General features: G+C 42.5%; 1 protein-coding gene across 1 annotated transcript; it reads right to left on the bottom strand.

Moving 5' to 3' along the window:
* Nucleotides 1–192,880: 192,880 nt before the first annotated feature.
* On the bottom strand, nt 192,881–417,028 carry ADCY8 (adenylate cyclase 8). The gene is made up of 18 exons (XM_049853746.1): nt 415,528–417,028; nt 371,122–371,271; nt 333,547–333,677; nt 324,563–324,674; nt 319,338–319,465; nt 297,737–297,895; nt 292,781–293,051; nt 272,453–272,650; nt 258,575–258,675; nt 246,401–246,602; nt 244,300–244,389; nt 231,708–231,880; nt 220,939–221,017; nt 212,232–212,390; nt 207,204–207,350; nt 201,226–201,318; nt 197,447–197,561; nt 192,881–193,368 (listed from the first exon to the last, which is right to left on the bottom strand). Exons 1-18 carry the CDS (start codon nt 416,491–416,493, stop codon nt 192,881–192,883), a joined length of 3,762 nt encoding a protein of 1,253 aa, XP_049709703.1. The 5' UTR covers nt 416,494–417,028.
* Between the last annotated feature and the right edge of the window lie 159,688 nt (nt 417,029–576,716).

Raw genomic sequence — 576,716 nt, 5'->3', positions numbered from 1 at the left:
GCCAAGTGTATAGCCAGAGCTAGGAAAGAGACAGCTGGCAACTTGCGGAAGACTACCTGAGCCTTAGTTTTCTCACCTGTAAAAGGGTGACAGTGGCACCTACCACAGAGGTTGTAGTTATCATTGTTGAGATTCTGGTTACTGTTCAGTTTGGGAGGAGCTTCAACAAAGTAGAGGCTTTCAGTTAGTCCAGGAAAAAGATGCATTAATTATAAGCTTGGTCTTCCAATGAGGAATATGGTTTAGCCCCTGGAACTGGCAATGACACCAGGCCTCTACACACACGCGCACATACACACACAGAGACACTCGCACACATGCGTGTACATACACACACACATGTAACACACAGATACACAACACACACGCATGCACATACATGCTTGTACACACAGACACATGCAGACATACATGCATGCACATGTGGCATGCACACATGCACATGTGCACATGCGTGCAGCCATGCATATAGAGATACATATGCATCCACAGATACACACACTCACATGTCTGTGCACACACAGGCACACAGGCACACACAAGCACACTCACATGTAGCACTCCACACACACTTGGGACCCACACAAGAGCTGGGCTGCAGCCGTGGGACTGTGTCTCCCAGGCTCCGCCACAGAGGGAGTGCAGGTTTTGGCATTTGCAGCTCCCGCGTCAGCTCCTTCTCCTCCGCAGTCTGTGGGAGGAGCCGGCTGTCAGAGGCACAGAGGAGGGGGCGAGGCTGCGGGTGGGGACCAGCCACGTAATTAGTATACTCCGCTAAGAGCCTGGGGAGCCTCTTGCACAATGGCTCTGCACCACCTCCGCAGAGACAGGGGGACAGTTTGCAGCCAAGGATGAATACTTAGGGAGCACAGTATCCAAGCCAGGGCTGGGCAGAGGGTGGAGTGTGAGGTGGCAGAACCCACTGTGGAGTAGGGAGAAACAGGTGTCTCCTCAGGGGAAGCCGAAGGAGCAGGGAGAAGTGTGGCCTACAGGAAAAGCAGAGGCAACAAAGAAGAGAATATACCTAAACGATTCAGTCTTTTTTCAGATTCTCTCTTGGGCCTCAGGATTTAGGCTGCTTTCCTGGGCCCTGGGGGTGCTAGGCCGGTGTTCCACACGGCTTTTGTTCCTTGTTTCTACACTCTTCCCCATCTCAGTTAATAGCAACACTGTCCTCCCAGTTGCTTACACCCAAGTGTGCAGGCATCTTTCTCTCCCACTCCACATTCAATCCTTCCCGGAATTCCATTGGCTCCACCTTCGAAACACATCCAGCCCCTGAACACTGCCAGCTCGCTGGTCTCAGCCTCTGAAGCCTCTCACCGGGGCTAGTGGAAAGGCCTCCTTGGGGGTCTCGTGTCTCTATCCTTGCTGTCCGTAGTCTAGTTGCAATACCCGTCAGAGCCACCCTGTTACAAAGCAAGTCGGAATGTTAAACATAAATTACCACATGACCCAGCAATTCCACTCCTAGGTATATTCTCTGTTCCACTATTCCTTATTCCCAATTCCACTCCTAGGTACAATCAGGCTGTGGAAACACAGTTTGGTAATTCCTCAAAAGCTAAACATAGAGTTACCATGTGACCCAGCAATTCCATTTCTAGGTATTTTTTTTTACCCAAAAGACTTGAAATCTTGTGTTCAAACAAAAGCTTGTACATGAATGTTCATTGTGGTACTATTCCCAATAGCCAAAAGATGGAAGCAACCTAAATGTCTGTGAACTGATGGATGGAGAAATAAAACCTGGCATATCCTAGAATGGAATATTATTTTGCAATAAAAAGGAATGAAGTGCTGATACTTGTTAGAACATGGATGAACCTTGAAAGCATTGTGCTAAGTGAAAGACCCAGACACAAAAGGCCACATACTGTATGGTTCCCTTTATATGAAATGCCAGGGATAGGCAAATCTGTAGAGACAGAAAGTAGATCAGTGGTTGCCAGGGGCTGGAGAGGGTGGATGAGGAGTGACTGCTAAGAGGTACAGGGTTCTTTCAGAGGTGATGAAAATTTTCTGGAATTAGAGGTGATGGTTGCAAAACTCTGAAACTATACTAACCACTGGGTTGTATACTTAAAAATGGCAAATTTTGTGGCGTGTCAATTATATTCCAGTTAAAAAAAGTATTTTGGGGGAGGTGAATTTGCCCTGGAGCTGAGGCAGCTTAATGTTCAGGACCCCTCACCTGCACAGCCACTTGCAAGCTCCGGGAGGGACCCTAGCAATATCCTCATATGCTTGTGTATCCAGTAAAATCTGCAAAAGGAAGCGCTTCAAGGCGCAATTGGTTAAGACCGCTTTTTCCCCTCTGACATCTCTCTCTTGCGCTTCCCCTCTTGTTGGTAGTGTTGGAATGGTTGGGAGGATTTTGGGGATTTGGTTAAGGGTAAAGTTGAGTTGGACATGCATTTACTTTGTTTGGTGGGATCTGTTTATGTGGGTCATGGTAACGTCTCTATATTGCAAACTTACTGCCAGCTGCCCCAGTGTAGAAATGACTTCCAGGAAAACTCCCACCACCCATGTACTGAAACTGCGGTCGTATGGAGATACAAGCATGTGCTACAGTGCCCAACCCCAGAAATAGGTGGGTGTTAGATGGTGCATTAATTATCTAGCACTGCTGGAAGACAGTACCACAATCTTGGTGGCATAGAACAACGGAAAATTATTATCTCATAGTTCTGGAGGCCAGAAGCCAGAAATCAGTATCTTGGGCTGAAACTAAGATGTATGTTGTCAGAGCCACACTACCTCCAGAGGCTCTAGGAGAGAATCCATTCCTTCTACTAGCATCTGGTAGATGCCAGCACTCCTTGGCTTGTAGCCGCATCATGCCAATCTCCCTCTGTGGTAATATTGCCTGGCAGGCAGGGTCAGGTAGGAGCCATTGAAATTTTTAATGGAGGAGCAAAAATTGTGTAGAAGTGAACATATCACAAGGTGGAAACTGATGATCACATCAAGAAAGTAAGGGAATCTCCAATCAGACATCACATTTAATTTGTTTATTGTATCTTCCTTACAATAGATTGTTAGGTCTTTAACTGTCCTGTTTGCTGCTGGACCTTCATGGACTACAGTAGTGCCTGACTCCTGGCTGGTGCCCAATAGATATTTCTTTTTATTTGATTTATTTTGTTGCCATTGCTGAGAGTATGCACAGCAGAAATACATCAACAGTTTCTACATGTACAATTCAGAGATATTGATGACATTCTTCGAGTTACGTAACCATTCTCATCCTCCTTTTCCAAGTCATTCCTCCCCCATTAATATAAACTCACTGGCCCCTAAGGTTCCTGTGTAATCTTTGGAGTTGCTGTTGTTAATTTGACCCCACATAGATAGATCTTAAAAGAGCATAATGCTCAAGGCAGGCGTTTTTTATTAGTTAAGTTAAACTATTATTTGGCTTTAAGAAGACTTCAGGGGATATTTTGGGTTTAAGGTTTAAAGATGATCTCAGGGCCATAGTTTCAGAGGTTGCGATAGATATTTCTTTAGTGAATAAAGGAAGAGGATTATGGATAAGTAGCCAATGAATAAGGAAGACCGAAGAACATATTGATGCATTTGAATTATGGTGTTGGCGAAGAATATTGACCGCCAGAAGAACAAAGACATCTGTTGTAGAAGTACAGCCAGAATGCTCCATAGAAGTGAGGGTGGTGAGACTCCATCTCAATTACTTTGGACATGTTATCAGGAGGGACCAGTCCCTGGAGAACGACATCATGCTTGGTAAAGTAGAGGGTCAACAAAAAAGAGGAAGAACCTCAACGAGATGGATTGACACAGTGGTTGCAACAATGGGCTCAAACGTAGCAACAATTGTGAGGGTGGTGCAGGACTGAGCAGTGTTTTGTTCTGTTGTATATAGGATTGCTGTGTGTTGGAACTGACTCGACAGCATCTAGTAACAACAAGCCAATGAAAACTCCATGGATCGCATAGCCTGATCTGCAACCAATTCTGAGTAGCGTTTCATCCCATGTGTGTGGCGTTGCCATGAGCTGGGGGCCAGCTCGATGGCAACTAACAACAACATTAACAACAAATTATTGTGAGGGTCTGGAGGAAGGAGAGATTGTTCTGGCTGGTTGGGTGGAGAAGCCTGGAGTCAGGGCCAGCTACACAATTTTGGGGGGCCACATGCAAAATGAAAACATGAGGCCCTTGTTCAAAAATGATTAAGAATTTCAAAACGGCAACAGTAAAGTATTTAACCCAACACAGGGTCTTTCTTTGCATGGGGCTCTTGTGACTGCACAGCTTGTCTGTCCATCAAGCCTGCCCTGGGTGGAGCAAATCCTGGAAAGCTTCAGGAAGGAGGAGGCATTTGAGCTGGACTAAATTTGGGGCTGGGGAGGGACAGTCTCAGGAAAAAGAATAGAATGGGAAGGGCAGGGAGGTGGCCAGACAAGCCCAGGAAGCAGCTACTCCTGCTTAGGGCCCAGCGGAAATGGGCTGATGCTATCTTTTACTGTAAAAAGAAAGAAAGAAAGAAAAAAAGGACTCTGAAAGCCTCATTCTATCAAGCTCTATTTTGAGGCGAGTTTCATTAATAACAGATGAGCTCTGGCTGTGGGGGCATCTGAGGTAATTCTGCCTTTTCATGAGGCTTGATGAGCCCTAACTACCACTCGGATGCTCATCCCTAATTTTAACGGGTCCTTTTCCATTTCTCTCCTTTGCAATCAAACAAGAGCCACCAGTGAGAAAGCCCTTGCTCAAACGCAGGCACCCTGGCGTGGCGCCTGCCGACATCAGCAGCTGTGCCGCCTGGCATCTGCTGGGCGAGGTCCCGGTGGGGCGTGCTGCCTGGAGTTTTGCCACGTCAGTGATAGTGTGACACACACGGTATTGGGTGGAAGAAAACATGACCGGGGTATGCTGGTGACGGAGTGTGGCCTGGGGTGTGCGTGTGATGGGGAGCTGGGGCAGGAGGTGGCCTCGCCAGGGTGGACGGCATGTGTACCACTGTGGGAGCTCTGGGAGGCTTAACCTGTGAGAGTTCCCTCACACTCTGTCTCCTTTTCTTACGAGATATAAGGTGTCACGAGTAGCACCTGCTTAGCCAGTTCCCTGAAGTGGTGACCCACTGTGTGTCAGAGTAGAACTGTGCTCCATAGAGTTTTTTTAATGGCTGATTTTTCAGAAGCAGATAGCCAGGCCTTCTTGCAAGGCACCTCCTAGTGGACTTGAATTGCCAACTTTTTGGTTAGTAGTTGATCCCATTAACCATTTGCATGTTGTTTTGTGCTGTGGAGATGATTCTAACTCATAGCAATCCCACAGGACAGAGTGGAACTGCCCCATAGAATTTTCTAGGCTGTAATGTTTAGGGAGCAGATTGCTAGGTTTTTCTCCCACAGAACCACCAACCTTTCAGTTAGCAGCTGAGACTAACCGTTTGCACCACCCCTAACACCTGCATGTTGCTGTTGTTAGGTGCCATTGAGTTGGTTCCAGTTCATAGGGACACTATGAACAACAAAACAAAACACTGCCCTGTCCTACACCATCCTCATAATCATTGCTATGTTTGAGCCCATTGTGGCAGTCACTGTGTCAATCCATCTTGTTGAAGGTCTTCCTTTTATTTGCTGACACTCTACTTTACCAGTCATGATGTCCTTCTCCAGGGACTGATCCCTCCTGACAACATGTTCAGAGTATGTGAGACAAAGTCTTGCCGTCCTCATTTCTAAGGAGCATTGTAGCTGTATTTCTTCCAAGACAGACTTGTTTGTTCTTCTGGCAGTGCATGGTATATTCATTGTCCAGCTTTCACATGCATACGAGGTGATTGAAAACACCGTGGCTTGGGTCAGATGCATCTTAGTCTCTAAAGTGACATCTTTGCTTTTTAACACTTTAAAGAGGTCTTTTTGCAGCAGATTTTCCCAATGCAGTGTGTCAGTTGATTTCTTGACTGCCGCTTGCATGGGTGTTGATTGTGGGTCCAAGTAAAATGAAATCCTTGACAACTTCAGTATTTTCTCCATTTATCATGATGTCGCTTATTGGTCCAGTTGTGAGGAGTTTTGTTTTCTTTCTGTTGAGGTGTAATCCATGCTGAAGGGCATTGCATTTTGCCAATGGCTTCCATAAACCCTATCTCCTGTCTCATTTGCTCAGTGGCTCTGTCAAGTAGATTGAGAAGATCTTATCCTCATTCTGCAGTTCGGAAAATTGAGGCACAAACTGTTTTAAGTAGCAACAAAGGGTACACATGTGGCTGTTGCTAATACTTAGATAAAAGACAGAAATTGGGTGATGAGAGGAGAGAATGACGGTTAAGTGGGTCATAACGTTGGAGAAATGAGATTGGCCACTCATCCCAAGGAGTGCTCCTGAATCAAACCCCACCAGGCCTTGGACTGTGTTCATTTCTGCTTATACAACAGCAACAACTTACCATTTATTGAAGGTTTACCATGTGACAAGCTGGACAAAGAATAGGGAAGACCAAAGAAGAATTGATGCCTTTGAATTGTGGTGTTGGCGAAGAATATTGAATATGGACTGTCAAAAAAAAAAAAAAAAAAAAGTCACCAAATCTGTCTTGGAATAAGTACAACCAGAATGCTCCTTAGAAGCAAGGATGGCAAGACTATGTCTCACATACTTTGGACATGTTATCAGGAGGGATCAGTCCCTGGAGGAGGACACCATCATGCCTGGTAAGGTAGAGGGTCAGCGAAGAAGAGGAAGACCCTCAATGAGATGGATTGACACAGTGGCTGCAACAATGGGCTCAAGCATAGCAACAATTGTGGGGATGACACAGGACCAGGCAGTGTTCCATTCTGTTGTGTATAGGGTTGCTATGATTCAGAACCGACTCGACAACACCTAACACCACCACCTCCACCACCACCACCATGTGACAAGCATAGTGGTAATCCTTTTACATGCACCCTTGTACGTAATCCTTACATCAACCTGCTGCTGTGGGCACTATTATTATTATTTCACATTTACAGAAGAGGGGCTGATGCTGTATAGGTGGTACACAAGCAGCCTAACTTCAAACTTATGCTCTTCATCATAGCACCGTTTTTACTGTTGGCTGAGATAGGGGCAAAGGGTTTGGGTGGATCAATGCCCTTAGGATCTGCCATGTTCTAGCAGGGCATTAGAGTGGATGGGCTAAACTTGGGAATTAGTGTAATGGGGGGGGGGTGCGGGGGGGAGCTGAATGTTCTGGAAGGATCTGTAGATGGGTTGGGGAGTGGGTTATGAAAGAAGATGTAAAATGGGATACGAAGCTGCTATAAGAGGTAAGCCACATGGTATAGAGCAGAGGTTGACAAACCTTCTGTTAAGGGCCAAATAGTAAATATTTTAGGCTTTGTGGGCCATATGAGCTCTGTTACAACTACCCCATATATAATACTTTAATGAATGAGCGTGGCCGTGTTCCAATAAAACTTTATTTATTGACACTGAAATTTGAATTTCATATTATTTTCATGTGTCACAAATATATCTTTGAAATTTCTTTCCCTGATCATTTAAAAGTATAAGAACAATTCTTTGTTCATGGGCTGTTGAAGAAAGGCAGCAGGTCAGATTTGGCCCACGGGCCATAGTTTATGGACCCCTGGTGCTTGTTTGCTGACACGTGAGGACTTTTTTTCATGGGTGGGATATAAGAGACACGGTCAGAGCATGGCACTTTCCACTCAAACAGCCACGTGAGCAGCATGATTCCTGAGGAGTGCATTTAACCTAGTAAACCCCCAAAAGTTCTGGCATTCCAAATGGCACCATAAACACAAAAAGGACCAGGTACATACTCCACCTTTGGAACTCTGAGCAAGGCATGCGATAAATGTCTCCTTCCCAGAACTTTAGCTGTCAGCAGCACTCAAGTCCCCATCCCCTCAGGCATCGGCCAGCAGTACCTGGTGAAGGGTGGATGCAGTGGGTCTCTGAGCCAAGAGGGTGGCTCTTCTTGCCACCATTTGTCCTTGGAAGCTGCCTGGGAAGTTGGAGGCTGCGATCCTGGGACAAAATCTTGCTTTCCTGGCGCTGAGAAGGCCAGTGTTGGAGGCAGCAACGGTTGTTGAGATGCTGAGGGCGGGCAGTGCTGAATGAAGCCAGGACACATTGGAGACTGGAGGCCCTGGGTGGTGCAGCTACTAACCAAAAGGTTGACGACTCAGATCTACCCAGAGATGCCTCAGAAGAAAGGCCTCGTGATCTACTGAAAAACCAGCCACTGAAAACCCTGTGGAGCACGGTTCTACTCTGACACATATGGGGTTGCCATGAGTAGGAATTGACTTGACGGCAACTGGTTTGGTTTCTTTTGGGGTGGGCGGGTGTGGCATTATGAGTGGGGGTGTATGGAGGGTGTGCACTGTTCTTAATAAGCAGGAATGGGGGGAGAACGAGCCTTCTTCTTTTTCCAAATCGAATCACTTCATCTTTTCTGGAGTGGCTGCTGGGTCCTGGGGCACTGTGGTAGGTCCTCTGGGTACAGAAGGATGAAAAAGGCAACTCCCGTCTTCAAATGCCAGCTCTAACACTAACAAGCTGTGTGATCTCAGACAAGTTGCTGAGCTTCTTTGAGCCTCAGTTTCCTCAAGCATAAAAAAATGGATAGCCACCCTCCCGCAGTGGGGTTGTTGTCATGGGACAATGTAACATGCCTAGCACATAGTATGTCCTTCGTGAATGAGGGTGGATGCAATGATAGGCCACCTATCTGCCAAGCTCAGGTGCAGAATTTGTCAATGGTTACTGAAAAGCTTTGCTACAAAACTTGGAGTTAAATCTCTCCCTCCCTGTGGGCTCCCAGCTGCCAGGGAAGGTTAATTTTGTGAATTCCCAGCTGGCTGTCTTTTCCTCTCCCATCCCCAACGCTAGTCTCATCCCTTCCTGGGGCAGACACAAGGATCTCATCAGACATTCGAAGGCGGGAACTGCACATTTTAAACAATTGAGACGCAAAAAAAAAAAAAAAAAAGAAGAAGAAATTAAATCCAGCAATTAAGTTCTAATTGCGCCATTACTTCACTCTGTGGCTCTGTGCCAGGGTTGGGAGACTCACTGCCACAAATAGTGATTTTGTGCAAACTAGGGGAGGGAGATAAAGGAGACTGGGCTCAGGAGGTGATTTCTGGGGAAGGGGAGACAAAGGCATTTTAAAATAGAGATGTCTCCCACCAACCTGATGGCAAGGTTCTGATTGGCAAGTCTGTGGGGTAGGCCTGGGACTCCGGGATTTTCAAAGCTCAAATTGGTGAGTACACTGAACCCTGGGCTTTCTTTAAGCAATAACTGCTTTCTGCTTTACAGTGAGCCCCTCTCTGCAGGCCTCGGGTGGAGGCCCCTCTGTTAGACCTGGGGTAGGGGCCCTCTCTGCAGGCCTGGGGTGGGGCCCCTCTCTGCAGGCCTCGGGTGGAGGCCCCTCTGTTAGACCTGGGATAGGGGCCCTCTCTGCAGGCCTGGGGAAGAGGCCCCTCTGTTAGATTTGGGGTGGTGTCCCCTCTGAAGACCTGGGCTGAGGTCCCTCTCTGCAGCCCTAGAGTTTCTGGGCCTTATGGCTGGCGCTGGGGAGAGTCATGGCAGTGCCCAGGCTGGCCACCAACATGGCAGTGGAGAGCCGGCAGGGCGTCTGTAGGTGGATCCAGTTTTTGCACTGAGATGGTCTGGGGGAAGATACGCTGCTGCTTTAATGAGTGGATTCCACTGGCAAGTGCTGAGAGCTGCCCTCCACCTCCCATCCATCCACGCATCCACCCATCCATCTAACCACCCACCCATCCATCTGCCCACCCACCCACCCACCCCCTCACTTGTGAACACCCTTCACTCATTAATTCTTCAACTAATACTTGGGAACATCTAATTTGCACAGGGCCCTCTGCTTGGCACTGTGGGGGAAAACAAAGACAATGCAGGATGGACCCTCCCCTCAAGGAGGAGGGAGATGAAGCATGTGTAAGATCTAGTGATTACTGAGCACCTACTGTGTGCTAAGTGCTGTCCCTGGTGGTTTACGTAGGTTGCTGTTAAACCTCGTAGTGTCCCTCTGAGGTTCGTACTATACCATGTCTGTTTCTCGGTAGAGGAAACTGGTACTTAAAACCAAAAAACTCAAACCAGTGTTCGTCGATTCCTGACTCATGGAGACCCCATGTGCACCCTCCCCAAGGCCGTACAGTTACTCGGCTGGGAAGATGTGGGACTGGAACCCAATTAGTTTTGATTCTGAAGCCTGCCACCTTTCATGATCTCAAGGTGGAAATAATGTGTATTTCAAGATACAGACAACAGGAGTAATAAAAACACAAACATGAACGCAAACATGGCTGCCCCCTCAAAGCCAAATGGGGAAAATGAAGAGGGTAAGTTACCGATGTCAACACCAGGGAGGGAGGCGGCCCAGCCCCTCTGGCAGGAGCCCTGGCACCTTGACGGGGCAGCTGACACAGCAGCCGCAGGGAGTCCTGGGCTGGCAGCAGCTGAGCCCCTGCCACATCACACAAGCGTGCCAGAATCACGCTCCAGTGGGTTGCCAAAGATAAAGAACTGCTCAGGAGGGAAATTCCACGTTATATGTTGTAGCCAACACAAAAGCTCTGGAGCTCCAGCTGTAAAATAAATCAGACACAGGCGTCAGAAGCTTCCAGACCAGAGCCACAGAAGGAAGCGGAGAGGTAAAATGAGAATCTCTGCCTCCCCTCCCCACCCGTGATCATCTGGCCTCTGCCACCTTTCCAGCTTCATCTGCTGCTGCTTCCCCAGAGGCAGCTGATATTCCTCCACCTGGGACTGGAGCCTGTGCATTCCCTGACCTCCCCTCCTAAGCCTTCCTCCCAGAAGGTTCTTTCTCTGCTTGTCGGCTTAGGAAGCTCATTCTTCAAGGGCCTCCTCCGCAAAGCCTTCCCCATCCACGGCCTTCTTCCAGACTACTTACTGCCTCCTTGCCTTGACTGGCCCCAGGCACAGCGGTTAAGATCCTGGGCCGCCCCAGGCCTGGTTTGACTCCTAGCACTGCTGCTTTCTGTGTGACTTGGGACCTCACTTCTTTCAGCCTCAGCCTTCTCATCCGTACACTTGAAAAAATAATGACCTGTCTCACAGGGTTTTTTTTTCTCAGCAAATATTTCTTGAGTGACTACTATGTGGTAGACAGTGTGCTAAGTGCTGAGGTTACTGTGGCATAGATAGGTAGGAGCTTTTTCAGGATTAAAACCAAAACAAACCAAACCCTTTGCTGTTGAGTTGATTCTGACTCAGTGGTCCTACGGGGCAGAGTAAAGCTGCCCCATAGGGTTTATTAGGGGCAGCTGGTGAATTCAAACTGCTGACCTTTTGGTTAGCAGCTGAGCTCTTAACCACTGCGGCACCAGGGCTCCAAACACTGTTCTTAAGGATTAGAGGTGTTAATTTGGATAAAAGGCTTAGTACAGTTACTGGAGAGTCCCTGGGTGATGCCAACTCAAAGGTTGGAAGTTCCAGTCCAGCCAGAGGGACCTCAGAAGAAAGGCCTGGTGAGCTATGTCTGAAAAATCAGCCTATGGAGCACAGTTCTACTCTGACACTCATGGGATCTCTGTGAGTTGGAATCAACTTGATGACAACTGGTAACAATTACCAGAACTTAATAAGAGTTCAATAAATCAGTTGTGATTATCATTGTCCTACAGAATTTTGCGCGTACCTCTGCTATATGATTTATTTGTCTGTTGTCCCTTCTCCTACACAGGCTGTAAGCGCCCTGAGAGTAGGGATGGTGTCTTAGCTGGCCCTGTGTCTCCGCTTCCTGCATGGCTCCTGACTTGCGCTAAGCTCACCATCAAGCTTTATTACCAGAAAGTCTGATTGAAGATGGCACCCCAGTTGTTATCAGCTCTTTACTGCAGGGGTGGCTGCAAAAATGAGGTCTGAAGATGGTGGGTGGAAGGAAAGTCATCTAAGAGACAAGTGTTGCTAAATTTTCCCATGGGGTTTGGTCTGGCGCCAAAAGGGAATTAAAATAAAAATGGGGCTGGAATGAATCTCTCTGTTCTCCTTCCTCTCCCTCCAGCTTCCTGAAATGCTGCAGATCTGGCTCAGCCCAGAGCCAGGTCTCCCAGTTTCCTTCTCTAAGCAGAGCTCCCAGATAGAGAGGAGGAGAAAAGGAGAAGGATAGGGTGGTGTCTTAGTCATCTAGTGCTGCTATAACAGGAATACCACAGGTGGATGGCTTTAACAAAGAGAAGTTTATTCTCGCAGTCTAGGAGGCTAGAAGTCTGAATTCAGGGCATCTGCTCTAGGGGAAGGCTTTCTTTCTCTGTCAGCTCTGGAGGAAGGTCCTTGTCATCAATCTTCCTCTGGTTTAGGAACTTCTCAGGCACAGGACCAGGTCAAGGGATGCACTCTGCTCCTGGCGCTGCTTTATTGGCAGTATGAAGATCCCCTGTCTCTCTGCTCACTTCTCTCTTTTATACCTGAAAAGAGATTGGCTTAAGGCACAATCTAATCTTGTAGATGGAGTCCTGCCTCATTAACATAACTGCCACTCATCTAGGTTCTTAAATGCTAGCAAGCGGCCATCTAAGATGCATCAATTGGTCTCGATCCACCTGGATCAAAGGAGAATGAAGAACACCAAGGACATAAGGTAATTACAAGCCCAAGAGACAAAAAGGGCCACATAAACCAGAGACTACATTAGCCTGAGACCAGAAGAACTAGATGGTGCCCGGTTACAACCAATGGCTGCCCTGACAGAGAACACAACAGAGAACCCCTGAGGGAGCAGGAGAGCAGTGGGATGCAGACCCCAAATTCTCATAAAAAGATCAGACTTAATGGTCTGGCTGAGACGCCATGGTCATGGCCCCCAGACCTTCTGTTGGCCCAAGACAAGAACCATTCCCAAAGCCAACTCTTCAGACAGGAATTAAACTGGACAATGGGCTGGAGAGGGATGCTGGTGAGCTTCTTGGATCAGGTGGACCCTTGAGGCTATGTTGGCATCTCCTGCCTGGAGGGGAGATGAGAGGGTAGAGGGGGTTAGAAGCTGGTGAAATGGACACAAAAACAGAGAGTGGAGGGAGGGAGCGGGCTGTCTTATTAGGGGGAGAGCAATTGGGAGTATGTAGCAAGGTGTATATAAGTTTTTGTGTGAAAGACTGACTTGATTTGTAAACTTTCACTTAAAGCACAATTAAAAAAAAAAAAAAATTACTGCCGCTAATCCCCTCTCTTTAACATCGTAGAGGTTAGGATTTACAACATATAGGAAGATCACACCAGGTGACAAAATGGTGGACAATCACACAATACTGGGAATCATGACCTAGCCAAGTTGACAGATATTTTTGAAGGGACACAATTCAATCCTTGACAGGGAGGGAAGGAAACGGAAAGAGGTGAAAGAGGGGAGAGAGAAGATATCTAAACTTCCTAGAGTGTGGGCAGCCCACGAGGCCTTCACACACTGAGCTTATCCTCCCAGGTGCTCTGGGAAGGTGGGTCCTGTCGCTGCTCCCCCTCCCACTGCTACTGCCCTTCCTCCCCGTGGTTAGACTTCCTCACCAGGCTGCACCTCTAGCCCATCCTTCATACTGAAGTCCTTAGAACCTCTAAGATGATAACCTGACACTATCATTCCTCCACTCTAAAACAAACAGTTGCCATTGAGCCAACTCCAACTTCATGTGTGTCACTGTATAACTGTGCTCTACAGGGTTTTCAAAGAAACCTTGGTGGCGTAGTGTTAAGGGCTATGGCTGCTAACCAAAAGCTCAGCAGTTCGAATCCTCCAGGTGCTCCTTGGAAACCCTATGGGGCAGCTCTACTCTGTCCTATAGGGTCTCTATGAGTCGGACTTGACGGCAGTGGGTTTGGTTTTTGGTTTGGGTAGGGTTTTCAATGGCTGATTTTCAGGAAGTAGATGGTAAGGCCTTTCTTTCAAGGACCCTCTGGGTGGACTTGAATCTGTACCTTTTTCTTTAGCAGCCGAACATGTTAACCATTTGCACCAGGAGTCCCTTTATGGTTCCCCACTCCCCATAGGATAAAGCCCAAGCTCCTGGGAATTTCATTTAAGACTTTCTGTGCTCTCGTGCCTGCCAAGGTCTGGCTCTGGACATCTCTCATCCCCATGCCTCCCTAGAGCCCCAGCCACCCTGCCTTGTACCCTATGCTGCAGTCATTCTCATCTTCGGTCTTGTAGTTCTCTGAATGCTCCACTTGGTTCTCCCATCTCTTCTTGGCAGATGTCTACTCATTTTTCAAGACTCTGCTCAGGCGTCATGGGCTCCTCAAAGCCTTTCCTGACTCCCACGCCCCTGCCCCCCTGTATAATTATCCATTGGAACCAGGACAAACTCTCTGCACGGTGCCAGCAACACTTGAGTGTACTTCATAATAGCAGCTCACCCTTGCTATGTGCCCAGTGAGTGCCAGAACTGGACTAAGAGCCTTACATCATGATTTATTTTAATCCTCAAAACCATCCATGAAGTAGGTACTGTAATTATCATCTCCATCTTGAGATGAAGGATTGTAGGGTCATCAAATGTGATTAACTTGCCCAAGATCACATAGCTAGTAAATTCAGAGTACGTGTCTGAGCCCAGGCCTACTTCCAAAGCCCATGCTCTCAACCACCGTTCTCCACTCCTTCAAGCTCCCCATGCAGTGATCTCTTTGAAATGATAAATGGATTGTCTTTGTTTCTGTTTCTCCAGCACTTAGCACTGTATGTAGCACCTAAGAACTTAATAAAAATTAGTTGGCTACAGTTTAACAATGGGGTCGCCATGAATTGAATTGACTCAGTGACAACTAACCAACAACAATTTAACAACAAAAAGACTAACGACCCAGTTAAACAAAGGGCAAAGGACTTGAATAGACACTTCTCCAAAGAAGATACACAAACAAGCACATGAAAATAACCTCAATGCCATTAGTCAGTAGGGAGATGCAAATGGAAACAATGGGATATTACTTCACCCTCACTATGATGGCCGTTATCAGAAAAATGTAAAATAACAAGTCTTAGTGAAGATGTGGAGAAATTGGAACCTCCACGCATGTAAAACAGGAGGGAAAGTAAAATGATACAGCTGCTATGGAAAAATTTGGTGGTTCCTCAAAAAACTAAACTCTGCTAGCCTTATAAAACAAAAATGTGTAGCCTGTGAAAAGAGCGTCCCTGGGTGACAAAAGCATCTTATGCTCGACTGCTAACCTAAAGGTTGGCAATATGAACCCACCCAGCAGTACCTAGGAAGAAAGGCCTGGCAATCTGCATTCATAAAGATTACAGCCGAGAAAACCCTATGGAGCAATTCCACCCTGCAGCACATGGGGTCGCCATGAATGAGGATCGACTTGATGGCAATGGGTTTGGTTTGATTTTTAACTTGTGAAAAGTGCCTTCTTAACATTTTTCTTAATTGCTCCTGTAACTCCTAGAGCTTTCTGCTTTGAATTATGTGGGCTCTTGTTTACCTCCTTTAGGAAACTGTAATTTTAGGGAGGGAGGGGTTCTGCCCTGCCCATGTTTCTCTCTCCAGCCCTTGGTGAAGGGCCTGGCACATGAACTACCGGACATTTGGTAGGCTTTGTGGAAAACACCTCACATATTTTGTTGCAGAAGCATGACATCATACCATAGCACCGAAGAGCAGACTGGGGAGCCACCTTGGGCAAGTTCCTTATCTGCTTGATGTCCAGTTTCCTTATCTGTAAAATGGGAACAATATTAGTACTCACCTTACATTGTCGTGTGCCATTGAGTCAATTCTGACATACACTGACCCCACGTGACAGAGTACAATTGCTCCATAGGGTTTCCTGGGCTGTAATTTTTAGGGGAGCAGCTCTCCAGGTCTTTTCTCTCACGGAGCCACTGGTGAGTTCAAACCACCAACCTTTTGGTTAGCAGCTGAGCACTTTAAGCATGGGGCCATCATGGATCCTTACCCACCTCATAAGCCGTTGTCGTAGAGTTGATTGCAACTCATAGGGACTGCATAGGACAGAGTAGAACTGCCCCATAGAGTTTCCAAGGAGTGGCTGGTGGTTTTGAACTGCTGACCTTTTGGTTAGCAGGCAAGCTCTTAACCACTGCACCACCAGGGCTCCTCCCACCTGATAGGAGGATGGGCTACGTCAACACTGTCAAAGAGCTTAGAACAGTGCCTGACCAAGGTGAGCGCTACATACGTGTTTGTTAGATGAATACTTTCTTTATATTTCTTTCCTTTGTTCCTCCCTTTCTTCCTCCCTCCCTCTCTTCCTTCCTTCTCTCCGTGGCTTCCTTCTCTTTCTTTCATGAATTCTTTCTTAAAACCCTCACAACAACTCCATGAGCTAGGTGTTATTCTTACCCTAATCTTACACAGGAGGAAACTGAGGCTTAGGTCAAGCACATAAATATGTTCTGTATTTCAATTTCCCCATTTATTTTGGCTAAATAATTTTTTTTGTGGTAAAATACAGATAACATAAAATGTACCATTTTAACCGTTTTAAAAGGTATGATTCAATGGTATTAAGCACATTGATGACGTTGTGTGATCCTCACCACTATCTAGGCCCAGAATGTTTTCATCATTCCGAACAGAAACCCTATATCCATTAAGCACTTACTCCCTATCCACTCTCCTCCAGCCCTTGGCAACCTGGAATCTGCTTTCTGGTTTTATGGATTTGCCTATCCTGGGTATTTTATATAAATGGGATCATGTGTGTGTTTTTTTTGTGTGCGTTTGGCTTCTTTCACTCAGCATAATATTTTCAAGGTTCATTCATGTTGCAGCATGTCTCAGAACTTCATTCCTTTTTATGGCTGAATAATATTCCATTGTGTGAATATACCACATTTTGTTTATTAGACTGTCATGTTTTCGCCTTTTTTAAAAAAAATTTATTGTGCTTTAAGTCAGAGGTTACAAAGCAAGTCAGTCTCTCACACAAAAAACTATACATACCTTGCTATGTACTTGCAGCTGCTCTTCCCCTAATGAGACAGCACACTCCTCCTCTCTGCCCTGTATTCCCTGTGTCTTTCAGCCAGCTCCTGTCCCCCTCTGCCTTCTCATCTTGCCTCCACACAGGAGCTGCCCACATAGTCTCATGTGTCTACTTGAGCCAAGAAGCTCCCTCTTCACCAGTATCATTTTCTGTCTTATAGTCCAGTCTGAAGAGTTGGCTTTGGGAATGGTTCCAGTCTTGGGCTAACAAAGGATCCAGGGACCATGACCTTCGGGGTCCTTCTAGTCTCAGTCAGACCATTAAGTCTGGTCTTTTTATGAGAATTTGAGATCTGCATCCCACTGTTCTCCTGCTCCCTCAGGGATTCTCTGTTGTGTTCCCTGTCAGGGCAGTGATCGGTAGTAGCCAGACACCATCTAGTTCTTCAGATCTCAGGCTGATATATAGACTATATCATTTTTTAATGTCTCATTTACCTAAGGCTTCTTGAACATTCTATGACACCCTTTAAAGATGTATTGAGGGATAACAGAAAGCCTCTGTTTTGTTTAGGATGGGCAGGTTTGTCCTGTAGGAGCAAATATGCCCAGACACCTTAGTCTCTGACTCATATCAAGTCAGGTGACTCGCCAAGGCCAATCACTGTCCTCCCACTAGTGATTCCCTGATCCAGGCTGCCGCCATTTTGTGATGCTGCCATCTCAACTCGTGGCTTCCAATGTGGCCATAAAAAAAAACGAAACAAAACATTGCCGTCAAGTTGATTCCGACTTGGAGTGAGCCTATAGGACAGAATAGAACTGCCCCATAGGATTTCCAAGGAGTGTCTGATGGATTCGAACTGCTGATCTTTTGGTTAGCAGCCGAACTCTTAACCATTACACCACCAGGGTTAAGAGCACGATGTATATATATCATTTTTGCTCACAGCCCATTGGCCTGAACTGGTCACATGGCATTAGCTTAACTGCAATGGTGATTGCGAGCTATGATCTTCCCATGCGCCTAAACAAAACAAAACAAAACAAAACAAAAAACCCACTGCTGTTGAGTCTGATTCCCACTCGACTCATAGCAACCCTACACGACAGAGTAGAACTGCACCATAGAGTTTCCAAGGAGTGCCTGGCAGATTTGAACTGCAGACCTCTTGGTTAGCAGCGGTAGCACTTAACCACTATGCCACCAGGGTTTCCTTCCATGTGCCTAGGAAGTAGAAAATGGAAGAGGATTTGCTGAACATCTGGCATTGGCTTGGCCACAGCCTTCAGCCATATTTCCTAAACTAGTTTTGCCTGATGATTCTCCAGCACAGAAATATATCTATTTTTTTTACACTTGGTTTTACTTTCTTTTCTTTGGGTGAATCTCCTTGTCTTCCTCTTTCTCTATGCCCATCTGACCTTTGCTGGCTAGGAGAGTCAGAATCACTTATTTGCCCTTTAGCTTCATCGCCTGCTTGGGAAATATAGGGGCACTCAGGAAAATGAAAAGCACTGCCCCATGATCCAGCCAAAGGAATAGCCTTTCTGTCGTTACAGATAGAGTGTTCCAGGAGATAAGTGGTGTGAACAATAGTAAGAGGTGTGGATAATTAAGGACCTTTGTTTGGAGGTGGAGACTGTATTGACTCAGTTAAAGAGATAAATTAATGTCCAAGGGAGGGTCATCGATGCAAGTAGCAAATTACCCTTTTTACGCCTATAAACAAGTGCAGCAACATCAGTGTTTCAGGGAACCGGACGTTGCAGGCCTGTTCCCAGGGGCTGGTCCTCTGTGCGTGGTGAGGTGATGGTAGGTAGGGGGTTTTCAGCAGTCCTGGATCCTCTCCATGGGGGCATGGGAGGTGTTAGTTAAGTATTTATTAGCACTTGCTCTGTGCACAAAAATACAGTCAGTGCTGTGGAGGAGCAAGAGCTACATTTATTGAGGACCTTTATGGGCTGTGAATAAACACCCTAAGTTGTCCAAGTCCCCTCTGGGGACCATCAGCTGGAGGAGCAGATTGTTTCTTTCTGGGGAGACTTTTATATTCCGAGCTCTTGAACCTCGTCTACGATGTTAGGTTTTGTGGAGGGAGATGCAAAAAAATACTTCTTGCAATGACATTCAGGAGAAGGTTGCAGTGTTTGATACTTATTGTTTACTAAGGAGGGAGAAGAGCAATTTTTGGTTAGAAAATAAGTGAAATTTAAGGCCAGGAAATCCGAGTTGGAACTCCAGTAGAAAATAATGAAAATAACTCGTTTATAGAACACTTACGTGCTGAGCACATAGCGGCTATTCAACAAACGTTTGTGGGATGCAGAGAGATTCATTCATTTATTCAACAAATATTTATTGACCATCTACTATGTCCCAGACACTGTTCTGGACTTTGGGGATCAAAAGCTGCGTAGGACAGTTGCCCCAGGCGTGCCCATCACGTCCCCTGCGATCCCCTGCCCCATGGACCTGTGTACCTGGGCTTTCAGCTGTAGACGTGGTGGATAGTCTTTCACAAGCTCAGGTTCACCTTAGGCCGCCAGTGTACTATCTACAGGTCAAACTATACGCTATTCCATTTCTTTCTCCATGCAGTGGGAGCTCTTTAGACTCATAAATGAGTCAAGTACAGCCCAGAAGTGTGGAACGGTTAACACCCCTGAGAGCAAACCTCAAACACAGGGACAGTTGCTGGTGGATAAAGGTTGCAGTTTCCTGTCTCTCAGGGGTCAGTTCTGGGAGGCATTCTGTAGCTTTTCTGGAAGTCTGCGTGGAGTGGAGTCCCTGTAACCCACAATAGCGACCATGGTAATGCATAATATATTGACTTTTCCTTCTTTCCTGTCTCACTCTCCCTGCTTTCTCTGCTCTGCTTCCTGGACCACATCTCAGAATGAACTACAGACTCCTAAGTTTACCTCATCCTCTGCTTTCAGGAGAACCAAGCCCTGAAGGACACTACGTGCTGGCATAGGGCTGTCCAAAAGAAAGACAATGCGAGCCACGTAGATTATTTAAACTTTTCTAGTAGCCACACTAATGAAAGTAAAGAGAAAGAGGTGAAATGAATTTTAATAACATATTGTATTTAATCTAATATATGCTCAAGGACTTAATTTTGCTTTGATGCACAATCAACACCCATGGAAGCCGCAGTTAAGAAATCAAAAGATGCATTGTATCGGACAGATAGGCTGCAAAAGACCTCTTTAAAGTGTTGAAAAGCAAAGATGTCACCTGGAGAACTAAGGTGAGCCTGATCCAAGCCATGGTGTTTTCAGTCACCTCTTATGCATGTGAAAGCTGGACCCTGAATAAGGAAGACTGAAGAAGAATGGACGCCTTTGAATTGTGGTGTTGGCGAAGGATACTGAATATACCACGGACTGCCAAAAGAACGAATAAGTCTGTCTTGGAAGAAGTGCAACCAGAATGCTCCTTAGAAGCAAGGATGGCGAAACTATGTGTCACATACTTTGGGTGTGTTATCAGGAGGGATCAGTCCCTGGAGAAGGACATCATGATTGGTAAAGCAGAGGGTCAGTGAAAAACAAGACTCTCAGTGAGATGAACTGACACAGTGGCTGCAACAGTGGGCTCAAGCATAGCATCAATTTTGAGGATGGCACAGGGTTTTGTTCTGTTGTGCATAGGGTCATTATGAGTCGGAATTGACTCGACAGCATCTAACAGCAATAACATGCTCAATTTCAGAATTTCAATATGCAGTCAATAAAAATTTGGGGCATGTTATTAGGAGGGACCAGTCCCTCGAGAAGGACATCATGCTTGACAAAGGAGAGGGTCATCGAAAAGAGGAAGACCCTTAATGAGATATTTTTGGTTTAAGGTTTAAAGATTATCTTAGGGTGACAACTTCATCCAGCCTCCCTGGCTCCAGAAAGCCTGGAGTCTATGAGAATTTGAAATTCTATTCTACACTTTCCCTCTTTTGGTCAGGATTCTTCTATAGAATCTTTGATCAAAACCACTTTATTTTGATGGACATATATACATAAACATATATGGCAAGCTTTCTAATTTCTGCATCTATTAAGTCAGTTGCCACTGGTGAAACCCTCCAACATTGCATATTCAATTTGTCAGAACAGAGGAAGAAATGTAAGATGTTCTTTGTTTTTATTGCCAGGATGGGAAACTAAAACCAAGGCCCAGTACCATCATAGATAAGAGCCTGAGTTCTATGGTAGTAATACATAATATTTATATAGAGCTTCCTCTGTTCATTGTTCCAGGCTCTTTATGGATATTAACACCTTTATTCTTCATGGCAACCAATGCGGTAGGAAAAATGACTATTTCCATTTTACAGATGAGAACGTTGAGGCCTAAACAGGTTGTCGTGGATTGAATTATGTCCCCCCAAAAATGTGTATCAATTTGGCTGGGCCCTGATTCCTAATATTGTGTGATTTTCCTATATGTTGTAAACCCCGCCTCTATGATGTTAATAAGGGGGGATGGGTGGCAGTTGTGTTAGTGGGGCAGGACTCAATTTGCAAGATTGGATTGTGTCTTGAGGCAGTCTCTTGAGATATTAAAAAAAGAAGCGAGCAGGGAGACGGGGACCTCATACCACCAAGAAAGCAGTGCCAGCAGCAGAACGCTTCCTTTGGACCTGGGGTCCCTGCGCAGAGAAGCTCCTAGTCTGGGGGAAGATTGATGAGAAGGCCAACAGAGAGAGAAAGCCTCCCCCTGGAGCTGATATCTTGAGTTTGGACTGTTAGCCTACTTTACTGTGAGAAAATGAACTTGTCTTTGTTAAAGGCATCCACTTGCGGTATTTCTGTTACAGCAGCACAGGATACTAAGTCAGAGGGTCAAGTAACTTGCTGAAGACCCCACAGCTACTCAGTGGCAGAACTGGGATGTGAACACAGCCGCCTTAGCTGTGGTGGTTTATTGGCCCTCTGTGGTTAGAATGTGAGCGTCGTGAGAGTTGGGACTGTGTTTTGTTCATTGCTTCATCTCGGTGTCTAGCACAATGCCTGGCACGCAGTAAGCCCCATTCGCTGTCGAGTTGATTCTGAAGGAAGCCCCAGGTGTGTCAGAGTAGAACTGCGCTCCGTAGGGTTTTCAATGGCTGACTTTTTGGAAGCAGATCATCAGGGCTTCCTTCTGAGGCACCTCTGGGTGAACCCCAACCTTCAGCCTTTTGGTTAGCAGCCGAGCACTTTAACTGTTTGTACCATCAGGACTCCTCTGCAAGCTTAGCCCTCACCTTCTGCTCTTCCTTCTCCGCTTGCCATTTGGCAAGTCTTTCATCTTCCTTGCTTCTCTCATTTCTTATGGGATGAATTCCAAATCTGTCGCAGTCTTGTCCTGTCACCAGGTCACGGTCAGTGTCTCTGCCTCTTGGACAGTTCCACTCAGATGTCCTGCCTTCATATCAGATTCAGAAGGGCCAAAACATAGCTCCTCATCTCAGCACAAGAGAAGTACATCAAAGCCAGGTGAGACAGGCGGATATGGTGGTTAGGAGCACAGGTGCTGGCGCCTGGCTGCTGTGTTTGAATCCCAGCTCCTCGTGACCGCCGATGCGTTCCTTAACTTCTGTATGTCTCAGTTTCCTCATTTGCAAAATAAGAAATAATAGTACCTACTTCTCATGGTTGTTATGAGGATACACATAACTAAGCCATGGACAGGGCTTAGAGTAATACTTGGCATGTATTATACGCTCAATAAATGTCAGCTATTAGTATGTGACCCCTCTCCTCCTGGAGGTGTCCCCGGGTGGTGCAAACCGTTAACATGCTAGGCTGCTAGCTGATAGGTTACAGGTTTGAGTCCACCCAGAGGCACCTCAGAAGAAGGGTCTGGTGAACTACTTTTGAAAAATCAGCTATTGAAAACCCTATAGAGCATGATTTGACTCTGACACACGTGGAGTCTCCATGAGTTGGAGTTGACTGAACAGCAACTGGGTTTTTTTTCCTGCACCTGGAGGTACCTTCTCTTTTCCACCTACGTGAATCTTCCATGTCTTGCAAGACTCGGATCAAATTCACCCTCTTAAAACCTCTTCTGACATGAGAGCTTATAGGAATCCTCCTCTTTTCCACACAGTCATGGCGTTTATAGGCTATAGCACTTGCTTATACAACAATGCTTTGTATTGCACACTATTAATAGTTATATTGCGTTTATGTAATCAAAGTGCTTTGGAAGCCATTTGAAAGAGACATGACATTGTTCAACAGTGGAATGGATGAGGTGTTGGAGCCAGGGAAAATGATCTTTAGTGTTGTACAAAATCAGAGCCTGAGGCAAGACCTGGGTGCTGTAGCTTCTCTGGGAAGTGATTTCAGGGAACAGGAGGAGTGAGGGGGTAAGGAGAATGAAGGAAGGATGGAAACCGAAACAAAAGGCTATGTTATCGAGGTCTCAGGCATGGGCAATAGGGGTGGCACAGGGTGCTCTTTAGGAGTGGACGAGTTTCCTTTTTTGCTGTAACATGTGATTCTGGGTGGCTGTGACTCTGATCTAAAGAGGGATACTTACGTATCCACTGAGCTTTCCCTGGGTGAGGAGGTAGTTTGGATACATGTGCTCTGTGGACTGGTTACATTTGCTCTGTAAAACTCTCACTGCTCAGAAAACTCTTGATGGCCATCCTACTTTATTAGAAGCGAACATTAAGTAATAGAAAAGTAATTGCTTGTTTAACAAAAGAGCCTATCCTCACAATAGAAGACAGGCGTGATATTTTATTGAAAGAAGCGTCCCGTGGAGGCTTGTGTTTAGGGTACTCTCTGCTTCCTGTTGAACGTTTCCGGTTTTTCAGTACACAGCTTCAGGTGGGAGGTTTGTGAAGGTGCCTTCATTAACTGGCTGAAGTATATGGGAGCAATCTGATCAAAAGTTACTTTACCTCTCTGAGCCTCAGCTTCCTCATCTATAGGATGGGGATAACATCCCTCCATTACTTGTAAATTCATCATGATATTGTCAGCACCCAGCACAGCTGCTGTCGCGAAGAAAACTTCAACAGCTATGTACTTGTTAAGTAAATGAATCTCTTGTTAGCAGATTATGAGGATTAAATGAGATGATAAAAAACCAAAAACCAAACCTGCTGCTGTCGAGTCGATTCTGACTCATAGTGACACTATAGGACAGAGTAGAACTGCCCCATATGGATTCCAAGGAGTGCCTGGTGGATTCGAACTGCCAACCTTTGTGTTAGCAGCAGTAGCTCTTAACCGCTATGCTATCAGGGTTTCCAAATGAGATAATGCAATAAAATATATATACTATAATGCTTAGCATGATGTCTGACATATAGAAGGGATCCAACAAATGGCTGCTCTTATTGCCGCCACGAAGAACAGCAAGATGGGAGAGTTGTGGATTCCCATGGATGGAGTAGGTAGATTTGGCCTCATCACTTAGACCACTCTGCCAGGCTTCTCTAGCAAACCTGGCCTTTTTTTTTGTCCTGCTGCCAGGGGACCAGCCAATGGTTTTTCATCCCCACGTGGTAACTCACTGAGCTTTGAGGCTGAACCTTTGAGCACGGCTGGGTAGAAAAATATCAGAAATCGCAGTGGACCCCTCTCTGTTCCTCTCTTCTCCAACCCTGCCCCAGCTGTCAGTGAACACACAGGGATTCTCTTGGTTTGGCTTACTTAAAATCCACTTAAAATTGGCTGGGGATTACCCAACCAGTTGGAATGGTCTGCTCAGTCTTCAACCCCTGACCCAGATCTCTCCTCAGCCAATTCTAAGCTAAACCAAGAGAAAGAGGTCCTTTGCCTCTGTGAGGAAAACAGCACCTGTAGCAGGGCTCCCTTCGCCTTTCCTGGACAACTTCTACCCTCCCCTCACCACGATTCTGGCTTCCTGAGAGATCAGCAATGAGGGCTTATAAATTTCTGCAAGTCATGCTAATTGCCTTCCGCTCTTTGCCCCCCACCCCCGCACCGTTTCTTTTGGCTTTTTAAATCATATCTAGCTTGTCGCCCAAGGGCTGGGCTCAGCCAGAGCCAGTTTCAAACAAGGAAAGAAAAGGCCAGGGCTTTTGTGCAAAGTTAATTGCTTTCAGGCTGGCCAGCCTGCTTGTTTGTAACCTCTGCACAGTCTGCAAATGGGCTCTGTTTGGGTGCTGACTGCAGTGGGGACTGGCTCCTTGAGGGACAAGATGGGAGTGTTGGAGGGAACAAGGAGGGAGAGATAGGGAATAGGGGAGGAGAAAGAAAGAGAAAAGTGAAAATTGAATAAGATGCCTGGGTATGACCTTGTTCAGTTGTCACTGTGTGGTCCTTATGGTGGCGTCTTGCTGTGATGCTAGAAGCTATGCCACTAGTATTTAAAATATCAGCAGAGTCATCCATAGTGGACAGGTTTCAGTGGAGCTTCCAGACTAAGACGAGGAAGAACGGCCTGGTGATCTACTTCTGGAAACTGGCCAACAAAAACCTTATGGATCACAATAGAACATTGTTGGACTCACTTCCTTTGGACACATTACCAGAAGGGACCAATTGCTGGAGGAGGACATCATATTTGGTGAGGTAGAGGGCCAATGAGGGTGTTAGAGACCATCAGTGAGATGGATTGGCACAATAGCCGCAACAATGAACTCAAACATTCCAGTGATCATAAGGCTGATGCAGGACCTGGCAATTTTTGTTCTGTTGTACATAAGGTTGCCACGAGTCAGAGTTGACTCAATGGCATGCATACGTCTGTCTGATTGCCTGCCTGCCTATCTATCTGTCTGTATATCTGCCCATCCATCCATCCATCCATCCATCCATCCATCCATCCATCCATCCATCCATCCATCCATCCATCCATCCATCCATCCATCCATCCATCCATCCATCCATCCATCCATCCATCCATCCATCCATCCATCCATCCATCCACCCATCCACCCATCCACCCATCCACCCATCCACCCATCCACCCACCCACCCACCCACCCACCCATCCACCCATCCATCCATCCATCCATTTATTTTCTGGAAATCACTCCATAGTAGTTCACAGAGATCTTTATTATTATTATTTTTTAGAGCTGTATAGTACTCCATTGTGTTGATGTACCATACTTTTAATCAACCTGCTATGCATAGGCATTTAGGTTGTTTGGATATTTAACAATTACAGAAGCTGCTACAATGAATAACCTTGTGCATATGTATTTTCATTTTGTTGCAGGCCTATCTTCAGGGTAAATATCTAGCCCTGGGACTGCTGGGCCAAAAAGTAAATGCATATACAGTTTCATCAGGTATTGCCCCTCTAATAGTGCTGCCCCATGTGCCTTCTCATTCGTAGTGTGTTAAGAGTGTGTATTTCCCACAGCCTTGACAAAAGTACTTGTTGTCATTCCTTTAAATTTTTCAAATCCCCTAGTTGGCACATAGTATCTCATTGTGGTTTTAATTTGCATTTCTCCAGTCATCAGTGTGCATCTTTCAAGTGTTTAAGGGCCATTTTTATATCTTTCTTTGTGAACGGTCAGTTCAAGTTTGCTCATTTTTTTCTGTAGGGCTTTTGGTTCCTGCCCACTTTCAAGAGTATTTTGTGTATGAGAGAAATTAGCCCTGGATCTGTGATAAAAGTTGTAAATATTTTCTCTCAGTTAGTCTGTTGTGTTTTGACTTTGTTTATGGTGTTTTACCATGCGAAAGCTTTTTTTTAAATTTTCTGTGATAAAATTGATTCATTTTTAATTGCATCTGAAATTTGAGAATAATTACAAAAATTCTCCTGCTTCCAGGTTATAAAGGAATTCACCCATCTTTTCTTCTAGTACTTGTGTGGTTTTGTTTTTTACTTTTAGATCTTTGACCTGTTTGGTTTTTGTTTTTGTGTGTGGCGTAAGATATGGATCTAATTTTATCTTTTTCCAAATGACTACCTAGTTGTCCCAGCACAGTTTCTTTAAAAGTCAATTATTGCCTCTGAAAGTATTTTTAAAACACATCTACAGGGCAGTCAGTTTGCTTCGCCTCTTGCTTCCAGCTAGACGCAATGCTTGTCCAATATTTCTGACTGGAATCAACCCCCAGATGTAATTCCTTCCAGGTTGAAGTGACCCTGACCACTGGTTGACCATCTAAACACCTGGCGATCACTCCAGTCTGGCTTTGTGATGACAGCTCTATAGCAAGACAAAGCCCCATGGCCAACTTCAGCGTAAGAGCTCTGGCCTCTGGCCTCATGGACTGAATCCCCTGGTAGTTTTCCAGTCCTTTGCCTCTGGCTAGTTTTACAGGCTGAAATGTCACCAGCACCTCTTAACCCCAAGTTGCTGCTATATTTTCCTATTCCATCTCTAAAAACACATGCATCCTTTAAAATACTAGTCTCCAAGTTCGTTCTGCATGTTTCTTGGCCTCGATCTGGATGACCCAGTGAAGTGGACAAGAGCTGAGAAGATCAAAAGAGAGAAGAATATGTTTTCTCTCAGCTTTCTCTGGGAGTTCCTCTCACCTCTCTGGACTAATGTTATACTGGAGAAACTAGCGGCACATTTGTTTTATATGTTGTTGTGAGCTGCCATTGAGCCAGCTCTGACTCATGGAGACCCCATGTACAACAGAATGAGACTTTGCTGGTCCTGCACCATCTTCAGGGTCGTTGGTATGCTTGAGTCCATTGTCGCAGCTGCTATGTGTTTTGAATGCCTTCCAACCTAGAGGGCTCATCTTCCAACACTGTAGTGGACAATATTCTGTTGTGATCCATAGGTGTTTCACTGGCTAATTTTCGGAACAGAATCACCAGGCCTTTGTTCCTAGTTTGTCTTAGTCAAGAAGCTCTTTGGTTAGAAACGCCTCTCGCCTCTAGTGTGTCATTTGATCCTCATAGCAGCACTGTCTGGTAGAGGTCTTAATGTTACGCCTGTTTTGCAGATGAGGAAACTAAGGTCTGGGGAAATTATCAGCGTAACTGGTATGTGAGTCTGGAGCTTCTGATTCCAGTGTCTTTTCTTCCTCTTCCGTAGCCCATCCTCTACGTGTGTGTTTTACTGCTCAATTTGCCTGGAATTAGAAAGAGGAATTCTTTGGAGTTTGGTTCAGTTTCCTTGGCCCCCTTCTGAGTGGTTATAAACCATCACAGATTTGCTTCCCCTTCCATCCCTCACCCCTCCCTTGGCTCCAGTCTCTCTGTTTCCTCAGTTTTCTTCATAAAATGGAAACGATAATAGCAATGAAGTCTCCTATGAGGACTGATGGAGAACTACATGAGGAAATGTATACGACATAGGTTGGAAATTACAAAATACTTCCCCAATATGGGTGATTAGGAAATCCTGGTGGCGTAGTGGTTAAGTGCTATGGTTGCTAACCAAAGGGTTGGCAGTTCGAATCTGCACTGGGTTTTTTGGTTTTTATGGGTGATTTTTTATTGTTATTATCCCTGCTGACATATACTCACAAAGAATAGAAAGTGATAGCCAGCAGTAGCTATTATGATTTGATAGGTTGCTCTGTGTCTGCTGCTGTGTCAAGCAGTTTATATACAATATCTAATTTAGTACTTGAAACACCCAGCGAAAGGAGCCCTGGTGGCCCATGGTTAAGTGCTTGGCTGCTAACCAAAAGGTTGGTAGTTTGAGCCTATCCAGAGGCTCCAAGGGAGGAAGACCTGGCAACCTGCTTCCATAAATATTGTTCCTGTTGTGTGCTGTCGAGTAAATTATAACGCAGTGACCCCATCTGACGGAGTAGAACTGCCCCACAGGGTTTCTTAGGCTGTAATCTTTACGGGAGGAAGACGGTCAGGTCTTTTCTCCTGCGGAGCTGCTGGTGAGTTTGAGCTGTTGACCTTTCGGCTAACAACCAAGTGCTTAACCATTGTGCCACAGCCTGGGCAACCCAACGGGGCAGTTCTACTCCGTCAATGGGGTCACTATGAGTCGAAAATTGGCTTGGTGGCACCCTAAAACAACAAAACCCAACAAAGTAAGAACCCTCATTCTCATTTTACACATGAAGAAACGTACAAAAGCGAAGTTGCAGAATCAGGATTTGACTCTAGCATGACACTAAATTCTGCTCTCCAGAAATCTAGGCTGGGTGAGGAATAGGGAGCAATGGCTTCTGGTTCCTTCCACGCCGTGCCTCCTATTTTGCCCCTGAACCTCGCCTCGTCTTTCCCGACTATATCTCTTGTATACGCCGGCCCCTGCTTTGCCTGTCCGCTGCCAGGAGGAACACGGAACAGCCCTCAGGACTGGACGGGGAAATCTGACCCCTCTCAGGCCTGGGCAGCAGCTCACAGCACTGCCTAGTGCTATCCCTTTAGGGAATACCATGCTGGTCCCCCATGTTGTAGAGCTAATGCTGCCACCTCTTAGGCCGAGGAGGAAGAAGGACCCAGGAGGCATCTGCAGCAGTCTCTGGCATGAGCAGCCAGGCCTCTTGGGGCTGAGTTGTCTCAGCTGTGCTGCGTACAGCGTGAAACTTGTTTTACTCACTGTGCTATTTCACAGTGCCTGATACTGCAGATAAGGAGCCCTAGCGATGCAATGGTTAAGCACTTGGCTGTTAACCACAAGGTTGGTGGTTCAAATCCACTCGGCAACCTCGTGGAAGAAAGGCTAATGATCTGCTTCTGTAAAGATTACAGCCAAGAATACCCTATGGGGTTGTTCTGCTCTGTCACATGAGGTCACTATAAGTCAGAATTGACTTGATGGCACTGCAAAACAACAATACCATAGGTGCTCACTTCGTATTGGAATGAACGGTGAAAGATGAGTATAGCAAAATGTCATGGTGACTCCATAATTTAACTAAAACAAACAAATGAAAAACCAAACCTGTTGCCCTTGAGTTGCTTCCAACTCATGGCAACCCCACGTGTTACAGAGTAAAACTGTTCCGTAGGGTTTTCTCGGCTGTAATCTTTATAAGATCAGATCACCAGGTTTTTCTTCCACGTTGCATTGCTGGGTGGGTTCGAACTGCTGACCTTTCAGTTCATAGTCGAGGGCAAACTGTTTGCATCACCCCAAAAAACCAAAACCAAACCCATTGCTGTTGAGTTGGTTCCAACTCATAGCGACCCAAAAGGACAGAGTGGAACTGCCCCACAGGGTTTCCAAGGTTGTAAATCTTCACAGGAGCAGAGTGCATATCTTTCTCCCAGGGAGCAGCTGGTCAGTTCGAAGTACTGACCTTTTGGTTAGCAGCTGAGCACTTAACCACTGTGTCACCCGAGTTCCTGTTTTGCATCACCCAGGGACTTAGAATTCTAACTAGCATATTGATATAGTTGTTGTTATTGATGTTAGCTGCCCTCAAGCCAGTTCAGGCTCATAGTGACCCTTTGTACAACAGAATGAAACACTGCCCAGTCCTGCACCATCCTCACGATCGTTGCTATGCTTGAGCCCATTGTTGCAGTCACTCTGTCAATCCATCTTGTTGAGGGTCTTCCTCTTTTTCGCTGACCTTCTGCTTTACCAAGCATGATCTCCTTCTCTAGGCTGATCCCTCTTATTAACGTGTCCAAAGCATGTGAGGCGCAGTGTCACCATCCTTGCTTCTAAGGAGCATTCTGGCTGTACTTCTTCCAAGATAGATTTGTTCATTCTTTTGGCAGTCCATGGTATATTCAATATTCTTGGCCAGCACCACAATTCAAAGGCATCAATTCTTTTAGGTCTTCCTTATTCACCAGACAACTTTCGTATGCATATGAGGTGATTGAAAGCACCATGGCTTGGGTCAGGCGCACCTTAGTCTTTAAAGTGATACATATCTCAGGTTGTTAATGAGTCTTCCTGCAATCCTGATGCCCCATTCTTCATATAGTCCAACTTCTTAGATAATTTGCTTGGCATACAGATTAAATAAGTATGATGAAAGGATACAGCCCTGACACACACCTTTCTGGACTTTAAACCATGCAGCATCCCCTTGTTCTGTTTGAATGACTGCCTCTTGGTCTATGTACAGGTTCCTCATGAGCACAATTAAGTGTTCTGGAGTTCCCATTCTTCCCAATGTTATCCCTAATTTGTTATAATACACAGCGTTGAATGCCTTTGCATAGTCAATAAAACAGGTACACATCTTTCTGGTATTCTCTGCTTTCAGCCATGATCCTTTTGACATCAGCAATGATATCCCTGGTTCCGCATCCTCTTCTGAACCTGGCTTGAATTTCTGGCAGTTCCCTGTTGACGTACTACTGCAGCTGCTTTTGAATGATCTTCAGCAAAATTTTACTTGTGTGTGATATGAATGAAATTGTTTGAAAAATTTCTTATTCTGTTGGATCACGTTTCTTTGGAACAGGAGCAAGTATAGATCTCTTCCATTTGGTTGGCCAGGTAGCTGACTTCCAAATTTCTCAGCATAGATGAGTGAACACTTCCAGCACTGCACCCATTTATTGAAGCACCTCAATCGGTATTCTGTCAATTCCTGGAGCCTCGTTTTTTGCCAATGCCTTCAGTGGAGCTTGAACTTCTTCAGTTCCTGATCATATGCTACCTCCTGAAATGGTTGAATATTGACCAATTCTTTTTCGTATGGTAACTCTGTGTATTTCCTCCATCTTCTTTTTTTTTTTTCCTTTAAAAATCCAAATTTGCTTTATTTTTTTTAACATTTTTTTTTATTAACTTTTGTTGAGCTTCAAGTGAAGGTTTACAAATCAAGTCAGACTGTCACGTATAAGTTTATATACACCTTACTCCGTACTCCCACTTGCTCTCCCCCTAATGAGTCAGCCCTTCCAGTCTCTCCTTTCGTGACAATTTTGCCAGCTTCCAACTCTCTCTATCCTCCCATCCCCCCTCCAGACAGGAGATGCCAACACAGCCTCAAGTGACCACTTGATATAATTAGCTCACTCTTCATCAGCATCTCTCTCCTACCCACTGTCCAGTCCCTTTCATGTCTAATGGGTTGTCTTCGGGGATGGTTCCTGTCCTGTGCCAACAGAAGGTTTGGGGACCATGACTGCCGGGGTTCCTCTAGTCTCAGTCAGACCATTAAGTATGGCCTTTTTATGCAAATTTGGGGTCTGCATCCCACTGATCTCCTGCTCCCTCAGGGGTTCCCTGTTGTGCTCCCTGTCAGGGCAGTCCTCGATTGTGGCCGGGCACCAACTAGTTCTTCTGGTCTGAGGATGATGTAGTCTCTGGTTCATGTGGCCCTTTCTGTCTCTTGGGCTCTTAGTTGTCGTGTGGCCTTGGTGTTCTTCATTCTCCTTTGCTCCAGGTGGGTTGAGACCAATTGATGCATCTTAATTGGCTGCTTATTAGCATTTAAGACCCCAGACGCCCCATTTCAAAGTGGGATGCAGAATGTTTTCATAATAGAATTATTTTGCCAATTGACTTAGAAGTCCCCTTAAACCACAGTCCCAAAACCCCCGCCCTTGCTCCGCTGACCTTTGAAGCATTCATTTTATCCCGGAAACTTCTTTGCTTTTGGTCCAGTCCAGTTGAGCTGACCTTCCATGTATTGAGTATTGTCCTTCCCTTCACCTAAAGCAGTTCTTATCTACTAATTAATCAGTAAAAAACCCTCTCCCACCCTCCCTCCCTCCCCCCCTCCTAACCACAGAAGTATGTGTTCTTCTCAGTTTATACTATTTCTCAAGATCTTATAATAGTGGTCTTATACAATATTTGTTTTTTTGCCTCTGACTGATTTCGCTCAGCATAATGCCTTCCAGGTTCCTCCATGTTATGAAATGTTTCATAGAATCGTCACTATTCTTTATCGATGCGTAGTATTCCATTGTGTGAATATACCACAATTTATTTAGTCATTCATCCGTTGATGGACACCTTGGTTGCTTCCAGCTTTTTGTTATTGTAAACAGAGCTGTAATAAACATGGGTGTGCATATATCTGTTTGTGTGAAGGCTCTTATTTCTCTAGGGTATATTCCGAGGAGTGGGATTTCTGGGTTGTATGGTAGTTCTATTTCTAACTGTTTAAGATATCGCCAGATAGATTTCCAAAGTGATTGTACCATTTTACATTCCCACCAGCAGTGTATAAGAGTTCCAATCTCTCCGCAGCCTCTCCAACATTTATTATTTTGTGTTTTTTGGATTAATGCCAGCCTTGTTGGAGTGAGATGGAATCTCATGGTGGTTTTAATTTGCATTTCTCTTATGGCTAATGATCGAGAGCATTTTCTCATGTATCTGTTAGCTGCCTGAATATCTTCTTTAGTGAAGTGTGTGTTCATATCCTTTGCCCACTTCTTGATTGGGTTGTTTGTCTTTTCGTGGTTGAGTTTTGACAGAATCATATAGATTTTAGAGATCAGGCGCTGGTCGGAGATGTCATAGCTGAAAATTTTTTCCCAGTCTGTAGGTGGTCTTTTTACTATTTTGGTGAAGTCTTTAGATGAGCATAGGTGTTTGATTTTTAGGAGCTCCCAGTTATCTGGTTTCTCTTCGTCATTTTTGGTAATGTTTTGTATTCTGTTTATGCCTTGTATTAGGGCTCCTAAGGTTGTCCCTATTTTTTCTTCTATGATCTTTATCATTTTAGTCTTTATGTTTAGGTCTTTGATTCACTTGGAGTTAGTTTTTGTGCTTGGTGTGAGGTATGGGTCCTGTTTCATTTTTTTGCAAATGGATATCCAATTATGCCAGCACCATTTGTTGAAAAGACTATCTTTTCCCCAGTTAACTGACTCTGAGCCTTTGTCAAATATCAGCTGCTCGTATGTGGTTGGATTTATATCTGGGTTCTCAATTCTGTTCCACTGGTCTATGTGCCTGTTGTTGTACCAATACCAGGCTGTTTTGACTACTGTGGCTGTATAATAGGTTCTGAAATCAGGTAGAGTGAGGCCTCCCACTTTCTTCTTTTTCAGTAATGCTTTGCTTATCCGAGGCTTCTTTCCCTTCCATATGAAGTTGGTGATTTGTTTCTCTATCACGTTAAAAAATGACATTGGAATTTGGATCGGAAGTGCATTGTATGTATAGATGGCTTTTGGTAGAATAGACATTTTTACTATGTTAAGTCTTCCTATCCATGAGCAAGGTATGTTTTTCCACTTAAGTATGTCCTTTTGAATTTCTTGTAGTAGAGCTTTGTAGTTTTCTTTGTATAGGTCTTTTACATCCTTGGTAAGATTTATTCCTAAGTATTTTATCTTCTTGGGGGCTACTGTGAATGGTATTGATTTGGTGATTTCCTCTTCGATGTTCTTTTTGTTGATGTAGAGGAATCCAAGTGATTTTTGTATGTTTATCTTATAACCTGAGACTCTGCCAAACTCTTCTATTAGTTTCAGTAGTTTTCTGGTGGATTTGTTGGGGTTTTCTGTGTATAAGATCATGTCATCTGCAAATAGAGATAATTTTACTTCCTCTTTGCCAATCCGATGCCCTTTATTTCTTTGTCTAGCCTAATTGCTCTGGCTAGGACCTCTAGCACAATGTTGAATAAGAGCGGTGATAAAGGGCATCCTTGTCTGGTTCCCGTTCTCAAGGGAAATGCTTTCAGGTTCTCTCCATTTAGAGTGATGTTGGCTGTTGGAATTTTCCTTCAATTCCTATTTTGGTAAGAGTTTTTATCATAAATAGGTGTTGGACTTTGTCAAATGCCTTTTCTGCGTCGATTGATAAGATCATGTGGTTTTTGTCTTTTGTTTTATTTATGTGGTGGATTACATTAATGGTTTTTCTGATATTAAACCAGCCTTGCATACCTGGTATAAATCCCACTTGGTCGTGGTGGATTATTTTTTTGATATGTTGTTGAATTCTATTGGCTAGAATTTTGTTGAGGATTTTTGCATCTATGTTCATGAGGGATATAGGTCTGTAATTTTCTTTTTTTGTGGTGTCTTTACCTGGTTTTGGTATCAGGGAGATGGTGGCTTCATAGAATGAGTTGGGTAGTATTTCGTCATTTTCTATGCTTTGAAATACCTTTAGTAGTAGTGGTGTTAACCCTTCTCTGAAAGTTTGGTAGAACTCTGCAGTGAAGCCGCCCGGGCCAGGACTTTTTTTTGTTGGGAGTTTTTTGATTACCGTTTCAATCTCTTTTTTTGTTATGGGTCTATTTAGTTGTTCTACTTCTGAATGTGTTAGTTTAGGTAGGTAGTGTTTTTCCAGGAATTCCTCCATTTCTTCTAGGTTTGCAAATTTGTCAGAGTACAATTTTTCGTATAATCTGATATGATTCTTTTAATTTCAGTTGGGTCTGTTGTGATGTGACCCATCTCGTTTCTTATTCGGGTTATTTGTTTCCTTTCCTGTATTTCTTTAGTCAGTCTAGCCAATGGTTTATCAATTTTGTTAATTTTTTCAGAGAACCAGCTTTTGGCTTTGTTAATTCTTTCAATTGTTTTTCTGTTCTCTAATTCATTTAGTTCAGCTCTAATTTTTATTATTTGTTTTCTTCTGGTGCCTGATGGATTCTTTTGTTGCTCACTTTTCTATTTGTTCAAGTTGTAGGGACAGTTCTCTGATTTTGGCTCTTTCTTCTTTTTGTATGTGTGCATTTATTGATATAAATTGGCCTCTGAGCACTGCTTTTGCTGTGTCCCAGAGGTTTTGATAGGAAGTATTTTCATTCTTGTTGCATTCTATGAATTTCCTTATTCCCTCCTTGATGTCTTCTATAACCCAGTCTTTTTTCTGGAGGGTATTGTTCAGTTTCCAAGTATTTGATTTCTTTTCCCTAGTTTTTCTGTTATTGATTTCTACTTTTATTGCCTTGTGGTCTGAGAAGATGCTTTGTAAGATTTCGATGTTTTGGATTCTGCAAAGGTTTGTTTTATGACCTAATATGTGGTCTATTCTAGAGAACGTTCCATGTGCGCTAGAAAAAAAAGTATACCTTGCAGCAGTTGGGTGGAGAGTTCTGTATAAGTCAATGAGGTCAAGTTGGTTGATTGTTGTAAGTAGGTGTTCTGTGTCTCTATTGAGCTTCTTACTGGATGTCCTGTCCTTCTCCGAAAGTGGTGTGTTGAAGTCTCCTAGTATAATTGTGGAGGTGTCTATCTCACTTTTCAGTTCTGTTAAAATTTGATTTATCTATCTTGCAGCCCTGTCATTGGGTGCATAAATATTTAATATGGTTATGTCTTCCTGATCAATTGTCCCTTTTATCATTATGTAGTGTCCTTCTTTATCCTTTGTGGTGGATTTAAGTCTAAGGTCTATTTTGTCAGAAATTAATATTGCTACTTCTCTTCTTTTTTGCTTATTGTTTGCTTGATATATTTTTTTCCATCCTTTGAGTTTTAGTTTGTTTGTGTCTCTAAGTCTAAGGTGTGTCTCTTGCAGGCAGCATATAGACGGATCGTGTTTCTTTACCCAGTCCGAGACTCTCTGTGTCTTTATTGGTGCATTTAGTCCATTTACATTCAGTGTAATTATAGATAAATAAGTGTTTAGTGTTATCATTTTGATGCCTTTTTATGTGTGTTGTTGACAATTTCATTTTTCCACTTACTTTTTTGTGCTGAGACGTTTTTCTTAGTAAATTGTGAGATCCTCATTTTCATAGTGTTTGACTTTATGTTTGTTGAGTCGTTACGTTTTTCTTGGCTTTTATCTTGAGTTATGGAGTTGTTATACCTCTTTGTGGTTATCTTAATATTTACCCCTATTTTTCTAAGTAAAAACCTAACTTGTGTTGTCCTATATCGCCTTGTATCACTCTCCATATGGCAGTTCTATGCCTCCTATATTTAGTCCCTCTTTTTGATTATTGTGATCTTTTACATATTGACTTCCATGATTACCTGTTATGAGCATTTTTTTTTAAATTAATCTTAATTTGTTTTTGTGATTTCCCTATTTGAGTTGATATCAGGATGTTCTGTTTTGTGACCTTGTGTTGTGCTGGTATCTGATATTATTGGTTTTCTGACCAAACAATATCCTTTAGTATTTCTTGTAGCTTTGGTTTGGTTTTTGCAAATTCTCTAAGCTTGTGTTTATCTATAAATATCTTAATTTCGCCTTCATATTTCAGAGAGAGTTTTGCTAGATATATGATCCTTGGCTGGCAGTTTTTCTCCTTCAGTGCTCTATATATGTCATCCCATTGCCTTCTTGCCTGCATGCTTTCTGCTGAGTAGTCTGAACTTATTCTTATTGATTCTCCCTTGAAGGAGACCTTTCTTTTCTCCCTGGCTGCTTTTAAAATTTTCTCTTTATCTTTGGTTTTGGCAAGTTTGATGATAATATGTCTTGGTGTTTTTCCTTTTGGATCAATCTTAAATGTAGTTCGATGAGCATCTTGGTTAGATATCCTTTCATCTTTTATGATGTCAGGGAAGTTTTCTGTCAGGAGATCTTCAACTATTTTCTCTGTGTTTTCTGTCCTCCCTCCCTGTTCTGGGACTCCAATCACCTGCAAATTATCCTTCTTGATAGAGTCCCACATGATTCTTATGGTTTCTTCATTTTTTTAAGTTCTTTTATCTGATTTTTTTTTTCAGCTATGTTGGTGTTAATTCCCTGGTCCTCCAGATTTCCCAGTCTGCATTCTAATTGCTTGAGTCTGCTCCTCTGACTTCCTATTGCATTGTCTAATTCTGTAATTTTATTGTTAATCTTTTGGATTTCTACATGCTGTCTCTCTATGGATTCTTGCAACTTATTAATTTATCCACTATGTTCTTGAATAATCTTTTTGAGTTCTTCAACTGTTTTATCAGTGTGTTCCTTGGCTTTTTCTGCAGTTTGCCTTATTTCGTTTCTGATGTCTTCAAGCATTCTGTAAATTAGTTTTTTGTATTTTGTATCTGATAATTCCAGGATTGTATCTTCATTTGGGAAAGATTTTGATTCTTTTGTTTGAGGGGTTGTAGAGGCTGTCATGGTCTGCTTTTTTATGTGGTTTGATATCGACTGCTGTCTCCGAGCCATCACTCACTGGGACTCTGGCTCCAGGCTCCGAAAACCGTTGCTGCTTCCCCGTATTTGTTCGTTCTCCGTCTCTACGTCTGTTTTTGTTGTTCAGGGTTCGTAGATTGTTATGTATGTGATCGGTTCACTTGTTTTTCCGAGTCTTTGCTGCAAGAGGGATCCGAGGTGGCATCTACCTAGTCCGCCATCTTGGCCCTGCCTCTCCTCCATCTTCTTTTGATGGTTCCTGCGTCATTTAATATTTTCCCTGTAGAATCCTTCAGTATTGCAACTTGAGGCTTAAAGTTTTTCTTCAGTTCTTTCAGCTTGAGAAATGCTGAGCGTGTTTTTCCCTTTTGGTTTTCTATCTGCAGGTCTTTGCACCAAATCAAAAACAAACAAACAAACCTATTGCTTTTGGGTTGATTCCGACTCATAGCACATGTCACTGTGATAATTTACTTTGTCTTCTCCAGCTGCTGTTTGAAATCTTCTGTTCAGCTGTCCATTTCTTTTGCATTAGTTACTTGACGTTCAAGTGCAAGTTTCAGAGTCTCTTCTGACATCCATTTTGGTCTTTTCTTTCTTTCCTGTCTTTTTAACGACCTCTTGCTTTGTTCATGTATGATGTCCTTGATATCATTCCACAACTCGTCTAATCTTCAGTCATTAGTGTTCAACATATCAAATCTATTCTTGAGATGGTCTCTAAATTCAGGTGGGCTATACTAGAGGTCGCTATGAGTCAGAATCAACTCGATGGCACTGGGTTTGGTTTTTGGTATACTAGAGGTCATGTCTTGGCTTTTGTGGATCTGTTCTAATTTTCTTCAGTTTCAAATTGAATTTGCTTATGAGCAGTTGATGGTCTGTTCTGCAGTTGGCCACTGGCCTCGTTCTTACTGATGATATTGAGCTTTTCCACCATCTCTCTCCACAGATGTAGTTGATTTGATTCCTGTGTATTCCACCTGGCAAGGTCCATTTGTATAGTTGCCATTTATGTTGTTGAAAAAAGGTATTTGCCATGAAGAAGTCATTGGTCTTGCAAAATTCTATCACGTGATCTCTGGCATCATTCTTATCACCAAGGCCATATTTTCCAACTATTGATCCCTCTTTGTTTCCAATTTTTGCTTTCCAATCACCAGTAATTATCAATGCATCATGCTCGATTGATTTCAGACTGCAGAAGTTGATAAATTCTTCAATTTCTTCATCTTTGGTCTTAGTGGTTGATGCGTAGATTTGAATGATAGTTGTATTAACTGGTCTTCCTTGTAGGTTTATGGATGTTATCCTGTCACTGACAGCATGTACTTTGGGATCGATCTTGAAATGTTCTTTTTGACAATGAATGCAATGCCATTCCTCTTCAAGTTGTCATTCCCAGCATAGTAGACAATATGATTGTCTGATTCAGAATGGCTGATACCAGTCTGTTTCAGCTCACTAATGCCTAGGATATCCATGTTTATATGTTCCGTATCATTTTTGATGATTTCCAATTTTCCTAGCTTCATACTGCATACATTCTATATTCCAATTATTAATGGATGTTTTCAGCTGTTAATTCTCATTTTGAGTTGTGCCATATCAGCAAATGAAGGTCCTGAAAGCTTGACTCCATCTACATCATTAAGGTCGACTCTACTTTAAGGAGAAAGGTCTTCCCCAAATGTCTTTTGAGTGCCTTCCCACCTTAGGGGCTCAACTTCTGGCATTATATCAGTGTTCCACAGCTATTCATAAGGTTTTCACTGGCTAATTCCTTTCAGAAGTAGACTGCTGGGTCCTTCTTCCTAGTCCATCTTAGTCTGGAAGCTCAGCTGAAACCTGTCCACCACGGGTGACCGTGCTGGTATCTGAATACTGGTGGCTTAGCTTCCAGCATCACAGCAACAGGCAAGCCCCGACAGAACGACAAATTTACAGGTATGTTATCAATATTACTAGTAGATGGAATTACTTCTTTGTGGTTTGGTTGTCTTCCTCATGGCCTGGCTTTATTGGTAGATCCTGGTGACAGTGTTATTTACCAAGATTAAAAATTACAACACATTATTAAAGTCTTTTAAATTTATGCCCTGAGCATGATGTTGATACCAGGTGAGTATGGACTTTGAAATGAGTCAGAACTGGTTTCCAGGCCTGGCTTCTCGCCTTCCTGGTTGTATCGATTAACCACCTTGAGCCTCAATTCCTTTTCAGAAAATGGAGCTGTTGCTCGTTTTGATGGGAAGAACAAATGAAATAATGCATGAAAATTTCTGACTATAGGGCCTGTCACAAAATAAGCATTTAAAAAATATTAGCCATTATAAGTATTACAATAAAGTTAATAAAACATACCTTGCCTGGCGATTAAACCAAAAAACCAAATCCACTGCTATCAAGTCAACTGTGACTCATAGAGACCCCACAGGGTTTCTAAGGCTGTGAATCTCTATGGAACCCTACTGCCCCAACTTTCTCCCATAGAGCTGCTGGTGGTTTCCATGCCTGACCTTTTGGTTAGCAGTCAATCTCGACAAATGTTAGGTATTATCATTATTATTCCTACTGTTATGAAGGAATGCTGTGGCTTTATGGCAATGACTCTGAGATGGGCTGGCAGGATTTCTTTGGAGATTCAGGAAGGAGAAGAGCCTGTACTGGGAAAGGTCTTCCTCTGGTTTTCCAGAGGTAGACTGAGGGGTGGCCAGTTCTGATTGGACTAGGGCAAGGGAGAGTGCTGAAAGGGAGCCCTTCAGAAGTCAACACCTTCTTCTGGCAACATGATGTTTTTGGGCAAAGCCTAGCGGCGTACTCTGCAGAGGCACTTGTTTTCAAAGCTTGGACTCTTGTCCCTTGCTAGCCCCATGGGATGAAAAACCAGGTCAGGGTAACATTTGAAATTGCATGGAGTGGTTCTTAAAAGAGAACTGTGTACTTGGAAAAGACTGTGCCTGTAAAGCTCTGAGAGGCCTCATGGATACAACCTGGTAATAAGCATTGGAACTGTCAGGAGGTTCAACTGCTAGTCTGATGGCATTTGGGCTCTGTGATTTTTGAGGCTGCTTGACCCGCATGTGCTTTCTGGGATGACTCTCCCTCCCTTCCTCCCAAAGGCTGGTCTTTAAAGGTGTAGGTGCTGCTACTTCCCTTCCCAGTTAAGGGCAGGGAGGTAGGCTGTGTTGCAGAATCCCAGGGATTTGGGTATTTGGAGCAGGCAAGCCTGTTGATTCTCTGGCTTCTGACCTCTGTCTTCTGACTGAGGGCATTAGTTCTTTCATGCGCTGGCCTGTGACACGTACACTATGCACTGCACTAGAGCCAGGGGACAGGGATGAAAAAACGAGTATGCCAAGGTCTTTGACACCATGATGCTGATCACACACATGCACACATGTGCAAAGATTATACACACTGCGGAACTCAGTTCAAGACACACAGCCCTCCAGAATTACATAATAAAGCATACAGTGAGTGCATAATAGATACTCGTTTTTCCTTCTAGTTCTTGACTCACCTTTCAATTTTCTTTATTACCTCTCTCTAATGCAATGTAATGTTAATAGAAGAATTAAGTAATGACTCCCAAGTATGAGGCTAAGCGATCACTCTCCTCTTCAAATAATGAAATTAATGAACCTAACATTCATAAATAGAGCCGCCAATAAGAATCTAGGCAGCCTGCCCTGGTCCCACATCTCTGTTAGTAGGTAAAGCCACCCATTGCTGTTGAGTTGATTCCACCTCATAGGGACCCTATAAGAGAGAGTAGAACTTCCCTATAGGGTTTTCTAGGCTGTAATCTTTACGGAAGCAGACTGCCACATCTTTCTTCTGTGGGTTCAAACTGCCGGCCTTTCGGTTAGCAGCTGAGTGCTTAGCCATTGTACCACCAGGGCTCCTCAGATAAAGCCAACTGCAACAAAAAACAGGCCTCAAGTGGCCCAAAGCCCTTCCAGTTGTCGTGATGGATATGAGGGCTGCAGGCAAGATGACTCATCAGGGGATAGCCTATGACAACCCTAACCCCTGGAGGACATATGACTGTCTTTTTCCAAGAAATGCTTCTGTTCCAATTCATTCTCATCCTAACTGTCAGCTGCCGGGAAGATGCCAGACTCAGTGCCAGCCCAGTCCTCCAGCTGAGGGGCTGAGTCTACATAAAGGAATTTTGGCTAAAGCACTGCCTCACGTGTCCATGGATTATGCCCTGTGAAATTCTATGTAACACTCTTGCAGGTTGGCTCTGTGCTGTGAAGTCAGAGACCTGTGGACAATAAGCTGCAACTACACCAAAACCATCACCAGGACAAGGTGAGTCCGGCTCCTCTGCAAATTACTGATACTTAATATTTCAAAAGCCCGGGACACCTTAAGTTTTCATCATCCTATGGCAGCTTTAAACTATAAGGTAAAGGGGGTTACCCTGTGGCATCTACAGCTAGCTGAGTGAATCTCATGACAAAGTCTTAAAGAACTACCTCAAGACACAGGACAATTAACTTCTCAGGACTACTGGTAAGAACTGGAAAATGCTGGGCTAGTACTAAACATGGAATTCACAACCGATTCTACTAATGTGTGGATTTACACAGCCACAGAGTAGGGAAGGTGAAGAAAATCAGCCCCACCATCAAGGGGACTTTGAGTCACATTATGTAAAAGAAAAAAGCTCAACTAACAAACAAAAAACTTAATATTCCATTTTCTGAATACCATACAACCAGTAGGTCAAAACAACACACACTTATTGTTTCACAGTGTCTGTAGGTCAGGAGTCTGAGTCTGAAACTCTGCTCAGGGACTTGCAAGGCTGCAGTCAAGGTACTGGCTGGGCTGCCTTCTTATCTGAAGGATTGACTGGGTAAGAGTCATTTAGGTTGTTGGTAGAATTCAACTGAGGGCCTCAGTGTTTTGTTGGCTTTTGGCTGGAGTTCACCCCCAAGTCCTGGAGACTTCCACAGTTCTTACAGGCTGCCTGCAGTTTCCTGCCATGTGGTCCTCTACATGAGCTATTCACAACATGGCAGTTTGCTTCTTCAAGGCCAGCAGGAGAGCCTCTCTCTAGTTTACTAAGACAGAGTCTTGTAGGACAAAGTGTAATCCAATTGCCTTTGCCATAATCAAGGGAGTGATAGGCTATCACCTTTGCCATATTCTATTGATTACAAGCAAGTCAAGGCTCTACTTGAACTCAAGGGGAGGGGATTATACGAGGGCATGACTCAATGGGGTAAGTTTAGGGTGTGCCTGCCGCCTAGGGCTATGAGACAGATGACCTGCATTCTGCCCTGACCTCCCATTTACTGCATACCTGTCTCAGAGTGAGCCATTTAACTTTTTTTTTCTTTTGTCTTAGAGTGAGCCATTTAAGTTCTTTTGATATGTAGTTTCATCTCTAATGTGGAGCTAACAATTTGCTCCCTGCCCATGTCACAGAGTTCCTGGGAAGACTGAATGAGCTAATGCATGTGCAGAAGATATGTTCTAATGAACATAAGCTGATTACCTGGATGAAGCCTTTATTAGAACTACTTATCTTCTTTGGAACTGAATAAATGTTGGGTTGCATACATTTCTGGTCTCTCTGTCTTCAGGGGCCCAAATGTACTTGGATAACAAAAGACTAAGTTTAATTTTACAGAGGAATTTATGGCTTAATCAATTATGCTAGTGGATGTATATGCAAAAAGCTTCACAACTAAGTGAGACTCTTGAGGGTACTTTTTCAGAATATTTTAGACGCCATAAATATAGATTATAAGACTTTTGCATAATATCCTGCCAGACAGAGATGTCTGCCAAATAAATGCAGGGCTGGAGTCATATAGTGAATTATGAGTTAAAAGAGGAGACTTCTGGAACTGGTACTCCCACTCAACGGCTCTGTGACCTTGGCAAAAGGACTTCACAAAACTATGAGCCTCAGTTCTTTCATTTGTGAAAATGAGGAGGGTGGGTAGCACAACCCCAAGAATGTAATCAAAATCACTGAATTGTACATGTAGAAATTGTTGAATTGGTGTATGTTCTGTCGTGTATATTCTCAGCCACAAAAACAAAAATAAAGTAAATCATAATAAAATGAGGAAGGTGACCTCAAAATATCTCAGGTCCAGCTCAAAAGATTCCAGGTCAAATATTCTAAGAACCAAAGTGACAATGCCATTTCCTGGTTCCACATACTTGATGTTTGCTTATAGTAAGTGGATCTAATTATCATGTACCTCTTTTGTGAGAATCGTTCTATTTACATGGCAACTGGCTTGGAAAGTCAGTATCTATAGTGGGTGCTTTGGGGTGCAGCCAGTTGCTGCCAGTGTTGTCTGTTGATGGCTCACAGCTGAGTCCCTTCCCAAGAATTGCTCTCAGCTGTAGACAGCTGCTTGGCCCAAGCCCACTCCCTTCCCTGGGAGCAGCCCACATTCAATGATTGGCCAGTGCTACAGTCATAAAGTCAAAGTATGGAGACATGGTCCTCTTAATGCCTTTCAGGACAGTTATGATGGTACAACCTGGCCCCAGAGCTTCTCATGCGGACGCTGAGGACTCTGTTGAAACTACATCGCAGTTCAGCACCTTCCTCTGCCCAGGCCTGCCTTCACTCTCTCACAGGTGTTGCTCCTGAGGATCCTTCTGCCCAGGCCTACCTTCACTCTCTCACAGGTGTTGCTCCTGAGGATCCTTCTGCCCAGGCCTACCTTCACTCTCTCACAGGTGTTGCTCCTGAGGATCCTTCTCAATAAATCGCCATTTCAGAAACTCTTTCTTGGGGAGCCTGACCTACGAGTTATCAATTAGCATCGTCTTCAAATAATAGAAAACCAAGCAAAAAATGAGATAGACAACGGAGCTCCAGGGTTGGTGAATTCATGGGCTCGAAATTTTCGTCCAAGATCCAGGTGTTTCATTGCAGCATTATTCACAATAGCAAAAAGATGGAAACAACCCAAGTGCTCATCTACAGATGAATGGATTATTATGCAATGATGAAGAATAATGATGCATCCACAAGACACCTCACAGTATGGGTGAATCTGGAGGACATTAATGCTGAGTGAAATAAGTCAACCACAAAAAGACAAATATTGTATAAGACCACTACTATAACCTCCATGTGTCTGGTCAGTTTGTCATACTATAGGGGTTTGCGTGTTGCTGCAATGCTGGGAGCTGTGCCACTGGTATTAAAACACCAGCAGGGTCATCCATAGTGGACAGGTTTCAGCTGAGCTTCCACACTAAGACAGACTAGGAAGAAGGACCAGGCGGTCTATGTCTGAAAAGAATCGGGCAGTGAAAACCTTATGAATAGCTGTGGAACATTGTCTTATATAGTGCTGAAGGATGAGCCCCTCAGGTTGGAAGGTACTCGAAAGATGACTAGGGAAGAGCTGCCTCCTCAAAGCAAAGTCGACCTTAATGATGTGGATGGAGTCAAGCTTTCGGGACCTTCATTTGCTGATGTGATTTGATTCAAAATGAAAAGAAACAGCTACAAACATCCCTTGATAATCAGAACGTGGAATATACAGAGTATGAACCTAGGAAAACTGGAAATTGTCAAAAATGAGATGGAATGCATAAACATCGATATCTTAGGCATTAGTGAGCTGAAACAGACTGGTGTCAGACATTTTGAATGGGACGGTCATATAGTCTACTATGACAGAAATGACAACTTGAAGAGGAATGGTGTTGCATTCATTGTCAAAAAGAACATTTCAAGATCTATCCTGAAGTACAACACTGTCAGGGATAGGATAATATCCATACACCTACAAGGAAGAGGTGTTAATACAACTATTATTCAAATTACACACCAACCGCTCAGGCCAAAGATGAATAGAAGATTTTTATCAGCTGCAACAGTCTGAAATGGATCGAACATGCATTCAGGGTGCATTGATAATTACTGGTGATTGGAAATGCAATAGTTGGAAACAAAGAAGTCCTGGCAGTTGGGAAATATGGCCTTGGTGAAAAGAACCATGCTAGAGATCACGCGATCGAATTTTGCAAGACCAATGACTTCTTCATTGCAAATAAATTTTTTCACCAACATAAAGGGCGGCTGTAAACATGGATGTCGCCAGATGGAATACACAGGAATCAAATTGACTACATCTGTGGAAAGACATGATGGAAAACTCAATATCATCAGACAGAACAAGGTAGGGGCCAACTGTGGAACAGACCATCAATTGCTCATATGCAAGTTCAAATTGAAACTGAAGAATATTAGGACAAGCCCACGAGAGTCAAAGTATGACCTTGAGTACATCCCACCTGAATTTAGAGACCATCTCAAGAATAGATTTGACGTGTTGAACACTAATGACCAAAGACCAGACGAGTTGTGGAATGACATCAAGGACATCATCCATGAAGAAAGCAAGAGGTCATTGAAAAGATAGGAAAGAAAGAAAAGACCAAGATGGATGTCAGAGGAGACTCTGAAACTTGTTCTTGAACGTCGAGCAGCTAAAGCAAAAGGAAGAATTGATGAAGTAAAAGAACTGAACAGAAGAATTCAAAGGGCGGCTCGAGAAGACAAAGTATTATAATCATATGTGCAAAGAACTGGAGATGGAAAACCAAAAGGGAAGAACACGCTCGGCGTTTCTCAAGTTGAAAGAACTGAAGAAAAAATTCAAGCCCCGAGTTGCAATAGTGAAGGATTCCATGGGGAAGATATTAAGCAACGCAGGAAGCATCAAAAGAAGATGGAAGAAATAGACAGAGTCATTATACCAAAAAGAATTAGTCAATGTTCAGCCATTTCAAGAGGTGGCATATGATCAGGAACCAATGGTACTGAAGGAAGAAGTCCAAGCTGCTCTGAAGGCACTGGTGAAAAACAAGACTCCAGGAACTGATGGAATATCAATTGAGATGTTTCAACAAACAAATGCAGCGCTGGAGGTGCTCACTCGTCTATGCCAAGAAATATGGAAGACAGCTTTCTGGCCAACTGACTGGAAAAGATCCATATTTATGCCTATTCCCAAAAAAGGTGATCCAACCAAATGTGGAAATTATAGAACAATATCATTAATATCACACGCAAGGAAAATTCTGCGAAGATCATGCAAAAATGGCTGCAGCAGTATATCGACAGGGAATTGCCAGAAATTCAGGCTGGTTTCAGAAGAGGATGTGGAACCAGGGATATCATGGCTGATGTCGGATGGATCCTGGCTGAAAGCAGAGAATACCAGAAGGAGGCTTACCTGTGTTTTATTGACTATGCAAAGGCATTCGACTGTATGGATCATAACAAATTATGGATAATGTTCTGAAGAATGGGAATTCCAGAACACTTAATTGTGCTCATGAGGAACTTTTACATAGATTAAGAGGCAGTTGTTCGGACAGAACAAGGAGATACTGATTGGTTTAAAGTCAGGAAAGGTGTGCATCAGGGTTGTATTCTTTCACCATACCTATTTAATCTGTATGCTGAGAAAATAATCCGAGAAGCTGGACTATATGAAGAGGAAGGGGGCATCAGAATTGGAGGAAGGCTCATTAACAACCTGTGTTATGCAGATGACACAACCTTGCTTGCTGAAAGTGAAGAGGACCTGAAGCACTTACTAATGAAGAATAAAGACCACAGCCTTCAGTATGGATCGCACCTCAACATAAAGAAAACAAAAATCCTCACAACTGGACCAATAAGCAACATCATGATAAATGGAGAAAACATTGAAGTTGTCAAGGATTTCATTTTACTTGGATCCACAATCAACAGCCATGGAAGCAGCAGTCAAGAAATCGAAAGATGCATTGCATTGGGCAAATCTGCTGCAAAGGACCTCTTCAAAGTGTTGAAGAGCAAAGATGTCACCCTGAAGACTAAGGTGCACCTGACCCAAGCCATGGTTTTTTCAATTACATCATATGCATGTGAAAGCTGGACAATGAATAAGGAAGACCGAAGAAGAATTGACGCCTTTGAATGGTGGTGTTGGCAAAGAATAGTGAATATACCATGGACTGCCAAAAGAACGAACAGATCTGTCTTGGAAGAAGTACAACCAGAATGCTCCTTAGAAGCAAGGATGGCAAGACTGCGTCTTACATACTTTGGACATGTTGTCAGGAGGGATCAGTCCCTGGAGAAGGACATCATGCTTGGCAGAGTACAGGGTCAGCGGAAAAGAGGAAGACCCTCAACAAGGTGGATTGACACAGTGGCTGCAACGATGAGCTCAAGCATAACAATGATTGTAAGAATGGCTTAGGACAGGGCAGTGTTTCGTTCTGTTTTGCATAGGGTCGCTATGAGTTGGAACCGACTCCACGGCACCTAACAACAACAACAACAACAAATATATATATACATGCATACATATACATAAAGAGTTAAATCTGACAGAATTACAAGGAAAAGTACACAAATCTTCAAGTAGAGTAGGAGAGTTCAACACATTTCTCAGTAATTCATAGAACAAATAATCAAATAACGTATTGCACTGGGCAAATCTATGCACAAGACCTCTTTAAAGTTTTAAAAAGCAAAGATGTCACTATGAAGACTAAGATGTACCTGACTGGAGCCATGGTATTTTCAATTGTCTCATACCCATGCTAAAACCGGACAATAAAAAAGGAAGGCAGAAGAATTGATGCATTAGATTTGTGGTGTTGATGAAAAAACTCCTTGGAAGCAAGAATGGCGAGACTTTGTCTTACTCTGGACACATCATCAGGAAAGACCACTTGCTAGAAAAGGATGTCATGTTTGGTAAATTAGAGGGTCATCAAAAATGAGGAGACTCTCAATGAACAATAATAACAACAATAACAGCAACAGTTGAACAAGCAGGCAATGATTTTGTAACGTTTTGTACAGAGAGAATATAAAGACAATTCAGTCTTTTCTCCAGCCCGGTTGATCGAAAGTTGCTTCTTTTAGTTGAAAATAGTTCAGGAAAGTTTCTTTCAGCTTCACAAACCATTATTCATAGCATCAAAGCTGGGAAAATGTTTATCAAGTTTCCTTCATATGTGAGCTTTAAAATTAGGAACAATTTTTCACAAATTCGTATTTGCACCTTGTTTTTTTTCTCTGCTACCCACATATTTTTGGTGCCATGCAGTGTTGTTTTAGGGGTGTGAGGGATCTTGCTCTGTGTGAACATCCAAGGACACCTACGGACCAGGAAAGAGAAATACAGGTGACAAGAGCAGAAATGGACCTCCCAGATTGCCCAGCCCAACTACAGAGCAAATAACTAGATTTTAAACTTACTCGGTGTCAGTCAAGAGAATGTGAATAGGTTGACAAAAATATCTCCTGAAGTCTTCTTAAAACCAAACAATAGCTTAACAAGTAAAAGATGCCTACTTTGAACAGCATGCTCTTTTAAGAACTATCTATAAGACTACAGCCCTCAGTATGGATTACACCTCAACATAAAGAAAACAAAAATCTTCACAACTGGACCAATAAGCAACATTTTCAAAAAGAGAGAAAATATTGAAGTTATCAAGAATTTAATTTTACTTGGATCCACAATCAATGCCTGTGGAAGCAGCAGTCAAGAAATCAAACGACACATTGCATTGGGCAAACCTGCTGCAAAAGACCTTTTTAAAGTGTTGAAAAGCAAAGATGCCACTTTGAGACTAAGGTGCACCCAACCGAAACCATGGTATTTTCAATTGCCTCACATGCATGTGAAAGCTGGACAATGAATAAGGAAGATCAAAGAGGAATTGATGCCTTTGAATTGTGGTGTTGGTGAAGAATATTGAATATATTATGGACTGCCAGAAGAATGTACAAATCAGTCTTGGAAGAATTACAGCCAGAATGCTCCTTAGAAGAAAGGATAGCTAAACTTCATCTCACTTACTTTGAAAGTGTTTTGAGGAGGGACCAGTCCCTGGAGAAGGACATCATGCTTGGTAAAGTAGAGGGTCAGCAAAAAAAGAGGAAGACCCTCAATGAAATGGATTGACACAGTGGCTGCAACAATGGGCTCAAACATGGCAAAAATTGTGAGAATGGTGCAGGGCCAGGCAGTGTTTCATTCTGTTGTACGTAGGGGTGCTATGAGTTGCAGCTGACTTGAAGGCACCTAACAACAACAACAACATATGGGACCAAATTGGCAACAGCAACTCAGAAAATTAGGTAGGAAGCTTAGGGGACAATGACTTTATGTTAATGGGGGAGGAACAACTCAGAAAAGGGGGGTGAGAATGGTTGTACAACTCATAGAATGCAATCAGTGTCATTCAATTGTACAGGTAGAAACTGGCGTATGCTCTGCTGTGTATATTCTCAGGAACAACAACAAAATGAAACAAAAAAAACCTTCATGCTACTTAGATCCTTTTACTTATGGAGATAAAAGGGAGAGAGAGAGAGAGAGAATGTGAATAGGAAATTGTCATCGGTGAAAAAATTTGATGACACTTGCAGCCTCCTATGTCTAATGGGTTTGGTCTTTTAAAGTTGACCTGAGAGCATCTATCAGTGAGTATCTCTGCTGAGAGTGTACAGGTGAGACTCTTGGATGGCCCTTCATGAACTGATTTTATGCAGCATGAAAGCCGAGTGATTTAAAGAGTATTTTTTATGAGGCGTGCAATATAGGCAAGAGGGGGAGAGAATGGCATTAGAAGCAGAAACTTGTCTTCTGTTTCCTAAAATGTTTAACTGCACTAATTTATTTCATCATTCCCACAAGTGGATTCTGCAGTGACAGTTCTATCAACCTGTAGACTTAAGTTTGCAGGCTCAGTACCTAAGAGACTGTTGGCTTTCTGAAGTGCCTACAATGCTGATTTTCTGGATCTCTGGCTTCGGGGTCTTCTCCAGGGCTTGGGTGGCAATTGCATGGCCACCTTGAAACACTGGGTCATCTTGACACTACCTTGACTTCCTGCTCTTCTTAATTGTCATGCTGTCCTGGAAAGCATATCTACTCTCAAGCTCTGTTCTCCCCTCATTCTCTGCCCTTAACTTCAACAGCTCTTCTCTTAGGCTCTTAAACAAGGCATGCTGAATTCCAGTTTCCTCTATAAATTATCATAGGGTCATTTTGCCGCAACGTTGACGCTTTCTGTGTGGTCTTGAGCAAGTTGCTTTCCCCACTCTGAACCTCAATTTCTTTATTTATAAAAAGATATTTGTCCTTGATTAGCTGATCTGAAACTTCAATGTGCATAACAATCCCCTGAGGAGTGTTAAAATACCCCAGTGCCTAGGCCATATTCCAGAGCAATTACATAAGTAATGTTTAGAAATGATGCCTGGGCCTCAATGTGTATGTGTGAGTGTGTGTGCATATATAAACAAATATACATGTAGTCGTGCAATGGACTAATACTTAGCAATAAAATAGGTTTAAACTCTTGATGTATGCACCAACGTGGATGAATCTCAAAAACCACAATTGTTCATTTATTCTCTTGTTGATGGGCATTTGGATTGTTTCCAGCTTTGTAATTATGAATAAAGCTACCATGAATGTTCTTGTTTAAGTTGTGAATAGCCAGATTGGTGCTTCCATTTCTCTTGGGTAAGTAGCTAAGACTAGAATTGCCAGGGTATGGGGTACATATTTATTTACCTTTAAAAGAAAATGCCATTTTTCAGAGTGGCTGTCCTAACTGACACTTCCACCACCAATGTATGAGCGATAGAGTTGTTCTGTATCCTTGCCAATATTTGGTGGTGTCATTCTTTTTAATTTTAATCACTGTGGGGAATCTGTAGTGGTATTTTATTGTGGTTCTAATTTGCATTTTCCTGATGACTCATGGTGTTGAGTACCTTTTTCATGTTCTTATTGGTCATTTGTTTATCTTTCTTTGTGAAGTGACTGTTCAAGTCTTTTACCTACTTTGAAAATTGGCGTGTTTATCTTTTTATTATTGAGTTTCAGGTGTGTCTTATATATTGTGGATACAAATTCTTTGTCAAATATATGTATGTGAATATTCTCATTCTGCCTATAGCTTGCCTAATTGTTTTCTTAGGTGGCTCTTAGGCATTGGTATTTGTAAAAAGTACCCAATGATTCTAATATGAAACCAGGGTGGAGAACTGCTCTGGAGAAAGTCTGGTCTAGCCTTGCTGCTCAATGGGTGGTCCTTGGCCCAGTAGCATTACCTTTGCCTGGGTACTTAGTAGAAATGCACCATTTCAGGCCCCATTCCAGTTCTACTGAATTAGAATCTGCCTTTTAACGAGATCCTCAGGTGATTTGTATGCACACTGCGGTCTGAGAAGCATGGTTGATAAAAATCTCCTTGGGCAGTTGTTAAAATTACAAATATTAGGGCAAATTTGAGAACCTGGAGTCAGAATATCCAAGGGTATGAGAAATTGTATGTTTAATAAACCATTGGTGAAAACCAGGAAACACTGGGTCTAGAATTAGGAAACCCTGGTGGCGTAGTGGTCTAGGATAGCCATATTTAAATTAAGTTGTATTCAGGTCAGATTTATTTAAAGCTTGTACATACCCATAACTATCTCATGGAGTGGGAGATACCAAAGGGGGGAAAAAAAAAGGATTCAGTCCTTGGCCCTAAGAAGCTCATTTCAGTGGGAGACAATGGGATCCCAGTACTTTCAGGATAATGCAGTAAGACAGTGGTAGATGGATGGGTACCACGGTTGGGTGCCCAACCATGTCACCACTAACAATACAACCTTGGGCAGGGCACTGACATCTCTGAGCCGCAGTTACCTCATCTGAAAATGGGGTAATACCACCTGGTGCTCAGGCCTGTCTTGAAGATTCAGGGATTAATATATTTAAATAAGTATGTCTTAGTCATCTAGTGCTGCTATAACAGAAATACCACAAGCAGATGGCTTTAACAAAGAGAAGTTTATTCTCTCACAGTTGAGTAGGCTACAAGTCCGAATTCAGGGCATCAGCTCCAGGGGAAGTCTTTCTCTCTCTGTCAGTTCTGAAGGAAGGTCCCTGTGATGCATCAGTCTTCCCTTGGTCTGGGAGGATCTCAGCGCAGGAACCTCAGGCCCGAAGGATGCACTCTGCTCCTGGCACTGCTTTCTTGGTGGTATGAGGTCCCCAACTCTCTGCGTGCCTCCCTTTCCTTTTATCTCTTGAGAGATAAAAGGTGGTGCAGGCCATACCCCAGGGATACTCCCTTTACATTGGATCAGGGATGCGACCTGGTAAGGGTGTTACAATCCTACCCTAATCCTCTTTAACATAAAATTATAGTCACAAAACGGAGGCCAGCCACAGAATGCTGAGAATCATGGCCTAACCAAGTTAATATACACATTTTTGGGAGACATAATTCAATCCATGGCAATGTAGCTGCTCAGTAAGCGGTTGTGATGTTACAGCTGCTGCTCTGGGTGCTGAGGGAGCGATAGCAGAGCAGCGAGGGCTCCTTTGATCAAATAGTCTGACTCATACATTTATAACATGTATGCTTCTTTTATGCTATAGGCAGCCAGAAAGAGCAAAAGTCAATACTAGCCAGAATTAGAGAAAAGCATCTTGACGGAAATGGGATTTAAGGTTGGAATGAAATGGAACCTAAAGCATTTGAATCTAGAAAGCTGGGGAGAGGAGAGTGTTGCATCACACAGGGTAAAGGGAATAATAATAATAAAAAAAAAAAACAACACCTGGAATTTGTAAGCGGTGGCACCTTTTAAAGATAGGCCAAGAACACAAGAACTCTGAAGCCTAAGTGGCTTCTTTCCAAAGGACGTCCAGTGAAGAGAGAGGAGGGACAACCCAGGGTTACTTAGTTCAGACCCTAGGGCTCAGCAGCTCCCCTAAAGGGCACAAGTTGGCACAGGCTCTTGTTGTGAGCTGTAGGAGTGTGTGGCAAGTATTGACATGAATAGTTCCAAGAATTTCCAGACATTTCCCCATTCATTTGTTACTCTTCAGGTATACTTAGAATTTCTGCAAAGGCCTACAGGGACAGCTCATTAGCAGCAAGAAAAATAGTTTAACCACTGACCAATCAGAAACAAGCATGGAGTCCAGAAGCGGATGCATTCATTCATTACTTTTCGGAGTGAGCATTTTTGCAGTCCATGCAGAGCCTGGCTTGGAAGGGGGACCAGGCATCCCCCATTTTTGCGGTAATCTCTATCTCTCTCTTTCTCCCCCTCTCTTCTCTTTTCCTTCCCTCCTTGATTTAGAAGGTTTTTTGATCTTTCAGGTTTTTTAGGGTGAAGCAACTGCAAGAGAAGCAAGCCATTCTCTTTTGAACAGAAGCCCCCTGTCAAAGCATTACTTTGAGATATTTTATGCTAATAAAATATTCTTTCTCCATACTCAGTTACCAAAGAACCCTTAGATAATAAGGAAGAAAAAGAAAATAGCTGGATGAGGGGAAAAGACACTCTTATCTCGCTACATATACGCAGTTCATAGACATAGACCTGGTTTTCTTTGGGTGTTTTACAAAATTGAAATCATATATTGTGTACAACTACAGAGCTGCACTTTTACCTCCCAACTATTTCACAAACGTTTTTTCCATGCCATTATCTACATTATGGTTTTTGTCGGTACTTTATCTACAGACAGTAAAATGCACAAATCTTTAGTATATAGCTCAATGACTCATGACCTATGCATAGACTCACGTAACCACAACCCATATCAACATATAGAACATTCCCATTACCCCTGGAAATTTCCTCATGTACCTTTATGGTTAGGAGCCCTGGTGGCACAGTGGTTAGGAGCTCAGCTACTAACCAAAAAGATCAGGAGTTCTACCCTATGGGGCAGTTCTACTCTCTCCTATAGGGTTGTTATGAGTCAGAATCAACTCAATGGCAATGGGTTTTTGGGCTTCCTGGTTAATTGTTCCCTTCTTCCTCCTCTCAAGATAAGTACTATTCTGATTTCTATCACCACAGATGAATTTTGTCTGTTCTTACTCTTCACTTAAATGGAAACATACAGTGTATTGGCAATAAATTGTCTGGTATTCAGCCACCATGTTTTAGGGCACTTTGTTATGCAGGAAAAGGTAGCTGCAGGGATCTAAAAGGAGGGATTAAGGAAAAGAGTCTCTTCAGCAGCTATTTCCAGCCTTTGTCATTACATTCAGGATTCAATTTCCAGGGAGAAATGGTCTGTTTGGCCTTGTGTAGTAATGTGGGCACACAATGGCCGTGTAGACAGGAAGGCAGAACATTCGACTGACAGTCGCATCAAGACTGGGAACTGGGAGTCCTCCTGCAAAAATCCTCGAGTATACAAGAGCTCATTAAATCTTCAAAAAAAAAAAAAAAAGTGCAGATGACTAGATTTTTTTTTTTAACAAGGAAGAGTTAAAGACCTTTTTTTTTTTTAACAAGGAAGAGTTAAAGACCATTTTTTAATGGAGGATTCTTGAAATTGGAAGAGCTGAATGAGTTTGTGAAGGCAGATTTTAATGCTAGGTCCTAGCCTCCTGTAGTGATGCCCGTGTGTAATCCCTCCCCTTGAATGTGGTCTGGATTTAGTGACTTGCTTCTAAGAACATAATAAGGTAAAAGTGATGGGATATCATCTCTCTATGAGGTTAAAGAAGACTTTGACATCCATCTTGCTCACTCTGAAGAACTGAGCTGCCATGTTGTGAACTGCTCTGTGGAGAGACAAAAGTGGCAAAGAGCAGAGGGAGGGCAGGCCCTGGCCAGCAGCCAGCAGCCAGCAGCCAGCAGCCAGCAGCCGGCAGCCAGCAGCCAGCAGCCAGCAGCCAGCAGCCAGCAGCCAGCAGCCAGCAGCCAGCAGCCAGCAGCCAGCAGCAGCAAAAAACTGAGGTCTGTAGCCCAACAGACTACGAGGAACTGAATCGCGATAAAAACCATGAAAGTGAACTTGAAAGTAAATCCTTTCCCAGCTGAGCCTTGAGACAAACACAGTCCTGGTTAACACTTTGATTGCAGCCTGTGAGTGACCCTGAAGCAGAAATTGTGAGGTAACAAATGTTGTTTAAAGCCATTACGTGTAACTAATATGGAGGGGGAGGTGCTTTATATAGAAAGTGGGCAACTGTCCTGAACCAGGGTTATCTTTCTGATAAGGACGTCTAGGACCTGCTTTGTGAAGAAGTTTGGACAAACCAGGCCTGCCTGTTACAAAATGAAGAGGATTTTTTAAAGCTATAAACACAGGTGCCTTTCCTGGGAAACACAAGACAGCAAATTGCACTCATAAAGTTACGGAATTCATGATCTGTGAAAAAGCAGGGACAGTGACACTTATCCTAAAAAGCTCTGAGTTCCTCAGCTGGGGTGCAAGCCAACTGCATACACGGCATCTCTCTCGGCCCTTTTGTGTCTTCTCCAAGGGCCTTGGGAGAGGAGGCAAGAGGAACTGAAACAAATATGGAACATTCTTGCTGTACTATAGGTAAGGAAATTCTCTGTCTCTGACCCACGGAGTTTCATGTCCTCTGCCAGCATCTGTGAAACTGTAATAGCTTAATGTGTTAGCTTCAAAGTAAAGTCTTAGAGCTTTCATAGTTCTTGACATGTGTCTGCAATTTTTTTTCTCTCTTGATCCAACCCAGGTAGTGTTGCCCACTACCGAGCTCTCCAGTGTCAACAAAACTTCACAAAGCTCGCTACCACTGCCTCTGATACCCACCATTAAGCCATCTTGCACTAAGCCCAACCACCTCACACTAGTGATCCTATTGCCTCCATCTTTGCCAACGCCCAGCAGCTGCCAAGGTGCCTAAGTCATAATGTTCTGGGCAGAAGCTGGGTGCCTCTTTTCCCTGCTTTGTATCACACTTTGTCATTTGAATGCCAAAACTATACTGCATGTGCCTTCATGTGTTTTGGTGAAGTAGCTGCTTCAGGTTCTACTGGCAAATCCTGTCTTCCTTGGGGTCAGACACAAGGCCGATCACCAAGACTGATGGTGCATTGTCTTCCTAAATAAACCCCTCCCTCTTGTCCCTATTGCCTCTTCATGCTCTTTGCCCCAAACTTTTCCTCCAGTGAACCCCTGTTGTTGGTGTACTCAAGCAATTAGGTCAGAATGCCCAGAAATGTTGAATTCTCAGGATTGGATAGGGGTTGGGCTTAAATAGGAGCCAGCTGTACACCAATATCTATTACTTATGGGTAATTTTCAGAACGTTTTGGTGGATCAACCTCCCTTTGCTTCTGTGCCCACTTCTCTGGTTGTCTCTTTAGCCCTTTGCAGTGGCGCAAGGACAGCTAAGAACTGAGATTCAGGATTATCTTTCAGTTTCAATTTACTCAGGAACAATTCTATTTACTTGGTCTTCTACTTTTTCTCCCTCCCCTCTTTCCACCAACCTTTATCCACAGGCCTTTTTTGTTAACCTAAACATAATCCTATGTGTAAATACTGTTCTTTACTCAAGAGAAGGGCAGGCCCAGGACAGACCCAGCCCATAGGAAGCTCTACAATAAATCTTTATCCAATGGGTGAGATGTGTGGATGAGGCAAAAGGTCAGCCCCATGGGTGTGGACTTTCCTGGCTTTGAGCCAGCTCTGTGCTTGTCTACCTGTATTCACGCACTGTAAGCAAAGAGCACAGATGTCTACAGAACGTACATTGGTTAACTGCTCACACCCTGCAGTTAATTAACCTTCATTATTAGAGACTCATTATCCTCCATCATTAGAGAAATGGGCTAGGACCTTATTATACAATTCATGCCAGTGTCTTTTCTAATCTATCTCAAACTTCATACTCATATCCACACTAACCTCTAAATTCTGGATGATACTTCATCTTCTCTTACTTAGAAATCCCAGTTTTCCTGAAGAAGTCAGACCATTGCTTGCATCCATGATGCCAGCATGCAGCACAAGACACATTAGGCTTCTAAAAATTTCTTGGCTTTTCACTTCATAATGTTACTATGATGAGCCCAGGAAGGCCATGGCTATTGAGAATGTCCTGGTATCTATGACCGGAATAGCTAGACAGGCCACAGAGTAGGGAGCAAGGTATCCGGAGTCAGTGCTCCATGAGCATTGAGAGTCTTTGTTCTGGACTGTCTTTTCAAGGTGAGCCCCTGAGTGGTGCAAACAGTTAGCATGCTTGGCTGTTAACCAAAAGATGGGAGGCTTAAGTCCACCCAGAGGTGCCTCAGAAGAAAGGCTTGGCGGTCTACTTCTGAAAAATCAGCCATTGAAAACTCTGTGGAGCACAGTTCTACTCTAACACACACGTGGGGTCGCCATGAGTTGGAGTCAGTGTGAGAGGAACTGGTTATCTTTTTGAGGTTGTTTCCATAAAAAAGTAGCCCTGGAACAGAGATAATATCTCCCTCTGGAGCAGATGGCAGATTTCTTTGCTGCTCAGTCATGCTTCCTTCTAGGGCAAAGGTTGGGCTGGTTTGCTTACTGCCTGTTTAAAAGATTAGGGTTCCCTAAGTTTAGGGTTCCTCTTCTGTTGCACAACCCACTATATGTGCTGGACCCAACTGGCCCTCATCATGTTGCCTTGTCAGAATTGGGGCTTGGGAAACTGGCACAAATGATGATAAACTCTGGCTACTGCTATTGCTGTGAGTAATAACCTGTCTTCTGTCTCTGACCTAGGGGTCTCATATATTCTGTCAGTGTTCATGGAATTGTGCTGCTGTTGTTGTTTTTAGGTGCCGCCGAGTCGGTTCCGACTCATAGTGACTCTGTGCACAACAGAACGAAACACTGCCTGGTCCTGTGCCATCCTTACAATCGTTGTTATGCTTGAGCTCATTGTTGCAGCCACTGTATCAATCCACCTTGTTGAGGGTCTTCCTCTTTTCCGCTGACCCTGTACTCTGCCAAGCATGATGTCCTTCTCCAGGGACTGATCCCTCCTGACAACATGTCCAAAGTATGTAAGACGCAGTCTCGCCATCCTTGCCTCTAAGGAGCCTTCTGGCCACACTTCTTCCAAGACAGATTCGTTCGTTCTTTTGGCAGTCCATGGTATATTCACTATTCTTTGCCAGCACCACAATCCAGAGGTGTCAGCTCTTCTTCGGTCTTCCTTATTCATTGTCCAGCTTTCACATGCATATGATGTAATTGAAAAAACCATGGCTTGGGTCAGGTGCACCTTAGTCTTCAGGGTGACATCTTTGCTCTTCAACACTTTAAAGAGGTCCTTTGCAGCAGATTTGCCCAATGCAATGTGTCTTTTGATTTCTTGACTGCTGCTTCCATGGCTGTTGATTGTGGATCCAAGTAAAATGAAATCCTTGACAACTTCAGTGTTTTCTCCATTTATCATGATGTTGCTTATTGGTCCAGTTGTGAGAATTTTTGTTTTCTTTATGTTGAGGTGTAATCCATACTGAAGGCTGTGGTCTTTGATCTTCATTAGTAAGTGCTTCAGGTCCTCTTCACTTTCAGCAAGCAAGGTTGTGTCATCTGCATAACGCAGGTTGCTAATGAGTCTTCCTCCAATCCTGATGCCCCATTCTTCTTCATATAGTCCAGCTTCTCATATTATTTGTGCTAGGCTAATTTTTTAATTTATTAGCAAGGAGCCCTGGTGGCACAGTGATTAAGTGCTTGGCTGCTAACTGAAAGGTTGGAAGTTTGAACCCCACCAGCTGCTCTGTGGAAGAAAGACGTGGCAGTCTGCTTCTGTAAAGATTTACAGCCTTGGAAACCCTATGGGGCCGTTCTACTCTGTCCTGTAGGGCTGCTATGAGTCAGGTTTGATTTGACAGCAGTGGGTTTGGTTTTTGGTGTAACTTACTAGCTTTTAGGAAGGGTGAAATTCCAGATCCTTCACAATTCTCAGTGCAAGATGGGAGACCAAAACTGAGGGCTGGCCTGACATTTTTCCAGGGTTGCCAGTGAAGGCCAAAACACTGTAGCAACATACGGTACTGAGTAACTTCCTTCCACTATCATGACCAACTCGGACACCAGGATAAGCCTCAGCCTCAAGTTGGGGGCCATTCCTGAATTCTCCTGTAGGGGGCTAAGAGAGAAAGAAAGGAAAAAAATGGAGGCAGGGGCTGTTAGAGAGGAAGGAAAACTCAACCCAGTCAATATTTGCTGTTGGTGAACAACCTTCACGAAAAACAAAACATCATGGACAGATTCTGGGACTACAGTTTCATTTATCCCAATCTTCATTGCATCTTTGTTATGCAAAAGTCAGTGAGGGCCTGCCTGCTGGGCTCCCTCCTCCAGGGTTGTTGTGAGGCTCAGAGGAGATGGTGGGTGAGGGAGCTCTAAAGCTAGGGGTAAAAATGTAAGGATGTTATTCTTGTAAACTGCCTGGTGCTTTGTTAACTGAAATAATTAAATCTAGGGCTCAGCTGAATATAATAATAGCCACCATTTGTGGGGCACTTATGTGCCAGACACTGTTCTAAGCACTTTACATTCATTATACCATTTCATTCTCATAACAAGCCCACGAGGAAGGTAATATTATTATCCTCATGTTAAGAATGAGGGTAATGAGCATGTGGGGCTCAGAACACGGAGAGAAGACATAGTTCAGTAACTAGGAAGTGAGGCAGAACCATGGAATGACTGTGCAATGCCTTTCCCTACTCTGATCTCCTTGCTTTTGGAAGCCACCTTCCCAGCAGCCCTTACCCACCCCTTCCAAGATGCAGCAGTAGAAGAGAGGTCAGAAATATGGCCAGCCACTATTGAGAGAGGCCCTGTCTGGCTCTATGCTAGGTGGCTTGCCACCATGGAAACCCTGATAAGGAACTCTGACCTTTCCTCATTTGTTTATGTGTCTCTCCAGACCCTGTGAGCATTAAGAGGGTAGGGACTGCATCTCTACAGATGAATGTTCAACAAAGACAGGAAGGAACTCCTGAATGAGACTGGAAGGTAAGAGAGTGGTTAAGCAAGGACAAGAGCTTGAGTCCAAAGGCAGGTAACAGGAGTCTCTGGGTGGCGCAATCGGTTGAGCATTTCACTACTAACCAAAAGGTACGTGGTTCAAACCCACCCAGAGGAGCCTTAGAAGAAAGGTCTAGTGAGCTGTTCCAAAAGGTCCCAGCTCTTGAAAACCTACAGAATGCAGTTCTACTCCGTGCACATGGCGTCGCTATGATCAGAATCAACTGGTAATAATAATGCATTTAATAGCCACGAGATTTTGGTGAGGAAAAAAAAAAAGGCAGGTAACAGAGTCATGATATGGGAAAGGAGGTTCTGCTACCAGTCTTGGTAGCCCCAGGATTCGGAAGCCAGGCTAGCTTAAGTGTAAGACATCAACTGCTCCACATCCCTCTACCTGAGAATGGACTAGAAAAGATGGGGGGTGCAGGCAGGCAATGAGGGAAGGAGCTCTTCCCTTTCCATAAATTCCTGGAAGGGAAGAAGAGAACCTGGCCTGTTACCAGGAAGTGCTACTCCTGTATGGTCAAAGCATGGCATTCAGTGAGGATAACATAGGCGATATGGATAAATTGGAGCAAGATCGTATGGGCATGGGTAGGAGGGTATAAGCTTCCCCAATCCTGTTGTATGAGGAACTGTTTTCAGGCTGGAGGGAGAGAAGACAGGGAAAATATGATCTTTAGAAGATCTATCTTGAGGAAAGGCAAGAAGACCAGTTTTGTGTCTCTTCAAGGGGGAGAAGTTACAGAAAGGGAAATTTAGGTCAACATTTCTCCCCTCAGAGTGCTCCTGGAGTTGTCCTTAAAAGTGAGTTCCCACACCTGATGGTGTTCAAAGAAGACAGGGTGACTGGCCATTAGCTGTGGAGGCAATTGGGTATGGGATTTGGATCCAGGTAAATGCAAATTCAAATGCAACACTTTCACCAAACTGTGTGATCTTGGACTAATATTTTGAGTTTTCTGAGCCTCTCTTCCGTGTAAAAGGGAGATAGCAACTCCTGCCTCGCAAGATGGTTTATGTCTTTAAAAAATTAGAGATCATGTAAGTAAACTGCCTGGCTCCTAGGTGGCTCCTATAAATGGTGGCTGTAATTAGCTCACCTGTTGCAGGAAAGGTCTTAGTGTCAGGTGGGGGTGGGTGGATGGTGCAGACCAGATAATCTTTAAGGTCCTGCCCAATATTCCAAAACAAATGATTTAAACTTCCAAACTGACCCTGGACAATTTGTGCTGCCAGCCCATGCCTCACCATCCTCATCTGACACATGATTGTTTTCTATATATTCATGCCCCTTATCATTCCACGGAGTGTTCTGTTGGCTAAGAAGGGAAGAATATAAATAGGCCAAAGGAAGGAGAACATTAAGTAAATGACCGTGACCGTGAAGTACAAGTTCTAAGGTGCTGTGAAAACACTGATCCAAATCAGTATCTTGGACCAGGCCTAGTGCCCAGTTGGCAGGGACCGTGTCCTCTCCCACATCTGTCCCTGGTGCCAGTTGGCTGCTGTGCTTGGTGATAGAGAAGGCTCTATTTCAGGCAAGTTGAATGAACATCATTAGAGAAATGTCAAAGAGGTGATGGACAACTTGGATGAAGTCACAGAAAGAGTGCTGATGAAATTTGCACTTGACTCAAAGCTCGGAGGGAGAGCTGAAGCTCTGGGTGACTTCATCAAGGCTCCAGCCGATCCAGACAGGCAGCCTGCAACCATGCACGGGAATTAATTGGGTCAAACTTAACAGGGAGAAATCAAGGTACTGCATTGAGATTATAAAATGAATCAAGCCTTGTAAACATAACAAGGACAGAAACTCAAAAGGAAAAGATTAATAAATTTGGCTCTAAAAACTATCAGCACGTGCATGTCAAAAACACTATAAACAAGATGAAGAGACAAGCAATAACCTGAGGAAAATAACTGAAACATACCTGATGGCGACAGTGGGTTGATCTACTTAGAAGTCTTTCAAATCAGTAAGAAAGAGAAAACTGCTCCCTTAGAAAACTGAAGAATGAATGTAGCCAAGCAATTCAGAAAACCAGAAATCAGTATTGTCAAACAGCATATGAAAAATGTTTATCCGTGGTGTTTTCAAAATGCAAGTGCCAACAAAAATGGGATACTGTTTTCTCGCTATGAGATTAACAAAGACGTAAGGGAATCACGACCCCTGGTGTCAGTCAGCAGGACTCAGAAATGCAGATGTGCTCACCCACGGCAGGGCGGGACAAGAGGGCATAGCCTTAGTGGCAGCCATTTGAGTATATGTATCAAAGGCCTTAAAAATATCCAAACCTTGACACAGCAATCCCACTTTTAAGAATTTTTTTCTAAGGAAAAACAAAAACAAGCCCCCACAAACAACAACAACAACAAAACAACAGGGAAGAATACAAAGATATAATATACTAGGTAAAACGTAAGCCAAAAATCTGTCCTGAAGCCTTCTTTCAACTGAACAACGGTTTAGCTTAATTAGTAAAGAATGTCTGCTTTGAGGATTGTGTTCTTTTAAAGAGCTATCTGTGTGGGATCAAATGGACAACAGCATCCTGAAAGGTTAGATAGGAAGCTGAGGGAGCTGTGAGTTTACATCAATAGGGCAGGAAAAATTTGGAAAAGGAGGGTAAGAATGGTTGTGCAATTTGAAGAATGTAATCCATGTCACTGAATTGTACATGTTGAAATTGTTGAGTTGGTGTTTGTTTCGCTGTGTATATTTTCAACAACAATAAAAAAAAAGAAGAATACAAAGGTGTAATATGCTAGGATATTCACAGCAGCATTATCTGGAAGACTAAAAGTTACTAACAACCTAGTAATGCTCAATAATAATTAAAAAAATCCTTGCCATGGAGTTGATTCTGACTCATGGTGAACCCACATGTGACAGAGTAGAACTGCCCCATAGGATTTTCTTGACTGTAATCTTCACGGAAGCAGATAGAGAGGCCTTTCTTCCACAATGCTGCTGGGTGGGTTCATAATGATAACCTTTAAGTTAGAAGTTGGGCACAAACCACCCAGGGGCCTCATGCTCATTAATAGAGGATTCGTTAATTAGAGTAGTCAGACAATGCACTACCACGCAATCATTAGAAATCACTGCTGTGGGAACGTGCTCACAGGGTGTTGCTGTGGGGACAGGAAGGTATGCCACTGAGATCCTTCTTTAAGAAAAGACTTGTGTTACCACAACTGTTGGCTGTTTTATGGTTTGCCTCAACCTAGGAAAGCAGCCTTGGCCAAGGCACCTCTTTCCTTGGCTGGCCCATATCCAGTGACTGTGTGGGGCAGGGGTATAAAAGCTCAACCATTTCTACCCAGTGTAGAACAGTCTGGGCACCCCTTATGATCCAGAGTTTCCCATGAGGCTGGCTGAAGTTTTGCTGAGCCTGATGCTGGGAGGCAATTCTCCATGAATATTTTCATGTTTCTGCATAGTCTGAATTTTCCGGGCAAAGAGCACTGACAAACTTGGTCAAAAGGCGACTGAATTGCAAACATGCCTTGGAGGTTAAAGATAGTTACTGCTCTGAAGAAAATTAGAGACTGCTCTCCACTGGAGCCATTTGCTCACATTCTAGGGCAATAAGACTGGAGATGCCTTTCCCGTCTCCTGCAGGAATTTATCTTTACATTCCAGAATAAAGATCTCTCTTTCTCTGGATGGGAGGATGGGCAGAGGTACTAGCTGCCCTATGTAAGCTCTGAATCTCATAATATTTGGGTTCCTCTCCTGTGGGCCAACCCCGCTGAACACAGAGGGTAGCATCTTGCCTTCCTTGCATTGTCAAGTGGGGATGGGGATGTGAGGAGCTGGTGTTAATATACCCTGTAAGTAATAAACTGTGGGTCTCTGAACCAGAGATTTCATGTTTCCTGTCAGAATCGCTCTCTCTCTGTATATGCGTGTGTATATGGAGTCATTGAGTTCTTGGGTGGTGTGAACAACTAAGCCCTTGGCTACCAGCCAAAAGTTTGGCAGTTCCAAATTCACCCAGAGGTGCCTCAGAAGAAAGGCCTGGCAATCTACTTCTGAAAATTAGCCATGAGAACCTTATGGACAGCAGCTCTATTCTGATTAACATGGGGGTGTCAGGAGTCAGAACTGATTGATGGCAACTTTTTTTTTTTTTAAATATACATGTACAGGTATATATTTCAATGTTGAAAAGAACATTTCAAGATCTATCCCGAGGTACAATGCTGTCAGTGATAGGATAATATCCATTGGCCTACAAAGAAGACTAGTAAATATGACTATTATTCAAATTTATGTACAACCACTAATGCCAAAGACAAAGAAACTGAAGTTTTTACCAACTTCTGTAGTCTGACATTGATCAAACATGAAATCAGGACAGGAACCATTCCCAAAGCCAACTCTTCAGACATGGATTGGACTGGACAATGGGTTGGAGAGGGATGCTGGTGAGGAGTGAGCTTCTTGGATCAGGTGGACACTTGAGACTAGGTTGGCATCTCCTGCCTGGAGGGGAGATGAGAGGGTGGAGGGGGTTAGAAGCTGACGAAACGGACACGAAAAGAGAGAGTGGAGGGAGAGAGCGGGCTGTCTTGTTAGGGAGAGAGTAACTGGGAGTGTGTAGCAAGGTGTATATGGGTTTTTGTGTGAGAGGCTGACTTCATTTGTAAACTTTCACTTAAAGCACAATAAAAATTATTAAAAAAAAAAGGGTGCATTGATAATTACTGGTGATTGGTATGTAAAAGCTGGAAACACAGAAGAAGGATTGGTAGTTGAAAAACCTGGCCTTGGTGATAGAAACTATGCTGGAGATCACATGATAGAATTTTGCAAGATCAACGACTTATTCATTGCGAATACCTTTTTTCAACAATGTAATGGAGACTATACACTTGGACCTCGCTGGTTGGAATACACAGGAATCAAATTGACTCAATATCATCAGTCAGAACAAGGCCAGGTGGTGACTGCAGAACAGACCATCAATTGCTCATATGCAAGTTCAAGTTGAAGGTGAGGAAAATTAAAACAAGTCCACAAGAGGCAAAGTACGACCTTGGGTATATCCCACCTGAATTTAGAGACCATCTCAAGAATAGATTTGACACATTGAACACTAATGTTTGAAGACCAGGCGAGTTGTGGGATGACATCAAGGACATCATAAACAAACAAAGCAAAAAGGTCATTAAAAAGACAAGAAAGAATGAAAAAACCAAAATGGATGTCAGAAGAACCTCTGAAACTTGCTCTTGAATGTATAGTAGCGAAAGTAAATGAAAGAAATGATGAAGTAAAAGAGCTAAACAGAAGATTTCAAAATGCAGTTCCAAAAGACAAAGTAAAGTGTTATAATGAAATGTACAAAGACCTGAAGTTGGAAAACCAAAAGGAAAAAACACACTTGGCATTTCTCAAGCTGAAAGAACTGAAGAAAAAATTCAAGCCTCGAGTTACAATATTGAAGGATTTTATGGGCAAAATATTGAACAACGCAGGAAGCATCAAAAGAAGATGGAAGGAATTCACAGAGTCACTATGCCAAAAAGAATTTGTTCAGCTGTTTCAGGAGGTAGCATATGATCAAGAACTGATGGTATTGGAAGAAGTCCAGGCATTGTCAAAAAACAAGGCTCCAGGAATTGACAGAATGCCAATTGAGATGTTTCAACAAATGGATGCAATGCTGGAAGTGCTCACTGGCCTATGCCAAGAAATTTGGAAGAGAGCTACATGGCCAACCAACTGGAAGAAATCCGTATTTATGCCCATTCCAAAGACAGGTGATCCAACAGAATGCAGAAAATATCGAACAATGTCATTAATATCACATGCAAGTAAAATTTTGCTGAAGATAATTAAAAAATGGTTCCAGCAGTATATTGACTGGGAACTGCCAGAAATTCAAGCCAGATTCAGAAGAGGACATGGAATGAGGGATATCATTGCTGATGTCAGATGGATCTTGGCTGTAAGCAGAGAATATCAGAAAGCTGTTTACATGTGTTTTATTGACTATGCAAAGGCATTCGACTGTGTGGATCGTAACAAATTATGGATAACATTGTGAAGAATGAGAATTCCAGAACACTTAATTGGGCTCATGAGGAACCTGTACGTAGACCAAGAGGCAGTCGTTCGAGCAGAACAAGGGAATACTGTGTGGTTTAAAGTCAGGAAATGTGTGCTTCAGGAATTATCCTTTCGACATACTTATTCAAACTATATGCTGAGCAAATAATCCGAGAAGCTGGACTATATGAAGAAGACCACAGCATCAAGATCGAAGGAAGACTCATTAACAACCTGCGTTATGCAGATGACACAACCTTGCTTGCTGAAAGTGAAGAAGACTTGAAGCACTTACTGAAGAAGATCAAAGACCACAGCCTTCAGTATGGATTACACTTCAAGATAAAGAAAACAAAAATCCTCACAACGGGACCAATAAACAACATCATGATAAAGAGAGAGATTGACATTGTCAAGGATTTCATTTTACTTGGTTCCAAAATCAACGTTCATGGAAGCAGCAGTCAAGAAAGATGTGCATTCGGCAAATCTGCTGCAAAATACTTCTTTCAAGTGTTAAAAAGCAAAGATGTCACTTTGAGGACTAAGGTGTGTCTGACCCAAGCCATGGTATTTTCAATCACTTCATATATATGCATGCTAAAACTGAACAAGGAATAAGGAGAACTGAAGAAGAATTGATGCCTTTGAATTAGGGCATTGGCAAAGAGTATTAAATATATCATGGACTAGCCAGAAGAACAAGCAAATCTGCCTTGAATGAAGTACAGACAGAATGCTCCTTAGAAGTAATTATGGTGAGACTTTGTCTCATGTACTTTGGACATGTTATCGAGAGGGACCAGTCTCTGGAGAAGGACATCATGCTTGGCGAAACAGAAGGTCAGCGAAAAAGAGGAACACCTTCAACGAGATGGATTCAGACAGTGGCTGTAACAATAGGCTGAAACACAGCAACGATTGTGAGAATGGCACAGGAACTGGCTGTGTTTTGTTCTGTTGTCCATAGGGTTGCTATGAGTCAGAACCGACTCGACAGCACCTAACAACAACGTATGTATAGGCAGTACTTGATTTACGACAGGGTTATGTTCTGATGACTCTGTTTTAAGTCAGTTCTGAAGTGAGCTGAATACCTCATTTTTTAAAAAGTTTTCATTATCAGTGTCTTTTATTATCCACGTCTTTTTAAATCATAACATTGAGCATGTACTAGTGAACATCTGAGAATGATGGCGTCAGCAAATTACGCTCTACAACATTGAACGCGGAGTATATTACTAAGGATCAGATGTACAAATATAAAGCAAAACAAAACGGACGGTCATAAGTGTGGCTTGTCATAGTTCGAATACATAGTCGGGAACTACTTGTCTCTAGATACAGATACATACATATATACATATGTATCTGTATCTATGCATATGTATGTGTATAAAACTGTAACTCCTGCATGGCAATTCGACTTCTCCTTCTGCACCCCAATCCTCTTTGCACCCCCTCCCTTCCCCAGGTCTTGATCCCTAATAAACGTGCCCCTCCAAGATTCCACCCCGGGTTTTTTGTCTGGAGAAGCCAACCTGTGACAGTTGCGAAGGTAGAACCATATATAAACATGATACAGTTTTTGTACTTTATATGAGGTTGCATTGAAAAAGAGAAATGATAAAAACTACAAAATATTAATGGTGGTTATCTTTTGGTGGTACGAATATGAATAATTGTTTTTCTTTTGCTTTGTACTTTTCCGAGCTCTCCAAGCTTCCTGCATTGAGTATATATTACTTTTAATTATAGGGTCTGCCAAGATGCTATTGCGATGAGCTATATTTAGCAGGAAGTGAAGGTGGGGACGAAGCGAGAATAGCTAACATTACAGACTGCTGCTATGTGACTCGCACTGTTTTAAGCGCTTTGCATTTAATTTCTCCTTAAATACCCCAATCTTCGAGGGTGGTATTATTATCTCCTTCTCATAAATGAATGAGACTGAAACAAAGTGTAGGTGACTTGCCTAAAGTAGAGGTTTTCGGGAGCTGAGCCCAGGCTGCCTGTCCGCAGAGCCTGTTCTTCTAATGTTCTCAGTGTCCATACCGTAATTGCATCCTCAGGCAGATCAACCAGTGGCTCCTGAGTTGGCTTTGACTCGTGACAACCTGTATGTGTCAGAGCGGAACTGAGCTCCGCAGAGTTTTCAATGGCTGGTTTGGGAAGCAGAATGCCAGGACTTTCTTCCGATGTGCCTCTGGGTGAGCTTGCACCGCCAACGTTTTGGTAGCAGCTGAGTGCATTAACCGCACCACTCGGGGACTCTGGTGTATAAATCAGGTCCTGCAAAATCTCCTCTTGTAAGCTTTGAATGACTCCTCTCTGTCCATATTCTAAGCCCCTCGTTTCACTTAAAAGGCCCCACCTGACTTGTCTCTGCTCCTGTCTGCAACATCTCCCTCCCCATACCACCCTCCCGTTCTCTGACCTCCTGCCACTTGGTCGCTGAATGCTTGGAGCCTTTGCCCCTGCTGCTCCTGGGATGCTCTTAGCTCCATGTATGGCTGGCTGCTTCCACCCTTCATGCTCCAGCTTAACTCTCCCCCTGTTAGTGACGCCATCCCCGACTGCCCTCAGCGCTTCTCCCCTGTCACGGTCCCTACCACCGTTATTCTCGGTTTTGCTTCATTGTGGCTCTTGGCATTCAGGAATGACTCCCCTACTGCTCACTCGTCTGGACATGTGATATAGCATAGGTGGGCTCTGGAGCCAGACTGTCTGGGTTCAAGTCCCAATGCTTCCTTTACTAACAGTGCAACATTGCGCGTCTGTTAACTTCTCTGAGCCTCAGTTTCCATATCCGTAATGGCTTATTTAGAACACTGCCTGGCATGTGATGACTGCCCCATCTGTCTACAAAGTCTGTGGTCCTGTCCAAACCAAACCTGTTGCTGCTGAGTTGATTTTAACTCACAGCTACCCTATAGGACAGGGTAGATCTGCCCCATAGGGTTTCCAGGTAGTGGCTGGTAGATTCGAACTGAGGACCTTTTGGTTAGCAGCCGAGCTCTAAATCACTGCACGACCAGGGCTCCAAGTCCATGGTAGCAGGGACTATATTGCACCACCATACATGTGAAAATATGGTGTAAACATTCCATAGTGTAAAAATACCTCTGTCACACTCCCTGGTACAGTTGTTGTTGTTGTTATGTGCTGTTGAGGCAGTTCTGACTTATAGAGACCCTATAGGGCAGAGCAGAACTGCCCCATAGGGTTTCCAAGGAGTGGCTGGTGGATGTGAACTGCCAACCTTTTGTTAGCAGCTGAGCTCTTAACCATCGTCCCACCAGGATTCCATGGTACACATTTACTGAATGAAGAATGAGTTCAAAGCCTTGGCTGTCATAAATGCTTACTGAGATCTAACGCTTAATTCCTCCATCTGTCCAGCCATGGTGTGTGCAGGAAGGACCTCATCTGGTTCTAAGTGTTGCACCTTACCGGAGGAGAGACCTGTGTTTTAAACCTGTGCGAGGCTTTCCTTGATGGATCATTGAGGGTCGGAGCACGCTCTCCTGGAGTGTGAATCTCACACACGAGTTCAAGTTCTGGCTCCAGATCAACCACTCCAAGTGCAATTTTTCCACCCATTAGACTCAAACCTTTGAAGTGAGATGATTTTGGAAAACCACTGCATAGGGTTTACGGCCTCATCTTTCAAGAAGGACCACATACTCTCCATTTTCTTGCCAAAGTCAATACCCAACACTAAAAGAGCTTAGAAAGTTTGGTTTTATTTCCCGCCTTCATTTTTCATAAGTGGCACAGTCTTTCAGTTAAAGGTACCTTTAGCCTTGTAATGGTTCTCCTATCCATCTCCCTTTTTTAAATGATGATCTGTTTGCCTTCAGAAACTGCTCCTTATTCATAGTGCCTGGCAAAAAGTGGGCACTCCTCATGCACTATGCACTTAATGAGTGAATGGATAAGTAATTACAGCAATGAATGAACTCATTACTAGGGTACAGTCCATTAAAGACAGGACCATGTCTTGCTCATCCGTACATCCTTAGCCATCCTAGTACAGTAGAGGCACCTAGTAGATGCTCAGTGAATTCATGCATTTGGTCATTTACCAATCATCACTGAGTGCATTGTAGGTTTCAGGCTGGGTGTTGAAGCTATAGAAATAGTGATGAACCCCACAAGCATTTACTCTGCCCTGACGGGGAAGTGTGAATAATTGAATGAATGAGTTCATTGCATACTAGCAAACCACACTCAGTCCTGGGGTCTCCCAAGAGCCCTGCTTCCCCCAGAGATCACATATGAAGAAAGTACTGAGCCAGGATTTCAACCCATCTCCGCCTGACCCCAAAGCTCATGCTGTTTTCATTACACTGTAATGACTGACCATATATACATGTAGTCATAAGGCTATATATATATATATATATATATATATATATATATATATATATATATATATATATATAAATAACCACATGCTGAGTGCTTTAAGGAGAAGCACTGCTTTCTGGCCAGAAGGAAAAGCACTATCTTTGGCATCCTCACCCTCCAACACCTCCTGGGTGATGAGTAATTGCACTGTATTCCAACATTTTTGTTGTTGGTGTGGGGTGAAGTCGATTCCGACTCATAGCGACCCCATGTGACAAAGTAGAACTGCCCCATAGGGTTTTCTAGGCTGCTATCTTTAGAGGAGCAGATCTCCAGGTCTTTTCCCTGTGGAGCTTCTGGGTGGGCTTGAACTGCCAACCTTTCAGTTTATAGCAGAGCGCTTAATTGTTTGTGCCACCAGGGCTTGATGTAGATATGTTGCAGCACAGTTCCTGGCACATGGCAGGCACTCAGTTGATCATTGGAGATGGTTTAGGGATTATTCCTACTTGAATGCTGGTCCTAAACAAGGTGGTCCTGCTGGGTCGCATCCGGTGCTAGTATCCCAGCATGTGGAGACAGGAGGAGATGAAGGTGATGGCAAATGTGTTTCCTCTCAAGCCATTTATTCAGCACCATAAAGTCCTTCGTATATTCCTGTAAGCACAAAGTGGCCAGTTTCCAGTAGGGCTAACATGCCATTGGAGGAGGTTTATGCTCTTTTCCTAATATTTAACCTTTGTGATCACAGATCCTCTCTCTTAATATCACAGAGGGGGAGAGCCCATGCACTACACTCCCTCACTCAGCTCCATAGTCACATACTAGTCACTGCTACTTGCAGAGAGTCTGCTCTGTGCTCAGGCTATCCTGACAATGCCCCTCTGCCGGGCTGCAGCTCCAGCTGCAGAGACAGAGTGAGAGAAAGCTTCCTGGCTGATAACGAGGAAGCTAAACACAGAGAAGTTAAATAACTTACTTGCTCAAAGTCACCTAGCTTGTGAGTGACAAAGCTTCGATTTGGACCTGGATCTGTCTGCTTCAAAGCTCTTTATTATAAAAACAGTGTTGGAATAGAGAGCAATTCCTCATCACCCAGGAGGTGTTGGAGGGTAAGGGTGATAAAGATAGTTCTTTTCCCTCTGGCCAGAAAGCAGTTCTTGTCCTTGAAGGAAAGAAAATCCACTAGACGCTCTGACCTTGTATAGGGTATGAAATGGAGGTGTTGATGACAAGCAGATGGATCAACTAGAAGACCTCCCAAGGTCCTGTTTGACCCTTGGGTGCCCTCGTCATCTCCTTCCAGAGTATGGTGGTGGAAAGATCTTTGATCTAGAGTCTACAACTTGGGGTTCAATTCCAAGCCTGCCTTTACTGGCTCTGTGACTCTGGGCAAGACACATCATATCTCTGAGGTGGAGATAATTCTCATGGTTGGGTTTGAATGATGTAATGATGAGCAGAGCCTGGACTTCAGGAAATGTCCAATCGTTGGCGAGAATAAGGTCAAAAGTGTAGACTTAGGGTTTTGGCATCCTTAGTCAAATAGGCAGAGCCCTGGTGGCACAGGGGTTAAACGTTCGGCTGCTAACCAAAAGGTTAGTGGTTCAAATCCTCCAGCCACTCTTTGGAAACCCTATGGGGCAGTTCTACTCTGTCCTATAGGGTCACTATGAGTAAGAATCGACAAGAAAAGCAACAGGTTTGGTTTGGTTAGTCAAATGTGCAGGGTTTTTAACTTGGACTTTATCTTACATACTATTTCATTCTTTTCCTCCGAACAAGAAAGCCACAAGCAAATACAAGAAGCATAGCAGCAAAGCGGACTTAAACTCTCCCTACAGAGATGCCTTCTGAGGGTTATTAGCTCAGCCATTTTCCACTAACAAAAATAAATGGCTCAGAAACATCTGGGCCACATTTGTCAGGAATCCACTCTGGGCCGGCATTTCAGTTTCAGACCCCAAGTCATGTTGGACCTACTGCAACGCCCTGAGCAAACAGAAGCCCTCCACAGCCATCAGATCCCCCCTGCCCCATCACTTTTTTCACCCCTGAAAAGCTCGGAGGCGACAGCAGCCAAACAACGTTTGGGTGGGCTGGTAAAGAAAACCCATTCCTGGCTGAAGACAACCTCCTTTCTGCCAGCTTTGAACCTCTGTAGCTGGCCCCAACTCCTGAGGGTGGGGATTTGGGCTCATGGTAAGAGCGGGGCCTTCAGGGTAGCCTTCAGGGTACGATGTGGACAGGCACGAAGGCTACACTTGCAGCCCAGAAGCCATGGAATCTGTAATGGGGATGATGCAAGGTGAGATTTCCTGCTGTTTACCCTCCTTGCCTCATGGCTCCCAATTCCTAAGAAATTCTCACAATTCATCACCATGTCTGTCAGCTGAGCCCATCACTCAGCAGGGCCCCTGGGGGCTTGAGGTACTGTGGAGATGCTTGTGTGTGCCTGATGTCTCTGGTGGTGGGAAACCCAAACCCACCCACTGCTGTGGAGTCGATTCCGACTCAGGGTGACCCTATGTGTTACAGAACAGAGCTGCTCCAGGGTTTTCTTGGCTATAATCTTTACAGAAGGAGCCCTGGTGGCACAGTGGTTGAGTGGTCCGCTGCTAAGTGAAAGGTCAGAGGTTTGAACCCACCAGCAGCTCCGTGGGACAAAGACCTGGTGATCTGTTCCCATAAAATTTAAATCTGTTGCTGTCAAGTTGATTCCAACTCATAGCAACCCTATAGGACAGAGTAGAACTGCCCCATAGGGTTTCCAAGGCTGTAATCTTTACATGTCTGTCAGTTTGTCATATTGTGGCGGCTTGCATGTTGCTGTGATGCTGGAAACTATGCCACCGGTATTCACACACCAGCAGGGTCACCCAAGGTGGACAGGTTTCAGCTGAGCTTCCAGACTAAGATAGACTTGGAAGAAGGACCTGGCAGTCTACTTCTAAAAAGAATTAGCCAGTGAAATCCTTACGAATAGCAGCAGAACATTGTCCGATATAGTACCGGAAAATGAGCTCCCCAGGTTGGAAGGCGCTCAAAAGAGGACTGGGAAATGGCGGCGTCCTCAAAGTAGAGTCAACCTTAATGACATGGATGGAGTCAAGCTTTCAGGACCTTTATTTGCTGGTGTGGCATGACTCAAAATGAGAAGAAACAGTTGCAAATATCCATTAATATTCAGAATGTGGAATGTACGAAGTATAAATCTAGGAAAATTGGAAATAGTAAAAAATGAAATGGAATGAATAAACATCAATATCCTAGGCGTTAGTGAGACAAAATGGACTGTATTGGCCATTTTGAATCGGACAATCATGTGGTCTACTATGCTGGGAATGACGAAGAAGAACGGCGCTACGTTCATTGACAAAAAGAACGTTTCAAGATCTATCCTGAAGTACAATGCTGTCAGTGACAGGATAATATCCATAGGCCTACAATGAAGATCAGTTACGCAAATTTACGCACCAACCACTAAGGCCAAAGATGAAGAAATTGAAGATTTTTCTGTAGTCTGAAATTGATCAAACATGCAATCAGGATGCACTGATAATTACTGGTGATCAGAATGCAAAAATTGGAAACAAAGAAGAAGGATCAATATTTGGAAAATATGGTCTTGGTGAAAGAAACGATGCTGGAAATTGCATGGTTGAATTTTGCAAGATCAAAATGACTTCTTCATTGCAAATACCTTTTTTTAACAACCTAAACAGCTACTATACACATGGACCTCACCAGATGGAATACCACAGGAATCAAATCGACTACATCTGTGGAAAGAGATGATGGAAAAGTTCAGTATCATCAATCAAAATGAGGTCAGAGGCTGACTGTGAAACAGGCCGTCAACTGCTCATGTGCAAGTTCAAGTTGAAACTGAAGAAAATTAGAACAAGTCCACGAGAGCTGAAGTACGACCTTGAGTATATCCCATCTGAATTTAGAGACCATCTCAAGAATAGATTTGATGTGTTGCACACTAATGACTGAAGACCCGATGAGTTGTGGAATGACATCAAGGACATCATACATGAAGAAAGCAAGAGGTCATTAAAAAGGCAGGAAAGAAGGAAAAGACAGAAATGAATGTCAGAAGAGACTATGAAACTTGTTCTTGAACATTGAGCAGCTGAAGCAAAAGGAAGAAATGATGAAGTAAAAGAGCTGAACAGAAGATTTCAAAGGGTGGCTCAAGAAAACAAAGTAAAGTATTGTAATGACATGTGCAAAGAGCCAGAAATAGAAAACCAAAAGGGAAGAACACGCTTGGCATTTCTCAAGCTGAAAGAACTGAAGAAAAAATTCAAACCTCGAGTTGTAATAGTGAAGGATTCTATGGCAAAAATATTAAATGACACAGGAGGCATCCAAAGAAGATGGAAGAAACACACAGAATCATTATCCCAAGAAGAACTGATAGATGTTCAACCATTTCAGGAGGTAGCATATGATCAGGAGCCGATGGTACTGAAGGAGGAAGTCCAAGCTACACTGAAGGCATTGGCAAAAAACCAGGCTCCAGGAGTTGACGGAATATCAACTGAAATGTTTCAACAAACAGATGCAGCGCTGGAAGTGGTCACTCATCTATGCCAAGAAATTTGGAAGACAGGTACCTGGCCAATTGACTGGAAAAGATCCATATTTATGCCTATTCCCAAGAAAGGTGATCCAACCCAATGTGGAAATTATGGAACAGAATCGTTACTATCACATGCAAACAAAATATTGTTGAAGATCATTCAAAAGTGGCTGCAGCAGTATATTGACAGGGAACTGCCAGAAATTCAGGCCTGATTCAGAAGAGGATGTGGAACCAGGGATATCATCGCTGATGTCAGGTGCATCCTGGCTGAAAGCAGAGAATACCAGAAGGATGTTTACCTGTGTTTTATGCACTATGCAAAGGCATTCAGCTGTGTGGATCATAACAAATTATGGATAATATTTCGAAGAACAGGAATTCCAAAACACTTAGTTGTGCTCATGAGGAACCTGTACATAGTTCGAGAGGCAATTGTTTGGACAGAGCAAGGTGATACTGATTGGTTTAAAATCAGGAAAGGTGTGCGTCAGGGTTGTATTCTTTCACCATACCTATTCAATCTGTATGCTGAGCAAATAATCCTAGAAGCTGGACTATATGAAGAAGAACGGGGCATCAGGATTGGAGGAAGACTCATTAACAACCTGTGTTATGCAGATGATCTAACCTTTCTTGCTGAAAGTGAAGAGGACTTGAAGCACTTACTGATGAAGATCAAAGACCACAGCCTTCAGAATGGGTTACACCTTAACATAAAGAAAACAAAAATCTTCACAACTGGGCCAATAAGCAACACCATGATTAACAGAGAAAAGGCTGAAGTTGTCCAGGATTTCGTCTTACTTGGATCTACAATCAACACCCATGGAAGAAACAGTCAAGAAATCAAAAGACGCATTGCATTGGGTAAATCTGCTGCAAAAGACCTCTTTAAAGTGTTGGAAAGCAAAGATGTCACCTTGAAGACTAAGGTGTGCCTGACCCAAGCCATGGCATTTTCAATCTCATCATATGCATGCGAAAGCTGGGCGATGAATAAGGAAGACCAAATAAGAATTGACGCCTTTGAATTGTGGTGTTGGTGAAGAATATTAAATATACCATGGACTGCCAAAAGAATGAACAATTCTCTCTTGGAAGAAGTACAACCAGAATGCTCCTTAGGAGCAAGAATGGTGAGACTGTGTCGTACATACTTTGGACATGTTGTCAAGAGAGATCAGTCCCTGGAGAAGGACATCATGATTGGTAAAGTACAGGGTCAGCAGAAAAGAGGAAGACCCTCAACGAGATGGATTGATACAGTAGCTGCGACAATGGGCTCAAGCATAACGTTTGTGAGGATGGCACAGGGCTGGGGCAGTGTTTCATTCTGTGGTACATAAGTTTGCTATGAGTCAGAACTGACTTGAGAGCAACTAACAACAACAACAACAACAATCTTTACGGAAGCAGACTGCCATGTCTTTCTCCCTAGGAGCGAGTTGTGGGTTCGAACTACTGACCTTCCTGTTAGCAGACAAGTGTTTAACCACCGCACCACCAGGGCTCCTTTTCCCTTAAATATTACAACCTAGGAGATCCTAGGAAACCCTGGTGGAGTAGTGGTTAAGTGCTACAGCTGCTAACCAAAGGGTCGGCAGTTTGAATCTGCCAGGTGCTCCTTGGAAACTCTATGGGGCAGTTCTATCCTGTCCTATAAGGTTGCTGTGAGTTGAAATTGACTCGAAGGCACTGGGTTTGGTTTGATTTTTGGTTTAGGAGATTCTATGGGGCAGTTCTATTCTATCATGTAGGGTTGCTATAAATTGGAATCAACTCCATAGCACGTAACAATGACAATCTTTATTGAAGCAGGTTGCCAGGCCTGTTTTCTTTGGCCCTAAGTGGGTATATGAACTGCCAGTATTTAGGTTAATAAAAAAAAGTCAAGTGCAAATTGTTTGTGCCCCCATGAACCTGGTGTGTGGCAAGGGTGCTGTAATTGTTCATTGGCCTTCATCAGCCACATGACAACTCTCCGCAGTGGCTAAAGCTGAAGGCTTTATGATTTAGAGAGTGGACTGTCGGAAATAGAAGCAGCCTTTGAGATCATCTGAAATGAGGTCCCATTTTACAGATCAGGAAACTGAGGCCCAGAGGGGGAAGTGATTTCCTCAAGGCCACATAGCAGACTCAAAACCAGTTGTTGTGATTCTCAGACTTGGTATCTCAGAGCTCCCGTAAGAGAATGGGGGTCAGATATCTAGTGGATGGCTATTGTGCTGGTGCTGTCATTGGCTCAATTCAAGTGCTCGAAAATTTTCTTCTGCTTCTTTTTGATCAAAGGAGTCCTGGTGGTGCAGTGGTTAAGTGCTTGGCTGCTAATCGAAAGGTCGGTCATTCAAACTCACCAGTCACTTCACAGGAGAAAGATGTGGCAGTCTGCTTCAGTAAATGTTTACAGTCTTGGAAACCCTGTGGGGCAGTTCTACTGTCCTGTGGGTCACTATGTATTGGAATTGACTCGATGGTAATGGGTTTGGGGTTTTTGGTTTCCCACTTGATCAGATATGGGATCTAATCAATCTGGTAGATGAAAAAAGCAGAAGCAAACCTATGTATGTCTTTTAGTGTGTACGTGTGTGTGTGTGTGTGCGCGCACTCACACACAGAGGCACAGGGATTACACAAAGTCACCTAATAGCAGCTCTGAAATTTTCTCTCAGAGGGAGATACCTGGGCTGCAGAGCAGAGGATGGCAGTGTGCTCTGGTTCAAGAGGAACAGTGCCGGGGCAGAGGCAAATGCTAGAGGCTCAGGGATCAATAAGACATTGCATTCTATTTGGTTTACTGTGGAGTGACTGTTTTCATTGTTCTTTCTGCAAAGCAATATTGGGCTTGTCAAACCCCATCATTCCAAGTAGGTATGATAACAACACCAACTAACAATTGAATGGAATTAATTACCTGTCACCAAGACAGTTTCAATAGTTGGCTGTTTACTGCCTCCACCCATTCCACCCTCAAAGTCATCTTCCTGTCTGTGGCTGCCAATTTCGCACCTGTTGCCAGGTAAATCTTGATAAAGCATGCTTCCATTCCTATCACTTCCATGCAATGGTCCTTATAACTTACAGAATCAAATCTGGGAGGAAAAGACTTTCATGCCTGCACAGTTCAGGGTTTCCAACTCCCAACCCACAACCACCTGGCGGGAGATGGAATTATTGTTAGAATTCTGTTGAGTAAATGGAAGCACAGTGAGGTTAGGTGCTTAGCATCTAATGGTCCCCCAGAGAGCTACTTCTCATGATTCCCAGATCCATGCTCACCTGGTCTCCTCCCCTAGTTTTCCATATGGGAATGGCCTTCATCAGACTCTAAGTTTGACTATGTCTACCTGCACCAGCTCTTCTCGCATTTTCCAATCTCTTCATTTCCCCAAAGGCCACCTTGAGAAACTCATTGCCAGGGTCTGCCTTACCTAACCTGAAACTCTCTACCACCCACCCCCACCATTCTTTCTCCTTCCAGTCCTCACTGACTCCCTCAACCTTCAACCCACTGGGCTCCCCAGGGTCCAAGCTTATGTCATGTTAATCATTAAGTCAGCTTATCCATATTGAGGAAACCTAGCACCAGCATTTACCCAGTTGCCCAAACCTGAAACTTGGCTGAAAAATTTATCCCAAGTAAAAGGGAAGATGTATCAATTGGTGGGATGGTGGTAGATAGTATACAAGGGAGATGGGGCCTTGCATTGCCCTTCAAGTTACATGGTAATGGGTTCCCAACCTTTGCTATGAATTCTTGCTTGAAGTATGTGATAGGCTATAATGGAAACACCAATGAGCTGAAAGCTGGTTGACTTGGGTCCTAGACTTGGTTCTGCCATTCACCTAACTATGACCTTGGGGAAATCACTTGTCTTCTCTCTGCCTCAGTTTCTCCACATCTCAAAGGAGAGATTTGGCCTAGATGTTCTTTAAAGATTCTCCTGGGTGTGACTTTCTATGACTTTCTGTTAGATGTCTTGCTCATTGTGTTAACACCATCTGTAAACTGAGCTCCCACCTAAAGGAAGTCCCGGTTGGCTCTCTAGCCTCCCTGTTATAGAACCCTCCCCTAGGCCAGTAAGTGTCCTCAGTTTCCCAGGAAAGATTTCCGATGACCCCCTCTATCCTGTCAGCACGATCTGGGGTTAATGCCCCTCCAAAGACAAGGGTCTAAAATAAATAACACCCTGATCCCAACTCAGTCTGCACTTCCAGCTCCCCATCAATGATAGCAAGATCAAGTGAAACACAAGGCTGCTGAGGCTTCTGGGTCCTGGTCCTGGGGAAGGGGAGCCACGCAGGCATGTGGCCTGCAGGCCGGCTCAGAGTGTTGTTTTCAAAGTTGAAGTGGAAGCTGCTTCAGGCCAGAGCATGGTAGGTGGTCTCGGTTCCTGGATCATAAATCAGCGGAGGTAACTATTTTCCCTGGCCCCTCTTGTGCCTCATTATAATATTATTGTGATTGGAAGGATGGAGGAGAAGGAATTTTTTCCTCCCCTTCTAATCCCAGGAGGAGTCCTGGTGGTGCAGTAGTTAAGCATTTGTTCGGCTGCTAACTGAAAGGTTGGAAGTTTGAATCTACCAGCCGCTCCTTGGAAACCCTATGGAGCAGTTCTACTTTGTCCTGTAGGGTCACTATGAGCTGGAATCGACTTGATGGCAGCTTTTTATTTTATTTTATTCCAGGCACCCTGAGATGCATGGATACATAAATCTTAGTACTTACAGAGTCCCAGGAATCTGTGTGATGTTGTAGAGAGCAGAGAGGATCGACCCCTTGGGGTTCTGGTGCACGTTGTCTGCACTGTCTGTGTGACCTTGGGCAAATCACTTGTATTTTCTGAGCCTCCTTTTTCTCATCTGTAACAGGCGAAGTTTGAACTGGTTGTTCTCTTTGTCCCTTCAGGTCCAACGTTCTGGGTCTCGCTGATTCTATAATAAAAGGGTATTCATGAAGTCAGCATAAGGAACAAGTTTAATATCGTTGATTGGCATTTGAGCCCCTTGCAATTTGGTCTCCAGTTGTCTTTCCACCTTTATTTCCAACCATTGCTCTGTCTACCCTGCTCATCCCATCCCATTCTCTTCAACATGTCTTGTTCTTTCATGCGTTTAAGCTTTGGCACGTGTGTTTTTGTCTACTTAGAATTTTTATTTTAAAATTTACTTCACCTGGTGAAACCCTTCTCGTCTTTTAAACCCAGTTTCAATGTCACCTTCTTTGTGAAATCTTCCCAATCTCCCTCGGGATGAATGAATTAATGACTCTGTCCTCAGGGTGCTCCCAGAACTGCAGATAAATACCTTCACCAGAGCATTATAGGAGTCTCTAGGTGGCACTACTAACTGAAAGATTGGTGGTTCAAATCCACCCTGAGGTGCCTGAGTTGGAATGAACTCTACTTTAATTGTTTTGGTTTTTGGTTTATAGCATTTATGGAGTTCCTGGGTTATGCAAATGGTTAACAGTCTTAACTGCTAACTGAAAGTTTGGAGGCTTGAGTCCAGCCAGAGGCACCTCTGAAGAAAGGCCTGGCAATCTACTTCTGAAAAATCAACCATTGAAAACCCTAAGGAGTATAGTTCTACTCTGACACACTTGGGGTCACCAGGAGTTGGAGTCAACTCAGTGGCGACTGGTAGTGGAGGTCGATAGCATTCATGTGGCATGCCTGGTACAAATTACACCCTTTCCTAATAATAGTTCCCATCCCCATGAGTCTGTCTCAAGACTGGAAGCCCCTGGAGCCTCTTGAAAGCAGGGACTGTGTTCAACTTTTTAAATTTTTTGATCCAGAGTTTATTTTTTTCTCAAAGTAGGTCCCCGCACAAGTACCTTTGTTTTTCAAACTATAGTTTGTGACCCAAATCAACATAGTAAGTCCCAACTAGTACTTTTTCCCCCAGTTTGCTTTATTAAAAATATTGCAATGAAATGTATATATAACAAAAAGTTTGCCATCTTAACCAGTTTCAGTGTACAATTCAGTGACATTAATCACACCTAGCACGTTGTGTTACCCTTACCACTATCCATTCCTGAAAATTTTGTATCACTCCAGACAGGGGCTCAATACTCCTTCAATAATCACTCCCATTCACAACCAGCATTAAAAAATAAAGTGAAGTATATTGAAAAACAAGAGCATAGAATACAAAGTACCTTTGTGCCTTGCATATTAACACTAACTATTGTTTTGTGAACTATTTGTATCTGGGTGCCTTGCAGGTAGTAAAGGTAATTATTGTTTTGTGAAACTTCTGTTTCAGTTGTATGCAGTTTTGTTTTCCAGTCGGTTGTGGAGAAACAGGTTAAAAAACACTAGAGATACTTGTTGGAAATGCCAATATCTTAGCATCACCCAAGATGTTCTGAATTTGAATCACCAGTAGATGTGGCCACAGGATCTTAAGCGTCTCTAGTCAGTTCTTATGCTCATTCCAATTGGAAAACTACTCAGAGTGCCTACCACACAGAATGATCGCATAATTTATATTTGTTGAGTTGACATCATCTTGGTGCAAATTATTTGTGTTTTTACACCATCCAGAGAAACAATGGAATAATAGTAGAGAGAAACATCAAAGCACAGTCAACAAAAAGATTACTGGGCTGATTTCTGACCTAAACTTCAAAATAATTTAAAGGAATTTAAATTGCTTGCTAAAGGTCCCCTAGTTTTTTGCATGTCTACCGCATGGCAGAAAGGTTTTAAATACATCATTTTATCCATCTTTGAGCCCACTCTGGAAGGCGGGCGTTATCAACCCCATTTAATTGCTAATGAATCCAAAGCTTAGAAAGCTTAAGTGACCTCTTGGCGAGGTCAAGGTCACACCACTGGGAAATGGCAGACCCAGGATGCATATCGAGATCTCATTTCATGTTGCCTGACGCCAGCCCTTGGTTTTCCTTAGACTGTCCCTGGCAGCGGCTATTGATTAGGCATTTGGAAGAAGTCAAGGTGGTGCCAGGAGATAATCCATACACTGGCTGCTCCTGGAAGACTGGACCTCCCTTCCTGCCTCAAAGAAAAATAATCTTCTTGTGGAAGGGGGCAGGTAGAGCCCCACAAGGACCTCCAGGAATGAACCAGCCCGCAGTATGGATTGCACCGCAACATAAAACAAAAATCCTCACAACTGGACCAATGAGCAACATCATGATAAACGGAGAAAAGATTGAAGTTGTCAAGGATTTCATTTTACTTGGATCCATAATCAACAGCCATGGAAGCAGCAGTCAAGAAATCAAAAGACGCATTGCATTGGGCAAATCTGCTGCAAAGGACCTCTTTAAAGTGCTGAAGAGCAAAGATGTCACCTTGAAGACTAAGGTGCGCCTGACCCAAGCCATGATATTTTCAGTCGCATCATATGCATGTGAAAGCTGGACAATGAATAAGGAAGACCGAGGAAGAATTGATGCCTTTGAATTGTGGTGTTGGCGAAGAATATTGAATGTACCATGGACTGCCAAAAGAAAGTACAACCAGAATGCTCCTTAGAAGCAAGGATGGTGAGACTGTGTCTTACATACTTTGGACATGTTGTCAGGAGGGATCAGCCCCTGGAGAAGGACATCATACTTGGCAAAGTACAGGGTCAGCAGAAAAGAGGAAGACCCTCAATGAGGTGGACTGACACAGTGGCTGCAACAATGAGCTCAAGCATAACAACGATTGTAAGGATGGCTCAGGATCAGGCAGTGTTTCGTTTTGTTGTGCATAGGGTCGCTATGAGTCGGAACTGACTTGATGGCACCTAACAACAGCAACAAGAACAACAACAGCACTGACTAACACAACCAGCTCCCTTCCTAACACAATGGCTTGGGCCAGGGAAGAAAGGATGGTTTGGGATTTGGTTTAGAGACAGGACATTTAACCCAGAGCATTCAATGAGACCACAAACCAGAGAAGGTTCTAGGCCCATCCCACTTCTACCATACCAGTTCCCCACAAAAAGAGTCTGAAATGATGGGTTTTCATCTTGAAAGTTTGTTCTGTCCACCCCTCACCCTCACCCTTACAAAAAACGGGCTCATTGCTTTTCATTTATGTGACCATCTACTGAAAGACTACCACATGCTCTACCTGTGAGCCAGGTGTGCTGCATACATCACCTCATCTAATTCTCACACCAATCCCATGAGGTAGATGTCACTTCCCCAAGGGGTTAGGGACTTTGCCTAGGACCCAAAGCTAGGAAGTGGAAGAGATGGGACTTCAACTCAGGGCTGTGTGGCTACTGAGTTTGTGCTCTCTCCTCAACATGGAATGACCTCCCCTGACTGAACTCAGCCTGTCCCCAGGACTGTGCTTGAAGGTCCCAGAGAGCTCTGAAAAGCCCTGAGGTCATTTCATTCAAGGCATGTTTTGGCACATCAACACCAGGTTCCATAACTGCCAATTCCTCCTTTGCCCACCTGACCAGGAGCCAGGTCTGCTCCCAGCAACTGAGACACTCTCCTCCATTTTCCTCTGAGGACCTCTGGTAAGTAAGGCCCTGGAGGAGAGGAGAAAAGATTCTGGACTCAGAATCGGAAAAGCTCAATTGTGATTTGTCTCTGCCACTTACTGTGAGATCTTAGGAGAGTCTGTTGGCCCTTCTGAGCTTCGGTTTCCTTATCTGTAAAGTGGAGATAATTCTGTCTTCCTCACAGAGTTATCGTGAGATAATAGGGTTGAAAATTCCTGGTACTTATTAAGTACTTAGGAAATGATTTAAAACACTGAACTATCAGGATAAAGTGTTTAGGAAATCTTTCTACAGACAAAGGGGCTAGACAAAATGACCTAGACATTTAGCCAAGTTTAACTTCACACATCACCACCAGCGTATTACCCCCACCACTGCTGCCAGATCATCCCCACAACCACAATAACCCACTATTACCACTGCCATCACAACCACTATCAACATCGCCAATACTACCACCCCCATTGCTACCCCAACCTCCTACCACCCGCTCCTGCTACCACCACTACTTCTAACACTAACATCAGGAATTCCATCACCTTTACTATCACCTCCACACCATCCTTACTGCCTCCACCACATAACCACCACCATCTTACCATCACTACCATCACTACTGCCATTGCAGCCACCATCAACATCACCAACACCACCACCCACCTCCTATGACCCTATCCTGCCACTGTGGACACATCACCGGTACTGTGGACACATCACCTCTGCTTCTACCAATAGGTGACAATTCCATCAGCCTCATTATCACCTCTGCCACCATCACCACCATCACTGCTGTCATCGCCTTCATCACTACCACCACCATCCCCAACAGTGCCCCCTCTGTTACTACTCTTCAGCCTCCTACAACCACCACATCTTCTACCCGTGACGAAAATACACCATGTAGGTCACATTCCAGCCCCTAGCACAATGCTTAAGACTAAGTAGGTTCTCAGTCAATCTTTGTTCAATGACTGAATGAAAAAAAGAATGTCACAAATTATATAATCACAACTGTCAGGAAGCAATGGTTCTCATCCTTTATAAACCCCTCTAGATGTTTCATTGGAGAATTTTAATCTACCTTTCAGAGTCTTAGATCTTTGGCCTCTTGGAAGGCCAGCCCTGTTGAACTAACCTAGAGCCTCTTCGACGGGTAAAAATGATGAGGGCAAAAGGCCAGACAATATAGCTTGAGAAACCAGCCTTTGACTGGATAATTGGCCTCACTGGAAAATCATGGTACTAAATCAAACTAAATAAGACCCATTCCTAAAATTCCAGCGGCAGATTATATGTTTATACATAAACCTCAGGTATTTTTTAGCCCCAGTCGGTCTCCACCTTCTATTCCCCGCCCCCTTCTCCAGCTCCCTTGTCCCACTAGCTCTGCGCCCCTCCTCCATTTTAAGACCGGAGCTCTAGAAACTGCTCCTCTACTGCTCTGTCTCGGGCCTGGCTCTGTCTGTATCCTCAAACATGGAGTTTCCCTTTCCAACCTGGGAAGAAACTTGGGTATTCCTCCACACTAAAGGGCTAGAACATCTCTTGGGGACCTTAGGATGCTGACATTATTCCTTCCTAGCAACAACCCTCCCTGTTTGAATTTAAAATTTATAGCATTTTTAAAGTTAGAGATGAAATTCATGCCAGCCCACTCTCCATCCCAGGAGGCACATAGGCAATGAAATGACCAAACTTTTCTTTTGGGCTCCCCCGTCAGAAATTGTAGCTCCCTTGTCTTTTTTTTGGGCCAAAGGGTGGGAGGTGACTGTGAGGCTGACTTACAAAACAGAGCTCAGACATGGGCTGCTAGCTCATTGCCGAGGCAGTGAAAAGGCCCAACGCCCAGTTGACTTCTCCATTCTTTTCTAGGAAAATAGCTCCTTTCCCAACACCGAAGCCCAGCCACTCCTGCAGGGCCAGACAAAAACCTATCTAGGCCTTTTCAGGCATGAGTCATTTGTCCTTTTATGACTGTCCTCTGAATCTCTTTTGGGAGCACGATAATTATGGAGTCTGAGATCATGGCTGTCTTTGGGGTGTTCCCTTGAGCTATCTAGTCCCCAAGATGTGTCCAAGTTACCTTTGCAGGCTTTTGTGATTGTCTTGCGAATTCACCTGAGCATTCCACAGACTACCTGCTCATTGTCCTCTACTGTGTCTTTAGCATTTTCTCCCTCATTATCTCCTTGTTCTGCCCAATGGTGTTGAGGTCATTGTATTAGGCAATGTCCCAGAAACAATGCTCATAATACTATTTTTAGAGGAGGCTACGTGATGTGGTGGAAACAGCATGCAATGTTCAGCAAAACTTGGTAAGAGGCATGGACAGAGAAAAGAAATAGCAAACAGGAGACAAGAGCTGTGGCATGTGAGCCCCAAGCCAAGAGCCATGGACAGATCCTCTAACTGCAAATGGTGATGTATAATGGGGCTGCTTCTAGTTCAGACAGCTCCATGCTCCTGGGCGAGGAGCGGCGAGATTAACTTACTTGTCCATATGCTCCAAGGAGTGCCTGGTGCCCACTGTGAGCAACACAGATGCAGCAGAGGAGGCTGAGAATGGTGTTCCTGGAGTCAGGGCTGGGGTCTGGGAAGGGCTTTTAGATGAGCTGGGATGGCCATTTTGCCTTAAAGATAGCATAGAACAGAGTGGGGTTGAGCTGTAGGATGAGGAAGCATAGAACAGGGGTTGAGTGAGAGTAGAGAAGTAGGTTCCTGGGGTGAAGTTAGAGTGGACACTGCAACTGAGAAGAGGGGAGACCACATTCGGGAGATTGGAAGGAAGAACAAGTGAGAGGTAAGGAAGGAGTGAGACCTACCGTGCTAGACGCCTGCTTCAGGGACGCAGCCCTGTTCACATTTTGTCTGAGAAAACCACAGGTTCCTACTTGCAGACAGAACTGACAGATGCTGGGCAAGGGCATGGAACTGTTCAATGGGTTTGACTTTTGAGTTTCATCCAAGGCTTTGACACTCTACTACCTAAGGCACAAAGCTCTTTGGATTCATTATATGTTGGTTTAATGCCAACATTATTTCCCCCACCAAAGACACCTATAAATATTCCCCCCACAGTGGATGGTATGTTTCAAAAGATCTTCCAACACAGTGCATTTATTTAATTACACATTTTTTTTTTGTTTGTTTGCTTGTTTTCGTATGAAATAACCAACTTGCTAAGTGGAGCAGATATAATTCCAGGAAAAAGCTAAAAAGACTATTTTAATCAGAAAATGTAGGATATTCTTGCCAGCCCTTTTGAAATGTTAAAAGTAGCACAAGTAGCTTATTACGTCCTTCATAGTCTCCAGACTGGGGACTACTAAGAGAGTTGAGAAGGAAAAGCACACACAGAGCTTAAATAATTTTTATATCTTTGCATATTGATGCAAATGGACATACACAGTATACGAACACAAAGTCATGGAGAAAAATGCCCATGAAAGATCAACAAATTCAGGCTCATTAAGAACCACAGCATGTACATGTGCTCATCTGTATGCCACCATTCAAGTGCCTAAGACAGTTTACATCTTGTATTATGCAGAAGATACAGAAGGCAGAGAGTGGGGATGAGTGAGTGACTAGGTTATGCCAAGGTAACGGCAGGTCTGTTTGTGCAAAAAAGCTCATCATTAGGCTTAATACATTAAAAATGTCATGTGGTCTGATGGAGAAAAAAGAAAATAACAAGGAAACCATGACAACCTATAATGATAAGAACAGTGAAAGGTGATTTCAAAGAAGAGCACCTTGCCCAGGTTGGGAGGGAGATCTATGGGATGCTTTCGGGAAGGGAGGATACCCAGGGCATCCATTGTCACGAAAGCTAAGGATGGAAAATTTCAAGAACAAGGTATAAATTAGTAGTGTGGAAATTATGGAGAGTACAAGTGAGATAAGTACTGCAAATGTCAACTGAATGGAGTAACAGAAGGATCACTGGTCAAGAGCAGTGTCTATGGAGTGTCAAGGGTCGAGGTCAGATTGCAGGGGGTTGAGGTATCAGGTAAGTTTGAGAAAGTGGACATAGGAGGTGTGGACAACTCATTTAAGATGCCTGGCTCTGAAAGGGCAGAGAAAGATGGGGTTACACCTGGCCAGGGAAGAGGGGAGATGTTAGTTCAAAGGAGTGTGTTATGGATTGAATTGTGTCCCCTAAAATATGTATTGAAATCCTAACCCCTATGGCTGTGAATGTGATCCTGTTTGGAAATAGGATTTTCTTTTGTTATGTGAAAGAGGCCATTAATGAGCAAGATGGGCTCTAAACCTAATCACTCCTAAGACATAAAGAAAAGACAGATGGCGTGTAGAGATCCATCTACAGGCAGAGAAACACCAAGGATTATGGGTAGACACCAGAAATTAGAAGAGAGGCTGACGGAAGGGATTGACATGGCTGAAACCCTGATTTGAACTTTTAGCCTCCAGAACTGTGAGGAAATAAGTTTCTGTTCTTTAAACTCACCTACTTGTGGTATTTTTATTATGATAGCTCTAGCAAATCAAGAGAGAATTATTATGCTCATATGGGAGAGACTTGAGTACGTTTAAATGCTCAAGGGAAAGGGCAAGTATAGCAGGAGGGCTTGATGATAAGAGAGACAGTGAGAGAGATCACCAATATTCCACAGTGCCTGAGGAGCTGGGAGGATGGCTCTGTGTTAGGATGGATCCCAAACCAGAGGGAGACTGTGACAGGCCTTCTGCTCGGCCAGTAGGGAGGTGGCAAGCATGAAGATGGATGCTGGATGCAGTGGGTGTGTAGGGTGGTGTTGGGACATTGAGGGAATTTCCACTGATGGCTTTTACCTCCTCTGTGGGGTGGATGCACTTGGAAACCCTATGGGGCAGTTCTACTCTGTCCTGTAGGGTCACTATGAGTCAGAATTGACTCCATGGTGACGGGTTTGATTTGATTTTGGTGGGTGGATGCAAGGCTATCTGATAGGGTGAGAGCTAAGAGGGTGGCATATAGGAGGCTTGGGAAGAGTGCCAAACCAAAGACCAAACCACTTGTCATCAAGTCAGTTCTGACTCACGGCAACCCCATGTGTGTCAGAGTAGAACTGTGCTCCATAGGGTTTTCAACGGCTGATTTTTTTGGAAATAGGTCACCACACCTTTCTTCAAAGGTACCTTTAAGTGGATTAGAACCACCAACTTTTTGGTGAGTAGCTGAGCAGTTAACCATTTGTGCCAACTTTACAGAGGGTATGAAATAACCACTGTGAGTGGGCTAGCTGGGGAAATGAGGAAGGATTGTCCTGCATCTTAAGATCCTGGGAAAGCCAGAGGCTTGGTAATGGGCTTTCAAGGAAAACACTTTAGAGATCATTTGATACAATTGGTTTTCTTTCTCAACCCCTCCCCATTTTACACAGGAGCAAGAGGCCAAAGAAGACTGTGGGGTCAAAACCATCTCACAGTGAGCTAACAGAAGACGTACACCAGAACTCAACTCATTGGGCTCTCAGGCCCTGATCTTTCTAACGCAGGGCCCAGCAATTCCTGCTTGACTCCTTGATAGAGTAGTTAGGGTTTGGTGCTGGTACAGCAGTGGGCTGCATTTCCATCAAATGCTGAGGAAACCTTTTTACTTTGCCTGAATTTGTTCCATCTCACAGATGGGATGAAGGGCTCTCTGGAAGTCTATAACTTGTATATCACTGTGCTATGGCTAAGATTGGAGGCTACGCTGCTCATGTCCCATTACTCAATGAAATGCAAGACCTTTGTTCCCTCATTCTGCTTTGCAAACAAACATGCTGTCCTACTTGGAGGCTGCCGAGGGCATTTGCATCCACCCAAAGACAAGATAAACTGCCAAGGAGGCTTCCAGAAATGCTGATCAGGGAAATTGAATATGTGCTGTTTTAAAAATAATAGTAAATCAGCAAGTGATTGAATATGTAATATTCAGAATAATAGAACAGTTAGAAATTTGACCAAGCATAAACAAGTCAAAAGCTCCTGATACATCGTGAATTAATCATTAATACTATATTGGTAGAAGACAACTTCAACTCATACATCAAAGGAAGGGCAGGACACACTCAAAAAGCCTTAGCTAATCAGAATAAGTAAGTCCTGTTCAAGGTGGCATTCGCTTTATGGGAAAACATTTAAATTCTCCTGAGCGCTTGGGAGCCCAGGGTGTTTTTAGCTCAGCATTCGGCCCGAAGGAGGCACATGATATATTACTTGCTAAATGGCATTGAAACTCTGGTTAAAGTCCTTATTTGTACTGCTGTGAAACTTTACTTACGGTTCTTGACTATTTTCCAGAGAGAATAAATTGCTTTTTAAATGAGCCCATGAAGGACAAAGTATGCAAATTCATCCCAGAAATATTTGCATTCTCTTGAGGGCAAGAGTAGAGCATTGAAAGGCACCCTGATGAAGTTCGTATACACTTTCTCCTCACTTATTGACTATCTCGTTATCTGACATTTTACATTTATGACCATCGTAAAAAATCTACTATGTGACTACTTTGTGCTTTAGTGATGTACGTCTCGCAGTGATAAACGCCGAGGTGCAAGGCTAGAGTAGTAACCCTGGCTGCGATGGGTAAGGTTATGGGCCAACTTGCCTGGGCCATAATTCTCAGTGGTTGGCAGTTACGTAATGATATAATTTGGCAGTTATGTAATGATGTGCTCATCCTCCATTTTGTCACCTGATGTGGTCATCCTCTAACTCCAATATCACATACTGACCTGGTCTTTGGAACCTAACCACATCAGTAAGTGAGGAGAGGGTGTATTCTTTTATTTAGTGACATTTATGGGAACATCTACACATGTAAATGATACTGTGTTTAATGCTGGGATTACACAGATAAATTGGGTAGGGTCTCTGGTCTAGAAGGAAAGACAAGCTAGCAAGTATTTTAGGCACTTATGGAAGCAAAAACATGAGGGACCATCTCTGTTCTGTGGATAAGAAGTTCAAGAGAAGGGGAAAGTCATGTGGAAATAGTAGCTGTTAGCACTTTAATTCTGCCTATTAGAGGGATTTGGAACTAATAATCAGAGACACATACCAACTGTGATGGTTAATTTTATGTGTCAATTTGGCTAGGCTATGGTCCCAAGTTGTTTGGCCAGATACTAATCCAGTTGCTGTTCCACAGTGTAATCTAATGTAAGTTGCAATGCACTTGCCTTCCATGTAATGAATCAATCATTTGAAAAGGGAGTTCCCTAGAGTATATTCTGCCCCCAGGGTATAAACAGATATTTTTGGCAGACCTTTACTCTGTACTTTTCCCATCACCCGACCTATAGATCTTTGGTCACACGCCTGTAGGAATCTCCAGCCTGTTTCCTGACCTAAGGATTTTGAACTGGCCAGCCCCCAACAATTGCATGAGCCAATTCCTTGAAGTAAATCTCTTTCTATATATATCTCACTGGTTTAGTTTCTCTAGAGAACCCTGACTAAGACACCATCTCACCTATCAAATGGTGGAGAGGAGAGAGTAAGGGGCAAAGGGATTGCTGAAAGTGTTTCTGTAGTGACAAGTTTTCTCATGGAAAATGAGGACTGATGGAAATAAAAAATAAGGATCCGAGTAGTTCTAGCATCTAGGAAGACTCAGACTCCTTAGGACTTCCTCTCTCCTCTCTCCTCTCTCTCTCCCTTTTTCAGCTCTGCCCTTCTCTAAGTGGAACCTCATTCTCTCTACTACAGGATTCTGCCACGTGGCCAAGGAAGATGGCTGCCACAGTCCTAGTCTTATATCACTTCGACCTAACAACCTCAGTCGAAAGAGAAAACATCACTCTCCTAGACCAAAAATCAAACCAGTTGCCATCAAGTCAATTTCAATTCATGGGGACCCCATGTGTTTCAGAGTAGAACTGTGCTCCATGGGATTTTCATGGCTGTGACCTTTCGGAAGCAAATTGCTAGACCTTTCTTCTGAGATACCTCAAACCACCAACCTTTTGGTTAGTAGCTCAGTGTTTACCTGTTTGGGCCACCCAGGGGTTCCTCACTCTCTGAGTTCAATATAAATCCTAGGGAAGGAATCTAGCCTTACGTGAGTCCTGTGACCTTCTCTTAGACCACTCACTGCTGCCAACTGTGTGAAATACTAGGATTGGCCAGGCCTAACGCAGAATCCCTCCCAGTGACCTGAAATAGGTAATGCTGTGAGTGAGAGCTCGACAAGACCACATGCGAGAGGGGAACGTTTCCTCAAAGGAGAATATGTTGTGACCAGTAACCCAGATAATGTTTTGGGAAGGTAAACAACAATGAAGAAATCAAGCAAAACAGAACACAGAACCAGATGTTCACCTCATAAGAGAACTATTTTTGAGCTAAGACTCAAAAATAAAATGAAACAAAACAAAACACGAAACCAGATGTCCACCTCTATGTTGAGACATGGAGATACTGGGATCCTGGACTTTTTGGCGTCTTTTAAACAAATCCTTTAATCCAGGGCTTTCTAACATTTTCCCCACCTCATGGAACACAAAGGAGCCATGGTGGTACAGTGGCTAAGCATTTGGCTGCTAACTGAAAGGTCCATGATTTGAACCCACTAGCCGCTCCACCAGAGAAAGATGTGGCAGTCTGTTTCCATAAAAGCTTACAGCCTTGGAAACACAATGGGGCAGCTCTACTGTGTCCTGTAGGGTCACTGTGAGCTGGAATTGACTTGATGGCAACAGGTTTGTTTTTTTTTTAATAAATGGAACACATAAAGCCCTGAAGTAAACTAACTACCTGTCGCCAGAAGGAAGTGAGTAGCCTTGGGATTCCAGGCCTCCCTATTGCCTTAGAGCCAAGAAGATCAACATCTTGACCCACCTGTTACTTTAAGGTGTGCCTGGCCTATGCCATGGTACTTTCAATCACCTCATATGCATATGAAAGCTGGACAGTGAAAAAGGAAGACCGAAGGAGAATTCATGCTTTTGAATTATGGTGTTGGCGAAAAATAATGAATCTACTTTGGACTGCCAGAAGAAGGAACAAGTCTATCTTGGAAGAAGTACAGCCAGAATGCTCCTTAGAAGTGAGGATGACCAGACTTTGTCTCATGTACTTCGGACAAGTTGTCAGGAGGGGTCAGTCCCTGGAGAAGGACATCATGTAGAGGGTCAGGGAAAGAGTGGTAGACCCTCAGTGGGATGGATTGACAGAATGGCTGCAACGATGGGCTCAAGCATAGCAAGGATTGTGAGGGTGGTGCAGGACTAGGCAGTGTTTCATTTTGTTGTACGTAGGGTTGCTATGAGTTGGAAATGACTTGATGGCACCTACCAACAACAAAAACCACCTGTTACTCAGTAGTCTGGAGGCCATGCTTTAGGTTTTTTGTGCCCTTGAGACTCTGAAAAAGAAATACATTGAGCCAATAATGGTCACTTGTTCTTCAACTCCAACCTCATGGTGGAGAGATAGTTAAAAGACACTGAAGACCAGGGAGAGGATAAATGGCTCTGACTACCTCCTTTCGGTGCTGAGGCTTTCAGCTGGTCCAGGGCAAAAGGCAAGAGAGTCTCTTTCCTACAGTGCTGGTATTTGGAACCCAAGGGCAGGTTCCTGAGCAAATACTCAGCAAAGCCAGAGGAACATGTCCCCAAAAGTTTGCAAGAGCCTGTGATCTAGGCACCTTGAAGGGAGGGGCAGATCAGCAAGGTTAGGCAACTGGGTAAGGACCTCTGGATCCCAGCAGCCAGAGGTTGCAGCTGAAGCAGAAACTTGTGCCTGAGGCTAGACTTACATATTTTTTTCAAAATATGTTGCAGGGTTGAGCTGGATGCATAGAAAATTTTAGTGATTGAATGGACAGATGGAAAATTTTTTGCAAAAAGGAATTAAGCTCTTTAGAGAAGTTATTTTCCTTCATCAACTTCTCCAATCTTTCTCTCTCTCTCACACACACATAGTGCTAATGCATGTTATCCATTCTTGCAGTGGAAATTCAGGGGAGATTTGCTAAGACTCAAAAAATGAAACAAGACTAGGGAGAAGACACACAGAGCTAGAAAGAATCTTAATGATTGCTTATACCAACCATCTCAATTTTCAGGGGAGAAAACCAAGGTCTAGTAAAGGAAGTGACCTGCCCAAGGTCACACAGTAAATGAGAGGTGGAGCTAGAGCTCACACTGTGTCTCTAGAATTTCAGACCAGCGCTTGGCACTGTCTGTGAGTATGGGGTCATTTCCACGTGTGGACAGTGAAGGAGGGACGTGAGCCAGAGCTTGTCCAATGTGGAAGGAGATACGTTGGGCTCAAATCTCAACTTAACTAGCTGTGTGGACCTTGGACAAGTGACTTTTCTTCTCTGAGCTTAGTTTCCCTATCTGTAATATAAGCATACATACCTCATAGAGGTGTTGTGAGGATTAAATTAGTTAATCTAAAAGGCAGTGTTATATAAATATTATATATATGTATAATAAAGCCTATATATACATACCAAAAAAAAGAAAAAACCAAACCCACTGCCGTTGAGTCGATTACAACTGATAGCGACCCTACAGGACAGAGTAGAACTGCACCATAGAGTTTCTAAGGAGCGCCTGGTGGATTCAAACTGCCGACCTTTTGGTTAGCAGTTGTAGCACTTAACCACTATGCCACCAGGGTTTCCATATATACATATATATATAAAATAAAACCAAATATGCATCTATATAATAATATCAAAGATAGTATGCAAAAAGAAAAATATAGAGCAAAGTCTATGATAAATATAAAGGTAGGAATTCTAAAAAAAATTGTTAGGGGATAGAATCCAGCACGTGTCAAACAAAGAATACAACATGACCAAGTGGGGTTTATTGTGGGAATGCAAGGATGGTTCAACACCAGGAGCTATAGCAAATAATCCAGTATATAAAAAAATAGAGGAGAAAAAAATGTATTATATCAGTGGATTTTGAAATGACATTAAAAAAAATTTTATTGTGCTTTAAGTGAAAGTTTACAAATCAAGTTGGATTCTCATATAAAAATTTATAAACACCTTGCTGTAGACTCCTAATTGCTCTCCCCTGACGAGACAGCACACTCCTTCCCTCCACTCTCTCTTTTCATGTCCATTCAGTCAGCTTCTGGCCCCTTCTACCCTCTCATCTCCCCTTCATACAGGAGCTGTCCACATAGTCTCATGTGTCTACTTGATCGAAAAAGCTCATTCTTCACCAGTATCATTGTCTATCTCATTGTCCAGTCCAATTCCTGTCTGAAGAGTTGGCTTTGGGAATGGTTCCTGTCTTGGGCTAACAGAAGGCCTGGGGACCATGACCTCTGGGGTCGTCCTAGTCTCAGTCAGACCAGTGAGTCTGGTGAAATGACATTTTTTAATAAGATAATTCATTAAATCTCCTAGCACAGTACTGGACACATAGTAGATTCTCAAGCAATAGTAGCTATTATTATCAACAACAAAACCACAATTAGCCTGTGCAGCTGAGTTGTACAAAGACACTGACTTTTATGAAGATAAACAGTTATTTCTTGGAGAATTTCCTGAGCTGGATTTCAAGTATAAATGAATCTGATTGACCGGGTTGAGAAAATAAACACGTTGATTTTATTAGGTTCATCTGATCCCCACCCTGCTTGCTCCTCAAGCTGAAAGTTATTTTTAACCTCTCTAAGACAATGTTCCCCATCTGTAAAGTAGAAATGATAATGCACCTCCATCAAAGGACAAAAATCAATGCACTAGCGCTGGGTAGATTGGCCCCACAAGGCAACCGTTTTAATGCACCCATGTTCCTTCCCTGGGAGTGGCCTCTGTTTCAGCCTAAGGCCTCTAAATGGTAATATGATCACCTTAATGGTAGGTTCTCTGGAACAGGTTAAAATAAAAAACGTTGGCGAGCTTCTTTGGTGGGAAGGAGTTTAGCCTACATAAGCGGTAGGTGGCATTAGATGTCATGAGACTAGGTAAAATCCAAGGTGAAAGGCATTTATGGGCACCTTGCAAAGGGCCATCTAAGGCAAAGGAAATACCAGATGGAGGATACGTTGAAAGACCATTTCAGTGAATCAGCAAAGGGAAAACTTTGGCTTGGGGGGGATATAGTAGGAAAGACTTAAGAAGTCACCGCAAAAAGTCATTTCTTCCCCAAAACGCATGACCTTAATACTTTTCAAAGAAAAACTTTCTTTTTTTATTTTGAAATAATTTCAACCTTAAAGAAAAGTAGCAAACATAGTAAAAGAACTCTCATATGTCCTTCTCCTAGAGATCCACTCAAGTTTTACAAAAAAAATCCCAAATGATGCCCAGTGTAGCAAAGGAATCCAGTTAAGAATCGGATGTCACCTTCACTTTTCAAGTCCCTTCAGTGTCCATCAATGTGGAACAGCTCCCTAGTACTGCCTTATCTTTCATGACCATAACATTTTATAAACACTACAGGATATTTATTTTATAGAATGGCCTTCTGTTTGAGCTTGTCTGACATATCCACATAAGATTCAGGTTATGCATTTTTGGCAGGAATTTCACAGAAGCGACGCTGTGGTCCTCTCGCTGCATCTCATCAAGCAATGTGCGATGCTGCATTGAACCATTACCGATGATGCTCACTTTGATCACTTAAGGTGGTGCCTTCCCGGCTTCTCCACTGTCAACTTACTCTTTCCCCCTTAGTAATTTATAAATATTTTTGTGGGGAGATAGTTTGAGACAATGTAAAAATTCCATCCCTCATTCGAATTTCACCTATAGTGTTAGCAACCATCAATGTTTCTTGTCTGTAGTAATTTTTGCTATGGTTGCCAAATAGTGATTTTCCAAGTTCATCATTCCTTCTGCTTTTATTAGTTGGCATTCTTCGTAAGGAAGAGCTTCTTGTTTCTGTATTTATTTGTTAATTTATTTGTGGTTATTAGTGTGGATGCAAGGATTCTTATTCTATGATATGTAATCCATTATTATCCTTATTAATTTTGATTCTCAAATTATCTGGATTTGGCCAGTGGGAGCCCCATCAAGCAGGATCTGTGTCCTTTCAAAATGTCCCTACCATTCTTTGAGCATTTTGAGCATTTCCTAGTACAATGAGATATTGAATCCTCATCTTATACTTTCTCTGACCCAGCCCTGGAATTGGCCATTTCTCCAGGCAGCCCTGGTTGCCTTTAGTGTTGTTGTTGTTACGTGCCGTCGAGTCAGTTCTGACTCATAGCGGCCCTATGCACAACAGAACGAAGCACTGCCCGGTCCTGCATCATCCTTACAATCGTTGTTATGCTTGAGCTCATTGTTGCAGCCACTGTGTCAGTCCACCTCGTTGAGGGTCTTCCTCTTTTCCGCTGATCCTGTACTCTGCCAAGCATGATGTCCCTTCTCCAGGGATCAGTCCCTGGAGAAGGACATCAGTCCCTGCCTTTAGTGGAGAAGGTTAATTAGAAGCCAAGATCTGGGCACTAGGTGTGCTCATTGTTACTGGGGTGTCATTACTTCCAGGCTCTCTCATTCTCTAACACAACACCACAGGGTTCATTCTGGCCTTCCCTTTTTCTATATTTGTAACTACCTTCTGTAACAGTAGGAAACTTGGCTCCTGTTATCCTAAAATATTTACTTATTTGTTCACCCTTCAGTATCTAATCCCCCAGCCTTGCTTGCCTGATACCCCACTTGGCTGCTTTTCTCACTCTGGACCCGATCCTTACCATGCACCTTCCTCATACAGGCTGCCTGATGGATTTTAGACTGAATTATTCAGGTAGGAGGAAAGGAAGAAGGAGAGACAAAACAATGATGTCATATTATAGTTCACCTATCAGGTGGAAAATCAATATATTTTTAATGATAATATCCAGTTTGAGCCTGATATAGGGAGATGGGCATGTTAGTAAATAGCCAGTAGATGTATACATTCGTACAACTTTTCTTCCTAAATGTGATCCTATATTCCTATATATCCAATATACCTCATTATATATATTTATATTTGTGTGTATGTATTTAAATGTTTGTGTGTGTGTATGTGTATGTGTGTATATATATGTATAAACCATACTCTTTGTTATACAAATATGACAGTGAAACCAAAACCCAAAACCAAACCCATTACCATGGAGTTGATTCCAACTCATAGTAACCCTACAGGACAGAGTAGTACTGCCCTATAGGGTTCCAGGTAGTGGCTGGTGGATTCGAACTGCAGATCTTTTGGTTAGCAGCCTGGGCTCTTAACAACTGCCCCACCAGGGCTCTGTAATAGTGAAAGTACATGGATATTTGTTGCCACGATTTTATATATATATATATATTATATATATATATATATAAAGATGGTATAAATTAAAATTTTTGATATAGAAAATGTGAATAATACATTGCAAAATGAAAAATTATGCTATGAAAGAGTAAGTATCATGCATTCCCATTAAATACGTATGCACGAGGACAAACACAAACACATTTATAACTCTATTTATGGGGCAGAATCTCAAAGTCTATATATCAAACAGTGAGTTACCTCTAAGTTGTGGGATTTTAGAATATGATGTTGTTTTATTTCCTTTTTTTGCTTACTATAAATTCAACAATGGTCATCTTATGTAATTTAAAAAGAGACAAGCAACACTAATGAGATCTGTTATGGATTGAATTGTGTCCCCCCAAAATATGTGTCATAAATCCTAATCCTTAGGTGGTTATAATCCCATTTGGGAATGTGTTTTCTTTGTTATGTTAACCAGTCAATGTTAGTGTAGGAGGTGTTTTAAATCAATCTCTTTTGAGATATAAGAGGAACAGATTAAGAAAGCAGAGATGGGGGAAGATAAATGCCACACCTCATGAAGATCGCCAAGGAACCAAGGAACAGGACCTTCCCCCAGAGCTGAAAGACTTTTCCTAGAGCTGGCGCCCTGAATTTGGACTTTTAGCCTCTTAAACTGTGAGAATATAAATTTTTGTTTGTTAAAGCCACCTACTTGTGGTATTTCTGTTATAGCAAAATTCCAAAAAAAAAAAAAAAAAACCCACCAAAAAACAAAAGAAACAAACAAAAATCCCACTGCTGTCAAGTTGATTCCAACTAATAACGACCTTATAGGACAGAGTAGAGCTGCCCTATAGGGTTTCCAAGGAGTGGTTGGTGGATTCGAACTGCTGACTTTTTGGTTAGCAGCCTAGTTCTTAACCACTGCCCCATCAGGTCTCTGTAACAATAGCCCTAGATAACTAAGACAAAAATCCAAAACTCAGTAGTATCTTGTCAGCAAAAATTGGCATTGGCATCCCATAAACCGGTACCAAATCCACACCACCACCATCCTGCCACCCATCCCTGGGTAATAATTATTAACAATCTCTATCTAGCTCATTGCACAGGACTGGGATGAGAATCAAGAAATAACAGACATGGCAGCCGTTGTAATCTGTAAAGTGTTATAAAAAATGAAGTATTATTAACATCTCATCACTGTTAGTATTATTATTGGTATTGATTTCAGCTCTTTCTTCTGATCCCTGTTTTTCCTGATTGAGAGGGAGAAAATGCCAGGTCTCCACTTAGCTCTTTAGAAGACACAAGAGAGCATTTGGAGTGGCACATTGTCTCAAGGATCTTAAAATCTAGCTGAGAAGGTCATATCCCAATACTTCCAAACCACTCAGCAGATAACGGGAGCCAGGCTACAGGCCAGGGCAAGATGCGGGACTGCCCTGGCAGCAGTCCAAGCCTGGAGGGACCCATGTGGCCTGGGGAGTCAGGGAGAGTTTCAGGGGGCTGCAACAGCATATTCTCGTTAGACTGTGATTGTATATTGTTAATTGCTTTTCAAATGCTGTGCCTGAATTTGTTCACACTTCATGATGTGTATGAAGTGCAAGTTTAGAAACCATTTAGAAGGATAAAAATGATGCTGAGAATAAAAGCCACTTTCTCATATTTTTAGAGATCCTGTATAGTTTCACAGGCTCTAAAACTCATTTATCCAAGACAATAATATCCCAAAGACAAATATATGAAAGTGTGGGTATAGATGTGTGTCATTTTCTCTGGCTTCCTCCCTGGCACCGGGGAAGAAAAAAGTACCAATCTCATGAATAGAAGCTCAATATAAGGGTAGGGTGTTGGTTTTGCTAGTTCGTGTGCTTTCCAAATGCCTAGAACAGTGCCTGGCACATAGCAGAAAGTTAATAAATACTTCTGCAAAAATGAATGACTCCTCATTCTCACTTCCAATGTACAAAGTAGTTAGATTTCATCTTCAAACAGGTTGGGCCTTAATTGTAGTCCATTAGTGGATGTTAGCAGTAATTGAAATTATGCCTAACTGCACAAACATGTATGAGCATTCAACAGGGTTTGACTTTCATCCTTGGAAGCCAGATGTTGTCAATATTTGTCCAAGATACCACCTGAGATCAAAATGCAAAGCCTCAAGTGAAACATTTGGCATTTGGCTTCTGTCTTTCAGGAATCAGATATTCAAATTCTTTAATTTACTGACTGTTCTTCTCCTTTAGAGTTAATTGACAGTCCAGCAGTTCTTCTAAAACCTTCCCACAAAAATGCCCCTAAGGGCTGAGGCTGGTGACAGGCCACCTCAGATTGCAAACTGCCTGTACCTGTCTTAAAAATTTAAGGGAATTCACTTTCTACACGTTATATCGGTGTTTGTTTTGGCTAGAAAGATAATAGAACTTCCTTCCAAAATACTCATCAAAAATGAATAGTTCAATGGCTGTTTGGTACTCAGAGGACAGAATCCAAATTGCAGTGACCATCAAAAGCTGGGCTCTGCCTACCTCCCGGCCTCACCTCTTACCATCACCTGCTACCATGTGCACTCTCTTCTCCTGCCTCAATCAGTTCCCGTTGAGTGATTCCAACTTGTGATGACCCTGTGTGTGTCAGAGTAGAACTGTGCTCCATAGGATTTTCAATGGCTGATTTTTCGGAAGTAGATCGCCATGCCTTTCTTCCGAGGCACCTCTGGGTGGACTCAAATCTCCGACCTTTTGGTTAGCAGCCGAGGGTGTTAACCATTTGCACCATCCAGGGACTCCTCTCCTGCCTTAGGTGACTGCTTTTCCTTCCCTCAACTGCCTTCCCCATTCCCATGACCTCTTGCCGCTCAGCCTTTATTTTGCTGTTCCCTCTGCCCAGAGCACTCTTCTCACTCCTCTGGTTGGTCGACTCTTATTCAGTATCAGGACTTTTCCCTTGACCCTTAACCTGTAGAATGAGAAACATACTCCTAACATGTGCTTTCCAAAGTTCTCTGTCTAATGCAAAGCACACTACATCTTATTTAATCATTTCCTTTTTTCAAAGCTAAGCTCAATAGGGCGAGGTTATTATGGAGTTTTTCCCCATTAACTCTCACTATCTAGCTTAGTGCCAGGCAGAGTTAGCTCTCTTGTCTCATATTCTCTGCGTCTAATCCCTCTGCTTCCGCATAATGCCTTGTATACTTGGTAATTCTAGAACTCTTTTTGACAGAAATGGATTTGCTCCCTATTTATTTGGGCTAAAGACCATATCTAGGTTGAGATTCATTATCAGAAATAATTTCAGTAGAAGAGAATTTACCCAATTTATTTCTGGATTAAAAATATTTCTGGAGTTTAGGCATTTTAGCTTCAAAAAATCTTAGTGGTAGATATTTGACTTGCCAGAATAAATACATAGATAAATGACAGAACTATCACCAAGAACCATTACCAGGTAGATCGGTGTGCCATCTTCATGACTGTGTATTTCTGTCCTCATGGATACCTGCAATTGCTCTCATCAGCTGTTGGATATGCACCCATCCTTGGCAGACTGTGCTATGCACTGTAGCAAAGCGTTCTTCCATTATCCCAGTAGCAAGGTTTTTAAAATGTATGATGTTTTTAAAGTTCTATATAGACTAGCTATATTGTTCGGATTCTTCTTGTGTGTAGAGACCTAGATAAATCATCTTCTGCTGCATTAGAAGCCATATTGCTTTGGACTTGTTTACAACAGATGAAGGGGATCACTTCTTAGCCTAAGCTAAGAATGCTCAGTGCTTTCATAAAGACTGCAATCCTGAGACAGAACCGACTGAGGTTAGGAATGCGGTAGCTGGAGGTTCAAGCAGGGATCGATCGCCTCCTAACAGGCGGTAATGACGGCAATAAATACTGGAGATCTCAGTTGAAACAAATAGATAAATACATGAGTTGCAGATGTCGTGATCGCACTGAGTACTGCCATAATCTCACTTTCATCAGCCAGCGTCTGTGTATCCTTGTCAGCAAGGTGGCTTCAGGCTGCTGGAAGGAGCCTGCTTTGCTCATGCCCTGCAAAGACCAGAAGCGCCTGGGAATTTATATCACTCTGGGGGCAGTTTTTTACCAACAGATGCAGGGATATAAATACTCCAGCTCTCTTGTCCTCTAAATGGGACAATCCAAATGTGACCAAAGCTGTCTCTAAAGCTCCCCTGTGAGACTGAGCCCAAGTTCCCCTCTGTGACACTTATGCTTGATATTGAACCTTCGCTTGACTTCTTCCATTCCTACACCCTAAAGCCTTACTGGTTTTTCCCGGAAACTCATCCTAATAAATCACTTTTACATGGACCTTTGTGTTGGAGCTTACTCCTGGGGAAGCCAGACTACAAAAACACTTTACAATGAACTGGAAACACGGTCCCAGAGAATTGGTAGTTAATTCTGTACCATGAGTATTAATCCAGCTGGGCCTTCAGTAGCCTCTGTGTGGTACAAATGATTAATGAGCTGGGATACTAACTGAAAGATTGGAGACTCAAGTCCACCCAGAGGGTCTCAAAAGAAAGGCCTGGTGATCTACACCTGAAAAATCAGCCACTGAAAACCCTGTGGAGCACAGTTCTACTCTAACGCACATGAGGTCGCCATGAGTTCCGATGGACTAGGCGGCAACTGGTATGGTCCCAACCATGAACATTAATCCACCTGGACTTTCAGTAGGACTTGCCATGATTTGTAGAGCAGACCTGGCAAATCTGTGCTGTTGTGAGTTGCTGCTGAGTTGACTCCCTCTCACGGTGACCTCTGTATAATTGAATGGATCATTGCCCAGTCCCGCGCCATCCTCACAATTGTTGGTATGTTTGAGCCCATTGTTGCAGCCACTGTGTCAATCCATCTCATTTTTGCTGACCCTCTATTTTACCAAACATGATGTCCTTTTTTAGCAATTGATCTTTCTTATGACATGTCCAAAGGAAGCAAGATGAAGTCTTGTCAGTCTTACTTCTAAGGAGCATTCTGGCTATATGTCCTCCAAAACTGATTTGTTTGTTCTTCCGGCAGTTCTATGGATGCTGCTAAATTTGCTAGGAATACTCTTTCTCTTCCTCACCTTCAACTGTCACCTCAGATTCACCTTCCCTGACCACCATGTCTAAATAGACCCTGGTTGTTCCATTATTCCCAATTTCGGTTCCTTGCTAGTTTCTTCCAGGCACTTGCCCTAATCTGTAGTGTTTGTCTCTCTCATTGTTTTTGTCAGTTTCACCTCTAGACTGTAAGCCCCATCACCTCTCCTGTCTTGTTTCCCACTCGGTGCTCTGTGTGGATCTCCGTGCTCAGTAACAATGTGTTGAATGAACAAAAAGCGCAGGCGGAGGCCCTCCTCCCTTTCCACATTGCGTCCACCAGGACTGACCTTTGCAGGGGTTACAGGCATGATGTTGGATGTCCAGAAACTTACAATGAATTGTTCAAGGCCTGCCGTACAGAATTTTTTGGAAAACCCACCTGGCCCAAATAAGAAAAACAGATGAAGTACATGTATTTATAGGGATTGTTTAGCCTAAGACATACCAGGCAGTAAACAGATTGTGCCTGACAGGTGTGGAAGCTCTGAAGTCAAAGTGTTGCTGGCATTGAGTTAGTTCTTAGAAAATGTAAACCCTCTTTTGCCCCTAGGCCTTCAGCATGACTGTGCCTGGTGTCCCTGAGTCAGGTTCTTTCCAGACAACAGTTAGTCATGAGGAAGACTTTTTTGTGGGTTGTACATTAACCCTTTTGAGCAACCTGTTAGTTGCTGTCGAGTCAACTCTGACTCATTGTGACCTTATGTATAACAGAACGAAACATTACCCAGTCCTATGCCATCTTCATAATCACTGGTATGTTTGATTCTATTTTTGTGGCCACTGTGTGTTTTGAGTGTCTTCTAACCTTCCAGCACTATAACAGACAGTGTTCTCTTGTGATCCGTAGGGTTTTCATTGGCTAATTTTTAGAAGTAGATAACCAGGGCTTTCTTCCTAGTCTGTCTTAGTCTGGAAGCTTCACTGAAACCTATCCACCATGGGTGACCCTGTTGGTATTTGAAATACTGGTGCCATGGCTTCCAGCATCCTAGCAACACACAAGCCAGCACAGTATGACACACTGATAGATGGGTGGTGGTTTGAACAAACTGGACCTCTTCGCAATTGTGAAGATGAGATGAGTTCTGAAATCTTCCACCCATTTAGACAGAAGGGATGGAGCAGAATTTCTCAAAGTGGATTCCACAGATTGAATCTATCCCAAAATGTTAATAGGCTTCACAGAAATACAAGTGTATGTGGGTGGCAAAATATATTTGTAAAGAGTCTTTGGTAAGTTATTTTTTTGCAACTCTAAAACTTCAATGACCATAGTCTTTTCTCCACAGATTATCACATGGGAAATCCTGCACTAGAAGCTGTCTGCAGCATTGCTACATCTCAGTTGGGTCTGCGTCTTGCTCTGCATCTTTGTGCCTCTTCCCTGGAGAGAGTTCATAACTTCTTCCTCACAGACTATCTCAAGGGCCTCCTCCATCACTCCCTGCTTTGCGTCTTGTCTTTCCAAAATCAGTGTATCCACTAGTGCATAAACATTCTGCCAACTTTCTCAACTGTCCTGGTTTTGTATTGCTGCATAATAAGCCATCTCCAAACTTAAAAAAACCCAGTGCTATCGATGGCTTAAAACAGCAACCATCACTTATTTAGCTCACGAGTCAGCAATTTGGGCAGGGCTCTGCAGGGAAGGCTCATCTGCAATATGTGGCATAAACTGGGACTGGTGAACTGGGGCTGGCTCACTTACATGGCTGGTGGCTGGAGTTGGCTGGTGGCTGAGACCTCAACTAGGACTGTCAGTTGGGGGAGATAGAAAACACGCAAGAAAGCAAACTAGCAAATAAATATCATCCCAGATTGTTATAAGTGCTCTAAAGGAATTAACAGGGGAATTAGATGGAGAGTAACAGGTTGAGGGGTTGGAGTGGTTTCCACGTGAGAGTGGGTAGACATTTGGGTGATTGAAGATCAGGGAGGCAACGGATGTTGGGGAGCTACTGACTTTCTGTTAAGGGTGATGAAAAATCTGGAAATGGTTGCACAACATGGGGAATGTAACTGATGTCACTGAATTGTAGATGTCAAAATGGTTTAAATGGCAAATGTTTCATTTTATACATTTCACCACAATAAAAAGAAAAGAAAGTTGGGGAGCAGTGGGAGACGGGGTTGGGTCGGGGTCACAGAGCAGCATAATGCTAGGAGTCTGGCAAGGCTTGGCCTTGTGGAAGGAGCAGGGAGGTGACAGTCCTGTGAGAGAAGGGGGATGTCTGAGCCCTGTTGGAAGTGTGAAGGTCTCAGACAAGCTACTCCTTCGCACACTGTCAATGGTCTGGCTTCCAGCACAGGAGGGGTGGGTGCCCTCACCTGTAGCAGGAGAGGAAGTGCTGTTGTGAGGTAACTGTGCTGTCCTGCAGCTCACAATGGCAGGGCAGCCACTGGTGCTGTGCCATCAGAAGGGGTCAAGGAGAGAGGATTTGGGGTTGATGCCTCAGATTTCTCCTGTTTAAGAGTGTGCCTTTGCCATTCCTTTAAGACAAATGAACAACTACCTCATTTAATCCTCATTGTGAACCTAGTTTACAGATGAGGAAACTGAGGCTCAGAGAGATGAAATAGTTTATATAAGATCATACATGGTTAGCAATATGGCAGAGGTGAGATCTGAACTCAGGTCCCTTTGGTCCCCCTGATCCATCCATGTCCCCCCCTTTTTTTTTTACACTACCTGTTCTCTATGAGCCTTGCTTGGAGAGGTTGGCTCAGGAATGGAGAAATCCCTAGGTAGGTGCCGTCAGTTTTTAAATCTTGCGACCATTTCTTCATTCACCAAAGCAGCCTTTTCTACACCCTCAAAGCTGGTCAAGCCCCTGATGCCTTCGAATTAGTTGGCTCCAATTGCTTAACCTTTTGTGGGGACAAATCATTTTCTTGTAGCCAATTAGGGACCTCACCTCGTCCCAATGGAAAGTTAGGAAGCTGCTGATTGGCAGCTCAGAGCTACAGTGGCCAGGGTCCCAGCCAAGGCCAGATTCTGGGTTGCCTCTCAGACAAGTCTGGTTACACACTGACAACCAACACCCAGGACAAATCTTCCTCACCCCCAGCTGGCCCCAGGCGGAGAGAGGAGGGGTGGGAACCAGCCCAGCAGGGCATCTGGAACCAAAGAGCATCATGGGACGGAGAAGCCTGGCCTGTGCCTTTTCAAAGCCTAGCACATGTTCCTCGAGAAATCTTTGTTGACTGAATGTATGGACGAAATTTATATCAACCCAAAGAAGACTGGCTGGTCTCAGTGGGGCCAAATATGATATTAATAAAGCTGGAAGGGGGTCTTAAAAATGACAAGAACAGCTGACATTTATTGACCACAATGTGGCAGGTGCAGTTCTGAGTGCTTTGCATGTATTGCTTCATTCATCCTCACAACACCTTGGTGGGGTGTTTACCACCATTGCCTCCATTTTAGAGACAGAAAAGGTCGAGACAAAGTCGCCTGTAGGTGGCAGAAATTAGATACTGTACTAACCAAAACCCAAAAAACCAAACCCAGTGCCGTGGAGTCGATTCCAAACCATAGCGACCCCATAGGACAGGGTAGAATTGCCCCATTTGGTTCCCAAGGATTGGCTGGTGGATTTGAACTGCCTATGTTTTGGTTAGCAGCCTGAGCTCTTAACCACTGTGCCACCAGGGCTCCATGTACTAGTTAAGACTGTTATTGAAAAGGACCAAAATCCAGCTACCATTGAGTAGATTCCAAGTCACAGAGACCCTACATACGTGTGAGTAGAACTGTGGTCCATATGGTTTTCAGCGGCTGATTTTTCGGAAGTAGATTGCCAGGGCTTTCTTTGAGATGCCTCTGGGTAGACTAGACCTCCAAACTTCAGGTTAGCAGCTGAGCGCATTAACCATTTACACTACCCAGGGAATCTATTAAAAGGGAAAGATGTCCCCCAAAACAAATTGGCTAAGACAATCAGCTCTGGAGAGCCAGTACAGGTGGGCCCAGCAAAGTATTGGACCTCAGAGGGCTGTGAGTCCATGCTCTGAGGCCTGGTTTCAGGTTCTGACTCTGGCATTTACTAGCTGTGTGTCCTTGGGCAAGTTGCTAAATCTTCCTGCATCACATTTTCCTGTCTGTAAAATGGGAATAAGAATAATATGCATATCCTGGAGTTGTTGTGAAGAGTAGTGGGTCAATGCTGCAAAAGACTTGGCTCGGAGGCCTTCCGGGCCTCCATGCAAGGTAGCTAATATTAGTTATGGTTATAGCATTAAAATTACATAATATCATCCTCTCCCCCTTGATGAATATTGCTGTAAACTAGCAGTGAAAATCAAAAATCCCCAGCCCTGTAGGTGTCTGCATCATTTCTTGTGATACGGTCACAAGCTGGGATCAAAGGCAAATGTCGTCAAGCCTTTGGGGAGCCCAGTGGCTGGAAAGAAACAATGATTTTAAAGATGAAATGACCTTCTTTTCTTTCCTCTTAATAGATTTTTGGCTGGTAGGCATTCTTCAATGAGCCGGTAAGAACCTTGAGGAAAGAGACCATTTAGGCCATAAAGCGGACTGCATTCTGATGCATGAGAAGGCTCACAAAGGAAAACATGGCTTTCCCTCCAAGCCAGGCAGGAATGAAAGAGGGCAACGTGTACTGAACTGGGGACAGGGTTAGGTCACAAATGCCTTTCACTCCAGTGACCTGTGTGTTTTTGTATCCACAGTGCCTTGTTTAGTTGCTGGTACGTGGGGGGAACTGGGTAAACACTTGCTACAACAACACAAGCATCGTGGAGCACCTATGCTGGCCCAGGCATTGTGCTCTGTGCTGGGGACTCAGAGATAAAGCAGACACATACCCTGCCCTTGGGGAACTCTTGTCTAGTGGAAGAGGAGGACATGTAAACAAACAACCGCCATTTCATGACAGTGGTATGAATAATAGGTCTTGGGATCGCAGATGAGTTAGTGGTTAAATCTGCTGGGGGTATCATGGAAAGGCTTACACAGGAGGTGACATGTGAACTTGATCTTGAAGCATGAGAGACTTTTCCCGTCAAAGAAAGAATAGAAGGCATTGTGGTAGAAGAAATAGCATTTATGTGTTGTTGTGTGCTATCAAGTCAATTCCAACTCATAGTGACCCTATAGGACAGAGAAGAACTGCCCCATAGGGTTTCCAAGGAGTGGCTGGTGGGTTCGAACTGCCGACTTTTGGTTAGCAACCTGAGCTCCTAAGCACTTTGCCACGAGGGCTCCAGCATTTACGTAGCAGGGTAATAACTGGTGAATTGCTCTCTACCCAAACTCCATCTCTCCAGCACTTACTGAATTCCTCCACCTGTACCCAAACGTGAAGCCAGGTCAGTCACGTAGGAAGTGTGGGGTGGTGGAAGGCAGCTGCCCTTTGCTAAAGAGTAAACGCACCTTTAATGAAATCTAAGCTACTGGGGCAGGGGCTTGGGAAGATCATGAGTTAGTGACTGGGTACTTCCCGTGGGCAAGACCCTGTCATCCCCGCTTCCCACCCACCTGGCCAAGATGCCTGCCCAGCAGCTGGCCTTCAGTACAGGTTTGTTGAATTTAATTTCATTAAAACTCAGTGTGCTGCACTTAGACAAGAAGGTCCTTGCATCAATCAGCGACAGGGAAAACAATCCCATTGTCTGGCAGCAGCCTTGGACTCTCAGTTCCAGACCCATAGGATAGCAAGTCTATCTCCGGAAGAAGACAAAAAACAGGGCAAGAAAAAAAATGAGCACCCCTCTCCTCAAAGAGGGGGAGTGCTTGCTTCCATTTGGGGGCGCGTCTGGTTTCACATCAGTGTGAGTGAGGGAAGTTGGCTCTGAAATGTCACCGCGTTCCCAGCTCTGACAGCTGTTTGTAATAGACGCTGCTCCCCCGGAATCCACCGCCCTGCCGGCCCCAGCCTGCCCGAGTCTGTAGTCCGCTCCTCCGAAGCAAACTCAGTCTCAGTGAAGATAAACATCTCTTGGAATGGGGAGCTTTGAAAGGAAACAGTTCACTGTAACTATTTCTGTTTGTGCCTTTGTGTGGCTGCCATATGAAAGCCTAAGACCATTAAAAAAAAAAAGCTTACAGACGGTCATGCTCAGGTTAGAGTTTTTCCTGTTATCCTTTCAACTCCTGGATGCTGCCACGCTGGCTGGGAAAACAGCAGCCCCCGGCCAGGGCAGCTGGGCCGAATCGCTGGTTCACCATCAGGTGAAGGAGACGGAGGCTGGCTGTCAGGGCAGCTCTCTCCTAAGTGCGGTCTTGGCAAGTGATTGCACGGTCGCCAGGGAATAGCAGGCTCGCGTGCATCTTAACATTGATCCCCCCCTGGACCCTGGACCCTGGACCCTGGACCCTGGACCCTGGACCCTGGACCCTGGACCCTGGACCCTGGACCCTGGACCCTGAACCCTGGAGAGCACGGAGACGTGAATGGCGAGTGCGTGTGCGCCCGGGTGTGTGTGCGGGGAGGGTGGGGGGATGGGTAGCTCCAGTTCCTGAAAGCGGGACACAGCACAAGATGGTAATAGTACCACAGGTCTAGAGGCTGGGTCCTAGCTCAGCGCCCTCATTCCACCATCTCAGGTCATCGGCCAATGCGTGTGGAGTGCTGGTTTGGTGCTAAGTGCTAGGAACACAGAGCTCAGATATGACTGGGGTGAGGAGGGGTAACGGCAGAAAAGGTGGCCTTTGTCAAGCACCACAGTGTTTTGGACACTTCATATATGTTATTTTGAAGCTTCCATTTCATAAGAACCACAATTTGTGTGCCAGACTCTCTGCTCAGCAGTTAAACAGGGCTGCTAACCAAAAGGACTGCTGTTGGAATACACCAGCTGCTCCTTGGAAACCCTAGAGGGCAGTTCCACTCTGTCCTACAGGGTCACTATGAGTCAGAATCAATTTGAGGGCAATGGGTTTATTTATTTATTTATTTTTATAGGGTCACTAAGAGTTGGAATGCAGCCCTGGTGGTGTGGTGGTTAAGAGTTGGGCTGCTAAACCAAAAGGTCGGCAGTTGGAATCCACCATCCGCTCCTTGGAAACCCTATAAGGGCAGTTCTACTCTGTTATATAGTGTCACTATGAGTTGGAATCAACTCATAGTTTTTGGTTTTATCAGTCAGAATCAACTTGACAGCAATGGGTTTGGTTTTTTGGTGAGCATGGGAGGGAGCTATTCATGTTTTTCATGATGAAATTGATGCTCAGGTTAAACACCTTGCGAAGTCACACAGCTGCCGGACTCCAAAGCTCATACGCTTAGCCTGTACCCAGCACCTCCTTGCTGTCAGCACCATGCCATGCCACACCATGTCATGCCACACCACGCCATACCATACCATACCTCATACCATTCCATACCATACCTACCATACCATACCATACCACACCATATCATACCGCACCGTACCCCATACCATACCATACCCCATACCATACCACACGACACCACACCACACCACACCATACCATACCCCATACCACACCATATACCATACCATACCCTATATCATATCATACCACACCACACCATACCATACCCCATACCCCATGCCACACCATACGCCATACCATACCATACCTACCACTCCATGCCATGCCATGGATGACATGGTTGCCATCCAGATGACTCCAACTCATGGCAAGCCCACGTGTGTCTGAGTAGCACTGCACTCCCTAGGGTTTATAATGGTTGATTTTTCAGAAGTAAGTTGCCAAGCCTTTCTTCTGAGGTGCATCTGGGTGGACCTAAACCTCCAACCTTTTGGTAAGCAGCTGAGCATGTTAACAGTTTGCGTGACCCAGGGACTCTTTGCTGCAGGTAAAACAGGGCTAATGACGTCTCTTTGTGGGGTTGCCCTGAGGGTTGTCTGATGTGTGGTATGTACCCAGCCCAGGGTCCAGCATGGACCAGGCACTCACTACATGGTGCTTTTATGAAAAGGCGGCTTCAACCTTAATCCGACCCAGGACCAGACTCTTTGGGACAGAGGCTTCTCAGGGTTCAGCTAACCTCTGTCCCACCCACCAGGGTGCTGGCTCTCCTTTCAAATCCCAATTGCTTTTTCCTCTGTCATTCCGAGTTGAAAGCAAATGAAAACCAGGCCTCATATCAGAGTTATGACAGCTGGGACTGTATCTTTTCCATCTCAGTATCTCCAGAAAGGTCTGGAATGGTGCAGTTATTCAGTATAAGGAGTTGCTGAACTGAACTGCTTACCCTTTCAGCCTGTGGATAATACAGGCATTTCCCTCCCTTTACTACTTCTTAAGCCCTGGTGGCACAGTGGTTAAGTGCTCAGCTGCTAACCAAAAGGCCAGCAACTGGAACCCACCAGCAGCTCCATGGGAGAAAGCCCTGACCATCTGTTTCCATAAACATGACAGCCTTAGAAACCCTAGGTGGCAGTTCTACTCTGTCCTATAGGATCAATATCAGTCCAACTGGGTGCCAGTGGGTTTGGTTTTGGTTTTGGTTTTACCACTCCCTTTGAAGTCTCTGGGTGGAGCAAGCAGTTTGCCATCAGCTGCTAATCTAAAAGTGGGTGATTTGAACACACCCAGTGGTACCATGGAAGAAAGTCCTGGCAATCTGCTTCCGTAAAGATAACAGCTGAGAAAACTGTATGGAGCAGTCCACTCTGTCACATACAGAGTTGCCATGATTTGGAATTGACTTGATGGCCACAGGTTTGGTTTTGGTCTGGAGCACTCCCTCTACAGCCATGGCATTTACCTCATCCTCACGTCAAACCCAAGTGGTAGAGAGTCTTACCCGTTTCATATCTGAGGAAACAGAGGCTAGGGGATGGTATGTGGCAGGTAATTGACTGTCCAGCACAGAGAACAAGGCACTTGAAGAAGCACCGTCCACCCCTGTCCACGAGCCAGCAACACTTTTTCATCTTGTGGGTGGCAAGAGGTGGTTGGCAGGGGTGGAGCTGACCTCCAAATCCACTTCAGGGCTCTCTGCATTTACCCACTTTTGTGGTCTCCAGCTAAATTGCTGCAATATGTGCTCCCTGGCATCAGCCCTGGAGACCACCCAGGCTTTGAGGTGAATGCAAAACGCAGCCCCCCAAGCTTAACCCAAAGCGGGTGCCTCTCAGAGCCAAGCAGGCCCTGTGGTCTCCGCGGGTGCTCGGTTCCCTCCTAGGTGAGCTTAAAGCAAGCAGAGAACTTGGCCACACACACCAGGGGAGAGACTGCAGGGGCCGGAGGGGACCCGGACAGCAGCTCCTGCAGGCTGAGGGCACTCACCACCTCCCTGGCACCAGCCGGGGTGCCTGGGTTCCTGGGAATACATTTGGGCCCCGCTTTATGCAACAAGTGCCTTTCTACAGAGCTGGGTGAGAAATGGATTCTTGCAAGTCAGCTTATAAAATTATTAGGAAAGCTCACTCTTTGTAAGGCACCATCTTGAAAGCCTTTTGTGAAGAGATTTCCCACCCTAACTGTGCCCCTCTTTAAAAATCCCGCTGCATGTGTTTTGGATTTGCTTTGGGCCCCGTTTATGTTGCTGTGCTCCCAGGGGGCCCACAGATGAGAAAGACAAGACATCTGTGTGCAGCTCAGTCTTCACTTACTGGCTGTTTGCCCTTGACCTTGGGAGAACCTCTTAACCTCTTAGATTTACTGTTGATTGATACAGAGTCCCTGGGTGGTACAGCTGTTAACCGAGAGGTTGGAGGTTTCAGTCCACCCAGAAGCACCTTGAAAGAAAGGCCCCGGGATCTACTTCTGAAAAATCAGCCACTGAAAACCCTGTGGAGCACAATTCCGCTCTGACACACAAGGGGGTCTCCTGAGTTGGAATTGTCTTGACAGCAACTGGTATTAATTGCTACAATGCACTTAAAGAGACGGTATACTATCTGATACTGATACTGACCAATAAACAGTGTAGTTTTTTTTGTTGTTGTTAAATAACATTTTATGTGTTGTTGCTGAAAGTTTGCACAGCAAATTAGGTTCCCATTTAACGATTTCTACACAAATTGCACAGTGACATTGGTTGCATTTTTCACAATGTGTCAACATTCCCATTAATTCCGCTCTGGTTGTTCCCTTTCCAGTAATCTAGTTTCCCTGCCTCCTTACCTTCTCATCTTTGCTTTAGAGTCATTTTTGACCATTTAGTCTCATGCAGATGACTTTTTTAAAGGCGTGCAGTACTCATGGGTGATAGGCTTTATTTTATGAGCCACTCTGTTATTTAGCTAAAGGGTGATCTTAGGGGGTTGTTTCGGGTCAAGGTTTAAAGAGTATCTCAGGGCGATAGTCTCGAGGAATCCTTTAGGTAGTTGTCTTTTGGGGGGAGGGAGTTTGTAGTTTTCTTTACAAAATGGAAATATAACCTGACCTTCCTCGTTCTGGGGCTGTTGAGAGTTGCTATAGACCAGTGTGTAGATGAAGATATTATTCATTCATTCAGCACAGACTTTTGAGTCCCTGCTTGGAGTTTACGTTCTATTTGGAAATACATGATCACAACACAGTGTGGTGATCGTGTTAATGGAGTGAAGCATAAAGCAGAGTGGACATGGAAAGCATGCCTTATTCTCCCCAGGGAAGTTAAGTAAGGCTTCGCAGGGCAGGTAATGGTTAGTATTTATTGACTTCTGACCTGGTGCCAGACACTAAAAGTTTGCTAGGCAAATAAGCTCGGGAGAGGAGTGTGTCAGAGGAAATAACAGCCTGGAATAAGGCCTGGGGGCATTAAAGACAGCATATGGAGAAGAATCTGTGGTTAATATTAGATGATTAATAACAGAACGTTGCTGCCCAACTGTGGGGATGACTCTTAGATAGATGGATTCAGGAGTGCACTTTATTCTTACCTTTTTCTGTAGCCTAGAGGCTCTCACCAACCCTGGGTGGTGTAAATCATTGAGTGCTCAGCTACTAACCTCAAGGCTGGCGGTTCAAAATCCACAGAGGCTCCTGGGAAACAAGACCTGGTAATCTACTTCTGAAACGTATTGAAAACTCTATGGAACACAGCTCTACTCTGACACACATGAGGTCGCCACGAGTTGGAGTCAACTTGATGACAACTGGTTTGGAGTCCCTTGCAAACAGTTAATAAGCTTACCTGCTAACTGAAAGGTTGGAGGTTCAAGGCCACTCAGAGGCACCTTGGGAGGAAGTCCTATTGATCTGCTTATGAAATATCAGCCATTAAAAACCATAGGGAGCCCAGTTCTACTCTGACACACATGGGGTCACCACGAGTTGAAGTTGACTCGACGGCAACTACTTTATACCCTGAGAGAGTGCTTAGTAAGATGTTGGCGGTGGCGGGCGTGCGGAGCTGACCTCCAAACCTACTTCAGGGTTTGCTGCTCTTACCCACTTTTGTGGTCTCCCAGATAAATTGCTGCAATATGTGTGGTAGTTAGGTTCCCTAGAGTCCCTGTGAACACTGGATTAGCGAATATGAGAACCAACCTTGTCCCAGCTCCCATGGGAATGTTCGCGTTGGGCAACTCAGTGCTTCCATGATAGTGCTGCCAAGTGTTGGTTTGGGGATTACAAATAAATATTCGCTAGAGGGCGAATTTGCGAGTACAGAATTGCAGATAATGAGGACCAACTTAGTAAATGAAGGAGCTCATTGAATGACTTGGATATCGTGACTGCTAAGGTTCTTTTCAATCCAAAGATGATGCTGGAGACAGAGTTCCTGATATTTTGACAGGTGAAGCACTGTTTAACAGACCTGGCTGGTACTGGGCACAGCTGTGGAATTTGACAAGCATAAAATGTAATTGTGAAATACTGATATTCCTTTCTGGTTCCCATGGCATGTTCCTCTGATAGTCTCCGTGAGGCAAATCTGCCCCCTCTGAGGATGGATGTGATATTTTTAAAAATAAATCAGTTCAGAACTGCTTCTTATGAAAAGATGAGAGAACAAACTCAGAAATACAACTTTTGGCTCCCCAAAATGAAATGGAGGACTGTCTGTGAGGTAATAAAACTGATTTTCTCACTTGGCTTTCAACCAGCTATGAAGGTAATTTCCAAAGAAACATTCCAAACACGTCTTGAGCGAAAATGGCACCATTAGAATAAGCCTACTGGCTCCTGAGGAGAATGCTTGGCAGGACCAGTAATCATTTGAGAGGGGGTGGTCTGGTATGTTGCTTAAAAAGTCAGCCTCATTATGTTATTAAACAAATCTAGCATTTAGAGAGGACTTAGTTTTCAAGGGACTTTTGCATTTGTTATCTCTTTAGACCTCACGATAATTCTGTAAACTATTAGGGGCAAGTATTATCAACTTAAGGAGCCCTGGTGGCACAACAGTTAAGTGCTCAGCTGCCAACAGAAAGGTTGGTGGTCTGAACCCCCCCACCCCCCGCAGTGGCTCCTCTGGAGAAAAGACCTTGCAATCTGCTCCCGTCAAGATTACAGCCTGGAAAACCATACAGGGCCGTTCTATTCTGAAACATGGCGTTGTTACGAGTTGAAAATTGGCTCGATGGCACCTAACAACAGCGACAAATTATCAGCTTGATTGGACAGGTAAGGAAGTAGAGGATCAGGGAGCTTGATGCTGTGCCAAAGGTCCCATAGCTAGAAGGAGGCAGAGTCCTGCCACCCCCACCCCAACCTGCCACCGCCACTCTCCTTCCATCAAGGAGGAAACTTGCAAACACAGGTATGAGATTAGTAATTAACCTGTTAGTCTTCCTCACCTTAGTAATTGTTCCAGTGCCTTTTGTTGATCATCATGGTGGGTAAAAGAAGGTGTATTTACAGTTCCTAAGAATCTGCTATGTGTCACACCTCACATACCTTGTCTGAGAGGCATGATCATGCAGTTGACGAGAACATGGACTGTGGAGCCAGACGGCCTGGGTTTTACACCAAACTCTACCACTAGCTATTCTTGTGAGCTTGGGCAAGCGAATTATCTCCTTCATGGCTCAGTTTCCTCCTGTATAGAAGAGGATGGGTAACCACTCATAGAAGGCTGTGGCTATCTTACTCTACGTAATGTATGTAAGCAGCAGTGCCTGGTCTATAATAAGCGTCAGCTAATTATTATTATTATTTCCTTTTAACTTCTGAATATTCCTAAGATGTCTGTGGTATTATCCCCTACTGTACAGAGCACAGGAGACCTGCATTCCAGTCCTGGCTTTACCACAAAGTTATTCCACACAGCCTCACGAAAATTGCTTCCTTTTCCTTGGCCTTGGTTCCCATTCGCAAAATGAGAGGGTTGAATTAGTTGGCCTGTTAAGACCCTACTGGGGCCAACAAAAAGGAGCCCTGGTGGCGCAATGGTTAAGCACTTGCCTGCTAACTGAAAGATTGGCAGTTCAAACCCACCAGCTGCTCTGTGGGAGAAAAGACGTGGCAATCTGCTCCCCTCAAGATTACAGCCTAGAAAACCCTATGGGACAGTTCTACTCTGTCACATCGTATAGCGTTGCTATGAGTCAGAATCGACTAGATGGCACATAACAACAAAACTAGGGCCAACAATCGATAATCCCAGAAGTATACCATTCTTCACAGGAATCAGGGTGATACAGGATAGTTGGCCTGGAAATACCACATGGAATTGTGGAGAATATTCAATTGGTTCTTTGCTTTGGGTTCAAATATTATGGTCCAACATGTTCAGAATAAAGAGGATGGTGGGAATTCAGTAGTGGCAGCTCTAGTTTATTCTACTTGCTCAGTGATGTGGAGCTTTAGTCCTAGAATCCTGAGGGCGTGCCTCATTTCCACGCCTTCTCAGGTGGCACAGAGCATCTTTCTGGAGCCCTCTCCCATATGCCTTCATTCTTTGCCCTCATTCCCTATAATTTCTCAGTCTTTTAAGCTTCTGGTACCCACCCTTCACCATGTCTCTTCTCTGTGTGTCGTAGCCTGTGGAATGGATTGTGGGTAATTCTCAGTGGCATTCGGTTCAGCTGCTGGGTGGGGGAGGAGGGGGAGGAGAGGCTGCTCGGGTTCCTGTATTAGTCAGGATGCTTTGGGTTGCAGAAACAAAACCCTGACTCAAGCTGGCTTAAACAATAAGGGAATTTATTATCTCACAAATCAGGAATTCCAGGGGGGCAGGGCAGATCCTGTTGAATCAGCCATTAAACAATGGCATTAAGGGCCAGTTTCTTTACCACTCTGCTCTGCCATCATGGCTTCTTTCTCAGGCTGGTGACAAGATGGTGGCAGCAGTTCTAAGTATCCTACCAGACATGGCAACATCTACAGGAAGAAGGGGTCCTTCCCTTTCTGTGGCTCTTTCCTAGAAGCAAAGATATTTCTCTCAGAAGCCCCCAACCTACCACTCACACCAGAAGAAGACTTTGCCTCATGTTCTCATGTTTCACTGGCCAGAATTGGGGCCATAGCCATTCCTAAGACAATCACGGGCAGAGAGAATAGGATTACCTTTGAACCTATCAAGCCCAACCCTGGAGATGGGGGTGAGGTCAGTTACCACTTAGTCTGCTGCAGGAGAGATAGATATGTAAACAAAACCGGAGTTTTGTTAGGAAGGAAGGAGTAAGATTTTAAGAAGGCAATCCCTGATTTACCTTCATATATGACTTACGATGTATGCCAGTTCTAACAAACTGCACTTATGACCTTCCGTTTTGTTTTTTTGTACATCTTATTTTTTTTTATCATTAGCAATATCTCCTACATACAATGTCGCAGTACATAATCTGCTCCTGCTATCATTCTCAGATGCTCACTGGCAGATGTTCAAAGATTAGATTTAAAAAGCTAGTGATAATAAAGTGATAATAAATGGCAGTAATAATGAAAACTTAAAAAAAAAAGAGGTATTTGACTTACCCCAGAACCGACTTACAACGAGTCATTGGAAAGGAATTCTATCATAAGGCGGGGACTACCTGTATTTGGCCTCAATTAAACTCTTCCAACTGCAAACATTAACCTATCGCTAATCTCTTTTGGACCATATTGTGCTAAAAGAATGCCAATCTCCTTTCTAGCCTTGAGTTAAATGACAAAAGGCCTTTTACTTTAGCACCAAATGGAATAAGAAACTGACAGAGAACAGAGAGAGAGAGATACAGTGCAGAGGTCTCTTATCAGCTAACACAGCACACGTTTGGCATCTTGGACTCCTGTCAGAGTCAGCGGACAGGGAGTGCAGGAAAGCAGCTTTACGGAACTCCCAACAGGAGATGGAACACCCAGTAACCAGCAATATACTCTTTTCCACCCTCCCATCCTTCTCCCCCGCGCTGCTCAGCCTCCTCTGCTTCCCACTGGCTGCAGTCTCTTGGCCAGGAGACACTGGCTTCAGCCCCGTGCTGCTTGGATTCAATCTGTCCACTCTGGCTGGCTCCCTGAGTGCCATTTGTTGCTGATGTTGCTTTTATCTGCTTCGTTTCGTTTCTTCTGTGCCTCTTACCACCTTCCCCTGCTTTCTCTTGAACACCTGGCTCCGTGCGCCATCTTTGTTTCTTCTTGAAAGGCTGTGAAGCGCTGCTCAACTGGGGAACTGCTTCTCTGGCCTGCACTGTCACCTTGGTGGGATCCCTGGGGCTTTTTTCGTTGTTGTTTTGTTTTATTTGTTTGTTTTCTTTTTCTTTTCGTGGCTTGGGAGTCCCTTCTAGCCTGGCTGTACTATGCGGCTTGGGAGCCACTTTCCAGGTTTGCGAAGCCACATCAGTGGGATCCCTGGGGGCGTTTCTTTTTTCCTTTTTGTCTTTCCTCATTTCTCAGTTTCTCAATACTTACCTTCTTTCCCTCTCTCCTGAATACCTGGCGCCCTGTGACATCTCTACCCTTTCTAGCCAGGCTGTACTGCACAGCCTGGGAGCCACTTTGCCAGTCTTTGCAGCCACACTGGTAGGATCCCTGGGGGCTTTGCTTTACTTTCTTCTTTTTTTCCCTTCAATTTTAATTAATTAATTTATTATTATTATTTTCTTTTTCCCTTTTTCTTTTTTTTCTCCATTTCTAGGTTTCTCATCTCTCCACTCCAATGGTAAGCTACCTCAGCACTTTTTTTTTTAGCTCCTGTTTCTCTCTCCTTTCAAAAACTATAAAGTTCAAAGAAAAAATAGGATCAATGCTAGAGGCCCTAATACTCGGCATTAACAGGATACAAACCATAACCAACAGCATACAAACTCCAGAAAATAAGCTAGATAACTGACATGTTCTAGAAATTGAATACACTCACCAAAAGATTTCACCAAAAGAGTAAAAGGAGAACCTACAGACTGGGAAAAAATTTTGGCTATTACAAATCAAACAACGGTCTAATCTCTAAAATCTGAAAGAAAAACCAATAGCTCTACAAAAAAAAGACAATCCAATTGAAAAATGGGCAAAGGAAACAAACAGACACTTTACCAAAGAAGACATTCAAGCAGCCAACAGACATGAGGAAATGCTCGAGATCAGTGGCCATCAGAGAAATGCAAATCAAAACTACAATGAGATACCATCTCAACCCGACATACTGGCACAAATCAAAAAAACAAGAAATAACAAATGTTGGAGAGGCTGCAGGAAGGTCCGATTTCTTATGCACTGCTGGTAGGAATGCAAAATGATACAACCATTTTGGAAAATGACATGGAGCTTCCTTAGAAAGCTAGAAATAGAAATACCATATAATCTAGCAATCCCACTCCTAGGAATATATCCTAGAGAAAGAAGAGTTGTCACACGAATAGACATATGCACACCCATGTTCACTGCAACACTGTTCACAATAGCAAAAAGATGGAAACAACCTAGATGCTCATCAACAGATGAATGGATAAACAGACTATTGTACACACACACAATGGAGTATTATGCAACGATAAAGAACAATGATGAATCTGGGAAGTATCTCATAGCATGGATGAATCTGGAGGACATTATGGTGAGTGAAATAAGTCAATCACAAAAGGACAAATATTGTATGAGATGACTACTATAAAAACTCATGAAAAGGTTTACACATTAAAAAAAAAAAAAAGACAATCTTTGATGATTACGAGGGAGTGGAGGGATGCAGATGGAAAAAACACTAAATAGACAATACATAAGTGGCAACTTTGGTGAAGGGTGGGACAGTACGTGATACTGGGGGAGCCAGCACAGCTTGTACTACGCAAGGTCATGGAAGCTCCATAGACACATCCAAACTCCCTGAGGGACCAAATTGCAAGGTTGAAGGCTGTGGGGACCATGGTCTTGGGGAACATCTGGCTCAATTGGCAAAACATAGTTTATAAAGAAAATTCTACATCCTATTTTGGCGAGTAGTGTCTGGGGTCTTAAAAGCCTGTGAGTAGCCGTCTAAGATACTCCACTGGTCTCACCCCTTCGGGAGCAAGGGAGAATGAGGAAAACTAAAGATATAAGGGAAAGATTAGTCCCAAGGACTAATGGACAACGTCTACCACGGCCTCCACCAGACCAAGTCCAGTACAACTGTGTGGTGCCCGGCTACCACCACTGGCTGCTCTGACAGGAATCACAATAGATGGTCCCACACAGAGCTGAAAAAAATGCAGAACAAAATTCTAAGTCACAAAAAAAGACCAGACTTGCTGGCCTGATGGAGACTGGAGAAACCCCAAGAGTATGGCCTCCGGGCGCCCTTTTAGCTCAGTCATGAAGTCATTCCTGAGGTTCACCCTTCAGCCAAAGATTAGACAGGCCCATAAAACAAAACAAGACTAACGGGGCATAACAGCCCAGGGGCAAAGACTAGAGAAGGCAGGAGGGGACAGGGAGGCTGGTAATAGGGAACCCAAGGTTGAGAAGGGAGAGTGTTGACATGTCGTGGGGTTGTTAACCGAAGTCACAAAACAGTATGTGTACTGTTTAATGCGAAACTAGTTTGTTCTGTAAACCTTCATCTAAAGTACAATTAAAAAAAAAAAAAAAAAATTGTTTCCTTTATGTATGTTTTTCTCATTTTAATAGTCTGGCCCATTCACCTCCTAGTTGGAATATCCAGTCTGAGTGGGTCTGCTCCACATATAAGCAATCACTCTCTGGTATGATAACCCTTAGCTCCCTATGGGAGTGAGGGCAGGATGGACCTTATTCCAATAAACTGTAAAATATTATACAAAGCAGCCATGTGGTAGAGTGTTCATGCCCATGGCTTTATAGGCAGGCTGATAAGAGTTGAAAAGTCACCTCTACCACTTCCTAGAAGTGGAATCTTAGGCAAACCATTCAGCCTTCTCCTTCAGTTTGTTTCCCTGTAACAGATAGTAATTCCCCCCTCAGAGAATTACTGTGGCGCTTAGGGTTGCTATGAGTCAGAATGGACTCGACGGCACTGGGTTTGGTTTTGGTTTTTTTAAAGAAGACAAAGCTTCCAAATCCCTCAGCACAGGGCCTCACACAGAGAAAGCACCTAATAGTTGTTGATTGTGGTTATTTTTATGATTATAGGTGTCATTTTATGATTATATGATGTCATTGAGAAAAATCCTAAAGCTGCTGACATATTCAAGTTGAGAGAAGGCTCTGGCTTTCTTGGTGGCAATGGTGTCGGCACTCCCCATCTTGACTGACACAGCATCTCGTGGCAGGAGGAGCAAGGCCAAGCTCTCGACGGCCACTTAGTTCAGCAGAATGGCGCAGGCTGCCAAGTAGGCTTTTAGAAAATTTCTTCCTCCCCCCTCCTGGAGCATATTTTGGACGCCTACTTGTCATATTGCAAAGTGTATGTGACAAAACAATCTGGGATCTCACTGACAATTATTCTCTTCATGCTGCAGCTTGCAATGGCTTGGCTCAGGGGGGTGCTGCCAGCCTCAGAAGCCCTGGCACAAGGGGATCCCTGAGCGTGGAGCCCCACTCTGGAGGGGTCAGGCGCAGGGCTGGTGCAGTCAGCCAGATCAGCCTTTTCCTTTGTGTCCTGGCCCTGGTATCCCACAGAGCTCACCCTCCCCAGGAGATGGGAGGCTTTCCAACTCTGGCAGGGCAGAAAATAGCAACGGATAATAGTGGTAGTGTACATTTATTAACCACGACCCATCTGTCAGTGTGTTGTACTGGGCTGGTTTGTGTGTTGCTGTGATGCTGGGAGCTATGCCATCAGTATTTCAAACACCAGCAGGGTCACCCATGGTGAACAGGTTTTAGTGGACCTTCCAGACTAAGACAGTCTAGGAAGGAAGGCTTGGTGATCTAATCCCAAAAATTAGCCAATGAAAACCCCGTAGATCACCACAGAATATTGTCTGATATCCTGCTGGAAAACGAGCACGCTAGGTTGGGTGCACTCAACATATACAGTGGCCACAATGATGGATCCCAGCACACCAACAATCGTGATGATGGTGCAGGGACGGGAAACATTTCATTCTACTGTACATGGGGTTGCCATGACTCAGAGTTAACAGCAACTAACAACGACAACATTTGGTAAGTGCCTTCTATGCATTGGATCCCTGGTGGTGCAGTGGTTAAGAGCTCGGCTGCTAACCAAAAGGTCAGCAGTTCAAATCCACCAACCATCCCTTGGAAGCCCTGTGGGGCTGTTCTACTCTGTGCTATAGAGTTGCGATGATTTGGAATCGACTCGATGGCAGTGGGTTTGGTTTTTGGCTTTTGATGTGGCAGGCACTGTACCAAGCATGTGTAATCGGACTGCATCTACACAACAACTCTGTGAGTTTGTATTGTTTTCAGTCTCCACTTTCGAAATGAGGAAACCGAGCTGTCCTTAGCACACTCATGATTATTTCTTTTATTCCTCAATAGCCAGCTGCTGTTGAGTTGACCTTAACTCATGGCAACCTCATGTGTAACAGACTAGAACTGTGCACCATAGGGTTTTCAATGGTTAATCTTTTCAGACATAGATTTCCAGGTCTCTCTTCTGAGGCACCTCTGGGTGGACTCGAACTTTCAACCTTTCGGTTAGCAGCCAAGTGTGTTAACCATTTGCACCACCTAGGGACGCCTATTCTTCAATAGCCCTATGTGATAGAAACTGTTCTTAGGCCCCATTTTACAGATGAAGACACTGAGGCTTAGAGAGATTATGTAACTTGCCCAAAGTTTCACAGCTGGGAGAGTCAAAGTCCAATACTCAAGCTTAAAGCTTTCTTACATTAACTGGAGAACTCTATCCCTTCTGCCATGCTTTCTCAAAAAAAGTATTTGCTGAACAAACAAATAACAACTTGAAAATAAGTCAGCATGTTTTCATCTTCCAAGGAACTCAGGAATTTTTCCCTTCTCACTTCCTGGTTAGAAGAAATTCTAATTCCGTAACTGCAATTCCAAAGAGGTCCCGGAGGCAGGGCCAGAACAGCCCAAGCTGGTCTGTAGGCTGCACCTGTCTCTTTCTTTCCAAAAATTCCAGGAAGTGTGCAAGCAGGAGTTGCTGATAGGAGCTTTCCATAACAGAGCTGTCCCAGGCCAGAAATGCCTTCACCCCGAAGGCCCAGAGCTATCGGCCAGGGGCGTGTTGTGAAGAATTCTTATCCCTGTGGATCAGACTTTTTTGGCTTGGTCATAGGGACCCTGGAAGCAAGGAAGAGAGTTCTGATTCATTGAGCACCCACTGTATGTCCTGCTGTGTGATAGGTGGTGGTATGGTTGTTCTTGTTAGTTGCCTTTGAGGGGCTCCAACTCATAACAACTCATGTATAACAGAAGGAAACGTTGCCGGGTCCTGCACCATCCTCACAATCGATGCTATGCTTGAGCCCATTGTTGCAGCCACTGTGTCAATCCTTCTCATTGAGCGTCTTGCTCTTTTTCGCTGACCCTCTACTCTACCAAGCATGATGTCCTTCTCCAGCGATTGGTTCCTCCTGATGACATGCCCAAAGTAAATGAGCTAAAGTCTCACCGTCCTTTCTTCTAAGGAACATTCTGGCTGCGCTTCCTCCAAGACTGATTTGTTCATTCTTCCGCCAGTCTATATTCAGTATTCTTCGCCAACACTGCAGTTCAAATGTGTCAATTTTTTTCTTTTTCTTTGTCCAGTTTTCTTACGCACATGAGGCAACTACAATAGATATTCTCATGAAAATGATCTCATTCAACCCTCAAGTATTATCTCCACTCAGGGCTGCCTCTAAGATTTACAGATGGATGGGGCAAGAGTACTAGTGGAGGTACACAAGGCATATGCTTAAATACAAAAGAGCTGAAAATCGATGAGTGAACTGGATACCCCAGCCCACACCTTCGGGCACAGTTTACCCTCCCATCCCTCAAAGCTGGCCCTGGGCTATCCTTGGGCCTTAGGAATGTGCATACCTGAGGAACGGTCTGCCTCCAGAAGGAAGACAGGCTCACCCCGCCCAACCCTTCACGCCATCTCCACTCCCCACCCCCACCCTGGAAGCGGGCCTGGGCCATTGGGGTAGGGGGCTCTGGAGTTTGTGTACCCAGAGCAAAGGGTGGGCATGTCCTCTAGGTCACGGTCAGGGCCCTCTCAAGTGCTGAGACCAGGGTCGGAGCCTCCCTTGCCTGAGTAAGGGAGCTCTGTCTCCATTTTTCTAACCCACAAAGGAACTAACCAGCAGTTGTTGTTGTTAGCTGCCATGGAGTCGATTCTGACTCATGGCCACCCCACATACGCAGAGTAGAACTGTTCCATAGGGTTTTTAAGACTGACCTTTTGGAAGCAGATTGCCAGGCCTATCTTCTGAGGCACCAAACTTTTGGCTAGCAGTCAAGTGCTTGTTTGGTCCACCTGGGGACTTCTAACCAACAGTTAGTATATTAGATATCTTTTGCTATGTAACAAAGAATCCCCAAACTTTGTGACTTAAAGCAACCAACATTAGTTATCCCACAGTTTCTGTGGTCAGGAGTCTGGAGGTGTTAGCTGGGTCCTCTGGCTTAGGGCCTCTCAGAGGCTACAATCAAGACATCTCTTGAATGAGGGTGTATGTGCTCCCAAGCTTACTCACGTGGTTTTTGACAAGATTCAGTCCTCCAAGGCTATTGGGTTGAGGGCCTCAGTTTCTTGCGGCTGTTGGTCAGAGGCCTCCCTCAGTTCCTTTCTATTTGGGTCTCTTGCTAGGGGAACTAACAATATGGCAACTGGCTTCATCAGTGTGATCAGAGAGGAAAAGAGAGAGAGGGTGCAAGCAAGATGGGAGTCACAGTCTTCCATAAGGTAATCTCAGAAATGGCATCCCATCAATGTTTACTACATTCTAGTCATTAGAAGCAGGCCGCTAGGTCTGGCTGACACTCAATGAGAGGGGATTACACATGGGCAAGAATACCATGTGATGGGGGTTATTAGGGGGTTATTGGGAGCCATTTTAGAAGCTAAATACCAGAGTTAGATTAAGTGACTTTCTCACCCAAGGTCACACAAATTGCATGTGGCCAAGTCAGGATTCAAATCTAAGTTATTTATAAAATTCATGCTCTTTTACCAACACACACAAGCCAAGATTCTCTTTATCTCATTTCTGAACTCAGGAAGTCTTTGTCAAAAGAGTAAAAAAGAAAAAGATGAAGAATGGGAAAAGAGGGTCTCAGGGGACATCTAGCTCAATTGGCATAACATAGTTTACAGAGAAAATATTCTACACCCTACGTTGGTGAGTAGCGTTTGGGGTCTTCAAAGCTTGAAAGCAGCCATCTAAGATACATTTACTGGTCCCACCCAGTCTGGAGCAAGGGAGAACGAAGAAAACCAATGACACAAGGAAAAGATTAATCCAAAGGACTAATGGACCACAAGTACTGCAGCCTCCACCAGAATGAGTCCAAAACAAGTGGATGGTGTCTGGCTACCACTACTGACTGCTCTGACGGGGATCACCACAGAGGGTCCCAGACAGAGCTGGAGAAAAAATGTAGAACAAAATTCTAACTCACAAAAGATGACCAGACTTATGGGTCTTACAGAGACTGGAGAAACCCCAGAAGAATGGCCCTGGACACCCTTTTAACTCAATACTCAAGTCACTCCTGAGGTTCACCCTTCAGCCAAAGATTAGACAGGCCCATAAAACAAACAACAACACACGTAGCTCAACCATGTATACGAGACTAAATGGGCACACCAGCCCAGGGGCAAGGACGAGAAAACAAAAGGAGCCAGAAAAGCTGAAAGAATGAAAATGGGGAACCCAAGGTCCAGAAGGGGAGAGTGATGACAAGTTGTGGGGTTGGCAACCAATGTCACAAATCAATATGTGTATTAATTGTTTAATGAGAAACTAATTTGCTCTGTAAACCTTCATTTAAAGCACAATTAAAAAATAAAAAAGGAAGGGAAAAGAGGAAGAGGGGGAGGAAGAGTAAGAAGGAGAAACAGAAGAATTGAAGGCAGGAGTTTCCGTGGATTTAATGTTCAGCCATTCTGCGTTCTGTGTCACAATTATAAACCAAGTATGTATTCCTCAGCCCTATAATTAGGTATGTTCTAGCATTTTCAGCAGCAATAACAGATAATTAGTTTATCCCAAACTATGCAACACGATTAGTGTTTTCTATGTGATGTTGAATAGATTTGCTTCAAAGTCACAGCAGAGTGCTGCAGGTAGAAGCTAAATTTAAATGTCTTTTTTGGGAGAAGTCAAAGCTGGTAATTACTATTTTAAATTCCCTGCTGAAAATGAATCAACAAATCATCTCGGTCATTACCTGTAACCACCACGGCAGGATCATGTGAAAGTCAGCTTGGGACAGCAGAACAGCACTTGCTTGGTTGGAGTCAAGAGATGTGGGCTTGAGGGGCTCCATCCTAGACACACACACACACACACACACGTTAAACCAAACCGGTTGCTGTTAAGTTGATTTTGACTCATGGTGCCTCATGTGTGCAGAGTAGAACTGCTCAATAGGGTTTTTAAGGCTGCAACATTTTGAAAGCAGATTGCCAGGCCTTTCTTTTAAGGTGCCTCTGGTGGGTTTGGATCACTAACCGTTCGATAGTAGCAGACAAGAGTTTAACTGTTTGCGCTTCTGGAGGACACCGTTGTATCCACATACAGGGCCTGGACATGTGGTGGCCATCTTGGATCATGACAGACGATACTGGCAAAAGAGAAAGGTGGGAGGACCCTGTTGAAAGCATGCTAGTTGAGGAACTGGCAAGTATGAGGAGCAAGGGATAAGATGTACAAAAAAGGTTTGTGCATTGCCCAAGATAAAGTTGTATTCGTGTGAAGAGAGGTGACCTGAAATCAGAACCTTTGTGTTTTTCTGTGATGTTTTCTCTACCTGGCATAGAGTGCTGAAATTTTAGATTGTGAGGTTGGCAGGGAAAAAAGGGGTATAGAAGGGCCAAAGATTTTAACAATCCACAGGAATGGTAAGTGTGTGGTTGAAAGCTATTCCTGGGCCAACCCCAGCCCAGGTCAGACATCGCTAATCAAGCACAGGAACTTTCCATGTCTGGAAACTCTCAAGGCAATCAGTCAGTCACCTGGGGCAACCGTAGGGCTCTCCTCATTTGTTTCCCATCTCTCAAGGATCACTGTCCTTCACTGCCCAGTGGCCGATGTTTCATATATTTTGTCCATTTTAAAACTTGTTATTAAGTTATTATATAATCATTATAATATGCTATATGTTTTTTTACATGCTAATTAGGAGTCTCTGGGTGGCACAGTTAATCACGTGACTTCCAGCTGAAAAGTTGGTGGTTTGAACTCACCCGAAGGTGCCTTGGACGAAAGGACTGGCAATTTGCTTCTGAAACACTACAGCCTTGAAAACCCTATGGTGTGCTGTTCTACTCTGTACACATGGAGTCTCCATGAGTCTGAGCTAACCCCATGGCAACTAACAACAACAACATATGCTAATTATATAGTGCTAGTATATAATTACTATGTGCTATATAATAATTATGTCATATAATAATTATATAGCAATATAACCCACTGCTGTCGAGTCAACTCCGACTCATAGCGACCCTATAGGGCAGAGTAGAACTGCCTCGAGTGGCTGGTGGATTTGAACTGCTGACCTTTTGGCTAGCAACCAAGCTCTTAACCACTGTGCCACCAGGGCTCCATGGAGCAATATAGGTTGTTTAATGATTATATAATGTGCACATATTATATATATAAATACATAATTTTACAATGTATCATATGATCATTATAATAATTATAATAAATTAATGATCATTAAAGTCCTGGTGATTTATATTTTTAAAATAGATTTCTCACTGTGAAGAGAATGGTTTGGTCTCTCACTAAAAAAAAAAAAACAAAAAAAATGTAAATAAATAAAACCAGTAAAAAGAAAAAAGAGTGGCCATCAAGTTGATTTGATTTGTCAGACCTCATGTGTGTCAGAGACGAACTGTACTTCCTAGGGTTTTCAATGGCTGATTTCTCGGTAGATTGCCAGGCCTTAGGCACCTTTGGGTGGACTTGAACTTTCAACCTTTCAGTTAGCACCTGAGTGAGTCAATTGTTTGTACCACCCAGGGACTCCTGTATGTATAAATAAGTTATTATATAATGTATTATATTAGAATTACAATAAATTAATAAAAAAGTCCTGATGGTTTATGTTTTAAGACAGGTTTCTCACTGTGAAAGGAATGGGTTGGTCCCCCATTAAAGAGATTTGTGGAACCAGCAAGCAGGGCTTGGGGGTACAGGGTGGGTACTTGTTTTAGTCATCTAGTGCTGCCATAACAGAAATACCACGAGTGGATGGCTTTTACAAAGAGAAATTAATTTTCTCACAGTCTAGTAGGTTACAAGTCCAAATTCAGGGTGTTGGCTCTGGAGGAGGACTTCTCCTGGTCAAGGAGTTCTCAGGCGTAGGGATCCGGTATTCAAAGGATGCACTCTGCTCCTGGTGTTGCTTTCTCGGTGGTATGAGGTCCCCAACTCTCTGCTTGCTCCCCTTTCCTTTAATCTCTTGAGAGATAAAAGGTGCTGTAGGCCCAGGAAAATCCTTTTACATTGGATCAAGGATGTGGCCTGAGCAAGGCTGTTACATCCCACCCTAATCCCCTTTAAGCACAGGTAGAGATTATGATTTATAGTACATAGGAAAATCACAAAATGGAGGACAACCACATGTGGCCTAAGCAAGTTGACACATATTTTTGGGGGACACAATTAAATCCATTACAGCACTGGACTTCTCTCCTCCTTGCCTCCTGAAATCACATCTCATAGACAGCGAGTTCTAGGAGCAAAGCTGAGCCCGTTGGAGGATTCTGTACTTTCGGCAAAACTCTAGGCTATTAATGTTGCCTCAAAGCCTGACTCAAGACCCCATTGCCAGAACCTGGGCAGGTGAAAATGGACTTGTGATAGGTTCTGTTCTCATGTTAAAATTCCCTCCCTTAAAAGTGATTTCTGAAGAATGTAGTGCAGTTTAGAGATAAATGGAATTGTGTTAGAATATGAGAGACTTTAGGGAATAACGGGATCTACTAGCCCCCCATCAGGTAGTTGGTCAAGTGAGTAAAAGTCCTTGAGATTTGTCTTCCTTATTTAAAAATTGAGGATGGGAACTCTTGTCCAACCTGTACAACTTACTGGTTACACAAAAAATAAGCCCAGGTAACATCCTTTTTAACCTCTGAGGCACTACATCAATTGTTGGGGGCAAATAAACTTCAAGTTCCAAATGTATAACATCTTATAACATCATCAGTAGACCAATTCATTCTGTGACTTGGGGAAACACTGTAGTTGACTGCAAGATGGCTTAATTCTTCATTCCTTCTTTTCCTGCACCCTCATCCCATGCAATGTGGCTTTGCAGCTCCTCTCTCTAAGAGGTAGAGTCTATTCCTTCTCCCCATGGACCTGGAATGACCTTGTGATATGGCTAATAGGATGCAGCATAAGTGATGGTGTGGTGTGCAGTTCTGAGTTTAGTCCTCGAGAGGTCTTCCATAGTTCCACTTCTAATTCCTGGAACCCTGTCAGATGCCGTGTGTCTTAGTTATCTAGTGCTGCTATAACAGAAATACTACAAGTGGATGGCTTTAACAAGGAAAAATTTATTCTCTCATGGTTTAGGAAGCTCAGAGTCTGAATTCATAGTGCCAGCTCCAGGAGAAGGCTTTCTCTCTCTGTGTGATCTGGGGGAAGGTCCTTGTCTCCTTTCAACATCTATGGACCTAGCTTTCCTTGGAAATTTCCATGTGTCTTGTTATTGATCTTCCCTTGGGTCTAGGAGGTTCTCAGTACAGGGAACATGGATCCAAAAGACATGCTCTGCTCCCAGTTCTTCTTTCTTGGGGTAGGAGGTCCCTCTCTCTCTGCTCTCTTCTCTCTCCTTTTATCTCTTGTAACATCACAGGTGTGACTCAAGCAAGGGTGGTGAATCCCACCCTAATCCTCATTAACATAACCTAATCATGCCTTGTTAACATAATGGACAACTCACTCCCAAATGGGACCATAACCACAGGCATAGAGGCTAGAATTTACAACACATAATTATATCAGATCACAAAATGGAGGACAACCACACAATACTGGGAATCATTGCCTAGCCAAGTTGACACGAATTTTGGGGGGGACACAATTCAATCTATGACACCATGAAAGCAAGCTTGGGCTAGCCTGCTGGAGGGTGAGACAAGCTCTCTTAGCTGAGGCCCTCCTATACCAGCCAGCCTATAGCTGAGCCAGGAGCTGACCTGGTAGCTGTTCACAGATATATGAGTAAGCTCCATCAAGACTAGAGGAACTACTCAACTGAGTCCAGGCTAAAAATGATCAACTTGTAGAATCATGGGCTAAATAAATGGCTTTTTTTTTGTTGTTTAAAGTCACTAAGTTTTGGGGTGGTTATTTACACAACAGAGACAGATACAAACATTTTGTAGAAAGCTCACTGCTTTTGTTAATAGTCAAAGACTGCTTCTAAATATGTACTGTTTACCAGCTCTGCAGACAAGTTAGAAAGGATAGATATTGAATTAGAAGTCAGAAACATGTGTTCTGCCAGCTTTTACAAGTTCTTATATAGCTCAGAAGTTTCTAGAAAGGCCATGGCAGACATATTTATGAATTTATCCTCTTGGTCCCCCCCCCCACACCCCACACACATAATCTGAGTATGTTTAATTTTAATGAAATTGTAGTCAAACAGGCTTTATCATGGTGAGGAGAATGTGAATAGGCACAATCATTTTTAGTCATTAAATAAATATTTATTGAAATATACCTTATGCGTCAGGCACTGTGATTGCGGATGTGGTTATAGGATGAAAACATACAGCTTCTGTCCTCAAGCAGCCCACACACAGTGTATAAAGAGTGTTGGAGAAAAGCTTAAGAAATGAGCTCATACAGAAAAAGGAACTATTGGAAAAGCATTTGGCAATATGTAGCAAAGGCTTGAGAACCATTTTTTACTCTTTGGTACAATAACTTCTCTTCTGGAAATATATCCTAAACGAAATAAAAATGAAAGGAAAAGGATCTCATGTACAAAATGTTCTTCTGCGTGTCTAAATATAAGCGGAATATATGAATGCCCAACAACTGAGCTAAGTACATCCACTAGCTAGAATATTATACAACAACGAAAACTGTATTCATGAAGAATCTGTTGTAACAAAGTGATTATGGCATATACTAAGTAAACTACAGAATACAACGCTATAACACAGTTAGTCTCTGACTTACAATGTGTCTGAGTTACAAGGAACCACACTTACGACCATCGTTTTTTTGTTTCTGTATATCTTATTGTTAGTAATGTGTACTACAAACAATGTTGCAGTGCACAATTTTCTGACGTTATCATTCTCAGATGTTCACTCGTAGATGTTCAAAGATTGGATTGATAATGATACTGGTATTAAAAGGCACTACTAATGAAAACTGAAAAAAAAAAAAAAGAGCTAGAGATACTAGATTTATGTCAGAGCTGACTTAGGACAGAGTCGTTGGAACAGAGCTCTATCGAAAGTTTGGGACTACCTGGAGTATTAAACCTATGTAACAAAATAAAGATTAGGATTTAAAACCAAAAGCAAACCAGTTGCCATCCAGTCGACTCTAATTCATGGCGACCCCCATGTATGTCAGAGTAGAGCTGTTCTCCGTAGTTTTCAATGGCTGATTTTTCAGAAGTAGATTGCCAGACCTTTCTTCTGTGGCATCTCCAGGTGTACTCGAACCTCCAACCAAATGCATTATCTCTTTGCACCAGCCAAACAAAACCCAAGCCTGTTACCATCAAGTCGATTCTGACTTATGGCAACCCCTTGTGTTACAGAATAAAACTGCTCCATAGGGTCTTCTTGGCTATAATCTTTACAGAAGCAGATTGCCAGACCTTTCTTCCATGGCACTGCTGGGTGGGTTCGAACTGCCAGCCTTTAGGCCAGCTGCTGATCAAAAACTTCTCGTGCCACCCAGGGACCTAGCAATTGTTTATTTTCTACTCTGTATTTTTTCCTTAAAAACTCATTGTAACTGGACTAAGATAAGGCTTCTTGTTTTTCTGAACAAAAAGGTCTCCCTGTATGCATACAGATTAACTGCTCTAATAAACCCTATAGGCTTTAATTCTTCTTGTGCTTTCATTATTTTGATGGAGTTTAGCATTGTGCTTGGGAAGGTAGGTTAACTGGAGGTCACCTCAGTAAATCAGGATTGGGACAATCTCACGACCACAAGACTCAGCATTCCTAGTTTTAGGAATCAGAGCTTTTCAAGCTACTCAACCCCTCGGGAGACAGGGTTAAACAAATTTCAAGAGCTACAAGCCCGCAAGAATATAAAATTCAGTTCAAAACACATTATAAATTGACTCATTTTCATGGGACTATTAAAAAAAAAATCCAAGCATATATTTAATTTTCTTAGGGATTCCAAAAGCAATAGGAAAGTCTTTCAAATGGAGCCATGAGTATGGAAGAGCTGTCTAGAATCCAATTCCTTCTCAAACTTCGTTACCCAAGGAAAAGTCTTTTGTTTCATCGGACCTGGAGGCAAACAAAATTGCTGGGTTAGCGAAATGGCTTCTGGTCATGCGATTCAAATAGGAGTATCACGTAGAGATTGTTGGGGAAACTGGGGCAGTTTTCCCTCTCAGTGACTTGCCCATCTTCCCTTCTGCATCTTAATTGTCCACTTGACTCCAGGCTTGATGAATCTTGTGTGGCATGGAGGGGTCAGGAAACATTGTAAGTGAAGAGACTAACAGTATTGTCACACCTGGAAGAACTTTTAGAGATCCTATAGCCCTTTACGGAAACGCTGGTGGTGTAGTGGTTAAGTGCTATCTATGGCTGCTAACCAAGAGGTCGGCAGTTCAAATCTACCAGTCGCTCCTTGGAAACTTTATGGGACAGTTCCACTCTGTCCTAAAGCGTCACTATGAGTCGGAATCGACTTGATGGTGTAACAGGTTTGGTTTTCGTCAGCTTATAGCCCTTTAAGGAGCCCTGGTGGTGCAGTGGTTAAGCACTCTGCAGCTAACTGAAAAGGTCAGCGGCTCAAACCCACCAGCAACTCGCAGGAGAAAGACGTCGCAGTCTGTTTCTGTAAAGATTACAGCCTTGGAAACCCTATGGGGCAGTTCTACTCTGTCTTATAGGGATGAGGTGAGAAATTGGAAGCCAGGTGAACCAGTGTGATTTGCAGGGCTAGTTATAGAGCTGGGATGGGATCTGAGGCAGCCCGCCATCTTTCTGTGACATCTGACAGCCTATCTGTTGTCATTGCTCTTTTTAAACTTGCCTTTGAAAGTATTCAAACCCCCAAAGGAAAGCTGTGAGCAGGGAACAATTAGAAGGAGGACCAAGTTAAAGACAGATGACAGCGGTCAAGGAGACAGAGAGAAAAGCTGCACTGTTTTCTGAAATGCAAAGTCATTCTCTGTACCTTTGCCTGTTCTAGATATGAGTGAGATCATAACACTGTTTGTCCTTTTGTGACTGACTGACTTCACATCAGCATGATGTTTTCAAGGTTTATCCTTGTCGTAGCGTGTATCAGAGCTTCATTTCTCTTTATGACTGAATGATATTCATTGTGTGGATAATATACCACAGTTCGCTTACTCATGTATTTGTTGTTGGACACTTGGATTGTTTCTACCTTTTGGCTGGTGTGACTAGCGCTGCAATGAGCTTAAGTGCACACATGACTGTTTGCATCTCTGCTTTCAAGTCTTTTGGGTCTATACCTAGGAGTGGAATTGCTGGGTCATGTGGTAATTCTATATTTAACTTTCTGAGGACCTGTCTAACTGCTGTCCACAGCAGCTGCACCATTTTCTATTCCCACCAGCAACGGATGAGGGCTCCTCTGAAGGTTTTGTGCTGGGAACTGTAACATGGAGATCTCTTTTAGGGCAGGGACTGTGTCTTACTACATTTCTTTCTCCCACACCTGAAGTTAGCACATATTACAAAAGCAAGACGCAGCCTGAAATCTATGCTAGAAGGTGCTGAGAAGAAAGACAGTGGGGGCAGGGGACAACTAGACCTGTTAAGCTTCTCTCAGCTCCCTCTCCTGACTTCTCAGTTCCAGGCTTCATTCCATCCTCACCTCACTACCATGACTAAGCACTGAAGACATGATCACCTCTATTTTCCGAAAGGAAACCAAAGCCAAGAGAGGCTGACTCATTTGCCCAAGGTCACGCTCATGCTGTTTGTTTCCGCAAAACCCTGGGCCTCTGACTCCCAGTCCAGTGCTCTCCTGAAATATCGCCAGCTTCCTGTTACGGAAAGCTGTCTTGTCCTTCCTAACTCTGAAGCTGCTCTCCGCAGGGATCCACAGCATCTACCTCAACGTTCCACCAGACAAGTCCCTGCAAACCATTTCTGAGGAAGCAGAAATGAACTCTCAGGGGCTTGGCAGACTAAATAAAGACTGTTACCAACGGAGTATCACCCGCAGGGAAACCATCTGCTTTCACAGAGCAGCTGAGAAGGATTTTCATGTGGTACCCAGCAGGGCTTGCTAAAAGATTGTGTTGAAACCTGAGAGGAGACCATTTCACTCCTCAAACACGTAGACCTCTATGCCCAGTGTCCTAGGCTGCAGGTGTGCATAAAAAGTAACTTTCTCTGTTTTTCTACCACAGAAAGTCGGTTTAACTTTAAGCCTCTGTAATTGTTTAGGTGAAGAGGCAACCCTGAGTAATGCAAATGGTTCCCTTGACTACTACCTGAGAGGTTGGCCATTTGAACCAACCCAGAGGCACCTTGGAAGACAGGCCTGGAGATGGGCTTCTGAAAGGTCACAGTCATGAAAACCATACGGAGTGCAGTTCTGCTCTGACACACACGCCATGGCTTGAAATCAACTCGTCGGCAACTGGTATGGTATTGCGGCATCTGGACCTCCATGTTGTTGCTGCTCCATGTTGACACAATGTCCACCGTGGTGTCCTTCCTCATCTGTGACCATGAGCCCCCTTTAGCCCCTCTGGTTCTATGTGCAGGGAGAATATTCACTTTGTCCCTGCCCCACTCAGGTATGCCATTTCCAGGCTCATTCTGCTGTTCTAAAAACACAGCTAGGATTGGGGCACTGTGTGAGGCTGACCCACAGACACATCTGGGCCCATCATGCAGCTATTTCTTCTCTTCTTACGTCATCTAAGCTTAGGATTGGAGACAGTCTTCCTGCTCCCCAGGCTCTCCCTGCTTTTAGGTTCTCTGAACTTATCTGGGGAGTCCCTGGCTGCCAAGTGAAAGGTTGGAGTTTCGAGTCTACCCAGAGTTGCCTCAGAAGAAAGGCCTAGTAACCTAGATCTGAAAAATCAGCTATTGAAAATCCCACGGAGCACAGTTCTACTCTGACACACTTGGGGTCACCATGAGTCAGAGCCAATTTGATGGCAACTGGCTTTTTAAACCTATTTTTTTAGAGGTCTAACCACCGCACACCTTTCCCTGACTTGGCTGGGGTGGGGGCAGGATCCCGGGTCTCTTCACTTATCCCAAGGTTGTCCTTACCCCAGCCCAGGCGAGCTCCAGTGGTCTCAGGGAGCCCAAAGCAGAATCCGTCCTCACTATAAATTCTTCTAAAAGTCGTGAATAAGGAAGACTGAAGAGCCGACGCCTCTGAATTATGGCATTGGGGAAAAATGTTGAATATACCACAGACTGCCAGAAGAATGAACAAATCTGTCTTGGAAGAAGTACAGCCAGAATGCTCCTTAGAGGCGAGGATGGTGAGATTTCATCCAGCAAACTTTGGACACGTTATCAGGAGGGACCAGTCCCTGGAGAAGGACATTATCCTTGGTAAAGCAGAGGGTCAATGAAAGAGGAAGACCCTTAATGAGATGGATTGAAAGAGTGGCTCCAACAATGGGCTTGAACATAGCAACAATTATGAGGATAGCGGAGGACTGGGCAGTGTTTCATTGTGTTCTACACAGGATGCTGACTCGATGGCACCTAACAACAACAACAACAACAACGACAACATAAATTCCTCTAATTCTTTTATCTTCTCTGAAGGTTTAAGCTTAAAAAACTCCAAACCCCAAATTGCTTCCTTTGTTCACTCTGCATTCCTCTGGGCTAGTCGCCCCTTCCCTAAGGCAATAAACACTGAGTGTTCTGTCTGCAGCTTAAATGCCCAGAAAGGATCACAGCCTACAAGGAGATAAAAAACCAAAACCAAACCTGTTGCCATGGAGTCAATTCCCACTCATAGTGACCCTACAGAACAGAGTAGAACTGCCCCATGTGGTTTCCAAGGAACCCCTGGTGGATTCGAACTGCCAACCTTTTGGTTAACAGCAGTAGCTCTTAACCACTACACCACCAGGATTTCCTGCAAGGAGATATGGGGACTAAAAACCAAACCAAAACAAAGGAAAACCTCGTCAATATTTCAAAACATTACCCTTCCACCCTGTTTCATGCCTGATGTTGGAAACATCAGCTTTGCAGTCGGACACACCTGGTTTGAATACTAATGGCGAGGTGCTCAAGTTATCAACTGGGACACGTGGGGACCTCCATTTCTCATCTATAAAAGGGTAGAAATTATTGCTACCTGGTGGGTTATTTGGGAACCCCGGTGCGGTAGTGGTTAAGTGCTATGGCTGTTAACCAAAAGGTCGGCAGTTCGAATCCACCAGGCGCTCCTTGGAAACTCTCTGGTGCAGTTCTACTCTGTCCTATAGGGTCGCTATGAGTCAGAATCGACTCGATGGCAGTGGGTTTCGGGTGGGTTATTTTGAAGGTTATCAAAGACAATGTCTATTAAGCTACTAGTACAGCTCCTGGTCACTATCATTATCGGCATCATTCTGACAGGGTTTCCAGTTTGTGGTTAGCGATGTGTTTCTCCACCTGTGTAGCTTGGAAGGCCCCCAAGACCACTGCCGGGTTCACCGATTTGCTAGAAGAACTCATAGAACCCAGAAAAGCCATTAGACCCCTGGTTATGGTTTATTACAGCAAAAGGATACAGATCAAATCAGCCAAGGGAAGAGGCATGTAGGACAGGGTCCAGAAGAGACCAGACATGAGCTTCCATTTGTCCTTTCCCAGGGGAGCTGTGTGCACAGCGCTTACTTCTTGCAGCAACGATGTGTGGCAATACACACAGAGTATTGCTAACCAGGGAAGTTCGCCTGAGACTTGGTGTCCAGAGTTTTTAATGGAGGTGGGTCAGGTAGATATGACTGACTGCCTACGTGGCTGACCTTCAGTCTCCAGCTCCTCCAGAGGTCAAGGCCTCCACCATAGATGACATTGTTTCCATAGAGTATCTGAGGTATCCCCAGGCAGGATATTATAAAGACTTAGTGGTTATCTCCCAGGAACCAGGGTCGAGGGCCAAACCTTTCTTTGGGCAAGGTTGATCCTTTATTGTACAACCTGTGTCATTATCCTGGTCAAATCCTTAATGTTCCACTCATTACCTTAGCACAGTTTGGGCATGTTTCTATCTCCTTAATAGTCTTTGCCTTCTTTCTCCTTTCTTTTCCTCCCAAGCCAGAAAACAGACTCACCCTGGAATCTTTTTTGCATTTTTACATCCATTCCCATGGAAGCAGCAGCCAAGAAATCAAATGATGTGTTGCATTGGGCAAATGGGGCAAATCTGGTGCAAAAGATCTCTTTAAAGTGTGAAAAACAGACATGTCACTTGAAGGACTAAGGTGTTTTAAATCACCTCATATGCATGTGCAAGCTGGACAATGAATAAGGAAGACTGAAGAAGAATCAATACCTTTGAGTTATGGTGTTGGTGAAGAATATTGAATATACCACGGACTGCCAGAAGACTAAACAAATCTGACTTGGAAGAAGTCCAGTCAGAATGCTTCTTTCTTAGAAGCGAGGGTAACGAGACTTCTTCTCACTTACTTTGGAAATGTTATCAGGAGGGACCAGTCCCTGGAGAAGGACATCATGCTTGGTAAAGCAGAGGGCCAGTGAAAAAGAGGAAGACCCTCAACAAGATGACTGACACAGTGGCTGCAACAATGGGCTCAAGCGTTAGAACGATTGTGAGGATGGTACAGGACCAGGCAGCGTTTCATTCTGTCGTATGTGAGGTCGCTATGCGTCAGCACTGACTCGACGGTACCTAATAACAACAACAACGATACATCCACTCAGGCCTCCTGAACACCCCTTGTATCTGCACCCCCTTTGCATCTTCACTGCTACTGTCCCTGTTTAGGTCACTGTGATCTCTCACTTGGGCCAGGACAAGAACCTCCTGGCTGCCCCCTGAAGTCTTTATTACTTTTATTCAGGGTATTTATATATATATATATATATATATATATATATATATATAACAAAACATTTGCCAATTCAACAAATATTTCCATGTATACTTCAGCGACATTGATTGTGTTCATCATGTTATGCAGCCATCACCACTGCCCTTTTCCAAATTCTTCCACCACCATTAACAGAAACTAAGCAATGACTCCCTCTCCCCACCCACCCCTCACAGCTCTGGTAATGACTAATAAGCGTTGGTCTCTATATATTTGCCTTTTGTGGATGGTTGATTCTACGACACAATGTTTTCAAGGTTCATCCATGCTGTGGCGTGCGTCAGGACTTCATTTCTCTTCGTGACTGAGTAATAAAATACCACATTTTATTTATCCATTCATCTATGGCTGCTAACCAAAGGGTCGGCAGTTTGAATCCGCCAGGCGCTCCTGGGAAACTCCATGGGGCAGTTCTACTCTGTCCTTTAGGGTCGCTATGAGTCGGAATCAACTCGACAGCACTGGGTTTGGTTTGGTTTTTGGTTATTCAACTGTTGCCACAGCAATTCTTGATAATTTACCAGAGTGACTACTCTAAACAGCACCCCCCAACTCTGTCCTTGGCTCAAGGGTCATTGGTGGCTTGTATTTCCCACGGGATAATATGCAAGCTGTCTTTGCAAACACAGCTTTGCTTCGTTTTCTGGCTCCTTTCCCTGTCACTTCCTCCCTTGTTTTCTGAATAGGATGTTGTTATTCACACCTCGGGGTTTTTCTGTCTCATCTGAATTATTTTCCTGTCTTTCTCTGCACCTCTCAGGGACCTCTCTACTCAGGAGGCCTGGTCAACTCCTTCCGGACTCACCTAGGACATCACCTCCCTGAAGAAGCTGTCATGGAGCTCTCTGGATGCCTCCACAGCACCTTGGACAATCCTGTGTTCTAGTTCTTCCTACCTTGTACCACACTGGTTTTAACCTAGGGCTAGGTGCACAAGAGACCCTCGGTAAATGTTGTCAACATAACAGACAGTGAGCAAATGATAATCTGCACTCCATCTGACTCTGCCTATGAAAGAGGTATTTTATATGGGGCTTTCTTACAGCTTGACTTCCAAACACAATGGGATTAGATGTCTAAATTTTCACTTTTCCCTTTTTATAGGCTGTATTTTTGAAGTAAAAATCTTTTATTTTCATTTTTAAGACTCTTAACAGTTCCCACCGCCGCTATTTGTTTTCTATATAAATCACATCATTTCTTCTCTCCTCACTGGGAGCTCTGTTCTGGAATTAGCAGGCTGCTCTGTCACTTTATCATGTCAAGACCAAGCTATAAAGCAAATCAAATACTTCTGGCAGGTTCTGCTTTATGAGAGAATATTTATTATGTCTGAGCTCTGACTTGGAAGCCGGTTATCATTTACTAGCTGTGTTTTAATATTGTGTTGTTTTTCCATTACGGCTTTGGTTGCCTGAAGGGAGCCCCAAAGGTCTCAGATACTGCCACCTGGTGGCGATGCAGCATCATAGCTGCTTCCTTGGTGGAAGTAGGTTACCACTGAAGGCCAGAGGGGCTTGCTGGGGGATCACAGGCACAGAGAAGGGTAGAAACACAATCGCTACCATTTTTGTAATGACTGCTCTGTGCCAGTAATTGTGCAAGGCGTATACCAGCCAATAGCTCATCTAATCCCACCTCCTCTCTGCAAGGGAGGCACTACAGCCTCCTTTGTTGTCGTTAGTTGCCATCGAGTCAGCTCCAACTCATGGTGATCCCACGTACAACAGAACTGAACATTGCCTGGTCCTGCCGCGTCTTCATCATGGTTGGCATGCTCGAGTCCATTGTTGTGGCCACTGTGTATTTTGAGTGCCTTCCAACCTAGGGGCTCAACCTCCAAGACTCTATCAGATAATATTCTGTTGTGACCCAAAGGGTTTTCATTGGCCAATTTTTGGAAGTAGACACAGACTCATTTTACAGTTGGGGAAATGGCAGCCCTGAAAAGTTGACCTGTAAGAGGTCTGGGGAACGGAGGACTCATACTCAGACATCCATGCTCTTTCCACCCAACTCAGTGACCTTCTATGAATAGAGCCAAAACCATCTGAAAAATTCAAACTCCCCCTAAGTCCTTTACCATTTGGGGACATGGGGAAACAAGGATCGGTAAATTCAGATCTGTGACAGGATGCTGTTTGGAAGAGGAATTAGATTTGTTTCCTTAATGGGTGCAGCACTAGGACAAGCAGGTGGAAGCTACATGGAGAAAAACTTCAGCTGAACATAAAGAATGCTTTGATACCTAAGAGCAATCCTTCCTGAGCTGCTTCTGTGCCTTGTAGAGCACTCATCCACCCCACTGCAGTCATGGGAGCCTATGGAGTCTCTCCCACTAAAATGAGTTTTCCTTGAGGGAGACATCATGGCTGACTCTTTTCTGTGTCCCCAGCACCTAACACAGAGGCTGGCATATTAGTCATCAGACAAATTATTTGGAGAAGGGAAGAATGAGTTAGAGCAGTTAGAGATGTTCAAAGACAGCCTGGGCTTCCTTGGGAGAGGTAAGTATCCATGAGTGGGAACACCATCTGGCAGGGATGCTGTAGGGACCCTCAAGCTCAGATGAGGGTTGGCAAGGGTATCAGAGGCAGAACTTCCCTCCTAGTATGCTGAGTAGTGTGCTAAGGGATTGATCTCTCAGCTCAAGTAGGCTCAGAGACTTTGGCCATGAGAAGCTTTGTCTGTTTATTCCACTGTGCCATGATACAAGAAGAATGGAATGCACTGATCTAAGGTTCTTTTAGGTCCAAGAAGCTATGGATCCTCCATGTCCATGCTCTCCAACCTTTTTCATATCATGGCATATAGTCTGGTACCACTGGTCTGAAAGCTCTACTACAGGCCATCCAGATGATAGAGGGGCCTGTACAGCAGGGCATTTGTCCGAATCCTTGGATTAGGAGGAGATTTTGTATCTGCTCTAAAATGTCTAGGGCAGTAATGTGGAGAGAAGGAGTGTTGTAGTTGCTTTTCTCCATGTTAATCCATGTGATCGACTGTATTGTGTGCCCATAAATTCTTCCCCTTGCTCCCCAACCTTGCTATGCCCCTCTACCCCTTCATTGGAGGGAAGAGGTCCCCCGCTGCTCCATTGACCTTGGACTTGGCCAGGTGACTGGCTTTGGCTAGTGGAATGTGAGGGGACATGGTGCAAGCAGCAGCTTGAAGCGAGACTGTGCAGTTTGCTTGGCTTTTTACATTTTCCAGAAAAGAGACTGGTGGCTGGTCCCAGGATAAGTGGCATGTGCAGCAGAGCTAGACCTGACTGCAGTCTGAAGCAGCTCCTACAGCCAACATGCAGACCTACAAGTAAGATCAATGTTTATTATGGTAAGCCATTGAGATGCTGGCATTTTTAAAATATGCAGTATCATCGCACTAATGCTAACTGAAATACTCTAGCGAAAGAAGTAGGATTTATGAATGGAAGCTACAGAGAGGCAGACGAAGTGAGTCACGATCAACATGCTCTCCAAATTGTCTCACGTCTATATATGAAGCATTTATATTGTATATAAAGATAATGAGTGTTAGGTGCCATCGAGTTGGCTCTGACTCATAGTGGCCCTTTGTGTAACAGAACGAAACATCGCCCAGTCCGGCGCCATCCTCACAATAGTAGGTATGTGTGAGCCTGCTGTTGTAGCCATTGTATCAATCCATCTCTTTGAGTGTCTTCCTCTTTTTCACTTACCCTCTATTTTACCAACCATGATGTCCTCCTCCAGAGATTTGTCCCTCCTGATAACATGTTCAAAGTGAGCGAGACATAGTCTCGCCATCCTTGCTTCTAAGGAGCATTCTGGCTATACTTCCTCAAAGACAGATTTGTTTGTTCTTCTGGCAGTTTGTGGTCTGTTCAATATTCTTCACCAACACCAAAACTGAGATACATCAATTCTTCATTCTTCCTTTTTCATTGTCCAGCTTTCGCAGGCATATGAGGTGATTGAAAAATCATGGCTTGAGTCAGGCGCACCTTAATCATCAAAGTGACATCTTTGCTTTTTAAGATTTTAAAGGGGTCATTTGCAGCAGCTTTGCCAAATGCAATACATGGTTTGATTCCTTGACTGCTGCTTCCATGGCTGTTGATTGTGCATCCAAGTAAAATGAAATCCTTGGCAACTTCAATCTTTTCTCCGTTTATCATGATGTTGCTCATTGATCCAGTTGTGGGGATTTTTGTTTTCTTTATGTTGAGATGTAATCCATACTGAAGGTTGTAGTCTTTGATCTTCATCAGTAAGTGTTTCAAGTCCTCTTCACTTTCAGCAAGAAAGGTTGTGTCATCTGCATAATGTAGGTTGTTAATGAGTCTTCCTCCAATCCTGACGCCCTGTTTTTCTTCATGTAGTCCAGCTTCTCGGATTATTTGCTCAGCATACAGATTGAATAGGTATGGTGAAAGGGTGCAACCCTGACTGACACCATTTCTGATTTTAAACCATGCAATATTCCCTTGTTCTGTCCAAATGACTGCTTCTTGGTCTATGTGCAGGTTCCTCATGAGCACAATTAAGTGTTCTGGAATTCCCATTCTGTATACTTTTAGATGTACAAAAATAAAATAAAAAGAACTTCTTTATTTTTAGTAGTTAATAAAGTATCCATGAGCCCCCACTACTCAGGATGGAGGGCTGGGAGGAAGATGGGAAAGGGGAGTAGAAAGAATTTTATTTGCCAGTTAACGATATCTAAATCTCTCTTGATTGACACAGACTCTTTCATTTTTCATCAGTCCCTTTGGGTAAATGCTCAGTCTTTCAGTGGTCATCTTTTTTTTTCCCCCAAAGGTGGTGTCTGGTGGGGGAAGGAGACCTATGTGCCTTTGAGCATCTGAGAAAAGAGGCCCTTGGACCTGTGGGTGAAGGACCTTATGTGATTTGCAGGGCCTTTGCCGCTCTCTGTATCTTTTGGAATGGTTTCCAGGTCTTCTCTCTCTCCCTCACATCCTGAGCCTCAGCCATGCCTTCTGTCATCCTGCTCACAGCTGGGCTACCCACTCCTATGGTCCTTGTGGCTCAGCCATCTTACATCTTGACATGGTGGTCTTGTGAGATGCAGTTATCTTCCATGTCTATCATGAGGAATTTATAAACTTCTGGGTCCATTTCACGTTGGGTGCTGAGGGAAGCTCAGGAGTACCAATTAAGGCTGTCTCTCTACCTAACTATGCTAAACCTCCAATCTAACCTGTGTGGTCATTTCATGTTGCAGGTGGTGGGGACACCAGGGATGTCAGACAAAAGCTCTCAAATGATCTAACCCTCTCTTTTAAATTTTGGGGGGAGAAGCCATGGCACATGTGTCTGATTGCTTGCTCCTGTCCCTCATTCTCCTTTCTCTACTGGGTCAGAAAGCCTACCCATTTTCCTGTCTACAGTTGGGGCCTCCACCATGTCATATCTTAAGCACTCTCTGTTCCTTGCTTAGAAAAACACTCAGTATTAAATTTCAGCCAGGCCTGGTCCTTGATATCTTAATCAGAGCTTAAGGAATATATACTATATATCTTGATGAAGTATGACTTTCAAGATGTTGTCCTGAAATTTCTATTTTAGTAGTCAAAAGCTGCATACCAAATGTGCTTTCTTCCTCTTTGCATTTTGGTGGTAAGAGTCCTAATCACATCCATCCCTCTACTTCCTTGCCAAGACAGATGAACGTCTTTGGTTGACGACAGATAAGGCCATATACATGGAAATGTGAAGATAAAGTCACATTCACATTAAAAACACCTCTGCCTTTATTGTAATGTCTTTGAGGAAAAGAGTCATATTTCACTTCCCTCAGTACTTTCTCATGGCATCTAACACATAACAGAGTCATCGACTCATCCTGGTTCTCCTGGAACTTTCCTAGTTTTAGCACTGACAGTCCCCTGTCATGGGAACCCCTCAGTCCTGGGCAAACTGGGACAGTTGGCCACACTATGTACACAATCCATATTTATTGCTGAGGGTAAGATGATGGTTTGCTTGGTAGGAAATGGTCATCGCCATAGTAATCAAGCTAGATTGAGAAGAGGATGTAGAATGAGGATACCATTGCTGATGTCAGATGGATTTTGGCTGAAAGCAGAGAATACCAGAAAGATGTTTACCTGTGTTTTATCAACTATGCAAAGGTATTTGACTGTGCGGATCATAACAAATTATGGATAACATTGCGAAGAATGGGAATTCCAGAACACTTAATTGTGCTCATGTGGAGCCTGTAAGTGGATCAATTGGAAGCCATTCCAACAGGACAAGGGGGTACGGCATGGTTTAAAATTGGAAAAAGTGTGCAGCAAGGTTGTATCCTTTCACCTTACTTATTCAATCTGTATTCTGAACAAACAATCCAAGAACCTGGTCTACGTGAAGGAGAATGCAGCATCAGGGGAATAGGTAACAATGTGTTTGAGTTTCAACATGTCTCAGCTGTAACGTCTGAATCTCACAACAGTGGCTTTGCTCAGCCAGCACAGAATTGACTCGTGAGGTCTCACTTCAACTAACACATGATTGCCCCTTACAAAGAAGAATGAATAGAGCCATGATTCATGCTAATTGTTTGTTCTGGCCTTTTGGTCTTTGGCTCTAACAACTGTTAGACTTCAAAGGATGTGAGAAGTGGTTGGCTGTACTACAAAAGCAAAATAAAGAAGGATCACTCTTTAAGAAAATCTATTAAAGCCTTGTATTGATGGCTTCAAACTGGAATTTGCAATGAAGGAAATCCCTGTGATGGTGGAGAACTATATGCTGAGATTCAGAAGACAGGTCGCCATCAGCCGGAATTGACTCGACAGCAATTTTTTTTTTTTTTTTTTTGGATTATTATGACTATAAAGCCATTTTATGGAATTGTCCCACTGGGTAGCTGCCCTGATCTTTTGCCAAGCCAGGAATGTGTGGCTTTTTCCCAACCCAATCCCATTGCCCTCATCTGGGACATCTCTCTGCCCCTTTGCCCAATCATGTCTTTTACTCCTTCCTTCCTTTTGGCACAGGCTACCCCCGTCTCCAATCACCTGATTCCTCTCCAAGTCATTATCCTTCCCTTCTCTTAGAACACTTAACACATTTTGTGTCTTCTGTGAATATCAAACAGCCAATTACCCAGAACGAAAACAACAACCACAATAACAAAAAATCCCCCCAAAACCAAGCCCATTGCTGTTGAGTTGATTCCGACTCATAGTGTCCCTATAGGACAGAGTAGAACTACCCCATAGGGTTTCCAAGGCTGTAATCTTTATGGGACCAGATCTCCAGATCTTTCTCCACCGAAGCTGCAGGGTGAGTTTGAACTGCCGACATTTCGGTTAGCAGGAAAGTGCAGCCACTGCACCACCAGGACCCCTAGCAACCAATTATTTTGTTGTTGTTGTTGTTAGGTGCCATTGAGTTGGTTCCAACTCATAGCTACTTTATGCACAACAGAACGAAATGCTGCCCAGTCCTGTGCCTTCCTCACTATCATTGCTGTGTTTGAGCACATTGTTGTGGACACTGTGTCAATCCATTTCCTTGAGGGCCTTCCTCTTTTTCACTGACCTTCTACTTTGTCAAGCATGTCCTTCTCCAGGGACTGGTCCCTCCTTATAACATGTACAATGTACATAAGACAAAGCCTCGCCATCCTTACTTCTAAGGAGCACTCTGGCTGCACTACTTCCAAGATAGATTTGTTCGTTCTTCTGGTAGTCCATGGTATATTCAGTATTCTTTGCCAACACCATAATTCAAATGCATCAGTTCTGCTTCAATCTTCCTTATCCATTGGCTGGCTTTTGCATGCATACGAGGTGATTGAAAATACCAGGGCTTGGGTCAGGGACACATTAGTCCTCAAAGTGACATCCTTGCTTTTTAACACTTTAAGGAAGTCTTTTGCAGCAGATTTGCCTAATGAAATAAAAAAAAATAGCTGGTAATAAATACTCCTTTGCTTTGTTTGTCCTCTTTGCACCCCTTCCCCTTAAGGACCCCATAGGAGTGAGTAGAAGGCAGGATTTGAGTCTTACTGGATACTGGCCTATTGATCTCAGACTAATACCAGCTTAAATAAACCCAATGTCCCTGACCCATAGCAACTGTCTTGGAGTTATACTTTATGGCATAAAAAAAATACTATGGAGGAAATTAGATGTCTTTGTGGTATTTGCACCCTTATACTATGGAGGAAATTAGATGACTTGGTGATATTTGCGCCCTTTTGCCATGACAGATATCCCAAAAATATCAAATCTCACAATCTTTCTTAACATCATTCTCAAGGATAGCACTTGTCACACCAGTTAAAATGCAGATTCCAAGTAAGTAGGTCTGAGGTTGGGTCCTAGTTTCTATGTTTTTATTTTATTTTTTCATTGTGCTTTAGGTGAAGATTTACAGAACAAATTAATTTCTCATTAAACAATTAATATGCGTATTATCTTATGACATTGGTTTCCAACCCTGCAACATGTCAACATTCTCCCTTTCTTAACCTTGGTTTCCTCATTTCCATTCGTCCAGGTTTCCTGTCCCCTCCTGCCTTCTCAGCCTTGTCCCTGGGCTGGTGTGCCCATTTAGCCTTATATACATGGTTGAGCTATGTGTACTATTGTTTGTTTTATGGGCCTGTTTAATCTTCGGCTGAATGGTGAACCTTAGGAGTGATTGGAGTACTGAGTTAAAAGGGTGTACGGGGGCCATATTCTTGGGGTTTCTCCAATATCCATCAGCCTAGTAAGTCTGGTCTTTTTTTGTGAGTTAGAATTTTGTTCTACATTTTTCTTCAGCTCTGTCTGGGATCCTCTACTGTGATCCCTGTCAGAGTAGTCAGTGATGGTAGCTTGGAGCCATCTAGTTGTGCTGGACTCAGTCTGGTGGAGGCTGTGGCAGTTATGTTCCATTAGTCCTTTGCACTAATCTTTCCCTTGTGTCTTTGATTTTCTTCATTCTCCCTTGCTCCAGACGGGTTGGGACCAGTAGACATGTCTTAGATGGCCACCTTCAAGCTTTTAAGACCCCAGGCCAAAGTAGGCTGTAGAACAATTTTCCTTATAAACTATGTTATGCCAATTGAACTAGATGTCCCCTGAGACCATGGTCCCCAGCCCTCAGTTTCTGCAGTTTTAATAAGCTCCCAGGTAATGACCCTCCAACTCCAATCAATAAGTGTCAGTATGGAAGATAAAACTAATTGCCATCCATTGGTCTATGCCCTCAAGATATCTGCAATCTGCCTGGAAATACCAGATTGTTAAGACAGTGTTTCGTTAACTTTACATTTCCTCAAACCCATTATAGGTCCTGGATAAAGGCTGAGAGGAAAAGAGAACCAAGTAACACCTGTGTGCCCTTATTTTGTCCTTTCTATCCTTTTTTTTTGTCATATTTTACCACCACATGTCTGTCAGTTTGTTGTACTGTGGTGGCTTCCATGTTGGAGAAGGACACCATGTGTAGTAAAGTAGAGGGTCAGTGAAAAAGAGGAAGACCCTCAATGAAATGGATTGACACAGTGGCTGTAACAATGAGCTCAAGCATAACAACGATTGTGAGGATGATGCAGGGCTGGGCAGTGTCTTGTTCTGTTGTACACAGTGTTGCTATGAGTTGGACCCAACTCCATGGCACCTAACAACAACAACAACATCATACTTTAAATTTATTGAAGGCCTAGACCTCTTCCTTTTTCTATAATTTTAGTTAATGAGAATTAAATAAATGAGACCTCTAGACCAAATGTCTTCTCACATTTGGCTTTTATTGGAAAGAAGCAAATGCCAAGAAAATAAGCTGATATGCTAATTGTTTGCCCTTGTGGCACTCTTTTAACTTTATACAAGTTTATCCTTCATAGGCATTATTTAATTTAATTCAGGACATAGCATAGAAAAAAAAAAATTATTTTTTTTTTTTTAGAGTAGATGTTTAATTCTTGTGTGTGGCATAGATGTGTGATGTTGAAAGCCCTGTGGGACACAGGTCTACTCTGAAACACGTGTGGTCACCATGAATTGGGATCAACTCGATGGCAACTGGTAGTGGTAGTGGTGGTAGAGTACCTAATTAAGGCCTAATCCTTTTCAGCTTAAAACACCTTTGCTGTTTTCAGTTGAGAGTGACCTGCTTTGAGATTTTGGGCAAGACACTTGACTTCTCTGAGCCTCAGTTTTCTTATCTGTGAAATGGACTTAACTCGTAGAACCTTTGGTAGATACAGACATTGTTTCTGGTGAAATAATGTCTATAGCGTGTCTAACATGAAGTAGGGGTTAGGTAATGCTAGTATTTTGTTTCCGCTGTCTCCCTTTTCCTTGCTTTTAGGGTCTTGTTGACTGTGCTCTTTTAGGTTCAGGATTTTTTTCTTTCCGGAATTGTTGGGAAGCCCATCAATGCTTTGGGGTGAATTCCTGCTGCCTGCAGATTTGATTGGAGATGACGCTGGCCCCAGTCCCAATGTTCCACATTTTGGTCCAGATTCGTCCGTCTTTCATGACAACGATGACTGATTCCTGTCAGAAATTTTATGATAATTAGCTCATGAAGTTGTCCTGAGAGAGTCCTTCAGTACTTTCTTTACATACACCTCTTGAAGACATTTATAACACTGATTCATTTGTCTGGTTTCTAAATGTAGCAAGTGAATTAATTCATGGCCAAAGGAAGAGCCTTGTGAGAGGAAAGTGGACGTTTTGTAATTCCAACCCATTTATAGGAACTCATCTGCTGCAATTCTTGCTTGCGAATTTTAAAGAGTCCAGTGACCAGCCGTCGTGGTCTCGGGGGTGGTGGGATTGAGCTGTGCAGTGTAGCCTGAGAGCTCAGACTTGGGCAGGCGGAGAGGTCTTAGGAAAGGGCCTTCTCCTCCTGGGTCTTGATCTCCTTCCTTCTAAAACTGGAAGATCATCCAGCCTCTAAAAGACCATCTCAGCTCCAAGATTCATTCAATGTGCTTCTCCCGAGTTCCCCTCTGGGACTGACTTCATTGAGGCCTGTTGTTCCTGGTTGGTGCAAATGGTTTACATGTTCAGCTGCTAACCAAAAGGTTGGAAGTTCAAATCCATCCACAGGAACCTCTTAAGAAAGGCATAGTGACCTGCTTCTGAAAAATCAGCCACTGGCAACACTATGGAGCACAGTTCTACTCTGACACACATGGGGTTGTGTTGGCAACCGATTATTGTTCCTGCACCCCATGGTCTTCCTACTGTTCTTCTGTCCTTGTACTGTTCCCTCTAATGGGGATAGGTCACATCCTTCAAAGATTGTTCCCAACTCCCAAGGCGGGTAAGCAGATTCATTGCTATGGGACCATGGGTAATGTCAATCAAATTCAATTCTACAAACATTATTGAGCAACTAGAGGAGCTCTGTGGTGTGGTGGTTAAGCACTTGGCTGCTAACCAAAAGATTGGTGGTTTGAACCCACCAGCTGCTCCACAGGAGAAAGATGTGGGAATCTGCTTCTGTAAAGATTACAGCCATGGGGCAGTTCTCCTCTGTCCTACAAGGTTGCTATGAATTGGAGTTGATTTGATGGCAATGGGTTTTTTTTTTTTTTTTTTTTTTTAGTATGTGCCATGGACAGAGCTATATGATAAGGATGTAAATAGTATTCATTAGTTAGGAAAGACAGACACATATATGCAATGGTGTTATTACCCCCTTTTGATGATAGTAGCCACAGCCCCTGATCCATCAGCACAAATGTCTGTCTAACCAGAGCAGTTGCTGGCCAGGACTTTGAACTAGTGTATGTTGGCTGACAACCAGTCCTGGAAAAAGATGATGAACATACAATGCGATCTGCTCTTAATGAGAGAAGTTCAAGTGTCGTAGAAGCATAGTACAGGCATTTCACTCATGTTTTGGAAGGACCAGTCATGGCAAGCTTCCTGGAGGAGGTTACATCTGAGTTGAGTCTTAAAATCAAGGACTGGTTAGTCAGAGGAAGTAAAAGCAGGGAAGGAGTTCAGAGAGGGAATAGCATGAGCAAAGACAAGAGCATGGGGGGCAATGTGGTACACTGAGACACTGCTGGAGCACACAGTTTAAGGACGGGAGCTGTGTGAGATGAGGCTGGACAGAATACACTGAACCCAACTGTAGAGGACCTTGAACTAGAATGATATGAAATCTAGACCAGAGAGTCAGTCTAACATGGCATTAGGAGGTCTCAAGAGCAACACTATCTGCATTTGTCGACTTATGGTTAGTTACTATAGAGTTGACTTTGACTCATGGTGACCCTATATGACAGAGTAGAACCTCCCATAGGGTGTTCTAGGCTGTAATCTTTATAGAAGTGGATCGCCAGGTCTCTCTCCCGTGGAGCCACTGAATGGGTTTTAACCACCAACCTTTTGGTTAACAGTCAAGCTCTTAACAGTTGCACCACCAGAGCTCCTTGGGTTTGATGACTATTTCTACTATTTACTAGCCATGTGACCTTGGGAAAGTTTATCAGTTTCTCTGGGGCTCCTCATCTGTAAAATGGTTACTGATACAGTGCCTTCCTCTAGAGTTGTGGTAAAAATTAATTATACTTGGACAAGACTTAGAAAAATGCTGGGTGTTGTTACTGTGTTTCATCAATTCTAAGATGCACGATTTTCTTCTTCTACAATATAACGTCTCCAAACTTTGCATGTGCCTAGTGGTGGATGGTTCAGTGGTAGAATTCTCACTTTCTATTCAGGAGACCTGGATTTGATTCCTGGTCAATTCACCTCATTCGTAGCCACCACTCGTCTGTCATTGGAGGCTTGTGTGTTGCTATGATACTGAACAGGTTTCAGTGGAGCCTCCAGAGTAAGACAGGCTAGGAAAGAAGGCCGGTGATTCTACGTCCAAAATTAAGTCAATGAAAACCCTATGGATCACAACGGTCCGATGTGCAGCCAATCATGGGGATGGCAGTGTTTTGTTCTGTTGTGCATAGGATCACCATGTGTCAGGGGCTGACTCAACAGCAGTTAATGCCAACAGCAGCAACGATGGTGGATGGCACTTTACAGTCACTGATAACCAGGAGTAGACATAATAGGGTTATCATCGCCTGTGCACATGTGAACTTGGGCATAGCTGTCCATGTTGTTATCACTTCAGTTACATGATATGCATTGTTGATAAGATATGTGCTGTATTAGTTCCCATTTAAAGTCTATTAAAAAGATTACACCATAATTTGGCACTGGATCAAAAAGTTGTACATGCAGAAAGGCCCGGAAACAAGCAGCAGGAGGTAAATTTGAAATTAGTGAAGTAAAGATTCATTGGCAAGATGACAACAATTCTATATTTTCTCGCAAAGCAAATAGCAAGTGCTTTTACAGACTTTCAGTTGGAAGACACCCACAAGAGATGATGCTGTGTTACATTTTGTTACCACGATATCCGCAAAAGAATTGTCTGTCAAACACCAAGAGCTGCAATGGAAGGCAAAAGAAATTGTCAAATTCCTCAAAATAGATGGAAAAACTCTCATAGCAGCATGATGCTGGTGTGTTCAATGGGTGCTCCACAGGACTAAGCGTCATTGTTTAATTGGCAGATTGTTTTCTTTCTTACTGGTAAAAAATATATAATAGTACAACTTACAATTGATGGCAAGTTGCATTAGATAAAATACAAAGTTGTTCTTCTTTTTCTCGGTATTATTATTATTATCATCCTGTAGTTTTTTTAGTTGATGGGGAGCAGTTAAGCATGAGGATGCTGTTGTCATATTTGTGTCTTAGGAGAATGACTTTGTCCTTAGTTCCCCATCTGTGACATGAAAGGATCAGGTTACATTCTCAGGCACCTTTCTCCTCTAAGAGTTTCTGTCCATGAAATCCCCATGCTGGTGGCATCTGGTTGAAGACTTTCCGTTCCAGCTCCTGCATAGCATTTACATGGCTAATGTCTTAGACAAGGCCTGCTGACTTCCTCCATGGATGCAACCGTCAGATGCCTATTACTGTTAATGGCAAGGTGGGGGCTGGCTTATCTTCAGGAGGCCTCCGTAGGGCAATTTGCAGATGAAGTAACAGGCATTGATCTGCAGCTCCTTGAAAGCTAGAGATGTGGTCCCTTGGTAAAGGTGCTGGACATATGCCTCAGTCGAAAGGACCATTAAAAGAGTGATATCCTCCAGTTAAAGCTGGGAGGAGGGAATAAATGGCTTTCTTTACAGAGGGGCCTAAAGAGGTCATATTAGCCCTATTGATCTGAGGATATGAGTGAACTGAGTTCCATCTGGACAGACAGCCTGTTAACTCCTGAGGGGTCAGAGTATGTGTGATAAAAAAAAATTGGCTTAAATTCTGCCACATCTTAGCTAGATGACCTTGGCCCCGGCTCTGAGCCCCTTTGAGATTCAGTTTCTCCATTTGTTTGTTGGGAACAGTAACATCTAATTAGCAAGGGGTGCTTTGAGGACAATATCAAATAATAAATGAAGACTAGTCAGTAAATTAGATGACAGTACTTGTTATTCTGTACATACTCATTTTCTTCTGCTTTATTTACTGTCAAGTTTCATTTTTTTTCCTGTTTCTCCGACTAGAATTGGACTGGATATGAAACAAAAGAACTCATAATATATTAAGAACGCCTACAAACCAAAAATTAAAAGACAAACACTCCAATTAAAAAAATGGGCAAAAGTCTTGAACAGGCGCTTTAATAAAAAAGAAGATATCTGAACAGGTAATAAGTATATCAAGAGATGCTCAATATCAATAATAATCAGAGAAATGCAAAATGAAACCACAGTGAGATATCTTTACAGGCCACTAGAATGGCTAAAACTGAAGACTCACAATATCAAGTGTTGACTAGGAAGTGGCACGAATGGAACTCTCATATTTTGCTGGTGGGAGTTAAAAAGAGATCAAATAATTTGAAAAGCTGTTTGTTTGCTTCTGGTAGGGTTAAACATATACTTACCATATGATAGAAAATCTACTTCTGGGTTCATTGGGAAGATAATAACTGAACATAACCACAAGAAGACTTGTACATGCTGCAGCTTTATTCATGAGGGCAAATAACTGGAACAATCCAAATATCCATAAACACGACAATGGATAAACAAATTGTGGTGTATCCTGGCAATAGAACACTACTCAGCAATCAAAAGGACAAACTAGTGGTATATGCAACAACATGGATGAATGTCAAAAATATATATTAAGTGGAAGAAGCCAGACACAAAAGAATAAATATTGTATGGTTCAGTTTTCATGAAATTGAAGAATAGGCAAAATTAATCTATGTGATAGAAATCACAACAATGGCCGCCTGGAGTAAGTGTTGGATTGATTGGAAAGGGACAGGAGAGAAACTTCTGGGGGTAATGGAAGTATTCTATACCTTCATTTGGTTGGTGATTACATGTGTGTAAAATGCACTGAGCTCGACACTTAAGATCTGTACCTTTTACTAATAAAGAAGATAGAAATAGGAAAAAAGAAGGGAGAAAAAGAAACATAGCGTGTTGCCATGATTGGCTTCTGACAAGCATGGATTTGAACGCAGGTTCTTCCTGTACCAGCTGTGTGACCTTGAGTAAGTCACCTAGCCTTCCTGAGTCTTCAGAGAGCAATCACCTTTCCTTGCTTGTTGTGAAGATGAAGTCAGATATTGAATGGTACTTGCCCAGAGCCTGGCGTGGCTGACACACAATAAAGGATCAACTCTTCCCTCCTCTTCTTTCACTTCTCCATCCACCTCTTTTTCCAACTCATCACCTGACGTATAGAAGTTGACTAGACTTGAAATAAATAAAACAAGAAAACTGAGCATTGGAATCACCAACTGGCTTCACCAATGACACTCAATCTAAGAGCAGCTGACACAAGAGGTGAGTCCAGAGGGTGGCTTCAATTTTCACGTTGGGTGTGGGGTGTGAGGTCTTTCATTACCAGAAGTAACAGGTCAGGTGGGGGAAGGAGGGTCTCAGATCTGTCTAATGATCTCTGATGGTGGGGGGTGGGGAACTCAGTAAGCACCAGAAAAGAACTCCAGAGTGACCGTCAGGTGAGACTGTCTCAGGTACCTTTTTATGTATTAAAAAATGATTTAGGATGGGAACTGCAAGTGCAAAGCAGTACCTCTCACTTTCGTGTAAAATTATGTAGCAGCTGAGCCGGTTCAGTGCTGATAAGCCCAGTGAATCCGTGGCCAGAAAAGCACCTCAGTTTGCACCTACAGAGAAGAGCACATACCTAGGAAAACAAACAAAAACACCTGCCATTTGTGGGTTTTGATATCAGGTTTAGCACCAGAGGGGAATGAATTAAAGTATGTAATTTTAATTTTCTGGAGCCAGATCCGCATTAAGTAAATGATGAGCTTTTGTCTTCAGCAGCTTCAAAGCTTTTTAAAATAAATGAGGGCGTGAGTAACTTCAATTAAAGGAAATAACATTAAGAAACTCTCCAGAGAGAGCCTAAGAAATTACGCTGCAGCCTAACTTTCCAAATACTGAGCACTATTTCCTTGAGAAATTTCTGAGGAAAAGATGTTGGAAAAGTATCCGTTAGGCTTAAACGGGATATATCTTTTTCGGAGCGTGGAGGGAAATGTATTGTAGTGTGCTAAAAGAGGAAAGGCTTCAGACTCGGAGGATTCAATCAACCAAGATTTATTGAACACTGAAGATGTGCCTGGCAATCTGCTCCCATAAAGGTAACCATACTGTACCCATTGCCGTTGAGCCGATTTCCACTCACAGGGACCCTATAGGACAGAGTAGAACTGCCCCATAGGGTTTCCAAGGCTGTAATCTGCATGGGAGCAGACTGCCACATCTTTCTCCCACGGAGTGGCTGGTGGGTTCGAACTCTCGACCTTTTAGTTAGCAGCCAAGCTCTTAACAACTGTGCCACCAGGGCTCCGTAAAGATTACAGCGTAGGAAACCGGAGAGTTCTACTTTGTCATACAGGGTCGCTATGAGTCAGAATTGACTTGATGGCGCACAACAAAAACAATACCATTGGCTAAGAAGCCCTGATGGTTCAATGGTTACATGCTAACTGAGAGGTCAGCGTTCTGAACTCACCCCGCGGCTCAGGGGAGAAAGACCTGGTGATCTGCTTCTGTAAAGACTACAGCCAAGAAAAGCCTATGGGGCATTTCCACTCTGTCACAGGGGGTCTCCATGAGTCGGAATTGACTCCATGGCATCCAATAACAACAACAACAACAACAAAAGATGTGCCAGGGACATGGGGATGGCTCGGGGACTCAGGCTGTTTTCATCCAGTGGCTCCACCATCCCCCAGGACTGTGGGGTCCTCCCTGTATTCTCTGCATCTACTGCACCAACAGGGGAAAAAACCACAGGGAGTCACGCAGGAGGTGGTAGAGTGGCATAAGTCACTCCCACCAGCACCCCACTGGCCAGCTGCAGGGTGGGGTGCTGGGAAACATGGGGTGCCAAGGAAAGAGAACATGGGTTTTGATCAGCAGCTGGCCAGATTCTGTCTCAGGGTAGAGAATATTTTCTTAAACAAGATACAAAAAATTAGGAATTACAGATGAAGACTTTTGGTAAATTTGACCATATGAATAATTAAACTCCTTAATGAGAAGGGTCAACTAAGCACAATTAAAATGCAAGCGCAGACTGGAAGAGGTATGGTATCACATACGACAGACACAGTTTTAGTATGCAGGAGACACATGCATACACACAGATTCTGTGAGTCAATAACAGGCAGCACAATAGAAAAATGCACAAAATTTACCCATAAGCAATTCAGAAAAGGAGAATACTGAGTGCCATGTAAATATAAGAAAAGATGTTCAACCTTATCAGCAATCAGAGAGAAGCAAATTAAACCACAAGAAAAAAAGATACCATTTCATACCCGTAAGCCTGGCAACATTTTACAAATCTGAAAATACCAAGTGTTAGTAAGGGTGGAAGGAAGTGAAAACTTTCATATACTGATGATGGGATTATAAATTGCTACAACCACTTTGGAAAAGAGTTTGGCAACATTTAGATAAACTCAACATGTGCGCACCCTCTAGAATATACCTTGTATTTTCGCTTCTAGGTATATCTCACACATGTTCACAAGGAAAGTCTTACAAGGATGTTCACTGAAGATACTTTTTAATAGCAGACATTTTGAAACAACGTACATGTCCATTAATAAGGGGATGGAGAAATGAAATGTAATTATTCATAGAGATTATAATGAAGAAATCAGATCTATATGCATCAATATGGATAAATTTCAAAAATTCAGTGTTGGATAAAAAAAGAAAGCCACAGAGAGAATCACATAATGTATCGTTTATGTAATTAGAAAAGCAAACAAATCTTATATGTAATTTATGAATTGTGTATTATATATATGTAATTTATAACACAGTTATGTATATATTGACAGAGTGTCTTGGTGTCCTTGAGTGGCCATAACAAAATACTACAAAGTGGGTGGCTTTAAAGAACAAAAATTAATTTTTTCACAGTTCTGGGAGCTAGAAGTCTAAATTCAGGACATTGGCAGGTCCATGTCCTCTCTGTCCGCTCAAGGGGAAGAACATTCCTTTTCTCTTTCAGCTTCTGTTGCCCTAGGTGTTTTTGGCTTGTTGACGGATCCTCACCTGCTGTCTTCCCTCTCTGTGTGACTCTGTTCCCGTGTCTGTCCTTCTTTTTTATAAGCCACCACTGAGAAGGGTTTAGGATTAGGAGCCACCCTACCCTAGCATGATTTTGTTAACTGAACAAATAACAGAAGAGTCCTGGTGGCACAGTGGTTAAAGAGCTCAGCTGCTACAGAAATGTTGGCAGTTGGAACCTACCAGCTGCTCTGCAGGAGAAAGGTGTGGCAGTCTGCTTCTGTAAAGATTACAGCCTTGGAAACCCTATGGGGCAGTTCTACTCTGTCCTATATGGCCGCAATGAGTTGGAATTGACTATGATGAATTTTAACTGTTAACACTGGCAAAGAAAACTCTATTTCCTCAACAAGGTAACATTCACAGGTACAGGAGTTAGGACTTCAACATAATTTTTGGGGGGACACAATTCAATCCATAACAGTGATATTCTATATAAAATAAATGACAGTGGTCACCTTTAGGGAAGGGCGTGGAGAATTAAAATGGGAAAGGTGACATGGGGGGATTAAACTTTACCTGTAAATTTTTATGTCTTTAATTAAAAAAACCAAGAAACTCAAGTTGGAAGCAAATATTATACCATTTGTTCATTGTGGACATTTATAATATTTTATTATCCCTTACACATTTATATATTTTCAACATTTCTACTTGCAAAAAGACATCCTTGCCTTACCTCCATCTACTACAGGTGTCACCACTGGTATTATTTGATCTCTTGTTAGCATTGAAATCCTTCAGTCTCCTAGAGAAAAACATGCACTGGGTGTGTTCATGAAATATTAATAAACCATTGTATACTCATGTCTTAATAGTTCCTCTATTGGTAAATGTTGTCCAAAAGTCTTATCCTGACCCAAGAAGAGAAGAGTGGGAAATGAGGGATGTTACAACAAGCAAACGTGCGAATATAGACAAAGGAAAATTTCCAATTACAATTATAGGGATCCACATAAATTACACCTGAAGAAGAATAAAGACATAACTGAAGTTTTCTTATCTGCTGGGAAAAAATGGCTCCCCTGGCAATGGAATCAAAGCAAAGTCAGACTAGAAGTTTCCCACTCTTGTCTCTACAAGTATCAGACAAAGTGGTATGGGGCATTTCAGAATATGGAAAACATGTTGCAGCCATCAGGGTCTAATTATAGCTGACAAACTACTAAGCAATTTTGAGTAGAAAAGGATTTGATGTAGGGAACTAGTGCTTATACAGTTGCTGGCAGAGTTGGAGGAACAAACTCTGGGCTGAGTCTCCAGGAAAGCCCCCAGAAAAATATGGCAGAACTGCCTTGATGAGGTGACCATTACATCTGCCTCAGTCTGTAAGCTGGATGTCTTAATTTGGCTTCCCTCCAAAGCAGAGCCTGAAATAAGACTTGGATGCAGGTAGTTCACTTAGAAGTTTATCCCAGAAAGTCAGAGTGAGGAACTGAGAAGTATGAAACAGGAGAGAGGTGAAAGCCAGTAAGTTGTTCATTAATGAGAAGGTTACCTCTCATGGTAACTGAAACTCAGTTCTTCTGGAGGCCCTCTGACAAACCAAACATAGTGTGTCTCAGAATTATTACCCTTCCTAAGGCGAGAGACTGGGGCTTTTAGCCATGACAACTACTCCCTGTTGGTTGAGGGTTTGTCCCAGGGATGTTAACACCTTGTTGCTTCCAGGCAGCATCTGTATGGGCTGAGCAACATTCCATGGCTTTGGAGAAAGCCCTGAGGCAGAGACACAGAGTGATGCCACGGTGTGGGCAGAGGTTGAACATGGGCAGTGTGCCCCAAGCCATCTACCACAGCTCTACTAAAACCAAGTGGGCTGAAGAAACCCAGCATGGGGCATAAAAAGTGCCTGCCACTCTGGGAATTCAGAGTTTCTTTCCCAGCAGTTAGTTCCAAAATCACGCTAGTGAGGACTTGATCTGGGGATCAGGAAAATGACGCTGCAGCTCTTGGTGCCAGATCTATGCCTCTCCTTCTAGATCTACCCCAGAAAAATGGTGGCTCCCCCACTGCTTCCTTTCTTTCTAGTTAACTCACTTCTGAATTCATGTTTGGAGTAAGCATAACTGATACGGGGAAGCTGAACCACATTCAGAATCCTAGCTGCAAGGGAGTCTGGTAAATGAGGTTTTTAGTTTTCTAGGCTCTGCAGTACTAAAAGGACCCTAGAGATAGGTTGGAACAGATGTTGAGCCAACTGGACTTACTGTGTCTTCCCCACATATCTGACCTGATGTGTCTGGCCTTCCAGTTCCCCTTGCTTTGTGATTTTGGCTAGGCCAGTTTCTTCTCTGAAACTGTCTCTACTCAACACTATGCCCTTCCCTTCTGTGCTCAGCTCAGTGAAGGAAGCAGAGAACACCATCTTTAAGGGACTACATGAGCAATCTGTTCAACACAGAGCTCCCTGATTTGTTCTCTGGGCTCTTAACATAATTGTAATTATGCAATTATCAAAAAATATTGATTCGTTATCTGTCTCTCTGCTAGATCAGAGGTCCATGGGGGCAGGAATCCTGACCCTGACTTGTTCACTGTTAAATCCCTGGCACCTAGCATGTCCGTGGCACTCGGATATAGGCACTCAACACATAATTTGAATATATACATGAAAAAAAATGAGTTCTAGGCATTAGGTTTCTTTCATCTGTATAGGGGTGTTTTATCAGTATATAAGGAATAAAGCAGCCTACATTCAACGTTATTGTGAGAGTAAGGACAATAAAAAAGGGTCTGGTCTAAAGTGACTAAATTATTCCACTGAGGGAGTGTGATATTTTTAGTTATTGCTGTTAACTAAGGGTTGCTATTTCCAGTCCTGGGCTGGAACAGACATTAGTGAGCCAGGCAGGTGGTCATAGACAGTATTTGAGAAGAAAAGGCAGCATGATACTTTCCCACTCTGATTGGTCTGGGGAATCTAAGAGTGACATGTTATGTGCTACTAAAAAATATCAAGGAAGAAGGACTGCTCTTGCTTATAGGACCCTGCTGAAGGAAAATTTCAAAATAATTGGATTTTATGGAAAAACAAATACAACCTTCAAGACTGGGAGGTATATCAAACTTGAGGTCCTCAAAGGTCCATTCGAGTTTTAACTTTGCTGACTTTTTGAACATTAGGATGGGAGGTACTGTTATGTAATAATAGCTAAAATTTTTTGAGTTACTTTGTGTTCCAAGAAGTGTTTAGATGCATTCTCTCTTCAAATTCTTGGAATAAGCCTAAATGTTAGGTATTATCATTATCTTCGTTTTATAGGGAAGGACACTAAGGCTTGAAGAGGTTGATAACCTGCAGATGACAATGAAGATTTTCAGTTCTGGCCTGCCTGACTCCAGAGTACATGCTCTTAACTACTACAGAATGGGGTGAAGAGCCCCAGGCTTCTCAGCTGACCTGGGTTCAAATCCAGGCTTTCCATTTTGTCATGGATTGAATTGTGTCTTCCCAAAACATATGTCAACTTGGTTAGGCCGTGATTCCTAGTGTTGTGTGGTTGTCCTCTATTTTGTGATTGTAATTTTCCTATGTGTTGTAAATTCTAATCTCTGCCTGTGGTTAATGAGACAAGATTAGATTATGTTAAAGAGGGTTGGGGTGGGATTGTAACACCCTTTCTAAGGTCACATCCCTGATCCAGTGAAATGAATTTTGCTGGGGTGTGGCCTGTACCACCTTTTATCTTACAAGAGATAAAAGGAAAGGGAGTCAGCAAGGGGGGAGGGGGGAAGGGGTGGGACCTCATACCACCAAGAAAGCAGCACTGGGAGCAGAGCTCATTCTTTGGACCCGAGGGTCCTGTGCAGAGAAGCTCCTAGCCCAGGGGAAGACTGATGACAAGGACCTTCCTCCAGAGCCCACACAGAAAGAAAGCCTTCCCCTGGAGCTGACACCCTGAATTTGGACTTCTAGCCTACTTAACTGTGAGAGAATAAACTTCTGTTTGTTGAAGCTATCCACTTGTGGTATTTCTGTTATAGGAGCACCAGATGACTAAGACACCTTTCCTTACTGATTGTGTGGTTGAAAATGACTGAACCTCAATTCCCTCAGCAGCGAATGGAATGGCAACACCTTCTTTGCGAGGTTGCTGTGAGAACTGGAGACAATGAATGTAGAGCACCTCATAGAGTAGGTGCTGAATCAATAGTGTTGCCACTTTGTGAAGACCACTAGGTTAGACAATGGAAGGGCAAAGTGACAGAGGTCTGGGGTGGGGATGAGTCAAAGAGGCATGAGGCAGAAGACACACACCTAACCTGTCTGCTGACTCCCTACAGGTAGGCTGTGGGCACCTTACCTTTTCCATGCTTCTGCCTCCCCAAAATTTGTAAAGGGGAAGCCATGCACCTAGAGCACAGGCTAATTTCAAGGCATCGCCTAAGCCTTGATGAAACTGCTCCACTCACAAGTATTTTATCTTATGCCTGTGAAACTCTCACTGCAATCAAGGTAAAGAACATAGTCATCATCCCCCAAAGTTTCCTTCTGCCTCTTTGTAATCCCTTCTCCTCACCTCTCCCGCATGTCCCCAGGCAATCACTGATGTGTTTTCTGTCACTTCCTACAAAGGCAATGATGGATATATTCCGGTCTTTGTCCTCAAGCTCCTAGTTTAGCGGGGAAAATGGACAAATAAAAAATAGCACATTTGCATTTCCTTGATCCTAACATGCTACTGAATTTATGATGCATGTCAATTGAGTAACAGTTTACGAGGATAAAAGAAACTATTAAATGTACATATTGCTTTTTAAAAAAATAATATTTTATTGTGTTTTTGGTGAAGGTTACACAGCAGTTTAGGTTCCCATTCAACAACTTCTACACAAGTTGTTCAGTGACATTGGTTACAGTCTTCACAATGTGTGAACCCTCTCAATATTTTCATTCTGGTGGTTTTGTTTCCCTTCATCTAGTTTCCCTGCCCCCTTACATATTCATCTTTGTTTTAAAGTAATTGCTGATTTTTTGGTCTCATGCACATATTACTTTTAAGACACATCCCAGTTCCAGAAACATTTTTATGTGGAAAAATATGTGCATCTAAGAATTGAGGAAATGTGGTACCTACCGCTGCATGGGAAGCGGGCTGGGACGGAAGTATGAGCTCCGTAAAGGAAGCCATGTGGGTGGCCCACCCCTTGGGAGGGTGGCCTCGTTAGCACTTAGGGATTATGCCATAGGGTGACCGTTCACATTTCTGCTTTTGAGGTCTCTGTCTACAGAGCTGAGACTCTCCCTTCCAGGATGGTCCTGGGGAAGCACAGACAAGCACTTCGTCTCTGTGGCCTCTTTCTAACGTCCATAATCCAATGTAAGAAACAATCCAGGGTGTAATTGAATAGGTCACATCAGCTGTGTAGGGCAGAGCATCAGGCTGCTTTCTATGGAAGGGTTTGCATCTCCGCTGTGACACCAGCTGTGGGACTGGGAGCAAGTGGATAGAGGAGGTGATGATGACAACCTCGCAGCCTGTCCTAAGGTCTTAAGAGAGAAGCATCTAGCACATTGTCCATACCACCTGAAGTCCCAGAAGGGTTTCTTCCACCTCTCCCTAAGCAGTGTGCTCTTTACCTGCTAGCTTCTCTTATCAGTTTCCCTCAGGTAAGCTACGAGAAGACTCCCTTACTCTTGCAGGTAGGTTGAGGATCCCGGCCACTAGGGCCACACTGAAAAGACTCTGTTCAAGTCTTGCCTGTAATGCAGCCCTCCATATCCCATCAGCCACACTGACTCCCCAGAAAGCAGAGCTGGGCTGTTTTGAGTGTCTCAGGGCTGAAACCATGGCCAGTAGTAGAAAGACAATGATTCAGGAGAGGTCCGCTTTACTGGATGCTCCTGGGAGCATGCAGGAAACCCTGGCTGCATAGTGGTTAAGAGCCATGGCTGTTAACCAAAAGCCTGGCAGTTCGAATCCACCAGGCACTCCTCAGAAACCCTATGGGGCAGTTCTACTCTGACCTTTAGGGTCATTATGAGTCGTAATTGACTCAACAGCGAGTTTGGTTTGGGAGCATGCAGCTCTTGTTAATGTATGAGTTGCCTTTGGGAAATCAGAGGCTTCAAAGGCTGCACTTGGGGCCAGCCCAGGGGCACCCTGAAACCTCCAAAGCCTCATCAGGGGCCACTGTTTGGAGAGTGGAGTCCCTGGCCTTTGGTCATCAGGTCCTCAGGAATGCATTTGACAGGTTGGGAAATCAAGGCAAGAGAAGCCAGTTATCCAGGAGTCCCTAATCAGTAGGTGGGTGGAGCTAATCTCTCAGGTTGCAGGAATGAGCCCTGGACTACCAGCTTCCACCTGGCCTGTAAAAGCCACGCCCCTAATGGTACTGTGTGGGGCGGCATTGCAGGGGATCTGGGAGACTGGGACAGAAATTTCTTTTTTGTAAGACAAATCACAGTTCAGATGTACTAAGGGGCCAAGAGGGAGCCAGTCACTCCTTTTGTGGAAAAAGAAACTTTTCCATTTAAGTTCAAGGTTCCCTAACCCTATACGTATGCTGAGCGATGTGGATTTTTGCTTACTGGTTTGGCAAATAGAGAGGCAAATCTGTAAAGAAAGGCACAGTCTGAGAGGTTTGCTCTGCGGTGCTCGCTAGGAAGGTTACGAATAAAGAATTCTAGAATCCCTGGGTGAAAGAGACCTTGGGACCCTCAGTTCAGATTCCCATTCCTTGAATGAAAATAGCCAGACAATTGCCAGCTGCTTGGATCCCTCCACCAATGGAGAGCTCCCTGCTTGTAAAGGCGTCTCATTGGATGCTAATGGTTTAAAAGGCTTCATTCATTCACTCATTCAGATATTTGTTGAGCTCCTTCTCTGCACCAGCCACTGTTTTAGGCACTGGGGATACGTCAGTGGACAAAACAGAATAGTTTTTTGGGGGTCAGCTAGGCTTCGTCATGGGTCTGCAGTCAGCTGATGCAGACTCGGCTTGGTTGCTAGGTGGCCCTGTTCCTGGGCGCCTTGATTCTCTCATCCTCCAGGAGGCTAGCCTGGGCTTGTTCACATAGAAGTCGCAGGTTTCCAATAAAAAGTCGCAGGTTTCCAATAGGAAGAACAAATGTGTGAAAGCCTCTTGAGGCCTAGACTCAGAACTGGTACACATTGCTTCGACCACCTTCTGTGGGCCTAAGCAAGTCACAAACCAGTCTACATAAAGGGGTAGTGAAACAGATTCCCCCTACTGCTGAGAGGAGCTGCAAAGTGACATTGAAATGTGCATGGATATAGGGAGGAGGGAAGAATTATGGCAGCTATTTCTGCAATTGGCCATAATAACTCACCTACATGTGTGTGGGTGAGGTTGACTGACTACAAGAAAAACTGGAGAAGGAAGGAAAGTTAGATAATTGAAAAAAAAAATTTTATTGCAATTTTGATTAATTTACTGAAAGCATTATCATGCTTCTCTTATTGTCTTCTCTAGACCCCTGGGACCAGGCTGGAAAAGGTAGTGGTGACATAGAGGTAGGTTTTGCCCATCCAAGCTGACACGATGGTTGTTATGGATTGAGTTGTGTTCCTACAAGGTATGTGTTGTAAATCCTAACCTGTGGTTATAATGCCATTTTAGAATGAGTTTTCTTTGTTATGCTAATAAGGCAGTATTAGTGTAGGATGTGTCTTAAGTCAATCTCTTTTGAGATATAAAAGAACAGATTAAGCAAGCAACCAAGCAAGCACAGATGGGGGAGATAAATACCGCATCACATGAGATCTCCAAGAAACGAAAAACAGAAGCTGAAAAGGGACAAGGACCTTCCTCCAGAGCTGACAGAGAGAGAAAGCCTTCCTCTAGAGCTGGTGCCCTGAGTTTGTATTTCTAGCCTCCTAAACTGTGAGAAAATAAATTTCAGTTTCTGAAAGCCACCTACTTGAGGTATTTCTGTTGTAGCAGTACTAGAGATGTAAGACAATGGTCTTTCTAGGAAGCGTATTATAAATGGGTTAGCCTTCAGCATATAAATGCTCATCAAAGTCTGCTGGCTGGTGTGGTGCTGAGAAAATCTTTTAAGCAGCCCAGCAAGTTGGGACAGTGTAACAGGAAATGATCCAGAGGTTCAGGACTGGAAAACGGATGGTTAGGGAAGGTGGTATCTGAATAGGCTGAGGGCTGAGTTTTTGGAAACACCAAGCAGCTGCCATATTGTTTTTCATATGTGTGGCCTGTAGCACTTCGCTGAGCTGGGAACATCTGTTAAGGTTTTAGTGTGATTTTGGATAACAAGATAGCTATGGATTGGAGAGAGATGGCATCTCTTTATAAAGTGTGTTATGTTCTTAACATAGTGTCTGACCCATAATAAGTTCTCAACAAATGGTAGCCATTATGTTATTATTACTATTTTTAATTCAGCTACAATTCTGCATACTGGATGTTTTAATTTTCACCCCTCTCCTCACCAAGATGCTCCATCCTCGTGAGCAAGGCAGTCAATCAGGTGAGTGGGAACCCAGCTTGAGGAAACAGCTGGGAGGGGGTGGAACGGAGGTGGTGGAGTCAGAAGCAATCTGCATCATTCCTGAAACAGCTCTCATGGGAGAAAATTACTAATCACTGCCGTTATTCTGCATCTGGTGTTAATTATTCCAGGTGAAAGACACTATAAAAGGAATGCTAAGTTCTTAATTTAGGGTGTTTTGGGGGGCAGTTATTCAATTTATTAGTCACTATTCAGGCAGTGAAAAGAGTGAGAAGTTTTGATATTAAAGGAAGTAGCTAATTCAGAAGGGTGATGAAATTTTTCTTTTGAGCATCATGTTTAGAATCAGGTGAGCCCTTGGAAGTTTGATAGGTGTTTGGTGTGCTCTAATATGAGAGAGGAGTCCCTGGGTGGCACAAATGGTTGACTCCGACAACTAGGTAGAAGGTCGATGGTGATCTGCTGCTGAACCATCACGGTCTTGAAAACCCTCTGGGGTAGGTCTGCTATGCACACATGGGGTCACCACGAGTTGAATCCACTTGGCAACAACTAACAACAATAATAATACGAGAGAAGGGCAACATTAGAGGAATTGGGGTTAATAATGAGGATGAATTTCATGTTCACCTAGACTACTGTAGTAGCCTTCTCATGATCTCCTGCTTCCACCTTCCTCCCCTCCCATCCCTTCTCCCCATGATAACCAGAATGAGCCCCTTAAAATCAGAGGTTGATACTCCTTTCCACAAAATCCTTTGCAGATTTTCATTACAATGTTCCAGGGGGAAAACATTTCCTGCATTCTTTCCTCTTCTCTCTTGCCATCTGAATACTATCCAGGACTTCACACCTTGGCTTCCTATGAGGATCAGTAGGCCTTTGAGGAAGAAGAGCTGGATTTGAACCTGGGTTTAGCCCTTTGCTATGTAATCTTGAGCAAGTATTTTACCTCTTTTTGCTTCAATTTCCTCATCTGTAAAACGGAAATAATAACCCTTTATCATAGGGAAGTCATGAGGACTGAATGCTAATGTATATGAGAGTGCCATATAATCACCACTCAATAAATGTTGGTTGCCTCGGAATGTTGAAGAACCATCTCAAGACTCAGCCTTGTTAAATTTTTCTGACAAAGTCTGAATCATGCTGCTTTCTTTGCTTTTTGATTATCCATATTACAAATACTGTGTGTCATCATTTAAAGTTTTTATGTTTTGTATTTCAACCCATCTTCTGCCCCAGTTTCATTTTATCATGATTGTATCCAAGACATCTTTTGCCTAAGGAAGTACACAGCTCAGCTCTTGGTACAGAATAGTATCTTCACAGCTATTTCTAGACTCAGATTGAATCCACATAGACCTTAGCAGCTGAGGCTGAATACAAGAGAATTCATTTAAAGTTGCTTAGAAATATAAAGTATATTATGTTTCTTCTAGGCAATCATATCATCCACTTGGTTTTTAATCTGATTCTGTTCACAGAAAAAGTAAATCAATTACTTTCTCACATCTAGGGTTTAAGATGAATAATGCTATTATGGGAGGGAACCCTAAGCCCCGTTCTCATGTTTCCATTGGGTAATTTCGGTTCTACTTCCTAGAGACAGCAGTATTTGTGGAACACTCCCAGCTGCCTTACTCACATTTCCCCATGGGAGAACAAGTAGCTAATATGATTGGTGACAATGCTGATGGCCTGATGTTCTTTGGTTTTTGTTATCTAGGGTAGCATTGAGTGAGGGAAGCAAGGGTGGCTCTTGCATGTTGTGAAAACTGCTCTGAAAACTCCCTAGGAAGGCCCCACCTTGGTGACTGGAGATTGGGAATACTTCCCAGTACTCTTTCTCAGTAAGCTGAGCAGAGCCTGGTTTTTCTCCAGCTGTAGGACCGCTACGAGTTGGAATAAACTCTACGGCAATGGTTTTTTTTCTTTTTTTTTTTTTGAGCTGTGTGTTTCTTTGGTTGATCATCAAGTAAAGCCTTCAACTTGCATTTGTCTGGCCATCTTGTTCAAAACTATTAATAAATGCAAGAATCCACATCCTGTGATGCCAGAGGCTCACACTATTAAGAGATGGAGGAACAGAGATGCACTGAGGGAACAGTAGATACGAGTCTCCTATATCTGGGGGTATCTGCCTATTGACAGGCATGAGATGGTAGGGTTTCTCTCTTTTATTCTCTTTGTTGAGGCCCAATAATTGAATGTGTACACGTCAAATGAGCTGGGACTTCATCATAAGCCATTACCATCTGTCATGGTTAATGTTATGTGTCACCTTGGCTAGGCCATGATTCTCAGTGGTTTGGCAGACACTATGTAATCATCCTCCATTTTGTGATCTGATGCGAGCAGCCAATCACTTGGAAGGGGGTTTTTCCTTGGGGACAGTGGCCTGCAATCAATATATATGGATGTTCTCACACTCTCCCTCCAACCTGCGTTTGTCTTGTCATCCTCTGACCTCTGGTTCTTGGAATGTGAAAAGCCTCCAGCCTGCTGCCTGACCTGCAGATTTTGAATTCACCAGCTCCCACAACCCTGTGAGCTAGCAGCCTGCCACCTGATCTGCAGATTTTGGATTCATTGACCCCTGCTGCCTGACCCATGGATTTGGAACTTGCCAGCCTCCAAAATTGCATGAGCCATTTCCTTGAAATAAATCCCTCTCTCTCTATATATACATATGTTTCACTGGTTTTATTTCTCTAGAGAACTTAGCCTAAGACACCATCATACCTGGAAAATAGTAGGCACTTAGTAATTGTTAGCTACTATAATAATTTCTTCAGCATAAGTAACTGTCAAGATGGTGCCCTGTCCTAAAGTAGGTAGAATTGATTGAATCTCTCTATCCTTTCTATGTGGTGGTTGCTAATAAGCCTCTCTGTTGAGATCATCAAATAGACAATAACATAATGGTAGAGGTGATAGTTTCAAATTGCCCAATATATCTCCATGGAAATCATATGTCTTAGGATGGATTTTCTAGAGGAGCAAAACCAGTGAAGCATATGTATGTAAATATGTTGTTGTTGTTAGGTGCTGTTGAGTCAGTTCCAACTCATAGTGACCCTATGTACAACAGAATGAAACACTGCCCAGTCCTGTGCCATCCTCACAGCTGTTCTTATGCTTAAGCCCACTGTTGCAGCCATTGCGTCAATCCGTCTTGTTGAGGGCCTTCCTCTCTTATATTGACTTAACCAAGCATGACGTCCTTCTCCAGGAATTGGTCCCACCTGATAGCATGCCCAAAGCACATGAGACAAAGTATTGCCATCCTTGCTTCTAAGGAGCATTCTGGTTGTACTTCTTCCAAGACAGATTTGTTCATTCCTTGGGCAGTCCATGATATATTCAATATTCTTCACTAATACCACAATTTGAAGGTGTCAATTCTTCCTCAGTCTTCCTTATTCATCATCCAGCTTTCCTGTGCATATGAGGTGATTGAAAACACCATGGCTTGGGTCAGGCGCACCTTAGTCTTCAAGGTGGCGTCTTTGCTTTTTAACACTTTACAAGAGTTCTTTTGCAGCAGATTTGCCCAATGCAATGTATTTTTGGATTTTTTGACTGCTTCTTCAATGGGTGTTGATTGTGGATCCAAGTAAAACAAAATTCTTGCAACTTCAATCTTTTCTCAGTTTATCATGATGTTGCTTATTGGTCCAGTTGTGAGGATTTTTGTTTTCTTTATGTCAAGGTGTAATCCATACTGAAGGCTGTGGTCTTTGATCTTCATCAGTAAGTACTTCAAGTTCTTTTCACTTTCAGCAAGCAAGATTGTGTCAACCAATCCTGACGCCCCGTTCTTCTTCATATAGTCCAGCTTCTCAGATTATTTGCTCAGCATACATACTGAATAGATATGGTGAAAGGATACAACCCCGACGCACACAATGCAGTGTTCCTGATTTGAAACAATGCAGTATGCCCTTTTTCTGGTCTGACAACTGCTTCTTGATCTATGTAGAGGTTCCTCATGAGCACAATTAAGTGTTTTGGAATTCCCACTCTTCAAAATATTATCCATAATTTATTATGATCTACACAGTCGAATGCATTTGCATAGTCAATAAAACACAGGTACGCATTTTCTGGTGTTCTCTGCTTTTGCCAGGATCCATCTGACATCAGCAGTGACATCCCTGGTTCCATGTCCTCTTCTCAATCCGGCTTGAATTTCTGGCAGTTCCCTGTAGATACACTGCTGCAGCTGCTTTTGAATATTCTTAGCAAATTTTACTTGTGTGTGATATTAATGATATAGTTCGATAACTTCTGCATTAGGTTGGATCACCATTCTTGGGAATAGGCATAAATATGGATCTCTTCCAGTCAGTTGGCCAGGTAGCTATCTTCCAAATTTCTTGGCACAGAAAAGTGAGCATTCCAGTGGTCCATCAATTTGTTGAAACATCTCAATTGGTATCCCTTCAATTCCCGGAGCCTTTTTTTTTTTTTTTTTTTTTGCCAATGCTGTCAGTGCGGCTTGGACATCTTCCTTCAGTACCATCGGTTCCTGATCATATGCTACCTCCTGAAATGGTTGCATGTTGACCAATTCTTTTTGGTATGGTGACTCTGTGTATTCCTTCCATCTTCTTTTGATGATTCCTGCTTCATTTAATACTTTCCCTGTAGAATTCTTCAATGTTGTGACATGAGGCTTGAATTTTTTCTTCAATTCTTTCAGCTTGAGAAATGCTGAGGGTGTTCTTCCCTTTTGGTTTTCTATATCCAGCTCTTTGCACACGTCATTATAATACTTTGTCTTCTCGAGGCACCCTTTGAAATCTTCTGTTCAGCTCTTTTACTTCATCATTTCTTCCTTTAGCTTTAGCTACTCAAAGTTCAAAAGCAAGTTTCTGAGTTTCTTCTGACATCCATTTTGGTCTTTCCTTTCTTTCCTGTCTTTTTAATGACCTCTTGCTTTCTTCATGTATGATGTCCTTGATGTCATTCCACAACTCGTCTGTTCTTTGGTCATTTGTGTATAAGGCATCAAGTCTATCCTTGATATGGTTCTAAATTCAGGTGGGATATGCTCAAGGTTGTAGTACCTTGGCTCTCATGGACTTGTTCTAATTTTCTTCAGTTTCAACTTGAACTTGCATAAGAGTAATTGATGGTCTGTTCCACAGTTGGCCTTGGCCTTTTTCTGACTAATGATATCGAGGTTTTCCACCATCTCTTTCCACAGAAGTAGTCAATTTGATTTCTGGGAATTCCATATGGGGAGGTTCATGTGTATAGTAACTGTTTATGTTGTTGAAAAAAGGTATTTGTAATGAAGAAGTCGTTGGTCTTGCAAAATTCTATCATGCGTTCTCTGGCATCATTTCTATCACCAAGGCCATATTTTCCAAATACCAATCCTTCTTTGTTTTCAACTTTTGCATTCCAGTCACCAGTAATTATCAATGCACCCTGATTGCATGCTCAATCAATTTCAGACTACAGAAGCTGGTAAAAATCTTCAGTTTCTACATCTTTGGCCTTAGTGGTTGGACTGCAAATTTGAATAATAATCATATTAACTGGTCTTCCTTGTGGATGTATGGATAATATATCACTGACAGTATTGCACTTCGGGATAGATCTCGAAATGTTCTTTTTGATGATGAATGCAACACATTTCTCTATTTGTCATTCCGGCATAGTAGACCGTATGATTGTCCAATTCAAAAAGGCCCGTATCAGTCAATTTCAACTCACTAATACCTAGGATGTAGATGTTTATGCATTCCATTTCATTTTTGACAGTTTCCAATTTTCCTAGATTTATATTTCTTACATTCTGTGTTCTGATTACTAATGGATGTTTACAGTTTTTTCTTCTCATTTTGAATCGTGTCTGCTCAGCAAGTGAAGGTCCTGAGAGCTCGACTCCATCCACATCATTAAGGCTGACTCTACTTTGAGGAGGCAGCTCTTCCCCAATCATCTTTGGAGTGCCTTCCAACCTAAGAGGCTCATCTTCTGGCACTATATCAGACAGTGTTCTGCTGCTATTCATCAGGTTTTCACTGGCTAATTCTTTTCAGAAGTAGACATCCGGGTCCTTCTTCCTAGGCTGTCTGGTCTGGAAGCTCAGCTGAAACCTGTCTGCCATGTGTGACCCTGTAGGTATTTGAATACCGGTGGCATAGCTTCCAGTATCAGAGCAACACACAAGCCTCCATAGTATGACAAACTGACAGACAAGTGAGGGATATGTAAATATAGAGAGATTTACTTCAAGGAAATGGCTCACACGGTTGTGAAGGCCGGCAAGTCCTAAACATGTGGGTCAGGCATCACACTGGAGGCTTCTTCTGACTCATGTGGTTGTAGGGTCTGATGAATCCAAAGTTGGCAGATCAGGTGGAAGACTGCTGGCTCATGGGATTGTAGGAGCTGGCAAATCCCAAGATCTGCAGGTCAGGTGGAAGGCTGCTGTCTCACATCCTGTGAACTGGAGGTCAGAGGATGATGAGTTGGATGTAAGATCCAGAGCAAAAGCTCGTGAATTTAGCCAGAATATCCAGATGTTTTGGATGCAGGCCACACCCTGAGGAAATCTCCCTTACAACTGATTGGCTGATCACATCTGATCACAAACTGGAGGATGACTACATCATTACATTACCCACTAGACCCACTGTGAGATGAACCTGAGCTCAGGCTCCATTAATAACCTGATGAACCTGAGCTCAGGCTCCATTAATAACCTGACCTCTATACGTCTCTGCTCTGACTGGCGGGCCACAGTGATGTTTTGGGTCTCCTGGCATTAGCGTCAGTTCAGAGCCGGTGTCCAGTGATCCCTGAAAAGTCTGATTATTTTCTTTTCCCAAGTGAACACTCACTTTGATAAAAGGCTGTAGATCCCTTTGGGGAAGGCTGGGAGAAAGAGTAACAGTATACATTTTTGCCAGTGTAACTGGGTCATCCCTCAAGGAGAGTTGACCTCCCCTTCATTCCAGGGGTTGTGGGTCTGTAATTGTTCAAGTCTAGAAATTGGTTGAGGGTCCATGACTCTCTATTCTGGTGATTCGAGTTAGACTGCAATTTACTTGTACAGATCAAGGAAATATTTAGTAGATTTTTCATCCATTTCACGCCTAGGGACATTATGCAATGCCATAAATCCATACGAATCAAACTGTTCTGATTACTGCTTTGACTCCACTGTCCATTATGGTAACCACGCCCACCTTGTCTTTGTCAATTGAGTGCCACCACTTGGCCCCATTATAGTTAGGTGTCTTAATTCACTTAGGGCAGTTCCTAGTTCCTATTGTCAAATCTGGCTTACGCAAAATAGCAATCACACAATCCTGAAGGATACTGGGGATCCCTTCATGAATTTGTTCCTCACTGTTGTGGTGAAAGGTGTGTCCTCTGGACACTCCATGGGTGTATCTATGGGTCCAACCTGATAAATCCACTCTAACTTGCCAATTTCCCTAAGCCTATGGATACATTCTTCTGTAGTATACCAAGGCAGACCTGGTACTTCAACTTGATTTAGCGTAGGTCACTGCTTAATTCATGCTTCAACAAGCCAACCAAATAAACTATTAGATCGTTTTCCAACCTCTCAAACTGAAACATTGAATGAAAAATTTGTGGTTTGTGGGCCCATATCAATAAACTCACACTGATCCAACTTTATGTTCCTTGCACCATTATCCCACACCTTTAATAGGCATTCCCATACATATTCTCCAGGTTTCTGTTTGTATATTTAGAAAACTGAAGCAGTTCTTTGGAGTGTAGCACATACTTCTGGGTCACACTTTGGACTTCATCTTTTTGGGCTTGTTGGGAGTTAAGTCTAGTTACAGGGCTAGAAGCAAAAATGAATGGTGGGGGACATTCAGCAATGTCTTATAAGGAATGGGCCTCAGGCGATGCCCCAGGTAACACCCCAGGTGCCGGCCCAGGCGATATCTCAGACAAAGACTCTTCAGGCGCGGCTGGCTTAACCTCAACAGATGGGGGCAGGAGGGATAATAGTTTTACTTGCGAGGTTGGCTTAGTAGACAAAGATGAAGCGATCTCTTCATGTGGGGGCAAGAGGGCTGGTTCTGTTGGCAGGTGTGACCCTATGGAATTTAGGGGCTCAGTGTCCCCAGATGCCTGATTATCTGCCCATATGTAATTCAGCCACTTTTACAATAAGACTTGGTTTGGTTTTTGGCAATATTAGTTCTGTTACTACAAGAAATAGGCTTTCTTTCAGAGAAAAAATGGCAACTTTCAGGTCTTTTATGTGGCGCTTGAGCTGTGACTCTGAAGCCCTGGTATCATCTTTCTCTTTCACCACTTTGTCTAGCAAAACAGGACCAACTAATCGGCTTCCTTATCCTTCTCATTCTGACAAAATTGTAGAACTGTATCAAGTATGGAATCACCAGAGCCTTGCCTCTCACAAATATTTGGTCTATTGGTGGTGATATTTTGCGTATTTCTATTGCCACCTCATGCTGTGGAAGGGAAGCCACAGCTTTGCTAGCCCGAAGTTGCGGTCCTCAGGGGCAGGGGGCAAGGGTAGGATAGCCAGAAGTGTTCCAGGAGACCCTGGAAAGGAGGGAGCCAGAGTTGGGCAAATTCTGTGCACATTTCTGGCCTCCAGAAACATTGTCTTGTTGGGATTCCAGGCTTAAAGTTAGATAGTTGTTATCCGAAGAAAAACCAGCCTATGGACTGCAGGATCTTAATCAGGGAGAAACATGTGTGTGTGTGTGCATGTATGAGAGAGAAAGACAGACAAAGAATTGAGTAAGGGGCCCAGTTTTGCATTTGGGTCAAAGCAGTATGAACAGAGAAGGGATATGAAGAAACTGGAGGCAGAAGCAGAGGGTAATATGAGAGTGTAACGTCCCTTCCCTTGCCCCCCATCCCCGGCATCATGGGGCTTGCATGGGAGTTTGAGCCATCTCGTTCAGAAACTGTGGGCGGGGGGGCCCTAACTGACATTTCTGTTGTAGAATACACCTAGTAGAGTCAAAAGGGCACAGGACAAGAGATGTGGTTCTCCAATTTCCAGCCCTCATTCCACTTCTGGTTGTTGAATCCTGAGCAAGTCTTTCCTGCTCTTTAGACCTTAGTTTCCATACATGTAATACAAGACCTGGGACCACATATGATCTTTAACACTCTATGCTCTATTTTAAAAGGTATCTTTATTAATTTTTTTGAGCCCCAGTTATCTGCAAAATGTAATAATGTGTTTCTCTTAGGGTTGTGAGGATTAGTTGAAATCATATTTAGAAATGGCCTTTGCAAACTGTAAAGTACTAAAAACATGTACATGCACTTGAGAGCCCCAGAGAGCCCTGAGCAAAGTCAAGCTGTGGAGGAGCAGAAAACCACTGAACTTTAAATGTGTCCCCAAACCCACATATGGATCCACCGGCAGAACAAGATACATTATACAACCTCTGCCAAATCACTGGCTCACCACTGAGCTATACAGCTGCAGAGGCAACCCCTGGGAAGCCATGCTAAAAAATAATAAGAAAAATCCTGAGCATTCTGAGTTATCTATTCAAAGAATCTGATCATGTCTTTCCCTCGGCCTAAAATCTTCACAGCCTTCCCATTGCTTATAGCCCCTTGCTCAACTTCTTCCCTAGGCTGACTTAAGGGAGGTGTCACCTCCTCCATGAAGCCACCCAGAGCCTTCTCTCTCCTGCCCTAACCCTCTGTCAAAGTATTGCTAAAGGTGGTAGAGATTATAGCACAAATAACACTGTATTTAAACCAATTATGGTGTATTTAAGGAGCCCTGGTGGTGCAATGGTTAAGCACTCTACTGCTAACAGAAAGGTTGCTGGTTCAAACCCACCTAGTGGCTCTGCAGGAAAAAAGACCTGGCAATCTGCTCCTGTCAAGATTTACAGCCTTGGAAACCCTACTTTGTCCTATTGGGTCACTAGGAGTTGGAATTGACTCCATGACAACAACAACACGATACATTTGTTTTCCTGCCAAGTCCATACCTACCCTCACGTATCTGTCCGTTTGTCGTACTGTGGGGGCTTGTGTGTTGCTGCGATGCTGGAAGCTATACCATCAGTATTCAAATATCAACAGGGTCACCCATGGTGGACAGGTTTCAGCTGAGCTTCCAGGCTAAGACAGACTAGGAAGAAGGACCCGGCAGTCTACTTCTGAAAAGCATTAGCCAGTGAAAACCTTATGAATAGCAGCAGAATATTGTCTGATATAGTGCTGGAAAATGAGCCCCCCAGGTTGGAAGGCACTCAAAAGATGACTGGGAAAGAGCTGCCTTCTCAAAGTAGAGCTCTTAATGACGTAGATGGAGTCAAGCTTTCGGACCTTCATTTGCTGATGTGGCATGACTCACAATGATAAGAAACAGCTGCAAACATCCATTAATAACTGGAACCTGGAATGTGTGAAGTACGAATCTAGGAAAATTGGAAATTGTCAAAAATGAAATGGAAAGCAACCAAGGTGTCCATCTACGGATGAATGGGTAAATAAATTGTGGTATATTCACACAATGGAATACTACGCATCCATAAAGAACAGTGACGAATCTGTGAAACATTTCATAACATGGAGGAACCTGGAAGGCATTATGCTGAGCGAAATGAGTCAGAGGCAAAAGGACAAATATTGTATAAGACCACTATTATAAGATCTTGAGAAATAGTAAACCTGAGAAGAACACATACTTTTGTGGTTACGAGGCGGGGAGGGAGGGAGGGGGGGAGGGAGGGAGGGTGGGAGAGGGTTTTTTATTGATTAATCAGTAGATAAGAACTGCTTTAGGTGAAGGGAAAGACAACACTCAATACATGGAAGGTCAGCTCAATTGGATTGGACCAAAAGCAAAGAAGTTTCCGGGATAAAATGAATGCTTCAAAGGTCAGCGGAGCAAGTGCAGGGGTCTGGGGAACATGGTTTTCGGGGACTTCTATGTCAATTGGCAAAATAATTCTATTATGAAATCATTCTGCATCCCACTTTGAAATGTGGCGTCTGGGGTCTTAAATGCTAACAAGCGGCCATCTAAGATGCATCAATTGGTCTCAACCCACCTGGAGCAAAGGAAAATGAAGAACACCAAGGCCACACGACAACTAAGAACCCAAGAGACAGAAAGGGCCACATGAACCAGAGACCTACATCATCCTGAGACCAGAAGAACTAGTTGGTGCCCGGCCACAATCGATGACTGCCCTGACAGGGAGCACAGCAGAGGACCCCTGAGGGAGCAGGAGATCAGTGGGATGCAGACCCCAAATTCTCATAAAAAGACCAAACTTAATCGTCTGACTGAGACTGGAGGAATCCCGACGGCCATGCTCCCCAGACCTTCAGTTGACACAGGACAGGAACCATCCCCGAAGACAACTCATCAGAAATGAAAGGGACTGGTTAGCGGGTGGGAGAGAGACGCTGATGAAGAGTGAGCTAATGATATCAGGTGGACACTCGAGATTGTGTTGGCAACTCTTGTCTGGAGAGGGGATGGGAGGATAGAGAGAGAGGGAAGCCGGCAAAATTGTCAAGAAAGGAGAGACTGAAAGGGCTGACTCAAGAGGGGGAGAGCAAGTGGGAGTAGGGAGTGAGATGTATGTAAACTTATATGTGACAGACTGATTGGATTTGTAAACGTTCACCTGAAGCTTAATAAAAGTTATTAAAAAAAAAAAAAAGAATGAAACATAAAAAAAAAAAAATGAAATGGAATGCATAAAGATCGATATCCTAGGCATTAGGGAGCTGAAATGGACTGGTATTGGCCATTTTGAATTGGACGATTGCATGGTCTACTATGCTGGGAATGACAACTCGAAGAGGAATGGTGTTGCATTCATCATCAAAAAGAACATTTCAAGATCTATCCTGAAGTACAACGCTTCCGTATGCCTATAAGGAAGACCAGTTAATATGACTATTATTCAAATTTACTGACCACCCTCTAAGGCCAAAGATGAAGAAACTGAAGATTTTCACCAACTTCTGCAGTCTGAAATTGATGGAACATGCAATCAGGACGCACTGATACCTACTGGTGATTGAAATATGAAAGTTGGAAACAAAGAAGGATCGGTAGTTGGAAAATATGGCCTTGGTGACAGAAATGATGCCAGAGATTGTGTGATAGAATTTTGCAAGATCAACGAGTTCTTCATTGCAAATGCCTTTTTTCACTAACATAAATGGACTCTATAAAACCTCGTTTTAGTCTCTGTCAAATGGGAGAAATCCAGCCTTTACACAGCTGTATCTGAGCCAAGCAGGTAGAATGTCAGACCCGTGAGGGAAAGGCCTTTGCTCTGTTCTGTGTGCCATCTCCTGAGTCAGTGTCTAGAACAGTGTCTTGTCAGACTGGTTAGTAACTTGTTGAAAGAACAAGAGAGGCAGTATTCCACACCTCAGGCAAGTGTTCCCAAATGTGGCCACAAGATGGCAGCAAACGACAGCAGTTCCCCAATGACAAGGGTGTAGCGGTTTGGAGGACATCTTCAGGAGACTTCCAGATTGCCAGTCCTGCATAGGGCATTATGCAACGGAGGTTTTTTTTTTTTTTCTGCTCCCTGGGTTTCCCAGGCCTCTTTGGAGCCCAACTACTAATCCTCTTGAAAGTGGTAGTTGTTCAGATATGAAAGGACGGCGTGTCCATGAGGCTGTTTTATGGCTTAGTGTGAAGGAACTTGTTCTGGTGTAACTTCCCACAAAAAAGGCCTTGAATCTCGTGGCCGAAATTGCCCCCTTTGGGGTATCTGGTGTGGGGGGGTGATAAAGGAGACGGGGAGGTCTCTGGATAGTGCAAAAGTTTGCGCTTGACTATTAACCTAATGGTTGTTGGTTTGAACCCACCAAGCGACACCACAAAACAAAGGCCTGGAGACCTGCTTCTGTAAAAATTACAGCTGCTGTAACACTTGGGGTCACCAGGAGTCGGAATGGACTCCACAGAAACAAGTGAGTTTGTTTTTAAGGGGTTAGAGGATGGGCAGTATTCTGGAATTCCAAAACCCAAAAAACCAAACGTGTTGCTGTTGAGTGGATTCCGACTCACAGTGACTCCATAGGACAGAGTAGAACCGTCCCACAGGGCCTCCAAAGCTGTCATCTTCACGGAAGCAGATTGCCACCTCTTTTTTCCGCGAAGCAGCCGGTGGGTTTGAATCACCTAGGTTAGCAGCCAAGCCCTTTAACCACGGGCCACCGGGGCTTCTTCTTCTGGGATCGTTGTTATTGTTAGGTGCCATTGAGTTGGTTCTGACTCATAGCAACCCTGTGTACAGCAGAACAAAATACTTTCCATCCTTCGCCATCCTCACAGTCGTTGTTACGCTCGAGCTCATTGTTGCCATCCTTGCTTCTAATGAGCATTCTGGCTGTACTTCTTCCGAGACAGATTTGTTCATTCTTCTGGCAATCCATGTATATTCAATACTCTTCACCAACACCATGATTCAATGGCATCAATTCTTCTTTGGACTTCTTTATTCATTGTCCATCTTTCACGTGCATGGAGCCGATTGAGAACACCATGGGTTGGGTCAGGCACACCTTAGTCTTCAAGGTAACATCTTTGCTTTTTAACACTTGAAAGAGGTCTTTTGCAGCAGATTTGCCAAGTGCACTGTGCCATTTGGTTTCTTGACTGCTGCTTCTATGGGCACTGATTGTGGATCCAAGTAAAAAGAAATCCTTGACAACTTCAATCTTTTCTCTTTTCTCCGTTTATCATGTTGTTGCTTATTGGTCCACTTGTAAGGATTTTTGTTTTCTTTATGTTGAGGTGCAATCCATACTGAAGGCTGTGGTCTTTGATCTTCATCAGTAGGTGCTTCAAGCCCTCTTCCCTTTCAACAAGCAAGGTTATGTCATCTGCATAACACAATTTGTTAATGAGTCTTCCTTCAATCTTGGTGCCTTGTTCTTCTTCATATAGTCCAGCTTCTCGGATTATTTGCTCAGCATACAGATTGAATAAGTATGTTGAAAGGATACAACCTGACACACACCTTTTCTGACTTTAAACCATGCAGTATCCTCTCATTCTGTTAGAAAGACTGCCTCTTGGTCTAGGTACAGGTCCCTTATGAGCACAATTAACTGTTCTGGAATTCCCATTCTTCACAATGTTATCCATAATTTGTTACGATCCACACGGTTGAATACCTTTGCATAGTCAATAAAACACAGGTAGACATGTTTCTGGTGTTCTCTGCTTTCAGCCAGGATCCATCTGCCGTCAGCAGTGATGTCCCTGGTTCCACACCCTCTTCTGAATCTGCTGCAGCTGCTTTTGAATGCTCTTCAGCAAAATTTCACTTGCCTGTGATATTAATCATATTGTTCAATAATTTGTGCATTCTAGGATTAAGAATGCCTAAAGGTACTTTGGACATGTTATCAAGAGGGATCAGTCCCTGGAGAAGGACATCATGCTTGGTAGAGTGGAGGGTCAGCAAATAAGAGGAAGACCTTCAATGAGATGGATCGATACAGTGCCTGCAACCATGGGCTCAAACACAGCAACAATTTAGAGGATGGCGCGGGGCTGGGCAGTGTTTCATTCTTTTGTACATAGGGTCACGATGAGTTGGAACTGACTTGATGGTATCTAACAACAACAACAACAAAGGTCCCCTCACGTATTTATACAGCAGTTGACCCGGAATCTTTACAACTGTGATCTTGTTTTGAGACCAAAAAAAAAAAACCATTGCCATCGAGCAGATTCCAACTCGTAGCAACCTTATAGGGCAGAGTAGAACAGCCCCATAAGTTTTCTAAGGACCAGCTAGTAGATTCAAACTGTTGATCTTTTGGTTAGCAGCTGAGCTCTTAACCACTTCGCCACCAGGACTCCCATTTTGAAACAGATGCTATCATTATGGTTGGCTCCTTTAGATTTTAGCTCAAATATTTCCTCTCCTGGGAAGATTCTCCTCATCTCAAGTAGCCCCATTGTGTATCATATCACTCTGTTTTCATTTCCTCAAAGCACTCATCAGTATCAGAATTTTACAATTTTAGTTTAATAAATAAATTAATTTAATTGCAATGAATTTATTTCTTTATCTTGTAACTTGTCTAGGTGTGTTCGTGTGCCCCTCCTTGCTGGAATGTTTAGGGGAGGGTTGGTCTTGTTTCTTGTAGCATCTTCAGAGGTAAGAGCTCAGGTAAGAAGTGAGGAGGGCTGAACAAACTATTTTCACTTTTTAGTTTTTATTGAGCTTTAAGTGAAAGTTTACAAATCAACTTGGACTCTCATGCAAAAGTTTATAAACACTGTGCTATATACTCCTAATTGGTCTCCCCTTAATGAGACAGGACACTCCTTCCCTCCTCTATTTCTTTTCGTGTCCATTCAGCCAGCTTCTGACCCTCTCTACCTTCTCATCTCCCCTTCGCACAGGAGATGCCAACATAGTTTCATGTGTCTACTTGATCCAAGAAGCTCATTCTTCACCAGTATCATTGTCTATCCCATAGTGTAGTCCAATCCCCGTCTGAAGAGTTGGCTCTTGGAATGGTTCCTGTCTTGGGCTAACAAAGGGGCTGGGGACCATGACCTCTGGGGTCATTCTAGTCTCACTCAGACCATTAAGTCTCGTCTTTTTATGAGAATTTGGGGTCTGCATCCCACCACTCTTCTGCTTCCTCAGGGGTTCTCTCTTGTGTTCCCTGTCAGGGCAATCATCGGTTGTAGCCGGGCACCACCTAGTTCTTCTGGTCTCAGGCTGATATAGTCTCTGGTTTATGTGGCCCTTTCTGTCTCTTGAGCTCATAATTACCCTCTGTCTTTGGTGTTCTTCATTCTCCTTTAGTCCAGGTGGGGTGAGACCAACTGATGCATCTTAGATGGCCACTTGCTAGCGTTTAAGACCCCAGACACCACTCTCCAAAGTGGGATGCAGAATGTTTTCTTAATAGATTTTATTATGCCAATTGACTTAGATGTCCCCTGAAACCATGGTCCCCAAACCCCCACCCCTGCTATGCTGTTCTTCAAAGCATTCAGTTTATTCAGGAAACTTCCTTGCTTTTGGTTTAGTCCAGTTGTTCTGACTTCTCCTGTATTGTGCGTTGTCTTTCCCTTCACCTAATATAGTTCTTATCTACTATCTAATTAGTGAAAACTCTCCCTTCCTCCATCCCTCCCCCATCTCGTAACCATCAAAGAATATTCCCTTCTCTGTTTAAACTGTTTCTCGAGTTCTTATAATAGTGGTCTTATACAATATTTATCCTTTTGCAGCTGACTAATTTCACCCAGCATAATGCCTTCCAGATTCCTCGATGTTATGAAATGTTTCATGGATTCATCATTGTTCTTTATCAATGTGTAATATTCCATTTTGTGAATATACCATAATTTATTTATCCATTCCTCTGTTGTTGGGCACCTTGGTTGCTTCCAACTTTTTGCTATTGTAAACAGTGCTGCAGTGAACATGGGTGTGCATATATCTGTTCGTGTAAAGGCTCTTATTTCTCTAGGATATGTTTCAAGGAGTAGGATTGCAGGATCGTATGGTAGTTCTATTTCTAGTTTTTTAAGGAAGTGTCAAATCTATTTCCAAAGTGGTTGTACCATTCTGTATTCCCACCAACAGTGTATAAGTGTTCCAGTCTGTCCAAAACCTCTCCAACGTTTATTATTTTGGTTTTTTTGGATTGATGTTGGAGTGAGATGAAATCTCATTGTAGTTTTGATCTGCATTTCTCTAATGGCTAATGATCATGAGCATTTCCTTATATATCTGTTAGCCACCTGAATGTCTTCTTTAATGAAGTGTCTGTTCATATCCTTCGCCCATTTCTTAATTGGGTTATTTGTCTTTTTGTAGTCGAGTTTTTGCAGTATCATGTAGGGTTTAGAGATCAGACGCTGATCGGAAGTATCATAGCCAAAAACTTTTTCCTAGTCTGTAGGTAATCTTTTTATTCTTTTGGTGAAGTCTTTGGATGAGCATAGGTGTTTGATTTTTAGGAGCTCCCAGTTATCTAGTTTCTGTTCTGGATTGTTGGTAATGTTTTGTATACTGTTTATGCCATGTTTTAGGGCTCCCAGCATTGTCCCTATTTTTTCTCCCATGATCTTTATCATTTTAGATTTAATATTTAGGTCTTTGATCCATATTGAGTTAGTTTTTGTGTCTGGTGTGTGGTATGGGTCTTGTTTCATTTTTTTGCAGATGGATATCTAGTTATGCCAGTACCATTTGTTAAAAAGACTGTCTTTTCCCCATTTAACTAACTTTGGGCCTTTGTCAAACATCAGCTGCTCATATACGGATGGATTTATGTCTGGATTCTCAATTTTGTTCCATTGGTCTATGTATCCGTTGTTGTACCAGTACCAGGCTGTTTTGACTACTGTGGCGGTATAATAGGTTCTAAAATCAGGTAGTGTGAGGTCTTCCACTTTGTTCTTCTTTTTCAGTAATGCTTTACTTATCCAGAGCCTCTTTCCCTTCCATATGAAGCGGGTGATTTGTTTCTCCAACTCATTAACTGAACTTTTCTTAATTGCACTGATCACAAATTTATTGGGGGGGGTTGTTTGTTTTTTGTCCTGTTCCCCGGAAAGCCTACAAGCTCAGTGAGGGCAAGGTCCACCCTGACCTTGTTCAGCACAGTGTCCTTGCATGGATTCACACCTGAGGTGCTCAAAAAAGATTTGGGGGAGTGAATTAGACGTGGAGTTGTTAAGACTAACGCTGGGAAAGGGTCCCTAGGTGGTGCAAATGGTTTATACTTGAGTACTAACCTAAATGATGGCGGTTGGATCTCAGCTTGCTGTGCTGCAGAAGAAAGGCCTGGCAATTTGCCTCTGTAAAAATTACAGCCAAGTAAAACCTATGGAGCAGTGCTACTCTGTAACATACAAGGTCGCCATGAGTCAGAATCGACTCCATGGCAATGGGTTTGATTTTTTTTTGGTTGGGGGTGGGGGGTAGAGCTGGGACAAAACCTAACCTCTTTCTATGCAGTGCAGTTTCCCATGGCAGAGTGCTGGGTCCCAGAAGGCCCCCTGCCCACCCACCTTCACCTGAAGGCTTCTCGCTGAACGTGCCTGTTCTCATTCCATCCTGGGAAATACATGGGCTGGGTCTGATTAGTGACGACTTTGTACATGCATTGAAGTGGCATAATAACCCCATGAGGGAGGCATTGCTGGTGCCTCTTCACCCATGTGGGAAACTGAGGCTCAGAGGGACTCACTAAGTTACTGAGCCTCTGCAGCTTCGGAGAGGTGAGGCTGCCTTCACCTTGGGCTCGTAGGGGTCTCTGAGGCAGCCGAGATCTGAGAGGAAGGAGTGAGCAAGAGAATTCTGACCTCTGCTCCATCCCTCTCTTTTTCTTGGGTCCTTTTACTGTGCCTCTTAACTTCGTCTCAACCCTATCATCTGCAATTTTGGCCTCCAAAGATATTTCAAATTGTATTGTCTCACTGGCATTTCATGAAAGCCTGTGCTAGCTGTAACTATTGGTTACACCCCTGTTTGAAATAGCCTCTCTTTCCTTGTCCCTGCTCTTTCTGTCCTCGAGTTGCTCTGCAGAAGTGCCTACCAGCGCCAGCCCCAGCCTTCTCAGGGGTTGCTTCTGCTGGAAAAAGGCAAACACTCTACCCCAGCCTTTCCTGTTCCCTGCGGGTCCTCCTTCAGCTTCCCCCTCCTGGGTTTAGCCTTGGGTGGCACGTCCCGGCCCCCTCCAGTTTGAAGCTAATGTCATTTCCTCTGCAGGCTTTGGAGGCCCGCCAAGCAGCCCCATGCTGTTCTCCGAGGCCCCTAGGCCCAGCCTGCATGCAACAAATGGAGAAAATAAATTAGAGAGAGGAAAACCAGGAATGAATGTAATGAGCAGGAGAAGGGCTGAAAGCCGAGACCGAGGCTCCAGCCAAATGGGGCTGTGGGATCTTTAAGAAACAAAGAAAATCAACAGCCTGAGCAAAGCAAAGGATAATGGACCCCCTGGGGTCAGGGGGTCTGCTCTGAGACCATCTTGGAAATCCAAGATTTTATCTGAAGGGTATCTGTTTGCTCTCAGCTCTGAAGGAGATGACCCAGACTGAGGACCCCAAAGACCCTGGGCTTGAAGGAGTGGTTACTCTTTTCACAACCCTCCCACCCTCCTGCCTAGGACTCTCCCTTTCAAGACTTTTTGGATCTCTTTGCCGTTGGTACTGCTGGAAGGTTGTTCCCTCCACCCCCTCCCAGCTCTCTCTCTCTCCTCACAACAGAAGAGGAGCTGCTCCATAGGTCAGAGATCGGCATATTCACTCGGCGACAGTGTACTAATTGGCTTGGTTACCATGGGATCCCTGGGTGGTGCAGACAGTTAATGGCTTGGCTGCTAACTGAAAGGTTGGAGGTTCAAGTCCAACCAGTGGTGCCTTGGAAGAAAGGCTTGGTAATCGACTTCTGAAAACTCAGCCATTGGAAACCCTGTGGAGCACAGTTCTACTGACACACACGGGGTCACCACGAGTCAGAGTCACCATGGCAACTAGTTCAACGGGTTACCCCACCACAGTGCAGGAACCTAGGCTCTGCTTTTTTCTTATACTTTCTATTCCTCTCTATGTGGCAGACTTGGTAAACTGAGTCAGAGCTTCCCCTCCCCTAACTAGAAACTTGGCTATCTCTCTCTTCTTGCCACTCTGCCCTAGTATGCTGGTTCCAGGGTTTCCACTGGGTGGAGAAGTAGTAGGAGATTCCGCTCAAGCCGAGTGTCCAAAATGCTTTTGACAGCTCAACCGTTACTCAAGGGTAATGCAGAGGGGCCATCGGCTGCTGGCCCAGCTGTTAAGTAGGACTAGATTTCCTCTTGAACTCCTTGAGGGAACGGGGAGGTGGAATGGATTGGGTTAGGATGCTCCTGGGTCCTTGGCCCTAAGAGCATTAAATCTCACTTTGAATACGTCATGTTTTAGCCCAATCTTAACAAACCATGTTGACCCATTGCATTCATACAGGAGGAACTCAGAGCATTGCATTTTAAACTATTAATGTGAAATTTGACCTCGTTTGTAATTAGCAGATGGTGAAGTCACAGGTGATTAGTGCTTTATTACAAAGCTGCAGTAAAAGTGTGAGAGCCCACTCGAGGGAGTTCGTGGCAGCCGCACTGAGACGCAGTGTGCAGTGGTGGACGGCAGCAAGGACTGGGGGAGATCAGCCTGGGGTGCCGGGCTGTCGGGTGTCAACTTGGCACCAATATTGTTCTCTTCTGAGGTTTCCTCTGCATTGCAGAGGAGAAGCCAGGGTCTGCGTTTCCCAGCGTCCCCTTCCTCATGTAGCTTGGGCTAGAGTTTCCCAGGGAAAGGCTCTTGTGCAAGATTTAGAAGGTGGAAGAGAAGGAGACGCCATTATTCCCCAGAGGCAGCTGCAGCCGCTCATGGGGACAGACGTGAGTCACACAGCCCAGGTGAGTTTTGACAGCCATGCCTACAGGTGCTTCAGGCTGAGCTCCCGGGGGCCTTCCGGATCCCAGGACGACTTCCCTGACCTCTCCTTGCTCTCCAAAGGTGTGTGAGCCCCCAAGAAGAGCTTCTAGATTCAAGTTCTGGCTTCACTCCTTCCTGGTGAGGTAACCATTTTGAGATTTCATGTCCTTCTTTGCAAAATGGAGTTAATAATCTCCTGTATGTGTTTTGTAGGAATGAGATATTTACACAAAGGACCTCTCACAGTGTCTGAAAAACAGCAGACTCTTGACAAAGATTCTCTCCTTTCTCACCACCTCCATGCTTCAGAAATATATGGCGAGGGAATGAATGAAGGGGGTGAACAAAGAAGGGCTTTGAACGGTCAGACTGGTAACTTTTTTTTTATTTCAAGAGAAGAAATACCCCCTCCTTCCAGAAGATGGCAGTAGAGTAAGCACTAAATTGCAGGAATCCCTCCAGTTTAGGGTTGCCCTTCCCGCAGTGGTTCTTAGCACAGACCCAGGTTGGGCCAATTTGCTCCAGCACTTCGTTAATGGGCTCTAGTGAGAGAAAGACAAGCCACAAGGGTTTTACCAGTGATGCTAGGGGAAGTGGGGCAAGGGAGTTCACTTTAGAAAAGATAAAAACGTTGCTGGTGGAGGAGGGAAGAGGAGGAAGGGGCAGGGGGGTGGTGGTGAGAAGGGGAGCTACTGTAGTGGGATGGACTGCTCCCTCCTGGCAGGCCCTGAGATAATCACTTTGCTATTGGCCACTGAGTCAGCACTTTCCCTGGGGTGAATTCAGGAGAAGAGACAGCATGCTCAGGACAGGTTTGTGGGCCTGAAGAGAGATAACCTTCTGGCTGTCTTCATTGTGTTATAGATTGGTTGGGCATGAATGCCTCTGAAAGGGAGAGATTTGCCTTATGAGGAAGTAAATTCAATCCCAACCAAACCAAACCCTTTGCCGTGGAGTCCATTCTGACTCAAAGCAACCCTAAAGGGCAGAGTAGAACTGCCTTATAAGGTTTCCTAGGCTATAATCTTTATGGAAGCAAACAACCTCTTCTTTCTCCCTGGAGCGACTGGTGGGTTTGAACCACTGACCTTTTGGTTAGCAGCCCAGTGCTTAACCACTCTACCACTGGGGCTCCTTAAATTCAAGTCAAGGAGGCCTACAGGGACATCCTTTTGGCCCCTGAACCAAACCATGCTTTTCCCTCTTATCTGTAATAAACCTAAATTTTAAATCTGTCTGCCTTCTGTGTGTTATTATTCAGTTAGTTTTTAACACAGCAGAGGAAGATGGGATGGATGGGGGATTATTCCTGGTCCTCACTAAACTCTAACCCCATGCCCAATTTTGTTTAGAAAAATAATTCTCCTGCTAGGTACAATAAAACAGGGGAGAGAAAAGAGGGTCTCTGGTGGATATTACCACCAGTTAGGATTTGGGACAGAGAGCCTTCTTTGTGCCAGGCACTGTTTAAGACCTTTACGTAATCCTCACAACGACCCTATGGGGTGGATACTTTCACTATCCTCATTACATATGAAGAAACAAATGAAAAGAATGGTTAGGTAATTTGCGCAAGATTATAAAGCTAGTAAATGAATTCCAATCCAGTTCACATGGCTCAAGGCACACACATTTAACCACCAGATAACATTGTCTCATTGGGATTCCAGGCTTGTTCCTGTTGTTAGGTACCCTAGAGTCGGTTCTGACATAGTGACCCTGTGTACAACAGAACAAAACACTGCCCTGTCCTGCGCCATCCTCATAATCATTGCTATGCTTGAGCCCATTGTTGCAGCCACTGTGTCAATCCATCTTGTTGAGGGTCTTCTACTTTTTCAGTGACCCTCTACCTTACCAGGGATGATATCCTTCTCCAGGGACTGGTCCCTCCTGATGACATGTCCACAATATGTGAGACAAAGTCTGGCCATCCTTGCTTCTCAAGAGCGTTCTGGCTGTACTTCTAAGACAGATTTGTTAGTTTTTCTGGCACTCCATGGTATATTCAATATTCTTCGCAAACACCACAACTGAAAGGTATCAATTTTTCTTTGGTCTTCCTTATTCATTGTCCAGCTTTCACATGCATGTGAGGCAATTGAAAATATCATGGCTAATATGGGGGATTCCAGGCACGTGAGCTTAAAGTTAATTATCCAAGGAAAAACCAGCCTATTGACTGCAGGATCTTAATCAGGGTTAAACACGTGTGTGTGTGTGTGTGTGTGTGTGTGCGTTTGTGAGAGAGAGAGAACTGAGAAAGGAGCCCAGTTTGAGGTTTGGGTTAAAGCAATGTGAACAGAGAAGGGATTTGAAGAAACTGGACCCAGAAGCAGAGGTTGACATCGGGGTATAACTCCATCCCCCCACCCCTGGGCATGGTGGGGCTTGCACGAGAGTCTGAGCTTTCTCATTTAGATCCTGTGAGGCAGGGGGACCTAACTTACATTTGTGTTACAGAACACATAGTGGAGTCAAAAGAGCACAGGACAAGGGATCTGACTCTCCACATTCTGGCCTTCATTCCACTTCTTGTTGTTGAGTCCTGGCCAAAGCTCCCCTGTTCTTTGGCCTTTAGTTTCCCTGCATGTAAAGCCAAGACTTGGGACCACGTGTGATCTTTACTCTCATTTCAGCTTTAACACTCTATAATCTATTTTAAAATTTATTTCTATTAATTTTAATGAGCCCCAGGTTCCTGTAAAATAGAAATAACAGCATCTTCCTCTCAGAGTTACAAAGATCAGTTGAAATTGTATTTGGAAATGGACTTTGCAAACTGTAAAACACTGAAAGTGTTCCTTCTTATTGCCGTGATAGTTACGATAATGTAAAAATGGGGGTCACTGTGTGAAAAGACCATATTTGAAATTATTATTTCCACCCAGAAGTTGACTTCAGGAGTCAAGCTTTTGTTCTGTGAAGGGTAAAGGCAGGTGCCTGGAGTGCACTCATTGCTTTGGATGTTCCCCCAGCGAATGGTGATATTATCTTACCGGGGCAGAAGGGGGCTGGATGGTGCCTGGAAAAGTGTGGCTGATATCCCATTAATAATTCAAATAGGCGTAGGGTGTTATTCTGCAGGGCACCCTGCCCCCTGGTAACTCATCAATAAAACATTGGGTTCAGTTGTTTGGAGCCCAAGCTGATCAGACAGGAATGTTCTCACTTGGAAATGCTGGTTGGCATGGGGCCTGTGGGTCTGGAATAAAATGCCAGGGAGGGAAATGAATTTTCAACACCCCTTCTTTTACTGCATCCAAAAGGGCAGGAGGTGGCCTTGAAATCTGGGTCAGCAGCCATGTAGTGGTGCCCTGGGGGAATTCTCTCTCTTGCCACAAGGGAGAGCTCCAGGCTCGGGTGTCCGGTTCCATCCCGAGTGGCCCAGCCCCGCCAACTCAGGGTTGCCTCAACAAGGATTAGGTGAGTCTGGTGATTCGGGAAACCTTTTGCAGCCCTTGAAGCAAACCCCACATATTTTACTTCCTCTTAATTATCATTTTTTATGTTATTAAAGTCATACACGCTCATGAAGGAAAATTTTGCAAATGGATTAAAAAAAACAAACAAACTGTAAAGGCAAAGAAAAATTGCAAATACTCACTATTCCAAAAAAACCAGCGTGTGTTTGATAACAGCAGCAACAATTGGTGCCTGTTGAGTGCGTCCACGTGCAGCCCAGGGCCAAGCTGCTAAGAGCTTTAAACGTGTCCTTATCTGTTATATATCCACAGCAGCCTTATGAGGTGTGTGAGTTGATCTTACGTCCACAGTTCCAAAATCTAAAAGGCCGTAACACTGACGTGCGTTTCAGAGCTAATTTGGGGGTAAAACGTGGCCTGAACAGAGGCCAGTCTATTTATGGATTTCCGTTATGAAACTGAATTTGAATATTCATGTTTTGCTACAAAATTACTAACGTGTTTGATTAAGGAGTGTTGCTTCAGACACCTCCGGGGGTATTTCTTTACGTAAGATACATTTCTCAAACCTGAAACTTTCAGAATTCTAAATCACGACAGCTTCCTTTATTATAACAGTTGTTTGACCCACTGGGTAAGAGGCTATTTGGGACCAGGGGCAAGGACCCCAGGACTGTCCTGATGGCTGCTCTTCCAGGGTTCCCCTGCCCCCCACCATCTACACAGCCTGCAGCCCACCGGGAGGGGGTCTGCTCAGGCTTTAACATTCATTTAATGAGTGTTATTCACCCCATCACGGGACTCTCAAGCTAGGCCACCCAGGTGTGAATCCCAGCTCTTCCATTTTCTTGCTGTGAGACCTCAAGCTCTCTGTGCCTCAGTTTTCTCATCTGTAAAATGGAGAAGATAATATAGTACTTACTTCCAAGCGGGGGCAACTACATTCATACACTTCCAAAAGAAGGCAGGTAGCAGTTGAGCTGCAGTGAGACATCTCTGAGCCACAAGGTAATCTGCTGGCTTTATGGGCTGGTGGATGGGGTGGCAGCAGCGACTCGATCCCAGTCCTTGCATGAATGCTGCAGACACTCTTGCCTATGCTGTAAGCAGGGCTGTGCTTATCTCATGGGACATCAGGCATTACTGATGCAGGTGAGTGGCTGGGTCGCCTTGGACCTGGATGAGCATTGGGAGATACTGACATTGAGTTCAAGAATACAGAGCCACTGAGAAAGCCTCTCTGTTAGGCTAAACACACCTAGGCTAAACTGGCCCCTATTCTGTGCTTCTTTTTGTATTTCACCCTTTTGGGCATCATTCCCTCTGCCTGAGTTTACGCTTGGCATTTCTAAGTCTGGGCCAGCAGCGGTTATTGGAGCCCTGGGGGCCAAAATCTCACAGGCAGAGTTCAAGAGGGAATGATGAGGCTGGAATGCTAATGCCAGGCTTCTTTCTGAGTTGTACCAGGTTCCCAGAAATCACTTGACATTTGAAGTTCTCATAATAAGTGACTTGAATGGACCACAAAGTAGGTAAGCAGAAAACAGCTCAAACTTCGGGAAGACTATCTTCCTTCTCTGCCCTTACCCTGAGTATGGAAAGATTGCAAAGCAGCTGGTGACGACGAGACAGGCTGACCTAGGGGGTAGGGACTTGGTGCTGTGGGCTGGGTGGACTGGACCAGAGGTCAGATGCTCACTGGGTGGGGTTCTTGGCTGCCTGTTGGGAGATCTCCAGCCCCACCTTACCCTCTTGGTCCTCAATTTGATGGAACCCTCCAATATGCCAGGCTGATCCCACCTCAGGGCCTTTGCATGTGCTGCTGCTTCTGCTTGGACTACTCTTCTCCAAGGTCCTATGGGTTACCTCTCTCTCATCTTTTAGGTCTAATCTTTAACGTTACTTCCTAAAAGAAGCCTTCCTTAGTGTCTTCAGTTATCTCATCATTCCTGTTGACAGAGCCAAACATTCTTTATCCCAATTATCCTGCAATTCTCTTTATGGCACCTACCCCTGTCTGAAAGCATACTATTTATGCATCGGTTTATTAAAAAAAAAAAAATTTTTTTTTATAGGACTATTAAGGAGCCCTAGTGGTGCAGTGGTTAAAGTGATTGACTGCTAACCGAAAGGTCAGCGATTCAAAAGCACCAGTGGCTCTGTGGGAGAAAGACGTGGCAGTCTGTTTCCATTGAGATTTACAGCCTTGGAAACCCTATGGGGTCACTATGAGTCAGATCGACTCGATGGCAATTTGGGTTTTTGGTGATAGGAATATTATCTATCATCCTCCAAACTGAATGTTGACTCTATGTGGGCAAGACTTTTGCCAGTGTTTCTGCAGAGCCTAAGACAACCTAGGCACATTGTAGATGCTCAGTAAATACTGGTAGAGAGAATGTACAAGGTATCGTGAGAACTGCATGAGGTTATTACGTAAAGGGTTTGGCACCGGTCCTGGCACGTGACAAGCGCTCCATAAATGGCAGTTATTAGGGACTATCCCATTGTACTGAGTCTCTCTTTACCTGACTCTGTTTCATACTCACTTGGTAAGCCTCTCAAGGTCAGGGGCCAAGTCTTATTTCACTTTGCTTTTTTTTTTTTTTTTTTTTTGCCCTGTGCACCTTCTAAACAAGAGGTGGTCATTCTATGTTTTTGGCTGAGGAGAACCACAAGTGGTGTCTTTGATCTGGTGCATTCAAAGACCAATAAAGCCATTCTTGTTCTAAAAAAAATTAAACCTTTTTATTAGTATATTTATTTTATATATAAAAGAAATACAAAAAAAGAAACAGAAAGAAAATCCTTTTATGGCAAATCGGATTTGTCGGTGCCTTCGGCTTGGGCTCCGGGCTCGGGCCCACTGGGAATTAACAAAGTCCGCCGGTTGTAATGGGCCTTGATGATCCCCGTGTTGTTATTCTCGTTGAGTAGCTGCTTCTGCCTTTGCCTGTTGAGGGACTGCACGAGCCCGAGGACGACCGCGGCCAAGGAGTATTGCCCGGGCAGTCTTCTTGGGGGCAGGATGAATGGGTTGGGCTGGACTCTTCCCAAGAGAAAGTATGTTTTGATTTTTCCTTCCTGTTCACTGATGCCCTTCACATAGATCTCCCCTCGGTAGTCAAAGGCAAAGCCCTGGTCTTTCAGGATGAGATAGGTCTCCTCTGGGACTTGGATCCTGCCGCTGACCCCTGTGCTATCCATTCGGCTGGCCAGGTTCACGGTTTTGCCCCAAATGTCATACTGGGGTTTCTTAGCGCCAATAACGCCAGCTACCACTGAGCCATGGCTGATGCCTGTGAGTGAACCAAAGCAGCAGGAGGTAAGAGAGAGAAGAGGGACATAAACAGGGCTGGCTGGATCCCTAGGTGTTACAGTCATTAAGTGTGTTATCTGCAGATATGGGTTCAAATCCTGCCTCAGTCACTTATTAGATATGTGAGCTGAGTAAGGTGCTGAACCTATTTGGACCTCACTTTTCCAGTCTAAGAAGTGGATATAATAAAAGGAGGATTAAATGAGACAATATAAGTAGAGTAGTTGGCATAGCACCTGATAACCATGAGTGCGCACGAAAGCGTAATTACCCTTCTTGTGTTGTCAATGGCTTATGTAGCCCACGGGATGGACAGAGCCCTGGAGCTGGGGCCCTGGGGTCTTTTCCTGCCTGTGCTGTCCATGCTGAAAGCGTGGGCAGGCCTTGTCCTTCTCTGGTTTAGCTCAGGTCCTCAGCATCACTCCCCTAGCTCATGACAATAGCCTCCCACACCAGGCCTCCCTGTCACTTGTCTTGCCCTCCTGCAGCCCATCTTCTCCAGGGATATTTCTGAAATGCATACCTCATCAAGTTACAACCCACTTACACATTTGCCTGGGCTCCCTTGGCCTCTAGGATAAAGCCATAAGCCAGTTGCCATCCAGTTGGCTCTGACTCATGGCAACCGCATGTAGGCAGGGTAGAATTGCTTCATAGGGTTTTCAAGGCTGTGATCTTTTGGAAGCAGACCACCAGGCCTTTCTTCCAAAGTGCACCTGGGTGGGTTCGAACAGCCAACCTTTGGATTAATAGTTGAATGCTTAACTCTTTGTGCAACCCAGGGACTCCGAGCATAAAGCCTCTCAGAATCACAATGTAGGTGTTCTCAGATCTGGCTCTTGCCTAATCTGCTAGCCTCGTTCATCACCCCCCCTTCCACCCCGCCCTGCGCTATATCCACACTGAACTGCTGGAGTTTCCCTAACTTGATGGCGATTTTCCATCTTAGTGCCTTTGTCTCTGTCTGGACTATCACTTCCTCCCAACAGCATAATTTTACTTGCCAAATGCTTTTTAAGACAGCTTAAATATCTCCTCCTCTTCTCTTCCAGGAATGAAAATGTGCCACTGAACATGTTAGTGGGCACGCATGTCTCCTTCTAGCTGACTTAGGGTTTATCCACTCTCCATTTCTACCTGCTACAAACACTGACTAGGTACCTGCTATGTGCCAGGCGCTGTTCTAGACACTGCAGATATGGTGGGAAAGGAAACATAGTCCTCACCGTCAGGGAGCTTACATTTTCCTGGGGAGAGACCAAAGTAATGAAAAAATACGTACTCTGATATTGGAGCCCTGGTGGCACAGTGGTTATGAGCTCGGCTGCTAACCAGAAGGTCGGCAGTTGGAATCCACCAGCGCTCCTTGGAAACCCTATGGTGCAGTTCTCCCCTGTCCTATTGGGTTGCTGTGACTCAGAATTGACTGGACTGGACACAACAATGACAACAACATGATATTAGTGATGTTAAAGGCTATAAAGAAATATCAAAATAAAGGGATAGAGAAAGATGGGAGAGGATGCATTTTGGAGTTGGGTGGTTTGGAAAGGACTTTCTGAGCAGAAAGCTGAAGGAAGTGAGGGGATGGGCCCTGCAGATAACCACGGGAGGTCATCTAGGCAGAGGGAAGAGATACACACACACACACACACGCATGCATGTACACATATTTAAGATATAATTGACTGTGAGGTTTGAAAAACAGATTCTGCAGAATGCGTGGGAATCACAGCAGTGGTCAGCCCTTTAAAATTTGCGGAGTACTTTTATTGCTATTGTCCCATTTGATTCTCATATTACTATTGTGATTGCTAATTTTATGTGTCAACTTGACTAGGATATGGTTCCCAGTTGTTTGGTCAAACAGTAGTCTAGATCTTGCTGTGAAGGTATTTTGTAGATGTGGTTAACGTTTGCAATCGGTTGACCCTAAGTAAAGGATATTACCCTTCATAATTTGATTGGGGCTCACACAATCAGCTAAAGGCCTTAAGAGCAAAACCTGAGGTTTCCAGGAGAGGAAGGAATTCTGCCCTGACATTGAAACATAAAATTCCTGCTGGACTTTCCAGCCCCTCAACTTGCCCTACAAATTTTGGGCTCATGATTGCAACATCAACTTTTGCCTGAGTTTCCAGCCTGCTGGCCTGCCTTCTAAATTTCAGCCCAACAAGTGCATGAGCCAGCTCCTTAAAATAAATCTCTTTTCATATACATTTACATATAAACATAATATATAAATATCTAAATACATTATATATACATTTCATCCATCCATCCGTCCGTCCGTCCGTCCACCCATCCACCCACCCATCCATCCACCCACCCACCCTATCTACCTACCCACCTACCTGTCTATCTGTCTGGTGGTGCAGTGGTTAAGCACTTGGCTGCTAACCTAAAGGTCTTCGGTTCGAACCTACCAGCTGCTCTGCAGGAGATGTGGCAGTCTGCTTCTTTGAAGATTTACAGCTTCAGAAACCCTATGGGGCAGTTCTGCTCTATCCCATAGGGTCACTATGAGTTGGAATCGACTCGACAGCCATGAGTATCTATCTATCTGTCTGTCTAGATTGTCTAGATGTCTATGTGTATATATTTCCATCCTATTGGTTCTGTTTCTCTGAGAACGCTGAGTGATATGACTATTACAAAGGAGGTAATAAGAGAACACTCAGTTTACACATGAGGACACTGAGACTCAGAGAGTTTAAACCACTAGCCTAATGTTGTTCAGTCGATTAGAGGAGACCGAAACACAAAATGAGATGCCCAATCCAGTTGGAAAATTGTCTACCCCCTGAGATGAATGGCCTATGGCAGCAGAATACCATATCACACCAAGGGTGGGCTCTGATCCTGGCCACATCTCCAGAATTCCCTGAGAATACTCCTTTGTCCAGGGCCAAAGTTCTGCTTTTTATTTGTGGTTCAATTGTGTCGTCAATAATTTCAGAAAGGGCATGTTGAGTTGATAGAAAGATGTGGGAAGAGGCACTGAATGACTCGTCTATAGATCAAAAACATAAAATATAACTTCTTTTGTTCCAATGAACACAGGCACGTGGCATTCCTTAGATCTGACAAGCCCGATATTGATGTTTTTTGACCCCTTTTTCTTGAAAGCTGCTAAGGCGGGACCAAATAAAGTAAAAGGGCACATTAGCTGGCAGATGACTAAAATATGTGCCCTGTGCAACAGATGTCCTAGACCGCACCCTAGCAGCCAGAGTGTCATTAGTCTCAGAGGCGGTGAGCAGCTGTCAAGCAGGGTGATCTTAGGCCAGTTATGGTCCTTCTCTGGGCCTGAGTTTACCCATCTATAAAATGAAAATGTGGATTGTGCAGGGGCTTGCAGGCTGCTTTGTAAGGCCCCTGAGGCTCAGCAGAGGTGCTGAAGGAATGGGCACATTTTACCAATTATGAAGGGTTATCATTGGCATTGTCAGGCTTGCTGCTGTGTTGTTTTCTTGCACAGGGGGTCTGTCAGCTTGCAGGAGGGGCGAGCTGTGTGACCCAGTGAAGTGGGATAAGGCTCTCTGCCTGTCCTGGCTCACACAGTAGCTGACATCCATTCAGGAGTGGAAGCCTGTTTTTGTCTTAAGGTATTACTGGAAGAACCTGAGAGCAATACGTTAACCGCCAGTGTTGGGTGGCACAGAAATCAGAATTAAATGATTGGTGACCCACCTACCTTGCTAACTAGGACCTAGGTGTGGCATACTGGATAAGTAAGTTGGAAAAGACGGTAGCTATGGTTTAGGGTTTGTATTTCTGTACACAGATCACTATCCTTCGCTTTGCTCCCAGCACCTTGGATGCCGGGACACCCAGAATAGGCCTGAGCTGACCCTGACCCCGACTCTGTTTCTTTTCCTGTTCCGCCCAGGAACGGATTACCCAATAAGCAAGGTACTCAAGGGCTTATTTGTGCTTACTTACGAATCCGTAGTACACAATTTCACCCATTTTCACCACCTCAAAGATGTGGTAAAAACCCACGGAGGCTCCTCATGTGTTTGTGGTGTAGCATTTGTGGTCCAGCTGCTACTCACCGATCCGCAGCTCGAAGTTGTTGAACGAATGCTTGTTGATCTCCTGTATGCTTTCAGACAGGGCGAGAGAGAAGTCGGCCAGGGCACACAGATGATCCCACTTGTCTTCACATTGCTGGGGCAAAAGCGAGAGAAGAGTGCATTTAATGGGGTGAGCATTAACACTGCAGAGGGGCCTGCTTCATACACCCGCCCACCACTGGAGGAAAACAACCACACGTGTGAGCCACTGCAGACTCAAGCCATCAGCATCCCAGAAAGCTGGTGTAACACGAGGTTTGCTTAAAAGAGGATATTGTGTGTGGCAGGGCTGGATTAACCAGTAAGTGTGGTATGCACAGGTTTATAGTAGGCAAGGAACACACTAGCTTGCTTGTGCATACTGACTAATCTATAGAGCACAATTTCACCTGGGTTTCACCACAGCCTACTCAAGTGAAATTGTACACTACAGACTAGTCAGTAAACACAATTAAGCCCATGTATACCTTTCTTACTGGGTAACCCGTCCATGCTGTGGGTCATTATATTCCTTTCTCCACATCTACACTTGTGCATTCAGGTCAGCACATCATGAGTCCCTAATTAAGCCCACTGGTGTGTGCATGCGTGTGCATGTTCACGTGCACACACACCTGTGTTTGTACGTACAGCTTTTCCAATCGAGGAACTGTGTCCATTTACTTTGAAGCACTCACAGTGTCTGCCTCAGATGTTTGCTCCTGAAACACCTGAGGGAAGTGCAGTCATTCACCATCTGAGAAATTCTGGGTAAACCTTTGTGCCTCTCTGAGCCTCTGTTTCCTCATCTATAAAATGGGCATAACCTTACTTGCCCTGCCTACCACACAGGAGACAAATGAGGTTGTGTATGTGAAAGACCTTGTGCCCCCATAGAGCAGAGGTCAGCAAACTTTTCCAATAAAGGGTCAGATATTAAATATTTTAGGCTTTGCGGGCCAGATGGTTTCTGCCCTGACTATTCAACCCAATGCTGCCATTATGCTTGAAATGAGCCATAGACAAAATACAAATGAATGGGCATGGCTGTGTTCCAAAAAAAACTTTATTTACTACAGAGTACCAGACACATGTACCCAGCTACTAGCATGTATTTCTTCCTAGGTAGTCACTCTTGGAGTACTTTTAGGTTTTTAGTTGGGAAGAAAGTGAAGGGATAATGAGAAGAAATTAATACGAATTCCATCTTAACCTGTAATTTAGACTCATATTCATTTATTGAGGACCTACTAGATGCCATGCTTTGTATGGGGAGCATGACATAATTTTGGGTAATTCACCCACTAACTGTGGAAACAAACAAACAAAAAGAAAACCACACCTGTTGCTGTTGAGTTGATTCCAACTCATAGTGACCTGACAGGACAGAGTAGAATTGCCCCATCTGGTTTTCAAGGAGCAGCTGGTGGATTTGAACTGCTGACCTTTTGGTTAGCAGCCAAACTCTTAACCACTATGCCACCAGGGTTCCTGGAAGGTAGATGTATATGTCCCAATTAACACGAATGCTTGGCACACAGTCAACACCCAGTAAAGTGGGAGCTATTACTATTATTACATACTAATTTTGGAGGAAGAAATGATGAAGTAAAAGAGCTGAACAAAAGATTTCAAAGGGCAGCTCAAGAAGACAAAGTAGAGTATTATAATGAAATGGGCAAAGACCTGCAGTTTGAAAACCAAAAGGGAAGAAACATGCTTGGCATTTCTCAAGCTGAAAGAACTGAAGAAGAAATTCAGGCCTCAAGTTACAATTTTGAAGGATTCTATGGGCAAAATATTGAATGATGCAGGAAGAATCAAAGGCAGATGGAAGGCATACACAGAGTCACTGTGCCAAAAAGAATTCGTCAGTGATCCTTTCAGGAGATAGCATATGATCAAGAACCGATGGCACTGAAGGAAGAAGTCCAAGCTACACTGACGACATTGGCAAAAAACAAGGTTCCAGGAATTGATGGAATACCAACTGAGATGTTTCAACAAACAGATGCAGCACTGGAAGCGGTCACTTGCTATGCCACGAAATTTGGAACAGAGCTACCTGGCCAACAGACTGAAAGAGATCCATATTTATGCCCATTCCAAAGAAAGCTGATCCAACTGAATGCAGAAATTATCGAACAGTATCATTAATATCACATGCAAGTAAAATTTTGCTGAAAATTATTCAAAAAATGGCTACAGCAGTACATCCATAGGGAACTGCCAGAAATTCAAGCCAGATTCAGAAGGGGATGTGGAACGAGGGATATCACTGCTGATGTCAGATGGATCTTGGCTGAAAGCAGAGAATACGAGAAACATGTTTACCTGTGTTTTATTGACTATGCAAAGGCATCTGATTTTGTGAATCATAACAAATTATGGATAACATTGTGAAGAATGGGAATTCCCGAACACTTCATTGTGTTCATGGAGAACCTGTACATAGACCAAGAAGCTGTCATTTGAACAGAGCAAGGGGATACTGCACAGTTTAAAATCAGTAATGGTGTGCTTCAGGGTTGTATCCTTTCACCATACTTATTCCATCTGTATGCTGAGCAAATAATCCAAGAAGATGAACTCTACAAAGAAGAATGTGGCATCAGGATTGGTGGGAGACTCATTAACAACCTGCTATATGCAGATGACACAACCTTGCTTGCTGAAAGTGAAGAGGACTTGAAGCACTTACTGATTAAGATCGTTGACCACAGCCTTCAATATGGATCCCACTGCAACATAAAGAAAACAAAAATCCTCACAACTGGACCAATAAGCAACATCATGATAAATGGAGAAAAGATTGATGCTGTCAAGGATTTCATTTTACTTGGATCCATAATCCATACCTATGGAAACAGCATTCAGGAAATCAAAGGATGTATTGCATTGGGCAAATCTGCTGCGAAAGATTTCTTTAAGCATTAAAAAGCAAGAGGTCACTTTGAGGACTAAGGTGCACATGACCCAAGCCATGATGATATTTTCAATTGCCTGATATGCATGCGAAAGCTGGACAATGAATAAGAAAGATCGAAGAATTGATGCCTTTGAATTACGGTGTTGGCAAAGAATATTGACTATATCATGGACTGCCAGAAGAATGAACAAATCTGACTTGGAAGAAATACAGAGTGCTTCTTAGAAGTGAGGACAGCCTGGCTTCGTCTCATGTACTTTGGACATGTTATCAGGAGGAACCAGTCCCTGGAGAAGGACATCATGCTTGGCAAAGTAGAGGGTTTGCTAAAAAAAGAAAGACCCTTGATGAGATGGACTGACACAGTGGCCGAAAAAATGGACTCAAGCATAACAAGGATCGTGAGGATAGCACAGGACTGGGCAATGTTTTGTTCAGTTGTATGTAGGGTTGCTATGAGCCAAAACCAACTCAATGACATCTAACAACAATCACAAGCTTTGAAGGAGAAATCAAAACTAAGAATAAGAGGCTAATATCAGGGCTTTAGTAACACGCACAAGTAAATCATAATTGGGGTATTTCCTGGCCCTGATTTTGTTCTTCCAGTGAACAGTGAGGTTCAGAATGAAGTCTAGAAGTTTCTCAGTCATAGAGAAACATCATTTCATCCAGTCAACTCTACTTACCTGGGAAGCAAATATTCATTACACAACTGGAATATCTAGTTCATCAGATTTTCTCCCCACTGTCCCCCAAGCCTCCTGGTGAAAGAGGTCTTACTGCCTTCAGCAACCTAACGAGAGCGAGGCTCCTGCCATAGGTGAGCTGAGTCCAAAGAGTCCTTTACCTGTTTTTCAGGTGACAGGCCTGACACTGCCATGTAGGTGCTGCCAATGGTCTTGATTTTTTCAATGTCTTGAAACCGGTCCTCGCTGAGCAACTGAAAGAGCCCCAGGCAACCGTGTTAGTTTCAGAGTTTGAGCTTCTGGCAGGCTGGGCTCCCGAGAATGGGCCCTGGCTCACCACAAAGATGAAACTTGGATGGGCTTAGCATCTGTGAGGTAGCTGCTTTTCTCTCTGAGGTTTTTATATTGGATCAGTCAACATGTATTTATTGAGCAGCTACTAAGTGCCGGGTTCCAAGTTGAGTGACCAGATACTCTTTAGGGAGTAGGTCTGTTTATGTGAATCTCTGAAATAAAAAGAGCTATCTCATTGGTTTAAAGAAGAAATCACAAATGTTCCCAAGACCATCAAGAAAACTTTATGGCTTTACTTTCAAAATGTTTCTAGAATCTTACAACTGCTCACCACTTCCCTGCCAGCACTCTGGTCTAGGCCACCATTATCTTTCACCTGGGCCATTGCAATGGCCTGTCTGCTTCTGCCCTTGCTCCCGCACGTCCAGCATGGCGGCCTGAGTGGGCCCTTTCAAATGTATGTCAGACCCTGCCCTCCCACTGGCTTCCTGTTCCACCCAGGGTCAAGGCAAGAGTCCTTACTAAGACTGGCACAGCGTGCCGGGCACTGTCCCTTTGCCCATTCCTCTCCAGCCACATTCGGCCTCCTTACTGGCCCTGGAACAGGCCAGGCCCATTTCTGCCACAGGACTTTGGCATTCGCTGTTTCCTCTGTTGGAACCCTTTTCCCTCAGAATGTGGAGCCTGGTGTGACTGCACACGCCACATGCCCAGGAAGCCAGCCCTGGTGGAGGAGTTAGGCTTAAAACTCGAATCTCCCTGACTCCCAAGTCTAAATTCAGGCCTATGTTCCTAGTGTTGGCAGGTACTACTTAGGTGTGACTTCTGTTTCTCCGACTTTTTGCCTTCCTTTAATATTGCGATATCCTTGGGGGCTCAGTCACCTGGGGGTGGGCAGACAGATGGGCCAGATGGAGAGAATGAGGTGGGTTTCTACAGAAGAGCTTGCTATGGGCATCCTTTCAAAATTAATCAGGAACTAAGAAAACTTTCTTGGATAAGTGGAAATACAGGCAGGTGCTTTTGAGATTTGCACTGGGGTTTGTGTGAGAGTGTGTGTGAGAGAGTATGTGTGAGAGTATGTGTGAGTGTGTGACAGTATGTGTGAGTGTGTGAGAGACTATGTATGTGTGTGTGAGTGTATGAGTGTGTGAGCATGTGTGTGCGAGTGTGTGTGAATGTGAGAGTGTTGTGAGAGTATATGAGTGTGTAAGTGTGTGAGAGAGTGTTGTGAGAGTATATGAGTGTGTAAGTGTGTGAGAGAGTATGCATGAGTGTGTGAGGGAGTGTGTGTGAGAATGTGTGAGAGTATATGAGGGAGTGTGTGATAATGTGTGTGTGTGAGTGTGTGTGAGAGTATATGAGAGAATGTGAGTGTGTGAAAGTATGAGGGAGTGTGTGAGACAGTATATAAGGATGTGAATGTGTGAGAGAGTGTGTGTGTGTGAGAGTGTGTGAGTATATGAGAGTGTGTGAGTGTGTGAGAGGGTGCAACTGTGTGAGGGAGTGTGTGTGAGAGTATATGAGAGTGTGCGTGAGTGTGTGTATGAGTGTGTGAGACATTGTGTGTGAGTGTGTGAGAGAGTATGTGTGTGTGTTAGTGTGTGAGAGACTGAGAGTATATGAGAGTATGAGTATGTGAGAATATGTGTGAGTGTGTGAGGGAGTGTGTGTTAGAGTATGAGAGTGTGTGTGTGTGAGAGAGTATGTGAGTGTATGAGACTGTGTGAGAGATGTGTGAGAGTATATGTGTGAGTGTGTAAGAGGGTAGTGTGAGTGTGTGTGTGAGGGACTATGTGTGAGTATATGAGAGAATGTGAGAATGTGTGTGTGAGAGTATATGAGAGTGAGTGTGTGAGAGTATGTGTGAATGTGTGTGAGTATATGAATGTGTGAGAGAGTGTATGAGAGAGGGTGTATGTGCGAGTGTATGAGAGTGTGTGAGAGAATATGTGTGAGTGGTGAGTGTGCAAAAGTGTGAGTATACGAGTGCGTATATGAGATAGTACGTGTGTGTGTGAGCATGTGTGAACATGTGTGAGCATGTGTGTGAGAGTGTGTGTTTGTGTATGTGTGTGTGGCTCTATCCACAGCTGAGGCAGCCTTTTGCTTCTTGTGCTAAAGTGAAGCACTGTTCTGCCCTGACTGGGTTTCTGCCGGTTGTGCCCCGGGTGGCAAGCGGCCGCAGCAGCCTGCACATCCTCAGCCTTGGCTCAGGGCTGACATTGCCCCCAGACGCCATCACACAGGTTTGGTCTTCAGCTGTCAATACTTTAGCTGGGATCTTTGGATGCCTTCAGCTGCCCCCTCCCTCTGCCTCCTTACACCTGCGTCTTCCCAGCTCCTGCTGGCTCTGGGATGATCTGACAGGTCCTGCACCACAGGGTGGTGGAAGGGTGCTTTTTTCCTTTCTTCTGTCAAAGCCACTTGGCCAAGGGCCAACTTCTGGCCGGGGCAAAGCTGCCTCCTCCTTAGAAGTCGATTAGCAGGCAGCAAGAGGCTTCATTATTTCACTGAATATCCCCGTGGCAAATTTACCTACTATGCAGCAAAAGCATCTGGGGGCATAACGCGGTCCCCAATCAGGCCTTTATTAATTAACCAGTCGCATGGAGACTGAGATGTGAGAGGACTCATTAGTCCTTCTCTGAGGCAGGGCCGCTGGGTAAGGAGCCCGTCACAGGCGTATTGCAAACACAGTCTGGAGAGTGTGCTCTGTGCAGCGTTCAGCCTTCCTCTGAGCCAAGGCAAGGGCTTTGCATGATCTCAGGTTCCTGTGGTAATTGTATCAGCTAGAAGAGCAGCATTGTTACTGATGTGAGCACCACGGAGTCTGGCTGAGCTCAGCCAAGGCAGAGTCCAGAGGGTTCTCCAGACCCAGGGAACTAAGAAAGCCATGTCCGGGTGACCCAGGGGCCCACACGGGAAAGCTTGGGGTTGGCAAGCCAGGGAGTGATTTTTTTTTGTTTTCTGTTGACAACCTTCTCTTCCCAGCTCCCTCCTCCTTCCCTCTGTATCTCCTCCTCCTCTTCCTCCTTCTACTCAGCTCTGCCTCTCCTCTCTTTCACAACCTGTTTCTCCTACTCCTTACTCCCCAGACCCTCCTCTTCCTCCTCCTTGTCTAAGCCCCAAGTTCTAAAGACGACAGCCTCCTGGACCAATCCCCTTCTCTTCTCATCCTACATCCTAGTTTCAACCACCTGTGCAAATACCCGTCTCTGTCACTAGGAGCGCTGTCCCCACCTCAGATTTCTAAAGACTCCAGGCTGTCTAGAGCACTTTTGGGGCACAGGGTGCAAATTCAGTTCAAATTTACTCATTACAATTTAAAAACATGCTGGAGAGAGCGCTTATGAGATGTGTGGTGCATTAGAGTTTAAAACAGAACGAAGCCTAATGTCTTAACCTTTAGTCAGGTTTTTAAACTAGAGCTATATTTTTTATTTGCAAGTTATGTCCTGGATTGCTGTAGCCCATCTTGACCTTACTATCTGCCAGCTGGTTTCTGCCCACATTAATTAATTAACTGATTGATTCCTGCATCAAATACACCTTAGGCATCTGTTATGAGCAACTCTTATGGGCTGGGGACCTAAAAGGAAACAAAAGAGACATGGTTTCTGTCTTCATGATGCTTCTCGCCTAGCATGGAGGACAAGAGTGAAAGATGTCCCTAGGGAGTCTCTCTCTGGTCGCCATGCTTGTGGGGCCCTCTGTCCTGTTACCCTTACCATTGACTGCTTTGTGGAGAAGTGATGTATAGTCACCGCATCTCCCACTGGACTGTGAAGCCATGGGATCCAAGAAGTGACTGTGTCTTATTTCTCTTGACCCAGCCCACCTAAAATGGCTGTTGTTGAGTTTATGTCTTCAAAACCAGCACCTTGAAATGCCCTTTGAGTGAGAAACAGTGTGGCACAATGACTAAACACAAAACAGTATGGGAGACCTGAGTTCGCATCTCGGCCTTGCCACTTAGTGGAGTGTGACCTGGCATAACTTGTGTCTGAGTCTCAATTTTGTTATTTATAAAGTGAAGGCTAATGATGTCTATCCCATGGGCTCTGTGTGAGGGTTAAATAAAAATGAAATTTTAAACGGAATGTTGAAAATGCTTAGCATTTGTGGCAGCACTTTGTAAACACCTACAGAGATTAGTAAGATGGCTCTCTGCCCCTGAGCATGGAGGCTAGGGGGGGAGGCAGATCTGTAAACAGGAATGTTCTGGAGGGTTCTAGGTTCTATGAAGGAAGGGTTTTTCAGAGTATAAGTTTTCCATTGAAGGAGGGGTGATAGCATTTACTGGGTAGGCCAGGGGTTAGAAAGGCTTCACAAATAGAGGTGATATTTCAGTTGGCTCTGAAATGAGTATGAGGTTTTTGGCCAGCAGTGGAGTCCAGAGAGAGAGAGTGGGGTAGGGATGATGATGACACACTTTCCAGGCCGAAAGAGCAGTGCATGGAAAAAGCAGGTGGGCTGCATGGCTTGTAAGTAGTCAGGTGGTGCTGGAGAGTGGGCCCAGGAGGCGTGCAGGGGAGAGGGCACAGAGACGGGTAGTACAAGGCCTCAGGTAACTTGCTGAGGAGTTGGCAATGGGGAGCCACTAGATGGCTTTAGACTTCAATGGAATGTGACCAAATACTCCTGCTTCTGGTGGTTTTTGATAATGGATGAAGGCAGGGAGAGCAGTGAGGGGAGGACTGCAGTTGTCCAGGTGGGAAATAACATGGCCTGAGCCAAGGCAAGCGCAGCTGAGATGAAGAGAAAGGGGCAGGTCTAGAGTTAGGAAGAAGAAACCCACAGGGCTCAGTAGTAGCCGGATACAATGTAGAAGCTGAGGGAAAGGAGGTTGTTTAGGATGATCTAGTAGATGCTATAGGTGTCCCACTCAGATCTCCTTTATGGGGCCATCTCCAACTGCTGTGAGTGTTGGTTGGTGACGATGCATTGCTGTACCCTTTTTGGAGAATTTCCCTGGGTCAACGGAAGCCCCCTTGCTGGCAATACCTGGGAGGTTAGGCACCCCACCAGGGCTACCGAGAGCCAGTGGCTGACCAGTGCAGGTGGACAAAAACTGGACTCCGTCACCTCAGTGTGAGACAACTCTTTGGCACCATTTATGTTCCTGAGCTCCTGATGGGATCAGGCTGAGGCTTGACTTCAGCTAGACCCACATCTTTGCTTGGCTTCTTTTCTAGCATTTTATCAAAGAATCACTTAGTTCTCATCTCAGGTGTAGCCAAATGGATGAACATTGGTGTCCTTCATGATGGGGGATGTGGGACAAGGCCAACTCCTGCCAAGCCTAGTGATGTAGTTAAAGTGCGGTGTGAGTGTTTCCCCCCATAAGATGTGTTCTTAGGCTCATGAAACCTGGAAGAAGAAAGTACTCTCTGCAGCGTGTTTACACTTGTATTTAGTTCTCTGACCAAATGCTCATTGATAATTTTTGCTTTGGCACTTTGAGCAGATGGAGAAACGTTCCCATAAGTGCCCAGCTTCTGTGATGCCAGCGCCTGAGTAGCACTATGTTAGACAGGCCTCTGACCAAGGACTGGTTGTGCCATTTGCTACTGTATGACATTAGGTTAAGTTACCTAGCCTCTCTGAGGCTTACTCCCTTCATCTCTAAAACGGACAAACGATAGCATGTATCTCATGCGGTAACTGCAATAGTGAAATTAGATAATGGATGTCAGGGTTTATGATGCATTCTGGCATTTCTGTAAGAGCCAAAAATGGGCATTGCTACAAGGAATAACATGATCAATAGCATGGTCATTGCTACCATGAATAACATGATGATGCCCATTTGTGATTATAAATTTCTGAGGTTCAGCTTTACTTCATCGAAGTCAGCAATGATCTCATTCAGCAAGCGCAGGCATTCCACTCCTTGGTTGTTCATTTCAGTCTGGGAGTAAAAGTCGGCAAACCCTGGAATGGAGGCGAACATCACCCCAACAGCATCATAGGATTGAGAATACAGCTCCTGGTCAGAGACACACAGAGGGAAACATCAGAGGTGAGTTTCTGCCAATGACGACACCTATGCATACATGCACCCATGCACCTGCCCAGGTAATCACAGAGAGGACAGAGACTGAGAGCACTACAAGGTTCATCACTGTGTCACCTCCACAATCACAGTGTCATCACCATGTGAATTGGGACCGTGGACAATTCACGGTCTCCAACCTTAGCCGGTCCAGAGTTATGACTGCTCATTCTTTTGTCCTTGGTCACAGCTCCCTTCTCTGTTCTTCTCAGTGGCTTGTCCAAACTCATAGTTCTCTCCTCAACTTATTCCTCCACTGTATTCCTCTCACTAGATGACTGATTGTCTTGTCTCTGACTTCACTGAGAAAATGTGACTATTGCTGGTGACCTACCTCTGTTCCAGTGCTTACACACTTGTCTATATTCAAATATATTTTCATCTTGTTTGCTTCAATTCCAGATGATGGGTTTGTCTGTCTCCTGTTGAAGGTTAACACTTCTACCTGCGCTTTTCTGACTTTTTGAAGAACTTGCTCCAGCAGTGATGCCTTTCTTTCTTATCGCTTTCTCCTCTCCTCCTCTCCTGTTACTCTTCCTCCACTAGGTGTTTCCTATAAGTAGAATGATCGTGTGCCCTGCATACTGCAGATTCCTTTGGCTATCAACCAGTTTCTCTTCATCTCTGCACCCAAATTTCTCAAACTAGTTTTCTCCATTGCTGGTTCCTGCTCTCTTACTGTCCACTCACATCTCAGGCTGAAATGAAATAAATCTAAAACAGGTCAGCATGCCAGTTGAAGTGGAAAATTCAATGCACAAACGTCAATTCATATTTACTGGATACCTGCCCTATAACTGTAATGCTCATTGGTTCCCAGTAACTTCTTTTACCCCTTGTGACTTCAGACCTGTAGATGGTAATAGCCTCCCACCATTGCCCATCCCAGGAGGATTTATAATCCCTTCTTTATCCCTGTGGCTTCAATCAGGGACCCGATGGAAAAGAGGTAGCACATTCAAATGAAGAGTACTCCAGGAGGGTTAATTTACAGAGGGATTGATTGAAAAGGTGAGGGCAGATGTCGGGAAACCTTAAATCCTTTAGGAACTCAAGGCTAGCAGTAGAGCTGTCATCAGGCGAGGTTCCAGTGGATGAGAAGGCCCCAAAGGAGTGAGTTGATTTGACAATGGGGGCAGTATAACAGTGGCCTTGAAAAGAGCAGCGTGGAGGGACACAGCCACCCTTAGATGATGCCAAGGGAAACCACCAAGGTAATAGGTATCCTGACCTCACTCTCCTCTTCCCTCCCCCAATCACCTACCCTGCACTCCCCACTCTCATTGGTGGCCCTCAACTGGGTACCAGACAGCATGGGAGACCATTGACATAGCCCTTGCTGACCAGCCCCCCGAGAAGCACAGAGAGAGGGGGTGTGGGAATCTGGAGGGCCACACGAACAAGCTTCAGCCCACCTACCCATACCTTTAGAGAGACCTCCTTCCTCCAACTCACTCCAATCCACCCTTCTCAATGTGCCATCTGTTTCTTGCTATTTTGGGCTCAAAGAAGATAAAAACACTTTATAAACTGGGGAGGGATGGATGAATATAGAAAAGCTATTATTATTTTGTCATCCTCCTCTGGTTGGATGAACAGGTTTGGGCTTTGTAGTGGATTCTGAGCGTAAGCACCCCCCCCGCCCCCAGCCATCTGCCAACGTGAAGACTTAGGTCTCTCCTCTTTGCCCAGGGAGCTGCAGTCTGGCCCTTTACTTGCCCAGGTCTATCTGATTCCAAGGCTTGCCTGCCCTGCACCAAGTTAAGCCGCCTCTCTGCAGGGGAGAAACAATGCCCAAGACTTGTTGACTTAGTGTCCTTTATGTCATTTAAATGTCACCTCTTCAGAGAGGCCTTCTCTGACTCCCAAATGTAAATGCCACCCCTTTCACATACTCTGTTCCCTTCTTTGACTTCCTTTAACCTCTGAGAACTTATCACTACATGGCACTATGTTACATATTAATTTATTCTTTTTACTTTCTGTCTTCCCATGAAAATACAAGCTTCATTACAGTAAGGACTTTGTTCACTGTTTTACCCCCAGTATCTAGAACACCTGGCACATGGTTGGCCTTCAGTAAATACTTGCTGAACAAATGGATGAATGAATAAATGGTGGTAGGCCTATCACTGGGAAGCGTTAGAGAAAATAATAATGATGGCTTACATTAATTGAAAATAATCATAGCTAATAACTGTTGTGCACACAAACTGTGCCAAACGCTGTTTAAGTGCTTTATGCAGAATAGCTCATGTCAATGTCGTAACAATTGGATTAAGTTGGGAAGTATTGCTCCATCTCCCTTTGTAGATGGAGAAACTGAGGTCCAGTGACGTTCATCACTTGTTCATAGTCACCAAGACAGTAGAGGAGGAACCAGTATTGAATTTAGGATACTGAAGTGCTCAGCTGCTAACCAAAAAGTTGGTGGTTTGAACCCACCCAGAGGCTCCGTGGGAGAAAGACCTGGCGATCTGCTCCAGTAAAGATTAAAAAAAAAAAACCAAACCCAGTGCCGTCGAGTTGATTCTAACTCATGGCGACCCTATAGAACAGAGTAGAACTGCCCCATAGAGTTTCCAAGGAGCGCCTGGTGGATTTGAACTGCCGACCCTTTGGTTAGCAGCCGTAGCACTTAACCACTACGCCACCAGGGTTTCCAGTAAAGATTACAGCCTTAAAAACCCTATGGGGCAGTTCTACTATGTCACCTGGGGTCGCTATGAGTTGAAATTGACTTTTATGGCACCTAACAACAACGTATGGCCTTAATGTGTTTTTACCAAATTTAGTTTTCATATCAACTTAACAAAGTTGGTATTATTCCCCCCATTCATCAGATGAGGAAATGAACTCAAAGAGGTTGGGTAACCTGCCCTAGGTCACACAGCCAGTTAGTGGCAGAGATGAAATTTATGTTGGGCAGGTTCTCCAACTGGAAACTCATTGGCTGAGATGGATTGCCCTTGTCAGTGTCCTTCCTACAGCTCTTAATAAAGCCACAAGGAGCAGGCTGGCTTCCAGGAATCAGCAATAGCCTGCCACCAATGAACCAGCCTGGCATGGACCCCAGCTGGCCTTCCCTGCCCAGGGTGGTAAGTGCTATTTCTAAGCCAAAAGCCCAGTGGAATAGCAGAGGCTGCCAGAATCTCTGTGTGGGTGACAGAGCCAGAACAGGCTTGGACAGGATGTCGCCAGGGGGTGAAACTCTGTCTACTGCCCAGCGTTTAGCTGTTTGAGTCGTTGCTTGTCACTGTACCCCACACATGCCTGTACAGTGGGGGGCAGGACGAAGAACACTTCGGCTTTAGACATGCCTGGGTTTGAATCCGAGCTCATTACTCACTAGCTTTGTGATCTTGGAGCCTCAGTTTCCTCATCTATGAAATGGGAATAGTAATTCTTACCTCCTTGTTATACACAGAAGAAAATCCAAGTTTCCTCAATGCTCTTTGAGACTTGTGCCTTTGTACTATGATACTTCTGCTCTGGCCTCTGCCCTTCCTCTTAAAACACTAGGGGGCCTATGGTTTCTCCACCCCATGCCTTATTACTCATCGCAGTGCCCAAGACAATGTGGGAGACATAACAGATGCCAGATTAGTTGGATCTCCTGGGGGGTGCTTAGGGCTAAACAAAGAGCAGAGAATGAACAAATAAAAATAGCAGCTGAATTGACTTCACTGAGTGGCCATTAAGGCATAATATACTATATAATATACTAAAAACAGTTTTAAGTAGAAAAGCATTTTGTGAATACCTACTACCTGCTACGCAGTGTGCTAAGAGGTTATGTACATATACTCATGCATACACACACACACATGCTCAAGCACAAATGCATATATAAATGCAAACATACATTATACATGCACATATATTTATATATATATTATACATACATATGCATACATGTCTATCTATATAGTTGTTGGCTGCCCCTGACTCATGGATACCCCCATGTACAACAGAATGAAATGCTTCCTTGTCTCGTGCCATCCCCTGATGGGTTGTGGATAGAACCACTATGATCCATAGAGTTTTCATTCGGTGATTTTTGGAAGTAGATCACCAGGGCTCTCTTCTTAATCTGGAGGCTCCACTGAAACCTGCTCAGCATTATAGCAACACACAATCCTCCGCTAACAGATGGGTGGTGGCTGTATATATATAAAACAAAATGCTGTGCCGTTGAATCAATTCTGACTCATTGTGGCCCCACAGGACAGAGTAGAACTGCTCTATAGGGCTTCCAAGGAGCGGCTGGTGGATTCCAACTGCTGATCTTTTGGTCAGCAGCTCAGCTCTTAACCATTGTGCCACCAGGGCTCCATATATATATATATATATATATATATATATATATATATATATATATATGTATATATATATATGTATATGTATATGTATATATATATGTATATATATATGTATATATATATGTATATATATATGTATATATATATGTATATATATATGTATATATATATGTATATATATATATACACACACACATCTATAAATAATAGATAAATGTATGCACACATGTGAGTCTTGAACATTCCAATTCAATCCTGCAGTGGAAATCTTATTAAATCCACCTTACAGACTTACAGAGAGGCACCTGAGGCCGGGGGAGCTATATGTAGTCACAGTGATGGCAATTTGCAGATGTGGCGCCGTATGGTGGCATGGTCCCCATTCTGAGGCACCCACAAGAGGACAGGGGCATTCTCCCTGAGCCAGCACCCATGGGTCCATCGCACACGTCCCATGCCACCCTTCTGGCTAGCTGGCTGAGCCTGGGCTCACCTCGTTGTCCCGGTCTTTCTCCAGGAAGTGGCGGGCCACGTGGCTGGGCAGGATGTTCCGGAGCATGTTCTCGTTGTGTTCCCTCAGCTCCTTCATCTCGTTGATCTCCTCCTTGGCCTGCACTCGCCACAGGAAGTCCAGGCGGGCTGTGTACTCCAGCTGTGTTCACAGGAAAGAGAGGGAAGAGGCAAGGGGACTCTCGGGGTACAGGCCAGGTGCACACATCTGGGGAGGTGTGAATAGCTCCAGAACTCTCCTCAAACACAATAGAGCCTGATCTGAACATTTTGGGGCTGTTTTGCCTGGAGCTGGGAGATCAGAGAACAACTAGCTCCCACAGGGCTCCCTTCCTGGTATTATTGTACTTGGGGTTTTTATAATTGTCTGTGTGATTACCTCATAATGCCTGTGTCCAGTATTAGACTTTAGGTACCGCGTCAGAAGTCCTTTCAGTTGCTCAACATTGCATCCTGACCACGGAGCAGGTGCTCCATCAATACAGTTGACTCAACAAATAAGTCACAATAATAAAGTGAGCTCACACGTCAATGGTGCTTCTTATGTGCCAGGCATTGTGCTAAGCAATACATATCCATTAACTCCTTTAATCCATACAATAATCCTAACAGGAAGGTAGTATTAGCAATCTTCATTTTATAAATGAGAAAATTAAAGTAAACATGGTTGAGTAACTTGACGAAGTTCTCAAAGCTTGTTAGTGAGAAAGCCAGTCTGACTCCAGAGTCTGAGTTCATAACCACTGGCAATAATGAAGACATAAAGGAGCTAATAGTGGAAAGATCATGGATTCGGTTAAATATTGCTTAATGCCCTAATCCCACATTTAAGCACTGCACCCCTGGACAAGGGACTTCATCTCAGTTTCCTCATCTCTAAAATTGGGATGAACACCAACTACCTCACAAGCTGGGAATAGGAATTATTTGCTATGTTACTGATAAAGCACCTGGTTCATAGTAAGCACTCTACACACATCAGTTCTCTCTCTCTCTCTTTTATTGTGCTTTAGATGAAGGTTTATAGAACAAACTAGCTTCTTATTAAACAATTAGTACACATATTGTTTTGTGACATTGGTTGCCAACCCCAGGACATGTCAACACTCTCCCTTTCTCAACCTTGGGTTCCCTATTACCAGCTTTCCTGTCCCCTTCCGCCTTCTCATCCTTATGGGCCTGTCTAATCTTTAGCTGAAGGGTGAACCTCAGGAGTGACTTCATTGCTGAGCCTGGGGCCATGTTCTCGGAGTTTCTGCAGTCTTTGTTAGACCAGTAAGTTTGGTCTTTTTTTTTTTTTTCTTTTCACATCGGTTCTCTTGTCCTAGCTTCCCTTTTCATTTTGGAGGGCAGATAGCTTCCTCTCTAAAGAATCTCAGGACCATTCTCCCCACAGCTTTAGGAATGTCATTATTTTAAAGTCTTTAACTGTTGAAATGAATATTATGCTGCACTGTTAAACACATGGTTGTTGTTATGTTGTTGTTAGGTGCCCTTGAGTCGGTGCTGACTCATAGTGACCCTGAGTACAGCAGAACAAAACACTGCCCAGTTCTGCCCCATCCTCACAATTGTTGCTATGTTTGAGCCCATTGTTGCAGCCACTGTGTCAATCCATCCTGTTGAGGGTCTTCTTCTTTTTTGTGATCCTCTAACACAAGATTAAACCCGTTGCCCTTGAGTAGATTCCAAGTTATAGTGACCCTGTAGGAGTGAGTAGAACTGCCCCATAGAATTTCCAAGGAGCTGGATGATTTGAACTGCGGACCTTTTGGTTAGCAGCAATATATCGCTTAACGATCATACCACAAGGGCTCAGCTGCCATTTATTTAAGAAGGAGGGATACCTACCCCTCTCTATACATATCTCTAACTCTATGTCCACATTATATAATTGTTTATATGTATAATAAAAATGTGTGAATATTAGATAAAATGTCTAAATATATATACTCAAAATAACTGAAAGTAGGAACACAAACAGAAGCCTGTATACCAACATACACTGCAGCATTATTCACAACAGCCAAAAGGTGGGAACAATTTACATGAACAGTAAACAAAATGTTCAATGGAATATTACTCAGCTATAAAGAGAAATGAAATTCCAATACATTGCTATGACATGGATTTACGTTGAGAACATTATGCTGAGTGAAATAAGTCAGCTACAAAAGGACAAATGACTTATATGACATAGGCAGATGTACAGAGACCAAAGCTTATTCGTGGTTACCAGGGGTGGGAGAGAGGAAAAAAGGGGAGTCATTGCTTACAGGGCATTGAGTTTTTGTTAATGGTGGTGGATGGAATAATTTGGAAAAGGATAGTTATGACGGTTGCAAAATATGATGAATATAATCAATGTCACTGAATCATACATGTAAAAATTGTTGAACTGGCAAATGTTTTGTTATATATATATATTTTACCACAATATAAAAAAATTTTATCAAAAAAACAATCAAGACATAAACCATAAAAAATGGTTACGTATCAGGAAAAGATAGAACAGGGACAGAACTTAGACTTCTTTATTTGTATCTTGTTTTGTAAACTTGGCTTTAGAACTGAGGACATATTTTACTTAATTATAAAACTAAATAGATTTTCAAAATAAAAATATCTAATCCCCCCCAAAAAACCCACATGTGTAGCCAGTTGATGATATAGCTAGACAGTGAGGAATAGTTTGATTATACAGTAATTTGATTAAACATTCCCAAAAGAGAATACTGTAGGACTAAAAATAACAACAACAAAAAAACTTAAGTGATTTACAACAATCATATTGTAATGTTTGTATTATTATTCTTAGACAATTGTATGTGAATTGTAACATAAGTAAATGAGTAACTGGGTCAGTGCCATTGAAAACTGGAATTTCTGACAGTGGGAAAAGGAGATGCAGATACAAAAAAAAAAATTTTGATAAAATTAAGAAAAGCTCGTAGTCCTAAATGTGAAAATGGAAGTATCACTATGAACTCATGCTGAATCTATATCTATTTATAAACATATATATATACACGTACACACATGCATATATATTTCCTAGCTCTGTCTACTGCAATTGAGGCTTAGAAACAATGAAAAGCTAGTAGCAATGAGCACCCCTAGTGTCCAGATTATGGTCTCTAAATATCAATTTCCATAAAAACAATCTAGGCTGGACCCAAGTCTAGGGCAGGATATGGACAAGATGAGCCTCAGACATCTTGCCATATTAGAAAACATGGAGATTATCAGCGATTGCTGGGATTATGTCAAAAGAACTCGAGAGTCAACTTGAATAGGTTCTCACTTGCCAAAGATGTGACAGGCTGAGCTTTAGAACATAGCAAATACATTTAAACAGATTAGGGAAATCTGGAGGGCTGGAATATAGGGTTGCTATGAGTTGGAATCGACTCGATGGCACTGGGTTTGGTTTTTTTTGGTTTGGAGTTGATTTAAGCAAGAAGTTTCTGGTTGTTTAAGTCAAGAATAGACTTTTTCTTTCAGCCCACGTGACTGCATCTAAGGCATGTCCATAAACAGACTATCTAGTCCAAGTACATCCCTGTCTCTTGGCAAAAGCAAGCCTCACCAAGGCAAGCATCACATTTTATTAATCCTCCACCAAAAGAAAGAACTTCTTTTCCATGTACTAAAGATCCGTTGTACCTACTATGTGCTAGGTGCTGGGGTGTGAAGATGAACGAAACTTAGCCTTGCCTTTGAGTGGTGGTGGGAGGGTGAAAAAAGATCATTTCAACCCAGAGTGGTTACGCAGACATGGAGCGCAGAGTAAAGCCTATAAGGAGGCATGGGTGTTGATTTTTAAAGTAAAAATTCTCCAGCATTTGCTGAAGACGAAATGTCAGTTCAGTTGAAAGTGCACTCTCTTTCTTGATTCTTATCAAACTATTAAGGAACTGGTTACATTAAGAGACTATCAAGGGAAATAATAGATATTGCTCAGAAATTTTGTGCCAGGCATTTACATATGGATAACCAGTTGCTGTCCAGTAGATTCCGACTCATGACGACCCCATATGTTTCAGAGTAGAACTGTGCTCCATAAGGTTTTCGATGGCTGGTTTTTTGGAAGTAGGTCAGGAGGGTCACCAGGCTTTTCTTCTGAGGCACCTCTGGGTGGATTCAAACTTCCAATCTTTTGGTTAGCAGCTGAGCATGTTAATTGTCTGCACCATCTGGGGGCTCCTCACATAACCCCCGAAACCAAACCCATTGTCGTTGAGTCAATTTCAACTCATAGCTACCCTATAGGACAGGGTAGAACTGCCCCATAGGGTTTTCAAGGCTGCAAATCTTTACCGAAGCAGACTGCTACATCTTTCTCCCATGGAGCAGTTGGTGGGTTTGAACTGCCAACCTTCCTGTTAGCAGCTGAGAGCTTTAACCACTGTACCACCAAGACTCCTTACTACTCACAAAAAGATAGTTAATCCTTTTTGAGTTCTTGCTTGGACTAGCACTGTTCTAAGCCCGTCACGTGCATTAAAGCTCGTCTAATCCTCACTCCACAAAGTAGGGATTTTATTATCCCCATTTCACAGATGAGGAAATGAAGGCATAGTAAGCTGAAGTCAATTGCCAAAGGTCCCAAAGACAGAGAGACCTGGCTTTGAACCCAAGGTATTCTAACTCAAACTGTGACTTTCTACCCCTACACTCCACATCCATGACCTCATTTAGCCATTCTGCAACCTTAACAGATAGCTATTATCCTTTCCACTTTACAGGTAAAGAAATGGTAGCTCTAGGAGGTTGAGTGTCTCAAGGACACCCATTCTCTTAAGTGGCGCTGCTGGAATTTAATCTTAAGAGTATTTGGTTCCAAGGCTTGGATCTTTCCTCCTAAGGCATATACTGCACTGTACCTGTCTTTATTAGACCTGGAAGTACGTGCCTGGAGACATGGACTCATTAACCTCTGTCCCTGTGCACATGTTGTGACTCCCTATGCTATAAATGGAGACACCAAAGCCCAACCTCGCCTGGGCTGCAAGTGAATGAGGCATGAGGTGGGAGGCACCTGACTGTTTGGTCTTCCTGTCCAACGTTCAGAATGTTCACCTGCCTCGGAGGAGGAGGTGTTTGGCATATTGCTTCCACATATGTACAAGATGAAATTTCACAATTATTCAGTTATATAACGGCCTCCGTCACTCTGGAGATGAATAATTACACATGCTCCCACCGGATTCTTCTGCGTAATAGGGATTAATGGGCATTATTCAGCCTTTAATAAAAATAGAGGACTCTGAGTCACAAAGGGAAACTGGTGGAAGCAGGTAGCTGGCCCGGGAGTGGGCAGGCTTGATCCAGGATGCACGGGACCCTGGCAGATGCTATAGATAGATGACACCTAATTGATGCAAGTCTGCAGAAAGCTCTTTTAAGCACAGGGAGGCAGTGGCATGTGGGGGGGAAAAAGGGGGGGGTGGAAGAGAATGGAATTAGGAGTTAGCAGATTTGGATTCCTGTATTGGTCTGGCTTTTCTCACTGATTTTGTGACTTCAGGTGACTGAAGCTTCTGTTCCTGTCTTGGGAAGCCCTGTTAGCCTCAAAGTCTTGTTTTCAAAGTAAAATATTAAGAGCTAACTGTTTTTGTGCAAAACCAGTTACCTTGGGGTCAATTCTGACTTATGATGACTCCATTTGCTTCACTGGGTTTTCAATGGCTGTGACCTCTTGGAAGTAGCCTGTCAAGCCTTTCTTCCAAGGCTCCTCTGGGTAGATTTGAACTACTATCCTTTCAGTTAGTAGCTGAGTGTTGAAATGTTTGTGCCACACAGGGAGTCCACTGTATGTGCTAGCCACTGGGAAAAGTATGTTACAACTGTGTTTCTATATAATACTTCATAACAACTCTATGAAGTATGAAACTCAAACAAAAAATCAAACCCGATGCCATCCAATTGATTCTGACTCATAGCGACCCTGTAGGACAGGGTAGAACTGCCCCATAGGGCTTCCAAGGAGCAGCTGGTGCATTCAAACTGCTGACCTTTTGGTTAGCAGCCGAGCTCTTAACCACTACACCACCAGGGCCTATTATTATATCCATCTTATAGGCAAGGAAACTGAGATCCAGAACATTAAGAAAATTGATGAAGGTCAAATGTCTACTAAGCGGTAGAGCTGGGGGTTGGAAAACTATCTCCCTGACTCTAGCACCTATATCTGTTACTGCTACAGTTATGGGATGTTATTATGTCATTTGAAAACCCCTTGAAATTTAGAAATAAAAGTATATCAGATGCCACTTAAGCCCAGTAGCTCGCACCCTTACTATGCACTTAAAAAAAAAATACTCTTAATTATACACCATGCTAACACAATTATGTTACCTGCTTTCCCAGGACAAATGGAGAATATGAAAAACAGAAACAAAATGGTAGGAGGGTATCATCTGAGAAAGGGGCACTGACAGGGCACAAAGTAATTCCTCGAGGTGACAGAAGAGAAGGTAAGTTCTCATGATTTTGGAATGAAGACCATCCCCTGAAATTCCCCCGTACTAGTAATTTCTGGAGATTTCTCACTTGTCAGTTTAAGACCCATGTGATGGAGTATGTGTGTGCTTTTCTGTAGGATCGCCTTGTCTGAGTCCATCTTTGTGGGCCCCAAAAGGATTCTGTTTTCATGTCAGACTGAGGTGGTCTCCCTTGTAACAGGAAACCATCCAGATTTGGAGATATGACCCTAGCTCTCCAAGAAAGACAGAAGGGCCTACTCATAGGGATTCTGGAGATGGCTAGACTTTGACGCTTTCCTTGTTGTTTCATTATAAATTCAGTTAAAATTTAAAAGCAAGTCAATTCTTACTGCTGGGTTGAATCCCTGGGCCATCGTGCTGATATGCAGACAATGTGTTTGTCTTTCTCTGGTCCAGTGAAGTGGAAGAGTGGGCTTTGGAGACCAATCTGGGTTTAAATTCTAGTTTTCCTACTTACTACCTTTGTAGCCTTAGTTTCTTTACCTGTAAAACATGGGTTATAATAATTACAATTCAAGGTTAGTGAGAGGATCAAATGAAATAATATAGGTAAAGTACCAGGCACATAGTAGGAGCTTGGGAAGTGTGAACTCTTTCTCTCTTCTCTTCACTTGTCAAGATTTTATATTATCTGTTTTCTTCTTGATGATGTTTCACTACCCCCCCCCCACCCTTAATTACAATAACATTATATCTTTCTATCCAACTAGGTTTTGGGGTTTTGGGCTGTTTCATCTCTGGTTTCCAGGGTTTGTTACCTTCTGTTTCCATGGTGATTTCCCGGTGATATGTTTCTATTTCTGCTCTGGCTGGGAGTCTTCTTGCTTTGTTTCTCTTCCTTTCTGGTTACTTTTTGGAGTGCACACAGACCAAAGAGAGATGGACCAGGGTCCAGAGCAGAGCAGTGAAACTGGCAGGTGCTGGCCGCTACCAGGGAGCGGAAGTTCCCCTAGGTGATAAACTTGACCACAGTCTTGGTCTGAGTCCACCTGGAACATTCTTCCTGCTGTTTGAGAGCAAACAGCACCTCCTGGGTTAAGTCTGGCTTCACGCCCCCATGCAGGATGATTTCCTGCCCCTCTGACTCTTGAAGTCCTTGGATGAGTCTGTTCCACACATAGCACCTCTCCCATTATATTATTTAGGTGGCAGTCGAAAATCAGCCAATGAAAATTTCATGAATCAAAGTGGTCCAATTGTGGGGAGGGTGTAGGACCGCGCAGTGTTTTGTTCTACTGTGCATGGGGTTGCCATGAGTTGGGGGCTGACTCAGTGGCAGGTATCAACAACAACTCCCCTAGGATACTGGAGCCCTTAGGGTCGGGGATGATATTTTGTACAGTGTTACACACAATATCCAGCTGGGGTGCTGGCAAAGAGATGTGGCTCATATGGCAGGAACTTTATGTAATTAGGACAAATTAACAATGAAGCACTTGCTGTATATATGAAAAGAATAAAAAAAACCAAACCCAGTGCTGTCGAGTTGATCCTCACTCGTAGTGACCCTGTCACAAAGAGTAGAACTGCCCCATAGGGTTTCCAAGGAGCGGCTGGTAGATTCAAGCTGCTGACCTTTTGGTTAGCAGCTGAGCTTTTAACCACTGCACCACCAGGGCTCCATGTATACGCAAGGCAGTGCAAAAAATGCTATGTACAGTAATCTCAAAGAATTATTCGTAGCAGCCAAATTTAGGTATTATTCCCTTATTATAGAGATGAAGAAATTGAGGCTTAGGGAGATAAGTAACTTGGCCAAGGCCATACCCTACTGAAAGGAAGAGCTGTGATCAGAATCCTGGCTTAGCGGATCCCCAAACCTGAATGTGTTACCTAGTGCAGCACACAACTTCTATAATAGTAATTCTATCCAGGCAACAGAATTGGGAGGGATTCCAGTTTGCCTCAGGCAGAAATGGAAAGCCCTTTTTTTGGATAATGGTTTCTTTGAAAGAGGTGTACCTGAAGGGTGTTAAAATCACATTGCCTACAAAATCATCTTCTTCAGCTTAGGTTTTCATGAGGTGGTCTTTATTAGGGATCGATTCATCCAGAACCACAACTTGCTGCAAGAAGCCCGTAGTCCTTTGCTGCAAAGAACAGTGGAGGCCTTGCAGCTGGTTTTATGGCAACAGGAAATGCCAGATAACTGGGGGAAGCTAGAGCACAATGTTTGATTACCTGCTGTCCATGGTAGAACACAGCAAGGAGGAACATGGCCATTAGCAGGAGCGATGCCTCCTTGGTCCCCAGGAAATCTCTGTTGGAAGAAGAAAGGCAAAATGGCGGCTGGTTACTAACAACCACAGACAAACTTCAAGGAGACTTGTTAGGAAACTGAGATTCAGAAAGGAATGGGATAAAAAAGAGAGAAACAAATGTTTTGAACACCCACTAAATGATAGGGGCTGCTCCGAGGGTTTTCACATAGGCTAATTTGGAAATACGAACTCAAACACACCAGCGATCATATATAAGGTCACCATGAGTCAGAGCCGGCTGTGGCAACTAACAACAACAATTTGGAAATCGATCGACCCCCGAGGACATGAAGTCACACAGGTCAAACCTGGGGAGACAACGCACTCATGCTAATAACAATGCCTTCAATTTGCAGACTACTTTTTCCAGATTTCAAAGAGATTTTATACTTTCTCATTTCCAAAATCCATGTGTAGACAAGGATCAACTCTCTCTCTCTTTTTTTTGGTGTTGTTCTATTTAAGAGACATGTATGTAGTGCTTGCTAAGTGTCAGTGCCTGTTCAAAGCGCTTTCCCAAATATTAACTCTTTTAATTCTTAAATCAGTTCTATGAGTTGGACGCTGTTACCCCCATTTTTCAGGTGTGGACACTAAGGTGTTCGTGGCTCCATTTTACATATGAGAAAATGGAGGTGCTGAAAGCTCACGCTCAAGGTCACAGTCAGTGAGTGGTAGTTTCACGACTAGAACCCTGGTTTTATCAATTTGGAAATACTTACTCATTGTATGATTAAGAACGGAGGCTTTAGGACCATAAAGCCCGGTGTCAAAGGCTGGCTCTGGTGTCTCTTAGCTGTGTGTCCATGGGAAAGACAAACTTGCTCAGCCTCAGTTTCCTCACGAGTAAAATAAAGACAATAAAACCTGCTCCAAAGAGTTATTTTGAGAGCTAACTGTAAACCACCTACTCCTTTTTTTTAAGTGCTTGGCATAGGATTTGGCCTTGTGTTTTTGGCATAAGATTTGGCATGGTGCTTTTAAAAACATAAACCACTTGCTCAAATGGTTTAGCGTGAATGGGAGAAATCCTACGTTTTGCTCCTTGTGAACTCAGCCCAAATTCTTACTCTGCCTGGCACTTCTGATATCCTTTTCTTTATGATACAGAAGGCTTTTTTAAACTCAGCAATTTATCATTTAAAACACATATTCAAGAGAAAACATAAATACCTCTTGAATCATTCTCAAAGAGTTGGTTTTCCAAAAATACATAGATAATGAGACTAAGCTCAGAAAAAAAGGTAAAAGAAAATTATGAACAGTCTTTGAATCTTCAGCATGTATTTCTGATGGAAAAAAGTGGTCTGAGGGGAGACTGTAGCATGTGCCAGGCTCAGGAACACCTACCAAGAACTGTGTTCTCAATTTAGCAGGGTTTTTTGTCGCTTTTATGATTTTTTGAAGGACTTGTGGAGAGAGCCAAGAGGCTGAAATCTGTGCAATATAATCCAGTCGCTGTTGACTGGATTCCAACTCATGGCGACCCCATGAATTGAACTGTGTTCCATACGGTTTCCAATGGCTGATTTTTTTTGAAGTGGATCACCAAGCTTTTCTTCTGAGATGCCCCTGGGTGAACTCAAACCTCCGACGTTTTGGTTAGCAGCCAAGTATGTTAACCACTTGCACCACCCAGGGAAAATGCTTTGCTTGATATTGGGTGGCAAGGACTTAAAACCAAGGGCAGTTGGAAAGACTTATTTGTATGAATCAAATCACTGAATTAATACTACCATCTCACTATGCTAATGTAAAAGAACATAGATAAGTGAAAACAGATGTTCTTAGATGCCCTTGAGTCAGTTCCCACTCATGGCGACCCTCTATACAACAGAACAAAACATTGCCTGGTCCTGTGCCATCCTCACAATTGTTGCTATGTTTGAGCCCATTGTTACAGCCACTGTGTCAATTCATCTAATTGAGGGTCGTCTTCTTTTTTGCTGACCTTCTTCTTTACCAGGCATGAAAACACATACAGAGTAATTCTCAGGGCTATAACAATCCTTAGAGATGGATCATCTTATCTGATGTCTCACAAAATTTAACATTAAATTTCAATGTTATTCATTACAAAAATATTTATGCTAATTGTAGAGGATTTGGAAAAGAATAAAAATTCACAAAAAAGAAAACGAAGATTGTCCTCAAGCTTACTACCCAGAGAAAACAATGGTTAATATTTTGAAGCCATCTAAATGCCATTTTTGAAATGCCATTTTCTAAATGTCTTTTTCCCCCATGCAAACATATACCTACACATTTAGGATTTTCTGGGTCATGCTGTTTTTTTTTTAACTTTTATTGAGCTTCAAGTGAACGTTTACAAATCAAGTCAGTCTGTCACATATAAGTTTATATACATCTTACTCCTTACTCCCACTTGCTCTCCCCCTAATGAGTCAGCCCTTCCAGTCTCTCCTTTCGTGACAATTTTGCCAGCTTCCAACTCTCTCTATCCTCCCATCTCCCCTCCAGACAGGAGATGCCAACACAGTCTCAAGTGTCCACCTGATATAATTAGCTCACTCTTCTTCAGCATCTCTCTCCTACCCACTGTCCAGTCCCTTTCATGTCTGATGATTTGTCTTCGGGAATGGTTCCTGTCCTGTGCCAACAGAAGGTTTGGGGACCATGCCCGCCGGGATTCCTCTAGTCACAGTCAGGCCATTAAGTATGGTCTTTTTATGAGAATTTGGGGTCTGCATCCCACTGATCTCCTGCTCCCTCAGGGGTTCTCTATTGTGCTCCTTGTCAGGGCAGTCATTGATTGTGGCCGGACACCAACTAGTTCTTCTGGTCTCAGGATAATGTAGATCTCTGGTTCATGTGGCCCTTTCTGTCTCTTGGGCTCTTAGTTGTCATGTGACCTTGGTGTTCTTCATTCTCCTTTGCTCCAGGTGGGTTGAGACCAATTGATGGATCTTAGATGGCCGCTTGTTAGCATTTAAGACCCCAGACGCCACATTTCAAAGTGGGATGCAGAATGTTTTCATAACAGAATTATTTTGCCAATTGACTTAGAAGTCCCCTTAGAGCATGGTTCCCAAACCCTCGCCCTTGCTCCGCTGACCTTTGAAGCATTCATTTTATCCCGGAAACTTCTTTGCTTTTGGTCCAGTCCAGTTGAGCTGACCTTCCGTGTATTGAGTGTTGTCCTTCCCTTCACCTAAAGCAGTTCTTATCTACTAACTAATCAGTAAATAACCCTCTCCCACCCTCCTTCCCTCCCCACCTCGTAACCACAAAAGTATGTGTTCTTCTCAGTTTATACTATTTCTCAAGATCTTATAATAGTGGTCTTATACAATATTTGTCCTTTTGCCTCTGACTGATTTCACTCAGCATAATGCCTTCCAGGTTCCTCCATGTTATGAAATGTTTCACAGATTCGTCACTGTTCTTTATCGATGCGTAGTATTCCGCTGTGTGAACATACCACAATTTATTTACCCATTCATCCGTTGATGGATACCTTGGTTGCTTCCAGCTTTTTGCTATTGTAAACAGAGCTGCAATAAACATGGGTGTGCATATATCTGTTTGTGTGAAGGCTCTTGTTTCTCTAGGGTATATTCCGAGGAGTGGGATTTCTGGGTTGTATGGTAGTTCTATTTCTAACTGTTTAAGATAACTCCAGATAGGTTTCCAAAGTGGTTGTACCATTTTACATTCCCACCAGCAGTGAATAAGAGTTCCAATCTCTCCGCAGCCTCTCCAACATTTATTATTTTGTGTTTTTTGGATTAATGCCAGTCTTGTTGGAGTGAGATGGAATCTCATCGTAGTTTTAATTTGTATTTCTCTAATGGCTAATGATCGAGAGCATTTTCTCATGTGTCTGTTAGCTGCCTGAATATCTTCTTTAGTGAAGTGTGTGTTCATTTCCTTTGCCCACTTCTTGATTGGGTTGTTTGTCTTTTTGTGGTTGAGTTTTGACAGAATCATGCAGATTTTAGAGATCAGGCGCTGGTCGGAGATGTCATAGCTGAAAATTCTTTCCCAGTCTGTAGGTGGTCTTTTTACTCTTTTGGTGAAGTCTTTAGATGAGCATAGGTGTTTGATTTTTAGGAGCTCCCAGTTATCTGGTTTCTCTTCGTCATTTTTGGTAATGTTTTGTATTCTGTTTATGCCTTGTATTAGGGCTCCTAGGGTTGTCCCTATTTTTTCTTCCATGATCTTTATCGTTTTAGTCTTTATGTTTAGGTCTTTGATCCACTTGGAGTTAGTTTTTGTGCTTGGTGTGAGGTAGGGGTCCTGTTTCATTCTTTTGCAAATGGATATCCAATTATGCCAGCACCATTTGTTAAAAAGACTATCTTTTCCCCAATTAACTGACACTGGGCCTTTGTCAAATATCAGGTGCTCATATGTGGTTGGATTTATATCTGGGTTCTCAATTCTGTTCCATTGGTCTATGTGCCTGTTGTTGTACCAGTACCAGGCTGTTTTGACTACTGTGGCTGTATAATAGGTTCTGAAATCAGGTAGAGTGAGGCCTCCCACTTTCTTCTTCTTTTTCAGTAATGCTTTGTTTATCCGAGGCTTCTTTCCCTTCCATATGAAGTTGGTGATTTGTTTCTCTATCACGTTAAAAAATGACATTGGAATTTGGATCGGAAGTGCATTGTATGTATAGATGGCTTTTGGTAGAATAGACATTTTTACTATGTTAAGTCTTCCTATCCATGAGCAAGGTATGTTTTTCCACTTAAGTAGGTCCTTTTTAAGTTCTTGTAGTAGACCTTTGTAGTTTTCTTTGTATAGGTCTTTTACATCCTTGGTAAGATTTATTCCTAAGTATTTTATCTTCTTGGGGGCTACTGTGAATGGTATTGATTTGGTTATTTCCTCTTCGATGTTCTTTTTGTTGATGTAGAGGAATCCAAGTGATTTTTGTATGTTTATCTTATAACTTGAGACTCTGCCAAACTCTTCTATTAGTTTCAGTGGTTTTCTGGAGGATTCCTTAGGGTTTTCTGTGTATAAGATCATGTCATCTGCAAACAGAGATAATTTTACTTTCTCCTTGCCAATCTGGATGCCCTTTATTTCTTTGTCTAGCCTAATTGCCCTGGCTAGGACTTCTAGCACGATGTTGAATAAGAGCAGTGATAAACGGCATCCTTGTCTGGTTCTCGTTCTCAAGGGAAATGCTTTCAGGTTCTCTCCATTTAGAATGATGTTGGCTGTTGGCTTTGCATAGATGCCCTTTATTATGTTGAGGAATTTTCCTTCAATTCCTATTTTGGTGAGAGTTTTTATCATAAAACGGTGTTGGACTTTGTCAAATGCCTTTTCTGCATCAATTGATAAGGTCATGTGGTTTTTGTCTTTTGTTTTATTTGTGTGGTAGATTACATTAATGGTTTTTCTGATATTAAACCAGCCTTGCATACCTGGTATAAATCCCACTTGATCGTGGGGAATTATTTTTTTGATATGTTGTTGAATTCTATTGGCTAGAATTTTGTTGAGGATGTTTGCATCTATGTTCATGAGGGATATAGGTCTGTAATTTTCTTTTTTTGTAATGTCTTTACCTGGTTCTGGTATCAGGGAGATGGTGGCTTCATAGAATGAGTTGGGTAGTATTCCGTCATTTTCTATGCTTTGAAATACCTTTAGTAGTAGTGGTGTTAACTCTTCTCTGAAAGTTTGGTAGAACTCTGCAGTGAAGCCGTCCGGGCCAGGGCTTTTTTTTTTGTTGGGAGTTTTTTGATTACCGTTTCAATCTCTTTTTTTGTTATGGGTCTATTTAGTTGTTCTACTTCTGAATGTGTTAGTTTAGGTAGGTAGTGTTTTTCCAGGAATTCATCCATTTCTTCTAGGTTTGCAAATTTGTTAGAGTACAATTTTTTGTAATAATCTGATATGATTCTTTTAATTTCAGTTGGGTCTGTTGTGATGTGGCCCTTCTCGTTTCTTATTCAGGTTATTTGTTTCCTTTCCTGTATTTCTTTAGTCAGTCTAGCCAATGGTTTATCAATTTTGTTAATTTTTTCAAAGAACCAACTTTTGGCTTTGTTAATTCTTTCAATTGTTTTTGTGTTCTCTAATTCATTTAGTTCAGCTCTAATTTTTATTATTTGTTTTCTTCTGGTGCCTGATGGATTCTTTTGTTGCTCACTTTTCTATTTGTTCAAGTTGTAGGGACAGTTCTCTGATTTTGGCTCTTTCTTCTTTTTGTATGTGTGCATTTATCGATATAAATTGGCCTCTGAGCACTGCTTTTGCTGTGTCCCAGAGGTTTTGATAGGAAGTATTTTCATTCTCGTTGCATTCTATGAATTTCCTTATTCCCTCCTTGATGTCTTCTATAACCCAGTCTTTCTTCAGGAGGGTATTGTTCAGTTTCCAAGTATTTGATTTCTTTTGCCTAGTTTTTCTGTTATTGATTTCTACTTTTATTGCCTTGTTGTCTGAGAAGATGCTTTGTAATATTTCGATGTTTTGGATTCTGCAAAGGTTTGTTTTATGACCTAATATGTGGTCTATTCTAGAGAATGTTCCATGTGCGCTAGAAAAAAAAGTATATTTTGCAGCAGTTGGGTGGAGAGTTCTGTATAAGTCAATGAGGTCAAGTTGGTTGATTGTTGTAATTAGGTCTTCCGTGTCTCTATTGAGCTTCTTACTGGATGTCCTGTCCTTCTCCGAAAGTGGTGTGTTGAAGTCTCCTACTATAATTGTGGAGGTGTCTATCTCACTTTTCAGTTCTGTTAAAATTTGATTTATGCATCTTGCAGCCCTGTCATTGGGTGCATAAATATTTAATATGGTTATGTCTTCCTGATCAATTGTCCCTTTTATCATTATGTAGTGTCCTTCTTTATCCTTTGTGGTGGATTTAAGTTTAAAGTCTATTTTGTCAGAAATTAATATTGCTACTCCTCTTCTTTTTTGCTTGTTGTTTGCTTGATATATTTTTTCCATCCTTTGAGTTTTAGTTTGTTTGTGTCTTTAAGTCTAAGGTGTGTCTCTTGTAGGCAGCATATAGACGGATCGTGTTTCTTTATCCAGTCCGAGACCCTCTGTCTCTTTATTGGTGCATTTAGTCCATTTACATTCAGCGTAATTATAGACAAATAACTGTTTAGTGTTGTTATTTTGATGCCTTTTTATGTGTGTTGTTGACAATTTCATTTTTCCACATACTTTTTTGTGCTGAGACGTTTTTCTTAGTAAATTGTGAGATCCTCATTTTCGTAGTGTTTGACTTTATGTTTGTTGAGTTGTTACGTTTTTCTTGGCTTTTATCTTGAGTTATGGAGTTGTTATACTTCTTTGTGGTTACCTTAATATTTACCCCTATTTTTCTAAGTAAAAACCTAACTTGTAATGTTCTGTATCGCCTTGTATCACTCTCCATATGGCAGTTCTATGCCACCTGTATTTAGTCCCTCTTTTTGATTATTGTGATCTTTTACATTTTGACTTCAGTGATTCCCTGTTATGAGCATTTTTTTTTTAATTAATCTTAATTTGTTTTTGTGATTTCCCTATTTGAGTTGATATCAGGATGTTCTGTTTTGTGACCTCGTGTTGTGCTGCTATCTGATATTATTGGTTTTCTGACCAAACAGTATCCTTTAGTATTTCTTGTAGCTTTGGTTTGGTTTTTGCAAATTCTCTAAACTTGTGTTTATCTGTAAATATCTTAATTTCGCCTTCATATTTCAGAGAGAGTTTTGCTGGATATATGATCCTTGGCTGGCAGTTTTTCTCCTTCAGTGCTCTGTATATGTCATCCCATTGCCTTCTTGCCTGCATGGTTTCTGCTGAGTAGTCTGAACTTATTCTTATTGATTCTCCCTTGAAGGAAACCTTTCTTTTCTCCCTGGCTGCTTTTAAAATTTTCTCTTTATCTTTGGTTTTGGCAAGTTTGATGATAATATGTCTTGGTGTTTTTTGTTTTGGATCAATCTTAAATGGGGTTCGATGAGCATCTTGGATAGATATCCCTTCGTCTTTCATCATGTCAGGGAAGTTTTCTGTCAGGAGATCTCCAACTATTTTGTCTGTGTTTTCTGTCCTCCCTCCCTGTTCTGGGACTCCAATCACACGCAAGTTATCCTTCTTGATAGAGTCCCACATGATTCTTAGGGTTTCTTCATTTTTTTTAATTCTTTTATCTGATTTTTTTTTCAGCTATGTTGGTGTTAATTCCCTGGTCCTCCAGATTTCCCAGTCTGCATTCTAACTGCTTGAGTCTGCTCCTCTGACTTCCTATTGCGTTGTCTATTTCTCTAATTTTATTGTTAATCTTTTGCATTTCTACATGCTGTCTCTCTATGGATTCTTACAACTTATTAATTTTTCCACTATGTTCTTGAATAATCTTTTTGAGTTCTTCAACTGTTTTATCAGTGTGTTCCTTGGCTTTTTCTGCAGTTTGCCTTATTTCGTTTCTGATGTCTTGAAGCATTCTGTAAATTAGTTTTTTATATTCTGTATCTGATAATTCCAGGATTGTATCTTCATTTGGGAAAGATTTTGATTCTTTTGTTTGGGGGGTTGTAGAAGCTGTCATGGTCTGCTTCTTTATGTGGTTTGATATCGACTGCTGTCTCCGAGCCATCACTGGGAAACTTGTTTTTCCAGAAATTCCACTAAAAAAAAAATGCAGTCAGATCCCCATCAGAACTGCCTTTGGATTATAACCACCACCTTGTTCCCTATAAGGATGAAAGTCCGAGATTTGTATCATATATGCTTGGCTGTAGCTGGTTCTGTGTTTTTAGTCCAATTAGGGATGGATTTTTGGTCCCTGGGTTTTTTGTGGTTCCTTCTCTCAGGCCGGAAGAGTAGGTTAGGAAAACACCAAAAGAAAAAAAAAGAAAAAAAGGGGGAAAAGCAAAGCTGCCGCGGAGCCGGAGATGTTCTCCCTCTGGCTTAGGAAATTCCAATGTTAATGAAGCCGACTGGGGAGGGTAGGGGAGGGATCAGAGAGACAGGAGAGTAGCACCTCGGAATATAGCCAGAGTTGCTTGTCTTGCTTGGAATGACTATTATATCTGAGATTCCCAAGGGGCATGTCGCCTACGCGTGTTGGCTGTGTGGAGATCGCCCCCGGGGGTCTGGCCTGCTGAAGCCGCGGTCAGATCCTCTGCTGCCAGTCCAAAGTCTAGCGTCAAGGTTCCCCTGCTGGGACACTGCACTCCCCACTCCAAAATCAGTCGCTGCCTCCTGGGGATTTCTCGTCCTGCCAGCCGCGTCATCGCGCCTCCCCCGCGGACCGGGTGGGCCCCCTCCCAGGGTTAGTTCAGGGGAGTGGAGCTGCGCCCCATGCTTGCGCCATGACAGCGCCCAGTCAAATGCCTGGCGCCAGCGTTCCCCGGCTGGAATGCAGCACTCCCGGCTCCAAAACCAGTCACTGCCTCCCCGGGAGTTCTCCCCCCAGCCGTCGCCACGCCGCCCACGCTTACCAGCTGGGCCCCCTCCTGGGTTCAGTTCAGGGGGTAGGGCTGCATCCCTTGCTTGGGCTGTCACAAGATTTATGAGTTCAGCTCCCCTGGGCCCAGATGCCCGGCGCCAAGTTTACCTGACTGGGACTGTGGCTCCAGGCTCCGAAAACAGTCGCTGCTTCCCCGTATTTGTTTGTTTTCCATCTCTAAATCTGTGTTTGTTGTTCAGGGTTCGTAGATTGTTATGTATGTGATCGATTCACTTGTTTTTCCGAGTCTTTGTTGCAAGAGGGATCCGGGGTAGCATCTACCTAGTCTGCCATCTTGGCCCTGCCTCTGGGTCATGCTGTTTTGTAACTTACTTTTACACTTAGTGATAAATTCTGAAAATGATCCCTTGCAATCAAATACTCAACGACGTGAGTTTTAGTGGATCCATGCTATTCTGTGTCATGTGTACCATACGCAATAAGATATCTTTTGCAAGCCTTTCAGTTTATAGGTAGGGCACTGAGGCCCAGAGAGAAGCCACTTGCCCAAGGCCATACAGCTCTTTTGTGTCAGAGACAGGATGAAAACTCACATCTTAGGCACCAAGTTCAGAGTTTTAGCCATTTTGTGTGTGCATGGATGGGTGGGGTGGTGTGGGGGATAGCTGGATGCTGTGAAATAAAGGTCAGGGGTGGCACTTGATCTTTCCGTGAGCCTAACAACAAATTAGGCCTTCCCTATATAGGGTGGCTATGAGTTCGAATTGACTCAATGGCAATGGGTTTGGTTTCTTTGGTTTTTATTCTTCATGTGGCATTTTAGAAGTTGGATCTGGGGAGAAGAGGAAAATAATGCTGGGGAAGGTTACAAGGAGAACTTCAACAATATCTGAAGTATTTTATCCTTTTAAAAATGCAGAAGTAAATATGACCAGTCATTAGCTTTGTTTAATTCTGGGTGCTGCTATTATTAATATTGCTACTGTCAAATTATAATCAGATCCTACAAGTCTTGAAGTCCCTAAAGTGGAAGGAATCATAAATTATTACAGTTGGAAGAGATGTGAGCTGCTATTTAGTCCAAATGCTTAATTAATTTGTAATTAAATAATAAAGCTGAAAACTAAAGGTTTTGTCCTAGACTTGTAAGCTAGAGAATGCCTGAGTTGAGAAAGTCAACATCCAATCAGTTCCCAAGTCCCAGTAACTCTAAAGGTAGAGTTTCCGTTCCCTAGTGGGTTCTACCTTCCACTGAACATGCACTTTTTGAACATGTAATGGTGGGCACTTACTCTCCACTGTGGTTCAGGTTGTCATAACGCAAAAAGAGGCCTGCATAGATGGTTTCGGTCAGTAGGGCATAGATGGCGATCATAATCAGTAGCACGGCTAGCTTCAGGACGGAGTTAAGTCGCAGGAATACCGCACAGGTCACCATGGCCAGCACACCCGTGAAGACGAAATACTGAAAATAGAGCATGTGGGTGGTCAGGTTCAACAGGATCATGGAAGTTACTCAGATCAGTCATTTTAAGGCTCACTTCCCTAGTCATGGATCTGGGTAGGTCTCTTTATACAGGTATCTCCAGCTGGAGGTATCAGGGGCTCTTTAAATGCAACAGATGCAAAGTTGAACTCTACATTTCCCAACCCCCAAACCTCTGCTCCTCTTACTCTGAATGGCATCACCATTCACACAATGCCCTGAATGACAGACCCTGGGCTCATCTTCGTTCCTTTTCTCTTCCCCACACTCCACTGCAGGCCATCATAGAGTCTGTAGCCTGTTTCCTTAATAGATCTCAAATCCATCCAACTTTGTCCTTCCAACCTGTTTCTCTCACAGTTCTCACCTACAGCTCCAGGACAGTCTTCTGGCAGCTCTGTCTGCTTCTAGCCCTGACTCTCCACATAATACACACTATCATTTTCTATGTAATATTCCTACAACACAGATCTGATCATGTCACTCCTTAACTCGAAGTTCTTTCATTGCCCTTCATTCCCTTAGATTATGTTCCCTCTCCTCAGCAAAACTTACAAGGTCTTTTGTTATATGTCAGAGTTCCTTTTACTCTCCAAGCTCCTAAATACGTTCCAGCCACACTAACTACTTGCTGTTTCCCAAATATGCCCTCCTCTTCAATGCCTCAGTGCTCTGCAGCCCCAGTGCCCTCTTGTTCAACTCTCATCCATGTGACTAAGCCTTACTCCTCTGATAAATGTCAGCTCAGGTGTCATCTCCTCTAAGAAATCTTTATGGATATATCCAAGTGCTTCTGGATACTGCCTCATTTCTCTATAGCACCCTGCATAGCTCAGTGTAACATTGATTACCCTGTCTAATAACTGTTCAGATTGTAAATTTGGAACCACCCAAGAGCTGGATTATTGAAGTAGCCACCATATTGGAGTAGCATGGCCAGATTTCTGCCTTCTGCGGGAAGTTCCTCAGCCTCTTTCCCTCAGAGTGTCACAATATATCATTCTGGATGGTGGGTTCAGAGTATGGCCATCCAGTGGAAAAAAAGAGTAAAACTCACATTAACAACGGTTCATTTTGGAACCGTACTTTGATCTTTACAAATATTTTCTCTTGTAATTTTCAAAATAACTGGTCAAGATAGGAGTCATAATTTCCACTTAAGAGGTGAAGAAACTGAGGCTCACAGAATTAAAGCAATTGTTTAAGATCTCACAGCTGGAAAGTAGCACCTAGGACACCTGGATACAACCAGTTTTGGTAAAAGTGACTTTGTGGGCAACGTGGCCAAGAGGAAAGGATGACTTGGGATTCCCCCATCTTTGCTCCTGAATATTCTTTGGTAGTATTTAGAAGTTCATTATTAAAGTATGCCTCAACTACTTCTAGAAAGTAGTTTGTATGGTTACTTCACTCTACTTTCTTGTAAGGCAGGGTATTATTTTACTCATTTCTGCACTTTTACTACCTAATCAGGACTGTTTCTTCTAGAATGGATGAATGTACATAGGCCTGGGAGGGCATTGGGTCAGGAGCCAGAAAGTCTGCATAGTTATATGCCAGCTCTGGCTAATCTTGGGGAACTTACTTGACTTTTCTATGCCTTACTTTTCTTATCAACTTAGTGGTCTGGTTAGACTAGGTCAGTTTCTTAAGTATGGTTCTCACATTAAAATGGGTGGAACATGGATCATTTTAGGTGAGGAATTGACAAATATCTTAAATTTAAATAACTGTTTTAATGCATTAGAAAAGGTAATCAGTACATCTAACATCCTACCTAAGATTTCGTAGCTATAATTTCTTTGGAGGAGCCTAAAGTACGTATTTGGGCCAAAAGGGTGAATTGATTAAAAAAATAAGTTAATGATATTATGGGTTTTATTTGGATGTGGAAAAAAATCATAAATTTGGGACATAATGGGCTTGATAACTTCTAAATACCTTCTGGGATTGTTCTTCATGGCTCTTTGTAACAATTGGTTGACCTCTTGCTTCTATTACATGAAGAGACAATTTTTGTATAGGCAAGGGTGATGAGTAAGAATTTCCAAAAATCCCTGAGCAGCCACTGAAGGGATATTTACTGACTTCTGAAGCCAAACTGACTTGTTCATGCATCCTTTTGTCAAATGTTGGTGGAGCCCTGACTCAGAGTTCCCACTGAGAGACTTCGTGGTGCTTGGGGTGGGCACAGAAACAAACGAGGCATTGTCCCTGCCTTCCAGGTGCCCAGGGTCCTGCAAGTCCTTTACTTTTGCCTCTTCTTTCCTAATAAATCCAATTATGTCCTTGCGTGATGGGATGATGTGCTTTCTTCAACTTCTTTCTTTGGACACTTTTTTTTTTTTGGTAAGTCATCTTGATGTCGGTGTGCAGGAAACTGTGGGTGAGGTGAGCAGGAGATAAGTCCATTCTCCAGAGTTATTTCTCCATCCAGAGGAACTCCCAAGATTCTCCATTTTGCCAAAGGTCAAAGGAAAGGGGACTAGATTTCAAGGGGTCCTGTTTGATTATTACCTGCATCACAACAAAGGGTCGCACATGGCTTTGTCAATGCAAATTATGAATCATGCACTGAATCAAAAGCCATTGAAATGATTGTGCCCTTTGAGCAAAAACTTATAGGAGCACACAGTTAAATTAAAAAAAAAGGAATAAGCATGCAATCAAGGCATGGTGCTAGGCACTGGGACCCAAGGTGAATAAGAGAGCCCAGGCCTAAAGGAGGCATCACCTCAAAGGTGACATAGACACAGGAGTGACAACACTAATATAGGATAGTATGTGCTCTGCCAGCGAGTGATCAGATGCAACAGTACTACAGAGACAGGAACACATCCTAGGAGGAGGAGGTGAGTATGGAGAAGGCTTTACAGAAGAGGTGAGCTTGAACTGGATTTTGAAGGATGGATCGGATTTCCCAAGATAGAAAATGGAAAGGGAAGAACATTCTGGGAATATAGAATAGCATGAACACAAAAGTGTAAAGGATCAAGCTGTCAGGAGAAGCAATTCCTTGGGGTATATTGGAGAATCATTTAAGGAGGGTTTTTTTTTTTTAGTAACATAGGCAGGGTCCTGGTGGAACAGTGATTAAGAGCTCAGGCTCCTAACCAAAGGGCTGGCAGTTTGAATCCACCAGTCACTCCCTGGAGACCCTATGGGGCAGTTCTACTCTGTCCTATAAGGTCCCTATGAGTCAGAATCAACTTGATGGCCATGGGTTCGGTTTTTTGTTTGGTTAATAACATAGGCAGACAGAAAAGTTGAAAGTGTTGCCCTCCTCCCTTTTCTACCAAGCCTCCTGAAGGTATAACAGCCAAATATAGAAATCCATTTGCACAAAGGATTGATAGATCTTTCTCTTTTTGTTGCCTCAACCAATTGTCTTAGCATGCTCTTGCCATCTCTGCTGTCTCTGAGTTATCTTGTTCTATTGTCACAATGACCCATGATTTAGGTTCTATAATTATTCTCAATTTAATGATGCCTGAGGCTTAGTGAGTGTGGAGTGAGTCAAGAAGGAATGTCTAGAAAATGATCCTAGAAGCTTGGATTGCTTGTCAGTGGGCTGCCTGGGACTGGACCATCCCAACTCCTTGTGGGTCCAAGAATTTCCCTTTTCCCAGGAGCCCCAATCCAATGTCTAACAGGGTCACCTGGTGTTAGCACCTAGCTTTCCCAGAGAACTCCCTGCACAGCTGTGTTTATTATAGACTGCCCAGAGCCCAAGTAATATTTATTGTCCCTCATGCAAGGCTGTTATGACTTTTGAATAGGAAAAAGGTAGAGTAGCAAGGGTGAGGAACCCTCCCCTAAACCACAGACCCCTGCTCATCTCATCAGGGGACAATGAAAGAACACTGAGGGCCCCTTCGTGGCTTGTAAGTTTCCAATAAAGCCTATTCTTTAACTTATACCAGGTGATGTTGCCTTTACCCACCTTAGCCCAGAGACGTTAAGTGACACATCCAAGGTCAAACAGCTCAAGGTGATAAAGCCCAGAGTGAAATGCTTAGGCATTAATTATCTCCTTTGAAACTCAAACCAGAAAGGTGATTAACCTTTATTTTAAACAAATTAAGTGAGAATTTAAAAGGTTCACTAGATTGCTAGAGATCACAGAGCCAGTAATTGGTGGAGCCAGTGATGAATGACAGGGCTGCCTGTTAACCAAATCAGTGCTGCTCCTAACACATCATAGCCTTTTATCATGAGCCCTCACTCTTGAGGGTGCATAAAGTGGTTTCACAGACATTTTTACAGGAAAATCTCCCTCCAACCCTGAGAGGCAGGTAAATGAGACAGTTGATAATGTCTCCATTTTACCAAACCCAAAACAAAGCCATTGCCATCAAGTCGATTCTGACTCATAGCGACCCTACAGAACAGAGTAGAACTGCCCTACAGGATTTCCAAGACTGTATATCTTTAAAGAGGTAGACTGCCACATCTTTCTCCCAGGGAGCGGATGGTGGGTTCGAGCCACTGACCTTTTGGTTAGCAGATGAGTGCTTTAACCACTGTGCCACCAGGGCCCCTTCCCCATTTTAAGGTGGAGGAAATGGTGACCTTCATAGGTTAATTGACATAGTTAAGGTTACACAGGTGCTAAGTGTTTCTATCATAGGAGACCATGGATGTAATTTCTAGGGCAAGACCAGTCCTTCCACAGTTCCAATCCGACCATCTCATTCCCTTAATGAGGCTTGCCCTTTCCTGAGCTCTGATCTTTTTTCATCAAACTGCTCTTTCCTATTTCAAGACATGGCATCACCATCTGCCCAGTGTGGCAAGCTAGAGACCTGGGAGTCATCCTTAACTTCTTCCTCTCCTTCATCCCATAGTCAATCTATCATTAGGGCTGTGAATTGTACATCCAAAATCTATCTTGAATTTTTCTTTTCTCCATTTCTTGGGTTAGTAACCAAGAGACAGCCACCACGGTCTACTACAACTTCCTTCTGTCTTCTTGGCTCAACTCCTTGTCCCTTGTCAACCATGCTCCTCCTAGCAGCCAGAGAGGTGGTCTTGAAATGCAAATCAGATCATGTCACATCCCTGCATAAACTCTCCAATGGCTTCCCATGATTTAGGACAAAATGTGAACTCCTTACTTGTTTAATGTCTGTGTCCCCTGCAACACTGATGTTCAGCTGGCAGGAGCCCTGCCCTTGTTTCTGCTGTATTCTCAGTGCTTTGTATGATACCTGCTACGTAGTTGGTGCTAATTAGACATTCATTTGGGAATGATCAAAACCATTTCAATGACTTTCCAGTGTCCTCAGGATAACATCCAAACTCTTGGCAAGGTCTAGGGCCCTGTTATTGACTTTAGTTTCAATCCTGTTACTGCCTACCATGCACCCTCTGCCACCACCATCTGAGATATCTGCATTTCTTTTGAACATGTGGGCCATTTAGATTGTTCCTACTTCAGCGAAGTAGGTTTTCTTTCTGGATCACATTGTGTGATTATGGCTTTTGGCTCTTAGTGAGTAAAGGCAATTCCAAATATTGATTACTGTTGGTAGCAGGGGAAAAATTCTCCTACGTATTTAGCCGTAGCACAAAATTAGCTCTGTGGAGAAGCAAAATGAGCTTATGTAATATCTCTCTGGTTGACCAGAAAAAGTTCTGAAATTATAGTGAAACTATTTGACACTGATTCTAGTGTTTGAATTATTTGGTGGGTCTGTTAGTGTGGAAATTTGGAAAAATCTTATTTTTTAATTTTATTTTGTTTTAGGTGAAAGTTTATAGAGCAAATTAGTTTCTCATTCAAAAATTTATACACAATTTGTTTCCTGACATTGGTTGCGATCCCCACAATGTGTCAGCACTCTCTCCTTTCCCTTTATACATGTCTATTTGCTCAGTTTTCCTGTCCCTTCCTGTCTTCGCTTCTTTGCTTTTGGGCAGGTGTTGCCCATTAAGTCTCCTATACTTTGATTGTACTAAGAAGTACATTCCTCATGTGTGTTATTGTTGGTTTTATAGGCCTGTCTAATCTTGGACTGAAAGGTGTACTGTGGGAGTAGCTTCAGTTCTGAGTTAGTGGGGTGTCTGGGGGCCATAGTCTTGGAAGTTGTTCTAGTCTCTGTCAGACTAGTAAGTCTGTTTTTTTTTTTTATTTGAATTTTGTTCTACATTTTTCTCCCACTCTGTTTGGAACCCTCTATTGTGTTCCTTGCCAGAGTGCTGGTGGTGGTAGCCAGGCAGCATCTATTTCTTCTGGGCTCAGGCTGGTGGAGACTGTGGTTCATGTGATCCATTAGTCCTTTGGACTGATATTTTCCTTGGGTCTTTAGTTTTCTTAATTCTTCTTTGTTCTGAACATGATGGGACCAATAGATGTATTTTAGATGGCTGCTTGCAAGCTTTTAAAGCCCCAGGTGCTACTCACCAAAGTAGGATGCAGAATATTTTCTTTATGAACTATGTTATGCCAATTGACCTAGATGTCCCCCAAGATCATGGTCGCCAGCCCTCACCCCAGTAACTTGGTTCCTCAAGGTGTCTGGATGTGTCTAGGAAGCTTCTGTGGCTTTGCCTTGGTCAAGTTGTGCTGACTTTGCCCATACTGTGTGTTGTCTTTCTTTTTACCAAGGTTAAAACTTGCTACTATCTAGTTAGTGGTTTTCTCCTCCCCAGCTTGCACTTCCCTCTTAACAGGAAAATCTAATTTAATCCTGAATATCTGCTTAGGCTTGAAGACTACAGTGAATAACCAGTGAGCATTTGCAGTGGAGCTGATTCTGACTCATCATGACCCCTATGTGTGTTAGAGTATAACTATGCTCCATAGGGTTTTCAGTGACTTATTTCTTTGAAGTAGATTATCAGGCCTTTCTTCCCAGGTTCCTCTGGGTGAACTTGAACCAACAACCTTTTGGCTAGCAGCAGAGTGGATCAACTATTTATACTACCCAAGAACTCTGTGAATAAAGTGAATAAATTTTCCTGCTAAATCACTGAGGGTTTGGATTTCTACTTGAGGAATTAACCAGAAAAATGAAGGCAAGAGTTCAGTTTGTTGTCTTACTATTTAGTTTTGAGAGTTTTATATATTTTAGACACAGTCCTTTATCAGATATATGCTTTGCATATATTTTCTCCAAGGTCTGCTTGTCTTTTGATTCTCTTAACAATCCTTTTGAACAGCAGAAGTTTTAAATTTTGATGCCAGCCAGTTTATCAATTTGTTCTTTTGTGTTTTTTTCATTTCTTTCTGTGTGTATGTGTGTTTTTGTGTGTATATGTGTTTTTTCCATGTTTCTTGTGGTTGGGTTATTGAGGTTTTTGGACCTGTGGATTTATACTTTCATCAAACTTGGAAAAATTTTGGCTATTATTTCTTTAAGTAGTTTTTTCTCCTCTCCCCTCTTTCCTTTTTATTTGGGACTCCAATTATACATACATTATGCAGCTTGAAGTTGTTCCGCAGCTCACCGATGCCATTTAAATTTTAATTCTTTTTTATTTTTGTATTTCATTTTAGACAGTATCTACTGGTATATCTTCAATCTCACTGTTTTTTTCCTTCTGAAATATCTAATCTGTTATTAATCCCATCCAGTATAGTTTTCATCTCATACATCTTAGTTTCCATCTTTAGATCTTTTATCTATCTGCCATGTCTCTTTTTAAGTTTTTGAACATCTGGAATACAGTTATAACTCTTTTATTGTCCTTTTTTGCTAATTAAAACATGTACATGAGCTCTGAGTTAGCTTCCATTGGTTGATTTCTTCCTCATTATGAGTCATATTTTTCTCCTACTTTTTCTGCCTGGTAATCTTTGAATGGATGCCAGACAATCATATTTCACCTTGTTGAGCCTGGATATTTTTATATTCCTCCTAATATTCTTGGTATTTGTTCTGGTAATTTCTAAATACTTAGAAACAGTTTGATCTTTTTGGATTTTACCTTTAAGATTTTTAGGATGCATCAGAACAGCATAGAGTCTGGGGCTAATTATTCCACTCTCCTGAAACAAGAACCTTCTGATTACTCCACCCGATGCCCCATACACTATGAAGTTTTTCTGTCTGGCTGGTGAGGACAAACACAATTTCCAGCCCTGTGGAAGTGCCGGGCACGAATCCTTTCGTGGATGATTCCTTTCCCAGCCTTAGTTTCCTCAAATGCATGCACTGATTGGATCCTCTGCAGATCTTTGGGTTTCTCTATGAAGTTCTCTTATCTTTGGTAATGTGTCCTGCAAACTGTAGCCACCTTGGTCTCCCCAGGCTCTCAGCTCTGTCTTTACAAATCAGGGAGTCCACTGGTTTCTGAGTTCTCCCTTCCTGAACCACTGTCTGAAAATTCTCTTAAAGCAATCATCAAGCTCAGGCAATCACAGGGCTCCCTTCATGTGCTTCTTGTCTTTCAGGGATCACTGCCTTTCATTGCCTGATATCCAGTGCCTTGAAAAGTATCATTTATATATTTTGTTTTTTGTTGCTCCAGGTGGAAGACAAATGTCATCCCTGTTAATTGATTGGAAGTATTACCCTTTTTCTCTTTTAAGAAACATTATTAAACATGGACTTTGGGCCTTGTTCTGTGCCAGTCCCTTTGGGTAATTTTGAAGAACTGTATGCTATTATCTTCTCTCCCTAAAGCAGTTTACGAATTGGAGGGGATGGGAGCTATGTCTTACCTAGATAAATCAATTATAAAAAGGATGAAGTGTGGGTATTAAGATGATACTATAAAGGTATATATATAACCACTGGTGGCACAGTGGCTAAGACCTTGGCTGCTAATCAAAAGGTCAGCAGTTTAAATCCACTATCCACTCCTTGGAAACCCTATGGGCAGTTCTACTCCTATAGGGTCATTATGAGTTGGAATCGACTCTATGGCAATGGGTTTTATAAGGGTATATAAGCTGGCAGGAAGAAGAGTGGCAGTTGGGACTGCCAAACACTACATCATAAAAAAGGAGGCTTTCAAGGCTGGGTAGAATTTAAATAGGTGGGGAGAAAAGGGAGAGAATGTGTCCAGATGCCAGTTTGCAAACTCAAATACACCTCTATGGAAAACTGGCTCTCAGAGACCCTTTAAAACTAGCAAGCTCTGACTGCTCTTGCAAACATAATAAACTATTTATTTAGTTGAGTGGGAGCAGATAAGGAAGAGACTTGATTCTAAAATGCTCAGTGCTCTTCCCACTGAGTCTCCTGAGGACCACATCCAGGTGTATGAGATAACGGCTTTCTGGGTTTGTGCATGTGATTTGCATACATCTTGCAAATTTACATAAAAAGTCTTTTCCTTCCCCTAGACTGTCTCTCCAATTATAGTTGGAATATAGCTTTCTTCATGATCTTCCTGCAATTTCACTCATCTTTAGTAACTGATAAACTTCCTATATACAACTAAATCATACTTTACGTCATCTATTACAAAGATCCTTATGTTTATATCAAATCATTCCATTTAATAACAAATATTAGACTGGGTATTAGTTCTCATGGAGTGAGGCAGAAAGGTTAGGTATATAGATGAGGAAACCGAGGCTCAGAGAGATAAAGCAATTTGCTTGGGGACACAATGTGTAAGTGATGAGCCAGGATTAAGCCTTTCAGACAGTCGGAATGTCCAATTTCTCCTAGCTGGGCTGAAAAACCCCTAGAGACTTAGTGCAGCCATATATATCAGGAAGGCATATTAGGTGGTTGTAGTAGCTGGTTATGGAAAGAGTCCAGATTCCCATCTTTAGGCCTGTGGGCTCCCTGTACCCAAGGGAATGTCAGCAGTCAGCAAATGACCATCTGTAAAGGGCCAGATAATAAATAATTTTGGGCTTTGCAAACCATATCATCTCTATTGCAACTACTAACCCATGCTGTTGTGGTATAAAAACATCCATAGATAATTTTAAATAAATGAGCAGAGCTCGGTTCTAATAAAAGTTCTTTTGCAAAATAGGTGACAGGCTGGATACAGCCTGGGACACAGCTTGCTGACCTTTAGGGAAGATGATCCTTTGGGTGTGGGAGGAAGATAGTAAAACTACTATTTATATTTCTTTTACCTTACCTTTTAACATTTCCATTTTTTGAATATGTTTCAAAATGCACGCGATATATTAGCACAGTAGTACAGGTATGTAACCTGTAGATGAACATACATTGGCAGTGTATACTGGTTTTGAACCGGAAATAATAAAAACAATAATAATGGGTGGCATTTATTGAGCAGATACTTATATAAGGTGGTGCTCTCAAGATTTTACATGAATTAACTCAATCTTCACAACCTCCCAGGTAGAAAGGGACGGCTTTTACCCTCATTTTACAAGTAAAGAAACTGAGGCACAGAAATGAAGCTATATGATCAAAAACATTCACCCACCACTTTCTTAGAACTGGCGCACCCATGCATGTGGTGGTCCCAAATTTGGAAGTTCAGTTTGAGATCAAGACGATACAGAGGTGATTCAGATGGAAGCGGAGGCATAGATTGATATCTACCTCATGTCCGACACCACATTAGAAACCCAACATATGCTAACTTATAAAGGTAGGCACCATGAGAACATGATCTTACTTAACTCCACAACAACCGCTTTAGAGATGAAGAAACTGAGGCTCAGAGAGATTAGGAAGTAACTCAACGTTCCAGTGCTAGAAAGTAAGGGAGATCAGGTGGCAAGGAAATCCTGCTTTGTCTTAGCTCTAAACATCAGATTCTTGGCCTACCTACTGCATCTCGGGACATTGCCAGTCCTCATGTTCTTCAAGCCTAGGAGTTCTTGGGGAAGCTGGTGCCCTACAGAGTCCATGAAATCAAAGTTTCCCTCTCAACTTGGTGGGAAGAAGTCCCAGGACTACAGCCTGCCCTGTGAAGCCCCCAAACAGGAGCTACTTCCCTCCTGCCCTGCATTTCCCAAAGGAGAGTCCACTTCCTCTTCTAGGGGTGGGCCTGGACTCAGAAGCATGAGATCAGGAGTAAGGCAGATAAGGTTTGAATTACTGTATCAAGCCTTGATAACTGACTTAAAAAAAGAAGGAAGGAAGGACAGAAGGAAGGAAAGAGGAAAAAAGGAAAGGAGTCAGACATGAATGGCACTGAGTAAGTTACTTCCTGAGCCTTGGTTTCATTATCTATAAAAGGGAAACAATAATAGCACCTACCTCATAAATAAATCCTATGGGACAGTTCTACTGTGTCCTGTAGGGTCGCTATGAGTCAGAATTGACTCTACAGGACATAACAACAACAACCTCAAAAATATTGAGAATTTAATGAAATTATGCATATCAAGCAGGTGTTCTGTAACTGGGGTAGGAGTGTGAGGCTCACTTCCCTTTTCAGAACGTTCTCAGACCAATTTGCGGGTCTAGGTGATTCTAGGAGAGACTACAGAGAGCCTTTTCTCCACCCACATTTTGGGGTGGTCTCTGAGAGCCTCTTAGAAAACAAGAGTCTACTTTGGATCTCGGGGGAGGGGGTTGCCTGGTATCTGATAGGACATCTCAGCTGTTCTTCCTCCTGACTCAGAGCTTCCGATACTGAGGTTTTGGCTGCCCTTTGACTCCTTAGATGACCACAAGGCCCAGGGCCAGACTAGTGACTATGTAGCCAAAAGAGGGTCAGACTTACATCACGATGGTGGGTATCCTGCCCTGGTGGGATAGCTCCTGACCCTATGGAGCTTTGGGCAATCTCTATACCTCTTGGATTTAAATTTAATTGTGATTTTCTACCTTTGTGACTTTCTTTCCCTTCCTTCCTTCCTTCCTTCCTTCCTTCCTTCCTTCCTTCCTTCCTTCCTTCCTTCCTTCCTTCCTTCCTTCCTTCCTTCCTTCCTTCCTTCCTTCCTTCCTTCCTTCCTTCCTTCCTTCCTTCCTTCCTTCCTTCCTTCCTTCCTTCCTTCCTTCCTTCCTTCCTTCCTTCCTTCCTTCCTTCCTTCCTTCCTTCCTTCCTTCCTTCCTTCCTTCCTTCCTTCCATCTCTCCTCTCTCCTTCCTTTTTTAATGTAGGAAACACTGTTTGAACAGTGACTCTGTGCTCTGCCAGATACTGGAGATCATGGCACATTCTGCTACAGTTTACAGAAGAATAGGGGAAATGAGTAGGGGAGATATGTATGAGGAAGAGACAAAAGGAAAGAGGGAATGGATAGAGAGAAACGGTAAAAATGGAAAAGAGAGACAGAGGTGTGAGAAAGAATGGAAGAGTGAGAGAAGAAGGGGGAAAGGCAAGAGGTATAAGGAGGAGAAGGAAAAGCAGAAAATGGGGAGGAGAAGAGGAATCAAAGAAGGAGGAAGAGGCAGAAGGAGGAAAACAGGCCTCGTGAGTTCTTTCTAAGGCCCTCAGCCAGTCCTGTGTCTTTGGATGTCTATGCCCAAGTCTCACCAAGGGGAGCTTGTAAATAAATACCTCTGGGTAGGAGCAGATATCTGTAAACACAGCTGAGGAATTGAAAGTCAGGTTCTTCAAGGGTATCGACTTGTCAAAATCACACCACAGCTGCGGATTAAAAAACAACAACAACAACAACAAAAAACACAGGAACAACAATGTCAGTGTGATGCTGGAAATGGAGCAGTGTGCTATCAGCTGCTGGGTATCAGGAAAAGCCTGGGTAGACCCAGCACTAGAGGGGTGCTTGGCTTCAGAATGCAAGTGCCAGCTTTGTTGCTTCTTTTATTTCAAAGGAAGTCCTGGCTCGGAAAAAGCATTTGCATGCCAGTCACAAAACCAGGTTAAGACTGCTCTGTGGGCCATGTTGCTTGGGGTCACTGGAGTGTGTTTGTGGGGCTCGGGAGAGAGAGGCAGATGGCAGGAGGAAAGGTCCAAGGTAAGCTCTCAGCCTGTGTCCAGACCAGCAGTGAGGGGATTCAAGGACTCAAGGAATCTGAGGAGGCACATTTCTAGAAAGACTCTTTGCATTGGGATGGTGGGCATTGCCTACACCAGACACAGCTGCCGAAGGCTTGGGGTGCTCAGAAAATAATAGCTACTCTTGGCTGAATGCCTCCTCTGTGCCAGACACTTTGTGAAAAAAGCCTCACAACCACCTTGTGATGTAGCTACTATTTTTATCCCCATTTTACAGATGAAAAATATGAAACTCTGAGAAGTAAAGTAACTTGTCCAGGGTCACCAGGCTGGTCAGTGGTGGAGCTGAGATTTGAATGCAGGTCTATCTGACTCCAAAGCCTGATCTTCCTACTACACCACTGAGGCACAGATGGCCGCAGAGGTAACCCTGTGAGCTTGTTTCTAAATTCTGCACCCCAGAAATATATGGTTGGTCATCAAGACTCGTGATCCTGGCTATGAGAATGCAGGCTGTTGATCAATGATCATACGTACCTGCGTGTCAATTGCCATAATCTATAAAATATTCATTAAATGATGACTCTCATTAGATTATGATTTTCCCTTTTCTTTGTCCCACACAGTCCTTCATTCATTACAAGGACAACCACAGTGGATTTTGGGCAGTCTAAACCTCCAAGGACAGGTTTACAATTGTAGGAGTCCCCATAGTTGGGGTTCCCTGAACACTTGGGGAGACTCCCTCAGCCGCAAATGGCACAGTGATCGTTCCAGCCACAAGACAATGCCTCCACTAGCTTCTTTCAAGATGCCAAGTTCAAAGCCTGGAATTAGATAAACCAGCCCTAAATTCTAGCTCCCCGAGTCATGGACAACGCGGATTGTTTGTATATACACAGAAAATATCTGTAGCTACCATAATACCATTCTAGAGAGAAAAACAAAATCATGGAAACATGAATCACCAAATTCAAAACAGTGATACATATCATGGCAGTTGGAATGTCATCTGAGTTCTATACGTCACATCAAATATGAACTCTTAGAAAGTCATAAGCAAGGTGCTACACCTGCCTGTGATACAGTTTCTGTATCCATCGCACTGGGACGGTAATACCTACCTGTAGCACACAGTAGGTGCTCAATAAATGGAAGATATTTTATTTCCATTCCCCCCTGCTCCCACTCCCAGAGTTACCTGTTAGCACATGATTGAGCATGGGTCATGGAGTCTGACAGACCTTATTAGCAAGTTATTTCATGTCTCTGAGCCTCAGTTTCCTCAGCCATAAAGTGGGGATAAGGAGACTTAACCTCACGGGGCTTATGTGAGGATTAGATATGAAAAATGGGCAAAACCCCTCCTTTAGTGCATGGCACATAGCAGGTAGATTGTTAATCAATGCCAACCCTTATTTACGATTATAAGTAATTGACCACTGATAGGACAGGAAATTCAGGTCTTTTGGAGCAAATCACCCCGTCTGCTCCGAAAAAGGCAATTTGCCAACAGTGAAATGCACAGTTCTCATAGTAGCCACATCTTTGCTCTCTGTCCCTAAGCTTGGGGCTGGACCAAGCACACACAGATAGCTGGTACCCAGGAAGGGCAATGCAAGAAACATCAAACCCTATAAACTCTTGATTCCTGACTGCACACTAGACATCAGAGGCTTGGTAGACTTGTTATGCTTACGATATTTAGGATGGCACCCAGGAAATTAATCAAGATGGATGCAAAGATGATGACATTCCGTGCCAAATAGGTCTCGTTAATCCAACAGCAAGTTTTCCGAAGGACGAGGGGCAAGCACTTATAATCCTCTGCTGTGGTGATGAGGACCAGAGCCGAGTGCAGCATAATCAGAACGGAAAACTGGATGGCCAACGGCATCATCCTGTAGGGAAACAGAGCGTGGCAACTTGTGTCAGTCATCTGACCCCCACTGAGCAATGCTGGCAGTCGCATCTATGATCTTACCCTCCCCACCCTTGCACCCAATAGTTCTTCTAAAGTTCTCTTGGCTCAAGAAAAGGGCTACCAGTGGGAGACATTTTTTATTACATCCATTCCTAGAATCTGTATTGAGAAACTTGCAAAGAACATCAAATATTTGGCTTGACTTATTGCTCCTGCCCAGTTTTTCCTTTTACCATTCACCTTTCTCATCAGGCAACTGCTGCAAAGGAAACACCGCCGGGATTCTATCTCAGTAATCTGGGTGTATGAGGGACCCACATACCCTTGTCCCTTAAAGATGGGTTTTATGAGACACCTCCCTCTCCATCTATTCTGATGCCAAAAAATGGATTTGGCACCAGTCCTAAGCGGCTCAGTTTTGGCTAAAGATTACACTGGTTGGCATGGAATATGCTATGTGCCAGATACTGCCTGACTGAGGGTACAGTTCCAGACATGCAGAAGGCAGAGAATGAAGTAAAAGTGATGGTTGTCCACTAATTCACTCACTCATTCCATTGTTCAATTACACACGTCGTTCAATTACTACTTCATTCCTTCATTTGACTATTCATTTAATCAAGTATCAAGCCCACTAGGCAATGCTTTCTGAGAAGTTTCACATGTGCCAGGCACTGCAGTAGTCTCTCATTCATTCATGCATCCAATTATTATTTTAATATTTGCTGAAATCTTACTAGGTGCCAGGCACTGTATCAGATACTGTAAAAACAGAGGTGAATATGACAAGATCCCTGGTCTGGAGGAGCTAAAAGTCAGAGAGGGCAATAGGGCTCTAATTGAGAAAGAAACACAATGCTATGGGAATAATAATAGCCAGCACTTATCAAATACATGTTCCAGGCACTATTCTAAGTGTTTTACATTTTTTGCTCATTTGAGATAGGTATTAGGGGAAGCCCCATTTTACAGATGAAAAACTAAAGCAGGGGAGTTGATAACCTGTTTAGGGTCATGTGCTATGGGATTTAAACCCAGGTAGTCTGGCTCCACTACCCTCTCCAGCCTCTCTGTACGGAGAAATGTGGAATTTATTCTGACTGGGGAGAATAAAGGAAGGCAGTTAGAGAGACATTTAAGGAATGACCAGGATTTCAGAGAAAGGGCCTGAAGGAAGGCGTTCTAGAGGGAAGAAACAGTACAAGCAAAAGCCTGAAAGAGGGGAGGTCATGGCATGTTTGAGGACTTCATGGTGACTAGAGGGTAGGGCTCATAGCTTTTCCAGATCAATATAGGTAGGGGATTATTATTATTATTTTAACTAAAGGAAAAGTAGCTAGAGTTCAGACTGTGGAGGGCTTTGATATGTTGCAATTCTGCCTACCTTTTTTTTTTTTTTTGAGTAATTCTCGTCTTCATTTGACATGTTCTGGCCACTTGTCCAGCTCTTGCCCCATCAGGAACAGCTTCTTTGAAGACTTATTCCATTAATTTCAGAAAACTTAGAATTTCTATGTTTATGCAGTTAATTTTCAAACTGGCCCCAGGGTCTCTATTCTTCTCTTTTTACAGTTCTTCGGGCCTCATAACTGTCCAGATGTTTAACAAATAATAATCATGATAATACTTCACTTGAGATGATGTTTCTGACTTAAACAAAACCAATGTAAGCTCCTAAATGAAGCATCCCATTTGGAGCCCTCATGGCACAGTGGTTAAGAGATTAGCTGTTAACCAAAAAAAAAACGCCAGCAGTTTGAACCCACCAGCTGCTCCTTGGAAACCCTATGGGGCAGTTTTACTCTGTCTTATAGGGTCACTATGAGTAGGAATTGACTTGACAGCAATGAGGTTTTTGTTTTTTTAAAATTATTTGTCCTTTAAGAGTCAATTGAACTATCTGGAAGATGGATATAAAAATGCAGATTCGTGGGCCCCATCACAGGCATTTCTGATGCAGCAGTTCATTGGCGAGGCCTTGGTATCTGCATTTTAAGCAAGCATTGCATAAAATTCTGATGCAGGTGATCTGCTGATCATTCTTCAAAAAATACTGTCTCCCAGAGAAACAAGCGAGTATGGAAGCTTCTATACCTTGAACCTCTATCTGGTCTGGGCTGAGCCTTCCCTCTTTCTCCTTTGTTGTCAAACTATTAACCATCTAAAGCAGAAGAAAGTAGAGAAAAGAATACAGTTCAGAGTTATAAGGGCCATGCTGTTGGGCCACCTTCACTGTTCACGAGGTATAGGACTTCATTGGGTTTCTCTCTCCTCCCTTGTAATGTTTAATAACCATTTCTTCAGAATCTTCTATATGCCAACACTGTGCTAGGTAATGGGTTACAACAGTGATGGCTCCTCGCGTGTTCACTGCCTTCTTTGCCATTTGCTAGCTGTATGGTATAATCCCCAATTTCCATATCTGTTGCATGGAAATAATCATAGAGTTTGTTTAAGACTAAATGAGATAACCTAAGCCTTGGCATATTTAAGTGCTCAGTAAATTTTAATTCTTATGGTTATTCCTTGGTAGTCTATTCCTTGTTCAAAGCTTCAACATCACTCCAAGTTTGAGTCCAAAGTTCTGTCCCATCGTAGCCCCCTGTCTATTAGACACCTCTGCTAGGTGTCAGGCTGCTTCTATCAACTTAGTGTAGCTAAAATCCCATCTCTGAGGCATCTTTGACTGTATCCTTTCCTGATCAAGCAATCCCTCACCAGATGTGTTGCTTCTCCTTGGGAATTTGCCCCCATTCTCTAGTCTCTGTCCAGCCATTAGTGTCCCACACTGGTATCTCTAATTTCTCCACTGCTGTTTCAGTCAAGCAACTACTGCAGGTTAAAGGGAGTGCTGATAGAAGTGGTGGGAGATTTTACATCTGGTCTTTCCTCTATAAACTGAAGTTCCTCTGTCTGGCCTTTGATACCTTCCACAGGCTGGTACTCAATAAATATGTGTTGAATGAATGATGTTGGCTTCATCTTCCTCTTCTAATACTGTCTTTTACTATCCTTATGGCTGAACTTTCTTATTTATTATTAATAACACTTGAGTAAGCACTTTATATATACTATTTCATTTCCATTCTCCCAAAGAAACTTAGAGGCCTTTGGATCTCTCTCTCGCTCTTTTTGTTTTTCAGATAAGGACTTGAGGCTCAGAGAAAAATAACTTCCAGGGGTCATTCAGTTGGCAAGTGTTGGAGCTTGGATTGAAAGTCTGCTGTGCTACGTCATTCTTCTATTTAATCACTGTGGTAAGAAATAACTCTCCCATGGTTGCAGTAATCTTTTCTGCAGCTGTGATTTCATCATGCTATTCATTCATTCAATAAACTTTCTTCCCAGCCACAGTGCCAGGTAAAGGTGTACCAGGACCAATGACACATCTTCCTCATCTTCTAGGAGCTCCTACTCTAGAAGGTAGTATGGACATTTAAATGAGGAACTATGATATCGTATGTTATGCACTATAAAGTGTTATGAACAACCACATTTTGGAAAACAGGAAAGGGATCCAGGGAAGCTTCACAAGAGAGATGATATTCAGGTTAGACCTTGGAGGTTGAAGAGAAGGTTTTTAGGGAAGGAAGAGTGGGGAGGATAAACAAAACATTAGAGGAATAAGAGTTTTCCAATAGTCAGGTGAGGCTGTAGGACAAGTGGGAAAAGGAAGAGGTCCAATAAATGCTGTGGTAGGGAGTTCTGTCCTTTAGGAGATGCGCTGATGTTAATCAGAGAAGGTACATGATCAGGTCTGTGTATTAAAAAGACAACTGTGGTGGGAGATGGAGGATGGAGTGAAGAGGAGAGAAAGTGTTTAGAATAAGTTTTAAGTAGTTAAGGAATGTGTTATCAAAGGAGGAACTTGGGCAGCAGCGGGGTTAATTAGGAGGTCAGGGAAAGATTTGGAGGTCATCTTAATAAGTGTTTTTTTTGTGTCTGTGTGTAGGTAGATAGGTAGCTGCCGTTGAATGAAATGTTGCTTGGTCCTGCATCATTCTTACTATTGCCAGCATGTTGGAGTCCATCACTGAGGCCATTGTGCCAATCTATCTCACTAAGAGACTCTCTCACCCTTCTTGGCACTCTACTTCATCAAACACAATGTCTACCTCCAGCGATTGGTCTTTCCTGATGGCATGCCCAAACCAAGTGAGTCAGACAACTTTTTTTGTGATCCCTAAGGTTTTCATTGGTCAATTTTTGGAAGAAGATCACCAGACCTTTCTTCCTAGTCTGCAAGCTCCATTAAAACCTATCCATGATGGGTGACCCTGCTGGTATTTGAATTTCTAGTGGCACAGTTTCCAGCATTACAGCCAAACATAAGCCACCATAGCACGCCAAACTGACAGACAGGTGGTGATGTGTGTATGCATGTGTGGGAGGGTCCTTTTTGGAGAGGAAGTCATCAAGGGTGACGCTAATCTTTTTACAATATTAACTGGGTAAGTGTAGGAAGAAAAGCCAGCCCGTACAGGAAACGACATTGATTAATTTGATTTGGGGCAGGTTGAATGTTTGGTGCTTGTGAACCATCCCGTTGGAGATGTCCAGAAGACAGAGGGAGGTTGTGGAAGTCTGGGGATGTAGATACAGACTTAGCAGTCATCAGTGAATAGGTGAGGAGGGAGGAAGACCTGAAAGGGGAAGAACTTGCCCAAAGAGAGTGTGTACAGGAGGAAGCAAAAGGACCAAAGACAAAGCTGTGGAAGAAGTTAATAGGTCAGAAGAAGAGAAGGCAGCACAGGGAATTTAGGAAACCTAGTCAGATTTTTTTTTTTTTTAGTCAGATAGGTTTCTGGGTTAGTCAGATAAGCTGCACAGGAGGTGTGAATGGCATCAGTACAGCCACAGATAAGACCTTTACAAGGAGGGAGTCGCCAAGAGCATCAGATACCTCGGCAGGGTCAGGCGACATGAAGACTGAGAAGTGACTCTTACTGTAGCTCCAGCTATTATTACTGAAGCTGGAGTTTTTTTTTTTTTTTTTAATTTTATGGATCACCTTGACAGGAAATCTCTGCAGGAGTTCTAGATAAGAACAGAAGGTCTGTGCAGCAGCAGGTTCCCAGAGGGCTCTGGGCAGATAGGAAACTTCCCCCCAAACAGGCTGGAAAAACACTCCCTGACAACACACTATTATTCTGGGCACCCAGGGGAGGCTAGTGAAGGAGAATGCAGGTGGTGTGCCTTGTCAGGCAGCATGTGAGAGAAGGGGCCAGTTCTGCAGCTAATGTGTCTCAATAACACAACACAGCCATTGAGAATAAGAATGTCTTGGTTTAAAGTGTAAGACAGGAATGAACTGGGGAAAGGCAAGTTTGAAATTGCCCAGCAGGAGTCTCAGACTCTTCAGTGATCGCCACGGCCATCCAGACACAGCCCATGGACCTCAGTGTGGCAGAGCGGGCCTCCATGGCTGCCATGGCTTTTTCTCTGGACTTTTCTCTCTCTCACTTCCCTGCACTCCGTGGACTAGGCAGTGTGTGCCCCAAATGCTATGCTACTTGCACCTCTGTACTTTTACATAGAATGTTTGTTCCCTCTAGTCTCTTTGGGGAATGTTCTGCTCACCATTCAAGGCTCAGGTTTCTTCTGGTTTCTTCCATGGCAACTGGCATAGGGCTGAGTCCACAAAGTCGCTGTCATCATTAGTTGCCATTGAGTTGGCTCCAAATCATGGTGACCTCATGTATAACAGAATGAAATATTGTCTGGTCCTGCACCATCCTCAAATCTTTGGTATGTTTGAGGCAGCTCCTTCCCCAGTCACATTCTTTCAACCTAAGAGGATCATCTTCTAGCACTGTATTCTGTTGTGATTCATAAGGTTTTCACTGGCTAATTTTCAGAAGTAGAACCACAAAGGGCGCTCAATAAACATTTGCTGACTTATACTTTTCACGGGGAGGGAGGACTAGACCCTGTTCCACACCTTGCCAGTCTTCATAGGAAAGACGACTCCCACCCACACTCCCATTTTTTTTTTCTTCCTCCTTACTGTGCTCTCCCAAGTGTGGAGGAAGGGCAAACCTGGATGGTCAGAGCCCATTCAGGATGTTCAGTGGACCCCATTCTTCTTGGAGGGTCATGGTTAAAGGCCAGGGCTCATGTACAGCTCAGAGCTTGCTGCCTTCTCCTCTTAGGGCCATTGGAGTTGTGGGGAATCCAGAGCTTCAATCTCCTGCATGGCAGGAGGCCTGGCCATCTCTTCTCCTTGGCCAGGCCATCTTGTCCTGTAAGCAAGGAAGTCCAGGCCTCCTCAACCCTGGTCCAGAGTAGAGGTGAATGCCTTCTCAGGTGTGCCCCACTCATCCCTTTGGTACTGGGAGGTGTACCTTATATACACCTTTCAAGGCATCCTAACAATGAGATCACACAAGGAGACTGAGGATGGGGGGGCAGCAGAGATTAAAGGCGGATGAAATAGGAAGCCCTACATGGCCTCTTGACTTCAGCCACATCACGTATTCCAGCTTTTATCATATCTTTCCGTAGGCTGATCAGACATTTACTTGGAAATGTATAAAGTCGATGCTTTGCTGCCCATTTAGCTATTAGGCTTTTGTGTACACTCTTGTGGGGGTCGGGGGGGTGCATGACATGCTAAGAGATGCTTGGGAGGAGTTGCACACAGAATCCACTTGAGCCCCTAGCACAGTTTTGAACCATCAACACTTCCCCCTGGGTTTGCTGAAACAGACAAAGGGAGGACAAAGCCATTGCAGGGTTTATGTGCAGCTCCAAAACAGTGACTCTGGGCAAGGTAGCTAAATCTTCTAAGTATCATTTTCTAATCTGTACAACTGGGATTTTTAAGCCTATTTAAAGGACCATCTGAGGTAAAATAAATAATAATGTAATATAACACTTAGCTTAGCACGTAATAAGGACTGAAAGAAATGTTGGCTTTCTTTCTCTAAATTCACGGTGAAATCCAGGAAACCAGAGGCATTTTAAAGACCTATGGCCATAAAAAAAAAAAAAAAAAAGCTCTATAGCTGAAGTGTTAATTATGAGGCAGGCTTTCTAAGCAAGGTACTGGCATTGTGTATAAAATTCCTCTGGAAATCTCAGCACCAGCTCCTCAGCGTTCATTTATTTCTGCACACACAAACTATAGTGCATCAAAACGTAATTTTTATCTAATTATAGAGCTACTCAGGCATCCAGGGGTTCCGAATTTGCTTTTGCATTGTTGGTGTACATAGGAGGCAAGAAAACCTTTCATTTCTGAAATAGACTCTCAGAAAGAATGACGAGGGATTTGCAAACAGCTCTATCTAAATCATTTCCAGACATGAGGTTCTAATTACTCTCTGCAGTCTGTCTTTCAAACAGGCTTTGGGTTGGTATCATGATCTGATGCTTCCTGGGAAGGCAGAGATCAGCGGGGGTGAATGGGCAGCCTATAGCAGCTTGTGGAACTGTAGGAAACAGAAACTCATATCATACTGAAAGACGACATTTGTACAGCACTTTAGAATTTGCAAAGAGCCCATAAGTCCAATAGTGCATTTGATCCTCCTAGCAACCCTGGGAAGTGTGTATTCTTAGTCCCTTCAACAGATGAAAATAAAACAAACAAACAAACGAAAATTTTCAACAGTTGAAAATACTGGGGCTCAAAAAAGAATAGGAACCACAATTTACTGAAAAAATGGACATGGCTCATTTAATCCTCACAGCAACCATGGGAACTGAGCATTGTTATTCCCATTTTACAGACGAGGAGACTAAGGCTTCAGACAGGGTAAGCAACTTGGTCCGTGATAAACAGATACACTGATTTAAAAAGACCATTGAGTTGTGGTAGCAACTTGTACCCAATGAGTAAGGAGCAGGAGTGTATAGCTTTATATGGGGATAAAGCTAGTTCGTCTGATAGTGGTTTGAGATTTTCAATCCCAAGGGCAGGTTCAGGGCTGTCATATAATTTAAGGCCCAGCTTGTAAAATAAGCTGCCTTAAAGACAAATGGAGCATTGCACGTAGGGAATGGGAAGAATCAAAACAGCCTTTTAAAAAAAATGGGCTGCAGTACAAAGATCATTGGGAAGTTCTTATCTTAGCCAAAACCAACTCTGGCAGATAGGTTAAGGGAAGAAAAAAATCTCACGTTCAGGCTCTTTCACTCGTACCCCTAGCTCTGTCTCATTTATCCTTGGTATCTGACCTTTTTGAACAAACAAAAAACACCATTTTGGATTCATTTCAATCCAATAATCACTGCAGGGGTGAGGAAATTGGAGGGGGAGGGAGGGGCTCCTTTATCCCAGGAATAAGTTCTCTTTTCAGAAAGAGAAACTATAAGTATGGCTAGTAACCCTATATCACTATAGTCTACCTTGAACAGTCCTGAGACTTCAGCAAAAACTTAGCCCTCTGCCTGGAATCAAGTGAGTACCCATTAACAAATTCGAGATGAATTGTTAGAGCTAAGGCTGCCGCTCAGGTCAAAGAAAACAGCAACTAAAAATCATAACTCAGGTTGTCACACAGTGATCAGATGGATATATAGCTGGTAAGATGCACAGAAAAGACCATGATCTGGTACCTCTTTTTTTTTTCCCTTCCTTCCCTTGCTCACTCCCTCTCTCTCTTTTCCCTCCCTGCTGCCCACTATCCCTCTCTCCCTTTTTTTTTTTTGTTTCTCTGTCATGCATACAGACTTATACCCGTTGTTCTATAATTCCAAAATGTATTTTCTCATCTTTCCTCAGTTTACCCTTCTGGGAGAGGAACATTTGTGTGTGGGTGGAAATCAGAGGCAAGAGCAGGGCCAGCACCATCTTTCCTTGTCAGGGTCCGTTAATTTTTGCTGTGGACTGGGAATTAGCTGTTGGTCATATGAACAGAGATTGCCTCATCTGCCAAAAACTTCATGACAGAAGAAATGCGAGTGAAAGGCACCTACCATCTGTTTAGTCACAAAGAATCAATTGGAAACCAAATGAGTTGGAGAGGAAGCAAGTGCTCATTAAAGAAAGCTTTGTTGTGTCGGGAGCCCACGGGCCACTCAATTCCCACAACATGTGGAGTGTCTGGTCAGAGTTCAGCTTTGAGGTTTTCTTCGTTTTCAGGGTTTTCTCTTCAGTAAGCAAGTGAGGGAGAGGCACCGGCTGTGTTTCAGTTACCAGCTTCTGCTTGAACCCCAGAGTTACAGAATCTACCCAACTGGCTGCTGGGTGAGGTTCCAGGTCACTCTCCCAGGATCCCAGACAGTGGAGAGTCAGTAGCTGACTCACTAGCCTTGGTTAAGCTACATAGAAGGGAGCCTGCCCAGGGCAGCTGTGAAGTGTGATGCTTGGGTTCCCATGGGGACAGCATCCCCTTCTTCCATCCCAATGCCAAGCCCAGACCCTCAGGGTCATCCTAGTCTCCTCTCACTCACCCGTTACATCCACTCAGTCACAAGATCCTGTCAACTCTATGTCCCAAACATTTACAAACCCATCTTCTCTTGTCTACCCCCATTGCCACTACCCTGATCTATTATTTCCTACCTGGATTCTTGCAGTTGGTCTTTCCAAAACTAGACCGTTATCCATGTCCAGTGTGACCCTTCTAACACAAACCCCAGCACCTCACTTCTTTGGTTAAAATTCAACAATAAACTCTCCTCTGCCAACCAGTCACAATTCCTTAACAAAGCTTACAAAACTCTTACCTCATGAAACTCAATTTCCAGTATTTCCTGAGGCAAAAGTCTAGATTAACAATTTTAAATCTCTTCTTTTTTTTCTAATGCTATAAATTTACCTCTGAGCACTGCTATCACTGCATCCCACACATTCTGATAAGTTATCTTTTCATTTACTTCAATATATATATATTTTTAATTTCTCTTGAGGCTTCTGTGAACCACAGGTTATTTAGAAGTGTGTTGTTTAATTTTCAGATATTCAGGGGATTTTCTCAGGTATAGTTCTCTTATTGATTTCTAGTTTAATTTCATCGTGGTCCAAGTGCATCCTTTGTGTTATTTCTGTTCTTTCAAATTTGTTAAGGTGTGGTTTATGGCCCAGAATGTGGTCTTTCTTGGTGAATGTTCCATGTACACTTGAGGAGAACGCCCAGAATGTGGTCTCTCTTGATGGATGTTCAATGTACATTTGAGAAGAATGCCCGGAATGTGGTCTTTCTTGGCAAATGTTCTGTGTATGCTTGAGAAGAATGTATGTTCTGCTGTTGGTAGACTGTCCCTACCCGCTTGTGTTCTGGAATTCATGGAGCTACCACACTACCTATTTTTTTTGTCGCAAATATAGTCCATGAGCTTTTTGGTTTTGCTATCTAGTTGCTCTGACACTGCTGCCATCACCTATCCAGAATCTCCTTTCTCCTTCTCCCAATACCCCTTGCTAATCCAGAAAAGCTCAAGCCTGGCCATTCTCTGTGTCTTAGTGAAAGTTAACGTCTCTCCTTCATCAATCCTCAGCCTTCCTCAAAAATCCTTCAGGATTCTGTAGAGCAGGGTCAATTCCAAATTCCTTGGGATCGCATTAGGGACACTGAACTTCTGTCAGTGCCATCCTTTTTCATGGTGCTCACCACACCTTTGCCCAAGTCCTTACTCTAGACCCTTTGATTTACTCACTATTCTACAAACACATGGTCTTCCATGCTTCTCTGCCTTTTGCCAGTGCTGTTTTTTAAACTGGGGATGCTCTTCTACTCTTTCTCTCTCATCCTCTTCAGCTCAAAATACCACATTTTCTGCAAACTTTTTCCTTGAACCACCTGGTCAGAAGGAGTCACTGACTTTGGTGCAATGCAGTTAGATAGTTAAAGACACAGACTTTATCTTTGGGTTCAAATGCCAACTCAGTCACCATATAGTTATGTGACCTTGGATACTTCCTCATCTACAAAAAGGAGATTAGAACACCATCTCACTGACCGATTATTTCTGAGGCTTTTTTGAGAAAATCCATGCAAAGAATGTAGCATTTTCTTGGCACATAATAAATGCTTAGTAACTGGGAGCCATCATTAAATATCTGTCTCTCACTAAACTATGTCTTCAAAGCTACAAAACACCCCTCGCAAAGTTATATTTTTCCCAGGGTCTAGCATGTTGCTTTGCCCATATTAGACATTTAACAAATATTTGTTGATGTCATTTTCCTCAACTACTTATAAGGGGAAATCTTGTGGTAAGATTAGAGAGAAGTGAATTTAACTGAGAAAAGATGGAGGAGTTACCTACAGTGTAGGAGAGAGGAAAAAGCATGGCCATTGGTCTAATCCAGAGCTAAGTTCAAATCCTGGCTCTGGCACCTATAACCTGTATGACTTATGGGTCTAATACAGTGTCAAGAGCACAGGCTCTGGAGCTAGGCTTCCTGGGCTTGTATCCAGACTGTAATATTTGTCAACTCTGAGACACTGGGCAAATTATTTTACTTCTCTGAGCCTCAGTTTTCTCCTCTGTAAAATGAGGACAAAAATAGTACCTATCTCACAGGGCTGTCATGAGAATATCATGAGTTACTCTCAGTAAAGTATTTTGGACAGTGCCTGGTGCACATACGGGTATTTCCATTATTATTAAAGTGCCAGTTTTGCTGAGTCAGGAACCTGTGGTGCTGTGTCTATGAACAACTCAAGGTCATTAACAAAAGAACAAGTAAATGGTGACTGAGGCTCTTACGCTTACTTTCTGCATTCATGGGTTCAAAGTAAAATAAGAGGGGGGCCTAGTTTGGCTTTCATTGTTATTGTTAAGACTGGCAAAAAACACTTGTGCCTTGGCAGAATAATTTTTACACAGAGTAAGGCAACCAGAATAGACACTGTTGTGGTCAAACATTTTGGTATGAACCCTAGGTCCAGTTATTTTAAATTCTGATCCCTGAAAAGGTCAGCTGGTTGGCTCCAGGTAAGAGGCCATCAGCTCACAAAGACATTTCCCCTGACAATTTAGTCCCTCTGTATTTACCTTGAAGAAGGAAGCAAACTTTGGATTGCCGTGATGAATAGAAGAACGATAAATGCACAGACCAAGTTTGACTTGAATACTTCATCCCTCATTTGAGAGTACTGTAATTAAAAAAAGAAAAGAAGAATGAATTACTTTGCAGTAGAGCTTGGCTTTTGGAAGAGGACATTTTAGCAGGGTTTTTGGGGAAAAGAGCAAGAAGAAACAGGCAATTAAATATTTTTTTTAAAAAAGGAAGAGGCATCCATATCTTAATAAACCCTTCTCACAGCATTATCTCCATCCTTCCCACCTGATGAGAGCCCAGGAATGAACAGCCTTCATAGGAAAGAGGATGGCAGGGGACTTGGCATGAGTATCTCCAGGTCCTCCCCTCTTTCTGAACTCACATCATTTTAACAAACAGAAGAGCACACAACCATATATGCAGCAAATCAAATTCACACTGACTTTCTTCCTGAGTAAACTTAAGTCATTTCGGGATCTTCCTCTATTTCTTGTTAGGTTTGAAGACTCAGGGCAATGTTTTACCAGAGGGTCTTTCTGCCTTCTTTTTTTAATAAAAAAAGATTGAAAAATAAATTCACAGAATCTTAGCATAGAAAGCAGCCTATGAGATCTCCAGATAATGTGGCCCTTTCATTTCACAGGAGAGAAAGCAAGACGGATAGACCGATATGCTTGGTGCCCTTCTGCTCTCTGGCTGTGGTGGCCCGGGGGAATGGCTGTAACTTTATTTTCATTATCCAAAGTACTCAGTAATTTCATTGTCCAGCCTTAAAAGCTTCTGGAAGGTCAGCATTGAATGCTTACTTGCCTAGTTTGAACTATCTTGGGAGTCACAAAACTAAGGAATAACCCAGTTCTTTCAGAAGGAGGAAGGGTTTTTAAAACTGAAAAAGACCTTGAAGTTAGCCTAACCCAAGCCCCTCATTTTACCTCTAATGCCAGAGAGGTTTAGTAACTTGCCTTAGATCACACAGATTGCAGATCATGGTTTCTTTTTGAAACAGAAAGCTAAACTTGGCTTGAGGAAAACAATAATGGTACACTGTTGGGAACTCTGTAATCCTTGATTTGAATTTTACAGAGCTACTTTATAAAGGAAGCTGGTAAACAGAGCTCCCACTCCATGACCATAGTATCCAGGGAAGTGTTTTAGTCCAACTGCTTGTTGGTATGGTCTTCACAAACAATGGTTATGTGGTTTTTATTCTCTTGCCATCTTGGTGTGGCCTGGGTCTTAGATTGGAACTTACTGCTCAATGTCATGGCTGAAATTTGGAGGACTGCCTGTTGCTTGTGAGCTCCATGGAGAAAGGACAATGCTGCTTAGATTCTGTACATTTATTACTGTGCAGGGCCATGACTTTTCTACTCACTGATAATCGAGGCCTCTGTCTGTTTGTTCACTCCCTGCCTGGTGTCCAGAGGGGAACCAGGGACACGCCCCTAAAGAATCGCTACAAACCATCCTCACCCCTGATGAAACCACAGAAGATCCACGTTACTCACAGTTACTAATTATGCTGCCTAACAAGGCCTAGTTGTAGAGATCCACATACACAAACTTGAAAATAAGTGGATCAGCCATAAAGTAGTCAATTCAGAGAAAAATAAATAGCCGAGTGCTTTCTAACAACGAATTGTACAAGATCTAATTATTCTTTGTTGGCTGACTGATTAATTTTCCAATGAGTTTGGTTATACAGATTTGATCATGGGGTTTTAAAAGCAACATGTTTTAGTGTATTTAATCTTTCACTGCCTCCTTCTCTTCATCATCATTATCATTATCATCATCATCATTATCATTATCATCATCATCACAGCATCTTACAGTTATAAGGGACTATCACCTCCCCAAATCAGGAATCCTTTCCACAATGTCCCCAAAGTCTACTCAAAGCAGGTGACCTCCCCTGCTTTGTCTGTGCAAGTGAGATTCTTTTCTCTGAGCCGGGACAGAGTATCCTAGAGTTTAAGCACCCTCAGCTTGAATACTTGCAGTACCTGAAAGCTCACTATTTTGCAAAACCTTCCTTTCCATCGTTGGCCAGCTCTCACTGAGAAAAGATCCCTTCCTGGAGAACCCAAACCTGAGTCTCCATGACTCTTTCCTTGAGTATTTCTTACTGATGACTTTAAAATAGTGATGTATTCATCATCATTTGTCCAGACTAAAGTTGCATAAGGTTTTATGCTTTTCATCTTCTCCAAATAGCAAACTGGATAGAGATGACTTAGGAAGACTCTGGGAACTTTGCCACCAGATCTTCTATGTGGTCAGTGTGTGATTGTGGGAAAAGCCAATTTTTTTGAACCTCGCTTAAAAAAAATCTGTCAAATAGGGAGATGTTTGCAGTGCTAAATTATTCTTTTTACATCTGATCTATAGTGCCTTGTGCAGTCGCATAAAAGAAGAACCTTATAAGAATTTTGAAGTTGATGTCAATCATATACAAAAAACTGGGTTTCAGAATGGAGTGCATTGTTACTTCAGAAATGCAAGGAGAGTGTAACTGTGAAAAGAAAATCCCTAATTGGCTCCTGGCGATGGGGTACTGAGATCGAGTGGTGATTCATTTCACTTCCTCTCGGTTTGTGAAGGTCTGAACACAGCTATATTAAGATCTACATATGCTGCCTCCTACTGTAGTTAGAGACTCATCATCTTGCCTCTGACTGTCCTTACTTGGCCCCGTTTATCCTTTTATACCTCAGGGGTGAGCATGGACTACTGTAGAGCTAGACTATCTAGATTTGAATCTCAGCTCCATCACTTGCTAGCTATGTAACCTTGAATAAATATACCAGGCTTTCTATGCCTTAGTTTCCTCATCTAGAAAATGGGGATAATAATAGTATTTATCTCATCAGGTAGGAGCCCTGGTGGCTCAGTGGTTAAGTGCTTGGCTACTAACCAAAATGTTGGAGGTTTGAACCCACCAGCCACTCCTTGGGAGAAAGATGTGGCAGAGAGCTTCCATAAAGAGTATAGCCTTGGAAACTTTCTGGGGCAGTTCTACCCTGTCCTACAGGGTCTCTATGAGTCAGAACTGACTCAACAGCAACAGGTTTTGTATCTCATCCTCATTGTTGAGAGGATGAAATGTTCCATGCCAAGTGCTTAGATCAGTACCTATCCACTTGCTAATCTCTATGTAAGTGTGTCTACTATTATTAGCCAATCAACCAACCAACTATTTATATTTGACTGTAATATCTGTTACCTTTGTGTAGCCTGCCCTCTAGAATGATGTCTTCTGTCCCTCAGAAGGAGGTGGTTGAAATACTCACACCATTTTGGAATTGACTCAACAGCACTGGGACTGGGTTATAGCAGTAAAATAAAAATTATTATAAAAATTAAAAAAAAATAGAGAAAACTGAGAGAAATTCTGAATGGAAGTAAGAACCAATGGTACTCAGCCAAAAGCTTATATAAATGTTCCCCTGGGTGCCACATCCTTATTTTTATGTGGCTGCTGACAGAAAATAAGCGACATTAAATGAGTGTTTTGAAAACACGCAGCAGAGATTTTGGTTCCTGGCAAGCACTATTTATGAGAGTCATGACTCTTATCAATAGAAAAATGGGTAACATTGGGTAGCTGATTTGTGTGTGAACAATGAAGCTCACCTTCGGTTTTGTTTAACGTGCCTTTGGTCTTTTCAGGAGGCAATTTCTGGTTTTGCCTGCTCTCACAACTAAGTCAAATTAGCTGACAGAATCTGACAGAATTTACCACAGAATTAACTCCTTGACTGATTGTACCAACCAGCTGTCTTTTTGGATACAGGGGTGTTTCAGGGACTCATCATTCCTATTCCTAAAGGAGAAGGTGTTCTGTGTGTTTATTTATTCACTTGTTTATTTTTTACGTGTGCATGGTTCGCTATGGTGATGGCGTCCCCTTTGTTTTAATCTAGCTTTACCAAGGTTCTGGGTTCTACCAGGAGCACGTGGTAGATTGTTTGGGGTGAGAGAACTTTTTTATGGTTTCAATTTTGCTCTTTTTTTTTTTTTGTTGTTGTTGCCTTGAATGCTCTTTAGAAGGGAGGATGGTGAGATTTCATCTCACATACTTTGGACATGTTATCAGGAGGGACCTGTCCCTGGAGAAGGACATCATGCTTGATAAAGTAGAGGGTCAGCAAAAAAGAGGAAGACCCTCAACAGGATGAATTGACACAGTAGCTGCAACAATGGGCTCAAACAGCAGTGATTGTGAGGATGGTGCGGGACCAGGCAGCTTTTCGTTCTATTGTACATAGGGTCCATGTGGGTCAGAACCGACTCAATGGTACCTAACAACGACAAGGTATTTGGCACCACTCATAGCTGTGCAAGCCCTCCTGCCCACCCCACTGGCTAATCCTTAACATATTCCACATTATGAATATGATAGAATTTTGCAAAGTGCGGTAGAAATAGTCAGAGGAGACAGAGTGACTTAGATTTTTAATTCCAGCTCTATTGCCTTCTACGTGTGTGGATCTTGGGATAGTTACTCAAACTCTCTGAGCATCACTCACCTACCCAATAGCAAAGATAACACATACAGGAAAGGTCTGCTGTCACAATTAAATGAAATGAGGCAACAAATATAAACGATCCAGGCTAGGGCTTGATGTCGTCATAAGGGCTCAACAAAAGTTAGTTCCCTTACAATACTGTGGTCTCACTTGCAATTAACTGCAGCCTCTGAAGCACTTGATAAGTATTATCTGTGGTTCATCGGCATAACGACCTTGTGAGGTGGCTATTACCACTCCCACTTTTTGGATGAGAAGGTCAGTGACATGTTCACGGTCACAAGGTGGAGTGTAGGCCCTGAGGGAGCAGAAGCCACATCTTTCTGTCTTCATACTGCGCCTCAGTATCTGACCTGGCTAAATGTACATAAGAGAAGCAGGACAAATGCTCTGAGCCAAGCCAGTGGACCTGCCAGGAATCCCAAGGAGCAAGAACAGAAGAGCAATTCTTTCAGGGGCAAAAAAGAGACCCACATGTGAAAGGACAGCAAATCCTTGGGTGGCTTGTTCTCACAGAAAGAAAGCCCTTGGGGAGGATCAAATACCAAAAGACCTTATTTGGAACACGGTGATATTAGGGAGCTAGGAACAGTCACATTGCTGAGAGAAAAGATAAGTGAGTGATGCTTATGTATTTAAACCTATTCCAGGGAGCCAAGCTGGCTGCTTCCTGTGTTTCAGTAATCTATGGGCGTTGATGGGAAGGCTGCCCTCATGGAGCTACAGGTACAGGATGAGACCATAGACCGAGGGATACAAGGTGCATTAAGGCTTCCCTCTCCTTCCATTTTTCATGAAGCAGCTTTTTTAAAAGACGTCTGGGAGAAGCATGAGATTTATTTTCAAGTGAAGGTTTAGCCACACCCAAGCTCGGCATGGGATTAATCAGAAGGGCATGGGAAAAGAAAAACAGTCACACTGATCCAAAATTTCTGTTATATGAATATTGTGTCATCTAATTTTCACAACAATCCTAAGGGGCCGTATTATGATCACCACGATCTCAGTGAGATTGAGCATTTTGTCCTGTGTTACCCAACCAAGGGCTGGTGGGGGTTGCTTCAAGTCTCATCTGTCTAGTAATCAAATCTTTTAACAAAGACCAAATGCTTGTGAGATAAACCAGGCCTTTGTATGTGCATGCATGTGTGTGTGTATGTGTGTGTGTGTGAGAGTGTGTGTGAGGGAGTCCAGCTGAGTGATAAAAAGCGAACGACTTGTCAGTATCTACCAACTGTCAGTCAGTACTAACCAACTGTTCTTTGTGGTCACTTCTGTTTTTAAAGTGGGATGTGCACCAAGGTCTCTTTCACCCCAGAGCTTGATCTTCTGGGGCCACCATGGGCCTTAAGAAAACATCTCCTCCAGGCCTGTCTAAGGCCATATCGGCCTCAAGTGCGGACCTGGGGACCTGGCTGCTGTGATTTGACCTCTGACAGTTGGAGGCAAGTGACCAGTCCAATCTCCATGTCCTCCCAAGGAGAGAAAGAGTGCCCTACAGTTCAGGACAACAGAATCCTAGAAAAAGTATTCCTCACAATGTAGGACCACCTGAAAATCAGAACCCTGGTGGTGGGAGACAGGCAGGAACCTACATTTCAACAAGATCCTCACGTAATTGTCAAGTCTCTATACCATTGGCCTAGGACAAAGAGGCTTTTTTATGGCAGAAATTTGTCACAGTGACAAAAGGAGGCCTTTTTTCAAAGAAAAGAGTTTCAGAAGTAAGCAGAAAGATATCAGCATTAAAAAAAGGAAAGGATTCTAAATGAGTTCTTCATTGATGTGGCTTGATTTTAATACCCTGGTAAAATGTCTACGTCAAAAGCATAAATACCCCATTAACTTTGAAGTATATAGTAAACATAATCCAGTCTTTATTTAAGATGAGGAAGTTTCCTCATTTGGAGGTGGTAAGACACTGTTTTTGGAACCACTAAGATTAATGAGCTTGCTCTAAATAAGTGTTTCTCTGTTATTAGGCTCTCTTCTGGCACTAAATGTTTCTGGTTGGTTTCTGTGGCCTGGAAACATCCATAAGTAATTGTAATCTATTTTCTTCCCCTATCCTAGGAGAGAAATGAGAACCAGAGACCAAGAAATATCACCTTCTTCTAAGTGCTGCAAGACAAATGATCCTGCAAAGAGGTAAGTTCCTCACTATATAAAGAACACTCACAAATCAATAAGATAAAGGTAAACAGCACACTACAAGATGGAACAAACATGACAAATGGGCAAAATACAAAAGGAGAAATATGAAGACCAAAACATATGTGGAAGGACATTCGACCCCAATAAAAACTTAAAAAGTAAAAATAAAGACAGGGAGGTGCTGTTTGTTTCTCATCGAATTGGCAGTTCTTAAAAGTCAGTAAACTGGGCTAGAAGTGTATAGAAACTGATGCTCTTAAACGCTGCTATTGAGAGTAGCGGTATACCAGCACTGCAGGCAATTTCAGATTGTCTATCAAAGATTTAAAAACGTGCATTCTCTTTTACCCACTTTTAGGATTTTATCCTAAGGAAATAATTAGAGCATAGATTACGATCTATCTGAAGCAGGCTGGTTTCAGAAGAGGACGTGGAACCAAGGATATGGAACCAAGGATATCATTGCTGATGTCAGATGGATCTTGGCTGAAAGCAGAGAATACCAGAAGGATGTTTACCTGTGTTTTATTGACTATGCAAAGGCGTTCGACTGTGTGGATCATAACAAATTATGGATAACATTGTGAAGAATGGGAATTCCAGAACACTTAACTGTGCTAATGAGGAACCTTTACATAGATCAAGAGGCAGTTGCTCAGACAGAACAACGGGATACTGTTTGGTTTAAAGTCAGGAAAGGTGCGTGTCAGGGTTGTATTATATTCTTTCACCATACCTATTTAATCTGTATGCTGAGCAAATAATCCGAGAAGCTGGACTATACAAAGAAGAACAGGACATCAGGATTGGAGGAAGACTCATTAACAACCTGCATTATGCAGGTGACACAACCTTGCTTGCTGAAAGTCAAGAAGACTTGAAGCACTTAATAATGAAGATCAAAGACCACAGCCTTCAGTATGGATTGCACCTCAACATAAAGAAAACAAAAATCCTCATAACTGGACCAGTGAGCAACATCATGCATGATAAATGGAGAAAAGATTGAAGTTGTCAAGGATTTCATTTTACTTAGATCCACAACCAACAGCCATGGAAGCAGCAGTCAAGAAATTAAAAGACGCATCGCATTGGGTAAATCTGCTGCAAAGGACCTCTTTAAAGTGTTGAAGAGCAAAGATGTCACCCTGAAGACTAAGGTGCGCCTGACCCAAGCCATGGTATTTTCAATCACATCATATGCATGTGAAAGCTGGACAATGAATAAGGAAGACTGAAGAAGAATTGACGCCTTTGAATGGTGATGCTGGCAAAGAATACTGAATATACCATGGACTGCCAAAAGAATGAACAAATCTGACTTAGAAGAAGTACACCAGAATGCTCCTTAGAAGCAAGGATGGTAAGACTGGATCTTACATACTTTGGACATGTTGTCGGGAGGGATGAGTCCCTGGAAAAGGACACCATGCTTGGCAGAGTACAGGGTCAGCAGAAAAGAGGAAGACCTTCAACGAGGTGGATTGACACAGCGGCTGCAACAATGAGCTCAAGCATCACCACGATTGTAAGGATGGCTCAGGACCAGGCAGTGTTTCGTTCTGTTGTGTGTGGGGTTGCTATGAGTCAGAACTGACTCAATGGCACCTAACAACAACAGCAACAACATAGCAGTAGGGGTTACAGTGTAGTTTATAATTTATAATAGTGGAAGACCAAAAAAGACATGTAAATTTGGGGTATTAGTTAAACATATAACAATTAAACCACTCCGTGGCATAGTATGCAGTTATTGAAATCATTTTATAAGTGAATATTTAACACTGTGGAAAAAGGTTCAAGGCTTATTGCTGAGTAAAGAATGCTTAGCACTATCTTAAAAAAACACTATGTACATAATGGCCTATTATGGATTAAGTTGTATCCCCCAAAAATATGTGTTGTAAATCCTTACCTCTATGCCTGTGGTTATAGTCCCATTTGGAAATGGGTTGTCTTTGTTATGTTAATGAGTCAGGATTAGTGTAGGGTGTATCTTGAGTCAATCTTTTTTATATCTCAAAAGATATAAAAGAGATTAAACAAGCAAGCTAGAAGTTAGAGACGGGGGAAGAGAGATGCCAAGGCACACGAAGATTTCCCAGGAGCAGAAGCTCGAAGGGACCTTCCTCCAGAGCCGACAGAGGGGGAATGCCTTCCCTGGAGTCTGAATTCAGACTTCTATCCTCCTGAACTGTAAGAAAATAAATGTCTGTTTGTTAAAGCCATCCACTTGTGGCATTTCTGTTATACTGGCACTAGATGACAAAGTCATGGCCCTATTTTTATAACAAATTGCACTGATGGATGTATAGATGCCAGGTCATGAAAGAACAGCATGGCTGATGCCAAAAAGTCAGCAGCAGTTATCCCAGGTTGTTCAGATTACAAGGGATTTCATTTTCTTCTTTTGGTCCTATATGCTTGGTATAAACTTTTGTTAATGAAAATGCATTTTTTTTTTTTAATAAGAGAAAGGCCCTATATAAGAAAAGAAAAAAAAAAATCCAAAATTGTCATCAGTATTTGACAGCCATGCCATGTGTTCTACATTACTTTATCTTAGTCTAATTTTCTTGCTCCTGAAATTTGTAAGCTTCCTTAGGACATATTTATCTTGACTAAAGAAGGTCAGAGAGTTCTGTGGATGTTGGGAGGAACTGGAAGGGGCCTTTGACAACTGGACTAAGAGTTCCCCCATCCCTCATTCTACCCATCCGGGGGTCAGCTCAGAATGTCCTCATGGGGTTGCTGAAATGTGAGAATGCTGAGAAACCAAGTCCACCCTGACTCAGGCCCAGGCCTTGGGTCATATGATTTGTCATCTACACTGGGTAATTTCTGAGGGTGAAAGGTTTGCTATTAATAGTCATATTGGGAAAATAGGTTTCAACCAGAACGTATGTCCATAAGGTTATTGGGAATTCACAGACTTATAGTACTAACTGCTGAAAGAGATTCCAAAAAAACCAAACATATTGCTGGCGAGTTGATTCTGACACATAGCGACCCTATAGTGACCCTACAAGACAGAGTAGAACTGCCCCATAGAATTTCCAAGAAGCAGCTAGTGAATTTGAACTGCCATCTTTTGGTTAGCAGCTGAGCTCTTAACTACTGCGTCACCAGGGTTCCTGAATAAGATTTGGAATTGTCTAATCCCCTCACCTCACAGTCGAGAAACTGAGGACCAGAGAGAGAAAATATGTTGCCCAAGCTGGTCTAAGCCATGTGCTCCAAGAGCACACTTTCCTGAAGCTTAACTTAAAAGATTCCTGGGGAGGGGGAGAGCCACCTTGAAATGCCATGGCAGGGACTGAGGAGAACTTTTATTCTTTTCTCTTGAAACTCCACTAAAAAGGGTCAGATCAAAACAGACCTGTGTCTTTTGGCTGCGAGAGTTCTCAGAGGATATCCTGAGGGCAGCTCCAGGGAGCCAGGCCATCTCCCCCAATCTTCTCAGCCTGAGCCCTTTATCCATTCAGCAAGAATTTACTCAACACTCTGAGGTATATGAAAGTTGTTTTACACAGCGCTGCTGGTAGATAAGCTGATTTTTATAAGTGAAGGTGACCGGAACTGTTTGAATCAAGTTTCTAAGCATGTCCAAGGTGCTGTTCTGTTCTCTAATTCACTAATAAAGGTGGAGAGGCCAGCGGGTTCCCTTATTCATGTATCTTCTTCTTGTTCAAACAGAATAGAGCCTTTGCTTCTCTACAAAAATACCAACAGCAAAATCATTGCTTCTATTTCCACTTTTCCTTTCAGAAACTTGCTTTTATGCTCTGAACTTGTTTCCAAGAAGCAGGCTTGGGTAGTGGGAAGAGAACAAGCTTTGGAGTCTAAATACTGTTCCCATTTCGTCAATTCTAAGATGCACCCTTTCCACATTTAACATCTCTGAAATCAGAATGCAGCTTACTATCGACGGCATCTTAACACTGCCTAGAAGATTCATCTATGTAAGCTGAAATTGACAACAGCACCTCGAAAGGTTAGATGAGCAGTTTAATGGGCAGAGACTTTACATTAATGGTGGTGGAATAATTTGGCAGAGGATAGAGGGAATGGTTACACAACTTGAAGAATGTAAACAATGTTACTGAATTATACATGTACAATTTGTTGAAAAGGTGTATCCTTCACTGTGTATATTTTCACACACACTCCCACACTAAAGCCAAAACTGTAGGACTGGACTGAAGCTCTTCCCAGGTGGGTTTTGACTGTTTCTGGGAGTTACCAGGGGGCAATATCATTTGGAGACCACTTTAAAATGAATTCTCTGCTGAGGTTTTTTTAATTTTTTTAATTTTTTCTACCATATTCGTAGTGTGAATTCAGATGTCAAACCTATGCAGGTACCATTTTCGAGTTTAATTTCCCAGGGAGCTCTTTTCCTCCATTGAACCAACACCAGGGTATAGACATGCATGGTTCCTCACGGTCCTTGTGACTGGGTGGGCTTTTCCCTGGTCACCTCCCTTACCCTGAGGGTGTAAGCCCAGCACAACTGGGGAGGGTGTTTCTGCTTAGACTCCCATATATTGGGGGATTTTTCTTAGTGCTTCATAGAAAACAGAGCATCCCAGAGTTGATGGCTCCTTACCCAAAACTCAGTGCCGTCGATGGCTCCTTAGTGTCCATGAAATATGGTAGCTGGGCTTTGAGATCCATGACCTCTACTAAACCTCTCAGAGGCTCAGTTTTCTTTTTTATAAATGGGATAATAACGCTTCTGGGAGAATGAAATAAACTGATGTACATAAACACCAGGCATGGAGTAGATGGATGCTGATACTATTCTCCAACTCTGGAGTCCTGCAGATTTGCGGGGCCCTTTCTTACTCAACTTCTCCCTTAAGCCCCTGTCCTGTGCCTCTCTCTATCTGTAGTTCTAGAAGGAGGGGATGAAGATAGCGCAGAGTTGTTCTCTTCATACAGGGGTTTGCAAGAGCAGCAAGTCCCAGGGGCTCCTGGCAAAGGCAGAGCGGTGAACGGATAAGAGTGTGGGACTGGGGATCAATCAAATCTCAGCCCTTCTTCTTATTGTTTGACTTTGGCAGGCTATGCAATCATTTTCCCTTGTCTCCATTTCATCAACTGTCAGAAGAGGCTATTGATAGTATCTACTTCATATTGTTGTTGTTACTTTGTGTGAACATCCTAGAACAGTGCCCGGTACATAGTAAATACCCAGTGAATGTTACTTATTATGATATTTTCTGCTCAACAGTACTGCAGTTCTTAGAGGGGGTCTCCGAGTGAGACTCCATGAGGCAGGTTTCTGAGACATGAGGGGAATGACCATTTTCTGATGTGTCTCTTTGCCCTTGTCATCAAGGAACTGATGCATTGCGGAGTGCACGCTACATGGTACACACGGTACATGATGTGCCTACTACATGGTGCTTGGTGGACTGCCAGTGGGCAACCCCAGGTGTTTGCTCTTGTCGTAGCCCTCTGCCTCTTCTGGAAGAAGCTCCGCTGGTTACAGCGCACAGCCACAGACACGCTGTGCCTCCCTAGGTCTATTTCTGCTCCCACACCAGGTGCCTGCAGATGAGATGCAGACACTATTAAACAGAGACTGGAAACTATCTGTAGTCTGCAGGTGCTTCACTGGGGAAGCAAGGAAATCTTCAGCGAGAGTGAACAGAAGGATTTTGCACAGCTCTGGACACAGATATTTACACAGGCTAATTGAAAAGATTCTTTGTAAGACCACCTCCTTCAGTATAGTAACTGGGAAAGCAAATGCATTTAATTTGGACCAAACCAAAAAATCCGTTGCTGTCGAGTCGCTTCTGGCTCATAGTGACCCTATAGGACAGAGTAGAACTCCACTGCTAACCAACAGGCTGGCGATTTGAACCCACTCAGAGGGTCCTTGAAGAAAGGCCTGACTTCTGAAAGGTCACTGCCTTGAAAACCCTTTGTACCAAAGTTCTACTCTGAAACACATGGGGTTGCCGTGAATCAGAATCGACTCAGCTGGTTTGAATTTTTGTATTATTTTTTGGGTTAAGGAAGGCAAAATATTTCTTTTTCTTTTGTTTTCTTATACACAGACTCAACATATCCCAAATTGGGGACTGCAAGTGAAATTCTGGGGTTTGCAATCTTCAGGTGGTTTTCAAAGAAAATCAGCAGGAATGGTGTGCATGCATGGAAGTGTGAATTGCCCACACTAAGGAAAGCAGGATCGCCCAACGCAGTTGAGCAAATGCACAACAAGTTGCTTGCTGGAGATTTACAGAGTGTTGGATCACACTCCTGAAATCTGCTCGCAAATTTCCTGCTGTTCTAGCCCAAGGCGCCTGCAGATGTTGAGCGCCTCCTGTGCCCAGTCAGGAAAGGTCTGTTGGCTTCTGTCAGTGCAAACAAGCAGCCCAGTTAAACACTGGCAAGCACCCCTTCTTCCCACTCCCCTTTACAGTTCAGAATAGGGGTGGGAGGGATAGGAAAGAAGTGTCATCTGCATCGTGATGGCCGCCATTTTGAACACTTAACCTAATCAAGGCATTGCCCTGGAGATTTTCCTAATAATCTATGAGATGGGCATATTCATTGTCCTCATTCTACAATGAGGAACTCATGCTCAGAGAGGTTTCTTCACTCACCCAAAGTCACATAGCAAGGGAGTGGCAAAGCTGTGATTCAAACTCAGCTCTAAATCTACAACTCATCTTAATTCTACTATTCCTGGACCAGTGAGGCTCTGAGCCTGGAGATAATGGAAAAATGGGAGAATAGCCATCTACCATCTAAGAGAGAGAGTGTCCCATCATTATGCTTACATATATTATGTGACAAAGGTTGCGGCTGGTGAGAATTCACCTGAAAGGAAAGGCAGCTAATAACACATGATTTAATAATCTTAGAGTGGAAGAAACTCATTTGAGGTTTACTGAGTTAAAAGATTTTTTGCTCTTTTATCCATCTTTTCCTTAAAGAGCAAAGCTGCGGCTCTGTTTATCTAGTCAGCATCTCCTTTATCGTCTTTAGTCTACTCATGATTTTCAAAGATTAAAAAAAAAAAAAAAAAAGACAATATCGAACCAAACCAAACAAGCAACGAACCAACCAACCAAAACCACAGCCCCTGGGCTCTCTCTCCAGTCCCATGAACATTTACGACAGTTTACTTCAGGAAAAAAAGCCACTACGGAGACCCAGCTCTACCTTGTGCTCCAGGCTGGAGTCTTTAAACATCAGTGAGAATGGCTTGATATGCTCTCTTCGCAATTTATCGCCACTCCGCAAGTCGATGGTATGTTCTATTCTCTTGTTAATTTCCTCAGGCCCCGACTGGACATGCAAAGCTTGTGCGAGATGGTTTGGAAGCAGATTTATTGAATTTCTTGTTAGGGCAGCCAGAGTCTAGGGGGAAAGCACATGCAAACACAATAAACCTGCGAGTCCCCTTTGGATTAAAAAAGAAATGCAATGTTTGTAGATCAGGTTGCACTGCAAACAGTCATAGCATTCCATGCAGTTGTATTCAGTGAAACCCGCAGAAGTTGATACATTAGCATTTGGTTCAGAGAAACACAACCTGGCAAAGTACGACATCAAGAGGGACACTTCCCTTTGCTCTACGTAGGTGCACTGAATTCCTTTGGTGGAGGCATTTGGAGAGCTGAAGGCTTAGAAATATTAATGAAGGTGCTTTTCTCTAACCAGGTACATCCCTGGTGTGAGAGAAAAAGAGCCACCACAAATAACTGAAAGTAAAGTATATCTAAAAAGCCCACAGAAATAATCATCTCCAACCAAGTAGGTTCTACTTTTTCTGTGGTTGTTTTATTTATTGGTGGTGGAGAGGCTTGGAGACCCATGGCTTGCATTCTTTTTTGTTTTAGCATTCCTTATAGACAGACCAAAACTGCCTGGATCTGCTCCTTACATTTGACAAAGATCATTTAATAGTTCTTTGCACAAATGTGCTTTCCCCTCCATAGGCTGTTATATATCTATATGTCTATATAGATATATGTGTGTAATATCCTTTAGGCAGGAAATGCAAGCAGTTGCAGCCTTCCACCGTTTCTCATTCCCAGGGATAAAGAACAGGAGGTGGGGAAAGGCACGACCAGTGTGGTTGGTAATTTGTATGGATACATGAATGCAGAAATAACACTGTCTCATGATGACACACCAGGTTTGGCAGTGGCAACACACCTGGTGCTCAGCTGACAGTGATGAGATCACCTGGCTGGATCTATCCCAATGTAATGCTCTTTCACAGCTCCAATTTAAGATAATTTCTTTGGTAAAAAGGGGGGTTGGAGCTGAAGGGATATAGGGATTAGGAAGGCCATCCTCTCCAAGGGATTTCCTTACCGGGAGGTATGGATGCAGCACATTCCTCCAGTTTCTCAGCTCAGCCACGTTTAAGACCATAGACGGGTCTGGATAAGACTATGAAGTCATTCAATGGCAGCATGTGAGAGGTGACGGAGACCTTGGAGGTCCTCCTGCCCAAACCCTTCATGGATCAATAAGTCTCAGAGATGTGTGCTCAAGAGCTATCAGATCTTTTGCAGAAGGCTCAGATCCTCTGACTCCAGGGACAGAGCTGGGGTCAGGGGCTTTGGCCTCCATGGAACTGTCCAGCTCACTCCATAAGGAACCTTCCTGATACTGCTGGACCCTTCATTGTCACCTTCATGGAGATACTCAATGTAACCTAAATTCGAAGTTGCTGAAGAATTCTATAGCAGGGCTTCATCACTGTTAGTGTTTACTGAAACTCTCATCTCCGGCCCCAGGAGAAATGATAGAGTTGCCTGTCCCAACATGAGAAAGAAAAGTATGTGCTCTTAGGCACTGAAGCAGTTAATTTCTGCTTTGAAAACCAAGGAGGCTACCAGAGAGAAAAAGATAGATGTTAGGGGCAGGTACTGCAGCATAAGCGGTAAGGAGAGGGCTGGAGCGGAGAGAAGGAAGCAGAGACCAACGTTCCAGAAAGCTGAATAGCAGGATCCAGGTGGAGGCCAGAGGGTTTGGGCTCCTGGGATTAAATGCTATTAGAGTGGAGGAGGGCTGGGCTGTGGGCCACTTCTCACCTGGATTTCCTACCCAATTCTGGGCTGAAATTCTTTATGCACAGATTAGAAACTGACAAAATTTAGTTTTCTGTTTCGGAGGAGAGGAAAGGACACTCAAGCTGTCTTTGAACATCCATTGTGGCTCAGCAATGCCAGGATGCTCTCCTGGCAAGTGATCGGTCCACCAACTGCTGATGAAATCAGCTACAATATCTATTCACATCAATAGTTAGGCATCTCGCTCTTTGTAATTTTTATTTTCTTGTAGTTAGTTTTAAGTTTCTTAGAACTAAACTGAGCCTAACCACTCTACCAGTCCCTCCTGCCCCCAGTGATTCTCAGACTTTGAATTTCACAGAGAAGGGGCATTAAAACAAATAATATTGGGACTGATTTATAATAAGTATAATTCCTGCAGCATCAGCAGCAGTGACTACAACTACAGCTATCTAATATGACCATTATTTCATAGGCACAATTTCCAAAAAAAAGCATAATCTCAGAATAAAGGACATTCCTTTACATTGAATTAATTTAGTTTAATCAATAATAATAATAAAAAAACCCATTGCCATGGAGTTGATTCCAACTCATAGCAACCTTATAGGAGGGGTAGAACTGCCCCACAGGGTTTCCAAGGAGCTGTTGGTGGATTTGAACTGCTAACCTCTTGGTTAGCAGCCCGGCTCTTAACCATTGCACCACCAGGGCTCAACTATCTACTTTGTCCTTTTTTTTCTCATATTGATGTGGACTGGTGAAACATCATCAGGGACAGACATTGGTTGATGGGCTGGAGTTTGGGAAACTAGGAAGACAAGATGATACTTCCTGTTTCCTGTGCATTATAACAGGTGTCCATCCAGAGGACTCTGCTGCCATTGGCCACTTACGTGAGCAGAGACCAATCAAATCTGCTCTTCTTAGAGTTCCCTCACCAAATTCTATTGGCTGTCTGTGCACCTCTCTTTCTTTTACTTTTGCCACCAGAATATAGTTAAGAGCTGGGAAGGCACCCTTTTCATCAAAATGCCAACGCCATGGTGGAGAATTCTTTTCTTGTCCAAGGAATTATTTTTAGTCCTTGCTGAAGACAGCATTGCCTGCTGTTTTATGCGGATAGTCAATTCTCAGTGGTCCCTTTTCTGACCACTTGCTCCATCAATTACGTATGACAATGATCTGTAGTCAGCAATCTCTCTGACACCCACCTCACACTTTTAGGGCATACCTGCTGAAGGGAAGACCAGCATCAACTCAAGAAGTCAAGCCAGTTGGAGTTGGGAAGAGAAAGCACCTGCTTTCATGTAATCCCCAATACACTGCAAAGCATCAGTGTCTTTGGGGGTGATTCTGGCTTGTGATTATCTGAGATACCCCTCCTCCTATTAGTAATGGCCATTAAGATTTGACCATGGGGTCACCTTCAGTGGAATAATTCCAACACCTAAAATCCATACTCTGACATCTTCACAGTGCTACATCTGCATGCAGCATTGGGGAAATGTGTACGTTGCCTTATATACTTGTTTAGAGTCATACTGGAACAAGCTATTTTTAATGGAATATGGTTTTCTCTTTTTAAGAGTTACAGTACCAAAGCAAGCTAGATTGGGATCATGCTAAAAATAAGACAGCAGCACAAGCTTTCCAATATGATTCCGATCTTAAATTGGCCTCCAAACGGTTGAGAATGGTCTTTCAAATAAACAAGTTAAGCAATTGGTTAGAGAATAGGAAAAACAAACGGGTGAAATGGAAGGAAATGGGAGATGCCATGAGGATAACTGAGTATATATTCATTTATATATATATTTGAATATATATTTCAATGCATAATTGAAATACTTATTATATTTATTTGAAATAATAAATATGTATATTTATTTACATCAGCTGGAGTTTTTAAATATCTGAGAGGTCAAATTGGCAGTGTCAGTGCTGAGCTGGCCTCTCACATCTCAGTCTTTCCATTAAGAAGACTTTGCAGCCCTAGGTTTTTCGAAAGCGAGAGCCATGCTCCCTTTAGGCATTTCTGAAATTCCTTCCTCACTCACAGACGATTAAGACAGATGAAAGCCCAAAGGAGAACCAGCATCCTTTTTGAGCCCATGTTTCTGAATATCGGATCTCCCTTGAAAGTCTGAGGGTTCTGGTGACAATGATCATCTGAATTTCTGGATATCACTTTGTAACTGCATTTGAACTGGGAAGTTATGAATTCTCTTAATCTCATCGTTTATGACCTGCCAACTATTCTTTGGGAATCTTATCTATGTACCTGCTGCAAACATACTTCTACAGATCCTATCATTGCATGGGAGGCCATAAACTTTGATAGTTTGTCTCCATGAATAAATTCTTCCAATAAGATTTCAAACTACACAGTGGTCCAGAAACACCCAGTTTGGTTGAGTCAAAAACACCTTAGCTCTTATGGATCACATATTACAATCTCGAAACGCCCTTGAAAGCACCCCTATAAACATTTAAAATCAGCTCACACGGTTTCAGTGCTGGAATGCTGGGGAATCACCTGTCTATTTCATTACTCAAAAACCAAATGGAGCCAAACCAAAGCAAACTAAACAACAAAACGGAAAAACCAAACCCGTTGCCTTTGTTCACTCTGTCCCAAAATTTGTTCCAAGGAACATGAGAATGACAAAATGCTTCCTTACAGAGTCATTCTATGGATCCACAAGCTCAGGAAATGTAGAGCCATCATTTGTTGGATCTGCACTAGAAAACGCTCTCCTTTAGAGATGGAACATTGTCTCTTTTACTCATTTCTTTGGCCCCAGTGCCTGAAGTGATCAGTCAGTATGTGTTTGTTGAATGAAAAATTCTTATATCTTCCCATTGGAGCCTCCCGGTCCGTATTCCTGAAATGAAGTTACTGATAAGTTCTGCAGCGGTGAGACTTTGAAACGCTGCCTTTTACAGTCTTTTTGACTACGCAATTCTTTTTTCTTCAATCACCTATACATGTTCAAGGGAATACCATTTGGGAAACAGCGCTATAAAGTTCTTCCCTGATTTCGTTTGCAACTTCCCACCCATAGGAGGTGTTCCTGACCTTTTAATAAGATCAATTTATCTTCCTCCGTGTGGCCAACTCCTAATGTCTGCAGTTTTTCTTCTCCAGGCTAACGGCTTCTATTTCCTAATGGTTCCACAGGTGATGTGGTCTCTACACAACTCCCCATGCTTCCTAGCCTGTCCATGCCCTGGGTGCACTACTGCACAGAATCAGACCTATGCAAATGACATCTGACATTGCCCTGGAGCTCACACTCTGGACACCACATGACTTGTTGAACAATCGCTTAGTCTGGAATACTTTATGCATTGGAACATGTAGCATACAGGCTGCATGTCCTACTGCTACTTCACAAACCAATTCAGACCTCACCTCTTCCAGGAAGCCTATTCTGAGCCTGCACTTACCCTCAGCACAGCAAACATTGTGATGTATTGTGATTGCCTAATTTTATGTTTGTCTGCTCCTCTAGACTCTTATCTCCTTGAGGGCAGGCACTCTTTTTTATCCATGGCTGTATCTCTAGCACCTGGCATACTTGGTAGTCCTTAATAAATACGTGTGGAATGAATGAATGGATGAATAAATGAATGGATGGATAAAAGGTGAGTAGCTGTATAAGATTACACCTAGGGCAGTGTTTCTAGTCTTATGCTACCAAAAGCCTCTTTATTTTACACTCTTCTCCCCCAAATGGACTTTAAATTTGGAAAGATTCTGTTTACCCAACTATTTTTGTCAAGTAAAAATTAGTTTGCTTTCCTTCTACTGTTCAATAAAATGTGTAGTTTCTAGTCAGTCTGAAATAAAAAGCGTTACCATACCAGTTGGTATAATTCCAGCCAAGAGTCAAAGCCTTGAAAGGTAGCCTTCTGATGCTTTTCACTGTAAGGCTTTACCAGTGTTTTTGGGATCTGAAGAACGCCTCACAGATTCCCCATAGTACTCCCCAGGGCTAGTCACTGGGCACCAGAAACCACAGAGGGGAAAGAACTAAGTTAGAGCTCTAGCTGAGTAATGCGTGCACTAATGTCTTTTCGATTCTTCCCCACAAGCAGCTTGAAGGGGGAGACTGAAGTTAATGGTGACTGAAAGTTATCTTTTAGCTCCCCTGGGAGGCAGCTATGAGTCGGAATCGACTCGATGGCACTGGGTTTGGTTTTGGGAGGCAGATGGCAGAGTCTTGAGATTTAGCTAAATGTAACTGTGACCAGAAGTCCCTGAGTGGCAGAAATAGTTAACACACTCAGTGCTAACCAAGAGGTCCGAGGTTCAAGTCCATCCAGAGGCCCCTCAGAAGAAAGGCCTGGCAATCTATTTCTGAAAAATCATCCACTGAAAACCCTATGGAGCACGGTTCTACTCTGACACAGATGGGGCCACCATGACTGAGCCTGAATCAACCCCATAGCACCTGGATTGGTGTTTTAGCTGTGACCACAGTCCCACAGTGTCGGCCAATTCCTCATTGATTTGGGAAAGACTTCGAGAAGATGCCAAGTTCAGCAGGCTCAGGGCATTGCTGGGGACCTCTGCCTTTTATCCTGAGTTGGTCTATCCCTTCCCAAAGCCTCTGCCTGTTCTTGGGCTCAGGCTGGTGACTGCACTCAGATGCAGGCAAAGCCAAGGCTTTCCTCAACTACGACCTGGACCACCCTTCCATTCACCCTTGTGAACGGTAGTGTTTTCCTATACCTAACTCAGAAGTCTCTGTAACTCCATTTCAAACTGGCTGCCTGGAGAGTTTGGGTTATGAAAGAGGCGGGGATTTTAGCAGCAGTGTTTACAGGAATTTGTAAATCTGTCTTTGTATCCTGCTTCCTGTGTCCTACAGGCAAACATGAGAAGAAATAGCTGGGAACAAACACTAAGCCTGGATAAAAACATCCCAAGTGAACACATTTTTTTTTTTCTTCCCTCTACTCCTTGCTAAAACTCCAATCCATCCTCCAGAAGAGAAAGCTCCTACTTTAAACAAAAAAGTTAGTTTTGTGTTCTTTTTTGAAAGCTCATTTCCTGGAAAAAGAGATAATCTAGTCTACAATAGTTTGCATGCAGGGACCTAGGGAGAGTGCTGGTTGTGTTTGGAAGGGGAAAATGTACTTTTTAAAAATCTGACAGTTGGGACCAGATATTTCCTTGGATGTAAGATGTAATATATATATATATATACATTTTTTTTTTTTTTCTGGTAAGAAGATGCTAAATGACACTTGGATGTCTTGGAGGGCCCTTGGGCATATATCCACATAGGGCATCCCAGGACTTGTCCTGTAATAATTTTCCTTCTTATGGAAATGGAAATGCTAGGATTGGACCATTCCTCCATAAGCAAGAAATGTTGGTCAAGATGTGCTATTTGGAAAGAAAAATGCTTACATACATGAATTGCACTGGATCAAAACAGTAACAGGTATCCTTGGTGGTGAAACAATGGGAAAAGTCCTGATGTAGCTCAATGAAGAAATTTCACAATGAAGAATCTTAGCCCAGCCATTGGCTAAGTTGGTGCCAAATCTCAAAAGTCAGGAAAAAAAAAACCAAAACAAAACATATTTTTGCTCTTTCTTTTCCTAGCTGCCTTCAAATATTTAAAATACCATACATCCATTGGTTAATTACCAGTTTCTCAGGCCACAATTTTATGACTCCCCAAATGATCCCTGGATGAAAGAAGAGTCCAACTAGTGTGTTTAGAAAAGTTTCAGCCATTTACTAGCATGGGTTAATCACAGGCTACCTGCTGCATCCTTGCCAAACTTAAACGCGCATCTTCAGACCTGTGATACTACAGGAGCCACAAAATCATCCCTACCCCTGTCTCTTCCACCTTAGTCTACGCCAGGAAAGTCAGAGAAAGGAAGGATCATTAGTCAAAATTCCTGGGTCAAATTGCCTACTTAATCCACTCAGTGCTCCCTGGAAGTTTTCATATCCACTTGCCTTTCTGAAAAACCAGACCCCTCTAATGATGCTCTCTGGCTGAACTCAGCTGCTCTCAGTTAGAATCAGGGCTAAAGAGAGCCTGGGGAGTTTAGCTGTCAGAAAAAGCCACATTACCGGAAGAGTGCCGATTTCCTATAGGGAAATTTTGAAAGTCCTTCATGTTTCCGACCTAAAGACTGCAGATGTCCCATCCAATGAACATCAAAACTTAGTCTGATGTTAAAATGGTAAAAAACAAATTTACCTAGGGAGGAATATTTGCCTGTGATTTCCTACATACTAAGCTGAATATAGATAATTAGATATTGGACAGCATATGACAGAAGCAGTAAACCCTGAAAACTTACTTTTATCTATCTTGAAGACCAATACCCTGTATTTCAGGTGTTTTTAGGGGGGGAAAACTAAGGTCAAGTTCCCTGTGGTGGAAGAGAAGCACATGCTATGGTCTTGAGCAGTAGAAACCCAGAGAGGGCAAGCTTGCTCCTCCCCTCTTTCTGGGATCTTCTTCCCTCATTCTTTCCCAACTCTTGCTTGTCTGTACATCTCAGCATAAGTGTCACTTCCTTGGGAAGGTTTTCCCTAAACACCTTGAGTCAGTGTTTCCTCCTCCACTACACCATCCTGCTATTATTGTATTCACATTGAGCCATTCACTTGTTTGTGACAAGCGTGACCAGATGTGGGATCCTTGAGAACCGCCTCCTCTATCCCTCTCTTCCCAGCACCTAGCACAGTGCCTGGACAATTGTAGTTGTTCAATATGTAGTTGATAACTGAATGACTGAATGATGAGTGAGCAATGAACAAACGAAGATCTTCTAGAGATTGGTGGGGCTGACTTGCTCAAGTTGAAAGACAGAAGTAAAAATGAGTTTGAATTTAGAGAATCCTTTTTCTTGAGGGCATTTCTATAAAAAAAAAGGAATCTGCCACTTTTGTTTGCACCCCACTCCTTAGACACAGAAACAAGAAGAAATCAGGGATAAACATCACATGATAGGAAGATACAGTGATCATGTTGAAGACCCAGCCTTGGAACTAGGCAAAGTGTAATGATGTTTTGGTGTTTGTCTTGATATAACCAAAATTCAATCATCCAGAATGCTGACAGAAAGGGTTGACTTCACTCCCTAGTTAGCTGAGATTTTACCTCAAAAAAAAATTTTTTTTTTTTTGCTTTCACTCTTCCTGCTGAATTTGATATTAATGTTTTAAGACGGTTCACTAGGATAGCAGTTTAGGAAAACTGTTATCCTACATTGGGATAATTGTAAACAGTACATGTCCCCATCACTTCCTGATGAATTATTTATTTTCTGGGCTCTGGGCTGAGGGATTCTGAAGTGTGGGTAACTTACTGGTATGGCCACAGACACCCAGCACGCATCTGAAGTGGAGAAATTGAATGTGGCAATGTCAGAGCTGGAAGAAATTGCCAAGATCATCCAGTCTAGTCTTGCCATGGTGCAGATGAACACATTGAGGCTTGCGAGGGAGAAGTGATTGCCCAAGCCTTCACCGTAGTAAGTGGAAAATCAGGGCTATAACTGATTTCTCCCAAGTTTCCATTTAGGGCCCTTCCCGCTACAAAATGGGCAAATTTTGGGTCCTGCGTTGATTTGCCCCAAGATCACAAGACACACAGTCTATAGTTTACTATGATTGTAGGGGGATTAGCATCAGGCCAACATGAAGGTTTCCATTAGGAAGGCGATCAGATACAAATTCTTACTTTTCTTCCAATGGATGTAGAACAGGATCTAAGAAGAGTTCCAGCTGGAACTGGTGAGGTTAAAAAAAAAAGGTTACAGTGGCCTAAATATGTTCCTAGATTCTGCCTGGCACCCCAGTTAGCTGCCCCCTGGCCCACATTTCCTTTTCTTCTGATTTCAACATTCACCATGGAAAATGGGACTAAATCAAATGGCTATTTGTTTGAGCACTAGGCAGACTGGAGAGACTGGTGACTAGGTCTGTCTTTTGTTCATGCAAACCATTATCACACTGGGTCTCTCAGAGTATGAGAATCTACCTGTAGGATGAAAAAACCCAAAACCAAACCCTTTGCCATCAACTCGATTCCGACTCATAGTGACCCTATAGGACAGAGTAGAACTTTCCCATAGCGTTTCCAACAAGCACCTGGTGGATTCAAACTGCCAATTGTTTACTTAGCAGCTATAGCTCTTAACCACTATGCCACCAGGGTTTCCACCTGAAGGATCCAAACCAAACCCAGTGCTGTCGAGTCAATTCTGACTCATAGTGACCCCATAGGACAGAGAAGAACTGCCCCATAGAGTTTCCAAGGAGCTCCTGGTGGATTTGAACTCCCGACCCTTTGGTTAGCAGCTGTAGCACTTAGCCACTACGCAACCAGGGTTTCCATCTGTAGGATAGTACTCCTAAAATTTGTCTGGAAAAAAATCTGGTCATTTCTGGGTGCTTTCACAGATTTCTAAATAGCATGGTGAGAAAGTGACCACATATTTAGAAGGCACACACACATACACATACACATACACATACACACACACATACACATACACATACACATACACATACACATACACACACACACACACACACACACACACACATACACACACACACACACACACACACACACACACACACATACACATACACATACACATACACATACACACACACACACACACACACACACACACATACACACACACACACACACACACACATACACATACACATACACATACACATACACATACACACACACACACACACACACATACACATACACATACACATACACATACACATACACATACACATACACATAAGACTGATTGACCCGAAAACAAAGGAGAAGGTAGAAACAAACCAGTTGCCATTGAGTCGACTCCCACTCATGGCAACCCCATGTGTGTCAGAGTAGAAGTGTGCTGCATAGGAGGATAGAAGGTAGAAAACCCAGCATATATCTGCAGGCCACAAAAGGGAGGTTGTGTGGCTGATGGAAAACATGCTGACTTTGGAGCCAGAAAAAACTGGGTCCTAATTCCAGCTCTGTCACTTACTGGCTACAAGTCTTTGAAGGAATTGATTTATTTCTCTGAATCACAATTTTGCTGTTTGTAAAATAGGCTCCCGCCACATCTGTCAGTTTATAGTGGCTTCCATGTTGCTATGATACTGGAAGCTATGCCACTGGTATTTCACATACTAGCAGGGTCATCCATGGTGGACAGGTTTCAGCGGAACTTCTAGACTAAGACAGACTAGGAAGAAGAACCTGGAGGCCTACTTTTGAAAAAATTGGCTAGTGAAAACCTTATAAATAGCAACAGAATATTGTCTGATATAGTGCTTGAAGAGGAGCCCCTCAGATTGGAAGGAACTCAAAATAAGACTGGGAAAGAGCTGCCTCCTCAAAGTAGAGTCGAGCTTAATGATGTGAATGAAGTCATGCTTTCGGGACCTTCATTTGCTGATGTGGCACAACTCAAAAGGAGAAGAAACAACTGCAAGCATCCATTAATAATCAGAATGTGGAATGTATGAAGTATGAATCTAAGAAAACTAGAAGTCGTCAAAAATGAAATGGAATGCATAAACATTGATATCCTAGGCATTAGTGAGCTGAAATGGACTAGTATTGGCCATTTTGAATCAGACAATCATATCATCTACTATGCTAGAAATGACAAATTGAAGAGGAATGGTATTGCATTCATTGTCAAAAAGAACATTTCAAGATCTACCCTGAAGTACAACACTGACAGTGATAGGATACTATCCATACGCCTACAAGGAAGGCCAGTTAATATGACTATTAGTCAAAGTTATGCATCAACCACTAATGCCAAAGATGAGGAAACTGAAGATATTTACCAACTTCTGCAGTCTGAAATTGATCAAACATGCAATCAGGATGCGTTGATAATTACTGGAGATTGAAAGGGAAAGTTGGAAATGAAGAAGGATTGGTAGCTGGAAAACATGACCTTGGTGATAGAAATGATGCTGGAGATTGCACGATATAACCTCGCAACACCAATGACTTCTTCATTGCAAATAACTTTTTCAACAGCATAAATGGGAACTGTACACGTGGACCGCACTGGGTGGAAAACACAGGAAGCAAACTACTGCATTTGTGGAAAGAGATGATGGAAAAGCTTAATATCATCGTTCAGAACAAGGCCTGGTGCTGACTGCAGAACAGACCATCAATTGATCATATGCAAGTTCAAGTTGAAGCTGAAAAAAATTAAAACAAGTCCACAAGAACCAAAATATGACCTTGAGTATATCTCACCTGAATTTGGAGACCATCTCAAGAATAGATTCAACATGTTGAACACTAACGACTGAAAACCAGATAAGCTGTGGAATGACATCAAGGACATCATACATGAAGAAAGCAAAAGGTTATTAAAAAGGCAGGAAAGAGAGAAAGACCAAAAATGGATGTCAGAAGAGACTCTGAAACTTGCTCTTCAATGTAGAGTAGCTAAAGCGAAAGGAAGACATTATGAAGTAAAACAGCTGAGCAGAAGATTTCAAAGGGTAGCCTGAGAAGACAAAGTAAAGTATTACAGTGAAATGTGCAAAGACCTGGAGTTAGAAAAAGAACATGCTCAGCATTTGTCAAGTTGAAAGAACTGAAGAAAAAATTCAAGCCATAAATTGCAATTTTGAGGGATTCTATAAGTAAAATATTAAATGACCTAGGAAGCATCAAAAAAAGATGGAAAGAATATACAGAATCACTGTACCAAAACAAATTAGTTGATATTCAGCCATTTCAGGAGGTAGGATATGATCAAGAACCGATGATACAGAAGGAAGGAGTCCAGGCTTCACTGAACACATTGGTGAAAAACAAGACTCCAGGAATTGACAGAATACCACCTGAGATGTTTCAACAAACAGATGCAGCAGTGGAGGTACTCACTTTTCTATGCCAAGAAATTTGGAAGATACCTGGCCAACAGACTGGAAGAGATCCATATTTGTGCCCATTCCAAAGAAAAGTGATCCAAAAGAATGCAGAAATTATTGATATCATTAATATGACGTACAAGTAAAATATTGATGAAGACCATTCAAAACCAGTTGCAGCAGTACATTGAGAGGGAACTGCCAGAAATTCAGGCTGGTTTTAGAAGAGGATGTGGAACCAGGAATATCATTGCTAATGTCAGATGGATCTGGCTGAAAGCAGAGAATACCAGAAACATGTTTACCTGTGTTTTATTAACTATGCAAAAGCATTCAACTATGTGGATCAGGACAAATTATGGATAACATTGCGAAGAATGAGAATTTCAGAACACTTAACAGTAGTCGGGAGGAACCTGTACATAAACCAAGAGGCAGTCGTTCAAAAAGAACAAGGGGATACTGTGTTGTTTAAAGTCAGGAAAGGTGTGCGTCAGGGTTGAATCCTTTCACCATACTTATTCTATCTGTATGCTTAGTAAATAATCAGAGAAACTGGACTATATGAAGAAGAACAGGGCATCGGGTTAGGAGGAAGGCTCATTAACAACCTACAATACGCAGATGACACAACCTTGCTTGCTGAATGCAAAGAGAACTTAAAGCACTTACTGATGAAGATTAAAGACCACAGCTTTCACTATGGATCACACCTCAGTATAAAGAAAACAAAAATCTTCACAAGTGGAACAATAAGCAACATCATGGTAAGTGGAGAAAAGGCTGAATTTGTCAAGGATTTTATTTTACTTGGATCCACAATCAATGTCCATGGAAGCAGCAGTCAAGAAATCAACGAATGTATTGCATTGAGCAAATCTGCTGCAAAAGACTTCTTTCAAGTGCTCAAAAGCAAAGATGTCACTTTGAGGACTGAGGTGTGCCTGACCCGAGCCATGATATTTTCAATAGCTTCATATGCATGTGAAAGCTGAACAGTGAATAAGGAAGATTGAAGAAGAATTGATGTCTTTCAGGTCATGGAACTAGGGTAAATGGTGTTGGTGAAGAATATTGAATATACCATGGATATGACGGCAATGGGTTTTTTTTTTTTTTGGTTTGCCAGAAGAACAACCAAGTCTGTCTTGGAAGAAGTTCAGCTAGAGTGGTACTTGGACTTGAGAGTGGAGGGACTTCATCTCACATACTTTGGACATGTTATCAGGAGGGACCAGTCACTGGAGGACATTTTGCTTGGTGAGGTAGAGGGTCATCCAAAAAGAGGAAGATCCTGGATGAGATGGACTGACATACTGGCTGCACCAATGGGTTCAAACTTAGCAATGATTGTCAGGATGGTGCAGGACCAGACAGTGTTTCATTCTGTCATGCATAGGGTCACTATAAGTCAGAACCGACTGGATGGCACCTAACAATAACAACAAAATGGGCTCATGAAACTTACCGTGTAAGGTTAATGTGAGAATTAAATGGAAAGAATGTGTAATGGTCCTAACATAAAAGCTCTCTACTTCTGTTATGGTTAGTGACACTGTGGGTATTTATCTATATTCCAGGCAGTGATACACATTTGGTTTCTATTCAATGCCTGGAATACAGAAATTCCATCTATGCTCACAATCCTCAGGCTGCACATATTAACTTCATGGTAACAGAAATAACTAATGTCAGCCTAAAAAAAAATCAAAAGTAGAAATTACTAAAATACACAATGGAGGTACCAAGAGTGTATTTTTCTTCATATTGTCATGTGATTCTTTTCAAAGGCCTATTTTATTTTTTTTTATAGGAGCAATAGAAATGCCTGGATTCTGATGCAATGATAAATTTAGACAGGTTGGATGGAATGATGGTGATGATTTCATAATATAGGAGGGACAGACCCCAGGCTCTGGAAAGAGTCCTTGCTTCTCAAAGAGTGGTCCCACCTCTTTTGGAATATTATTTGTCATAAAAATCCAGTTAAAATTATTACTATCCTCCACATTTTAAATTTTATAGCTTCACCCTGCAGCACCCTCTTGTAAATCATTAGTCTAAGATGCAATTTGCCTGGCAAGTCTACCCTTGCCTCCTACAATCCACTCTGTACAAGACAGCCAAAGTGATCTATGAAAAATCTAAATCAGATCATGTCACTGCCCTGCTTTAAACCTCTCCATCACTTTCCGTGGAATAAAATCCCAAACCAGCAATGCCTTCAGGACCGAGCTCCCACCTCCTTCTTGAGCTTCATCTTGTATCCCATCTTTCCCTGCTCACTCTGCCCTAGCCACTCATGCCTTCTGTTCTTCCTTTAAAACACCAAAATTTTTTTCCACTTCAGGGCCTTTGTACTAGCTTTGTCCTCTTCCTAGAATGCTCTTCTTCTGGTTCTTTGCATGCTGCATTCTTTTAGGACTCAAATCCAGTCTTCAGAGAGGTCTTCTCCGATGGCCCTATCTACAGTTATTCTATTTGACCTCAAGTTATATATCTCTTTATATTTCTTTTATGAATGATGAAGGGAATATTATGGTGTGTTTTGGTTAATAGTCTATGTTCCCCACCTCCTTAAAGTGTAAGCTCCTTGAGGAGAGGGACCAAGTCTGTTTTTTCATTACTGGACCCCCAGCATCTAGAAGACCCAGTGTCTGTTAGATAATTGAATGAACAGGAACTCAAGCCTAGAGAAAGATTTAGTCAGAGAATGTAACAATCTGTGACATGAGGATCTTTTTCTTCAGTCTTTCTCTTCATTCTGTTGCAATTCTGAGAAATTCAATGACTATGTGGATGACTTATCTAAAAACCGAGCTTTGAAATTTCTGGCTATCTTCCCCCAAATGTGACATTCTTCACTTTTGGTCTACTTCAGCTACCTACGTCTACTTTTGTAATTTTAAATTCAATTAGCCTAACCCTAGCCATATACTTTTTGCCTTCTCGTTTTCTTACTCTCATTCCACTCAGATACTCAGGGTGTAGGAAGCTCCACTAGTAACTGAACCGGGGTTCAGGAAGCCAAGACATCCAATGAGTGGGCAGAGTACCTGTACAAGTCAGGAGTCAGGGGAAGCAAAGCATGAACACTCAGTATGCCCAAGATAATCCTGGATACCAGAACCCAGACTGGATCAATCCAGCAATTTGAACCCAAAAAGATAGAGACATAGGGACAGCGAAGATACACCATGTAAAAACTAAGAGAGCATTTTCAAGTATAGACAGGGACTAGGAGATTCACCTCAGAGGTCAGAAATAATTCTTAGTGACTTTTCTTGATCCTCCAAATCCACTGAAAGATTTCTGAAATCAGTAGAGGGCAGGGGACAGGATAGAGTTGGGCTTCTTCTTAGAAACCTAAAGACCGCTCTCATCAGTGGTGACAACCTGGCTTCTGACTTCACTACCATACCACATCTACCTCTTGCCAATGATGTTCTCCAATCTAGTTCAAGAGGGTAGTTTCCATTCTTCACCTTACTGGGCCTCTTGGTTAGGTTTGACCTTGTTGACCACACCCTCCTTCTTGAGATGTTCTACTCTCAGCTTCCATGACACCACCTTCCCTAGTTCTCTTCTGACTACTTTGATGGCTTTTTCTCTATCTCTGTCAGGGAATTCTTACTTTCTTTCACCTCTCCACTGGCGTTCTTCAAGTTTTTCCCAGTGCCTTTTTACTTTTTTATGTTATGTATTCCCTGCAGTGATCTCTTATTCTCATGGCTTCAACTGGCACTCACATTCCGATGAATATAAGATCCTATTCCCATGCACAGTTATTTTCTGCCTGAGCTTCAGAAGAGTCTGTTCAACAGCCTTCCTGATATCTCCTCCTGGACCTGTCAAAGACAACCTCAAACTCAACACATCCCAAACTGCATCCCTACTTCTCGCTACCAAATCTCCTCCCAATATTGTTTATTTTAGTTGGCAGTTCTGACATTCACCCTGTCACCCAAGCAAGAAACTTTTAAATCAAACTTGACTACTCCTGTGCCTTATTGCCCACATCCATCATTTCATTCATTCATTTAGCTAACTGTTCTAAGTGCAGGAGTCCCTGGGTGATGCGAAAGATTAACACACTTGGCTGCTAACCAAAAGGTGGGAGGATCGAGCCCACCTAGTGGACCCTCAGAAGAAAGTCTGGCAATCTGTTGTTATTGTTGTTAGGTGCCGTTGAATCAGTTCTGACTCATAGTGATCCCATGTACAACAGAATGAAACACTTTCTGGTTCCGCGCCATTCTCACAATCATTGTTAGGCTTGAGCCCATTGTTGCAGCCACTGTGTCAATCCATCTCATTGAGGGTCTTCCTCTTTTCCACTGACCCTATACTTTACCAAGCATGATGTCCTTCTCCAGGGACTAATCCCTCCTGACAACATGTCCGAAGAATATAAGACATAGTCTTGCCATCCTTGCTTCTAAGGAGCATTCTGGTTGTACATCTTCCAAGACAAATTTATACGTTTTTTTGGCAGTCCATGGTATACTCAATATTCTTCGGCAACACCACAATTCAAAGTCATCAATTCTTCTTTGGTCTTCCTTATTCATTGTCCAGCTTCCACATGCATATGAAGTGATCGAAAACACCACGGCTTGGGTCCTGTGCACCTTAGTCTTTAAGGTGACATCTTAGCTTTTGAACAGTTGAAAGAGGTCTTTTGCAGCAGATTTGACCACTGTGATGTGTATTTTGACCTTGACTGCTGCTTCCATGAATGTTGATTGTGGATCCAAGTAAAATGAAATGCTTGACTGCTTGCAATCCTGGCAATCTACTTCTGAAAAATCAGTCATTGAAAACCCTATGTCACAGTATATTTTGACACACGTGAGGTCGCTTTGAGCCAGAATCAGTTTGACGGCAAATGGTTGGGTTTTTGGTTGTAATTGCAGGCTAAACAGTGGTAAATGAAACTGTTTTAGTCCCTGCCTTCATGAAGCATATGAACTACTGGCTGTCTTTATCTCTGAAATATCTCTTTCCTCTTTCTCATTTATGATTATCAGTAGATGGCATGTAGTAGATGTTCAGTAATCTTTATTGAATGAATGAATAAATGAGAGTGCAACTACTTGAACATCTGCTGTCTATATAGTACAGAATACGACACAGCTTACCAATGTCATTAAAATATTTCTAAACACACATTATGAATCAATAGAAGCCAAAACATCTGGCCAGTTTAACTGGAAAATTCCCAATGAGGTATTGGTATGTTTTATCTGTGTTATACAAACACTCAGATGGTCTGACTTCCTGTGGAAATGACTGGATATTTTGACACAGCACAGGCTCCGCCAGACCATCTTGATCTCTTCCAGGGACACATCATGTCTCTGGATTGCACATACGGTTCAATGACTTCTAGGGTTAAGTGTTTTTTAAGTACAAACTTTGGGCACTAGTGACTGTTTTAATTGGTTGTCATTTCCAAAATGTTATTAGTGCTACTTTGTTATTTATGAATACCAGCACACATTCCCTGGCTCTTGAGTCTGAAGACCTCAAAATGAATTGAGATTATTCATACTGATGATGGCACGGATGGGTTGTATCCAGGTAAAACTCAAGCATCATAAGAAATATATGGTATGGTTAAACACCAAGAAATATAATCTTTGACCAATAATGACATCTTTTTATAATAACTGTTGGATGACATTGGCAAGTATCTTTAGGAAATTAGTAAAAAAAAAATTTTTTAAAAAGTATTCCCACACAATATTATCAGATCAATCAGCCATGGAATAAAACCAAGCATCTCCACCTCTCCTTTCTTGGTTCTCAATTATTTGTAACAAGATCAGGTACAACTGAGATTTGAACAAGAAAGTATCCCAATTTTTACAATTAGTTTAAATGGAAAAAATTTCCAAAAGAGAAGACAAAAAAAGAAAAACAAAATAAAATATCAAGAGAGAGAACTTTATGAAAGGTTATTCAGGTATTTGGAGTCAGGCATGCATCTCCGTCTCTCAAAACAACTACATTCAGGCTTAAGCTAGCAACAGGCAAAGGAAGCAGAGAGCATCATCAGCTGGCTATACACCTACCCTGGGAATGATATAAGTCTGTCATTTTACATAATAGCAAATTGTGCCATGCACTCCAATTCAGGGATGGAAAGAAGAACTAGGCATTGAAATTAGTGATGACTTGTGTACTCAGAATAATTTTGGAGAAATTAAACACTCACAAAAGAGTAGTAAAGACCTAAGGGTAGACTTTTGCCAGGCATGCAGGCTAGGCTTCATCTGCCATTTCCCCCAAGGGAATCTGGTCCATGCATTATTCCAATCCATTCCATTATTCCACTTCACACAGAGCTACAGAGAAACTAAAATCAATCTGGCCTCAGAGTGTCCCATCCTTCTTTCAAATGCAGAAGAAAGAGGGAAGACTTTCAGCATTTTAACCTTTTCCCTCTAAAATGTCTTTAAGCAGACAGATTTTTCTTATCCACAAGTTAATGAGAAATGTTCAGGTCCATGAATTAGAAAATTTAACTCATATATATCTTCGCAAAGCATTCAGACACTGTCAAGCTGCTCTGTTTACTTCTTGGTACTCTCAGCTTCTGCTTGGCTTGGAGGACTTCAGAAGCTGCTTGTCAAATCACTCATATACTACCTTTTTTTTTTGTTTTGTTTTTTTAAAAATGTAGAGTGGAGTCACATCATTTAACCTACATAAATTCAACTATATGTGCTTGGCCTACATGATTAGATAAAGGGAAAGTTCATATACGAGCAGTTGACTGCCTACCTGCCACTCAGGTGCTCTGTTCACTCAGGTGAGCATCCCAGGGAGGAGAGTATCTGTATCCATGGTGGTGCTCTCCCATGCTTAGCCCCAGTTCTCAAGTGCCTCTCAGAGTCTGAGCATCTCCTTGGGTTTAGTGTGATTCCAACACTTGAAGAAACCGTTTTTTAAAAATACTTTTTATTGGTGATTTACCTCTTTGTGCTGACTTTGTAACCCTGTCCCTCATCTAAGATGCAAATCCACTCCATTTAAGAATAGAATTTTGTGAGTCGCCTTGAAATTGCATGCTACTGCTGACTCCTGAGGACCCTGGCCCTGGGCAATGCTGTACTGCTTTGATACTACCCAAAGTGGGTTTTGAATCTCAGAGGGCAGCTCACAACTGCCAGCTGGACAGTGACCCAACAGGGGCATTCTCATGGGCTTGACCACAGGTTTATCTTTTCCAATATGAGTGTTTTTCGTTTGTTTTTGTAAAATTACAATTCAGCTTCAACGACATTTATTTTTAGCTAGGCCAAAGAATAAAAAAATAAAAAGGAGGGGGTGCTGGAAGGACTCTGGCATATTCTGAAACTGCATGAATTGGTTAATTCTGTCTTGAGGAGATATATTTGATCATTTGCAATTATGGCGCTCAACTGAGAAAAGGTTAAAGATGAATTGGTTTTCTCTGAGGCATCTGAGTTGGAGATGCACTCAAGCGAGCATGCATCCGTGGCAAAGCAGAAGAAGGAAGCGCAGACTTACGTTCTGTTTCCCCACTATGTTATCAAAGGGCAGCTCGGGGCTCCAGGACCCTTCTGTGAAGGTTGCTCCACTGTTTCTCCTGTCCGAGGAGCTCACCGACTCCTTGACAATGTCTTCGGGCAAAGACAGCAGACTGTCCTCAGGCTGCTTAATTAAATAGGTCTCTATATTATGCTTCCTCAGGAATTCATTCCTCTCTTTACCGTGCCCCTCTTCCACATTGTAGTCACCATTGAGGCAGTCCAGTGTGGCCTTGGAAATGTGAATCCTCCTGTGTGCACAGAGCATAGGTCATTATACCTTCCTGACTTTACCTGCAAAGGCCTTCATGGTTGTTTGGTCCTGTGTGAAACCAACATCAGAGCTGCACGTGGGATACTGTTAGGACATACCCTCAAGGAAAATACTTGTCACCCTACAAAAGCGGAAAGAATAAAGCAACAGAAGTACCAGTATAAATTAATGAGCAGGGTATCATTGACTTTATCCCAATGGTCATTGCTGCCTCTGATAAAATACAGCCCAGCTGAGCCATATCTAAGCAGTTCTTTGGGCTTTACTTATAACTATCAGCCTGATCCAGCAACATTTCAGAATCAATAATTTTTCAATTGCATTGATTATACTGGAAAAGTAAGTTCCAAAAAATGTTTCTGAACCCCAGTGGCAATAGTTTCCAAGTCACCATGCAACAGCAGTTTTTGGAACTGTTATTTTCATCTTTTCCTATCATTTCACTTTTCTTATATTTGTGCCTGTTTCTCCAACTTGCCTATAATCTTCTTAAGACCATGGGAATATCTTATACACTCACAAGGCTACATTGGGGGCCCTTTGGACAAACTGCTGTAAGATACAATTTCCCCTATAGCGTGCATATGGCAAGGAGCAGAGGACAAAGCTGTAGATGCAGGCTGGAGAGCAGCTGGCTAGGATCACTCATAAGGTAGGTGACTTATCCCTGCACTTATCAGCCACCACAGCACAGGGATCGAGGTTCTTTATAGCAAAATAACAGATGACATCAAGGGTCTTAAGCGTCAAACTTGAATTGCAAAAACTGCAAATGGTAAATCCTTCCAAAGAAGACCTTTCCTGTCCTCCTAATTGCCTACCTCCATCAGAGCACTTACTGTATCATATTGTAGTTTGAGTAGACTAGCATGGTGGTTAGGAGCACGGACTCTGGGCCAGATTGCCTGGGTTCAAATTCCAGCTCTACCACTTGCTAGCTGAGAGAACTTGGGCAAGTTACTTAATCTTTCTGAGCCAGTTTTCTCACCCATAAAATGTGAATAATAACTGTGCTCATCTCTTAGGGTCATTTTGAAGATTAAAAGGGCCGTTGTGAAGATTAAAAGGGTTAAGTCATGCAAAACCAAAAACAAAACCAAACCCAGTGCCGTCAAGTTGATTCCAACTCATAGCGACCCTACAGGACAGAGTACAACTGCCCCATAGAGTTTCCAAGGAGTACCTGGTGGATTTGAACTGCCGACTGTTTGGTTAGCAGCCGTAGCACTTAATCACTATGCTACCAGGGTTTCCAGTCATGCAAAGTAGTACTCAAAACAGTACATGGTACACTGTACACCCTAGAAAAGCAAAGCCTCAAATAATTAGGAGTACTCTCAAAAATGTTACTGTGATCATATTGTCTATCCCATGCCTTCTCAAGGCTCTGGGATACAGTCCAGCTCTAAATATGGTTTCCAATGCCTCCACTATCTGGGCCCTGCTACTTTGAAGTTCATTTCCTGACGTTCCTCCACTATAGCACCCTACGCTCTCTCCAGCTCTTCAAGGAACTGGCATTTCTCCAAATTCAACGTGCTATTTCATGTCTACTAATCTTGGAACAAACCGTGCCCTCTCCCTAGATTGCTCACTCTGAGTTGTCTACACAACAATTTCCTACTCTCAGATTCAGCTCAAAAGCCATTTCCCTAGGCTGACTTTTAAGCCCCTTGAAATGAATGAATAAAGGAAGTGCTCAAGACTTTGGCTTTTGTGATTCTAGAAATAATATATCTAAGAAAACGATGAAATTTCTTTTTTCTAGAGTGGCATTTCCAAATGCATTGTATTTTTAGTACTACGTCTGCTTCCTCTTCTCATCCTTCCAGCCCGTTGTGCTAAATCCAGGCTTAGAGAGGATAATTCACTGCAAACAACACATAAAGTAACAGAAACTGCAAACGATGTATTTCTGATAATTTAAGGGATATTCTTCACGTTTTCTACATAAATATTCTTGTACGTAGTCATTGACTTCAAGTACGAGGTATTAAAAATAAAAGCTAGCATCTGAAAGATGCTTGCATTCTCTTGAAAATGTGCTGAGTAAGTACAGAGCACTGTCATGATGAGCTTTGTTAGTGCACGTGGAGTCAGTAGTGTTGATCAGGGAGATGACCCGACTCGTCCGACTTTCCGCGAAATGGAAGTTCCAGCTTTTGTTTCTGAGCTTAAGCTCCGAACTGGGTGCTGGAAGGCTACCTTTTCCTCCCAGGCAAAACAAACCTCCTGGAAGGGTTAAAGTGCAATGACTGCTTTTCTTTCCTTTTAAAATAATTAAGTTAAATACCGGCCCAGTTTGGCATTTTCTCTGGATTCTACGTTTTATTATTCTGCTGTCAGTGCCATGGGACTAATATTTTCGTGAACTAAATCAATATCATGTTTTCGGCAGTGAAAGACATTCTCATCTTCACTTATTACTGATTCTTCTACTAAAGGTATGATCAATATCCTCTTAAATGTTTTGATAATACTTGGGTTTTAGATGTTCCTTTTCTTCCTTGCTGCTAACTTGAGCTTTGGAAGAAGGCATTTGCAGATGAGATTCTAAAGATTACATTTCCCTCTAAGGAAATGAATCAATCCTCAGACAATATTCTCGTATAGTAAATGTCAGGTAAACCTAACATTTCCTCATGTTTTTCAATGCCAGCATATAATAATAATGATGACAGAAAATAAGATATAACAACTGTGTGAAGTCTCTGGATGGTGCAAGTAATTAACATGGTTGGCTGCTAACTGAAAGGCTGGTGAATTGAGTCCACCCAGAGGCACCTTGAAATAAATGCCTGGTGATTTATTTCCAAATATTCAGCTACTGAAAACCCTGTGGAGCACAGTTCTACTCTGACAAACGTGGGGGTTGCCATGAGTCAGGATCCACTTGCCGGATCTTACGACCGTTATATAATACTTAATTTGCATAAATGTCATCCTATATCCAAAGACATTACTGTATACTTGACTCCCTGTATAATCTCATATAATTTCAACCTTCCAACAACCCTAGGTGGTAGATGTTACTTTTTTTCTTGTTTTGCAAATGGTGAATCTGGCCCAGAGACAGTAAGTAACTGGTACAAAGTCCCACCAGTCATATATACCAGTCCTGTGCTCAGTAAGTGCTTTATAAGTACAACCTCATTTAAAACAAATTTTTGAGGTCAATAAGTGTTTTCAGCCCAATTTGACAATGAAGGGACTGGGCAGAGAGAATAAGATACTTCGCTCTACTTTCATAACTGGTGAGTGGTAAACCCATGGTTCAAACTTGTGACTCACAATAGAAACCTAGTCGTCTATTTCTTAATGTGATAAGAACATTAGCTAAACTGGCTTCCAGATGTCAGAGCTATGTTCTGGGATTTGCAAAGGGCATCTATTGAGTATACGGATAATTCCCCATTATCCATAATATTCAATACTACCTATGTTATCCATATTGAATGTAATGGATACAAAGGACATCTATGGAGTATATGTATAATTCCCCATTCAGCCACACTTTTAAGACACAAACCTAGACTCATAGATGGATCAGGTGTCTGGTTTGCTTGAACTCAGTTGGTAGCTACTTGTAGGAAAACTCCAAAAACTTCTAGGCTATAGAAACCCAGTGGCGATACATCAGGTTTACCTTAGTTCTATGCTTGCATGGTAAGCAGGTGACACACTTCACACAGCGAGGGAGTGAGGGTCCCTCTAAGAATAGTAACCAACGTGGGAAATCAGTGCACAGCTGCCAAGGTGCTTCACGCCCACTCCCCTGATGACCCTCAGAAGGAATCTGTGAGGTGGATTGTGCCCAGTCAGCAGATGAGAAAATAAATTCTCACGGAGGAGGGACATGACTCACTATATCGTTAAGTATTGACGTATCTCTTTTTGTAGTGAGGAAAGCAAGACTCAGAGAAGATAAGTAATGGCCTGAGATAAAACAGAATCTTAATACCACTCTTCATGGTTCAATTAGCCTTTCCAGGCTACTAGCACATTTGGAGATTCTATACTCACTGACCTTTCCCAGAGTGATTTGGAGAGCTGAGTTTTTAAGGGGAGTGAGAATCCTGGGTTTTCTCAGCTGGCCCAAGGTCACATAGAAGGTGGGTGGATCTTAACCCTGGTTGTCCATTAGAATTGCTTTGGCGACCCTATAGGACAGGGTAGAACTGGTCCATAGAGTTTCCAAGGAGCGCCTGGTGGATTCGAACTGCCGGCCTTTTGGTTAGCAGCCATAGCACTTAACCACTACGCCACCAGGGTTTCCCATAGTTATATAAATATAGTGATATAGTTATACGCCTGGGCCAACCTGCACAGATTCTGCTTCAGTAATTGAACCAGCATGGAGTCTGGGTACCAATATTTTTTAAATGCTGCTCTGGTGATTCTAATGTACAGCCAAGCCTAAGAGTCAATGCTACAGAGAGCTGAGACCGAAGAGCTGGATGACGTCCTATCATCCTCATTGCCTATGATGCATTTCCTTAGACTTTTAGGGTCAATATTTGCATGATGTTTCACTGTCCTGTCTCCTCCCAAATAATGGTTTCTTAGATCTGTACTTCTCAATTCTGCAAAGGGAAATTCATTTGCTCACAAAATGAGCAAATCATGACCGTCAAGCAAGAAAAGGACTTTGCTTTGGCTTACCCAGGGATTCCTCCAGATTCGAGTTTGTTCGCAATGTCCACATCCCAAGACCAGACATCAAACTGCCACTTCCGCAGGCCCAACACGCCACAGAGCACTGAGCCTGAGTGGATTCCAATCCGCATGTCAACGTCATGCTTTGTCCTTGATCGCACATACCTGTTGGTATAGGTGAATGCAGACACATGCATAAGGCCAGTGTGGGCCCCTGGGTCCCCGGCGGCAGGCAGCCCAGTCTTGCCTACTCCATCTCCATCAGTTCAACTCCTGCCCATTCAAATGCCACCTCCTCCACAAGGCCTTCTTGGATTCCCAGATAACTGGAAGGTTTCTCTTCCTCTACTGAATGCCCCAGGTTTTTATCTGAACTTTTAAGGGCCCTTGTGACCTTTCTCCTCAAATCTGCTCATCATACATATCCCTTATCTCAGGGAATGACATCAGCATCTTTTTATGCCCAATAGTGTGTAAATCTGAGTTACTATGGATTCTGCACTTCATCTTACACTCCATTTCCTACCTTGGTATTTTTTTTTATTCTGTTCCCTTCTCTTCTTTCCTCCTGCTAACACTTTAGCTCAGGCCATCATCATGCCTAGGTCTGGGTTCCCTGCCTCAGCCTATCTTCCTTCTAGTGCATACTCTACACAGCTGCCGGAGTCTGTTTCTGAACACAAATGTGACCAGGTCATCCATCTCTCCCTTGTTTAAAACTCTTTTGAGCATTGATCACCAAAGTAGAGTGCTCATATCTCAGAGGTGACCGTTGGAATGCAAGAAGAAAATGATGGAACTTCCGTTCACAGTTCTGTTGTTTCATCTTAGAAGAGTGTTACCAAAAGTGGATCCATGGGATGACCCGAGTGACCTCACAGGGTCCATGTAGGACCAGCCCCTGTCTGTAACATGGTGGAGGCATCTAGAGGTAAGAGGAGGCTTTCTAAAGTCAGAGGTTCCCTCAGTGCACCCACTTCCCTCCTAATTTTCAGAGTGTTGTAGACAATTCTAGTTTGTGGGTTAAATGATGTCCTTTATTATAGGTAATTTTATAAAGATAAAAAATTTAAAAGCCTGGATATAATTCTTGGAAATAGTGGGGAAAATACTAGAAACAACTTCATTGCCACATAGAAATTCAATGATTATTTTACCTGAAAATGCTGAAAAGAGATGACAAACTTAAAGATGACTTATTCATTTTTCTTTGACAAAAAGACAAGTCTTCCACATATGCTGACTTTTCTGTGATAACTGCTTGCTGTTAATATCTCCCCTAGCAAATATTTTGAAAAAAATAAAAACAGACAAACTTGCTTAATTTGTTTCTTTGAGCTAAAGATGGCGGTTTAACAGTGAGTGAGAAAGGAACCGCATTTACAAAAAAAAGTCACATGCTGAAGAGAAACTTTGGAAAAATGAAGTTTGGGAATGTTTCCATCTTTATGTGAATTTTGTTGTCAAACATACGTAATGCCATCCATGAAAGTTCTCAGAGTTGCACATTCCCTAACCTGTTGAAAAATCTTCCAAATGAAGAGTTTTGTTGAGTTTTGAACTCATTTGTTAAAAATGTAAAAATGTATTGCCTTCTAGTGAGTTTGTAAGAATAATTGTCAAACATCAAGGAAAAAGACAACTTACTAGCTGGATTTACACAAAACTTTGGCATAACCGAATAATGCTATAATTTTAGAAAACAAAGTCGAGGTTGCAAATCATACCCCAGAATCTACCTGGTTTTATAAGGTCTATATTTAGCTCTGGTAGGGAGAAAGACCTGGCTGTTTCCATAAAGATTACAGCCAAGAAAACCCTAAGGGGGCAGTTCGACTCTTTCACATGGGGTCACTATGAGTTGAAATCAACTCGACGGCACCTAAGAACAAGTCACAAAGCTTGAGCGCACTCGTTGACGCCACAGAGCTAGTGAGAAGGAATCTACAACTAAACTGGGGTTGTTCTGTTTTTAAACCACACTCTCTGTAGCACAGATACTGCGTGTGACCCTGGGCCGACAGCTTAATCTGACCTGGAGTTTCAATGGTTGTAAAATAAGGCTTCACCTGATTGCTTCACTGTTGTGAGCCTCAAAGGAGATAATGGATGTTAAAGTGCTTTGCCAACTAATTGGGAGGGATTATTAAACAGCACACCATGCTAATGTCATTAGGTAATTACATTATTCAGGGAATGCACTGGAGCATCTTAATGAAAAGACATTTCTATTTTTTTCTTCTTCCACAAAATTAAAATCATAACAAGAAAACTTAAAATTTCTCCACTGCTCTATTTTTTTTCCTCTCTCTTTTTTTCCTTTTCCTATGCCTGGGATTTGACGTAAATAAAACCTAGGGCTGACACTTTGTAAAAAGTGATTAATAACTTGCAGACATTGATCCTATTTCAAAAGGCTACCCCCATGGTGGTATAGAACCATAAACACACATAATGTATTTCACCATCTCTTCCTGAGGGGAGGACCTTTGAGCATTCTTTTTTGGGTTGTTGCTTTTTAACCGTGATTTAGGTGAAAGTTTACAGAGCAAATTAGTTTCTCATTGAACAGTTAATACACATACTGTTTTGTGACATTCGTTGCCAACCCCACAATGAGTCAATACTCTCCCTTTCTCTACCCTGGGTTCCCTGTTGCCACTTGTCCAGTTTTCCTGTCCCTTCCTGCTGTCTTGTCTTTGTTTTTGGGCTGCTGTGCCTATTAGTCTCATATATATGATTGAACTATAAATGTGTTATTGTTGGCCTGTGTTGTTGTTGTTGTTAGGTGCTGTTGAGTCAGTTCTGACTCATAGCGACCCCATGTACAACAGAATGAAACACTGCCTGGTCCTGCACCATCGTCACAATTGTTATTATGCTTGAGCCCATTGTTGCAGCCATTGCAGCAATCCATCTTGTTGAGGGTCTTCCTCTTTTTTCGTTGGCCCTCTGTTTTACCAAGCATGATCACCTTCTCCAGGAGCTGATCCCTCCTAATAACACGCCCAAAGTATATGATAGTAGTCTCACCATCGTGGCTTTTAAGGAGCATTCCGATTGTACTTCTTCCAAGACAGATTTATTCCTCCTTTTGGCAGTCCGTTCAATATTCTTCGCCAACACCACAATTCAAAGGCGTCAGTTCTTCTTCAGTCTTCCTTATTCACTGTCCGGCTTTCACATGCATATGAGGCCGCTGAAAATACCATGGCTTGGGTCAGTTGCAACTTAGTCTTCAAGGTGACATCTTTGCTTTTCAACACTTTAAAGAGGTCTTTTGCAGCAGATTTGCCCAATGCAATGCATCTTTTGATTTCCTGACTGGTGCTCCCATGGGTGTTGATTGTGAACCCAAGTAAGAAGAAATCCTTGACAACGTCAATCTTTTCTCCATTTATCATGTTGCTGCTTATTGGTCCACTTGTGTGAATTTTTGTTTTCTTCATGTTGAGGTGTAATCCATACCGAAGGCTGTGGTCTTTGATCTTCATCAGTAAGTGCTTCAAGTCCTCTGCACTTTCAGCAAGCAAGGTTGAGTCATCTGCATAACGCAGGTTGTTAATGAGTCTTCCTCCAATCCTGATGTCCCATTCTTCTTCATATAGTCCAGCTTCTTGGATTATTTGCTCAGCATACAGATTGAATAGGTGTGGTGAAAGGATACAACACTGACGCACACCTTTTCTGACTTTAAACAACACAGTATCTCCTTGTTCTGTTCGAACAACTGCCTCTTGATCTATGTACAGGTTCCTCGTGAACGCAATTAAATGTTCTAGAATTCCCATTCTTCACAATGTTACCATAATTTGTTATGATCCACACAGTCGAATGCCTTTGCCTAGTCAATAAAACACAGGTAAACATCTTTCTGGTATTCTCTGTTTTCAGCCAAGATCCATCTGACACCAATAATGATACCCATGGCTCCACATCCTCTTCTGAATCTGGCTTGAATTTCTGGCAGTTCCCTGTTGATACACTGCTGCAGCCACTTTTGAATGATCTTCAGCAGAATTTTGCTTGCATGTGATATTAACAATATTGTTTGATAATTTCCACATTCGGCTGAATCGCCTTTCTTGTGCACAGACATAAATAGGGATCTCTTCCAGTTGGTTGGCCAGGTAGCTGTCTTCCACATTTCTTGGCATAGATGAGTGAGCACTTCCAGTGCTGCATCCGTTTGCTGAATCATCTCAATAGGAGGTATTCCGTCAATTCCTGAAGCCTTGTTTTTCGCCAGTGCCTTCAGTGCAGCTTGGACATCTTTCTTCAGTGCTGTCAATTCTTGATCATATGTTACCTCTTGAAATGTTTGAACGTCGACCAATTCTTTTTGGTATAGTGACTCTTTTTGGTATAGTGGTATGCGTTCCTTCCATCTTCTTTTGATGCTTCCTGTGTGGTTTAATATTTTCCCCATAGAATCCTTCAATATTGCAACTTGAGGCTTGAATTTTTTCTTCAGTTCTTTCAGCTTGAGAAATGCTGAGCGTGTTCTTCCTTTTTGGTTTTCTATCTCCAGGTCTTTGCACATGTCATTATAATACTTTGCCTTCTCTAGCCGCCCTTCGAAATCTTCTGTTCAACTCTTTTACTTCATCATTTCTTCCTTTTGCTTTAGCTACTGGACATTCAAGAGCAAGTTTCAGACTTTCTTCTGACATCCATTTTGGTCTTTCTTTCTTTCCTGTCTTTTTAATGGCCTCTTGCTTTCTTCATGTATGATGTCCTTGATGTCATCCCACAAGTCGCCTGGTCTTCAGTCATTAGTGTTCAGTGCCACAAATCTATTCTTGAGGTGGTCTCTAAATTCAGGTGGGATACGCTTAAGGTCATACTTTGGCTCTCATGGGCTTGTTCTAATTTTCTTCATCTTCAACTTGAACTTGCATATGAGCAATTGACGGTCTATCCCACAGTCAGCCCTTGGCCTTGTTCTGACTGATAATATTGAGCTTTTCCATCACCTCTTTCCACAGATGTAGAGGATTTGATTTCTGTGTGTTCCATCTGGCGAGGTCCATGTGTACAGCTGCCATTTATGTCGGTGAAGAAAGGTATTTGCAATGAAGAAATCATTCGTCTTGAAAAATTCTATCCTTTGATCCCTGGCATTATGTCTATCACCAAGGCCATATTTTCCAACTACAGATCCTTCTTCTTTGTCTCCGGTTTTTGCATTCCAATCACCAGTAATTATCAACACATTCTGATTGCATGTTTGATCAATTTCAGACTGCAGAATTTGGTAAAAATCCTCAATATCTTCATCTCTGGCTTAGTGGCTGGTGCGGAAATTTGAATAATAGTCATATTAACTGGTCTTCCTTGTAGGCATATGGATATTATCCTATCTCTGACAGCATTCTATTTCAGGATAGATCTTGAAATGTTCTTTTTGACAATGAACTTGATGCCATTTGTCATTCATGTCATAGTAGACCACATGATTGTCCAAATCAAAATGGCCAATACCCATCCATTTCAGCTCACTAATGCCTAGGATATTGATGTTTATGTGTTCCATTTCATTTTTGATGATTTCCAATTTTCCCAGATTCACTCTTCGTACATTCCACATTCTGATTATTAATCGGTGTTGACCCTATAGACCTATCTAATCTTTTGTTGAAGGGTGAACCTCAGAAGTGACTTCAGCACTGAATTAAAAGGGTATCCAGGGGCCATACCCTTGGAATTTCTCCAGTCTCTGTCAGACCAGTGAGCCTGGTCTTCTTCTGGTGTGTGTGTGAGTGAATTTGAATTTTGTTCTACATTTTTCTCCTGCTCTGTCCAGGACCCTCTATTGTGACCTTTGCCAGAGCAGTTGGTGGTGGTAACTGGGTACCATCTAGTTGTTCTGGGCCTTTTGAGCATTTTTGAAGCTAAAATGGAGGGAATTCTGGGTTACATGTCTTGTTCAGTTCTTCTAGAACAGACCCTTAGAGAGGGTTTGTTGTGCTCCATCAGCTGCAAATGAAGAGAAAATTAACTAGAAACCACCTAGATTATAATCATCTGCACCTTCTCTTCTCCATGATCTCTGAGTTTATTTCAGGCAGGAGACTACCTTTCATTTTTGTCTGCCCAGCACCTAGCACAGTGCATAGGCACAGCCAGTGCTCAAAAGTCTGTATTTGAGTTAGTGGAGAAAGCTCAGCAGTTTCTTGCTCAACAGCCCTGTGGCTGTCAAAAGGCATCCACCAGCCCAGCAGCCCTGGTCACACTAGACTCTTCTGCTCACAGACCTCCAAAGGCCTAGCCACCTACACCTACAAGTGCTTCTGAACCTGCGGGTGGGTTTGAGGGACTACCTTCTACATTTTCCTCCATTAAACAGAACACTTCCACTTCCGTCTTTTTTCACGATGGACTTCTATAGCAAGCTGGGGCTCTGGTGGTGCAGTAGTTAAGAGCTTGACTGCTAACCAAAATTCAGCAGTTAGAATCCACCAGTCACTCCTTGAAAACCCAATGGGGGCAGTTCTACTCTATCCTATGGGGTTGCTATGAGTTGGAATCAACTCAGTGGCAATTTTTTTTTTTTTTTTGGATATCAAGCTGGGGACAAATAATGCAACAATTAACCTGCAGAAGATGGTGGGCAGTATTTCTTTTAATTGAACTATTAAAGAGGAACGTTACAGTTATATGGTAAAAGAGGAAGAAACCGGGAATTTTTCTTTCATTGTAAATGCTTCTAATGGCTCTCTTTTACCCAGTTAATCTCATTATAGAAATTGCTGCAGAGGTGACAGGGAGCACAATAATGTAGCAGGCATTGATCTGAGAATGAGAGTATCTCTACTGTCAAACAAACAGACGGATGAAGAGACTGACTTAAGCAGAGCAGTGGTTTGTAGTTCTGGGGAGAACACCATCTAGTTTCTTGGAGACTCCAGCTACATTGCTGCTTCTACCTCTTCCTGGCTATGGGAGCCGGGGCATACTGAATATCTTCCCCCATTCTCTCTGTGAAATGGGAATGATAATTGCTTCTCAAGATTGAATAAACAGCTTTTAACATCACCAAAAGGCAGCAAGAGAAAGACCTGGTGCTCTGTTCCTGTAAAGGCTAACTAAAAAACCCCAAAAAATCAAACCCATTGCCGTCAAGTTGATTCCAACTCATAGTGACCCTATTAGACAGAATAGAACTTCCCCATAGGGTTTTCTAGGCTGTGATCTTTATGGAAGCAGACTGCTGCATCTTTCTCCTGCAGAGGGGCTGATGGAATTGAACTGCTGACCTTCTGGTTAGCAACTGAGGGCTTAAATGCTGTACCACCAGGGCTTCTTCCCATAAATATTACAGCTTGGAAAACACTATGGGGCAGTTCTAGACTGTCACATGGGGTTGCTATGAGTTGAAATCTACTTGATGGCACCTAATGACAACCACAAGAGGCAGTAACAGTGCAGAGTCTGCATGAAAGAAGGCTGGATCTGAGTCTAGGGTTCTCTACTCACTAGCCATGGACATTGGACTGGTTGCATCAGTCTCCGTGTCTTGTCTTCTTCAGGTGCAATGAGGGAGACAATTGGTCTTTCTAAGGGTTGCTAGGTGGTGCAGTGGTTAAGAGCTACTATGGCTGCTAACCAAAAGGTGGGCAGTTCAAATCCACCAGCCACTCCTTGGAAACACTATGGGGCAGTTCTACTCTGTCCTATAGGGTCGCTACGAGTCAGAATCGACAGCAACAGGTTTGTTTTCTTTCGGTTTTGGAGGGGGGTTCAGTAAAATCACATATGTAAAGCACTTAGCCTAGTACATATTGAACACTCAAAAATAGTAGTTATATCAATTTTTGTTAGTAATAACAACTTTCAACTAGCTAGGTTGGATCACACCAATAAGAGAATGATAAATTGATCACTTTACTGCTTTTCACCAAAATTGTGCCGCATTCACTCCATGTACTTTGGAATAGGTTCTACCAATGTATGTTTAGTATATCGACTGGGCAGTTATCAGGCAATACTGTTGTTAGTTGCCTCCAGTTGGCTCTGACTCAGGGTGGCCCTTGTATCAGGCATAAACTGGTCTAAAGGGATGAACGAATTTACAATGGACTAAGAATTGAGTGATTGGTCCCCAGCCAGCTGGAAGGAGACAGAACCCTTGAACATTCCAGACAAAAGGAAAGGAAGGGAGTTACTTATGGAGGTCAACCATGTTCATTGTGCAGGGTGTTTTATGCAGGTGTCAAATCTTATTCTTCACAATAATGCTTGCGTCATTACCGGTACCATTTTACAAACAAGGAAACTGAGTCACAGGAGTACTTTACTGTAGGTCATACATAGTTTTAGGTGAAATAGCTGGAATCCCAGCCTAGGCGTGTGAGCCCAAATCCGGTGGTCCCTTTCTACTACCCTACATTGCCCTTGGGTTCAAGAGAAGCCATGCTAGGAGCTTGAACTACCAGGGTCTGAGGTGGTTCAACCCAGCAGGTAGATGGCAATCTCTACTAATTAATCTCTGGAGTTAGCAGTCTTATAATGGGCTCCCTTCTGTAGATCCTCAGAGTTCAATGAAGGCCCCTCAGGGGTCACTGTGGGGATGAGGGTTGGCAGCACAGTGGAGGCAGAACTCAACTTTGCCTTCATCCCTAATCCATTCCATAGCCTTTACTGAAATTCAGCATCAGGCTGCCTACAAAGAATGCAGAGCAGACGTAGCCGTCATAGAGCCAGTTCACTCCCTGTTGTCCCTGAGCCTTTGTAGCTTGTGTGTTTCTTGTTTCTGCTTCTGCAGTGCACTGAAAACACCTCAGCTATCATCCAGTATTCAAACCTGGACCAGCCTTTGTGGTCTGGCCTCCCATGTTAGCATCCGCATTTTCTCAGCTGAGGAAACTGAGACTCGATATGTTGAACATTCTCGGAGGTGGAACATGAACTGAGTTCCCCTGATTTTGAAATCCTAAGCATTTTCCGTTGTATCTCGTGGTCTCTTAACCGAAGCATACATGTATGGGGACTCTGTCTCACGGATAGAGGAAGGGGCAAACGGTGTGCCAGGCATTCTGGGAACCACTCAGGGTGAAAATGCACATGGCTGCAAAGACACTGATGGATCACAGCACCATGGTAGGTGGTGTCCCTGGTGTTTACATAGGACAGGCAGCTCTGATCACACTAGACTCTTCTGCTCACAGATCTCCAAATGCCCCGGCATGAAACCACCTCATGCAGTTATCAGTACTCCCTACCCTGGGGCACCAGCATGCGCTTCAGCGGGAATGTACTCTCCTCCCTCTTTTCTTGCTGCATTTGGACCAATACCCAGACCTGCCTCTATGTATTCCACCCCTGTGCTTTTTGCAGGTGTTGCTGCCTGAGGAGAGGGAGGAATGCTCTCCCTGTTCATCTCCACCTGTCAACACCTCTTTTCTTTTTTGAAATAATGTTTTCTTTTCTAGTTACATCAGTAATACACGCTTATTGTTCACAATTTCAAAATACAGAAAATAAAGAAGAGAATTAAAATCACCCATTTTCACCACCCAGAGATTTATGTTCTTCTCCTTTATATAAAAAGAAATTCTTTTACAACCTCAGGTTGCCCTGAATACACATGTGTATATATACTCAATTACATAAACTTCTTTAAACTCATGAGCATTTTCTTATAACCAAAACCACACCTGTTGCTGTCAAGTCACCTCGAATTCATAGCAACCGTACAGGACAAAGTAGAACTGGCCCATAAAGTTTCCAAGGAGAGGCTAGTGGATGCGAACTGCCGACCTTTTGGTTAGCAGCTGAGCTCTTAACCATTGTGCCACCAGGGCTCCAGCATTTTCTTAGGCTATTGAACATTAATGTAAACCATGATGCTTAATGGATGCTCATTTTTCTATTTTGAAGATATACGAGAATTTATCTAGCCTTTTCCCTATATTTGTATATTTAGAGTCAGGTAAACATGGCGCAGAGTCTTTGCTCTGCCTCTAATTTCAGGCTGTGCACCATTAGTAAGAAATTATTTATCTTATTGGAGTTTCAGTTTTCTTGTCTGAAAAATGGGGAAAGTAAGAGTTTCCTCACAGGGTTTTTGTCAGAATTAAGTGAGATAAGTCAGAAAAATTACTCCACAAAGTGCCTGGCATGTGATGAACATCCAATCAACATTGGGTTTATCAAATATTATTACTAGAAACCCTCAGTTTTCACCATTTTTTTTAAAAAAAAAAGAACTTGCTTAGAGACCAAAGTTTATTAATGGTCACCAGGGGCAGATGGAGGGGGGAGAAACAGGGAGGTATTGTTTAAGGGGTACTGAGTTAAGGGTTATGAAGGAATCAGAAAATGGATAGTGGTGATGGTTGTACAACATGGGGAACTCAAATAATGTCACTGAATTGTAGATGTCAAAATGGTTCAAAGGGCAAATGTCTTGTTATAGACATATTTCACCACAAGTAAAAAAAAAAAAAAACCTTGCTTATGTACTGAAGACTAATTACTACGTCTTTAAGAGGAGTGCTTGTGAATGCTGTATTTAACGACTTATAAAACAGGATGAGAAAGGAGGTTGTTATGGGTGAAATCATGTGCCCCCAAATGATATGTTGAAGTCCTAACCCCAGTAGCTGTGAGTGTGATCTTATTTGGGAATGGGATATTTGCAGATGGAATTAGTTAATATGAAGTCACACTGGAGTAGGGTGGGCCTTAATCAACTGGTGTTTTTATATGCAGAGAAGAGATTCAGAGGGAAGATAAGCTTGGGGGATGGAGGCAGAGACTAGAGTTGTCTGCTGTGAGCCAAGGGGCTCATGGAGCCACCAGAACCTGCAAGAGGCTAGGAAGGACCCTCCCCTAGAGCTCTCAGAGAAAGCACGGCCTTGCCCTCTGAATTTCAACTTCTACTCTCCAGAACTGTGGAGACTAAAGAGAGGCAATAAATTTCTGTTGTTTTAAGTCACATAGTCTTAGGAAACCAAGACAGGGGCTTCAGGGTGAAAAGAAAGAAAAAACAGAGAGAAAGAGTGAGAGAAAGAGAGAAAAGGAAGAATGAGGAGGAAGGAAGGGAGGGAGTGGGAAAGGAGGAAAGAAAGAGGGAAGGAAGGAGGGAAAACAGAGAGAGAAACAAAGAGACAAAAGAACATTCAAGAAAGAGAAAGAAAAAGGGAGAAGGCTGAGAAGCATGCACAGGTTTGGGCATTCTGCAAGTGAAGGATAGCAAGCTAACTCCTGGTTTTCATTTCTTGTCCTGCCGTATTGCCTGGCAGGGCAACCTACCACAAAGATTAAGACCTTTGCTTTAATTAGCTGTTGGGGAAAAGCCAGGTCCTACTTGGCATTCTGGTGTCATTCCTACGACATTTTAGAAATTGCACTGTAAGACCAGACTCTCAATTTTCATTAAGATTCATCAAGGAAGTCTTTTACAGATCGTTTATAAAGATATTGCATATAACAGAGCCCACCATCAATTCTGGTGTCTCTCTGCTATCCAGTCTCCCTAAAATAGAAAGAGGGCATGTGAAAATGAGGCACCTGGAAACACTTTTCAATCTATGTAATAGAACTATTATCTCAGCCAATTTTAATTAATTTAATTTTAATGAACAGATATGCATGAGATGGTATTAAATGTTTCATTAGAAATAAATATACACTCAATTTCTCTCTCTTTGCCATTCATCTAACTAATAGCGTATTTCTAAAATCAAGTATTTCTGATGGAATGGATTTATTATGAGGCCCTCTTGATTACTGTTGTTGCTGTTGTGTGCTGTTGAGTTGGTTCCACCTCATAGAGACTCTATAGGACAGAGCAGAACTGCCTTCTAGGGTTTTCTAGGCTGTAATCTTTATGGGAGCAAACGGCCATGTCTTTTCTCCCACAGAGCGGCTGGTGGGTTCAAACTGGTGACCTCTAGGTTAGCAGCCAAGCACTTAACTGTTGTGCCACCAGGAATCTATCTTGATTATGGCTTATTGTCTTGTTATTCTTGAATGTTTTCTGAATTTTCTTCCTCTCACTTTCAGTTATGCTAACATATTTGAAGCTTACGTGGAATCTCTAAAGCTGGGTTTTTTATACTTTGATCTTTGAGTGTTGATGGTAGATTTTACACTTCAGAAGCAAATGCACAAATCTGGAGCTGGGAGGCAGTATCATAATGGTTCAGACCAATGGTTTTGGAATCAGGTGGTTCCAGACTGGTGTCCCCATTCTGTGTGATATTGGACAGTTACCCAACCTCTGTAAACCCCAGTTTCCTCATTGGTAAAGTAGGAATAATAGGAGCCTACTTTCTGAGCTCCTATTTATCAGCATGTACTAGTTCATTAGTACTGGTTGTTTATGGTCAACCTCCATTCTGACTGGCTGCTCTGGGTGATTCTGATTAGTCAGTGCATGGCCATACTAAAAAACCCATTGCCGTCAAGTCAATTCCGACTTACAGCGACCCTGTAGGACACAGTAGAACTCTCCCATAGGGTTCCTAAGGAACAGCTGGCAGATTTGAACTGCAGACCTTTTGGTTAGCAGCCGTAGCACTTAACCACTACACAAGCAGGGGTTCTTGACCATACTAGTTGTTAAATATTTTGTCTGCTACCCTCATCTGCCTCCTAGGATTGTTATAAGGACTTTATGAACCAATGGATGTAAAATACTTACTAGGTGTTCAATAAGTCCTAATTATTGTCATTATTTTACAGGAATAAAAGAGAAGCCATGAGAAAGGAATAGGTTTCTGTAACTTAATTGAGTCAGATTCTCCAGTGTCCAAATTCAGTTCTAGTTATAAGATTCTATTAAAAATATTTCAATGGTGGTAACACCAATGTCATCTATTTTCAAAATAGCACTCTGAAGTTGGGATCTTAATATCTCCAGCTTATGGAAGAGACCATAGAGGCTCTGAGAAGTTGTCACTTGTCCATAGCTAGACATCTAATAACTAGGAAAACCAGAAATAGGCTAGGTGTTCAGACTGCACGTCAGTGTTCATCCTGTCTTCCTCAGCTTGTTCCCCTAAGTCTCTTTATATTACAACAGCCGTTCTTTCAAGGAATACTTGCCATCACCTCATCCAGCAACAACCTGTATGTTTAGTAAAGCGGAATCCTGTCCTTGCACCTGTGGTATTGTCCATTGATAAATAAGTTTACTGAAATGACAAATGTTTGATTGAATTAAAATGTCTATGTCATATATTACCTCTTGGGGGATCATCAGTATTTCAGCTTTGGGTGCTATTATCTTCCTTTCCTCTCTATTTCATAGCCTTGGTTCTACTCCAGGTCTGTAGCACCTCTTCACCTGGATTGCTACAAAAATGCCTCCTGACCAGCTTCCTTCCCCTCAGCCCGTGTGTCTTCTCAACCAGAGTCAGATGGAGAGAGAGTTATTCATCTCCAGCCTTATCTTTATGATGCTCAGATTGGACCTTGTTACTTCTCTACTTGAAGATTCAGTGGCTTCACATTGCCTGTGGGATAAAAGCCCAAGTATGTCCTACAAGATCACCAATGATCTGTCCAGCCTCATCAGCTGCTTCTCCCTGTCATAGATATTCTATGCACTAATCCTATTGCCTGACTTTATAACTGTAGTAATCACCAAGGCCTGCTTCACATGCTTAACATGTATACAGGCACATGCACACACATATATGCACACACATGTGCACACACACACAGGTTTTGCCATTCTTAATGGCTAGGATGGTACATTCTTCACGCCTTTGCTTCCAGGAAAAAAGCTTTTGCTTTTGGTAAAAAAACTACTGTGGGCACTTCAACAAAGAAGACAATCTGGTGGCTAACAGACACATGAAGAAATGCTCGTGATCATTAGCCATTAGAGAAAAGCAAATCAAAACTACAATGGATACCATCTCACCCAGACATTACTGGCACTAAAACAAAAGAAAACAAAAAACAGAAAATAACAAATGTTGGAGAAGTTGCAGGGAGATTGGAACTCTTATGCACTGTTGGTGGAAATGCAAAATGGTAAAACTGGTATGGAAAATGATATGGTGTCTCCTTAATAACCTAGAAATAGAAATACCGTAAGATCCACCAAACCCACTCCTAGGAATATGTTCTAAAGAAATAAGAACCATCACATGAATAGACTTATGCACACCCATGTTCATTGCAGCATTGTTCACAATAGGAAAAAGGTGGAAACACCCTAAGTGCCTATCAACAGATGAATGGATAAAAAAACTATGGTACATACACACAATAGAATACTATCCAACAGAAAACAATGATGAATCTGCAAAATATCTCACAGCATGATGAATCTGGAGGGCATTATGCTGAGTGAAATAAGCCAATCACAAAAGGACAAATATTATTTGAGGCCACTATTATAAAAACCAAAGAAAAGGTTTACACACAGCAAAAACAACAACAACAACAATCTTTGATGGTTGCAAGAGAAAGGAAGGGTGCGGAGGGGAAATCACTAACTAGCTAATAGACAAGTGTTAACACTGGTGAAGGGAAGGATAACACACAACATAGGGGAAGTCAGCACAACTTGACCAAGGCAAAGCCATGGAAGCTTCCGAGACACATCCAAACACCTTGAGGGACTACGTTACTGGGGCTAAAGGTTGGGAACCATGGTCTCGGGGGACATTTAGGTCAATTGGCATAACATAGTTCATAAAGAAAATGTTCTACATCCTACTTTAGTGAGTAGTGTTTGGGGTCTTAAAAGCTTGCAAGTCACCATCTAAGATACATCTATTGGCCCCATCCCATCTGGAGCAAAGGAGAATGAAGAAAACCAAAGATACAAGGAAAATATTAGTCCAAAGGACTAAGAGATTACATGAAGCACAGCCTCCACCAGCCTGAACCCAGAAGAACTAGATAGTGCCTGGCTACCACCACTGACCACTCTGACAGGGATCACAATAGAGGGTCTTGGACAGAGCAGGAGAAAAATGTAGAACAAAATTCAAATTCACAAAAAAGGCCAGACTTACTGGTATCGGCTGGAGGAACCCCCAAGACTATGACCCCCAGACACCCTGCTAAGTCAGAAATGAAGCCACTCCTGAAGCCTACCTTTCAGCCAAAGATTAGACAGGCCTATAAAACCAACAATAACACACATGTGGAACGTGCTTCTTATTTCAATCAAGAATACAAGACCAAATGGGCAATACCTGCCCAAAAGCAAAGATGAGAAGGCAGGAAGGGACAGGAAAACTAGATGAATAGACAAGGGGAAACTGGGGTGGAAAGGGAAGGGGGGAGAGTGTTGACACATTGCAGAGAGTGCAACCAATGTCACAAAGCAATTTGCATATAAATTTTTGAATGAGTGACTTGCGGTATAAACTTTCACCTAAAACACAATAAAATAAAAAAAAAGTCATCACCAAAAAACAAACAAACAAATGCTACTGCTACCTCAGTAACAGATGAAAAACAGGGAAACTTGTTTCCCTCATGCTTGCAATTTTGATTGTCTTGACTCTTGCCCACCTGTGAAGCCTGCTGATGCTGGAACTAGCAGTGGGTAATCCCAGCCTTTGTGATTTCATCACCCTTTCCTGGCCTGTCTATGATTGGAGGAGAATTTGCAGTACCTGTTTGGACCGATCAGTACGCTTTGAGTGTTGACTTGGCATTTCTGCAAAAATTCTAAATCTCACCCAAACTAGTGAACTATTGGAGTTTCTGGGATCTGGAGACTCAAGACCCAAAGCCCATCTCAGCATCAGAGCACCAGCCATTAGCTGTCCTGTTCTCTGGGGATGGGTGCTGGGATCTTAACACAGAGGACATGCCAGAAAGAGGGAAGTTTAAGGAGCGGCTCTGATACCTCAAATAAGGATCTACCTTGGACAAAATATATAGGGTAGCCATGTAATTTGGGAACACCAGTCCATTTGTTGATATCACATTGCAATACATGCAACATAATATTATGTATGTTTCTAGACTTTATGGCTTTTATGTAGTTTTCCAGTGGGAACAAGCGCTTTTGGAGCTAAATAAAAAATTCCATCTTGTGTACATAATAGTTGGGTGAGATTTTTACCTGTCTGATAAAGCTATATGTGACTCCTCCACACAAATTAAGATACAACTAATGTTCACCCATCACCCCTTAGAGTGCAATGCTTGACCAGTAATAGAGAAAACTCTAGAAGCCTGGCCAATTCTAACCAAACCCAGAGCTCCTGTTCAGTCCTCTGCACAATGCTTTCTTGTTAACTGGAAGAATTAATGCTGGACGTAAAGTCACCTACATTATAATCAAGGAGTTGTCTCAGTATTAATAGACTCTGACTCATGCAGTTAAAAAATGCCACTAAATTGTCTTATTCTAAAGGAGTAAAAGCAGTACTTAATAAACTAATGAGAGAAAGCCCTTGAGCCATTTCAGCCTATTCAATCTCACTTCTCAATTTCCCACTCTAAGAATCCAGAACCCACTGCTGTTGAGTCGATTCTGACTCAGGGACCCTAAAAGACAGAGTAGAGCTGCCCCATAGAGTTTCCAAGGAGCGCCTGGTGGATTTGAACTGCCGACCTTTTGGCTAGCAGTGGTAGCTCTTAACCACTACACCACCAGGATTTCCAAGAATCCAGAAAGGAGACTTTAAATGGGATAAGAAGGTCAGGAAGGGTAAGGTCCTGTCCCGACGGAGAAATGCTAGTGCTCTAAGTATCGTAAAGCATTTTGATAACAGATGCTCACTTCTTCTGCAATGTCGTCACTGTGGAATATCTTCTGCTTATGCTCAACATACAAATGCCTGTGGAAAGCCTGGGAAAAGTTTTGCTATTGAAGCTTGATTTTTAAGTGGTTGATAAATCACAGATTTTCAAAACTGGCAGGGAGGTCAGAGTGGGTCTGGCTCAATTAACTCATTTTATAGGCAATTGCCCAAGTGATCTCCCTAATGGACACGGATGATCAAGAGAAGGTCCCCAGAGTGATGTGGTCATCACTATCTTTCCAGGGCTTAGCACAGTGCCTGGCACATGCTAGAAGTTCAAAAAATATTTGTTGACTGACCTATTGATTGAGAAAATCACAATCATATGCCTAATTATTTTTAGAACTGGTACAAGATCTCCCATCTTCTGGGTCTTGGCCCCATTGCCTCCGCTAAAACTGTTACAGGATTATCGCAATAGTCATCCTAGTTTTCAGGCAAAACCATTAAGTGTCCAAATTAATGGCTTAGAAGTATCTCGGCCTTTTCCATTATACCAAAGGCCACTCAAAAGAAAACTCTAGAGCGGAACCCTTAGGGTCCTCTCTCTGCAGAACCTAGAGGAAGGAACTTCTGCATCCCTGCAGAAGACATGGCAACAGTAGAGTGGACACTTCCAATCTCTCTCTCCACCTGCGTACTTGGTTGTAGGGATGATGAAGGAGTGGATTTTTATCATAAGCTTCATAGCAAACTACTAAGAATTCTTATCTCGCCCTACACTTCCCCCAAATCTCTCTCCTTAGTTTTATGAGGAATCTTTAGAGATATTCATTAAATAAGGCATGAAGACTGTGCAATTGCTATCAAAGTCTTTTCCTTCCCATGAAGGCAGATGGAACTATCAGACTGTGACAATTGTATATTTTTCTAAGATATGATAGAGGTCTAAGTGCCTCTCTCCAAAGTCAGATTCCTGTTGCTATGGGCTCATGAGTTCTGCTGATGGAAAGGTACTAAAAGGATTTAGAACACGATGGGGTCTTCATGAGTCAAAATAAACTTGATGGAAACTAACAACATTCTCCTCCTTAGCATGCTCCTTAGAAGTGAGGATGGTGAGACTTTGGCTCACTTTGGACACGTCATCAGGAAAGGCCGATTTCTAGAAAGGGATATCATGTTTGGTAAAGTAAAGGGTCAGCAAAAATGATGAAACCCTCAGTGAGATGGATTAACACAATAGCCGCAACAATGGACTCAAACATACCAGTGACCGTGAAGATGGCGCAGGACAGGGCAGCATTTCGTTCTCTTGTATGTAAGGTCATCATGTGTTGGAGCCAATTTAATGGCGACTAACAACAACAACAGACAGTTGGTGAAGTTAAACTTGTGTAAGAATGTACAGCCATCCTAGGTCTTTCCCGTCTAGCATACCGCATGACAAATTATTTACCACGGGTTACACAAAGAGACAGGATTAGTTTAAGAGACATGAACCCAATTTTTTTTTTTAAATTTTTGCTTGTTACTTGCATTTTTTAAGGGACCCAACATAGTGTATTTCAAGAAAATGGATTTTGAAAGTAAAATAAACCTGGATGTGAATCCTGGGTAAGTCACACGACTTCTCTGAACTTCAACTTCCATGTCAGTAAAAGAAGTGAAAACAAAAATACCCACTTGGATAGATGGCTATGAGAATTCAGTGAAATAATGAACTTAAAATGCCTGACATATCATACGTGTGTAGTAGATTTGGGTACGTTTCCTTTCTAAATATGCTGCTCTGAGCGTGAGTCAGGGATGTGGGCTTATGCAGCTCTGAGCAGGAGCACAGCTTTCATGGGCTCATCCTTACTCTGTTGTACCAGGGCATCTCCAAGGCATGAAAATACCCTTTATTTAGCTTTGGAACAAATTACAACCTGCTGTGTGGGGTTTGGTCGTGGTGGTGGTGCTGAGGGAGGGCATTTCTTCTGCATTTTAATTGCTTTTCTTTTTCTCTGCCAAGAAGGCAGAATCACCAACACAGAATGGGGACCTACCTCCCCTAACAAACTAGAGTTCAAATGGCAAAGAAAAAAAATGTTTGTGGTGCTTTCAAGCACTTGTAAATTCAGCTTTCAACTTGCTAAGTCCGAGGTGTCACCAGTAGAGGGCAGTACAGTCAAGACTTGGATACATACATAATAACGACAGGAATAATAGCTGGCTCCTGAATGAAGCTTACTCTGGGCAGCCCAATGCGAAAACCATTTCCTTTTAGCCTCACCATCACCATTCAGGAGATAATGCTACTTATGCTCAAGTCTGAATGGGGAAACTGAGTCACAGAGGTTCAGTCACTTGCCAAGGTCACACATCCAGTAATGGTGGAACTGGAACTGAACCCCAGGTCTGTGTGACCCCAAAGCCTGTGCTCACTTCTCTACCACAATGCCCCCAAGATTGAGGTGGAAAACACAGGCTCTGTCAGGTTAGCAAGACAGAAGAAAGGCTGTGAGTGTAGACATGTCTAGAAAGTAAACAAAGCAAGAGCAGGAGCCAGGGAGGAGGAGACGGAAGGAAAGATAATAGGAAGAAAAGGATGAGAAAGAGAGGAGAGGAGAGGGGATACTCTTATTATCTGCAAATGGTATTCTTAAAAAGAGCACTCTTGGTTTCTCAGGATAGGCTGCAGACATCTTAGAACTTGAACTTGATAGTGAACGTGTTCTCCAGAAGTTATTCAATCAGGAAACTATGGAATCACCTTGAAATACCTGAGTCTCTAAGATGCGTCTTCATGCCTCACTGTGGTTAGGTGTCCACAGTGAAAGAAAGAAAAGGAAATGTAGAGCATGAATTAAAACCACCATAAAATGGCAGTCATTTGAGATTCGGAGCAGTTGACCAATGTCACCAAAGCTAGTAGATGACAAAACAGAGATGGACTCTACAAATTTGGAATCAGATCTCTGAATCTTTGGAGCAAGATTTATTATCTGCGTGATTCTGATGAGTTCCTTAACCTCTTTGAGCCTCAGTTTCTCCACTGTAAAGGGGGATTCTTGTGACTCCTTCATAGAGTAGGTGTGAGTAAAATAAAATAACTCTTGTAAAGTCTTTTGCATATTACAAAAACTTGACAGAAGGTATGATAATAAGGTCCAGTCCTCATATCTGTTCACCAGAGGGGTAGTTTCAGACCAACTATTGAAGTTTCCATTGTCATATCAACGGAGCAATTACCAGTGCTACGTCAATGGGGCAGAAAAAACAGGATCATTTTTGGAGAAGAACTTATGTGCCCCCTTCTTAAAAAACAACAACAAAAACAAATAACAAATCAGTTGCTGTCAAGTTGATGCCAACTTACAGTGACCCCATGTGTGTCAGAGTAGAACTGTGCTCCATAAGGTTTTCAGTAGCTGGGATCTTGTAGAAGCCTATTGGTATCAAGTCAATCACAGTGGGTTTAGTTTGGATCTTTCGGAAGCAGATCGCCAGGCCTTTCTTCCAAGGAGCCTCTGGGTGGACTTGAATGCCAACATTTGGTTAGCAGCCAACTGCTTAATTAATTAGAGCCACGCTGGGACTCACCGCCCTTTTCTTAACTGGGGGCTAAACCACCTTTCCCGATGTCAGCAGATCTCTCTGAAACCTGAATGAAATCAGGGATCTGTTAGCAAGTAGAAGGGGTCAGACACAACCCAGGCACTGCCAACCTCTAGAACGGGGGGTTCCGGTTGCTTACATTCCTCCTGCCCATTCCAGGCTGGAAAGCAGCAGGAGAGTCAAGCCTACAGTAGGGGTATATGTGCGTGTGTGTGTGCGTGTGTGTGCATGTGTGGCAGGGGGTGAGTCGTGGTATAGGGGCTGCTGCTTTTGCTGACTTTGCACCTGTAATCCAGCCTGACACACCCAAGGGAGAGTTGTCTGGTCTGGTTTTGGCAAGACTCTTCTTCCCTCATAAGATGAAGGCATAAACCAAGGAAAGATCTCTGTCTGCCATATCTCCTCTTTTGTTGCCTTTGCTGCAGTCGTGTGAGGATTGATGCTTGGAAGCTCTGCATCCATTCTGGAGACCTGAGGCGAGTTCCAATGACCCTGAGCCTCTGGTCCACTGCCATGAACAGTCTAGTTACAGATTCTCTAACCTCAATCCTATCTCTCTCGATAAGCCTCAATTTGTCAGACATGCTGACCAAAGCCAACAGGCTTGTCACACAGCCACGAGCAACCCTTCAATGGTTTCCCATTGGATAATGTGCAAACCTTTAATGTGGCTTCAAAGGTCAGGTAGGCCCTGCTTGCTCCCCACTCTGCAGTCTCCTCCTTTCTGCCTTTTCTACCCCAACCCTCATCAGCTGCCATTGCAGCACAGTGTGGTTTCTCCACGGGCCCAGCCTCCCTCTGAAGCTCTCCATTGCACTCCCAGGACCTGGAAAGCTTCTGCTCACCTCCAGGAAACAGTGTAGACATCCACCTCTGGAAATCCTCCTCCACCACCTTGGATGGAGTTAGCTGTTCCTCATCTATTCTGCCCTTGCAGCCTGGATTTGTTTCATCACAAAGCTGACTGTGCCATATTGAAACTGTCTACATGTTCATCTCTCCTGCTCCGTAACCTCCCCAAAGATAAGGACTAAGCTTGTCTTATTCCTTGCTCTATCCTTACCAGGAAATTTGCAACACAGGTTTCTTGCATAATTTTGTAAGTGAGGTTATAATTAGAAAATAACTAAGTTAGCAGACGCATTGGTTCTTATGGAAGAATGAATGGAAATGTAATTTTTGTGAAAGGAGTCAAAGGGCTCCCCCTTTCACATGATTTAGGACCATGGGGAGATAGGCTTGTCTTTCCTGTTGTGCAAACTGAAGGCCCAGGTACTGTGGAAGCCGTCACCCATTAGTGCAGTCACCCATGGGTGCCAGGAACAAATTACCTGATGGTTTTAATCATGCTGAGGCCCATTTCAACACAGCAGTGGGCGTGGTCCTGGCGGGGTTCAGGAAGTCCGGAAACGCAATAGTAGCAGTCTCCCAGGATTTTAATGCGAAGGCAGTGATGCTCCTGGAAAGAAGAGAGTGGCCGGTGTCAGCAGATGGGCCAGTGCTTCAGGAAGTCTTGGGAAAGAGGGGAGTGGGGTCAGGTGGCTGCACTTTGGGAACAGGAGAGACTATGCTTGAAACTCAGTTCCTCTGCTGTCATCCTTGGAAGTCTGGGGCATGCTCTAGTGGGGATTTGAAGGGGCAAGGGAGTCATGGAAAAGCAGTGGACCTTGTGCTTGACATGTACAGGGCCCTCCCTATCTTGGCTCTGCCATGTTCTAGCTCTATGGCCTATACATCCATCACCTGGATGGGTGAAAAGCGGGCATTCAATATGCATGCTCAAATTGTCCCCTGCTAGCCTCCAGAGACGTCTTCCTTCCCAGAATGTGTTAACAATAAGCACTTAAGATCACTTAGAGATCCCTATTATTTCAACTCTATTTTAAGTTCCTTCTCAACTAGGGAATTGGCATTTTAAGAAGAGGGTCTGACTATATCTTAATCCTTTTATTCATTTACTAAGTCGTATACTTGTTCATTGAAAAAAAAAGTCAATCGTCCATCTGTGAGAAGCTAGACATTGTCCTGGGGTGTTGGGGGCATAAAGCTGATTAATAACCACCACCACTAGGCACCTGCATCATACACGGAATAGTTAATCTTCACTACAACCCCAGGAGGGTTTATTATCCTCATTCCACAGGTGGTAAGTAGGACCTGGTAGTTATTTTGGTGGAGTCGTAATCTTCAGGACACAGTTCTTGCAAATTCTTACAGAGCTGCAAGCACAAAGGAAATGGTGCATACTTTTTTATTGGACTGGAAGTGGCTACATGTTGCAGGTTTCGGAGGAAGGAAAACTTGAGGCAGTGTAGCACAGGGGTTAAGAGCATGGCTGAGGAGTCACACTGCACAGGATTAAATCCCTGGCCCCTCACATCTTTGCTACACATCTTTGGGTAATTCACTCAACCTCTGAGCCTCGGTTGCCACATCTGTAAAATGGGGATAATAGAGTCTGCTGCATTGTGTGGTTGAGAGGATTAAATGATGTGATGCACTTGAAGGCTTGGTGCAGGGTCTGGCAGATGGGGTGCTAAGTCAGGGCTGCCTCTTGATGACTGGGACTCTGTCCTTGCCCCTTCACATCTCTATCTGGGGTCAAGGACAGGCTCTTGGTTGCCTTGGATGGATGAGCTGGAAGGAATGACCTTTGAGGTGCCTTCTAGATTTGATGCCCTAGGAGTATATGGTTCTTTAAGTGAAGGGTTCTCTCTGAAGAGCAGGGTTCGAGGGTCAGAGGAGGGTGGCTGCTGACAGAAAGGGGCCACTGAGACGCCAGCAGTGCAGTCAATGTCCTTGCACTGCCAAGCTGGACAGCACTGTGCTGCTTTCATGATTGCATCAGGAGTTGGACCATTATGTTTGGGTAACAAATGAATGAAATCACCCTCTCAATAAAAAACAAATATCAGACAAGGCAAAGAGAATCAGAGCTGGCCCTGGTGCTTCCCTGCCTGCAGCATGTCTCCAGGGCCCTGCCAACCTTCCCCGGTGGGCACAGATGCAATCTTCAGAACCCTGATGGCATCACTGTCTTCCCAGGGTTATTTTTAGCAGCTTGGTTTCTGTCTATTGGCTGCATCAATGCAGCTAATGTTGCCATAGAGCTGAAGAAGAGGTCTGATCAGGAAGGGAGGCTCAAGACCTTAGTTTGCCTCTTCTAAGACTTCTAGAATGTCATGGTCAGAATGGAACTTAGAGATTGTCTGGGCACGCAGTTATTTTTGGTGTTTGTTGATGGATTTCTGGTGCTTCCTTGGACAAATACAAAAATTTTATCCTCTGACAATCCTTCAGTCTCCCTGATTTTTTTTTCAAGTGAAGCCCATGGAAAAGTTGTTTTTTAAAAAAATCAGAGATTGAGGGACTATCAAAGAATACAATTTTTGTCTTTTGACAAGGAAGTACCAAAAAAACCTATCAACAATCGCCATAACAGCTCAACTACCACCTACTATCCCCATCACTTTATGACAGAACATTTTTAACATCAAAAAAGGAGAAGACATATCTTTAGAATAAAGGAAAGTTATTTACACTAGGGAATTCCTGGGTTGTGCAAATGGTCAACAAATGGTTAATGCACTGGGCTGCTAAGTGAAAGGTTGGAGGTTCGAGTCCACACAGAGGTGCCTTGGATGAAAAGCCTGGCAATCTGCTTCTGAAAGATTCAAACTAAACCCATTGCCATTGAGTTGATTCCATGTGTTACAGAATAGAATGATCTTGGCTGTAATTTTTACAAAAGCAGGCTGCCAGACTTTGCTTCCATGATGCTGCTGGGTGGGTTTGAACCACCAACCTTCAGGGTAGGTGGCTGTTTGTGCCACCCGGGGGCCTTACAGAGATTGAAAACCCTATGAACACAGTTCTACTCTAACACACATGAAGCCTCCATGAGTCAGAATCTACTTGACGATAACTAGTTTATTTACACTGTATAAATTTGCCTTTATAAAAATTTGCTACATTGTTCTGATCTTTTTAATTTTTTTAAATTTCACACCCACTTAGTTGAAATTTGCCAATAGCTCTCTGTGCAGAAGCATTTGGGACCCTTTGATGGAATGCCTTGTTGTGATCTTGCGGATAAGAACACTGAGGTGGGCAGGCAGGGGCTGGTGATGTCAATCAGCCATGTCATTTCATCTGCAAATGGTCTTCTGGGACAAAGCCTGCTCTCAGTGACTCAGCCTGATGGTAGCCTTTGCTGTCAAATACCGATGCTATGCCAGGATCTGCTTCTCTACTGGTGACAGGGAAAGGGTGTAGCAGAAAAATGCCTTGGTCTAAGAATCAAGACAGGTGTATTCTAGTCAAATGTACCAGCTGTTTGACCTTGGCTTTTTAAGACATTGAACTGAAGTGTGCTGGGTTTCAGTTCCCCAACTGTGACAATTCTTAAAACAATCAACATCATCTTTGAGACGTAACAATAAACTTGGCCATCAATTTACAATGATAAACACACGAACATCCGGAAGTAGCCATCTCATTGTTCAATGTGCTGCTCCTTACCTTTTCTCTTAGAGCCTCACAGTAAGCCTGAACCAGACAGGGCAGGTAGGATTTACATCTGTTTTATCGATATGAAAAACTGTGGCACAGGAAGTACACATGCCTAACCAAGATCTGCTGGCTAAAATAACATGTGTACCAGATGTGATTCTCCCCAACCCCTACAATGGCCTTCCCATGAAAACAGAGGTGAAAACACTTTGGAAAAATGTAAGTGCAGAAAGGAACCGGTTTTTACTGAGTAGGTACTAAGTGCCGGGCTCTGTCAAATGCATGACATTGATCTCATTTGGTCTTTGTGACCACCTTCTGAGTCGTGTGCATTTCACAGGTGAGGAATGGCAGGCTTCAAGAAGTGAAGGTCACAGCATGTCAGGGGGAGAAATGGAATTCAAATCCATGTTGATCTGATTTGGGGCTTCATGGTCTTTTCTCTATAAAACTGCAAGAATTATGGCAAAATCCACGATGGTAGAGCTGTTGGAAAAAGAAGTGTTTTGGAAGGAGACTGGGTAAAAAGGTTTGTTAGTTTCTGGAGCAGAAACTGAACAACGTGGTAAAGATGTTCATAACCAGGGTACAATTTTCTTGTTGACATAAGGAGAAGCCCGCAAGCTCCTTGAAAACTGTCAGCCTGGAATAAGTGGTTGTTGTTGTGTGCCGTCAATTCCGGATTAGAGAGACCCCATGTGACAGAGCAGAACTGCTCCCCAGGGTTTTCTTGGCTGTAATCTTTATAGATCACCAGGTCTTTCTCACATGGAGCCTCTTGGTGGGTTCAACTACCCAAGCACTTAACCATTGTGCTACCAGGGCTCCTTAGAATAAATGGTGTATATATATATATATATATATATATATATATAAAATAAAGCCTTGTCTTCTGTCCTATCTGTCAAGCTTTGTCAATTGCAGACACATCATTCCGATCCAATTTTGTGACCTATCAGATGACTTGGCAGTGATAACCAAGCAACTTCTTCCTACCAGAAACTTCTTTGAAAAGTTCATATTAAGGAAGCCAGACTACTTGGAAAAAAAAAATTTAAAAAGAAAAATAAGGTGGGATAAGGGTTATCTTACAAATTTTATCAAGTTAGCCTTCTTATAATCCTTTTCGTCCCATATTGATGGCTTTCACATTATAAACAATTTGGAAAAATCCATCGAGTTTATCAAGCCATATATGGAGATAAAACCCATTGCTGTTGAGTTGATTCCAACTCAGAGCTACCTTATAGGACAGAGTACAATTGTCCCATAGGGTTTCTAAGGCTGTAAATCTTTATGGAAGCAGACCACCATATCTTTTTACTGTGGAGTGGATGGTGGGTTTGAACCGCCAACCTTTCGGTTAGTAGCTAAGTACTTAATCCCTGCACCACCCAGGGTATAAAAATTATGAGACAGCCCACTCTAAAATATAGTGTGACAATGGTATTCCCCTGTGACTTGAGGGGCTTTAAGACCGGGGTGAGTGTTCTGATAGCCAATGTCTATCTCCTTTGACTTCTCCTCTAGGTTAGCTCTGATCAAGCCAGCTGAAAAAGGAAGGCAGGATCTTTTTGGCTAGAAACAGAGCTTTTATGTTAGGTCAAACAAAATGGCAGCAGGATGGCCCAGCAGATAACTGGTTCTGGAGAATAGGCTAATTCGTTCCAAATGGCCGAGGTTGGCCAGGAAACTACAGGCAGCTACCACTGCATGTACGAGTACCAGGGCTTTGATGGCACTTGGCCACATGCAGGAGACATAATGACAGGGAGTGAAATGCAGATAAAAAAGACCGTGGTTTGATTGTTGCTTTCTCAGCTGTCTCTTAACTGGGAAAATTAATCTGAGAAGCCTTCCACCCTATGGCCTATAAATAACTAACTTCAGTCCCCAGAGTGTGCGAAGGTCAGGGGTCCATGCCCAGAGAAGGAATGCAGAATGGTAACAACATGGGCGATGGAGTTGAGTCCTTCTCCTCCCTAATTCCTCATGCAGCCCCTCACTGCAGCCAATGACTAGGAGGGAATGAAATTCAACTCACATGGGCCAGGCGATCAAATCTGGCAAAGAGCTCGTTGAGCATCCTGACCAGCTCCTGAGCAGACAAGGTCGTGGAGAGGTTGGTAAATCCTTTAACATCTGCGAAAAGAATACTAAACAACAGGGAAGAGGGTAGGGTAGGGGTGGGGAGAAAGCGTATTAACATTTTAATTCCTCCCAGGGACATATCAACACCATCTAAATAAACCAGCCCTCTCTGTGTTCTGAGATGTTCCCTCTCCCTGCCATGGGAGTCAGGAGAAATGCCTAGGTACTTAACAAATATCTCAGCAGAGAATGAGTCCCTAAGGCATTCAGGAAGGACAAAGTGACAGAAGAAAGCCCTTCTTCCTGTGCAGGGGTGTGGAGTGTGAGCCATGCCAACAACCCCAAAGAGAATGTGTCACTATGAACAGATCAATTTATTGTGAAAAGCAAATTGAACTGTGATGAAATATCTACATTTTCACAATAAGCAGCAATGCAGATGCCACAAATATAGAACAAAATAGACACAGGGGGGAAAAAGAAAAGAAAACCTCATTATTTCGAGTCCAATGATATATGTTGTTGTTGTGTGCTGTCGAGTCGATTCTGACTCATAGTGACCCTATAGGACAGAGTAGAACTGCCCAATAGGGTTTGCTGGGCTGTAATCATTACAGGAGCAGATCGCCAGGTCTTTTCTCCTGTAGAGTGGCTGGTGGGTTCAAACTGCCTACCTTCTGGCTAGCAACAGAGTCCTCAATCATTGCATCACCAGGGCTCCTCCAATGATGTATACTCTACCCCCAAAGGCAGGCAAATAGAGTTAGGCATTTTTTCCAGAGATTATAAGAATCGATCGCAAAGTTGGGAGACCTCAGGAAGGATAGTCAATTACCCAAAGCTCTTACATTTACTAGGAATTTCAGGTAGGTAAGGACTAATTCTATGCACACGGCTTTGTATAAAAACTTGTTGCCATTCAGTGGATTCCGACGTATGGTGACCCCCATGAGTTACAAAGTAGAACCGCTCCAAAGGGGTTCCTTGGCTGATAATCTTTATGGAAACAGATTGCCAGAATTTTCTTCCACAGAGCTGCTTAGGTGGATTTGAGCCTCTAACCTTTAGGCTAGTAGTTAAGTGCAAACTCTCTGTGCCACTTAGGGGTCCAGCTTGGCATAAGGGAAGGGGAAAGTAAGGGAAGGGGCAGTTCTTAAAAGTCTTCTAAAGGCGAGGCACACTATGAGCACTGATTTCATCACTCTTTCCAGTGAAGCAATAGAGCAGACATTGTCCTCTTTGTTATGGAGATGGGGAAACCGAGGCTCGGGGAGACAAGGGGACTTGCCTAGCGTTCCATGGTTAGCATGTAGAGGGCCATGGGATGGCCCACTTGATGGATCTGCAGGCTCCATGCCACCTTACCACACTCCCCAGGGACTGAGGCCTACTCCACTTTTTCTTCTTTAACAATTGAATGCAGAGAATCTTGAGGCCCAAGGGAATGGTGCAGCCATCAAATGCAGAGGCCTTTGTCCATCCGTCACTCACTGACCAAGACTATCAGCAGTGGACAGTTGAGTGAGGAAGGTACAAATTATTGAGTTAAAATAATTGAGATTGGGGAGGGGTATTTGTTAAAGCAGCCAGCATTACCTTAATACGAAAGTGTCTTAAATAGCTAGAGAAAAGAAAAAAAAAAAAAAAAGGAAATAGAGATAGAATTGGGCAGATGGAATGGGAAGAACAAAAGGGAAGACCAACTTGACCAAGAGTCCAAAAAATTTTTTTTTTTTCAAAGAGCTCAATTTTTGAGTTGGGAAACTAAGGCCCATAAAGACGAAATGGTTCAGTCAAAGTCCTACAGGGATGGTTCCTGGAGAAGGTTCTGAATGAAAACCTGCCCTGCTGGGTCCCAGTCCTCCTGGGCACACTAACTCCCAGTCGTGGTGCCTCTTTGCTGATAGGAGACAATGAATTGTGTGAAACATAATGAAGACTTAGAAATGTTTAGGAGACTGTGTTTAGGAAAGGGCCATGTCACTCACAATCCAAAGTAGCAGAGCTAAGAAGGGTTAACCAGGTGGGTTGCTATGAAGAAGGTGAAGAGATTGGAAATAATTTCAAACGGGCTCCAAAACACCACAGTGGGTTTGCTTTGGGGCCCGGGAAGGGATCTAAGGATGCTCCTTTTCCGCCTTTTGGTACTGATGTTATTTTAGTGCCCAGCAGCGGGCAGGAGAGCCCTCCACCCTGTGTTGTTTTTATCTTCTCAATACCTCCAGGAGCTGTTGGCTTCTCGCCACTGACACTGCTGTGAACAGCCGGGGGGAGGCTGGTGCAACAGCGGGGTTCTGCGTGCGTTCTTCTCCCCTAGAAATGACTCACATCTCCAAGGAGAATGAGAAATGTAGGGCAGTAAACTAGATTTTAGTTTAGTGTGGTGTGAGCTTTTGGAGAAGGCTCTCAAGTGCAAGAAGTCAGTTCGATTATTTAAAATAAATGGACGGGGTTGAGGGAGAGGAGAAGTAACTTTGGCTGTTGAGGACTAAGGGAAGCACTGAAAATTGATTAGAGCAGAAAGAAAGCCAAATGTGGTGATTACGGACCTTAAGGCTTCTGAGTATTTTGGTGAGCGTGGGTAGACTTGTTTTGCTTTGTTTTCTTTTTTAGGGTAGTTAATTCTCCACCCCCACTCCTTTTCTCCATGGTGACAGGCACTTTCATAATATGACTACATGTATATATGTGTATATACATATATATGTTGTTGTTAGGTGCCTTCCAGACCACTTTTGACTCGTAGAAACCCCATGTGAAAGAGTAGAACTCCCCCTTAGGGATTTCTTGGCTGTAATCTTTATGGGAGCAAGTTGCCAGGTCTTACTCCCACAGAGCCGCTGGGTGGTTTCAGCCGCCAACTGTTTGGTTAGCAGCCAAGTACTTAACTGTTGCACCACCAGGGCTCCATATATATGTATCTCTCTGTGTGTGTGTGTGTGTGTGTGTGTGTGTGTATATATATATATGTAGGTATGTGTTCATATATATATTTGTTGTTGTCAGGTGCCGTCGAGTTAGTTCAGACTCATAGTGACCCTATGTGCAACAGAATGAAACGCTGCCCGGCCCTGCACCATCCTCATCATCATTGCTATGCTTGAGCCCATTGTTGCAGCCACTGTATCAATCCATTTCATTTGGAGTCCTTTTTGCTGACCCTGTATTTTACCAAGCATGATGTTCTTTTCGAGGGACTGGTCCCTTCCCTGCTGATAGCATGTCCAAAGTAAGCGAGAGGAAGTCTCCTCATCCTTGCTTCTAAGGAGCATTCCGGCTGTACTTCTTCTAAGACAGATTTATTCCTTCTTCTGGCAGTCCATGGTATATTCAGTATACTTCGCCAACACCGTAATTCAAAGGCATCAATTCTTCTTCAGTCTTCCTTATTCATTGTCCAGCTTTCATATGAATATGAGTTGTTGTTGTTGTTAGGTGCCGCTGAGTCAGTTCCGACTCATAGCAACCCTGTGAACAACAGAATGAAACACCTTCCAGTCCTGTAGCATCCTCACAATCGTTAAGCCTATTGTTGTAGCCACTGTGTCAATCCATCCTGTTGAGGGTCTTCCTCTACCTTACCAAGTATGATGTCCTTTCTCCAGGGTCTGGTCTCTCCTGATAACATGTCCAAAGTATGTGAGATGAAGTCTCACCATCCTTGCTTCCAAGGAGAACTTTGACTGTAGTTCTTCCAAGTACAGTCAGAGTGCTCCTTGTTTGTTCTGGCAGTCCATTCAAAATTCTTAGCCAATACCATAATTTGAAGACATCAATTCTTCTTCATTCTTCATTATTCATTGTCCAACTCTCACATGCATATGTGGTGATTGAAAATACCAAGGCTTGGGTTAGGCACACCTTAGTTCTCAAAGTGTCATCTTTGCTTTCCAATGCTTTAAAGAGGTCTTTTGCAGGAAATTTGCCCAATGCAATACGTTGTTTGATTTCTTTACTGGTGCTTCCCTGGAGGTTGATTGTGGATCCAAGCAAAATGAAATCCTTGACAACTTTAATCTTTTCTCTGTTTATCATAACATTGCTTAATGGTCCAGTTGTGAGGATTTTTGTTTTCTTTATGTTAAGGTATAATCCATACTGAAGGCTGTACTCTTTGATCATCAGTAAGTGTATCAAGTCCTCTTAGCATTCAGCAAGCAAGGTTGTGTCATCTATATAATGCAGGTTGTTAATGAGTCTCCCCCATCCTGATGCCCCATTCTTCTTCATATGGTCCAGGTTCTCAGATCATTTGCTCAGCATACGGATTGAATAGGTATGGTGAAAGGATTTAACCCTGACACACACCTTTCCTGATTTTAAACCACACATATTTCCTTGTTCTGTTTGTACAATTGCCTCCGCATCCATGTACAGGTTCCACATGAGCACAATTAAGTGATCTAGAATTTATATTCTCTGCAACATTATCGATATTTTGTTATGATCCACACAGTTGAATGCCTTTGCATATCAGTAAAACACAGGTAAACATCTTTCTGGTATTCTCTGCTTTCAGCCAAGATCCATCTGACATCAGCAATGATATCCCTTATTCCATGTCCTCTTCTGAATCAGGCTTGAACTTCTGGCAGTTCCCTGTCAATGTACTGCTGCAACAGTTTTTCAATTATCTTCAGCAATATTTTACTCAAGTGTGATATTAATAACACTGTTCAATAATTTCCTCATTCCGTTGGATCACCTTTCTTTGGGATGGGCATCAATATGGATCTCTTTTGGTCAGTTGGCCAAGTATCTGTCTTCCACATTTCTTGGCATAGATGAGTAAGCATCTCCAGTGCTGCGTCTGTTTGTTGAAACATTTCAGTTGATATTCCCTCAATTCCTGGAGCCTTGTTTTTCACCAAGGCCTTCGGTGCAGCTTAGACTTCTTCCTTCAGTACCACTGGCTCTTTTTTATTTCACTTATTTATTTTTTCTATTGTGCTTTACATGAAAGTTTATAGAGCAAATTATTTTCTCAGTATTATTGGTTCTTGATCATATGCTATCTCCTGAAATGGTTGAATGTCTACCAATTCTTTTTGGTATAGTGACTCTGTGTATTCCTTCCATCTTCTCTTGATGCTTCCTGCCTCATTTAATATTTTGCCCATACCCAACCCACTGCCGTCGAGTCGATTCCAACTCATAGTGACCCTAGAGGACACAGTAGAACTGCCCCATAGAGTTTCTAAGGAGCAGCTGGTGGATTCGAACAGCCGACCTTTTGGTTAGTAGCCATAGCACTACGCCACCAGGGTTTCCATTTTGCCCATAGAATCCTTTAATATTGCAACTTGAGGTTTGGATTTTTTCTTCCGTTCTTTCAGCTTGAGAAATGCTGACTGTGTTCTTCCCTTTTGGTTTTCTAACTCCAGCTTTTTGGACATGCCATTATAATACTTTACTTTGTCTTCTCGAGCTGGCCTTTGAAATCTTCTGTTTAGCTCTTTTACTTCATAATTTCTTCCTTTTGCTTTAGGTATTCAACATTCAAGAGCAAGTTTCAAAGTCTCTTCTGACATCTATTTTGGTCTTTTCTTTCTTTCCTGTCTTGTTAATGACCTTTTCTTTCTTCATGTACAATGTCCTTGATGTCATCCCACAACTTGTCTGGTCTTTGGTCCTTAGTATGCGTGTGTCAAATCTATTCTTGATATGGCCTGTAAATTCAGGTGAGATATACTCAAGGTTGTTCTTTGGCTCTTGTGGACTGGTTTTAATTTTCTTCAGCTTCAACTTGCATATGAACAATTGATGGTCTGTTCCAGTTTGCCTCTGGTCTTGTTCCAACTGATGATATTGAGCTTCTCCATCGATGTCTGGTGTCATTTCCATCACCAAGGCTGTGTTTTCCAACATGTATACATTTGTGTATGTGTGTGTATGAGTCCCTGGGTGGTACAAAAGGTTAACATGCTGTCAACTGCTTTTGCAGCACAATTCTACTCTGTAACACGTAGAGTTGACGTGAGTCAGAATCCACTCAATGGCACTGCATATATTTATATACACACATATATTTTTGTTGTATATATACATATATAATATACATACATATATATTTATATGTATTTGTTGTTGTTAGGTGCCATCGAGTTGATTTCCAAATCACAGTGACCCCATGTGACAGAGTAAAACTGCTCCTTAAGATTTTCTTGGCTTTAATCTTTAGGGAAGCAGATCGCTAGTTCTTTCCCCCATAGAGTGGCTGGGTCGGTTCAAACAGCCAACCTTTTGATTAGCAACCGAGCACTTAACTGTTGCACCACCATTTTCTTCCAATATATTCCTTCAATTTTTGCTCTCTCTGGACTGGCCCTTATAATGGAGCCTCATTGCTGCCATGGAAGCAATATGGAAAACCAGCTCTCATTCTCCGCAGGTACCACCCCTCTGCCTTCACTTGTGCAATCTCGCTGCCCAGGATAAATGTCCTCATCTTTTTCCACTTGGCTAACTCAATCTCAGTTAAGTTCACCTCTTTCAGAAAGGTTTTCCTCTTTCTGTGATTTATCACCCTTTGCCTACCTTGATAATAGAGTTCTCTTCCTCCCCTCGACCAAAAAGAAAGAAAGAAAGAAAGAAAGAAAGAAACCCAAAACCATACCCATTACCGTTGGGCTGATTTCAACTTGTGCTGACCTCTTGTGTGTTGGAGTAGGACTGGGCTCCACAGGGTTTTCCGTGGCTGATTGTTTGGAAGTAGATTTTCAGGCCTTTCTCCAAGGCATCTCTAGGTAAATACGAACTTCCAGCCAAAGGTTAGCAGCCAAGTGCATTAACCTTTTGCTCCACGCAGGAACTCCAAAGGTATTAATTGCTCTACAAGTGATATTGATGACTTCCTATTTTCTATGGGACCAGTTTCTAGATCCAGAGTGTGTCTCCTGCTGGGGTTGCTGTTTGACAAGAGGCAGCTTTATAAACTCAAGCTTCTAAATCAGTGTTGTTTAAGGGGGCCAAGTCTTAGACAAGACCCAAAAGATGACTTAGACTAACATGCCTGCTAAAGTGTTGTATTGGAACCATGCTGTCTATTGGGCATTGCTTTGAAATGAGGGTCCCTGCATGCCAGGCATAAAACACATAGAGATACTGGTAAAAGGGAAAATTTGTTCTTCTTTCCTCTAATGTTAGGAAGAAAGAAACTAAGAGTGGACATTTGTCATTTCTAGAGTTGTTCAATGTATGGACTTTCCCTCTGTGCTTGGGAAATTTCCACCTTATGATATTTGGTAGGAGGGAAATATAGCCTTCTACTGTACAAGTGGAGTCTCTGGGTGGTGCAAATGGTTAATTTGCTCCCTGCTAACTGAAAGGTTGGTGGTTCAAGTCCATTCAGAAATGCCTTAGAAGAAAGGTCTGTTGATCTATTTCTGAAAAATTAGTCATTGAAAATCCTGTGGAGCGCTATTGTACTCTGATATGCATGGGTTGTGAGAAGCTGAAACTGACTCAATGGCAACTGGCCTTTTTTACTGTACAAGCTGGAAATGTTAGAGGCTACCAGCAAATGACTGACCTCAGCCAACCAGACACACCTGCCCCAGCTTTAAATGGAGATACAAAGAAGTAGGGGGAACAGAGAATGGGGGCCAGGCAAAGGCAGCAACATCCAGTTTCTGGGGCTGCAGGAGCAATTGCAGTGGTGGCATGCTGTGTCAGGGACAGGGAGTTGGTGGCACAAACAGTGGAGTCTCAAGAGACAGGGGCAGCAGTGTCCTCACTGGCCTAGCTCTCATGTGGCTATGCTGGCTCTGTGTCCTTGATCACTCCAGACCGTGTCCCGAGCATGATTTTAACCTTCCCCAGTTATGCTGTCATCCACCTTATGGCCTTTTCATACATTTTTTTTTTCTTTTAAATCAGCCAGAGTTGAATTCTTTTGCTTGCAACTAAGAAACATGTCTGAAATAACTTATGATATGCCTAATGCTATTCTTACCTCTGTTCTATGCTTTGTATGTAACTCGACTCATATAATATTTATAAAATCCTGCAAGATGGCTATTAAAATAGGATCCTGAGACTTAGGTAAGTAAATTGTCCAAGGCCACACAAAGGAAAGAGGCAGAATCGGGATTTCAAAGCTGCTCTGCCTCACTATGGATCTCGTCATCTGATTTTCAGTACACCACACTGTCTAGCCCAGGGCTCAGCATAGACTCTGCTGATAGATAGATGGACTGATGGATGGAAGATGGATGAATGGATGGATGGATGGATGGGTGGGTGGGTGGGTGGATGGATGATGGATGGATGGATGGGTGGGTGGATGGGTGGATAGATGGGTAGATGTATGTATGTATGTATGTATGTATGTATGTATGTATGGGTGGCTAGATAGGTGGATGGACTGATGGATGGAAGATGGATGAATGGATGGATGGATGGATGGATAGGTGGATAGATGGGTGGATGGATGGGTGGGTGGATGGGTGGAAGGATGTGTGCGTGGATGGATGGATGTGTAGATGGACAGATGGATGGAAGGATGACTGACCAGATAAATGTTTACAGAGGAAAGAGTGGACACACTTCTTTGTCTTGTTTTAAAGACATTTAGGAGGAATAGAAAGGAGGAGATCTATGTGTGCAGCTCTGAGGCCTCCAGATCAAATTCTGGGATTATTTTTCCAGTCATTGTCTAAAAGGCTTTTGCTTTTCCCACTCAGAAGACAGGCAAGTTTACTGCAGGGGAGCCAGCCGATAAGTCAACTGACAAATCTAATTGCATTCCTCTGACATTCTTCTTGAGCCTCAATTTGGAAATGTAGAACTCTCTGATGAATAATCACTAATTAATGAATTATTCAACCACGTAAAGGAAGGCACTGACATTCAGGCAGACAGAGTCATGACTGAGAGAGAAGAGCTGTCGGGCACACACAGATCCCATGGAGAACTGGGCGGGCGTTGCTCTCTCACCTGACATTCTCATAGCGGTGGATGTAGATCCGGTGGAACTGGTGCTGCAGGTGCTCGTCTTCCACATTAGTCATGTCATTGATCATTTCCAGGACAACAAACCTGGGGAGCACGGACAGCACAAGCCGCTCCTGGAATGAAGCAATAAAGAGGGGCATTCTGGTTAGGTGGACCAGTGACTCTCTGATTGGTGAAGGGTGTAGACATCATAGTCAACTTTGATGCATTTCTTGAGGAACTGGTTATTTTGTACCATTATAGGACCATGACAAATGTTTGTTGAGTCCTTACTATCTGCCAGGCACTGTGCTGGTTGCTGCGTAAACAGTGGTGAACACAGTGGATGGCCCCTACCGTTGCGCTTACTTTCTAATAAGGGAGACAGACATTAAGTATTATACACCCGAACACACCCACACACAAATGCCATGCAATAACAGGTCATGACGAGAAAGTATGATGGTTGATGACATGATTGAAATCAGAGATCAGGAATGACCTCTGTGCGGAACTGATATTTAAACCGAGACCTGAATGTTTGCCATGAGCAAGTCCTGGGTAGTGAAAGAGAACTCCAGGAAGAGGAAATCATAAGTGCAAATGTCCTGAGGCAAGAAACAGCAATGGTGTGGCTGGAGAGCAGTAATAGGGAATGGTGGTAGTAACACGAGATGAGGCTAGAGTTGTAGACAGACCTTACAGGCCAGTAGAAGATGCTTGCATTTAATTCCAACTGCAACTAGAAGCCACTATGTGGTGCTAAGCAGAGGGGTGACAGGAACTGATTTTCATTTTAAAAGATTTTCTGACTGTGGTTTGGAAAATGAATTGTAGGAAGAGAGTCAATGACAGACACAGGGACATCAGTTGGGAAACTCCTGCAGTGGTCTCGTAAGATAAAATGGTGGAGATAAGATCCACAGGATTGGCAATCTATTGGAGATGGCAAGAGAGAAAGAGGGTGTAACCACGGTAATGGTTGTCTGAATGAGTGTGCTACCATGGGACCACTGGAGAGAACCAAACTTAGGACGAATTAAGTCTGTGTCAAAGAGAGGAAGAAATGAAACAGGTACAGCAAGTAGAGACCTAACACTTGATAAAGTTCTTTCCATTCTGATCATCATGGTAGATACAAACACCAGAACTGTGAACTAGCAAGGTGAACTGAGTCCTAAAAAGGCCATGTGTGGTGGAAACTAGGTGAGAACCTGGTTTCTTCCAAATGGTTTGCCATGGTGTGGAACTGAGTTCTAGACAGGTGTGTTCTAGTTGTCACAGTTCCTCATATCTTCATAGATATTTAGGATTTTAAACATTCCCATTATCCATTCTTTCATTTGTTTCTTGCAAAACTTTGGAAGATAAGCAGGCAGAACTAATTATCTTCATTTAACGGACAGACTGAGTCTAAACCCATTGCTGTCGTGTCGATTCCAACTCATAACGACCCTATAGGACAGAGTAGAACTGGCCCATAGAGTTTCCAAGGACCAGCCGGTGGATTGGAATTGTTGACCTTTTGGTAAACAGCCGAGTAGTTAGCCACCAAGGCTCCAGGCTGAGTCTTGTTGTTGTTAGGTGCCGACTCATAGCAACGCTATGCACAACAGAAGGAAACACTGCCTGGTTCTGTGCCATCTTTACAATTGTTGTTATGCTTGAGCTCATTGTTGCAGCCACTGTGTCAGTCCACCTCTTTGAGGGTCTTCCTCTTTTCCCCTGACCCAGTACTTTGTCAAGCATGATGTCCTTCTCCAGGGACTGAGCCCTCCTGACAACATGTCTAAACTGTGTAAGACCCAGTCTTGCCATCCTTGCTTCTAAGAAGCATTCTGGTTGTACGTCTAAGATGGTTTGGTTTGTTTTTTGGCAGTCCATGGTATGTATATTCAGTATTCTTCGCCAACACCACTGCATCTAGGAAATATCAATTTACTCGCACAACCTGAACTGTTACCAAGTGGCAGAGTGAGGACGCATGTCCTTACTTTGTTATCCCCTGATGGGAATCTTGGTGAGATGGGAAAAGCCCTGGCTTTCTAGTCTAACACAAGTTTGGATCACACCTCCATCACTTAATGGTATAGTAACAGGAGGCAAGCCACTTCATCTCTCTGGGCGTTAATTCCTTAATTTGGCAAATGGAAATAAGATCATCTACTTTGCAGGGTCACTGCGAGAATTCAATAAAATAAACTATGCAAGGGGGTTGACATTAATTCCCTCCCCCCCACCCTTTCCTCTTCTTAAGCCTTAATGAAGTGCCCACTGCGTTTAGTATGCTGAGCTTTTCTCCTCTCAAAAGGAGTCCCACTGTTGGAACCTGAGGGCAGTGCTTCTCGCATGTGCCCCTGCATCACGTCCATCCCGCATCTATTAGTGCTATTTGTCAACCTCCCAGGTACTTGTGACTCTTTTCATGCAATGCCTGCTGGATTGGAGTAGGTGCTAATCACAGCTTGGAGGGGCATGAGTGCTCTGCTGGTGGCTAGAGAGGCTGAGTTAAGCTGTGGCACTCTGGACTGATGGAGCGAGGCAATGGCACTGTGGACACAGCGTAGAGTACAAGGTTCACCCACCCCCAGGACTCCAGGGTCAGCTCGTAAAAGCGTTTAATTGTGAATCATGCTCTCAATAGTGTTGGATTAGGGGTAATGTCTAAGACCTCGAGAGGCAGAAGGAGTGGAGGACTTAAGATAGGAAGAGAATGACACAGAAATTCAGATGATGGTGACACAAAAAAACCACAAACCAAACCAGTTGCCGTCGAGTTGACTCTGACTCATGGCGCCCCCATGCGTGTCAGAGTAGAACTGGGCTCCGTAGGGCTTTCAATGACTGATTTTTCAGCAGTAGATCGTCAGCCCTTCCTCCTGAGGTGCCTCTGGGTAGACTTGAAAACCACCAACATTTTGGTTAGCAGCCAAGTGTGTTAACCACTTGTGCCACCCAGGAACTCCTGGTAAGTAGTAGCTATAGATAAGTACTTCCTCAAGAAAGCAGCGAATGAATAGAAGTCTCCATCCCGTGATGGCATCTCTGACAGTGACTGGCACAGTCCCTCATATGAGATGTTTCAGAATTAGCCGGTAACTACAGCCTTTAGGTGGGAATGCACATTCAATTCTCAAGAGCCATGTCATCCAGGGTTCCATGGAAGATTAAAAAAAAATAATAATTAACAGCAAAATTCTCCAGCTCCCAGAATTTCCAGCCTTCAGCCACCTGTGCTAGGGCCGGCTGTCCCAATAACTCCATTTGTAAGCCATTTTCTGCAAGATGCTGGGAGTTTTCCTGGAATCTGCTTATAGAAGTCCGTTTTCAACACTCTTGTTTCACTCAGATTTGTTCGCTGCTTGAGAAACATCATTTAAATCCCCTGAGACACAATCTGAAAGAAAATGGGAAAGTTTGCCCCTTAATACAATTCCCCAACTCCTGCTGAGGCACACCACATGATTTCCCAGCTTTGGATCAGAAGTACAAGACTCTCTCCTGGAGCCAGATGGTGGCCCAGGGTGGCCTTTGAGCCTCCAGTCTGCATGTCTTCTCCCTGGGTTTTTCCTTTTTGCATGAAAAGAGACTCCGGATTTATTCAAAGTGCACCTGCGGCTCCTGTCTGGATTCTCCTCTCCTCTCACATAACAACCTCTATGGTATCCAAATGGTTTCACGGGCATCAGTTGCTATGGTACACCCTGACAGGACTTCAACGTGAAAATAGCGAGAGATTCAACATCTTTATTTTATGCTAATGCCTCTGGTGAGGAAAGAAAAGGGAGAAGGGCAGAACTGTGATGCAGGCAGCACTTGTGGGCTGACCCCCAGCAATAACTTCCGAGTGGCTTCAAGAAGAACTGGCCAGTCTTCAGCTTCTTCAACCCCACTCTGCCCCTTCTAACCTCTATGACTCAGGACTTAACCTCTTAACCTCTCTGTACCCAGTTTCCCCATCTATAAAGCAGAGGCGATAATGATAGCATCTACTTTTGGAGTTGCTCTGGGGTCAAATGAGTTTATATTTGCAAAAGACTTAGATGGTGCCTAGCACCTTGTAACCCCAGTGCAAGGGTTTGTCAAATTCCCTGGTGAGCATGCTCTGTTTTAGGCACTGTTAGAAGAGAGAGAACTGTAATTGTGTATTGGTGCTGAAGCTTGTTGAGCTTTTACAGTAGGGATATGACATCAGAAACATGTGGGAAAATAACAGATATAACATGTGAAAGGCAATTGTGCTACACAGGGAAAAATCTTGTTGTCACTTCTGGCCCATAGCAACCCTATGTACAACAGAATGAAACACTGCCCGGTCCTGCGCCATCCTCACAATCGTTGCTGTGTTTGAGCCCACCGTTGCAGCCATTGTGTCAATCCATCTTGTTGAGGGTCTTCCTCTTTTTGCTGACCCTCTGCTTTACCAAGCATTATGTCCTTTAGTCACGCTTTTAATTTAAGGCTTAAAAAAGAATTTTGTTGTCACACCTTGTCCCTGGCATTTGAGTTTCTATCTTAAATGGCTTTTATGGAATTCTCCCCCAGAACTGTTTCTGCAAGTGTGTGCACAGTGTGCTGAAGATGTTTCATTGGCTCCTACTAGCATATTCCGTTCCTGCCCTTTAGAATGCATCATTAAGGCGGCTAATGATTGGGATAATACCCACGGCTACTTCTTGCTCTCAGATCCCAGGAACTTTGATTCTGCTCAGATATGCAAAGACTAAAGTGTCCTGGAGCTGGGAAGGCTTGAGTTGAATCCTGGCTGAGCTGAGCAACTGACTCGCTCTATGACCCTGATAACTCTTTGAGCCTCAGTTTTTTCATCTATAAATGGGAATAATAACACTGCCCCCCAGGACTGTTGCGAAGACTAAATGACAAACCATCTATAAACTCCCTTATACAGATCCTGGTATACAGTGAGTGCTTATTAAATAGCAGAAATCAACAGATGTGTTGTAATTCATCCCAGCAGCCAACTCATTGGCCTTGACCTGCATTATTCCATAGTCTACATCCCATGGTTCCACATGCATCTGTCAGTTTGTCGTACTATGGGGGCTTGTATGTTGCTGTGAAGCTATGCCACCGGTATTCAAACCAGCAGGGTCACCCATGGTGGACAGGTTTTAGCTGAGCTTTCAGAGTAAGATGGGCTAGGGAGAATGACCTGACAGTCTACTTCTGAGAAGAATTAGCCAGCAAAAACCTTATGAATGACAGTGGAACACTGATATAGTGCCAGAAGATGAGCCCCTCAGTTGGAAGGCACTCAAAAGACAACTGGGGAAGAGCGGCCTCCTCAAAGTAGAGTTGACCTTAATGATGTGGATGGAGTCAAGCTTTCAGCACCTTCATTTGCTGATGTGGCATGAGTTAAAATGAGAAGAATCAGCTGCAATCATCTGTTAATATTCGGAATGTGGAATGTACAAACAATGAATTTAGGAAAATTGGAAATCATCAAAAATGAAATGGAATGAATAAACATTGACATCCTAGGCATTGGTGAGCTGAAATGGACTGGTATTAGGCATTTTGAATCTGACAATCATATGGTCTACTATGCTGGGAATGACAAATTGAGGAGGAATGGCATTGCATTCATTGTCAAAAAGAACATTTCAAGATCTATCCTGAAGTACAACAGTGTCAGTGATAGGATAATATCCATACGCTTACAAGAAAGGCCAGTTAATACGACTATTATTCAAATTTATGTGCCAACCATTAAGACCAAAGATGAAGAAATTGAAGATTTTTCCAGCTACTGGAGTCCGAAATTGATCAAACGTGTAATCAGAATGCATTGATAATTACTGGTAATTGGAATGTGAAAGTTGGAAACAAAGAAGAAGGATCGATAGTTGGAAAATATGACTAGGAGATAGAAACAATGCCGGGTATCAAAGGATAGAATTTTGCAAGACCAATGACTTCTTTGCTGCAAATATATTTTCTCATGAACATAAACAGCGACTATACACGTGGACCTGGCCAGATGGAATACATAGGAATCAAATTGACTACATCTGTGGAAAGAGATGATGGAAAAGCTCAATACCATCAGTCAGAACAAGGCCAGGGGCTGACTACGGAACAGACCATCAATTGCCTATATGCAAGTGTAAGTTAAAACTGCAGAAAATTAGGACAGATCCATGAGAGCCAAAGTACGACCTTGCGTATATTCCACTTGAATTTAGAGACCATCTCAAGAACAGATTTGATGCGTTGAATACTAATGACTAAAGACTAGATGACCTGTGGAATGACATCAGGAACATCATACATGAAGAAAGCAAGAGGTCATTAAAAAGACAGGAAAGAAAGAAAAGACCAAAACGGATGTCAGAAGAGACTCTGAAACTTGCTCTTGAACATAGTGTAGCTAAAGTGAAAGGAAGAAATGTTGAAGTAAAACAGTGGAACAGATTTCGAAGGGTGGCTAGAGAAGACAAAGTAAAGTGTTATAATGCAATGTGCAAAGATCTGGAGATAGAAAACCAAAAGGGAAGAACATCATTGTCATTTCTCAAGCTGAAAGAACCGAAGAAAAGATTTAAGCCTTGAGTTGTGATATTGAAGGTTTCTATGGGGAAAATATTAAACTACAAAGGAAGCATCAAAAGAAGATGGAAGGAATACACAGAGTCATTATACCAAAAAGAATTGGTTGACATTCAACCATTTCAGGAGGTAGTATATGCTCAGGAACCCATGGTACTGAAGGAAGTAGTTCAAGCTGCATCGAAGGCATTGGCAAAAAACAAGGCTCCGGGAATTGACAGAACTACAATTGAGATGTTTCAACAAACGGATACAGTGCTAGAAGTGCTCACTTGTCTACGCCAAGAAATGTGGAAGGCAGCTACCTAGCCAACTAACTGGAAGAGATCCATATTTATGCCCATTCCCCAAAAAGATGATCCAACCGAATGTGGAAATTATCGAACAATATCATTAATATCACACGCAAGTAAAATTTTGCTGAAGACAATTCAAAAGCAGTTGCAGCAGTACATTGACAGGGAAATGCCAGAAATTCAAGTTGGATTCAGAAGAGGATGTGGAACCAGGGATATCATTGCTAATGTCAGATGGATCTGGCTGAAAGCAGAGAATACCAGAGACATGTTTACCTGTGTTTTATTGACTATGCAAAGGCATTCAACTGTATTGATCATAACAAATTATGGATAACATTGCAAAGAATGGGGATTCTGGTACACTTCACTGTGCTTGTGAGGAGCCTGCACCCAGGTCAAGAGGCAGCTGTTCAAACAGAACAAGGGGCTACTGAATGGTTTAAAGTAAGGAAAGGTGTGAGTCAGGGTTATATCCCTTCACCATACCTACTCAATCCGTATGCTCAGCAAATAATCTGAGAAGCTGGACTTCATGAAGAAGAACAGGATATCAGGATTGGAGGAAGATTCATTAACAACCTGTATTATGCAGATGACACAACCTTGCTTGCTGAAAATGAAGAGTACTTGAAGCACTTACTCATGAAGATCAAAGACTACAGCCTCCAGTGGATAACACCTCAACATAAAGAAAACAAAAATGCTCACAATTGGACCAATAAGGAACATCATGATAAATGGAGAAAAGATCGAAACTGTCAAAGATTTCATTTTACTTGGATCTACCATCAACACCCATGGAAGCAGCAGTCAAGAAATCAAACAACACATTGCAATGGGCAAATCTTCTCTAAAAGACCTCTTAAAAGTGTTCTAAGGTGTGCCTGGCCCAAGCCATGGTGTTTTCAGTCACCTCATATGCATGGGAAAGCTGGGCAATGGAAAAGGAAGACCAATGAAAAATCGATGTCTTTGAGCTGTGGTGCTGGCAAAGAATACTGAATATACCATGGACTGCCAAAAGAGTAACAAATCTGTCTTGGAAGAAATACAGCCAGAATGCTCCTTAGATGCAAGGATGGTGAGACTATGTCTCACATGCACTGGACATATTATCAGGAGGAATCAGTCCCTGGAGAAGGGCATCATGCTTGGTAAAGTGGAGGGTCAGCAAAAAAGAGAAAGACCCTCAATGAGTTGGATTGACACAGTGGCTGTAACAATGGGCTCAAGCATAGCAAGGATTGTGAGGGTGGTGCAGGACTGGGCAGTGTTTCGTTCGGTTGTACAAAGGGTCGCTATGAGTCGGAACCGACTCGATGGCACTTAACAAGAACAAACATCCCATGATATGGAGTACAATCACAAAATTCAGGCTTCAGGGGGCATTTTTCCTTGCAGCTTTCCAAGGAGGTAAGATTTGCTCAGGTCCCCTCATTAGTCGTTCTCAGATATTTCAAATTGAAAACCTTGAGACAAAGCTTCTTTCTTCATTCATTTGTTCAGTCATTACTGAATTCCTACTGTGTGCCAGGAGACCCCAAAGCACAAAGCAGACCAGGGTCCTACCCTCACAGACCATGGCTTACTTCCTGTCACTAGCTGTGTGGCCTTGGGCAAGCTACTTAACTTCTCTAAGCCTCATTGTCCCTATCTGTAAAATGATAACAGTGCTCCCCTCACTGGATTATTGTTAGGACCTGGTGAGATTTGCTTGGGACACGCTCAGCACCAGTGGCTCAGTGTGTGCCAGAGGGAAGGCGGGTCTGGCTCCCACCGGTGCAGGTAATAACGACATCACCTGTCTATAGGAGTTCCTGGGTGGTACAAACGATTAAAGCGGTCAGCTGCTAACCCAAAGGTTAGCGGTTCAAGTCCACCCAGAGATACCTCAAAGAAAGGCCTGGCGATCTACTTCCAAAAAAAAAAAAAAAAAAAAATCAGCCATTGAAAACCCTATGGAGCATAATTCTGTTCTGACACACATGGGGTCGCCATGAGTCAGAGTCAACTCGACAGCAACTGGTTAGTTAGTTGTCTGTAGGACATTTAAAATAATAAAAAAAAAATAGGCTAAAAGTTGTTTTGCTTTTTATTATCACCATTCACTGGCGGTTTTCGACCATGTCAGTGATACGGCACTCACTCCCCCCACCCTGTCAACTCTCTAGGCTACTTTTTAGAAAAGAACCTGGCATATCATCTGCACCCCAATCTATTATTAGCTCTTCTCAGCTAGAATGACCCCTCATGGGCCAGTGGTGCCATCCGTCTACCATAACCAAGGCTTAGTGTGCCATGGCACACTGAAGGGCTGTTTGATATGCCAACAACTCTAACATTATGAAATAAAAGAGAAGGCACGTTTTTCTTCGATTAAAAAAAGATAAACCAAAGGCAATATGACACTGGGGTGAGATGCCAAGCTCTCCTGAAAGAAATTCAGTCAAATGTGAGGAATAAAGAAGACGTTAGGCTCTGAATCCGATGCTAAGCGGCACCTCTTGAAAAATCTTCCCTATAAGCACTTCTTACAGCTCAAGGATTTCAAAGCCTTTTTAGAGAGTGCCAAAAGGTTTTTTTACACAAGTTTTGCTACTGTTTGCGGACACAGAAAACACCATGAAGTATTGTACCGTTTGCAATAAAAAGATGATGATGTACAAGTACCGTGGTATAATCAGTGGCGGGGGGGGCGGAGGGGGAACAACCTGCTGAAAACATAATCAGAACTGAATTTGAGTCCTTTTTTGGAATGCACTCACTGTCTGATCTTGGGACAGTTACTTAACACCTCTGAGCTTCCTTAGCCCTAAAAGGCAACTTGTACTTCACCAGACCTGCCTACTTCACTGAGGAGCTCCACTGGTAATGTGACATCACAGCTGGGTAATACGCTGTCAAAGCGCATTAGGAGTTTGCTCGATGAAGTCAGGAAAGAGCATTCAGGCTCTGAGCCTGTGAAAAGACAGAGACACTGATGGCATGTGGCTGGTTTGTAGACGAGTTCACCACGGCTGAAGGCTGTCCTGTGAAGGGGGATTGGTGAGAACTGACACTTGAGAATACCACGGGAACAGTTTGGAATGGCCTTCGTATGCTATGGCAAGGAGTTTGGCCTTTCCTTCACTGGGGAATAGGTGGCCAGCATGTGTTTTTTAAGGTGGGGGAGGGAGGTCAGAGAAGGTGACACGATCATTTGTGTGACTGTGGAGAAGGGATTGCAAGGCTGGGGGACAGGCAGAAAATACAAGACCAGCTGGAAGTCGTTGCTTTGTTTCCAGCAAGATAAACAGTTCTAAAAATGAGGAGATGCAATGGACAGAGAGAAGAGTCAGACTGGGCAGACCAAGAGACGTTACAGTATATGGGGTGGAAATCGTGTTTCCAAAATACAGATAAGGGATGAAGCAGTATAAAAAAGAGGGAAAATGGCATACATACATATGTAAATTTCCCTAATAAATGTAATATATAATTCAATAAAACCCATTGCCGTTGAGTTGATTCTGACTCATAGCAACCCTCATAAGGTTTCCAGGGCTGTAATCTTTACGGAAACAGACTGCCACATCCTTCTCCCACAGCATGGCTGGTGGGTTCGTTCTGCTGACCTTTTGGTTAGCAGCCTAGCACTTAACCACTGTGGCACCAGGGCTCATATAATATATAATAAAAAATATTTCATAACAAATTATAAATATCTATATCTATCATCCATCCATCCATCCATCCATCCATCCATCCATCCATCCATCCATCCATCCATCCATCCATCCATCCATCCATCATCTATCTATCTATCTATCTATCTATCTATCTATCTATCTATCTATCTATCTATCTATCTATCTATCTATCTATCTATCTATCATCTATCTATCTATCTATCTATCTATCTATCTATCTATCTATCTATCTATCTATCTATCTATCTATCTATCTATCTATCTATCTATCTATCTATCTATCTATTTACCTATCTATCTATATTTTGCTTATTCCGTGGTCTAGGAACCTGAAAGTGTTCCTGCCTCCTTTATTTTTTGGTGGCCATCAGTGATGCCTAGAAGTGCTGATGGATGTACTGAACAACACAAAGAACTCTGAGTTATGAAATGCCTGGATGTGCAGTGGAAACCATATGCACTGTTAGAAATGACTGCTTACCTGATGTCAGACCCCCAAGGAGAATGCAGATAAGTTCTGCAGAGTCGGATCAGTAAAAACCCAACCTCCCCAAAGCATCCATAGAACCAGGCTGTCTTAAATAGCTTGGACCCAAGGGAAACTGATGAGCAGCTGCTTCTGGTCTTCAAAACATCTCACACTCAGGGGGCTGGCGAGGGCGAGGATGGTAAGGAAGCAATTGTGAACAGATGATCTTTTTCTGACCTGAGAAAGTCCAGGCTCCAAGTTCTTTGCCTCTTTCTTCAGTACCTGCTCATTCTTCCCAACCACAAATAGTAAAACATAATTAGCTCCCAGTTCTCCTGGTTAAGTGCTTGGCTGCTAACTGAAAGGTTGGTGGTTCAAACCCGCCAGCAACTCCGTAGGAGGAAGATGTGTCAGTCTGCTTCCATAAAGATTACAGCCTTAGAAACTCTACGAGGCAGTTGTGCTCTGTCCTATAGCGTCTCTATGAGTCGTCATCAACTCCAATGACAGTAGGTTTGGTTCGGTTGGTTTTCTCCTATTTGGGGTGTGTGAGAACACGGGTTTAGAGGTTTATATTGTTTGTCCCTCTTGTACTAGTTGTGTATCTGTACATGTCACTACTCTCAATTCCCTCATAGGTAATGTTGGGAAGACAACATCTGCTTGGGGGGTGTCACATGAGCTGTGATGATCTGTGTAACACCTAGTCCATCCAGAGCTAAAAACCAAGCCTGTCGCCATCAGTTGATCCCAACTCATGGCAACCCCACGGATTAAAGAGTAGAACGGCTCCACTGGGTTTTCTGGGCTGTGATCTGCATGGAAGTACATCACCAGGACTTCTGTGGCATTGCTGGGTGGGTCTGAACCACCAACCTTTAGGTAAGTAGTTGAGGGCAAACCATTTGCACCATCCAGGGACCTAAAGGAGCTCAATGAACATCACCTCCGTTACCTCAGTTTTTCTCCCAGATTTGCTGAACAACAAATTTGAATTCCACTTGTATTTTGAGTTTCCATCCTTCCTTTTCAGCCACAAGTCTCCTGCAACCCACAAACACTCCTTCTCTAGAAAACCTCGATTATCACTGGACAAGTGGATTTGGCTTGTTCCTTATTTATCCAGCCTCTCTGAGGGTCTGTTTCTCTGCAGAGGAGTTGACAGTAGTATCTTAAATCCATAAGTCCATGAAAACAAGGACCTCATTTTTCACACCAAAGGTATCCTCAGTACTTTAAACAGTGTCTCACACATCATAGATGCTCAATAATCAGCAGTTAGATTACTGTGTGAATGATTCACACTGCGTCCTTAAGAGATACTCAGGCTGAAGAAGAGTGGATGGACTGCAGGAAGGGCAAGAAAGAAGCAGAAAGACTGAGAAAAAACCCAGTCCATTGTTGATGTTAGCTGCTGTTGAGTTGGTCCCTGACTCAGGGCATCCCCATGCACAATGGAACAAAATACTGCCTGGTCCTGTGCCATCCCTATGACTGGTTGCTAATCAGACCATTATGATCCATAGGGTTTTCACTGGATGATTTTTTGGAAGTAGGTTGCCAGGCCTTACTTCCCAGTACATCTTGTCCTGGAAGCCACACTGGAGGCTGTTTAGCATCATAGCAACACAAAAGCTACCAGTGACAGACAGGTGGTGGCTGTGCATGTGGTGTATCAGTTGGGAATCAAACTTGGGTCTCCTGTATGGAAGGTGAGAACTCTACCACTGGACCATGACTGCCCTGTAGTTTATAGTTACTCAGTTCACTCATGGCAGTGCTCTATATAGTGTCTGGAGTTCCTGGGGATAAACATTTGAGAATAGCTGACCTATATGGTAACTGTCGATTAACCGCCACATTTGATTGCTCAGGATATCCTTTTTTCAAATATTGTAGGATAACCAGGATTCCAATATGTGATGCCTTTGAATTGTAGTGTTGGCAAAGAATATTGAATATACCATGGACTGTCAGAAGAACAAAGACATCTGTCTTGGAAGAAGTACAGGCAGAATACTCCTTAGAAGTGAGGATGGCGAGACTTAGTCTCACATAATTTGGACATGTTGTCAGGAGGGACCAGTCCCTGGAGAAGAACATCATGCTTGATAAAGTAGAGGGTTGGCGAAAGAGAGGAAGACCGTCAATGAGATGGATTGACACAGTGGCTGCTATAATGGGCTCAAGCATAGAAAGGATTGCGAGGATGGTGGGGGACCAGGCAGTGTTTCATTCTGTTGTACGTAGGGTTGCTATGAGATGGAACTGACTCAATGGAACCTAACAACAACAATGTGTATAGGTCCATACAGATAAATATATGTCCATAGTCTCTCATCATGTGTTTTGCTAAACTTTTGCGTTCTAGTTGTCAACAGGGTTGGGAATCAATTTGCAACTCAGGCAATGAAAGAGCTCAAAAGTTAGACTTTGAGCCAATTGCCTTTTCAGGACAGAACACATCACAAGGTAATAATAACAAACCTGAAATAAGGCAACATTCTTCAAAAAATAAATAAATAAAAGGCCTAAAACTCCTATTTTAGAATGGCTTTTTGAGCCTAGGAAATGACATTTCTTAAATTATTGAAGAACCAAAGTACTGTGATATTCTTTGGGGGGCCAGTTCATATTTATCAGTCTTTTTCTGTAGGCGCATGATGAAAATGCTATGTTCATTTAAAGTGAAAAATAATTTCTCTGGTGGGCATTTAGGCAACCAGAAGAATGAGGCTGAAACCAGTTATTACCCTGGTCTTCATGCTGCCTGTGAGGAGGAAGTGATTTTGCTCTGAGACACAGACTGGGTTTGAATCCATTTTCTTACTCAGTGATCTCACTTGAGAGAATCGATAAGCTCTGAGAGCATCACTTTTTGTGGCTTGCATGTTGCCATGATGCTGGAAGCTATGCCACCAGTATTTCAAATACCAGCAGTGTCACCCATGGTGGAGCCTCCAGACTAAGATAGATTAGGAAGAAAGACCTGGTGATTTACTTCCAAAAATTAGCCAATGAAAACCCTATGAATCACAAAATAATACTATGGAATATCATGTTGACCACAACAATGAACTCACACATATCAGCAATTATAAAGATGGCACAGGACAGGGCAACGTTTTGCTCTGTTGTGCTTGGGGTTGCCATGAATCAGAGCCGACTTGATGGCAACTAACAACAACATATTTTAGCGGCTTCTGCTTTACCCCCTAGCATTCACACCTGTGGAGACATTGAGTTTTTAAACAGCAGCACTCCAGTGTCCGGTAACGAGTTCTGTGGTTGTTAAGAAGGCCACCGTTTTCCATGTTCACTGGCGTGAATCTAGGAGGTGAGCCTGGCTCTGGAGATAACAGCTGTGGCGTGGGGCTTCCTGATCTCAGCCTTTCACAATGAATGGGAAGTTGGGCCACACAATCTAGAAGAGGAGCACCAATCTCCCAAGAAAGAATTTAACCCCCTTCGAAGGCCAATGGACAAGAACCCTGTGGTCCTCTTATTTAATGGTACCAGGGATGGAGTGAGCAGGAAGGTATTTTATAGTCTCATGAACACTCTAAAAAAATTCTTTCTAAAATTCATTACACCTTCAGATATTATGTATGCCCTGAAAGTCCTTCTGACTACATATTTGCAAATGTCACACCACACATCAATTGCCTATTCCACTACATACTTAAAGAGAGTGCATATTTGGCTTTCTCCGACTATTCAATTTCCTTCAATAAACAGTAATTACGACTGAGATGTGACAGGCTCTGAGCGTCTTGCTGGATGCTGAATAAGACTCTGCATGAACCCCCTCCCCAGGACCACAAAGACTGGAGGGAAATGGAGATGAAGGAACATTCCAACCAGAGAATTAGATAAGCTCCATCATCAAAGCAAGCACCTCATCCTCTGGAAACACTAGGGGTGCCTGCTTTATGCCGTCCCTGTGTTTGTCATCCTGTTGTTAGCTGCCTCTGAGGTGGGGCTGGGGCAGCCCCATCCACAATGGAATGAAGTGCTTCCAAGTCCTGCACCATTCCCCTGACTGGTTTTAGATGGAGCCTTTGTGATCCTTAGGGTTTTCATTGGCTGATTTTCCAAAGTAGATCACTAGGCCTTTCTTCCTAGTCTGTCTTAGTCTGGAAGCTCAGCTGAGATCTGTTCAGCATCACAGCAACATGCAAGGCCCCAGTGACAGACAGGCAGTGGCTGTGTATGCAGTGCATGGGCCAGAAATCAAACCCAGGTCTTCCATACGGAAGGTGACAGATCTACCACTGAACAGTGACTGCCTCATGTTCTTCACCCAGAAGCACTTATATAAAATACACTTTCACAACGATCCAACAAGTTAGGCCTGATTATTCCAATTTAACAGATATGAAAACTTAGGTGCAGAACGTTAAATTCTTTGCTCAAGTTTATGCAGCTAATAAGGTGCACATCTCCATTCAAAACCGGTATGTCTGGTTCTACTAAGTTGCCTATAAATATAGTTGGAATTCTCTCAGAAAGGAATTTTTCAGTAAAATTCGAACACTGAAAGATCAGAAATCACAGATGGAATTTGCCAGACTTGTCTTCAGCTATTGGACAATTCCCACCTACATTCCTCTCAGTTCTGAAAGAATCCTTTTGTACTATAACCAAAAACCCAGATGTTGCTGAGTCCATTCCAAGTCATGGCGACCCCGTGTGTGTCAGAGGAGAACCACAGGATTTTCAATGGCTGATTTTTCAGAAGTAGGTCACCAGGCCTTTCTTCCAAGGCCCTTCTGGGTGGACTCAAAGCTCCAATCTTTTGGTTAGTAGCTAAGCGCCTGAACTGTTGGCACCTCCCACCGACTCCTTTCACACTACCCAAACCAAATCAAAACCATTGCTGTCGAATCAATTCCGACTCATAGCGACCCTATAGGACAGAGTAGAACTGCCCCATAGCGTTTGCAAGGAGCGCCTGGTGGATTCCACCTGCTGACCTTTTGGTTATTAGCCGTAGCACTTAACCACTATGCCACCAGGGCTTCCTTCATACTCCAGTACCTTAGAAATCCTTTGTAATAACATGCTGTCATTAGTGATAGGGGATAGAAGTCATATTATAAGAGCTACCAAACTTTGTCTCAATCTGCTAAAAAGGTACACATCTTTTCTACAACTGCAAATCTGGATGTGCAAAAGACCGCTACAGTGTAGGTTTTTTCTTAGAAAAAAGAAGAAAATTAGGTCAGACCTACAGAAGACACACTTGCAAACCAGCCTCTACATCTGAAGACAGGCAAGCACTTGGGTATTTGCCAGGTGAAGGCTTCTATCCTGAAGGTGTCCTGGGGGAGAGAACATTCCATCTACTCCAAGGGACAGGGACAGTGGGGTGATCCAGGTTTTGTGGATCCTGAAATGCTCCTTGGAAGGGAGATTTCATCTCACTTACTTTGGACATGTTATTAGGAGGGATCAGTTCCTGGAGAAGGACATCATGCTTGGTAAAGTAGAGGTCAGTGAAAAAATAGAAGGCCCTCAATGAGCATAACAATGATTGTGAGGGTGGTGTAGGACTGGGCAGTGTTTTGTTCTGTTGTACATAGGGCGGCTACAAGTCAGCACCAACTTGACAGCACCTAACAACAACAACAACTTTAAAAACCACCACTGTCTGTCAGTTTGTCATACTGTGGTGGCTTCAGTGTTGCTATGATACTGGAAGCTATGCCACCTGTATTTCAAATACCAGCAGGGTCGTCTATGGTGGCCAGTTTTCAGCGGCGCTTACAGACTAAGACATACTAGGAAGAAGGACCTAGCAATCTACTTCCGAAAATTAGTCAGTGAAAACCCTATGGATCAAAACAGAATATTGCTGGTTATAGTGCTGGAAGATGAGCCCCCCTGGTTGGAAGGCACACAAAATACACAGCGGCCTCAAGAGTGGACTTGAGCATGCCGATGATCATGAAGATGGAGCAGGACCAGGCAATGTTTTATTCTGTTGTATTTGAGTCAGAGCTGACTTGACGGCAACTCATAACAACAACAACTTTAAGAAAAATAATGCAAAGCTATGACTACAAACTTGCCAGGACCCTTCTCAGGGCTTTGTGAGGCCCTCAAAGCAAGGGGCACTAAACATTAAGCTTCATGAAAAAGAAAAAGACACAAACCCATTGCTGTCGAGTTGATTGTGACTCACAGCGACCCTATAAGACGGAGTAGAACTTCCCTATGGGGTTTCCAAGGATCGCCTGGTGGATTCGAGCTGCTGACCTTTAGGTTAGCAGACGTAGCTCTTAACCGCTATGCCACCAGGGTTTCCCACTCACACTTATAGTATGTTTAATTAAAAAAAAAAAAACAAAAACTTGACATGAACAAGTCCATTGAATCCTCAGAACAACCTCGTAAAGTAGGAATTATTAAAATCATTTTATAGGTGAAGAAACTGAGGATCAGAGACAGGGATGGCTTACCCAGTAAGCAAGGTAAGCACACACTTGGGGCATTAACAGGGGTACCACTTGTCCAAAGCAAAGGCCTTATTATGTATGGAAGTAGATATTGTTTGGCAGCTTAATTATGATGAAATCATTGACGAATTCGTAAGAGCAAAGAATAGAAAGAATAGAATTCCCAAGGAGCACCTGGTGGATTCGAACTGCCAATCTTTTGGTTAGCAGATGTAGCTCTTAACCCCTACGCCACCAGGGTTTCCCTTTAATTACAGCATGTTAGAAATAAAAGATCTGTCTAAAACAAAATACAGTAATTTGTTGTAATCTTGTTCTGATCATTAAATTTTCTTTTATGAGATCTTTTCATTTACTCATTTATAATTACGGCATTTATTATGAAACAAGCATCAAAACTGAAGTATGAACAGTTTAAACCAAAATTGGTGAAAGTCAGTTTTTTGTTTTGGGAAATCAATAGCATTTTACGTTGATTGTTGAAACAATTAAGTTCACTGACTCATTTTCTTTGTTGTAAATTATGTGGAATATTCTTTTTGTAGAAAATACTGTATATAGCAAAAATCTTAGTACCCTGCATCCAAAAAAAAATTAAAATCCAGTTCATCTCATTCCCTAAAATGGCACATGCTACTTTTTTGTTGAATTGCTAATATTATAGTTGCATTTAAAAAGAAGTTACATCATGGAGAGCTAAGACATTCACACATTTATACATACATGTATATACATATATATTTTGTATATATGTAACTCATATATCCTCTTCTAACGAATGGGTAAGCAGAGGAGGGTCTGCTACAGATTATCAGTGTTTAGGGCCCTCACTTGCCTTAATCCAGCCCTGCTCAGAGAAGTAACTTTCGAAAGGCCAACCTATTAAAAGCTGGATCAATACCAGTTGCCGTCAAGTCATTTCTGACTCATGGCAACCCCACGTGTGTCAAAGTAGAACTGTGCTCCATAGGGTTTCCAGTGACTAATTTTGGGGAAGTAGATTGCCAGGCCTTTCTTCCAAGTGCCTCTGGGTGGACTCCTACCACCAACCTTTGGGTTAACAGTTGAGCAGTTAACCATTTACACCACCTGGGGACTCCAAATGCTGGACACCAAGTCACACTCTTGCTTCCTCTGCACCTAAACTGGCAAAAAAGCATGACTACCAAGGCCAGAGCTCCAAAAAAGAGCTGAGTCAAGGGCTGGCAGGCAGGGCAGAGCCCCACGGCTGGTGGCCCCTTTGCTACCTACATCTCCATGAGTGAGTCACCTGGAGACAGTAGCATGTCAGGTGTGGGCATTGGGTCTCTGCAAGCCCCTCCTCCAAACCTGCAAAACCAACTGGCTCCTTATAAAAAGACCAGACTTAATGGTCTGACTGAGACTAGAGGGACCCTGGAGGTCATGGTCCCCGGACCCTTCGTTAGCCCAATATTGGAATCATTCCCGAAGCCAACTCTTCAGACAGGGTTTGGTCTGGACTATGGGATAGAAAATGACACTGGTGAGAATGGAGCTTCTTGGCTCAAGTAGACACATGCGACTGTGGGCAACTACTGTCTGGTGGTGAGATGAGAAGGCAGAGGGCGACAGGAGCTGTTTAAATGGACACGGGGAATACAGGGCGGGGAGGAGGAGTGTGCTGTCTCATTAGGGGGAGAGCAGCTAGGAGTACATAGAAAGGGGTGTATAACTTTTTGTATGAGGGACTGACTGGTATTTGTAAACTTTCACTTAAAGCACAAAAAAAGAAAAAAAAAAAACCAACTGGCTCCTGAGCTGAGCATCACTTTTCACGCAGGTGTTCAATTACGAGTTCATGTCAATTTCCCCCTCCTGATGAAAACAATTATCAATCAAACACTTCTGGTTTACATTTGAAAGGCAGAAAATAACATCTTCAGTAGAGCTTGCCTGGAAAGTACAAGCCATATTCATCCATCCATTAGTTCTTTCTTCTATGATTTCAATCGGCAAACACTAGCTAATCCCTGCACAACATAAGGTATAATTTAATTTCCTTTGCTCTTCCCATTCCAAATTTCTTTCTCCCTATATTTACATAAACTCAATTCAATCTCTGACAATCTGAGAATTCCTCCCTCCACCCCCTCCCTGCCCCGGGGAATGCATTATTTCATTATTAAAACAAATGCCTCAGAAAGAACAACAATGACATAGACACTGTCACTACCACCAGCAATAGCAACTCTTATTGGACACTTACTATGTGTCAGGTACTGTTCCAAGTGCCATGGGTGAAATATCTCATTTGGTCCTCACAACAACTGTTGGGGTAGATACGTTTATTATCACTGTTACACAGATGTGGAAATTGAGGCACAGAGAGGTTAGGTAATTGTCCCACGGGCACACAGTGGGTAAATGCTGGTGTCTGGATGTGAACCCAGAAGTCTGGCTCAATTAGTGAGTTCTCTGTGCCAGGCTCTGTGCTATGGAGCCTGGATTTAGGGCACATCCTTTCCTTGGGTTCAGTGGATTGTCTAGGGCTGACTCTTGTGTCTTTATATAATCTATTGTGGGGTATCATCCACTTCTCATGCTTGGGTCCAATAAGCTGGCATTTAGCAAACCTGCACTAAGGCACCAGTTAGTGGTGGTCTTGTGCTCCACGCTGGGCTTCATTTCTGCATTTACTGTGCTTTCTGTCTAGTCAAATGAGAGACTGAAAATGACTGCAATAAAATATTAAAGGCGTCATGCTAGAAGCTGGCACAGGGCACCACCTGTCTCTTGCATATTCCAAAGAGATATGAGGATAATAGATGTGAAAAATGAAATGTTTTGAGCTCTTGGGGACTAGGGAGGCGTAAAGATAAGATATTTACATCCTGGAGATTAATATATAGAGGAGGCAGCTTCCTTAGAGCTGAACTGTAAACTCTGTTGGACAATGGAAAAAAGCATCTAGTGGAGTCTAAAGTTTAACGGGAACCCCCTCCACTGCATATGAGCATCTGTGGGAAGTCTGTCATCCGACTGATGAAGGAAGGAAGAGAAATGATTCTTCAATATTCGTCCACAATACCTATTTCGGGACGAAGTTGCATGGGAAATTCTCCTTAATTCAATTGTTGTTTTACTCATCTGATGCGTGTTACTGAAGGTCTAGATACCAGGTTGAATATTATGGAGGGAAAAAATACACTTTCTCTATGGACAAAGGAACCTGCCATCCAGATGGAAGATATAAGCTATGGCACATATATAAGGTAAGGTGGGAAGTGCCATGCTTAAGAAGCTCCAGTTTATTCCAAAATTGAACTCCTAGGTATATACCCCAAAGGAATTCAAAGTAGGAATGCAAACAGATACTTGTACACCAATGTTCATTGCAGCATTATTCATAGTAGCCAAAGGTGGAAAAGCCTAAATGTCCATCAACAGATGAATGGATAAACAAAGTGAGGTACTCACATACAATGGAATATTACTCAGCCATGAAAAGAAATAAAGTCCCAGTACATGCTACAACACACACAAGCCTCAAAAACATTATGCTGTGTGAAATAAGTTAGTCACAAGGAGACAAATTTTGTGGAGGGCTGTGAGTAAAAACTACTTAATGTAGAATTTTGGCTGGATGTTTTTTTTTTGTTACCTTAGCTGAGTCCTGAATGATGAAGCAAAATCAATCAAGTGTACTGGACTTCTGTAGTTTGAGCCTTTGGACCAAGCTGTGCCTGAAGCCTACTTAGGTTTAGAACTCAGGAAGATCTAAAGCTGGTCTGGGAGGAGGACTGTATGTGGGGAATGACCTTCTGGGATTGTTAGTTTCTTGTACTTGGTGGGCCGGCAGGTGCAGTCAGAGCCTGCAGTTGGGAGGAGGCAGGAGGGTACTGCATCCCCATATGAGAAGGGCAAAGGGAGCTTCCTGAAGAACCCAACCAGACCCTCAGTCCCGTCAGGCCGTATCATTGGTGGTGGGGCCCTTCATGGGGCCCTAAAGACCTTGGAAGCTGGCACCTCCACAGGCCAGTAGGTCACTTTCTCTGCACAGCTTTAGGGTGTGTTGAACTGCTTCTTGCTCCTACATTAAGACAACTCATCTCATTTCCCCAGGGCTCCATGCATCTTTCCATTGCTCACATCGCGGTTCTGTTATGACAATTGTGCATGGCTCTACCTGACCCTGGATATTTCAGTGACATGAGGCAATACGTTCTCCTTCTTGCTAAGGCCATTAGGACTTGGGTTTCTTGACATTCTAAAGGCAGTCTAAACTGACATTCCAGTGAGGAAGAGGGGTCAGGGACTTCCCGACGGATGGAGAAAGGTGTGATGAGGCACAGCTTTTGAAGAGCACGGGGTGTGAGGAAACTTAATTAATTCACACAGTGTAACAGTTAGGTATATGGGCTCTGGAGCCAGACTGTAGAGGCCCAAATGCCATTTCTACAACTTACTGCTGTTACTTAACCTCTCTGCTTATCTGTTTCCTCACCTATAAGATGGAGGTAAAAACAGTACCCACCTCGTAGGTTGGTTTTGAGGATTAAATGAAGTAATACATGTAAAGCGTGTAGCACAGAGAATAGCACACAGTAAATGCAATATAAAACCAAAACACGTTGCCGTTGAATCGATTCTGACTCATAGCGACCCTATAGCACAGAGTAGAATTGCCCCATAGGGTTTCCAAGGAATGCCTGGTGGATTTGGACTGCCAACCTTTTGGTTAGCCACCGTAGCTTAACCACTAAGCCAGCAGGATTTCCTAAATGCAATATAATGGTTAATTATTGCTAATTACACCCAGGTTTTGTTTAAGGTGAGGAGGTAAGAGGAGACTTGATGGTACAGTGGTTAAGAGCTCAGCTGCTAACAAAAAGATTGGCAGTTTGAATCTACCAGCCACACCTTGGAAACACTATGGGGCAGTTTTACTCTGTCTGAGAGGGTTGCTATGAGTCGGAATTGACTTGATGGCAATGGGTTAGAGCGGTAAGAAGAGGTTTGGATTTTATCCTAAAGGCAATGTGAAGTGAGATGGAGGGATTATAGTCATGGAAATGACCTGGGAAGGTTTTGATTTTAGAAGGATCACTCTGGCTGCAGCAGAGAGGAGAAATTACAGAGAGTTAAGATGTTGTTGCAGTGATCCACAAAAAGATGAAGAAGGGAGTAGGGATAGAAAGATGGGGGAAATGTGGGATACCGCCATGAAGGAGAACCAGCTCCTCAAGATTACACCTGGCTATGAGGGGATGAAGTTTCTGGGTGGCATAAACAATTAACGTGCTCAGCTGCTTACTGAAAGTTTGCAGGCTCATATCCACCCAGAGACACCTCAAAAGAAAGGTCTGATGATCTACTTCTGAAAATTCAGCCACTGGAAGCTCTACAGAGCGCAGTTCTACTCTGCCACACATAGGGTCTCCATGAGTTGGAATCAGCATGATGGCAACTGGTTTCTAGATCAGGAGGTGGAGGGGAGAAGCTAGTGTGGGCTTGGAGAACTGGTGGAAGGCTGGTGCTATTCACTAAGATAGGAAATAATGGAAGGACAAATGATTTGGGGAAGGAAGGATTGCTTGCTGAGCTAAGGGAGGTTGAAATGATATTTCACCCTATGCTGGGTTTCTTCTTGCCTTGAGAGCAGAGTCCTCAGCCTCTGTCTCAACTTCGTAGGCTCTGACTGCTAATCAAGAATAGCTTCAACATTTTAAAATGATTAATTCGGATTATTTTTGATTTTCACAAACAGTTTACAGAACAACATTGCATTACAGAGACTACTTAACTGGTTTACCAGGTTAGCCTATGGATGGAGGCTCCCAACAAGCTGACTGCTCACAGCTAGCTAGCTCTGTATAGTCCACCCACTCATGCCTGCTCCATTAGTTGTATTGTATTCTTACCAAGAAGGAGCAGTGTTTGTCTCCAAACCTGTTGATGTTAGTTGTATTTGCTATTGCTATAACCAAATTTATTGGTGTGTGGTGTAAAAAATAAAATATGAGCGTGCAAACAAAGGAAGCTTTTGTTTCTATGAAAAATAAGTTGAATGCTTTGGAAATACCTGAAGTTTCATTGCTAAAAAAAAACCTGCTTTCAAATTAGGTGTGGGTAAGGCATTTGCAAAAGATTGGGAAAGATAGAAGAATTTTGTACTCAGAGTACTCTGAAAGAGCCTTTACATTATTTCTTCTCTTTTACGTCCAATCCATTTTGCATGTGCTATATGCAAAATGGAGGACTTCAATCAAAGGACCCGTACTCAAAGGCCTTCACTGGAAAACTGGCAAATGCACATTTGGAAATGTTTATTTCCAAGCTTCCAGCCAAAATAAGCTATCTTAGGCATGCATGTTTTAAAAATATTTTTAAAATATTTAAATTTATCCCTGTTCTATCTGGGCATTGGTAGTTAATGGTAGAATTCTCACCAAAATCCAAACCCATTGTCTTCACATCAATTGCGACTCATGGCAACCCCACATGTTATGGAATAGAACTGTCTTTAGGGTTTTCTTGGCTGTAATCTTTACAGAAGCAAATAGCCAAGCTTTCCTTCTGTAGTGCATTGGGTGCATTTGAACTGCCAACCTTTATGTTAGTAGTAGATCGTAAACCATTTGCACCATCCACGGACCTTCCCATGCAGAAGACCAGGTTCAATTCCTGGCAAATGTAGCTCGTGAGCAGCCAACACTCATCTGTCTGTGGATTGCGTGTTGCTATGATGCCGAACAGGTTTCAGTGGAGCTTCCAGACTAAGATAGACTAGGAAGAAAGGCCTGGTGATCTACTTCCAAAAATCAGCCAATGAAAACCCTATGAATCATGAATCACAACAGAACATTGTCAGATGCACAATCAATCTCAGGGATGGTGCAGGACCAGGCAATGTTTTGTTCTACTGTGTGTGGGGTCTCCATGAGTCAAAGCTGACTTGACAGCAGTAAACGACAACAACAACAACAACAGCAACAATATCCTACTATCATTTGCGATCACTTTTGAAATGTGCCTTCTACTGAATTAAGGCAACAGAGCATGCCTTCTCTTCAGTATTTTGTAGCTGGCCCATGCTAAGGTTCTAATTCTAATTTCTTTAGTCAAAATTCCCTGGACAGATTTATGACATAAAAGGCCCCATGTGGCTCCTCAGCTGTTCCTAGGCTTCTCTATGGGGGGATCAAAGGCTATGATAGTGATGGATTTCTTCTTCTGGGACTGTCTCTGGAAATGTTAATTGTATGCAGATAAGTGTAGGTTGAAGTCCTCTCTTTGAATCAGGGAGTGTGTTTAAAATTAGTACTGCCCATGGATGCTAATCAGAATAAGAATACAAATAGTGGGAAGAAAAATTGCAGTCACTAGTATCAGCATGTGTTTTGCTGTGAAACTCAGGATATGGCCCTGGTGGTCCAATAGCTAAAGGACCAACTGTGACCCAGCTCTCATCCACTGATGCCCTACTAGGCCAGCCAATGGTCTGACGCTTTCCATATGTTTCTTGATTTTTTTCACAGCAACCTTGAGATGTAGGGATCAACATCTTTGACAATGAGGGATTGAAGATTCACAGGGTATAAGTGGTGCACCAAGGCCACCCAGGTACAGAGTTAGAACTGGGAATCAAATCCAGGTTTATCCTTCTTCATAGCCTTTACTCCTACCATTTCAGGAAATACAAATCAAGTGTTGGAAAGATTGCAAAAAATAGGCAGCCAGATGGAAAGCATGAGTTGGCATTCCACCCACATGGGGTAAACACAGTCTTTTGAGTGAAATCAACTGCTATAGGAAGGTCAAAGGCCAGTAATGTTGGGCCTCTCTCAGTAACACTGAACCTTCTGCTCAGAATCTCGCTGGTACCTGGAGCGGACCCCCATGATATAAGGCAGAATGTGAAAAATCTATGTTAATTAGAAATTTCCAAGTGTCAAGGAAAAATAAATAATTCATGGCTAGAAGTATTAGAGGAGGCTGCTTAAAGGGGGACATCTGAGCATCAATGTGGGGGGTTGGTGATATTTTCACAGAAATAACCCTAACATTTGTAGAGTTCTTTATAGTTGAAATCACACTTTTTCAAACATTGTGTTATTTGCCTCTCAAAACACACCCATGGGTTAGGGCAGGAATTATCATTTCTAATTGTGAGATGAGGAAACATACACGAAGTGGATCGACAACTTACCTAGGGTCACACTAGCAAGTTGGAGACAGAAATGTCACAAGCATTTAGGTCAGCACTGTCCAGTAGAAACATAATGTGAGCCACATGTAAAATTTTAAATTTCTTAGTACATGTTGCCGTTGAGTCAATTCCAACTCATAGCGACCCTATAGGACAGAGTAGAACTGCCCCATGGTATGTCCAAGGAGTGCCTGGTGAATTCGAACTGCCAACGTTTTGGTCAGCAGCCGTAGCTCTTAACCACTATGCCACCAGGGTTTCCATAAATTTCCTAGTAGCTACACTAATAACAGTAAAAATAAATAGTTGATATTCTTTTTAATAGTATATCCTATTCAGTACGATACATCCCCAATAGTATCATTTCAACATATAATCAACATGTAAAAAAATTATGAATGAGGTATTTTATATTCCTTTTTTTGGTGCTGTCTACAAAGTATGGTGTGTATTTTATACTCATTGCACAACTGAATTTAGACTGGGCATACTTCAAGGCTCAAAGCCACATGTGGTTAGTGGTATGAGGCAGAGATTTACTTTATTTTCCAAATGGATAACAAATTGTCCCAACACCCTTCATTGAAGAATCTCTCTTTTCTCCTCAAATTTGCAATTCCCAATTGTCAAGTTGGTACGTGTATGTTTCTGAACTTCCTAGTCACATCCACTGGTCAATTTGTGCATCCCTATACAAATATCACGACGCTTTAATTACTAATTACTACAGTGTTATAACAAGTCTTGATACCTGGTACGGCAAGCTTTCTCATTGTGTTCTTCTTTAGGAATACCTTGTGTATTCTTGGCCCTTTGTCCGTCCATATAAATTTTAGAATCAACAGAATTTTTCTGACCCTTAGCTATACTACTAAACAACCTCACAAACAGAGAGAGAGCGAGAGAGAGATGGGCGGAGGGCACTCCTTGCAAAGGGCACAGTAGGAGCATGTCATTCGGGGTTGTGGCAGGATAGCTGGCAGTTCAAAAGGGGGCATGGAGGAGAGCTTAAATAGGAGTTTAGGAACCCAACAATGGATGGTAAAGCACCCCAAGGCCAGCAAGAATGGGAAGCCATGGAAATCCCTGGAAGCTGGCAAGTCCTGTAGTCCTAGGAGTGGGCTGCCTGACAGGAGTTATGACCTTTGGTAGAGAAACAGCCACTGTCACCCCACAGCCCAGCAGGGTGGAGTGGGCAGACGAATACCCCTGCACTCACACTGTCATGGCTTCCAGTGCCTCCAATTGGCTAAACCCAGCCAGAAACCGGACGCAAGGGAGTCTATTGATCAATCCATAAAGGCCAGCCTCTGGAGCACAGCAAAAGGCAGAGAAGCATGGAAACTGAATCTGGAGGGCAAACAGGCAATGAACAGAAAATAGCACAGAAGTGTGGGGCATACTTGCTGGTCTGTGTGGAGTTCTGGAGTCCAAGGAGGAGGCAGCAAGTGACATGATCGAGAAATTGGACTGGATCCAGGTAGGATGGGTCAGGCCAATGAGTTTGGCTTACATTCCACGAGCAGTAGTGGTCCATGGGCGGCTTTGGTGTGAAGAATTACATCATCAGAATTAGATACTAAGAAGACAACTCTGACAGGCATCACACTCTATGCTGGGGTTCTGAGGTGTGAGTTAGTCACTTGCTTCACCTCTCAAATGAATCACTTGAGAAATAGATACAGGAGGCAGGTAGGAGTCAGAACAGCTGTGATGTTACTGCCAAAGGGATGGAGACCGTGGCTGTGATGTGGGTGAACATGGGCTTCCTATTCCTTCTTTTCATACTAACCATGGAGTCCCTGGGTGGTGCAAATAGTTAACATGCTGCTAATCGAAAGGTTGGGGGTTTGAGTCTACTCAGAGGTGCCTTGGAAGAAAAGTCCAGTAATCTACTTCCAAAAAATCAGTCATTGAAAACCTCATGGAGCACAGCTCTACTCTGACATACATGGGGTCACCGTGAGTAGACTCGATGGCAACTGATAATGATTTATACCTCACTGGCTAGAGACAGAACAGCTGGGCCTATGAGGGCTCTCCAATCCTGCAGGGCGTTCATCAGTGGGTTCCCTGCAAGGAGGAGAGCAGCTACACTCTGATCCCAAAAAAAGGCGTGCAAGATGAATATGCAGTGACCTCTAACCCATGAACTCCACTCTCTGGAGAAACAAGAGCAATGCCTGTTTCACTCTCTTCACAATAAGATGGGGAAGGTTAAGAGTAGGTAGAGAGAAAGCAGAGGCTTCACGCTCCTTGCATTTCCAGGAGATGCAATCTGTTCATAGTTTCCTACTTCATAGATCCCGAGGGAGATAGGGAGAAGGATAATACAACTTCTTTCACAAGAAGAATTTTGGGGGTGAATGACTCCATGTGGTTAGACAAGTTAGCACTAGTTAGGAACTAGTTAGCATCAGTTAGAAAGTTCTTTTGTGGGAGAGGGAAGAATGGAAAGGGCTTAAACCAAACAGTATTAATAAGGAAATTATAGAGACAATTAGTACATATTTTGTGGAAATAGCATCAGTAGGAGTTGGAGCTGCAAGTTGATGTGGGTGGATCAGGTACAAGGAAGTATCATATAGAAAGAGAAGAAGTAAGGTGGGGAGAGATCATGAAAAGACTGGGCCAGGGTCATTTGTGGGACATGCATATGGAGTCATCCAGCAGGAAACTGATGATGGGGATATGGAGTGTAGGAAACAACATGGTGTTAGAGATGTTGACATGGGACAATCCAGAAGAGATGACTGGATTATGATAAATCACCAAGAGAGACAAGAGATAAAAACATAGGAGTCAAGGAGGGGCTCTTGGGGAAGGCCTACATGTAAGAGTCTGGAGGAGAAAGAAGATACATGACAGAAACATAGAAATCTGAAAGACAAGAAAGAGAACCAAGAGAGAACACTTTGTGAACTTAATGGAAGAAAGTACTTCAAGAAAAGACGGTGAGTCAGCAGTGCTTGGTGCTGCAGAGGTCAAGGATGAGAGGAGGCATTTGCTTTCATGATTAGAAGAACAGGGCCTACTGAGAAAAGATTTCAGAGAGTGGAGGACGGTACTTGCCTTTTGTCTCAGCAAACTCCCACCCCACAATCAGGGACTGGTGCTCAGTGGCCATGTTTCTGCTGTATGATATTGCTTCTCATGACTGGTCTTGAGTGGATACCTAACCAAAGGTTGGCCAGGCAGATCTCATTTTCCAGTACTTTTCAGCTGATCCTAAGAGCTTTTTCATTTTAGACTCGTCTCCAGATCAGAGGAGATGTAAACTTTCAAGAGATTATGTCACAGCGATTTCCATTGTGTAGCCTGGATAGCATCAGTAGTTCAGTGGTAGAATTCTCGTCCTTGTACCTAATCCATCCATATTAACTGCAGCACTAGCTCCTATTGATGCCGTCTCCACAGCATATATACCAATTGCCTCTGTATTTTCCTTATTAATACTGTTTGCTTTAAGCCCTTTAAGTTCTTCCTTCTCCCACAAAAGAACATGGGTTCAATTCCCCACCAATGTACCTCACACACAGCCATCACCCATCTGTTAGTGGTAGATTATGTGTTGCTATGATGCTGAACAAGTTTTAGAAGAGTTTCCAGACTAAGATATACTAGGAAGAAAGGTCTGGCAATGTACTTCCAAAAATCAGCCAATAAAAATCTTAATGGATCACAATGATCTACAGCCTATCATGGGGCTGGTGCAGGACTGGGCAGTGTTTTGTTTAGCTGTGTTTGGGGTTGCCATGAGTCAAGGGCTGACCTGATGGCAGCTAACAACAACAACAACCTGAATAGCAGAAAAAGTTTGAAGAGACGGAGAGAATGAAGCAGACGCACAGAAAAAAATCAAAGATGGACAGAAAGCTCCCTGGATTTTGGTGGCTCTCCATTTTCTGATTTCCACCCTTTCCTGGGCTCAGAATCAGTTCTCCCAATAAGTGTTCTTTGGGATCCCCTTGCAGCCTTACGATAACATTTTCTTGTCTTTTTTCTTAAGTGAGCTGGAGCAGGTTACTACAGTAAAACCTCCCAAAGCCAGAACCTATGTAAGGCGGAAACCTGTCAGAGAAGGAAAACTCAAATACTTTCCAAGAAAATGAGTAATAGAAAAATGGCAAGACTACACCCTGTCAAAGGCAGAAAGCTTGTGAGACCCAGATAAACAAGGCAGCCCTGTTGAGTTCTGCCTCTCACAGCTTTCACTGTATTACTTGCAAACAGATCTAACTAGTAACAGTATAGTTGTGTGGAAAAATCTAGACTATAGATGTATGTTGTCTAATATGAAGCCCTAGCTACATATGGCAATTTATATTGAAATTTAAATTAATTAAAAAAAAATTAAAAATTTGATTCCTCAGTCACACTAGCCACATTTCATGTGCTGTTCAATAGTCACGTGTGCTTAGTGGCTATCGGGTAGCACAGACATAAAATGTTTTCATCATCACAGGAAGTTCTACTAAACAGTGCAGTTGTAGAGCGTTACGTATTGGGGAAGGATGGTGGTAAGCATAATATTTTACTTTTTATTCCTTGAATACTGGCTGTGAAAGAAATGAAGCACAGAGGAAGAGATGCTTGCAAGATGATAAAGAAGATATTGGTAGGTGAAATTCCTATTTAGTTTTTAAAATTTTGCTTAGGTAACAAGCTACCTAGGCTGAAGTTATTTATGAAAAGAAATAATAGAAGGCGATATTGAACTGATGTATGGAGGAAGTTAAAGAAAGTCCTTAACCATCAAGGAGAGATTGGACTCTCTGTTTTGGAAGACAAAGGCCTCAGAAATCATATCATGAGAGAAGAGTCTTCTCCCCAGATCTATTCACAAATATTTTTGCATGAAAGAATATTTGAAAAACATGATTAGCAGCTCCCACTGTATGTTGGCTGTCTCTGCTTTTCTTCCTAGTTTGGGTTTCTCTCTTCTGGATCCAGAACACAAATGAAATGTATGTCCTGTCTTTGAACAGTTCATATTATAGAAGGAAGAATAAGATAAGGCATAGCAGAATGTAGAAAGAGATTAATACCATAAAGAAATGTACAAATGAAACACTCTCATGGAGATCATAGCTGAGGAGGTCAGAGAGGCACTTTGTGGAGGAGGTGACATTTGAGTTGAGTTTTGAAGGTTGGCTAAGGTTTAGAGTTGAAAATCTAGACCAGGTAGTCAGAAGAGCAGAAGAAAAGGCCTGGGTGAGGGAAGGCAAGAAGAAAGCATAAGAAACAGTGAATATTCCAGTACAAACTAGGAAATAGTGAATACGAAATCTGTCAATAACAGATAAGGCTGGGTATGAAGGATGATACATGGGCTGCCTTCAATAGAAGAGATGGAAAATGGCTCACAGGGTTTTGGAGCCTAATGGGAAGACCCAACTAGTTGGAGCAGAAAGAATAAACATATATTCTGAGGTCTGCCACTTCCAAGTCAACCTTGATGCTACTTTGAATGAATGAATAAGTGAATGAATGAATGAACGAAAAGACTCTGCCATACTACTTATAGGTATCCAGAGCTTTAATAACAATCCCCCAGATGCTTCAGGGTACCAAGATGAACCATACCGATCAACACAGAGCTCATGATGAAAGCTACTTTTCTCACCCACTCTATTGCCCAAGCCATTACCTTACACCAATATTGTCTAACAAAGTTATTTCAGTTAAACAAAATTGCTTTAATACAGCTAAAACATCTGCTGCATTTAAAAATAATCTCCCTGCTGCTGCGACATATGGCATTATCAGAAATTTATTCGAGTCCCAGAGCTTCTGAGACACCTCAAAATGCCATGATTACCATAAGGAGGCTTAGGCAATCCTCAAAGCTAAAAAACAAAAAACAAAAACAACCAAACAACAACAGAAAAACAACAACCGATATATATAAATATTTAAAATAAATATGTGACATTACTATCATCTGGGAGAAGTGGGATTACAGAAACCATAATAATTAGAATTTAACTCCCCAGTGAGAGATGTTCCAAGATGTGGCACCCAGATGGAAAATTCCCCTAGCAGGTCTGTATCAGATGTGTGTTCAGCTTGTCCCAATCTCTCTTGAACTCGGCAAGTGTGACCCTTTCAAGTTTTTAACAGGGGTCATAATGGGCAAAAGCCTCTTTACCTTTACACACGAGAACTATTACAATATGAACCTCATGTAAGTAGAATGAAGCCTGGAGCTAAAGTTTAAATTCAATAAAGCTCAGTTAAATAAACATTAACCAGAAGAGCTGATAATCCAGTCTGTGTGCTAGATAAGAGGGAGCCCTGGTGGTGCAATGGCTAAAGAGCTCAGATGCTAACCAAAAGGTCATCAGTTTGAACCCACCAGCTGCTGCGCAGCAGAAAGATGCTTCTGTAAAGATTTACACTCTTGGACACCCTATGGGGCAGTTCTACTCTGTCCTACAGGGTTGCCATGAGTCAGAATCGACTCAATGGCAGTGAGTTTGGTTTTATTGGTTTGGTGCTAGATAAATACCAAGGAATTAAAGATGAATTAGATGAAGTAGCTGCCTTCAAGATGTCACCTTGAAGTCTAAGGTGCACCTGACCCAAGCCATGGTATTTTCAATCGCTTCATATGCATGCAAAAGCTGGACAACGAATAAGGAAGATTGAAGAAGAACTGACACCTTTGAACTGTGGTGTTGGCGAAGAATATTGAATATACCATGGATTTCCAAAAGAACAAACAAATCTGTCTTGGAAGAAATACAGCCAGAATGTTCCTTAGAAGCAAGGATGATAAGACTTCATCTCACATAATTTGGACATATTATCAAGAGTGATCAGTCCCTGGAGAAGGACATCATGCTTGGTAAAGTAGAGGGTCATCGAAAAAGAGGAAGACCCTAAACAAGATGGGTTGACACAGTGGCTGCAACAATGGACTCAATGATAACAACAATTGTAAGGGTGGTGCAGGACTGGGCATTGTTTTGTTGTGTTGCACATAGGGTCGCTGTGAGTTGGAATTGACTTGATGGCACCTAACAACAACACAACACAATAGCTGCCTTTAGTTTTTAGTGATGGTGGAGAGAGAGAAATGCAAACTAGTAGATGTCATAAAATATGACAGGTGCTATGTGTTTTATTGACCATGCAAAGGCATTCGACTCTGTGGGTCATAACAAATTACAGAAAACATTGCGAAGAATAATTCCAGAACACTTAACTGTGTTCATGAGGAACCTACCATGGGTTCAGAAGTACACATACTTAATCCTCACCACAACACTTGGAGGAAGGTATGGTTACCACGTTCTTCTTACATGCATGAAATCAAGGTCTCTAGGAAGGAGCAGTTTGCCTAAGGTCCCCCAGCCAGGAAGCACAGGAATGGGATTGCAATCCAAGTCTTCCAGACACTAAAGTTTTTGCTCTTCATTGCTACATTTTATTGGTTCTGAAGAGACCAAGCTTTTGGGATGGAGACCAGATTGGAGGGAGAGAGGATGGAGAACAAGATGCTAGATAGTAGCCTAAATGCTTAGTATGCTCTGTGCCAGTTGCAACTGGGGATAAAATTGTTCAAAAAACAAAAAGTCCTTGCCTCCCAAAAAGAAAAGACCAATATGTGCTCCACTCTTATCTCAAACCTAGTCATCTAAATGAAAAATTTCAACATTTGGGCCCATTGAGTGTTTTCTTCCTAACACTGTGTCAGCTACTATGAGAGGGAAGTGAGATGCTGTAAAGTTGGGAGTCATCTTCCACTTCAAGCCAAGTTAAAACCTGATTTAGGAGGCACATTGAGCAAAGACTTTTAACATCTTCTAGTCTTTCATTCCTGCTTGCTCTTGACCTCAAGAACCATGCATTCAACCTCAGGTTATTCAAAGAATTAACCCATTACCCCTTGACCTCAAGCATCTTATCATGTGATGGAACCCACTGAACAAGAGGGAGCCTGGTTCATGTGCCACTTACCCTCTAGTTGCTGCTTGTACCTAACTGGAAAAACGTTAACTATTGACAACTCAAGTCATTACATAAACACATATTCCACACTGGTTTTCAGGCACTGCTAATGGGGATATATAGAGGAACAAGCCATCAGCCACCCTTAAGGGGCTCACAGTCTACCCTGACATGGAGGCATGAAAATGTGATTGAGATCCAGTGTGACATGCGATAATACAGATTTGTAATAGATTTTGTTCACTTTGGTTTGCACATCACTTTGAAAAATGCCTGGTGCATAGTTAATAATATGTATTTTTTTTTCACTGAATGGAAAGATGCAGTGAAGTTCCATTGAAGAAAGTACACAACTTTGCAGGTGGGTTTCAGAGAGGACTTACTGCCCGGAATTGTCCTTCAGTGATTGTATGTTTCTGATCATCAGTATCTTTGCTCATTTTTTTCTTCCTTCTTTTTTAACAATTAAGTACTATTCATTCTCCAGGCCAAATCCGGAGTAGAGATGAGTTTGTCTCTGTATCTCCAGAACTAATAAATGGATGGATGGATGGATGGATGGATGGATGGATGGATGGATGGATGGATGGATGGATGGATGGATGGATGGATGGATGGATGGATGATCATAGGAGTGCTCACGATTGCCTCAACAAACTATGTTCTCCCTTTCTTCAGGATGTTTTCATGTGTTGTTTGTCCTCTGTGAGGTAACCTTAATTTCTTATATACTGAGCTAAATCCTATTCATCATTCAAGTGTCAACTCAGGCATCATTTCATCATCAATGAGCCTCTGGTTTAGGGTTGATTTATACACTATTGTCATAGACTTCTGTGAAGTTGTCTGTCACCTTCCTCCCTGGGAAACCCCATAATGCCAGGGATTGAGTGTTAGTCACCATTAGGTGTATCCCCAATGCCCAGCAGAGCTCCCGGCATGTAGTAGGCCTTCAGTAAATAAATCAATACATAATTGAACAATTAGATCATTTAAATATATTTTTTTCTATATGCTATCATGAGATAAAGCCATAAAACTTGACCATTTCTGTGACTATGGCCTCTTTGATTCCGCATTTGTTAAGTGCAAAAAAGAAAGAAAGAAAGAAAGAAAAATAAAAGCCATTTATTTAAAAAAAAAAAATTTTTTTTTTTTTTTATTAGTCTCCTTTGGGATAATTACCAAGGAAAAGGTATCTGCCATCACTTAGGCCCATAGAGTATCTCCTTCACATGGTGTAGAATTTCTCACAGTTATGTCACTATAATTAGTTCTGATAAGAAGTAAATTATGGGGCTGAATTTGTTAATGACACATGATATTTTAAAAGATATGGAGCTTAATGATGAGTTTCAATCACAGTACACCTGAAGAGAACCGCCATCTTGACTTCTCTTCATGCAAATAACCTTAAGTTGGGGTTTCAGTCAAGACAGGCTAGTGCATAATGGGCTCTCAAATGAGCGCTTCTGGGCCTGAATGACGCTGGTTGACTCATAGATGTCATTATGCACAGTGATGCTAATAGCAAGTCTTCAATGAACCTCAAGGCCATTACACTCAATATTCCTAAACATTAAAGAGACTCTGTAGGAATGGTATTACTCTCCTCATGCTACAGATGGAGAAGCTAAGACTCAGGTAAAGTTACTTGCTCAGATTCACAAAGCCAGTAAGTACTAAGCAAAGGTTTCAAATTCAGGGAAGAAGGCTCATTTGAAAGCCTTCTCTTCAGGCTTTGTCTGCTTGTCTGCTGGACGGGACTGCCCACCCACCACAGGGAAGTACTCAGGGATGCTGGAAACCTGAGGCAGAGATCAAATTTCAATGGAAAGTAACTTTAGCACTGGCTGATAGAGAGCCAGCTATTGCAGATACTCTCCCTTGGGGAAGTAGGGTGATCCACATACCAAAAATAATTTATCGTAATTGTGAACATAGGACAAGTCTACAAGTCTGCATCATATTATACTTCATTTCCAGAACCAAGGATAGGGTAGTCTTTCCTTGCATTTCAACAGTGAAAACAATAAGGTTGACCTTTAAGTTCATATTGCTTTATACATATTATCTCATTTGAGGCAAACACATTGCTGAAGAGGAAGACACTGCCCCCATGTACAGATGAGGAACCGAGAGATGAGAAGTTAAGTGGCTTAGGTGGCCCGACTAGAAAGTAAGAGAACTGAGGTGTGCGTGATTAGTGCATTTTTTATTACATTCTAGTTGTTACTCATTCTCATCTCTATATAATTATTTTTTTCCTTCCTTCCACCAACTTAAAGCAAAAAAAGATTAGCGGGAGTGGGGGAAGAGCCCTCCATGTTAGATTACCAGATTGCAGTGAATCCAGGAACCCAAACTGAGACATGGGAAAAGGAGAAAATCTTACAGGTGCGAGGCCATAATTCCCAGTGTGTCCAATGCTTCAGAAACGCTAAATAAGAGACTGAGCATCCAAGACAACCCACCCGCAATTGCAGCTCCAGTTGTGATGGAGCACCAAGACCAGCTGAATATATAAATTATTAACATGGCAGCATTCTCTGAGTTGGCACAGATCCAGTGGAAAGAGTGACTTGCCCGTCTGCCAACTGCTCTGTTTTGCAGAAGAACACAATATATAGTCCTGGGAGATACTCATGTTTATTGTACAAGCTTTCTTTCTTAAAATTATTTTCCTAAATTATTCCATAGAGCTATCCAGGGGAAAAAAAAAAAAAAAGTACGGGAAAACTATTGCGTAATAGTTCTAGATGTTAACTTGGAAGTTCCTGAATTCTTAATCCTGTGAAGTCTGTGTAGGTTCTGGAAATCAGGTGGTTTCCTCTGTGCCTTTGGCAATGACATGTGGCAGTGGGGGTTAAGTCTTGCCAAGTTGCACCCTACCCATCCCCCTCATCCATTATCACACAGACCTGGCTTCACTCACTTGAACGAAGCATGTTTTACTGAGGATTTGATCAAATGAAGGTGAGCAAAGTAGTGACTCATTCACGACTTTTTTTTTTAATGATTTCTCCAACCATTACCACATAAAGCTTAATAAAGCAACTGTGTATCCATAGACACAACTTTTTTTTAAAAAAAGCCTAGTATGACAGAACTAATAAATCCATTGAACACAAAATCCCCAAGAGCATATACCCTTAGGAGGCTATATGTTGATTCCAAAGCCAATTTTTTACACATTCCTGATATTCCTCTTTGGAAATTGCTTCAGAGGCATTGGTATATATAAATTTTGAATATATGAACAGCTTTATTAGGGTTAATCTTCATTCCTTGACAGCCAATTTTATTTTCAGCAAACATATTTGAAGCTAGAGCTATGTTTTAAATCCCCATACCATATAACCAATCAGAATGCCCAGGAAACTCTTTTATCTCAACCTCTCCCAACTTGAACTCATCATCACCCCACCACACCTAATCTGCCTTTCCCATGCATGCCCTACTCTGGGAATGATGTCATGGTCCATTGAACTGATTATGTACAGTCATCACTTCTGAAAGTCAAAGGAATATTAGAAAATAGATATGCGCAAGATTCTTCTATGAGATTGCTACAATTTGAATCTCTATGTAACAAAAGTTTTTATTTGAAATAATAATTTACAGTCTCAAAGAAGTAGGATCAAAGATGCAAATGCTGATGGTTGTTAGGAACCATGGGTGCATTTATAAACACAAATGTCCATCAAAGGTGTCTGGAAACCATTTTCTGACTATAATTATTTCATTTCTTGTGAGGAACAAGTAATAGAATGTGGAGAATAAGACCAACCCAAGTTCGCCTGTAAGTCTCACGTAACTATTTTAAACTCTGAACCCCATGAAACAAATTTTGAGGGAATACTTGCAAGTCAGGATGTGTTTTTGGAGGAAAAGAGCCCCATGAATTAACTCAAAGACTGGCTAGGCGATAACCGGGTCACACAGCCTCTCCACTCAGTACCTGTCTCTGGTTCTCTGTTTCCAGGCGCAGCCTGGCCTCCACACACCTCCGTGTCTCCAGGAAGGCTTGGCGCTGGGCCCGGTCTGACAGGTAACTGATGAAGATCCCAGCTGTGTTCATACACATGAATAACACTGCCTGGGCCACCACCTACAACAGAATCACAAACAGAACCTGGTCAGGTGGTCAAAACGAGAGCTGTGTGGGAGGCAAAGAGAAAAACAAATTTTTTTTTCAGTGATAAATCTTATTGTAGTAATCCAAATGTCTGGTAGCATTTTAACAGAACCACACCTTTAATTCAGGTCTTGGATCACATGTCACCGACTCAGAGAGGCCTCCTATGACCACTCTACCCAATTTAAAGCTTTTTCCCTCCACAGTTTAGGCCTGACCCTGGACTGTACACCTGAGGTAAGAAAAGAGGGAATGGTCAGCTTATTCATTCTTCCTCACTCTATCTAATTTCTCCCATAAGAAATGCTAAAGAAGTTTCTTCAGGCTAAAGAAATACGATACCAGATGGAAATGGATTTTCAAAAGGAATGGAGAGCAGAAGAAATGCTAAATATCTGGTTATGTATAAAAAAGACTATGTATTCTTGTCATTTTCTTTAAAATGCATGTGACACTTTATATAAGAAAAAATTATAACATCATCCTCTAGGCTTTGTAACACAGATAAAATATATGAGTTTAGATTACGCTTCAACATAAAGAAAACAAAAATCCTCACAACTGGACCAATCAGCATCATGGTAAATGGAGAAAAGCTTGAAGTTGTCAAGGATTTCATTTTACTTGGATCCACCATCAACACCCATGGAAGCAGCACTCAAGAAATCAAAAGATGCATCGTATTGGGCAAATCTGCTGCAAAAGATCTCTTTAAAGTGTTGAAAAGCAAAGATGTCACCTTGAAGACTAAGGTGCCTGACCCAATCCATGGTATTTTCAATCACCTCATATGCACACAAAAGCTGGATGATGAATAAGGAAGACCAAAGAATTGATGCCTTTGAATTGCAGTGTTGGTAAAGAATATTGAATATACCATGGACTGCCAAAAGAACGAACAAATCTGTCTTGGAAGAAGTACAACCAGAATGATCCTCAGAAGCAAGGATGGCAAGACTATATCCAACATACTTTGGACATGTTGTCAGGAGGGATCAGTCCCTGGAGAAATACATCACCCTTGGTAAAGTATAGGGTCAGCGAAAAAGAGGAAGACCTTCTGTGAGATGGATTGACACAGTGGCTGCAACAACGGGCTCACATGTATCCATACAAAGGCCTGTATATGAGTGCTCATAGTGGTACTATTCACAGTAGCCAAAAAGTGGACACAATTGAAATATCCACTAGGTGGTGAACGGATTAAAAATGTGGTAAATCCAACAACAGAATGCTATTTAGCAATAAGAAGGAAAACAAAACTACTAATACACCCTACGATAAGGATGACCTCAAAAATATTATGCTAAGTGAAAGCAGCCCAACATAAAAGACCAAAAGACCGTCAGGTGATATGTGATTTTCACTTATAACATGTCTGGAAGAGAGACAGAAAAGAAGGTAGGTTAGTGGTAGCCCGAGGACAGAGGTGGACCAAGGATTGGTAGTAAATTAGTGTAAGGGCTCTTTTGGGGTTATGGAAGCATTATAAATTTGATAGTGGTAAGGGCTTAAGGGCTACTCAATGTCTTAAATTTAGTGAACGTGGTAGCCATTCAACTTAGGGATTTAGTAAAAGAATAACAAAATAAACCTGAAGTATGTGGAAGAAAATAGTAATAATAAAAGAAACAGAAATTAATGAAATAAAAAACAATTTCAATATACAATATGACCAACAAAGCCAAAAGTTTGTTCTCTGGAAACACTAATAAAAAGAAACATATCTAAGAATTTTAATTTAAAAAAGAGAGAAAAGGTACAAATAAACAATATTAATGAAAAATGGGCTTGAGCTCAAGACATTGCAGAAAATAATAGATAATAAAAGTATATTATGCAGTTTAATATTAGAAAAATTTTAGGCAGAATTGATATATTTCTAAAAACAATGTCTTTACTAAAACTAACTTGAAAAGAAAAGAAAAAATTAACTAAATGAAAGCAGTAATTAAAAATCTTTGTACAAGAAAAGCAACAGGCCCAGATGGCTTACTCTCAGCATTCTACAAACAACTGCAGAAGAAATAATTTGAATCTTTCATATTCTCTTCTGGAGAAAAATAAAGAACACTTCCTGACTCAGTTTATAAGGCTAGCAAACCTTACTACCAAAGCCAATACAGTTGGTGTAATAAAAATAAATAACAGGCAAATCTCACTCATGAACGTGGAAGGAAAAATCCTAGAATATTGGCAGGTAAAATGCATCAAAGCATAGAAAAGATAATACAAACTGACAATCTTGAATTTATCTCAAAAAGTAGTTTTAGCATCATCAAATCAACTAATGTAACCTGCCACATCTGCAGCTTTTAAAACACATATAATCATCCAAATATATGGCGAAAAAGTATTAATGAAATTAATATTAAATTAAATATCCATTAATTAAAAAATACCCGCACAAGGTTTGACTTGCTCTTGAATGTCCAGTAGCAAATGTAGAAGGAAGAAATGAAGAAATAAAAGAGTTGAACAGAAAATTCAAAGTGTGGGTCCAGAAGACACAGTGAAGTATTATAATGACATGTGCAAAGACCTGGAGTTAAAAAGCTAAAAGGGAAGAAGATGCTCAGCATTTCCCAAGCTGAAAGAACTGAAGAAAAAAAGTTAAGCCTTGAGTTGCAATACTGAAGGATTCTACAAGTAAAATACTGAACGACGCAGGAGGCATCATAAGAAGATGGAAGGAATATAGAGTTGCTGTACCAAAAAGAATTGGTCAACATTCAGCCACTTCAGGAGGTAGTATATGATTAAGAACCAATGGTACTGAAGGAGGAAGTCCAAACTGCACTGAAGACATTGGCAAAAAACAAGGCTCTAGGAATTGACAGAATATCAATTGAGATGTTTCAACAAATGGATGCAGCACTGGAAGTGCTCAACCATCTGTGCCAAGAAATTTGGAAGACAGCTACTTGGCCAACTGACTGGAAGAGATCCATATTTATGCCTATTCCAAAGAAAGGTGATCCAACAAAATGTGGAAATTATCAAACAATATCATTAATATCACACACAAGTAAAATTTTGCTGAAGGTCATTCAAAAGTGGCTACAGCAGTACATTGACAGTGATCTGCCAGAAATTCAAGCCAGATTCAGAAGAGGACGTGGAACCAGGGATATCATTGCTGATGTCAGATGAATCCTGGATGAAAGCAGAGAATACCAGAACAATGTTTACTTGCATTTTATTGACTATGCAAAGGCACTCAACTGTGTGCGGATCATAACAAATTATGGATAACATTGTGAACAGTGGGAATTCCAGAACACTTAATTGTGCTCATGAGGAGCATCTACATAGATCAAGAGGCAGTTGTTCAGACAGAACAAGAGGATACTGAGTAGTTTAAAGTCAGGAAAGGGGTGCATCTGGGTTGTATCCTGTCACCATACCTATTCAATCTGTATGCTGAGCAAATAATCTGAGAAGCTGGACTATATGAAGAAGAACTGGGCATCAGCGTTGGAGGAAGACTCATTAACAACCTGTACTATGCAGATGACACAACCTTGCTTGCTGAAAGTGAAGAGGACCTGAAGCACTTACTAATGAAGATCAAAGACCACAGCCTTCAGTATGGATTGCACATGAACATAAAGAAGACAAAAATCCCCGCAACTGGACCAATGAGCAACTTCATGATAAACGGAGAAACGACTGAAGTTGTCAAACATTTCATTTTACTTGGATCCACAATCAACACCCATGGAAGCAGCAGTCAAGAAACAAAATGATGCATTGCATTGGGCAAATCTGCTGCAAAATATCTCTTTATAGTGCTAAAAGGCAAAGATGTCACTTTAGGGAGTGGGGTGCACCTTGACCCAAGCCATGGTGTTTTCAATTGCTTCATATGCATGGGAAAGCCAGACAATGAATAAGGAAGACAGAAGAAGAATTGATGCCTTTGAGTTATGGTGTTGGTGAAGGATGTTGAATATACCACGGACTGCCAAAAGAATGAACAAATCTCTCTTGGAGGAAGTACAGCCAGAATGCTCATTTGAAGCGAAGATGAGGAAAGGATAACATGTTTCACATACTTTGGACATGTCATCAGCAGGGACCAGTTCCTGGAGAAGGACATCATGTTTGGTAAAGTAGAGGGTCAATGAAAAAGAGGAAGATCCTCAACGAGATGGATTGACACAGTGGCTGCTACAATGGCCTCAAGCATAACAACAACTGTGAGGATGGCGCGGGACCTGGCAGTGTTTTGTTCTGCTGTACATAGGGTCGCTGTAAGTTGGAACTGGCTTGACAACACCTAACAACAACAACAATTAAAAAATATATTGTAGCAAACTGAGATCAGAAGTAAACTTTCTTAATCATTATGTAGGTAGGGTACCTATAGAAAATAAAACAAAACAAAAATCAAAACACCTAACGCAAGCATTGTACTCAATGGTAAAAGGTTGAAAATATTAACGTAAAGATCAGAATGCCAGTTATCATGAAAATAGATTCAACATCATTCTTGACTGTAAAAGGATAATTGGTCAACTACTGGGAAAAACATTGGTAGGTATTCACCTCACCCCACGTGTAAAATAAATGCCAGTGAATTAAAAAGTTAAATGTAGACAATGAGACTATTAAAAAGGGAAAAGAAAATAAAAGGAATAATTGCTCCAATTTTCTAAGCAGAAAAGCATGAACAAAGTCTCAAACTAACGGTAACTACTTTTTATTAAAGGGGCTCTGGTTGTGCGGTGGTTAAGCTCTTGGCTGCTAACTGAAAGTTGGGCAGTTTGAATCCACCAACAGCTCAGGGGGAGAAGGATGTGACAGTCTGTTTCCACAAGATTACAGCCTTGGAAACCCTATAGGGGCAGTTCTACTCTGCCCAATAGATTTGCTATGAGTTGGAATTGACAGCAGTGGAAATATTTTTCATTAATGAAAACAAACTCATAAATTGTTGACATGGAGTTAATTTACTGAAACATTCCTGGAAAGCAAATTGGCAACATGTTAAAAAATTTCACTCATTTCTTTTGACCCAGTGAACCAACTTCTAGAAATCTAACTTAAGGAAATAATTAGATTCAGGATCAAAAATTTTTGTTACAGGATGTTCTTTGCAGCTTTATTTATGAAAGTAAAAACAAGTGGAAACTGAATGTTTCCAACAGTACGGGGAGTGGCTGAATGAACTGTGGTAGATGCATATACAAGGGAATAAAAGGGAATTAAAAATATTTAATGACATGAGCAACTCCGTATGACACAATAAGTAAAACGTAATATTTAAAGTTGTGTTTACACACAAATTCAATGTGATTCTAATGTTTAAAATGAACGAATGCACACACATACACATGCCCCCATAATGGGAATTGTTGTAGTTAGTCACGCTAAGTCAGCCCTGACTCATGGCGACCCCATATACAACAGAAGGAAACGTTGCCCAGTCCTGAGACATCTTCACAATCATTGGTATGCTCCGTTCAGTGCTGCAGCCACTGCATATTTTGAGTGCCTTCCAACCCAGGGTGCTCATCTTTCAGTACTATATCGGACAATATTCTGTTGTGCTCCATGAGATTTTCATTGTCCAATTTTCAGAAGTAGGTCAATCACCGGGTTTTCCTAGTCTGTCTTAATCTAGAAGCTTTGCTAAAACCTGTCCACCATGGGTGACCCTGAGAGTATTTGAAATACCAGTGGCATGTTATTGTTGTTAGGTGCTGTCGGGTCAATTGGTTCTGACTCACAGTGACCCTATGTACAATAGAACAAAACACTGCCCGGTCCTACACTTTTTTGATGACCCTTTATTTTACCAAGCATGATGTCCTTCTCCAGGGACTGGTCCCTCCTGACAACACATCCAAAGTAAGTGAGAAAAAGTCTCGCCATCCCTGCTTCTAATGAGCATTCTGGCTATACTTCTTCCAAGATAGATTTGTTTGCTCTTCTGGGAGTTCATGGTATATTCAATGTTCTTTCCGGACACCTTAATTCAAAGGCATCAATTCTCCTTCAGTCTTCCTTATTCATTGTTCAGTCTTCACATGCATATGAGGTGATTTGCCAATGCCTCCAGTGCAGCTTGGACCACTTCCTTCAGTACCATTGGTTCTTTATCATATGTTACCTCTTGAAATGGTTGAATGTCAACCAATTCTTTTTGCTACGGTGACTCTATATTCCTTCCATATTCTTTTGATGTTTCCTGTGTTGTTTAATATTTTCCTCACAGAATCCTTCAATATTGCAACTCAAGGCTGGAATTTTCTCTTCAGTTCTTTCATCTTGAGAAATGCCAGGCGTGTTCTTTCCTTTTGGTTTTCTATCTCCAGGTCTTTGCACATGTCGTTACAATACTTTGTTTTGTCTTCTTGAGCCACCCTTTGAAATCTGTTTGACTCTTTTACTTCATCATTTCTTCCTTCCACTTTAGCTACTCTACATTAAGAGAAAGTTTCAGAGTCTCTTTTGACATCCATTTTGGTCTTTTCTTTCTTTCTTGTCTTCTTAAGGACCCCTTGTTTTCTTTATGTATGATGTCCCTGATATTCCACAACTCATCTGGACTTCGGCCGTTAGTGTTCAATGTGTCAAATCTGTTCTTGAGATGGTTTCTAAATTCAGGTAGGATATACTCAAGGTCATACTTTGGCTCTGGCGGACTTGTTTTAATTTTCTTCAACTTCATCTTGAATTTGCAAAGAGGCAATTGGTGATCTGTTCCACAGTTAGTTCCCGGCCTTGTTCTGACTGATGATATTGAAGGTTTCCATTGTCTCTTTCCAACAGATGTAGTCAATTTGATTCCTACTTATTTCATCTGGCGAGGTCCACATGTATCCAAACCCCATGGATAGTCACTGTTTATGTTGGTGAAAAAAGACATTTGCAATGAATAGGTCGTTGGTTTTGCAAAATTCTATCATGGGATCTATGGTGTCATTTCTATCACCAAGGCCATATTTTCCAACTACCAATCCTTCTTCATTTCTAACTTTTGTATTCCAATCACCACTAATTATCAATGCATCTTGATTGTATGTTTGATCAATTCCTGACTGCAGAAGTTGGTAAAAATCTTCAATTTCTTCATCTTTGGCCTTGGTGGTTGGTGTGTAAATTTGAATAATAGTCAGATTAACTGGCCTTCCTTGTATTCCTATGGATATTATCCTATCATTGACAGTGTTGTATTTCAGGATAGATCTTGAAAATGTTCTTTTTGATAAAGAATGCTACGCCATTCCTCTTCACTTTGTCATTCCCTATATAGTAGACCATATGATTGTCTGATTCAAAATGGCCAGTACCTATTCATTTCAGCTCACTAATGCCTAGGGTCAATCTTTATGCATTCTTTTTCATTTTTGGTGACTCCCAATTTTCCAAGATTCATGGTTTGTACATTCCACGTTCTGATTATCAATGGATATTTGCAGCTGTTTTTTCTCATTTTGAGTCATGCCACATCAGCAAATGAAGGTCCCAAAAACTTGACTCTACTTTGAGGAAGCAGCTCTTCCCCAGCTGTATTTTGAGTGCCTTCTAACCTGTGGGGCTCATCTTTTGGCACTATATCAGACAATGTTCTGCTGCTATTCAAAGGTTTTCTCTAGCCAGTTTTTTTTCGGTAGTAGACTGCCAGGTCCTTCTTCCTAGTCTGTCTCAGTCTGAAAGCTCCACTGAAACTTGTCTACCAAGGGTGACCCTGCTGATATTTGAAATACCCATAGCAAAGCTTCCAGTATTACCGCAACATGTAAGCCACCACAGTACGATAAACTGACAGAGACATGGTGGACAAGTTGCATAGCACCTATATATAGCAATATGGAAGCCGTAGATAATGAAAATGAAATTGTGTATGGTTTGTCAATTCTGACTCGTAGCGACCCTATAGGACAAAGTAGTACTGCCCCATATGGTTTCCTCGGCTGTCATCTTTACGGGAGCAGGTCTCCAGGTCTTTTCTCCTGAGGAGCTGCTGGTGGGTTCGAATTGCCAACCTTTAGGTTAGCAGCTGAGCACTTATCCATTGTGCTACCAGGGCTCCTTAATGGAAATACACGTATACATATATTTGCATGTATGTGTGCGTGCATATGTACACGTGTGTGTAGTGACATAGGAGGACTAGGTTACTCAGAAAAGCTCACTTGTGAAGATCTAACATGGTAGTAAAAAAACGTAAAGGGTTGAGATCTGGAAGAAGTACATCCAGAAAGAGAGCTTAGCATTTGATGGCTTTTTGTTCCTAGGGACATCTGTGGATTCCAAAGGAGGCAGCTGGGAGTCTGAGAAACAGAGCAGAGTGGCTACAGACTTACGGAGCCAGGAGAACAAAAGTGGGGGTCCAGGACCCATGGAAAGAATAGAGTCCAGAAATAGACCATTCGTATGTGCAGGCTTGATCCTTGGTCAGTACTTAATTTCACAGATAACTCTACTGCTGCATTTTACTATCAAATAGGTATCTAAAAATATCTAAATTATTCAGTTACTTTTTTTATTTTTACTAAATTTTATCAAGGAAATGCTATCCCACTGTGGCAGTTGCAGATCTGTGGCTCCATGAACGGGCTGGTATATATAGTTATGATAGTTTCAGAATTGGTGTATTATATAATCCCTCCAACTCCCAGCTCTACCTAGATCCCTGATGCTTCACCCCATCTGTAAGTTACCCATGACCCAGAGATGACATGCTAAGTGTTCAACACTTAAGAAATATTTATTGATTCTTTTTTTACCCTTATACATCTGTAAATTGCCTTTGAGAAGCCTTCCTAGCCCTTCACTCATTAGTTCATTCATTCATTCAAAATTATTTACAGAGCAAAGTTCTATGTGTCAGGCTCAGTCTGATGAACTGGCAGCTCCTTTACAGCTTTAATATAAAGTCCTGCTCTCATTCTAATGGAAGGAGATGGAAAATGCACAAATAAACCAAGGAATATTTAATACATGGTGGCGGTGCGTGTGTGTGTATGTGTGTGTGTGTGAAACAAATGCTGTGGAGAAAAATACAGCAGCTTAAGGAGGGTCAATGTGGCGGAGATGGGAGTGTTCGTTTATAGGGAGTTCAGAGAAGGCCTTTCTGATGAAAAGACATCGGGTTTTCTCTTAGGGAAATGGGAAGACACTGGAGAGTTTTGAGCAAGGGAAGCATGTCTTACCTTCCATTTTTTAAGAGTCATGCTGGCCACCATGATAGAACACTCTACAGTGGGGCAAGGAGGGAGCCAGGGAGACAAGTTAGAGAGCTTTTGCAAATATCGGGTTGATAAGAGGTTTTGCTTTGGACCAGGGTGATAATTGCACAGTTGGTGAGCTATGGCAGGACCCTAAATATATTTCAAGGAAGAGACAAACAATCCATTGATGGATTGTGGACTATGAGAAAAAGAGAAGAGACAAGAAAGTTGATCACTCTGCCTGCACGTGAGAATCACCTGGGATGTTTAAGAATGCAGATTCCCCTGCACCACTCAAACCTAGTGAATAAAAATTCCCAGAGGAACGGCCTGGGAATGTTTATTTTTAAAAAACTCCCAAAGTGATCTGCTTAGTGGGTTCAGAGGCTGGCATCAGGGGATCTCTGCTGCATGGGAATGGCCCAGTGACCAACATGATAACACTGCGGTTTCATCTTTGTATATATCCATCTTCCTTTCTGAATTCTGAGCTCCCTGAGGTCAGAGACTGTTTCCACTGTATCTCCATCTCTTAGCCCAGGGTTTGGCTTCCTGGCTGCTCAATAAATGCTTACTGAATTTGCTTTGATATAGGAACATGAGCTATTTCCAGTTGCCCACCTTGTTGGTCCAGTTTTCTAATCACTCAGAAGAGGAAGCTGTCACTCTGAGATGGGAAGCCCTCCACAAATTCACCCAGAATAGGAAGACTCCCTTCTTACCTTCCCTGCCTTCTTCCTTGTCCCCAGAAGTTGAAAGGTTCTCTGAGTGGGCCCTGGTGCCTCAGGTCCTTCCTCTCTGGGGCTGCAGCCACAATGTGGGCACTGTTGTTTGATGCCTGGGAGTTTAGAGTTGGAAGGACTCTTAGAGTCAAATCCCCCATTGGATACAGGATTCATGCTTTGTCACTGCAGAAAGATCCCCCACTGTGCTCATGGCCAAGCAACCATGGGGTCTAACCACCGGGGTGGAGGGGGAGGGCAGCTCCCTGGGGGCCTCCCTGTAGGACTCCTCTCTCAGCATTCAAGCCTATGGATTTTCTCCTGTGGCAGGAATGTGCACTGCATTTTTCCTGCAGCATACTTTGTATGGGGAATGTCACCACAGGGTTCAGCCTGAACTGTTGAAGGCTAGAGGAGGCCTGCTTTACTAAGAAAACTGAAAGACACTCCTCCCTGTATTTCTGGGTCTCCCAGAAACACACAGCTAAGTGCTATTGTGCTGGAAAGACCTTTTCTGGGAAAGCGACTGCTGGATCTGTCCCTGGTGTTTGTTTTATTTTAAACAATTTTAGAAGGAAATAAGGGAGAGAGTTGTTTCTTCAATCTAATAATGTGAATATGCCCAGCAGATAACAGATGTTCAATAAATGTTGAACACGTTGAAATTTGAGGCCATCTCTTTTTTCCCCCCAAAGTCTAGCCTATGGTATAATATTTTTCTATTTTATTTCTGAATAAATGATATTTTTTTTATGAACTTTCTTCCTCCAGGTTAAGAAATATCCCAGAGAATCATGACACAGTAAAAATATCTTTGGATTTTATGGTGCCTCATGACAAAGGTTTATGTCCATTATTTATTATGACGGAGGATAGTTGGGGGATATGGTTAGGAAGCCAGCTCTGGAGTCAGATGGAGTTTAAATTCAAATTATTTATTAATTTTTTTTTTCTACCACTTACACGGTGACCATAGCAAGTCACTGTCCTCGCTAAGATACTAAGCAGTGCTATGGTATGTAGAGCTTAGCAGTCTAGCCTGGCTGTTAAGAATATGTGCTCCCAGTTATGCCATTTACTTGTTATGTGAATTTGGCCTGGTTACCTACATTTCCTGGGTCTCAGCTCCCTCACCTGTAAAATAATATCCACTTGCTGGATAATGCATGAAAGAAATTAGCAAAGGGCCTGTCACAAGATAATTGCTCAGTACGTATTGACTGTGGTTGCTGCCATTGTCATTATTACCGTGTTTGTTGTCTCTCATCTCACAATAGTGACCCATTGGCGAGTATGAGCAGGTAAGTGGCTCAGCCAGATGTCTGTTTCAGAAAAGTCATTTGTGACATTGCACCCAGGCTACACCCTGGAAGGACTCAGTGAAGAAAGGGATGCGAGAGTGACTAAGGGGATTCCTAGGAGTGGCAGCAAGGCCAACTGGAGGGACAAAAACTCTCTGCCACCATCCTCTGCAGGGGTCGTGGGCTCTTCCACAGTGCTGGCCCTGTGACCACACTTCCTGTCCATGCTTTATAAACAGTATACACTGATTTTAGAAAAAAAAATTACAAATAGCATGCAATGAAATTAAAAAAAAGAGTTGAATAAAATCATAAAAGGAGCAATAAAATAATAACTTTAAGTGAAAATAAAAAAAGTAAAATTGAGTCATGCTGAATACAGCTGATGTACAATAAAAAGTACAACTCAATGATAAAAACCTACATAAAAAAAAAATTGTGTTCAAAGAATAATATCCAGAGGAATTATAATGTGATGAAGGGAAAATGTAGCCTTTCAACAGATAGGAAAAAGAGAGAATTTGGAAAAATAGATTTAAAAGAGTATGAGAACAAGGATATAAGGGTTTTTTTTCAATGGATTACAAAAAAAAAACTAAGGCATTAAGGAGGAAGTAAAAAATGTCAAAGGCTAAAAATAGGAAGGACTTGAGGTAAGGAAAATGAAGTGACTAAACTCTTTAAAAATAGACAAGCTAAAAAAATGAAGTCCAGATTTTTTTTTTTTTTTAAATATAAGAACCATAAGTAACAGGTGGTAGCAGAAATTTTAAAGGGCAGCTGGCCATGGTGGCACAATGGTTAAAGTGCTCGGCTGCCAACTGAGAGATTGGAGGTTCAAATCCACCAGCTGCTCCATGGGAAGAAGATGTGGCAGTCTGCTTCCGTAAAGATTACAGCCTTGAAGACACTATGGGACAGTCCTACTCTGTCCTACAGGGTTGCTATGAGTCAGAACTGACTTTCAGGCACAACATGCTGAGGCAAAGCAGTTTAAGATATTAACATGCTTGAAGTGTCTATTCCTCTGTAGGAGTCCCTGGGTGGTGCAAACAGTTAATGTGCTTGGCTGCTAACCTAAGGATTGGAGGTTCGAGTCCACGCACAGGTGCCTTGAAGGAAAGGCCTGGTGATCTATTTCAGGAAAATCAGCCATTGAAAACCCTGTGGAGCACAGTTCTACTTTGACACACGTCGGGTTGCTGCCATGAGTTGGAGTCAACTCAACTGCAACTGCTGTTTTCATTTTTATTTTTTCCTTTTATTATTCCACTGTGTTTGGAGAGAGGGCAGAACAAGAAGCCATAATTGTTTCCAGGAGGGTCTTCCAGCCTGAGATACCTCCACTGCTTAGTATCTCCCGCAAGCCTCTTGGCAAAGGAACTTGAGGAGAACTTCTGGTTACTTGCTCCAACTCTGTGCCTGACACTGTGCTTTGACCTTTGCACATACTATTTTATAGACAATCCAATAACAGCCCTGTTTTCACAGAAAAGGAAAGTGAGGCTCAGAGAGGTTGTATAATTGCCCAAGGTCACAGAGTTGGTAAGTGGTCCTAGGGTGACCAAAGGGACTTTCAGTTTTAAAACTGGGACAGTTCTAGGAAAACCAGGAGTAGTTTTTATCCATGCTCTCCCCAGGGGTTAGTGCTCTGTGGATGGACCACATCAGCCCACAGTGTCTACAGCTGGTAAGTTAAGAACGGTTTTTACATTTTTTAAAAAGAAGCAGCAGCAGCAGAAGAGGAACAACAACAAGAAGGAGAAGGAGAGAAGGAGAGGGAGAAGTTCAAGATGGAGAAAGAGAAGAATGAAAACAACAATGGTAATCCTATGTTTAATTTTTTTCAGGAACCACCAAACTTTTTCACAGTGCTAGTTGGAATTCATTCACAACAACAATATACCCTTTCACATTCCGATAGCAACGAGGGTTCCAATTTCTCAACATCCTTGCCAATACTAGTTATCTTCCATTATTCAGATTACAGCATTCCTAGTGGGTGTGACCACCACTTGTCTGTCAGTGAATCATATTGTGGTGGCTTGTGTTTTGCGGTGGTACTGAAAGCTGTGCTACCACTATTTCAAATACTAGCAGGGTCATCCATGGTGGACAGGTTTCAGCAGAGCTCCCAGACTAAGACAAACTAGGAAGAACCTAGTGATCTACTTCTGAAAAAATTGGCCAATGAAAACCTTACCAATGGTAGCAGAACATTGTCTAATATACTGCAGGCAGATGAGTCTCTCAGGTTAGAAGGCACTCAAAATATGACTGGGGAAGAGCTGCCTCCTCAAAGTAGAGTCAATCCTAATGACTTGCTTGGAGTCAAGCTTTCAGGACCTTTATTTGCTCATGTGAAATGACTCAAAATGAGGAGAAACAACTGCAAACATTCATTGATAATCATAACATGGAATGTACAAAGTATGAATGTAGGAAAACAAGAAGTCATCAAAAATGAAATGGAACAGATAAAGATTGATATCATAGTTATTAGTGAGCTGAAATGGACTGGTATTGGCCATTTTGAATCTTAACAATCATATAGTCTACTGTGCTGGGAATGACGAAGTGAAGAGTAATGACATCATGTTCATCGTCAAAAAGAGCACTTCAAGATCCATCATGAAGTACAACGCTGTCAGAGATAGGATACTATCCCTAAGCCTACAAGGAAGACTAGTTAATATGACTATTAATTCAAATTTACACACCATCTACTTTTTACCAACTTCTGCAGTCTGAAATTGATCAAACATGCAACCAAGATGCATTGATAATTACTGGTGATTGGAATGTGAAAGTTGGAAACAAAGAAGGAATAAAAGTTAGACGATATGGCCTTGATGATAGAAACTATGCCAGAGATCACACAAGAAATTTTACAAGCCAATGACTTCTTCATTGCAAATACCTTTTTTCAACAATACAAATGGTGACTATACACGTGGACCTTGCCAAATGGAATACACAGGAATCAAAACAATTACATCTGTGGAAAGAGACAACGGAAAAGTTCAATACTATCAGTCAGAACAAGGCCAGCATCCGACTGTGGAACAGACCACCGATTGCTCATATGCAAGTTCAAGTTGAAGTTGAAGAAAATTAGAAGTTGACGAGAGCCAAAGTACGATGCTGAGTATATCCCACCTGAATTTAGAGACCATTTCAAGAATAGATTTGACACATTGAACACTAATGACCAAAGACCAGATGAATTGTGGAATGACATCAAGGACATCATACACAAAGAAAGTAAGAGGTCATTAAAAAGGCACAAAAGAAAGAGAAGAACAAAATGGTTGTCAGCAGAGACTCTGAAAGTTGCCCTTGAACGTAGAGTAGCTAAATTGAATGCAGAAAATGATGAAGTAAAAGAGCTAAACAGAAGATTTCAAAGGACCGCTACAGAAGACAAAGTAAAGCATTATGATGAAATGTGGGAAGATCTGGAGATAGAAAACCAAAAGGGAAGAGCACCCTTGGCATTTCTCAAGCTGAAGGAACTGAAGAAAAGCTTCAAACCTCCAGCTTTAATACTAAAGGATTCTACAGAGAAAATATTAAATGATGCAGGAAGCATTAAAAGAACATGGAAGGAATAAACAGAGGCCCTGTACCAAAAAGATTTGGTTGACCTTCAGTCATTTCAGGAGGTAGGATATGATCAGGAACCGATGGTACTGAAGGAAGAAGTCCAAGCTGCACTGAAGGCACTGGCAAAAAACAAGGCTCCAGGAATTGATGGAATACCAACTGAGATGTTTCAACAAACGAATGCAGTGCTGGAGGTGCTCCCTGGTCTATGCCAAGAAATTTGGAAGACAGCTACCTGGCCAACTGACTGGAAGAGATGCGTAATTATGCCCTTTCCAAAGAAAGGTGATCCAACAGTATGTGGAAATTATCGAACAATATCAACATCACACACAAGTAAAATTTTGCTGAAGATCATTCAAAAGCAGCTGCACAGCATATGTACAGGGAACTGCCAGAAACTCAAGCCAGATTCAGAAGAAGCCATGAAACCAGGAATATCACTACTGATGCCAGACAGATCTTGGCTGAAAGTAGAGAATATCAGAAAGATGTTTACCTGTGTTTTATTGACTATGGAAAGGCATTTGACTGTGTGGATCATAGCAAATTATGGATAACATTGTGAAGAATGGGAATTCCAGAACACTTAATTGAGCTTATAAGGAACCTGTACGTAGACCAATAGGCACTCATTTGAACAGAACAAGGGGATACTGCGTGGTTTAAAGTCAAGAAAAGTGTGAGTCAGGGTTGTATCCTTTCACTATACTTATTCAGTCTGTATGCTGAGGAAATAATTCGAGAAGCTGGGCTATATGAAGAAGAACACAACATCAGGGTTGGAGGAAGACTCATTAACAACCTGCAATATGCAGATCACACAACCTTGCTTGCTGAAAGTGAAGAGGACTTGAAGCACTTACTAATGAAGATCAAAGACTATAGGCTTCAGTGTGGATTACGTCCCAACATGGAGAAAGAAATAATCCTCACAATTGGACCAATAAGCAACAAACATCATGATAAACGGAGAAAAGACTGAAGTCAAGGATTTCATTTTCCTTGGATCCACAATCAACTCTCACGGAAGTTAGCAGTCAGGAAATCAAACGACATAGTGTATTGGGCAAATCTGCTACAAAAGGCCTTTTTAAAGTGTTAAAAAGCAAAGAGGTCACTTTGAGGACTAAGGTGCTCCTGACCAAGCCATGGTGTTTTCAATCACCTCATATGCATGCAAAATCTGGACTATGAATAAGGAAGACCAAAGAAGAATTGATGTCTTTGAAGTATGGTTTTGGCGAAGAATATTGAATATAACATGGACTGCCAGAAGAATGAACAAATCTGTCTTGGAAGTAGTACATAGAGAATGTTCCTTAAAATCAAGGATTCTAAAGACTTTTTCTCATGTACTTTGGTACTTTGGACATGTTATCAGCAGGGACAATTTCCTGGAGAAGGATATCGTGTTTGGTAACATAGAGGGTCAGAGAAAGAGAAAAAGAGGAAGACCCTCAACAAGATGGGTTGACACAGTGGCTTCAACAATGGGCTCAAGCATAACAATAATTGTGAGGATGGTGCAGGACCAGGCGGTGTTTCGTTCTGTTGTAGATGAAGTCCCTGTTAGTTGGAACTTATTCATTGGCACCTAACAGCAACAACAACAGTGAGTATGAAGTGGTATCTTGGTGGTTGCCAGGGTCTGGGAGGAGGGGGGGACAGGGAGTGACTGGGTAATGGATAAGGGGTTTTCCTTTGAGGAAATGAAAATGCTTTTTAACTAGACAAGAGGTGATGGTTGCATAGCATTGTGAATGTACTCAATGCCACTAAGTGTGCATTTTAAACTGGTTAATTTTCTGTTATGTGATTTCCACCTCAGTTTAAAAAAAAGAATGGGGGAAGAAGGTTTTGAAGGGGCAGTATGTGGAAAGACTGTGTGGCAAGAAAAAGAAGTGGGCATCTGTGGAGCTGGAAAATGTCCAGCATTGCTGAACAGTAGGATGGTGAGGGTGGAGTGACCAGAAATGGGGGTACCAGGAGAGTGAGGCATGTACTACATGCTAAGTGCTTCATATAACAGTTCATTATCTTATTAAACCTCATCTCAGTCCTGCAAAGTATGAGGTTCACCATCGTATAACTAAGAACATAGTCTTAGCTCTATTACCTTGCCACAAATCACGTATTTGGCATTCAAGCTGGGAATATGTCTGACTGCAAAAATCCATTCCATTTCACTGCACCCCATTCTTAACTTTAGAATATTTGGATCTCCTCATTCTAGGACTCAAAACACTTCCAACTAGAGGTGTCTCAAGGTCTGCTAGTTTAGTTGTTTAACCAGGTGACAAATTTTAACACAGTGAAGTTTTCTTTTATGTGAATTTATTTTATATGTATTTTAATTACAAGTTTAGAGTTTATATGTATTTTAATTACAAGAAGGAAATGGAAGAGAAGGGAAGGGACGGAAGGGAAGGGGAGAGATAAAACACTATGGATAGCGGCTATAGGCGATGCTGTCTGCCCACTGAGCGTATGAGCTGGTGTGAGAAGATGAGGGTCTACAGTCTGTTTCAGTTTTTGGGTGCCCACCTGCTGGACTTGGTGTGTCACTAGGTTTAAAGTTATATCTTTTTCATACATCATGGCCCCTAAACACAAGTCTACTGTTTCATTTGGAGCTTAACAATATTGGGAAGAGCCTTAGCCGTGTTGGACTTATTGAAACATGATACATCCATTTACTGACTTTTGTGGGCATTAAAGGCTATTTTTAAAGCATGATTTTGACTTAGCTGTCAACTTTAAAATTTAACCCCAGTGTAAGTTTCACCCAAGTAGAAAAACAGAATGTGTCAAATACCTTTTATGATCCATAAAGCAGAAGACATAGAAAGTGAATAAAAGAGGTAGAGATTGGAAAGTCACAATTTTGCATGTTTTTAATCTATGATGGATGCACACAGCCCCTAGCAACGCAGCTAGCAATGGGAGGTGCGTAATATATGCTTGCTGAACAAAAAAACTTGCTTGCTGTCAGAAAGGTGGACACTCTAAGAGGCTGCCATGTGGACACTGAGACATTTTACAACACTGCTTGGAAATGAAGTGTATAAATAAATATTCACAGGAAGGCAAATCATATATGTTTTGAAGGCCAAAATGGACACTGATTCAGTTCTCTTTCTTTTTTAACTAGGGCCTGTCAGGCACTGCATCTACAATGCTTTATGGATGGGGCTAAGAGGAGGCAAAGGGCCTGACGGGACCTGGTAGACTCCAGTGAATGTCTCCCCTGCTAATGACCCTCCTGTCAGGTCACTGGTAGGTCACTGATGAAACTGCAGCCCCCCACGTTCTCAGTCGCTGAAACCCAGGGCACAGAAGGGCTGGGAATCGGCTTTAGCTACCCCTGAAAGTGCATCTGCCAAGGTTAACCCTAAAAACAGGGATGGCAGTATGGCCTGGGGTAGTTTTGCTATAGCTTTGGGGACAATGTGCATAGGAAAGTCTGGGTTTGGGAGAATGTTTTAAGTACCCTCGATAGGGTCATGCCAAACCAAAGGTCCTTTTTTATAGGGAAGGGGCTAGGGGAATGAGAATAAGATCACGGGATCCATAGTTGTAACACTTAACCCACCCCTAGAAACTGGTTCCCTAAGACAATGAGGGGGCACCCGGTGAAGGCACAGCTGAAAGCCCATTTTGTAGTCAATTGTCTGTAAGGATGTATTCAATACCCTCCAGGATGCAGTGGTCACTTTGAACAGAGGCCTTCATGTGGTGTGATGTCCCCGTTAGGTAGAATACATGAGTCTAGAAACAGAGGTGGAAGCAGGAGTGATCCCTCTCACCATTGCTCACATTGACCCACTTGTGGATCTGTGATTCCAGACTCTGCAACTCTGGGTTCTATAGCTTATAATTTCTGGCTGCACAAGACTAAATACCTTCAACAGGTGACACAACAAGAATGCTATTGAATAGTGGCTTTCACCTGAGCATTTTGGGCCCCTCATGCCAAGTGACCAGCAGGCAAGCAGAGGAGTCACCACCCAGAGAGGGGTTATACCCTAGTATGAGAAAGGTAAGGCAAGCAGAGACTCAGATCTCTCAGGGATGAGAGTCTGGATCATGTCACCATGATAAATCATCAAGAACAGCAGAGGAGCTCGCTGAGAGTGAGAGGAATCAAGAGTGGATAGTAGAGGAGAGAGATGGTTTACATCAGTTGGATCCCCAAGACCAGCTGCAGGAGTTGGGCTGTAACATGTCCCACTAACCTTCCTTTTCCTCCAAGAAGAGAAGCCCATCAGGATCATGGAGGCACTGTTCTCAGAGCTTGTATGAAGAAGTGGATTCTACTGGCACAAGTGGTGGACTGTGGTGGAGCCTGTGATGAGCCACCAGAATGTTCTTCAGGAATGTAAGGGGTATTCTCCTAGGATTGCTGCTGGCAGACAGCCCTCAGCTGTCATCTCCCTTTAGCCTCAGCTGAAGAGTGCCTTCTTGCTCAAGGTGATGCCCCATGACTGATCAACATGGAGGTAAATATGGCTCTAACTCTAACTCAGGATGTTTCAGAAAGACCATCAAGCTCCAGAGTTCCTCTTATGATTGACTGAGGTCTCTGTTGAAATTGCGTCGCAGCTCAACTTGTCCCTTTGTCTATTTCTGCTTCCTTCTCTTCCCTTCCACAAGTGCTGATCTCAACAACATTCTCTAGTAAACTCCCTATACACTAATCTCCTTGTCAGATTCTGCTTCCCAGAGGATCTGACCTGCAGCCAACAGCAAGTATGAACTACCCTTACTAATGTAGTCAGTCTCCAATATCTGTTGAATTATTTAATTAATTAAACTGAATAGTTTGTACGGATTCAAACATACCATTGATCAGTAAGATGGTACAGGACCGGGTAACAGTTCCTTTTGTTACATCTAATGTTGCTGTGAGTTGGAGCTGACTTGTCAGCAACTAACAATAACAATCTAGACCATTAGATGGATAATGATGATTGTCTCATGGGTAGTTTCCTGCTTTCTTCATTCACTTTATAAATATTTATTGAGCCTCAAATATCACCTAAGCACTGTTATAGATTCTAGTGGCAAATAAGGCAGTCCCTACTCTACGGAATATCCTGTAGGGACCTACTTTAGATCAAATAGTCAGGGAAGACCTTTATGGGAAGGAAATATTTACATAAAATGTGAAGAATGAGGGGAAGTCGGCTAAGAAAATAGCCAAGCGATGATCATTCCAGGCAGAAGAAAAGCAGGGAAGGTGATCCTAGATTGATGGGCGGTTAGGGAAAGGCGAAAGGGAAGAGGTCCTCTCTGTTCAAGTTTTAATCTAGACTCAAAGTTCTCAGGTTGGGCCACTTCTAGATCACAGTGAATACCCTTGTAGAATTCTACAGAAAATGATTATTCTCTCCAACATATCCCTTCCCCAAGACCCCTCGCCTCAGTGATTTGCACAAATCAGAATTACCTTTACTCACCAGCCTCCCCAGCACCTCCTCCTCCTTTGAGCTCCATCACAGATGGTGGTGTCAAGGAGGTGGCGGTAGCAGCTCCTAATGAAGTTTTGGTGTGAGCATGCAGGATGTGTTGTGTAATGTGATGGTTACTATGGCAATTTTTATTGGATAATTGGGTTTGAAGAAACATTTTGATTCATCATTAGTTACTGAGCTAAAAATAGTCACTTGGCAAGAACTTGTTTTCTTTTAAAATGCATCTGCTGTTCAGAGTTGATAGGGAGCAATATAGAGCAATAATTGGAGCATTTTCCCAGTCACCTGTCTTAATCCTGACTCCCCCAAAGAAGCGCATTTATCTTCTGTTTTACTTTACCAGAAAAAAAAAAAGTGTCTTTATTGATGCAAAGAATATCATATTGACCTAACAGAGATTTAAAAAAAAAAAAATTTCAAGTCCAAATTTACTAGCCCAGTTCATAAAGAAGGTGGTTCCATACAGAATAACTATAAAGTTTCTTGACTGTGCTATTTCATGGTGGGGGTCAAATTAGTTTTCCAACACTCTGTTTCTCTGACAAGTACAGGTAGTTGTTAGCTGCTGTGGAGCTGGCCCCCAACTCATGGCAACCTCAACCACAACCAACCGAAATGCTACCTGGTCCTGCTCTATCCCCATGATGGGTTGTAGATAGGTTGTGATACATAGCGTTTTCATTGGAGGATTTTTGGAAGTAGATCCCCAGGGCTTTCTTCCTAGTCCATCATCTAGTCTGGAAGTTCTACTGAAACCTGTTCAGCATCCTAGCAACACTCATGCCTCCACTGACAGAAGGGTGGTAGCTACTTATGAGGTGCACTGGCTGAGAATCGAACCTGTATCTCCTGCATGGAAGGCAAGAATTTTACCACTGAACTACGAATGTATAGAGGCTAGAGACTTTTAAAAATGTTGAACTATCTAAGAACAAACATTGGTTAATATTAAGAGTAAGGAATAAACATTAACAAATCTATCAGCAAGAGTTTAGTTCACCCTTGTTTTTTTTCAGGTTTACTCGTTTAATCTTTGAATCAAATAAGATGTTATTTCAAAATTTAAGTACATGGTGGTTATGAGTAAGTGCAATGTGTTTTGGTCCTTAACGCTGAGTTGTATGCCTTGTGACACATTAGGTAGTAAAAATATAATTGAATCCAAGAACAAAAATGCCTTCAACCCATGGTGACTCATATCTAGCACCATCCTGTTCAGCTTTTCTGTTTTTTTTTAATAAATATGCTTATTTAGATTTGAATCCTAATTCTGCCACTTGACTTGGATAAGCCTGTTTCACCAATTTAAAAAAGTGGGAATAATTAATAACCACCTTCCAGGATTGCCACAGGATAAACTGAGCCCACATATGGAAAAGTTCAGCCTTGGTGCCTGCTACTCTAAAAGGCCTATTTCTGGGATTTCGGTCCCAGCTCTGCCTTTTACCAGTTGTGGGAAGATGGGAGATTTATTTAACCTGTCTAACCCTCAGGCTTTTCCTATGTTAAATGGGGAAAATAATGGTGCTTATTTCACAGGTTTGTTGTGATTGAGATAATTACTGAGAGCCCTTGGCATACAGTGAGCATTCAATATGGGCTGGCTGTAACTATTTATGGTGATTTCTTTCCCTTTCTCATCTAAACCATATGTTCCTTTAATGAGGGTTATGTGTCATATTAATTCTTTTGGGATCCATAGCTAGTGTGCCCATGTGATTTAGTGTGCAAACTAGGACACTTCCGAGGGTGAAAGGGAGAGCAATTTATGATTATGCCATGGGACAAACACTCACGTCCTGGGCACACTAGGATATGTGGTCACCCTTCCAATGTCACATGCCACCAGGTGAAGCAGGGGCGAAGACTGTAAGTCTTCAAACTATAATCTTGGGTAATTTATTGAAGAACAGTCTCCTCAATCAGGAAGAGCAGTTATAGTTCTAGAGTCTGGGAATATATCAGTTAGCAAAACAGAATATAGCCTTCCCTCCCCCCTGGGTGGAGAGGGACAATAAACAAACTAATAGAAAAATTCTGAAACAGAAAAGGATGATGGTTGAACAACATAATGTTGTTAATTAATTAACGTCACTGAACTGTACATGCGAAGGCTGTTAAAATGTCAAATACTACATATATATTTAAATATTACATATCTATTTACCGCAATTAAAAAGAAACGAAAACACTTAAGTGTCATGGTGAAAAGTGCTACGGAGAAAAATAAAACAAGTTGAGAGAGGAAAGGAATGATGGAGAAGGGAGTTACTGTTTTATATGGAGTGGTTAGGAAAGGTATCTCTGATAATGTTATATCTGGGCAGAAACCCAAAAGAGATAATCAAACTATGCAGGTATCCAAAGGAATAATGTGGAGAACATATTGCATAATCAACAAATATTTGTTGCAATCCAATTTTTAAATGTAAAAGGTAAATACAAAGGGTAACAGATAAGAAATAAACTGATCAATTTCCACAGAGTTCAGATATGCCTATTGTTTTCCCTAGAATTTTGGCTATGTGATCTTTAAGCAATTCATAGCATATAACTTTATCTAGATGTTACCTTTATAAAAAGAATAGTTAAATTTATTAAGTTTCTCCTATGTACTTGGTGCTTTACAAAAAATATCTTATTTCTTACAATAACCAGTCAGTATGGGGGCATTTGTGGTTGGTTCAATGGTAGAATCCTCACCTTCCTTGTGGGAGACCCAGGTTTGATTCATGGCCAATGCACATCATGTACAGCCACCGCCCATATGCCAGTGGAGCCTTGCATGTTGCCATGATGCTGATTAGGTTTCAGCAGAGCTTCCAGAATAAGATGAACTAGGGAGTAAGGCCTGGCGATCTACATCAGAAAATCAGCCAATGAAAAGTCTCTGGATCTCAAAGGTCCAATCCACAACCGTTCGTGGGGATGGCACAGGACTGGGTTTTGTTCTGTTGTGTATGGGGTTGCCATGAGTCTGGGACCAGCTCCATGGCAGCTAATAGCAACAACAATGGGGGTTGTTATACCCACTTTGCTGGTAAGAACTGTGAAGCTCAGAGAGGTGACAAATTGTGAATATGGTTAGACAGTGGGAATAGGGGACCTGAAATGTGGATTGATGCCTGCTGATTCCAAATGTCCAGCCCTTTTCCAAATAATCTAATCTAAAAACACTACTAGTTTATTTATTTATTTTTAATCTAGTCCTAACACCTAGATAAAAAGCCTGTGTTCACCTAAGAAAGAGACCAAACATCAAGACACAGTTCTTGATGGAAATCTATTCCTTGACTCATCATTCAGCAGATATTTCCTGAGTGCCTGCTATGTGCCAGACACTGTTCTAGACTCTGGAATTTATCACTGAAAACACCTCTGCCACCTTCCCGGTGGAGAGAAATAATAAGCGTAACAAAAAAAGTAAATTGTTTAGGGTCCTAGAAAGTGATTTTAAAAAAAGGAGCAAGGTAAAGGGAAGAGGAAGTGAGGGCGGAGTGGAATGTAGTGTGGGGGAGAGGGTATAACCTTAAATAAGAATGTCAGGGTAGACCTCACTGAGAAAGCAAGTTTTGAGCTAAAGTTTAACGAAGGAGAGGGAGTAAGTCATGTGGCTCTCTGGGGAAACGACATTCGAGGCAGAGGGAATAGCCAGGGAAAAACCAGGAAGGCATGTTCAAAAAATTTCTAGCAGAGAGGTTAGGTTGGAACAGACCAAGAAAGGGAAATAGTACCAGAAGGTAGGGCAGAGGTGGTGGAGCATCAGATGTGGGTCTTATGGATTAACTTGAGAAACCTTTTTAATTCTCCTGGAATCCAGATTTTTGGGTCCATGGAGTTGGCGTGACCCTCCCCCCCCAAGGCCAGTTGCCCTTGGGTATCCTTTTGAACCTTGAGCCTTTGAGGAACTGATTTTCCTGGCATCACCTTCACGTCAAACAATAGTTTAGTAAGCAGCTTAGCGGAGAACATTTTGCCTTAGGCATTGGGCTCTTTTCGAGAATTATCCATGTGCAGGCAGTTTGGAGAAGAACTCCAGGGTCTGACTGGAAGCTGTGTTTTAGGATTCATAGCATGTCCTTAATGACTCTGTTTTTACAACTGACTGACCCTGAAGCCCTCCACATGCTCTAAGGAACCAACATGGAAGGAATTTACAGTGACCCTCAGGAGACTGCCCTGCCTGGACCTGCCTATATAAACTGCTTTCACTATCTCCTCTTTGGAGCATTTTCTTGATACTTCATATTGATGCTGCCTGGTTCACATCATATCCACTCACAATAAATGATGTTTTGTTACATTCATTTCTGGAGTTTCTCTATGTGTTTGGGTTTTTGTTTTTTAACAAACTGTAAGGACACTGGTGTGATTTACAGTGAAGTGGGGGGCCATGTCAGAGTTGGGAGCAGGGGAGGTGGCTGATTAACAGATAGATTTGGTTCAGGAGTTATGGCCAAAGAAGCTGTCGGTCTACCTGCAAGAGTTAATGGAATACAAAGTGGTAGTCTGCCTCCTGAAGTCCTCCTGAAGCTTTTGATCCATAGGAGCGACACCTCCTCCTCATCTGGGACATTGTAGCGGGGACTCCTGGTTTCCTTAGGAGGGGCTTGTGGTAGTCTCAAGGGTCCCCTCACACTCAGAGAGCTGAAAATCACAGCTAGATAAATGGAAGCATTCAAAATGGAATTCCTCACCCCACTCTGAGTTCTTCTTCTCTGGACAATTGCCTTGGCTTCTCAATTTAAGTTCAGGAAAACATTTGCACTCTTTATATCTTGAGAAGAGGAAAGCTGAGAAGTCAGAAAGCAGCAGGCACTGATTTGTTATTGAAGAGACACCCCATCTCATGGCTCTGCAGGGCAGCCGCCAGAAGTCATTGCTCCCCTTTGGTGGCCTGTCACAGTGGTCTGACCCCACTGTCTGTAGAGAGCAGGCACTGGAGTCAGTTAGCAATCCACACATCTTTGGGGTGCTGGTTGGAGCCTGTTGACATTTAATTTCCTCTGTACCTTGGAGTTTTAGAAATGGTGACAGCAATATATGCCACATAAGAGGAAAAGCCACCATCTGTCAGTTTGTCTTACTGTGATGGCTTGTATGTTGTTATGATGCTGGAGGTTATGCCACCAGTATGGTATTTCGAATACCAGCAGGGTCACGAACAGTGGACAGGTTTCAGTGGAGCTTCCAGGCTAAGACAGTCTAAGAACAAAGGCCTGGCAATCTACTTCTGAGAATCAGCCAATGAAAACCCTATGGACAGAGTATTGTCCAATATAGTGCTGGAAGATGAGCCCCCTAGGTTGGAAGGCGCTCAAAAATACACAATACACAATGGCTGCATCAGTGGACTCGAGCATATCAATGATCATGAAAATGGCACAGGATTGGGCAACTTTTTGTTCTGTTGTACATGGGGTCGCCAGGAACTGATGCCAGCTTGACACAACTAACAACCGCAACAAAGAGGAAAAAACTAAATCCTACTAGGAGATGAACAGCTCGACTGTAGCCTGCTTGCTGTTTGGATCTTAAGAAACTTTTCATGCCTGTGTTTCCTTTTCTGATAAGCAGCAGGGCTAGTAATTTGGCTCTTATAACCAAGTTATTACACCATCGGGTACATTAAATACCAGAAGACTTTAAAACATAAATTGCATTACAAATGCCAAGTGTATTTTGGTGGTATGCGTGCACTGAGCGAGTGGGTCATTTAGAGTAAGTGCTGGCTCAAGGGAAAGGAGTGGGTTTTGAAATACATGTTCTCCTTCAATATTTAATCAAAATAGTGACTCAACGTAGTTCCAGTACTGTCTCCTTTAGCTATTATTATTTTTAAAGGTCAAAGGGAACACTCAAGGAAAGAGAAGCCGTCTTTTTTATTTTTTTTTCCTTTTGTTAAAATGCTTCGTTTGGAGAAATGTTATTTGTATTCAACTTATTCTCATGGCTTCAGTCAAATGATTTGGAAATCAGTTAAAAATATGAAATGCATTCATTTTTATTAAGCAGGCTCATCGCTAATGCTTTAGCCAGAGTTTACTGGCAGCTTTTTTTGTTGGTTGGCTGTGTTACTCTCCCCAATTGTTCTGTTCATTCATTCAGTAAATCTCCATGGAACACTTTTTACGTGTCAGGCATGATTTTGGGGGCTGGAGATGTGGCAGTAAATGAGAGAACCAAGGTCTCTTTTCATGAAGGTTCCACGGCAAGCTGCATGGTAACGGGTAGCCCCTGAGAAATACGCACTGTTTCAAGGCTTTACCCTCATCATCTCTGTTAATGCTCATGCATGCCTTATAACATACATAAAATATCCCCATTTTACAGATGAGGGAATTGAGGCTTACAGAGGTTGAGTAACTTGCCAGGTCATGCAGCTAAGAGTGCTGGTATGAGGATCAAACCCAATCATTGTGGCTCCAGAGCATGTGTCCAGCCCACTCAACCCCCACGTTGCTGTCCCACCTTCTGAATTTGCCAAACAGTCTTCTATATTTGAGTGGAAATACAGGAGTGTAAATTTCCTGAAGATTAAAATATAACAAAGTGAAAGGATGTCTTCTGGGGTTTCTGTATTGGGCAACTCCAAGGATGGAATAGAGAAGCCTGGATTCATTGAGATCAAGAACTGGGAGGAGGACCAGGTTAGGGAGATAGCTTGATTTGAGGAGATAGCATTCTTTTCTAAGATTTAGGAGATTTCTTGGACTTCTCTCCTTTTTAGGGTCCAATTGTTCCACATCAAATCAATTATTTATAACTTCAAGAGTCAAAGAGTCATAAGCTTCGAATTAGAACCTCCCCACAAAAAACCAAACCTGTCGTCATTGATTGGAATTGATTCCAACTCATGGTGACTCCATGAGTTACAGAGTAGAATTGCTCCACAGGGTTTTCTTGGGCTGTAATCTTTAGGGAAGCAGATCACCAGGTCTTTCTTCCATGGCGCTGCTGGGTGGGTTTGAACTGCCAACCTTTAGGGTAGTGGTTAGTCGCCATTGAGTCTATTCTGACTCATGGTGACCTCATGTGTGCAGAGTAGAAGAGCTCCATAGGGTTTTCAAGGCTGTGGCCTTTCAGAAGCAAATCATCAGGCCTGTCTTCCAAGGCTCCTCTGGGTAGGTTCAAACCACCAAACTTTCAGCTAGTAGTTGAGTGCAAACTGCACCACCAAAGTCAAATTTGAAAACAGCTTGAAAATCAGTTAGTTCAACCCCTTTCCCTTTGCCCCAAACCCCTGACAATGGGGAATCTGGCCTCTGCTGAGCACCTCAAGGGATAGCTTTGACCTCACCAGGCCTTCTGCACTTTCAGAAAGGAAGGCATCAGCTTCTTCCAGTGGGAAATAGCCCCGCAAGTCTTCCTCATCCCTAATTGTTGCCTGGCATTTATTCTAGTACTATAAATTACATATCAGATGACTCAACCTCTGAAGTGGGTCTTTCTGTTCCCCAGATCTCCAGCATGGAGCAACGGAAAACATAAAATAAAAATGGCTCTATTTGTCTTAGATGATCAGATTGCCAAGGATGCTAAGATAGAAGGATTACAACGTGATCTCAAGGATTTAAAACACACACACACAAACCAAACCTGTGGCTGTCAGGTTAATTCCCACTCATAGCAACCCTGTAGTACAGAGAACTGCCCCACTGGGCTTCCAAGGCTATAATCTTTAAGGAAGCAGACTGCCATGTCTTTCTGCAGAGCGGCTGGTGGGTTTGAACCACTGGCCTTTCAGTTAGGAGCTGAGTGCTTAACCACTGCATCACCAGAGTTCCTTACTACTATTAGACACCATTAGATACTGAGAGCCGAGAGTGTGTCAGAAACACTCTTTGCAATTATTAGGATGATCATGAAACTTTCTACTGCTAAAGCAAGCATGTTGCCTCAAAATCTCATGGGCAAAGATATGACTAGTGGTCTCTTCCCATTCCCGGAGTAAAGGAGAGTGAAGAAAACCAGAGTCAAGGGAGCAATTAGTCCAAGTGACTAACGGACCACAGGAACCACAGCCTACATGACCCCAAGACCAGAAGAACTAGAAGGTGCCCGGCTACCACTACCGACCACTTTGACTAGGGTCACAACAGAAGGTCCTGGGCAGAGCAAGAGAAAGTTGTAGAACAAACTTATGTAATGACTCCACTCTTCTTTCTCTTTTTTCCTTTTGGTGAGCCCACTAATTTGGTATTAAAGAAAAATGGGGCAATTGTGAAGATCCAGGACTTTAAACTGTTCCAAGACTCAATTCTCCACCTAAGTTTTAGTTCTACTTTTGTAATCTCAGGTACTTGGAGGTAAAGACACTGGGCATTGGTGAGAAAACAAACAAACAACCAACCAAAACACCATTTCTCTAATCTTTATAGCATCAAGGTCTGGAACCCGTTTTGGCTCTCTGTAGAGCCATCGCAAGAGGCAGGCCAGGTATCAATACATCAACTCTTTTTATTTTTAATTTTTTGCCTTCTTGCTTCAGTAATAAAAATGGCTTGAGGAAACAGGTCTTACCTGACTTTGCATCCTTAAATGGAAGGAAAACAAATTGTTAAATGTGAATATGCATTTGCTTAACAGGGAGCCCAGGGTGGTGGGATGGATGGAACCCATGTACCTTTGGGGCCAAACAGACTTGAGTTTGTATCCTCACATGGCCACACACAATCTGAAAGACTTCGGTCAAATTGATCTCTCTGATCCTCAATTTCCTCATTTTCAAAACGGAGCTTCCAATACTACCCTCATGGGATGCCATCAGAATTGGATAAGTTGAGTTGTATAAATTGGACAACACTGAGATTCGGGCATAGTTGTCGTTGTTATTGTTAGCTGCCTTTGAGTCGGCCCCGATTTATGGCGACCCCATGCACAACGGGATGAAATGCTCCCTGTCCTGCGCCATCCCTGTGATCAGTTGCTGACTAGACCGTTGCGATCACAGGGTTTTCCTTGGCTGATTTTTGGAAGTAGGTCGCCATGCCTTTCTTCCTAGCTGTCTTAGTCTGAAAGCTTCAGTGAGGCAACATACAAGGCTCCACTGACAGACAGATGGTAGCTATGCATGAGATGCACTGGCTGGGAATTGAACCTGAATCTCCCACATGGAAGGTGAGAATTCTGCTGTTGAACTATCACTGTCCCTGCTCGGGTACAGGAGATGTGCAGTAAACGTTAGACATTATAGCTGCTGCCCAGTGCCAAGGATACTCTGAATCCAAAGGGCCCACGCTGTGCCCAGATGCACTCCAGCACCAACATTAACAAGACATTGCCGAACACCTGGTTCACCCTTTAGGAACACCTAAGTTCACAAAGCCCAGAGACTTGGAAGGGGCCTTCTAAATGAGTGAATCTCAACACTGTCCAGTGGGACCTTGGTGGTGCCTCGGTGGGTTAAGAAGGAGGAGGGGGCAGTGCAGCAAGAAGACAGACCATATGGCTCTCTCTCCCCTTGTCAAATGGTGCAATACCACTTTCATCATGTTTTATTTCAGAGCTTAGTATAAACTTAAAAAAAAAAATCTACAGCTATTCTAACAGCTTCTTTTGCTTATCCTTTTTGCTGGAGGGAACTCGGTATTTACCTTGCTATGGGTTTTCCTACTAATTTTATTGATGCTGAATTAGTTTTGCTGTCATTGACTGGCTGTATAATATTGGGATGGGTACACAATTTGAAACATGTCCACATGCACGAGATAGGCCTGAAACATACATATAACCAGATTTTAAAAATATCTTTCCAGCCATGTTTACATTCAAATTACCTTGAGCCCATGGCTTATCAGAATGTAGAATGACAATTTAGTTTGTTCCCACATCCCACAAAATTAGGAAGGGCTTTAAATAAGATGGGGCCCCTGGGTGGTGCAAAGAGGTAATATGCACAGCTACTAACTAAGGTTGGAGGTTTGAGTCTACTGAGAGGTGCTTAAGAAGAAAGGCCTGACAATTTACTTAAAAAAAAAATCAGTCATTGAAAACCCTGTGGAAACTAGTTTTATTCTGACACACATGGGGTCACCATGAGTTGGAACCAACTCAGCGGTGACTGTTTGTTCTCCTCTTATTATGGAGGAAGTGACCAATGAACGGCAGAATGAACCGAATTCTTCAAGGTCCCATTGTCTGTTTCCTGGGGTCTGTGGGTGGATTAAGAGGCATCTGCAAAAGCCAGACTCCTCATCATGGACACCGAGGTTGTAAACGCCCCACACAATCACTGCTGGGCAATACCGTCATAAAATGGCTTGTTGATCACAGCTGACATGCACATTTTGAAAAAGCCAGATAGGCAATCCGCCAAGTCACTCATTAAATATTCAAAGGAAACAATTGTGTATCAATTAAATATCTCAGTCACTATTCCCTTCGAAAAAAATCAAATGGCTAAAATGACACACAATTTTACAACTTGTGGTGTCGATGTAATTAGACCAACAGGAGAAATTAAATATTAAATACCCTGTAATAAGTTATCCTCTCAGTATTTGCTGAATCACTATTCATATGTCTCTTCCTAAGAATTTCCCAGATCAAAGACCTCAACAAGCTATGTTTTCTGTAAGAATTGTCATTATCTGATCTTATGACCCAAATAAACCAGGAAAACATACAGATCCCCACATTCACGTTCATTATAAGTCACATGGGATTAAAAAAAAGAAGAAGAAAGAAAGAAAATTAGAGCTACCAGGGACCTCAGAAATTTATAGTGATAGAATTTTAGAGCTGTGTGGGATTTATTTTGAATCCAAGACAAGCTGAGTGATTCTTATAAAGTTGCACTGTATCGGATGGCAAGTCTTAGGTGGGTCTTCTGATGACTACCGATTGCTGTTGACTCTGACTAATGGCAGCCCATGTGAAGCAGAGCACAAGTGTGCTCCCTAGGGTTTTCAATGGCTGATTTTTTGGAAGTAAAGTGCCAGTTCTTTCTTTCAAGCTGAGTAGACTTGAACCTCCAACTTTCAGGTAGCAGCTGAGCATGTTAAACATTTGTACCACCAAGATGTTGATGGAGACATGTTTCCTACAAAGGCTCCAGAGGAGAATCCTTCTTTGCCTCTTCCTAGCTTCTGGTAGTTGCTGGCAATCCTTGGCTTATAGACATATCTCTCCATTCTCTGCTTCCATCTTCACATGGCCTTCTTCCCTCTGTGTGCATCTTCCTCTCCTTTCTCTTATACAGACACCAGTCATTGGATTTAGGGCCCATCCTAATTCAGTATGACCTCATTTTAACTTGATTATATCAGCAATGCCTATTTCCGGAAACCCTGGTAGTGTAGTGGTTAAGTGCTACGGCTGCTAACCAACAGGTTGGCAGTTCAAATCCACCAGGCGCTCCTTGGAAACGCCATGGGGCAGTTCTACTCTGTTCTGTAGGGTTGCTATGAGTCGGAATTGACTCGACGGCAGTAGGTTTTGACCCTATTTCCAAATAAGCTCATGGTCAGGGATTGACCTGTGTCTCCCCAAAATATGTGTCAACTTGGTTAGGCCATGATTCCCAGTATTGTGTGGTTGTCCTCCATTTTGTGATTGTAATTTTATGTTAAAGTGGATTAGGGTGGATTGTAACACCCTTACTAAGGTCACATCCCTGATACAATGTAAAGGGAGTTTCTCTGGAGTGTGGCCTGCACCACCTTTTATCTTACAAGAGATAAAAGGAAAGGGAAGCAAGCAGAGACAGCGGACCTCATACCACCAAGAAGCCAGTGCCAGAGCAGAGCACATCTTTTGGACCCAGGGTTCCTGCATGGAGAAGCTCCTAGTCCAGGGGAACATTGATGAGAAGGACTTCCCTCCAGAGCCCACAGAGAGAGAAAGCCTTCCCCTGGAGCTGATAAGTTGGGACTTCTAGCGTACTAGACTGTGAGAGAATAAGTACCTCTTTGTTAAAGCTATCCATTTGTGGTATTTCTGTTATAGCAGCACTAGGTGATCAAGACAGTCATGTTCATAGGCTCCAGGAGTCAGAACTTGAACATATATTTTGGGGGACACATCTAAACTCCCTACAGAACCTGAGAAGGAGGAGTGTATAACCAGCACTAGACTACGTCCTAGAGACCCAACAGTGACCTGGGTACATTCCCAGCCATTGTGAAGCTCACAGCCCAGGTGGTGAGAGAGATGTGGAGGCAAACAGCAGCACAACCTGTGGCATAAACCCGATACCACAGGTAAAGTGTATCACGGTCATGTTGCTGTTATTAGCTGCTGTTGAGTTGATTATGGTCACTATGAGTCGGAATCGACTCGACGGCAGTGGCAGTGGCAGTGAGTTGATTCTGACTCATGGCGACCCCATGTGTGGAGAGTAGAACTGCTCCATAGGGTTTTCAAGAGCTGTCACCTTTCAGAAGCAGATTGCCAGGACTGCCTTCCAAGGTGCTTCTGTGTGGGTTCAAACTGCCAACCTTCTGGCTAGTAGTCGAGGGCTTACTCACAGTCATAAGAAAAGAAATACCCAACTCAGTCTAGGGTGTGTGGAAATCCTTCACAATCCTGTATTTTTTTCAACTACACACAAAATCCTCTTACGTATGAAGAAACTGTGTTTGAAGAAGCCAAAGCTGTTTGGCCAAAGTCACTGAGATTTTGTGGGTTCTAAGTTTTTAAGGCTGGAAGCAGCAGTCAAGAAATCAAATGACGCATTGCATTGGGTAAATTTGATGCAAATGACCTCTTTAAAGTGTTGAAAAGCAAAGATGTCACCTTGAAGACTAAGGTGCACCTGACCCAAGCCATGGTATTTTCAGTCACATCATATGCATGTGAAAGCTGGACAATGAATAAGGAAGACTGAAGAAGAATTGACGCCTTTGAATTGTGGTGTTGGTGAAGAATAGTGAATATACCATGGACTGCCAAAAGAATGAACATATCTGTCTTGGAAGAAGTATAACCAGAATGCTCCTTAGAAGCAAGGATGGCAAGACTGTATCTTACATACTTTGGACATGTTGTCAGGAGAGATCAGTCCCTGGAGAAGGACATCATGCTTGGCAGAGTATAGGGTCAGTGGAAAAGAGGAAGACCCTCAACAAGGTGGATTGACACAGTGGCTGCAACAATGGGCTCAAGCATAACAGCGATTGTGGAGATGGTGCAGGACCGGGCAGTGTTTTGTTCTCTTGTGCATAGGGTCGCTATGTGTTGGAACCGACTCGACAGCATTGAACAACAACAAGTTTTTAAAGAAATGGAAATGTACCTACAAGGTTTCACAAATGTCTTTAACTGCCCTTTGGCCAGTTCCCTCTGGCTGGGATGGCTTGGGCAGAGCCCCAAGAGATGCATATGAAGTGGTTATTCACTTAGTAAAAAACAAAGCTGGTATCTTAGTCTCATAAATAGAAAACGAGAGACTTGGTACTCCTTGAAGGCTGCCTATCCATCCATGAACTGTCCTCAAATGAGTTGCCCAGCTGGTGTAGGCTAGGAAGCTCGCCTGAGTGATAGGGCAGTTTGAATTTGAGCTTAGAAGAAAACACATTTGCTCTTATTGATTTTTATTTTGTTTCTTGCACTAATTGACAGTAGAAAAATGAAGCAGAGAAATGCTTCACAAAACTAAAAACAAAAGACTTACTAATAAGCTTTTTTTTGGACTTGATGAAGTCTGTTTTAGTCAAGTATATTGGATTCCAATATTTATTTTGCCTTTACAGAAAAACCTGTCCAGTTAGGGTACAAAGTGGTTTCGATGTTGTATGTTTTAAACTGTGAGAAATGGCGGATTATGTAATTGTCTAGTTCCTGTGCTTGGCAATGGCCACCCCATATGTGTCAATGTAGACGTGTGCTCTATAGAGTGTTCAATGGCTGGTTTTTTGGAAGTAGATCACCAGGCATTTCTTTCAAGGCACCTATGTATGGACTTGAACTTCCAACCTTTCAGTCAGCAGCTGAGTGTGTTAACCATTTCCACCACCCGGGGGCTCTATGTGGGTTCTCCATGGATCAGATGAACTCCACAGCAACTTTTTTTTTTTTTTTTTTAATGCTCAGCAAAGCCAACCCACTTTGTTCAATGTCCTCCCCTTAGGAGTGAGGCAGATCACCCCTGAATGGAGTGCCAGGAGTCAGGGGAGAAGATGGAAGCACTCTTGTCCACAGCTGCCCTTGCATTGAGCCAGGGTGAGCATCAGCTTGTGGCCAGAAGGGGGCATCACGGAGAGGTCAGGCCAAAGAGCGACTTTAGGTGTGCCATAAAGCAAAGGAGACCTGAGCAGGATTTTGGTGTTAGAATTCAGAGCCAAGGTGCTGAAGAACCAAGAAGGAAGCAAACGAGAGGGTGATATATATTTGTTGAGCAATTTATCTACTCACTACTTATTCTGTCCTTCGTCCTCACGTAATCCTGATTCTGGAGGTCGGGCAGAAAAACTAACCTACTTTCGCATCCTCCCTTGCTGATGACGGGTGGGGTACATGACATAATTCTGGTCCCTGAAATATAAGCAGATGTTCTTGGGCAAGGATCCCAGGAAATCTCCTTAAAAGAAGGGCAGACTCAGCTGACTCTTGCTCTTTTGCCATTTCAGCCTTTTGCCCTTCTCCCTTCTCCTTCTTCCTGCCTGCAAAACAGATGTGATGGCCACAGATGCAGCGAATGGCTTTCAATTGACCTTGAGGAAAAGACCTCCCTGTACAGGAAGGTCCTTTATGAAGTTCCTTGAAGAATCCCCACTCTGCCGCAGGCCTCCCCTGAACCTCTCGGCTGATCCCAGTCTACAAGGACTACGCATGAGGCCCTTGAGGCCAGGCCTCCATTTCATGCTTGGGAATAAGGCCAGAGAGGCTGGATTCTGCTCCTGGACAGCCCTACATCTTAACAAGCCTCACCATTTGGGAAACTAAAATGTCTTGAGTGATAACGTCCATCCAATGGTCTTTGTTCCGTCCCAGGGAAGACGCACGTAAAATGACGAGTTTCCCTTTGTCATAGCAGCACCCCAAATACTTGAGGACATCAATCATGTCCCCCCCCTTTCTTCTAGCCCCAGGCCTTCCTGGGCTCTTCCTTTTTTTTTTTTTTTGTCTTGTTCTGTTAGACTTTTTATGCTACATTTCTTCTCACCATGATCTGCATTACAGAAATATGTTTTGATTATGTATTCCCTAATCCTTAGTTGTCTCTATTTTATAAGCAACCGAGTGCATTCAGCCTGTAATCTCTCTCACACACACAATGAAGAAAAGATTCTGAAATGGTTTACTGCAGTCAACTGGAAAAGCAGCTGACACAGGACAAGGATGTGTTGTCTACAAAATGCAGTGGTTATAGCTCTGGTCTCCCGTGAACATTTCACACTGGTCTGCACTTTAGATAGAGATGGCTGTTTTTAAAAATTCACTCATTATTTTAATGTGATTTAATTTCACATCTAGCACATAACTTCACCATCCGTAACTTTACCATTTCCTGATTTGGAGGAATTTTGTGCTTCAAAGATATTTTGCAACTAGTAACACCTGAGTTTAGGCATATGAGGCAATACGTGAGGTAGGAGGGAGAGAAAAACTCTGCAACTAACGAATGTGCAAGGTATTGCACATATTAAACCATACGATCTAGCTGAATGAAATTCAGTGTCAAATCACAGACATGCACACGCAGAGTACAATGCAGATACAGCAAAGAAAAAGCCTTATCTGGAAACACAAGGTATTATAAGCCCAGTTTGTTTGTTGAGAAGGTGGCCACATGGTTGTATTCACAGGTGAAATGACATTTTTCCTGCCAGGATGTGGCCAGGCTTCCCTCGGAACGTCTGGCAGAATGTCTGGCATCTCAAGGGTTAATTAATCTACCCTGCACCCTCCTCTACCCCGCAGGGCTGACTGTGAAAAATCTCACAGCGAGAAAAGCTGTCTTCCGAAGTGCTGCTGAAGTGACCTGACTTCCTAAAATAGTCCTTCATAAACACAACTCACATGATAGAATTTGAGTGTGTAAATCCAATTACATTTCCTGGGGACGCACACGGCAGCTGATCCTGGCTTTCCCTGCTCCATTGTGGCTCGCTGGGTGAAACAGTATTCCTTCACTCCAGTCCCAGGAAAATGCTGGCGAAGAAATGATTGACTTAACCCACCCTCTTACCAACTGGGGCTCAAGCCTACGTCGCATAAAAATTCTCCAGCGCCTCCAACCTTCAGCTCCTGTTACCTTGCATTTCAGCTCAGAGAAAGAGCAAAGAACATGCTTTGAAAGGAGTATGTTGAATGAAATGATATGTTGTCCAGCTGAATATTCTAGACAGACTGGGCTCTCAGAGAATCAATATTGTGCCCATTGGTTGGTGAGAGGGAAGGTTTGAGATGTGTGTTGCAAGCGTCTCCTATGTTCTGAAAATAAACACATGTAGGATCTACTCAAATAGACCCACTCGTGAAATGAATAAATTAGCATCCGAAGAAATATTTAGACAACAGTGAAATGTCACATCAGATGATTGTAGTAGTGTCCTTAGATTACATGTGGCTAGCAGCGCTTGAATTTGGGATACATGGCTTATCTTTGTTTTTAATCTTTCATTTTTCTGCTTGGTTTCCCCTATTTTTGATGAGCTCTTAAAATGCCATCCATCATCAAAGTGCAAATATGACTGATGCATTTGTCCTACTTAAGCATGACATTGCAGCAGCTGCCTCAGAAGCCAAGTCTGCCCCGTCTTCCCAGTATCTCATCTAATTATGCTCTGACCCACTGATACCCATCAGGTGATGTTACCGGAAATGAAGAAAAACAAATTTATAATTCAATCTTGCAAAGCACATGCCGCACAATCATTTTACAACTCTCTCTAAATACACAGGCTCCAAGCTGATTTGCAACTCAGGGCAAAGGTGTCTACCGGCTAAAGCTGAAGACATTTAATTGGCCATTTCAGCAGTTATTAAAAATATCCTTTGCACAAGCCCATTCTTCCCTGCAAGAATGAAAGGAAAGCAAAAAGACAGTCTCTGGGTATTTTTCACAAGTAAAAGAGAATAAGGTTTCTATTTCCTGGCATTCGCTGGAACCTCTTGGGAAGGTTGACACTCACATCTGGTTTTGAAAGCTTTTTTTTTTCTCAGCTATGCTAGGATGCTGCAATTATGTTTTTTAAAGCCCATATGAATTTGCTAAAGGAAGCTGTACAGAAATAGAGATATTTGAGGTTTTAAAAAAAATGTTCACTGTAACTATACGGTGCAAAAAATTGGAGCCCAGTCACACGCCTTTAATGGATATTTAGGAGTATTGTGTTTTGAAGTGCCTGTTTACCTTGATAACAAACTACCACACTGGGGCAATTACAGGTTATATGCTGTCTGCGGTGCGTAAAGTCATCCCCTCGATTCCAACTCATGGCAACCCCATGTCTGTTAGAGTAGAAACTACCTCCATAGAATTTGCATGGTTGTGGCCTTTTGGAAGCAGATTGCCTGGCCTTTCTTCTGAGGCACCTCTGGGTGAGTTTGAACCACCAACCTTTCAGTTAGTAGTTTAGCCATTTGCGTCACTTGGGAAATCCAAAAGTAATCACAGGGTCCCTTTATTTGGTATGACTTAGACAAGGGACATATACTCCCAGACACTTAAGTTTAAATTTGGTAAACGTTGGTCATTTAACCTACACTTGCTTTATCTCTACTGTGAAGTCCATCCTTCGTTTAAACGATCAGAAATGAATATTTAAGCCACACATAAAGCCTACTTCTCTCACCCAATCTCCACTTGCTCGCACCATACACCATTATCTTACCCAGTATTAGAATGAATTTTTCTGCAAGGATTTTGTTTTGAAAGTTTAGATGGTAGGCTAAAAATGCCTCCGGTTATTTGTCAAATTGAAGGCATCTTATTTAATTAGCATTTTTCTGGCTCCAGTCTCTACTGTTTGATGAGATGTGTGTAAACCGGGAAGGAAAGAGCTGCCTGGGAAATTCAAGTCTGACAGCATGACCTTGAGCACTAACTAACTTGGATTTGCATTCCTGCAGGCTTTGGCTGGCACAGTTATCTTGGAGGAATCACCTCCACTCTGACACTTGCACTTAGCTACCTCACCAAGAGGTACAGAAGACTAATTAGCCACTGGCTGTAACATTTTAGAATCCCCCAGAGAAAAGCATAACGCAGCAATCTTTCTGTTTAAATATTGCTGCCTCTCAGTTTTCAGCTAACTAAACAATTTTCACTGTCTTGCCACTAATCAGCTGAAGAATGAGAATGAGGTGACTTTCAAATGTTGGGTAGTTCATATTATTGTCACCAGCAATTAAAACAGAGTAAAATGTTAATTGTAACAACCGTGCTTAGAATTTGTCCACCCTGTGAAAGAACCCAGCCAATATAACCTTAACATTAATCATTTATTTGTATAGACTGTCATTAAAAACAACAACAACAACTGTTGCCGTCAAGTCATTTCCAACTCATAGCCACAGAGTAGAACTGCTAAATAGGGTTTTCAAGGACGGCTGGTGGATTCGAACCGCTATCCTTTTGGTTAGCAACCAAGCTCTAAACCACTGTGCCACCTGAGTGATGAATTTTCAGATGGGTAAATAGTTTGCTTAAGATGTGTAAAAAAATCATGTCTTAGAAGGAATCTGGACAAAGACACACTTATTGGGTTGAATCACATATATGAAACTGATTTAACTTACAGATGGTTGAACCTTCCCAAGGGAGGAATAACTGCAGTCCCAAGTGGCACAGATGGTTAAGCACTGGGCTACTAACAAAAAGGTTATCAGTTTAAGTCCAGCCAGAAGAAAGGCCTGGGAACGTAGTTTCAAAAGGTCGCAGCCATGAAAACCCTATGGAGGGCAGTTCTAGCCTGAAACACATTGGGTCAGCATGAGTTGGAATCAACTCCATGGCAACTGGTTAGGGTTACCTGCGGAGGTAGTGGTGGTTCAGGGGTAGAATTCTCACCTCCCATGCAGGAGACCTGGCTCAAGTCCCGGCAACTGCGTCTCATGCACAGCTACCACTCATCTGTCAGTGGAAGCTTGTGTGTTGATGAACAGGTTTCAGCAGAGCTTCCACGCTAAGATGGGCTAGGAAGAAAGGCCCGGCAATCTACTTCTGAAAATCAGCCAATGAAAACCCTATGGATTACAACAGTCCAATCTGCAACAGATCCAATCATGAGTGTGACGCAGGCCCAGGTCAATAACCTCTTTGTGTGGGTGACAATTGGATGATTGTAGCCTAACTGTAGGAAACCCTGGTGGCATAGTGGTTGGCTGCTAACCAAAGGGCCGGCAGCTTGAATCTGCCAGGCGCTCCTTGGAAACTCTATGGGGCAGTTCTCCTCTGTCCTATAGGGTTGCTATGAGTCGGAATTGACTCGATGGCACGGGGCTTGGCTTGGGCTTGGGCCATGAATGAACGGAGGAAATGTATACCATGTTTTTGCCAATGGCAACCAGTCTCCTGGGTGGCTCTTTTTAGGTTCCATCTTGTACCCACGGTGGAAAGTACACAGTGATTCAAGTGAATGTAGGGCTTTGCCTCATCACATAGAGCATCTGCAGAGCATTGTGGCTTGGTTGTTGCCCTGTCAGGTCACAGAAGTAGTGGCTTTAGGAGGGAGAGAAGAAGAGCAGGTTCTTACTGCTGGGACTCAGGGGAGGCAACCGCTGGCTCAGTTGTTACTTTTGAAAATGCCATTTTCTGTGAAGTGAAACAGCAGCCAAGGCACACTGACATTATACCCTCATCTTAGCTTCCTGATGCTTAAAAATGCTAAGTTAAGCGTGAACCGTCCTCTTGTTGGGAATCGAGATGAATGCAGAGACAGGTGATGTTCTAGGGTTCATGGCTTTCACTGGACGAACTTGTGTCCAGCTGAGCGAGATGATGAGCCAGCTACCAATCACCTATTCCCAGCAATCCAGTCATTTTCTCTCATAATTTCCCTTTGGATTCTTCCATAAACCCTAACCCATGTGCTATTCGGAGTATTACTCTCTTGAGTAGTGAAACAAACAGTCATGTGTGTCGAAGGATACCCCTCAAGGGCTACCGTAAGTAACAGGCATTGGAGCTTGAATTTGAATCCTGCCCTTATCACTTCTTAGGATCATAATCTTGGGAATGTCCTTTTAAAATTTCTAAGAATTTGCCATTCCTTTTCTGAAATGAGCCTGAAGGTGATACCATCTATTCGTTATGATTAGATGCAGTAACGCTTGTGAAAGTGCTTAGTCATATCTGAAACGCCATACAAATGTAAAGGACTACTACTGTGTTTTGGTTTCTCCAAAGGGTGCTTATGTATAAAAGACGGCTTTACATACATGTAATGTATATGTGTGTGCGCAAAGCTTTCACTAACACGGTCTCAGGAGGCTTATTATTTTATAATCTTCCCTATGCCATGAATAGCCCTGGCTCTTTCGGTGACCATCTATTGATTGCCTTCTCTGTGCCTGGCATTTTTCTAGGTGAACTTGATAGACCAGACCCTCGCCCTGGAGGGGTTTCTATTCTTGGGAGGGTGTGGGGGCAGGAGGGGACACACAATAAACAAACAGATGAAATAATTTCAGACAGTGCATGTGCTATGAAAAACGAATTAGAATGAGTCATTTACTAGAGAGTGACACTTGAACTGAGTTTGGAGTAAGGAGAATGCGTCTGTCATGTGAAGACCTGGGGGAATTGTTCTAAGCAGCAAGCGTAAGTGTCCAGAAGTAGGGATGAGCCTGGGATAGTGAAAGACTGAAAACAGGATGGCGCATCTGGAGCCTGAAGCGAAGCTAAGCGAAGCGAAGGAAATAGGATCGCAGAGATCAGCAGCTACCCGCACGCAGAGGATCCAGTAAGCCCTGGGAAGAAGTTAGAATTTTGTTCTTGCTGCTCTGACAGATTAGGTCCTAAGTATGCCTTGGATATCACCAAGCATGGAAAACTAAATACCCAGAGCCGTTCGGTCAGTTCTGACTCGTAGCGACCCTATGGGACAGGGTAGAACTGCCCCACAGGGGTTCTGAGACTGTAAATCTTCACGGGAGGAAGTTGCCACATCTTTCTCCCATTGAGCAGCTGGTGGATTCGAATCATCGACCTTTCGGTTAGCAGCTGAGTGCTTTAACCACTGCACCAGTGCTCCTGGGAAACTAAATAAAAAAACAAATAAACCCGCTGCCATCGAGTTGATTCCAACTCATATAGCAAGCCTATAGAGCAGAGTAGAATTGGCTCCCAGGGTTTCCAAGGAGTGGCTGGTGAAGTTGAACTGCCCACCTTTTGGTTGGCAGCCTTAGCTCTCAACCACTGCACCATCAGGGCTCCGGACAACTAAACAGACCTAAACAAAATGACGGATTAATTCTCTACATCCAGCCAGCCACAGCTAGGAAGGAAGCTTGGACCCCTAGAGGGCGCCAAAGTAAACGTTTTGCAACCAAAGCCACACAGGACCTTTCAACACCTGAGGTGAAGGAAATGCACTCTGGCTGTCCCTGCAGGAGCTGATAAAAGGTAACTCAACCTGTGGCACCATGGTTTACCTACAGTCCCTACCCAAACAGAACGTCGAATGAGAATGGTTTGCAGGCACCAGGATCTTGATTTTCATGGTGGAGAATTGTTTGTGGAGTGGGAAGGCATTTGGAAATTATTTTTAATCTTCTCCCATCTGGTAGTATTTGAGTAGAGTAGAAAACAAATATGGAGCAAAAATTTACTTTCTGGATTCATTTGTCAAGAAAAGTATCTCTATACTTAGAACTTTAAAATATTCTTCATTTGCCACTTGGGATGTGCTATTCTAAACACTATTCCAAACTTACTTGGTGAAGCCTTTTGTGATGTGTACCAGGAGGGGCTAGCATGTGACAAGTGGTGGGTTATAATAAATGAAGTCGTCTTCGAATAATCAGATAGATGTGGGGGTATGTTGTGCAAGCAACTTAGACTGAGTCAGGGAGACGAGAAAGGAGAAGAGAGAAAGGAAAAAGGAAAAAGGAGAGGAGGAGCATAGGAGGGGGAAGGAGGTTGGGGGGGGAGATCTGCTGACATTCAGCGCATAAAGTGCATCCAAAAAAAAAAAAAAGAGAGAGAGAGAGACAGAACTTGGAAGGAAGAAAGAGATTTAGAAGATACTGGAGTTCAGACTTATATGTAAACAGAATTTAGAAGCACAGCTAAGAAAACACAATTGTATACAATCCCAAACAAAGAAAACGATTCCCTCTTCCCAGACTGAGACTGTAGCATGTGTGGGTATTAATGGCTCATGGTGATTCCGAGCAAGCATTCATTATTGTCTCTAATAAGGGAAAGTTCAGCTGGTGAGACCGTATTCACAGAGGTTCTCCTGTCCCCATTTCCTGCCTGATGATCACAGCCATGAACTTTATATACTCTCGGCTTTAACCAGAGAGACTTTAAAAAGCACTGTAAAAGCAGCCAGCCAGATACGTAACCCAAGCAAATGGACACAGACTCACCCCTAAGAGACTAAATTCCAAATTGACTTGAAGGCCTGAAGGTCAGTGATGGGTAAAGCTCTTGCACGTGGCCAGCAATCTAAAAATCATGAGCAATTTTCAGAGGTGTACTACCTGTTTAGTCTAAGAACCATCTACTCAAGCTGAACCACAAGAAGGAGGGGCTTTAAGCTTCTCATGGAGCAAAAGCGGTACAGAGGCAGAGGGCTGAGCAGCTCCATACCAAGCAGCCTCCTGCCTCAGCGCCTGTCATCAGCCTGCTATTCGAAAACACTTCAGTTGACATGCTTCCCTCGTTAGACACTCCCAAATTCACTCTCCTGTTATCTACCAGATATTTGGCAAAAAAGTGCCAGGCCATTACTTATCTGTTGCTTTCAATGACTTCTTATCCACAGAGAAGAGGAACTTTGTTCACATAAACACACCCTTATTTAATGGGGAGGGATAGAAAGAAAGTGGGAGAGAGGAAAAAGGGCTCTATAGAGTCAATGAGATCCCCCCCATCATTTCAAATCATTTACATCAAAATGTTTCTTTGCAGTTAAGCGAAACATGCATTCTTCACCAATTGCCCTCCCGCCTCTCAATTTCTGAAATTTATTCAAAGCACTGGAGTTGGATCCTGTAATGAGAGAAGACATCAGCTTAGATCCCTAAGGCAATAAAAAATTCTCCCATAAAACACGTCTCCTAGGATTGTGGAGGACTGGGAGAGATAACATTTACATAATACTCTTAACTGGCAATTAGTATGTGCTCAGTGAATGCTGGTCCTCCTTCCTTCGAGAACTGATGATTTGTGGCATGGAGACACACAGAAACCCAACTCCAAGTTTCAGAGTCCCTTAGGGCACCCTAATGTGACTTCTATGAGTAAAGCTGTTAAAGAAGGGGTCCCTTTCTAAATCTGGGTGCTTCTCCTCCACTTTTGTCTGCTGCTCCAGAGACTGCAGACCCTGGGGGATGTGTGGGGAGAGAAAGAACACTGCTCCCCAGCTGATGTCAGAAAACAATTACTCACAGAAGCAGAGTAGAAGGGTAGGGTTGGACGAAACTTTAGAGGTTATTTAGTTCCACTTCCCTCTAAGAAAGATGCCCTGGTGGGGCAGTGGTTAAGTGCTTGGCTGCTAACCAGATAGGTCGGTGGTTGGAACCCAACAGGCCCTCTACAGGAAAAAGATGTGGCAGTCTGCTTCCGTAAACACTACAGCCTTGGAAACCCTATGGGGAAGTTCTACTTTTTCCTGCAGGGTCGCTGTTCTAAGGCACCGAGGTTTTTGTCCCTCTTTTTTTGTTTGTTTGTTTTTTTAAGAAGAGAGAGATAAGGTTCCCACAACAAGGAGGGCCTCCTAGCACTGTGCCAGCCTGGGGGAGGGGACACAAAGGAGGGAGGCAACCCTGGCTCTCTTCGAAGTTTATTTACAAATAACCCCTGGGAGGCAGGAGTTACCTGGTTGATGGAAATGACCGCCAGTCTGGGGATGACCACTTGGAGGATCACCTGAAGCAGCGAGGTGCCCAGGCCGGCCAGGATGGCCCAGGTGAGGGGCAGCGGCAGCATGCTGTAGGTGGCGAAGAGCGTGAAGAGCACGTAACCGATGCCGTCACCCAGGAGCCCGTAGCCAAGGCCTGCTGCCAGGATTTGGGTGGTCATGGCCACCCAGGTGACCACGCCGCTGTACTGCAGGTACCTGTGTGAGGTGGTGTCCTTCCTGACCACCACCAGGGCGCAGATCACCACCTCGATGCCGGTGAAGAAACCCAACAGAATGCCCTTGAGCGGGTCCATGGGTGCCGAGGCCAGGCTCAAGTGGAGAACCAAGAGGGTGAGTTTAGTCAGCACGTCCAGCACGTTCATCACCACCTCGGATTTGCGCCTCTGGCCCAGGAAATAGCGCTGGTAGAGGCGCTCCAGGTCCCGGGACTTGAAGGAGTTGCGCAGGGTGGGGAAAATGACTCCCCGGTAGCTATAGCCCCCACTGAGGAAGAAATCCGAGTTGCTCGGGGCGCAGTCGAGATGCAGGAAGCCCAGGTCCCCGCCGCCCCCGCTGCCGCTGGCGCTGCCGCTCCCTCTGTGTTCCAGGAAGATTTTGCTGCCGCCGGTGCTGTGCGCGCGGTCCCCGGAGCCCAGCGAGTAGAGGGGCAGCGCCGAGTCGACCGACAGCTGCGGCTCGTGGTGGTTGGGACCGCCGCCCGCAGGGTCCGAGCTTTTGTCCGAACCTGCGCTCCCGCTGCCGCCGCCGCCGCCGCCGCGGTGCCGGTGAACGAAGCGCTGCTCGGTGATGTGCCGCACCGCCGTCTGCCACAGCAGCCGCTGCGGCCGGGAGCCGCTCCCGCCGTCGCCGGCCGGGGGCGTCGGGTGGATGGTGTAGAGATCCTCGCTGCCGCTAAGGCAGCGCACATCAGAGAGCTCCATGGCGCCGGGCCGCAGGGAGGGAGGTGCCGACCTGGGGAGGGCAGCCGCTCCGGGATTCTCAGAGACCAAAAGGAGGCCTGGAGGGGGCTTGGCGGCCAGTCCTGGACTCCCCGGTCTTCCCCTTGCAGGAGCCCTAGGCAGGGGGCACAGGTCAGGTCATAGTGCGCCCGGGGGCAAAGGGCGCCAGGAAGACCGAAGCCGCCTCCTGCGTCCTTGCCCGCCGCACTCGCGCCAGCCCGCACAGCTTGGGGGCGCGGTGGCTGTGGCTATTTGTCCGCAGAAGCCCCGGATCTCTGAGCCACGCAGCCCCTTCCCGGGTTCAGGTTCCTCGGCTGGTTCTCGGCTCAGCGTCTTGGCGCAGCCTTTGCTCTCCCTGAGGCTCCCGGGCGCCTAGACACCGCGCTTCTGCTGCGCGCCGGGCGGCTCCTGGCTGCGGCACTGGGTTCGAGACGCCCACGACTGGGCGGCTGCAGAGGGACGGACCGGGGGTGACCGGCAGCGGCGGCGGTTGCGAAGTTAGCGGCTACGGCTGGAACATCAGCCTTCAGAGAACTCCATTGCGCCGGGATGGGGAGCCGGGGCGGAGCTGGGGGGCGGGGGGAGTGGAGGGGAGGAGTGGGGGACAGCGAGGTGGCGGGAGGCTTGGGGTGGTGGTAGCCTCAGAGCTGACAAATCAGCAAACAGTTAATTTGGAGGAGGGGGGTGTACTGAGGTTCCCTCCTTGGCTCGCTCTTGCCTGCCCCCACTTCCAGAGCGCAAGGAGCGACAGCCTAGCGCTGCCTCTGGCCAGAAGCCTCCCTCGGGGATGGGGAGGGCCTGGTCCCAGGGTCCCAGCCTTGGCTAAAAGACGAGGTCGGGGCTTCCAGTTGCGTATCCGCCGGATCGCAACCTGCAGTTCCCATCCCCTTCACTTAGCTCTTTGGAGTTCATTTGGCCCCGAGCTGGAGAAGCGGGAGGCCAGGGAAGGAGAAAGTAGAGAAGTCTCCAAAGCCAACAGCTCGAGAACGAAGAAAAGGCACCGGTGCGGATCGGAGGCTGAGACCCGAAGCTCGGCGGGGGCACAGGTGTCAGGTGTGGACGAAAAGAGAGCCCGGAGGCCCCGCGGAACGCGGCTAATAGGCCTCTTGGCATCCGAAGAAGAGCCGCGTGCGAGCCTGGCGCTCCAGAGCGCACCGGGGCCACCGGCGGCGGGGAGGAATTGGGAGACTTGTCCGAGCCGCCAGACACCAGCCACGACTTGAACGCACCCCCGCGCCAAGCCACGCCCCCAGGGCTGGAGTTGGGGTGGCGATGTGGAGAAGCAGGCACCAGATCGAGCCCGGACGCCCCCGGTCTAGGAGGTAGCGATGCTCGCTGCCAGCCTGGGGAGGACCGACGCGGCTCCGCGCTCCGCCTACACCCGGCTCTCCCTCCGGCCTGCCCTCCCCGCCAATAGCCACCGCTCCGGCTGGCCGCACCGGCAGTGTCCTCTGCGGTCTCCGGCAGGTGCGGAGCCCCGCTCGTAGGCCGCTTTGCCCACGGACTCCACAGCCCAGCGCGTCGGAATACAGGGTCTGCTTTCCGCCCTCCCCACCAGGGCGTCTTCTGGCAAAGCCAACTTTGAGACTCAAAGCAAAATCCCCAAAGAAGGCCCGATCTTTGCGGCAGGCAGCTTCCTGCAGGCGTCTCTTTACCACCCAAATCCGGAGGGCTGGAGGGCGCGAAGCATTAAAATGGGGGGCGCTCCCTGCGCACCTCGCACACTAAGTTTCTCTCCGCTTTCAGGGGTCGAGGAGTAGGACGTGGGGAAGGCATTTGAAGAGGTCCGGCTGGAACCACGGTTTCCCGCCGAACGGTTGCCAACAAAGCTGCCCGGGCGAGCCAGGGCGCAGCAAGGTGGGCGCGTTGTGCCCGCGGCACTGCGGGGCCGAGCGTGGTCCCCGGGTCTGCAGTGGCAGCGCAGCCGCAGCTGTCCTGAGCCCGGCTGCAGGTGGCGAAGCCGCGGTGGCAGCCACCTCCGCCACCACAACTGCGGCTGCAGCCGATGGAGCCCCGGCCTTGAGCACAGTCAGCTGATGGCCAATGACGTCAGGTCCTGGGCGCTTTCGCGGCTCCGGGTGGCCTCCCATGAAAGCCCAAATGACCACCTGGTGGCCCCCTCAGGCCCTTTAGAGTGAGCGATTTCGCCTCCTCTCTTCTCTCTCCCAGAGAAACTTCTGTCCCTCCTTGCCTGACCTGAACAAGAATAGCTTTCGAAGCCCCCAACAGCATACATTATCTCTAGGGTTATTTGTGTTCGCTCTGCCCCAGAAACACGGAATTTTATTCTTTCCTTTATGATTCTTTCTTTCCCACTCATAGGGGCTTCGGTTTAAACCCGGAACAGGTCAACTGCCTTGCAGAGAACCCCAGAGCAAAGAGAGAAGAAGGCTGTCACATGTTCCCCCATCCAACTGTCAATTTCTGGGATTGGATACACACCCTGGAAATGTGTCTACTTTAATTCCATTCCTTTAGGGTTATATTCTACCATCCCACAAGAAAGGGGAACAAAATTAAATGCTGAGTTTGAAATAGAATGCCAATTCTATTTTTAGCCCAGTTTATAGATGACTTAATGTGTTAATGGGTGAAAATTTCAGAGTCCTTGGCCCATTCCTCCAGGCTGGAAGTTAAGTGCAAAGCACCTGAAAATCTTTAGTTCTGCTGTTATCTAGGTCTTACTGAGATAAATCCAGAACGCTGCCTGCGTTTCCCTTCCTGGATTCCTTAGGCTCATCTGCTTCCCCAACTTGTCCTGAACCTGCAGGCTGGGTAATAATTCTCTTAACTTGAGCAGGGAGCCCAGGCAAGCACAGAAGGACTGAAAGGGTTTTTCTGCAGACCCCAAGTGAGCAGCAGTGGAGTGTGGGGAGCTGTGTCTTCTCTCTGTGGGCATTGCCCAGAGTCGTCCATGCTAATGACGGTATTAGCAAACTTGGCAGTGGAAGACACTTTTTTATTTTCTCAATTCTTTCTCCTTGGGGGCCTGAACACTCAGCCTGAATAAATGAAGGGTTGAATGCAGATGGAACTTTCCTATGAAAATCGTTCTCCAACCTGGATCTATCCCAGGGTGATTTATTCAGCAGCAAAAGAAGGCGCGCCAAGGAGGGGGAGATTGGACCCAATCAGATAAAATGACTCAGGCTGATGAATGAGCATAGCCTGTTACAGAAAGAAACTTAAAGAATGTTGTGAACTCAGAGTTTGATGTTCATGTATCAAAGGGAAAACATCCTATCTGTTCAACTGGACTCCGAAGAGTTCTTTTGCTGTTGGGCTGTTACAGTAGGTTGCATGGATGACGTGATTAGATGCAGCAGTTATTCTTGTTGAGATGACAGCACCGTTCAGCCCACATAGAGAAAATTCTTATTTGCAAAGAGCATTCTGTTTTTGAATGACCGCATTGGGTCAGCACAAATATCAAGGTGCTTTTTGGAATATGCAAACCTCCATATGATTGGGTATCACTTAAAAGAAGAGAAGACAACATACTGTGTTGAGGCCACCATGGGCCTCTTGCATGCCTTAATTTATTCTACAATATTTATTAAGGCTGCATTTCTACTATGATCCAGGGACTGTACTTTGCCATCTCAGTGTCTTTTCGTATATGGTTCCCTCCTCTTGCAATGGTCTCTTCATCCCATCAAAACACTGCCCACCTCATCCTCCAAAGCCTGAGAAATGTTGTCTCTCCATAGGCTTTTCTATTACCCCCGATGAGAATTAATGACTTCCTCCTCTGTTCTCCCATGGTCTGTTCTGGATACTTCCAGTATGGTCCTTACTATAGGGACTGGCTATACCTCCGTTGCTTGCATGTCTGTCACCTCTTCCCATGGAGCAGTGAGGACTCTTTGAAGAAGAGAACTGCTTTTTCTTGGACCCATATCCCCCAGCTTCTAGCAACTGTGGCATACATAGAGATAATAATAAGGTTAGCAACAAGTTATTGAGCACCTACTAGGTATCAGGCTCCCTCCTTAGACATTTACAAATATCTCCTTTAATCATCCTAGCAATTCTACAAGTTAGAGCCTTCTCTAGTATTCCCATTATGCTAACTAGGACATTGAGTACTAGGAACTAAGTAACTTTCTCAAGATCTCATCATTAATAGATAGCAAAACTCCAGTGATTCAACTTGGATTGTATAAATCAAGTACCTATGCACTTAATTAAAAATGCTGTAATACACCATCAATAAATGTTGACCTAATTTAAAAAGGACTGATAGGAATGAAAATTTCAAATATATTTTGCTTTTCTGAAAGCTAAATGGAGCCCTGGTGGCTCAGTGATTAAGAGCTTGGCTGCTAACCAAAAGGTCAGCAGTTCAAACCCATCAGACACTCCTTGGAAACCCTAGGGGCAGTTCACTCTGTCCTATAGGATCAGACTCGATGGCAATGGGTTTGATTTTTTGTTTTTTGTTTTCTTAAAGCAAAATAAATAAGAAACTTCTGAGATATTTAGGCTCCAAATGGCAGATGAAGGCAGCAAAACACATTCTTATTTGGAGAGAGGACCTATTTATTTCTGCTCTGTTCAAACCAGAGATACTACTTCTACGGTTTGTGAAAAAACAGATTTTCGTATATTGGATTTAACCAAAATAATTGACTTTCTTTACTTCATTTCATTGCCATGGTGGTGGGGTGGAGGGTGTGGGGTGGGGGGAGCATCCTCTTGGCTCCTTGGAAAATAACCCTTTGTTTTGCAATGTTGTTACCTATTCTAGGCCACATTTACAGTAGATAGGCTTAAAGAAGAGGAAATTAGTTTTCCTATAATACACCTTTGACTTCCAAGGTTAATTATATTAACATATACATTTGAATTGTATAAGAGTTGCACTCTTTGCCAAATGCCCATCAGAATGCACCGACACTTACTGAAGACATGAAATATTCACATGTAGAAGAAAAGATGGACTAGCTTCAGGAAGGGGACCCGAAACCAGAGAGATCCTGTTTCCATAGGGAAGGCTGGTGTTGCTGACCTTAAAGGAAACCTTTAAAGGAAAATGACATGCCTGTCGTGCCTGTAAGCACTGTTCCTAGGAAAGAAATATCAAAGATCTAAACTGCTTTGAGGAGTCCCGGTGCCGCAGTGGTTAAGTGCTCAGTGCTCACTGAAAGGTCTGTGGTTGGAACCCACCAGCCGCTCCTAGGGAGAAAGATTGCAGTCTACTTCTGTAAGGATTTACAGCCTTGGAAGCCCTATGGGAAAATTCTACTCTGTCTTATAGGGTGACTGTGAGTTGATATTGACTCCGTGACAACAGGTTTGCTTTGACAGAAAGGAGGCCGGGTGGTGCAGTGGTTAAACTGCTCAGCTGTTAACCAGAAGGTCGGCAGTTTGAACCCACCAGCCGTTCTGAGGGAGAAAAATGTGGCACCTGCTTTTGTAAAGATTTACAGCCGTAGAAACCTTATGGGGCAGGTCTACTCTGTTTTATAGGGTCACTATGAGTTGGAATCAACCTGACACCAATGGGTTTTTGGGGGCTTTGACAGAATTCCAGGGAAAGGCAATGCTAAGGTAAGTAGGGCTCATCCTTAGAGAGGTCCGTGGATCAAAAACCTTGTGCTCCCATTTCATCTGGAATGCAGCGCAATTTACAATATAAAAACAAAGTGTCTGTTTTATTCCTGTCGTGCTTTTTCCTGCCTTGAAAAATGCAGGAGGGAAAAAAAAAAAATCTCTGTAGACATTTTGGATCTTCACAGGAACTAGTTTAAATTAGATTCTGGTGCTCGGAAGGAGGGGAGCACTTCATCAGTGGGAAAACAATTCCAGACAAGAAAGGCAGAGCTCATCAGCTAGGCAAGTCAGAGGAAGAAGCCTGCCGGCGAGATAGGCGTAAACACTTTCTTCTTAAAAGACGATTCCCTTGTCTCTGGCTTAACCAGAGCACAAGCTCACTGACATCACTTCTTAAGCCTTCCCTTACTGAAATCATAAGATAATAAGAACACACACACATCCCACTGCAGAAGTGACCAAAAAGTTAGGTAAGGCCAGTAGTAATGAAGAAAAAAAAAAAGGGGGGGGGGAAGTGGAGGGGCTTCTTGCTAGTTCATCCATGTTACCAAACCTTCATTTGGTGGTGGTTTAAGACCTGCTGTTAAATTTGATACATTTATTTAGTCTTGGGGCAAAACGAGCCGTCTTGGGGGGAAGTACAGCAGATGGTTTTCCCCTTTTCTCTTTTAAGAGAAATTGACCTGATGACTCTTTCAACACTTCTAATATGTAATGTTTCAATTGTTAACTGGTCCCCCCTGGAGACCTTTGGGTTTTACATAACGTATTTAGTCTAAACATTTACATGCAATATTGTAAGATAAATGTATATGTATTTATATGGTGCACGTATAGATCTCAGTCCATTATCATCTCTTTATCTTTCAAGAATAAATACAGCATGATCCCACTTACATGACATATCTAGGGTAGACAAAGGTATGGAGATCAAAGGTTATTAGTGGTTCCCAGAGAAGGAGGGGGGGGGGAAGGGGGAGTCATTGTTGAGGGGTCACTGAGCTTCTGCTAGGATGAGGGAAAAAATTAGAAGAAGATAGAGTGATGGTTGTACAACATGTTGAGCTTGATCAATATCACTGAATTGTACATGTAAAAAAGGTTGCAATGGCAAATACATTGTTCTATCTATCTATCTGTATCTGTATTGTATCTCTTTCTCTCTCTATCTATAGACATACAGATACAGATATTTACGAGGTATCAAATAGAAGAGGTGGTCCCTTTCTTCCTCTCCTCAAATCTCCCATTTTAGTGTATATGCCTCACCAGCTAAAATGGTAAGAAAAATATAGTCTTATTGCAACAACAAAAACAAACACTTCTATCACTCTGCCACTTCAAATGCTATTTTTGTATTTTAGTCTTTAAAAAATTTGCCAGCCTTGCCAGACATTCAGAGAACTCTCAGATCTACTGTACCTGTGATGGCTTTAGGTGGTAAAGAGAGAGGGTGAGGAGAAGAGGAAGCATGGAAGAAGGGGGAATAGAAAGGAGAAAATAAAGGTGAAAAGAAAAAAGGGAGGAAGGAGGGAAGGAAGGAAGGAAGGATGGAACAGGGTTTGAAAAGGACAAGATATGAAAGAGGAAGAGGAAGAAAGAACAGAAGGAAAAACTGAGAAAGGCAAGACAGAGAGAAGAAAGGGTGTGACCTGCAATTATTCATCACTTAGTTGTATGAACTGGCCACTTCCACATACTTTATTGTGTTATTCTACACAACAACCCCACGGATATTACCTTCATACCGATAGCACAAATGAAGAAACCGAGGCTTCGTCAAGCTCACACAGCAAATCATCTGCCTGATTTAGGTCTGTTGCCAGTATCAGCAGAGGCTTCAAAGTTCATGCACTTGGCACTAAATCACAAGAGTAAAGACACTAGAAGGGCCTGGGCAAAAGAGGACTAGAGGTTGGGTAGAGTTAGGCAAGGAAAGAAAAGAACAGGGATGGGAGATGAAATAGATTGAGTTAAGATCAAAGGGGACATCTGGTGCCCTTTTGTCTTCATTGAAGCTGTAATTACTCTTTAACGACTATGCACACTATTAGATTGATTTATCAGACCCTTCAAGTGTATTCCTTACAACTCCAAGGAAGTTTACCAACAAATAGTGTCCAGACACTGTGCCAATGGAACCCAGAAGGAACTCATCACAAAGAAGCATCCCTTTATGCTTCAGTTTCTGGTGAGGCTGATGGCTGCAAGGCAGGATGTGGTTATAAGTTCTCTGTGTTCTCAGAGCTGAAGACCCAACCCAACCTTATCTGAGAGGCCTTGTCCTGAGATGACTTGGAGTAGAGTGATGCCCTGGAGTGGGAGTCCCAGCTTAGAAGGAGAGTCATTTGTCCTTGGGTTTTAAATTGTAAAAGAACAACAAATTTACCCTTTGACATGGTATCTCTGATTATACTTCTGATCACAGAATTACACTAATGGCATCAAAAAAAAAAATTCTAAATTTGTGTCCCCACTATCATACTAAGCTGTCTGAAAAGGGCCCAATAGTAAGTGTTTTAGGCTTTGCTGGCCATGTGGTTTCTGTTACATTTACACAGCCTACCATTATATCACGAAAGCAGCCACATACAATATGTAGTGGTAAATGAATGGATGTGGCTGTGTCTTAATAAAACTTTATTTACAAAAACCTGCTGGCTGTCGTTTGAAGACCCCAGCCTTAGAGGATGCTTATGCATGTTAACATTTCAGGATCACTGTTTTAGACTGGTTGTTTTTCTTCTCTCCTTTTTTATTTCCTTCTGATAGACATCTTTGTACCCTCTCAGGGTCTCCCAGTTATACATATCCTTCCCATAACCATGCAGATCTTAATTAATTTTAGAGTAAAAGTTCTTTTGGTCATGAGCTATAGAAACAGGCTCCAGCTAGTTTAAGCCAATGCAAGTGGAGGGGATGTGACTTTATGGTAGGAAATTGCGATAGATCTCTGAGTAAAGGAAGGGATGAACAATGATGCCTTGGGAAGGATAAAAAACCAGGGAGCCTCTGAGGACTTCAGCCACAGAAGTTAATGGATCTTCTTTCCAGGTTACAGTTATAACTCGCCTCCAAAACTCTCAGTCTCTAGGACCCTCCACTCAGGTTTCTCATTTGCAGAATTGAGAAATGGGTTGGGCCAATCTAGAACAAGTGCTTCTACTTCCAGAATACCTTCACTGGTCAGGTAGACAGGGTCCCATCCTCAGAGGTGTATCTACAGGAAACAGTGCCAATGACAAGCACTGACACTGTGTCCCTGTTCAAACATCTGACACCTATCTTTTAGATAACTTTACCATAATATCAGCTCAAAAATATAAGTCAAGCTGGTTAATCTTTTACTGAACACATTATGGCACTACATGAAAATTACACCTGCACTTTCTTTGCTTTTATTGGTGAAAACTGGTCTATGATGTGCTCAAAGTCATTTTTTTCAGTTTCTTCTCTTTCTATGCTCAGGAGAGCAAGGTCACATAGTCTGCCTTGCACCATGGAAGTTCTCCAATATAAAAGTGTTAGTTTTACTTGCTGAATGACTTCTCAGAGCTGGCGATGAAAACTGTGACGGTTAATAGACACTGCTCAGTGATGCTACCCCTTTGAGGGCAGCAGGGCATGTGCCATACCTGCCATACCTTGATATGTCTCTGCCCATCATACAGATGTGGGCACTGGGGCATGCACAGAGATCATCTGAATGGGTGCTTACTACATACATCAAGAATTAATTGAGTACCTACCTGGTGCTGGGGAGCCTTCAGATGAATGCAACATACGTAGTTCCTGTCTTTAACAGTTTACAGCATTCTTGAGGAATTCCTCTTCATATTTTACAAGATTTTCATAAATGTATCCTAATTTAATGCACTTACAAATTTTGACTCATAATATCATTTTTTTTTTCTTCACAGATATTTAAGTTTATAATTAAGAGCTTCAGCTCTGGAGTTAGCAAAGTTTGGGTTCAATCATGGCTAAATTGTGGCAAGTTACTTCTCTGTGCTTTGTATTCCTTACCTGTAAAATTAGGATAATAGCATTAGTTTACAGGTTTTGTGTGTGTGTGTGTGCCTGAGAGACAGAGAATTAAATGAGATAATGCACGCACACAAGTGCCCCATGAAAGTAAGTTGTTGCTGCCATTGTTATTATGGCCCTGATGCTATTGATTACTAGGGTTGTAGAAACTGAGTTTTGGAAAGATTATGGGACTTCCCCCAAATTACTTATCTATCTACTCATGGAATTAGATTTTTATTCTAGGTGGAGGTAAGGGTGGTCCTCCACATATTAGGCCCAGAATCCTAACTCTAAGCCAACATAACTGCCAAGATAGCAGAGTACCAGGCAAATAGGTTTATGTTCCAAACCTTGATGACTACAGAACTTAAGCTCTGGTGACATTTCAGAAATAGTTGTTGAATACTGTGTGCATGCCCACATGTGTGCGAGTGTGGGAAGGCATGTGCAGGCCTTTTTTTCATCCCAGTTAGCTCCTGAAGTATACTGAAAGGAGATGTTCTCATGGAAATTCTAGCCAAATTGGAAACTTTATGGAAAAGCAGAAAATGTGGTTTTGAGAGACCTCTTGCCAAATCCTTTCAGACATTCAAAAGGAGAAGGCTGACAGAGTTTGGACAAGCTGCAAATTAAAACTGAAACTCTACTCAACCTTTGGGGCTTCATTCATTAGCATCCAAAGTGTTTGCTGAGGAAGTTGTCATTTACTCAGGCACTGAAGGACTCAGTGAGCTCTGTGCATACCACTGTTGAGTACTTCCTTAGAAAGCTGTTAAACCAAGTATCCAGATAAAAACCAGGTTGGTTGAGTACTATCAAGTACACAAAGCTCTTCCATATTCTTTTAGTTATTTATTCATTCACTTATTTGCTCATGGTAAGATTCACTCCAAGACTCAAATATAAAATAACAAACAGGCAAACAAACCAAAATGATTACTATTTAAATCACCAGCATCCTCTAGAAAGGAAGGTCCTGATAAATGGGGGGCTGTTACTCTACAGGGTACCTTGATCATTTGGGTATGCAAGTTTGAGGGCTAGAGACATGTAGAACTTCTGCATTAAAGAGGGAGGGCGAAAATTTGGGGGCTGATGGAGCAGTTTGGGGGGATCAGAGTGAAGGGCCCTGGGTGGCACAAATGGTTTGTGCTCAACTACTAAGCGAAAGTTTGATGATTTGAACCCACCCAACAGTACCATGGGAAAAAGGCCTGGTGATCTCCTTCTTTACTATTGTGGCCAAGAAAACCCTACAGAGCAGTTTTTCTCTGTAAAGGGTCACCATGAGCCAGAATGGACTTGACATCAGTGGGTTTGTTTGTTTGTTTGTTTTTACAGAGGGACTCCTCAGCGGGTGACCCCTAGATCTTAATTAGAGTCTCTCAAACTCATAAAGTACACAATGTGTATAGATTTCTTGAAGAAATTATTAAAGATGAAGCCCGATTTTCTGTCTAAACTTAAGTTAAATATAATAGACACAATACCCGTGTGTTCTGTGTCTAAAGTTTAGAGGCTCCACAGGTGTATAAGCTCTTAGGAATTAATAGAGGTCATGGGGGAGGTATGGCATTCATTAGGTCTGTTCACAGATGGAGACCTGGTGGCGCAGTGGTTAAGCATTCAGCTGCGAACCAAAAGGTCAGCAGTTAGAATCCGCCAGCTGCTCCTTGGAAACCCTATGGGGTAGTTCTACTCTGTTCGATAGGGTTGCTATGAGTTGGAATCAATTTGATGCCAATAGGTTTTGGGTGGGGGTTCACAGAGTTTTTTTTTTTTTCTTTTCTGAGAACCTGGTAAGACTTAACTTACCCTCTTCTTTGGAATTTGGCAGGGCCTTGCAGCTTGCTAAGACCAATGAAACAGGAGCAGAAGTGTCAAGTGCCACTGTCATGTGCTTTCTGATGCAGTGTGTTCCCATGCCTCTCTGGTGATGATGGAGGAACCAGGTCCCAAGCAACCTCTGTTTTCTTGAGTCCCCGACAGGTACAATGAGAAGATTCCACTGCTAATCCACATTGAACATGTCTCATGATGAGAAATAATTCTTTTTTGCATTAAGCCATGAAGATTTGGGGTTGTTTGTTATTATGGAATAACCCAGTCTATCGTGACTAACAGTACAACCAGAATGCTCCTTAGAAGCTAGGATGGTGAGACTTTGTCTTAGATACTTTGGACACGTCATCAGGAGGGATCAGTCCCTGGAGAAGGACATCACGCTTGGTAAAGTACAGGGTCAGCAGAAAAGAGGAAGACCCTCAATGAGATGGTTTGACACAGTGGCTACAAAAATGGGCTCAAACATAGCCATGATTGTGAGCGTGGAGCAGAATCAGGCAGTGTTCCATTCTGTAGTACATAGGAACTGACTTGATGGCACCAAACAACAACAACAATTTTGACTGACACTGGAAATTTGAGCTTTACAGTGGGAATCTGTACATATATCTGGATCTTTAGCATCAAGGGAACCTCAGCTGACATGGGAATAATGCAATAAATATTCCTTGAATTTGTTCCAGGTTATGTTGGAATCTGATATGCAAATATGGCGTTGTTTCTCTTCCCAAGGAGTATACAGTACAAAGGGTGAAGAAACCAGTAAAACTATGATTACAGGTCAATGGTGCTCAAGGTGTCATTGGACCACAGAGGAGACGCATATGCACCAGAGAAGGATCATGGAAATTTCCACCAAAAAATATTGCTTGAGCTAAATCTTGACAAGAAAGAAAATGAGTTAGGAGACAAAGGAAATGGAGGGTATTTCTAATAGAGGGGACAGTGAAGTGAGACAGATAAAGGGAAAATCCTGGCCCATTTGGGGAACTACAAGGACACATTAGGAGCCCTGGTGGTGGGCTGCTAACTGAAAGGTTGGCAGTTTGAACCCACCCAGCGGCGCCACTGGAGAAAGACCTGGTGATCTCCTTCTGTAAAGAGTACAGCCAAGAAAACCCCATACGGTGGTTCTCCTCTGTCCCACGAGATCACAGGGAGTTGAAAACAGACTTGACAGCACCCAACAACAACAGCAAGAGCACATTGCATTTGGGTCAAGGTGAATGAAAGGGAATTGGCTGAAATGAAGCTAGAGAGGCAGCCAGACCCCAGGTAAATACCACAGGGGAGTTTGAACTTCATTTGGCATGCAATGGCATGATGCGGAAAGATTTTTGATTCATGCAATCCTCACAGCCATCTTGTGAGGCAAATATTATGACCCCTAATTTAGAGAGATAAACTGGGGTTCAAAGAGGGCAAATGACATGCTTTGACTCCATGCAATTAATAAACAACCAGCTGAGGCTTGAATACAGTTTCCTGGCCTTTCCAGATTCTCATCTCACTTTTCCCCTTGCGCAGGACACTATGGCCACAGTGACCTTTATTTGTTTCAGCTCTCCAGGCTCCTTCAGGTGTTAGAGTTTTCGTGCTTACCTCTGGCTGGTCTCTGGGTCCCCAGATCTTCTACGGGCTGCCTTCATTTTCTTCTTTGGTCTCCCCTAAAATGTTACCTCTTGAGATCCACCCTATATGAAGTACTGCCTTACCCCAATTTTTCCTGTTCCATTTACTCTCAGTTATATTGTTTCCTTTACAACATTTACTATTATCTGAAAAACTTCTTTGTCACATACTTATTTATATGTTTTCCCCTTGTCTCTCTCTTTTTTGGAGCCCTGATGATGCAGTGGTTAAGACCTGGGCTGCAAACTGAAAGGTTAGCAGTTCAAATCCACCAGCCACTCCATGGAAACTCTGTGGGGCAGTTCTAGTCTGTCCTATAGGGTCACTATGAGTCAGAATCAACTCGACAGCAATGGGTTTTTGGTATTCTCTCTCTTTTAGAATATAAGCGTCATGAAAACTAGACTCTTGTTAGGTTTATTTACCACCTTAACCCCACTACCAAGCATAGGTACCTGACTCATAATAATCACTTACTAAATGCTCATGGAAGGAATGAATAGTTAAATCAACAACTGCTTTAAGGGCAGAGCCTGGGAAGATAGCTCTATGCACTATGCTGAAGGTTTAGGATGAAGCTGCTATGAATCAAAGGAAGGGATTTTCTGGTGGTTTTACCCATCTGAGGACTCCCTCAATTCCTATATGTCACCAAGCTTCAGTATTGAAAAGTTCAAGCAAAAAAGTCTTTTTCAAAAACAAAAGCAAAACAAATAGCAAAAAAAAAAAAATCCTCAAACACCAGTTGAGAGAGGTTATGTGTTTAGCAAGGATCCTTCTTTAAATTCAACAAATATCTATTGCACAGTTAATATGTGCCAAGCATCCCCAAAGATGCCAAAATAAATAACACTATCCATGTTATCTGAATAGTAAATAATTACAATAAATAATAATCCCTGCCCACATTACCTAAAGCTTATATTCTTTTATGCCATTATTTTCTTGACTTTCAATGATAATCTGAATAGCATCATACATAAGGGAAATACACAGTTCCTGAGGAAAATACAGACACACCATGCTTTGTATTTCACAGATACTGAGTTTTTTACAAATGGAAGGTTTGTGGCAACCTTGCATTGAGCAAGTCTATTGGTGCCATTTTTCCAAGAGCATGTGCTCACTTCATGTCTCTGTGTCACATTTTGGTAATTCTCTCAATATTTCAAACTTCTTCATTATTGTTATATTTGTTATTGTGATTTATCATCAGTAATCTTTGATGTTACCATTGTAATTGTTTTGGGGTGCCACAAATGGCACCCGTATAAGAACGCGGATTTAGTCGATGAATGTGGTGTGTGTTCTGACTGCTTCACTGACTGGATGTTCTCCTGTCTCTCTCCCTCTCTTTGGGACCCCCTATTTCCTCAGACACGACACTATTGAAATTAGGTCAGTTAATCCCCCTACACCAACCTCTAAGTGCTCAAGTGAAAGGAAGAGTCACACATCTCTCACTTTAAATCAAAAGCTAGAAATGATTAAGCTTGGTGAGGGAGGCATGTCAAAAGCCGAGATGGGCTGAAAGCTAGGTCCCTTAGGCCAAACAGCCAAGTCATAAATGCAAAGAAAAAGTTCTTGAAGGAAATTAAAAGTGCTACTCCTGTGAACACAGGAATGATAAGAAAACAAAACAGCCTTATTGCTGATAGGGAGAAAGTTTTAGTGGTCTGGGTAGAAGATCAAACCTGCCACAACATTCCCTTAAGCCAAAGCATGATCCAGAGCAAGGCCCTAACTGTCCTCAATCAATTCTGTGAAGTCTGAGAGAGGTGAGGAAGCTGCAGAAGAAAAGTTTGAAGCTGGGAGATGTCGGTTCGTGAGGCTTAAGGAAAGGAGCCGTCTCCGTAACATAAAAGTGCAAGGTGAGGCAACAAGTGCTGATGTAAGAGCTGTGGCTAGTTATCCAGAAGCTCCAGCTGACTGGTGAAGGGGGCCACACTAAATAACAGATTTTCAAGGTAGACAAAACAGCCTTATGTTGAAAGAAGATGCCATCTAGGACTTTCATACCGAGAGAGGAGAAGTCAAGGTCTGGCTTCAAAGCTTCAAAGGACAGGCTGATTCTCTTGTTAGAGGCTAATGCAGTGACTTGCAGTTGAGACCAGTGCTCATTTACCATTCCAAAAATCCTAGGACCCTTAAGATTTACGCTAAACCTACTCTGTCTGTGCTCTATAAGTGTAACGACAAAGAGTGCACGACAGCACTTCTGTTTGCAACATGGTTTACTAAATGTTTTAAGCTCATAGTTGAGACCTACTGCTCAGAAAAAAAAGAATCCTTTCAAAACATTACTGCTCATTGACAACGCACCTGGTCCCCCAAGAGCTCTAATGGAGCTATACAAGGAGATTAATGTTGTTTTCATGCCTGCTAATGCAACATCCATTCTGTAGCCCATGAATCAAGAAGTAATTTTGATTTTCAAGTCTTATTACTTAAAAATATATTTCATAAGGCTATAGCTGCCATAGACAGCGATTCCTCTGATGGATCTGGTTAAAGTAAATTGAAAACCTTCTGGAAAAAATTCACCATTCTAGATGCCCTTAAGAACATTCGCGATTCATGGGAGGAAGCTAAAATACCAACATTAACAGGAGTTTGGAAGATGTTGATTCTAACCCTCATGGATGACTTTGAGGGGTTTAAGACTTCTATGGGGGAAGTAACTGCAGATGTGGTGGAAATAGCAAGAGAACTAGAATTAGAAGTGGAGCCTGAAGATGTGACTGAATTGCTGTAATCTCATGATAAAACTTTAATGCATGAAGAGTTGCTTCTTATGCATGAGCAAAGAAAGTGATTTCTTGATGTGGAATCTACTCCTGGTGAAGGCACTGTGAACAATGTTGAAATGACAACTAAGGATTTAGAATATTACTAAACTCAGTTGATAAAACAACAGCAGGGTTTGAGAAGGTTGACTCCAATTGTGAAGGAAGTTCTACTGTGGGTAAAATGCTTTCAAACAGTATTGCATGCTAAAGAAACCCTTGGTGAAACGAAGAGTCAATTGATGCAGCAAACCTCATTGTTACCTTGTTTTAAGTAATTGCCACAGCCTCCCCAACCTTCAGCAACCACCACCCTGGTCAGGCAGCAGCCATCAACATTGATGCAAGACTCTCCACCAGCAAAAAGATTACTACTTGCTGAAGGCCCAGATGATGGGTATCATTTTTTTTAGCAATAAATAATTTTTTAATTTAAGGTATGTTTATTGGGTAATTATGAGTCAGAAACACCTCAATGGCACTTAACAACAACAACATATTGTTTTTAGACATAATGCAATTGCACACTTAACAGAGTACAGTATAATGTAAACATAACTTCTATAAACCCAACCCAACCCAACCCATTGCCGTTGAGTCGATTCCGACTCATAGCCACCCTATAGGACAGAGTAGAACTGCCCCAGAGAGTTTCCAAGGAATGCCTGGTGGATTTGAACTGGTGACCCTTTGGTTAGCAGCTGTAGCACTTAACCACTACGCCACCAGGGTTTCCGATACACACTAGAAGACCAAAAAATTCATGCAACTTGCTTTGTGGCAATATTTGCTTAATTATGTTGGCCTGGAACTGAGCCCGCAATATCCCTGAGGTACAGCTGTAGTTTAAATCAACTATAGAATGTGGGTCTTAACTTGGTTTTAAGGAAATCAATCTAAGATAAAATGCTAGAATTTTTAAAGTTATATGGCATTTTAGATAATATTATCTCATTTCTTTTGTTTATAGATGGAAAACTGAGTAACAGATTTTAAGTGACATGCCTAACACTACACAAAAGATAACTGAGGAATTTGGTTCTTCTGATTCCTATTTGGGAGTCCTTCCCTGTGCAGAAAATTAAGATTAAAAACAAAACAATAACAACAACAAAAGGAAGTAGAGGAGGTATCATCCCTTTGAAAGAAGAATTTTGCCGTGTTTAAGGGACACTACTGATAGAATTTGCAATGAATCATGATTTCCATTTGATAATTGTGCAACAAAACAAAGGCCACCAGTTAAATTATATTGAACTGTTTATTTCCTGATAAGAGCTGTGGAATACAAATAAGCTTTACTTCTACTAAATTGCTTCTGAGGTGTAACTTGGAGGCAATTGCACCTTTAGTCATTATTTCCAACCTACATATGTAATTCTCTGTTGACTCACATTCACCTTTAAATTTAAATGCTCAGTTTTCTCCTTGCTAATTAAAATTACCACACTGTTTAGACAGGAGTTCCAAAGATAGAGTTGTATTCCCCTGCTTAAGGTAAGGTCAGTCCTGGAAGAACCTGGGCCTATTTATTTGAATCTGATTACCATCTTCATGGGAATGCCAACACGCTTCAGGTTTGAATACTGGATTTACAAGTCTCTCATATTCTTGCCTTCCTACGCACTGGTCCCTGGGTACTGCGAACAGTTAAAGTACTCAGCTACTAACCCAGAGGCTGGCAGTTTGAGTTTACCCAGAGGCATCTTGGAAGTAAGGCCTGGTGATCTACTTCCAAAAATTCAGCCACTGAAAATCCTGTGGGGCATAGTTCTACTTGGACACACACAGAGTTGCCAAGAGTCAGGGTTGCCATGAGTCAGAGTTGACTTGACAGCAACCGGATTTTTGCTCTTTGTTGGTCCTCTACACTGAGGGTAGAGAAGGCTCCTCTAAGCTGGAGCTTTCCAGAACATGGTCTGAATGGAGTGTTAACTGGAGTGCTTTTAGGATCTTGATATCTATGAACAGCAGGATCCCCAGGCCATTGACTGCACAGATTCTTGGAGTCTTTGGGTGAGGAGGATGGGCTGATGACTGAGGCCAGGTGTGGCCCCTGCAGGTAGTGACCAGAACAGCAACATTTGGCTCTTGTTTTCTGTCACACGTGAACCAGCTGTCTGAACAGAACAAGGGGATACTGCATGGTTTAAAGTCAGGAAAGGTGTGTGTCAGGGTTGAATCCATTTACCATACCTATTCAATCTGTATGCCCAGCAAATAATTCAAGAAGCTAGACTATGTGAAGAAGAATGGGCCATCAAGCTGTAATATGCGGATGACACAACCTTGCTTGCTGAAAGAGGACTTGAAACACTTACTGATGAAGATCAAAGACCGCAGCCTTCAGTGTGGATTAGACTTCAACATAAAGAAAACAAAAATCCTCACAACTGGACCAATGAGCCACATCATGATAAACGGAGAAAAGATTGAAGTTGTCAAGGATTTCATTTTACTTGGATCCACAATCAAAACCCATGGAAATAGCACTCGAGAAATCAAACAACGTGTTGCATTAGACAAATTTGCTGCAAAAGACCTCTTTAAAGTGTTAAAAAGCAAAGACGTCATCTTGAAGACTAAGGTGCACCTGACCCAAGCCATGGTGTTTTCAATTTCCTCATATGCATGCAAGAGCTGGGTGATGAATAAGGAAGACAGAACTGATGCCTTTAAATTATGGTGTCGGCAAAGAATATTGACTATACCATGAACTGCCAGAAGAACAAATAAATCTGTCTCAGAAGAAGTACAACCAGAATGCTCCTTAGAAGCAAGAATGGCGAGACTACATCTCACATACTTTGGACATGTTGTCAGGAGGGATCAATCCCTGGAGAAGAATGTCATGTTGGGTATAGTAAAGGGTGAGTGAAAAAGAGGAAGACCCTCAATGAGATGGACTGACACGGTGGCTGCAACAATGGGCTCAAGCATAACAATGATTGTGAGGATGGTGTAGGAACAGGCAGTGTTTCATTCTGTTGTATATGGGATCGCTATGAGTCGGAATTGACTGGATGGCACCTAACAACAACAACAAATGTGAAACAGGGCCAGGGGAGCCTCAGCCACGCAGAATTTTTCTGCCCTTGTGGACCAGAGGCCTGTAGAGTCAAGGGAGAAGTTCATGTACAAGGTGCCCTAGGATCATGGCTCACAGCTCAAGGTGGTGGGGGGTGGTGGAAAGGCCTGGAGGTAGTTTCTGCAAGGTCTGGAAGGCACAACTCCAGAAACCAGTCTATAGTCCTTGTTTTCACAAATACTGGGTGGTTGATATGCTCTTTTATGCTCTCCTTTTTTTTAAACTAGCTGCAGAATAATTTCTGTAACAATTCAGGTACGCTCTCAATAATTAGAGCTTTGCCATCTTTTTGAGATACCCTATACAAAAGTTTTGATTGCATTCAAAATCCACTCACATTATCACAAGAATCATCAATGAATAAAGAGAAAGATTTGCCAGATTCTGTCAATTTAATTTCAACTGTTGCCAATTTTGAATACTTGTAAAAATGCTTTTACATTTTATTATTACCTACTGGTACAAAGACAGTTTTTCATCATGGTGACTACTGAAACTTTGAAAAGATCCTCATTGAAGACTATTGACCAGGGGTTCCGTGTGACCAACTCAAGCATAAAATCCACTATAAAAGTTTTCATCATAGAAGCAAGTTCAAGGTGACTCTTAGAATTTTGATGGGATACTTGGATGTTTCACATAAGTTTAGTATCTAATATCTTCAGTAAAACTTTGCATTTTTATGTTTTCTTATCATAATTGTATTTTGTAACGAAAATTGTATGCTTTCTTTTCTGGATGTGTAGTATCACTACACTACATAATGGTATATTTCCTTTTGTGGTAAAAATTTCCATGCTACATTGCACAGGCATGAAGATAAGGCAGATCCTGGTTCATCTGGGGAAATTTGCAAGACTTTTTTTGGAAGAAAATAAAGGTGGAGAGGAATTTTGGGCTTGGAGGTACAAAGAAACATTAACTTCACATTAGAGCCACAGCTGAGAAGATACAGTGAAGCAATGATAAAAAAATAAAGAGGATGACTAAGGGATCTGGCATAAGCTAATTTTGTTTATTTATTCCCTGCTTCATTTTCTAAAAGGATTTCAGGCACTGTGAGCTGCTTTTGTTCAGAAATATGAAGAATGAGAGTTGATATACAGTAAGACCCTGGGTTATGATCATCCACCCGATTTACTGACAACTAGTACTTGCCCTTTAATGATATGTAAATATGCCCTCACTTTGAAAGGATTGAACCAACCCCTAAAACCAAAAAACCAAACCCATTTCCATCTAGTTGATTCTGACTCGTAGTGAACCTATAGACAGAATAGAACTGCCCCATACATTTTCCAAGGAGTGCCCGGTGGATTCGAACTGCCAAACTTTTGGTTAGTAGCTGTAGCTTTTAACTACTATGCCACCAGGTTTATAGTAAGGCTAAATAAGAACCATGTGCCCCCGTTCTGACTTACCTACAAATTCAACTTAAAGACACAGTTAAGAACAGACCTCATTCATAACCCGGGGACTGCCAGTAATCATAAAACATGGTATTTTTGTTCAGGTGGAACACTCAGAGAGGGGCTTGTCCTTAGAAACCAAGTGTTGAGTGGCAAATCTAGTATGGTTGACTTCTAAAGCAGGTCTTTCCCTTTGTCTACTGGACAAAATGGATTTCAGTAATAATCATGAAATGGAATGGATATGTGTCATGTAGGAACCAAAATTCACGCTTCTCAAATAAAAATACCACACCTTGCAGCTCATGCTGTGTTTCATTTGTTTAAAATTCTAAACAAAAATAAATACTCCAAGTGGTCACATAGAATCAAAGAATAGGAGTAATTCAAATTCTGTTTTTTCATCTTTATCATTACTCTGTTGTCATTGCTTATTGTTAATCTATTGATTAAACATAAGACTGTGTAGTGCCTCGAGGAGGTGGAGACACAAACTACACAAACTGTACCTGTACAAACCGTTACAAAATTCCTCTCAAAATGAACTTGTTTGCCTAGGTTTAGGAAGAAAGGCCCGGTGATCTATTTCTGAAAACCAGGCAACGAAAACCCTGTGAATCATTTCGATCCACAACCCATGATGTGGATGGCGCACAACTGGGCAGCATTACGTTCCACTGACCTGGAGTCTCCCTGAGTCAGGGCCACTTGCTGGCTGCTAACAGCAAAAACAACAAGCTGGGTCTGGTGTGTCATGGGCCTAATCTATAACTGGGAGTTATTAATGGGTAATAAAGATGGGCTAATGTGAAGCACACACACTACGTACACATCATTAAAACTCAACAGTAACTGCAGTAATTGCTTAGTTTTTGAAACAACAAATAATTTGGGGGGAACATATATTTTGTCATGAACACTGTATAGAATTGCCAGTGTGTTTGTGGTAAAAGTGGATTGTTGATTAGCTAGATGCACTATTGTTTATGGAGTCGCTGAGTGGTGGAAATGGTTAACACACTCAGTTGCTAACCAAAAGGCTGGAGATTTCAATTCGTCCAGGGACGCTGTGGAAGAAAGCTTTGGCAATCTCCTTCTAAAATATCAGCCATTGAAAACTCTATGGAGCACCGTTCTCTAAAACACGGGAAGCAGATTTCCCAACAGCAAATGAAGGTGGTGGTGATGGATAAGCCTTTTCAAATCATTTAAGACAATGCACTTCCCTGTTGTCTGCACCAGGAACAGGCCGCGCCACAGTCCAGCCCTTGGTGCGCTAGGACTTATGCGCATGGGTTCCACAGCTAAATGAGCTGGTTCGAATCCTGACCCCTCCAATTCCCAGCTGTGTGATCTTCAGAAAATTGCTTACCCTCTCGGCACTTCAGCTACCTCACCTGAAAAGCACTGATACAGTTTTTTTTTTAATTTTTTAATTTTAGTTTTTTATACCTCACACATGCACACGCAAACACATGCACAACCACGTGCCCACGCACACAAGTATACACACATGCACACATACACACGCATGCACACACACGTGGACACATACGCATGCACACATGCACACACACATGCACACACACGCACACGCACACATACACATGCACACACACGTGCACACATGCACACAGGAGCACACACGCATGCACACATACACACGCACACGCATGCACACACGCACACACGCACACACTTGCGCACACACTCACACAGCATCTCTTCTTTCACACAAACAGCAGCACAAGGGACAGGGCGTTCTGCCCATTGAGTTTTCACTTACAACCATTTACCTAGAAAACCACCCCAGCAGGACCCCCGGAGCTGCCTTCCCTGTGTGGCTGCCCTGTGATTTGTGTGGTTATTGTGTGGTTAATGCCTCCGTGGACACGCAGGCTGTCCCTTGAGCTCGTTTTCAGCCACTGGCCTGCCCTGTATTTTTTTTTTTTTTTTCCTCATAGAGTTGATCCAAAACCTAAACCCAGTGCCTTCGAGTTGATTCTGACTCATAGCGACCCTATAGGACAGGGTAGAACTGCCCCATAGAGTTTCCAAGGAGTGCCTGGCTGATTCGAACTTTAGTTAGCAGCCGCAGCACTTAACCACTACACCACCAGGGTTTCCACAGAGTTGCTATAAAGATTAAATGTGTTAATATGTAAATTCGTGCTTAGATGAGTGTTTGGAGCATAATAAATACTTAATACACATTAGGTCTCAGATGGTCTACTGCAGGAGGGAAAAGCGAGATGCTGGGGGAGAAATGAGCTGGTACCTGAGGTAGGACTGTCGGCTGCCTAATTTTTGACTCAGTTCTCTGCCCTCTCAACAATATCGATTAATGTGATTACGGTGACCAAAAAATGACTGCACAACAGGCCCTGGAAATGCAGGACATTAAAGCATGAGAGAAGTTGTTCTGGGGACATTGATTTATGCAATTGTCACATATTAGTTTTCCAATAAAAAGCCCTGGGTAAACACTTGGCTGCTAATGCAAAGGTTGGCGGCTAGAACCCTCCAGGTGCACCTCGGGAGAAAAAACATGGTGATCTGCTCATGTAAAGATTACAGCCTAGGAAGCCCTATGGGGCAGTTCTACTCTGTCACAAGGGGTCGCTGTGAGAATTGACTCAACGCACGCAAAGACAACAATGGGCAAGGTATGTAACCTCCCTAATGCTCATCCTGGCTTGAGGTGTTATTGTAAGGCTAACGAGATGGCGTCGTTAAAGTAAACATGCACTGTTTGCACCTGTTTACTGCTCAAAAACATTATTATTGTTATAGATGGTACTGTCTGATAGACAAAGCCCTGGTGGTGTAGTGGTTAACAGCTCGGCTGCTAACCAAAAGGTTGGCAGTTCGAATCCACCAGCTGCTGCCTGGAAACCCTACGGGGCAGTTCCACTCTGTCCTATAGGGTTGCTACGAGTCGGAATTACCTCGACGGCAATGGGTTGTTGCTCTTTTTTTGTTGTCCAATTGAAATATAATGTGAGCCATAATTGCAAGACACATAAGTAAATTAAAATTTTCTAGTAACCACATTAAAAATGGTAAAAAGAAATAAGTGAAGTAAAATTTAATGATATATTTTAACTCATTGTAACCAAATACTATTATTTCAACTCTAACAAATATAAAAATTAGTCATGAGGTATTTTATGTGGGTTTTTCTTAGTCTTCAAAATCCAGTGTGTATTGTACACATACAACACCTCTCAGTTTGAACCTGCCACACTGCAGATGCTCAAACGATTGGCATATGTGGACACTGGCTACCATATTGGACTGTGCAGATATAATTACTTTCAAAGGTGGCAAAGACTGAGGGAATATCATAAAAAATTATCAAAAAATTTTGATGGTGCTGTGTACAACATTCATATTTTGAGTTGTTGTTGCTGCTAGATGCTGTTGAGTTGGTTCCTACTCATAGTGACCCTATGTACAACAGATGGAAACACTGCCCAGTCCTGCACCAACTTCATAATTGTTGTGCTTGAGCCCATTTTTGTAGCCACCCTGTCAATTCATCTTGTTGAGGGTCTTCCTCTTTTCGGCTCACCGTCTACTTTACCAGGCATGATGTCCTTCTCCAGGGACTGATCCCTTCTGATAACATGACCAAAGTATGTTGCTTCTAAGGAGCATGCTGGCTGTACTTCTTTCAAGACAGAGTTGTTTATTCTTTGGGCAGTCCACGGCATAGTCAACATTCTTCACCAGCACCACAATTCAAAGGCGACAGTTCTTTTTCAGTCTTCCTTATTCACTGTCCAGCTTCTGAATGCATAGGAGGTGACTGAAAACACCATGGCTTGGGTCAGGTTCATCGTAGTCTTCAAGGTGACATCTTCACTTTTCAACACCTTAAAGAGGTCTTCTGCAGCAGATTTGACTAATGAAATACATCTTTTGATTTCTTGACTGCTGCTTCCATGGGTGTTGATTGTGGATCCAAGTAAAATGAAATCCTTGACAACTTCAATCTTTTCCCCATTTATCATGATGTTGCTTATCCACTTGTGAGGGTTTTTGTTTTCCTCATGTTGAGGTGTAATCCACACTGAAGGCTGTGGTCTTTGACCTTCATCAGTAAGTGCTTCAAGTCCTCTTCCCTCTTTAGCAAGCAAGGTTGTGTCACCTTCATAATGCAGGTTATTAATGAGTCTTCCTCCAATCCTGATGTTCCGTTCTTCTTCATATAGTCCAGGGTCTCAAATTATTTGCTCAGCATACAGATTGAGTAAGTATGATGAAAGGATGCAACCCTGATGCACACCCTTCCTGACTTTAAACCATGCAGCGGCCACTTGTTTTTTTTCAAAAGACTGCCTCTTGATCTATTTACAGGTTCCTCATGAGCACAATTAGGTGTTTGGAAGTTTCCATCATTCACAATGTTATCCATGATTTGTTATGATCCACACAGTCAAATACCTTTGCATAGTCCATAAAACACAGAAAAACATCTTTCTGGTATTCTCTACTTTCAGTCTGACATCAGCAATGATATCCCTTGTTCCATGTACTCTTCTGAATCCAGCTTGAATTTCTGGCAGTTCCCTTTTGATATACTGCTATAGTGGCTTTTAAGTGATCTTCAGCAAAATTTTGAGTGTGATATTAGTGATATTGTTGGATAATTTCTGCATTCGGTTGGATCACCTTTCTTGGAAATAGGCATAAATATGGATCTCTTCCAGTCAGTTTGCCAGGTAGATGTCTTCCAAATTTTTTGGCCTAGATGAATGAGTACTTCCACCACTGTGCCTGTTTGTTGAAACATCTCAACTGGTATTCTGTCAATTCCTGGAGACTTGTTTTTCTCCAATCTCTTCAGTGCAGCTTGGACTTCTTCCTTCAGTACCATTGGTTCCTGATCATACATATTTTGGGTAGTTAAGTGAAATTAGGGATAAGGGATAACTGGGAAAGTCCTGAATCTTGACCTTTGATATCAACATAGATAAAAGTTATTGAAGTCTTTCCAATGATTTAACTTAAATAAAAACTACTCTAAATGTTCACTTAGATTTTAGTGCAAGGAAGCAAAAACAGAAGTACGCTTTTTGCTAATGAACAGATGTGCTTCTATTGATCAGTTTTTGAGCATTATATATCTATTGAGGTTGATCATATTGCCCTTTCTGCCTTGTGTGCCAGGAAGCTCATAGCTAAGCTAAACATTCTATTATGTGTTTCTCTTTAACCAACAATTTTCTACCCAATCTGTTCTTGACTCTTGTTCTTTGCCCTTATTTTCTCATCATTCTTTGTTTGTTATCTTTGGGATGAATAAATAATATATAAAGAAATGAGTGAATACTACTCTCCTTAAAAAAAATCTCTTGAATCCCCTTCAGACAGAACTTGGCTGAATGAATCACAAACCTCTGTGAAACAGGGCTTAGAGATTAGTGTTGTTATAACAGTAATTAAGCCTCAAACTACAGATTCAGACTTTGTTGGATCTTGGAAGGGCTTAGAGATGACCTAGTCTGACTTCCTTGTTTCAGAGTTCCGGAGACTTTAGACAACCTTCTTAAGTGCTCCAAGCTGGTAAATGGCAGAGCTGTCCTTTTTTCTGGGCCTCTTCCCAACCTATACTCAGCCTCTAAACCCATTTCTGCATGATTCTGATGAGCTAATCTTCAAGGAATCAGCTCTTCTTGGTGGGTGGTCAGAGGTATTTTGGCTGCAGCAATTTAAACCCTGACATTTGTTGCTTTGTTGGAATGGCGTAGTACAGATTTATCAATTATCTGATGAGGACAAACTGTACTAGACCTGACCATTCTATCCTGTGAAGGATTCTGGGCTCTCTGTCCCTGATTATAGAACCATTATTCACTTGAGATTATGCTCTGCTGGGAGTTAAGACTAAAAAAAAAAATTCTTTTAAATATTTTTTATCAACAATGTTTGCCAATTAGGAAAAATCACGCAACATACTAATTGGTGAAATTATTTAATATAATTTGACATTGGTTTAGGAGAAAAAGCAGATGTTCTCATCTACTAGCAGTAAATTAGCTTGAGCCTTTTGGAGGATAGTTTGGCAATACGCATCCAAAGTCTTAAACATGTACATACCTATTGAACCAAAAATACAGCTTCTAGGCAATTATCCTAAGTCAGTTAATTTACAGCCTATGTTTACATATTTAAAGTCCATTCTTGTCACCATTTCTGATCCTACCCAGGACTCTGGAAGGTAAGACAGGCCCCATTACATCCATTTTTCATATGAAGAAACCAAGAGTTGAATGTGGTCAAGTAACTAGCTGTAGTCACAGAGCTTATAAGTAGCAGAGATGGGACTCAAACCCAAATCTGTCTCCAAATCCAGTACTTTGAAGACTATGGTGAGTGCTCAACGGTTCTTTCCGTTTCTAATATATATTCTACAGTAGGGTTCCCAGATCAAATACAACACATCTAGTTTAATTTGAATTTCAGATCAAGAATAATTAATTTTCTGAGTATAAGTGGGCCACAAACTTTTTTAGGGGGATACACTTTATACTAAAAAAAAATATTGTTGATCTGAAAATCAAATTAAATTGGCTATATATATATATATATATATATATATATATATATTTTTTGCTGAATCTGGCAACTCAGTTCTTTGAGCACCAGGCTCCTCCCAGACCAGAATATGAGCAGAAAAATGAGAAAGATACTGAAAAATGGAAAGATGTTCAGCCACAGCCCTGACTCAACTGAGACCAACACAAGTTTCAAAGTCCATGTTTGGTGAGGCTGCAAGCAGGAGAACTCTAACCTAAGACAGAGTCCTCAATGAGACAGACAAAAAGTATAATGAATATGTTATGCTGTGTAGTCATGCAAAATAAATTCCAGTCCTTGTGTAGTGTAAATGGTTAACACACTTCGTTGGTATCCAAAAGGCTGGAGGTCTGAATCCATCTAGAGGTACCTCGGAAGAAAGGTCTGGTGATCAGCTTCTGTATAATCAGCCATTGAAAACCCTATGGAGCACAGCTCTTCTCTGACACACACGGGGTAGCCATGAATCAGAACCAACAGGATGGCAACTTTTTTTTTTTTAATGTTGTTGTTGTTAAGTGCCGTTGAGTCAGTTCTGAATCATAGAGACTCTATGTACAACAGGACAAAACACTGCCTGGTCCTGTGCCATCCTCACAATTGTTGTTATGCTTGAGTCCTTTGTTGCAGCCATTATGTCAGTCCATCTCATTGAGGGTCTTCTTCGTTTTTGCTGACTTTCTACTTTATCAAACGTGGTGTCCATCTTCAGGGACTGATCCCTCCTGATAATATGACCAAAGTGTGTGAAACATAGTATCGCCATCCCTGCTTCTAAGGAGCATTCTGGCTGTACTTTGTCTAAGACGGATTTGTTTGTCCTTTTGGCAGTCCATAGAATATTCAATATTCTTTGCCAACACCATAATTTAAAGGCATCAATTCTTCTTCTGTCTTCTTTATTCATCGTCAAGCTTTCTCACGCGTATGAGGCAATTGAAAACACCATGGCTTGGGTCAGGCATACCTTAGTCCTTAAAGTGACATCTTTGCTTTTCGAAATTTTAAAAAGGCCTTTTGCAGCAGATTTTCTCAATGCAATGCATCCTTTGATTTCTTGACTGCTGCTTTCATGAGCGTTGATTGTGGATCCAAGTAAAATGAAATCTTTGACAACTTCAATCTTTTCTCTGTTTATCATGATGTTGCTTATTGGTCCAGTTGTGAGGGTTTTTGTTTTCTTTAAGCTGAGGTCTGTAATCCATACTGAAGGCTGTGGTCTCTGAACTTCATCAGTAAGCACTTCAAGTCCTCTTCACTTTCAGCAAGCAAGGTTGTGTCATCTGCATAACGCAAGTTGTTAATGAGTCTTCCTCCAATTCTGATGCCCCGTTCTTCTTCATATAGTCCAGCTCCTTGAATTATTTGCTCAGCATACAGATTGAATAAGTATGGTGAAAGGGTACAACCCTGATGCACACCCTTCCTGACTTTAATCCATGCAGTATCCTCTTGTTTTGCTCAAAGACTGCCTCTTGATCTTTGTAGAGGCTCCTCATGAGCACAATTAAGTGTCCTGGAATTCCCATTCTTTGAAATGTTATCCATAATTTGTTGTGATCCACCCAGTCAGATGCCTTTGCATAGTCAATAAAACACTGTAAACATCTTTCTGGTATTTTCTGCTTTCAGCCAGGATCCATCTGACATCAGCAATGATATTCCTGGTTCCAAGCCCTCTTCTGAACCCCCTTGAATTTTTTTTTTTAATAGGAGGGAATATTCAAATTATTTGTGTTAGGCAGCAGAGCAAAATAAATAACTTTTTTTTTTAATGCTTTATGTTCAGAGACAAGATAATTTATCGGTTCCTACATGAAGTATTATGAGGGAAAAGGTAGAGTCAAACACTTTATGAAGAGGACGCATATTTACGGAGGTGAGAAGACATGGATGATAGTAATAGCCTATAGTAAATTCATCTATTAGACATATAATTGAAAGGAAGAGGTGGAGGATAATGAGTGAATAGAGTGTGACTCAATGGCATTATTGTAATTTTGTAAGAAATGGACAAACACAATATAGATAGAGTTGGGTCAGGTTTCCTGGAAATACAATCTGATTTGTATGTAAATATGTTCATTGGGCGTACATTTGTGAATACACCAACGAGGAAGTGAAGAAAGGCGGGGTTGCTCAGAGGGAGAAGTTGAATTGCAATGCAATTTAAACAGTGGCCTTAGCCAAAAGCATGGGGAGCTCTGGAGCTGGGATTGTCCTTCAGGGTTGTTCCAACTTGAGCCAAGTGTCCTGGGCCTTTGTACCCCTGAATAGAACAATCATTGGATGAGGGCTTCTCCCAGAGTAGGAGTGTAACCTTGGGGAAGGTAGATTTCTTTGGGGATCTGTGGTGAGTCTCCATCAGAAAATACTTTTGGCAGCTGGGAAGATGAGTGCCTCAATCTTGAAGGAGGATTTGGGTGGCACACCCCAGCATCCACTACAATCCACCCCTTGCACTGCTCAGATACACTTACGTCTTATGTTAAGTTGGTCCCATCTGAGGTCCTGGGTGGAATCCTTTTCCTGGGGAAATTTATAAGAAAAAGTTAGCGGGATGAACTACAGCCCTAGCTTTTGCAGTTAATCTTGGGGCTCTAACTGAATCTCATTGTCTTCCTTGTCCACTGCCCCTTTAGCTGGCATCTCTGGTGGGTGACACAGACCCTCATCATTAAGGGGTCTGAGCCCCTGGTCACTATGCTCTTCTTTGCCTATGACTTCAGCACGTGACCACTTACTATCTAAATTGGACACAAGAGTACCAGGTGATGCCCCTGTGGACAGCTTGTTCTTTCTTGTACTCGTTTGTAACAGCCCAAACTTCTCCAGACAATCAGGGCCAATTACTGCTACCAGGGTAGTGACTCCTTACTTGCTTGCTGGTATCTTGGAAAAAAAAAGTTTGAAGCGGCCAGGAGGTAGCCATAGCTTAAAGTTCAGTGTGACTTAACTTTGGTTCTGCTGGTGGGGGATTTGGCTATGAGGCGCAGCGTGGGCAGAGGTGATGACTGATCTGTAGGTGGCATCCCATGGGTAGGTTCAGTTCTCAAGTGTCCAAGGGGCAGGCATAGTCAGTTCCATCTAAGTCAGAGAGATAAGTTTGGGAAGTAGCACACGATGACTTCTTTGCATTTCTTAGTCATCTATTTGGTTTGGATCAAGAATATGCTGGGCAACTGAGGAATATGAAGGCAGTTTCCAAATCTCTGAGAATTGGGGATGAGAATCAAGACTTAGGAGTTTAGTCAAAGAAGCTAAGATTGAAGATGATTTCCAACTCCAGTAGAGGAATTGGAATCAGAAAACCAAAGTAATTAGGAGCTGGGTGATAGTAGGGCAACTTGGGGAAGTTGCCTCATGCTGCAGGAAGACCAAAGATTGACATCCAACAGGTCCTAGGATACATCTCAGCTCTGCCATCACCAACACTCTGGTGTTCTCAGAGACTTAGTTCCCTCATTGGTAAAAAGGGTCTAATAAATACATGTTACATGTCACCACGCTTGTTTACTCTACAATGAAGTCTAGAGATAATGCATGCAAAAAGGATAGCCTAGCTCCTGGCCCTCTCCTGCCTAATTAGTATCTGTCCACTGTCCACTTATGCAGACCACCTTTGAGACAAGTACTGTAGAACAAACAATGCCTTCCTGGGAAATGAGAGGCAACAGGGAAAAGAGCAAAGGGATGACAAGCCTTGCCTAAATTATCATCAGGCTCATTTAATCTTTAAGTATATTTGACTTAAAGGTGGCAGATTAACAGATGCTAGATCTCAGACCCAAAGTTAGTGAACAGCCAGACAGTGGTGAAATCATGAGTGGTTTGTAATGGGGCTGCTGCGGATAAAGGATGAGGAGCTAACGTGACCCTTGTTAGAGAAAGCATCGCACAGAGAAGGAAGGATGAGCATGGATGTACTCTGTGACGCGAGAGAAAGTACAGTTCAACAGGACATGACATTTTGCTTTTTTGAGGCTGTTCATTTAAAAGCAGGAAAGATTGAACCAGCAATCAGTTTTTATCCTCTGAACCCAAACAATGAATTTTTAGAAGAAAGTGCAAAAGAACCAGCATATTATTTTAGCTCATTTAATTTTTATAATGACTTTATGAAAAAGGACTAGTTTACTTTCATTTAATGGAGCCCTGGTGGTGCAATGACTAAGCTCTCGGCTGCTAACCAAAAGAATGGTGATTTGGATTCACCCAGTGGCTCCATGAGAGAAAAGTCCTGGTGATCTGTTCCCATAAAGATTACAGGTAGGAAACCCTATGGGGCAGTTCTCCTCTGTCCTATAGGGTTACATAGAGTCAGAATTGACTGGGAGGCACCCAACAACAACCACAACTTTCATTCAAAGTTGGCAGGCAGGGACTGAAATGTGAAGCAGGATTTCTAGGGTAGCACAGCTTCTGGGAGAGCAGACCTGGGATTTGAACCTTGGTTTTGTTTACTTGCAAAGCCCATGCTTATTCCACTGCTCCGTGCTCCGTTATTCCATGCCCATATACTCCCTCTGTGGTTATTTTTTCAAGTATTTAAGAAATGAATATTTTTGTAGTGATTCTTGGGATATCTGTAATGTGGGCTTGAGTGAAGCAGTTAAAGTGCACACAAAGATGTGAACTGAAAATCCTCCCCACAGGTCGCGTGCCTGGAGTCTATTTGTTGACAACGATGGCTTGAGTGTCCCTCGTGTTGAACTTCTGTTCCACATGAGACCTTGTAGGCCCTCATGTCATGTTCTATGAGTAGTCATTGTTAAAAGGCGAACGTTGTTAAGTTGTTTTTCTCGTGGAAGCTCTTCTGAACCTGTTTTCCAAACTACCTTAACCATTTTAAAGCTTTTTTTCCTCTGCAGGTTAAATTGGCTCCTAATTGAAATTAGTTGCTCATTTTATTGCCAATTCCATCTCACAGTCAGCCACAGTTTTTGCCCATTCTCACATGAATCCTGTTCCCATTCCAGGTGTCTTCATTGTCACTGTTATTGCTTACCCTTCTGATGATTGGTAATGGTGGCAAGAACGCATTGAAATAGAAAAATTCCATATGCCCAGTTGTCAGAAAATGCCTCTGATTATAGCCACTTGCCTTTTTTTCTTAACATCTGAACTCTAAAATTTTATCTTAAATGCTTTCTATATGTTAAAAACTGACAAAGCAAAGATGAACGAGAGATTTCTGCAACCTAGGAGCTGTTAGTACAGATGTGGGGGGATGGGAGACAAGTTTCACACATGCACAATATAATAAGGCAAGTGTTGTAGTCAAAGTGTGATCCAAGTGTTGATAGGGCACTGAATTGTCAACTGATTCTGCCAGGGAGAGTCAGGAAGCACGTTCCTGAGAAAGTGGTATTTGAGCAGGATCTTTAGGAGTAGGTAGGAGTTTTCCTGACAGAAGCTGAGGGGAAGGAGCACACTAGTATTTACTGCAAGTTTAGGGATTAGGAGCCCTGGTGGTGCAATGGCTAAGAGCTTGGCTGCTAACCAAAAAGCAGTTTGAATCTACCAGCCACTCACTGGAAACCCTATGGGGCATTTCTACTCTGGCCTATAGTGTTGCTATGAGTCAGAATCCACTCGATGGCAACGGGTTTTTTGGGGGGTCTTGGGGGATTAGCAACAACTTTGACTTGGAGTAGGTGATATCTGTGTCCTATGGGACTGAAACAGAAGTTGGTGAAGGTGAATTATAGGAAACGGGGCCCATATGGAGGGCTGGACTGGAAAGGTGAAGATATGAGGCACAGAAAGGGGAATTCTTGTTTGTTAATGATCTCTGCTCCTTCCAGCTGTTAACCAGAGAGACTATTGCTGTCTAGTAAAGGGGAAAAAAAAAAAAAAAAATCTTACAGACCAAGACAATGGGAAGTCAAATTCCATGTAACTATTGAATAGAAGGAAACACTGGTGACGTAGTGGTTAAATGCTACAGCTACTAACCAAAAGGCCAGCAATTCAAATCCACCAGACACTCCTTGGAAACTCTACGAGGCAGCTCTACTCTGTCCTGCAGGGCCTCTATAAGTTGAAATCGACTCGACGGCAACAGGTTTTGGTTTATTGGATAGAACGGAAGCAGAGAATGAAAGGGACAATTTGGAGCACATCAGCCATATTTCTCAGAGTTAAAAAGTCCTGACTTACAGGAGGGTCAGACAACCCAACCGGAGGGAAACACTACCAGTTCTGTGACTTTAGGTTGGCTCCAGGGAAGAGGATACAAGTAGCTCATGGGATTCTAGGGCAGCCTGGCTGGGACTCTAGGTTCCGTCTTGGCTCTGTCTTTTCTCTGCAGATGTTCCTGTGATAATTTTGGCCCTGCTAAGAGGGCAAGGTATACTCCATCCGACCAGGCTCTCTGACTACTTTGGAAGAAATGAATGGCTTCCCCAGAAATAAAACACAGAACGCTGTGAGCAGAAAAGCAAGTTTAAAAAGGTGCTGTGTCCTTCCTGCTGTTCTTTTTTAAAAGGCTGGCCTTTACAGCCCTTAGAGTCCCTGACTCCAACTTTTAGTGGAAAGGATGCTCCCCAAAAGGCCACACATATCCATTTCACTCGGCCACTTGTAAAGATGAGAAGTGAATAATAGGACATTAGAACTTTATTCAGGATCTTATGTCAGGATGATGCCTATTCTTTCTTACAGCCTCAGACCTAATATCATGCTAAGTACAGAGTAGGTTCATGGTTGTTTATCAAAATAGCAAACGTGTAACCATGCAAAAGAACTCATACAGGGCCCTGTACACAGCTGGCGTTCAACAACTGCTTGGTTGAATGAATGAATGGATATCTGATACATGAATGCATGAATGAATTAGGTCACTGCGTACCAGGGAAAACTGATGAAGGCTACAAGAATTAAAAACGGCACCCTAAAAGTTTGTGAGTGGAAGAGTCTCTGAGATAAACTCTCTGTATTTGGTATGTCTTTAATGTAAAAAAAAAAAAAATTTTTTTTTTTTTAATGTACCTGGAGACCTGCTCCTGTAAAGATTACAGCCAAGAAAATCAGGGTTTAGAACTGGTTCAAATCAGTTCAGTCACGGCCGATGAGGTGAAAGTGGAACAGAACCGAAATTAAAAAATTTGGATGATCCAGAGCCATAACTGGAACAAAAATTACAGGCTGAAGCCCTGGAATGGGAGACTTGGAAGAGGCATGGTAAACTCTTTCACGAACCTGATACATGAGATGGGATTATTGCTGGGACCAAGGACAGCAACATACATTTGAAGCGAAGAGTTTGAGCGGGGCACTGCTGTTTCCAACCCTGCACAAAATCTGATGGGTGAGATATCTGGTTGCTATTCAATACATACACTGCCCCTGTTTTCTAAGAGGGAGATTAACTTTCGAGCAGGGCTTCTACCTGTAATTTTTCCCATTCTGGGTATGGTTCCTGTTCACCCAAATTTTAAAAATTTGGGTCTGTTCTGGTGTCGCTTCCTTGGCCATGATTAAGTGAGGAAGAACTGGTTTGAAGCCCCAAAGAAAGCCCTATGGAGCAGTTCTACTCTGTTCACATGGAGTCACTAGGGGTTGAAAATTGATTCGATAGCACCTAACAACAACAGCAACAAATGCTCCTAATAGTGTTCACACTTGTTTTGACTCAGTGAGAAAAGTGTCAGGAAACCACCAATTATTTGACGGTGGAGGTGGGAGGGGTTAGAGTTCCCTGGAGTCATGGGGTGGGTGTGCTTTTATTAGTGGGAGCCCAAGGCAAGTGGAAGCATCTATTGGGGAAGAAGTTGTTACAACACCCCTTATAAGTCTAGAGTTTAAGGAAAGCTGTCAAACCTGGATTGGGGAGAACTGGGTTAGGGAAAGAGGGTAAGGATCTGGGTCCTCGAGGTTTGGGAAGTCTGAGCTAACCTGATTGGTTGTTCCAGGTTTAGCATGGAAGTCTCTTTGAGTTCCAGGACCTATGGCAGTAGCTGGAATAGTGGGTGAAGGCTGGTCACCAGTCTTTGGCCCAACTTCTTGGCAGCTCTTTGCTCAGCAACCAGGACCACTCCCCATGTGGCTGCAAGTACCCTGATACCCTGACTTTCCAAGTGAGTCAATGATATCACTTGGCTTCTATTAATCTACTCTGAGGTTGCTTCTGGAAATGACTCTCTCTAATCCTTGATTTTTTTTTTTTTATTTTGTACTTGCTGTATTACCCATAGTATGATTGAGGTGAGGGTAGTTGGTGTGCTCAAGTGTTGTAACTGGAGGGTGTATCAGGGTACTTTAGTTGACCCTTAAACTATGAGAGATGTAGGATGGGGAAACACACTCTAGACATCATAATAGTGGCCTCACATATATCAGACATTTCTCTGCAAGTTCCTGGATGTTTGGGTGCTCTGCTAAAGATTTTTCCTAAAAGCAAGGCCACTGAATTTAAATCCAGCAGTGGGACTTTGTGAGAATCATTTAACCTTCTCAGGCCTCAGTTTCCCCTCCCTGAAATGAGGATGATAATTCTACTACCTCATGGAGCTGCTATGAGAATTAATGAGTTAATGCAAGCAAAGTGCTTGGGAACACTTTACCCAATGTTATTTATTTTTGTGGTCTCCTTTAATCCTTTCCACGATTCAGTGGATACCATAGTTATTCCAATTTTCTCCATAGGGAAACTGAGGCTCAGTTCATGAAATCTGCAAGTGATGGAGCCAGGATGGGGACTCTTAGCCATTCTGCTCCCTGCTGGATTGTTTGGTTCTGGGCCAGCCCTTCCCCCTGGGATGGAGCTCCTGTTTCAGGGGTAGAGGCCTGGGGTTCTCTGTGAAGCCTTTCCTCTGCCTGGCTGATTTGGTTATTTTTAACTTTCACATGTGAAACTCATAATGAGGGATTTTCTCACTTTTCGGTAGGAGTCAGACTTTACACTCCAGCTGCAGGTTTTAAGATGTAAGAATCATAGAAAGGGCCTGTGAAGATGCCTGGAGGGCAAAATAAAAGCACTTGCTTTGATAGTCAAGGAGTCCTGGTGGCGCAACGCTTGGCTGCTAACCGAAAGGTTGGTGGTGGTGGGACCCACTCAGTGGCTCCTGGGGAGAAAGACCTGTCGATCCGCTCTCAGAAAGATCACATCCTAGAAAACCCTGTGGGGCAGCTCTACTCTGTCACAGGAGATCACCGTGAGTCAAAATCTACTCCAACGCACCCAACGAAAGCAATTTTGATGGTTATGATGTTCAGGCAAAACCCATCGTTGTCATTCCAAGCTTTATTTTACCAATTATTATGCTAAGCACATTAAGTATATTATCTCATTTAATCTTCAGTAACCACTGAGGAGCTCTGGTGGAGCAATGGTTAAGCACTCAGCTGCTAACTGAAAGGCTGGTGGTTAGAATCCATTCAACCTCTTGCTCCGTGGGAGGAAGACTTGGCAATCTGCTCCTGTAAAAAAAAAAAAAAAAACCCTATGGGGCAGTTCTATGCTGTCACATGGTGTCGCTATGAGTCAGAATCAACTGACCAGCACACAGCAACAACAGCCACCACCACAAGGCATCTACTACTGTTGCCATCTTACGGACAAGCAAACTGTGGCTCGGAGTAGCAGCAGTTTGTCACACTGGGACAAAGTGCGGCTGGGCTACAACCCTCATTCCAAGCCATTAAACGTGGACATGATGCTGGGAGCTTCTGTGGAAGAATAATCACTGGGAACCATGGGAACCTCATTTGCGTCTAATAGTCTCCATTCCATCTGATGACCGTGAAAATCATTCTCTCTACCTTGAGTCCATCACCCTTTAAAAGGCTTAAATTCAGTAGGATCCAATTGCAACCTCTAGCTTGAGAAGCTACAAAAAGAAGTACAGAGACAGAGAAAACAAGAATCAGAGGTTAACTTGAAATCAATCACAGTTAGTACTTTGTGTATTGCAGTAAGAGTACAGTGGAAGACAATTGGCATAACAAAGTGTATTAAGAAAACATTCTGCATCCTACTTTGGTGAGTGGTGTCTGTGGTCTTAAAGGCTGGCAAGCGGCCGTCTAGGATGCATCAATTGGCATCAACCCACTTGGAGCAAAGGAGAATGAAGAACACCAAAGACACAAGGAAAATATGAGCCCAAGATACAGAAAGGGCCAAATAAACCAGCCTGAGATCAGAAGAACTAGGTGGTGCCCAGCTACCACCAATGCCTGTCCTGACAGGGAACACAACAGAGAATCCCTGATGGAGCAGGAGAAAAGTGGGATGCAGGCCTCAAATTTTAGTAAAAGCACCAGACTTAATGGTCTGACTGAGATTGGAGGGACGCCAAAGGTCTTGGTCCCCAGACTCTCTGTTAGCCCGAAAATAAAACAATTCCTGAAGCCAACTCTTCAGACAAAGATTAAACTGGACTATAAGACATAAAGTGTTACTGGTGAGGAGCGTGCTTCTTAGCTCAAGTAGACACAGGGGACTTCTGTTTGGAGGATAGATGAGAAGGCAGAGGGGGACAGGAGCTGGTTGAAAAAAAAAAAGGTTGAAAGGCAGAGGAAATACAGGGCAGAGAGGAGAAGTGTGCTGTCACATTGTAGGGAGAGCAACTAGGGTCACATAACAATGTGTGTTTAAGTTTTTTTTTTTAATGAGAAACCGACTTGAATTGTAAACTTGCTCTTAAAACACAATAAAAAACCAAACCAAAACAAAACAAGGAAAAGAATAAAATGGAAGATATTTATTGTGGAATAGATACATATTTATTGTGTAATACAGGCAGTCCCCAGGTTCCAAACATCTGGCTTACAGACAACTTGTACTTAAGAATGGACTGACATAAAGCTTATTCTATTAAACATTTGAGTTAAATACAATGGCTTGTAATAATGAACACACACTCTACTTTGTGACACTCATGAAAACATTGCATGGTGTGGAGGTGTTCCTTAAGAGTTTTATATGCATAGAAAGGTAGAATATACACTATACACTAAGACAAACACTTGCCCAACTGATGCTAAATAAGAACGTAAGTACGTGTTCTGAATTATCTACAAATTTGACTTAAAGACAGACTTAGGAAGAGATTTGTTCGTAACCTGGCAACTGCCCGTATATACTGAGATATATATTATTCAATAATATATTTATTCAAATGATGTCAGAGAGCATTTCTGTAGGTCAAAGTAGGTAAATTATTTCATGGTGAGAAAATTAGCAAAACACAACTTTTAAACTAACCCAATTACAACTTTATGAATACCTTCTCAGTACCAGGCACTACTTTATATGTAGTTCCACATTAATTCTTACCACAACCTGCAAGGTAGGCATCAAATATTCCTCTTTTACAGGTGATGAAACTGGGGCTTGGAGATGTCGTGTGACCTGCCTGTGGTTAAAAAACAAAAACACTTCATCTCTTTGGCTCTAAATGATTCTTATTCTTCACATACCCAGAACACTCTATGTTCCAGGAACTATTGTAAGAATTTAACACAGGTTAACTCATTCAATCTTCACGGCAACCTTGAAGAGGTTGTTGCTGTTCTTGGGTGTCTTTGAGTTGATTTCGGCTCATAGTGACCCCATGTGACAGAGTAGAACTACCCCATAGGGTTTCCTGGGCTGTAATCTTTAGGGAAGCAGATTGCCAGGTCTTTCTCCCACTCTGCTGGGTGGGATCAAACTGCCAACTTTTCAATTAGCAGCCGAGTGCTTAATGTTGCACCACTAGGGCTCCTTACCCTAAGGGTTAGGCTCTATTATTAAACCCATTTCAAAATGGAGGAAACTGGCATTCAGGCGCATTAAGTCACTTTCCCAGATCAGGATTTGAACTCCGGCAGCCTGGCTCCAGAGCCTGTGCTCTGGGATGTCTTATGCTGTCAAGCGAGCTGCATGCAGTGGCAGCAGCTTGATGTTAATGCAGCCGGGAATGGAGCACTGAAAAAAAAAAAGAAACAAGCAAGGAGTCCCCAGTACCCGTTGGGAATATGTGGTTCCTAGGGCCACTGTTCTGTCCTCTTCTCAGAGTTCTTGCCTATGCCTGTCTTTGGTTGATTCCTCTATTCTGCCCTGGAAATGAGTTCTCTTTTCACAGATCTATCAGGCCTGTCTGGAGTCCCTGGGTGGTATAAATGGTTAACATGCTTGGCTGCGAACTGAAATGTTGGTGGTTTGAGTCCACCCAGAGGAACTGCGGAAGGAAGGCCTGGAGATCAATTTCTGAAAAATCAGCCCTTGAAAACTCTATGGAGCACAGTGCTGTTCTGACACACACAAGTTCATCATGAGGTGGAATTGACTAGATGGCAACTGGTTTGATCATGCCTCTCTAACTGGACCATGTGCTTCTTCCGCCCATAAGAGAGCTCCCAGTTTCCTTGTGTCCCTGTGGCTCCGTATACCCAGAAAGCTACAGGAACTGGTCATGTGCAAAGAACGTCTCTAGGTGAATGTTTGACCTGGAAATAATCTTGAAACCACAACCTTTTCATTTTGCTGAAATGGAGATTCACAAAGGTGTGAGGACTCCTTTCCGATTACCCAGCGGGTTAGTGGCAGGGCTGGGCCACAAAGCTGTGACTCAGGGCTCTCAGTTAGTTTAACAAATTTTGTGCTTGAGAGGGAGGAGGACACAAAAGTGGAATTTTTTCAAAATACCAAATTTAAGGCTGTGGTTTCTTTGATGAATAAAGATTCAGAGCATGTATATCATATAAATACATATGCACAAACCTATAATACATACATAATGATATAATTTCATTAAAAATAATATATGCTATTGAAAGGCACTATTGAAATATGGAGGGGATTTGCATAAAATATGCATATTTAACTGTGAAAAGAAAACAGTAAAACATGAGAGAAAGTGGAAAGAAGAAAGCAGAACTCAATGTGCTGATAATTTACATACCGACAGCAAGTTTCTTTGAATGGAACATAGAAATGTATGTAAATTGGCCTGCCTATTTAAGAAAAGATATGCAAATATATGTCCACAGAAATCTGCTATCCTTCATGGTGAAATAGAATAGAAGATGCTTAATTTTCCATCCAATTGCTTTTCTTCTTTCCAGAATGTCCCCTCAGGAAACTCTAGGGTCAAATTCTTGCATGTCTTCCATTTTAGTCATCCATCCATCCACATGTCCATCTTACATGTACCCTGAGCCAGGCATCGCAGGGTCCTGGAGACACAAAGAAGAGTAAGAGATGAACGTTACTAATTTTCAAGGAGCTAAGTATCTAACATGATGCCCTATAACAAGGGCCCTCAGAGAGATAGAACAAAACAAAACAAAACAAGACACCAGACCTGTTGCTGTCAAGCCGTCTCCGACTCATGGTCACCCTAGTGACACACCTTATGTGTGTCAGCGCTCCATAGGGTTTTCAGTGGCTGATTTTTCTGAAGCAGATCTCCAGGCCATTCTTCTGAGGCTCATCTGGGTAGGTTCAAACCACCAACCTTTCAGTTAACAGCTGAGGGCTTAACTGTTTTCACTACTCAGGGACCCCTTGTAGAGATACATATGTCATTAAATTTATGTATAATAACATGGGAGAAGTGGGGCTGATAGGACTGAGAGCTACTGTCTTAGATATGTCTCATATTCCTGATGTTCCCATGACTGTGACTGCCCTCCTTTGACAACTCTCCCGGGCTTCCTTTGAATTTCCTTCTCTTGGTGCCTCTAGTCTATCTTTTCTAAGCCCCCTTTTTGGGTTCAACACCTTCAAGAGCCTCCTATGTCTTCTTCCTAACCAAACTGTCAGGGAGGGAGGCGGTATCTGTGTACCCTTTGTAGGTCTGTGTCTCCATGATTCTCTATTGGATTGAACACAAACTGGATCATAGGGATAAAATTAAAAGGTGAATAGAAGGAGAAAAAGGAGCTGTTTTCTCTTGAAAATTAGCTTCCAAAAGCATGCACTTGTACTGTGTTCTTAAAAAAAAAAACAAAAATCATCTGTATGAGACCAAACGGTCAACAACCTAAAGCAAAGATGTGAAGGAGGGGTGGGGTTGGGCGGGGAGGCTAGATTAATGGAAGAGAAACAATCAGAACGGAAATAATGAGAATGTCGACACAATGTGGAAAATGTAACCAATGTCACTGAACAATATGTATAGAAATTACTAAACGGGACCCTAATTTGCTGTGTAAACTTTCACCAAAAACACAATAAAATATTTAAAAACACACACACACACACACACACACAAGGGCATAGTCTGGCACGCTGGTGGCACAAAGGTTAAGAGCTCAGCTGCTAACCAAAAGGTTGGTAGTTTGAATTCAGCCACTGCTTCTTGGAAACCCCTTGGGGCAGTTCTACGTTGCCCTGTAGAGTCGCTGTGAGTGGGAGCCGACTTGATGGCAATGGTTTTGGCAACGAAGCTATGAATTCAAAATTCCATTTAGTCCCTTCTTAATTTTATGCTCTTGGGTAAGTCACAACCTCATTTGAACAAAGCAAAGGGAATCCTACCACCTTTAACGGTTGTGAGGAGGGCTAAATGAAATAACATAATTAAAGCAAATTTATCCCTTCATTCCAAACTCTCCCATCAAACTCCAGGATCATATAAACAACTGACGCTTGGCATCTCTTCTTGAATGTCTAAGAGGAATCTCAAAACTCACCCAAAACTGAACTTCTGATCTTCTCCCTGGAACCTGTTCCATTTCCTTACCTATAGTAGTTGATGGTCACTATGTCCTCCATTTGCTCAGGCCTAGCACCTTGGTGTCACCTAGCCTCCTCACTTTCTTTCACACTTTGCATCCAATACTTGAGAACATGTCATTCCATCTACATTCAATACACCTCCAGAATTCAACCATTCCTAATAACTTCACTGCTGCCATCCTGGCCCAAGCCACTATAGTCTTTTATCTCACTTACTGCAATAGCCTCCTTACAAGTCTCTTTACTTCTATTTAGGTGCCCCATGTAGTGTGTTCTCAAAAGAAAAGGCAATGAGGCCTGTAAGTCAGAGCATGTCACTGCTCAAAACCCTACAAAACCTGTCCTTTTCACTCAGACTCAAAGCTGAAGTCTTTCCCATGGCCTACAAGGCCCTGAAGTTTCTGGGTGGTGCAAACAGTTAACCAAAATGTTAGCAATTTGAAGCCACTCAGTGGCACCTAGGAATAAAGGCTTGGCAATATTCTCCCGAAAAATGAGCCATTGAAAACCATAGACACATAGAGTTGGACTGGACTGCAACTGGAACAGGTCTTACATGAAATGTTCCCTCATTTTCTCTCTGGTCTCACCCTCACCACCCTCTTCCTGGCCCTTGCTCTTTCTGGTCTAGCCACGCTGACCTCCTCACTGTCCTTGGATATCCCTGGCCTGTTTTGACCTTTGGGGCCTCTGCACTAGCTGTTCCCTCTGCCTGGCATACTCTTTTTCCCTGTAGCCCCATGGCTCACTCTCACTTTTTCAAGTCTTTGCTCAGATGTCACCTTCTCAATGAAACCTACATGACCACTGAATTCGTGACTACATTCCCTGCCAGTACTTTCCTTGTCCCTCACCCTACTTTACTTTTTCTTTCTTACAAGCTAGAAAGCATATTGATTTATTATGTTTATTGGAGCCCTGGTGGCATAGCGGTTAAGAGTTCAACTGCTAACCAAAAGGCTGGCAGTTTGAACCCACCAGGTGCTCCTTGGGAACCTAGGGGGCAGTTCTACTGTGTTCTATAGGGTTGCTATGAGTTGGAATCCACTCTACGGCAAAGGCTTTTTTTTTAAATAACTGTGTATTTCTCCTTCATAATTGAAGCTCCATGAGGGCAGGGATCTTTGTTCACTCTACTCTCTGACATGCCTAAATATCTCCCAGAAACAGACAAGGAGCTGCAACATAATTCGTTTTCTCACTCCTGCCTTGACCTCAAAGGCAGACAGACTGCAGCATGTTTGTTAGAGTAGAGGAGGAAATGGCCACCGGCCATCCTCCATCCCTGCCTTTGCTGTGACAGGAGCCCCATTCAGCTGGGAGATTGGAGATGCTCCTGGAGTGACATTTTCCACCTGGAAAGGTGTTCCACTGTTCTTGGCTGGAGTTCCTCACTCCTTGGGACAAATACCATGTGGGTTTGTCCTCCACCTCACGCTGAATACCACGCCCCATGACACTTGGTAAACAAATGTATTGTGCTCCTCACCAGGAAAACCCTGGTCCTCTTCTGTGTTTCCTCTTCTCAGAGGCAGACACTGTGATATTCAGCCCCTGAGCTTCACAGTTTCTCTTTGTTGAAAGGATTTTTCTTTGCCTACATGTGGGAAAGCCTTCTTTCTTCCTGGTCACATCCACTGTAGTTTCTCAGCTTATGCTTGTCCATCCCTTCCATGCCCTAAACCTCCTGACAACAAGCCTGAGAAAAGATGGAGTGGATGATGACATTGTTACTGACAGTGTGTTGCCCAAACAATGCAAGTTGTGTTACAGTTCACAAAGCCCTTTCCTAGTTATTGACTTATTCATTCTCACCAAGCCATTGATCCTGCTCGTGATGGTTGAAATAAATGGTGTTTAGAACCAGACAGGCCTGCATTCATATCTGAACTTGTCCAGTTACCGGCTCTGTGATCTTGGATACCACACATGACCTCTCTGAGCCTTATTTGGAATGGGGCTAATGACAGGATGATGACCAAATCTTCATCCAAACCCAGGAAGCTGTTTTTTGGGGGAGGGAAATGATTATCTGTTTATTCTTTCACTGAAAATTAAATTTTTAAAAAAATTTTGGTGAAAGTATATACAGCCAAAGACCATTTCAACAATTTCTGCATGTACAATTCAGTGACACTGATTACATTCTTCAAGGTGTGTTACTATTCTTGCTACCCTTTTCCAAATCATTCCACCAACATTATCTTAAATTCACTGCCCCCTATGTTATTATTTTATGCTTCTCATCCAACCTTTTGAGCCCAATGCAGGCTCCCTTTCCCACTTAACAGCATCTTGTAGTTCCAGTGTTTAGTATAAAGTACTTTGGGAAATGCTTGGCTGGGATCATTTTCAGTGCTCTTTCCAACTCTAAAAGTCACCTGATCTATTTCAAGTGGCCTACCTAGGGAACCCTGAGAAAATGTCAGTTTCTGACACGCATTTTAGGAATCTCTATTCCTGACTACAGTTGAGCTTAGGGTGCTGGCATGGATTAACTGGAAAACATGGATCATTTCCACCAAAATGAGCAGTGGGCTTCCAAGTGGCTGTGCCAATGAGGGACCATTGACATCTGCTCGGCCCCAGGGAAAAGTTTTAAAGAGGAAGTCTACCTCAGAGGGGACCTTGAGATAGATGGGGTTCCCTTTTCCAGAGGGCTTAGCAGAGGATGAAACTGGGGAACTATTTATTACATCTTACCTGGTGGTTTCTGACTGGGGAAGGCTGTTTTTGCAGTTACGCCTGCAAGACCCTGAGATCTTCAGACAGTAAGAACAGGCACTTGTTAGGGAAGGGACTTTAAATAACTCAGAGCAGCTAGTCTGTGTTCCAAGGGGATGTGTCTTCTCTTTTCATTTCTCTTTGTGAGAGCATTCTTCACCACCCATCTGTCAGCGTGTCCCTCTGTGGTGGTTTTCATGTTGCTGTGATGCTGGAAGCTATGCTACCAATATTTCAAATACCAGCAAGGTCACCCATGGAGAACAGGTTTCAGTGGAGCTTTCAGACTAAGGCAGACTAGGAAGAAAGGCCAAGCGATCTACTTTTGAAATTTAGCCAATGAAAACCCTATGGATCACAACAGGACATTGTCCAATATAATGCTGGAAGATGAGCTCCCCAGGTTAGAAGGCACACAAAATACAGAGTGGCTACAACAATGGACTCAGGCATACCAGTTATCAAGAAGATGGCACAGGACTGGCCCAAGATTTGCTCTGCTTTACATAGGGCCGCCATGAGTTGAAGTTGACTCAACAGCAGCTAATAACAAGGGCATTCTAACGTTTTGTTATTTTTTTAAATTGCCCCACTCAGTTTTGCCAGGCCACAACTGTGGGGTTTTCACTGGTGATAAAGACCAGTATAATGAGGAAAATGGTGACTCCAGCTCTGGATCTTCCACTAGACAGCACTATCCCTTAACCTGAAGCTCATTAAATAGCATGTCAGGGGCACAAACCTGGGACAGAGCTGATTTGTCTTTACTGGAAGCTGTTACTAATTGTATGACTCTCTGAGGTTGGATTTAAAACTATTGTGCCCAGAGAAGATGGTGAAGGGAAGCTGACCACAGGGAAAACACAGGACATGGATAGACCAGGCTCCAGTGTGGGCTCTGCGACCCACCAACCTGGGCTCTGAGCAGACTTCTAGGTGCTGGGGGTTTGGATAAGGTCCTTGCTCTCATGAAACTTACCTTCTCATGGGGGGTGAGAAGGAGGCATACAAACAAATAAGTTTATTTCAATCGGGTGATAGACACTATGAAGAAAACAAATGCACGAAGTAAGAGACAGTGACTAGGGCTGGGAGTGGGGTGGCTAGCAGGTGATTAGAAGGGGCTCCCAAGGAGGTAGCATCTGCACTGAAGCCTGAATGGCAAGGAGGAGCCACCACATGGAGATGCAGGGACAGCACGTTCCATGCAGAGGGATGGATAGAGACTTCTCTAACCTGGGAATGGGCACAGCAGGTTCAAAAAACAAAAAGATGTCCAGTGTTGCTGGAATTTTGGGAGTGGGTGAGTGGTTGGATTAAAAAATATTTATTGTTTATGTACAGTCTTAAGCCAGTGGAGAATTTTAAGCAAAGTCTTAATACAGTGCGATTTATGTTTTTAAAAGCTAGTTCTGGCTGTTTAGACATAGATTTCAGTGAGGAAAAGATGAAGCAGAGAGACCAGTTGAAAGCTGATAAAGTAATCCAGGCTGGAGAAGAGGTGACTGTGACTTGGGCAGTGAAGATATGATAGCCGCCAATCTGCAATGCAGAGTTTGACATGCAATAAGTAGCCAATAAGTGCTAATTAGAGATTACTGACATTATAACTTGATGTCTCTTTAGCTCCATGTCTGCAGAGTTGCAAGTTTTGCTTCGATACGCCTTAAGTTAGAAAGAGATAAGTTTGTCCTGCTTCTGGAAGGCTGCTGTTTCTTAGGTCAAGGGGGCTGGTAGTGGCAGTTGAAAGGGGTCAGAGACGCAACAAGGGTAGAGAAGGGCTGGTCAGGGAAGCTTCTGGAAAGTCCAGTGATTAACCTGGTTGCTCATCATGTCTTCAGGCTTAACCTAGGAGAAGAACAGTCCTCTAACAGCACACAGGAGCTAACTGGCCCAGAGAAGCAATGTGGGACATGTCCTCTTACAGGCTATAATTGTCCCTGTTGGGGATGTGTATAATTGTCTATAAATAAACAGCTTCCAGCGCTGCTCCCATACAATAAATCACTTTGATCTCTACTAAATCTTGCATTCCTTTGAATTTTTAATGAAGGGCTCTATTTTTAAAGCACTTCTTTTATCTAACTCAAAATCACACAGGCAAAAATTACCTTTAGCTTCATTTCCCCCCTTGATTTATCTGCAATTGATTGAGTCCAGAGCTCCTGTCAGTAATAGATTGCATTCCCCTGCCATCTCCCTATTACCCATCCCTGGGAATCATGCACCTTTACTCTGTGCCTTTCTTCATATCCCTCTCTCTTTCTTATCTACCTGTAGCAGGGGTGGATTACACAATAGGCAAGGTAAGCATGGTGCTTATCTTGGTTACCAGATCATCTGTAGTGAACAGTTTCACATTTTTTGACCAAACCAAAGCCTCTGCCTGTAAGTATGGCTGGCATCTGTCTCTATTCCAACCCCACAGCACCTTCCTACAGAACCAAAGTCTCTTTTCAAATTTACGATCTCCGACAGGGACCGGGTTACCCAGATATGGTGAAACCCATGTGAAATTTGTCACTACAGATTAATAAGCAAGCACAAGTAAGCCTGTGCTTACCTTGCTGATTGGGTAGTCTGCCTCTGAGGTCTTGTAGAGGAAGAGGAGGAAAAAAGAACAGATTGACCTAACCAATGGGAGCATCATTAGAGACAGTCGTTGCTCATTCCTCCAAGAACATTTAGCAACAATGGACCAATCACCACCCCAAGACATTCCCTGAAGAAATATTGGATGAGCCCCAAATACACTTAGTTATTTGAATGTTTCTATTGAAATATCAAAGCTCTATTCATTCCTGCAGTCTCCCTTCTGTGCGTTATCTCCACACTTATTCATACAACTCTGATCAGGGAGCTACGCTGTGCCAAGTCACCCCCACAGAATTCAAGTGGAAGCACTTATTGTTTTGCTATCATGTTTACTTAAGATAAAGAAGCAGGAATGTGTAGTGTTTCAGAAGACAGAATGGATTGGGAGATTAGACTTTAGTTTTGACTCTGATTCAACAAACTGCGTGAACTTGGGCAAGTCATTTTAACTTTCTGGGTTTCATTTTTTTCCTGATTTGAGGTGACTTAAATTTGCTGACATTATAGGACCCTAGGCTTTAAAAGATGACTTCTGAGAGTATTGGTAATAATGGGCCTGAGATTCTCTGAGACACAAACAACTTGGACCTGGGGAATTCTGACTTTCACTTCACAAAAGAAACAGCTTTTTAAAGAGAAACAAAGAGAAGTGTACATAACCTCCTCTCCAAACCAGCTAGCTCAGGCAACTGGATTAGAATAATCTGGGAAAAGACAAAGAGAAAACTATAGGCTTTTATGAATTATCTCAGAAAAAGGAATCCAAAATAGATAGGCCAGTCTTTGGAGAGTGAAATGACTAGGGCATGTGTTATTCAATGGCTACTGCCCACTCAAAAAACTTCTGTGTTTTCCAGGCCCACAAGGAGGGACAGAGAGACTGAGAGACAGCAGATGCTAGTGTTCCAGGGACCACCTGAAAGTGAGCCGATGTGGCCGAATACTGGCTCTAGCACACTTGACTCTTCCAAATGCAATCCTAAACTGAGCGTCATGGGCACACTGTGATTCTCCCCTACAAAGGGAACAGGAAGAGATGGGCCACGGTCATCAAAACACAAACATAAGCATACCAACAATTATGAGAATACTGCAGGACCGGGCAATGTTTTGTTCAGTTATACTTAAGGCCTCCATGAGTCAGAGCTGACTTGAGGACAACTTTCAACAATTAAAACACAAATGCAGCTCTTTGACTTGTTGTCTGGGGGTGTATCTGGCTAAGAGCTTCTTGTTTGCTATCATCTTTAACCTCCAAAGTTCTGTAAAGTAGATGAAATGGTGGCTTAGAGTAGCTCAGTACTTTGCCCAGGTTCATTCAACTGGGACTTGGTTTGAACCTATGTCTGCCTAAATCTAAGCCTGTGCTTTTTCCACTGACCCACTCAGCTTCTTAGAGTCAGAATTTCTCTACAGAGACCCCCTCCTCTAGCAACTCTTCTATAAATTTCACGTGGAAATGGTTGGACTTCCTCTAAGCATCCTTACGACCCTTCTGGAGCCCTGGTGGTACAATGATTGAGGTCTTGGCTGCTAACTGAAAGGTCAGTGGTTCAAACCCACCTATGAGCTCCACGGGAGAAAGACCTGACAATTTTCTTCTAAACATTACCACCTAGAAAACCCCATGGGGCAATTCTACTCTGTCACATGGGGTCTTTATGAGTGGGAATTGACCTGAGGGCACCTAACAACTATTACAACAGGAACTTTCTGTAAGCTCTCCATGGACTTTGTTTGGTTCCTTATTAAAAGTGTAAAGAGCTACATAAACCCATTGCCATTGAGTCAATTCCAACTGATAGTGACCCTAAAGATCTACATGCAGGTTTTAAATCTAGTCAGATGAGGAGGGAGAACTTAATAAAAAGAGCCAATGTGGAAACAGTAGCTTAATTCTTCTACCTTTGATCCAAACAGGTTTCTGAGGCTTAAAAATTACAAGTTCCTCCCTTTTACTCTTATAATAAAATACAGATCCTTTCCCTGCAAGCCCTGCATGATCTGGTGCCTGGCTACCTCTATATCATCAGCACTGACCACTCCTGTGCTTGCCCATCCTTCCTCAGTCTGTGTCTCAAGCATGCCAAGCTTGGTCCCATATCAGGGCCTTTACACGGGCTCTCTCCTCCACCTGGGACTCTCTACTCTAACCATAACTGCTCATCCGCCACCACCATCTTTACACGGCTGTAGTCAGCCCTTTCTTCTAACTGTCAACTCAATATCACCACCCAGTGAACATCTCAACTAAAGCATCCACTCTCAATTGTATTACCCATTTTTTTTTTATTTGAAAATTCATTACTAAAGTTATCTTTTTTAATGCTGTTTACATCCCATCATATTCCTGGAAAAAACACAGTAGATGTCATCACTCCACTTTACATGTGAAAAGACCCTAGGATCAGAGAGCTTAGGTGATTTGTCCAATGTCATTATGAGACTCGAAGCTGATCTGTAGTTGTTGTTAGTTGAAATGGAGTCAATTCTGACTCATAATGACTCACAGGTTTTTGCCACCACATCACACTGCCTGCGTTGGGGGAATTATACTCTTCAGGTACTTAAATTATCTTCTACTCTTTCTGTGATTATGTATTGTTGTCTTGCTCACCACATCATACATACTTCAATGATAGTTTATGTATCCACTTCTTCTGTTGTATCCTTCACAATATTTGAATGCAGAGACTTGAGATCATTGTTGAATGCGTGAGTGAATGAATGACGGTGTCACTGTGGTTGAACATTCTTCCATTAGTGTCCCATTGAGTGTGGTTCCGTCTCACCCAGTGGTCTGTGAACTCTTTAAGGATGGGCATGGGTATTCATCTCTACAGCTATGAGGCCAACAACAGTGCTGGATACAGAATAAATGTTCAGAAAAAGTTTATGGGATAAAGACATGGTGACCTAAGGGCTTATTACAACAGACATTTCCCAAATTACTTCTAAAATCATTTCCAGTCCAAAAAGCCTTCTAAATCTGAACATGTGCCAGGAAGTTCTTCCAAATTTAAGACTGAGATGATGTCCCATGTAGAAGATTTCACCTGGTGGTAACTTTGGACTGAAGGCTGCTTCCTTTTGGGCAGTAATTAAGCATCAGAGCTACTTGTATTTTTTCATTTCATGGCATGGTGGGATAGAAAGGCATATATTTCCAGACAAGATAAAAAGAATCCCTAAAACTTTCCTGACTTCAGGGCAGGATGATAATACGTGTACCATTATAGTCACAGCAGAAGTCAAAACACAGGATAGTAATTTGTGTAGAAGAGAATGTAATCGATTCATACTATATTGGGTCTCCACAAGTCAACAACAACAATTTTGGGGTAAGGAGTCCTGGTAGTGCAACCACTAAGAACTTGGCTGCTAACCAAAAAGTTGGTGGTTCGAACCCACCCGGGAGCTCCTTGGGAGAAAGACCTGGCCATCTGCTCTTGTAAAGATTACAGCCTAGAAAACCTTATGGGGCAGTTCTACTGTCACATGGAGTTGCTAAGAGTTGGAATTGACTCGAGGGCACCCAACAACAACAAATTATTGGAGTATTTCAAAATCAAAAAGGATTTATGCAAAACCTGTTTTTCCCCTTCGGTGACCCCGTGATGGCTTGGATGGAAAGGTGTCTATTCAGCCAAAGACATGAAAGACATTTGTTGATTTCCAGAGAGGAGTAAAGATGCCTATGAAGGATTCTATGCAGCAGAATTGTGGGAGGACACGTGGATTGAGGATTGGCAGAGGGCATACGAGGATCAATGGCCTTTAAGGGCAGGGCAATGTCTGATTCCTGAGGCATCTATTGGGTTTGGCTAAACTGGAGTTGACAGGAGCCCTGGTGGCGCAGTGGTTGAGTACTCGGCTGCTAACTCAAAAGTTGAAAGTTTGAACCCACTAGCCACTCAGAGGAAGAAAGATGCGGCAGTCTTGGAAATCCTAAGCCTTGGAATCGACTCTAAGGCAATGGGTGGGTAAACTAGAGATGAGGAAGCAGAGGGAAGCTTAATGTAAGTGCTTGTGTGATTGGGAAAAGTTTACATGTCAGCTACCGATGACTAAGAAATTTCACTAACTCCTAATTTTATCCTTCCCAACTAAAAGATGCCAGTAGATCAAAGATAATGAGAATAAAATGAGTCCTTCCTCCCCACCCTGTGTACCATTTATTCCTTTTTGGCTTGGACGTGTTTTGAAGTCACAGAGTTTGGGAGTGTAGAATTCATCTAGACATATTTTAAATCTCTCACGGAGAATATCAGAGCTAGGTCAAAACTTAGAATTCACAGAGCATTCCTCTTTTTATTTTTTTTGTGGAGTTGGGAAGCAGGGCCCAGGTCTTGCTGTCCAGTACTGTAGCCACAAGCCACACGTGGCTCTCGAGCACCTGAAATGTGGCTAGTCTGAATTGAGACATGCTGCAAGTGTAAAATACATAGCAGAATTTGAATACTTAGTAAGGAAAAAAAAAAGTAAAATATCTTATTAATAATTACTAATTGACTGTTAAGGAGTAATAAAAAAATCAAACCAAATCTGCTGCTGCTGAGTTGATTCTGACTCGTGGCAATCCTCTAGGACAGAGTAGAACTGCCCCCATAGGGTTTCCAAGGAGCTGGTGGATTTGAACTGCTGACTTTTGGTTAGCAGCCAAGCTCCTAACCACTACACCACCAGGGCTCCTAGGTAGTAATAGTATTTTGGATATATTGGGTTAAATAAATCATATTTTAAATTAATTCCTCCTGTTTCTGTTTACATGTTTTAATGTGGCTACTAGAAAATTGGTTAGATATAGGTTTGCTGGTATTCAGCTTATTGATGGGTGTGATCCCCCAGAGAATGTGGAGGGAGGAAGGAACTAAGGAGAGAATCAAGGGTAAGACTGAGGTTTTAAGAGTAAGAGATGAACAGAGTAACAGGAAATCATGACAGAGACTGAGAGGGGTTAGCCAGAAGGATCTGAGGAAACACTGGCAGGAAATAGTGTTGTGGAAGCCAAGGGAAAAAGTTCCTTCACACACCTTCATGCAAATTAAGGTAAGGACTAGAAGTGTCCCTTGGCTTTATGATGAGGACGACACTGGTGACCTCGGTTAGCGTATGTGAAGGGTGGGCTAGATGTCAGATTTTAGTGGACTCAAGAACTTTGGTGAGGTGAGGAAGTGTTGACAGTAAATATAAGCAGGTGGACTCTATAGGCTGGTAGCTTGAGGAAGATACAGCATAAAATGAACTTATTTTTGAGTTGGAAGAAAATGCCTAGAGCATCCTCTACTTAGTCCTGTCATAGAATTTATCACATTGCATTTGTGTCTCTCGAGCGTTCGACAATAAACTCCTTAAGGACAAGGACTCTGTTTGTCCATTGTAGAATCTCTAGTCCCCAGCACACCGTGAATAGACAGTATTTTGCTATTGCTGAAGGCTGGTTAGTAAAAGGATGAATAAAGGGAAACGTTTAGGGGTATTCTTATGCCAGTATATAGTGTTCAGTTCTTGACACTGCATTTAAAAGGAGTAACTATCAAAAGTTAAAGGAGGTTGCTCAGGATTGTCTTTGCTGCAGTCTGAAGATCTTTACAGCAGAATCAACACAAGTTTCTTTCTGTCTGCTCAGTACCTAGCACAACGTCTGACACATAGCAGGTACTCTAGAAAAGTCTCTCACTTTAACCAACAGTGGAGGGACTATGTGAATGATGGATGGAGAGTAAATGTTTTGTCTGAACTAGACCTGGAACGAGGAGCCCTGGTGGCACAGTGATGGTGGTCCAAACCCACCAGCTGATCTGTGGGAGAAAAATGTAACAGTCTGTTTCTGTAAAGACTACAGCCTTGGAAACCCTATGGGGCAGTCCTCCTCTGTCCTACAGGGTCACTATGAGTCGGAATTGATGCAAGCGCAATGGGTAGACCTGGAGGAAGAAAGGTTTAAGCCTTCCTGATCACTTTCCTCAAATGTCTGAGGGCCTGTCAGGTGCAATAAAAACTAGGTATCTTTTCTGTGACCCCAAGGAACAGAACTGGAACAAAAGGAGAAAGTCAGTAAAATATCAAAGGTGACCAAATTTAGTCATTATTGCTCATGTGTGAGCATTCTGTTGATGGGCCAGCAATGCTTGAATGCATAAATAAGTGTAGTTTATTCCATTAAAAATTTTTTTTCTTGCCTTCGTTTCAGCAAAATCACTATTTATGCTTTTATAATAAAAATTTTCGTGCTATTTTTGTTCTACTGATGGTAATATTCTAAAGGATTAAAAATTCAACATGTATAAAATTTGAATATATTTCCATAAAGTGTAACCTAAATATAAGCCCATTTGAAAAAACAAAATTATTTTACATGTTTTCCCAAAAATGTTACTTGTCTTCTAAAATATATAATACCCAAATATATAATAGCACTTATTAAAATTAAAATACAAAATATGATTAAAATTAGCTAATATAATTTTAAACAAAATTCCTCCAATACAGCTATTTTAATGTAATGTTTTAAAATGTAATTTAACCTTATTAAATAGACTTGTAAAAATAAAATGTTCACATTTCTTGCATTTAAGGTCCACCAAACTTCCATTATAAAGAATTGAGATACTATTCCATCCGTGTTTCATCTAAGCCTACATATACACAATTTTAAGAGTGACATGCATTGTTTCATATTTTTAAATGTTTCTCAGTCAACATAAGCATATGCAATTATTCTAATACTGAGCTAATTCTGAGTACCTCTGAAGCCACAAGTTGGAATACAAAGAGATTCAAGAAAATGGGTGTTTGCCACTCCTAGGAAATTGGCCTGTTGTTATTTCAAAGACCATAATACTCACCAGAGAAAGAAATTGACAAGGTAATTATTTTTTTTCCCCTTCGTTAAGAGTTTTCATCATTCGTTTCCTTCATGCAAAAATGCGTTCACCTCCAAAGTCAAAAGCATCTTGGTTTATAGCCCCCCATCGCCTTTGGACTGAGTCAGCTTTTGTTTCAAGACAATTTGGTAAAAAATGTTGAGAAACATTTTCTTGGGGCTTGAGTTAGTCTGAGGCATGAGAGCTGATGTTTTGGTTCAAGAGTTGTGTTGTGCCATTGCTGAGTATTGGATTCCAGGAGACAGAGGTGTAATTTAAAATAAATTTACTTTTTACGTGCATTTGTGATATGTGGGATTCTACAAATTATAGGGTTCAGGGAAGGGTCACCTCTTGTCCGGGCTAAGGGAGGCACTGGCTGGATATGGCAGACTGTTACTCAGCCTCCCTGACAACCTTCTTTGGTGTACACTGGTAAACTAAAAATTACATTTCCCAGACTTCATTACAAGTAGGTTCTGGTTTAAATTTAGCTTCTGCCAGCAGTTGCACTCACATGAGTTCTGGACCATGAAAGTTAATCAGAAGCGATCTTTCTGCTGCTATTGTTGTCACTGGCAAGCCTGGTCAAGTAGATGCTGGGTTTTTAAGTAGCAGCACTCCAGGTTCCAGTCAGGCTGTGAGCATCTTGGTTAGCGAGGAACCAGTATGTGTGGTGTGACCAGGTGAAGTGCCAGCCTCTTGATCCCCGGATCACAGACAAGATGGTGTCTCCCTGGAGCCAATAGGTGCAACCACTGCTTCCTGCGGATGGCAGAGGCAACAGTTCTCCTGAAGGGCTTTCTGGCGATGCTACTCTGGGAATCACTTCCGGAAGCCCCACCTGGAGCCTATTCTTACAGCTCTTCCAGCAAGTTTGAAAGTGTCTAATTGCTTAAAAATAGGTAACGTGGTTCCTGATTCCTGTTACTGAACCTGACCATGCGTAGGATGGGAGACCGGGCAGGTAACTTTTAAATATCCCATCAACCCCAGTACTTGGTGGATCTATGATTTTAGATCATTCTTTTTCCCTCCCCAGAATCAACAACTCTTCCCTGTCGAACTCTGAAGTGTTCCTTCCAAACACATAACCAATTTGACTCATTATGTTTATTCCTTTTCCTCTTTCCCCAGTAGGCCAGTTCTTGAGAAAATTGTAGGGTTAGTGAATTATGCACCTGTCTGTCTCCCCATGGTTTCTCTCCTTTCCTCTGTTCACAGCTCAGTGAACTCTTTCTTGCATAATCCTATAAGTACGTCTTTGATGGGAGGCAGCCTGGTGTAATAGAATTTCAGAACTGCCAGTTCCCAGTCCAAGTTCCTGGCTGTGTGATTTCTAGCATGTCACATCCTGTTCAGGCCTCAGTTTCCCCTTATGCAACTTGAGAAGTGTAATGGGGTCATCTCTTCTAGTTTTCACATTCTGAACATCTATCCATCTGTAGTTTCTTCCCTGAAGGGGGTTTACTAAGAGGTGTGAGGAACATTTCAGTCTAGGGCAGGCTTTCTCAGCCTCATTACCACTGACATTTTAGGCTGGATAATTCTTTGTTATCAAGGGTGTTTAGCAGCATCCCTGGCCTCTACCCACTAGATTCCAGTAGCACCCTCTCTTTCCCCCAGGGGTGACAATCAAAAATATCCCCAGAGTTTGGTAAATGTCCCTGGAGCCAAAATTTCCCTCAGCTGAGACCCTCTAGTGTAGGGTAGGAGCCCTGGTGGCACAGTGGTTAAGATTTCAGGCTGCTAACCAAAAGGTCAGCAGTTCAAATCCACTAGCAGCTTCTTGGAAACCCTATGAGGCAGCTCTACTCTGTCCTTGAGGGTCGCGATGAGTCAGAATTGACTGAATGGTAATGGATTTGGTTTTGGTTTGGATGTAGGGTAACCAGATATATTTATGAATATGTAATTGGAAACACAGATAACTGCAATGGAGGAATAGTAATATGGCAAAAGGACCTGGTCTAGCCTAGAAGGTCAGGGAAAATTCCCTTAGGAAATGCTATTTGAGCTCAGATAGGAAGAATGGGTAAAAGCTAACTAGGGGAAGAGGGGGTGGAGGCAAAAAGAGAGGAAACAGCATGTGCAAAGGCTTGGAGGAAAGGGAGAGACTGGCACTTTCCAGGAACGTCAATAAGACAAATAATTTTAGAATTTAGCGATTAGAGGGGAGACTGGCATTGACACAGAGCAGGCAGCAGCAAGAACATATGGAGTCTTTTAGCCCCTTAAAGCAACGGGAAGGCCCTAGAGGATTTTAACTTGGCAGGATGGGTAAGTTGACACAATTTGATCCCAGTTTAAAACCTCTCCCTGTTTGCGTGGGGAGAATAGATCGTTGTAGAATAAAAGTGGTGAAGAAAGACCAGCTACAGGCTATTGCGGCAATCCAGGTGATAGGGACTGGCAGTGAAGAGCTAGCATGGTGGTGGTGGAGAGTTTGGAAAGGAAATGGCGGCCCAGCACAGATAATGAGCAATTTACACAAGGGCACACAATGAGTTCTCGGGAAAGCCAGGGCTAGAATCCATTTATCCCCAATCAAGTTATATCCATGTGTAAAAACGGTGTGGAGGCAGTGTCTGACCTTCTCTAACTTCATAAGAGGGAAGGAGAATCAAGATCAACAGCCCAAGGCTTATTCCTATGAGGTGGGGATCAGACATGCCTCCTCCCTCTGCCATCTTTACCTACTCTGACACCAACCATCCCTCCTACATCACTCTCTACTGGCGTTGATAATTCATTGCAATGGCCACACAGAACTCACAGTTCATACTCACGATTAAGGGGTTTATTAGGGAAGTGACAGTTACAATACAGGCTCAGGAACACTCAGGATATAGTTTTTCCGTCAAGACAGCCTCTTCTCTCTGCTCTGGAACTGGCTCTCTTTTAAGGCAAAACTGACCAATCCCCTATCATACAGCCCAATTGCCTGGGTAGTAGTTGCAAGACGAAGGCTAGAAAGGCCACACAAAAGTAATACATTGTACCGGAATATGTTAATATTGAGTAGTATGGGGGTTAGGGAAACACGCTGGTTTCTTCCTGTTACTTCACCATGTCACCACGGAACTTGGAAAGAATGCCACCTCTCTTGTACTTTAGTCCCACAGAAAAACTGCCTGTCAAGACTTGTCCCTTCCTCACACCCTGAGTGGAGTTTGATCTCCACCATCAAGATGTGATAACATGCTGCCTGGCTAACACCCTTTTGTGTCGCAGTGTGGGTTTCCTGGAACCCAGGCTCATTTGAACAGTGCGATAAATGTTTGATCAGTTTAAAAGAAGAGGCAGAATAATCCTAAATATCTTAACTACTATGTCAGCAAATTCTTAGAACTGGCTTCAGAGTACCTATTTTTAAATATCAGTTTTGTACCTAGAGCATCGATGTTATTTTCCAAATTCCCTTTGATATGATTACAGTCAATGTTGAATGAGGGACTTGGCTGAGCTATAGGGCATTTTTAGGCGGTTGTTGGCTGACAGCATATAGAATAAATCAAAATACTAAACTAGCTGCTGCCGAGTCATTTCTGACTCATGGCGACCCCACGCGTGTCAGAGTAGAACTGCGCTCAGTAGGGTTTTCAATAACTCATTTGTCAGAAGTGGATCACCAGGGCTCTCTTCTGAGGCAGCTCTGGGTGGGTCTGGACATCCGTCCTTTCAGTTAGTGGTCCAGCACTTAACCATTTGTGCCATCCAGGACTCCAGCATATCACGTTGGGGGAAAAAAGTGAACTTAGCATCTGATAGTTGGAAGGGAATCTGAACAGCACTTGTTCCAATCTTGCACCGGAGAGCAAAAGAGTCTATTCCGTCTTGCAAACAGTGCAGTGATAATAGCTGACATGCCATGCACTCACTGTTCCAAACACCCTACAAGTATTATCTCATGTGCTTTCACATAACGGTCTGAAAAGGTGGGTCTATTATTATCGCCATTTTATAGTTGAGGAAAGGGAGACACAGAGAGACTGATTATCTTGCCAAAATCCATACAGATAATAAGTGGCAGAGCCCAGGTACAAACCCAAGGAGCTTGATTCCAGAGTCTTCACCCCTTACCACAGTGTTCTTTGCCCCTGTGTGGATAGGATCTGTGCTTTGAGCCAGCTAGACAGACGCAAGTTTGATTGCATCTCGGGATCTCTCTCTGTGGTCTGCTTTCCAAACTGTGTTGGGTTCTAGAGTATATTTTTTTGGTACACCGTGTGGAGCAGGGAAAAGAGGTTGAAATTCATTGCATCCCAGTCTTGATTCCTCCACTGACTCACCAGGTTGTTCTCGTTGGGTGCCATTCATAGTCACCCCATGGGACAGAGTAGAGCTGCCCAACAGGGTTTTCTTGACTGTAATCTTTATGGAAGCAGCTCACCAGTTCTTTCTCCCAAAGAGCTGCTGGGTAGGTTCAAACCGCCAACATTTCTATTAGCAGCTGAGCAGGGCTGCTTACATTGTTGTGCCACCAGAGCTCCTTAACATGCTACCTCGGGCAAATTTTTCAACCTCTCTGAAACCTCATTTTCCTTTTTCTGCATAGTGAGGATTTCAACAATCAGAGCATTATTTAGTTGTGAATTTGCAATGAGAACTTTAAAAAGTGCCTAACAAATGGATGGTCAACAAGTTTTATTCTTCCTTTTTTTTTTTAAATCCTAAGAGACAGTCCCTCAAATATCCTACAGCTCTCATTAGTCTCATCATCTCTTGAGTAAACATTCCAACTCCATTATCTTTTAGAGCTAGTACTATTACTCAGATAATAATATAGAGCATTGCTTAACCTTTACAACAGCTCTGTATCGATCATTCTTGTTCGTCATCACATATAGTTCTCATTGAAGATCTGTGAGGGAGGCAGTGATTTTATCGTCACTCCTGTTTTACAGAGGAGGGAATAGAGATTTAGAAAGATCAGGGGACCTGTCCGAAGTTGTAGAAACTCCATGTGATTGAAGCCTTGTCTTGAAAACAAGTCATAGACTCTGGAGGAAGAACTCTTTCCCTCACAGCTTATTCCCTTCCACTTCTCACATGGTATATTTTCCATACTTTTCCTTGCTGCCCTGGCTTCTTCTAGGTCACAGTTATTGTCAATGCCTTCTTGGAGGTGGCTTGAACTGAGTACAGCATTTTCTGTGTGACCTGTCCAGCATTACATATTTCAACATCTGTTCATTCCTTGATGCCTGAACGAACGAATTTTAGTCTCAGCTCTGTCTCTGATATGCTGTGCGGCATTACTCAAATTGCTTTATCTTTCCAGTCCTTGGTTTTCTTATTTACAGAAGAGGAGATTATATGAGGTTACACCGTGCCTTATATATTGTTGTATTAAGTAAATCTTGCTTAAATGAGTGAATGAGTAAATAAATTTATAAACTAGATAGTTTGTTAGTTCCTTGTGGCTCTGAACTTTATATTAGAAGCAGGCCTTCAGTAATTAGTACAGCTCTGTCTATCTTGATGGATTTATTTTATTTCTTTGGTAATAACCCAATTTGCACTAAGATTCTTACTGTTCAGGGTGAATCTCCTTCCCTTTGACTTTCTGTTTCCACGTACAAGGTGCTCTTTTATAGTAACATTCCAGTGTCTTTCTCCATCCCCCATCTCTAGGAGAAAGAGTGATTTAATTGATTGATAAACTGGGAGAAGGACCTGGCTATGTGTGGCTCAGTCTATTCTGGCTCTTCTTTTGGGGATACACCTTCCCACAGAGAGAGAGATTTCTGGTCCACTCTCACCACTATGCAGCAGTTTGAGTGGGGTAGGCTTCATACCCCAAAGTGGAGAAGTGCTGTGATTTGGGGGTAAGTTCAAGGCAAGGAGTGTTAGCAAGCTCTTTGTGTATACATGGAAGCCGTACCTATAAATATAGCTTTTATCAGTAACAAAGCCAACATTTTGATCTCCATCTCTCCAATCCTGAGTTCATTTCTCATTTGGCTCCAGATTTAGAAAAGACTGAGGTGTTACTTATTAAAAACAAAAATCCCATCATTTAGTGAAAGGAGATAATCTTAAACCACAGATAAAAAATGGCATTTGAGGACAAAATAAAAGGTGCTGGAATAGAGCCTTTGATGTCTAGGGGCATGACCACTGGCTTGTGGTTCCTGTGTGGGTTTCTGGCTAGTTTGTGTTGACTTGTGCTGCACCACGGGGTTGGATTCAGCTTTACAGCTGTGCAATTGGTGCTTAGGGAGGCTTTGCCTGTCAATGAGCCATGGTTATTACACGAGCAAAGCTGGATTTTGAGTGTAAACCTCAGAAAACGTCAGCCATTGACACCAGTTTGGGGCTGCCATAACTTGATCTTTTTTTGTTTTCTTTAATTAATTTTTATTGTGCTTTAAGTGAAACTTTACAAATCAGGTCAGTCTCTCATACAAAAATTTACATACATCTTGTTATACACTCCTAACTGCTCTTCCTCTACTGAGATAAAACAGTTCTTCCCTCCATTCTCTCTTCTTGTGCCCGTTTGGGTAGCTTCTGACCTCCTCTGCTCTCTCATCTCCCTTCCAGGCAGGAGATGCCAATATAGTCTCATGTGTCTACTTGATCCAAGAAGCTTGTTCTTCACCAGTATCATTTTCCATCCCATATTCCAGACCAATCCCTGTCTGAAGGGTTGGCTTTGGGAATGGTTCCTGTCTTGGGGTAACAGAAGGTCTGGGGACCATGGTCTCCAGGGACTTCCAGTCCCGGTCTTTTTACGAGAATTTGGGGTCTGCATCCCTCTGCTCTCCTGGTCCCTCAGGGGTTCTCTGTTGTGTTCCGTGTCAGGGCAGTCATCGGTTGTGGTTGCTGTGTTACGAACCAAAGGAGAAGCCTGGAGGCTCTAACCTCTTGTTAATATGGGATTGTCTATAGGTTCTTGAGTTACTCTCCACCACCTGGTCTCAAGCTGGCATGCGGTTTGCTCCTTATGAGGGTTCTGGCCATGGCTTTAGTTTCCCAAGACCCAAGTGGTGGCTTCGCCCAAGGAATGGTGATAGATTCTATTAGTAAACAAGTAAAATATTCATTATTATAGAAAAAGAATAATCCATTTTTCTTAGATGAAATTATTGAAAATCCAAAGGTCAAGAAGGCAATTAAAGAGGCTTCCTATACCTGGAACATATGGTATCTAAGAATCATTTTACTTATAAAGTCAAGGGAGAGCTTGGATATCTTGAGAAGTGTGCTTCAGTTTTACTAACTGGACAACAGCACTGGAAGAATGAAGCCCAAACACAGGAAGACAGAATGAAGAAACAGATCTTAGGAGAACTGTTGACATCTTAGAGGCACAATCAGGCAGCTAGGAAAGAGAAATGAGGTATTAAAGGCTATGATAAGCATATATAAAAGGTAAAAGTAGCTGGCGCCTAGGTGTAATTGCTCTAAAAGAGGGCATTAGAAAAGAAGACAGCATTTTAGTTATTACTAGATTAGAAAGTGTGACAGGTGTGCAAAGAAGTATAATAAAGGGAAAGAGAGGAGATTGGAATGAATGTACCAGAATGAGGGGAATCACTGAGCTGCACACAAAAAGAATCCACACCAAGAAGCATCCCCTGAAGACAAGGAGAGACATGCAAGTGATACAGGAAATCTAGATAGACAGGAGAGAGCAACAGAAGATACTAAAAGAACTTCTGGTTCAAGTTCGTGGTGACATGGTTGTTATAGGTGGGCTTGTGTTGGGTGCCGCAAACAATAATGCACTAGACTGCTAAACAAAAATTGGGAATTTGAGTCCATTTAGAGGTGCCTCAAGAAAAAGGCCTGGTGATCTACTTCTGAAAAATCAGCCTTTGGAAGCCCTATAGAGTTCTACTCTAATACACATGGGGTTTCCGTGAGTTGGAATTGACTTGAAGGCTAATGGTGGTGGTAGCATAGGGCTCATGTGATAAGATTGGGTCCACCCAGATAATCCCCCTTTGGGTTAACTCAAAGTCAACTTGTTAGTAATGTTAGTTGTATCTGCAAATTTCCTTTTGCCATGTAATATGGTAATCAAGAGTGTGATATTTTATCATATTCACTGTCCTGGGGATTAGAGTGGAGAATCTTGGAAACTATTTTAGGATTTTACCTACCATAACACATATTAAAAGGAGCCTATGCTGAATAATAGTAGATTAAGTCCAGTCTGAGTTAGATGTGGTCTGATGGGAGACTATCTCCTGGGTGGGATTATTCAACTCAGGAAATGATAGTGGATGATATTTACTGGAATAATAGAGGCTTTTTGGCAGACCCAGCAATTGTTAATTTCATGTCTCTCATTGTGGGAGACCATATGAGATAAAATTTTGATGCTAGTGTTAGATGAACAAATGTCTTGGCCAGAAAGCAAAGAAAAAAATCCAAAGAAGGAGGGCATTCAATTCCAGTAAATAGTAGAAGCCTTCCATTTTTTGGAGAAGAGAAGGGGTCAGGCTAAGAAGTAGATTAAATGGCTAGAGACTCAGCTGAAACTTTCTGAGAAAATTAACAGAATAACAGAGGAAAAAGAAACATTGAAGGCATAATTCACTACAGCAAAAAAAAAAAAAAAAAAAAGAGTGTAGCAGAAAGAAATGCTACTCAAGACCAGGATCATATAAAAATGAGCAAAGGCAATGTCTTGAGGTACTCACGGCAGAGGGAGTGGTCCTCACTATGCCCCTAGAACAAACGTTCGCAAAGCATTAGCAGCAGTCTTAGTGATCGAATATGCCGAGGATGATTCTTTAAATGAAACAAATTTCTGGATGAGGGAAAATTTAGGAGGTAGATTTCTTGGCTGGAGTTTAATACAGTGGGCTCCTAGCTGAAAGTTTGGAGGTTCGAGTCCATACAAAGGCAACTCTGAAGAAAGGCTTGGTGATCTACTTCTGAAAAATCAGCCATTGAAAACCCTATGATGAGTACACATGAGGCCACTGTGAGTCAGGGTTGACTGACAGCAACTGGTTTTAAGGAATTCTATAGAAAGAAACAACAGCCATCATCGTAGAAATGGAGATGCTTACTCATAAGATAATGTAGACGCTGTGACACTGAGTTCTGTGGTGCGAGGCAGATGGGGCCCAAAGTGACAAAGAGAATTAAGAGGGTTTGCATATTCTTAAAGGAAAGGTGCCACCAGTAAGACCTGGTGACAAGGACTTCCACCAGCGAGTATTTCTAAACTTGGTGGAAGGCAGAATTTTCATAAATGCAGCCCTTTATCTACTTCCAGCCCAGATATGGCAAACATGCCATTAGCCCTTGATGGGAGATTTCTCCTAAATAAGTTTCAGCTCAAGGTCATAGACTCTGGACAGCTAAAACAGGCACAACCAGCATCCTAGCGAACCTGGCACTCATACCCTCAGTTACCACTGAGTCTGTGCTATTTCTATGGCAATTAAGTATAGGAGAAACATTTTACCTGGGTTTAGTGATTTAGGTTCTGAAGATTAGTTTGTATCAGCTGGGTGTGAGGTAGGTTCCAAAATACAATGTTTATATTTATTATTTAGATTCTTTAAAAAGGGAGACTCATGAGAACTTCGGGGTTGGAGTTATATTTTGAGACCCAGACAGAACCATACTCATTACAGTAAGACAGTCCAGGTCATAGATGCTAAGGGAATCCCTATTTCACCCAGGCATCAAGAATTTCTTTAGGAGAGATTGTGCAGAATAAGAAATTGGGAGGTATTTCGATTTATTTGGATTTCACTTAAAAAAAAAAAAAGGACTTTGATCTTTATCTTAAAGTGCTAAATTCTTTTATTTAGGACTTAATTCCTTTTGACTTTGACTTGCAAGGGCATTTAATCTTTGAACATCAAATTCTTCCTGAGATTTTGACAATAGGAGAGACCTCAGTATTTCCAACAATGTAGTGTTGAAGTGTCATTCAGACTGTCATTTGGTCTCATTGCAGAACCTCTGATGAGTTCTATTAGACAATTGGGCTGGACATCATTTGGTTGGATAGGGAATGGATGTTCAGTTTTAGGCACAGCATAGTTTTGGAGTTAACACAACTAGTATCTGTTTGACCCATTTAAGAGACTTCTGGAAGCAAAATATTCACTCCTTAAAAAGAGGATACTTCTAGGTACCCTAGTTGGGATCAAGGGAGTGGCTTCATGAAGGGGAAAGCCGGAATGTCTTGATAGGCTGCTGACCTTCTAAAGGGTTGGCTCTACTGTGGTGTTTCCTGGGTTAATGATAACTTCCATGAATTAAGACTAAAGAAAATTAATCAATGTAATCCATCATGTAAATGGAAAAAAGAATCAGATGATATCTCAGTCGATGCAAAAAAGGCATTGGACAAAGTCCAACATCCATTCCTGATTTAAAAAACTCACAATAAAATAGGAATAGAAGGGAAATTCCTCAACAGAATAAAGGACTTCAATGTAAAACCAATAGCCAACATCATTTTCAATGGAGAGAGGCTGAAAACATTCCCCCTGAGAATGAGAACAAGATAAGGATGCCCTTTATCACCACTCCTATTTAAAATTGCACTGGAAGTCTAGCTAGAGCAATAAGGCAAGAAAAAGAAATAAAGGGCATCCAAATTGGAAAGGAAGAGGTAAAACTATACCTGTTTGTAGGTGATATGATCCCATACATACAGAACCCAAAGATTTCACAAGAAAACTACTGGAACTGATAGATTCAACAGAGTAACAGGCTACAACATACAAAAATCAGTTGGATTCCTACACACCAACAAAGAGAATTTCAAAAAGGAAATCAGGAAAATAATACCATTTACAATAGCCCTTGAGAAGATAAAATATATAGGAATGTAAAAGGGTTGTAAAAGAAAACTACAAAACACTACTACAAGAAACCAAAAAAGACCTGCATAAATAGAAAAACATACCATGCTCATGGATAGGAAGACTCAACATTGTGAAAATGTCAATTCTACCCAAATGATCCACAGATATAATGCAATTCTGATCCAAATACCAACAATGTTCTTTAATGAGATGGAAAAACTAATCACCAACTTTATAGGGAAAGGAAAGAGGCCTGGATAAGCAAAGCATTATTAAATAAAAAGAACAAAGTAGGAGACCTCACACTATCTCATCTCAGAACCTACTATACAGCCTGGTACTCCAGGCAAGGTCAAGGAAGCTTCATAGACATATCAAAACTCCTTAAGGGGCTGAATTACTGGGCTGTGGCCTGAGGACCATGGTCTTGGGAAATATCTAGTTCAACTGGCGTAACAGAGTTTATAAAGAAAATGGATGTTCCACATCCTACTTTGGTGAGGAGCCTCTGGCATCTTAAAAGCTTGCGAGCTTTTAATGCTGCACGGCTCCCATCCCATCTAGAGCAAGGAAAATGAAGGAAACCAAAGACACAAGGGAAAGATTAGTCCAAAGGACTAATGGACCACAACTACCACAGCTTCCACCAGACTGAGTCCAGCATAATCACATAGTACCTGGCTACCACCACCAACTGCTCTGACAGGGATCACAATAGACAGTCCCAGATAGAGATGGAGAAAAATGTAGAACAATATTCTAACTTACAAAAAAAGACCAGACTTACTGGTCTGAAAGAGACTGGAGAAACCCTGAGAGTATAGGCACCTGACACTCTTTTAGCTCAGTAATGAGGTCACTCCTGAGGTTCACCCTTCAGCCAAAGATTAGACAGGCCTATAAAACAAAACAAGACTGAAGAGGCACACTAGACCAGGGGGAAGGATGAGAAAGGCAGGAGGGGACAGGAAAGCTGGTAATGGGGAGCCCAAGGTTGAGAAGGGGAGACTGTTGACACATCGTGGGGTTGGAAACCAACATCACAAAACAATGTGTATTAGTTGTTTAGTGAGAAACTAATTTGCTCTGTAAACCTTCATCTAAAGCACAATTAAGGAAAAAAAAAAAGAGCCTGGTACTGATACAATGACAGACATAGACCAATGGAACAAAATCGAGAACCCAAGACGTAATCCATCTATCTACCTGTGGTCGGCAGATCTTTGACAAAGGACCAAAGACAATTAAATGGGGGAAAAGACAGACTTTTTAACAAATGGTGCTGGCAAAACTGGATGTCCATCTGTAAAAAAATGAAAAAGTGCCCATACCTCACACTATACACAAAAACTAACTCAAAGTGGGTCAAAGACCTAAACATAAAACCTACAACAATAAAGATAGTGGAAGAAAAAATGGGGACACTAAGGTCCCTAATATATGGCCTAAATAGAACACAAACCGTAAGAATGCACAAACACCAGCAAAGAAACTAGATAACGGGAGCTCCTAAAAATCAAACAATTATGCTCATGAAAAAACTTCACCAAAAGAGTAAAAAGAGAACCTAAAGACTGGGAAAAAAAAAAAATTTGGCTATGACATATCCAACAGGTGTCTAATCTCTAAAATCTATAGGATACTTTAGCACCTCAACAACAAAAGGACAAATAATCCGATTAAAAAATGGGCAAAGGGTACGAACAGACACTTCACCAAAGAAGACATTCAGACAGCTAACTGACACATGAAATGCTCACAATCATTGCCTTTAGAGAAATGCAGATCGAAACTACAATGAGATGCTATCTCACCCTGACATTACTGGCACGAATAAAACAAACAAAAAAACAGAAAATAACAAGTGTTGGAGAGGTTATAGGAGATTGAAACTCTTATGCACTGCTGGCTGTTGTTGTTGGTGCCATTGAGTCGGTTCCATTTCATTTTTGATGATTTCCAGTTTTCCTAGATTTGTACTTTGTACATTCCACTTTCTGATTATTAATGGGTGTTTGCAACTGTTTCTTCTCATTTTGAGTCCTGCCAAAATGCGCTGCTGGTAGGGATATAAAATGATACAATCACTATGGAAAACAATATGGCACTTTCTTAAAAAACTAGAAATAGAAATACCATTGTTATTGGTGCCATTGAGTTGGTTCTGACTCATAGTTACCCTGTGTACAACAGAACGAAACACTGCCCATCCTTTGTCATCCTCACAATCATTGTTATGTTAGAGCCCATTTTTGCAGCCACTGTGTCAATCCATCTCCTATGGGGTCTTTCTCTTTTTAGCTGACCCTCTATGTTAGCAAGCATGATGTCATTTTCCAGGGACTCTTCCCTCCTGATAACATGTCCAAAGTGTGTGACACAAGTCTCACCATCCTTGCTTCCAAGGAGCACTCTGGCAGTATTTTTTCCAAGACAGGCTTGTTCGTTCTTCTGGCAGTCCATGGTATTTTTAATATTCTTTGCCAACGCCGTAATTCAAAGGCATCAATTCTTCTTTGGTCTTCCTTGTTCATTGTCCAGCTTTTGCATAAGCATGAGGCAACTGAAAATATCATGGCTTAAGTAGTGTGCAGCTTAGTCCTCAAAATGACATTGCATTTTAACACTTTAAGGAGGCCTTTTGCATCAGATTTCTCCAATGCAATACATCGTTCATTTCCTGACTGCTGCTTCCATGGGCATCAACTGTGGATCTAAGTCAAATTAAATTCATGACAATTTCAATCTTTTCTCCATTTCTCATGATGTTGCTTAATGGTTCAGATGTAAGGATTTTTGTTTTCTTTGTGTTGAGGTGTAATCCATACTGAAGGCTGTAGTCTTTTATCTTCATCAGTAAGAGTTTCAAGTCCTCTTTGTTTTCAGCAAACAAGATTGTGTCATTTGCATATCACAGGTTGTTAATGAGTCTTCCACCAATCCTGATGCCCCATTCTTCTTCATATAGTCCAGCTTCTTGGATTATTTGCTCAGCATACAGATTGAATAGGTATGGTAAAAGGGTATAACCCTGACACACACCTTTCCCGATTTTAAGCCATGCAATAGCCCCTTGTTCTGTTCAAATGACTGCCTATTGTTTTATATACAGGTTCCTCATGTGCACAATTAAATGTTTTGGAATTCCAATTCTTTGCAATATTTTTCATAATTTGTTATGATACACACAGTCAAGTGCCTTTGCATAATCAATAAGACACAGGTAAACATCATCCTGTATTCTCTGCTTTCAGCCAAGATTCATCTGACATCAGCAATGAAATACCATATGATCCAGCAACCCCACTGTTAGGAATATATCCTAGAGAAATAAGAGTGGTCACACAAATAGACATATGCACACCCATGTTCATTGTAGCATTATTCACTACAGCAAAAAGATGGAAACAACCTAAGTGCCCATCAACAGATGACTGGATAAACAAATTATGGTACATATACTACAGTGGAATACTATGCAAGATTAAGAACAATGATGACTGGGAAACATCTCACAAAATGGATGAATCTAGAGGGCGTTGTTCTGGGTGAAATAAGTCTATCAGAAAGGACAAATATTGCATGAGACCACTATCATAAAATCCCAAGAAAAGGTTTTCAGAAAAAACAATCTTTGGTGAGGGAAGGGAGGGGTGTGGAGGGGAGAAATCACTAGCTAGATAGTAGACAAGTGTTAACTTTGGTGACAGGAAAGACAACATACAATATAGGGGAAGTCAGCAGAAGTTGACCAAGGCAAAGTCATAGAATCATCTTAGACACATCCAAGCACCTTGAGGGACTGAGCTACTGGGGCTGATGGCTGGGGACTATGGTCAATTGGCATAATATAGTTCATAAAGAAAATGTTCTGTATCCTACTTTGGTGAGTAGCATCTAAGGTCTTAAAAGCTTTTGAGCAGCCATCTAAGTTATGTCTATTGGTCCTATCATGTTTGGAACACAGAAGAATGAAGAAAATCAAAGACATAAGGAAAATATTAGTTTAAGGGACTAATGGACTATATGAATCACAGTCTCCACCAGCGTGAGCTCAGAAGAACTAGATAGTGCCTGGCTACCACCACCAGTCCCTCTGATATAGATTATAATAGAGGGCCTTGGACAGAGCAGGAGAAAAAAGTAGAACAAAATTCAAATTCACACACACACACACACACACACAAAAAAAAGATAAGACTTACTGGTCTGTGTGACAGAGGCTGGAGGAACCCCTGAGACTATGGCCCCCGAACACCCTGCTAACTAAGAACTGAAACCACTTCCAAAGTCCACCTTTCAGCCAAAGATTAGAGAGGCCTATAAAACAAACAATAACATAGATGAAAAATATGCTTCTTAGATCACTGAGTCAGAATTGACTCGAGGTCAATGGGTTAGTTTGGAAACAAGGAGTGAATGAGCCCTTGAGGTGCAGTGGCTAGAGCCCTCGGCTTCTAACCTAAAGGTCAACAGTTTGAACCTACTAGCTGTTCCACAGGAAGAAGATGTGGTGGTCTGCCTCGTTAAACATTAAAACCTTGGAAACCCTATGGGACAGTTCTGTTCTATAGGGTTGCAATGAGTTGGATTTGATTCAACGGCAATGGGTTTGGCTTATTTGGAAACAAAGAGTAGGCTGTCAGGGTTTTAAATTTGGCCCTGTCATTGACTCTCTGTGGGATGCTGGGAAGGTCATGTCTAGTCTCTTGGCCTGAGTTGTCTCAGATGTACAATGAAGGAGTGAGACAAGATGACCTCTGAGAGTCCTTCCAGCTTTGCTATATCATTGTTCTAATGGATGGACACTGAATAGAGAGAGTTCGTGTCCATAGTTTGATTTGCATGTTGATCAATTGCCTTTGCAAGCCATCGTTGTTACCCATTCATTATGGCCAGATTTGGGGAAATGGGTTTCCAAATAGTGGTGTCACATATAGGGCCAACTAATCACTACTATTAAGGTCAGCCTAGCTGCAGCTGGCAACATTAAAAATAGAACAGAGCCTTTTTTGGTCTCCTTGCCCTCCTAATGTTTAGATACTTCTGATAATTAAGATTCTGATAATCTAGATGTTTTTCTCAGAGCAAGAAAGAAAATACTGCCAAAACCTTCTGTTTGAATTTGGCTGGATTTAAGAAGTACGTCCACAAGTTTGAATTATCTCTCTTCCCTTTAGGGTTATTTTATGGCTGATACTCCTGCCTCCAGCCCTCATGATTTTTTGGTTTTCTCTGGCTTTCTCTTTTGGTATGCTTTATCTCTTAGAGTTGCTACTTATCTCTCACCTCAGCCCCATTTATACTTCCAGTCTCCACACTACCTGGGTACCTTGATGATCACATGGACCAGAATGAAGGAAGTAGATATAAGCCCAATGCGAAATAAATCTTGGGCCACTCTATGTTGTGTTGAAGTGTTTTAGAAAGATGGAAGTTGAAAGTAGAGCCAGGATTTGGAGGATTTTTTTTTTTCTTTTGCATATGATTTTTGTATGGGATAGAATCCTTCATTCCCCGTAGACACAGCAATGTGAGAAGGGAGACGAATAGATCTCATTGAGATGGCACAGTAGGGAGAAAAATCTGCACTTTGGGATCTGTCTCTGTAGTTCTTATATTATGACTGCGTTTGGAAATGTTTGATGGTTAACTGTATAACTAGCAGGAGATGACATAAAAAAAAAAATCTATAGGGAAGAAGCTCTCAACATGGTCTGCAAATTTGAATTCCTGAGCAACTTAAACAAATAAGCAATAGCAAGAAAAAATCATAGCAAAACAACAATGAAAAATAATGACCAGGCCCCATGCCAAGCCAATACAATTAGAAATTCTAGAATTTGGGGTCTAGGTATCAGGTATCTACATTTTTTAAAAGCATCCTGGGTAATTCTGATTCATGCACAGTGGGAGTGGAGAACCACTGATCCAGAAGAAAAGTAGAAATGAGGTTTCTTCCTTGCTTATTTTGGTTCAGAGATTTAGTCTTACTTTCTTCAGTCAAAAAAGCCCTAACTTGTGACCAACTTACTTCAGTAAAGAGAGCATTCCACAATAGAATTTATAGTCCAAGCTCCAGCTAGTATTAAATGTCCCTGTGTCTGGCCTGAAACAAATGTGTAATTGTTTTAAGGTCTCAGAGGCTGTGGCAGAGCAGGATTGGGCTTCACTTTTTTATTAGATGTGTACTTGTTGGTTGCAAATTGTGTGTCAGGTTCTGTGTTAGATATAGAATATTCTTCAAACAAAAACCACAAATGTGATGAGGGCTTTCAAAGAATATTCATAGGGTATGCAGGAATGTATAACAGGGGATGTGACCTGTTAGATGCAACCAAGAAAAGCTTCCCTCTCTACTCAGCATCCTTGGTTCTAGGTATATGTATATACGTATATATGTGTGTGTGTATGTGTATGTATGTGTATATATATACGTGTGTACACATACATACACATACACACACATATATATACGTATACATGTACACATACACATATACACATATACGGAAACACTGGTGCCATAGTGGTTAAGCGCTACAGCTGCTAACCAAAACGGTGGTTCAAATCCACCAGGCACTCCTTGGAAACTCTATGGGGCAGTTCTACTCTGTCCTATAGGGTCGCTATGAGTTGGAATCAACTCAACGGCAGTGGGTTGGGTGGGATACATATATACATACATACATACATACATATATACACACACATATATGTGGCACTCGACTACTAGCCAAAAGGTTCGTGGTTCAAGCCCACCCAAAGGCATCTTGGAAGACAGGCCTGGTGATTGATCTTCTTCTGAAAGGTCACAGGCATGAAAACTCTATGGAGTAGTCATACTCTGCACATACAGTGTCACCATTAGTGAGAATAGTCTTGAAGGTAAATAGCAACATATATGTGTAAATTGTAACAAGAGCTTATAAAGCTGAAGTACACATGGGGATCTCTACTATTCATGGGAGACATACATCAATATTCTCCTACCCTCCAACATATTCATATTTTCCCCCATTTTTTCAAGGCCTTGCCACAAATTTACCTCCTTCAGTAGGTCCTGCCTTAAGGCTGATGTAATGTCTCCCTCCTATGAATTGCAACAGTGCTCTATCAGAACATTCCCTATGACACTAGGCTAATTTTTGTATATTATTGTCATTATTTTAATCCACGTCTTATTTCCATTTCAAAGGTCTGATATCCTTGACTGTGTGTTCCATGTCTGTTTTTCTCTTTATTCCCTCAGTGCCAATCATGGTGCTTTCCTCGTAAGAGGGAATTCTTCATACAAAATATCTCTTGAACAAATAAGTGAGCTCAATCATAAAACTTAGAAATACCTTGTAAAAGTATCCTTTCCACAATTATATATGAGCAGGTTATTTTAGCTTTTTTTTAAAAAAGAATATAGTCACTGCATATTGTGGTCTTCAGTACCAAAATCAAGATCATTTTGAAGGAACTTGGAGAAAAAATATTTTGATATAAAAATAAATTATGTATGTATATGTGTGTGTGTATAAAATCACATACTTCTTGCCTGTCTACCATTCAATACTATAAGCCTTCTGAAGGTTGAAATTTTTCCTGCCTAGTTCTAGCACAGTGCTTGGAGCAAAGTAGATGATGAGTGGTTATTTTTTCAATAATTTAGTGGACAAATAAAGGAAGGTGTTACAGGAAAACTTATTCCTCATTCCTGATGTTTCTTTCCATATGAAGAACTTTTCATCACAGTGAGACTCAAGGCATCTCTCTCTACCCTTCCCTCTCTCTTCCCATGGAGGAAAATTTGCTTGGCTGGTTGTTGAATATGGGAAAAGGAAAGACATGCCTACAGAGTTCAGCCTTCGTCTTGGATGTCTGCCTACCCACATGAATTAGTGGTCTACTCTTCCCAGGCTCTGTATTTCAAAGGGGAGACCTGTGGCTGGTGTCAGAATTGGGAGGTCTATTCTTGCCATCTACCTTTGCCACATCCTCAATTCAGCTTTTATCAGTAGTAAAGCTGTTTTAAACCTCTTACTCCTTATTTAACATTTTTACTGGTTTGGAACATAAGTAGAGTGGAGAAAGAATAATTTATCTTATTCCTTAAACCCCAACAGAAGGCATGAGATTAGATTTTTGTTTATTAAAGGGAGTATGGATTTTAAGAGTTAGAGTAGTACTGTTGGTAATGTGGGATCTTTGAAAAATGTTGAGCAAAGAGCTAACATAATGGGATTCAGCAATCTGGCAAACATTTGTTGAGTGTCTGCTCAGGATAAAGAACTGCACTTGACACTACGGGGGACATGGAGATGGGTGAGAGCTTTTCCCAGCCTGTGAAGAGCTCATAGTCCATCCCAGAAGACATAAGTAAAAAACTCTAATTCAAAAGCAGACTGTGATAGGGGAATACTACATACTATGGAATTTGGGAGAAGGAGAAATTCACTTACGATAAGCGTATTGGGAGAGCTTACAGGAGAAGGAGGAATTTGACCAGGGCTTTGAAGGAAAGTCTTGGAATTCTCTTTATTCTAGGGACTAGAAGAGGGAATGAGGAAAGGTGATGGGGAAGGGCAGAGGGACCCTTGAATTCCTGATATAGAACAAGGACAATTTTTGGAATGTGGTCACTAAGGGGCCATGTCTAGATTCAGGGTGCTAGAGTGAGAAATATTTCCTAAGGAAGAAAGTTCTACCTATAAAAGGGAGGCAGTTTACACTCAGCAACTTGGTGGGTAAGTTACAATAACTTGGGTGGAAGAGTCTTTCCCTTCAATCTTTTCTGAGGTTGTTCCTCCCCTAACTATGTCTCCCCATTCTCACCCCTTCCCTATTCTCCCATCTTGGCTAGAATAGGTGATTTTATTGGAAGCCTCAGAGACCCATTCAATGCAGAGATTTACTTTTGAATAATTGATCTAAGTAGGATGTCCTTCCATTTCCATGCAGATTTGTGTGTGTGTGTTTGTGCATTCTGTATCACTGAGATGGGGAATATGTACTTCTCTGGCTCTCAATCATCCTAACCCCTTCACATGTATCAAGGTATAAGAGAGGGAGCAAACATGAGACCTATAAATGATCAGAACCACCCCCAATCTACCAGATTTAGGCCTCCAGCATACTCTTTGTCCTGAACCACCTAACTTTTCATGTTCATCAGGGCGAACATTTGCTGTTTTTTACCTACCCAGCATTCAGTCCCCTTTCTTCTACTAACAGTGCCCTGATTTTTTCTGATGGTTTAATTTTTCTCCCTGGCCTCAGTGATGAACTCAGGGGATGGGGATAGAATCACTGAGAAATGATCTTGAAACTTGCTGTGACTATCATGAAAAAGATGCTCTCCTCTCTGGGGTTGCTAAGTTGGTAGAATGGAAACTTAGAGCTTGCTCACATGAGGAGAAAACTTGCCTATGAAAACCCAAGGGAAAGCAGAACCAAGCTACGGGGAGAGAAAGATGATGAAGGACATTATCTGCATACTTGCATTCAACCAAGGCAATTATACCCATGGATTTTTAGTTACATAAGCTAATGCTTTCCTTTTATGGCTCATGCTGGTTTGAGTTAGGTCTCTAGCACATATAACTGAAGGAGTTCTGACTAAATCTCCCAGATGGTGCACAACATCTGAAATATCTCTTTCCTGTCTTTTCATCTCATAATTTGTTGACTTTTTCTTCATTTTATGATACTGCTTTAGTCTTTGGATATGATGCCGGCTTGCTCTTACTTCTTTTTGAACTTCCTTTCTGGACAAATAGGGACCCTGAGTCCCATACCTGGCTCTGGGTTCTGGGAGGCAGGGGAAGTATGAAAGTGGGGTTAGGTTGATCTGTGAGCTACTACGTGTAGTCAAGGTACCACTGAAAGCCAACATCGGGGCTTTAAGTTGGACCATACGAAACTGGTAAGCCTTTGGAAGCATCAGACCAAATGCTCTGAGTGGCCCAGGCACTGGGACAAGCCCAGAGGTATAACAGCAATTAGTCCAGAAGGCACAAAGGAGGATAGAGCTTGAGGATCGAAGTCTGTTTAGTGAACAGCAAATAGACTGACGCAATAGAGTGTCCTTGGAGGATGTCTTAGGACATGGCTTGGAGTGGTAACCATGGGGGGCATTGAAAGCCAGAATGAGGAATTGGGAGTTTATAGAATAAATAAATGAATGAACTTCAGGACTATAATTCTGGAATCACTGTGCAGAAAATGGTGACAAGAAAATCTTTTAGAAGACTCCCATTCTGATGCAAGATGATTCTGGCTTTGAGCCTGGGTGACAGGGAGAAAGGTGGCATCACAACTGGGAATAAGGGACTCCACATGGGAAGCTAATTTTATAGGGAGAAGAGAGAAGATAACAGTGAAACCTGTGAGAGCTGGAACTCAATGGGATTGATTTGTTTTTCCAGGTCTTGAAAGTTTTCCACATTTGACAGGGTACGGCCTTGCCACTTTTCTGAGTTTTCATTCTCTGACAGGTTTCTACCTTACGCAGGTGAGGCTTCACAGGTTTTATTGTATTAGATATATTGTTAACCATTAAGGAACACACAAAACAAAAAACAATAGTTGCCATTGTGTAGACTCCGACTCATGGCAACTCCATGTGTGTCCAAGTAGAACTGTGTTCTGTGGAGTTTTCATTGGCTGATTTTTTGGAAGTAAATCTCTAAGCCTTTCTTCTCAGGTCCCTCTGAGTGGACTCAAACCCTCAACCTTTCAGTTAGCAGCCATATGTATTAACTGTTCGCACCACTTATGGACTCCAGTCAGCTATTGCTGTTGTGTGCTGTTGAGCCGATTCTGACACATAGCAACCTGATATGACAGAGTAGAACTGCCCCATAGGGTTTCCTAGGCTATAATCTTTATAGGAGCAGATGGCTAGATCTTTTCTCTCTTGAAGCAGCTGGTTGTTTCAAACAGCCAACCTTTTGGTTAGCCACCAAGTTAGCTATTAGACATGTAGAATTTCAAGTGCCCTAAGGTGAAAATAATGTGGAACACACTGGCTTGAAGATCCAGAGGAAGAGAGAATTGAACTGGAGATTTAGATTAGAGGTCACACCACTGGAAGGAAAAATGAGGCTATGAGTGTGGCTGACTTCTTGGAGGGGAAATTGCTGAGAGAATTTGTCACTTGACTTCTTTTGCTTGCTTTATGGAAGAAGATTTGCCATCCATTTAACAGATAACACATCAACTCAAAATATAGGATGATTTAGGAGGAAACAGAAAGCTAGATGAGGATCTAATTGGCTGCCCAGGATGACTCTTTTGGGGAAAGTACCCCTCCATTCAGGCCAGCCCATTTTGACAGGAAAGCTGTTCTGCTCCATAAGACCACACACACACTTTGGCTATTGAAATGATTGGGGAAATAAAAAAAGAGACAACTACCACAGAGAAAACATCATTCGTATTTTTATCTTTTATTCACAACTTCATGGCAGAAAGCCATTCTGCAGAAAATCATGGCTGACAGATTATATTGGGTTTGTAAGAAATGTGTGCATCACTTACGGGTTTCAAGAAAATAAATCCCGAGTGTCAGAGATAATTTATCTTTAACCTTTCCCCTTCTTTGTCCCTGCCAATACTTTGTCTCTAATGTCTCCCGGAGCAATTAACCAAAAACTTATGGCAACCCTATGTGTTATATAGTAGAACTGCTCCGTAGGATTTTCTTGTCTGTAATCTTTACAGAAGTAGTTTCTGGGGCTTTCTTCCATGGAGCTGTGTGTGGGTTCAAACCTCCAGCCTTTGGGTTAGCACAAACTACTTGTGCCACCCAGGCTCTGCTTGGAGCAGTTAATCAACTCATACTTTTTGTGAACCTACTATGTGCCTAACTATACCAGGCAATTGGGAGAGAGGGAAGAAATGGTTTCTCCCTTCGGGTTGCTCAGAGACGAAGGAAGGAACAGATGCAACACAACTCATTTGTTGGCACCTACTGTCAATGCAATGCTGTGCTAATGGAAATGATGGAGGAAGACTTCCAGTCTTGGTTGGCAGAGAAGAATTCTCCTAGGAAGTGACATTTTGTATGTGATTTGTGATAGGTCATGAAAATGAGTAGGAATTTTCCAGTCAAGAAACATGGCGGAAAGGCATTCCAGGCAGGAGGATAACGTTAGAAGTTAATTAATTTACAAATCCATTATGTCTATCAACACTTATTAAGGTCCTAGTCATGGTTTTCGTGACTAGGTATACAAAAATTAAAAAAAAAATACACAAAACAACGAGTGCTATTTTTAAGAATCCATGTCTAAGCCCCCAGGATATTGGTCTTACACATTTCTATATTTATTTCTCTTGGATCCTCATTTCTCTTGATGCTTTAAAAAAAAAAAAAAAGGATTATTCAGGTGCTGTGACACAAAAACTGATCCCCTTAATGCCGTGAGCTGACCGTATCACAAAGAGGTCACTGATGGTGGTGCTTTTTATTCTTATTTTTGAAACTTCCAATGTATCTGTTTGGGGAATTAATGGTCTCTTTTTCCCAGGCAGCTGGGACGAGCTGGGATGGTTGTTGCAACTGGATGCTCAGAGCAGTGAGAAGTCCTCCTGCTTTGCTGCCTGTAGAGATGTTCTGATTTAGCGCTGTCATGTATAATCCTGCTGTGGTCAAGATGAAGCGATGTCTGAAATGACAACATAAGCCCTCCGCCCCTTGTGGCAGATGTAAAAATAGACCCATTGCTGCAGGGAGTACAATAAATGTTGCCTTTTGTTTCTTAGTTTGTTGTTCTTTTTCCAACTCCCTCCCTTCCCATTCTGTGAGTCTTTAACACACATAGGAATAAAGTCGAGATCTTGGGACATAGACATGCCCTGTGCTGGCTGGTGTCATGTGCCATCACTGTCATGTTCATTGTCTTCCAACAGCCAGGCTGAGTGAGTCTGGGTGAAGAGACACAGTGGGAGAGTATAGAATTTATTCTTTCAGTTCCTTGCTTCTACAAGGGCAGTAACCAACAGTTGGACTGAATTTTACAGTAAATTGACTAGGTGTTCTGATATGGTGGAGACACATGTCCCAGGTGACTCTGTGATAACCCAAGGGGTGGTGTAAGTGCCGTCATTTGTTAACCTCACAGTGTCTTCCTACCACAGTGCCAGGGAAAGATATGTCTTCTGACTCTGACCTTTCTCTAGTTGGTTTCATTATTCTTCCATTCCAGAAGGCTCCATTTCTCTCAACCTGACCTCTAATCAGTTTTCAGGCCCTACTGATTCTTACTTTGTCATCTTTCTCCTATCCAGCCCTACCTTCTTATTCCCAATCTTTCTACCAAACCCAACCATTTGTTACCTCATACTTAGATGATCACAAGATCTTGTTGCCCATTTGCCTCTGGGCTCTCATCCAATCCATACATCCCATGGCCACCAAGGTTTCCCTTCAACAGGAATTGTATCTGCTACTCTCCTAATTAAAAATAGCCCATGGCTCCCCAGCCATAAGAGATATGTGTGCATGAATGGAATCTGACTGCTGTCAAAGTGACACTGGCCATTTCCTAGGCTATACTATGTGCACTGATGGAAGTGTTTTCAGGGAGAACTGCCTGGTTTAATAGCTGATCTGGATGCTAATGAAATCAGCAAACATATGAGATAAGTTGGACCAAAGACAGTAAAATTAAACACACACATGCAACCTATAGGTGTGCATGCACCTGTCTATCAATCTATCTACCTGTCTATCTACCTGCCTCCCACCAGCTATCAGACTTGTTCTTCCACATCTTGCTGGAAGAGGGGCTTTGATTTCCAATGTTTTTGCTGCAGTTTTTCAACTTTACCAATGCTGTCCGTTAAGACTTTCCTTGCAAATATTTGCATTCAGGAATTAAAAATAAATCCAGCAGGGACACAGTTGTTTATAATTTTCGGAGGTCTCTAAGGCAGTTGGAGCCAGGCAGAAGCAGAGAGAAGCAACTTTTTAAATTTCTTTTTAAAGCTTGAAGTTTACTCCTCTACTTCTGAGAAATTGCAAACAACTTGAGGGTGCTCCCCTTAATTTTTGGTCTCTTCTCAGCTATTTTTCTCTCCTGTCTGCCCTGGATGGCAAAGACATAGAATTCTAGAATTTCAGAGCTTGGAGAGAACTTGGAGATCTTCATGTGTAACTTGATTATTTTAAAGAAGAGGAATCTGAGGTCCACAGAGAGAAGATGACCTGCTTAAGGTCATACAACTACAAAGTGGTAGAATCTGGAGTGACCCACGTCTCTTACTTCAGGAATTTTATGGGCACACTGATAATTTTCATTATGCTGCTGCCCGGCCTCATGTGAAACCACCCCCCTCACCTTTTGACCCATGTCTGCTACCCTCACCTGGGAACCATAGGGGCCCTCAGACCAGCCTGAGCTACATGAGGAACCTCTGAGATCACAGGCCACACTGATCCGACCTGAACAAGTCACTTGCCCTCTTTCTGCCTTAATTCTTTGAACCTAGAGATGTAGTATTTCCCTCTCTTCCTTTCTTCACAGAGACAAAATGTGGTAGTCAATGTGGGAGCCTGGTATGTTCTTTGTTATTTCTGATGCTAAAGACCATATTATCAGATGTGGTTTTTGTTCTCCAACTCATAGTCCACTGGCCCGAAGTGCCAAATAAATTTCAAATTAAAACACAAGCAACAATGGGGAAAAAAAATGAAGCACTATCTAACTCAGATTGAGGGAGGCACAGCAATAAATGAATTCCCAGTGAGGTGATGACTGTGCTGAGTTCTACAACTTGAGTATGAATCAGGCAATCTGCAACTGATCATCAAGATGGCACAGGACCGGGCAGCAGTTAGTTCCATTGTGCATGGGATCACCGTGAGTCAGGAGCAGGCTTGATGACAGCTAACAACAGCAGCAATGCTAAATTATTATCATGCCATTTACTGCTTGACATTCAGCAAGTTATTTAACTTCTCTGAGTCTCAGTTCCCTCATTTATAAAATAGCGATAATAACTGACGCCTCCTTGGTTTGTAGGGGGATTAAATGATGGAACATTTTCAAAGCTCCCAACACACTTCTTGGCCAGAGTAAATGTCTTTGGTCTTGGTGTTCCTTTGTTCATTCTGTGGATCTCAGTGCTGGAGTAAAGAGGGTTGGGGGTTTAGAAATTAGTTTATTTTTTATAATTGCGGTAAAAAATATATATAATGAAACACTTGCCATCTCAATATTTTTTACATGTATAATTCAGTGACGCTAATTATGTTCACCATGTTGTGCTATCATCACCACCATCCATTTCTGAATTTTTACTATCGCCCTTAGCAGAAAACAAAACAAACAAACCCGTTGCCGATGAGTAGATTAGGACTCATAGGGACCCTACAGGACAGGGTAGAACTACCCACACAGGGTTTCCAAGGCTGTAGTCTTTACAGAGAGGAGTCCTGGTGTTGCAGTGGTTAAAGCTCTCAGCTGCTTACCGAAAGGTTAGCGGTTCAAACCCACCAGCAGCTCCACGGGGGAAAGATGTGGCAGTCTGCTCCCATAAAGATTTACAGCCTTAGAAGCCCAAATGGGCAGTTCTACTCAGTTCTACAGGGTCACTATGAGCTGGAACTGACTCACTGGCAATGGGTTTGGTTTGGTTTTGGAATTTTTGCAGAAGCGGATTGCCATGTTTCTCTCCAAAGGAGTAGGTGGTAGGTTCGAACTGCCGACCTTTAGTTTAGCTGCTAACTCCCCCTTCCCCACTCCCTGCTGCCCCTGGTAGGCACTAATACTTTGGTTTGTATACACTTGCCTATTCTAGATATTTCATATAAGTGAGATCGTACACTATTTGTCTTTTTGTGACTGATGTATTTCATTTAACATGATGTTCCCCCGGTTCATCCGTGTTGTAGCTAGGTGTAGACTGGAAAGAATTGAAAGCAGGAACACAAGCAGAAACTCATACACCAGTTTCATTGCGGCACTATTCGCAATAGTCAAAAGGTGAAAACAACCTAAATGTCTATCAACAGATGAATGGATAAGCAAAATGTGGTATATATGTACTAGGCCATAAAGAGAAATGAATTTAACCTGGATATACATGATTGAGTTGCGCATACTTTTGATTTCTGGGCGTGAGCTGGTTTAGGAGTGACTTTACAGGTGACTTTTTTTTCAAGAAATTCAGACACGATATAATATCATAATGGGACCATCGTCCACGCTTTAAGGCCTAAATCAAAACTTCCTCATGTCAGATTTATCTGATGCTCACAACCCTTTTGAAAGAACAGAGAGAACACAGATGTTCACGGAACTTTTATTGTTTCTTATGCAGTTTATCCAATTCTGATGAGACTCTTAGGATCCAAGTGTCTCCACGCTTACCTCAGGAAAGCAGAAGGTAATTATCATTTCTGCAAGTGCTTGGAATACTTTGAGATATTTTTCATCACCAAAATATGAAAAGGAGGTAATTTTCATTTTGTTTGTTTAGCTCCTGATTGTTTCTTCCTCTCTCTTTATGGGATCAAAGAAGACAGCATTGCATACCACATTTGGCTTGGGATTAAAACAAAAAGCTGTGTTCTCAAAGCCTTTTGTGAAGATCTGGGTGGCATTGTTTACTGAACTGGGTGATACAATGACTAGGCCTTGCAAAAAAAAAAAGCAAATTTAAAGTAAAAATGGACTAAATGAGAGTCTGTTTCACCGTCCGCCTTTCTTCTGATCCGGAGGGAATACAGAATATAAAATAAAGCAATCTGAAAAAGCCCAATACAGGCTTCAAATCTCCCTCTCTCTCCGTATTCCCAAGCTGCTATGCTTGGAGGGAAGAATCTAAGTATCTTTGAAAGTACGTCAGGTGCCAATAACCATGCTCTCAGATTTCGCATGGAATGGTCTTGCCCATGGTGAGAACAGTCCACTATCTCTGCATCTGGAGCACCTGGTTATGTGTTAAAATGAAGAGCCCTGGTCCAGCTTCGGGTTGACCACATCAGCAGCATTGAAGATGCAGTCTGGGAATCTTTTTTGTTCTGTTTTGTTTAATATGATCCTCAAGGCTTTCTTACACACACTGACATTTGAAACCACTGGTACTATATCTGTGCTAAAGCACAGAATAACCGACACAACTCTTGGTTTCTCCAACAGTTGGCCTAGAAACTAGCTAATTTGGCTCAGTTTGGAAAAGATAGGTCAAGAAAATGAGCAAAAATAAGAGATACAGAGATGTATTTTAAAAGCCTGCTCATCTTATAACCTCTCTCTGTTGTCTCCTACTTCTCTTCCACATGGTATTCTCTTTCTTGGGGATTACAAAATGTTCCAAATGGTGACTGGAGCGTATTTCCTGAGATCGTACCTCTGCCAGCCTACAGGGAGAAGAGGAAGGCAGAAATAAGTTCCAGAGGTGGGGGCTTACCAGGAAAAGATACAGCTCTCTTTAACTCTGTCCTTGGCCTCCTTTCTATTAAACACTCCTTTCCAACTCATTTCAGTCTTTGTTATCCATAAAATATTCCTCAATGCTCTCAGCTAGAATTAATCTCTCTCTCTCTTAGGCTGCCAAGATTTTTTATCAAGTGCGTTTCACTTAATTCTTTTCTCCCTTGCATTGAGTTAAGTCAAATGAAATGCCATTTGTGTAGTGCTCCCCAAAGCGTTTTCGCATACACTGCTCATTAGTCTTCATGATATACTCTAAGATTTGGGCATTCATAGTCAACTTGGTTTTAGAAAAAGTGCTGAGGCTCCAAGAGGTTCAGTGACTTCCCCAAGATCAGGGACCTGGTTCATGCTAGAGTCATGTATAGCTTTCTCTGAATCACATCCCCTTCTGTTACACTGCTTTTTCATGTAAGTTTTATGTTTTTTTTTTTTTGTCTACTTCATGAAACTATGCATTTAAAAAAAAAAAGGCAGTTATATGTGCCAGAAGCATACTAGGTACTACGGGATATACGTGTCTCAGCAGATCCTTTTTCCTTAAGGAACTTTGTTTTATTAGATACTTTTTTTTTTTAAGTCAGGCTCACAAATAGCTTTCACCCTGTGTGGTAGTTATCTATGTATTCTTCTCTCTCTCAAATACTCTTAAGCCTCTATAAGTTAGACACTATACCAAAAAACTAAGCATATTAAAAACACAAAAAAGACATAGCGCCTGACCTCAGGGATCTTAAAATACACCGTGGAAGACATATGTGAAAATAACCATAATATAATAAGGTAAGTACCATTAAGAGTGGGCACAGAGGTGAAGAGTCGGTCTTCCTCCATGCACATTAGAGTGAGGATGACATCAAGGACATGAAGAAGGCAAAAATGTCATTAAAAAGATGGAAAAGAAAGAAAACACCAAATAGATGTCAGAAGAGACTCTGAAACTTGACTTTGAATGTGGAGTAGCTAAAGCAAATAGAAGAAATGAGGAAGTAAAAGAGCTAAACAGAAGATTTCAAAGGGCAGCTTGAGAAGACAAAGTAAAGCATTATAATGGCATGTGCAAACACCTGGTGTTAGAAAACCAAGAGAAGAGCACATTCAGCATTTCTCAAGCTGAAAGAACTGAAGAAAAAAATTCAAGCCTTGAGTTGTGCCTTAGTCATCTAGTGCTGTTATAACAGAAATACTGTAAGTGGATAGTTTTAACAAAGAGAAGTTTATTTTCTCATAGTAAAGTAGGCTAAAAGTCCAAATTCAAGATGTCAGCTCCAAGGGAAGGCTTTCTCACTCTGTTGGTTGTGGAGGAAGGTCTTTCTCATCAACCTTCCCCTGGACTAGGAGCTTCTCAGGCACAGGGACCCCAAGTCCAAAACACGTGCTCTGCTCCCAGTGCAGCTTTCTTGGTGGTATGAGGTCCCCCTGTCTCTCTTTGCTCGCTCTATCTTTTATATCTCAAGAGATTGCCTCAAGACACAATCCAATCTTGTAGATTGAGTCCTGCCTCACTAATACAATTGCCACCCATCCTCCCTCATTAACCTCATAGAGGCAGGATTTACAGCACATAGGAAAATCACACGATACCAGGAATCATGGCCCAGCCGAACTGATACACACATTTTTGGGGGGGACATAATTCAATCCATGACAAGTTGCAATTTGGGGATGGGAATTCCAGAATACTTAATTATGCTCATGTGGAACCTATACATAGACCAAGAGGCAGCTATTCAAACAGAACAAGGGGGTACTATGTGGTTTAGAATCAGGAAAGGTTGATGTCAGGGTTATATCCTTTCACTGTACTTATTCAATGTGTATGCTGAGCAAAAACTCCCAGAAGCTGGACTATATGAAGAAGAATGTGGCATCAAGATTGAAGGAAGACTCATTAACAGCCTGCTATAGGCAGATGACACAACCTTCCTTGCTGAAAGTAAAGAGGACTTGAAGTGCTTACTGATGTAGATCAAAGAGGACAGCCTTCAGTATGGATTACACCTCAACATAAAGAAAACAAAAATCCTCACAACTGGACCAATAAGCAACATCATGATAAACAGAGAAAAGGTTGAAGTTGTTAAGGATTTCATTTTACTTGGATCCACAATCGACACCCAGGGATGCAGCAGTGAAGAAATCAAACAACGTATTGCACTGGGCAAATTTACTGTAAAAGACCTCTTTCAAATGTTGAAAAGCAAAAATGTTACTTTAAGGACTAAAGTGTGCCTGACCCAAGCCATAGTATTTTCGATCACCTCATATGCATGCAAAAGCTGGAAGACCCAAGAAGAACTGATGCCTTTGAGTTACTGTGTTGGCGAAGGATATTGATTATACCATGGACTGCCAGAAGAATGAACTAGCCTGTCTTGGAAGAAGTACAGCCAGTGTACCTTAGAAGATGGAAAGATTTCATCTCATGTACTTCAGACATGTTATCAGGAGAGACCAGTCCTTGGAGAAGGACATTGTGCTTGGTAAGGCAGAGGGTTAGTGAAAAAGAGGAATACCCTTAATGAAGTGGATTGGCACAGTGGCTGCAACAGTGAGCTCACACATAGCAATGATTGTGTGGATGGCACAGGACCAGGCAGTGTTTCACTCTGTTGTACATATGGTAGCTATGAGTTGAAACTGACTCCCTGGCACCTAAGAACAACAACCCTTAAGGGTCTAAGAGCAGAGGAGAAACTGTCCTTAGTGGTACCAGAGCATCAACAAACTTAACATTGTTGTTGAAAGCTTGTTCTCTGGAGTTGGCCTGCCTTTTTTGGTTTCCTGTCATTATCACTTATTATCTCTGTGGCCTTAGGAAATGTCTTGGTCATCTAGTGCTGCTGTAGCAGAAATAGCACAAGTGGATGGCGTCGACAAACAGAAGTTTATTCTCTCACAGTCTAGTATGCTGTAAATCCAAATTCAGGGCATCAGCTCCAGGGGAAAGCTTTCTCTCTCTGTCACCTGTGGAGGAAGGTCCTTGTCATCAATCTTCCCCTGGTGAAGGAGCTTCGCAGCAGAGAGACCCGGAGTCCAAAGGACATGCTATGCTCCTGGTGCTTATTTCTTGGTAGTATGGGGTCCCCCCCCATCTCTCTGTTCACGTCTCTGTTTTATATCTCTTGTAAGATAAAAAATGATGCAGGCCACAACCTAGGGAAATTCCCATTACGTTGGATCAGGGATGTGACCTGAGTAAGAGTGTTACATCCCACCCTAATCCTCTTTAACATAACCCAGTCTTGCCTCATTAACCAAGGCAGAGATAAGGGTTTACAACACATAGAAAAATTACGTCAGTCACTAAATGGAGAACAACTACACGATAGTGGGAATCATGGCCTAACCAAGCTGACACATATTTTTGAGGGACACAATTCAATCCATTACAGGAAAGGACTTACATATGCTACTCCTTGAAGATTTAATAAGTTTACGTGTGTAAAGAACTTAGAACAGATCTTGGCACAGAGTGAGTGCTCAGTAAACATCAGCTATTGTTATTGTTATTATTATTAGATATTACTACTGCTATTATCATTATGGAAACTCTGGTGGCGTAGTGGTTAAGTGCTACAGCTGCTAACCAAAGGGTCAGCAGTTGAAATCTGCCAGGTGGTCCTTGGAAACTCTATGGGGCAGTTCTACTCTGTCCTGTAGGGTCACTGTGAGTCGGAGTTGACTCGACAGCACTGGGTTTGGTTTGGTTTTTTATTATCATTATTGTAAATTGGCCAAATTTTAAACATTATTATTATTTTTAATTTTCTTCACTACATCTCTTCTTTTAGAACTCTGATACCAAGACCATTAAACCGTTTGGTGTTGTTTCAGAGGTCCTGAGGCTCTATTTTTTTCTCAAATTTTTTCTCTTTTGATTGTTCAAATTGGATAACCTTATTGGTCTGAACTCACCCAGAAGCTCTGTGGGAGAAAGAGCTGACGATCTGCCCGCATAAAGATTACAGCCTTGAAAACCCTATGGGGAAGTTCTACTCTGTCACATGAGGTTGCTATGAGACAGAATTGACTCGATGGCACCTAACAACAACAACAACATCTTCAAGTTGATTGTTTTTTTTTTTTCTTCTTCGTTCTTCTCCATTCTGCTATTGAACCCTTAAGAGATTTTTTGAAAAATTTGGGTATTTTTCAGTTCTATGTTTTCCATTTGATTCCTTGTTATAACTTCTATTCATCTGCTGAGACTTTCTTTAATTCCAGGATTATTATTTCTTGATGGAGCATGGTTAAACTCTTTCAGGTGTTTGTCTAATAATCCCAAAATCTGCATTATTTTGAGGTGTACGTATGTTTATTATCTTTATCCTTGAGAGATATTGAAATATTCTTGGTTCTTCATGTTTAGTAATTTTGAATTGTATCTTGGACATTTTGACGATTCATCGTAAGAGTCTGTGTCTTATAGAAATTCTATAGAGAATAGTTTGTTTGTTTTAGAAGACAATTGGTCCATTTAGGTTCAATTCACAAGCCTTCTCACTGGGCTGTTGTTCCACTGTTTGTTCAGTTTTTGAAATCTTTGAATACCATTCAGACCTGTCCCATGTGTGTACCACCAAGTGGCCAGTCTGGGAGCTAGGTGGGGATTTATCCATAGTGTGAATTTAAGGTCAGTTCCATGAATGTACAGGTTGGAGGTGAGCCCAAGGGTGCATTCACAACTTTATGAAATCGATTTCTTTCCTTGTGATTTCCCTGCCACATTTTGGTTCCCACCATTTACTTGGCTATCTAAGAAACTGGGGCTTTAGTTTACCTGTTCTGCAATGTACTTCCTGTGATTGAGTCTACCTAAGGAGTCAAATAGCAGAAGAATATCAAAAACTAAACCTATTGGAGTTGAGTTGATTCTGACTCATGCTGACTCCACACATGTTACAAAGTACAACTCCTCCACAGGGGTTCCTCGGTTGTAATATTTATGGAAACAGATCACTAGGCCTTTATTCCATGATGCCACTGGGTAGGTTTGAACTGTCAACCTTAAGGGTAAGTAGTCAAGTGCAAACTACATGCGCCACCCAGGGAGCTAGAAAGGGAAAAGAGAATGAGAATAAAAGCAATGGGTATTCTCTGCACTCTCCTGTGACACAGCTCCTTTGGAATTTTCCTCTTTTGTAGTTTTTAGTGCCTGCTCAGCCACCACTGCCATTTCTATCACTGCCACCATGGGATTGCCTGGAAACTGAAGTGGAAGAGAAGGAAGACAAAAACAAAACCAAAATCAAGGAACTTTTTCCCCAATTTTTTCTGACCCATTGGAATCCCCTCTTCTGCTCCTTGAACCAGAAAGGGAGGTTTTTCTTGGAGCTCTTTCTGTGCACACCTGGTGTGCAGTTACAAGGTTTGGGATGCCTTTGAGTTCAGGCTGTGAGATATTGGAGGGGGATTAAAAAAAAAGAGGAAACTTATTACCATTTGGGGGTATCTTGAGTTCTGGTTTCCTTCTCCAATATGCCTGCTATAATTTACTTCTCATAAGTCATTGATAGCTGCTCGATGCATTTTGCCCAGGGTTTCAAATTGCATTCCATGGGAGAAATGGGGCTGAGTTTGCTTATTTCATTACGATCAGAAAAAACAAAATAAAACAGACAAAAATGAGTTTTTGAGTTTGTTCCTGGTGTTTTTTTGGCGGGGGGTGGGGGGGCGGTTTCCTTGCTTAGATTTTATAAGGCTGATTTTGGGAAAAGGATCTTATACTATTCCATTTTCTTTTCAAGAATTGGAAACAGGTAACTCTCCACCTCTTTGCTTTTGAGGCTAATTTCCTCCAAGCTCACTTTAGAGGTGGAAATATCTTTTGGGGCTGTAATTTACATTTCTAAGTCCATTTTTCTCTTTATCTTATGGGATCTTTTGGACTTTGGGAATACAAGTGAATTATCTCTCTTCACCTTTAATAATAAAGAAATGGGCATCCTGAGGCAAAGATATTCTTAGGAAGCCTGTTCCTGATTCATCTAGGTTTTAGCCAACTCAATTTTATAGACATTTATTGATCTTGTACTTTGTTTAAAACTTTATAAAAGACCAAAGGGAAGAAGTAGACTTGGTTCTTTCCCTCAAGAAAGTGAGTCAAACTACCTCTCAGAGCCTTGATACCTCCCATTTGTAAAATAGAGGTAATTATACTCATTGTACAGAGGCTATGTGGATATTTTGGAAAAAAAAAAAGATGAAAAGATGTTTTGTATATGTAAAATGTTATGCTAATGAAGGGTAATATTTTATTTTCCTGAGATTTTCTTTCTTGCAAGCTTCTAGAGGAGCCCCAGAATAGGATTCTAGGTCTTGATAACTAAAACTATGTTTACTCTATCCAAATACTTTCAGATTTTGTTTCCACCTCTTCTCAACCTAATATTTCAAGGCAAAACAAATCTGATATTTTTAGTCTGGAATTGTACAGCAGTCTCTGCTGGTCCTTGCCCTTTTTGGGAACATCCCAAGCATTATTAAGTCTTTATGAAAGAACAAATACCAGAACTGCACACAATACTCCACCAACAGACACCTGGGTCTTGTAAAGTTGTAGAGTATGACAGAAGGAAAAAATGTTTGTTATGAAAGTACATAACCGCTTACATTTACATACAACCTTCCTGGCTCTTCAAGCTACCCTTGGTCCCTAATGTTTTTACTTTTCCTACTTCTCTACTTGTTGAAATAGAACTCATTCATTCGACAAGTAATTTTTGAGCCCATACTCTGTGACTATGGCAGTGAATAAGAAAGGCAACATCCCTGTTTGCAGGGGCTTGCTTTCTAATGAAAGAGAATGGGAGGAAAGAAAAAAAAGTATTGGAGAGAGAGAGATGAGATAATGGTAAATGTCGGGGAGAGAATTACAATAGGGTGAGATGATACAGAAGTCCTTAGGTGGCACGAATGGTGTGCACTCAACTACTAACCAAAATATTGATGGTATAAAACCATCCAGTGGTGCTATGGAAGAAAGGCCTGGCAATCTGCTTCCATAAAGATTACAAGCATGAAAACCCTGTGGAGCAGTTCTACTCCGTAACACATGAGGTCACCAGGAATTGGAATTGCCTTGGTAGCAATAGTTTTTTTTTTTTGAGATGTTAGAGAGTAATGCCGCTGCAGCAGTATATACACAGAGAACTGCCAGAAATTCAAACCATTTACAGAAGAGGGATATCATTGCTGATGTCAGATGGATTCTGGCTGAAAGCAGAGAATACCAGAAACATGTTTATCTGCATTTTATTGACTATACAAAGGCACTAGACTGTGTGGATCATAACAAATTGTGGATAACATTGTGAAGAATGGGAATTCCAGAACACTTAGTTGTGCTCATGAGGAGCCTGTACGTAGATCAAGAGGTAGTTGTTCAAACAGAACAAAGGGATATTGCGTAAGTTAAAGTCAGGAAAGATGTATATCAGAGTTGTATCCTTTCACCATACTTATTCTATCTGTATGCTGAGCAAATATTCTGAGAAGTGGGACTATATGAAGAAGAATGGGGCATCAGGATTGGAGGGAGACTCAGTAACATAGTGTGATATGCAGATGACACAATTTTGCTTGCTAAAAGTGAAGAGGACTTAAAGCACTTACTGATGAAGATCAAAGACTACAGCCTCAGTATGGATTACACCTCAACATAAAGAAAACAAAAATCCTCACAACTGGACCAATAAGCAACATCATGATAAACAGAGAAAAGATTGAAGTTGTCAAGGATTTCATTTTACTTGGATCCACAATCAACAGCCATGGAAGCAGCAGTCAAGAAATCAAAAGATGCATTGCATTGGACAAATGTGCTGCAAGAGACCTCTTTAAAGTGTTAAAAAGCAAAGATGTCACCTTGAAGATTAAGGTGTGCTTGACTCAAGCCATTGTGTTTTTGATTCCTCATTTGAAAGCTGGATGATGAATAAGGAAGACCAAAGAAGAATTTATTCCTTTGAAATGTGGTGTTAGCAAAGAATATTGAATATACCATGGACTGCCAAAAAAAAAAAAAAAAAAAAAAACTAACGAATTGTCTCAGAAGAAGTACGACCAGAGTGCTCCTTAGAAACAAGGATGGTGAGACTATGTCTCACATACTTTGGACTTGTTATCAGAAGGGATCAGTCCCTGGAGAAGGGTAACATGCTTGGTAAAGTAGAGGGTCAGTGAGAAAGATGAAGACCCTCAAGACAATGGGTTGTCACGGTGGCTGCAACAATGGATTCAAGCATAACAATGATTGTGAGGATGGTGCAAGACCAGGCAGTGTTTCTTTCTGTTATGTATAGGGTGACTATGAGTTGGAATGAATTTGATGACATCTAACAACAACAACAAGAGACTAATGGGATGTCTCCGAGACACACAAAGATCAGGATCAGGAACTTTTTAAGCGGTGGAAATAGCTACTTCCAAAGTCCTACGGCAGGGATGAGCTTGGCACAACAGGATTAGACAATAGATTGGGGGCTGGAATATAGGTGACAAGAAGAGAAGCAGTACAAGATGATGTCATAGAGATTGAGATAAACCAGACTACACAAGATTATACAAGGCTTTGCAAGCCAAGGCAAGAAATAGATTTTCTTGGATTTTAAGTATAATGGGAAGCCATTTGTGGTTTTGAAGCAGGGAACTAACAAGTTTTTATTATTATTTAAAAAAAAAAAATGATTTACTGTTCTAAATTACTCTCTCCCAGCTAGTGGAAAGTTCACCATACTTGTCCTTCAGAACCAATTTTAGGTATTTCTTCTGTTAAACATTCTCGCCTCAAATCCATGGGAAAAATCAATCCCTCTTTCCTCTTAGGCTTAAATGCAGATCCAACATTATATGTAGTCCTCTGAATTTAGGTAACTAATTTAATTTAATTGAGCCTAAATGTTTCTATTCTGTAAATATAAGTATGACATATTAATACCTTAGGGCTACCTAAGTATACCGTGGACTGCCAGAAGAAAGAACAAATCTGTCTTGAAAGAAGTATAGCCAGAGTGCTCCTTAGAAGTGAGAAAGGGGACTTCTGGTCAACATGGCGCCACAGACAAAAGCACCATGCTGTCTCTCCACAGCAAAGGCCCCCAAAACTAAGTATAACAGAGAGAAACATCATTTCTGGAACCTGAAGTGTCAAATGAAGAGATAAAGAACTCAGACAAACACTGAATGGAATAAGAAACTGACAGAGGACAGACAGGGAGGAGAAATACTTGTGGAGGTCCCTTGTCAGCTAACACAGCACAGATTTGCCATCTTGGACTCTTGTCAGCGATTGGCAGACATGGAGCACAGGAAAGCAGCTTCACAGAGCTCCTAGCAGGAGACAAAGCACCTGGGAACCAGCGATACATGCTTTCCCACCACCATGCTTTCCCTGCTGCTCTACCTCTGAGCTTCCTGGCTGGCTGTGGTGGCTCAGCTGGCCGGGAAGTGCAGCACCCATGCTGCTTGGATTTGCCCCACCCACATCACATATTGGTAGACAGGGAGTATGGGAAAGCAGCTTCACAAAGTTCCCAGCAGGAGACAGAGCACCTGTAAATGAGAGATACACACCTTCTGAGCCCCCACCTTCCCTCCCCCAACCTTTGGCTTCCTCTGCTTCCCACCAGCTACAGTCTCTTCGCCAGAAGGCAACTACTTCTGCCCTGGGCCACTTGGGTCCGCCCCGCTCACCTTTCAAAGACCTGGCTCCATGTTCCATCTTTGCTTCTTCTTGAAAGGCTGTGAAGCCCCGCTCAACTGGGGAATCACTCCCCCAGCCCACGACACCGTGCTGGTGGAATCCTTGGATTTTTTAATTTTGCTTGTTTTGTTTTGCTTTGTTCTGCTTGTTTGTTTTCTTTCTCCCTTCACACTTGGGGGCCCCTTCTAGCTGAGCTGAACTGCATGGCTTAGGAGCCACTCCCCCAATCTGTGCAGGTGCATAGGTGGGATACCTGGGGGCATTTCTTTTTCTTTCTTTTCTCTCTTTTTCCCTTTCTGTCTTTCTTCATTTCTCAGTGTTCATCTGTCTATACTTCCCCTCTTTTCCTGTCTCCTGAATACCTGGTGCTGTGTGACATCTATACCCCCTCTAGCCAGGCTTTGCTGCACAGCCTGGGAGCCACTTCCCTGTGTTCATGGCCACACCAGTGGGACCTCTGGGGGCTTTTTTTTTCCCCCAATTTTTATCTAGTTATTTTTTTTCTTTTTCCATTTTTCTTTTCTCCATTTCTCAGTTTCTCATCTCTCACTCCAGTGGCAAGCTCCCGTAGCACTCTTTTTGCTTGTTTGTTTGTTTTTGGTTCCAGTTTCTCTCTCCTCTTTCCCACACCCATATTAGCTCCATGTATCACAATATCCCCCCCTCTTTCCTGCCTGCCTGCACTGTGCACTGATCATCACATCCCCGAGCTGCACAGGCACAGCCTACCAGGACCTGCCTGGCATTGATTCCTGGCCTGCCCTGTTGGCCCTAGTATGTGCCAGAAACAACCCCTCCCAGCCCCTCCCCCTCAGCTGGGCCTACTCTGCTGCACCATAGCTGAGTGATTGGCCCCACCCATTGGACAAGGAGGTGAAATTATAGTGACTACAGACTAGCAAACAACAAAGAACACACAGCCTGTCTGCTCAGACATAACCAAATAAAACAAAAAAGCAGGATGAGACAAACAAATCTACAATCAAGAAATGAAGAAAATAATATTAAATGTTCTGAAGACAGCAGACAATATCAAAACATAAAAAAAAAAAAAAAAAAGGACAGGATGGTTCCAGTAGGCATCCAAAACAAAACACCAGATGACTTTCCAGTAGAAGAAAAGGCACTAGAACTACCTGACAGGGAATTCAAATCTCTAAAAGTCAGAGCAATACAAGAGTTGAAGCAAAAAGCAGACAAAAATGAGGAAAAAATAGACAAATTCATGGAAAATACAGACAAAAAACAGAAGAATTCAGGAAAGTAATACAGGAACAAAATGCCAAAATAATTTCACAACTACAAATCAGACAAAAACAACAGTTAGAAATCCAAAAGATAAACAACAAGATTTCAGAATTGGACAACGTCTTAGAAGGGCTGAGGAGCAGGTTTGAAATGATGGAAGATGGGGTCAATGAAATTGAAGACAAACACTTGGACACTACACTGTTTGAGGAAAAATCAGAAAAATGAGGACACCCTGAGAATTATGTGGGATACGATCAAAAGCAAAAATTTACAAGTGATCGGAGTTCCAGAAAAGGGAGAGAAAACAGAAAACACAGGGAGGATCACTGAAGAATTGCTGACAGAAAACTTCCCTAATATCATGAATGATGAAAAGCTGACCATCCAAGCAGCTCAAAGAACCCCATATAGGATAGACCCCAAAAAGAAAACACCAAGGTATGTGATAATCACACTCACTAAAACCAAAGACAAAGAAAAAATCCTGAGAGCAGCTCGAGAAAAACAAAAAGTCATATACAGAGGAGAAACAATAAGGTTAAGCTCTAATTATTCAGCAGAAACCACGCAGGCAAGAAGGCAATGGGATGACATATATAAAACCTTGAAAGAAAAAAGTTGCCAACCACAGATAATATACCCTGCAAAAGTTTTGTTCAAATATGATGGTGAAATTAGGACATTTCCAGATAAACAGAAATTAAAAGAATATGTAAAACCCAAACCAAACTTACAAGAATTATTAAAGGGAGTCCTTTGGTCTAGGAACAAACAACATCAGACCACAGCCTGACTCTAGGATGCAAGATTATGCCAGCCAGATAGCAACCTAGGAAATGAACTTTCAAGGACTATCCAAAAACAAAACAATTGCAACAGGAAACCAGAAATGTTAATCTGTAAGTGACAACAACATCAGAACAATAAAAGGGGGAATAAATGATGTAGGTATAGAACTTTCTAATGGAGAGGAAGGCAAGATGATAGCAAGTAATAATAGACTGGCTCAAACCTAGGAAGATAAGGGTAAATTTCAAGGTAACCACAAAGTAAGTTAACAAACCTACTCATCGAAATAAAGAAGAAAAACATAAAGTTTCAATAAAAACAAAATCTACAAAGACAAAAGAAATGAAAAAGAAATCCACAAACAAAAGGAACTGATCACAGGAGAGTAAGAGGAATGAAGAAAATGTTAGCACCACAAAAAAAAAAAAAAAAAAGCACTACAAAATGACAGCAATAAACTCACACCTATTAATAATTACACTGAATGTAGGGGGCCTAAATGCACCCATAAAGAGACACAGAGTGACAGAATGGATGAAAAAAACGGATCCATCCGTATGCTGTCTATAAGAGACACGCTTAGAAACAAAGACATAAATTTATTAAAAATCAAAGGATGGAAAAAAATATATCAAGCAAGTAACTACCAAAAAAGAGCAGGAATGGCATTACTAATCTCAGATAAAATAGACTTTAAAGCAAAATCCACCATAAAAGACAAAGGGCACTATACCATGATTAAAGGGATGATCCACCATGAAGACTTAACAATAATAAACATCTATACACCCAATAACAGGGCTCCAAAATACATAAAACAAACTCTAACAGCAGTGAAAACAGAAATTGACAGTTCCACAATAATAGTAGGTGACTTCAACACATCACACTCAGTAAAGGACAGAACATCTAGAACGAAACTCAAAAAAGATACAGAAGAGCTAAAGAGCACAATCAGCCAGCTTGACCTCATAGACATATATAAAACACTGCACCCAACAGCTGTGAAGTACATATTCTTGGAAGTGAGAATGGAGAGACTTCTGCATTTCACTTACTTTGGACAACTTACCAGGAGGGAGCAGTCCCTAAGAAGGACATAATGGTTGGTAAAGAAGAGGGTCAGCAAAAAAGAGGAAGACTCTCAATGAAATGGATTGACACAGTGGCTGCAACAATGATCTCAAACATAGCAATCATTGTGAGCATGGCACAGGGCTGGGCAGTGTTTCGTTCTGTTGTGCGTGGGGTCGCTATGAGTTGAAACCAACTTGACAGTATCGAACAACAACCACAACAAAGTACCACAAACTAGTGGCATAGAACAACAGAAATTTATTCACTCCTGGTTTAGGAGGTTAGATGTCTGAAATCAAGGTGCCTGGAGGGCCATGCCCTCCTTCAAAGTTTCTAGAGGCATGAATCTTTCCTTGCCTCTTCCTGCTTCTGATGGTCTTCTACATTTCTTGGCTCGGGCCAGCACCTCATGATGGGAGAATGGTAAGGTTCTAGAAGAGCATGTGAGATAGGTGATATTTTTGTGGCCATCTTTGGAAAATAAAGTCTGGCACATTCAAGGTTTAAGCTCTCATGAACATTCATAACATTAAATTTCATATATGTAGCTCAGACTTCTTCCCAGAGCTTACACCCATATAGTAATTTTCCAAAACCTGGGAGTCTTGGCTAGATTCCTCCCTACTTTCTCAATTTAGTCTATCACCAGTTCCTATAGATTTCACCTCTTGAACACCTCTTGAATCTGACTTCTCACTTTAATTTTAAAATGGATTCTGGCTAACAGTCCAGACGCACCTTCTCTCCAACTTAACACTAAAGATACCATGAAAATACATAAAAAATATACATGTATATATATATATATAATAAAACAATCAATCAGATTTACCACTCTGAAAAGATGGTAGGAAATCCTTCTTAGTTTATGGTACATGTCTCTGAAACATAAAATCTAAACCAACAGGAAATGGAGCCAATAACTCCTTTTTACATGGGTTATACTGTGAAAAGCAGTCATCACAAAGTTTTTGTTCCCATCCTTGTAAAATCCTATCCATTTTGTTCCTCTTTGTGCACAGTTAGCTCTCTCCAGAGTATGTGGAACACATCACACTTGTAATTCCTGGTTAAATATCTGATTCTTAAGTAGATATGGCCTCCAGGAGGGCAGGTGTTATATCTGTTGTGTGCATCCTGGTATTTTCAATGCCTAACAGAGTTCTTAGATGGTAATAGGCGTTCAAAACTGTTTTTTCTGGGGCTAAAAAAAAAAAAAAAAAAGATAATTGACAGCAATATGTTGTATTTGGAAACCCTGATGGCATAATGGTTAACAGCTACAGCTGCTAACCAGAAGGTTGGCAGGTGGAATCTACCAGGTGCTCTTTGGAAACCCTATGGGGGCAGTTCTACTCTGTCCTCTAGGGTCGCTATGAGTCAGAATCCACTGGACGGCAGCGGATGCGGAGTATACATTGTATTTAAAAGGTGGAGCCCTACACGTTAAAGATGTAAACAATCATTGTCGGGGGGGGGGGCGGATAGAAAAAGAAACTGTTCAAGGATCATTTTGTGACTTTGTTTTTCTTTTTGTAGTCTATTGGTTCGGAAAACAATGGACCAGGAGGAGAGAGTAAAGAAAAAACTCCAGCCTCTGCTCAGCAGACCTACAGATAGCTTTGGAGCTATGTATCTCAATTTCCTCTTTGAGAATGGTATTTAACCATCGACCAAATGAACAGTGCCTATAAACTAAAGCTGGCAAGCACTGAATATAGATAAATTGCATCATATTTGAAAGTAAATAAAGTGGAAAATAAAATAAACCTGAAACCTACTGCAGAAGTGAAAAAAAGAAAAATCAACCTGAATTCTCAGGAGATCTTTACGCCCATGAATATTATTTCTACAGGAATCAGAGGAAATGTTAGGAAACTAAATGATGTTTCAATAGAATTGAAGAAGTCACGATCTCTTTGGAATAGAGCAAAAAGGGTTAAAGCTGGGAACTATCTGAGATGAAATGGCAGCAGGCAGGGAGACCAAAGAGCTAAGGCAGATAAGGAAGCACGGCAAGGAACCCAAAAGTCAGCCGCAGAATTTAAACTGCCGACATTTTGGTTAGCAACCCATCTCTTAACCGCTACACCACCAGAGCTCCCTATTGGTGGCAGTAAAGTAAAATCCTGTACAGAGGAAAATTGACAACAGGAAATGCAATTTGTGATGTGAAGGGAAAAACTGAGCAGCTCAACTAAAATGCAGAGGAAAACTGTTTATTTTGAGAGAGAGAGGGAAAAAAAGGCAGCTATAGAGAAGAAAATACATACATAAAAATATGTGAATACATCCCGTGGATACCTAGTAAATGAAGTTTTAACCCTATAGTATTATAAAAGAAGATTTTATTAATATGATCTCTGTTAAAAATCATCCTGGATGATTTCATCCTGGATGAAAATTAAGATGCTGATGTAAGGGCATGTCTTAAAATAGGTTAAACCATTTAAAGGAACATTTCAATATCAATATCAACATCATGGAAAAAATATGAAAGCATAAATAATTAACAGAACTAACTTAGTACTTCTTAGTAATTATTACAAAAAAATGCAGGAAAAACTAAGCCTCAAAATCTACCATTATAGGAACGCTAGCAGAAAACCCAAGAAATTATAAATTTAGTGGAAAGCCTGAACGTGGCTATCAAAATAATTATCTAGCCCTGAGATGAGTGACTTGAATATGTATTTATGATAACTTTACACAAATATATATATATATATGTAGATTAAAAAAAATTTCATCCTTATCCTAAAAGTCAAAACTTGACCAGGAGTTCTTTGATTATTTAGAACACAAATATTTATTAAGGATCTACTATTTTCTAGGCTTTATACAGTGTTCTGAATCCTGTAACAGTGAACAAGGCAGCCCTTTATCCTAGCCTCATGGAATGTACAGTCCAATGTAGCATGCGTTGTAAACTGTAGAATCACAATAGAGGCCATTGCTACAGTTGTAATTGCTACGGTGGGCATACAGGGCCTGTTGGACCCCAGGGGAGCGGTGCCTAACTCAATACTGGGATCACATGGAACAAGAAGATCAGTTTAAGCCAGGGTCATCACCAGTATGAAGGCAAGAGGAAGATAGTGCCTGGTGAGTTGGAGGGATTAGGAGTTATTTGTGATCCACACTTATGATCTAGGAATTGGTGTGAGAAGAGACATGGAGAGAAATGAGCTTGACAAGGTAAGGAGGGGATAGGTGGCTTTAAGGTGTTGGATAGGATCCCAAGAGTGTCTTGGGCTTTCTCAAACACAGGGTTCAAAACAAACTTCGAGCTTACTACTCGTGGTAGTACACTGGGCTTATTAAAGGGAATGAACCTTTCTAAACCTCTTATGTGTACCAGGTACTTACATGTATTATTTCATTGAATTTCCCCCAGAAACTTCCTGAGGTAGTCATGATTATCCTTATTTTAGCAAAGTGGAAACAGTTGCAGAGACAAATGAATTAACCTGCCAACAATTAAATAGGAAGGAGAAAAACTGGGATTCAAATGTAGCTCTTTACAGCTACTGGGCTAAATCTGATGATGATGACACAGAAGGAGATGGAGAAGATCATCATCATAAACCCTGTAATAGCAGCTAATACTTGCTGAGCACCAGCTTAGAGTGCTGTATTAAATTATTCTCAACTAGTCTTGTCTTTCCAGAAGAGGAAACCAAAGCTTAAAGGGGTTTAGTGGCTCTGGGGAATAATAAGAACCCTAAGTCAAGCTGTGCTTGTGTCCTTCGGCTATTTAATTGATCCAAGTCTCAAACTTCAGTGGTGCTCTTGGTCATTTTTCTGTGTGGACTGCCTCTTTCTGCCCATCCAATCTTCCTCTGACTAACTTGTATACAGGTGAAATACAGCTCAGGCATCACCTGCCTCAGAAAGTATTCTCTGACCCCTCTTACCCCAACCACCATCTAATTAGGTACTACTCTGGGTGTGCCTGATCCAAGCCATGGTATTTTCAATCACCTCATATGCATGTGAAAGCTGGACAATGAAAAAAAGAAGACAAAAGTATTGATGCATTTGAATGGTGTTATTGGCAAATAATATGGAATATATCATAGACAGCCAGAAGAATGCACAAATCAGTCTTAGAAGAAAAGGAACAAGAATGCTCCTTAGAAGCAAAGATGGTGAGATGTTTCCTTGCTTACTTTGGACAGGTAATCAGGAAAGACCAATAGCTAGAGAAGGACATCATGGTTAGTAAAGTAGAGGGTCAGCGAAAACACAGGAAACCCTCAATGAGATGGATTGACACGGTGGCTGCAATAGTGGGCTCAAACAAGCAATGATTGTGAGGATGGCACAGGACCAGGCAACATTACATTCTATCGCACACCAAGTCATCATGAGTCAGAGCAGAGCCAACTTGATGGCAACTAACAACACCACCAACTCTGGGTTCCATTATAGCCTGGGTGGCCATCATTTTTATACTCCACACGCGGTTTTATCTTTAACAATTTTTCTACTGCCCTGTCTTCTGTGGCCTCATTGAGAAGAAAGATGAGTGTTATTCAGCTTTGGGTCCCCACTACTTTTCACACTATTTGACATACTCTGGGTTTTCCAAGCTACACAACTTGCTGGGAGCTGAGCTGAGTGGTTGAAAATCATGAATGATTGAAGTAGGACTGGAGACGATATTGAATTTAAACTTTTAAAAGTTCATTTGTGGTAGAAGTGAAGTCTGAGTCCAGATTAACTAATGCTCCTTGGTAGAGAAACTGTTTTGTTTTTTTCCCCCGTAAATAGGTGAAGGTGAATTTATTTCTCTTTACGTGGAAATGAAAAAGAATCATAATAGGTGTGTTAAGGGATTTGTGTGATTCCATTAGTTTTGCCTGGTCTGTGCTTTTAATTTGCAAGCTCAAATTTTTTCTTTAGTCTAGGAAGGTTTATTTTTCACTTTTTAAAGATTATTTCAGTATTGATTATATTTTATATTTCACATCATTTGTATTCTATTGTGAACTTTGTCTTGGCTTTATTTCTGTATTTTAAGGCAGTCTTGGACCTCAGCTACACAAGCTTTTGAGAAAGAAGGAAAAACCAGGATTCAGAGGGGTTGGGATTAAAATTGTGTTGATTTATGATTTGTGAAAGAGAATTAATCCAATAGTATCAACACTAGGAATAATAATAACATTGATACAAATATCAGCTATCAGCTATTGAGTACCTATGCTCTAGGCCCTATGCTAGGATATTTACTTGTTGTTGTTGTTAGGTGCCATAGAGTCAACTGCAACTCATAGCAACCCCATGCACAACAGAGCAAAACACTGCCCGGTCCTGCACCACCCTCACAGCTGTTGCTATCTATACTTGAGCTCATTGTTGTAGCCACTGTGTCAGCCCATCTCATTGAGGGCCTCCCTCTTTTTCAATGACATTCTACTGAGCATGACGGCCTTCTCTAGGGACTGGTTCCTCTTGTAACATGTCCAAAGTATGTGAGATGATGTCTTGCCATCCTTTCTTCTAAGGAGTGTTCCGGCAGTACTTCTTACAGGACAGATTTGTTCATTTTAGAGCATCACATTCAGTCTTTACTATATTCCTGTGAATTAGAAATTATGATCCTTATTGAATAGAAGAAGAATCTGATGATTGAAGAGGCTAAATGACTTGCCAAAGGTCACAAAACTAATAAGTGGCAGAAATGACGCTGATTCTAAATCCGATTGTTTTTAGTCACTGGAAAATTAATATAATGCTGGCAAACGCATTCCCAGATATTGGTGATGATTGTGCTCACATTCCCTTGTTGTCTTTTTTCTGACCTCTTTATCCATTGGCAGTGGACTCCAGGGTCTGCTTATAAGTATGATGATCCAGAAACCAGCTCCTATGCTTGGGATAACAGAATCAGCTGAGGGTTGGAAAGTGGAGTACTAATCAGGACACCAAGACAAAAGCCCATTTGAATGAACTGAGAAATTAATTCAAGGGGTGGGAAGTTCTCCTGCTCAGATACCAAATGATGGATGCCTAGAACTCAACCTAGTACATGAACCCTGGCCTTGGAGGCAATCTGTTGATGAGGTTGAATCTACAGAGTGACTGCCATAGTTAGGATGGCTCAGAAAGTGGTCCCTGGATGGACCCATGCCCGTGTCCACTCTTGAACACATCTCTTTTTCCCAGGTCTATGAAGCTCAGTGAAGAATCTAAGCTTTCTGAAGGGATGGCTCACCTCTAAAATGTCTGGAGAGCTAGTTCACATCAACCAAGTGGAATTGTCTCTATTAGCTCTCCATCCTCACTTCAGAACTTCAGGAGGAAGCAGCCTCTCTTCAATTTCACCAGGAAAGATTTAATTCTGAAGATTCTCACATCTCTTGGCTTCAACAGAGGAAGAAACACTTTCTGGAATGTCTTAATTTTCCTTTCATGATGGAAAGCAGACCAAGTGAAACAAGGTGGAAATAGGTACAACAAGGCGAATTTTTCTAATCCTCAAAGGAGAAAAGGCTAACTCAGAAATACTTTTAGCTTGTAATCTTAATGGAGAGTTCTTTCAGTTGTGTGATGTGTAGATGAATGAAGCATTAGAACACTCTTGAGTGATTCCAGGGGGTGTACTAAGTCCAGGAGACAGAAGTTCTTGGGGGACCAACTTTGCTAGATGTAAAGGAAAACATGACAGTATTTCAGAGCTGCCCGGAGAGGACATGAGTTACAACAGGCAAGGATTAAGAAAGGACATGTTGCTAAACATGATCTGACTGAGCTTGACATTCATTGGACAGGTATGTTGGAGATGGGACTTCAGTATCGTGTGAGAGACTGGATTGGACATTAAAATGAAAGGATCAGACCTGTTTCAAGCTTCCTAATTAGAGATTTCTGTAAGATTAGAGGTATGAACCTGGTATGAAATGCAAGAACAAGTGTAAAGCAACATCGAGGAAACCTCTTTTTTCTCTCTGCTATCCTTGACTCCTTTGTGTGATTTTTCACAAGTGCTCCAAAAGGTACCTGTCTTAGGCTGGGCTCTCTAGAGAAGCAAAATCAGTAAAGCGTGTACATCTATATACACAGAGAGATTTATATCAAGGAAATGGCTCACACGATTGTAGAGGCTGAAACGTCCCAAGTCTGTGTATCAGGTTAGAGGGTTCTCTCAATTCACGTAGTTGCATGGGCTGGCAAACCCAAGATTGGCAGGTCAAAAAGCGGGGTTCCTGTTCTCAGGCTGTGAAGATCAATGAATTCCAACATCTGCAGGTACGTTGATAGCTCAAGTCCCAAGAGCTAGAGATCAGACGAACAGGAGGCAGTGCAGGATTGAGAATGAGCAAAGAAGCCAGAATGCCTGCTTATATTAGGATGCACGCCACACCCCCAAGGAAACTCGCTTTCAACTGATTTGCTATTCACACAGATTCAATCACGGGAGTGATCACATATAAACACTGAGAATCATGGCCCAGCCAAGTTGACACACAATCTTAACCCTCACAGCACCTGAGAACACACTGCTTTTCATAGAATAATAGAACACAGTTGCTAGAACAGCCACTGCAATATGCACACTAGACTTCTGTGGAACCCTGGCAAGGAGTGGGGACCAAGTGTTCCCACAGAAAAGTAGGAGGAAAAAAGAAATAAATAAAACCCCTGCCACTTGAAGGATATTTACTATTTGCAGGTAATTCACCATTTGAACTGTGCTATAGCTCTTTTTTTATAGCTCTGTGAGTTTGTTATTATTATTATTGTCTCCATTTTTCAAATAAGTAAATTGAAATTTTGAGAAATTGAATAACTAGCCAAGGACCAGTTAGTAAACCTGCGGTCAAGCCAGAAATGAACCAGGGCAGACTCCAAAGCCTAACGTTGTACCTAGTACTCTCTGAGTTACTTTTTTCCTCAAATGACAAAAATAAGAGTCAAATTTCTTTTCCCTTTCTCTCTTCCTTCCTTCCTTCCTTCTTTCTTCCTTCTGTCCCTCCCTCCCTTCTTCCTTCCATCCCTCCCAACCTCCCTTCCTCCCAGCCTCTGTCCCTCTCAACCTCCCCCTCTCCCTAGGCCCTCTCTTTCTTCTTTCCTCTCTCTGTCTCTTCTTTTCCTTTTATTGTTTGGAGTAACTCCAAGTTTACATCAGATCCTTTCATGGAACTTAAGCATGTGTGACATATATGCTTGTTTACATGAACCCGATCTCCCTCCCTCCCTTCCTTTTTTTTTCCCCTTCGCTTAAAACATTCTCATATCTTTGGTATTTTCTATCCTCTGTCTGGGTCAGGGCAGTGTGGGGAAAATCCAGGGAGAAATGAGCTTTATTCTTTAATATCAGGAAACTCCTTCACTGATTTGTCATTCTGGGCATTGTAACAACCTGTACAATAATGTCACATTTATCCAGTTCACTCATTTGTCTACAATGCCTGGAGGGCTCTCTCAATCCTATACCTAATAAGACTAGATAAGACTTTGTCATCCACGTCCTGAGCTGAAGATTTAGTGCATCTTCCTGCTGGGTTCATGTAAACAAGCATATATGTCACGAGTGCTTAAGTTCTACGAGAGGATCTGACTTAAACTTGGAGTTACTCCTTCTCAAGGAATTAGCAGAAGCTAAAAAAAAAAAAAAATTTTTTTTTTTTTTTTTCTAATTCTACAGTTATTTGTCTTTCTGGACAATCATGTTGAATTCTTCCAGGTGTGGCTGAATCCACTCTTTGTCTTTCTCCCTGTCCCTGCTCTTGCTGTCTGCTCTGGAAATGGCACTTCCACGGAACATACTTGTGCACTTGGGCAATGCTCACCTTCGACTGGCTTTGTCACTGGCGTGTTACTTCCTCCAGTAACGCTGGAAAATGCCTCTAGTAAATCCTGGGTTGCATGTTAACTGGGAAATGGCTTCTTGCTGTCTGGTGGAATTCTGATTGGACCTGTCCCTCTACAATCTTAGCAATTGACCGCTCTTGCTGTCTACTGAAACCCTGGTGGCCTAGTGGTTAAGTGTTACGGCTGTTAATCAAGAGGCCGGCAGTTCATATCTGCCAGGCGCTCCTTGAAAACTCTATGGGGCAGTTCTACGCTGTCCTGTAGGGTCGCTATGAGTTGGAATTTACTCCACGGCAGTGGGTTGGGTTGCTGTCTACTGCTTTCTCTCCTGTGGGGGTGGGGTGGGATTGAAAGGAGCGAGAGTGACTTGGAACAGGCAGCCTAACTCCCTAATTTCAACCCAAATTCTTTCACTGGGAAGAAAAATGTATTCAGTACAATTTAACAAGTGGTTATAAGGATTTACTGTCAGTAAGACCAGAGTTTCCCCAAGTACAGGGCTTATATTCAAGGTGATTTTAAGTAGAAGAGAGACACAGTTTTTGATGAGCATATTTTTAAAGTTTTTTAAGGGTTTCTATTCAACTTCTTCTCTTTAAACCTATGACTGGCACATCCAAACATTGATTTTGCAGATATTATTGCTTGGAAACCCTGGTGGCATAGTGGTTAAGTGCTACAGCTGCGAACCAAAAGGTCAGCAGTTCAAATCCACCAGGCGTTCCCTGGAAACCCTATGGGACAGTTCTACTCTGTCCTATAGTGTCGCTATGAATCAGAATTGACTTGATGGCAACGGGTTTGGTTAGAAACAGGTAAATGATATCTTGAAATGCTTATGCACACCACCAGCACCAGCAGAGGTACCTAGCTAGCTTGAGAATATGGAAAATATTATGAATGACTGCATTTTGAGAAATGCTGGCCTGAATGTATGGAGGTCAAGACACTCTCCATGGATGTTGTTAAGCTTCTTCCTTTTCTCTCCCCCAAAGTGGTGTGTGGGGCACTCCTATTAACCCATTCCATGCTCACACAGATTATCTAGATTCAAATCTAGGTTTTACCAGTTAGCTTGCTGTGTGATCTAGGGCCAATTACTTTCCTCTGTGATCTGAGCTGCAGTCCCTTCGTTTATAATATGAAGGACATAGAATAGCAGGCACCTGTCAGGGTTGTTGTAAAGATTAAATGAGAAAGTACATGTAAAGTGTTAATCTAGTGCCTGGTGTATTTTAAAGGCTTAATAAGTGTTACAATTACTTTTAAGGGAAATATTAGTTTCCTAGGGCTGCATTAACAAAGTACCACAACCTGGATGACTTGAATCAACAGAAATTTATTCTCTCATAGTCTGGAGACCGGAAGTCTGAAACCAAGGTGTCAGTGAGGTCATGCTCCCTAGAGGCTCTTGTCAAGAATTCTTCCTTGCCTATTCCTAGTTTCTGGTGGTTGCCAACAATCCTTGGTGTTCCTTGGCTTGTAGATGCATCTGTCCAGTCTCTATCTCTGTCTTCATATGGGCTCTTCCCATGTCTTCTCTTTGTATCCAAATCTCCTTCTCCTTGCTCTTATAAATACACCAGTCGTTGGATTTAGGGGCCACCCTAATCCACTATGACCTCAACCTAAATTGATGACATCTGCAAAGACCCTATTTACAAACAAGGTCACATTCACAGGTACCAGGGGTGAGGACTTCAACATATCTTTTTTCAACATAACTTAAAACAGCTTCATCTGTATTTTACCCCTCATGTTGATACAATTCAAAATGAGGAGTAAAATATATATGAAGCTATTTTAAGTTTAATAAACCAAAGTTTCAGGGTGTCTTGAAAAGTGGACTTTAACTTCCAAGTTTCTTGTAGCTGAACTGATGGGTCAACAGAAGTCAAGGGAAGTTAAGTTGGCTGTTTGTGGTCATAGATTTGCCAGGAGCCAAAGAGTCCAGCCTTTCTATTCTGATTCCATGTCTAGGGCTCTTCCCAGGCTACCAGTTAGCTTCCAATCGAACTTGTCTAATTGTTCATACTGGTAACCTGATTCTGACTCATTTAATTGAAGATTGTGTGCTCTAATCCAAATACTCAGAAAAAATCTGATAGTAACAATCCCAAGAACCACAAGTTTAGTCAAACACAGGATGCTGGGGTTTACTATATCTTCGTTCTCCACATCTCCGAGGTACATTGCACAAATGCCTTCCAGAAAAGAGAAGAAACTGGGGGTATTTCCTCCTGTCCTTATGAGGCTATACAAAAATGAAAGAATCTTTTATAAATTCCACAATACTGTTTTTTATCATGGCCATCAGACTCACAATACATTACCTTATCTATTGTTTCCTTTTCTGGCTTGAGGTAGAGGCTCCTGTTGGTAAATTCTGGAATGGGGTTAGAGTGGGTTTGCTTGTTTCTTTACATATGATCAGAACAGTTACTGCCATTACATTGCACTGCAATGTTTCTTGCAGTCAATTTTAAAAAATGGAAAAATTTACTTCTACTCTGTACATAGTTCTACTCTGTACATGCTCAAGGTTTTGTTTTCTTAGATGTTAGTGGCATTGTTTGTGCAAAGTCCCAAAATTTGTGAAAGAGAGGGTAAGTGATACTTAGCTATCAAATGATGATTTAGTAAAGATGTGGGTGATAGGGAAGACAGGGTTGGACATTTCTGGGGTGGAAGAAAGCAGGGTCCTTATAATACAGCTTAGTCATGGTACTAGTGGACCAAGTCATATGCAATGAAGGAACCTGAAAACTCAGACTCTGAGACTGGGAAATAGAGATAACACAAAACACAGTCCTAACCTCTTATTTTTCAGATAAGGCAAATGAAATTCAGTAAAGAAAAGGACTTGTCTAAGTTCATCTACTTAATACTTGGAAAAGCTCACCCAGTCTAGTGTTCTTTCAGTAACATCTCACTACCATATTTTTATTAGCTTAGCAAACCTGCAAACCTTCTCATCTGTAAACTGGGGCACTAATGACTACCTTAAAGAGTTGTCGTTCATGGTTATGTAAGCTTTTTGCTGTTAGTTGTGGTGTGTCAGCTCTAACTCATGGTGACCACTCATGGTGGTTGCCTGCTCCTGTGCCATCTTGATGGTTGTTGGTATGTTTCAGTCCATGTGTCAATCGATCTCAATAAGGGTCTTCCTCATCTTTGCTGGCCCTTCACTTTAAGAAACATGATGTCCTTCACCAGTGATCAGTCCCTCCTAATGACATGTCCAAAGTAAATGAGTCAAAGTCTTAGACAATATTCTATTCTCCAGGGGGTTTGCATTGGCTAATTTTTGGACGTAGATCACCAAACCTTTTTTCCTAGTCTGTCCCTCGTAGACAATATGTAGATATATACTGAAAATTTTATCTAGTCCACAGTCTCTGCTTTTAAAATAGGATGTTTAATAAATTCAGATTAATGTAATCATTGATATGGTTGGGTTTGCTTCTATTTGCAAATATTTTGGTCTTTGTTTTCTATGTGTCTCATCTTTTTCTTCTTCTATTCCTCTTTGTTGCCTTAGTTTTTGCTAAATAGATATTTTCAGGGTACCATTTTCATAACTTACTGTTTTTTTTTTTTTTACTATATTTTTGTCATATTTTTAGTTGCCTTAAGGATTTTTTTTTTTAATTAAGGATTACCTAATCTCTTTTTGTGCTTCATTATCACGTATGTTTTATTTATATATGCTATAAACTCAACAGTATAGTGGCACACTTATTGTTTTATACAATCTTATGTATTTTAATAATGTTAAGAGAAGGCAAAAATAGAGTTAGATAGCCTTTTATATTAATACAAATACTTACCATCTCTCTTATTATTTATTTCTTCTTGTGGATTCCAGCTACCACCTTGTATAATTTCCTTTCCAACAAAGCTATGTTCCCTTTCCCTCCAATGTGTTTTCCTCTTCATATACTTTGCACCTTTATATCTTACAAGCCCAACAATATAGTTTTAATATTGTTGTTTTATAGAATTGTCTTTAGTTAATAGAAGAGCAGTGAACAAAATATAAATTTATATTGCCTTTTATATTTACCTTGGAGCCCGCGTGGCCCAGTGGTTAAGCGTTTGCCTGTTAACCAAAAAGTCAGCAGTTCGAATCTGCCAGCCACTCCTTCGAAACCCTATGAGGCAGTTCTATTCTGTCCTATAGGGTCACTATGAGACCGAATGAACTCCACAGCAACAGGTTTTGTTTATGGGTTTTTATATTTACCTACATAATTACTTTTACTGGTGCTCTTTAATTCTTTAAGTGAATTCAAATTACCATCTGGAGTTACTTCCTTTCAGTCTGAAGGATTTTCTTTAGTATTTCTTGAAAATCAGATCTGCTAGCAATGGGCTCTTTGTCTTTATTTACCAGGGAATGTCTTAATTTCAGCTTCATTTTTGATGAAATATTTGTTTTGTATATAGAATTCTTAAACATAGGTTTTAGTTATTTTTTTCCTTTCTTTCAGCTCTTTGAATTTACTATTCCATTGCTTTCTGGCCTCTCTCTCTTCTTTATCTATCTATGTATTTTTTTTTTTTTAATAATGAGAAGGCAGCTGTTAGTCTTATTGTCATACTGTTGTACACAATGTGTCATTTTCTCTTGATACTTTAAAAAACTTCTCTTTGTTTTTTCCTTTAACAGTTTGACTACGGTGTGCCCTGGTATGGGTCTCTTATTTATTGTACTTGAGGTTCTTGGATGTGCAGATTAATACCTTCATTCAAATTTGAAAAGTTTGGATTATTTTTTAATCTATTGTTTTGCCACTTTCTCTCTACTTTCCTTCAGGTATCCATTATATGAATGTTGGTATGCTTGATAATGTCCCAAAGATCTAAGGCTCTCTTCATTTTTATCCATTCTTTTTTTTTTCTTTCTGTTCTTCAGTTTGAGTAATCTCTATCAGTCTATTTCAAGTTTACTGATTCTTTTTTCTGCCAGCTCAGATCTGATTCTGATACCCTCTACCGCTTTTCTAACTTCAGTTATTATAGATTTCAACTGTAGAATTTCCATTTAATTTTTATAATGTTTATCTCTTTATGTTTTCTATATGACAAGTCATTATCATTATTCTTTTGTTTAATTCTTGAAGTATTGTTTCCTTTAGATTTTTGAGCATGTTTATTGTAGCTACATTGAACGAAGTATTTATTCCAAGTCCAACATCTGGGCCCCCTCAGAGATGGTTTCTAGTGATTGCTTTTCTTCCTGTGTATGGGCCTCACTTTCATGTTTCTTTGCATGTTTATAATTTGCTGTTAAAAACTGAATATTTTATGTAATATATTGTAGCAAGTCTGGATTGTGTTTTCCTCCCCCCAGATTTGTTGTTATTCCTCTTTTTGTTTGTTTGGTGACTTGCCCTGACTAAATCTATGCTGTTTGTCTCTGCTTGCAGTGTGAGGGTGCTGATGTATCTGCTTATGTTTTTTTTTTTTTTTAATTATTGTTTCTATTTTTAAACCTGGCTTCCTAAGAGTTGGTCCTGGATCGGCAGAGGTAGCCTGTGACTGGTGAGAGGTTGTGTTTTAACACCATCAACCAGTAAAGCTTCTACCTTTTGCTGATGGATCTGTATGTTGGTTGGGGAGCACATTCAATTTTCAGGAACTTTACATGTCTGCATGGGCTTTTATTCTCTGAATAAGACCTCACATTTAGTGAGAGATTAGTAGATAGTGAGAGGTCTCTCCAGTATTACCTACAGAGACATATGGCAAATTATCAAGGCCATATGAATGTTTTGTTCCTTAAATATCTCAGTTAAATTTTTGCCCTAACCAGTTTCACACCTCAGGCTAATTATGTTGTTGTCTTTCCTTGATTATTTGCCACCAAAAATCACTATTATTATTATTATTTTTTACAGTGCTACTGAGTATGGGTTTTTTGTACTCTGCTGTGGAGCTATAGGTCTTCCCAACTTGTCCTGCCCTGGTGTCATTTTGCTGGGGAAGGGGTTGGGCAAATCCCAAGCTAAAACTTGACAACCTGCCACTGTTCTTACCAAGACTTAGTAGATTTTATTATAGTAGTTTTTCTTGAATAAATGCTTCTCAACTTTATGTATGCCTTTCATCAATTTCCAGAAATCCTGAGTTTTTTTTTTTTTTTGGTCAATTTCATCCAGTTTTAGTGCTTCTCTGTGGAAAGATCATTTGGCAAGCTCCTCAGTCATTCCAGAAGTAACATCAATATTTAACAGTGTAAAGGAAAAAAAGATCCTTTTTGATGAGAAGTTCAAACAAAGGCACCCTTACTTTTATCAATATTGAAGAGAAGGTACTAAAGATAGCATTAACTTATTAATATGTTGAATTGTTTTGCAAAGAGAAAAACACATTAGGCAATTTTAAATTAGGAACATAGGGAAAATGAGTGCCTGGAATAATGTTGTTATGCCATCCGAAGAAAGGAAAACGCCTATCAAATCATTTTATGAGTGATTTTAGAGTCTAAGCAATGAAAGTAATTAACATAAAGGAAATACATCATTGAATATCAGCACATTTATTTTTGTGATCCTCGGTGTTCTTTCAGCTCTCTTGATTGCTTTTGTGCATCATCAGTTCCTGATTAAAAAAGGATAAATGATTCAAGTGAAAATTGAACATTATGTATATTACTGTTGTCCATTTTTATCATGTTCATTTCTCTTGTTTTAAAAGTTAAGAGAAGCTTTTTGATCATAAATGAAAGAAATGTAATACTGTAATTGTGTACAATAAAAAATTGTCCTCAGGATAAGTTGGTTATGAAGTAAGAATTTATGAGGGTAAGTTAATGAACTGTGCTTCTTTATGTTTGAATGATAGTGACTTCTGGGAAAAGATTTAGAGTTGGAAAGATTCACTTATTCTTTCATTCACTCAACAAATATTTATTAAGGTCTTATCAAGGGTCATGCACTGTTTTGTGTTCTGGGGATATAAGAGAATTAAATTGGCAAAACTCCCTGCCTTTCTGGATTTGACATTATAGTGGGGTAAGTAAGAATGTAATCATGTAATCATGATATGTTATAGTATGCTGCATTGTATTAGCTCTTTGGCCAAAAATTTAAATAGGGTGTGAAAGATGGGAAATGGTGAGAGGTGCTGCAATCTTAAATAAGATGGGCATGGTGGACCTCACCAGGAGATGATACTTGAACAAAGTCTTGAAGAGAGGAGAAAGCAAGCCAGTGATCCTCTAAGAGAAGAACCTTTCAGGCAAAAGGAAAGGCCAGTGCAAAAGAGGAAGAGTATTTGGTACATTTGGGAAAAACCAGGTCAGTGTGGTAGGGTAGTCTGAACAAGGGGGAGAGTATAGGAGATGAGATCAGAGGAAAAGCAAATGGTCAAATTATATAGGGCTTTCCAAGTTGTTATGAGGACTTTTGTTGTTACTGTATGTAAAATGGGAAGTTGTTGGAGCAGAGAAGTAACATGCATCAAACCTCCTAAGCCACAGAGAGTGATCCAAGTTAGGGCATTCACTGTCACCAAGACTCAATTATTTGACTTCCACTGACACTCTCAGTGATCTCTTCCGCTGGAGCAGATGATGAACTGAAGTCATTGGAACCACCAGGCAGAACCCAAGAATGTATCCCACCCAGAGCGTAGAAGTGAAGTCTTGTGACATCATGACAAAATCATGACTTACCTAAAACTCTCTCTACTCCTGGACATTTTAGCTTACATGACTGTTCACTCCCCTTCTTACTTGAGCTAGTTTGAATCAGGTTTTCTGCCGTAGCAACTGAATGAGTCCTAATACAGCCACAACCAGCCTCATGGTCACAGGCCCATCAGGTGATCTGCCCATATCCTTGTGTTAGTTTCTCCCAATATCAAATAGGAATAATAATCCTCTTCCAAAAGTGGGAAGGTTGTAGAAAGCTATTGGGATAGACTATTAAAGGCATCATACATTAAAGGCGATGCCTAATACTGCTGATCAACTTTTAATTTTGCTGATAGTTTGTCTGCTAATCTTCTATGTCTGCAAACACGTCTGTATAAAAGATATCATTTATTTGTCCTCAACCGTATGCCAGGCACTTCTAGGGCTAGGGATGCACAAATACAAGACATGGTCTTTGGCTTCAACAGCTTTCTGTCTACTACATGCAGTTTGAGAGAGGGTACACAGATGACTGTTACATCAGGTAGACAGGGTTGAGTGTCCAAAGATAAGTATGAATAGTGTTTGGGGCTATATGTAGGGGGAAGCAATTGCTTCTGGCTTAGTTGGGAAATAGGATTGAGTACAAACTAGAGAAAAAGCATTGAGGAAAGAAAACTGACCTTTGTGAATGTACCTCATCATTTATTGCCTCATTTAATTATGAGATAAACATGATTATCCCCATTTTATAGACGAGGAAACAGAGGAGATGAGAGTTTGAATAATATTATATAGCTAGTTCATGACTAAACCCTGGTGGTATAGTGGTTAAGTGCTACGGCTGCTAACTGATAGGTCGGCAGTTCTAATCCACCAGCCCCCTTGGAAGCCCTATGGGGCAGTTCTATTCTGTCCTATAGGATCTCTATGAGTTGGAATCGACTCGATGGCAACGAGTTTGGTTTTGTGGCTTAGTCTGTGACTGAAGCAGGATCAAACACATGTCTAAGGCTAGAATCTGTGCGCTTTATGATTTCGCCTTGAAGGCTAAGGAGGGTGTAGGAGTTTGGAGGAAGGAAAAGGGCAGTCTAGGGGAGAGGACCGGGAGTCTGTGCAGCTAGGGGAGACTCACACCTTGGATGCTGAGGTCTGGGTGCACACAGATGAATGGCAGTGTCAGTGGGATATGAATGGCTCTATTACTTGCAGGAGATTTGAGACTCTTCGCAGTACAAGCACGTTTGTAATTTACAGAGTGCCCAGAGCCCCTGTAAAGGGCTTGAATAATGCAGATGTTCTGAGAGCCCAGAGTGGAGAAAAGTGCAGCCCTTCCATTTTGTCTTGAGATGACTATCTGGATCACCATTTAAATTTAGATGTGACCTAACATACTGACAGTTTATACCTGAAGACCTGTAATCTGGTTTTTATAGCTGCATCTTACTTTTTTCATTGCAAACAGATTTAAAAAAATGCACATTTTTAAAAATGCAGCTGTCATAAAGACTGACATTAGAGTTGCATGTCCATTAACTGTCACCTGTTCCCTCCATAAGATAAATTTATAGAGGGCCTTCTAAGTCCTTGGCACTGTATCGGGGGCTCTAGTTTTAGGAATAAGAATTACATGACAGCAGAGTTAAGACAAAGGGGCCTTGGTGGCACAGTGGTTAAGTGCTCAACTGCTTTACCAAAAGTCAACAGTTGAAAACCACCAGCTGCTCCACGGGAGGAAGATACGGCAGTCTTCTTCCGTAAAGATTAACAGCCTTATAAAGACTATGGGGGCAGTTCTACCCTGTCCTTTAGGGACACTGTGAGTCGGAATCAACTTGACGCAATGAACAGAGTTGGGACGATGAACACACGCAAAGAGAAATGAGCTGACATTTTCAGATCCGTCATGGGTCAAGCACTTGTGCTTGAGTTGCAAATATTACTACTTGCCATAGAGTCGAGTCCAACTCATGACCCATGTGTGTAGAGTAAGACTGTACTCTGTAGAGATTTCAAGGGCTGTGACCTTTCAGAAGCAGATTGCCAGGCCTTTCTTCTGAGGCACCTCTGTGTTTGAACTGCCAAACCGTTGGTTAGTATTCCAGTGCATAACCATTTGTATTACCCAGGGACTCCTTTGCAAACATTACATCAGTCCATTCTTCCAACAGTCCTCTGAGATGACAGTTTTTAGCCCCATGTCACATAGAAGGCTCCAAGGGATTAAGTAATCTATGCAAAATTGTGCATAGATAAATAATGCAAAATTATAATTTTTTAAAAAAGAAAGGCTAGCATTTTTGTTTTTTGAATCCTTAATATATGCCAGTTGCTCTGCTGAGTAAGGAGCTCTAGTAATGCAATGGTTAAACACTTGGCTGCTAACTGAAAGGTCAGCAGTGTGAAACCACCAGCTGCTCCAAGGGAGAAAGATGTGGCAGTCTGCTCTTGTAAAGGTTATAGCCTTGGAAACTCCGTGGGACAGTTCTACTCTGTTCTATAGGGTCACCATGAGTCTGAATCGACCGCAACAGGTTTGGTTTTGGTTTGCTCTGCTAAGTGCTTTATAGAGCCTTATATAGTCCTCTGTACAGTGATAGGATCCCCTTCTTACAGGTAGGAACTCAGGCTACGAGGTCAAAGACTGACCAAGAGGACAAAGGGAATAAGTGATGGAGACAGGATTTGAACCCAGCACAAGCAGACTCCACAGTATCAATCAGTGTGCTCAACACAATCGTCCACATCTCTCTATTTTCTAATGAATGTATTGGAAGACTTCCTTGCAATACCATGAAATGAAATTCATAGATAAGATAAATTACCTACACATATGATTACAAGAAAAATCAATAGAAAGACCTTACTGTAATAATAGAGAAGAAATATAATTAGTTTGTAATAAAACAAAATCGGTAATTCAACAAAAGATTGCATATGGTTTTACTATAACTATTTTATTACATACATAACTTTATTAATACTGTAAGTATTTTATTATTTATAATTTCTCATGGATGAACATAGTAGATGACTTAATAAAGTATCAGATGCTATCTTTATTCATAGGTTCACTGTGAATATGACAGCTGTAATTATAGGCTAAAACAGGTGTAAAGAGCCCTGGTGTCACAACAGTTAACTACTTGACTACTGATCGAAAGGTTGGTGGTTCAAATCCATTAGCTGCTCCAAGGGAGAAAAGACCTAGAGACCTGTTCTTATAAAGGTTTCAGCCTAGGAAATCCTATGGGACTCTTCTACTCTGTCCTATAGGGTCACTATGAGTTGGAATTGACTGGACAGCACACAACAACACAACAATCTAGGTATGTTATATTAGTAACTTAGATATCACGAAATTATTACTGTTGGTGATTTTCTGAATTGGGAACAATCTTTACCAATATTCTAAAAAAAAAAAAAAAATCAGAGCTTTCCTACTTTACATGGTGAGAACATGGTAGTTGCATTTTTGGAAAATTATCTTTATTTTAAAACTATCGAAAGCATCCTGTGTGTGTGTCTGTGTGTGAGGGTTTAGGTTTAAATAATTATAAGCAGTTTGTTAATCTACCACATGACTGTCAGTTTGTCCTACTGGTGTGGCTTGCGTGTTGTTTTGGCACTAGAAGCTTTGTCATCAGTGTTTCAAACACCAGCAGGGTTACCCTTGGTGGACAGGTTTCAGCTGAACTTCGGACTAAGACAGACTAGGAAGAAGGAACTGGCAGTCTACTTCAGAAAATCAGCTACTGAAAACCTTATGAATAGCAACAGAACATTGTCTGATATAGCGCCAGAAGATGAGCCCCTCTGGTTGGAAGACACTAAAAATACAGCTGGGGAAGAGCTGTCTCCTCAAAGTAGATTTGACCTTAATGACGTGGATGGAGTCAAGCTTTCAAGACCCTCATTTGCTGATGTGGAAGGACTCAAAATGAGAAGAAATAGCTGCAAACATTCATTAATAATCGCAACATGAAAAGTACAAAGCATAAATCTAGGAAAACTGGAAGTCATCAAAAGTGAAATGGAGTGCGTAAAGATCAATATCCCAGGCATTAGTGAGCTGAAATGGACTGGTATCGGCCATTTTGAATCAGACAAGCATATGGTCTATTATGCCAGGAATGACAAACTGAAGAGGAATGGTGTCATGTTCAATGTCAAAAAGAACATTTCAAGGTCTATCTTGAAATACCACACTGTAAGTGATAGGATAATATTCACACACCTACAAGGAAGATCAGTTAATACAGCTATTTTCAAATTTATGCACCATCAGCTAAGGTCATAGATGAAGAAATTGAAGATTTTTACAAACTTCTGCAGTCTGAGGTGGAACAAACATGCAATCAGGATTTACTGGTAAGTACTGGTGATTGAAATGTGAAAACTGGAAACAAAGAATAAGGTTTGGTACTTGGAAAATATGGCTGTGGTGATAGAGATCACATGATAGATTTTTGCAAGACCAGGGACTTCTTCACTGCAAATACTTTTTTTCACAACATAAACGGTGGCTATACATGTGGACATCACTAGTTGGAATACACAGGAATCAAATTGACTACGTCTGTGGAAAGAGACAATGGAAAAGCTCAGTATCATCAGTCAGAACAAGACCAGGGCCCAGCTGTGGAACAGATCATCAATTGTATACAAATTCAAGCTGAAGTTGAAGAAAACTAGAACAAGCCCACGAGAGCCAAGTACAACCTAGAGTATATTCCACCTGAATTTAGAGACTATCTCAAGAATAGAGTTGATGCGATGGACACCAATAACCGACAACTAGACAAGTTGTGGAATGACGTCAAGGACATCATACATGAAGAAAGCAAAAGGTCATTAAAAAGACAAGAAAGAAAGACCAAAATGGATGTCAGAAGAGTCTCTGAAACTTGCTCTTGAATGTAGTATAGCTAAAGTGAAAGGAAGAAATGATGAAGAAAAAGAGCTGAAGAGAAGACTTCAAAGAGCAACTTGAGAAGACAAAGTACTATAATGAAATGTGAAGAGTCCTGGAGATAGAAAACCAAAGGGACAAACACGCTTGGCATTTCTCAAGCTGGAAGAACTGAAAAAAAATTCAAGACTCCAGTCACAATATTGACGGAATCTAAGGGGAAAGATGGAAGGAATACACAGAGTCACTGTACCAAAAAAATTGGTTGATGTTCAACCATTTCAGGAGGTAGCATATGATCCAGAACCAAAGTTACTGAAGGAAGAAGTCCAAGCTGTACTGAAGATATTGGTGAAAAACAAGGCTCCAGGAATTGGCAGAATACCAATTGAGATGTTTCAACAAATGGATGCAGTGCTGAAAGCACTCACTCATCTATGCCAAGAAATTTGGAAGACAGTTACCTGGCCAACCGACTGGAAGAGGTCCATATTTATACCTGTTCCAAAGAAAGGAGATCCAACATAATGAGGAAATTACCAAACAATATCATTAATATCACACACAATTAAAATTTGGTGAAGATCATTCAAAGGCAGTTACAGCAGTATATCGACAGGAAACTGCCAGAAATTCAAGCCTGATTTGGAAAAGGACATTGAACAGGGATATTATTGATGTCAGCTGGAACATGGCTGAAAGCAGAGAATACCAGAAAGTTGTTTACCTGTGTTTTATGGATTATGCAAAGGCATTTGACTATGTGGATCATAACAAATTACACATAGCATTTCGAAGAATGGGAATTCCAGAACACTTAATTGTGCTCATGAGGAAACTGTACTTAGAACAAGAGGCAGTCATTTGAACAGAAGAAGGGGGTACTATGTGGTTTAATGTCAGGAAAGGTGTGCGTCAGAGTTGTATCCTTTCACCGTACTTATTCAATCTGTATGCTGAGCAAATAATCCGAGAAGCTGAACTATATGAAGAAGAATGTGGCATTGATATTGGAGGAAGATTCATTAACAACCTGCATTGTGCAGATGACACAACCTTGCTTGCTGGAAGGGAAGAGGACTTGCACTTACTGATGAAGATGAAAGACTACAGCCTTCAGTATAGACTACATCTCAACATAAAGAAAACAAAGATCCTTACAACTGGACCCATAAGCAAGATCATTATAAATGGAGAAAAGATTGGAGTTGTCAAGGATTTCATTTTACTTGGATCCACAATCAATGCCCAAGGAAGTAGCAGTCAAAAAATCAAAAGATGCTTTGCATGGGCAAATCTGCTGCAAAAGACCACTTGAAAGTTTTAAAAAGCAAAGATGTCACTTTAAGGACTAAGGTGCACCTGACCCAACCACAGTGTTTTCAATCGCCATATATGCATGCAAAAGCTGGACAATGAATAAGGAAGAGAGAAGAACTGATGCCTTTGAGTTATGGTGTTGGTGAAGAACACTGAGTATACCATGGACTGCCAGAAGAATGAAAAAATCTTTCTTGGAAGAAGTACAGCCAGAACGCTCTTTGAAGCAAGGATGGTGAGACTTCATTTCACATACTTTGGACACGTTATCAGGAGGGACCCAGTCCCTGGAGAAGGACATCACGCATGGTAAAGTCGATGGTCCTCGTAAAAGAGGAAGACCCTCAACAAGATGAATTGACACAGTGGCTACCAGAGTGGGCTCAAACACGGCAACTATTGTGAGGATGGCACAGGACTGGGCAGCTTTTCTTTCTGTTGTACATGGGGGGTGTCCTGAGGTGGAGCTCATTAAACGGCACCTAACAACAGTAACAGAAGGATGGCACGGGACCGGGCAGTGTTTCGTTCTGTGGTCCATAGGGTTGCTATGAGTTGGAACCGACTAGACGGCATCTAACAACAACAACATTGGACTCAGAGGCACCACAGAAGAAAGGCCTGGTGATCTGCTTCTGTAAAGATTGCAGCTAAGAAAGCCCTGTGGCGCTCAGTTCTGTTCTGACACACACGGGGGTTTGCCATAGTTGGGATCAACTCAGTGGCAGTGGGTTTGATTTTTGGAATGCTGGACTAAGACTTTTTTTTTCTTTTTTGACCAGGCAGAAGGGTCTTTTCAGAACTGAAAAGTTTCTCTTAAGTAAATTCAATATGATTCTGTGTCACATGTGTCTTGGGAGCCTTGTAAATTCATTTCATGTGCCACCAGAGACGCAGGTCCCACACTTTGGGAATCCCCACGTTAAGCCTAAATTTGTCTCCTCAGAAATCCAGGGCCCAGTTCCTGTTCTGGTTCCCAGATGTACAGAGGAGAAATATGCTCCCTTTTCCGAATGACAAGGCAACTGCCATTGTTCTCCTCTCCTCCAGGACAAAGACGGTGCTTTTTTTTTTTTTTTTGCTAAAAGAGAAAATGTTATTTTTTTTTTTTATTTTTTTTTTTTTATAATAATTTTTATTAAGCTTCAAGTGAACGTTTACAAATCCAATCAGTCTGTCACATATAAGTTTACATACATCTCACTCCCTACTCCCACTTGCTCTCCCCCTCTTGAGTCAGCCCTTTCAGTCTCTCCTTTCTTGACAATTTTGCCGGCTTCCCTCTCTCTCTATCCTCCCATCCCCCCTCCAGACAAGAGTTGCCAACACAATCTCAAGTGTCCACCTGATATAATTAGCTCACTCTTCATCAGCGTCTCTCTCCCACCCGCTGACCAGTCCCTTTCATGTCTGATGAGTTGTCTTCAGGGATGGTTCCTGTCCTGTGTCAACAGAAGGTCTGGGGAGCATGGCCGCCGGGATTCCTCCAGTCTCAGTCAGACCATTAAGTTTGGTCTTTTTATGAGAATTTGGGGTCTGCATCCCACTGCTCTCCTGCTCCCTCAGGGGTCCTCTGCTGAGCTCCCTGTCAGGGCAGTCATCGATTGTGGCCGGGCACCAACTAGTTCTTCTGGTCTCAGGATGATGTAGGTCTCTGGTTCATGTGGCCCTTTCTGTCTCTTGGGCTCTTAGTTGTCATGTGGGCTTGGTGTTCTTCATTTTCCTTTGCTCCAGGTGGGTTGAGACCAATTGCTGCATCTTAGATGGCTGCTTGTTAGCATTTAAGACCCCAGACGCCACATTTCAAAGCGGGATGCAGAATGATTTCATAGTAGAATTATTTTGCCAATTGACTTAGAAGTCCCCGCAAACCATGTTCCCCAGACCCCCGCGCTTGCTCCGCTGACCTTTGAAGCATTCATTTTATCCCGGAAACTTCTTTGCTTTTGGTCCAGTCCAATTGAGCTGACCTTCCATGTATTGAGTGTTGTCTTTCCCTTCACCTAAAGCAGTTCTTATCTACTGATTAATCAATAAAAAACCCTCTCCCACCCTCCCTCCCTCCCCCCCTCGTAACCACAAAAGTATGTGTTCTTCTCAGGTTTACTATTTCTCAAGATCTTATAATAGTGGTCTTATACAATATTTGTCCTTTTGCCTCTGACTCATTTCGCTCAGCATAATGCCTTCCAGGTTCCTCCATGTTGTGAAATGTTTCAGAGATTCGTCACTGTTCTTTATCGATGCGTAGTATTCCATTGTGTGAATATACCACAATTTATTTACCCATTCATCCGTTGATGGACACCTTGGTTGCTTCCAACTTTTTGCTATTGTAAACAGAGCTGCAATAAACATGGGTGTGCATATATCTGTTTGTATGAAGGCTCTTGTATCTCTAGGGTATATTCCGAGGAGTGGGATTTCTGGGTTGTATGGTAGTTCTATTTCTAACTGTTTAAGATAACGCCAGATAGATTTCCAAAGTGGTTGTACCATTTTACATTCCCACCAGCAGTGTATGAGAGTTCCAATCTCTCCGCAGCCTCTCCAACATTTATTATTTTGTGTTTTTTGGATTAATGCCAGCCTTGCTGGTGTGAGATGGAATCTCATCGTAGTTTTAATTTGCATTTCTCTAATGGCTAATGATCGAGAGCATTTTCTCATGTATCTGTTGGCTGCCTGAATATCTTCTTTAGAGAAATGTGTGTTCATATCCTTTGCCCACTTCTTGATTGGGTTGTTTGTCTTTTTGTGGTTGAGTTTTGACAGAATCATGTTGATTTTAGAGATCAGGCGCTGGTCGGAGATGTCATAGCTGAAAATTCTTTCCCAATCTGTAGGTGGTCTTTTTACTCTTTTGGTGAAGTCTTTAGATGAGCATAGGTGTTTGATTTTTAGGAGCTCCCAGTTATCGGGTTTCTCTTCATCATTTTTGGTAATGTTTTGTATTCTGTTTATACCTTGTATTAGGGCTCCTAGGGTTGTCCCAATTTTTTCTTCCATGATCTTTATCGTTTTAGTCTTTATGTTTAGGTCTTTGATCCACTTGGAGTTAGTTTTTGTGCATGGTGTGAGGTATGGGTCCTGTTTCATTTTTTTGCAAATGGATATCCAGTTATGCCAGCACCATTTGTTAAAAAGGCTGTCTTTTCCCCAGTTAATTGACACTGGTCCTTTGTCAAATATCAGCTGCTCATACATGGATGGATCTATGTCTGGGTTCTCAATTCTGTTCCATTGGTCTATGTGTCTGTTGTTGTACCAATACCAGGCTGTTTTGACTACTGTGGCTGTATAATAGGTTCTGAAGTCAGGTAAGGTGAGGCCTCCCACTTTCTTCTTCTTTTTCAGTAGTGCTTTGCTTATCCGGGGCTTCTTTCCCTTCCATATGAAATTGGTGATTTGTTTCTCTATCCCCTTAAAATATGACATTGGAATTTGGATCGGAAGTGCGTTAAATGTATAGATGGCTTTTGGTAGAATAGACATTTTTACTATGTTAAGTCTTCCTATCCATGAGCAAGGTATGTTTTTCCACTTAAGTATGTCCTTTTGAATTTCTTGTAGTAGAGCTTTGTAGTTTTCTTTGTATAGGTCTTTTACATCCTTGGTAAGATTTATTCCTAAGTATCTTATCTTCTTGGGGGCTACTGTGAATGGTATTGATTTGGTTATTTCCTCTTCGGTGTTCTTTTTGTTGATGTAGAGGAATCCAAGTGATTTTTGTATGTTTATTTTATAACCTGAGACTCTGCCAAACTCTTCTATTAGTTTCAGTAGTTTTCTGGAGGATTCCTTAGGGTTTTCTGTGTATATAATCATGTCATCTGCAAATAGTGATAACTTTACTTCTTCCTTGCCAATCCGGATACCTTTTATTTCTTTGTCTAGCCTGATTGCCCTGGCTAAGACTTCCAACACGATGTTGAATAAGAGCGGTGATAAAGGGCATCCTTGTCTGGTTCCCGTTCTCAAGGGAAATGCTTTCAGGTTCTCTCCATTTAGAGTGATATTGGCTGTTGGCTTTGCATAGATGCCCTTTATTATGTTGAGGAATTTTCCTTCAATTCCTATTTTGGTAAGAGTTTTTATCATGAATGGGTGTTGGACTTTGTCAAATGCCTTTTCTGCATCAATTGATAAGATCATGTGGTTTTTGTCTTTTGTTTTATTTATGTGATGGATTACATTAATGGTTTTTCTGATATTAAACCAGCCTTGCATACCTGGTATAAATCCCACTTGATCAGGGTGAATTATTTTTTTGATGTGTCGTTGGATTCTATTGGCTAGAATTTTGTTGAGGATTTTTGCATCAATGTTCATGAGGGATATAGGTCTATAATTTTCTTTTTTTGTAATGTCTTTACCTGGTTTTGGTATCAGGGAGATGGTGGCTTCATAGAATGAGTTGGGTAGTATTCCGTCATTTTCTATGCTTTGGAATACCTTTAGTAGTAGTGGTGTTAACTCTTCTCTGAAAATTTGGTAGAACTCTGCAGTGAAGCCGTCCGGGCCAGGACTTTTTTTTGTTGGGAGTTTTTTGATTACCGTTTCAATCTCTTTTTTTGTTATGGGTCTATTTAGTTGTTCTACTTCTGAATGTGTTAGTTTAGGTAGGTAGTGTTTTTCCAGGAATTCATCCATTTCTTCTAGGTTTTCAAATTTGTTAGAGTACAATTTTTCATAATAATCTGAAATGATTCTTTTAATTTCATTTGGTTCTGTTGTGATGTGGTCCTTCTCATTTCTTATTCGGGTTATTTGTTTCCTTTCCTGTATTTCTTTAGTCAGTCTAGCCAATGGTTTATCAATTTTGTTAATTTTTTCAAAGAACCAGCTTTTGGCTTTGTTAATTCTTTCGATTGTTTTTCTGTTCTCTAATTCATTTAGTTCAGCTCTAATTTTTATTATTTGTTTTCTTCTGGTGCCTGATGGATTCTTTTGTTGCTCACTTTCTATTTGTTCAAGTTGTAGGGACAGTTCTCTGATTTTGGCTCTTTCTTCTTTTTGTATGTGTGCATTTATTGATATAAATTGACCTCTGAGCACTGCTTTTGCTGTGTCCCAGAGGTTTTGATAGGAAGTATTTTCATTCTCGTTGCTTTCTATGAATTTCCTTATTCCCTCCTTGATGTCTTCTATAACCCAGTCTTTTTTCAGGAGGGTATTGTTCATTTTCCAAGTATTTGATTTCTTTTCCCTCGTTCTTCTGTTATTGATCTCTAGTTTTATTGCCTTGTGGTCTGAGAAGATGCTTTGTAATATTTCGATGTTTTGGACTCTGCAAAGGTTTGTTTTATGACTTAATATGTGGTCTATTCTAGAGAATGTTCCATGTGCGCTAGAAAAAAAAGTATATTTTGCAGCAGTTGGGTGGAGAGTTCTGTATAAGTCAATGAGGTCAAGTTGGTTGATTGTTGTAAGTAGATCTTCCGTGTCTCTGTTGAGCTTCTTACTGGATGTCCTGTCCTTCTCCGAAAGTGGTGTGTTGAAGTCTCCTACTATAATTGTGGAGGTATCGATCTTGCTTTTCAATTCTGTTAAAATTTGATTTACGTATCTTGCAGCCCTGTCATTGGGTGCATAAATATTTAATATGGTTATGTCTTCCTGATCAATTGTCCCTTTTATCATTATATAGTGTCCTTCTTTATCCTTTGTGGTGGATTTAAGTCTAAAGTCTATTTTGTCAGAAATTAATATTGCTACTCCTCTTCTTTTTTGCTTATTGTTTGCTTGATATACTTTTTTCCATCCTTTGAGTTTTAGTTTGTTTGTGTCTCTAAGTCTAAGGTGTGTCTCTTGTAGGCAGCATATAGATGGATCGTGTTTCTTTATCCAGTCTGTGACTCTCTGTCTCTTTATTGGTGCATTTAGTCCATTTACATTCAGCGTAATTATAGATAAATAAGTTTTTAGTGTTGTCATTTTGATGCCTTTTTATGTGTGTTGTTGACAATTTCATTTTTCCACATACTTTTTTGTGCTGAGGCGTTTTTCTTAGTAAATTGTGAGATCCTCACTTTCATAGTGTTTGACTTTATGTTAGTTGAGTCGTTACGTTTTTCTTGGTTTTTGTCTTGAGTTATAGAGTTGTTATACCTTTTTGTGGTTACCTCATTATATACCCCTATTTTTCTAAGTAAAAACCTAACTTGTATTGTTCTATATCGCCTTGTATCACTCTCCATATGGCAGTTCAATGCCTCCTGTATTTAGTCCCTCTTTTTGATTATTGTGATCTTTTACCTATTGACTTCCATGATTCCCTGTTATGTGTATTTTTTTTTTAATTAATCTTAATTTGTTTGTTTTTGTGATTTCCCTATTTGAGTTGATATCAGGACGTTCTGTTTTGTGACCTTGTGTTGTGCTGATATCTGATATTATTGGTTCTCTGACCAAACAATATCCTTTAGTATTTCTTGTAGCTTTGGTTTGGTTTTTGCAAATTCTCTAAACTTGTGTTTGTCTGTAAATATCTTAATTTCACCTTCATATTTCAGAGAGAGTTTTGCTGGATATATGATCCTTGGTTGGCAGTTTTTCTCCTTCAGTGTTCTGTATATGTCGTCCCATTCCCTTCTTGCCTGCATGGTTTCTGCTGAGTAGTCAGAACATATTCTTACTGATTCTCCCTTGAAGGAAACCTTTCTTTTCTCCCTGGCTGCTTTTAAAATTTTCTGTTTATCTTTGGTTTTGGTGAGTTTGATGATAATATGTCTCGGTGTTTTTCTTTTTGTATCAATCTTAAATGGGGTTCGATGAGCATCTTGGATAGATATCCTTTCGTCTTTCATGATGTCAGGGAAGTTTTCTGTCAGAAGTTCTTCAACTATTTTCTCTGTGTTTTCTGTCCCCCCTCCCTGTTCTGGGACTCCAATCACCCGCAGGTTATCCTTCTTGATAGAGTCCCACATAATTCTTAGGGTTTCTTCATTTTTTTTAATTCTTTTATCTGATTTTTTTTCAGCTATGTTGGTGTTGATTCCCTGGTCCTCCAGATGTCCCAGTCTGCATTCTAATTGCTCGAGTCTGCTCCTCTGACTTCCTAGTGTGTTGTCTAATTCTGTTATTTTATTGTTAATCTTTTGGATTTCTACATGTTGTCTCTCTATGGATTCTTGCAACTTATTAATTTTTCCAGTATGTTCTTGAATAATCTTTTTGAGTTCTTCAACAGTTTTATCAGTGTGTTCCTTGGCTTTTTCTGCAGATATCCTAATTTCATTTGTGATATCATTAAGCATTCTGTAAATTAGTTTTTTATATTCTGTATCTGATAATTCCAAAATTGTATCTTCATTTGGGAAAGATTTTGATTCTTTTGTTTGGGGGGTTGGAGAAGCTGTCACGGTCTGCTTCTTTAAGTGGTTTGATATGGATTGTTGTCTCCGAGCCATCACTGGGAAACTAGTTTTTCCAGAAAATCCGCTAAAAAAAAACAGCAGTCAGATCCCTATCAGAGTTCTCCCTCTGGCTCAGGCTATTCAGATGTTAATGAAGCCGCCTGGGGAGGGTGGGGGAGGGAACAGAGAGATAGGAGAGTAGCACCTCAGAATATAACCAGAGTTGCTTGTCTTGCTTGGAATGACTATTATATCTGAGATTCCCGCGGGCGCGTCGCCTATGTGTGCTGGCTGTGTGGAGATTGCCCCCAGGGGGTCTGGCCCGCTGGAGTCACGGTCAGATCCTCCGCTTCCAGCCCCACGCCCAGCGTCAAGGCTCCCCTACTGGGACGGTGCACTCTCGACTCCAAAATCAGTCGCTGCCTCCCGGGGACTTCTCGTCCCTCCAGCCACGTGGCCGTGCCGCCCCCGTGAACCAGGTGGGCCCCCTCCCGGGGTTAGTTCAGATGGGTGGAGTAGCTCCCCGTGCTTGTGCCGCGACCGAGTGTCCCGGCTGGAACGCTGTTCTCCCCGCTCCAATATCAGTCGCTGCCTCCCGGGGACTTCTCCTACCGGCTGCGTCCCACGCCGCCCGCGCGACCCGGCTGGCCACCTTCCCGGGGTTAGTTCAGGGGGTGGAGCAACTCTCCGTGTTTATGGCGTACCTGCGTGCAGTCCAAATCCCTGCGGGACGGTTCCCCGGCTCGGATGCTGCTCTTTCTGCTCCAAGATCAGTCACTGCCTCCCGGGGACTTCTCCTAACGGCTGCGTCCCACGCCGCCCGTGGAACCGGCTAGTCCCCCTCCCGGGGTTAGTTCAGGGGGGTGGAGCAGGTCTCTGTGCTTGTGCCGTACCTGACTGGTACGCTGGCTCCAGGCTCTGGAAACAATCGCTGCTTCCCCGTATTAGTTCGTTCTCCGTCTCTAAATCTGTGTTTGTTGTTCAGGGTTCGTAGATTGTTATGTATGTGATCGATTCACTTGTTTTTCCGTGTCTTTGTTGTAAGAGGGATCCGAGGTAGCGTCTGCCTAGTCCGCCATCTTGGCTCCGCCCATCAGAAAATGTTATTTTTTTAAAAAGTATATCACTCCTATACGCAAGTACTTATTACTTTTACACAGAGAAAATATCGTGAAGTACCTCTTCCTGATTGCTACTTCAGATATTTAAAATAGGTTATTTCTAATCTTTTCTACAATACCCCAAGGAATTCCTCAAAGCTCCCATTTTACAGATGAGGAAATCAAGGTACAGTACATTTGCACTTAAGTAATTTGCTCAAAGTCTCACAGGGGTTAGTGGCAGAGCCAGAATTTCAACCCTGGAGTAACAACGAAGCCCAGAGAATTCATACTGTCTCTGATGTTAACTGGCCGTGAAATTAAAAGCCATAGTATAATAGATTTGCCTGATTGGACAGAAATAAGAATTTAAGGTGACTTCAGCTTCTAACTGCCTGAACAGAGATGTGTTTGCCTCTTAGACCTAGCGGTGCATTGACAGAATCCAGAGTTTTTATAGGACTCATTCCATGACTTTAGAGAGTAACTGAGAAGAGCCATATTAACCCAGTAAAACAGCTCTATTGTTTCTCAATTCCTCTAAAATATTCCATGAATGTACTTCAAAAGGCAGCCAGAGTCTAGTACTGAATGAAAGCAAATGTTGGATGCTCTGGAAATTGGCACAGTTCCTAGACATCAGTTCCTGTGACGGTCGCTGGATACTCCTGGCGCTGGGTGAGGCAGATTTTAAAATCGGAAAAGACAGGCATCCTGAAAGTACAGGTACTTTAACATCCTTCATTCTCTGCTCTCAACCCCTACCCTACAGAGCAAACCCAAACCAAACCCACTGCTGTGGAGTCAGTTCTGACTCATGGCGACCCCTCATACAGAGCAGAACTGAGATCCCCAGGGTCTTCTCAGCTGTAATCTTTACAGAAGGAGCCTTGGTGGTACAGCGGTTAAAGCACTTAGCTGCTAACCTAAAGGTCGGTTGTTCAAACCCACCAGCTGCTTCAAGGGACAAAGATGTGACAGTCTGCTTCACAACCTTAGAATTCCCATGGGGCAGTCCTAGTCTGTCTTACAGGGTTGCTATGAGTTGGAATTGACTGGATGGCAACAGGTTTGGTTCTTGGCTAATCTTTACCAAGCAGATCACCAGGCCTTTCTTCTGTGGCACTGCTGGGTGGGTTTGAACTGCCAATCTTTAGATTAGTAGCTGAGTGCAAATCATTTGTACCACCAGGGACTTCCCCACACTCCAAAAAAAAAAAAAAAAGAAAAAACACTCCAGTTACCCTGAAATTAAAATTTGTTTTTCCCTTCTCTCTGTAAACTCCTTGCAGCCCTCCTATTTAAAACTTCCATTTTTCTCTTCAAACCTCTGGCCCCTTCAGACCTTCCCTGCTCAGTCTTAATACATTGCCTCCTCTTCTACTTCCCTGAGAAGTCACTACTCCCACGTGTTACCTGTAGCTGCATCTACATTTTCCTCTTCCTGTCCTCTCACAAGGGCCAATGTATTCTCCTCCTATCTAAGGCTAATTTTCTCCTTGCACTGTGGCCTTTATCCCATCCTCTCTGACTTTGTTTCCGTGATTTGACCCCGCTATCCTCATCTCTCCTCAACCTCTCCCTCTCTACCGGCTCCTTCCCATCGTCATTTATACGTTCCAAACTCCCTTTCCCTCTCTACTTTGTCATCTCCCTGGGCTACTCCATCATTCACATGGCTTTAATTACCATTAGGGAGCAGTGGTGATTCAGCGGCAGAACTCTCACCTTCCATGCAGCAGACCCAGCCAGGTTCAGTTCCCAGCCGAGGCACCTCGTGTACAGCTACCGCCCATCAGCTATGATACGGAACAAATTTCAGCAGAGCTTCCAGACTGAGACAGATTAGGAAGAAAAGCCTGGTGATCTGCTTCCAAATATCAGCCAGTGAAAACCCTATGGCTCACAAGGCTCTGAGACACAGCCTACCGTGGGGATGGCACAGGACCGGGCAGCGTTTTGTTCCATTGTGCATGGGGTCATCGTGAGTCGGGGGCTGGCTCTACAGCAGCTGACGACAACTACAACACTTGCCAGTTATGCAGAAGTCTCTATTGCAAGGCCAGACCCTTCTTAACTCCGGATCCGTATAGGCACCAAACTTCCAGGAGGCCGTCTCCAGCTGGGTCTCCCACCAGCGCCTCCACCCATCTTCCTCCTTCTCCGAGTGTTATTCATCCTGCATTGTCCAAATCAGGATCTGAAGAGTCAACTTCGACTCCTCCCTCCCTCGCTCTTCTCTACCATCTGAGACAATCAGTTATCAAGCTTCAGTGATTCCTAATGTCTCTCAAACAGCCGCTCTGTCTTCTCCATCACCACTCCCTTGGTTCCAGCCCATCACCTTAGTCCTTGTGCAACTAAAAAAAAAACTCATTGCCACTGAGTCCATTCCCATAGAGAGGCTAGTAGGTTTGAACTGCTGATATTTTGGTTAGCAGCTGAGCAATTAACCACTGTGTCACCAGGGCTCCTGTTGTGCAACTGCTCCCCTGTAAACTCCCTTTTGTCAGCCTCACCCCTCCGATCCATTTCTCTGTTAGAGAAAATCAATCTGAGGATGTTATTTCTCTGCTTCCAACCCCCAGGATAAAATACGAATTAGTAAGCCTGACACGTAAGTCTTACCTCGTTCTTACCTGTGTTTGCCTTTATCCTCTCCTGCTACCCCTCCTGACCTCAGAGTACCCATCCCTTCGTCCTAGCTAAGGACTGTGCCTCTGATCAGCCCTCCTCTCCCTTGCTACTCAGTGTGTGCCTCTCTACCGGAGACAACGCACAGGTTTGGGAAAGTGCACGAATCTCTCCCATTACAATAAACATGTGCATCATTAAAGAAGCAACACGCGTTTCCCTCTGCAGAATGTGCTTTAGGAAGAGGGGTCTGCTTTCTGTACCCGAAGGCGCCGTTTTCTTTATCATTCTTCTGCCTAGTTTCTCATGCTCCTGCCCATGCATACTGCCCTCACCCCATTTCTCTGCACTCCCATGGAGGATGTCCAGAAGGAAGTCAATGGAACCCTGGAAATTTGGTAGAGAAGACAAAAGCACAAGTATCCAGAGCTTACATGATGGTCCCTAATGAAATAAAGTGCACTGGTTGTGGAGGAGTTGATTGACTTTGCAGAGCAAAAGTGATTCAGAAATCCTAGGTGTCTACATGTAGCCTACACACACAGGTAACATATTCCTGCTCTAGCGCATTTCCTAAGAACTAAAGTTTTTTTTTTTTTTTAACTACTTGTGGTAAAAGGATTTATCCTACATTTTTACGCCTATGGGTTCTGGAAGACGAGGGCAATGGTAACTATAACAACATTTATTGAATGTTTATCACTTGTCAAAACTGCTTAACCACTGTGCCTCCTTTAATATTTACAACACTGAATGAGGTTAAGGCTAGTATTAGGTCCTTACGGAGGTTCAATGACTTGGCTAAGGTCACATAACTAATAAATGAAGAGCAGAATTCAGCTGAATGCAGACTCCAGAGCCCGTGCTCGTAAGTACATTGTACCACCTCTTGTAAAAGAAGGAATGAATATAAAAAGAAAAACCTATCTATCTGTATATAACAGAACTATAGAGATCAGCACTGTGCTGTCTATGAAAAAAAAAACTAACCCAAACCCATTGCTGTCCAGTCGATTCAAACTCATAGTGACCATATAGGGCAGAGTAGAACTGCCCCATAGGGTTTCCAAGGAAAGCCTGGTGGATTTGAACTGCTGACCTTTTGGTTAGCAGCCATAGCTCCTAACCAGTAAGCCACCAGGGTTTCTGCTGTCTATATATGATACCATACATAGTATAGCATATAAAATAGTACATAAGGTATAAGACATACTATGTAATTTACATAATAGTATGTTGTGATGGTTAAGATTGTGTGTCAACTTGGCTGGCCATGATTCTCAGTTTTTTGGCAGTTGTGTAATGTTGTGATCACTTCCCTGTTGAAATTTGATATGTGATCACCCCCATGATGGAACCTGCTGAGTGGTACTGGTGGGGTCAGAGCCTGTGGTGGCTCACCACCCCTTCTGCCTTTATCTCTCTGCCTCCCGCTGCCTACTTCCTTCCTGCTCAGCTTGCCAAGGTTGTTGGCTTGTTCTGGATCCAGCAGCTGCCTCTTGTCTGACCTCCAGTTCTTGAGCTAGAAGCTTACCTGTCCATCTTGAGATTTGTCAGTCTTCACAGCCTGCTAGCAAGAGTCCTGCTCCCTGATCTGCCCAGCTTGGATTTGCCAGCTCTTGCAGCTACATGAATGAGGAGAAAACTTGGAGTCTTGCCTGCTGACCTTGGGATTCCTCGACCTTCACAGACTGTGAGGGGGATCCTTGCTCTCTAACCTGCTGATCTTGGGTTCACCAGTTTCTGCTGCTCCTTGAATTGGGAAAGGCCTCTGTTCTGATCTAATCTTGGGACCTTCCAACTTCTACAACTGCATGAGCTGTTTCCTTGATATAAATCTCTCTCTCTCTCTATATTTATACGCTTTACTGATTTTGCTTCTCTAGAGAACCCAGCCTAAGACATATGCATTCTGTATTTTAGTATTATGCAAAATACACAATATTTCAGCTAATTACTTTTTGAGTGTTAACCATTATTTATTGAGCACTTACCATGAAATAGGTATTATGGTAAGCATTTGACATATGCAATGTCATTTAATTTTGACAATTATATTAGGTGCCCTTATACTATTAATATACATGATGACATGGAAGCTGAGCTAAGTTGAATAGATTTTGGTTCTTTGAGATCTTGTGGGCATGGCAGAGATTATATTTGAACCCTGGGGTGGCCGGCATTAAAGACGATGCTGAACCACTATGTCATATAAAATATGTTACTCATAAATACATCATGAACCAAAATTCCAGAGAAGGGACTTATGGACCAAGTAGAAAGATTTAAGTGAGCTAATTCATAGTGTCCCTGAAGGTTGGTCTGAATATTCAGGAATTTTTAGAGAGAGATGAACAGTATTGGTTTGCTGTAATGTGAGGGTTGGAACATCCCACAAGATGTCCTAGGTCAGCCATTGAAGTACTTGAAGAAGAAGGAAACCACTATGAATGGAAATATCATGCAGTGACTAAGATCCTGGACTCTGGAGCCATTGCTAGAGTTGAATCCCAGCTCAGTCACTTATAACTGTGTGACCTGGAGCAAGTTGCTTAACTTCTCTGTGCCTCAGTTTTTTCAGCCTTAAGAACAGAGATAATAACAATCCCTACTCACCAGGGTTGTTAGGTAGATTGTTTATGATAATGCAGGAAAAACACTCAGCAAGTGCCTGACACGTAATAAGTGCTCAGTGAGGGTTAGCTATTATTATTGTTTCCCAAGGCGGCATGAGATTAGCTTCCACAGCACTGATCTTCAAGCCTGGTTTTCTTCCTGTCTTGTCATCATGGGCTTTTTGATGTCAGCAAAAGTAAATATTTTCTACTTCCTAAACCAACACCGTGTATCCACCTGTTATGGATTGAATTGTGTCTCCAAAAAATATGTGTCAGCTTGGCCAAGCCATGATTCCCATTCCACCATTTTGTGATCTGATGTGATTATCCTTTGTGTTGTAAATCCTAACCTCTATGACATTAATGAGGTAGGATTAGAGGCAGTTACATTAATGAGTCAAGACTCAATCTAGAGGATTAGGTTGTATCTTGAGTCAATCTCTTTTGAGATATAAAAGAAAGAATTGAGCAGTTAGGAGAGGGACCTTATATTACCAAGAAAGAAGTGCTGGGAGTGGAGTGTGTCCTTTGGACCCAGGGTCCCTGTGCTGAGAAGCTCCTAGACTGGGGGAAGATTGATGACAATGGTCTTCCCCCAGAGCTGACAGAGAAAGTCTCCCCTGGGAGCTGGAGCCCTGAATTCAGACTTCTAGTCTCCTAGACTATCAGAGAATAAATTTCTGCTAGTTAAAGTCATCCACTTGTGGCATTTCTGTTATAGGAACATTAGATAACTAAGATACCACCCATTCATTCATTTCAAAGTGCCAGGCATACTTCAAAAAACTGAGAATGAATAATAATATGTCGTCTATACCCTCGAATAATTCCCAGAATAACAGAGGTAGGAAAGCACATAAAATTGCTTCAATTCAGATGCTCCATATGGCAATTTCTTACTCACCCTTTGAAATAGGTAAGTATGGGTATCATCTCCCATTTGAAGCTGTCTTTGCTTTCCCAGCAGGGGGTGGATTCCATGCTCATTTGTCACCACTACCTCATTTACTCACTACACCACAGTATTTTGTAATTATTTGGTACCAAAAAAATTTTTTTTTAAATAAGTGGATCTTTGAAGGTGAGACTTAGGCCTTCCCTCCCCTTTTGTAAGGCTTTAGGGTTTTGGACAGTGCCTAGAACACAGAAACACTCAGATGCTAGATGGGTGGATGGATGGATGGATGGATGGATGGATGGATGGATGGATGGATGGATGGATGGATGGATGGATGGATGGATGGATGGATGGATGGATGGATGGACGGACAGACAGGTGGATAAGTGATGGCAAGGGAACCATAGGGGAGGGAAGACATAAATTCTGTTAAGAGTAAGGCGGAGGAAGAAGGCTTCATAGTGCACGGTTATATGAGTTATATCTAAAGGACGAGTGAGATTTCAAGCCAGAGAAGTCTGCGTGTGGTGGTGGGAGGCTCATAGTGGTAAAAACATTCTAGACAAAAGGAAAAGCATGAAAAAAGCACCAAAAACCCAAACCCAATCAGTCGCTGTCCAGCCAGTTCTGATGCCTGGCAACCCCAGTGTGCAGAGTAGAACTGTGCTCCACAGTTTTCAAGGTTGTGACCTCTCAGAAGCAGAGGCTAGGCTTTTCTTCCAAAGCGCCTCTGGGTGGGCTATTTACAAACTGCCAACCTTTTGGTTAGTAGTGGAGTGTGCTTAGCCATTGCCAGGGACTCCTAAATAAAGCACAGACAATGCAATCGAATTTACTGAGTGACAAGCCAATCAAGGTAACTAGAGTTGAGATTAGAATCCAAAGGGGAAGGGCAGAAGCTATGCGAAGGAGCCCTGGTGGCTCAGTAGTTAAGTGCTTGGACGCTATCCTAAAGGCCAGCAGTTCAAACCCACCAGTCGCCTCGCAGGAGAGAGATGTGGCAGTCCGCTGCAGTAAAGATTACAGCCTTGATAACCCTATGGGGAAGTTTTCCTCTGTCCTATAGGGTCCTTTTAAGTCAGAAAAGAAGGCAATGGCTTAGGAGCTATGCTAATGAATTTGGGCCCTCAAACGACAGCAGTTCTTCAGTAGGTGAGCTCGCAGGTCTCACGAACAGGCTTGCTGGTGATTGAGAACATTATTTCCTCGCTTTCTGCCACGTACTAAGTACTTGATTAAAACTGAGAGCAGGCAGACAGCTCCAGTGGTATTTCCTGGGAGCCTGAATTACAGGGTGTTGGCAACTCTGAGTTTAAGGGGAAATCGACATCACTTCAGTACCCATTCAGGCTGAAACGACTTTTAGAATTTCCAAGAAGAGTAATTGAAGACGCAAATCTGTCCCTTAACAGTGCTTGGCTTTGGGATTCTTCCTGCCTCTACGTTGTTGAATGAGACAGAACGGACGGAATGATAATACCTGACATAGCCCTACCTTACCTTCCTGAGCGTGCTCCCAGAGATGATCTCACTTGATCTTCGTAAAAACCTTATAAGCTAAGTGCTATTACATCCATTTAGCAGCAAGGAAACAGGCACAGAGACGGTAAGGCAAGTACATTCTGTTTCTCTCACCTCTTGCTCTTTCTCTGATCATCCCAGCTGGGCTAAGTTCTGGGGTTCCCCCAGGCAGATGAAGGCCCCCTTTGGTGCGCAAATCAATCATAAAAGAAGCAGAAAGTCAGGGCTGGGTGGGCGGTAATACATGCTAAAAATCTATCCCGTCCGACATGCTCCACGATTATCATCATATCTCTGTGACCACTCTGGAAGTGGGTATAATTGTCTCCACTTTGAAGTTCAGAGAGGTTAATACACTTGTTCACATTGGCCCAGCTGCAAAATGGCGGGGCCAGATTTGAATCTCCATGTGCGGCTTCAAAATGTATCCTGTTCTTTAAAGCCACCCATTTGTAGCATTTTTGTTACAGCAGTACTAGGAAACGAAGACAGACTTCATCAGGTGGCAGCCACAGAAGGATTTACAGAAGGGACTGTGAATCCGTGTCCTCCAAGAAGTAAATGCTGAAATGAAATTACACATGGCAAAGGTTTAATCAGGGAAGGAGCCAGGGAAGAGAGGGCCTGCCTAAGGCCCAGGGAAGAGAGGGCCAGCCTGAGGCCCAGGGAAGGAAAGAGGGAAGAAGTTTGGGTGGAAGTGTCCTAGATCCTAAAGTCAACAGATGATGTCTCAAATGATAAACTATGGAATTCCAGGATATTTAAAGATAAGGAAGTCACTAAGAGAAAAAAAAATTAAAAATTCTTACCTCTGTGGAGCTGGACAGGGGTGAAAAGTGAGGGGCAGAGAGCCCTTGACCGCCATTCTCGACCATTGTGTATGTGCAGGGACCAATTACCCAATAAGCAAGGTACACACAGGCTTACTTTTGCTTACTTACTAATCTGTAGTGCACAATTTCACCTGTTTTTCACCACCTCAAACACGTGGTCAAACCCATGTGAAACTGTGTGTCATATTAGAACTGCGCTTCCTAGAGGTTTCAGAGGCTAATATTTTGGAAATAGACCACCAGGCCCTTCTTCCTAGGTGTCCCGGGGCAGACTCAAACTGCCAAACTTTCTGTTAGTAGCTGAGTGCATTAACCATTGCACTACCCAGGTACTCATTCTCTCTCTCTCTACACACACACACACAAACATACATTATGTAAGTTGTCCTTCTCTGTTAACCAGATGCTGTTGAGTCCTATTCTGACTCATGGTTACCCAATGTGTTTCAGAGTAGAACTGTACTCCATAGGGATTTTGGAAGTAGATCTCCAGGCCTTTCTTCCACAGCACCTCTAGATGGATTCAAACTGCTAACCTTTTGGTTAGCAACCAAGTGCTTAACTGTTTGTGCCACCCAAGGTCTCCTTTTTATGTTGATTTACAAGAAATACACACGTGTGTGTGTATTTAAATCTCATAATGCATTACTTTAATTAAAAATGAGTATGTATAGTGCGTGTGTGTGTGCGTAGAGTATATGTGTGTATGCATGTTATCATTAAAAGCTGTATTCTTTGTAACCTGTATAGAAGGAGACACCATTCCTAACATGACTTCGAGTTGTTTTCCATGTGAGGCTGACTCTTCATGGGATACCTGCGCCTCTTTCCTTGGTGGGAGGATTGCTGGCGGTGCCCAGGGCTTTATGATTGATGTAAAATAATGTGTTTAACATAACCTTTCTGGCTGTATCTATTAACCACTGACCTTTCTTCTTGATGACTCTGCACCCATTTTAGCCTTTGTGTGCAGTTTTGGGAAGAAAACCATGTGCCTGAGATGGCTTTAAAGGGAGGATGAGAAACCTACAGTAAAATTGGCCCTGGGTGCAGACAGCGTGGGCCTTGAAAATGTGAGCTGAAGCACTTGAGTTGGTGCCCACAAAGACATCCATGAGGGGATCCCCAGGAGAAGGGCGGATAGAAGGCAGCGATGAAAAAACTCATAAGGAACAAAAAGTGGCCGAGCACAAGGGGAATGAAACAGATCGTCTGAGAAAAAGAGGGACAGAGCAGGTAGGTATGCGTGACCCCAGAGCAGCAGCTGTTTCCCAGGAGGAAATGATGACCAGATTTGCGCCACAGCTCAGACTTGGAGCTCATATCCACACATGTGTGCAGGCATGCACACACACACGCACACACACATACATCCTGTACACATGGGCTGTTTGCAGGTGGGTGCTACAGCGATTGATGCTGATTATGTCACTCCCCATGTAAATTCTCCCGTAACCCCCCACCCAGTCCTTGAATTGAAGGTCTGGATCCCTGCCCGGCGATGTAAAACTCTCCCATCCGTTCATCCAGCTGCCCAGGCCAAAACAGAGGTCACTGTCCTTCCTCAAGGCTGAGATGTTGCTGCCCCTGGGGTTACTTAAATGTTAGTTATCCTTTCCCTGTTAACCAGCTGCTGTTGAGTACTGTTCTGACTCATGGTTACCCCATGTGTATTGTAGGGTTTTCAGAAGTAGATCTCCAGGAATTTCCTCCATGGCACCTCTAGGTGGACTTGATCCACCGACATTTTGGTCAGCAACCAAGCACTTAACTGTTTTCACTCCCCAGGGTCTCCTTTCTATGTTGTATTACAATAAAAAATTGACTTGCTCATATCCTCAAGACCTTGATAGTAGGGACAGCAACTAGGTTTCCGTCTACCTTGGGCACCAAGCACAGGACTTGGCACATAGTAGGTTCCCAGTTAGTGTAGCTTCAGTGAAGACTTAGACTTAACAATAGTAGGGTCGGAGTTCAGCTGAGTGGCAAGCGTTTACAATCTTCCTTCAGGGTCTCCTTTTATTCTTATAACATATGTCATATACTTATTCCTAGATTTATTTCCTTTTCATTCTCTTTTTAAAGAAGACAGAAGCAAAACCAACGGGGAAGAGACTTGTTATTCTCAGCAGTTCCAAATCACAGCAACCCTACAGGACAGAGCAGAGCTGCCCCATAGGGTTTCCAAGTACGTAAATCTTTGTGGAAGCAGACTGCCACATCTTTTTCCCACAGAGTGCCTGGTGGGTTCTAACTGCTGACCTTTCAGCTAGCAGCCAGGGTCCTTACTTGTTACATACATAAATATGTATTTTTAACTGTGAAAATATGGATAAAACAACATTTTAGTTGTTGTGAAGATATGGATAAAACAACATAACCTGTACAATTCAGTAAGGCCAATTACATTAATCATGCAACCATCACCAATATCCATTGCCAAATTGCCCATCACTATAAACGGAAACTCACTGCTTCCGAAATGCTGATTCCCCTTTTCCCCTTCTTTCCATCCCTGGCAACCACTAATAAACTTTGGTCTCTGCACATTTGCCTATTCTAGATATTTCATATAGGCGAAATCATATATTTGTCCTTTTGTGATTGACTTACTCCACTTAGCCCAATATATATTTTTTTAATCTGAACTTTTTTTCTTTAATTTTTATTGTGCTTTAAGTGAAAGTTTATAAATCAAGTCAGTGTCTCATAAAAAACTTATACACATCTTGCTACATACTCCGGGAAGCCCTGGTGGCAGAGTGGTCAAGTGCTACAGCTGCAAACCAGAAGGTCGGCAGTTGGAGTCCACTAGGCGTTCCTTGGAAGCTCTATGGGGCAGTTCTACTCTGTCCTATGGGGTTGCTATGAGTTGGAATTGACTGAAGGGCAGTGGGTTTTGGTTTTTATATACTCCTAGCTGCTCCCGTCCAATGAGACAGCACACTCCTCTCCACCCTCTATTTCCATTCCATTCAGCCAGCTTCTGTCCCCTTCTGCCTTCTCATCTCCCCTCCAGACAGGAGCTGCCTGCAGTCTCATATGTCTATTTGATCCAAGGAGCTCACTCCTCACCAGTATCATTTTCTGTCTTATAGTCCAGTCCAATCCCCGTCTGAAGAGTTGGCTATGGGAATGGTTCCTGTCTTGGGCTATCAGAAGGTCTGGGGACCATGACCCCCAGGGTCCTTCTAGTCTCAGTCAGACTATTAAGTCTGGTCTTTTTACGAGAATTTGAGGTCTGCATCCCACTGCTCTCCTGCTTCTTCAGGGGTTCTCTGTTGTGTTCCCTGTCAGGGCAGTCATAGGTTATAGCCGGGCACCATCTAGTTCTTCTGGTCTCAGGATGATGTAGTCTCTGATTTATGTGGCCCTTTGTGTCTCTTGAGCTCATAATTACCTTGTGTTTTTGGTGTTCTTCTCAGCCCAATATTTTCAAGGTTGATCCATGTTGTAGCAGGTATCAGAACTCCATTTCTTTTTATGGCAGAATAATATTCCACTGTATGTACATTCCCTATTTTGTTTATCCACCCATCTGCTGATGGACATTTGTATTATTTTAATGTGTTGATGGTCTAAATTATACGATTCATCCCAAATAGTTGGCCTTCTCCTTTCTTTATTCTTCTTGCTCTCACAAGTTTCTTGTTGAGAAGGAAAGGCAAAAAAGTTAGATGTGTTGATTACATTTTCTAGGAGCTGCACTGGGCACTTTCAACACATTTTTCTCATTAAGTCTACAGTAATTTACAGGTTAGGCATTTTTATGTCTATTTTAAAGTTGAGAGGACAAAGGTGCAGAGTGATGGCATTTTTTCCTTTCCCCCCAGAGACACATAGCTAGAAAGTGGCAGAGCTGGGTCAGAATTCATCCACAGGTGACTTAAAGTTGGTGCCCATGTGCTCCTCACCCAGAGGCTTCTCAAGTGTCGTCCCTCCAAGGAGACTTATGCAATTTTCTTGTGAAGAGTTTTGTTGTATTTCTTGTAAACCCTCCCCCACCCCCACTTTACCCAGGAAAGACTTGAGGTCCAGTGAAGGGAAGTGACCTACCTAATCTAGATAGTGATTTTTCATGCACTTCTTGCCTTTTCACAGCTCTTTCTTGCCACATTCAAGAACAGACTCAGCATCCGGAGCAAAGAAGAATGAAGAAATCCAAAGACACAAGGAAAATACTAGCCCAAAGGACTAATGGACCATATAAAACAGAACCTCCACTAGCCTAAGCCCAGAAGAACTAGATAGTGCCCGGCTACCACCAGCAACCGCTCTGACAGGGATCACGACAGAGTTCCGGACAGAGCGGGAGAAAAATGTAGAACAAAACTCAAATTCACAAAAAAAAAAAAAAAAAAAACCAGACTTACTGGTCTGACAGAGACTGGAGGAACCCCTGAAACTATGGCTCCTGGACACTCTGCTAACTCAGAACTGAACCCACTCCTGAAGTCCACTTTTCAGACGAAGATTAGACAGTCTTGTAAAACAAATAACAACACATGTGAGGAACGTGCTTCTTAGTTAAATCAAATACACAAGACCAAAGGACAATTCCTGTCCAAAAACAAGATGAAAAACCAGGAAGGGGCAGGAACCGGATAAATGGACACAGGGAACCTCGGGTGGAAAGAGGGAGAGTGCCGTCATATTGTGGGGATTGCAACCAATGTCACAAAACAATACACGTATAAATTTTTGAATGAGAAACTAACCTGAGCTGTAAACTTTCACCTAAAGCACAATAAAAAAAAAAAAAAAAGAAGAAACTCAGTAAGCATTTCACAGCATAGATCATACAGCTGTGGAAAGCCAATACAGATCAGCAGCCCTTAGGTGTCTGAGTTAATCATACCATGCCAGCGTGTGACCCCAGGTGAGCAGAGTAGAACTGTACTCCACAGGGTTTTCAAGATGGTGACTTTTCGGAAGAGACATCCAGGCCTTTCTTTGAAGGCACATCTGGGTCAGTTTGAACCACCAACCTTCTGGTTAGTAGCTGAGCACTTAACCACTTGCATCACCCAGGGACTCTGCTGGTTTAATTAGGGAGTGTGCATTTTGAATGCAGCACTTTGAGGTCAAGTTCAAATCCCTGCCCTGCTACGTATTAGCTGTGGCAACAAGGAGTTAACCTTGCTGAGTATCGGTTTCTCCTAGGATTATTGGAAGGCTGAAAGGAGATGAGGTGTTTTCTCTAGGACATGAGATGCACACCAATCATATGAGTGCTTTTTCACCATCTAAGATGCGTAAATTGGTCTCAACCTACCTGGAGCAAAGGAGAATGAAGACATATGGCAAAGATCAGTCCAAGAGACAAAAAAGACCACATAGACCAGAGATTCCATCAGCCTGAGACCAGAAGAACTAGATAGTGCCCGGCTACCACCGATCACTGCCCTGACAGGGAACACAACAGAGAATCTCTGATGGAGCAGGAGAAGAGTGTGATGCAGGTCTCAAGTTCTTGTAAAAAGACCAGGCTTAATGCTCTGACTGAGACCAAGATGGGAACCATTTCTGAAGCCAACTCTACAGATAGGGACTAGCCTGAACTATAAGATAGACAATGATATTGGTGAGGAGTGAGCTTCTTGGTTCAAGTAGACACTTGAGACTATGTGGCCAACTCCTGTCTGGTGGTGAGATGAGAAAGAAGAGGTGAACAGGAGCTGGTTGAATGGACACAGGAAATACAGGGTGGAGAGGAGGAATGTGCTGTCTCATTAAGAGGAGAGCAGCTAGGAGTACACAGCAAGGTGTGTATAACTTTTTGTATAAAAGACTGACTTGGTCTGTAAACTTTCACCTAAAGAATAATTAAAAAAAGTGCTTTTTCCTTGTAATTAAGCATGTAAAATGTTGAAGTGTGTAAAGTATCCTTGATAGTAAATACCACGGATAGTACTTCTTGCTTTTTTTGGTCCCCTACTTTCCAGCAGGTAAATATGTATACAACCAAGTTTTCCAAGTCCTTATCTAACACTCTGGGTGGGTTAGGATTTACAATTCCTAAAATTCTTGGTATTTCTACAATGGTGGTTTTTTCAAAATTGTGCTTTGGAGAAAAACATTGCTCTGTTCTTATATGTCACAGCTTCTCTTCACGGGCATTTAATCTTTTTTCCTCACATGATCTAGAACTTGAAGGAGTGTTGCTATGGAGAAAAACCATGATATCATTAATAACAGAAATGCTTTGAGGTCACACATGTGACTGAGGCATTGACTTTAAGAGTTCCAAGTTGCTAGAAGTACTTGCAATTTCAGAAAGGAGAGCTATGGTCTTAAATCACAATTTGCTAGTTGAAATAGATTATATGTAGGGGTGAAAGTGCAGTGGGAAATAGAGAGTACATAATCTTAAGGTGGGAATATCAACTTTCAAATCCTGCGACCATCATTTATCAGTGAGGCCTTGAAAAAGCCTGGTGAACCCTCTGAGTCTCCGGGGTCTCATTCATAAAGAGGAATATCAGAATCTACATTGCAATGTTGTTATGAGCCTTAAATATGGTGATCAGCATCTGGGGGTTCCCGCATTAAGCATGCTCAACAAATGATAATGACTTCTTATATTATTTGGAAGGGGCCCAGGTGGTGCAGTCGTTAAGCACTTGGCTCCTAACCAAAATGTTGGCAATTCTAACCCACCAGTGGCTCCGCAGGAGAAAAGAACTGGTGATCTGCTTCTGCAAAGATGACAGCCTTGGAAGCCCTATGGGGCAACTCTACTCTGTCCTATAGGGTCAGTATGAGTTGGAATCAACTCTACAGAAACAGGTTTGCTTCTTTTGGCTTTATTATATGGAGGCATGAGAACCCGTATTTGAGCTCAATTACGCTACCTAGAAGCTATTCGACTAAGGTACTTAACCTCTTTGAGCCTGAGTTTCAGTGTGTAAAATGGATGTAATAATAAACCAGAAAACCAAATAAGCTGCCGTTGGCTAGATTCCAACTCATGGTACCCTTGTGTGTCAGAGTAGAACTGTACTTCACAGGGTTTTCAGTTGTTGCAATCTTTAGGAAGCAGATCAACAGGACTTTCTTTCAAGGAGCCTTTGGGTGGATTAGATCTGCCAAACTCTCAGTTAGTAGCCAAGTGCTTAACCGTCTGTATGACCCAGAGACTCTGATGTAATAACACCTGCAGAATGTAACATATGTATGTACATAATACCTAGTATGCAATAATGCCTACATCATGGGGCTGTCAGGAATATTATATTAATGAAGATACATATAATGTCCAATGTGGAGTAATGGTTAAGTAAATGTCTCCCTCTCTCTCCTCTTCCTCTTTTCTCTCTCCTCATTGCCCTTCCTCTTTACCTCCTTATACTTCCTCCTGCAGTACATTATCCTCTTGCATACGGATGCCTCGATGGCAACTAACAAAGCCAACAACATGGATACCATGTTGCAACAATGCAGCTGCCACCTCTTTCCAGGGTCAGGGTCACCTGAAGCCTGTCTTGTCTCCTTCAAGTCCATGAGCAAAGGTTGTACATTTAATAAAGGAGACTGAGAACAAGCCACAGAGTCTCTCCAGGGCATGCTTTTCTCTCTGTGGGAAACCCACATGGTGTAAGGCTGGTCCCCCACTGTCACCAGTGGGTTCTGATGGGGTTCAGGCTGGCTGCACTGCTGTTGGACACGCTTCTTCCACTTGAGCATGAGAAATAATAGTGATGCATATCAGCTCTCCTGTCTCTGAACAGAGCTCACCAACCCCTTTGTTGTTAGTAGCCATCAAATCAACCCCAACCTAAGACGACCCCATGCGTGACAGAATGAAATGCTGCCCTATCCTGCACCATCCCCATGATCAGTTGTGGATAGGACCATTGTGATCCATAGCGTCCTCACGGGGTTACAATGGTCTAGTCTCAGTCTGGAAGCTCCATAGAAACCTTTTTAGCACCAGAGGAATACTCAGGCCTCCGCTGATGGATGGGTAGTAGCTACACATGTGTACATTGGCCAGGAGTAAATCTGGGTCTCCTGCATGGAAGGTGAGAATTCTATTACTGAACCACCAATGCCCCAATTATCAACCTCTAATCCCCTCTAGGAAAACCGCCAGCGCTCCTTGGAAACCTTATGGGGCAGTTCTACTCTGTCCTATAGGGTCGCTATGAGTCGGAATCGGCTCTATGGCAGTGGGTTAATCCCCTCTAAAGGAGTCCTGGTGGCATAATGGTTAAGTGCTTGGCTGCTGACAGAAAGATACGTGGTTTGAACCCACCAGCCTCTCTGTGAAAGAAAAGACCTAGTGATATGCTCCCGTAAAAATTTCAGCCTAGGAAACCCTATGGGGCAGTTCTACTCTGTCTTATAGGGTCACTGTGAATTTGAATCGACTCAACAGCACACAGAAACAATTCGCCCTAATACTACAGCCCTTCAAAGAGAAGTGTTGCTAAATGTAATGGTTTAATTTGATTATATTCTTGTGGTCCATACATGTATTCAAACATCAATTATTGAGCACCTGCAGTGATTCAAGCATCAGGCTCTGCACTGGGATTACAATAATAACTTGGATGAGATTCCTAATTTACATTCAGGAGCAGGGGAAGGGCAGACAATGCGTAAGTAAATAAATACAGCAAACCATCATGAAATATAATCTCCTGTTTGTATATATGGAAACCCTGGTAGCGTAGTGGTTAAGAGTTCAGCTGCTAACCAAAAGGTGGGCAGTTCGAATCCACCAGGCACTCCTTGTAAACCCTATAGGGCAGTTCTACTCTCTCCTATCTGTAGGGTCACTATGAATTGGAATCAATTTGATGGCAACAGGTTTAGTTTGGTTTGGATGTTTGGAGCCCTGGTGGCACAGCTGGTTAAGGGCTCGGCTGCTAACCGAAAGGTTGGCTGTTGGAATACACCAGCCACTCCGAGGGAGAAAGATGTGGCAGTCTCCTTCCATAAATATTACAGCCTTGGAAACCCTGCGAGGCAGTTCTACTCTGTCCTATATGGTTACTATGAGTCGGAATCCACTTGACAGCAACAGGATTTTTGGGTTACTTTTTGGATGTATGTCTTCTAACGAGCATGGGATCAGATAGCCTGGTTTTAAATACTGAATCCTCCAGTTATTTGCTGGGTGATTTGGGGCAAGTTATTCAACTTCTCTGAACCTCAATGGTACTGATACACTCTACCAAGAAAGGTTGCTGCTAGGTTTAAATAAAACGAAGTGTGCAAGTACCTAACACTCATCCGATACGTTCTTCTAACATTTTAGGAATAAAAGGGGCCTAATTTTGAATCCCAGAGTTGGTACTTCCAGTTACGTAACTTTGCATGAATTACTTAACTTCTCTGAGCTTCAGTTACTCCACATGCAAAATGATGACAGTAATTCTCCACAGAGCTTTAGTGAGGATTAAGTAACTAAAATATGTAAAATGCCTGCCTAATACTGGAATCTTTTTTTTAAAGCTTTTTATTGTGCTTTAGGTAGAAGTTTTCATGGTAAATTAGTTTCCCATTCAATAATTCATGCACAAATTGGGTGCAATCCCAACAATGCGTCAGTGTTCTCCCCATTTCCACCCTGGGTTCCCTGTTTCCATTCCTCTTGTTTCCCTGTCCCTTCCTGCCTTCTTATCTTTGCTTTTGGACAACTGTTGCCTTTTGGGTCTCATATAGTTGATTGTTCTAAGGAGCACCTTCCTCATGGGTGTTATTGCTTATTTTATAGGCCTATTATTTGACTGAAAGGTGATCTCTGGGAGAGGCTTAAGTTCCACGTTAGAAGGGTGTCTTAGGCCCATAGGTCTTGGTGTTTCCTCTGATCTCTATCAGACCAGTAAGTCTGTTTTTTTTTTTTTTTTAATGAATTTGGATTTTACTCTACATTTTCCTCCCACTTAATATTTGAATCTTAATAAATGCTGTTCTCCTTCCTTTTCTGTTCTTCAGCCTAAGAAATGCATGCTGCCATCTTTATGGAAATCAAACCAACAAAGATCCTCCAACAGTACATGAGAAAGCAATCAGACTATTTCCGGCAGAGTATCCAAGGCTTTCTGCGTAAATCTTTATCCAAGGCTTTCTGCGTAAATCTCTTCCACACCCAAGGTGAATTACCTCCCTCCCAGGCCCAAATGCTGCATTAGTGATCTCTTTAATATTTCATGGAACTGTTTGAAATAGTTGTGTTAGTAGAATGCCTGCTTTTTTATTAGGCACAAGCTAAGGACAGGGAAGTCCCAGGAGAGGGACTGGGCTCTCCAAAGTCCCCTCCAGCGTGAAAAAATTATGGTAGACTTCTATAATAAGAGGACTGTTATCCACATCTGAGTACGTTTAGAGTACTAATTTGGCTAAAAATATTAGGCAATTAGGCATAAGAGTTGTATCATGATCTTCAAAGCATTGCTATTTTAAAGTTAATAATTTTAAAATTAATTAAATGCACAGACTATTTTTTCACCTTTCCTATAAAGTTGATACTTCCCATTTATTCTAAAAATAATATGTACTTTCTCAGACTCCATCAATTCTGTGCAATTTTCCAGAATTGACAATGTGGTTTCGGTTTTAAGATTGGAGAATATGTTCAAAGGGAGGGAATTAGTTACATGGCAGTATAGTCATTTACCATTGAATTACTGAGTGGCTTCCAGAGGCTTGCTGGTAAAATGATTAATAACAAGCTCTTTTTTTTTTTTTTTTGGTGTGAGAAGTCTTGATTTGTAGTGTTTACCAACTTACATGGTGAAAATTCTCCCACCATGCCCAATTTCAAGCTAATTGTTTTTTAACAGCTGATTTGCAAAATTTCCGAACTGGCTCCGGCACACACTAGCTTTGTGTGAAGTGCTCTGGTGAATACTGAGGATATTGGTATACCAGTTAACCAACTGCCATTTTTTTTTTTTTATCGCGTTGACGCCAACTCATGTTGACACCATGTAGCAGAGCAAAACCTTGCTCCATAGGGCATTCAGTGGCTGAGTTTTTTGGAAGTAGATCACCAGACATTTCTCCCAAGGTACCTCTAGGGGGACTGGAACCTCCAACCTTTCGATGAACAGCTGAGAATGTTAACTGTTTGTGCTACCCAGGGACTCAGTAAGCACTAAATCTGTTCAAAATTAAAGAACTTCACTGAGCATCTGGAAGAATGCAAAAGCACTCAACTTGGAATGGGAAACTCTAGACTGGTTTCTAGCATTTTCCCTCAGTAACAGTAAGATCCAAGGGAAAACACATATTCTTGCTAAGTGTCAGAATTATCAGGTATTGCAAACTAATGTAGTGATGATTAAAGGAGACTATATGTCTGAGAAACTGTAGCCCAAATGATAAGAATATAAGGTTATTCAATAGTTGTTGTTATTGTTAGCTGCCATCCAGTTGGCCCCAGACTCCTGATGACCCCATACACAATGGAACAAAACACTTCCTGGTCCTACACTATCTCCATGACTGATTGTGGATCAGACCATTGTGATCCATAGGGTTTTCGGTGGCTGATTTTCAGAAGTAGATTGCCAGGCCTTTCTTCCTAGGCCATCTTAGTCTGGAGGCTCTGTTGGAACCTGTTCAGCCTTATAGCAACAGACAAATCTTCACTGACAGACGGCTGGTGGTTGCACATGAGATGCACTGGCCGGGAAGGGAACACAGGTCTTCCACATGAAAGGCGAGAATTCCACTACTGAACTACCAATGTCCCCACATTCAATAGCAACCAAATAAACCAAACCCATTGCCATCAAGTCAATTCCAACTCACAGTGACCCTACAGGGCAGAGTAGAACTGTCCCATAGGGTTTCCAAGGCTATAATCTTCACAGAAGCAGATTGCCACATCTTTTTCTCTCAGAGTTGCTGGAGGGTTCAAACCACTGACCTGTTGATTAGCAGCCAGACGACTCTGACACCAGGGCTCTTTCATATTCAATAGTTGTTGTTAGGTGCTATTGAGTTGGTTCCAACTCACAGGGACCCTATGTGCAACAGAATGAAACACTCCTGTCTTGTGCCATCCTCACAATCATTGTGATGCTTGAACCCATCATTGCAGCCTCCGTGTCAATCTATCTCCTTGAGGGTCTTCCTCTTTTTCACTCACTCTCTATTTATTCATTTATATTTTAGTGTGTTTTTGATGAAAGTTTACACAACAAATTAGGTTCTCATTTAAAGATTTCTATACATGTTGTTCAGTGACATTGCTTACATTTTTCACAATACATCAGCATTCTCATGATTTCCATTCTGGTTGCTCTGTTTCCCTTATTATCTACCTTCCTTGTCCTCCCTTACCTTCTCATGTTTGGTCTAGGAAAAATGTTTACCATTTGGTTTCATTTAAATGATTATTTAGAGAAGCACAGTACTCATGGTAGATCTTATTCATTTTATGGGCCAATCTGTTATTTGGCTGAAAGGTGACCTCCGGGAGTAGTTTGAGTTCTAAGTTTAAAGAGCACCCCAGGGTGATACTATCAGGGGTTCCTCCAGTTTCTACTTGTCCAGTAAGTCTGGCATATTTTCTAGGAACTGAGTTTTGTTCTACATTTTCTCCCATTCTAACAGACCATTTACTGAGTTTCCGGTTGGAGCAGTCAGTAGTGGTAGCTGGACACCATCTAGTTCTTCTGATCTCTAGGTAGATGAGGTGCTCGTGTAGGCTATTAGTTCTGTAGACTAGTTTCTTCTTGAGCCTTTGATTTCCTTCTTTCTCTTTCACTCCAGATGAGTAGAGACCTATCGTTTTATCTTAGATAGCTGCTTGCAAGCTTTTAAGAGCCCAGACACTACTCACCAAAGTAGGATGTAGAATATTGTCTTAATGGACCGTATTGTGCCAACTGACTGAGTTGCTCCACAAGACTGTACGGTCCCAAGCCCTCAAACCCAGTAAACCAATCCCATGAGATATTTGGTCTTGTCTGGCAAGTATCCATAACTGTGCTGCCTCTGTGCTTTATTTTATATTTGAAATTATATGGACCCATAAACACGTACATACATATGCCAAAAGTTACTCCCATAGATGTACTTCTGTATATTCATATATGCCTTCCTGCACATATATATGCCTATATATCTGTGTAATCATACACCTATTTTTCACTTATTACTGTTTTTGCAACACTGTACATCCCTCAATAAATTTTTTTCGTTTTTTTTTTGACAAATTCCACACAAATTGTTCATTGACATTTAGTTACATTTATCAAAATTTGCACTGATCCTCTACCAAGCATGATGTCCTTCTCCAGGGGAGGTCCCTCCTGGTAATATGTCCAAAGTATGTGAGACAAAGTCTCACCATCTTCACTTCTAAGGAGCATTCAGGCTGCACTTCTTCCAAGACAGATTTGTTCAGTCTTCTGGAAGTCCATGTTATATTCAACGTTCTTCACCAACACCATAATTCAAAGGCATCAATTCTGCTTTGGTCTTTCTTATTCATTGTCTAGCTTTCACATACACATAAAGTGATTGAAAATACCATGACTGGGGTCAGGCGCACCTTAGTCCTCAAAGAGAGATCTTTGCTTTTTAAACACTTTAAAGAGGTCTTTTGCCCAATGCAACATGTCATTTGATTTCCTGACTGCTGCTTCCATGGGCATTGATTGTGGATCCAAGTAAAATGAAATCCTTGGCAACTTCAATATTTCCTGTTTATGGTGATGTTGCTTATTGGTACAGTTATGAGAATTTTTGTTTTCTTTATGTTGAGGTGTAATCCATACTGAAGGTTGTAGTCTTAGATTTTCATCAGTAAGTGCTTCAAGTCCTCTTCACTTTCAGCAAGCAAGGTTGTGTCATCTGCATAATGCAGGTTGTTAATGAGTCTTTCTCCAACCCTGATGCCACGTTCTTCTTCACACAGCCCAGCTTCTCTGGATTATTTGCTCAGCATACAGATTGATTAAGTATGGTGAAAGGATACAACCCTGACACACACCTTTCCTGATTTTAAAACATGCAGTATCCCCTTGTTCTATTCAAACTACTCCCTTTTGTTTACTATATACAGGTTCCTCATGAGTATAATTAAGTGTTCTGGAATTCCCACTCTTCACAATGTTATCCGTAATTTGTTATGATCGACACAGTTGAATGCTTTTGCATAGTCAATAAAACACAAGTAAACATCTTTCTGGTATTCTCTGCTTTTAGCCGGAATTCATCTGACCTCAGCAATGATATCCCTGGTTCCATGTCCACTTCTGAATCCGACTTGAATTTCTGACCATTCCCTGTCGATATACTTCAGCAACCGATTCTGAACAATCTTCAGGAAAATTTTACTTGCTAATATCCCTAAATTACTGCTTCAGTAAGATGTTTAATGTTGGGACACACGAGTAGTATTTCATTGAGTAATGGAAGATGCCACCAACAGGGAGCAGCTCTTTCCACCAAAAGTAGAAACCCATATACCAGCTTCCACACTACCAACCTAAAGAGAACAACCCCAGAGACCCCAGATGCAGAGTGAAGCATTTGGATTAGAGCTGATAATGACAACAATATAAACAATAACAATAAATAATTATTTGGCACTTATTTGGTATTACATGCATGTACAGTGTTTTACTTCAACTATCTTACTTAAGAAGCTCTGGTGACACAGTGGCTAAGTGCTCAGCCACTAACCAAAAAGTTGGCTGTTCAAACCCAGCAGCTGCTCCAGGGGAGAAAAGATGTGGCAATCTGTTTCCATAAAGATTTACAGCCTGGGAGCCTTTTGAAAAAGTTCTACTCTGTCCTATAGGGTTGCTATGAGTCAGAATTGACTCGATGGCAATGGGTTTGGTTTTTTTGTTCTTAATCTTATTTAATTGTCAGATAATCTATGTAAACGGCAATTAAAAGTTCCAGAAAAAAAAAAAGGCTTTTTCCATGTGGATCCATTTTCTAGATTCCAAGGATCTTCAATGATAAAACACAACTTAATTTCATTTCAACAATGATTTCTGAAGCCAAAGCTTTTGCTAAGAATTTCAACAACCTTCCAAATAATTGGAACGCAGTGACACCTTAGAAACAATTTCTCACAGTGTTTCCCACTTCATTTCTAAAACATCAGTAGTTTGGAATGAGGTTCCTAATATCTTCCACTCGCCTCAGTAAAGTGCTGAGTTCCTGTTAAAGAAGCAGATGCCTAAGATAGCTGGCAAATATAAAGCTTGCTAATGCCTATAGTTTCCTGGCTTAAATCATGGACATTTTCCATATTTTAAACTTCATGTCATTTCATTAACAGTGCAGCTTGTCCCCCAGCCCAACCATCCTCCATAAATAGCTGCCAGATTTATCATCTTAAAGTCCAGTTCTTGTCACCTCAGTCTTAAGTAATGCTAAGTAACTCTTCTGTCCTTCAGTCATAGAATACATTAGGCTTGTCTATTCAGGCATTCAGACTCTAATTTGCCTTTCCAACCTCTTTTTTCACAATCTTGCTTTGACTGTCTCTCTCTGTGTGTATATACATCCATATACGCATTTATGCATATACTTACGTGCGCGCGCACACACACACGTTTTGCCTCTCAGCTCGTTCCACGTATTCTCCTCCATTCTTATTCTTTCAGTTTCTTTGCTCATAGCATTCCCTATGCCAAGAACGTCCTTCCTTTTCACTTCTACATGCACGTATCTTACTAATTGCTTAAGATTCAGCTCCAAAGCTACCTCTTCCAAGGAACCTACTTAGTGCCTCCCTCCACCATGTGCCCAGATGTAATAATTCTCTTTCTCCCTTTTGAGCTACATCAGCATTTTTTCTGTGCTTACCACAGAGCACAGATTACTTACCGTATCCATGAATTAGTTATGGTATGTGGCTGACATATACTGTGTATGATCCAAGAGAATAGTCCAAATGCAGTTCAACTTTGCATCAACAGAGCGCTTTGCAGAGGTCTTGGAGATTATGTGTACATACCCATTGCTGCTGTTGTTAGTTGCTGTTGAGCTGATTCTAACTCATGGTGAACCCATGTATGTGGAGGAGGACTGCTCCATGGGTTGTCAAGGCTGTGACCTTTGTCAAGCAGATTGCCATGCCTGTCTTCTGAGGCTCCTCTGGGCAGGTTCAAACTGTCAGCCTTTCATCTACTAGTCCAGTGCTTAACCGTTTGCACTACCCAGGGACTCCTATACGTACATATACACATATGTACACATGCATATAATTACTGAGCACAGGTTTCTAACGAGATGTCAGCAAGCCATTTTCTTTCATCACATTTTCTGTCCTTTCCAAGGTTAAAAAATTTCCTTTGGGGTTTTTGCAAGGAATTTTTGCTCACTTTTTTTAATCATAGTGGGCCTTGTATAAAAATAAGTGACAACGCATCATGATAAGCACTATAATAAATGTATGTTTAAAGGGCTGTAGGCTCAGAGAGGCCAGAGGACACTCAGCCAGCTTTTGTTGGGTGGGGAGCAGTGAGGAAGCCTCAAGGGTTGTAGTCTTCACTTTGGGACTTAAAGATTAAGTGTGCTAGGCAGTGATGTGAGAAGAGGGGTAGCAAAGTTAGGGTGGAGCAGCAAGGGGCATCCCAAGAAAGGGAAGGAGATTAATGGGAAGTATTTATAAAATTGGAAACCCTGGTAGCATAGTGGTTAAAAGCTACATCTGCTAGCCAAAAGTTTGGCAGCTCAAATTCACCAGAAGCTCCTTGGAAACCATATGGGGCAGTTCTACTCTGTCCTGTAGGGTTGCTATGAGTCAGAATCCTCTCCATGGCAACGGGTTTGGTTAAGAGTTGGTGGCTGAGTGGTAGAATTCTCGCCTCCCATGTGGGAGACCTAGCTAATGGATCTCATATGCAGCCACCACCCGTCTGTCAGTGGAGGCTGGCATGTTGCTATGATACTGAATGGGCTTCAGCAGAGTTTCCAGGCTAAGATGGACTAGGAGGAAAAGTCTGGTAATTTACTTCCAAAAATCAGCCAATGGAAACTATGGATCATAAGGGTCCAATACACAAGCAAATGGGAAGTATTTTGTACTCTTGTTCATGGGGTTGCCTTGAGTTGGGGCCAACTCGATGACAGCTAACGACAACATTTATAGAATTACTTGCAAAAGTGGTAAGTGCTGTGGTTTTAATAGGCTTATGACAATGATGATTTTCTACTTCTGTAACTAATTCATTACTAAATCAAAACCAGCTGGAGAATCTGAGCAGCATGTCACTAACAATCATTCTGTTGGGGCCTGAATCTCCAACCAAAACGCTGTAATTACTTACCCTTTTAAGGAGTCCTGATGGCGCAGTAGTTAAGTGCTTGGCTGCTAACTGAAAGGTTGGCAGTTTGAATCCACCAGCTGCTCCTTAGAAGAAAGATGTGGCAGTCTGCTTCTATAAAGATTACAGCCTTGGAAACCCTATAGAGCAGTTCTATTCTGTACTACAAGGTCGCTATGAGTTGGAATTCACTTGATGGCAATGGATTTGGTTTTTGGTTTACTAAGAGTTAGTGGTGACATTCATTCAGTGTGGTGATGTTCACTGAGCTAAACACTTTGCAAAAACCATTAGACCAGAAATAAAAATTACCAGCCTCATTAGATGTTTTCTCTATGCACAGCAGCACTAGCCTCTGTTATTTCATTTAATTCTTGCAAAAATCCTAAGAGGTAAATACAATTCTTATTCTCATTTTCCAGATAAAGAAACAGACTATCGGAGAGTTTAAGTAACTTGTGCCAGATCACACAGCCTGTAAGTGGCAGAGCCGAGATTCAAACTCTTGGCTGTCCGACTTCATAAGATAGTTACCACGTTCTGTTGCTTTCCCTGTAGTAATAGTAACTTTCGGTAAATCACACTGCTAGCATTTTGCAAATCTGGATTGTCTTATCTAGTTTTATTTTTTCATCCTCTCTATGTCTTGCAAGATAGGAGCCCTGGTGGCAATATGGTTAAGTGCTCAGCTGCTAACCAAAAGGTTGGCAGTTTGAAACCACCAGCTGCTCTGTGGGAGAAAAGACCTGGTGGTCTGCATCCATAAAGATTGTTGTTGTTATTGTTGTTAGGTGCCGTCGAGTCGGTTCCGACTCATAGCGACGCTACGCGCAACAGAATGAAACACTGCCCGGTCCTGCGCCATCCTTACAATCATTGTCATGCTTGAGCTCATTGTTGCAGCCACTGTGTCAATCCACCTTGTTGAGGGTCTTCCTCTTTTCCACTGACCCTATACTTTGCCAAGCATGATGTCCTTCTCCAGGGACTCATCCCTCTTGACAAAATGTCCAAAGTATGTAAGAACCAGTCTAGCCATCCTTGCATCTAAGGAGCATTCTGGCCGCACTTCTTCCAAGACAGGTTTGTTCGTTCTTTTGGCAGTCCGTGGTATATTCAATATTCTTCACCAACACCACAATTCAAAGGCATCAACTCTTCTTCGGTCTTCCTTATTCATTGTCCAGCTTTCACATGCATATGATGCGATTGAAAATACCATGGCTTGGGTCAGGCGCACCTTAGTCTTCAGGGTGACATCTTTGTTCTTCAACACTTTGAAGAGGTCCTTTGCAGCAGATTTGCCCAATGCAATGCGTCTTTTGATTTCTTGACTGCTGCTTCCATGGCTATTGATTGTGGATCCAAGTAAAATGAAATCCTTAAAAACTTCAATCTTTTCTCAGTTTATCATGATGTTGCTCATTGGTCCAGTTGTGAGGATTTTTGTTTTCTTTATGTTGAGATGTAATCCATACTGAAGGCTGTGGTCTTTGATCTTCATTAGTAAGTGCTTCAAGGCTTCTTCACTTTCAGCAAGCAAGGTTGTGTCATCTGCGTAACGCAGGTTGTTAATGAGTCTTCCTGATGCCCCTTTCTTCTTCATATAGTCCAGCTTCTCGTATTATTTGTTCAGCATATAGATTAAATAGATATGGTGAAAGAATACAACCCTGATGCAGACCTTTCCTGACTTTAAACCAACCAATATCCCGTTGTTCTGTCCGAACAACTGCCTCTTGATCCATGTAAAGGTTCCTCATAAGCACAATTAAGTGTTCTGGAATTCCCATTCTCCCATAAAGATTAGAGTCTAGCAAACCCTATGGGGAAGTTCTACTCTGTCACATGGGATCGCTATGAGTCAGATTCAACTCAACGGCACCCAACAACAACAACAAAAACAACAACAACAACAACATGTCTTGCAAGATAGATATGTCAGGTGACAAAATTGCCAGCTTACCTATGGGGATAACTTGGCTCACGAAGTTAAGGTGAGGCCTTCTGAGCGGTGGAAACAGAAAGAGAAGGCCAGTCTTTGAGTCATAGCTTTGCCATTCACTGCTCTGTGACATGGGCAATTGACTGAAAAAGAACCATTATTTCCCTTCCTTTCTCAACTTCTTCTACACTTGGGTTTCCACCTCCTCCACTGAATAGGACTGCTGTGCATCTGTCAGTTTGTGGTATTGTGGGGGCTTGTGTGTTGCTGTAACACTAGGAGCTATGTCACCAGTATCCAAATACTAGAGGGGTCACCCATGGCAGGCAGGTTTCAGCTGAGCTTCCAGACTAAGACAGACCAGGAAGAAGGACCTGGCAATCTAATTCTGAAAAGAATTAGCCAGGGAAAACATTAACAATAGCAGCGGAACATTGTCTGATATAGTGCTTGAAGATGAGCCCCTTAGGCTGGAAGGCACTCAAAAGATTACTGGGGAAGAGATGCCTCCTCAAAGTAGAGTCTACCTTAATGATGTGGATGGAGTCAAACTTTTGGGACCTTCATTTGCTGATCTGGCATGACGCAAAATGAGAAGAAAGAGCTGCAAACATCCATTAATAATCAAAACATGGAATATGCAAAGTATGAACCTAGGAAAATTGGAAATGGTAAAAAATGAAATGGAATGCACAGAGATCATTATCCTTCAGCTCATTTAGTGAGCTGAAATGGACTGGTATTAATTATTTTGAATCAGACAATCATATGGTCTACTATGTCAGGAATGACAAATTGAAGAGGAATGGCATTGCATTTAGAGTCAAAAAGAACTTCAAGATCTATCCTGAAGTACAATGTTGCCAGTGATAGGATAATATCCATAAGCCTACAAGGAAGAACATTTAATACGATTATTATTTAAATTTACCCACCAACCAATAAGGCCAGAGATGAAGACACTGAAGATTTTTGCCAACTTTTGCAGTATGAAATTGATAGAACATGCAATCAGGATGCACTGATAATTACTGGTGATTGGAATGTGAAAGTTAGAATCAAAGAAGGATCAGTAGTTGGAAAATACAGCTTTGGTGATAGAAAAAATGCCGAATATTGTATGATTGAATTTTTCAAGACCAACGACTTCTTCATAGCAAATACCTTTTTTCACCAACATAATGGCAACTATACACATGGACCTTGCCAGATAGAATACGCAGGAAGCAAATTGACTACATCTGTGGAAAGAGATGATGGAAAAGCTCAATATCATCAGTTAGAACAAGGCCAGAGGCTGACCGAGGATCAGGCCATCAATTACTCATACGCCAGTTCAAATTGAAACTGAAGAAAATTAGAACAAGCCCATGAGAGCCAAAGTACAACCTTGAGTACATCACATCTGAATTTAAAGACCGTCTCAAGAATAGATTTGACACCTTGAACACTAATGACCAAAGACTAGATGAGTTGTGGAATGACATTAAGGATGTCATACATGAAGAAAGCAAGCAGCCATTAAAAAGACAGGTGAGAAAGAAAAGACCAAAATCAATGTCAGAAGGGACTCTGAAAGTTGCTCGTGAATGTCAAGTAGCTAAAGCAAAAGGAAAAGTGATGAAATAGAAGAGTTGAACAGAAGATTTCAAAGGGCGGCTCAAAAAGACAAACTAAAGTATTACAGTGACATGAGGAGAGACCTGGAGATAGAAAAACAAAAGGGAAGAACACACTCAGCATTTCTCAAGCTGAAAGAACTGAAGGAAAAACTCAAGCCTTGAGTTGCAATACTGAAGGATTGTGCAGGGAAAATATTAAACAATGCAGGAAGCATCAAAAGAAGATGGAAAGAATACACAGAGTCACTATACCAAAAAGAGTTGGTGGATATTCAACCATTTCAGGAGGTAACATATGATCAGGAACTGATGGTATTAAAGGAAAAAGTCCAAGGTGCACTGAAAGCATTGGCAAAAAAAACAAGGCTCTGGGAATTGACATAATATCAGTTGAGATATTTTAACAAACAGATGCTGTATTGGAAGGGCTCGCTCATCTATGCCAAGAAATTTGGAAGGCAGCTATCTAGCCAACCAACTGGAAGAGATCTATATTTATGCCTATTCCTAAAATAGGTGATCCAACCAAATGCAGAAATTGAGGAACAATATCATTAATATCACAAGGAAGTAAAATTTTGCTGAAGATCATTCAAAAGTGTCTATAGCAGTATATCAACAGGGAGCTGCCAGAAATTCAAGCCAGATTTAGAAGAGAACGTGGAACCAGAAATATCATTGCTAATGTCAGATGGATCCCGGCTGAAAGCAGAGAATAGCAGAAATATGTTTACTTGTGTTGTATTGACTATGCTAAGGCATTCGACTGTGTGGATCATAACAAATTATGGATAACACAACAAATTATGGACAACAATTATGCTCATAAGGAATCTGTACACAGATCAAGAGGCAGTCGTTCGAAAAGAACAAGGGGATACTGTATGGTTTAAAGTCAGGAAAGGTGTGTGCCAGGGTTGTAGCCTTTCACCATACCTATTCAATCTATATGCTGAGCAAATAATTCGAGAAGGTGAACTATATGAAGAAGAACGGGGCGTCAGGGCTGGAGGAAGACTCGTTAACAACCTGCATTATGCAGATGATACAACCTTGCTTGCTGAGAGTGAAGAGGACTTGAAGCATTTACTAATGAAGATCAAAGACCACAACCTTAGTATGGATTACACCTCAACATAAAGAAAATAAAAATCCTCACAATGGGAGCAATAAGCCACATCATGATAAATGGAGAAAAGAGTGAAGCTTTCAAGGATTTCATTTTACTTGGATCCACAATCAACATCCATGGAAGCAGAAGTGAAGAAATCAAAAGACGCATTGCATTGGGCAAGTCTGCTGAAAAAGACCTCTTTAAAGTGTTGAAAAGCAAAGATGTCACCTTGAACACTAAGGTGCGCCGGAGCCAAGCTGTGGTATTTTCAATTGCATCATATGCATGTGGAAACTGGACAGTGAATAAGGAAGACTGAAGAAGAATTGATACCTTTGAATTACGGTGTTGACAAAGAATGTTGAATATAACATGGACTGCCAAAGGAATGAACAAATCTGTCTTAGAAGAAGTATAACCAGAATGCTCCTTAGAAGCAAGAATGGCAATACTATGTCTCACATACTTTGGGTATGTTATCAGGAGGGATCAGTCCCCGGAGAAGAACACCATGCTTAGTAAAGCAGAGGGTCAGCAAAAAAGAGGAAGACCCTCGATGAAGTAGATTGACACAGTGGCTGCAACAATGGGTTCCAGCATAGCAACAACAATTGTGAGGATGGCACAGGACCAGGCAGTGTTTTGTTCTGTTGTGCAAAGGGTCACTATGAGTTGGAAGTGATTCGACGGCACCTAACAACAACAACATTATTGTTAGGTGCTGTTTGAATCAATTTCAACTCATAGAGATCCCATGTGTCAAAGTAGAACCTTCCCCACAGGGTTTTATAGGCTGTAACATTTATGGGGAAACCCTGGTGGCGTAGTGGTTAAGTGCTATGGCTGCTAACCAAGAGGTCGGCAGTTCGAATCCACCAGGCGCTCCTTGGAAACCCTATGGGGCAGTTCTACTCTGTCCTATAGGGCCGCTATGAGTCGGAATTGACTTGAGGGCAGTGGGTTTGGTTTTTCGGGTTGGTTTAACATCTATGGGAGCAGCTTGCCAGATCTTATGGGACTAAGCATCTTTAATAACAAAAGCTGAAACTCTGGACATGCGTTGTTTTCCAGGCAACCCCAGACACACTTTGCGTCAATTATTTAATTCTGCTAACAGTCCTCTGGTGTGGATCAATGCCCCCATTGTGTGGAAAGGAAAATCAAAGTTCAAAGCAGGTGATGAAACATGCCTGAGCTCTCACAGTTGGCAAGTCACAAAGCCAGTCTCCTGAGATTGTTGTGTACACAGGAAGCTAACTCAAGGGATGATTGTGAAGATAAAATAAATAATGTATAGGCAAGTGAGTCATAAATTCTAACTGTTATGTAAATTTTTAAGCACTCAATAATTATTTGCCTCATGGATGAACGAGTGAGTTCTTAAGGTTGGTGGTTAACATAGCTGGGTAGCAGCAAAATCAGGAACAAGAACGGAAATCCTGACCCTTGGCTTTCGGGTCCTGAAGTCAGACATGTATAGACTGGAATATTGGCTCAAGTATCTGCTGCCTATGTCACCACAGATGAGTCACTTAAATGTGCTCAGACTCAAGTTCCTCATTGTTACGATAGGACTGTAACACTTTCCTCTATGATTGTTGTTGCTAGTTGCTATGAATTAGATTCCGACTCATGGTGACCCCATGTGTGCAGAATAGAACTGCTCCACAGGATTGTCTTGGCTGTAGTCTTTACAGGGAAAAAAAAAAAAGACCCCCATGTGTCTGTCAATTTGTCGTACTGTGGGGACTCGTGTGTTGCTGTGATGCAGGAAGCTATGCCACTAGTATTCAGATACCAGCAGGGTCGCCCATGGAGGACAGGTTTTAGCTGAGCTTCCAGACTAGGGCAGAGTAGGAAGAAGGACCCAGCAGTCTACTTCTGAAAAGAATTAGCCAGTGAAAACCTTATGAATAGCAGTGGAACATTATCTTATATAGTGCTGGAAGATGAGGCCCCCACGTTGGAAGGTGCTCAAAAGACTACTGGGGAAGGGTTACCTCCTCAAAGTAGAGTCAACCTTAATGACGTGGATGGAGTCAAGCTTTCGGGACCTTCATTTGCTGACGTGGCACGACTCAAAATGAAAAGAAACAGCTGCAAACGTCCATTAATAAAACCGGGCAGTGTTTCGTTCTGTCGTGCATAGAGTTTCTATAGTCAGGAACCGCCTCGACAGCACCTAACAACAACTACAATCTTTACAAAAGCAGACTGCCAGGCCCAGCAGATCAATAGGTGAGTTCAAACCACCAACCTTTAGGTTAGTTGTTGTTAGTTGATTCCGACTCATGGTGACCCTATGCATGCGGAGTAGAACTGCTCCACAGGGTTTTCAAGGCTGTGACCTTTCAGAAGCAGATCGACAAGCGTGTCTTCTGAACTCTATGGTAGGCAAAACTAGGATTAAATAAAGCAATGGAGGCAGAGTGCCTGACACAGAGGCTCAATAACTGGTGTTCACTGTTTTCTGATATAGTCCTCTATTACACCGTGAAAACATTTTAATATGCTCTCAGATTTCAGCTCCAAAGGAGTGTTTAGAAATGAATCCAAATTAGAGCAAGCAGTCACTCAAGGGGCTGGGACAAGGGAAATGGAAGTGGTTCTTGATAGGTGGTGTAGGGAAATGAACAGAATTTTTTTTTCTTTTTATAAACCTACACTAGCAAGAAATGTTTCACAGCTATTTGTAAGTTTTCACTGGCTAATTCTTTTCAGAAATAGACTGCTAGGTCCTTCTTCCTAGTCTGTCTTAGTCTGGAAACTCAGCTGAAACCTGTCCTCCATGGGTGACTCCACCGGTATCTGAATACTGGTGGAATAGCTTCCAGCATCACAGCAACATGCAAGCCCCCACGGTATGACAAACTGACAGACATGTGGGGGCTGACTATGCAAAGGCATTTGACTGTGTGGGTCATAACAAATTATGGCTAACATTGCAAAGAATGGGAGTTCCAGAACACTTGATTGTGCTCATGAGGAACCTTTACATAGATCAAGAGGCAGTTGTTCAGACAGAACAAGGGGATACTGCATGGTTTAAAGTCAGGAAAGGTGTGCATCAAGGCTGTAACCTTTCACCATACTTATTCAATTTGTATGCTGAGCAAATAATTTGAGAAGCTGGACTACATGAAGAATGGGGCATCAAGATTGGAGGAACATTCGTTAACAACCTGTATTATGCAAATGACACAACCTTGCTTGCTGAAAGTGAAGAGGGTTTGAAGCATTTACTGATGAAGACCAAAGACCACAGCCTTCAGAATGGATTACACCTCAACATAAAGAAAACAAAAATCCTCACAGCTGGACCAATAAACCACATCATGATAAACAGAGAAAAGACTGAAGTTGTCAAGGATTTCATTTTACTTGGATCCACAATCAACAGCCATGGAAGGAGCAGTGAAGAAATCAAAAGACACATTGCATTGGGCAAATCTGCTGCAAAGGACCTCTTTAATGTGTTGAAAAGCAAAGATGGCACCTTGAACACTAAGGCACACCTGACCCAAGCCATGGTATTTTCAATTGCATCATATGCATGTGAAAGCTAGACAATGAATAAGGAAGACCGAAGAAGAGTTGATGCCTTTGAATTGTGGTGTTGGCGAAGAATATTGAATATAAATATGGACTGCCAAAAGAACGAACAAATCTGTCTTAGAAAAGTACAACCAGAATGCTCCTTAGAAGCAAGGATGGCAAGACTGCTTCTTACCTATTTCAAACATGTTGTCAGGAAGGATCAGTCCCTGGAGAAGGACATC

Source organism: Elephas maximus, chromosome 15 (assembly GCF_024166365.1).
Source record: "Elephas maximus indicus isolate mEleMax1 chromosome 15, mEleMax1 primary haplotype, whole genome shotgun sequence".
NCBI lineage: Eukaryota > Metazoa > Chordata > Mammalia > Proboscidea > Elephantidae > Elephas > Elephas maximus.
Note: the sequence above shows the minus strand (reverse complement) of the source record. Positions and strands in the feature narration are given on the sequence as shown.

Excerpts from the sequence above, each read along its gene's own strand:
- ADCY8 (XM_049853746.1), bottom strand. The coding sequence starts at position 416,493 with ATGGAGCTCTCTGATGTGCGCTGCCTTAGCGGCAGCGAGGATCTCTAC. Across the intron at positions 272,651-292,780 it reads ACATAGTGGGGAAACAGAAC|ACTCTGGCTGCCCTAACAAG; the intron begins GTAAGTCTGCGC and ends CTTTCCCCCTAG. Across the intron at positions 197,562-201,225 it reads GCCTGTCACCTGAAAAACAG|CAATGTGAAGACAAGTGGGA; the intron begins GTAAAGGACTCT and ends CTTTTGCCCCAG.